This window comes from Staurois parvus, unplaced genomic scaffold (assembly GCF_062004578.1).
Source record: "Staurois parvus isolate SC_StPar_1 unplaced genomic scaffold, SC_StPar_1.0 ptg000395l, whole genome shotgun sequence".
Lineage (NCBI taxonomy): Eukaryota > Metazoa > Chordata > Amphibia > Anura > Ranidae > Staurois > Staurois parvus.
In genome coordinates this window covers 2,394,716-2,971,431 of record NW_028318191.1, presented here as the reverse complement: position 1 = coordinate 2,971,431, position 576,716 = coordinate 2,394,716, and the positions used below count along the sequence as shown (strand labels likewise).

The window sequence follows — 576,716 nt, the reverse complement described above, 5'->3', positions numbered from 1 at the left end:
ATATACGTGATTTGCGCAGTCCTGATGCTCTGTAACAGTATTTCTGCTATAGGTCAGAGGGCAGGCAGGTAAATACACAGGTTCTGGAGCTAATTTATTGTGGATAAGGCACTGAGTTTTTTTACCACCTTAATCAGCCATAGAATCTGTGTAATTAATATGTATTCGGTTTTAAAGGGATGAGGTGGCAACCCTAGGTTGATCTACCAATCGACTTCTGTTCAACCACCTAGATGGAAAATTTCCATTCAATCAGAGCTGCAGGCTATAGCCATCAGAGCTGATTGTGATGGCAGTACAGTCTCTCGGCTGTCAAAATACAACAGCAGAGCAGGGGAAATTCCCCCATCCACCTTGAATGTCTGGATGGGACAATCAGGTCAGTTTGTTTTCATTCAACCCACTGGATTTCTGGCCAGCTTTATATAGAGACTATACATATATATTGTACATTCACATCAGTCCCTAACCCTCAAGGGGTGTACACTCTAAGATCCCTAACTCACATTCATACATACACATACTAGGGCCAATTTAGACAGGATCCAATTCACCTACCAGCATGTCTTTGTGGAGTGTGGGAGAAAACCAGAGTACCCAGAGGAAACCCACACAGGCACAGGGAGAACATGCAAACTCCAGGCAGGTGGAGCCATGGTTGGGATTCAAACCAATGACCCTAGTACTGCCAGGCAGAAGTGCTAACCATTTAGCCACTGTGCTGCCCATGTTACACTGACTTATGCCCCGTAAACACGATAAGAAAATCGTGCGAAAAATTTTGTGGAACCACTGATCGAACGATTTTCTCTTCATTGATGAGCAGGATGTTTTAACCAATAATGATATTGAGAACGAAAAAATCCGGTTGAACAACAGTGGAAACTGTTTCACGTATGAATGACCGATTTTCTATGCGGTGGTATGACGGTCGTACGAAAAAAATCTATCAAGCGCTATCACACAGGAGCGTAAACAGAAGATGACCCAGCTGTTTATGTCCAAGGAATCGTTGTAAACACGAACGAAAAATCCAGATGTTAAAAGTAGATTGGCCTAATGAGATAATGAAACCAGAATTCTGCATGTTATATTTTTATGTATCACTATTTATGTATATAGTTATTGTAATAAACTATATTATACTCATTGCTGTTAATTATTGTGTATATCGCTCGTTCTAGCCCGAAGGGCATGGCTCACATGCACACTGCATCACTTCCACTTGTACGGAAGACGTCAAAACTATGTATCACAAACCTCCATCCTTTCTTTGGTTTAAAGCAGGCATGTCCAAAGTCCGGCCCGCGGGCCATTTACGGCCCAGGGGTCGGTTTAATACGGCCCTCCAACAGCCCTCCCTGCTCTGTGTAATGTGGCCCTCCCACGGCCCTCTCTTCTATGGCAGACAGTCTTCTGCTTGAGAGCAGAGGGCAGTGCGCATGCCTGACTGCAGCGCGTTCTCCCTGGTCTGTGTAAATGCGGCTGTCGCACGGTCCTCCCTTCTGTGACAGTCTTCTGCTTGAGAGCAGTGCGCATGCGTGACTGTGCCGCGCTGGGAGCGACAGAGGGCGGTGACGTCAGGGCCGGGCTTCCAGCGTGAAGTGTGTTTCTCTTCCCCTCCCGGCTGCCGAGCAGAGACTTCAGCTCCAGCTACCTTTTTCACCCTACACATTAGTGCAGGTAAGTTTTTTTTTAATTTATTTTCAATACATTGTGAAAACTCAGCTGTCAGTTGATCTTAATGTTATGAAATGAAAAGTATGTCGTTTGCAATTAACTTGGCATAAAATAATTTATTTGCATTTAATTGTAATGGTTCAAAGAATGTTCGGAAAAATGTTCGGCCCTCCACCATGTTCACTTCATCCAATCTGGCCCTCTTTGAAAAAAGTTTGGACATCCCTGGTTTAAAGTGTTACTAAATCCACAACAGTAAAATCAGTCTGTATATGCAGTAAAGCACGTTTGGTATACTCACTGTGGAACCTAAGGGGTTAATCCTTTGCATTGTGTAAAACCGCTGTTTGATCATGTCTTCTCTGATCCTTCCCTTCTTACAGTGTCCTCTGATCCTTCCCTTCTTACAGTGTCCCCTCTTATCTCCTGATAAGACATATCTTGTGGAGACACTCTGCACATGCTCAGTTTGGTGTGTTTTTTTTTTCTTGGGAGAATGTATGTGATCAGCACAGGGCCAATCAGCATTGTCCAGACAAAGGTCAGGGGTTCATTCCCCTAGAGCACATTGAACACTCTTACAAGCTTTAACATGTGCTCTGCTGGACACTGATAGAAGTCACAAGACTACTCTAACTGCTAATGAGAAAAGGTATTTAGCAGTTTGTATTTCCTAAAATAATTGCACTTCCATGTTGTGTGTACTGTGGGAGACCAGATAAAGTGGATGCAGGGTCCTGGGTTTAGTAACACTTTAAACACTAGCCGATAAACAGTATGTTCTAGAGCGAGCATCCACATCTTTCTAATAACAATCAGCCTAATTTTCCTTTCTTAAAGAGAAACCCCGAAGTGCTAGGAACCAGTGGGTGACTCATGGGTTCCATCGTTTGTTTTGTCTTCGGCATTCCACTTAAACACAGCATGGTCCATTAATACTAGAATCTTTTGAAATTTTAGCCATCCTTAGAAGTAAACAGTTCAAACAAAACGCTTTTGTAGTGCTTTTTTACAGAACCCAAAATGTTCTGTTAATCCTGTATCGTGGATGCACTGTCTATGTTTATTTGTAAAACAAAGATTCTTTGTAAATGTATAATTGAAAATAAATTAAAAATCAATTTAACCTCTTGGCACCTGCCACACGCAAATGTGTGGCCTCCCAGCCTCTGGGCCTTGACGCCGAGTGGCCTCACATTTACGTGCAATTAAGAAAAATATATGTGCTGAGAGCTCGCGCCCTGCGTGCTCCCTGCACACATGTCCGGTACTCACAGAAAGGTCTCGATCTCCACTTGCAATCGGGACCTTTCCTGATCATGTGACCACCGTGACAGCAAATCACGGTGGTCACATGACCCTAAAACCCCGCCCTGCCTCCTGGCTTCTGAAACCCGTAAAGGGCTGGGAGGTGCCGGCACCAAGGGGTTAAAGCGGTATTAAAACTTGGACAGCTCAGTGGCTAAGTGGTTAGCACTTCCGCCTGGCAGCACTAGGGTCGCTGGTTCAAATCCCAACCACAGCACCACCTGCCTGGAGTTCGCCCTGTACCTGTGTGGGTTTCCTCCGGGTACTCCGGTTTCCTCCCACACTCCAAAGACATGCTGGTAGGTTAATTGGCTCCTATCTAAATTGGCCCCAGTATGTGTATGTATGGATGTGAGTTAAGAACCTTAGAATGTATGCCCCTTTAGGGTTAGGGACTGATGTGAATGTACAATATATATGTAAACTGCTGCGTAAATTGATGGCACTATATAAGTACCTGTAATAAATAAAATAAATAAATAAACCCAAAACCAAAAATGCAATATATTGCAGCTTACCAATCCTTAGATGTAGTTGGCTGCATTAGATTTCTTTTTTAAGCTTTCCCCTCTGTTTTCACCTGGTGATCTGGCCAGTAACACATCTCCTGTATTACCCCTGGTTCACATATATGCGGCTGTGTGGGCAGCGTTTTGCGTGGGCATGAGAGCCCATTCATTTGAATGGACTCCCATGCCTCAAGACACGCAGAGAAGAAGTCTCTGCACTTCTCCTGAAAACGCAGCCCGCACGTAAAACCTCGGCTCCCAGTACGGTGGCATTTTCAAGTTCAGGCTGCGTGCCATTAGGACTAATGGCACCCGCCCGTGGGTCCACATTCCTCTGTGCGGGTGGTGCAGATGCACGGATTTTCGTGCGGATCCGCAGCGACACCATCTGCACATATGTGAACCTAGCCTTAGAGTGCCCCCACTCTGGATGAAGGAAACCTTTGGACAGCAGCATTGTCAGGTTGGGGGATGGGGAGTGTTAGACGTACTAGCAGATTTAAATACACTAACAAACTGAAGCCAAATCCCAGCTAACACTATATAAGCCATTACAGCAAATAGTTTATCTGTGATTGGGATAAAGGTTTGACATAAATAAAGGAAAGACGAACATTGTGAGCCCCCCCCCCCTTTCAGTGGTAAATGGTTTGTCTCATCCCTGTAACTGGATACATCTGCAAGAGAGCTTGTTCTTTTGAAAAACAGCAAACTTACCAGATGAAAATAGAATAAAGAAAGCCTAAAAAAGAAAACTAATGCAGTCATGACATCTAAGAATTGGGTTTAATACTGCTTTAAATGTTAGTTTTCCCAAACCTGCAAACTCATAAATGGTTGATTAACCTCCCTGGCGGTATTCCCGAGTGTAGCTCGGGGTAAAGTTTCTGTACCACAATCGGTAACCCCGAGCTACCATGCAGCGCTGCTCCACGATCCCTCAATCACTTACCTTGTCCTGCGCTCCCGCGATGTCCCTCCTACAGTGTCCTCTGTAATGTCCTCCGGCGGATGCCGGCATCTGTCTTCCGGGTTCCATCCCCTGCGAGCGCCGGGACGTACGGGGACGGAACTGGCGGGAAATTTGAAAATTACAAAAAGTGACATTCACTAAATACACTAATATCACATAGTAAAACATTACTGTATCAACCATTTCACATACATTTTGTCCCGAGTGCTTTGTCCTGTGCCCTGCCTGCATTTTTACTGTTCTTTCTGCCTGGAAACTGAGAAACATCCATGGCATCCAAAAAGCGTCCCTTTAGGTCAAAAGTGGTTTTAGACCAGCTAGAGAAAATCGATAGTAAATTAGAACCACTTGCAGAATTGAGTGATAATGATTCTTGGGGAAATTCATCATCAGACACTGAAAACGATTCTGCGACTTTGCTCAGTGATGTGCGAACTTGGCACTATATTTCAAATTTCAGTGTTTTTGGTTTGGTTATATTATTGAATTAATTTATTAATATATTATTATTTTTATGATTATTTATTATATTATAATTTATGATTTCGTGTTTCAAATTTTAACATACCCGGGATGTTTACTAGACTCTTGTTCAGACAGATTTCAGTGAGTTATTCCTAAAAATTACAGGCGTACAATAAAAAAAATACATATTTCCATGCAAAAAAATGTACCGCTTTGAGCACAGAAATATGGACATAATCAGACTGCTACGGAGGTCAATACTAGACATTTATTCAGCACAGGTATTATATTCTCCAAAAAACAACAACAGGATATTCGTGTCATTGTTTTTTTCCGATTGTGTTAGGTGTTCCACTGCTATAACATATGTAGGCTCCATCAAACCATTACAGGGGCAATGCTTTCTGAAGTGGTCTAAATTGTGAAACCAATAACTTCCTGTGTGTGTAATGTTTTTACTGAACACTGGTAATGGACGAAAAAAAAATCCAGGTCTCATCTTACCCAGCAATGATGAATGTATACTTTTTTTCTCTGCATCTTTTGGAGATGTTTTTGATAATAACTTCAATTCACATGACAGACCAATTTCACTTTCAGGCCCCATTCACACCTAGTGTAGTAGGAGCACACATTTTTCGGCTTTTTTTTCCCCACAACACACCTAGCTCAGCCCATTGATTTAAAGCAGTTAAGTAGTTCATGAGACATTTTGGCGTGTTGTAGTTGGACATTTTTTACAGCACGTTTTGCTGCATTTGGCGCAATAGCAAAATGTGTGTTTGCTTCTGCATTTGGGTTGACATTAACAATTGAAGTGATACTAAGCCTATACAAATTTTTTACCCTTATGCATTTCTTGCATTAAGGTAAAAAATGTTTAAGTTCCCTGTGCTCCCGCTTCCTTGTGTGAAGGGGAACAGAGGGGAGAATAGATCAGCGCTGTGCATGGCTGCATCTCTCCTCTCACTTCCTCTTCACACAGGGACTCGAAAAGCAGCAGGAGCCATTGGCTCTTGCTACTGTCAATCAAGTGTGGTGAAGAAGAATTGGGGGGTGGGACTAAGTCTGGCTCTGTGTGTCTATAATGCGTGGCTCCGTAGACACACAGGTCAGGAGCGAGCACACAATGTGTGTCCCCAGAGCAAACGGTTTGCTATGGGGACACACAAAGAAGAAGAGGAGCCAGGATCACCAGTGGTGGACCCTAGAAGAGGAGGATCTGTGCAAAACCACTGCAGGTGAGTATAACATGTTTGTTATTTTAATTAGAAAAAAATCATTTCCACCTTTAGTAACACTTTAATGGCCAAAAGTGGGACTAGTTCATTTTATGTGTTTACAAGGTGGCCATACACTATGCACTCTGATTGTACAAAGAAAATTCCTGGCGTTCAGCCTTAACCACTTTCTGCCCACTCACAATGTACTGCAGACGGTTGGCAGCTACTAGTACGTCGCTCTGCTTGTACTAACGGGGGGGCGCTGCACTGTCCACCAGACACAGCGGAATGTGGACCCAGGTAAATGGGACCCGTTGGTCATGTGATCCCATGATCACAATGTCAGCAAAGCTGTAATGAATCAATCTGATTCATAACAGCTTTGCTTCCCTTTCTAGAGAGCTGTGATTGGCCCACAGCTCTCACATGGTGCATGGACCAGTCACCGCACCCTGTACCATGCGATTAGCTGTAGCTAATCACAGATCAGTAATATTTTGAACTGTCATGAACATAACTTATTCATGACAGTTCAAAGCAAGTATTGCAGGAGCAATACTTTTTATTACTGCAAAGCAAAGTGTAAAAAAAAAAGAATTCCTGATCACCCCCCCAGAGTAGTACAATGTTACTATTACTTTGATGAAAGTCTTTTTGTTAAATAAAAAATAATGTTAAAAAATTAAATAAAAATTATGTTTTTTTTAACTATTTCCTGACCGCCCACTCGGCAACTTTAGGCAAACCGAAGTACCCTAACGGCACGTTCCATTTCCAGATGTGAGAGTGCATGCGTGCGCCCCCCTGCTGTTGTCCCCCCCTGTCGGTCCAGGGAGAGAAGAGAGAACACCACACTGTGAGCAAAAGTACTACATTTTACACACACGTTAGATTAACACATTTAACCCTTTGATCGCCCCTATTAACCTTTTTAATCACCCAGCCAGTGTTATTAGTACAGTGTCAGAGTCAGTTAGCGCCCCTCCCAACCAGGGTCAGCTAGCATTAGATTGCTCGCACACTGTCGCACTCACACTATAGGTCACTATCATCCACATTACTAGTATAGTGTTTGTACGAATCAATATATTGATCATGAACAGATCTACACTAGTGCCTCCTAAGTATATTGTCCCCAAAATAGCAGCGTTAGCAGGATCAGCCCAGTTCATTGCCAGCGCTAGTATTTATCCCTTCCTCTGTTTTTCACAGAAGCTTTGTATCAGTTGATTGTGGGCCAAAACAATTTATACACGCAACAAAACAGTTCTGCCAACCCAAATTCAGCTCTTGACAGACAATTCGCATGCAATTAAACAATTTTTTATATTAAATCCATTCAATATGTGTATTAGAAAAAGAATGAATTGCAGTCATATTGGACCACAGACCCAATTCATCATATGCCTGTGTTCTACGCTGTTACATATATTTCCAACAAGGACCAGCTACTTACTGTTAAGTCGCTGGACTTTGAGTCGTTATACCAGGATGATGCCTGCAGCTGCAGCTACTTTTTTCAGCTGATGGTCGGCTTTCATGTAAAAGCAATCCTAATGGCTAATTAACCACTGGATCACTTTTACAAGCAGCAGGATGGGAGGGCTTTAAGGGTAGAGTAGAGATCTAGAGTCTAAATTACCCCATATTTCACAGAAAAAAGTACCGGTCACTGCCTATTTCTATCACAGGGGATATTTACATTCTCTGTGATAACGATAAAAGAGATAAAAAACAAAAACAAATAAATGGACAATGTTAAACAAAAAAAAAAAAAAAGCAAAGTAAATAATAAAAAAAAAAAAAAAAAAACACCCCTGCCCCTTCCCCCCGTGCTCTCGCGCAAAGGCAAATATGAGCATCCGTACCGTATGTAAACAGAGATTGCACCGTGCATGTGAGGTATCACCGCGAACATCAGATCGAGGGCAGTAATTCTAGCAATAGACCTCCTGTATAAATCTACAGTTGTAACCTGCCTGTAAAGACTTTTAAAGCGTTGCCTATGGATATTAAAAATGTACATAGTTTGTTGCCATTGAACACAATTTTGAAGCATGTCATGTTTTGTATCTATTTATTTGACATAACATAATTTTTTATATCTTATCAAACAATTGGGCAATATATTGTGTTTTGGTGCGTTTTAATTAAAAAAAGTGTATATTTTCCAAAAAATTACCATTTGAAAAATCGCTGCGCAAATACTGTGTGACATAAACAATTTCAACAGCCACCAATTTATTCTCTAGGGCCTCTGCTTTCAAAAAATATATAATGTTTGGGGGATCAAAGTAATTTTGTAGCAAAAAAATATATATTTTTCATGTAAACAAAAAGTGTCAGAAAAGGCTTGGTCTTCAGGTGGTTAGAAGAGTGGGTGATGTGTACCATACATTTCTAATGTTGGCCCTGAAATACCAGGATAGCAAAAGCACCCCCCCAAATTACCCCTTTTGGAAAGGTATTTCCTAAGGGGCATGGTGAGTATTTTGCAGATCTCATTTATTTCCACAAGTTTTTGGAAAGAAAATGTAAATGTATTTTTTTTTTCAAAACCCTGTGGCAAAAATTATATTTGCAAAATACTCACCATGTCTTTTATCAAATTGCTTGGGCTGTTTACTGTTCAAAAAGGGGTCATTTGGGGGTGTTTGTACTAGGTAGGGAGGAAGTGACATAAGGAAATATGCCCTTTGAAAGTCTGAAGGTGGTCATTGGATTTTGGGGGCATGTATGTGGTTATACTCTGTAAGTGATCACTTTGGAAAATGTATCCAAATGTCACTATATCGCGCCCGATGCAAAAAATTACCACCCAAAAAAAAACAAAAATTATGAAAACTTATTGCTGCCACTATACCTAGCTTTAAAAGATCAAAATGTGAGTATCACCCCAATTTAGTAAATACAAGCGGCGCATACACTTCACAGTGTTATTATTAACATTAGTGATAAATCTCCAATCCTCACCCATGCATTATATATCATTCATTAATACATATCCTAAACATTATATCTGTAACAAAAAATAAATAAAAATGAGTAAATGCAACACATGATGTGATATCTCAAAAAAAGTACCGTGTGGTGTATGTGGTTAGACCAGGGGTGGGCAAACTTTTTGACTTGAGGGTCACAATGGGTTCATATATTGGACCCGGGGGCCGGACCAAGAGTAGATGAATGATGTGTATGTGTCATCCATAGTAAGTATAGTAATATTCCCCCATAGTAAGCATAGTAATTAATCCCCCATATAGTAATTCATCCCCCATAGTGATTCATCCCCCATAGTAATTAATCCCCCATATAGTAATTCATCCCCCATAGTAATTCATCCCCCATAGTAATTCATCCCCCATAGTAATTCATCCCCCATATAGTAATTCATCCCCCATAGTAATTCATCCCCCATAGTAATTCATCCCCCATATAGTAATTCATCCCCCATAGTAATTCATCCCCCATATAGTAATTCATCCCCCCTATAGTAATTCATTCCCCATATTAATTCATCCCCCATATTAATTCATCCCTCATATAGTATTTCATCCCCCATAGTACTATTCCCCCCAAGTAGTAAGCCAAGTCCCCCCTGTGTCAATTCACTTACCTTTGCTCCGCGCGTTCCTCTCGCCGTGTTCCCGCGCCGTTCCGGTCTTCAGGGCAGACTGTGAGAGGAGCCTAGCTCCCCTCACGTTCGTCATGCTGCCCCACCTACACACATCCTGACAGCCATCCTGACAGTATCACGCTCCACGGGCCGGATTAAAAGGTCCGCCGGGCCGTAGTTTGCGAATTGCTGGGTTAGACTGTCAAAAAGTCTATCACATGTGGTATCCCCATACTCGGGAGAAGTATTAGAATGTGTTTTGGGGTGTTATTCCACATATTCCCATGGCATGTGTGAGCAATATATCATTTAAGTGATAACTTTGTGTAAAAAAAAAACAAAAACCTTTTTTTGTCATTTTCCAAAAATTTGTGGCAAAAATAAAATCTTCCATGGACTCAACATGCCTCTAAACAAATTCCTTGGGTCATTTGGGGGTTGTACTGCCCTGGCATTTTAACACCTCAAGAAACGTGAAGGCAGTCAGAAAGTAAAAACTGTGTAAATTCCAATATTTATAAATATAATATAAATATAATATAAATACCATAGTTTGTAAATGCTATAACTTTCACACAAACCAATGAATATACACGTGTTGGGATTTTTTTTTGCCAGAATGTAGCAGAATACACTTTGGCCTAAATTTAAGACTAAATTTTAGTTTATTGGATTTTTTTTATAACAGAAAGTAGAAAATATCTTTTCTTTTCAAAATTTTCGGCCTTTTTTAATTTATATCACAAAAATTAAAAAACCCATTTGTGATCAAATACCACCAAAAGAAAGCTCTATTTGTGTGAAAAAATGTCATTTTTTTGGGGTACAAAGTTTCATGACCACACAGTTCCCAGTTGAAATCGCGCAGTGCCAAATAGCATAATATGGCCTGGTCAGGAAAAGGGGAAAAACCTTCTGGGACTGCAGAGGAGTACAATTTTATTCTCCCTGCCCAAGGTCCTAAACAGTCATTCCAGATAACTTCATTTACTCTGTGGGAAACACAAATTACAAGTCCTTAACCAGTGATCACTACCATCACTTACTTACCAACAGAAAGTTAAGGCAATTTTTAAAAATGTGTTGTGCTTGCTTAAAATATGCAAATGGTTATTGCACAAGTTAAATGTAAATAGAGCAGGCCCTAATTTCATTTTCACAGTTGTATTTTGCTGAGGTGTAAAAAATTAAGCGGTTTAGTGCTCTGAAAACATTGCTGCAATTCTCGATCTTGCTGAACACATTATAACCAAAGAAACCTCTGCGTAGGATGTCTAGTTTCAGTTTTCTGAAATCTGGTATGTACTCGCTGATCATAGCTACTCGTGGTCATCTTTTCTGTAACATGTTGCTAGGATTGTAAAGACCAGAGGAAGGATGTGGACACCATTTGCACTGCCAGGAGACAAGGTTTTTTGTATCACACAAGGCAATTAGGCATTAATAAATCACCATGTGGGTTTAGTCCCCTCAGTAAACTGAAAATGAAATAAAACATTAATTTCAGTTTTAATTTTCACCTTTTTTGCTGACAGACTAATTTTTCTTTTAATTATTTTTTAACACACATGCCAAAATGCAAGCGAAACAAAAAGAAAAAAGTACTACACCCCAACTAAAAATCCATACCAGCAACCCAGCAGGTGCATAATCCACAGTTGCTCACCTGTTGAAAGTCTCAGTGAAAAAAATCGATCTGCACTACTAAAACATCACACCAGACAGAATGTCCACATTATTTATGTTTTTTGGTTAATGCTTTTTAGCGCGTTTTGTCTGGTGTGGTGTTTTAGACACAGTCTTTTGGCTACCTATATATCAGCTGTTGCATATTTTGCCATTAAGATAATTGACTGATTAATAGGCCGGACTTCTGTCTTCTCCACCTTATATATACATTTTTCATGTTTCACGCTACCTTATGTGTTATGACTAAGGCTGGGTAGCCGAAACACGTCAACCTACTGTATATTTGATGTAATTTTTGTCTGGTCGATACAATAAAGAAGATTTTAGTGGAGTGGCGCAAATGCGGATCAATTTTTTTTTACTGGGACTTTCAACAGATGAGCAACTGTGGATCGTGCGCCTGCTGGGTCGCTGATATTGATTTTTAGTTGGGGTGTAGCCAGGGGCGGACTGACAACTCATGGGGCCCCCGGGCAATAGAAAATCATGGGGCCCATGTCCTTGCCCACACTCAAACCACACCCAAAAAAGCCTATGAAAGGTACCAGGAGCATCTCATGGGGCCCCCTACTGATCCTGGGCCCTAGGGCAGTGCCCGAGAGCCCGAATGGTATAGCACTTTTTTCTTTTTGTTTTGCTTTCAAGTTTGCTTATGGTGCTCCCCCTTACTTATCTCTTATATTTTTATGTAACCACATATTACATCACATGGAACAGCCATGTGAGACAGCCAGAGACGGTGCAGTTCCACAGACACGTCGAGATCGGACCAATAAGGTCTTCACAAGGGATACCACACAGGTATTGGATGATACGTCTTGTGAAATAATTTATAATAAACTTCTTCATGCCATGAGATCAGAGGTAACCTTGTGAAGGAATCTTACTATTCTTAATCAATATCTAACCAAACGGATGATTCCTCAGGGACTGCGTATTAAGAAAATTCCCACCGCAATATACTCTGACACATTTGTACAAGAATGGAGCGAGCTTCTATCTAATTGTTCCTTTGAACTGATGCGGCTTATTACTCGTTATGAACAGGAATCCTTGGAAAAAACTAATCTGCGTATTAAGGAATACAAAGAAACTTTCCAGGGATTTGCTTATATGAACACCTATATGGATCTACAAAGAAAATTGCCTCAGATGATTGAGGAACTCAAGACACAAATTACTCAAAAGGTCCAAATGCTTACGTGATGTGGAAGAGTCTCAGAGTAATACTGTATATGAGTGGGACAGGAGTGAAGGAGAAATTAACTGTATACCACGTTCAATATTTAAAAGGATAAACAAGTATTAAAAAACTATAAAAGCTGTTAAAAGGGTTCATTTTAGTTCCTCTGAAGCATCGGACTCTATCAGAAACTTCAGATGGGAATGACACGGGTGTTTGGTCTATTGTCTATTTCAAACATTCCTGCCGGTTTAGTGGTACTTGTCTCTCGTACTCCAACTGCGGATGTTTTTTCCTGCAACAACGAGGCTACAAAAAGCGCTATTTCTTCTTCCTGTTACCGACTACCAAAGAAAAAGAAGTCCACCAAGAAACAAGAACATGTAAGAAAAGACAACATTGGGGAAGAGGAAGAAGGAGAATGTTGGTATCCCCAAAGAAAGAAGAAATAAACTCTTGTATTTCCACTTCAGTCTTTGCTGTTAACCACTTCCCGACCGGCTGTTGCATATAAATGGCCGGACGGTGGCAGTACAGGGTTGGGTGGCCGTTTATAAACGGCCTCCCCGCACCCTGCTTGTGCGCGCTCCCTGGGAGCGCGCAGCACCGCGATGCGGTGCCCGCTGTGTCCTCCGGACACAGTGAAACACCGATCGTCGGATGGGACCTCTGTACGAGGTCCCGATCATGTGATCACTGATTGGCCAATCAGTGATCACATGCAAAGTAGTAAGCAAGATGTCACTTGTGACATCATTGCTTACTACATGTGAAATCTGTGAATGATCACAGAGGTCACATGGTACAAGGCTATTCACAACAGCCTTATACCATGTGACAAGCTGTGACCAATCACAGCTCACTCAGTACTTCTCAATGACTGCAAGAATGCACACAGAGAGAAAGAGAAATGATTTCTTTTACATCCTATATGGGTGTAAAAGCAATCATTGTAAAAAGAAAAAAAAAAATCTTCATCACTCCCCACAAGTAGTACAGTGTCACCATGGTGACACTGTACTGCTAGGGTGACAGTATGTAAAAAAAAAATAAATAAAAAATAATAATATAAAAAAATAAAATACAAATGTAAAAAAAAATGTTTAAAAATTATAATTTTTGGTTATAAACTAATTTGTTTTTGTTTTTTTTTACTAAAAAGATAACGAAATACATTTTGGCAAAGATTTATGATGAAATATTATTTATTTGCAAAATTTTATAAAAAAAACACTTTTGTTCAAAATATTTGGACTTTTTCATTTACATAGCAAAAAAAATTAAAATCCCAGCAGTGAATAAATACCACCAAAATAAAGCTTTATCTGTCTCAAAAAAATGGTAAAAAATTAATTTGGGTACAGTGTTGCATGACTGCGCAATTGTCATTCAAAGTGTGATAGCAATGAAAGCTGAAAATTGCCCTGGTCAGGAAGGGGGTAAAAGTGTCCGGTCTGGAAGTGGTTAATCTGACATTGCTTTGACAGATCTGGAGCTATCCCTTTTGTCTCGTTTGCACCTACCTACCACTTTAATGTTTTTAATACGATCCTTGACATCAGTAGATTTATTCGTAATCTTCTTTTACGCAAACATTTTGAACAGGGTGGAGGAGATGAAACAGAGACCCCTTTGACAACGGGAATGGTGAGTGGCAGACAATCTCTTTTGGAATTTAATGATTCTTCTACATATTTTGTTTTTTCTGATCTGTGTGCACAGCTCACTTTAGAACATCTCTTTTTAGAAACACGTACTGGCTCCCATGGGATTGCTCAAAGTACATTGCATAGAGGTGACAGATGTTTTTTATCTGGTACAGGCTGATAATTTTCAGATGGTCCTAGAGAGAGATTTAATAGAGTTGAAACATTGCTGCTCTAATACACAGGTTAATAATATCACTAAAGAAGAACGGTCAGCCTTACAAAATGTAAGGAATCCAACAATTTAGTAACTAGGGAGGAAGACAAGGGGGGAGTGGTTGTTGTGCTCACCAAGGAAGACCTGAAGCCATTCAGCAACTCAGAAACACCAAAACCTACCATCCTTTGTCCAGCAACCCCACTAGGATCTTGCAAGCTGCTCTAACGAAACATCTTCAGTTGGGTGAGACAATGAGAGTGTTGTCTCCCAAAACAGCTTATTACTTATAAGTAGATTACCCAATTGTTCCGATTTTCCATCACCTCCCCAATATCCACAAATCGGATGTCCCTGTTCAGGGCCACTCAATTGTGGCTGGGATTGGTTCTTTCTTGGAGCGATTGGGGGAAAGGGTGAACAGACATTTGTAACGGCTTGTTTTGAGATTGCCAGGTTACATACAAGACACCCAAACCATTGGGGTTTATTTACTAAAGCTGGAGAGTCCAAAATCAGACTCACTTCTGCATAGAAACCAATCAGCTTCCAGGTTTCATTGCCAAAGCTTCATTGAACAAGCTGAGGTTAGAAGCTGATTGGTTTCTATGCAGAAGGGAGTCTGATTTTGGACTCTCCAGCTTTAGTAAATAAACCCCATTATGTCTAGCTTCCAGTCTTTTAAATGTCTATCCACATATCTATGGGCTATATTTTAATGTTAAAGCTCTATAATCTTTTATCCTCCACAGTGCTAGACTTCAAGCTGTTAGATACCATTTACAGCAATATCGTTTTTATTCTAAAGAGCTTCAGGAGTATATCGTGCTGAGTGTAGAATTTTTACTTACAATTTTTTCCCCTTTGATGGCAATTATTATGTCCTGTTCTGTGGGGCATCGATGGGAGCAAGATTCTCTCCTTTTATGGCGAGTCTCTATAAGGGGTGGTGGGAGGAGGTTTTCCTCTTCTCTGTTAATCTATTTGCCCCCCCAAATTATATGGTATGGTCGATCTTTTGATGGTGTTGGATGGTGATGCTTCTGACATAAAGAATTTTGTGGAGTAAATTAATACCAATCAATTAAATCTACATTTTTCAATGCAATATAACAGTTTTAGCATTGACTTTCTGGATGTTACTCTCTGTGAAGACTCCTCTTTGAGAACAGTTATCACCCATACCTACAGGAAGCCATGCTCTGCTCTTTTTGCCACTAGCTTTCACCCATCCCATACCATCAATGCCATACCTTCTGGGAAATTTATTCGGGCCAAACGTAATTGTTCCACGGACTTGGCCTTTGAGGAAGAATGTTCTAATATTACATCACGTTTATTAGACAGAAGTTATAACACACGTTATACAGAGGGGTCCGAATAGAGCTAGATCTAGAAATAGGGGGAATCTTCTGGCTACTTCTGTTAAACTAAAAGATCATAATAGAGAGACTTTTGTCACCACCTTTTCCAGAGAATATCATCAGATTATAAAAATCATTAAAAAGAACGTACCTATTTTTTACACAGGCAAAAGCTTGCATTCAGTGTTACAGAACGGCTGCCATTTTTCCAGCAGACGAGCACCTACCTTTGGTTCTTATTTGTCACCAAGCTTGTTCCAATCCTCTAGCAAGAGACAACAGTCCACTTGGTTGTCTTGTACTGGCAGTTATCCTTGCAACAAGAAAACTTGCAAATACTGCCATTTAAGTGTAACTGGAAAATTCTTTCCCTCTTTTTCTTCTGGATAGAATTTTCCTATACAAAAATATATTAATTGTGGCACAAATTTTGTGATTTATTTAATTTCTCGTTTATCTTGTAAATTACAATATGTGGGATGCACCACATGTGTGCTACGAACTAGGATTGGGGAACACTTCTGTGACACAAATAATGTTAATGCTAAACGCTATTTCAAATGTATCCTGTCATTTTTAGGGACTGTCACAGAGCTGATCTTTCAAATTTCAGCTTCAATGGCATTGAGAGGCTGCCTTGTTTACCAAGAGGAGGTTATAGAGGGTGGAGACTTTATAGCAGGGATTCAGGGAAGCATGGTGGATTTTTAAGTTACAGACTAGATCCCCTCAGGGGTTAAATGTGAGATGGGATCTAGATATGCATTTGCACTAGACTTTTCCTCTGCTTTTTCTTGGCTCTCTTTTCTGCTTTTAGATTTTAAGATTTAAAAATTTCCATTTTTCTTCTGTGTAGGGGTCTATAGTTATCCTCTCTGTTCTATTCCTCCGGGACATTTTTATGTGTAAATATATATATATTTTTTATGCATTTCATTATTTAAGTTTTTTGGTTAATGCTCTTTAGCACATTTTGTCTGGTATTGTCTGGTGGTTTAGACACGGTTTGTTGGCTGCCTATATATCAGCTTCTGCATATTTTGCCGGTAGTCTAGTTGAAAAAAGACCAAAGTCCATCTAATTCAACCAAAAACAAAAAACAAAAAAAAAAGTTATAATCCTATACCCACAGTTGATCCAAAGGAAGGCAAAAAAAACCCAGCACAGCATGATCCAAGTAAAAAATTCCCTTCTGATCCCCCGAGAGGCATTTGGATATTCTCTGGATCAACTTTACCTATAAATGTTATATCCAGTTATATTCTATGTATCTAGGAAAGAATCCAGGCCTATTTTAAAGCAATGCACTGAGCTGGCCAGAACCAACTCTTGAGGGAGTCTATTCCAAGTTTTCACAGCTCTTACTGTGAAGAAATCTTTCTGTATTTGGAGATTAAATCTCTTTTCCTCCAGATGTAAAGCATGCCCCCTTGTCCTCTGTGATAGCCTCAGGGTGAATAACTCTACACCGAGTTCACTATATGAACCACTGATGTATTTATACATGTTGATCATATCCCCCCTTAATCTCTTCTCAAGAGAGAATAAATTCAATTCCTCTAATCTTTCCTCATAACTGAGCTCCTCCATTCCTCTTATCAGTTTGATTGCCTTTCTCTGCACTTTCTCCAGTTCCCCAATGTTCTTTTGTGAATTGGTGGCCAAAACTGAACTACATATTCCAGATGTGGTCTTACTAATGTTTTGTACAGGGGTAATATGATATCTCTCTCTCTGGAGTCTATACCTCTTAATACAAGAGAGGATTTTGCTTGCTTTAGAAACCGCAGCTTGGCATTGCATGCCATTATTAAGCTTGCGATCTACCGGAACCCCCAGATCCTTCTCCACCATTGATTCCCCCAGTTGTACTCCCCCTATCATGTATGATGCATGCATATTCTTAGCCCCCAAGTGCATAAACTTACATTTATCAACATTAAACCTCATTTGCCACATAGTTGCCCAATTAAACAGTGCATTGAGGTCAGCTTGTAAGTTATAGACATCCTGTAAGGACGTTATTCCACTGCACAGCTTGGTGTCATCTGCAAAGACTGAAAAGGTATAGTTAATCCCAGACCCTATATCATTTATAAATATATTAAAAAGTAAGGGTCCCAACACTGAACCTTGGGGTATGCCACTGACAACCCTAGACCTTTCAGAGTATGAATCATTAACCACTACTCTTTGAATATGATCTTTTAGCCAGTTTTCTATTCATTTACATATGGATTTTTCCAAACCTGTAGACTTTGCCTTATACATTAGCCAGGTGTGGAAAACTGGCAAACGCTTTTGCAAAATCCAAGTATACCACGTTCACCGCCATCCTTCTGTCCAAGGTTTTGCTCACCCCCTCATAAAATTAAATCAGATTTGTCTGACAACTTCTGGCTTTCATGAATCCATGCTGTCTGTTGCTTAAAATATTTTTTCCAGCAAGAACTCATCTATGTGGTCTTTTATTGAACTCTCCAGTTTAACATTAGCAATATGCAGGAACATTAAGCTAACTGGCTGATTAATAGACGGACTTATGTCTTTACCACCTTATATATACACTTTTTATGTTAACGTATGGGTTATGACTAAGGCTGTGTGGTTAATACAATAAAGAAGATTTTAGCACAATGGCAGTAGTGCGGATCAATTTTTTCACATGCCAAAATGTACATTTCACACTTGAAAGCTCAAAAAGACCCCCATATGATGCTCTTCAAATTATTTATCTACTGCTGGGCATGTGTGGGGATGCTGTCATGTAACAGGCATTTAAGTATATATGTGTGTGCTAAATGAGTGTATGTATTGGCATGAGGTAGGGGGTCTTATTTTTTTTCATGGCTTCTACAGCCATGATTTGACACATCTGAATACTCAATTAATTAGGCCTATAGGAGATCTATGAAAGAAAATTAAAAAGCTCTGCCACTCTCCATCCTTATTCCTTCTGCAGTGGTCCCTGGCTCACATAGGAGAAGGGTGATAATTGGTGTAGGACAATGTGAGGGTGTGATGGCATTTTACAGCAGCTAAGATCACTTCTGCTAAGATAAAAGCTGGAGAATACATTTTAAAAAATGTTCAAAGATGCCACTACAGCAGTGAGCTTGTTTTGCGCATTTGATTGACATAATAAATAGAACATGTTCCTGGCAGTCAGAGTTTAAAGCAGTAGTAAATGCTACTTTATGACTTGTACCTACAGGTAAGCTTGTAATAAAGCTTACCTGTAGGTATAGTGAATATCTTCTAAATGTGTACTGTTTAGGAGATATGCACATTTGTAGAGGCTGGTGACACCACTGGTGCAGACACACTGCACTCTGAATGAATGGCATACTGGTGTATGCTGTCCTTTTGAAAGCGCTTTGCCAGGACAATGACTCTCGCATGTATGTTCGGGAGTGATGTCATCACGACCTAGCATTTCAAACAACCAAAGCCTAATAACCCAGAAAGACGACCAAGTGAAGATGGAAGCAATGACAACGCACCACTGGAGGGCCTCATTTAAAGGTAAGTCTGTCATGATGTGCTAATATGCAATGCAAAATGAACAGCCTATTTGCCTAGTAAATCAACCTCAATCATTAACTCCACCTTTTGGACCATGTTACATCTGTATTTACATTACAGGGTGTAACATGGTGCAAATAGAACCTCCCTGACCCCCAAATCAGGGTCATTCTTTGTAGCACTTTTGATATTTGCTCAGCAGTCAAGGCAGATCCCTGCACAGCTGTGCAAATTTCAGAGATCTGCGAATGACTGCTAAATGTCCCATCTGCCACTGTGGCAGATAGACTTGAAGTTTTCAATGGAACATAAGTGCAGTGACCACTGCACTCATAGGCCTTATTGACACTTCCGATGATCCATTACCTCCTGCGCTCAAGGACTCAGATCAAACAGGCGTTAGTGACAAGCAGCGTGTTGTGTATTCATCCACTGGTGATCAGAGGTTGTGCAGCTCTATCATGAAGCTGGGGAAGCTTAATAAAACTGTAGAGGAAGATGAAAGAAAGAGCGCACAAACCTTGCGCATTACCTCAATAAATAGTGACTAATTTTATTAATAAGGAAATATACTCACAAAATGATGGTATAACAGGCATAACTAACCATAATCCAAACAGGGTTACAGGTAAATCAAAAGGGGGGGGGGGTATGAAGTCTAACGCATTTCGAAGGGTGCTCCCTTCTTCATCAGAGCTGGGTTTGGCAGATAGAAACTTCAGTATGGCAGAGTTCCCATGGCAAGGAGATATTCAGCCACTGAGTGTCAGTATTACAGCAAACATAAACAGGCTGAACTGCTGTAATACTGACACTCAGTGGCTGAATATCTCCTTGCCATGGGAACTCTGCCATACTGAAGTTTCTATCTGCCAAACCCAGCTCTGATGAAGAAGGGAGCACCCTTCGAAACGCGTTAGCCTTCATACCCCCCCTTTTTGATTTACCTGTAACCCTGTTTGGATTATGGTTACTTATGCCTGTTATACAATCATTTTGTGAGTATATTTCCTTATTAATAAAATTAGTCACTATTTATTGAGGTAATGTGCAAGGTTTGTGCGCTCTTTCTTTCATCTTATTGACACTTCCTCCAGCTCTCCAAATGAAAGTACATACCTCGGTACAGACAGAGCTGGAAAAAGAGTCTGCAGTAGACTGGCATTGCACCCATGATGCACTGATCATGTTTGCAATGCCTTGCAGGCTAATTCGCTTTTTCTGCTGCAAATAATTCTGTTTTTATGTGTTATTATTTGTGTGTTTACTTTTACAAAAAAAAAAATAATAGACTTTGCTTTTAAAGCTATAGGCATACTAAGATTTACACTAGGGATGCACTGATACTCTTTTGTTTTTGTTATCGGCGAGTACAAGTGCCGATACTTTCGGTCAAAAACTCACCGATACCGAGTACCGATACTTTGCAGTGAGATTTGTATCCATACAACATGTATGGATGCAAATTGCACCACAAAGAATAACATGCGAGTTGAAAAGGAATGCGATTCATAGCTTGAGTTCAGACAGGAGCAGTGCAGGGAGATTTCCCACAGTGGAGAGTGGGCATGTGGTGGTGTATACTATGGATGCAGATGCTCCATATTATCAGCCGTAGGAGAAGAGACCTTCTTGCAGGGATGACATTTCAGGCTTGAGGGCTTTTGATTGGTCAGCACCGTCACATGGACAGTGCTGACTAATCAGATGCCCTCTAGCCCGTACTGTCAGCCCTGCAAGGAGAGGAGAGAAAGCCGCTGGAATTTCAAATCCCCACCACTTTCACTCATCTACTGCTGAGAATATGGAGCATCTACCTCCATAGTATACACACCCACATGCACACTCTCCGCACAGCATGTGATGCCTGCAGGGAGGTTTCCCATACTACTCCTGTGTGAACTCAGGCTATGAATTTAAAGGAAACCACATGCCATTTGGACAGGAATAGCATTCCTATTCAAATCGTAAGCTAATCTTTGCACTGCAATTTGTATTGGCGCAAATCACACCACAAAGTATCGTTTAAAGTACGAGTACTCGTAAAGAATACTCAGTATCGGCACAGATACCAGTATCGGTGCATCCCTAATGTACACCCGAAGCATATTTTTCTGCTCCTCTCGTGTGTGGATACAATATGTGTGAGACTTTATTGCAGCCTAGAGGGCCCAAAACCCAAAAAAATACCTGTAAAAGAGGCATAAATTATGCATCTAGTTTCCTGACTACCTATCACATTTTTGAAGAACCTGAAGAGCCAGGACAGTAGAAACGCCCATAAAATTACCACAATTTAGAAAGCAGAGACCCAAAGGTATTTTCTCAGAGGCATGGTGAGTTGTTTGAAAACTTGATAAAGAAATGTAATTGTCAATGTTCTGGAAAAAGTTTTTGGAAAAAAAATGACAAAAGTTGTCTATTCCTAAAACACAGCATAGCCATACTCAGAATTACACCTCAAAACACAATCAACACACTCCACAAATAACAGTGTATTACCAATAGTGTACTGTAATGCTTGCCTTTGTGCTAGTGGTCAGGGAACATATCTTAGTGTAGTTTCATCTATAGCATTACTGTTCCCTTAAGCCATGCAAGACTGCTGCTACGTTGCTGCCCCCAGAAATTATACACAATACTCTGTTTAGTGTCCAGTAAGTACAGGAGGCTAAACAAAGGGTGAACAAAAGAGTACCTGTCATTTCAAGAATGCAGTTGTCTACAGAGGATGGATGCAACGGGTGGCAGGATTGTAAGTGGGACATGCAGATGGGTCAGTACAGGTATCGGGTAGAGACATGGTCAGCAAACAGGCAAAGAACCAGAGCAGGTAGCAGGCAGAAACATGGTCAATAAACAGTTGAGGGGCAGTTTAAAGCTAATCTCCACCTTTAGATATACTTTACATAGTTTGTTTGGGCCAGTGAGGCTGCAGGAAGTGTGGTATAAACTGTATTTAGCTACAGCTACATACAGCATACCGCACTGTGTTCAGGGTTCTAGCCAAGACTTCCAGGCAACAGAAGCAGTCTTTGATGCAGAGGTTGGGTTATGAGGGACAGTAGGGACAACAGTTACACATTGTGCCTTAGGCCAACCTTTTTAGAGGGGTTTTCCAGTCTGCTTGGGTAGAAAGGATAATATCAAAGAAGTGTCCTTCATGCAGGCTGGTGATGCCATCAGATTGAATGCTTTATGTATAGGGCCTTCCTGGTAAATTAGGGCTGTTATAATTTCCTTTATAAAGGAGCCTAAAATGAATTTTTGGACAGCCAATTGAAATAAATAGATGGTTACTTTTTTGTACAAGTACACTATTTTTGGGTTGTCAGATAAGGCTTCATCAACTGGCGGTTGAAATCTACACCTCCCAAATGAAGAGTGTACTCACAAACACAGAGGTTTTTGCACCAGACCAGCACTTCCCTCAATTTGCACTGTGGGATCTAGATAGCTGAAAGAACATAAACATCCTGTTCACCCTTCCATTTAATTCCTACAGGTTGCTCAATACTCAAACTTGCTGACTCCTTCAATTTTGAGGATAGTGTTTGCGATTTGGTTGCATTGTACAAGCTATGGTTTGCTTGAGAAAAAGGTGTATGAAAAGTGGCACACTGAAAGCAAAATTTTACACATAAAGGTGGTATCCCTTATGAAACAAGTGTGACATAAGGTTCCACACTGTCCTTTTGCTACCTATATAAGATGGGCATCCAGGGGGCTCCAGCTGGCTAATCTCTTCTTTCGTAAACACAGAAATTAAGGGGTTTATTTACTAAAGCTGGAGAGTCCAAAATCAGACTCCCTTCTGCATAGAAACCAATCAGCTTCCAGGTTTCATTGCCAAAGCTTCATTGAACAAGCTGAGGTTAGAAGCTGATTGGTTTCTATGCAGAAGGGAGTCTGATTTTGAACTCTCCAGATTTTGTAAATAAACCCCTAAATGTCTAGCCTGTGCCTCTCTCACAAAGTTTGTATAGCTTCAACCCACACTCAGGGTTATACATCAGGTAAAATTATTTTGAAAAAAAATTGACAAGCTGCCGCATTTTGAGGAGATTATCGTTTGCAGGGTCACTTCTAGGAGGACACAGAATTTTTCCTGAAATACAAAAACTCATCATATGTTGAATTGAGTGCATGGACCAATATGACTGCAGTTTGGTGATTCTCATGTTTAGAGTCAGGCCAAAAGTTGTTTTAAATACTGAAACAGAGATAGACTTCCACATAATTGGTCTAGCATAAAAGCAATCTTGATTACTGGCAATGAACTGTTTGGCACTAAGGTTACATTGTTCTGCAATTAAATTGGATAGCTCTTTGGTGAAAAGTGAAAAAAATGAATGGCTGTAAAATATACAGCTTTCACCTGAATACCTGTTTGGACTGTAAATAGGTAAGGTGGGGTGAAAAGTGCTACTGAACTAGAGATTGGCTATAAAGGATGTAAATTGCTACTGGGACACTAATATGGGCTCTCTGGGACTTTGCTGTCCTATTTCTTTGTGGCTAATATTGGTAGTAGTTGCCACTTCACCAGGTTGTACGCACTGCTGGTGCTTGCCTGCTACATTTTAATTGGATGTTTAATGCTTGGTGACATCGTACACCTAGCTCTTTAGGTAGGGACCTCTTTGTCTTCTGATTTGGAGGTGGCAGTTATTGAACCACTGCTTTCTACAGGTTCCTACTTCAAATCTGAGTGAGGTTTCTTTGCTGCTTATTAGTCATACTAAGAATGTTGAAAGATAACTCGCAAGTATACATTTTTTGGACATTTTGGCAGCGGCTGTAAAAATACTGGTACTAACTGGGGATCAAAACACTGGCTCTAGCACTGGCTAATGACACTGTTACTAAATTTCATTGGCACTGGTGCTAGCTTGCAATGATGAGGACACAGATTCTGGCTAACACTGGTACCTGATGACACTGTACTAGTGCTGGGTGGCAATAAAGACACTAATTCCATCTGACACAGGAACCAGTGCTTGCTAGCAGCAATTAGGACATTTGCTTTTACCAACACTGGCACCTGATGACACTGTATCGTTTTCGGCTGGCACTGGTTTGCTATTCGGGCACTGGTTCTGGCTGACACTGGTACTATATTTCACTGATAATGGCTGGTGATCAGGACACTGGTTCTGGCTAACACAGGTACTTGATGACACTGTACTGGTACTGGCAAATAGACATGTAGAATGAAAAAAAATTTTTTTTGTTTCTTATCGATTAGTTAAGTTACTAATTTTGATTAGTTGCATTCGTAGCGAAATTCATTTGATTTATTTATTTTCTACTAGATTCAAGTTTTTATAATGAATTTGAAGTATTGGAATCGAATCTGAATCAATAATATTGAATAAATCCAAAATTCATTGTGAAGAATAGCTGATTCTATTCAAAATTCGAATTTTGAAAGACTTATATTTTTTGAATTTAGTAGTATTCTATTGTCATCTATTCTATTCCTTTATTTTTCTATTTTTTTTTATTCTATTATTTTCTATTCTGTTTTACAGTGTTCTATTCAGTTTTATTCTATTCTGTTATTTAAATTCTAATTTTGATAGACGGTTATATTCTATTTTGATCTGATCCATTTCTTTTTTACTCTATTCTTTTGTATTGTTTTATTCTACTCTTTTCTTTTTGAAAGTCTAATTTTTTTTTCTATTCTATTCCTTTATTAACTATTCTGTTGCACTCTATTCTGTTTTATTCTATTCTTTTCTAAATTCCAATTTTGGAATATGGCTATATTCTAGCACTAATACACATCGTCTTTGAAGCAAATCAGCAATATGTTTACATTTCAAATTTATTTTTTTTTCAAATTTGATTTTGTTTTCAAATTTGATTTAAATTTCAGATGAAATTTAATTTTGTTATTTCTGATTCATTTAAATTCATTACTAATGTAATTTGGATACACCCAAATCTCCAAATAACGAACATTTTGTCCGAATTTTGATTCAGAACGAAACAAACCGCACAGTTCTGCTGGTAAATCAGGACACTAGTTCTGGCTAACAATGTTACATGATGACACTGGTACTGGTGTGGCTGGCAAACACTGGCATTGCTGGTGATCAGGTCACTGGTTTTGGGTAATACTGGTACTAGATGACACTGTACTGGTGTGGCTGGCAAACACTGGCATTGCTGGTGCTCAGGTCACTGGTTTTGGGTAATATTGGTACTAGATGACACTGTACTGGTGTGGCTGGCAAACACTGGCATTGCTGGTGCTCAGGTCACTGGTTTTGGGTAATATTGGTACTAGATGACACTGTACTGGTGTGGCTGGCAAACACTGGCATTGCTGGTGCTCAGGTCACTGGTTTTGGGTAATATTGGTACTAGATGACACTGTACTGGTGTGGCTGGCAAACACTGGCATTGCTGGTGATCAGGTCACTGGTTTTGGGTAACATTGGTACATGTGCTGCTTGTGATTACATATTGGCAATCTGATATTCCCCAGATCAACTTTACCTATATATGTTAGCATCCAGTTATATTGTGTGTGTCTAGGAAAGAACCCAGGCCTTTTTTTAAAGCAATCCACTGAACTGGCCAGAGCCATCTCTTAAGGAAGTCTATTCCACATTTTCACAGCTCTTACTGTGATCAAAAAAGATTAAAAAGAAGAAAAACTCCTTAATTCCTCTCAAAACCAAAAATGCAGCCATTATTTACACTTTGTGATTCTGTGATTAGTCAGAGAACCACAGAATGTGGTTCAGAGCCAAAAAAAATACTTCATTGAGAAAACCTGAAGTTCACACTTCTAGCCAATGTAAAGACACCAGTAAAACCATTTTAAAGCTGAATTTTCAGCACACATTTTTTTTTTAAACATTCCTCAACCACAAAGAATATAAATGTACTTGCTTTGCACCAAATGCTTTTGCAAACCCAAATATTACCATATAAAAGAAGTAGTGACATCAACGCTGTGCTCAACATAGCCTGTGCAGAGAACAGAGCTGTTGGAGGCCCAGCAGGCATCACCCTCTACAGGTTGCCCGCAAAAATAAAAAAAAAAATACAGGAGGGGGCAGATACAAGACCAGTCATTCTGCACAATAGAGAGAAGAGCAGTCATCAGTCCCTTTTAGGCCTTATGAATACTGGGCTTAATAAAAGCCTCTTTTACAGGCATTTGGCTTTTTATTTTAGCCTGTAAAAGCACCTCTATTTTAGTCTATGGGGAGTGATTTGCTAAAACCAGAGCACAAGTGCAGCTGTGCATGGTGTCCAATCAGCTTCTATCTTCAGCTTGCTTCATTAAGCTTTGACAGTAAAACCTGGAAGCTGATTGGTTTCTATTCAGAGCTGCACCCTATTTTGCACTCTCCAGTTTTAGTAAATCCCTCCCTAGGTTTCCATGCACAAATAGGCGTTTGCAGGTTGAAAACAAAAATGTATATTCTGACCAAAGGAATACATTAAACTGTCAAATGCTTGACGAGCCTTAATGCATTTGCATTATTTGGCTTTAAGCATGGTTTTTCAGGCATAATTTTTTCTGCCAGGAGTTCTGGCATTCAGAGAACCTGAACAGGCACCCTGTGTGCATGAAGCCTTACAGAAAGCTCCTGCAGAGAGGTAAGGTTTGACACTGGATTACATCACAGATCTGAAAGAAAAACATACATCAATAAGAAAATGCAAGCCTCCTGCATTTAGCCCTAGTTCACATATGTGCGTTCCTGCGGTCCACGTTTTGCGCGGGCATGAGAGCCCATTCATTTGAATGGACTCCCGTGCCCCAAGACACGCAGGGAAGAAGTCCCTGCACTTCTTCTGAAAACGAAGTTGTGATTTCCGGGTCCGCATTCTTCTGTGCGGGTGATGCAGCTGCACGGAACAACAGCGGCACCACCCGCACATACAGTTGTGTTCAGAATAATAGCAGTCAGACATCACTAACCTGATCCATCACAGTTTTTGGTAGAAATGATATTTCTACATGGCAAATAATTTACTAGCAGGTGTAGTAGAGTAATAGAAATCCAACAGACTCAACAGTCATGATATACATGCTGCTGATTCTGTGTAATTGAATCACTAATTGAAAGGGGCATGTTCAAAATAATAGCAGTGTGGAGTTCTATTAGTGAGGTCATTCATTCTTTGAAAAACAGGTGGCAATTATTGCCCTTATTTAAGGAAGGAAGGCAGCAAATGTTGTACATGCTGGTTACAGTGCATTTCTCTCTGAAATTCTGAGGAAAATGGGTCGTTCCAGACATTGTTCAGAAGAACAGTGTACCTTGATTAAAAAGTTGATTGGAGAGGAGAAAACATATAAAGAAGTGCAGAAAATGATAGGCTGCTCAGCTAAAATGATCGCAAATGCTTTAAAATGGCAACCAAAACTTGAAAGATGTGGAAGAAAGTAAAAAACTACCATTCGAATGCATAGAAGAATAGCCAAAATGGCAAGGACTCAGCCAACAATCAGCTCCAGGAAGATCAAAGAAGGTCTAAAATTACCTGTGAGTACTGTTACAATTAGAAGACGCCTATATAAAGCCAAGCTATCTGCAAGAAGCCCTCGCAAAGTCCCACTGTTGAAAAAAAGACATGTGCTGAAGAGGTTACAATTTGCCAAAGAGCACAATTGACTGGCCTAAAGAGAAATGGTGCAACATTTTGTGGACTGATGAAAGTAAGATTGTTCTTTTTGGGTCTAGTGGCTGGAGACAGTTTGTCAGACGACTCCCAAACACTGAATTCAAGCCACAGTACACTGTGAAGACAGTGAAGCATGGTTGCGCAAGCATCATGATATGGGGATGTTTCTCATACTACGGTGTTGGGCCTATTTATCGCATACCAGGGATCATGGATCAGTTTGAATACATCAGAATACTTGAAGAGGTCATGCTGCCTTATGCTGAAGAGGAAATGCCCTTGAAATGGGTGTTCCAACAAGACAACGACCCCAAACACACCAGTAAACTGCAATATCTTGGTTCCAGACCAACAAGATTGACATTATGGAGTGGCCAGCCCGATCCCCGGATCTTAATCCAATAGAAAACTTGTGGGGTGACATCAAAAATGCACTTTCTGAGGCAAAACCAAGAAATAGAGAAGAACTGTGGAATGTAGTCCAATCATCCTGGGCTGGAATACTTGTTCACAGGTGCCAGAAGTTGGTTGACTCCTTGCAACACAGATGTACAGCAGTTCTCAGAAACAGTGCTTATACAACTAAATATTAATTAAGTGATTCAAAGGAAAGCAAAATCTTCAAACATTTTTCAGTTTATATAGTGAAATGTTTGAGTTTGTAAAGAAGAATACAAACACTGCTATTTTTTTGAACAGTCTAATATTCACTTTTCTTCAATTGTTTTAGAGGAACAACACACATTTGATATATTTTTCTTCATGTTTTGATTTGGAATAGAATGTGTAGTGTTCCCAATGCATTTGTGTGTATGGAAATAAAAGCTATTAGAAGGATTTTGAGCTTTATTCACTTTTTCAACACCCTGCTATTATTTTGAACACAACTGTATGTGAACCTAGCCTTTAACAAAAGCTTTAAGGGTAAATTCCAGGATGTGCAAATATTGTTTAAGTGGTTCTAAAGCCTAGATATTTTTTACCTTAATTCATTCCATGCATTAAAGGATAAGTTCACCTTGTGACAAAAAAATAATAAATGCATTTAATATTTTTTGTTGCAGGAGCCTCTAAAGCATTGTACCAGCGATCAGCAGATTGCTGGTGCCATGCAAGACTTCTGCAGACCTGTCAGTATATCTGCTTGCCCGTTCATCCCCTACGAGCAAGCCGATACACTCTGACAGGAAGACTCAATGAACTGCCACAGCATTCACAGTGCTGTGGTAGTTCATTGAAAAATACAAGCCGAGAGCCGCTAAAGCTTTCAGGACTTGTAGTTTTCTCATTCAGAGAATACTGTGAATAAGTGACGTGGTCAGGCGTGCATACCCGGTTTTATTAATTTTGACAGCTAGCAGGAGGAGAAGATCCCCCACTAGCTGTCAAAGTGGGGGAGCTGAGAGGACCGAGGGCTGGTTCTTTCAGAACACGTTACACCCATATTCAGTGTGTAACATGTTATGAAATGTGAACTTATCCTTTAAGGTAAAAAAAATATTCTAGTACTTGTGTCTCCCCCTCACCTCCCCCCCAACTTATACTTACCCAAGACCTCACTCAGTCCAGCACTATGATAGCCTGTAGCAGCTCCAGTGTGTAACAGTCTCTGTGCAGGAGCTTCCTGTATTTACGACCAGACACTGATGCTTTCTCTCCTCCACTGCCCCCATGTAGTTTTTGTAGGAAGCCTGTATTGGGTGGGTCTCTAAAATTCCATAACTGAATTAAAGGGTCTGTACTTGAGAGTAAAACACTAGTCCCTGGTGTACAAGTTCCTCCCTCTATGGCAATAACCAGGGAGGATCTATGGACATGTCCTGGATTCTGGAAGACCAGGCCAACCTGGAGCCAACAGAACGGTCCTTGACTTTTCTATTCCTACGTTTTACAGCTTTTGGGATTAAATATCATAGGGGGAAATGCATAAGCAAACAAATAGGTTTATTCCAGGTTGAGAGCATCCACTGCCTCTGGTTTGTGTCTTGGATTTAAGAGAGAAAAAGTTGAGGAAGAGGATTATTTCCTTGCTCACAAACATGTCTAAGTTTAAGTGGAACATTTGATTATTTAAAGACCACTATGCTGCTTGCGGTAGTTTCCTGCAGAAAAAGCCTGACACTAAGTTGACCACACCCATCATAAGTACTGCTGCAATAGAAAGGCCCCTTAGTTCTGCCTAGGCACAAAATGGCTGTGGTAAAGCAAAGGAATGCCATGCCTACCCCGCCCCACTTCATTAGGTGGGCTATTATTGTCACATTATCTGTCAAAACCTTTATATTCTTTCCCCAAAGGTGATCTTGGAAATCTAGCAAGTGCTCTCCATACTTCAAAGAGTTCTTAGTGGTTTGAGGAAAATAAACTTTCAAATAGATCTCTCAAGTGAGCCATCCCCCCCTCCCTCACCCCAAAAATGTCTTACTTGCTTCTGTGGTTAGGAGCGGATCTGATGTATTCAGACCCTTTTGAATGAATGGGGTAAAGTTTTTCACAAATTCTGGGAATTTCATACCCCTTGAGACAACAGGATTTTGCAATATCTCCACTTCCCAATACATAAGAACTGTTATTTGCAGATTTACTACGGTGTGACATGGCCCCTGGGACTGCAGCACTAGGAGAGGTTAGGAGTCCTACAAGGAACATAACTTGCCTCACTGTTTGGGTGCTTTCTGGAACAAAATGAACTGTCTCAAGGTTTAGATTTATTTAGTGACAGGAAGGGATTCTGCTGATTAGTGTGCCACAATATTTTTCTCTGCATGGGAATCAGATTTAATTTTTCCAGTCCAGTTTTTGCAATTGTTTGACCACCAGTTGAATCTGAGACAACAGGTCCTCTCTGTCTTTGGAAACATTTTTCAATAGAATGTTGTCCAGGTATGGGACAAATTAGGTAACCTGCCATCTCAAACCCACTGTTGGTTCTACCATGACTGGTGAACAGATGCGGTGCACTTATGAGCATTTCCTGGAGCTGCGGAGGTAACATATGGGCATTGTAAAGGATGACTGCTCTGAGAAATGTCCTGGTTATGAGATGGATGGGTATGATATAATACACATCCTATAAGTCTATGAATAAAGAATTCATAGCTGCGACAAAAGAATCTACCAAGAACTCAATTCTTTCAACTTGTGAATAGTCTGAAAGATCCATTTGACGTCTTTACTAGGAACATGGTTGAATTATGTCAGCTCCCCAGTTCTGACAGTGGCACTTTCTCTAGCTGTTGCAGAATTGAAATTGAGAATACTTGTATCAATCCTGTACTGCAATAACAGGATACGTTAAACAGATCCAACTGCAAATGGCTTACACTAATTAGCCATAACATTCTGAGTACCCACCATAACTTTTTTGAAACATGGACTCCACTAGACCTCTGAAGGTATGCTGTGATATCCTGCTGACAAGCGTTTAGTAGCAGATCTTTTAGGTCCTGTAAGTTTAAGTTACAAGGAAGGGCCTCCATGCATCTGACTTTCCAGCACATGCCACAGAAGCTCCATTGGATTGAGATCTGGAGAATTTGGAAGCCAACACCCTGACATACCTACACCTTTGGATAGAACTACATTCCTGTTCTTTGCTGCCTTATCCAGCAATCCATCTATTCTTGACTACCTTAAAAGAGTTAAGAGTCTGATAAAAGGCTGAGAGTCTCATTTTATCACCATCCCAAGACCTGAGCAACAAGTCCCTTTGAGATGTGTTTGACAAGGCTGCGGCTCTAATTCTCATCCAGGTAGGCTCTGCTACTGCATTTGCCAACAAAAATTAGCTTAAGTACTGGCAGAGATTCAGGTATTTCTTCGTGTTCTCTTTAATGTGGTCCACCAGATGCCCATACTATAACCTGAGATATTGCTAGATACAGCAACCAAAGCCACAGAAGTATCCCAATTACATTTGGGAGATACAGTATGTCAGTCTTTTAATCTCATGGATCTTTTTTTTTTTACCCCCCCCCCCCATATCTGTGCACAGACTTTTTTCATCTGCATCAGACCATTATGATTAAAATAATTCATTTGTAATTTGAACTGGAAAAAAACTTGTGTTCTGGCTGCAGCTCTTAGGTCATTTAATCTTGTATAAACTCTTGGTGGTCTCACACTGGATTCAATTTAATGAAACTTTCATGAAATCATATTTTCTGTCATCAGGCTGAAGTCTGAGCCAACCTGTTTTAGAAGCGGTTTTAGTCTCACTTCTATTAAAGTGTTACTAAAGCCAGGACCCTGCATTCACTATATCCAGTCTTCCACAGTGACACTACATGGAAATGCAATTATTTTAGTAAATATAAACTTCTAAATACCTTTTTCTCATCAACAGTATTATAGCAGTCTTGTTACTTCTATCAGTGTACAGCTGAGCACTGGTTGAAGCTTGTAGGAGTGGTGGGCAGCACAGTGGCCAAGTGGTTAGCACTTCTGCCTAGTAGCACTAGGGTCATTGGTTTGTCTCGCAACCACAGCAGTACCTGCCTGGAGTCTACATGTTCTCCCTGTGCTTGCGTGGGTTTCCACCGGATATTCCAGTTTCCTCCCATTCTCCAAAGACACGCTGGTGGGTTAATTGGCTCCTATCTAAATTGGCTCTAATATGTGTATGTATGAATGTGAGTTAAGGACCTTAGAGTGTACACTCTTTGAGGGTTAGGGACTGATGTGAATGTACAATGTGTATATGTAAAATGTTGCTTACATTGACAATGCTATGACAATGCTATATACAGTGGATATAAACACACCACTGTTAAAAATGTCAGGTTTCTGTGATGTAAAAATATGAGACAGAAAAATAATTTCAGAACTTTTTTCACCTTTAATGTGACCTATAAACTGTACAACTCAATTGAAAAACAAACTGAAATCTTTTAGGGGGGGACGTAAACAAACTAAAATAATGTGGTTGCATAAGTTTGCACACCCTCTTATAACTGGGGATGTAGCTGTGTTCAGAATTAAGCAATCGCATTCAAAATCATGTTAAATAGGAGTCAGTACACACCTGCCATCATTTAAAGTGCCTCTGATTAACCCCAAGTAAAGTTCAGCTGTTCTAGTAGGTCTTCCTGACATTTTCTTAATCGCATACGACATCAAAAGCCATGGTCCGCAGAAAGCCTTCAAAGCATCTGAGAGATCTCACTGTTAAAAGGTGTCAGTCAGGAGAAGGGCACAAAAGAATTTCCAAGGCATTAGATATACCATGGAACACAGTGAAGACAGTCGTCATCATCAAGTGGAGAAAATATGGCGCAACAGTGACATTAACATGAACTGGACATCCCGCCAAAATTGATGAAAAGACAAGAAGAGAATTGGTCTGGAAGGCTGCAAAGAGGTCTACAGCAACATTAAAGGAGCTGCAGTAAGTACTGCAAGTATCTGGCAAGTACTGGCTGTATGGTACATGTGACATCAATCTCCTATATTCTACATATGTCTGGGCTATGGGGTAGAGTGGCAAGACGGAAGCCTTTTCTTAAGAAAAACATCCAAGCCCAGCTAAATTTTGCAAAAAAAATCTCAAGTCTCCCAAAAGCATGTGGGAAAATGTGTTATGGTCTGATGAAACCAAGGTTGAACTTTTTGGCATTAATTTCAAGAGATGTTTGGCGCAAAAACGACATTGCACATCACCAAAAGAACACCATACCCACAGTGAGGCATGGTGGTGGCATCATTCGTTGGGGCTGTTTTTCTTCAGCTGGAACTGGGGCCTTAGTCAAGGTAGAGGGAATTATGAACAGTTCCAAATACTAGTCAATATTGGCACAAAACCTTCAGGCTTCTGCTAGAAAGCTGAACATGAAGAACTTCATCTTTCAGCATGGCAACGACCCAAAGCATACATCCAAATAAACAAAAGAATGGCTTTACCAGAAGATTAATGTTTTGGAATGGCCCGGCCAGAGCCCACACCTGAATCAGATCGAAAATCTGGGGGGTGATCTGAAGAGGGCTGTGCACAGGAATTGCCCTCACAATGACAGATTTGGAGTGTTTTTGCAAGGAAGTGTGGGCAAATATTGCCAAGTCAAGATGTGCCATGCTGATAGACTCATACCCAAAAAGACTGAGTGCTGTAATAAAATCAAAAAGGTGCTTCAACGAAGGATTAGTTTAAGGGTGTGCACACTTATGCAACCATATTATTTTAGTTTTACATTTTTACTTCCCTCCACCCAAAAGATTTCAGTTTGCTGTTCAACTGAGCTGTAATTTATAGGTTTCATTAAAGGTGGAAAAAATTTCTGAAATGATTTATCTTTGTCTCATTTTTTTTACATCACAGAAACCTGACATTTTTAACAGGGGTGTGTAGACTTTTTATATCCACTGTAAATACCTGTAGTAATAAGAATAGGAGTTTTCATTCTGCTCTGTCTTATGAGGCTGCATAACCTCTGATCCTCGGTCTGGACAGTGCTGATTGGCCCTGTGCTGATCACATGCACCCTCCCAAAGAAAAAGTAAACTCTCTAGCAATACACACTAAACTGAGCATGTGCAGAGTGACTCCTAGAGCTCTGTACTGTCAGCAGATGGATTAAGGACAGAAGTACGAAGAGGAGTATCAGACTAGACAAGATTAAAAAGCCTTTTTTACATAATGTGGAGGATTAACTCCTTAGGTTCCACAGTGATTATAACAAGCATGCTTTACTGCATTTACGGTTGTGGGTTTAGTAACAGTTTAAGGTGTTACTAAACCCAGGCCCTGTGTTCACTATATCTGGTCTCCCACTGTACACAGAGCATGGAAATGCAATTATTTTTGTAAAAATAAACTGCTAAATACCTTTTCTCATCAGCAGTCTTGTCGCTTTCATCAGTGTCCAGCAGGGCACTGGTTAAAGCTTGTAGGAGGAGTTTTCATTCTCCCGATTGTCCTCTGAGGCTGCATAACCCCTGACCGTCTATCTGGACAAAGTCAATAGGCCCTGTGCTGATCATATGCACTCTCCCAAGAAAAAACAAAAACTCCTCTCTAGCAATACACACTACAATGGAAATTGTGCAGCTTGCCCCCAAGGCTCTGTTCTTTTACTGTCCCCAATCCATCTACTGATAGGAGAGGATCAGAGAAAACAGGATCAAACACCCTTTTTACAAATTGCGGAAGATTAACCCCTTAGGTTCCAAAGTGGGTATAACAAACATGCTTTCCTGCATATATAGAATGATTTTACTGTTGTGGGTTTAGTAACACTTTAAAAACTCTCCTTTTTCAGCAGGATCTACACTCTCATAACATGGATCAGAGGATTTAGTAGTTTCGACCCAATAAATAAGAGTCTGGGAAACTGGCTGCTGAGATGAGGCCCGAGATGCAGAATGGATTCTCCAACTACTTTGAAAGTAAAGAGAAATTGAATTAGAAAAAAATTGAAACAGAATGGTATGAATCCTTGTAATGTAAATAACAGACCTAATCTTCTGCTGTGCAAGTAAAACCTTCGCTCCTGTGACATCTTTTATGAATTGATCAAGTGCCTCCTCAAAAAGATATGCCTACATGCCTCCTCAAAAAGATATGCCTACATGTGAGAGGTTTTTTTTTTTTTTTTTTTACAGGCAGTTTCAGCTGTCCAGGCTTTGAGGCACATGATTCTGCTCATGAATGGAGATTAAGGCCATTCTGGAAATTTGTGTCATCACACATGCTACAGCATCCAGTTAGCTGCAATTTAATATACCAACATTACAGCAATAGCTGGCTGCAGAGCTGGGCCTGCAGGAGTAAAGTTTCTTAAACTTTCTATCTGTAGAATCTTTGAATGAACATCTTCAATTTTTACATTGAGATGTTTAATACTGAGATGGCAAGATCAACTCCTAGAACAGACCACTTTTTAGTGAACTCTTTTTTTCCACTGGATAGAGTTCAGCAAAGGTTTCTGGAGTGAGACAATTGTCAGAGTGCCCATTCTATTCATTTATGAACAGGGAATATTTTCATAGATTTTGCTGGTCTCCTTGTACCCAAAGGGGCATAGCAAGATATAGAATCAAGTGTGCTAATGTCAAGGCTTTTGCGCACAGCAAAAATGAGCAAGAACCGAAAGAACCAAAATAAAGTCACATATGGGTAACAGGGAGCACACGTAGGGCACCAAATGGTGAACCCCTTGAACAAAAAGGTGCAAATCAGGAAGTGCATGGCCAAGAGACACTGAAAAAACACAAACAAAAACTGCGAGAGCAGAAACATGACCCATAATGGCACTCAAAGCAATGTTTTGTGCAATTCTCTGTTGAAGAAAGGCCAACACCCGAGCCACCAAGAAGGGACATAGATGGACACCCAGAGCGTTGCACCAGGCAATCCAAGCTTTCCAGGAGCTAAGACATATCATCCGAACAGGAGGCTAGCGAGCTGTCAACATTGTGGAGAACACCAAAACTGAAAAATCCCTGTCCCTCAAAAGTTGACTTACCATAGTCATGGCTCCCAGTCACAGTAACCCAGGGTGGTAGACCACACTCTAGGACTGGTGGTTATCTCGAAGACGCATCCATCAGTGAGCATCCGTGACCAGCTGCACTTTGTCAGCGTGCCACAGACAAGCCTGACCAGAATCCTTTCCGCCACTGTCCCATAAACTCGCACAGCAGGCAAGGGGACAGCCTGAGAGGAAAGACAGAAAAGAGATGATACTGGTCCCACAATGGCACCAGCACATCTGTTGCATCCTCCAGGAGGTCCCGCACTCTCGCCACAGCATGGCACCTCCCTGTGAAGCAGAAGGCCAAAAGATCCACTCCCAGGGAGCCCCCCCACCATCGGACGACCAAGGTAATCCACCTGCCAATTCACAATGCTGGGAATGTGCACAGTGAGGAGGGCCAAAACGCGCTGCCCCATTCGCCGCAAAAGGCAGAAAGCCTCTAGCACCACTGAATCCTGACCAGGAACCTGCTATGAAGGGTAGTCCAGCTTGCTGCTCTGGGATATTGGTGAACAGGTGAACCTTCTCCAAAGTCTAATGGTCTTATTCTGATCTTAAATCCATGGGGCCCTCCCCTGGCAGGCTGCCACCCATAGGAGTGACCCATCCAGAGGAAGGGGAGGAGGTACTTCCCAGCTTGCAGGACAGGGGACCGGAATCACCATAGAGGTAAGGCCTTTGTCGATCATTCCAGATAAAACTGGTTGTCTAGGCAGCCTGTAGATTCGTCCCATTTGGACAGGAGGTCCCTCTGCAGAATTTTTATATGGAACTGCACACATGGGACCACCTGAAGGTAGATACCAGAAGACCCAGAGTCCAAATGCAAGCCTGCCCGGCAGGGTCGCTTGAGGGATAAAAGAAATTGGACTGCAGTCCGAAGCTGCCGGAGCCTGCCCAGCCTGGAGAAACACGTAGGCTTGCCAATCAGACCTAGATAGTCTAGTCTTCAGGTTGGGACAAACTTCACAAGGGCAAAACCTGGGCGTTCCCCTGCGGAAGCACGTTGCTCAAGTAACCAGTCACAGCAATCCCCCGCTGTCTCAGCAATGACAGGACTGGAGTAAGCACTGTGGAGAACACCCAGTGAGAGAGCCAGCCTGAAGGGAAGCACAACAAATTGATAGTGTGTGTCCCCAATTGCAAAGCGCAGGAGCCGCACTGGTCCCTCGCACATAGGAATGCATAGATATGCATCCAGGATGTCTTTGGCTGCTAGAAAAAAACTCAGAGAGGGGAGGCCACTACTAAACAGATTGGGTCCAGCCAGACCCTCTAAGCCAGCATGAGCAATGCCAGGGCTGCAGGTTCCAGACCAGGCAAACGCCACCCTCTGTCGGGACCTGAACCATTTGAAAACAAGAAATGTCTGAAGCGGATAAAAAGGAAATGCTATTTTGCAGCTGGACACAAGCAGCTCACATGAAGGGAACAGGGGAAGTCCAGAAGCCAAAAACCATCAAGGACGACCCACAACCCTAGAGATAGGTGGGGCAAACCTGCACAGTGGGGTGGACTTATCCTCAGTGCTGGTTGACTTGTGGGTCCTGGAACGCTTGCACCCAATCCACGAGGACCTTGAAGGGTCAGAACTAGTCCTGCAGGAAGAAAGAACTGCTGTAAGGTGGTCTGACAGGCATAACTTGTGGCTCCATATTTTTGAATCTGAAGATCCACAAACCAACAGGCTGGTGTCACAAACCCAACTAGGGAGACCACCATCTGAGGCTCCGCAATGAGGGTCACCACAAGGGAGGCCACCTTGTGAGATCCATAGGCTGAAAACAGCATGGGGAAGGACCTCCTTTGCCCCGCCACACAGTTGGCCCTCATGTTCCACAGATGGGGATACAGACTCTCCCCACCTGTGCAACTAAAGCTGTAGCCAATTCTTCCAGGCACATGCAGGCTCTACCCACATGTGGGATCGGACCTCCCCATCATGGGGGGGGCACAAAGGGACAATGCCCTAAAGCAACATGGTACCTCACCACAGGATACGGCCCACACCCTGGGCGCCAACCCACCAGATTGGCATGCAGAAAGGGCACCAGCCCATAAGGAAAATGTTGTAAGCCTCCTAGAAGGCTTTCACACTGATGTGCTTCAGTTTACCTGCACTGAATGTGCAGCGCACTACATCTGCAACTTTCCTGGCTTAGCTGAGCTTTGCCATAACTTCTATTACATCCTGCAGGTGTGGTGCACTTTCTGAAAATGCACCAAAACTCCTGCATTTAAGAATTTTGGTACGCTTTCAGCAAGCCCACCAAACCCATTGGATGTAAGTCTATGGCTAAGTGTAGCAAACCCGTAGGAAAGCTGCAGGTACACTGCACTGCACCCGTGGTGTGGGTAAACCACAGCACATCAGTGTGAAAGCAGCCCTATACCATTATGCTCAGTGTATTGACTGACCTGAAAATCTTTTTCCTGCTACTGCCTCCACCACTCTGGAGACTGCTAGCTGGGATAAGAGGGGGAGTGCAGTTGGTATCACTCTGCATGGGACAGGAGCCAGCAGTCAGCTTATGCAGCTCTTGCTCCCTACTACAGCTCCAAGTAGTCCCTCAGCATTGCACTCTAATGCTCTGGGATGGCAGGTCAGCAAGCCTAGACTGCGTTCTACAGGCTGCTGACCGTGGCATTAGATGATAGTTTCTGTCCTCTCAGACCTTAACTGACAGGTAAGAGGGTACATTTAACAAATTAATTTATAACCTTTAAAGGATTCCTATTAATGTTCTCCACCATCACAGCATAATGTTGCTCTACAGTCTGTTAAATAGTTTTTTTTCTCCTCTCAGCAAAATACTAAGACTAACATCTAGAGTTTGAAAACAAAAGAAATATTCTTTTCCAAATGCTAAAAGGACAAAAAACACATCTTTGCATGCCAGAGGTGCCATAAAGACATAAAAAAATACTTTATAGAAGTAAATGATGAGGGCCATAAAGGATAGTACAAGAAGCTTTTCCCTCTGGAGTTGTCATTCCAGAAACACTTTCTACTGCTTAGGGATCATCACTAAGTGTTTCTTAACCAACAGCATCTTTAAGTAAGGAAGTGTTGCAAACTACAGCCTCCCAAAAATACACAATCCCTTCATTTATAGATAAAATGACACCTGAAAATCAGGAGAACCTTGATCAAGCTCTTGCAAGAGCAATATTTGCTTCTGGATCAGCATTGATCAATAACTGAAAATTCAATTGGCAGGAAGCTTTTAAATTATTCTGGATGGAAAGGGGTAGTTTACCTGTACTCATGTATAGCTGAAATGTACATATACAGTCCTTGGTACTCCATTGCTTCAAATGTTCCAGAAATGTTACATTACTAGTTAGATGTAGCGCCAAATTGGTGTGTCTTATATCAGCTATTGTACAGAAAGGAGAGGGATATGATATATTGTTTTTCCTGTGACACAAAAGCAAGCAATATAACCACGTTGGTAGCAGAGAGGTAACAGAACACTAGTTCTACTGAACACTGCTTTATAAATAATGTTTTGTGTGTTATTTGTAGCACATTAGTAATCTTTGTTATACAGTGCCTTGAAAAAGGATTCATACCCCCTGAAATTTTCCACATTTTGTCATGTTACAACCAAAAACGTAAAACGTATTTTATTGGGATTTTAAGTGACAGAACAAAACAAAGTGGCACAAAACAAAGTGGCACATAATTGTGAAGTGGAAGGAAAATTATAAAATGGTTTTCAACATTTTTTACAAATATCTAAAAAAAAGTGGTGTGCATTTGTATTCAGTCCCCCTGCGTCAACTTTGTAGAACCACCTTTGCTGCAATTACAGCTGCAAGTCTTTTTGGGGATGTCTCTACCAGCTTTGCACATCTAGAGTGTGAAATCTTTTCCCCATTCTGCTTTGCAAAATAGCTCAAGCTCAGATTGGATGGAGAGATTCTATGAACAGCAATTTTTAAGTCTTGCCACAGATGCTCAATTGGATTTATGTCTGGACCATTTTAACACATGCATTTGCTTTGATCTAAACCATTCCATTGTATCTCTGGCTGTCTGTTTAGGGTCGTTGTCCTGCTGGAAGGTGAACCCCCGCCTCAGTCTCAGGTCTTTTGCAGACTAACAGGTTTTCTTCTAAGATTGCCCTGTATTTGGCTCCATCCATCTTACTATAAACTCTGACCAGCTTTCCTGTCCCTGCTGAGCAAAAGCATCCCCACAACATGATGCTGCTACCACGTTTCATGGTGGGGATGGTGTGTTCAGTGTTAGATTTCCTCCACACATAGCATTTTGCTTTTAGGCCAGAAAGGTCAATATTGGTCTCATCTGACCACAGCACCTTCACATTTGCTGTGTCCCCCACATGGCTTCTCGCAAACTGCAAATGGGACTTCTTGTTGCTTTCTTTCAACAATGGCTTTCTTCTTGCCACTCTTCCATAAAGGCCAGGTTTGTGGAGTGCACAATAGTTGTCCTGTGGACAGATTCTCCCACCTGAGCTGCCTCTTGGCTGCTTCTCTGATTAATGCTCTCCTTGTCCGGCCTCTCAATTTAGGTGGACGGCCAGGTCTTTGTAGTTTGCGGTTGTTCCATACTCTTTCCATTTTCGGATGATGGATTGAACAGTGCTCCGTGAGATGTTTAAAAGCAGGATTAGGTTATAAAAAAAAAAAAATTATCCCAAGCTTTGAACTTCTCCACAACTTTATCCCTGACCTGTCTAGTGTGTTCTTTGGCCTTCCTGATGCCGTTTGTTCACTAATAGGTCTAACAAACCTCTGAGGGCTTCAAAGAACAGCTGTATTTATACTGAGATTAAATTACACACACAGGTGTACTCTATTTACTAATTAGGTGACTGATAAAAGGCAATTGGTTCCACTAGATTTTAGTTAGGTGTATCAGAGTAAAGGGGGTGGAATACAAATGCACGCCACACTTTTCAGATATTTGTAAAAAAAAAAAAATTAAAAACAATTTAACATTTTCCTTCCACTTCATGTTGATCTATCACATAAAATCCCAATAAAATACTTTTATGTTTTTGGTTGTAACCAGGGGTGGACTGACCATTTGGAAACTCGGGCACTGCCCGAGGGCCCTGGGTCAGTAGGGGGCCCCATGAGTTGCCCCTGGTACCTTTTTCATAGGCTTTTTTGAGTTTGGGCAAGGACACAGGGGCCCCATGATCCCCTATTGCCCGGGGGCCACATGAGTTGTCAGTCCGTCCCTGGTTGTAACATTACAAAATGTGGAAAATAGAGTATAAATACTTTAAAAAGGTACTATATCTGTTTATATGAAAATATCAAACCATACTTGTACATACATACATGGTTTTGTAAACATTGTTTTTGGTGTTATTTGTAAATATCACGTAACAATACCAATAAACCTAGGTTCCCCATTTGATTTGCACAGAAATGCACGGCACATTCCTGTGTAATTTACATGTAATACATACAGTGCAGTGCAATTTGAGCCCATTAATTTTGCATGGGCTCAAATCGCACCAGAAATATTGCATGCACTACTTTTGGAAATCCACTGCAACTGGATCGTATGGTAGTTTTGTAACATGTGATCTGATGCTGGGAAATGCACTGCATTTGCAATGTCATTAATGCTGTAGATCGCAAGGGCAGTGTGACTTGAATGTGGTACAGGAAACGTGCACAGATTGTTGGTTTCCAGCACCGCATGCTAGAGTAAAACGAGGCGAAATGTATATTGCTGAGTGAACTTTTGTTTAAGAATCCTCAGATCTAAGTATGCATATATAAATACTCATATAGCAATTTGAATATATTTACATATACACTTAATCTATTCAACAGTGCTACCTATCTGCTGGTTATTTCTTTCAGCATATTCCTGAATTCTCTGCATGAATCGTGGCTTCAGCTCTGCTCATTCCTTTAGTTTCCTTTCAATTTCTAATGACTACATATCCTATGGTACCTTGCTGCCTGCTAGCACTGATTATATATGTTATGTTTCCTGAACTGACTGTGCCTCTTGAAACTTCCCTGCTCGCCTCAACCTTGTTCATGAAAAATGTTTTGAAAATGAACATATGATTTAAAATTTTGACCATAGATACACTTTAAATAAAGACATGCAAAGTCAGTTATTCCAAATACTAAAACTGTTTAGTAGAACAATTTGATCATACAAAATTATATTTTTACAAGAATTCCAAAAAAAAAATAAAAATATTGCTTTCAACAGAATTTGGAATTTGTTGAGCTCACATAGGAGCAGAGAATGAAAATTGCTTTGCAGAAAACTATAGAACGCAGTTGGAATTATAAAAATATAACAAAGCCTGACCATATTCCTCCCTTTCCACCAAGATAATTTCCCACACAAATACAATCAAACAATGTCTAAACAGTTCTATTACTTCAACACTGCACTGTATAACTGGTCGGAAAACATTCCACGTTTTCAAAACTCTCTCATTAACTTGATTATGGCAATTGACCAGTGCCTGACATAGTATAAACATTGTGCATTATTAAACTTGGCAGACGATCAGTATGGGAACTGCACCTGCTGATTTTTTTTAAAGGTGAATGTTTCAGGGCTGTCATTCTCATCTTTCAAACGCAAACATATCAACCACTCAGATCAATCTTTAAAGTGGTTGTAAAGGCTCTAGGTTTTGTACCTTCATGCATTAAGAAAAAATAAAAAAAAACCTTTTGTGTGCAGCAGCAGCCCCCAGGCCCCCCTCCCCCAATCTCAATCCGGCTCTTGGCTGTCCCAGGTCTCTCCCTCCTCATTGGCTAAGACAGCAGTCATTGGTTAGGCAGAGTCTGTGTGAATTGACACACAGAGAAGCAGCATGGGTGTCCCACAGCAACCTGCTTACTATGGAGGCACTTGACAGGAGGGAGGGGTCAGAAGTGTCAGTGGGAGACCTGAGAAGAGGAGTATCAGGGTTACTTTGTGCAAAACCACTGCACAGAGTAGGAAAGTATAACATATCTGTTAGTAAAAAAAATTAATTCTGGCTTTATAATCACTTTACCTAGCAGAGAGGTGCACATTGGCTGGGCAATAACACAGGATAATACTAAAATCACCTTCTCCAGTTAGTCAGCACAAACAACTATTTCAACGGTTTCAAATTTTTGGCTTAAAAACTGATGTTTTTCCTGCATATATCTGCAAACACGTGTAAAACCACACTGTCGGTTCAAGAAACATCTGCAACGTGTGCGTGCTGACTTTCTGAGCACCCAACATAATACAAATATAGAGCAATGAATAAACTAAAAGCAGGCATGTCTCAATGGGCTTCTTTTTTGCCAATTCTAAATGAACCTGGGTGGCTACCATTTTTTTTGGTCTGTTGGATTTGGTGAATACATTGGAAGTCTTCAGCTGCCTTAGCAGAATCTGGGCTTCTGGTGTGTAGTACCCTTGGGAAGGATAAAGCTACATCCAAGGCATGCCTACAGTCAACTTAATAATTGTTGTATACATGTCATTATATATATATGTGGTTAGGATCTCATATAGTTTGGAATAAGGAACCACACTTTATAAAGGTGCCTTTAGAAGCAGTGGGACTTCACATGCATGTGCATAGGTATGTAAGAAAAACAAATGTAATCTAAAATATTAGAAAGTTGTAGCATGCTTTTTATACTAACTGGAAAAGTGCACTGGGAATTTTTTGTATTGTTCTGTCATTACTAACCTGTAATAATTTAAAACTACCCTAAAACATGCATCTTTAAAAATACAGCATTGGCAGTCACCCACATTACTATTCTTGCAGGCATTCTTTAACAGCTACTTCAATAACCGTAAAGTCATGAACCATAACTTGGCAAGGTGAAAATAAGGCTGACAGGTTTGAGGTTGAAGCAAGCAGAAAGGCCAGAAATGGTTTATTATCCTTCCACTTTTTCTTGAAAGCCTGTAGAAAATAAGCATACTACTAGCAAAATATACGGCAATAAATACATTGTCTTTTCTTATCCAGCAAAACTTAAAAGAAACGTGCTCTGAGAGAAATAAGGAGGTTGTCATTGCATAAAAAGTGAGCTGCCTGGCTGTCTCTGGCTTCAATACTTTCTGACCCTGAACAAGCATGCAAATCAAGAAAGTCAGAATTAGCATAACAGCCAGGGAGCTAGTATTTTCAAAGAGTTCTAAAATAGCTTCCAATACTCTTCAGGCTTCCTTTAAGAATTTGTAGTTCATTATTCAACAACAGCTGTTGAAAAGGGTCCTCTGGAAATAGCCAGTCAAAATACAATACGAGGAGAGACCCCTCAAGTTGCTATGAAATAACATGTGCCTGTTTTATGACAACTTTTAGGATGTTTGCAGCTAGAATAAATTTCTTCAATAGGATCCCATTAGAAGGGAAGTTGACCGCTTGATGATCAAGAAAGTTTCCTGGCTGTCTCCTGCTTCAATATTTTCCAAGTTACTTACCACAGAAACAAGTACAGAGTTTGCCTGTTAAATCAAACTTCTTTATCTACAGTTGTCCTGGGTCAAAGTATTGGAGCATGCCAGCTGGGAAACTAGCGTTTTTGCTGATATTTATAAAGTCCTTCATTGACTTTGCACCAGTTTTGTGCACCAGATCAGTAATGATGCTCCATCCCTTTTTGACAGTCGTGACACACTAAATATGTGTGTGCAAAGCACAATCACCATTTTTAGTCTAAATATCTGGTTACATTTAAAGTTATATAAAATGTAACATTAGCCAAAACTATTGTGGGAGGTGTGTGTGTGTGCGTGCGTGCGTGTGGGGGGGGGGGGGGGGGGATTAGAACATTTTTTTTTTTTTTTTGTCTGGATCCATGTTGGGATATTGGGATCCATTATTACGGTCTAACCCTCACAGAGGTTTTTATATTTCTCCTCACTTCATGCTTTGGTGACCACATCACAGATGGGAATAGAGAGAAACCCTCCCCAATAGGGTCAAAGACAGAAAAAAAAAAAAAACACATGACAGATGTTCTAATCTTTCCCATTATATCCAAAATAAAATTTAGGTTGGAACTGCACTATAAAAACTTGACAGTGGATCTAAACCTTACCGGTTCAAATCTAAAACGAATTAAAAAATAAAAGTTTGGCTTGAATTATACTTTAAATGTAGGTAACAAACAAACAAAAGAAAAACAAACAGACATAAAAGACTACAGAGAGACAATATAATGCTATTTTAACAAGACATAGCAAACTGTAAGAAAGTATATTATTACAAGCTGTATTTATGCAGAATAAGACTGCTATTTGAACCCATATGATATGCAATACAACAGTCCTGCACAGAGAAGGAAAGAGAACAAGGCACAAATGGCACTTTTTGTGTCATGTAACATATAGTTGAATGAAAACAGCAATCTTATTCAAAAACTGTTGGCAAAATGTTAAAAGTGAGAGCTGGTATCAATGCAAATGGCAGGGGTTTCCTGCTGCATGTGCATTCAGCACATAGCATGGTTTACTAGAATCAGTAGCAGCTAATACAGTTTAATATAGAACTTCCAGGTAAACTGTTTAGTTTTGGAAAGCGTGAGAAAGGATTTAAACATTTTCCAGGGTTTTATTGCCATGTGCCTGCTGGGGAAACTTTGGCTGACTTCAGGGTCGGTCAGGTCACCAGGACAGGAAGTGACAGAATACTGACAAAGTAAAGCAATTGGGTATCTGTTAAGTTTTTACTGTTCTTACTTCCTTCATTGTCACTGGAACAGTGACAATTGGAATCTCCCCAAAAGAGTCAGACTGCAATAAAAAAAAAATAAAAAAAAATAGTTGGACTGCAATTTTACTTGCGAACGTTTATGTCCCACAATTTGTTTCTGGTTTTATATGGACTGGTGAATGATATGAACCTAAATTTTTACAAATATGTGGGGCTTTGTTGGAAAGATTCACTCCCACTTCCTGTCAGGTAAAGCTTTTGTCACCAGGACAGGAGGTTAGAGAAAGTCTGCAATAGGGGCATTGACAGAAATAACTTTGCCTTCCATAGTCTACTAAAGAAAATATTTTTTTATTTCTGTGTTTGCTGCTGTAGGAGAGTTCTTTTCTCTTCCTGTATGGTAAAACATCAGGAAAACAGGAAGTGAGAGCAATTTGTTCAAAAGCCTCATACACACACAACGTTTTTGCAGCCACTTTTAGGGACATCAGGTGTTTTTGGTTTTCTTTTTACTGCTTCCAAACGGTGCTCTATGTTATCCGATTTGTCTATGCACACAGACTTTTAGAAGCTTTTAGTAGCAGTAGCGTTTACCAGCAAGAAAAAAAAAAAAACCCGAAGGTCAGGGAGTCAAGGAAGCAGCAGCATTTTGGCAGAAAAAATGCTTGACGTGGCTAAACGCTAGGTGTGTTTAGCGCTTGAGAGTTAATTAATTTCAGTGGCCAGAATAAATCATCATTCTGGCCAATAACAGGAATTAATGCCCAAGCACCTGATGCTTGTAAACACACCTAAACGCTTTTACATGCGTCAGGTGTTTTTTCTGCAAAAACACTGCTGCCAGGACAGCTTCTAGGAGAGTTTTTTTTTTTTTTTAATGTCCTGTGTGCATGAGGCCTAAAGAAGCAGGGGGCCTATATGCTAAAGGATTTGGCAACGAAAGATGAATTCAGCTTCAGAGTAGCTACTGAATACTGATTCAAACCAATCTTACAACAGGGCTTTGCAAGTGCATTAAACTTTTAAAACAGGACACAAATCTCAGTATAATCCTCTGCAGGGCTACAGTCAAAATACAACTGTCATGAGATATACTTGGGACAAACAGTAGCGATCAGCACCAAAGGACTAAATCACAGGCTGGCTGCGGAACTGGGAATTTTGATGGAGATATTTAGGTACTGGGGCAGAGCCAGAGCCATGGGGAGGTAATGCTTTCCAAAAATTGATTATGTCCCTCCCACACATGTCCTTATAGTATTTCCTATTATTTCTTCCACAGTAAGGGTGCCTACCCATTAAAGTTACAGTGCTTCCCAATCTCTCTAGTCAGTGTCTGGCACCAGCTCTGTACTTGAGTCCTTGAGAAACAGCCACTGTGTAATTCGGTTTGCTATCAACCATGCAACTGAAATATCTGTATGGGGTGGAGCTGATGATTAAAAACCTAAATTTTGCCTTAAAAAAAATAAAATAAAAAATAAAGTTCATTTACACACAGAAACACACAGACATACATTGTGGATAGTCTCTAAAAACAGAAAATAAAAACTAAAATTAAAACTTCCAGACTGTGGAGCACATAGTGAGAGTCCCAAGATGCACAGCCATTCCCCCTAAATATTACAGTGGCACTTAGATACCACAGTTACAGCTAACAGTGGCTGGTGAGACTTTAACAGTTCTAGGGCAAAGTGAAAACAGGCATAGGCTCAGTGGGTGGCAACATGAGGTGTGATCTTCTTCCGCCTCTTCTGGAGCAAAGGATTGGAGGCATCTTCTATTTTCTTTATTTTAATTTGTTCATAGTCGACCCTCATTGTGGCCAGAGCACTAGTCATTTCTTCCTGCAATTGGAAAAAATATATTATGAGAAAAAAATATAGTTAAAAAGAATTGTGCATAACATCCCTGGTGAATTAGGGGATGAACACTTCCCTGTTACTTGCCTCTAGGCTGCGTTTAGAAGCCTAAGAATGTTATCCCTCGGCCAGCTGAGATGAGGTATAACTGTCCACACACTCCCGCACTGCTCACTATTTCTTGTTTTTGGTGGATGTGATTGAGCACGTTCCACAGAGTGTCAGGAGACCAGCAGTAAGCTGGTTTGGGCCAATCATAGAATATTATATGATCAGCTAAACACGAGAAATAACCTAAAGAGGTTTATAACTTTGGTGAGGACGATAGGTTATGGTGCAAATACTGGCCTTTGACACTCTGGAATCTAAATCTGAAGATAAAACATACCTGAGGAAGGAGTTTGAACGATGGGAGGAAACAAATACAAGTATAGTGTAGATATAGCTCCGCCTTTGAAAATCAATGATTTGACAGGATGCATTAGCGGATTCCATCACTAGTGGATCGATTTGTTCAAGCAGCTGTAATAGTACTGTGTGCAAGTTTTATATGTGAAACAGCTTTTATATTTTTTTTTTATGTAATTTTAATACAACCCCTATTCCAAAAAAGTTGGAACATTGTAAAATCTATGTAAAAACAGAATGCAAAGACTTGCAAATCTGATAAACCCATATTTTATTCCCAATAGAAATTTAAAAAAATGTAAATTGTAAGTGAGAAAATGTACCATTTTAAGTATAACATAAGGTAATTTTGAAACTGATGGTAGCAACACATCTCAAAAAAGTTGGGGCAACAAAAAGCTGGCAAAGAAAGTGGTAACAACAAGGAAGAGCTGGAAGAACATTTTGCTACTAGTTAGGTTAATTTGCAACAGGTATTGGGAATAAAAAGAACATCTTAGAGAATCAGACTGTCTCAGAAGTAAAGGTGGGGAGAGGTTCACCAATTTGTGAAAAGCTGTGTCTAAAAATTCAGAATGTTTCTCATAAAATTACAAAGACTTTAAATATATCCTCATCTACAGTACATAATATCAAAATATTCTAAGAATCTGGAGAAATCTCTGTTGGGACAGGGCAACAAACAGCTGGCAAAGTATAACCACAATTTCAAAAAAGTTGGGACACGGCCATGTTTACCATGGTGTAACATCCCCTCTTAACAACACTCTGTAAATGTCTGGGAACTGAGGAGACCAGTTGCTGGAGTTCTTGAAGAGGAATGTTGTCCCATTCTTGCCTTAGCATACGCTGCTGTACAACCTGTACATATCTTTCAGCATTGTTGGTTCCTTTCCAGATGTGTAAAGCTGCCCATTCCATACACACAAATGCACCATAGAACAGTTTTCCACTTTGCAACAGACCATTTTAAATGAGCTTTGATCCGGAGAAGATGGAGGAGTTTCTGGATCAGGTTCACATATGGCTTCTTCTTTGCATGATAGAGCTTTACCTTGCAAACGGTGTTCAGTTATTTTTGGAAGTATTACTGAGCCCATGCAGTGATGTCCATCACAGAATCAATGCCTGTTTTTAATGCAGTGCCATTTGAGGGCCCGAAGATCATGGGCATCAAATACTGCATTTCGGCCTTGTCCCTTACGCAAATAGATTCCTCCAGATTCTTAGATTCGTTTGATATTATGTACTGAAGATGAGGATATATTTAAAGTCTTTGTAATTTTATGATGAACATTATTCTGAAATTGTCTGAGAAATTTTAGACGTTTCACAAATTGGTGAACCTCTCTCCATCTTTACATCTGAGACAGTCTGATTCTCTAAGATTCTCTTTTTATTCCCAAACCCTTTTACCAACTAACCTAATTAGTTGCAAAATGTTCTACCAGTACAACTTTCTTTGCCAACTTTTCGTTGACCTGTCTTAACTTTTCTGAGATGTGCTGCTGCCATCAATTTCAAAATTACCTTTTTTTTTTTTTTTTTTTTAACCACTTGCCTACCAGGCACTTATACCCCCTTATTTACCAGGCCAATTTTCAGCTTTCAGCGTGGTCATATAACATTGTACCCATATGAAATTTTGATAATTTTTTTCTCACAAATAGAGCTTTCTTTTGGTGGTATTTAATCGCCACTGGGCGCTTTACTTTTTGCGCTATAATTAAAAAAAGTGCAAAAAATTTGAAAAAAAAAAAAAAAAAAGTTTCTTTGTTTCTATTATAAAATTTTTCAAACAGGTATTTTTTCTCCTTCACTGATGTGCGTTCATGAGGCGGCACTGATAGGCAGCACTAAAGGGCACTGATAGGCAGTACTAATGAGGTGTCACGGATAGGCGGCACTGATAGACAGCACTAATGAGGTGTCACGGATAGGCGGCACTAATATGCAGCACTGATAGGCGGCACTGATAAGTGACACTGATGATGGGTACTGATAGACGGCACTGACTGGCATCACTGCTGGGCACTGACTGGCACAACCCCTGGGCACTGACTGGTGGAATTGACTGGCAGCACTGCTGGGCGGCACTGGTGGACACAGGTGGGTGGCACTGCTGGGCACAGGTGGGTGGCACTGCAGAGTGGCACAGGTGGGTGCACTGCTGGGCACAGGTGGGCGGAGCTAGTGGGCGCACTGCTGGGCACAGGTGGGCGGAACTTGCGGGTGGCACTGCTGGGCACCGATCATCAGGGCACTGATCATCAGTGCCCTGATGATCGGTGCCGATCCCCGCTCTGACAACTGCCGGTTCTCGGCAGTACTTTCCTCACGATCTCACAGCGTGAGGAAAGTGCAGCCGAGAACCGGCACTTGCATTTCCCTCTGATCAGCGTGTCACTGGACACCGCTGATCACGTGGTAAAAGGCCGCTGTGATTGGCCTTTTACCACATCACGTGATCAGCTGTGTCCGTAGGACACAGCGATCACGGAGATCGGCGGGTGCGCGCCCAGGAGAGCGCGTTCTGGGAGGACGTCATATGACGTCCACTCAGAACTGGCCGGCCGCAGTGCAGCCGTCATTCGGCTATCTGCGGTCGGCAACTAGTTAAATAATAGATTTTCTCAGTTTAAACCAGGGGTCAGTAACCAATAGTTCACTGCCAGGTGACTGGTAGATCATGGCCTGGGATTGCTGACCCTCCATCGCAGCAATGCAGAAGGACTAGTTGTAAAGTTAGAGCTGTAGTGGGCAATAAGAGCTGCATAAGCCAATGCTTCATCTGTATTGCTGGATCCTGTCCCATATGGAGTGATACCAACTGCACCTCTTATCCCAGCTAGCGGTCTCCACAGTGATGCCAGCAGCAGGAAAGAAGAGATCTTCAGACCAGTGTGAAGCAATACACTGGGCATAATAGTATAGTGCTGCTTTCACACTGATTCCTGTAGGTTTGATGTGCTTAGCCCAGTGTTTCTCAACTCCAGTCCTCATGGACCCCCAACAGGTCATGTTTTCAGGATTTCCATTATTTTGCACAGGTGATTTGATCAGTTTCACTGCCTTAGTAATTACCACAGCTGTTTCATCTAAGGGAAATCCTGAAAACATGACCTGTTGGGGGTCCATGAGGACTGGAGTTGAGAAACACTGGCTTAGCCATAGGGATGCACTGAAATTTCGGTGGCCGAAAATTCCCCTATCGGCCTTTGGCCGATATAAAAATAGGCACTGTTACAGGTGCCAAAAATAACCCTGCCCACGTAGCCTTACCTGAGAACCCATCCAACGATCCTGGCGGTCGGCACAGAGGTCAATGAAGGAAAGATGGCCTTCACTCATCTCTATGCCTTTGGACAACTGGAGCGACGTCATTATGTCACTTCTGGTTCCGGCAAGGTCTTTTTTTTTTTTTTTTTTTAAAGAACTAGATCAATTATTATTTTTTTTATATGTAATGCTTTATAATGTAGAGGAGAGAAGTGGGGTCTTATTGACCCCACATCTCTCCATAAAGAGGACCTGTCACTGCTTATTTCTATCACAATGGAGGTTTGCATTTTTTGTGATAAGAACGTGATTAAAAAAAAAAAAAAAAAACTTAAAGGAACAGTGTAAAAAAATAATAAATACATAAATTTAAAAAATTGTTTAAAGTGCCCCCCTGTCCCCCGATGCTTTTTCCAAAAAAATTGCATTTGAAAAAAAAAAAAAAAACTGTCCATTTCGGTTTTCGGGCCAAGTGCATCCTGATTTTTCCGTTTTGTTACCAGAATTTTCATTTCGGTGAACCATTAGCTAGAGACTTCTATTATATCCTGCTCATTTGGTACACTTTCTGAAAGTGCACCAAAACCCCTGAATGCAGATGTTTTCGTGCACTTTCAGAAAGTGCACCACACCTGCAAGTGCAGCAGGCACTGCTGCTCCTCTAAAAAGCGATCCAAGTGTGTTTGACAGGTGGCAAGGAGGCGATATGTTGCGATAAGTACAGCAATTAGAGATTTAAATCAGGTGTGAGGAGGCGACCCTGTGCCCAGTAATTTTTTCCACTTCCCATGTTGTTCTGGTAGATCTCCACCTCTTTAGCATTACCTACCCCTGGTTTAAACATTTTATGTTTTCGATCGTGAATAAAATATGGGTTTATGAGATTTGCAAATCATTGCATTCTGTTTTTATGTAAATTTTACATACCTATTGAGGTTTTATTTCTTTATTACCCTGTGATCGAAGATAATAAACTTAGTGACTGTATTTCCAATTTGATACCTAAGAACACTGTGTTCTAGGAGAAAAAGTTGGAAATGCAGCTATGATTGAAGAGAAGTTCATGATTATAGAAAAGACTTTCACTAAATATATTTATTTCTTTTTGTAGATTTTATAACAAAAAAAAAAATTATATTATACATATATTTTTTTTTTAATAAGTTTTTTTTTCTTCTACATAATCACCTTAACAGTTAAAGACACAATTTGTTCAACAGAATTCCTACCTTAACATCTTCCCACAGATCCTTCTCTTCTTTTAAAACCCGGCTGGTGTGTAGTGGAGTTGGTGGCACTTGCATCGATTGCTGTTGTTTTTGCAATACAAAAAGGACAAAAGGAAATAAAGTTCAGTGTGTCTGCTGTTTGTGTCTTATAAGATAAGCACATGATAGGACAATGATCTATACTCCCAAGATCTCAAAATTAAAAGTTTAAAATGTAAAAGCATAATTAAAATAATGAAAACCATTCTGTCTTTTGGGTTCTGTTCCATTCATAGCTTTGGATTCCTTGTTGCATTGATCATAACAGGAGCAGGTTCTCTTTCTCTGATTACCCTCTGCCCCCGCCACCACCAGCACATGCACTCTCTCTCCCCAGACGCAGTGACTCTGAGCTCAGCATTTGGGAGATCGATCCTGTGATGGTGAAGGTGAACAGTAACAGCTAGGTGACTCTTAGCAACATTCTAGGAGTTTTCCAGTCAGGCATCATGGAGGTACTTAAAATGGCATACACCTACAGCAAGGGCATTATTCAACTTTGGTCAAAGTTGCAGTTTGTTTTTTATCTACAGATGTCCCTTATCTGCATGGGCAGTTTTCTAGTAAAGGTGAACACTTTACCTTTAAAATACCTAACCCTCAGGGAAAGAAAGTTTAGACTGAACATGTACAAATAAAAAAAGACAAAGCAGACAAGGGACAGAGGCTTAAGTTAAACACACTTGACCCTTGACATCAGTGAGAAGGAGGTCTGTGCATAAAAACAATGTTGCCTGATGGATGTTTCTCTTAAGAGATTTGTCCTATGAAAGCTCTCTCTTCGATATAGGATTAAACTGAAAGAGTGACAGGAAAGTAAACCATTCTTTAAGGAAAAGCTGGGATGATCAAGACCACATGTATGAAAGGGTAGGCAATGATTGTTATAATCGTAACAAAACAAAGGAGCAGATCATCGTGCCAAAAGGATGAGAAGTAGCCCTTGAAACAAAGACCTGTAGTTGTTTCAGGGGTGTAGTAGTTATAGTGAAACTTGCCTAACCAGAATTAAAATATTGGATTCTAGGAATCATCCAACCTAATCCTGCAATTAGCAGAATCCTCCACCGAGGAGTAGGGATCCTAGTATTAATACTAGGCATATTCACCTGATAAAAAATATGAAGAAAGGAGAAATCTGAGACTTCCTCAGAAAACTGAAGCTTGGTCAAAGAAGATAATCTATTTTCCTGTTAATGTGGTCCCACAAAGGCCCCTTGACTCACCCTATCCCACTTAGGGAGGATTTGTAGCAGGGTAACCACTTGCTGACCCCAGTGGAGTACAGGAATTTCCAGCAACAGATACTTCCTTGCAAAGAAGAAAGGGGGGGCACTCATTTGCACAACCGGCATCATTCAAAATGGGGGTCATCATAACAGGGTATCAGAAAGTCAATATTTTGGTTCTAGGAAAAAAACACTGAGGTCACAAGTGACACACTCAACACTGTCCAGTATGGGAAGTAGATCACCCAATCTGCTGCAGAGGAAGATTTCAAATCTTTCGGGATATAGATGTTGCAGCCTCCAGATGAAGCCCTTGTTATAATTTGTATGTAAAGAATAATTACAGATCAAAGGACCCTTGCCTTGCAAGAACTCCTGAATGCTCCACAATGGAAGGGAGCTGTACTGATTGATCCTTGTCAATCATGTAGGTCGAGACGTTCCTCAAGAAAGGCATAATGATTAAGGAGCTTGAATACCAGTTACAGTACTATTAGGCCTAGCTGCAGATAAGTGCATATTGAACCCAGAGGTCCAGGACTGATTCAGACTGGCTCAGATGCCAACAGAAGTCCCCCTACCTCAAAAGAGTTAGGTCAGCCCTCCTTTATTGTGAGGAGGGCTTTTGGGTAAGTTTGGGGTGTTTTGGGGTCCAAGCCCACAAAAGGATGGACATGCCTTTGACTTAAGAGAAGGGCACCTGGGTGGAGAGAAAGGAGAGGTAGTAGCTAGTTTTGGCTGTTTGTATGGGGTAAACGTACCTTCCCTAAGTAAATGCCTTGAAAAATGTATCAATGGATTAGCCAAACAGGTGTTTGCCATCAAAAGGCATGTAAAAAAGATACCTTTTGCAAGCAGGTTCAGCAGACCAAGTCTTTAACCACAAAATTCTGCACAAATGCACAGAGAGCAATGTTATCCTAGAAATCTGGCGAACATTCGCTAGAACATCAACACAAAATAGCAGAGCCATAGGCATAACTTTCAATAGTTCCAGCAGAACATTGCCTAGGCGAGCAGAAGTGGGATCGGGTAATTATCAGAAATAGGTGCCTGCTCCAAGAAAAAAAAAACAAAAAAAAACAAAAAAGTAGAAGAGGAAGAGGGATGAGGAGGAAAATCAGAACTTCTCTTTTTAGGTGAAGCTCCACTTTAACAACTTGCCTTCCAGGCACTTTTACCTCCTTCCTGCCCAGGCCAATTTACAGCTTTCAGTGCTGTTGCACTTTGAATGACAATGGAGCGGTCATGCAACATTGTGCCCATATGAAACTTTTATAATTTTTTCACAGAGCTTTCTTTTGGTGGTATTTAAGCGCCCCTGGGGTTTTTATTTTTGTTGCACTATAAACAAAAAAAAAAAGAGCAAAAAATGTTTTTCTCTGTTTCTATTATAAAAATTAGCAAACAGGTCATTTTTCTCCTTCACGGATATGTGTTGATGAGGCTGCACTGATAGGCAGCACTGATTAGCGCAACTGCTAGGCGGCACTGATGATCAGTGCAGATCTGCTCTGTGACATTTGCCGGTTAATCAGCAATACTTTCCTCATGCTGCAACTGTATGTACTTTATGATCTGCTGTGAACTGGACAACCGCACTGTAGCCATTCTTTGCCTATATTGCGGTTGTAAAATGGTTAAGCAAGCATAGGTCAGATAAGAGTGTGTATACCCAAGTTGTCCTGAAGTGGTTTATGTTATAGGTCAATAAATAGGTGTGGTTTAAATCTTGGTGCAGCCAAATGGTCAGCATTGGTACCAGAAAAGAGGCAGGGGCACCTGGGTAAAAAATATATACAACTCATTACGAATGCCACCTTGGGCAAATATGGATAAAAGATCAGCAAGAAACTGCATAGACTTGCAAATCAGCAAGCAGATATATTTGAAATGTATTGGTATTAAATAATTTCAGATTTAAAATTAAATATTGTTTTAATGCTGAGAAACTTCTACTAATGATCCTTCACTTTTCCTGTATTAGTATTTCAAGGATTTTTATCAACTGGGAAATCTAAACACAAAAAACATGACAAGAAGGCTTGAAGGATGATGGAGATTGGCTAACCTTCATGTTTTGACACCATAGCGATAAGATGTTGGTGAGAACCAGAGTAGCATCATTAAATCGGGGACATCCTGGTGTCCATCCTCATTATAACCTGGTATGCTTCACCAATGCTGCTCTTTTCAGGGCACAAAGGCCCAGTGCATTACCCAATATAACATTTACTGAATGCAAGATGGTGTCAAATACATACACACAGTATCACAAGGAAAAACATGTAAACAGGACCCAAGAGTGGTCAGAATGTAGATGTGCATCACCAAGATCCAGGCAAACTCATGCACTCTACAACTAATACAAAACAAGCCCACCCGCTAAATGGGGGAGGGATCATAGCACAAACAGAAGTTGTCGCCCACAGCCAAAATATATATATATATATATATATACACACACACACACATATACACACACACACACACACACACACATCTGCAGTAGTTGTATTACAATTTAGGTCATACCTGCAATACAGTAGTAGCAGCACTATTGCAGGCAAGGCATCAATTGTAATTCTAACACAATCACTGGACTTTTTTGGCTCTGGGTGACAACTTCTGTTTGTTTAATTGTCCCTACCCTATTTATGGGATGGGCTAGATTTGTTTTGGTTGTAGTGTTGTTATATAAAAGGGGAATTCATATACAGAAGAGCTATGCTGTGAGGAACAGGGTCTGTTCCTCCAAAACGCGTCCGTTTGCAAGTCTGAGTGATGCTTGGGTCTTGGTGACACGTCTACATCATGATCATTCTGTTGCTTGGGTTTGGTTTACATCGCTTTATGCCTGTAGCACTGTATGTATGCATTTCACACCATATTATATTAGGTAATGCACTAGGCCTTTGCACCCCCTTGTTTCTGTTTCGTAACCTTTTTTTAACCTTCGCGTTTATTGGAATTCACCGCCTTAAATGTGAATTCCTGCTCACGAGCTATATATTGTGCCTACATACCATTATCCATGGGTGGTTCATGAATTCTGTGATAGTCATTCTTTGCGTTGGATCCGTCTTTAAAAGGTTTCTAATTAGCTGTTTCACTAAAAGAAAACAAAAATATGAAAAATTCAATTAACTGATGGCTGCGAAACAAAGCTTTAATGCACTTCTCAACACTAAAACAGAATCTCACCCATGGAGATTTTTAAGCACCGCAGTTTGGACGCCATTCCACGAGCGTGCACAATTTAAAGTGTGACATGTTGGGTATCTATTTACTCACCGTAACATCCTCTTTCATATTTAAAAAAATAATTTTTCTTTTTTAATCAAAAGTGTATTTTTTTCTAAACCTGCGCACTTCGGGTTTGGTTTTCGGCCAAGTGCATTTTGTGTTTTTGGTTTCAGCACCAGAATTTTCATTTTGGTGCACCACTAACAAAGAGTACATTGTAAATTTTGCAAATAGTCACAGGACCAAAATGAGCAGTTTTAAAAATCAATGCATTAAGTAAATTTAAATGAATTAATGCATTCTACTTGGAGGCTCTTTTGTAATCAGCATGATAGGATTCAGAGCAAACAAAAAACTTCAGTAAAACAAAGCAAAGAAATCTCAAATAAACTTGAGTCATTAATATAGGTTGGACAAAAATGTATTCAGTCTGCACCTTTCTCATCAGAGTGCCCTTTAAATCAGGGTCCCCATCAGAGTCACTTCTTACATTAGAGTATCCATTAAAGCCCCCCTTACATCACAGTCTCCATCACAGCCCCCTTACATCACATTCCATATTACAGTTCCTCCTTACATCAGGGGCCAAGGAGACAGGGCACCTTTAAGAACCAGGAACAAGATACTACAGGACCCCCTAATACACACGCTCGCTTCAATCATACCAATCTGTCAAGAGAAAAACAAAAAATGGTAACCCATTGTGTAAAACTGTATACTTTTAACAAAGTAAAACAAGTATACATTTACTGACAAGCATCTCTGAATGTAAGGCATTAAAAATCTTTCAAATACCATTGATAACTCGGCAGAGCCTGTGCTGACTTCATCACAGGAGGTCTTTATGTGCCTGGCGACAACTGCATTCTGAGCGATGAGAGCTTACTAAAACCACCTGTAATTTGGGGTCTTAGGACTACGGACTTTGGTTATTCACTTAAGGGAGGAGCATTTTTAGTAGTGTCATATATGCAGAGTTGAAATATATATTTGTTTTGTATTAAAGTAAACTGATCACAGTTTAATTACTTATAGGTTTAGCACATTTGGTGCATATATTCTAAACACCAAGTCATTTTCATATATTTGAAATGATCCTTTTTGATGTTAAAGGGTACCGCATATTTATATGGTGCATTTATTGCATATATCATGTTGTTTGCTGAGGATTATATTTAAACGGGACAGCTCAACAATATTTACTAATTTGAGTTTCTTTACACTTTTGCATTGGGTTTTTTTTAGTGCAGCTGTGGGTATTATTGGCAAACTTAGGACAGTTTAAGGTGAATGGAGAATTTAAATGAATTAATAAAGTGGAGCTGCACCCAAAAGGGGAAGTTCCACTTTAAAGGCCTCCTCCCCCACTCTTGCTTGTGAAATAGCACTTTTGGGGGGGTACCTAATTTTGACAGGTCCCCACTTGCACTTCCGCTCAGATTGCCTAGGCGATCAGAAGCAGAAGCTCTCCTCACCCCCCCCCCCCTCCCTCCCTGCAGTCTTCTAAGACACGTGACAGGTCCCAGAAATCTGCGGGATCATTCACAATGCACAGCGTGGCTTGCACATGTGCAATGGGCATCCAGCTGTGAAGCTGGAGGCTGCCACAGCTTAGTGCCCAAAGTTAAGATGCCGGTGCCGTGGAAAGACAACAGGAGGTGTAAACAGCAGGGGTGTGCACAGAGGTGGATCATGGACAAATAAGTGGCTGTTTATTAAAAGTCAGCAGCTACAGTCTTAGTACCTGTGAACTTTAACATTTTTACACAGGAGACTGGAGCTCCTCTTTAAACTGAAATCTACAAATCTATCGACACTTCCTAATAATAAATCCCACGGGCTGGATGGTTTTGCTGGTGAATACTACAAGCAATTAAAATCTATGTTTGGAAAAAAATATATAATACTGCTGCTCTTACAATCACCTTACCAAAACCAGGGAAGTAGCCAAATGTCCCCCTAAAGGTTTCTCCTATCTCCCTTTTAAATATATATTTAAAGCTTTATGCAAAACTGATAGCAGCAAACCTAGGAGGTAGGCTATCTTTGATCAATCTAGATTTACCAAGGTCAGACAAAAATCGGATACCACAAGGCAACTCTACAACATTATCTATTTTTGAGAAAAAACGTGAACACCTTCTTTGCGCCTAGCTTTGGATGCAGAAAAGGCATTCAATAGAGTTCAGTGGAATTCTCTTAACCTTGTACTACACACATTTCCTGTTAGTCTTACAGGTAAAAAAAAAAAAAAAAAAAAAAAAAAAAAAAAAAAAAAAAAGGTATTTCTAAGAATTTTCCAGGACAGTCACATGAGAGATAGAAGTTTCTTTCCACAGGAAACACAAGCCAAACCGATTAAAAGCCCGTCCCACCTCCTCGCCCCTCAGCTGAGTGTAAATTAATTTAGAGTACCTCCATCAGTGCACGAGGGAACACCACCACCCAAAAAGCAAAACATAGGGTGAGAACTAGGAATACTGTCCTAGAAGATTCCTACAAATACTGTTACTGGTAAGACTAAGCCCATATATTGATCATTTTCAATCAGCGCGTTGAACAAAAAAAAAAAAAAAAAAAAAAAAAAAAAAAAAGACCTTTGATGTGAAATGAGGAATCCTTCCCGCTGTGGTACTGTATTCTGACAGCAGGGAGCCTTCCTATAGCCAGTGGCACTGATCATTTGGGAAAAACCAGACAGGTTGGTTGTACACATAAATAGATCAACTTTTGTACAACCAGCCAGCACATACATAGATAGAAATTTTTCTGGTCCCTGCTGAACCGGCCTAATTTCGACCCATGTATGGCCGGCTTAACAGGAAATTTCCCCAGTCATATTCCAGGACAACCTTCCTGCTGAAGACAAGATCCTGATGCGACAGCATCTCCACCCTCTAATGCTTGACGAAGGTGTCTCATCTAGACTATGTAGTGGCTCTGCAAAACTGCTCCACAAACTCTCCTGCTCTCTGCCAAAGATATGTAGGGTTGTAAGTGATGCAACTAAAGGTTTGTTGGGTAAAGTATGTCTCTTTCCTAATGACACAAAGGTGTGTAATAGGGTTGATATCCCTGGAGGTGTATGAAACATGGAAAAGGATTTGGCATTGCTGGAAGATTGGTCAAGGTTTCCAAATATAAAATAATGCACCTAGGGAAAAAGAATCCCCTGAGAGAGTACATTAGGGGTACAAGGTTGGTCAGCACTACAGAGGAAAAGGACTTGGGGGAACTTATTTCAGATGACTGCAAAATGAGCAAACAGTGTGGCCAGGTAGTGGGGAAAGCGAATAGAATTCTAGGATGCGTCCAGAGACGGGTAACAAAAATGGTGAAAGGTCTGTGGTGTTGTACAGGGGGTATGAGGTTAGGGTCCCCTGTATACAGGTAGGTAGGGTGTTGGGGGCCACCATGTACAGGTAGGAGGGGTGTTGGGGGGCCACCATGTACAGGTAGGAGGGGTGTTGGGGAGCCCCTGTGTACAGGTAGGAGGGGTGTTGTCACTCTGGTGCAGGGTGAGGTTGATGGAGTGTGGGTACTCGATCCTGGCCAGCATGGTCTGATAATGGGGATAGATCAGGTATGGTGGGATGGGGCCCCTGTGTACAGGTATGGAACTGAAGTGGGTCCAGCACTGTAGACCAGCGTTTTTCAACCACTGTGCCGCGGCACACTAGTGTGCCGTGAGATATTGTCTGGTGTGCCGTGGGAAAAATTCCAATTTCATCTGTAACATGTGGCTTCGGCTCACAAATAGACCAATCATTAGAATCTAATGATTCAGTGGTCGGCAAGCCGCGGCTCGCGAGCCACATGCGGCTCTTTACCCAGTCTAATGCGGCTCTTCTGTGTGCCGGGCGCCTGCTCCCCTCCCTCCTCTCGGTCGGCCGCTCCCCTGCCTCCTCTCGGTTGGCAGCCCCAAAAGTCCGCGCGGACCTTTTAATCCGGCTTGCGGATGTGGCTGTCAGGATGTGTGTAGGCGGGGCAGCGTGCCGAACGTGAGGGGAGGGGAGCTAGGCTCCTCTCACAGTCCGCCCTGAAGACCCGAACGGCGCGGGAAGACAGCGAGAGGAACGCAAAAGGTAAGTGAATTGACACGGGGGACTTGGCTTACTAGAAGGGGGGGGGGGGAATAGTACTGTGGGGGATGAAATACTATATGAGGGATGAATTACTTTATGAGGGATGAAATACTATATGGGGGGATGAAATACTATATGGGGGATGAATTACTATATCAGGGATGAATTACTATATGAGGGATGAAATACTATATGGGGGGATGAAATACTATATGGGGGGATGAAATACTATATGGGGGGATGAATTACTATATGAGGGATGAAATACTATATGGGGGGATGAAATACTATATGAGGGATGAAATACTATAATGGGGGATGAATTACTATATGAGGGATGAATTACTGTATGAGGGATGAAATACTATATGGGGGGATGAAATACTATATGAGGGATGAAATACTATATGAGGGGATGAAATACTATATGGGGGGATGAAATACTATATGGGGGATGAAATACTATATGAGGGATGAAATACTATATGAGGGATGAAATACTATATGAGGGATGAATTACTATATGAGGGATGAAATACTATATGGGGGGATGAAATACTATATGGGGGGATGAAATACTATATGGGGGGATGAAATACTATATGAGGGATGAATTACTATGGGGGATGAATTACTATATGGAGGATGAATTACTATATGGGGGATTAATTACTATGCTTACTATGGGGGAATATTACTATACTTACTATGGATGACACATACACATCATTCATCTACTCTTGGTCCGGCCCCCGGGTCCAATTATAAAATACTTTATTATTTCATAATAAAGTAATTATAAAATAATTTCTTTGTGTTTGATTCCTATTCAAGAGAATTACTTTATATATAGTCAATATAGGCACAGAGGTAAATTTTTTTAACATTTTCTAATGGTGGTGTGCCTCGTGATTTTTTTCATGAAAAAAGTGTGCCTTTGCACAAAAAAGGTTGAAAAACACTGCTGTAGACAACTGCCCCATCCACTCACCAGCAAGGAAAGGGTGGCAGATCAAGCCCGCAACATCAGTGCCCAGCTGTCAAACTGGGAAGGAGATATCAGAGGTGGACGGGCAGTGACAGCAGGCAAGGAAAGCCCTCCATGAAGATGGCAGGCGCTGCCAAACCGTCAGTAACTGCTCATCACAGCCCCACCCATTAAAGGAGGGAGTCGGTTCCTGGGCAAATGTCAATGCCCACACCTGGGGGGGTTGTGGTTACATGTTCCACCCTAAAAATGGTTGGAAAGGTGAACTCATCCTTTATCAAACCAAAATCCTTGAAGCACAAATCTGAATTTTTGGAAACCTGTTCTATGGCTCCATCTAAATTGGGACATTTAAAAAAAACCTGTCTCATCCTCTTTATGGTGAAAGACCTCTTCCAGGAACAAACAATTATTTTCCTTCCTGGCTCTTTCCACTCATTCAGGATGAGGTCCTTAAGGGACTGATGGAATGAAAGAACTGTCACTCCTGTCAAGCCATGTACAGTACAGTCTATCTGGTATGGATTGTACTGCAAGGGGATCTGAAATTTTCTCAGTTATGTATACAGCCTACAGAAGTGCCTCCATATCCTCTAGTGAAAAAAGATGTCTGTTGGATCGACTAGCTTACTGAGAAATTTCTCCCTCCTCAACTGAACTACTCTCAGAGGGAGAAATAAACGCTACCTCCTTTTTCAAATTTGGCAGAGAAGAAGATATCAGAGATGGTTGCTTAATCTGAGACGCTGCCCCAGTGTATCTTATCTTAGATTTCAAGGGAAGGTACTCCTCTAATGCCGACTGAAAACTCTGAAATGTAGAAACCATTTCTGACCTCAAAATAGGTCATGAAAACTTTCATTATAGAAGTAGATTCTGCAGACATTATTTCTATTGCAGATACTGCAGAATGGTTTAGGATTAGAAGCAAGAAAACTGCTGTTGGGGGTGGACATCGAGGCGGATCCAGTGCTGGACTGTAGACCGGAACCTGAATGATGTCACAACCTTCCTGGAACTGATCTGCCCATCAGAAATGGCATCTATCCAGCACAGGTGCAGTTACCGAACCCACCGGTCCACTTTAGCTAGTAGAATGCACAGGAAAAAACACTGAGTCAAATGATTTACAAAGGGAAGAGGGGGAAATGAAAGGAAAACCCTTGTTCCCAAAAACAAAAGACCTTTGTCCCATGAAAAACCAGGGGGTTACCGCTACCAGGGGGCAAAGCTAGGAGCTTTATGAGTTTTGGAGAGGCTGTAGACATCTACGACATCTTCCGCACATGTAAAAATCTGACTAACTTTTGAAGGAAAATCTTCCAAATGATTTCAGAAGCGACAACACTACTGATAGCTCCACCGCCATGCTTAGCAATATTGAATCTGAGAATTGATGCAATCCCTTATGCAGGCCATAGATGGGTCGTTTATCGGCTGAATTTTTGTCCAAAAGAATAAATCGGACCATATTCGCACCGTTAGTGGGCAATGTCGTCGGCCAATTTTTGCGGTTCCTTCTCGTTTTTTTTTTTTTGTTTTTTTTTTTATCGGTCATGCTGGAAAATCTACAAAAACGGAAGATTTTCGTAAGCATTCGTGGCAACAGAATGACCGATTTTTCGGCTGATAAACAACCCGTCTATGGCCTGCATTACTCTCTCAAAAATATTGTAATACACTCCCTTTTGGCAGAGTGATACATGATCGTGAGACATTGGGAATCTGATCTTTCCCCTAACTTTTCCAAAACAATTATTGTACATATGAACTTATGTTAGCTTCCAGCAAGGGGAAAAGTACACAAATAGCACCACTCTGACAACCATGGTTATACTGGCACACTGCTAAATTCACACACGGATAATACATGCTCATAAGTAGCTGGCCTGTTACTTTTGTTCTTTTCTGTATAATTTTTTTTGAGTGCTGCTGTAATCTACAATATTATTACAAATATGGACATTTTAATGACTCATTTCTCGGTTGTGTTAAATTACTATAGCTAATTTGCACTGTGTGTGGTTTAAGGCAATGTACAAAAATGAAGAACATTTCTGAATGATGGAATTTGAATAATGAATATCTTTACGTTCTTACTTTCTATACAAATTCAATAAAAATCTATTGTAAAGAGAATTCTGTACCTGATATATCTGTACTTATGACAAAATTGTGTGTGTGGAAAACTTGACTCTAAAAAGACATCTAGTGGTGAATTTTAAAACTGCTTTCACAACAATTCAGGAGAGAAAAAGATATACTAAAGCATAAGCAGCCAACATTTGCCCACAACCTATAGCTTTAAATTTAGCAAAATTAAAAAAATTGTTCTAGACAATTCAAACATGTTAATAATTTCAACAGATTGTGGATATTTCAATAAGTAAGGCATGAGGTTACACTTAAAAGGCTTTAGGCAGATATAGGTCACCTAGTTTAAGAGAAAAGAAAAATGAATAAATAAAAAGGGAAAAGCAAAACATTGTACAGAACCGTTCGAATATTCTAATATGGCACAAATATATGTCAGTTGAGGTTATTTGAATATAACAAAATAAGATCATATTAGGTATCCAGCACTAACCTGCTCTCACTATAATACCCCACCAAGTCACTTTAACCATCCTTCCCCTGAAGTACATACATAAATCAATTAATCATTAAGCACACTTGGTAACAGAAAACTCAATATTCGTGTATAAAGTCCCAAAATAAGTCCCAAAAAATCTATACTAGTGTATAAAGTCCCAAAATAATAGTCCAAAAAATCAAAATCCAAATAACTCCCAAAGAAATTATCTTTAAATCAATACTTTCTTAAATCTTCGTGTCTTCAAACCGCCTTTTTTGGTGTACTCCAAAATAAATCTTCATATACCTCAAAAGAAAAAAACTCGACATAGTGCTTTATCCAAATAATATCCAAAATATAATAAAAGTGCCACACGTGTTACATGCAAAAACACTCCCGTGCCACAGCAACCGTGAGAAAAAATACCTCTGCCTTACATGTTACTCACTGCACACAAATAACAGAAGTGCATAATTACCCTCAAGGTAGTAACACAAGCCATAGATGAGATTAATTCCAACCTTTTTCCTTCAGCCTTTCCAACCACTTCCCATAGACATTAAAATAAGAACAGATCAGCTTCCATACACAAAACGATTGATTCCACAATCGAGCCTCTCCTCAGTGATGTTACAATATCCTCAGCATAGCACTTCAGAGAAGGAATATGTAATTGGTAATAAATTCCCCACTACCCATACACCTGTATGGAGGATTCCAGGGCATACACAGCCGCGTGTTCCAAGAACAAAAATGGCCGCCACAGCACTTCCGGAAGAGCGTCAGAACGTCACCACGTCACGTGCCCCGGACGCGTTTCGTCACATCCGGACTTTGTCAACAGGGATACGGACGTGTCTCCTCACTCTCCTTAAATACCATTGACCCAGGAGGTGAGGATACAGCCGCGGCCATTTTACAACCTGGAAGCCCGGACCTCCATACCCATACGGATAAGCTGCACCTAGACCAGCAGAACACCGGAAAAAACAAACAGTCTCATACTGGCCAACTTGTGCCCTCACATTATACCAATACAAATTTAATTGAAAAAAACATCCCCCAAATTTTATATATATTTCAATAGTGGCCATTTCTCCCGGAGGGTGCCCCATGCATCAGATATTATAAAATCCCTAACATTCACAAAAAGGGATGGAGATTAAATTTATCCTCCATCCTCCTACTCCACCCCCTATCTTATAAGGCATGAAAAATAACATAATAAAATATTCACATAATAAATCAATATCCGCCCAATATACATACACACATTTTATACAATCTACTAAAAGTCCTAAAACACTATATTAGAGTACATGACATAACCATATACCCCATTACAATCAGATTTTCAAACAATGACTATTTTAACCCAAAATATAAAAACAATTAAAAAAATAAAAAAATATATAAAAAATAAAAATATATAAAATATATATATAAACAACAAAAAAAAAAATTATACAACCCCTACAAACCTAAATATATATTCCCTTTAACAATGCAATTTACTGATCAGAGATAAAGCAATTGAGGTCTAACTCGATATTAAGACCCCTGGGTTTCAAAGTGTTCAGCCTATAAATCCAAAAAGTTTCATTATTCCCCTCAACTCCATGATTTTTCTTATTCTTAATTTCCTTTTTTTTCCCATCCCCTATATAATTCTGACTTACTTTGTTTGCTTAAAGAACATGTTGAAAATGTGAAAAAAGGGAAGAAAGAAAACAGTGTATCCAAACATTTCCGTGAGTTTCATGACTCAGATCCAAGCCTTTTGAATTTTTGTGGTATTGATGTCTTGGAATCTCACTGGAGGGGGTGTAATAGGGTACAGGAGATATCTAAAAATGAAACTTTTTGGATTTATAGGCTGAACACTTTGAAACCCAGGGGTCTTAATATCGAGTTAGACCTCAATTGCTTTATCTCTGATCAGTAAATTGCATTGTTAGAGGGAATATATATTTAGGTTTGTAGGGGTTGTATAATTTTTTTTTTGTTGTTTATATATATTTTATATATTTTTATGTTTTATATATTTTTTATTTTTTTTAATTGTTTTTATATTTTGGGTTAAAATGGTCATTGTTTGAAAATCTGATTGTAATGGGGTATATGGTTATGTAATGTACTCTAATATAGTATTTTAGGACTTATAGTAGATTGTATAAAATATGTGTATGTATATTGGGCGGATATTGATATATTATGTGAATATTTTATTATGTTATTTTTCATGTCTTATAAGATAGGGGGTGGAGTAGGAGGATGGAGGATAAATTTAATCCCCATCCCTTTTTGTGAATGTTAGGGATTTTATAATATCTGATGCATGGGGCACCCTCCGGGAGAAATGGCCACTATTGAAATATATATAAAATTTGGGGGATGTTTTTTTCAATTAAATTTGTATTGGTATAATGTGAGGGCACAAGTTGGCCAGTATGAGACTGTTTTTTCCGGTGTTCTGCTGGTCTAGGTGCAGCTTATCTGTATGGGTATGGAGGTCCGGGCTTCCAGGTTGTAAAATGGCCGCGGCTGTATCCTCACCTCCTGGGTCAATGGTATTTAAGGAGAGTGAGGAGACACGTCCGTATCCCTGTTGACAAAGTCCGGATGTGACGAAACGCGTCCGGGGCACGTGACGTGGTGACGTTCTGACGCTCTTCCGGAAGTGCTGTGGCGGCCATTTTTGTTCTTGGAACACGCGGCTGTGTATGCCCTGGAATCCTCCATACAGGTGTATGGGTAGTGGGGAATTTATTACCAATTACATATTCCTTCTCTGAAGTGCTATGCTGAGGATATTGTAACATCACTGAGGAGAGGCTTGATTGTGGAATCAATCGTTTTGTGTATGGAAGCTGATCTGTTCTTATTTTAATGTCTATGGGAAGTGGTTGGAAAGGCTGAAGGAAAAAGGTTGGAATTAATCTCATCTATGGCTTGTGTTACTACCTTGAGGGTAATTATGCACTTCTGTTATTTGTGTGCAGTGAGTAACATGTAAGGCAGAGGTATTTTTTCTCACGGTTGCTGTGGCACGGGAGTGTTTTTGCATGTAACACGTGTGGCACTTTTATTATATTTTGGATATTATTTGGATAAAGCACTATGTCGAGTTTTTTTCTTTGAGGTATATGAAGATTTATTTTTGGAGTACACCAAAAAAGGCGGTTTGAAGACACGAAGATTTAAGTAAGTATTGATTTAAAGATAATTTCTTTGGGAGTTATTTGGATTTTGATTTTTTGGACTATTATTTTGGGACTTTATACACTAATATAGATTTTTTGGGACTTTATACACGAATATTGAGTTTTCTGTTACCAAGTGTGCTTAATGATTAATTGATTTAACAAAATAAGATCGGTTTCACTTCTAAGGCTACTTTTACACTGATCCACCGCAAAAACGCATGTGTTTTTACCGAGCTGAGCATTTTTAAAAAAGGACATGCAACTTAAAAACTGCACTAAAACCGCTAAGAGGCGTTTTTTGATGTGCTTTTCAGGCATTTTTCCCCAGGCGTTTTCCATTGATTTCAATGGGAAGAGGCGTTTTTGTGTTTATTTTGTTAACTGAACAAACATGCTGCAAGCAGAAGTTTTTACACAATGGAAGTGCAGCGCTCCAGTGTGAGCGCCAGTTCACACTATAGAAACACAATCCGGATGCATTCTGGATGTGTTTCTGCATGCACATTTTTTTGGCGCATTCTTTATGCTTTTGTGTTCATTTGTTCCCCTCTCTTTTTCTTCAATTTAAATAGGTACAGGGGATGGCCAGAGGCTGCGGACACAGTACATACAGGGGAAGGCCAGAGGCTGCGGACACAGTACATACAGGGGAAGGCCAGAGGCTGCGGACACAGTACATACAGGGGAAGGCCAGAGGCTGCGGACACAGTACATACAGGGGAAGGCCAGAGGCTGCGGACACAGTACATACAGGGGAAGGCCAGAGGCTGCGGACACAGTACATACAGGGGAAGGCCAGAGGCTGCGGACACAGTACATACAGGGGAAGGCCAGAGGCTGCGGACACAGTACATACAGGGGAAGGCCAGAGGCTGCGGACACAGTACATACAGGGGAAGGCCAGAGGCTGCGGACACAGTACATACAGGGGAAGGCCAGAGGCTGCGGACACAGTACATACAGGGGAAGGCCAGAGACTGCGGACACAGTACAGGGGAAGGCCAGAGGCTGCGGACACAGTACAGGGGAAGGCCAGAGGCTGCGGACACAGTACAGGGGACGGCCAGAGGCTGCGGACACAGTACAGGGGACGGCCAGAGACTGCGGACATAGTACAGGAGATGACCAAAGACTGCGGACACAGTACAGGAGATGGCCAGAGGCTGCGGACGCAGTACAGGAGATGACCAGAGACTGCGGACATAGTACAGGAGATGGCCAGAGGCTGCGGACACAGTACAGGAGATGACCAAAGACTGCGGACACAGTACAGGAGATGACCAAAGACTGCGGACACAGTACAGGAGATGGCCAGAGGCTGCGGACGCAGTACAGGAGATGACCAGAGACTGCGGACGCAGTACAGGAGATGACCAGAGACTGCGGACATAGTGCAGGAGATGACCAGAGACTGCGGACATAGTGCAGGAGATGACCAGAGACTGCGGACATAGTGCAGGAGATGACCAGAGACTGCGGACATAGTGCAGGAGATGACCAGAGACTGCGGACATAGTGCAGGAGATGACCAGAGACTGCGGACATAGTGCAGGAGATGACCAGAGACTGCGGACATATTACAGTGTATGAACCAAGTTCTTTCAGTAATGCACAGATGTAGTTTGTGAAAAACAGCTCAGGGTTTGGTATAACAGTCCACAGGCAGTCTATGGGGGGGTGGGGTGGACATACCTGGCCTGCCGTGCTCAGCATCCTCTCTGAGGTCCGGGGGCGGGGCACCCACTTGCATCACAATTTCTACTACAGCAGCTCCCTCTCGAGCATACAGGCTGCATGGGGCGGGGTCAGTGGAGCTTCAGGACATGGCCCTCTCCCTCCCTGCTGGCTGGCCCAGTATTCTAACACGGCGACGGAGGGGGGAGGGGAGGTGGAGGCCTAGTCAATATTTGCTCCATAAGACGCACAAACATTTCCCATTTTTTTGGAGGGTAAAAGTGTGTCTTATGGAGCGAAAAAACCGGTAATTGTGAATTGGAAGGAAAATGATAAATGGTTTTCCAAATTTTTAAAAATAAATATGTGAAAAGTGTGGCATGCATTTGTATTCAGCCCCCCCCCCCCCGGAGTCAATACTTTGTAGAACCACCTTTCCCTGCAATTACAGCTTCAAGTCTTATTGGGTATGTCTATACCAGCTTTGCACATCTAGAGAGTGACATTTTTGCCCATTCCTCTTTGCAAAATAAATGAAGCTCTGTCAGATTGGATGGAGAGCAACTGTAAACAGCAATTTTCAAGTCTTGCCACAGATTCTCAATTGGATTTAGGTCTGGACTTTGACTGGGCCATTCTAATACATGAATATGCTTTGATCTAAACCATTCCATTGTATCTCTGGCTGTCTGTTTAGGGTCGTTGTCCTGCTGGAAGGTGAACCTCCGCCCCAGTCTCAAGTATTTTGCAGACTCTAACAGGTTTTCTTCTAAGATTGCCCTGTATTTCGCTCCATCCATCTTCCCATCTTCCGTCAACTTTGACAAGCTTTCCTGTCCCTGCTGAAGAAAAGCATCCCCACAACATGATGCTGCTGCCACCACATTTCACAGTGGGGATGGTGTGTTCAGGATGATGTGCAGTGTTCGTTTTCTGTCACACATAGTGTTTTGCTTTTAGGCTAAAAAATCACTTTTGGTCTTATCTGACCATAGCACCTTCTTCCACATGTTTGCTGTGTCCCCCACATGGCTTCTTACAAACAAGACGTCTTATGGCTTTCAACAATGGCTTTCTTCTTGCCACTCTTCCATAAAGGCCAGATTTGTGGCGTGCACGACTAATAGTTGTCCTGTGGACAGATTCTCCCACCTGAGCTGTGGATCAGGGCAAGGAGGGCATTAATCAGAGAAGCAGCCAAGAGACCCTTGGTAACTCTGGAGGAGCTGCAGAGATCCACAGCAGCTCCTCCAGAGTTACCAAGGGTCTCTTGGCTGCTTCTCTGATTAATGCCCTCCTTGCCCGGCCTGTCATTTGAGGTGGACGGCCATGTCTTGCTAGGTTTGCGGTTGTACCATACTCTCTCCATTTTGGGATGATGGATTGAACAGTGCTTCGTGAGATGTTCAAAGTTTGGGATATTTTTTTTTTCATAACCTAACCCTGCTTTAAACATCTCCACAATTTTATCACTGACCTGTCTGATGTGTTCCTTGGCCTTCATGATGCCGTTTGTTCATTAATGTTCTGTAACAAACCTCTGAGGGCTTCACAGAACAGCTGTATTTATAATGAGATTAAATTACACACAGGTGGACCATTTACTAATTAGGTGACTTCTGAAGGCAATTGGTTCCACTAGATTTTAGTTAGGGGAATCAGAATAAAGGGGGCTGAATACAAATGCACGCCACCCTTTTCAGATATTTATTTGTAAACAATTTTGAAAACCATTTATCATTTTTCTTCCACTTCGTGTTGGTCTATCACATAAAATCCCAATAAAAAAAATTTACGTTTTTGGTTGTAACATAACATAATGTGGAGAATGTCAAGGGGTATGAATACTTTTTCAAGGCACTATAAGTGCATACCTAGAAAATAACCAAAACACACGTGAATGAAAATATCCAAAAAGAGTGCAGGCAACAAATTATCAGTTTGTGTTGAAAAAATAGCAGCCAAAAGTTCACAGTCAGGAGACAGGATGTCTACCTAACTAGCCAGAGATGCTCCCAGTAGTGAGGTGGAAGAAAAGACCACCAATTTTTAAATAAACATTATAACAACATTACCTATAAAGACTGAGTAAACGAGACAATGATAATCAGGGTAAAAAACACACACAAGTGTAAATTACCCCATAACCTGTGCCCACCAAGCTGCTTGTGTGTTTAGCACTGTGGTGTATCCTGTAATAAAATAATATAATATAGTATCTATTATCTATCCAGGAAATAAACGCTCTAGGCTGCTTTCCTCATTTGGGTTACTAACACCTCCCACATCATCTTACCTCTGATAAATAGTTACATAGAGGAAACCTTTTTTTTTTTTTTAGCTCACAGAAAATAGCTGGGAGAGCTAAAGCCATTGTTAGAAACTGCACTTTAGTTGCACAGGAAGTTAGGATAGATTTCTGAAAGGAACAACAGGTGTTTTCTATTCTTGCAGAAATCGCGCTTAGATAAAATATACTTCAACTGAAAAAAACAAACAAAAAAAACCACAATACAGCCACCACATCTAAAGACTGGTAAGCGGCAAAATACAACATTTTTGTTCTTGGTAAAGGATATACATGAGCTGTCAGCGTATAGACAAAATCTTGGATAGCAATGGGGTGATGGCCATTTTATGCATCTTCTTGTGTGCCACTTTTCTGGCCTCTTCATTGGCAGTTACAGGATGACTTCCTTTCTGCGTATGCAGCTGGTCATCCAGGCACACGGGATCGGGCTGGAAGCTGTATGCGGAGCTGTGTAAGCGCTACATTTCAGGTGTCCGGTGGTCAGGCAGGTAAGTGTAAGTTATTATAGAAAAAACAGTGTACGTCTCTTCTGCAATAAAGTCTAAAAATACAAAGCCTGCCTGAGTTACAGTGGATCTTTATTTCCGCTTTAATGTGAAAGCTTTAAGTTTTCATAAATCACTAGCTTACATCATGTAGCAGCAAGTGGATGAAACCTTAACACCCAGCAAGAAAAGCAAGCACCTGACACACCCAAAATACAAGATTTCAGTGACAAGTTGCTCTGCAAGAAAGCCAAGATTGCTGTCCCAGCAGCAAGATAGTAAGGGTTTCGATCCTTTATTTTAGCAAAGTTTTTGAATAAATAGGAACCACTTGGAAGATATCCCATCAAAGACCAAATCACAGAATGGTTTGAACATAGGCATATTTAGCACAGACACACCCCAAAAGAAACCTTTGTAAAACCTTACCTTCATCAGACACTTCCGACCACTCTGGGTTAGGAAATTCATACTGCCCCATGCGGATTCTCTTCTTCATTCCTGGAGATATAGCAAGTCCATGGTTGGAATAAAATGGTGGATATCCACAGAGTCTGTGACAAAGGAAGAAAAGATATGAACTTTAAAAAGCTTAAAGTGGCTGTAAACCCTTACAAATTCTTTTTGGCAATATTTATACATGTTCAGGTGGTGATTTATACCTCGCCGGTGGTGAAATTTGACTCCCTGTTTTAATTTTGGTGAATTTGAGCCTGACCCCATTAAAAGTAAAATATGTCTAGTACTGTTTATGAAATATGGAATGTATAATGTGTGCATATAACACGTATATTAAGAACTTTTTAATCTCTATAATTGTTCAGATTCTGGACCCCTTGAAGTCTTCCTGAAAAAGTGAGGCTATCCTATGAAACACAGAAGCACATAAGAGATTTATGAGGACCCCCCACTCATACTGGGAGAGTCTACATACTATATGATAAGGATAACACCCAGTGGGGTTCAACATAAGGTAAAAGGGAATTTATGTATGGGTCAAACCCTATTTTATGTCTTCATATATATTTTATTGAGCATTATGATGTTGAATAAAGTATGTATTATGAAAGATATTTTACTTTGTTTGGCCTGCCAGCACCTTTAAAGTCCACAGTGCCTGTTTTTATTTTTTTCATATATTCAGTTAAAGGATAAGTTCACCTTTGGAACATGTTACACGTTTCATCAGTTTTTAGGGTGGAACATGTAACATGTTCCCATAGACGCGGACCCCCCACCCCCTCCCTCTGACAGATAGTAAGGAGAAACTTACCGTATTCTGTCAGATTTGAAAACAGAGCGGCCTTGCGGGGCCCTGCTCATACGGCCACGTCACTCATTCACGGTGTTCTGTGCCTACAAGTCCCGACAGCCGTAGCGGCTCAAAGTTTTCAATGAACTACCATGGTGCTGTGGAGCGCTGTGGTAGTTCATTGAAGCTTCCTGTCAGTATATCTGCTTGCTCATACATCCCGTACGGCAAACAGATATTCTGGCAGATCTGCAGGAGACCTGCATGGCATTAGGGATCTACTGATCACTGGTGCAATGCTTTACAGGCTCCTTTGGACAACAATAAAAAATTTTACCTGCAAAAATATGTGCATTTATTATTTTTGTCCAAAAGGTGAACTTATCCTTTAAAATGTGGTGGTTAACATACTGATTCCTCTGGTCAGTAAAAAACTGCATTAGGAGGGAGATGCTTCCTCAGAAAGGAGTTTTGGCTTCCTTTTGGGAATTAGTACTCGGGTGGGTCTATTACAACCAATTAAAGTCACTTTACCAGGATCTCTAGGAAGGCAAGGGATAGGATATGTCAAATCAGCTTGGAGGAGTAAAGATTGTCAAAATGTTTCCACTACTTAGATTTTTCTTCAAACTCCAGTTGCTACAGAATCATCTTAGCATTGAGCTTGTTTCTTAAAATTGACCTTGTAAGAGGAGTTATTATAAGTGGCTGCTGACTTCTCAAAGCTCAGAGTCTCAAGCATTGTTTTGACCAGGCTGTCACTGGTCTCCATGGGCCACGAAGACTGGCACTGTGAGAGTTTAATATTGCAAAGGAAAAACAACTAGTGAGTAAGATCTATGTAAAAACAGACAATCCTATGTGTGCCAGGGAAGCTCACATTAAGAATCGCAGGGAGTAGGGCCCTAGGCATCTGTGAGCCTACCTTGTATATTAGGCAATCTAGTCAGAAACCTTCCAACATAAAGGGTAGCTGATGAAACCCAAACACATACTCTGTTGCCAGAGTTTCTTTAAAAGGGTTCTGAGGTGGGAGTGGACACTTACAGTTCTGAGGGGATCAGGAAACTGTCACAGAGTCAGTTTGATTGACCGCTAGCAAAGCTGGAGCAGCAGTAGTTGCTGCCAGCATAATTAGTCATCTTCCAGTTCAGCAAGGACTGGCCCAATTTCAATCTATGTGTCGCAAAAGTCAATGCTGTAAAATTTTTCCCGATCAGCAGCTGCAGTGTATTGTAGCCTGCTGGTTGATGGAAAAAAAAATCAAACAAAAAACAAAAAACTGTATGATGAGCTTTAGTTTCAGGCTGCTTTCACACTGGTTCGCCTCAAACACGCTAGAAAAATGACAAGCGTTTTTGAGGAGTTTCTTGAGCAGAATATCCTGGACATGTGACTTTACTTTTGTAGCTCAAATTGGGCAGAATTGCACGTTTTTGGCAAGTTTTTATTCCCAAAACCTAGCAATTGGGCACAATTCACTAAGCGGTATCTTACTGCATCCGAGTATGCGGTAGGATACTGCAAAGCATTTTTTTAAAAAAAGTTTGAATTCATAAAAAACACTACTAAAATACTGCATGAGCTATTGTATGAGTCATGCGGTATTTTAGTAGTGAAATCCAAGCGTCTGTTTCAGCTGCCAACGGGGTTCCTCACTGACAGCTGAATGTAAAAGAAAGAATTGCCGGGAATTAAATTTAAAATGGTGTGGGGTCCCCCCCTCCATCCATACCAAGCCCTTCGATTTTGAGGTGAACCCCCACACACACCAAAAAAAAAAAAATGGCAAGCGCCCCCCCTTGAACCATACCAGGCCTGATGCCTTGCCGTCCTTTGGGGACAAGGGCCTCATCCCCACAACCCTGGGCAGTGGTTGTGGGGGTCTGCGGGCGGGGGGCTCATCAGAATTTGGAAACCAGATCCAGACCAACCTCCCCCCAAATGTGAATGAGTATGGGGTACATGGTTCCACTACCCACTCACAATAAAAAAAACTGTAGTGTGAATAAAAAGACAGGAGACAGTCTTTGAAAAGTCCTTTATTAAAAGAAGGAAAATAAAAGAATATTCCCTGCAGTAGATTCAACTTCAATCACGATGCCCGCCGCCGACTCGAAAAACAAACAAAAAAAAGGCTCCTCTCCCGCCGCTGGCTACCGCCTGACTGCGCCGCTGGCTTGACAGTTCTTAAATTTGTAAGGGGCGGGACATCACCTGTGTTACCCCGTCCCCATGTGACATTATCGACAGGGGCATGCTGGGTCAATGATGTCACACGGGGGGGAGGGTCACATACGTGATGGTCCAGCTTTTTACATATTTAGGAACTGTCAAGCCAGCAGAGCAGTCAGATGGTCGGGAGCCAGCGTCGGGAGAATAGCCTTTTTTCTCTTTTTTCGGGTGGCGGGCATCGTGATTGACGTTGGATCTACTTCAGGAGACATTCTTTTTTTCCTTCTTTTAATAAAGGACTTGCCAAAGACTGTCTGTCTTTTTTCACACTACAGTTTTTTTTTTAAATGGGTAGTGGTACCATGTACCCCATACTCATTCACACGGGGGGCATGCAGGGTGTGAGTTGCCAAGAGCTGGGGGGCCCATTCCAGATTCTGATAAGCCCGCAGACCCCCACAACCACAGGCCAGGGTTGTGGGGAAGAGATCCCCTGCCCCACAGCACCCTCCCTATGTTGAGAGGAAAAGAGGAGGAGGGGGGGATGGGCGCTCGCTCACCCCCCCCCCCCTCCTGACCTACCGGGCTGCATGCTCGGATAAAAGGTCTGGTATGGATTTTGGGAGGGGGGGGGGGCGGGTAGGGGACTCCACACCATTTTTTTTTTTATTTTGGTGTGGGGGTACCCCTCAAAATCCTCACCAGACCCAAAGGGCTTGGTATGGATGAAGGGGGGGGCTGAACCTACATTTGTTTGTATTATTTTTACTCATAGGTTGTTAGGAACTCTGCGGCCACCCATTCCTTAACAACCCATGACATTACTGACAGTACATACCGCAAGCTTGGACCACTACTTAAATTACCACATGCATTTTAATCATTTCCTTTTGTGAATTGACTTTAAGGTCTTTTTATGCGGTATTTACCAAGTGTTTGTGCTATTTTCGGTATACTAGCAATAGTGAATTGACATTTTCAGTAAGCTTAGGCCAGACCTTCCTACATGTGCAGTGCGTTTTTGAAGCATTTTTGCGGTGGTTACCATTCATTTCAATGGGAAGAGATGTTTTTTGAGGCATTTTTTTTTTTTTAACTCCCCAAACATGCCTCAAAGATGCTGCAAGCAAGAGTTTTTACACTGCACTGCAAGCACAATGCCTCAGTGTCAAAACATGCATAGATATACATTCAGAAACACAGGGAATGAAATTTTCTTGAGCTTTTCAGGCGGGTTTTTTTTTTTTTTTTTTTTATACGCAAAAACGCTTCAAAAACTCCTCAGTGTGAAAGCAGCCTTACTAACTTCTTAAAGAGACAGAAAAAACAAAAGTGCTACACTTCCCAATCATAACGTGAGTAAAAATTATTAAAAACATATTACTGGTTGAAATGCCTTTTTAAAATCAGATGTCAAAGTTTTGTCTTCTAGTTTTAGATTTTCTTACATTTGCCATATACTCCATCATGCAATTTTAGCTTGGTAATGTGAAAACTAAGAAAACTCAATTATGCATCTTGAACGAAAGAGGGAAATAAATATAGAGAAGTTGGGCACATCAAAAGGAACATGCCCCGTCTGTAGCAAAACCAGCTATGCTGTATGTAAGAATATATTGTAAAAATCATAAGTAGTTTTAAATGACTGTTACAACAATCTTACAAATAGTCTTACAAAACCACAAATAAAGAACACGTAGTAAACGCGTAGCAATAATAACACTAGCAATACTTACAAAATATACATGATGACACCAAGTGACCACATATCGCAAGACTTGTCATATTTTTCAGGCCCTAAAACTTCTGGTGCTGTAAAAGAGACAAAAAAAAGCAAAAAACACATTGTCAATTAAGCATGTGATGTTAACACACACACACACACACACACACACACACACACACGTAATTACAATTATAATTATTTTATTGCAGCATGCAAGACTATTTTACAGGTACCTAAATGGTTGGATGGTGGTTTTAATGAACCAGAACCCTGGTTACGGATTCCTAATCAAAGGACGGAAAATGCCCACTGTCCTTTCATAATCTGGAAGAGCAAGCACCAGAACCCATTTTACACCCCAACGCTATGCAAATTAGTTTAAAGGTTCCATCTCAAAAGAAAAGACACAAAAAACAAATTCCAGGTTTCATTGGCAAGAACAACCAATCAGCAATTAATAAGAAAAAAAATATTTACTTTTCCTCTGTTAAAGTTCCAATGAACTTTCAGTTTAAATCAGCTAAATACAGTATATTCCAGGTGTAACAAAAAGTGTGCAATGTCTTATAGTTGGTTTTCTTTCTAAAGCAGCCACAGTTTGAGTAGGAAAGCCAACCCCTATCAGCAGCTGCAGAGTGTGACCCTTGATTTCTGTGGGGGAAGCAGTAGTCTCATTGAAGAGATCCAAAAGGCTCTGTACTGAGCCAGACCTATAGCTCTGCTCAACAGCCTGTAAGGGAGCAATGGTAAGTGGACTAGTTGTGAGCCTAATTAACCACTTCCCGTCTGGCCGTTGTATATAAAACGGCCGTATAGTGGCAGTGCGGGGAGGGTGGCCGTTTATAAACGGCCTTACGGCCCCTTCTTTTGTCACCGCGATCCGGTGACAAAATAACTAAAAGAAAAAAAATAGCACCCTTTCCCCTTCTGCGCGCGCACAGCTGCATGTGCAAGTGTTGAACCCGTGCCAGTATGTAAACACTGGTTGCACCATGCATGTGAGGTATCACCGCTAATGTCAGATCGAGGGCAGTAATTCTAGCACTAGACTTCCTGTGTAAATATAAATTGGTGACCTGTTAAAGGCTTTTAAAGCATCGCCTATCGATGATAAAAATGTATGTACTTTGTTCCATTGCACGGGCATGTGCAATTTTAAAGCATGTCATGTTTGGTATCTATTTACTCAGCGCCACATCATCTTTTATATTTTAGCAAACAATTGGCCAATATATTGTGTTTTTGTGCATTAAAATTCTAAAAAGTGTATTTTTCCCAAAAGATTTTCATTTGAAAAAAGGGAAAAAAAAAAAAAAAAAAAAAAAAAAATCGCAGCGCAAATACTGTGTGAAGTAAAAAATTTCAACACCCACCGTTTTATACTCTAGGACCTTTGCTTTAAAATATATATATATATATATATATATATATATATATATATATATATATATATAAATAAATAAATAAAATGTTTGGGGGTTCAAAGTAATTTTCTAGCACAAAAAAGTTTTTTCATGTGAACAAGGCTTGGTCTTCAAGAGTGGGTGATGTGTGGCAAAAGCTTCTAATGTTGGCCCTGAAATGCCAGGATAATAGAAGCAACCCCTCCAAATGACCCCTTTTTAGAAAGTAGGCCCTCCAAGGTATTTGCTAAGAGGCATGGTGAATGTTTTGCAGATCTTATTTGTTGCCACGTTTTTGGAAAACGAAGAAACAAAACAAAACATTTTTTTCAAAACCCTGTGACAAAAAAAAGATATACCGTATTTTTCGCTCCATAAGATGCACTTTTTCCCCCCAAAAAAGGGGGGAAAATGTCAGTGCGTCTTATGGAGCGAATATAAAGCGGCCGGTCCGGTATTTTTGCGGCCACCATGTCAGAATACCAGGCCGGCCGCTCAGCTGTTCTCTCCTGCAGGACCTTACCTGTTCCTCGCTCCAGCGCAGTACAATCTTCCCGTGCTGGCTTTTGTGACAGCCGGGTGCCCACTGCGCATGCGCTGCACTTTGTGAATGGTACGGTGTCTTCTGGGACACATGACAGGTCCCAGAAGGCGCCGGGCCATTCACAAAGCGCAGCGCTTCTTGCGCATGCGCAGTGGGCACCCGGCTGTCACAGAAGCCGGCGAGAGGGAAGGACAACTCCGCGAAAGTGGGAGCGGGTACCTGTCAAATTCAGGTACCCATTCCCCCTCCCTCCCCAAAGGTCCGCAGTCTCTGGTCATCTGTACTGTGTCCCTGGTATTTTCCCTGTACTGTGTCTGCAGTCTCTCGTCATCTCCGGTACTGTGTCCGCAGTCTCTCGTCATCTCCGGTACTGTGTCCGCAGTCTCTCGTCATCTCCGGTACTGTGTCCGCAGTCTCTCGTCATCTCCGGTACTGTGTCCGCAGTCTCTCGTCATCTCCGGTACTGTGTCCGCAGTCTCTCGTCATCTCCGGTACTGTGTCCGCAGTCTCTCGTCATCTCCGGTACTGTGTCCGCAGTCTCTCGTCATCTCCGGTACTGTGTCCGCAGTCTCTCGTCATCTCCGGTACTGTGTCCGCAGTCTCTCGTCATCTCCGGTACTGTGTCCGCAGTCTCTCGTCATCTCCGGTACTGTGTCCGCAGTCTCTCGTCATCTCCGGTACTGTGTCCGCAGTCTCTCGTCATCTCCGGTACTGTGTCCGCAGTCTCTCGTCATCTCCGGTACTGTGTCCGCAGTCTCTCGTCATCTCCGGTACTGTGTCCGCAGTCTCTCGTCATCTCCGGTACTGTGTCCGCAGTCTCTCGTCATCTCCGGTACTGTGTCCGCAGTCTCTCGTCATCTCCGGTACTGTGTCCGCAGTCTCTCGTCATCTCCGGTACTGTGTCCGCAGTCTCTCGTCATCTCCTGTACTGTGTCCGCAGTCTCTGGTCATCTCCTGTACTGTGTCCGCAGTCTCTGGTCATCTCCTGTACTGTGTCCGCAGTCTCTGGTCATCTCCTGTACTGTGTCCGCAGTCTCTGGTCATCTCCTGTACTGTGTCCGCAGTCTCTGGTCATCTCCTGTACTGTGTCCGCAGTCTCTGGTCATCTCCTGTACTGTGTCCGCAGTCTCTGGTCATCTCCTGTACTGTGTCCGCAGTCTCTGGTCATCTCCTGTACTGTGTCCGCAGTCTCTGGTCATCTCCTGTACTGTGTCCGCAGTCTCTGGTCATCTCCTGTACTGTGTCCGCAGTCTCTGGTCATCTCCTGTACTGTGTCCGCAGTCTCTGGTCATCTCCTGTACTGTGTCCGCAGTCTCTGGTCATCTCCTGTACTGTGTCCGCGGTCTCTGGTCATCTCCTGTACTGCGTCCAGTCTCTGGTCATTTCCTGTACTGCGTCCACAGTCTCTGGTCATTTCCTGTACTATGTCTGCAGTCCATTGGTTCAGAATATTTTTTTTACGCCTCTAAAACCTAGGTGCGTCTTATGGTCAGGTGCGTCTTATGGAGCGAAAAATACGGTATGTATAATACTCACCATGCCTCTTATCAAATTCCTTGGGGTGTCTACTTTCCAAAAAGGGGTCATTTGGGGGGGTCATTGTACTATCCTGGCATTTTAGAGCCTCCGAAACTGTGATAGGTAGCAGGGAAGTGGTATCAGGAAATATGCCCTTTGAAAGCATGGAGGTAGTCATCGGATTTTGGGAGCTTGTATGTAACTAGGCTGCAAAAAAGTCTCACACATGTGGTATCCCCATACTCGGAAGAAGTAGGAGAATGCATTTTGGGGTGTTATTCTAACATATACCATGGCATGCATGAGCAATATATCATTAAAGTGACAACTTAGTGTAAAAAAAAAAAATTGTCATATTCAAAAAATAAAATGTTCCATAGACTCAACATGCCTCTCTGCAAAATCCTTGGGGTATCTACTTTCCAAAAAGGGTCATTTGGGGGGGGGCGGGTTGTACTGTTCTGGCATTTTAGCAACTTAAGAAATGTCAGAAAGTAAAAGTAAATTTCAATACATATACCATAGTTTGTAGACGCTGTAACTTTCACACAAACCAATTAATAATTTTAATTTTTTTTTCTTTTTACCAAAGAGATTTAGCAGAATAAATTTTAGCCTAAATTTTGGACTAACTTTGGGTTTATTGGATATTTTTTATAACCAAAAGTGAAATATATTGTTTATTTTAAACATTTTCTGTCTATAGAGCAAAAATAAAAACCGCAGAGGTGATCAAATACCACCAAAAGAAAGCTCAATTTGTGTGAAAAAAGGACATACATTTTGTTTTGGCACACGACTGTGCAATTATAAGTTGAAATAGCGCAGTGCCGAACAGAAAAAAAAATATGGCCTGGTCAGGAGGGGGGGGTAAATCCTCTGGAGGGAAGGTGGTAAAATGAAATTTGAGGAAAACTGATACTGTGTCATAATGTATTGTTAGAATGTATTTATTCTTCCGTCACTACTAGACAATACTAAAATATTTTTACTACGACTTACAGCTAAGAGCAAAGTACAGTAAATATTTAAGATATGTTTAAGCAAAAAAGTTAAGATTGTAAAAGTCTGAAGACCTCATCAATAAAAAAAAAATAAAAAAGGGTAAGAAAAACAAAAAAAAACTGTTGCCTTTGGTTTTAATAATTCAACTGAAAATACTTACCCACATAATATGGTGTGTAACATGGTGTTGCCAAAGAGTTATGTGATGTTGTTTCTTTTGCGAAGCCAAAATCGGTGAGCTTTAACACAGCATTTGGTCTTTTGGATGTGTATAAAAGATTTTCTGGCTGCAGTGAAAAGTTACAAAGGGTATTATCATTTAGCAAACATCCTGTAAAAACGTACATTAGAAAAAAAGCGAACACGATCCTATGTAAATAAAGTTAAGATTTTTTTTTTTTTTGCTTTTTATATTACTAGTGTTAAGCTTTTTTAAAAATAGAACCATAAATAAGAGAAAAACATTTTTTCATTATGGATAGAGTAAGGCAGTCCAAACATGATGCCTTTTTTATGCCATCAAACAAATTACCACATTCCCACATCCACATCAATCCCGCTGAGCTTGGACTTCCGCATCATTCGCCTTGGCGACCGGAGCGGAAATCATATTATGACAGATACCCGTTCCCCCCCACCACCCCCCCCCCCCTTTTGGCGGAGGAGGAAAAAAAGCGGAACTCCCCCTTTTGGGTGAGGTAATGGTATAAGAGGACACTAAACCTAAACTTAATTTTTTTTTGTTATTTACATCAAATCATTCCAAAATATTAAGTATACCACATCAAGGTTCTGTTTTTTTTTTTTTTTACTCTCTAGCCATTGTATGTAGGCTTCTTTCTTGCCCTGTGCACACTCCTTATCCTCCACTGATGCATCTCAATTCTGGTCACACGCTCAGCTTCGTGTGTACTACATCTCTACTACAATTTCCCTATTTGTCTGCACAAAGATGTGGGTACCATCTCAGTCGCAACAAGAAAGGATGGCTAAGTTCAAATTCACAAGGGGTGTATGAAGAACAAATAAAGCCACCCTAAAACAAGTCTGGAATTAGCAGAAAAAGATTGCATTTGAGAGATGAAACAATTATAGTTATATTTAAACATATTGCATTTATTTTATTAAAAAACAAATAATGAGTTTAGAGTTACATAACTATCCCCCAAATTAATGAAGGGATAACCAGAAACTTTTTAATGTGTTGGTGGGGTCCACAACCTTGCAGGTATGAATCGGTTTTCCAACATATCTACTGATATTGCCAAGTATACTGCAGATGACCTGCCTCTAGTTTGGCAGGTTCATTTGATGCCCTGGATAAAACTTAATAAATGATAGTGATTTTTTTTTTTTTTTTTAATGAGCAAATGGGACCTGATCACAGTTTATTTTTTTGAAGGTCTGAATCGCCATGTTCTGGCAATTCAACTTTATTATCGATTAGTTGTCATTCATCCCATACAGTTAACCATTTGCCGCCCGGCCTATAGCCGTTTGGTGGCCGCAAAAATGCATTAGCTTTCCTATAGCCTCCCGCACAAGCATGGTTGCAGAGCCGCGCAATCTATCACCGGCCGTGTACCACGGCCGATGACAGATCTGAGTACCGGCCCCTGTTGCCGGTACCATGTGACCAATCACAGCAGGTCACATGACAGTTGTATACAATGGAAGGCTTCATTCATGCCATCCATTGTATACTAGTGTCTAGCTGTGAATGGTCACAGCTAATCACATGCACATGTCATGTGATTAGCTGTGGCCAAATCACAGCTAAGCACAAAAAAAAAACAAAACACCTGAATGAATCGATGTCATTCAGGTAAATGCTTGCTTATAGCAAAGTAATTCTAAGCTATAAGCAAATTGTGTAAAAAAAAAAAGAAAATACTGATCACTTCCCCAAAGTAGTACAATGTTACTATGGTAACATTGTACTACTTTGGTCATAGTAAAATATGGAAAAAGAATCTTAAAAAAAAAAATGTAATAAAAAAAAAATATATATGTACTACACTGGTGACAGTGTAAAAAAAAAAAAAAATAGTGAATATAATTTTTTACATTTTTTCACTTTCCGAAAAATGACAAAAAAAAAAAAATACAACTTCAAAAAACTCGCCATTCCTCTTATGAAGTACATCAGACGGTCTACTTTACAAAAAGGGGTCATTTGGGGGATATCTGTACTGTTCTGACATTCTTGGACCTCAAGAAATTAGATTGGCTGTCAGTACTTGATCAATTTTCAGATCTATACCATAGTTTGTGAACTCTATAACTTTCCTACAAAATAAATAATACATCCTAATTTGGGTTATTTTCACCAAAGACATGTAGCAGAATACATTTTGGCCTAAATTTATGAAGAACAATTATTTATTTGTAAACTTTTATAACAGAAACAAAGAAAAACGTGTTTTTTTGCAAAATATTTGAACTTTTTTTGTTAATTTAGCAAAAAATAAAAACCCCAGCGGTGATTAAATACCACCAAAAGAAAGCTCTAGTTGTGTGAAGAAAATGATAAAATTTTAGTTTGGGTACAGTATTATATGACCATGCAATTGTCATTCAAAGTGTGAGAGCGCTGAAACCTGAAATATGGCCTGGGCAGGAAGGTGTAAAATTGCCCGGTATTGAATTGGTTAAAGAGGTACCTCTGGAGTTTACTAGAGAAACCGTTTGGACAGTGGGGGATATGAATTAGAACTAAGATTCAAAAACCGTTAAGACAACCATATTACCCCTAGGTAGACCATTAATACAGCTAAAGTTCTTTTCAGTCAGAAAAGTAGGAAGGCCTTATTTGTTGTAGCCAAATATAAAACTGAATGATATTTACATGCCTCCCCTTATAAACACTTTTTTTCCAGATAATCCCATATGCTTATAGAAATTAAGAAATGCAATTCACCGGTTTTGAATTCGAACCAACATCGCGTTGTGATTTTATGTGGAACCTGATGCAGCTCATGCAAAAAAAAAGCTCCAACTCAGGGGCTTTTGTTTTCTCCTAGCCTCTTTCAGAGCAATATAAGGCAGGTTTTCTACCTGGCTTACCCTAAAGAATTTTTTTTTTTAATGCAGGGTTAATAAACATATACATTGTGTGGTCCATCAACAGACTAAGCAAGTTCAGGATTAGGTTTTTAATGTTTGAACTTCTGAGATGTTCAGAGAGGTGACATGTCTTTCCATGGAACGAAGAAAATGGCTGCTTCATGTTGAGGTGGAAATCTATGCACGCTTTTGCTTCGTTTAGATTCATTCTTGATTTTTAAGCTTTAAAACGAGGATGCTTAAGGTACTTGATTATCGTAGGGAGTTGCCATGTTAATAAACATCTTTCATATGTGGATCAAGTGCTGGCAATTTGGAATTGTGCACAATATGGATGCACTCTGTTCCTGAGTACAATCTGCTGAGGATGGGGCAATAACTGCCTAGCCAGACGAGCCGTGCGGAGTACTGCTGAGCACTGTCTGCTTGGGATGGAGTAATGATTGCCTAGCCAGATTAGCTGATCGCATGCTGTTTGTAGTGCTTGTGTAAATGGTCTCAAATATTTACCTAGAACTATAATGAACAAAGCCATCTGATTCCAAGGATATCACATACAAGTGGGGAAATAGTGATTTGATCCCCTGCAGATTTTGTAAGTTTGCCCACTTACAAAGAAATAAAGGGTCTATAATGTTTATCATAGGTGTATTTTAAATGATAGTGACAGAATATAAACCAAAAATCCAGAAAAATAATGTTACAAATGTTATAAATTCAGCTGCAATTCAGGCAGTAAAATAAGTATTTGATCACCTACCAACCAACAACAATTCTGGCTCCCACAGACTGGCTATGTGCTCATGTGGTACATAGATTATCCCTGTCAAATTAGGAAGGTGCTCTTAATGACAATTCATTATGTATATAAAAGACCTGTCCACAGAATCTCGTTCTTCCATTCAAACTTTACCACCATGGAGAAGATCATAGAACTGCCAGAGGACATCAGGGACAAGACTGTAGACCTGCACAAGGTTGGAATGGGCTACAAGACCATCAGCAAGAAGCTTGGTGAGAAAGACAACTGTTGGAGCAAATATTTGCAAATGGAAGAAATACAAGATATACCATCAATCACCCTCGGTTTGGAGCTCCATGCAAGATTTCGCCTCATGAGGTAGGGAGGATGAGAAAAGTGAGGGATCAGCCCAGAACTACATGGAAGGAGCTTGTGAATGACCTCATGGCAGTTGGGACCACAGTCACCAAACAAACCATTCTTAACACAATACACCACCATGGATTGAAATCCTGCAGCACATGCAAGTTCCCCCTCCTCAAGAAGACACATGTACAGGCCCACATGAAGTTTGCCAATGAACATCTAAATCAGCGGTCACAAAACGGCGGACTGTGGTCCGAGAACAGCCCCAGCAGCGCTGCCGCCCGGACCGCCAGCCCGCCATTAAAGATCTGCCACTGAGCAGGGTGGTCGTCATGGCAACACATGTTCAGCTCACTGTCTCTCCAGCTCCTGCTCCCTGCCTGTACACAAGCGTTCAGCAAGGATCCCGACACAGCTCCTGTCTGCCCTCGAGGTAGGGTGTAGTCTTACAGGGACACTCTGATGGGCACATTGTATGTTAAGGGGCACTCTGATGGGCACAATATAGAATGTGCCCATCAGAGTGCACCTTAACATAAATGTGCCCATTAGAGTGCCTCTTAATATAAATGTGCCCATCAGAGTGCCCCTTATTTTATGTTAAGGGGCACTGTGATAGGCCCATTTTATGTTAAGGAGCACTGTGATGGGCCCATTTTATGTTAAGGTACACACTGATGGGCCCATTTTATGTTAAAGGGTGACACTGACGGGCCCATTTTATGTTAAGGGGGCACAAATGGGCGCATTCTGTGGAAAGGGACACTCTGATGGGGAATATGATGTAAAGGGGCACTCTGATGAAGAAATACGATAGAAAGGGGTACTTTGAGTGTAAGGGGGCAGTCTGACGGAAATACCTGATGTAAAGTGGCAATGTGATGGGAAAACCTGATGTGGGGCACTCTGATGGGCACACCTGATGTGATGGGAATACATGATGTAAAGTTGCACTCTGATGTCGACACGTAATGTAAGGGGGCACGCTGATGGGCACACCCTATTCGGACCTCAGCCAGAAGAAAATTTTAGTGACCGGACCTCCTTGAATTCTAATTCAATACCACTGATCTAAATCATTCAGAGAAGGATTGGGAGAAAGTGCTGTGCTCTGATGAGACCAAAATTGAGCTCTTTGGCATTAACTTGTCTCGCCATGTTTGGAGGAAGAAAAATGCCGACTATGACCCTAAAGGACATCACCCCCACAGCCAAGCACAGAGGTGGAAACATTATGCTTTGGGGCGGTTTCTCTGCTAAAAAGGTACAGACTGACTTTGCTGCATTGAAGGGCCAATGAACGGGCCATGTATTGTAAAATCTTGGATGAGAACCTTTGTCCCTCAGCCAGAACACTGAAGATGGGACGTGGATGGGTCTTCCAGCATAACAAATGATCCAAAACATACCACCAAGGCAACAAAGGAGTGGCTCAAGAAGCACATTAAGGTCATGGAGTGGTCTAGCCAGTCTCCAGCCCTTAATCCTATTAAAAATGTATGGAGGGAGCTGAAACTTGCCAAGCGACAGCCAAAAACCCTTAAGGATTTAGAGAAGATCTGTAAAGAAGACTGGACCAAAATCCCTCCTGAGATGAGTGCAAACCTGGTAACGAACTGCAAGAAACTCTGTGCTTGCCAAAAAGGGTTTCTCCAACTACTAAGTCTTATTTTGCTTGGGGATCAAATACTTATTTTACTAACTGAACTACAACTCAATTTATAACATTTGTATCATGTGCTTTTTCTGGATTTGTAGTTGATGTTTTGTTTTTATCATTTAAAATACACCATACAAAATTATAGAGCCTTCATTTCTTTGTCAGTGGAAAAATCTAATAATCAAATCATTATTTTCCCCACTGTAAGCAATAACAAAATGAGAGAACAGAAGGTAAAACGTCGAGTTAAGGGTCTCTTTAACCACTAGCCTACAGGGCACTTATACCCCCTTCCTGCCCAGGCCAATTTCCAGCTTTCAGCGCTGTCACACTTTGAATGACAATTGCGCTTTATTGCAACACTGTACCCATATGAAATTTGTATAATTTTTTTGAGACAGATAGAGCTTTCTTTTGGTGGTATTTAATCACCTCTGGGATTTTTATTTTTTCTTAAACCAAAAACCACTGAAAATTGTGAAAAAAAAAGTTCTTAGTTTTTGTTATACAATTTTGTAAAGAAGTGATTTTTCTCCTTCACTGATGTGCACTAATGAGGCTGTAGTGATGGGCACGGATAGGCTGCACTGATGGACACTGATAGGTGGCACTGATGAGGAGGCACTGGTAGGTTGCACTGATGGGCATTGACAGGCATCACTGATGGGCACTAAAAGGCAGCACTGATACAGGACACTGATATATGGAACTGATAGGCGGCACTGACTGGCAGCATTGATAGGTGGCACTGATGGGTGACATTGAAAGGCAGCTCAGATGGGCACTAATATGTGGCATTGATGTGCACTGGTATGCAGTGATATGTGGCATTGATGGGCACTGGCACTGATGAGCACTGACAGGTGGCACTTCTGGGGCCACACTGATTATCAGGGCACACTGATCATCAGTGCCCTGATGATCAGTGTACATGTCCCCTGCACGGAAAGCCGATTACCGGCTCTCCTCACCTTTCGAGCTGTCAGCGTGACAGCTCAAGAGGAGAGAAATGCCGATAACCAGCATTTCCGTGTTTACACGTGATCAGCTGTAATTGGACACAGCTGATCACATGACCGAGCCGACATCTTCGGCTCTTTCCGTGATCCGCTGTGTCCGAGGGACACAGCGCACCGGCGATCGCCGCGCTGCATGCTCCCTGAGCCGCGCATGTGCGGTGAGAATGGAAGGACGTCATATGACGTCCTATCAGAACGAGAGAACCACCTTGCACCCGTCATTGTACTATATGGGAGGCGGAAGGTGGTTAAAGGCAAAAATTATCTTGACCATTCAGGGCAAAGTGATAGTGTCCCTCTAAAGACCCCTAAACCCCTCACAATCCCTCCTACTCTCCTCATGTGACAATGCTCAGACAGATAGTGGGGTGCCAAGCCATGAAGAGCCTTATAGGTGAGCAATAGGATCTTAAAGTCTATGTGAAACCTGACGGGTAGCCAGTGCAAAGGCTCCATGATAGGGGTAATATGATTCCTTGTACCAGACCTAGTAAGAATTCTAGCTGCATAATTTTGTACATGTTGCAGTTGAATAATAGTGGATTTAGGTACACCAGCAAGTAGAGCACCGCAGTAGTCAAATCAGAAGAACACAAATCTATGCATCATTTTCAGCTACAGTGTATGATAACATAGGATGCAGCTGAGCAATATTTCTCAAGTGGAAACTGCACAGGAATACATTGCAAAAAAAAAAATAAATACTAGAGTGGTGAAGTACTGAGATACAACTGGTTCAACGTTGTTTGCAAGTACAAAAATGCAGTAAAGAACTGCACAGGAAAACAATTGTGTAGCAAAGTAAAAAGTCATCCAGAGCAGGTTTGCTTTGATGTGGAGTTTAATGGGGAGGAGACATATTTTGAAGACTCTTACTGAGTTTGCATACATTTGCACGTCAGGAACTCTCCTTCCCCTCGCTGGGCTAAAAGTTAATAAAAGCAAAAACATTTTGCCCAATTATAGTGCACTAAAAAGTGCGATTCTATCGAAAAAGTTCAAATTTAGGACAGAAAGTGAATTCTACAACGCATCAAGATTACAAGACAAAGTTTCAACATCACTTACACTTTTAGTAATATAAAAAGAGACCTAATTGCTAATACCTTCACATCTCTGTGGGCAATATTGATTGCATGTAAATATTGTATGGCCTCTCCAATGCTTTTCATGATGTCAGAAGCCTCTGAAAAAAGTAAAATAGAAAAAAAAAAATAGCAATATCTAGAATCTGCTATTAATGACATGAACTGCACATTTTCCTTTAGAAATCACTTTATACAGCAAATGGATAGCCCGACCTCCACCAACCCCCAATGACTCTGCAAGATTTGCAAGATTTAAAAAGTGTCCAGCCAAAACCTTTTAATACTGGATAGGATTAGAACCCATGCTGGGATTTTACTGCTATGCAGGGCTCCATTAGAGAGATTTCTATTCACTTCCTGTCTGGTAAAACTGTTGTCACTGTGACACCAAGTGGAAAATATGAAACAGGGACACAGGCAGTAATAAAAAGCCTACAGGGATTCACAGTTTCCCCTATTATACTATACATTCTGTGTTTCTTTTGGGAGGTTTTGTTTTGTTTTTGTTTTTTTCTTTACTGTCTAGTGAAATCCAGAGAGCAGTAAAAACCAGACATGGGTTTGAATTCTTCCCCACTCTAAAACTTTAAAAAAAAAAAAAAAAATAGTTTTAGCTAGACATACACTTTAGCACTTTTAAAAAAAAGCTCAGTGGTAGTATAACAAATATTCATTAACAGCACCACAGAAAAAGACCACTAGCAAAAACTATACATACCTCGTTCTGTAAATGCCTGGTCTCCTCTATCTTGAATACGACTGAAGAGCTCTCCACCATCAAGACTGAACAAGAAGAGTCAAGAATTAGCAACATACAGATTGCCAGTAATAAAAAAAAAAATAATAATGCATAAAAAATAGATAAAATGTTACTCTAATATTGGAGAACTTTTTCAAGAGTATCTGAAAGGGTCCAAAAAATACACCACAAAATAAACATGAGAACTGCTCTGAATATTTAATATTATGTAATAAATTTCAAAATGTGAAGCTACAGAGAAATCATTTTTTTCCCAATAAACTGTTCAAAAATAGGAACTGCGGGATAAAAACACAAACAAACAGACAACCAACTCTTACAGCTACAGCACACATGCCAAAAAGGTTACCGTATGTAATTTTGTAGTAGACTATAGTAGGCATTAGATTAAGTAATTGTGTAATTTTACACCAGATATAATGACTGAGGCCTCAATTCTAACCATACATGTGATCACAAGTTTAACTTAAATCAAATAAAAGTTGTTTGCACTCTGTCCCAGGGAAATATCCAACACCAGAGCATTGTGGAGAATAAACAATCTGATTTAGGGTAATGGTGAATGGTACACCTGAGCGACAATTTATATTCTTTGACAGGGAGTACCAGCTATCTTTTTATCAATCTGACTGAAGACATACAAAGAAATGTTAAAGAATGGAATGACAGGAGGTTTGGCTGTCCCTCACCTCTCCAGCTACATTTTTTTTTAAGTGATGTCAACTCTAGTTTGAGTCCTAGAGACTTGATGAATGAGTTCTAAAAAGAAGTTGGTTTTGCACTAGTGTGGTGAGATCTTCCAGTGTAATTCCCACAGCTGTAATTAATGTGTCCCACCATCTAGTAGCTGGTCTCCCTCTTTGCATTGTGCCTTTGATCTTCCCAATTATTATTTCCCTCCAGCAATCTCTCTCTTCTAACAGTGTGACCAAAATAGGACAGTCGTAACATCATCATTTGAGTTTCTAGTGACATAGCCAGTCTGATGGCTTTCAAAATTGAAATATTAGTTCTATGGACTGTCCATGGCACACATAAAATTCTTCTACGGCACCAAAGTTAATCTTCTTCCTGTCCCTTTTTCATTATGTCCAGCTTTCACAGCCATAATTAACAACTGAGAAAATGAGTGCATGGATGAGTCTGATCTTTGTTTTGAGTGTAATTTCTTTACTTTTAAATACTTTGTCAAAAGTCTTCATTGTGTGGCTACCAAGTGCTATTCTGCAGAGTATTACTGCACTAGTAGTTTTTCTTTGTTTATGAAATAGCCCCCAGGAGATTAAAATGCTTTACAACTTGTATTCTATAACCATTGAAAGCTCAAAACCATCATTTTCTGTGTTCATGATCCTAGTCTTGTTTATATTCAGTTCTAATCCCATATTTCGACTTTCAGTTCCAAATTTTCTCAGTAAATACAGCATATATTCTTTGCTGCTAGTGTTGGGGTGGTGTCATCTGCATAGTGCAGGTTTTTTATGTTTTGGCCATCAATTTTGATAAGTTCACCTTTTAAAACATGTTACATGTTCCACCCATTTTTAGGGTGGACCATGTAACATTTCCCCATAGCCGTAGCTCTGGCCCTGGCAGATAGTACGGGGAGAAGTCTCTCCGTACTGTCAAATTTGAAAACAGCGGGGCTCCGCCCACACAGCCGCATCATTCATATACAGACTACTGTGAATTAATGAACTGCAAGTCCTGACAGCCTTAGCAGCTGTCGGCTTGTAGTTTTCTATGAACTACCATGGAGCTGTGGAGCACCAAGGTAGTTCACTGAAGCTACCTGTCAAAATATCTGCTTGCTGGTACATCCTGTATGGCAAGCAGATATTCTGACAGGTCTGCAGGAGACCTGCATGGCATCAGCGATCTGCTGATTGCTGGTGCAGTCCTTTCCAGGCTCCTGTAGACAAAAATAATAAATGCACATTTTTTTTACCTACAAAGAAAAAAAAAATGTGCATGTATTATTTTTGCCTAAAAAGGTGAACTTATCCTTTGAGGTGATATTAAAGTGTTTTTTTTTTTTTTTTGTTTAATAACATACATGTCATACTTACCTGTTCTATGCAATGGTTTTACACAGAGCAGCCTCAATCCTCTTCTTCGGTCATCCTTTGGCAGTCCTGGCTCCTCCCCCTTGACCAATGCCCCAACATCACGGCGCCTGCACTGCACTGGTGCATGCTCGCACCCAAGCTCCGCTCTACGTGTTCATAGGACTCGGTCCCACCCCTGCTTTCTCCTCATTGGCTCGCTGCCTGTGATTGACAGCAGTGGGAGCAAATGGCAAGGGGCTCAGGTAAGCATAAGGGTGGGCTGTGGGGGGAGCAGCACACTTTTTAATTAAAATTTTAGATTCAAGCATAGAATGCATGGAGGTATAAAAACAAAAACAAAAAAACAAACAAAAAAACCCAAAACTTTCAACCTTTTCAACCACTTTAACAACTCTCCTCCAAGGTCAATTTAACACATCATTATGTGTCTCAAAACATAGGTACCATCACTAATCTATATTAATATCCTACTCAAAGTCTTCTATCTGTAAATGGACCACCCACTGGAGACTTCCAAAAGGGGAGCTTGTACAGGGACCACAAGATCTGATCGGTAATCACTCACTAGTTGCAGACCAAGAGTCCGTACCTATTCACTGCAAACATCTTTGTTACGTTTGAGAGGAAAAGAAAACAAAACCAAAAAAACCTTGTGGCTATTTTCTATTAATGGTGCTTATAGTCTGTCTAACTGTAGAAGTGGTCCATGGAATGACTGGAGCATGCATATAGCAGCAGCCACTCAGCCTGTTTAAACTAATGACAGGCTGACAGTGGATCCTGCTGTTCGCGTGTAGCCACACCCAGAGAGGTTCCCTGTGGTTAGAGACATATGTCTGTGCCTGGAATTTGAGGCCAGAGAACAGACGAGAGGGAGGGCTGTGGCCATTACCAGGGTTTGTGTGGAAGGGAGCCAACGGATATCAGCTTGTCAGATTTAAACTCATTCAATTTTACACAGTGTGTGTAAACCTCAATCCCCCCCGCCACTGCCAACGAGATAGCTTCAACATTTAGCTTCTAAAAGGGTTAAAAGCCTTTACCAGATCTTACATTTGGAGGTAAAGTGAATCAAAATTTTATTTTACAACTAACAAAGCTTCGTAGCCTCCATTTTATCCGCAAATGCCATGGAACGGCACATGTGATCAGTTATGGCACCATCCATTTGATGGCCTGGTAGTTTGGTTGAGCATACAAGTTGCTGTGACAGTTTTCATTAACAGCATGCCTTGAATGTGATGGTTTTGGGAAGCTGTTAAATTGATGGGTTTACTGTAGTTCCACGTTTACGGCAATACCTCACAGGTATTGTACAATGTCTGCTTACATACACATGAATCTTAAGATCATTTGATCTTTAACACTTTCTTTCCCCCATTTAACTTTGTTGCCATCACAAGGAGGCCAACAACCCTCCTATGTGATAGCATTGGCAGATTCTCCTAATGGAAACATCAGAGGACTATTAGTCCCTAATGTCCTCTTACCCTCCAAGGCAGGTCTATCAAGCTCAAAACTGTGCGCCAGAAATTTCAGCCCAGACTTTCAGGTCTTAAAATGCTGTTATTCAGAGATGAACACTTTTGGCTTGAGTGATTGCAGAATATACTGGGGAACATAGGTTTCCCAATTTTCCTCTGTTCTCCACCCTTAACACCGCATTTACTGTGGCCCTGGGACATGAACTTGTTTTAACCGCTTGAAGTCTAAGCTGTATATATGGCCTGTGGACACACACACACCCCGAGTCTAATAAGTATTGTCACCGTTTTTCTTGATAAATACATTAATAAAAGGTGCTGTTGACATGAAAAACAAATAAGTTCAGAAATTGAGTTATGTGAAAGAAAATAGAATTACACAGGGAAAAAATATTGAACACATGAAGAAAGGGAGGTGCAAAAAAAGGCATGGAAAGTCAAGACACTGGCTGAAATCTATTAGTATTTGGAAAGCAATCCTGCCCCTTGTCAGCGCAAAATAATATCAGCTGGTTCAGTCTCAACTGATGGCCTATAAAAAGGGGTCTCATCTCTGAGGTCTCACACAAGAAACATCTCATGATGGGTAAAAGAGCTCTCTCAAGACCTTCATAATCTTATTGTTGTAAAACATGTTGAGGGCATTGGTCACAGAAGGATTTCTAAACTTCTGAATGTTCCAGTGAGCACTGTTGGGGCCATAATCCAGAAGTGAAAAGAACATCATTTCACTATAAACCGGCCATGACCAAATGCCCTTGCAAGATTTCTGACAGAGGAGTGAAAAGAATGATCAGAAGAGTTGTTCAAGAGCCAAGAGCTTCAGAAAGACCTGGAATTAGCAGGTACAATTGTCTCAAAGAAAATAATAAGCAGTGCACTTAACCGCCATGGCCTGTATGCACACTCACCACACAAGTCTCCATTGCTGAAGAAAAAGCATGCTGAAGCTTGTTTAAAGTTTGCTGCACAACATTTAGACAAGCCTGTGAAATACTGGGAGAATATAGTCTGGTCAGATAAGGGCAAAATTGAACTCTTTTGATGCCATAATACACATTATGTTTGGAGGTCAAATGGCACTGCACATCACCCCAAAAAAACCATACCAACAGTGAAGTTTGAAGGGGGCTGTTTTTCAGCATACGGTACTGGCAAACTTCAGATCATTGTTGGAAGGATGAATGATAAAATGTGCAAAGATATTATTGATAAATCTGCTGCAACTGCCAGGATGATGAAGATGAAACAAGGGTGCACATTTCAGCAAGACAATGATTCCAAAACACAAAGCCAAAGAAACTCTCAATTGATTTTAAAGAAAGACAGAAAAGCTCCAAGAATGGCCCAGCCAATCGCCTGCCTTGAATCCAGAAGAAAATCTATGGAAAGATCTAAAGATCAGAGTTCATAGAAGAGGCCCACGGAACTTTCAAGATTTGAAGACTGGTTGTATGAAAGAATGGTGCAAAAAGATCACACCGCAGCAATGCATGTGACTAGTTTCTCCATACAGGAGGAGTCTTGGAGCTGTCAGTACAACAAAGGATTTTGTATGAAATATTAAATAAATTTCAGTTAGTGTGTTCAATACTTTCTCCCCGTGTCATTCATTTTATTACACATAACTTAATTTCTGAACGTATTTGTTTTGGTTTCTTTGTATGTATGGATTGCATGGGTTGTTACCGACATTTGGTAAAAATGTCATATCAATAGCACCTTTAAAAATATATTTACTGAGAAAAATGGTGACATGTTCAATATTTATTTTACCTGCTGTATACAGAAAATATCCTTTTTTCCTTTAATAAGCGATACTTCTGTTCTCAGCTGCAGAAGGAGCTTAGAGAGCTGGGGGAGAAGAAACAGCTGATCTTCCCAGCAAATGCTGTGCAGCACAAGTCTTGGCCATTGAAGGACAGGCAGGCTGTTCTTTTAGCACAGCCAGAAAACTGACCACGCTGGGATGCGTGGTCAGTACACACTACAACAGGCACATATCAGGAATATGAACTGTTGGGTTAACATTCTGCAAATATTTACCCCCAAAATTTTACATTTCTAATACACTTGTATCATGTGCTTGTTTTTAAAAGTAATCTATTCTCTTCTTATTGCTTCCTAGGCATGAGAATACAGCATGGTCAGTTTTCTGGCTGTGCTGGGAGCTAATACAATGATTATGCTTGTGCAGGCAGTACCCCCTGCACAGCCATTCACTGGGAAGAAAAAAAAGTTATTTATAATATTTTTTTTTATAGGTATACCTTAATGTTTTGCGTTTCATTTCTATTTTAAACGGAATGGTTTGTTTCACAAGGTGAGGGATTTTATATACTTTAATATGAAGATATTATGAATATGAAGTTAAAAAAAAAAAAAAAAAAAAAAAAAAAAAAAAAGGAAAGGATAATCACAACACATATTTAACACTTTTGCTGGCCCAAATACTACTACAGGCAAAGTAATGAAATAGAACCTGTTGAAAGGAAGTACAGTATGCAGTAGAGAACCAATCCTATGACACACCCAAAAGCATGTCACAAGCTGAAGATTCTTTAAGCTTAGTTATTCAGAAAAGCGCAGATCAGCAGCAAATGCAATAGGACACGTATTAATGCTCCTTTTAAACTTTGTACGTTTACTCTTCCTTATGACAGACCAGATCTTCAGCAAGGTCATAGGGTTTCTAAATATATTAGCAAAAATGCTACTTTGATAAAAGCAGACTCACCACTCCATAATAATGAGCAGGCACTTTCGAGACTGGTAGAGATTTTCATAGACATCAAGTATCTTTACAATGTGTGAGCACTGAGACGCTCTCCAATGCAACTCAACTTCTCTACGTGCTTTTGCACAGTCCTGCAACATCTAGCAGCAAGAAAAAAAAAATATTGTTAGTTTGCCAGACAAAGCATTTAATTCCATTTTCAAATATGTTTTTGAGCAAAAAATAGGCCTACTCTCAGTTTTCTATGGTGGCAGAATCAACCATCAGAGTTGGAAAAAGACCAATTACCCCTTAAAATGTTTCCAGTTCTTCTCATTTGAGGTAATAAACTGCAGAAAATGCAAAAAAGTGACAAGAGACAACTAAAGCTGGCCATACACAGATTGAAATTTCCACTAGTGTGTGACCATCCCTAATTGACTTCTGTTGAAGGGACAATGTTGGAAAATATTTCTCAGTCAGCAGATGCTGATCAGTGTATTCTGACAGCAACAGACACTGCTGTCAGAATACAACGTCCCAGCAGGGGGGATGGGTGAGGAGGTGGGAAGGTGGTTGGGATGGTGAAAATTTACCAACACACTGGTACTCATACAGGAATATGAATTCCTTAGTTCTCAAGTGGGTATACAAGAGAAAATAAACAGGCTTCCACCAGTCAGAAATTATGCGACTGTGAGAGACCCACACTTCGACACTTCTATTCAGAAAACCCTGCAATTAAAAGGTTAGCTGAACCAATTAAATTTTTAGCTGGCCATAAACTAATAGATTTCTATTGTTTAGCATTTATTTCTTTACAGGTACTTACATTATATTGCCAAAAGTATTGGGACACCCCTCCAAATCATTGGATTCAGGTGTTCCAATCACCTCCATGGCCACAGGTGTATAAAATCAAGCACCTAGACATGCAGACTGCTTCTACAGCCATTTGTGAAAGAATGGGTCGCTCTCAGAAGCTCAGTGAATTCAAGCGTGGTACCATGATAGGTTGCCACCTGTGCAATAAGTCCATCCGTGAAATTTCCTTGAACTAAGTATTTCATGGTCAACAGTTAGTGGTATTATACCAAAGTGGAAGAAACTGGAAACAACAACAGCAACTCAGCTACGAAGTGGTAGGCCACATAAAATGACAGTTTAGGGTCAGTGCATGCTGCAGCACAGAGTGCACAGAGGTCGCCAACTGTTTGCAGAATCAATAGCTAAAGACCTCCAAACTTTGTGTGGCCTTCAGATTAGCACAACAGTGCGTAGAGAACTTCATGGAATGGGTTTCCATGGCCGAGCAGGTACATCAAAGCCTCACATCACCTAGTGCAATGCAAAGCTTTGGATGCAGTGGTGTAAAGCACGCCACCACTGGACTCTAGTGAAGTGGAAATGCGTTCGCTGGAGTGACAAATCGCATTTCTCTGTCTGGCAATCTGATGGACGTGTCTGGGTTTGGAGGTTGCCAGGAGAACGGTACTTGCCTGACTGCACTGTGCCAAGTTTAAAGTTTGGTGGAGGGGGATTATGGTTTGAGGTTGTTTTTCAGGAGTTGGGCATGGCACCTTAGTTCCAGTGAAGGGAACTCTTAAGGTGTCCGCAAACCAAGACATTTTGGACCATTTGATGCTCCCAACTTTGTGGGAACCGTTTGGGGATGGCCCCTTGGGGTGGAGGAACTTGACTGGCTTGCACAAAGTCCTGACCTCAACCTGATAGAACACCTTTGGGATGTTTTAGAGTGGAGACTGTGAGCCAGACCTTCTTGTCTGACATCAGTGCCTGACCTCACAAACGTGCTTCTGGAAGAATGGTCAAACATTCCCATAGCCACTCCTAAAATTTATGGACAGCCTTTCCAGAGTACTTGAAGCTGTTATAACTGCAAAAGGGAGGGCCAAATCAATATTGAACCCTACAGACTAAGAAAGGGATGCTATAAAATTTAATGTGCATGTAAGACAGGCGTCCCAATTCTTTTGGCAATATCGTGTATATTGTGTCATCAATTTACGCAGCGTTTTACATATACACGCTGTTCCAAATTATTATGCAAATTATATTTTTTTCATTTACCTAAATTGATGTAAATAACAGTCAGCATAATTCTCATGTTATCAACTATTAAGAGTACAATTCAAATTTTGTTGAACAAACCTCCTAATAACAGTATTTTTTTTAAACATAAAAAAAACAAAAAAAACTTCCAATGCACTGTTCCAAATTATTACACACAGTAAGTTTCAAAACACTTTATAGGTTGTAAAGAACTGAAAATTGTCATTTGTTGTGCTTGCAGCATGTTTACTGAAATCAAAAGCTATTTCAATCAAACTTTTAACAAACTTTTTAAACAGGGTTGAGGTCAGGGGAGGATGGAGGCCACACCATGACTTTCTCTCCTTTTATCTCCATAGCAGCCATTGATGCAGAGGTATTCTTTGCAGCATGAGATGGTGCATTGTCATGCATGAAGATGATTTTATTACGGAAAGCATAGTTCTTCCTTCTGTACTAGGGAAGAAAGTGGTCAGTCATAAACTCAACATACTTTACAGAGGTCATCTTTACACCTTCGGGGACCCTAAAGGAGCCGACCAGCTCTGTGCCCATGATTCCGGCCCAAAACATGACTCCACCACTGCCTTGCTGATGTCGCAGCCTTGTTGGAACAGGGTGACCGTCCACCAACCATCCACTACTCCAACCATGGTTGCACGGCACTCATCAGTGAACAGGACTGTTTGAAAATTAGTCTTCATGTATTTTTCTGCCCAATGCAGCAGTTTCTGCTTGTGAAGATTGGTTAGTGGTGGCCAAATAGAAGGTTTATGCACAGTTGCAAGACTCTGGAGGACTCTACACCTTGATGTCCGTGGGACTCCAGAGGCACCAGCAGCTTCAAATATCTGTTTGCTGCTATGTAATGGTATTTTAGCAGCTGCTCTCTTGATCCGATGCATGGATCTGGCAGAAATCTTCCTCAATGTGCCTTTATCTGCATGAACCCGTCTGTGCTCTGAATCAGCCGCAAATCTCTTAATAGTGCGATGATCACGCTTAAGTTTTCGTGAAATATCTAATGTTTTCATACCTCGTCCAAGGCATTGAACTATTTCACTCTTTTCGGTAGCAGAGAGATCCTTTTTCTTCCCCATATTGCTTGAAAATGGTACTCTGCTTAATAATGTGGAACACCCTCCTTTAGTAGTTTTTTCTTAAATTGGGCTGACCTGCCAATCTAATTATCACAGGTGTTCGAGATTGTTTTCAGTGATCAAAAGAGCCCTGACACACAATGCCATCCATGAGTTAAACAAAATATTTAATGTTTGTGACACTTAAATAGAATTTGCATAATAATTTGGAACAGGGTGTATTGAATATTCACATCAATCCCTGCCCTCAAGGAGCTTACAATCTAAGCTTCCCTAAGACAGGAGCCAATTAACCTACCAGCATGTATTTGGAGTGTGGGAGGAAACTGGAGTACCTGGATGCAGATGAATTCCCTTGCCAGGCTAATGAATTCTGAGAGCCTGTGCCAGAGGCTGTCAGAATACCCAAAGTCTGACTACAGCTGTTTGGCAAAAGTCACTGCTCAGCCAACAAATTCCTTAAAAGTCAATTGAACAATGGACTTTTGTCAAATGGAGTGGTGCCAGAAACTGAATTTCAGCAATTGAACCCCAAATTCTGAACAGTGGCTGAATTTTAGAACTCAACTCAAGGTATCAAATTCTTAGCAAGGAACTACAGACCAGTTAGTTTAGCTTCTTAAGTCAGGGAAATACTTGAGAGTTTAATAAAAAGAGTACATAGAAGAGTTTTTGCTAGAAAACAATATTTTAGGAGAGAACAAGAGTGAGAGAAGAAAATAAGCAAGTAAAACATGCACCAATGGAAGGAGCACCATCTATAAATCTATGAATGGAGGAGGATCAATCATCCACCTGTCCTCCATTCAGAGATCCTGTTTCATTGAAGGTCTGCTTTGAGTACTGTCTGGGTGGGAAACACAATCTTTGCATTGTATATGACCTCAAATCATGTGCATAGCTGTGTATTTTGCACGATTTCCTTATTGTTAATATCAAACATTAGTATTTGCACACAATAATAAACAGATTCACTGCTCCTAAACAATCCAAAAGGGAACAACAGGACAACAAGACTGCCTTAGAGCCTATATTAAAACGGGTGTTAAAAACTACATCACTAGTGTAACTAAATCTGTCACTTTTTCAGATTTCTTTGGTTTTATTTTTTTTATTTTTTGGGGGGTTTATCTGGGTGGTTCTTCTATGGAGTTTTTGGTTGCTACATTTATGTGCAAATACCTTTAATATAAATATTTTATATTTTAAACTCTGTTCTGAAACTTTTGGATTTCTTGTCATTTTCTCAACACCTACCAAAGAGATCTGTTAATGGATACTCTTACATTGAGTAATGAGTATGAAGACTCCCCCTACACTGAGAAATAACATAGCACAGACATCTCTGCTGTCTATGAGCTGATGTGGAAAGAATTCAACAACACCTAAATGTTGAACCAGCAGAATCAGAAAGAATGGACACCACGAGCACCAAGCAGGTGTAAATAAACACAGAGAACCAAACATGACCATGGAATGATGAAATCTAAGGTTAGAGAATTTAAATTGCCTAAAAGCCACACTAAACAATATAATTTATTCCCCAAAACTAATTTATACACATTCACTCCCTAATGGCCTTGTATTTTATGTTTCATGAAATGGTTTGTGTTTTTCTGCCTCTTGTAACATTCTCCATCTGCTCCCTAACCTATCTTCTTCCCCCTCACAAGTAGCGCACGTTAGTTGAAGTCATGTGCACTACTCTAAACACACTACAAATCCCATAATTTCAGGAGCAAGCAAGAGAGGGTGGCTATGTTCCTATATACAACGCGTATAGATAGGAATCACTCCACTTCAAAATAATCACATTTTGTTGCTTTGCTGCCTGAAATGAAGACAGACCATTTTTATTTTATCCAGCTGTATTTACTCAGTGCAACTTATAATATCCATGTGAAAGATAGAACACCAACATGTCAGAAAAAAATATGTTTTAAAGAATCACAAACAGAATCACCGAGTTGGAAAAAGGATCACCCCCTTGTGCCAGTATTTTGTTGAACCACCTTTTCCTTTAATTACAGCCTTTAGTGTGTTTGGACAGGTCTACTAATTTTGCACATCTAGACTTGGCAATATTTGGCCACTCTTCATTGAAGTACTAAAGTTCAGTTAAATTTGATGGTGACTGTTTGTGGACCGCAGTCTTCCAGTCATTCCACAGATTTTCAAATCGGGTTTAAGTCTGGGCTCTGACTAGGTCAAGAACAATCACTTTTCTCTCCTTCAACCACTGTGTGGTCATTTTGCTGTGTGATTTGGGTCATTGTCATGTTGGAAGGTAAACCTTATTCCCATTGACAACTTTCTAGCAGAGGGCAGCAGATTTTCCTCAAGAATTTGACAGTATTTTGCCCCATCCATTCTTCCTTCTATCCTTAAAGTGCTCCAGTCCCTGCACACCCTCATAAAACAGAAGATTACCACCTCCATGCTTTACTGTAGGAATGGAGTTAATTGGATGGTGAGCTGTATTGGATTTCTGCCAGACATATTGTTTAGTGCTGAGGCCAAATAATTCCATTTTAGTCTCATCTGATTATAGCACCTTATTCCAGGGGTTCTCAAACTTTTTAAACAGGGGGCCAGTTCACTGTCCCTCAGACCGTTGGAGGGCCGGACTATAGTTTCAAAAAGAAAAAAATAGAAAAAACTATGAACAAATGCGGGCACAGCACAGGAGATGACCAGAGACTGTGGACACAACGGCGGCGGGAATACTGGGCTGGCCACTCCATAAGACACACAGACATTTCCCCCCAAGTGTGTCTTATGGAGCGAAATAGTGCCCCGTCGTCGGTGTCGGGGGGGGGGAGGAATAGCGCCCCGTCGTCGGTGTCAGTGGGGGGGGGGGGAATAGCGCCCCGTCGTCGGTGTCAGTGGGGGGGGGGGGAATAGCGCCCCGTCGTCGGTGTCAGTGGGGGGGGGGGGAATAGCGCCCCGTCGTCGGTGTCAGTGGGGGGGGGGGGGGAGGAATAGCGCCCCGTCGTCGGTGTCAGTGGGGGGGGGGGGAGGAATAGCGCCCCGTCGTCGGTGTCAGTGGGGGGGGGGGGGGGGAGGAATAGCGCCCCGTCGTCGGTGTCAGTGGGGAGGGGAGGAATAGCGCCCCGTCGTCGGTGTCAGTGGGGAGGGGAGGAATAGCGCCCCGTCGTCGGTGTCAGTGGGGAGGGGAGGAATAGCGCCCCGTCGTCGGTGTCAGTGGGGAGGGGAGGAATAGCGCCCCGTCGTCGGTGTCAGTGGGGAGGGGAGGAATAGCGCCCCGTCGTCGGTGTCAGTGGGGAGGGGAGGAATAGCGCCCCGTCGTCGGTGTCAGTGGGGAGGGGAGGAATAGCGCCCCGTCGTCGGTGTCAGTGGGGAGGGGAGGAATAGCGCCCCGTCGTCGGTGTCAGTGGGGGGGGAGGAATAGCGCCCCGTCGTCGGTGTCACTGGGGGGGGGGAATAGCGCCCCGTCGTCGGTGTCACTGGGGGGGGAGGAATAGCGCCCCGTCGTCGGTGTCACTGGGGGGGGGGAATAGCGCCCCGTCGTCGGTGTCACTGGGGGGGGAGGAATAGCGCCCCGTCGTCGGTGTCAGTGGGGGGGAGGAATAGCGCCCCGTCGTCGGTGTCAGTGGGGGGGAGGAATAGCGCCCCGTCGTCGGTGTCAGTGGGGGGGAGGAATAGCGCCCCGTCGTCGGTGTCAGTGGGGGGGAGGAATAGCGTCCCGTCGTCGGTGTCAGTGGGGGGGAGGAATAGCGCCCCGTCGTCGGTGTCAGTGGGGGGGAGGAATAGCGCCCCGTCGTCGGTGTCAGTGGGGGGGAGGAATAGCGCCCCGTCGTCGGTGTCAGTGGGGGGGAGGAATAGCGCCCCGTCGTCGGTGTCAGTGGGGGGAGGAATAGCGCCCCGTCGTCGGTGTCAGTGGGAGGGGGAGGAATAGTGCCCCGTCGGTGTCAGTGACACCAATGATGGGGCACTATTCCTCCCACTGACACCAATGACACTTAACTTGCTAACCCCTGCTCCAGCATGGTGCTGCTGCAGCCAGCATACCTGGTTGCAGCAGCACCATCAGCACGGCACACTTACCTGTCAGCTGTCCTTCACTCCGGCCTCTCCCTCACTCGATGTTCGCGGGGCCACTCAGCTCCGCCTCCTCGCAGGTGATTTGCCGCCTGTGTGCCTTTCCTGAGCTACAGTTCTAGCGCCCAATCACCGGTGAGGAGTGAGGAAGTGGCCGGAGTGAATGAAGGAGCAGCACTTCCTGGACTGGATCATAGTGGGACTGGGAACGGAGCCAGGTAAGGTACAGCAGCCCCCTGCCCACCCCTGTACTTAGTGTCCCTTTCTTACGGAATATACGCCCCTGTCGGCAGGCCGGATAAATCCCCTCGGTGGGCCGTATGTGGCCCGCGGGCCGTAGTTTGAGGACCCCTGCCTTATTCCATGTGGCCTCAGAACCTTCAAGGTGCATTTTTGCAAAGCTCAGTCATGACTGCATGTGACCTTTTCTTGAGTGACTTTTTTTCTTGCAACCTTCCCATACAAGCCACATATGGGCTATTGTTGTCACATGCACACAATGACAACATTTTGTCATAAATTCCTGCAACTGCATTGGAGTTGCTGTAGGCCTCTTGGGAGCCTCTCTGACCAGTCTGGAGCACCGTCCTGATCCAGGTAGGGTCTGTGTTGTACCAAATACCTTCCACTTCTTAATGATAGGCTTCACTGTGATTTTAGGCAACGATAAAGCCTATGATTTTTTTTTTATATCTCCTGACTTTTGACAGTGCCTTGCCACCCATCGTTAATGGTTTGCTTCAATTGCACTACAAGGGACTGAAATGCTCCAGGAAAGCCCTTTTCATGCTGAGCTAAAATTACCACAGCTGATCAGAGTTGAAAGTCAAACGGCTGTGTGTGCCATTGAGAAGGTGATTAGCTATACCTGATTGACTTTACAAGTAATTTTTAGGAGGACATGATACTTTTTCCAACTCAGTGATTACGTTTTTGAATTTTTTGGGTTTTTTTCTGACGTGTTGGTGTTATATCTTTCACTTGGATGTTATAAATTGTATTGAGTAAATACAGCTCAAAAGAAACATAAAAACTGTTAGTCTTCATTTCATGCTGCAACAAAATATGATTTTAAAGGGGGTGATCTCTATACCCACTGTACAGTACATTCCTAACGTATCCAGATCCCCTTCACGGTTTTCAATTTTGTTATATTGCAGCCTGATACTACAGTGGTTTAAATTTGTTTGTTCTCATTAATCTACACTCAGTACCCCATAATGTCAAAGTGAAAACAGAATTTTAGAAATGTCTGAAGAAAAACTGAAATATCACATGTACTTAAAGTATTCAGACCCTTTACTCAGTACTTTGTTAAAAGCACCTTTGTTAGTATATACAGTCTCAAGTCTTTTTGTGTATGACGTGACAAGCTTTGCACACCTGGATTGGGGGATTTTCTGCCATTCTTCTTTACAAATCCTTTCAACGTCAGTCAGGTTGGATGGGGTCGTTGCTGGACAGCCAGCCATTTCAGGTCTCTCCAGAGATGTTCAATAGGGTTCAGAGCTCTGGCTGGGCTAATCTAGGATATTCACAGAGTTGGCCCTAAATCACACCTGTGTTGCCTTGGCTGTGTGCTTAGGATCGATATCATGTTGGAAGGTGAACCTTTGGCCCAGTTTGAGGTCCTGAGCACTGTGGAACAGGTTTTCATTCGGATATCTCTGCACTTTGCTCCATTTGGCTTTCCCTCAACCCTGACCAGACTCCCAGTCCCTGCTGCTGAAAAACACCCCCACAGCATGATGCTGCCACCACCATGCTTTACTTTTGGGATGGTATTGGGCAGGTGATGAGCGGTGACTGGGATTTCTCCATACATAATGTTTAGAATTGAGACCTAATAGTTCAATCTTTGTTTCATTAGACCAGGCAGACAGTCTTGCTCATCGCAATCAGTCCTTCAGGTGGTTTTTTGCAGACTCCGTCTAGCCACTCTGCCATAAGCCCAGATCAATGGAGGGCTGCAATGATGGCTGTCCTCAAACATTGTCCCATCTACACTCAGGATCTCTGGAGCTCAGTCAGAGTGACCATCAGGTTCTTGGTCACCTCTCTTATGAAGGCCCTTCTCCCTCGATTGCTCAGTTTGGCTTGGTGACCAGCTCTTGAAAGAGTCCTGGTTGTGCCAAACTTCTTCAATTTGAGAATTATGGAGGCCACTGTGCTCTTGGGAACCTTCACTGTAACATTCCCCAGATCTGTGTTTTGCAATAATCCTGTCTCTGAGCTCTGTAGGCAGTTCTTTGACCTCATGGCTTTACTCTGATACAGTAAGCATTGTCAGCTGTGAGGAATTATAGAGAGGCATGTGCCTTTCCAAATCACATCCAATAATTTAATTTACCACAGGTAGATTCCACGCAAGGTACAGAAACATCTCAGCAACGATCAAGAGAAAAGGGAAGCACCTGAGCTAAATTGTTGCAAAGGGTCTGAATACTTATGCCAATGTGATATTTCAGTTTTTCCTTCATATATTTGTAAACATTTTTAAAATTCTGTTTTTACTTTATCACTATGAATTTAAACAACTGTAGTATCAGTGTGTAACATACGCTATACCACTCTACTCTGAATACCGGGCTCTGATAAGGTTGGGGATATCAAAAAAAACATTTCTAAAGTGTCTTACTGCACAGTATATGTAGAAGAGCGCAGAGGGTATTTCTGTAGGTAGAATGTGCTGTAGAGGGGTGCAGAGGATTTAACAGCAGGCAATATGTTCAGGAGAGAAGTGCAAAGGGCATGATGGGGAGCAATATGTGCAGGCGAGTACGGAGGGTATGAAATGAACAGTACAAGTAACCCTTTGACTCACAACTGGTGATTACTGATCCAAAATTAACAGGGAAGAAAAATTAGGCCATAACCATACAGGAGAATGAGAGGGGCAGGGAATAAGCCAAATAATGCAAAACTGCAAAATAGAAAGCCATGCACAAAGTGTTTTGCAGATGAAGAACAGAGGGCAAAATCAGTGTCAAGTGAAACAGGCCTGCTGAAATTAAAGCATGTTATTCTGGGGCAATGAAGGTGGCTGTGAGCATATCACCAGCACAGGGAGCCTATGAAGGTGATGAGGAGGACACTAAAACAGGAGGAGTGTGTTATTGGCTTTAGACAATGAAGGTTGAAAGAGGACACCAAAACTGAAACGGTTTATTTGCAGAAACTATGTCACAGAGTTAAAAAACAGTGGGGGTAGCATTGTGGACATGGGAGTTAGGACAGAGCTTTGGATCAGAGATCACTACAGGACCAGGGCAGGGGAGATCAGACTGATATTTTGCACTGTGCATGAAATAAATACAAGGGGTTAGCCAACACGCACTGGTTACTGTGTACTAAGGCATCAATGCACGTGCACTTAGGACTGGGCCCTGAGGGGTTATCACACAAGTTTAGAACTGCCCACTAGGAGAGATAGCACATACACTCTGGAGACTAGGGGCGAAGGAATTAGGCTACTTTCACGCTGATCCCTTTTACCTACTGCTTTTGAGTTTAAAAAATTAAAAAAAAGGAATGAAAAAGAGAAAAATGTATAACCATGTATGCCTATGGAATTCTCACACTGATCCATTGCTTTTTCCTGCTTGCTACATTTTTAGTGCAGGTTTTTGGAGCAGTAAAACAAAACACGAAAAATAAGCACCTGCGTTGTTTTTGGTGCAGTTTTTCAGTCACGTCTTAAAAAAAAAAAAAACACACACACACACACACACACACACACAGACACACAGACACACAGACACACAGACACACAGACACACACACACACACACACTGCAAGCACAGTAAAACACATATGCATTTTTGCTGCAGATCAGTGTGACAGTAGTCTTAAAGTATATGCTGGGGTCCAGGTGCAGATAGACTAACACACATGCACTGGGTAGTGCTGGCTGAAGAATTCATCCACAAAAGCCACAAATTAGGTGCTGTGTAAGTAAAGCACATATGCAAAGTACTGAGTACTGGAGGGTTTGATGCATGGGAGGACTGGGTGCTTAGGGGTAATACATATGTACTGTGAGCTGAGAGGTCAATACAGTGAAGGAAATAAGTATTTGATCCCCTGCTGATTTTGAATGTTTGCCCACTCACAAAGACATCATCGGTCTAAAAATCGAAATGCACGCCTAACAAATGATGCACTGATTTGCATGTTCATGAGGGAAATAAGTATTTGATCCTCTTCACAAAACAGTACTTGGTGACAAATCACTCGTTGGCAATCACAAAGGTCAGACTTTTCCTGTAGTTGGCCACCAGGTTTGCACACATCTCAGGAGGGATTTTGGCCCAATCCTCTTGGCAGATCCTCTCCAAGTCATTAAGGTTTGGTGGCTGACATTTGGCAACTTGAACTTTCAGCTCCCTCCACAGATTTTCAATCGGATTAAGATCTGGGGACTGGCTAGGCCACTCCAAGACCTTAATGTGCTTCTTCTTGAGCCACTCCTTTGTTGCCTTGGCCGTGTGTTTTGGGTCATTGTCATGCTGGAACACCCGTCCACGACCCATTTTCAATGCCCTGGCTGAGGGATGAAGGTTCTCACCCAAGATTTGACGGTACATTGCCCAGTCCATCGTCCCTTTGATGCGGTGCAGTTGTCCTGTCCCCTTAGCAGAAAAACACCCCCAAGGCAGAATCTTTCCACCACCATGTTTGACAGTTGGGATGGTGTTCTTGGGGTCATAGGCAGCATTCCTCTTCCTCCAAACACGGCGAGTTGAGTTGATGCCAAAGAGCTCGATTTTGGTCTCATCTGACCACAACACTTTCAAAACAGTCCTCCTCTGCATCATTCAGGTGTTCAGTGGCAAACCTCAGATAGGCCTGGACATGTGCTTTCTTGAGCAGAGGGACCTTGCGGGCACTGCAGGATTTCAGTCCTTGTCTGCGTAGTGTGTTACCATTTGTTTTCTTGGTGACTGTGGTCCCAGCTGCCTGGAGATCATTGACAAGATTACATGTAGTTCTGAGATGATTGCTCACTGTTCTCATGATCATTGACACTCCACGAGGTGAGATCTTGCATGGTGTACCAGACCTAGGGAGACTGACAGTTTTGTGTTTCTTTCATTTGCGAATGATTGCACCAACTGTTGTCACCTTCTCACCAAGCTGCTTGGCCATAGTTTGGTAGCCCAGTCCAGCCTTGTGTAGGTCTACAATCTTGTCCCTGGCATCCTTGGACAGCTCTTTGGTCTTTGCCATGGTGGAGAGTTTGGAATGTGATTCTTTCATTGCTCCTGTGGACAGGTGTCTTATACAGGTAACAAAATGATTAGCAGCACTCCCTTTAAGAGACTGCTTCTAATCTCAACTTGTTACCTGTATGAAAGACACCTGGTAGCCAGATATCCTGCTGAATGATAGGGGATCAAATACTTATTTTCCTCATGAACATGCAACTCAGTGCATCATTTGTTAGACATGCATTTCTTTTGACGATTTTGTTGCTATTCTGTCTCTCAGTGTTACAATACACCTACCATTTAATTTTTAGACCCATCATTTCTTTATGAGTGGGCAAACATTCAAAATCAGCAGGGGATCAAATACGCATTTCCTTCACTGTATACATGCACTGAGGAGTAGGTGCTTGGAGGTTAAACACACACGAGCTGCTTGACATCACATCTAAGATGGTAGCCAGAGCAACAATCTCAGGTCTTTTGGATCCTCATACAAGAGATGTTTTTACAGGTAAATAGCATGCATAAAATATGTTAAATGCACAAATAGTCTAATAGGAAGATTGTTTCTAAATTAATGGTGTGGCAATAGAATCTTTCAAGAGAGGAGACTAGGTTCACACTGCTGCGATCACATTTTGAGATGACTTTCAGGCTAGGTCCACACTAGTGTAGAGCAATTTTGATCTGATTTTCAATGCAATTTTGTGGAGCAGCTGCAGTGCTACTTGGTGCATTTTTTTAATTTTTTAATGCATTTTTTTCTATTGCACCCACTGGCATCCTAACAACCAGTGACTCATCCCTGATGTCAGCAGCAAGGCTAAGCCATCAGTTGTTCAGAACAGCGCAGCTTCCCCCCCACCACTAAGTAAACAAAAGGGGCAGGGTCACCAGTGATGTCACCTAGGTGATCCGACTGAAAGTAGGTGAGGGTACCCATCAAAACTAGCCCCCCCCCCCCCCAAAAAAAAAAATGCCCAAAAGGGTTAGAGGAGGATGACAAAGCAAAACTTCCCCTTTAGGGTGAAGTTCCGCTTTAACATACAGATCATGGAGATGAGATGTACAGGAAGGATTCCACAGTCATTTTCACCCCTCATGAATCATCTGCTTCTGATCCTTCCATAAAAAAAAAAAATCTTCATTGATAAATACAATAGAGAAAGGAGGGGAAGTGAGCAAAAGAATGGGAAGGAAACCCCAGACATAAAATGTTAGTGTTTACTTTTGTGATCACTGTGATTGGTCATCACAGCAGCCACAAGGTACAGAGTCATTTGGATCGGCTCTGTACATTCTGTCTGTGACCTGAGCTGTCAAAAGATGGATCAGATCAAAACCAAAAAATTTGTGCAGTGGCCACCGGGCCCTATATCTGCAGTGCAATTAATAAATGCACTGCAGAAATACACATCTACTACTCCACTGCTCTTAAAACATACAGCAGTACTAAAGCTGTTATGCAGCATAAAGGCAGGAGATGGGTACATTAACCCTTTGTGCTTGAAATGTATCCTATTTCCACCCTTTTGTTATGTCTTCTCTACAAAAAACAAACAAAACCACATACCTGTTGATTCGGCTTGAAATCCAGTGATTACATAATGTATTATCAGGAAATGTATTAAGACTGCAGAACACTTATGCTATGTAGATAAATGTTCTGTAGTTGGTCAACAATGCAACCAATAGATCAACATGAAAACCAGGCAACTAGTATTTTTAGAAGGTGATGTCAGCAATGGTTTCGTGTCAACAGGTGCGGAGATTCATAAAGACATTAGTAGGGGGGCAGCAACATAGTACAAATTTTTACATGTAGCTCAGTGAGCTACTCACCATTCCAAGTCATAGATGTGTTAAAGATCTGGATACAACAAGCAAAAGTATAAATATGAGTGGGGTTTGCCATGAGATGTGTAAAGCCGAAAGCTTAGAAAAGCAAGTTTCCCGTATTCTAAACAAATCCATTTTGCACAATGAAGATGCAGTACTTTTACACTGGCTGTATATGGATTGAATTTCGATCCATGTATAGGCTAGCTGGGTGTACACAAGTCAATCTATCAGCCAGACCGGCTAACCAGCCAGTCGGGTTCCTCCTGAACAATCAGTGCCGCCAGCAACACTGATCATTGTGTTCTGCCAGCAGGGAAGGCTAATGCAAGCCATAGATGGGTCGAAAATCGGCCGATTTTTCGGCCAAAAATAGAAATCGGCCGATTTTCGGATCGTTAGTGGGCTATTTGTTCGGCCGTTTTTCTGTATTTTGGCCGGTTTTTTTTAATCGGTAAAGTTGGAAAAAAAATCGGCCGATTTTGCCTATCGGCCGATTTTCGCGGCAATGATGGGCAAATCGGTCGATTTTTTACCGATAAAAAAAAAATCTGCGCATGAGTAGTGACCTGCAAGAGGAAGACAAAAAGAAGAAGAGGATGAAGGAAGGAAGGAGAACGGAAGGAAGGAGAACGGAAGGAAGGAAGGAGAACGGAAGGAAGGAAGGAGAACGGAAGGAAGGAAGGAGAACGGAAGGAAGGAAGGAGAACGGAAGGAAGGAAGGAAGAAGAAAGGAAGAAAGAAGGAAGAAGGAAGAAGAAAGAAGAAGAAGAAGAAGATGATGAAGCAGGAGAAGAGGAAGGATGAAAAATAAGAGGAATTCCAGTCCGGCAAAAAGTGTCCCTGCAGAGAGCTCTGCTATTTCTGACAGTTCTTTGACAGTTCCTTGACATTTACAGCGGTTGCAACATTGTATCTACAGTCAGGTCCATAAATATTGGGACATCAACACAATTCTAACATTTTTGGCTTTATACACCACCACAATGGATTTGAAATGAAACAAACAAGATGTGCCTTAACTGCAGACTGTCAGCTTTAATTTGAGGGTATTTACATCCAAATCAGGTGAACGGTGTAGGAATTACAACAGTTTGCATATGTGCCTCCCACTTGTTAAGGGACCAAAACTAATGGGACAATTGGCTTCTCAGCTGTTCCATGGCCAGGTGTGTGTTATTCCCTCATTATCCCAATTACAATGAGCAGATAAAAGGTCCAGAGTTCATTTCAAGTGTGCTATTTGCATTTGGAATCTGTTGTTGTCAACTCTCAAGATGAGATCCAAAGAGCTTTCACTATCAGTGAAGCAAGCCATCATTAGGCTGAAAAAACAAAACAAACCCATCAGAGAAATAGCAAAAACATTAGGCGTGGCCAAAACAACTCTTTGGAACGTTCTTAAAAGAAGGAACGCACCGGTGAGCTCAGCAACACCAAAAGACCCGGAAGACCACAGAAAACAACTGTGGTGGATGACCGAAGAATTCTTTCCCTGGTGAAGAAAACACCCTTCACAACAGTTGGCCAGATCAAGAACCCTCTCCAGGAGGTAGGTGTATGTGTGTCAAAGTCAACAATCAAAAGAAGACTTCACCAGAGTGAATACAGAGGGTTCACCACAAGATGTAAACCATTGGTGAGCCTCAAAAACAGGAAGGCAAGATTAGAGTTTGCCAAACAACATCTAAAAAAGCCTTCACAGTTCTGGAACAACATCCTATATACAGATGAGACCAAGATCAACTTGTACCAGAGTGATGGGAAGAGAAGAGTATGGAGAAGGAAAGGAACTGCTCATGATCCTAAGCATACCACCTCATCAGTGAAGCATGGTGGTGGTAGTGTCATGGCGTGGGCATGTATGGCTGCCAATGGAACTGGTTCTCTTGTATTTATTGATGATGCGACTGCTGACAAAAGCAGCAGGATGAATTCTGAAGTGTTTCGGGCAATATTATCTTCTCATATTCGGCCAAATGCTTCAGAACTCATTGGACGCAGCTTCACAGTGCAGATGGACAATGACCCAAAGCATACTGCAAAATCAACCAAAGAGTTTTTTAAGGGAAAGAAGTGGAATGTTATGCAATGAGATGTGTAAAGCCGAAAGCTTAGAAAAGCAAGTTTCCCGTATTCTAAACAAATCCATTTTGCACAATGAAGATGCAGGACCTGAATCCGATTGAGCATGCATTTCACTTGCTGAAGACAAAACTGAAGGGAAAATGCCCCAAGAACAAGCAGGAACTGAAGACAGTTGCAGTAGAGGCCTGACAGAGCATCACCAGGGATGAAACCCAGCGTCTGGTGATGTCTATGCATTCCAGAATTCAGGCTGTAATTGACTGCAAAGGATTTGCAACCAAGTATTAAAAAGTGAAAGTATGATTTATGATTATTATTCTGTCCCATTACTTTTGGTCCCTTAATAAGTGGGAGGCACATATGCAAACTGTTGTAATTCCTACACCATTCACCTGATTTGGATGTAAATACCCTCAAATTAAAGCTGACAGTCTGCAGTTAAAGCACATCTTGTTCATTTCATTTCAAATCCATTGTGGTGGTATATAAAGCCAAAAATGTTAGAATTGTGTTGATGTCCCAATATTTATGGACCTGACTGTATTTGTTTCTGAATAAAAACATCTGTATCCTAAATGGATACAAATAGATACAATGTTGCAACCGCTGTAAATGTCAAGGAACTGTCAAAGAAATAGCGGAGCTCTCTGCAGGGACACTTTTTGCCGGCTGTAGACAGGATGAAAATCGGCTGATTTTTTTTACCATTGATGGTAACGTCGGCCGCTTGAACGACCGATTTTTCGTTTTTTAAAAGAAAAATCTGCCGTTTTTCTCCCTGTCTATGGCCTGCATAACTCCCTGTTTTAGTGCAACCTTTTTCAACCAGAGTGCCTTCAGGGGTGCCTTGGCAAAATGCCTAAAAATTGCCCAAAAATTGTATACAAACCAGCGGGGTGGGTCAAGCCTGCCTTTTAGTTATACAAAGTCACTGGTTTTCACCAGTACACCATTATAAACTTCTAGCCACCAGCGTCCTAACAACCAATGACATCATCAGTTGATAAGGTGGACATTGGGCGTCTGCACAGCATTCTTTTTGCCCCTCAACGTCAGCACTGGGGTCACATTAGCTGAGCAAGGAAGAGAAACTGGCACAGAACCTTGGCCGCTATAGCACACCAGGTGGCAAGAGGGTTTTCTGGAGCCTGCACCTTAAGTAGCTGTTAAGAGCTAGTGAAAGATCTGCTTTAGTTTAAAATACTTTGATGAACTTTTACTACATAAACTTTAGTTATATACATTTGTTTATTTATTGTATTAGTTACTTTATTGCACTTAGCACTTTTTGTGTCGGAGTCCACACTTTTGCACATTCCTTTCTCTAATTGATTGTAAGGTATATGTATTTAGCATTCATGAAATTTGCACATGAATGGTTATAAATTTTAAATAATTTTTTAGAATGTTGGTTTTAATCACATTATTACATGAATGTAACAGTTTAAAGAGGTAACTCACTTAATTAGTCATAACAATATTCTTTAGGGTGTTGGTGTATTCAAAACACATTTTTAGTGTGCGGCTTTCTCTGAGAATGGTTACTTTATTTCACTTAGTAATTTGTTGGATTTTCACAAAAGTGCAGAGGTTCTTTACACAGCCAAATAAATAGTTACCCAACATGTTAAACCTTAAAATTGCATGCATCCATGAAATGGCGACAAACCTCAGTCCCCTATATTTTCCACAGGAGACGCTTTAAAAGCTCCTACAGGTCATCAGTTTAGAGCTACACAGGAGCTCTGTTGCTTAAATTATTGCTCTCACCCTGGGTTGCGCGGCAATATATAATATGTATCACAATTGACGTTTTTATATATATATATATATATATATATATATATATATATATATATATGCACCCCAACACATGCGTTTACGCTCGCACATACATGTATGTGGGGGTGGGAGGGGGGGATTTTTTGAGCTTGGATTTTGCATTTTTTTTTTTTGTACAATATTTTAAAAAATGATTAACATCACAAAATAACAAAGTCCCGTGTAATGATTTTTTGGTGACAGGTTCTGTTTACTGAGACATAGAGAGCCCCCCTCCCACCGGTCTCAACTTCCAATTAATCTAATGTAGTGCAGAAAGTGAAAGGGAGACCCAAAAGAGACTTCATACACGTTGCTTCTGGATAGCTGTAAGGGGAGGAGAGCATGTCCGCTTGACTCCTTCTCCTCTACCCGGTGGTACCCGCCATGCCGCGGTCCCAGACCAGCAAGCAGAGCCCAGGATACATGGCGGAAAAAAAAAAAATTCTCTCATCCACACAAGCAAAGTGGATAGAGGCATCCTCTGCACTGTGCTATCGTTTTCTGACTGTGGGACTCCCCTTCTGTCAGAATACACTGATCAATGGCTACAGCCAATTGGCTGAAGCCGCTAATTGACAAACGGATTCCTGTAACAATTTCTGTCGAGCGGGAATGGCCATACATGCATCAAAATTCTGAAACAGCCAAATTTTGAACCATCTATGGCCAGCTTAGCCATGGTAATTACCACATTATGAATCCTTTGTGCTACTCTTGTATGTGCCTTAAACAAAGTTATCAATAGAAGTCGTCATAAGGGGGGGTAGTCTGGACATGGCCGAGAGACATGTTGAACCGGAGCTCCCAACCTTACCTCGGCTTTACATACTATATTTACAGCACTCGCTTCCCGGCATGCTCTCAGCTAAGAAAATACGGACAAAGTCATCCTCCAGAACACCTGGGGATCCGGATCTAAGGTGGACATACATTTTTTTTTTCCCAGGATCCCAGAGGCTTAATCCACTCTCCAGCATGGCGGCACCACGTGCCTTGCCCCCGGAGTCCTTCCTCTCTCAAGCGCCTTCATCCTCTCCATCTTGTTCAGCGACCTCAGACTGTCCTTCGGATGCCCTGGGGCCCCCTTCCTTCAGGCCCATTGGCTATGTCCCCTCCAAGGGTGCTAGCATCCCCAACACTGGACGGAGAGGACCTTAGGGCACTCATACAGGTGCTTCTGATGAAGATGGAGAGAGAAGCACTTACCCTCCAGTTAAAAAGTATCATACCACAAAGAAATCTCATCAGTGTGGGCGGAGGTAGAGACCCTCAATGATCACCTCTCCACTGGGGAGGTCTCTGTCTCAGCGCTGGAGAAAAAGGTGACCGAACTTGAACAGGCCAGAGACATGCATCATGATGCCGCGGTGGCCCTACAGCTATATCTAGAGGAATTATAAGACCGTAGCCAGCGTAACAACCGGCGACTTAAAGGTCTCCCAGAAGCCATGGACTCCGAGAACCTCCAGGAGATGGTTACTGCCTTCCTGCACAGAATTATGGAAGCTGCACCTCCAGCAGACTTTGAATTGGCCTCTGCTCTGGTTCCCAAGCCAACCGATCAGAATAGGCCTCAGGATGTAATTTGCCACCACCAAAAACACAAAGAGGCTATCCTAAGAAAAGCATGGACTCTGGGAGAAGTGGACTTTGATGGCGCCTCGGTGCGGATTCTACTTGATCTTTTCAGAGCAACATTGTAACGCTGGGCATTCCTTCGACATCTCCTGGAGAAGATTCGACGCCTGGGCCTGACCTACAGATGGGGTTTCTCGTTGACCATGTCCATCCGGAAACTTCACTCTATGGTCCCCCAGGGATCTACTAGCGCTTTTCACATTTCTGGACACAGAGCCACTTTAAGTCCATAGTTGGCTACAGTTTCTCCCACACCAGCAGGAACGCCCGGCATCATCACGCTCGGGAAACAGGTTGCCACAGCGCCCCCCCCAGACAGAGAAGGCAACCGCACGCCCCGACACCTGAAAGGCCACGTGAATCCTAACTGTCTGGAGCGGAAGTCCACCACAGCTGTATATGATTTCTCCCTTCTGTATTTGACCATCTCACCCATTTACCTGCTGATGGTGGATCTCCATGCCCTTAAGCTTTTAACATCGCTACTGCGGTCTCATCTCTTCACGGACAAGATTACATGCTCAGGGAAGGCCTCATTCATGTGCCTTAATGTTTTTCTCTGGGGAAACCCATTTGAGGGTCCCTAGGGGATCCTTTCAGTGAAATTAGCCAGTGTGACCTTCATCTGCCTTCAGGGGTGGAGTAGATGGCCCACTGGATCTTAACCAGGAAGGAGAGACCCGTTTGTGTGTACTTCCGCACCTGGTCATGATATTGTTTGTTCGGCCTTGCCTATATTCCCCCCCCCGGCAGTAGAGGGCAGGTTATTTGAATGCTTATTGATAATTGCGACTCCTCTGGCCAGGACTTTCTATGGCGGGGACAGATGGGGGGTCCTTGTTGGGTACGGCACGCTGGATTGGGAACTGGCAGTGTTAGCACGTTCCCCAACCTAGGAAGTCTCATTCTATATTTGAAAAGTGGGACAAGATGGTTATGCAATTGAATGTACCTGTGATTGATTGGACTCTCTGGCTGGAATTTGTTGGCAGATGCACGGGAGGACCAAAAGGACTCAATACAATCTGGTACGCCTGGGAGAATTGCTTTGCACATGGTTTACTGTGACCGTGTGGCAGATCCCACGTGGGTCGTTCCTGTGTGTCTCCCCACAACTGGAATTTACATAATTGTATTTTAGGGGCAGGACTTAAAATTTCAAGTCCTGAGCTACTGGCCAGGCCTTAAGAGTTACTTGCCACCAACAAAACACACAAACAGAGACACCTGTACACACACACACACACACACACACTTACATAAACACATACGCACAGACACATGTACACACACAGGCACGTACAGACACGTATACACACAGATAAAATGTACATACACAGAAATACACACACAGACGCATGTACATACACACAGACATGCATACATGCAGACACATGTACAGATACACACATGTACACACACACACACACACCACCCAAAACCAACCCCCCCCCCCCCCCAATAAAAAGTTGCAGTACTTCGTTGTTCACTCACAGAGCTGGGTACTGCACTCTAGGGGGAGGCAGAGAGCACAGCACACACTCCTTCCTTTGCTTTCACTGCGCTCAGCTATTGAGCAGTCTGAGGGCTCCCAGTGCCAATGACAGATCCGGCCTGAGTTCCGAGCCTGCTCAGCAAGACGGCCCTGGGGGACACACTCGCCCCCACCATAATTCCATTCGCCATTGGCGAGCAGGCAAGTGGAAATTTCAAGCCCTGCTTTAGGGTATACATTGGAGGGGGATGAAGACAGTGCCCGTATATGTATTTTATGCCTGTTATTAAGTTTATTCTTTTTGAACATTTGTTGCGGTTTATCTCTACTAGCCAGGGCAGGGAACTGGAAGAATGCTCTTTAGCGATATCTGACCGTTCCCCCCCCCCCCCCCCCCATTGGCCTGCACTCACGCAGTCACTTGACCCTTTAGTGAGTGCTATTGGGATTTCCCATATTAGCACTTATGGGAAGTTGCTACTCTCTAGCTGAGTCTTACAGCTCTCGCTCTTCACGCTCTCTAGCTTTCTCTACCTGTCTCTCTCTTCTCTTTGCTCTTCTTTCTTCTCTGTTCCCACCCTTAACCCACCTGCTCCTTCTCTCCCTTCTCCCTCCTTTCTGCTTTTCTCCCCTACCCTCTTTTTTTTTTCCTCTATCTTTCCCCGTGTAAAATATGGACACTCTCTGCATTACATCTATTAATGCTAAGGGGTGCTTAATGTTCCTGAAAAGCGGAACATGCTTCTTGGAGAATTTAAATGCGGTCATTCTGACATTGCTTTCATACAGAAGACTCACTTTCAGGATGGTAAACTCCCTGTCCTCTGAAATTGGTTTTACCCCTTTGTTTACCATGCTACCAATCAAGCGGCCAAATCAAAGGGGGTTTCCATTTTGATCTCTAATGGACCCAAACAGCCGCTTTCTTTTTCTGTAGGGCAGGATTGGCTGCATCCAGATGACATTAGCCACATTATACACTCCAAACAGTCAACAGGACCTCTTCATCTGTAGCGCTCCGACTAAACTGCTGGAATTTTCATAAGGCCACCTGATAATGGGAGGAGATATTAACGTCCCATTGCTTCCTACTATGGATACAGCTTCAGGATTATCTTCTGCCCCCCCCCAGCTCTCGCAAACGCATCTCTCAAACTCTTCATAATGGCCAACTTATAGATGTCTGGCGATTGCTTCACTCTGGCAAAATAGACAATACTTTCTATTCCCCACCTCACCAAGAGTACTTACGGCTCGATTTTTTTCTGATCCCGCATAGACAACTTCAAGTAGTAATCAATACATGTAAATATACAAACAAAAACCATGCACAGAGGAGAAAGTTAGGTGTTACCCCCACTAATAGGGGAGATGCTTTGTTTGACCTGTGTCCACATACAGGTCCATGCGAGAAGGTGAGAGTCCACCTGGAAATCTATGTTCACTGTGGCGATTCACATGTATTGAAGATTTACAGCACTGGGATTTTGGGTGCAATCACCAGCAGAAAGAGGTTTCACTTATTTGGATTTTTTTGAAGAATTGCATTTATTTTTATGTTTTATCATCTTTTGGGACTGTCAGTCATGTTTTTGTTTGTATATTTACATGTACTGATTCATGCTAGCAGCGTGACACTTCATTTGTTTTTTATGTTTACACACAACACGTGTTTGAAGCAGCTCATCTATTATGACTATCATTATTTGCAGCGCACAATTTCCTTTTGCCTTTAATCTTCAAGCAGTAGCGGCCGTTTCCACAGGGAATATCACATGGTCGAACCATGCACCGATCACATTACAATACTCCCTGTCTGATGCCCCTGGTTCTATGAGATCCACTTGGAGACTTATGGAAAGTCTGCTCCAGGAATCTGTGGTCCTGGTGGATGTTGTACGATAGCTGGAGGCATACTTTCCCAGTAATGACACACCAGGGTATAAGCCGGGAATTGCTTGGGAAGCACATGTGGTTATTCGAGGGGTTCCTATTAAACATGGAGCTCGGATCAAGAAAGAACGGAAGGAACAATTGAACACTTTACTAACAGCTATCCACAAATTGGAATCACGCTATAAAACACGCTCTGTCCCAAGCTGTAGAAAGGCAACGGTTACTCCACAGGAAATAAGTGACAGATCACTTTAAAGCGAAAGCCGTGGTCCAAACACATCAACGCATCTTCTACGAGTCTGGCAACAAATGTGGCCAGCTTTTAGTACCGTCTCTACAAGATCTGAGAGCTGCGACTTATGTACCTCACAAAAAACGCAGGCTGATGGCTAACAAGCCTCACTACCCAAACATATTGCTCACACATTCAGAGAATTTTACTCATTATACAATCTACACCCCACATCTGCTTCATCAGATCAAGATGAGGATTATCTAATGTCCTCCGGCATGCCCAAACTGCCTCCTACAGTTTATCAAGAGTTAGAAGCCCCCTTTACAATGGCCAAATTAGGTAAGGCCCCAGGCCTGGATGGCTCTACTGCTCAATACTACAAACTGCTACTTCCCCATCTCGACCCTTATATGGTTAAGATGTTTAAAGCGTTAGGAGATTCAACATCCTTTTCCTCGGACACCTTGAAAGCTTACCAAAAGAGGGGAAGGATACTTCGTCTTGCGGTAGCTACAGACCAATTTCCCTTTTATATATTGATCTGAAACCTTTTACTAAGATAGTGGACTCCAGATTACATCAACATTTGCCACAGCTGATCCATCTAGACCAAGTGGGGTTTATTCCGAACTGGGAGGCACGAGATAATACTATTAAGGTTCTTAACCTGATTCATATGGCCAATCAGACCAATACCCCTCGTCTTTTTCTGGGTACAGATGCCGAAAAAGCATTTGATAGGGTGAATTGGCAGTTTATGCCGCGGTATTACGACACATTGGCCTCTGGAACAACATGTTTCGTTGGACTACCAGTACTTACAGCACACCAACGGCTTCAGTTAAAGTTAATGGCGTTCTTTCGGATCCTTTCCCCATCACTAATGGCACTAGGTAGGGGTGTCCTCTTTCACCCCTGCCCTTTGCTCATACTCTGGAGCCTTTCCTCTGCACTATTAGAAGGAATGCAGACATCCAGGGGCTACATATAGAAGATGCTCAATACAAAGTCTCTGCTTACGCGGACACATGCCATTTCCTCTAACCAACCCCGGAATCTCACTTCCTAACTTACTGCATGAGGTGATGGAGTCGCCATGCTGCAACTTCTTATGAGATCTCTACAACTGAATTATAATTTCAAATGGACTAATGTGGCATGGAAATATTTGGGTACTAATATTCCACCTAGACTTTCCCATACATTTACCTTTCTGCCACTTCTGGGTCAGGTCCATGCCCTACTGGAGAAGTGGCGTGGAGGTCTTCATTCTGGGTTTGGGCGATGTAACATTATTAAAATGAGTATCTTACCCAAATTTTTAGATTTATTTCATGCCCTACCGATCCATATCCCATCCAGATTCTTTAAACAAGCTCAAACTTTACTCTTAGACTTTATCTGGGTGAATAAAAGGCATCGAATCCGTCGCCGACTGCTCACTCTTCCTAAGTAATATGGCGGCCTGGCTGTTCCTGACCTACAAAAATATCAGGCTACCCACCTAGGCTGCTTAATAGATTGGTGCCGTCATAAGGACACTAAAATATGGGCTCATATTGAACAGACCAAAGTCGAATTCCTCTCCAACGAGCACCGTGGTCTCATGTCCCTTTACCCGCTACCCTCAAATCCCACCCATTGATTGGTACATCACGCATGTGCTCATTGTTATTCTTGACCAGATCCATATCCCCAGGAAGTTCTCCCTTATTTTCGATTATTGGTAGCCCGCGTTTTCTTTCAGGATGTGTAGAGGGCACCTTCCGGTCCTGTCTTTGTTCTAGTCGTTTTCAAGTCTCCCACTTCCTGGATGCTGGCTCTTGGCCCTCCATTTAAACCCTGACGGATCTGAATGGATTATATCATCTTGACTTCTGGAAGTCCTTATAGCTCCATAAATATCTTCGTTCTTTACCACCTGCTCAAAGCTTTCAGTGTAGCCTGACTAAGTTTGAGGGATACTTCTCTGACAATAGCACTCTCCCTCACCCCCTCTCGAAATTATACTCCCTTCTGATTTCACCTTCGGATGACTTCTCCCCTCTCTATTTGGGGAAATGGGAATCTGAATTGGGAAGGACGTTTTTGGAAACTCAAACTCTAACACAGTTTGCTTCGCTTGGAAATCGTCACTTCGTACCTGGGTGTATTTGATTTAAATCAAGTGGATTTAAATCACTAGTGAAAAGGCTTGATTTAAATCATAATTTTTGAAGAGCAACCATCATCTCTGTCCCACTGTTGACTCACCGACAGTCCCATTCACTTTAATAGGACGGCTGGTGATGCAACAGTGACACAACATGGTGAAGGACATGGCGGCAGCAGGTAAATGGATGCCCGCTAACAGGCGCTGCCAGTATGGATCTAAAATGACAGGTGCTCTTTAAATGTAAGGAATCCGGCTCATTCTTGCTGGTAGTTAGAGTCTTTAATATTTGCAAACCAACTGAAGGTTTACTTTTTAGAATAATAGGCTGTCAGGTTAGTAAAACAGCAATATCAGAACTGATTTTAGGTTAATAGGTTAATCACACATAGTTCTACTCAAATTCTTTTATTTCATGTTTTTTCTTATGGTTGCTGTGAAATTGTGTGAATGCATCAATGCAGTGCATGTTCTCAGATTGCAGAGCTTGGATTCGTTAAATGAGTTCACCAAAAATGTAAATATTACAGAATATACAGCCTCATGCTACATAACTAAGCTCCATTTCATGCTGAATAAACAAAATTATTAATGTATCTTAAATAGAAAAAAAACTATCTTTAGATAGATTTTTACTCCAAAAGCATTTCATTAAAATAAATTTAATAAAATTTTAAAAAAATCCAACTTTTAAAATTTTTTTTTTTTTAAATAAATAGATTTTTATCCACCCTGCTTTGTACTAAAATTCAGGAAAATCATTTTAAGATCCTATCAAGGTGGTACAGTACACTAATCAGTCCTCCACAAATTCTTTCCAGCAACCACAGATAAATGCTGGGGTTTTAATTCGAAGAGGGGAACACTCCTCCACATATTCTGTTCCTGCCCAAGGTTGAGCCACTACTGGAAAGAGGTCCGTCAGATTGTCCAAAAATGTACAGATTATCCAGCCTCTAACGACCCTATGTTCTGCTTCATGTCTCCAACATTTCAGCTAAAGTTTCAAACATTCAACTCTACGACATCTTCTGAACACAGACAAATCCTGTATATCCCTTGGAAGGATCCACAACCTCTATCTCTTGGACTCTGGCTCCAAAGGGTAGAGGAGCTAAATGTACTGGAAGACTTGGTACTGACGAAACATGGCAAACACAAGGTGTATTCCAAAACATGGGCTTTTTGGAACATGTTTATTTTTTCGGAGGAGGGGGAAGTCCCTTCTAGAGGTGGGTCACCCCATTGTCTAGAGTTCGATTACAATTAGCTGTGCTACTGGACATGGTCATTCGACACACTACCTTACTATCATTACTTTTAGGCTTTCCTTACAATTGCCCAACACCTCCTTCTTCCCCTCCCCTGCTATCCCCCCCCCCCCCCCCCTTCCAACTTTTTTTTTTCCTCTCTGTTCCTCTTTCCATCTCGGTCTTCTCTTTTCTATGTTTTCTTTCTTATATCCTGGAAATAGTTACAGCGGTGTCATCTGGGATTGTTTCTTCCCATGTTAGTTACAATCTGATGTTTGTGTATTTGATAACACCTGCATGATTGTATTATGCTCTTCTTTTGTGACTTACTACACTGATTTTTAACCATTTTGTGTAATATTTTCTATGGATGGAAACTTGTATTTAAAATAAAGAATTTGAAAAAAAAAAAAATTTCATCATAAGGCAATTTCATTGCATAAATATAAAGGGCAGAAGATAAACTATCAAGTGGTCACAAAAATCTAAAAAGAAAGAGAACAGTGCTCTATATAGAATAGATAAAGATCATTTTCTTTTCAATCTTACTATCACAATCTAAAAAAGGAAGCAGATAACCAGCTGGTGTAGACTTCATCAGCTCGGATATTTGCGACAGGTGTCCATCGCAGTGCTTCCATGTATACACAACAGTGCTTACACAGCTGACAATCAAATGTACCCGTGGCCTTTGCCAAATACGAAAATAAAGTGAAATCCTCTTAGGTAATACATACATATAGAAAACAATGAATTTGAATAAAAATGCAGCATGATAACCTTCACAAAAGAAATGTTCAGATTGTCTTGAAGGGGGTACCTGATAAATGAGCATCTCACAGGCATTCATGACTACCACCAACCACCTGGTCTGACAGAATTTCCAAAGCACTGTTCAATCAACAATTAAAAAAATATTGTCCAAATCCCCACAAAAAAAAAAAAAAGGATAATGGTGAAACAATATAGTACATTAAATAAAGTCTATACAAAATTAATCTGATCCAGTAGTGGTGGTGCCAAGTGAAACCAAAAGCCAGAAAGAGAGAGAGAATCCATCACCTTTCACCCAACCATTTGGTCTCTTACCGGAGAGTTTGACCTGCCGAAGGATTGGACAAACAAAGCAGATATCAAGCCCTGCAGATGAGTCCAGGATTCCCAGATGGATCTCCCAAGAAATCAGAATGAATTAGGGACTTCTCACTAAGCAATGAGGTCTAGGATGGAAAAATACTTCTACCAGAAGATACTGAGGTTGTGTGGAGAAGGATAAGGGGAATGATTCCAATCTGAAGTCTAATGCAGAGACGGTTTCTCGAAGGAGAATGCTCCAAGCATCAAGATCATATGGGTAACCTTCCAACTTCTTAACATCTCCCAGAATGTATTCTGCAGCATGTGCTCTCCCTGGAGGCCGGTGTTCCCGCACCGGACCGTTCCTCGCCGGCTCCCCGCACCCTCAGCTTGGAGCATTCTCCATCGAGAGGCACAGACTCTGCTTTGTTTGACCAATCCTTCACATGGTCAAACTTTCAGGTAAGAGGCCAAATTATTGGGTGAAAGGTGATTGATTCTCTCTATTCTTCGGGCTTTTGGTTTCACTTGACACCACCATTACGGGATCAGATGAATTTAGTATAAACTTTATTTAATGTACTAATGTACTGTTTTACCATTACCTTTTTTTGTGGGGATTTGGACAATATTTTTTCATTGTTAATTACGATCATAAGCTTTTAGCTGGTTTATTTAAGGTGTCAGATGTTAAATTTTATTTGCAAATTTCCAAGCGCAGGTTTTCTATTTAACTAAAATCTCCATTTGTTGCTAGAAATTCCTGTAACTGCACTTCCAAAAAAGTATATTTTTTCTGAAAGCGGAGACCCTGAAGAAAAAAAAACAAAAAACAAAAAAAGGTAGTTGCAACTTTCAGGTCACACAATATTTGTGCAACCATCAAATACAGATTTTCTGGGGGAAAAAATACACTAAAATGAATTTTAATGCATACACTCAATATTATACCCAATTGTTTGATAAAATATAAAAAATTGGGTTGCATCAAGTAAATAGATACTAAATATGTCATGTCTTTGTGCATGCCCATGGAATCACTTCTTCATAAGTGACACTTTAAGGCTCCATGCACACTAATGATTTTTATAAGCTCAAAAACAAGCTGGATGGAAAACACCGATAATAGCTTTTGTGCCGGCTTGCAGCAGCATTTAGACGCATTAGTATTTTTACAGTACATGAAGAAAAATAAAAACGTTTGAAAAAAGCAGTTACAGTTTAGGAGCGGTCAACTTTTTTTTTTCAGCCAGGAAAACCCTCCCAACAACTCTACAAGAACAATTTTTTTCTGCACTTAAATGCTGAAGCTTGGAAAAAAAAAAAAAAAAACCAACAAGCCGCTAGCATAAACATAGTAAGCATGGACACATAGGATAACACTATTAGCTTCTAGGAGCAGAAAAAAATGCTCATAATAGTTTCTAGAAAATTAAAACACCTGTGCATGGAGCCTAAAGGCCTTTAAAAGGTAAAGGTTATCAGGTTAAAGGCCCTATAATTATTGTCCTCATCCCAATGTTGGCGGCAATACCTCACTTGTGGCGCAATTGATGTTTACATACAAGCATTCACCCTACGCTGTGTGCTTTTTACATTGTGTCACATTGGTGCTTATATATTTTTTTTTGTCGTCATTTCATATAACTTTTTTTTTCTTTTTTTTTGTAATTTTATGTAACTTTTTTGTTTTCTATCTATTACAAGGAAGCCAACAAGCCCTCTATGTAATAGCATGAGCACGACAAGTACTCCTTATGGAGATAATAGGAGTCTATTATTTTCCTTGCTCTCTAGTGCAGCTATTCAAAACACAAACAGCTGTGACCCCAGAAGTGATGTAATACGCATCACTTCCCTGGCTCATTAGTGGAAGGAGGGATGGGAACAGGTGCTCCCAGAGTTCCTCCTGCTCCCACTGTACATGAAGTTTTCCGTGGCAGGAAGGGGGGGGGGAGCACACTTTGAGGGCCCCATAAAAGCGATCACTTTTATTGGAAAATCCTTCATCAGCCCCTAAAGCTAGTAAAAAAGGTCACACCTGCAGAAGCAGTTGTGAGCTTGATTTACCCACTAACATGCCATTTATAAAATCTACCTTGGTAAACAGGTGATTAAGGCCCATTCACACTATTGCAATGCACTACACAGTGCAATTTGAATGGCACCTTAATGCATCTATGTATGGTGGCACAATACACTTGAGTTGTAGAGCACTGCAATGAACAGATAGATTTGGTGTGCTGCGTTAAATTCTTCATGGAATAGTAATAGGTTGTAATAATGTATTAGTTAAGTGGTTAACACTTTATCCTAGCGGCACCAGGGTCGTCGTTTTATATCCCAACCATGAAACTACCTGCCTTCAGTTTGCATGTTCTCTCTGTGCCAGCGTGAGTTTCCTCTCACACTCTAAAGACATGCTGGAAGGTTAACTGGGTCCTGTCTAAATTGGCCCTAGTATGGGTATGTATGAATGTGAGATAGGGACTTTAGATTGTACGCTCCTTGAGGGCAGGGACTGATGTGAATGTACAATATACATTTAAAGTACTGCGTAAATTGACGGCGGAATACAAGTACCCGGAAAAAAAAAAAACAATACATAGGGTTTCCAGTGTGTGTGTACTGCCTATAGGCCTGTTCACACTATAAGCTGTATGATTTTAAAATCTCTCAGAGCTGCTCACCCAAAAAAAATGCAAGTACATTTTCTGTGCAAATGGAGCAAAAGTCAAATGTTCTCAGGCTATATTCTGTACAAACCGAGCATGTACAGTACATGCAGAAAATATTGCATTCTGGCCACTGATGCAGGAGAGGAGAATACTTCTTTCCGATCATAGTCATCACCATCTAGTGGACATAATGTGGTATTTTTCCCATTGACACATTCTCAAAATTACAGAGAATTTAGCCTGAAAACACTGGATTTTGGCCCCTCATACAGAACTAAATTTACTTGCAAATTAAGAGCACTTAAAATTAAATTAAACAGATATTCCAAACCATTTCAAATGAGTTAGGGCTTGTTCATACATCCATGGTGTATTGCTTTCCTGAAAGCATTTGAAAAGGTTAGAGGCGACATGGTCTCCTCCTTGCTCAGGGGTGTGGAAATTCTTTAAAAAAAACCCACTTGTCCAGGGACTAAAATCGGTGCCCCAATCTACTTGTCCTGAGAATATTAAAAAAAAAAAAACATTTTAACCAAACCCGTATTTAAATCTGCTTTAAGTAATGTCTGGGGCTTTTAAAAACAAAAGGGGCTTTATGGCAACTTAAATGTTTAATTTAACATTGCTCGGTTTACCTCCTCCTCCCCTCCCTGACTCTCTCCAGCCCTGCCCCTGGGGACTAGCAGGGAGTGGGAGAGACCATGCAGTATAATGAGCACTGATTGGCTGCTCGGCTGCTCCTCAAGAAAGGGGAGTGTCGGACTTATCCTTTATCCATTTCGCTGCCAGAGCTATTTTTGCGTTATTTGCACACATTTAAAAATTAATTTAAGGCCTGAAGATTACAAAAAACTCCCAACACACACACACACACGTATATATATTCTGAAATCAGAGATCCTAGAGAATAAAATAGCGGTAGTTCCAATTTTTTATGTCACACGATCTTATTACAAAGGTCTAGGAAAACGCAAAAATACACAAGTTAATTTTAGGGCACAAAAATTAATAAGTTATCAAATTTTTTTTATAAAATATAAAAGATGAGGTTGCATCAAGTAAATAGATATCCAACATGTCAATCCTTAAATTTGTATGCACTCGTGAAATGGCAACAAACGTTAGTACCCTATATTTTCTATAGGCGACCCTTTTAAAGTCCCTTATAGGTCATCAGTTTAGCGTTACGGAGGAGGTCTGGTGCTAGAATTATTGCTCTCATTCTGGCATGCACGGCGATATGTAACGTGTATCGCAAGCGACGTTTTCATGTGTAGGCACCTGTGTGCTTTAACGTTTGTGCATGTGTACATATGTGGAGACCTTGAAAAATGGGGGGGTTATATGCTTGGGTATAACTTCCATAAAAAAAAGAAAAATGTATCATATAAAAAAAAAAAATCCCAATAAGTGTATATTAATTGGTTTATGTGAAAGTTATAGCATCTACAAATGGCAGTATATATGCTGGAAATTTTTTTAGTTTTTTATTTTTTTTTTTAGTACTAGTAATGGTGGCGATCAGCGACTTATAGCGGGACTGCGGCGGGCATTCTCACACAGGGTGGAAACTGCCACTGACATCTCCAGTGACACTAATACAGTGATCAGTGCTAATAAAAAGCACTGACACTGCACTAATGACACTGGACAGGAAGGGGTTAACATCTGGGGCACAGGGTTAACAGTGTGCTGTATATGTTTTACTTGGGGGACATGCTGCTTTGTATCCCTCTGATGTGCAGAGATAAAAAGCAGCATGTCCATGCTGACTAGGAGAGAAATCTGTGTTTTAAACATAGATCGCTCCCCTCTCCCCTGCCAACGATCACCAAGTCTCGGCCAGGAATACCCTGCTGGGACCCGGTGATGGACATATCCAGCAGCCAATAGCAGCATGAATAGCGGTGCAGGTAGGGCCCCCCCTACCCAGAAATGGAAAATCACGTATATTTACATGATTTTGTGCAGCGGAGCCACCCTGTAGCAGTATATCTGCTATGGGGCAGATCTTAAATGGTTAAGGGGGAGTGGTAGGGGAGCAGTAAGCATGTGTTCACACTGCCCCTAACAACAACTGATGTGTTTTGCTGCGACTGGCATGCAGCAAAAATGCACCGCATTTGAGGCGCCATTAAGAATAAATGGCACCCAAACACTTGGGTATGTTTTGCCACGACTGCAGTGTGATTTGAAATCATGGGCAAAAATCAAAGTGTGAATGGGGCGTTTTCAGTGTTTTGTATGTGCGGCCCAAGACAATTTCTCTTTCAATGTGGCCCATTAGAGTCAAAAAGGTGGACACCCCTGGTTTAGCACTTTATTTGCTTTTGGACTGGAAACTATATTCAAATGAACGAATATGGAAAAGATAAAAAAAAAAAAAAAAGGAAGGAGAGTCTGGTCATGTGACCTACCGCTCCTCCAATCCCGGAGTGCTCTCTGCGGTGTTATGCACGGAGTGCTGTAGGCCTGGGTTTTATGAATGGCTCATGGAATGCAGGCATGGTATGAAGTAAACATTGCATTGTCCAGTGCAGAGCAGATAGTGATATCAGCTTTCTGCTATAAATAGGTCATTTAGTGTTTGTCACTTCTGTATAGCCAAGTGCAGTGCTGCAACTGGCTGATCATATTCCTGAGCTACAAGCGACCTTATAAAAATGTAAAATATGCTTTACTGGCAGGCCCAACGCACAAATACACATCGCTTTTAGTTGGCATTTCACTAAACACATCAAATACACAAAAAAAAAAAAAAAAAATATGTACCCACCCTATTTTTGGTGTTCCGTGCAGCCAGCAAGCCAACCTAAATAAAAGGACACACTGGGAAATGAAGCAGTTATATAGAACTTCACGCACGTGCCAGTGCTTATATCTGTACAGAGATGGACATTCATCTCTAGACATAAATTATCGCTATTCGAATACAAGGATGTATGCCCTGAACTCAGAAAGCCCATGTATACAAGTTCTGCATAGACCTGTATTTCAGTCACAAAAATTGCAGCCTGCCACTGATTGTGACTGCTGGTACCTCTTGGGGGATCAAAAATGCCCAGTTATTACAGGCAAAAAGCACCCTTGTGCATACAGGGCTGGGAATAAGTATTTGCCCCCTTCCTGATTTTATTTTTTTAATTTTTGTCACACCTATTAAAAAGTTAAAAAAAAGAAAAAGAAAAAAAGCTGTCCAAACCTGCCTGGCCCTATGTGAAAAAGTAATTGCCCCCTAAACCTAATAACTGGTTGTGCCACCCTTGCCGGCACCAACTGCCATCAAGCATTTGTGGTAACTGGCAATGAGTCTGTCACATCGCTGTAGAGGAATTCAGCCACATTAGAGGGTTTTCCAGCATCAGCCTGATTTAGGTCATGCCACAGCATCTCAATCGGATTTAAGTACAGACTTTGACTAGGACACTCTAAAACCTTAATTTTTGTTTTGTTTTTTAACCACTCTGAGGTGAACTTGCTGGTATGTTTCAGATCACTGTTGCATAACTCAAGCGCCCGAGCTTGAGGTCACGAGTTGATGGTCAGACATTGTTCTTCAGGATTTTCTGGTAGAGCGCAGACTTCACGGTTCCTTCAATTATGGCAAGTCATCCAGGTCCTGAAGCTGCAAAGCAGCCCCAGGCCATCACACTACCACCAGCATTTGACTGTTGGCATGTTCTTTTTATGAAATGCGTTAATTTTATGCCAGATGTAACGTGACCAACAACTTACAGAAAGTTCACCTTTTCTGTAATCTATCCACAGAATATTTGCCCAAAAGACTTGGGGATAATCAACATTTTTTTGGAAAATGTGAGAAACTTTTGTGGTCTTTTTGGTCAGCGGTGGCTTTCGCCTGGGAACTCTCCCATGAATGCCCAGTCTCTTTCTTCTTGCTGACTTATGAACACCTACAGTACCTTAACTGAGGCAAGCCAGTCCTGCAGTTCTTTAGATGTTGTTCTGAGTTCTTTTATGACCTATTGGAGGAGTCATTGTCATGCTCCTGGAGTAATTTTGGTAGGCCGGCTACTCCTAGGAAGGTTCACCACTGTTCCAAGTTGTCGCCATTTGTGGATAAAGGTTCTCACCATGGTTCACTTGAGTCCAAAAGCCTTAAAAATAGCTTTGTAATGCTTTCCAGACTGATACATGAATTACTTTGTTTCTCATCTGTTCTTGAAGTTTTTAAATCATGGCATGATGTGTTGCTTTTTGAGATCTTTTAGCGTGCCTAACTTTGTCAGACAGCTTCTATTTAAGTAACTTCTTGATTCAACAGGTCTGGTAGTAATCAGGCCTGGATGTTGCAAGTGAAATTTAACTCCCCTTTACAAAAACAATGTGCTTAATCACAGCTCATTCATGATTTAGCAAGGGGGGAGGGCTAATTACTTTTTCACATAGGGCCAGGCAGATGTATATACATACATATACAGAGTCTTCACTTGCTGTACCTGAGACCCATGGGGAAGTGAGAGGAAATCCTCTCTTAGTGGTCACCAGAAAATGTGTCTCCCTTAAGGGCTTCCCTCCCACTTCCTGCTTTAATGACAACAGTAAGGCCCGTTTCACATGACGAGTATTCCAAATCAATTCACCTTGTCAGTTTTTCAGGCAGACCTATTGGAAGCTACAAGCAAGCCTATGGGCAGAAGGATGTAAACAAACAGGCGAGCATTTGTTCACATCCAATTACCTCCAAGTCCATCCAAGTCAGGAAAAAAAAAAAAAGGTCTGCATATGTTTTAATTTGTCAGACCTAAATGTGACGGATCAGAGGTAATGGATGTAAACCATTTACAGCCAGCTGTCCAAAAGATCCAATAAGGGTCCAGAAAGGTCCTGCAGAAAAAAAATTAAAAGACTTGGATGTCACAAAAGTGAAATCTATCCTGCTCACAGTTCCAATGCAGATCACATGGGATATGGCTCATTTTCACAGCAGCGCAGGAGTGGCTGCCAGGCATTTAGGAAGTTCAGACAGTTCAGCAGGGTCCAGACAACTTTCAATCCATCTATGGCTGTTCCCGTTCGAGAGGAGTCTATCTAATGGTCAACCCCAATTTGCGTTCAATCAGCATATTCAGCCAATGAGCTGCAGCACTGATCAGTGTATTCTAACAGCAGAGGAGTCCCACTGTCAGAATGAAATAGCACAGTGGTAAGGATTCCTTTACTTTGAATGTGTGGATGGAGAGATTGTATATAATATATATATATATATATATATATATATATATATATATATATATATATATATATATATATATATATATATATATATATATTTTTTTTTTTTTTTTTTCCCCCCCTTTTTCAAAAACGTCAGCAGGTTGATCAAAAAGAAAAAAAAGCTCCATTCACACTAGGGGTTTTCAAATCACAGGCGGAATCGCTGCGATTCTGCCCGTGATTTGAAAATGCGCTGTAAAAGTGTGAGATCGCGTGTTCAGGTGCCATTCATTTCAATGGCACCTAAAAAAGCAGGGCGTTTTTGCCGCGATCACGGCGATTCCACACGCGATTTGAAAAACCCTAGTGTGAATGGAGCCAAAAAAAAAAAAACAAACAAACCATGTATGGCCAGTTTAAGGGGTGGGTGTGTGAGCCCAAATGCAGTCAGATGTGTCCAGGCTTTGACACCCGTCCCTAACCACAGGTGACTGCTTAGTGTGTGGCTATTTGCGAACATCTATGGTCACTGTCAGCCTGTCAATACTTTGCACAGGCTGAGCGGCAGCTGCTGCACGCATGCACCTGTCATTTCTGACCCAAGACTTCACTGATTCTTGTAGCTGTGTATGTGACTAAACAGTCATGTGAAGGAGGCCTAAGGCTAGATTCACATCTATGCAGGTTGCATTGGTGCGTTTTTCCGGCGCATTTTGTGTTTTCTGAACACAAGTTTTTGGTGCATTTTGCTTTTTTTTTGGCTAACAGGAAAGTATGACAGTTCTATTCATGTAGTGTGACCTTGATGTGACATTGATTTGACTTTGATGCGACTTTACACTCGCTGGCATCCAAGTCGCATCAAAGTAGTGCAGGAACCTTTAGATGTCCAAAGTCGCATGTTAGGGTTAAGGGCAGCCTTAACTCTAACATGCAACTTTGGACACCTAAAGATTCCTGCACTACTTTGATGCCAGAGAGTGTAAAGTCACACTACATGAACAGAGTTGTCATACTTTCCGGTTTGCCAAAAAAAAAAAAAAATAATAATATGGCAAAAATCTGTGCTCAGAAAACGCAAAACACGCCGGAAATGCATCAACATAGAAGTTTCTGCACTACGGTGATGTGATTTGGATGCTACTTGAGTGCCAGAGAGCATAAAGTCGCATCAAAGTCAAACTGCATGAACAGAACTGTCATACTTCTCTTTCAGCAAAAAAAGGAAAAAAAAAAAAACCACACAAAATGTATCAAAAATGCAACACTTGCGTTTTTAATGAAGGTCCACTGAAATCTATTACGTGCAAAACACAGTCTGCGGCAGGAGAAAAAGTCCCTGACTCTTTAAAAAAAAAAAAACGTACCGGCTCAAAACGCTCAGATGTGAACTAGATCGGTAGGAAACCATGTTAAATGGACTGTAGTGCATTTCTGCAAACTGAAAGACACAGTGAAAGTGTGAACCTAGGGTTAAAGTGGTTCTAAACCTCAGACATGAAATATGAATAAAGCATATCCCTCTACAGTGTGTACTTCTTTCAGTCCAGAGCACCAAGAGTCATTTCTGTCTGCTGCCCTGCTCCTCTGCTATCTGCATAAGTTGCCCCTGACAAGTTTTTCTGACACCAAGAGAAAAGAGGCGACAGGGGAGGCCACAGCCTGTGATCGACAGCCTCAGCTCTCTTCCTGTGTGAGGGGGGGGGCGGGGGAGGGCTGTCTATTCCCTCCAATCAGCTCTTTTCACTGAGCTCTGCAGGGTATAATTTCAGCTCTCCACCCCATTTTCTGAAAGCTCAGACAAGATGTTTAAAATTTCTACACTTAGAACGGATGTAGAGAAGACAGCAGATAAACAGATACAACTTATGTAAGATGATTTGTTTAATCTCTGTGTATCACCTGAGGCAAGTCACTTCACTGGGGATATGTTATGGTTTACACCCACTTTTAGCTTGCCACACGTGGATCAAAATTTGTCGGAGGAATTTGAATTCAAGTATGGGAACCCTGGTTGTACAGAAGTCAATCGATTGACTTCTGTACAAACACCCTGTTGGTTTTCCCCTAATAATCTGTGCCACTGGCTATAGCTGGCAACACTGATCAATGTATTCTGATGGACATGAGAACACAAATCGCTTAGCAGGAGTGATTCCCACACCCACATCAAAATGTTTGGATGGGGGAATTTGACCCACTGGTTAACCTTAAATATAAAAAAAAAAAAAAAAAAGAAAACAATGTATGGACTGCTTTGGGGATTGTTATGGGTGGGATGAGGAAAGTGAAGCTCCACTTTAATGTGGATGCGCATCCATCTATCTAGAAAAAAAACTTACAGGGAACTTTTGATCGGGTCCACTTGAAAACCAACACTCACTTGAATGGGTTGCATTGGGCAGCAGTACCTCCAAACACTACATGGGGACTCATTTTTACCATGACACCTTTACACTTTTTCCCCTCTGGCCACCAATGTAGTTGTAAGCCCTTGCCCAGTGAAGTGACTGGCCTCAGGTGATACACAGATGAAACAAATCCTCCTACGTGAGCTGTACCTAACTGCAGTCTTCTCTTCTCTACTTCCGTTCAAAGTCTAGAATTTATAAAGCTTGTCTGAAAGTTCAGAAAGCAAGGAACAGAAAATTACACGCTGCAAAGCTTAGTGAGGAGATCTCTGAGAGCTGATTGGAGGGACAGGACACCCCCCCCCCCCTCCACACAGCTTACAGCAACAGACCCGAGGCTGTCAGCCCGCTGGCGGTCCCCTCCGCAGCAACAGACCCGAGGCTGTCAGCCCGCTGGCGGTCCCCTCCGCAGCAACAGACCCGAGGCTGTCAGCCCGCTGGCGGTCCCCTCCGCAGCAACAGACCCGAGGCTGTCAGCCCGCTGGCGGTCCCCTCCGCAGCAACAGACCCGAGGCTGTCAGCCCGCTGGCGGTCCCCTCCGCAGCAACAGACCCGAGGCTGTCAGCCCGCTGGCGGTCCCCTCCGCAGCAACAGACCCGAGGCTGTCAGCCCGCTGGCGGTCCCCTCCGCAGCAACAGAACCGAGGCTGTCAGCCCGCTGGCGGTCCCCTCTGCAGCAACAGAACCGAGGCTGTCAGCCCGCTGACGGTCCCCTCCGCAGCAACAGACCCGAGGCTGTCAGCCCGCTGACGGTCCCCTCCGCAGCAACAGACCCGAGGCTGTCAGCCCGCTGACGGTCCCTTCCGCAGGAACAGACCTGAGGCTGTCAATCATAGGCCGTGTGCTTGCTGGAGCTCCCTCCCGTCACTTCTATATCTCTTGGTTTGAGGAAAACTCGTCAGAAGTGACTCACACTGATAGAGGAACAAAGCAGCAGACAGAAATGACACTTTGCACTCTGTATCGAGACAAGTACACATTCTAGAGGGATATACTTTGTTCATAATTCATATATGAGGTTTACAACCACTTTAAGAAGGCCATAAAAGTGTGGCTTGCCTGCCAATGTGAATGAGCCCCATTAAAAACCTGATTGGGGTCCCAAACTTAAATAGATTATCTAGAGATCATTGTAAAAGATGTGATGTGTGTAGAGGACGATGATATGATTTGTGCCTGGTGACCAGCACTTTCCCCCGGTTCCCTCTTACCTTCAAGGCAAACTTCTCCCCGGTCTTCTTGCTGAAGATCTCCAGCACCTTCCCATTGATGCCCAGCCCCAGGACCTGGTTGGTCACCTTGTAGTCATCTGTGATGGCATTCTTCTTGACGGGCACTATAGACTTGAATTGGACCTGCTGTGGAGGAGGTTGTTGCTGGACAGGAGGCTGGCTTATAGTCGGAGGATTAAGGAAAGGAAGGCCAGGGTTCATCATGGTGACCAGGAGTCCTACAGTCAGCAGGTGGAAGGGACAGTCTGGTCTATATGCTCGCCTCTATAGGCCAGCTGCTGATCAGGGTCCTCGGAATCTACCAGTCCAATCTAGAATAAACAGTCCAGGGCCACAAGTCAAAGGGCCCCTGAGCTCAAGGATTCGTGGGATCCTATAGGGAAGTAGGGGGGAGGGGCCCCTGAACCTTCGGCTTAACCGAGGAAGACGAAAGTAATCGAGAACTCCGAGCAACAAAATCGCGGCTTGAGGGGGATGCGGCCAAAGTCGTCGAAATGGATTAGTGAGCCGCCGGATCCCCCTTTCGGATCCAGGCCGACCTTCCACAGTACAACGGCGAGGACTACAAAATGTTCCAGCGCCGGATCACTTCCACCATTGACGTCACAGCCTCGACCTGGAGCCCAGCAGCCGCTCTTAAAAGGGCCAATCGCTTCTTAAGGCGCTCACCAAAGACACGGTGCAGAAGGTGGGCCCCTCCGGGTGTAACCTGAGAGGAGTTAGTCTCCTCACACACGAAGAGCAGAGGGCCCTATGACTGCAGGCCTCATATACACAAGTGAGGTAGTAGGTAGCTTTAGAGGCTGATATAGTAGATGTATAATGGGTAGCTTTATAGCTAGATTGCAGATATATAATAGGCAGCTTTGAAAGCCTGTATAGTAGGTAGCTTTAGAGGCTGATATAGTAGATGTATACAGGTGAAACTCGCAAAACTAGAATATCGAACAAAAGTTCATTTATTTCAGTAATGCAACTTAAAAGGTGAAACTAATATATGAGATAGACTCATTACATGCAAAGCAAGATAGTTCAAGCCGTGATTTGTCATAATTGTGATGATTATGGCTTACAGCTCATGAAAACCCCAAATCCACAATCTCAGAAAATTAGAATATTACATGCAATCAATAAAACAAGGATTGTACATAGAACAATATCGGACCTCTGAAAAGTATAAGCATGCATATGTACTCACTACTTGGTTTGGGCCCATTTTGCAGCAATTACTGCCTCAATGCGGCGTGGCATGGAAGCCATCAGCCTGTGGCAATGCTGAGGTGTTATGGAAGACCAGGATGCTTCAATAGCGGCCTTCAGTTCTTCCGCATTGTTCGGTCTCATGTCTCTCATCTTTCTCTTGGAAATGCCCCATAGATTCTCTATGGGGTTCAGGTCAGGCGAGTTTGCTGGCCAATCAAGCACAGTTATCCCACGGTCATTGAACCAGGGTTTGGTGCTTTTGGCAGTGTGGGCAGGTGCCAAGTCCTGCTGGAAAATGAAGTCAGCATCCTCATGAAGCTCGTCTGCGGAAGGAAGCATGAAGTGCTCCAAAATCTCCTGGTAGAAGGCTGCGTTGACCCTGGACTTAATGAAGCACAGTGGACCAACACCAGCAGATGACATGGCTCCCCAAATCAACAGACTGTGGAAACTTCACACTGGACTTCAAGCATCTTGCAGTGTGTGCCTCTCCATTCTTCCTCCATACTCTGGGTCCTTGGTTTCCAAATGAGATGCAAAAGTTGCTCTCATCAGAAAAGAGGACTTTGGACCACTGAGCAACAGACCAGGTCTGTTTTTCTTTAGCCCAGGTAAGACGCTTCTGACGTTGTTTGTTGTTCAGGAGCGGCTTGACAAGAGGAATACGACATTTGAAGCCCATGTCCAGGATCCGTCTGTGTGTGGTGGCTCTTGATGCACTGACTCCAGCCTCAGTCCACTCCTTGTGAAAGTCCCCAGCACTTTTGAATGGCCTTTTCCTGACAATCCTCTGCGGTCATCCCTGCTGCTTGCGCACCTTTTTCTTCCACACTTTTCCCTTCCACATAACTTTCTTTTAATGTACTTTGATACAGCACTTTGGGAACATCCAACTTCTTTTGCAATTACCTTTTGAGGCTTTCCCTCCTTATGGAGGGTGTCAATGATGGTTTTCTGCACAACTGTCAGGTCAGCAGTCTTTCCCATGATTCTGATTCCTACTGAACCAGACTGAGAGACCATTTAAAGGCTCAGGAATCCTTTGCAGGTGTTATGGCTTAATTAGCTGCTTAGAGTGGGACACTTTGAGCCTAGAATATTGCACCTTTTCACAATATTCTAATTTTCTGAGATTGTGGATTTGGGGTTTTCATGAGCTGTAAGCCATAATCATCACAAGTATGACAAATCACTGCTTGAACTATCTTGCTTTACATGTAATGAGTCTATCTCATATATTAGTTTCACCTTTTAAGTTGCATTACTGAAATAAATGAACTTTTGCACGATATTCTAATTTTTCGAGTTTCATCTGTAATAGGCAGCTTTAAAAGCCTATATAGTAGGTAGCTTGTTCTGTATCAGCCAAGGCCCCATTCACACAGTCACATGGCTGTGTGCTTTTTTCACACTTTTTTCCACGTTTTTGTGCTACACGCATAGAGCAGCCCATTCATTTGACAAACGCACTTGTCACATGTTTTGCCAAATGGACGTTCTTGGAACATGCAGATGTGAATGCATCCTTACGGTTTTACTAAACCCACAACAGTAAAATCAGTCTGTATATGCAGTAAATCATGCTTGTTATACTCACTGTGGAACCTAAGGGGTTAATCCTCTGCATTGTGTAAGAAGGCCTTTTGATCCTTTCTTCTCTGTTCCTCCCCTTTTTCAAGCGACCACCACTTATCTCCTGATAAGACAAAGTGAATGGAAGGTATTTTGCTCATGCTCAGTTTGGCGTGTATTGCTGGAGAGATTGTTTTTTTTTTTCTTGAGAGAGTGCATGTGATCAGCACAGCCAATCAGCACTGGTCAGACAGAGGTCAGGGGTTTTGCATCTTCCTAGAGCAGAATGAAAACTACAAGCTTTAACCAGTACATATAAATGTGCTACTCACATTTCATAAATAAATACATACATATAAATGTGAATAAAAAACTGGTGACAAAATATGTGGACAAACACAATAGTGAACTCAAACTGGAGCTATGCGCTCCATTAAAGTGCCACAATCTGAAATAAAATAAGTGAAACAACAGTGAAACAATGCACAAACATGCAATGTGACACATAGACTAAATGACACAAATAATTTTAAACCGGATAGGATGGTGATAGTGAATGATGGTCCAAATTACATAAAGCTGTGATAGGTCTATACCACAATAGACTATAGTAAATGCATGTACATGCAAAAAACCTTGTGCATAAAAAATAATAAATGCACTCGCCAAATAACTCCTAGTGCTGAAACATATATATCAAAGAATATATACCGCAAATAAAGTACAATCATGATGGAACATATAAAATGTATCAATAGGTGCAATGATTGTATATATAAAAGAAAAATAAAAGTGACAAATATTCTGTGCCAATATCGTGAAAAAACACAAACTTTGATCAAACTAAAAGGTCTGATCTGTGCACCAAAGCCCAATTCGGTGTTAATAACACCACTTAATCAAAATCCAAAAAACACACTCGTGCTGATGTTAGTGACTGTGGGTAACTGCTGCCAAAATCCAACAGGTGGCTAGATTAGCCTCTCACCTCAGAGCTTCGACCCGTATGGGTCAAAGCGTTTTTTTAGGATCACACTCACAGATCCTTCAAGCATAGAGCCTCTCCACTGGTCTGCTCTCTCCGCAAATAGATCTCCCTCTTATGCAGGCCATAGACGGGGAGAAAAACGGCCGATTTTTCTTTTAAAAAACGAAAAATCGGTCGTTCAAGCGGCCGACGTTACCAGCAATGGTAAAAAAAAATCGGCCGATTTTCATCCCGTCTACAGCCGGCAAAAAGTGTCCCTGCAGAGAGCTCTGCTATTTCTTTGACAGTTCCTTGACATTTATAGTGGTTGCAACAATGTATCTATTTGTATCCATTTAGGATACAGATGTTTTTATTTGGAAACAAATAGATACAATGTTGCAACCGCTGTAAATGTCAAGGAACTGTCAAAGAAATAGTGGAGCTATTCTTCTTATTCCTCTTATTTTTCATCCTTCTTCTTCATCATCATTCTCTTCTTCATCATCATCCTCTTCTTCTTCTTCATCATCCTCTTCTTCATCATCATCCTCTTCTTCTTCATCCTCTTCTTCATCCTCTTCTTCTTCATCATCATCCTCTTCTTCTTCGTCATCATCCTCTTCTTCTTCTTCATCATCATCATCATCCTCTTCTTCATCCTCCTCCTCTTCTTCTTCATCATCATCCTCTTCTTCTTCTTCATCATCATCCTCTTCTTCATCATCATCATCCTCTTCTTCTTCTTCATCCTCATCTTCTTCATCATCATCCTCATCTTCTTCTTCATCATCCTCATCTTCTTCTTCGTCATCGTCCTCATCTTCTTCTTCATCATCCTAATCTTCTTCTTCATCATCACCATCCTCCTCTTCTTCTTCTTCTTCTTCATCCTCTTCTTCTTCATCATCATCATCCTCTTCTTCATCACCATCCTCTTCTTCATCATCATCTTCTTCTTCATCCTCATCTTCTTCTTCATCATCCTCATCTTCTTCTTCATCATCCTCATCTTCTTCTTCATCATCATCCTCTTCTTCATCTTCTTCATCATCATCCTCTTCTTCTTCTTCCTCTTCATCATCATAATCCTCTTCTTCTTCATCATCATCATCATCCTTTTCTTCTTCATCCTCTTCTTCTTTTTCTTGTTTTTGTCTTCCTCTTGCAGGTCACTGCTCATGCGCAGATTTTTTATCAGTAAAAAATCAGCCAATGTGCCCATCATTGCCGCGAAAATCGGCCGATCGGCAAAATCGGCCGATTTTTTTTCCAACTTTACCGATAAAAAAAATCTGCCAAAATACCGAAAAACGGCCAAACAAATAGCCCACTAACGATCCGAAAATATACTACTATGAGAAGCTGCTAACATCTAATCACATACCCATGATCTATTGAATACAATACATATAAATGATGTAGTGCTACTCACATTTCATAAATAAATATACATATAAATGTGAATAAAAAGCATACAGCCTCTCCACTGGTCTTAGGGGTCAGCACTCAGCTTTTCTAACAAAGTTTTTAATAAACCTGAGTGCTGACCCCTAATGCAGGCCATAGATGGGTCGAAAATCGGCCGATTTTTCGGCTGAAAATAAAATCGGCCGATTTTCGACCCATCTATGGCCTGCATTAGGGGTCAGCACTCAGGTTTATTAAAAACTTTGTTAGAAAAGCTGAGTGCTGACCCCTAAGACCAGTGGAGAGGCTGTATGCTTTTTATTCACATTTATATGTATATTTATTTATGAAATGTGAGTAGCACTACATCATTTATATGTATTGTATTCAATAGATCATGGGTATGTGATTAGATGTTAGCAGCTTCTCGTAGTAGTATATTGTATTTAGGAATATAAGCGCAGGAGGTTCACACCATTACTTCTAAGCTTTAACCAGTGCTCTGCTGGACACTGATAGTAGTCACAAGACTGCTCTAACTGCTAATGAGAAAAGGTATTTAGCAGTTTATGTTTACTAATTGCAATTCCATGTTCTGTGTACTGTGGGAGACCAGATATAAAGAGTCTACACACCCCTGTTAAAATGTCAGGTTTCTGTGATGTAAAAAAAAATTAAACTAATGCAGGCCATAGACAGGTCAAAAATCGGCCGAACAAAAAAAAAAATTGGCCGATTTTCACACCGTTAGTGGGTTAATTGGTCGGCCGTTTTTCGGGATTTTGGCACATTTTTTTTATCAGTGAAGTTGGAAAAAATCAGCCGATTTTCCCGGCAATGATGGGCAAATCGGCTGATCTTTTTACCGATAAAAAATCTGCGCATGAGCCGTGACCTGCAAGAAGAAGAAGAATTCCAGTCTGCTATTATATTTGACATGAAAAAGTATTGCGGTTGCAACAATGTATCTATTTGTATCCGAATAAAACCATCTGAAATGGATACAGATACATTGTTGCAACCGCAATACTTTTTCATGTCAAATATAATAGAGGAGCTCTCTGCAGGGACAGAAGTAATTAAATGCCGGGCCGTAGACGGTAACGTCGGCCTATTGAACGACCAATTTTTCGTTTTGTTTTTTTTTTTAAAATGTCCGGTTTTCGACCCATCTATAGCCTGCATAAGGCTGGCCATACATTATACAATTTTTTTGAGAATTTTGCTGTAGATTTACCAAAAACCATATAATATGAGGTCAAACCTAAACAACACTTTCAGTTGTATCCAATTAGGCAGGCCCTTGCACCTTTTGATTTTATTACAGCACTCAGTCTTTTTGGGTATGAGTCTATCAGCATGGCACATCTTGACTTGGCATATTTCTTGGCTCTTCCTCGCAAAAAAAAACTCCAAATCTGTCAGATTGTGAGGGCATCTCCTGTGCACAGACCTCTTCAGATCACCCCACAGATTTTCGATAAGATTCAGGTCTGGGCTCTGGCTGGGCCATTCCAAAACTTTAATCTTCTCCTGGTGAAGCCATTCCTTTGTTGATTTGGATGTATGCTTTGGATCGTTATCATGCTGAAAGATGAAGTTCCTCTTCATGTTCAGCTTTCTAGCAGAAGCCTGAAGGTTTTGTGCCAATATTGCCTGGTATTTGGAACTGTTAATAATTACCTCTACCCTGACTAAGGCCCCAGTTCAAGCTGAAGAAAAAGCATGATGCTGCCACCACCATGCTTCACTGTGGGTATGGTGTTCTTTTGGTGATGTGCAGTGTTGTTTTTGCACCAAACATATCTTTTGAAATTATGGCCAAGAAGTTCAACCTTGGTTTCATCAGACCATAACACATTTTCCCACATGCTTTTGGGAGACTTCAGATGTGTTTTTGCAAAATGTAGCCAGGCTTGGATGTTTTTCTTCATAAGAAAAGGTTTTAGTCTTACCACTCTACCCCATAGCCCAGACATGTGAATAATATGGGAGATTGTTGTCACATGTGCCACACAGCCAGTACTTGCCAGATATTCCTGCAGCTCCTTTAATGTTACTGTAGGTCTCTTGGCAGCCTCCCAGACCAGTTCTCTTCTTGTCTTTTCATCAATTTTGGAGGGATGTCCAGTTCTTGGTAATGTCACTGTTGTGCCATATTTTCTCCACTTCATGATGATTGTCTTCACTGTGTTCCATGGTATATCTAATGCCTTGGAAATTCTTTTGTACCCTTCTCCTGACTGATACCTTTTAACAATGAGATCCCTCTGATGCATTAGAAGCTCTCTGCGGACCATGGCTTGTGCTGTAGGATGTGACTATGAAAATGTCAGGAAAGACCTACTAGAACAGCGGTACTTTATTTGGGGTTAATCAGAGGCACTTTAAATGATGGCAGGTGTGTACTGACCCCTATTTAACATGATTTTGAATGTGATTGCTTAATTCTGAACACAGCTACATACCCAGTTAAAAGAGGAGGGTGTGCACACTTATGCAACCACATTATTTTAGTTTTTTGTTTACTCCCCCCCCCCCCCCCCCAAAGATTTCAGTTTGTTTTTCAATTGAGTTGTACAGTAAATAGGTCACATTAAAGATGGAAAAAGTTCTGAAATGATTTATCTTTTTTTTTTTTTCATCATTTCATCATCACAATATAAATATATATATATATAAAAATATATTCTATAGTATTATATTAACCAACATTTCTACTTTATATACTCTATGCTACCTTTCCCCCCCACCTCCACCCCCCACCCCGTATCCCCTCTGCCTATTCTACCTTTTCTCTGCGTCTTCTTATATCAGCAAGTGGAATTTTTCTGTTGTTATCTTTATTCTTTCCTATACCTCATATATAAGCTAGCTTTTTCCCAGTTCTCCCATTTCCCATAGTAAGCCTCCATCTTATCTTCTTGGGTATGGCACAACCTTTCCATCTTTTTAATCTGCTCGACTCTTTCAATCCAGTCCTCTTCCTTTGGTGCCTCTATTCGCTGCCAGAACTTGGGTATCAGGGCTTTTGCAGCATTTATATAGTACCATATCCCTGATTTTTTATATTTATTTACCGTTATATCCGTAATGATATATCACGGTATATCAAGATACATACTTCTGGATCTAGCTTTATGTCTATTTCTGTCAATTTTCTTATTAAGTGGATTATTGTTTTCCAGAATATCTGGATTTTTGGGCATCCCCACCATATATGGTATATTGTGCCTATTTCTCCACATCCCCTCCAACACAACGGTGTACTCTCTCCACACATCTTATTTTCTACTGTTGGTGAAATGTGCCATCTTGTCAAACACTTATAGTTCATCTCTACTTCTCTCATAGAGACATTTTCGTGAGTTAATCTATACATTCGCCTCTGCTTTTCCTCATCTATCACCACTCCCATATCCATTTCCCATTTTGTTATATATGTTGGCTTCGTGTTTGTGTCTAGTTCAGTGAGTATTTTATAAATTCTAGCAATCCCGTGTTTCCCATCACCTTGTGTTCCCAATATCTTTTCGAACAAGTTCCAATTGTCTCTTGTCCTTAACCCCTTCACGCCTAAGGGTAAAACAAATCTAAATGCCTAAGCACAATTCTGCAACGTTGATGTGTTAGTAAAACCGTACATATCATCACAACTACTTTGTACATCCAGGTGGATTATACCTTGTTTTTTTCAGGACAAATTGGGCTTTCATTTGGTGGTAAATGGTCATGGATAGCTCCTAATTTTTTTTTATTATTAAAGGAAAACTGGGCCAAAATAGTAAAAAAAATCATTTTTTTTAAATTTAACTGTGTGTTTCTTGTTACGACCATAACCTCCCACCAAAGAACAACCCAAAATACATTCTCCAGTTCTTGACGATCGCAGTGATACCATATATGTGTATGTTATTTGTTGTTTGTACCCGTAGTACAGTCCAGAAACAACAGTGTGCATTTTGTTTTTGTCTTTTTTTTTTATATAAAACACACTGTCACTGACATTGACATTAACACTAACTGACACTGATACCAATTTTTTTTTTTTAATCCTGACCTTTGACCCTGACCTTTGCCCTTGACCCTGACCTTTGACCCAAACACTAACCCTGGTACTGAACTAGATCAAACCTTGATCTAGGTATTTTTCTTTATTTTTTCTTTTATTTTTTAATATTTATTTATCTTTTTTTTTTTTTTTTACAAACTTTTTTTTTATCTCTCTATGTCAGGAGTTCGAGAGATACAATGTATCTCTTTTCTCCATTCATAGAGAGAGAGAAAACAAGGGGGCCGGGCTGCACAGTGAGTGATCACTGTGATAGCCAATCAGAGGCTATCACAGCGATCACGTGACCCGGAATCGGGAGTCCCGGGTCCCGATCGTTAGAACGGGACCCGGGGCTCTCAGTGACACCGCGGTCTTGGTGCTGGGAGCGCGCCGAGCGGCGCGCTCCCAGCACAAAGACAGGTACGCAAATATGCGGCCCCACGGAAAAAAGCCCAGGTCCGTGAGGCCGCATATTTGTGTTACGTCGGCGTCAAGGGGTTAAAGGTCTTGGCAGACTTCTAACAAAACACCTCAATTGGAAATACCGCCATTCGTCTAATTTAGTGAAAATCTCTCCCTCTTTTTTTTTCAATTCACCAAATGCTCCTATTTCATCTCCCACCAAGATATCTCCCAATTGCACCTTATCTTTTTTAAACCACTTCCCTCCTATTTCTTCTCTGCCTGGGGGAAAAAACTCTGTATTTTTTAGTGGAATCAGTGTGGAATTAAAAGTCCATTTCATACTTCTGTGTAAGTTATTCCAAATCTTTAAAACATTCAAAGTGTATGTATTTACATTGTCATTTAAACCCCTATACTGTGTTGGCACCCATATCATTCTTCCCAAATCTATTCCGCTAAGTTCATTCTCTATTCTCACCCAGCTTTTTTTATTATTAAATATCCAATCTATGGTTCTTGACAATATTACCGCTTTGTAATATCTTTTAAAGTCTGGGAGCCCTAAACCCCCTTTTTCTCTCCTCCTACTTAGCAGTTCGTATGACAGTCTTGGTTTTTTATTCCTCCATATGTATCTTGTTATCAGTTTCTTAATTATTTTAAAGAAAATTTCTGGGAGTTTAATTGGGATCATTTGATATCTATATATGATTTTTGGTACTATTACCATTTTTACCAGATTAATACGGCCCATCCATGTCGGGGTTCCTCCCTCCAATCTTTTTAATTCGTCTCTAATCTCATTAATCAATGAAATATAGTTTAGTTTATATAGATGTTTATGTGAGGCTGTAAGTTTTACTCCTAGATATTTTATATCCCTGTCTTTCCATTTAAAGGGAAATTCTTTTTGTATCCTTTCTTTTTCGTTTTTTAAGATGTTTATATTTAGAATCTCCGTTTTTGTTGGATTTATCTTTAAATTTGATAGTTCTCCGTACTCCTTTAGTGACTTCATTAAGTTTGGAAGTGTTATCCTGGGGTTTCCTACATAGAACAACAAGTCGTCTGCGAAAGCAGCAACTTTATGTTCTGTATCTCCTATCAGGATTCCCTTTACGTCTCTATTCAGCCTTATTGTTGACAATAGTGGTTCTAGTGATATAACATACAGCAATGGGGACAATGGGCATCCCTGTCTTGTTCCGTTTGACATCTCAATGGGTTCTGACCTCTCCCCGTTTACCCCAATAACCACCGAGGGGTATCTGTACAGCTTTCCTATCCACTCTCTCATCCTAGGCCCGATTCCCAAGGCTTCCAGAGTATCCATCATGAATCTCCAGTTTACCCTATCAAACGCTTTTTCAGCATCTATAGACAGTAGTACCACCGGTTCTTTTCCCTTTTTACTCTTTTGGATTAGCATCAATGATCGTACCCCATTGTCTTTTCCCTCCCTCCCTGGAACGAAGCCCACCTGATCCTCATGTATCCATCCAGGCATTAGCTCTTTCAATCTATTTGCTAGGACCTTTGCGTACAACTTAGTGTCTGTGTTCAATAGTGAAATAGGTCTATAGCTCGAACACTGAGAGGGATCCTTTCCCTCTTTTTGAATGAGCACAAGTTGGGCTTGTAATGATTCTCTTCTTACTTCCATCTCTCCACCTAGTGCATTCATGTAGTTTTTAAGTTTTGGTACTAAGATTTCACTAAATTTTTTATAGTATCTCACTGTATAACCATCTGGTCCTGGGCTTTTCCCCGACACTGTCCCCTTCAATGCTAGTTTTATTTCTTCCTGTGAGATATCTGCATCTAGGGAGTTTAGTTGATCCTCACTTAATTTTAGTAACCCAGCCATTTCCAAATATTTCTTTCTTTTCTGGCTCTTCTCATTGTCTATAGTTTCTGAACCTTCCAAGGGGCTTATATTGTACAGTTTCCTGTAATATTCTATGAAGGCTTTGGTGATATCTTTATTTGAATGTTTCATGTTTCCTTTAGCATCTTTTATTTTTTCTATATAATTTCTATTTTTCTTTTTCCTCAGGGCTCTCATCAGATACTTTCCAGGTCTTTCTCCCCATCTATATCTCTCACTTAAAACTCTATTATATACTTTTCTCCTCTCCTCTTCTATCATTTCTTTCAGTTCTTCTTTCTGTTTTTTTAACTTCAGCTCTATTTCTTTTGTTATTCTATTCTTATGTATTCGTTCTAATTTACCTATTTCTTCTAAGAGCTCATTCATTTTCTCCCTTCTTTCTTTTTTCTTTCTTGCCCCAATCGCCATTAATATTCCTCTTATATAAGCTTTGTGAGACTCCCACACTGTGGCCGTTGACACCTCCCCTGTCTCATTCTCCTTAAAAAAGCGTTCGATCTCCTCCCCTATTTTCTGAGCTATTTCCTTTTCCACTAAAAGTGTCTCATTCAATTTCCATCCCAGCCCTCCGATTTTCCTTCTCCCCCATTCCATTTTCATAATAACTGGAGCGTGATCTGATAGAGATATTGTCTCTATTTCTACCTGGATCAGGTGGTCAATTAATTGATGTTCTATTAATATATAATCTAGTCTTGAATATCTCTTATGCATATTTGAGAAAAAAGTATAATCTCTATCTTGTGTGTGTGTAATTCTCCAGGCATCTACCAATTGACTTATGTGTAATTCTTTTTTCAATAATTTCAGGGCCTTACTTCCTTCTGTTTTTATATGGGAGGTGGCGTCCCTTTGTGGGTCCATACAAAAGTTAAAGTCCCCTGCCAAGATCAAGCGTCCTTTTTTAAAGTCCATCAGCTTCCTCAACACCTTTTTCAGATACTCCTCCGGTTTTTTATTAGGACAGTAGATATTGGCCAGTGTACACTCGATCTCCTGTAACTTGCCCCTTAAAAACAAAAATCTCCCATCTGGATCTGTTTTTCTATCTTCCAACTCGAACCTAATGTTCTTTGCCAGACCTATTGCTACCCCTTTTGCTCTTTTAACCGGGGAATCTGCATAATACCATGTTGGGTGGTTTCTAGACCTCAGCCTAACATTTGAACTTATCTCAAGATGTGTCTCCTGTAGAAATATCACTGAGGCATCTCTATGGTGTAATTCTTTAAATAATCTATATCTTTTCCTGGGGCAGTTCAACCCATTTATATTATATGTTATAAACTGAATCTCTTCCATCTTCCTTAAATTTCCTCTTTTCTCCTCCATCTATATTTTTCATTTCTCTCTCCTTCTCCCTTCTCACTTGCTTTTATATCGTCTTTTATTTTGCAGGAAAAACAACCTCCCTCTCCCATTTCCCACCCTTCCAACCCCCTCCCCTCCCCCCTCTTTTTAGGCCCAACATTTGCCTACTAATCATTTATGGATTAAAAAGTCCACCTTTGATTTGGTCCTTGGGCTAAGACTCCGTCCATGGACGACTTTCCCCTTATCTAACCTCCCCATAACCTCCCAGGCCCCACCTGGATTTATTACAGGCAGAAAAAAAAAATCAGAAACGAGGGCGATAGAGTGGGGATAGAAGGAGAGAAGAAGAGAAAAAAAAAACTATTTCTCTTCCTCCATCCCTCTCCCCCCCTCCCCTCCCCTCCACCTCCCCTCCACCTCCTCCCCCCCCCCCCACATATTGCCAGTCCTCTTTTCTCTACGCTTTATTTTCCCATTGTTCTTCTTCCCAGCCAGGGATTTCCATTCTTTGAATTTTTAAACTTTCACAAAAATTTTTCATATCTTCTGGAAACCTAAGGTATGCTGTAGTCCCATTTTTCCATCCTATTAAACATTCGGGAGTCCCCCATCTATATTGCACCTTTTGTTCTTTCAACCTTTCCAATAGGGGTCTCAAAGTTCTCCTTCTCCACAAAGTCTCTGGAGCCAGATCCGCATATATCTGTATGTCTCCTCCTTCATACTTAATTACTGATTTTCCCTTAGTCTTCTTCCAGATTTTTTCTTTATCCCGAAGTTCATAGAATTTAACAATTATATCTCTCGGCCTTTCTTTCCCCAGATTTCTCAGAATTTTTCCTTTTCTAAAGGTTCCTTCTATTTTAGACCCTTCCATTTCAGAGCTGTCTGTTATAGTGTTAAATATTTTACAAACCACCTCTTGCAGACTTTCTCCCTTTAAGTTTTCTGAGACCCCACGTATCAAGATGTTTCTCTTCCTGTCTTTATTTTCTTGTATCTCGGCCTTATATAACAGTTTTTCTTGGGCTTTCCCTATATTAGTTAGTTCTTTTTCAAGTTCAGAGATAGCCTGGGTCTGACCTTTAACTTTCTCCTCCGTTTCCTCAACTCTCTCCAAGAGGTGTCCCAGATCACTGCGAATGTTTACCATTTCTTGTTTTATTGTTTTCTCCAGTTCTTTAAACATTTCTGCCATTTCCTTTTTATTAGGTATTTGTAGATCTTTTTCCATCTCTGTATTGCCTGATATTTGCTGATTACTAGTATCAGGGCCTATTGATACTCTAGGGCTTCTTTCCATACTAAGGTCTGCTTCTCCTTTTTCAGATCTGCTCTGGGGTCTTTCTGGGGTTACATTCCCTTGGGATGTGTATTTTTTAATTGTGCCAGTCTGGGACCCTTTAAGCCCGCTTCCTTTTACATTTTTGTTTTTCATTTTTCTCTGTGGCACTTATCCTTCTTATAATCCTTTATAAGTTCGTGGGTGGGGTGGGAAAATATTTCTTTAAACTTTCAAGTCTCTGCCCTGTCCTCCTGCTGGTTTTTCTCTTTCTCTTTTCTTCCTCTTCTTCCTTCCCTCCTCTCCCCCTCCTTCCCCCCGAGCCTCTCTTCTTCTCTCTGCGAGCCTCTTCCACCTTTTATACAGTCTCCAAGGGTCCCCCCTTTCACATACACTCTATTTCTTGGAGGTCAGCACAATAGGTCTTCAAATGCAAATCACATTTCATTCATAGTCACTCACCCCCCTCCTATGTCTTCTTCCAATGAGTGCCTTTTCACTCGATTCCTCTGAGGGTCTGTTCATGGGGGGGAACTCCCCAGGGTCTCTTCAGACTCCTTGTCCAGGTCTCGATGGTTCTCCTTCCACTTCTTCTCCTTCCACTCCTTCTATTAGGCTCCAGGGTTACTAGGCGGATAGGGGGAAAGTGTGTCGGCCACCGGCAAACAGGTCAGCGCTGCTCTCTCCCTGCAAAACGCCGGCCGGCTTCTCGATCTCCCAGAGGTGCCTTGCGGCCGGTCACGTGATCGCGCCGGCCCCTCTCGTCTCCCAGCGTCCAGGGACTCTCTCTTCACCAGTCTCCAGCCGCTCCTCTCTCTTCCCTCACCCGCATCAGCCTCTCCTCCGCCGGGAGCCGTCAGACCGGGTAAGTCCCCCACCGCAGGGCTCTAACATGCCCCAGGGGATAAGCTTGGAGGCCTGGGGAGGTCAGACAGCGGAGCTCCGTCCACGAGCTCCTACATTGAGCTCTCCCCTGCCGCCATGTTCAGGCTCCGCCCTCCAGTGACCACCTGAAATGATTTATCTTTGTCTAATTTTTTTTACATCACAGATCCCTGACATTTTAACAGGAGTGTGCAGACTTTTTATATCCACTGTAGTGGATGCATGGTCCTGGGTTTAGTAACACTTTAAGGCTCCAGTGACTTTGGGTGATTTGAAATCACGGGCAGAATTGTCAAGATTCTTCCTGCGATTCCAAATTGCGAAAAAACACTTTTGGGTGCCATTATTCTTAATGATTGTAGTGCAACAGAGTCATGCAGCAAATTGTGCTTTTAAAAACTGTGCTAAGCTTCTCACCTGAAAAACAGAGGAGCTTCTTTTGGGTAACAAATGCGCATAGGGCAGTCCCATTGAAGTAAATAGGCTGCCGTATCTGCGACCTGTGGAAACGTTTGTAAATCGTGCTTTTAAAATCGCTATGCTCTTTCCCACAATGCAGCATCTGAGCGGGGCCTTAGGCTAGGCTCACACCTATGCAGGTTGCGATTGAGGTGTTTTTCTGGTGCATTTTTTGGGATGTGTTAAAGTGTTACTAAACCCAGGATCCTGCATTCACTATATCTGGTCTTCCACAGTACACAGAACATGGAAATGCAATTATGTTAGTAAATATAAACTGCTACATACCTTTTCTCATGAGCAGTTAGAGCAGTCTTGTGACTTCTATAAGTGCCGAGCACTGGTAAATCTTGTAGGATGAGTTTTCATTCTCCCCTATGAGGCTGCATGACCCATGAGCTCTGTCTGGACAGTGCTGATTGGCCCTGTGCTGATCAGATGCGCTCTTCCAAGAAAAATAAAAACCTCTTTAGCACTACATACCAAACTGAGCATGTGCAGTCAGGATCAAACTGAATTTTTACACAATGCAGAGAATTAACCCCTTAGGTTCCACATTGAGTATAACAAGCATGCTTTACTGCATATACAGACTGACTTTACTGTTGTGGGTTTAGTAACACTTTAATGTTGCTAGGGGCAGTTGTATGTTGTCATGCAGGAAACGCACCAAAAACTCATGTACATGCGTTTTTTCATGCATTTCCATTGACATCTATGAAACCAAAAATACAATTTGCTGTGATGTGAACGTGACCCATAGGAAACCATGTTAAATGGACTGTAGTTCTGCAAATGTGAAAAAGGCATAGATGTAAAACCTGTATCCATAATAATAATGCAAAATCATACAGTCATTTCCAAACTGAATTTCAATTGTTTCTAGTTTAGCTTACTTCCCACAGTCAAAAGATGTCCTCGGTTGAAAGTGGAGTGCCCGGCGTTATGGCTGCAGCAATGTGCAGTAACCCTGGTATTGTTTTTTTTCAGCTGGCTAATGGAAACAAAGCCTTTTTTTCATAAAGCGTTAGATCGATCCTTTTTTTTTTGTTTCTTTGATCTAATGCTTTACATTGTAGAAGAGAGATGTGGGGTCTTGTTGACCCCAGATCTCTCCATAAAGTGGACCTTTCAATGATTATTTTTATTACAAGGGATGTTTATATTTCTTGTGATAGGAACGAAAGTGATCAAAAATTTTTTTTAACAGACAGTAAAGATAAAAAAATAAAATGAAATGTAAATGAATGAATGTATACGTAGGTCACACCTACATATGTAAACAGTGTTTAAACCACACATGTGAGGTATCGCCACGAACATCAGAGTGAGAGCAATAGCACTAGATATCCTCTGAAACTCTAAACTGGTAACCTGTAGACATTTTTAAAGTGTCATCTATGGGGATTTTAAGTACCGTAGTTTGGCACCATTCCACAAGCATGAGCAATTTTAAAACATGACATGTTGGGTATCTATTTACTCAGCATAACTTCTTCTTTCATATTTTACAAAGAAATTTAGTAAAATATTGTGGTTTTTTTATTCATTAAAGTGTATTTAAAAAAAAAACTGCCCAAATACCATGTGACATGAAAATTTCCTCCATCAGGTCATCCCCCACAGCTATTACCTTTTTTTATATCACTCAACCCTACCTCCTAGATTGTAAGCTCTAACGAGCAGGGCCCTCTGTTTCCTCTTGTGCCAAATTGTATTGTAACTGTAATGTCTACCTTCATTTTGTAAAGCGCTGCACAAACTGTTGGCGCTATATAAATCCTGTATAATAATAATTTTTACATATATGAGAGCAATGTCAGAATTGGCCTCGCAAGAAAGTGGTTAAAAAAATAAGGTTTTTTTGCCCATACTACTGAATTTCATGAGTGCACCTACTTTTGCTCTCCTGTGACCCAGATTTAGCCGACAGCAGACTAAAGCAGAACTAAACCCATCGATTTAACAGTTTCAAAAAATGGTTACATTCAAGGCATGCTGGAAATGTAACTGTCATGTTTTCTTGTGTTCTCAACCAAACTGTCAAATCATCAAATGGCTGGTGTCATAACTAATCATATGTGCAGCATCAAGGCAACTGTAGATCAAATAGAGGCTTAGATGGCAGCTTCCATGGCTGAAAAGGTTAGAAGGGGTTAGTTCCGCTTTAAGTCAGCTGACATCACAGAGCCGAACCAGGCTCTGGAAGGATCCAGACCATATTGTCGGAATCCTCCCAGCTGCCTGATTGATAGCTGGGTCCAGCTCTCAGTGAATGTCTGAGAGCAGAAGCCATTTGCACCTGCCCTCTCTGTGGCCCAGTGCTTCAGCAAGTGCTGGAGGGGCAGAGTGGAGAGTGGTGACTGATAGTCTCTGCCCTCTGTTCAGAACAGACTGAGAGCTGAGCAATTAGTAGTCATGTGATCACTTAATTCTTAGGCTTAGAGCTGCTTTTGGACAGTTGCAGCATCACACCCATACTCCAGCATAAATGTGAGAATAGATTTTTTTTTTCTATACCCCAAACTTCTCCTTTAATCTGAATGATATACACTGTCCGAAAATTCGTTTGATTGAGAAACATTTTCTAATTTGCTCTTTTGAATTTTCCTGTCACCGTGGTGATAAATGAACTAACAATTAGAAAATCGAACAAATGTTCCTAAGATGAAAATTTTTGAAGAAAAAAATTTGTTCATGTATGGCCAGCATAAAGCCGGGTACACATGGCCCGAAAATCGCCAGAAAACAATTAGTTCGTAGGAACCGGCTGACTTTTGGCCTGCGTGTACATGACCATGACCAGTATCGGATCGGCATCTGATCAGCACTGGCAGACAATGGCTGTGAGCACTGATCAGTGTGCCTTGGTGGGGGGCAATCTTCCATAAGAACACAATAGGGAACTCAGCAGGGGAGATCACTGTACTAACATCCCTTGCGTTAATACAGAGATCTGTCACTTTTTTTTCTTTCATTCAGCCCGCTGGGTTGAACAAAAAGAAACTTAGTGCGTACTGCGCTTAAGTGAAAGCAGGCAAAGGTAGCTTGTATCAAGGGAGTCTGTCATGCATATTATTATATTACAATCCTGTCTAAAAATCTGCAAAACAGTGTTTTAGGTCTTTTTATGTTTTTTTTTTATTTCTTTACATACAGTGCATCCAGAAAGTATTCACAGAGCTAACTTTTGCCACATTTTGTCATGTTACAGCCTTATTCCAAAATGGATTAAATTCATTTTTTCTTCACCATTCTACAAACAATACCCCATAATGACAACGTGAAAGAAGTTTGTTTTAAAATCTTTGCAATTTATTAAAAAAAAAAAACACGTTTACGTGTATTTACAGCCTTTGCCATGACACTCAAAATTGATTGGTGCATCCTATTCCCACTGATCATCCTTGAGATGTTTCCACAACTTGATTGGAGTCCAACTGTGGGAAATTCAGTTAATTGTACATGATTAGGAAAGGCGTAAACCTGTCTATATAAGGTCCCATAGTTAACAGTGCATGTCAGAGCACAAACCAAGCCATGATGTCCAAGGAATTGTACGTAGTCCTCCAAGACAGGATTGTATCAAGGAACAGATCTGGGGAAGGGTACAGAAATATTTCTGCAGCATTGAAGGTCCGAATGAGCACAGTGGCCTCCATCCAAAAGAAGTTTGGAACCATCAGGAATCTTCCAAGAGCGGGCCGACCGGCCAAAATGAGTGATCGAGGGAGAAGGGCCTTAGCCAGGGAGGTAACCAAGCACCTGATGGTCACTCTGAAAGAGCTCCAGTGTTTCTCTGTGGAGAGAGGAAAACATTCCAGAAGAACAACCATCTCAATCAGGCCTGTATGGTAGAGTGGCCAGATAGAAGCCACTCCTGAGTAAATGGGAAATGGCAGCCCACCTGGAGTTTGCCAAAAGGCACCTGAGGGACTCTCAGACCATGAGAAACAAAACTCTTTGGTCTGATGAAACAAAGATTGAACTCTTTGGTATGAATGCCAAGTGTCATGTCCGGAGGAAACCAGGCATCACTCACCACCTAGCCAACAACATCCCTACAGTGAAGCATGGTGGTGGAAGCATTATGCTCTGGGGATGTTTTTCAGTGGCAGGAACTGAGAGACTAGTCAGGATTGAAGGAAAGATGAATGCAGCAGTGTACAGAGACATCCTTGATAAAAGCCTGTTCCAGAGAGCTCTGGACCTTAGTCTGGGGCGACGATTCATCTTTCAACAGGACAACGACCCTAAGCACATAGCCCACATAACGAAGGAGTGGCTATGGGTCAACTCTGTGAATGTCCTGGAGTGGCCCAGCCAGAGCCCAGACTTGAAACCGATTGAAGATCTCTGGAGAGATCTGAAAATGGCTGTGCACCGACGCTCCCCATCCAATCTGATGGGGCTTGAGAGGTACTGCAAAGAAGAATGGGAGAAATTGCCCAAAAATAGGTGTGCCAAGCTTGTAGCATCATACTCAAAATGACTTGAGGCTGTAATTGGTGCTAAAGGTGCTTCAACAAAGTATTGAGCAAATTCTCATGTACATGTGATTTTTTTAGTTTTTTATTTTTAATAAAGATTTTAAAATAAACTTCTGTCACGTTGTCATTATGGGGTATTGTTTGTAGAATGTTGAGGAGAAAAATGAATCCATTTTGGAATAAGGCTGTAACATAACAAAATGTGGCAAACGTTATGCGTTGTGAGTACTTTCTGTATGCACTGTATATCGTCTGTCTGTTATTCTCAAAGTGGATAAGTTTGTTCCCTAACCATATAGCTGGATATTTAAATTTACCACTGTATATAGATATGTAAGAATATCTGTGTCTTTTTTTTTTTAAACTTTACATATTAATAATCGGTCAGCTAGTCAATTAAGAAAATAATCGCTAGTTGTAGTCCTAGATAACTGTTCACACAGGATGTGATTTTTAGCCGGTTTTGCATAGAAGTGGCTGGAAGGTAGTTTTGCATAGATGTGACTAGAAAACACTTTTGCATAGAAGTGACTAGAAGACAAATTTGTATAGGAGTGGATGGAAGGCAGTTTTGTATAGAAGAGGAACCACCAAACAACTCCCTTTCCCCACTGAAAACTGACAGGAAAAGCTCACCACATAAAATAAACCCTGCTGCTTACCCACAGCAGGGCTAAATGTAAAAACCTCTACTTGCCCAACACCCGGAGCTGCATGTTCTGGGCGTGGGACGATATGATTTGCATATCACTCCCAAAATGTGAACTTATTGTTTTTAATGGTGTTTTGTACCTCTATCTGGATGACCCTACTGAACCAACCTGTCTTCACACAGCACTCCTTAAATACCCAAGTATACATACTCCCAGCTAGAGGCCCTCACATTCCTCCCCATTATCACACATCTTTTTCCACACAATTACCTTAGCTGCTGCTGGTACTCAGGACCCGCATCACGGGGTAATCAGGAAGGATGCACTTTGCAGTTCACAAGGTGGGCAAAGGGGCACATATCCTAATCAAGCAGTCTGACTGGCAACCACCACCTCTCTTACTATAGGACCAGAATGGGGGTATTGTTAAATTCCTCTAGCACCTGAGGCCTAGGAAAAAACAGCTTTTATCACCATATTTGTATTTTTCAAGTGTACCTTAATACGGTTTGGGATGAAGAATGCACCAGTCACCTCTCAGAGGGTCATAAATGACATGCAGGTGCTGGCAGCATTCTTGGTTACCTATCTGATTGAGTGTACAGCACTACCTGTTTAGTGCACTTTGGCCACCTGTCACAAGCCCTGTCACAAGCCACAGTGCTAAAAATAGAGAGCAACTGAGCATGTGCAGAACAGGGTGAGACAGCGTATTACTGGATTTTAACCGCTTCCCGCCCGCCATATAGTACAATGACGGGCACAAGGCAGTTCTCTCGTTCTAGGAGGACGTCATATGACATCCTCCCATTCTAACCGCGCATGTGCAGCTCTGGGAGTGCGCAGGGCGGCGATCAGCGGTGCGCTATGTCCCTCGGACACAGCGGATCATTGATCAACGGAAATAGGGGCGTTTGGCAAGCGTTGGTAAAACAGCCAAGTGTGAACGAGCCCTAAGGCTCCATTCACACCTATGCAGTCTGCCTTTTGTCCATTTTGCAGTGCTTTACGTAGTTCAGTTTGCTTTTTTCTACACACGTTTTTGATGCATTTATACCGTATTTTGCATTTTGTTCAGTTTTTTTTGTTAAATATTTTTTGTTGCTGGGCAGAATAAAATGCAGCAAAGATGCACTGACCATTTCCAAAAATGCAGCACCTCAAAAAACATAGATGTGAACATATTCCATAGGAAATCATGTTAAATGGACTGTAGTGCGTTTCTGCAAAAAGCACTAAAAAATGCATTGGTGTGATTGAATCCTTACCTGGAAGCTGGTCCCACTCTTGCAGATATCCTCCCCTTGAGTGAAATGTTCATCTTAACATAAATGTGTGATTGTACAGGGCATTGTTTACTATGTTTATAAAAAATACCAATAAATATGTATATGTATACTGTATATACACTATATTGGCAAAAGTATTGGGACACAGCTCCAAATCATTGGGTTCAGGTGTTCCAATCACCTCCATGGCCACAGGTGTATAAAATCAAGCACCTAGGCATGCAGACTGCATCTACAAACATTTGTGGAAGAATAGGTCGCTCTCAGAAGCTCAGTGAATTCAAGCGTGGTACTGTGATAGGTTGCCACCTGTGTAATAAGTCAATTTGTGAAATCTGCTTGCTGCTAAATATTCCACGGTCAACTGTTAGTAGTATTATAACGAAGTGGAAGCAACTGGGAACAGCAAATCAGCCACGTAAAATGACAGAGCAGGGTCAGCGCATGCTGAAACGCACAGTCGCCTTCAGATTAGCACAAGAACAGTGCGTTGACAGCTTCATGGAATGGGTTTCCATGACCGAGCAGCTGCATCCAAGCCTTACATCACCAAGTGCAATGCAAAGTGTCGGATGCAGTGTTGTAAAGCACACCACCACTGGACTGATGAATCACGCTTCTCTGTCTGGCAATCTGGTGGATGTGTCTGGGTTTGGCGGTTGCCAGGAGAGTGGTACTTGCCTGACTGCATTGTGCCAAATGTAAAGTTTGGTGGAGGGGGGATTGTGGTGTGGGGTTGTTTTTCAGGGGTTGGGCTTGGCCCCTTAGTTCCAGTGAAGGGAACACTTAAAGCATCAGCATACCAAGACATTTTGGACCATTTCATGCTCCCAACTTTGTGGGAACAGTTTGGGGATGGCCCCTTCCTGTTTCAACTTGACTGCGCACCAGTGCACAAAGCAAGGTCCATAAAGACATGGATGAGTGAGTTTGGGGTGGAGGAACCTGATTGGCTTGCACCTGAAAGAAGACCTTTGGGATGCAATAGAGTGGAGACTGAAGCTGTTATAGCTGCAAAATGCCATTAAAGTTCATGTGTGTGTAAAGACAGCTGTCCCAGTACTTTTGGCAATATAGTGTGTATGTATATATATATATATATATATATATATGCGCCACACCCACTGCCACTCCAAACAAGAGTTAAAATACTGTAGCTTTCTTCAATTATAGAGTATGTGTAACAATTTTAAAATAGCATTTGAATGGAAGATAAAGAAAAATGGTGCAAGAGAAAAGATACAGAAAATATATTGCAAATGTAGATAATAGCAACAGTAAAGTAAATGGGATAAAAAGTGAAGAGTACTTATTAAAACACTATTTAACCCCCAAACAAAACTTACCAATAGCTTACCAATCCTTAAAGTGATAGTAAAGGGATTTTTTTAAATAACAAACATAACATGTCATACTTACCTGCTCCATGCAGTGGTTTTTCACAGAGCAGCTCCGATCCTTCTCGTCTTCTTCATCCCTCCTGCCTAGTGCCCCCAGAGCAAGCAGCTTACTATGGGGGCACCCAAGCAGGCTTGCTCCCAAGCCATTGCTCTGCATTTCCAATCACACACAGAGCCATGGCTTGGCCCCGCCCCATCCCTTCTCACTCCTCTTTGGCTCACTGGCTGTAATGCTTGCTCAGTCAATGAGGAAGGAGAGTTCCTAGAGAGCCGAGGATCTCGTGTACATCGCTGGATTGCGATGGGCTCAGGTAAGTATTAGGGGGGCTGCTTCACACAGAAGGCTTTTTAACTTCAGGCATAGAATGAATGAAGGTAAAAAAGTGAGCCTTCAACCACGTTAAATGTGGTGGCTGCATTAGTTGTTTTTTTTAGATTCGTTTTTATATATTTTCATCTGGTGATCAGGCCTGTAACACACTTTCTGTCTTACGGTGTGTCCAATCTGGATGGGGGAGCAACAGAGATAATTTGTAAACCAGCATTTTCAACTTGTGGAGAAGGTGAAGTGAGATGCACTAGCAGATTGAGATGGACTTGAGTTTGTCAAATTAGCTGCTGACAGCTTTTCCAGGGCTTGTGACAGGTGCCCAAGGTGCTCTAAACAGGTAGTGCTGTACACTCAATCAGATAGGTAACCAAGAATGCTTCCAGCACCTGCATGTCATTCATGACCCTCTGAGAGGTGACTGGTGCATTCTTCATCCCAAACCGTATTAAGGTACACTTGAAAAATACAAATATGGTGATAAAAGCTGTTTTTTCCTAGGCCTCAGGTGCTAGAGGAATTTAACAATACCCCCATTCTGGTCCTTTAGTAAGAGAGGTGGTGGTTGCCAGTCAGACTGCTTGATTAGGATATGTGCCCCTTTGCCCACCTTGTGAACTGCAAAGTGCATCCTTCCTGATTACCCCGTGATGCGGGTCCTGAGTACCAGCAGCAGCTAAGGTAATTGTGTGGAAAAAGATGTGTGATAATGGGGAGGAATGTGAGGGCCTCTAGCTGGGAGTATGTATACTTGGGTATTTAAGGAGTGCTGTGTGAAGACAGGTTGGTTCAGTAGGGTCATCCAAGGAAGGTAGTTGAGGAGGAATAGAACAAAAACATCTCCCTTTTTAAATGCCAGACATGGCAGGGGGACCATGGATGAGACTTTATGTACCACAGAGAAATCACCCAAAAATTATAAAATAATCAAATTTATTCCATAACGATAGAGGTACAAAACACCATTAAAAACAATAAGTTCACATTTTGGGAGTGATATGCAAATCATATCGTCCCACGCCCAGAACATGCAGCTCCGGGTGTTGGGCAAGTAGAGGTTTTTACATTTAGCCCTGCTGTGGGTAAGCAGCAGGGTTTATTTTATGTGGTGAGCTTTTCCTGTCAGTTTTCAGTGGGGAAAGGGAGTTGTTTGGTGGTTCCTCTTCTATACAAAACTGCCTTCCATCCACTCCTATACAAATTTGTCTTCTAGTCACTTCTATGCAAAAGTGTTTTCTAGTCACATCTATGCAAAACTACCTTCCAGCCACTTCTATGCAAAACCGGCTAAAAATCACATCCTGTGTGAACAGTTATCTAGGACTACAACTAGCGATTATTTTCTTAATTGACTAGCTGACCGATTATTAATATGTAAAGTTTAAAAAAAAAAAGACACAGATATTCTTACATATCTATATACAGTGGTAAATTTAAATATCCAGCTATATGGTTAGGGAACAAACTTATCCACTTTGAGAATAACAGACAGACGATATACAGTGCATACAGAAAGTACTCACAACGCATAACGTTTGCCACATTTTGTTATGTTACAGCCTTATTCCAAAATGGATTCATTTTTCTCCTCAACATTCTACAAACAATACCCCATAATGACAACGTGACAGAAGTTTATTTTAAAATCTTTATTAAAAATAAAAAACTAAAAAAATCACATGTACATGAGAATTTGCTCAATACTTTGTTGAAGCACCTTTAGCACCAATTACAGCCTCAAGTCATTTTGAGTATGATGCTACAAGCTTGGCACACCTATTTTTGGGCAATTTCTCCCATTCTTCTTTGCAGTACCTCTCAAGCCCCATCAGATTGGATGGGGAGCGTCGGTGCACAGCCATTTTCAGATCTCTCCAGAGATCTTCAATCGGTTTCAAGTCTGGGCTCTGGCTGGGCCACTCCAGGACATTCACAGAGTTGACCCATAGCCACTCCTTCGTTATGTGGGCTATGTGCTTAGGGTCGTTGTCTTGTTGAAAGATGAATCGTCGCCCCAGACTAAGGTCCAGAGCTCTCTGGAACAGGCTTTTATCAAGGATGTCTCTGTACACTGCTGCATTCATCTTTCCTTCAATCCTGACTAGTCTCTCAGTTCCTGCCACTGAAAAACATCCCCAGAGCATAATGCTTCCACCACCATGCTTCACTGTAGGGATGTTGTTGGCTAGGTGGTGAGTGATGCCTGGTTTCCTCCGGACATGACACTTGGCATTCATACCAAAGAGTTCAATCTTTGTTTCACCAAAGAGTTTTGTTTCTCATGGTCTGAGAGTCCCTCAGGTGCCTTTTGGCAAACTCCAGGTGGGCTGCCATTTCCCATTTACTCAGGAGTGGCTTCTATCTGGCCACTCTACCATACAGGCCTGATTGAGATGGTTGTTCTTCTGGAATGTTTTCCTCTCTCCACAGAGAAACACTGGAGCTCTTTCAGAGTGACCATCAGGTGCTTGTTTACCTCCCTGGCTAAGGCCCTTTTCCCTCGATCACTCATTTTGGCCGTTCGGCCCGCTCTAGGAAGATTCCTGATGGTTCCAAACTTCTTTTGGATGGAGGCCACTGTGCTCATTCGGACCTTCAATGCTGCAGAAATATTTCTGTACCCTTCCCCAGATCTGTTCCTTGATACAATCCTGTCTCGGAGGACTACGGACAATTCCTTGTACATCATGGCTTGGTTTGTGTTCTGACATGCACTGTTAACTATGGGACCTTATATAGACAGGTTTATGCCTTTCCTAATCATGTACAATCAACTGAATTTCCCACAGTTGGACTCCAATCAAGTTGTGGAAAAATCTGGAAAAGCTGTCAGCAGCTAATTTGACAAACTCAAGTCCATCTCAATCTGCTAGTGCATCTCACTCTACCTTCTCCACAAGTTGAAAATGCTGGTTTACAAGTTATCTCTGTTGCTCCCCCATCCAGATTGGAGACATCGTAAGACAGAAAGTGTGTTACAGGCCTGATCACCAGATGAAAATAAATGAAAAAGAATCTAAAAAAAAAAACTAATGCAGCCACCACATTTAACGTGGTTGAAGGCTCACTTTTTTACCTTCATGCATTCTATGCCTGAAGTTAAAAAGCCTTCTGTGTGAAGCAGCCCCCCTAATACTTACCTGAGCCCATTGCAATCCAGCGATGTACACGAGAGCCTCGGCTCTCTAGGAACTCTCCTTCCTCATTGACTGAGAAAGCATTACAGCCAGTGAGCCAAAGAGGAGTGAGAAGGGATGGGGCGGGGCCAAGCCATGGCTCTGTGTGTGATTGGAAATGCAGAGCAATGGCTCGGGAGCGAGCCTGCTTGGGTGCCCCCATAGTAAGCTGACAGCTCGTGAGGAGAGAAATGCCGATAACCGGCATTTCCCTGTTTACATGTGATCTGCTGTGATTGGACACAGCTGATCATATGACCGAGCCGATATCTTCGGCTCTTTCCGTTGATCAATGATCCGCTGTGTCCGAGGGACATAGCGCACCACTGATCGCCGACCTGCGCGCTCCCAGAGCCGTCCTCCCAGAACATATGATGTCCTCCTAGAACGAGAGAACTGCCTTGTGCCCGTCATTGTACTATATGGCGGGCGGGAGGCGGTTAAAATCCAGTAATACACTGTCTCACCCTGTTCTGCACATGCTCAGTTGCTCTCTATTTTTAGCACTGAGCTGAAAATGTAGGGGCCAATCTGTTGACAGCCTAAAGATTTACTGGTGCTCAGAAGCTCTGAGCTTCAGCAAAATGGCAACATCCGGCAAGAAGCAGAAGCAATGCTGGAGGCAATTTACAGCACAAAATTTACGGCAATTTTGGTCGCATTTTTAATGTGGAATGTATGTTCCTTGCTGAATAACATTATTTTTTATCAAATTGTTCTGAGTAAAATTCCACTTTAAAGTGGACCCTAATTCAAAAAGTGAAAATTTTCTAGGTTATAGGGAACATTTAAAAATATTAATTGCACCTAATCAGTACCATGAAAAAAATACTTCTTTTCCAGAATCCCTTCTGAAATATAGCAGTGGAGTTCCTGATATGTAAGTGGTTAGCACTTCTGCCTAGCAGTACTGAGGTCATCGGTTTGAATCCCAACTATGACACTACCTGCCTGGAGTTTGCATGTTCTTCCTGTGCCTATGTGGGATTCCTTTGGGTACTCCAGTTTTCTTCCACACTCCAAAGGCATGCTGGTAGGTTAATTGGTTCCTGTCTAAATTGGCCCTAGTATGTGTATATATGAATGTGAGTTAGGGACCTTAGATTGTAAGCTCCTCAAGGGCAGGGACTAATGTGAATGTACAATATATATATGTAAAGCACTGTGTACATTGATGGTGCTATATACATGCCTGTAATAAATTGTGATGAAGTAATACAGAGCAAGACAAAGTAAGTCAGCTCCTTATTAAAGTGGAACATTATGAAAAAAATTAATAAACAGGCAGGATTTTTAATGCAGAAGAGACATACTGGGGTTGATTTACTAAAACTGGAGAGTACAAAATCTGTGCATTGTAGCTTGTCAGCTTCTAACGTCAGCTTGATCAATTAAGCTTTGACGAAAAAACCTGGAAGCTGATTGGTTTCCCTGCAGAGCTGCACCAGATTTTGCACTCTCCAGTTTTAGTAAATCAACCCCAGTATGTCCCTTCTACATTAACGTTACTTATCTACCTGTCTGCCCCTGTACAGTGAGCTGCACAAGCGCAGCTAATTATAAAAGTTTGGCAATGTCGACATGACTGAACTTCTGCGCAAGCAAGTGAATGACGTCATCTTGGCCCAGCCAATTAAAGCACCTGGCGATAAACGCCCTGAAGATGTCAAAAGCTGGAAAGGATCTCCAGGATGTCATATCGCTGGAGTGAAGGTTGAGTATAGCTCCTCTTTAGGGTCCTGTTTAGAGTGGACATTTACAATGAACATCCATTGATCCCTACCATATTTTTACCATATCCCTAAAATCTACAATAAACTGAATTATCAAGCATGCCCAGCCTCTCCTGTCCTCTCACTTAATGTAGATTCTGGACATGTCCTAGAAAAGATAATTATGTACTTTTGCGGTGAAGACTGTAAATGGGTTTCTCTGAGGCAGTTCAATAATTACGTTCCATTCAGTGCAATTTTATTTTAGATTGTGCTGACTGTTTGTTACATTTTGTTATTTAGAAATGTTTTTACATATGTGTAGCTCAGGGTTTGCCCTGAGCTATAGAAATTTATTCATGAGGTATTGGGAAGAACACTTCATTTGCTTCTTTAATCCATTGGGAGTAAACCTCAAACTCTACAGGAGGCACAGAGGTTATGTTCTGATCATCTAGAAAATATTCTTATCGTAACTGTCATCCCCTTGGCATTGTTTTCACCTTTATTATTGACCGTGACCATTTGGTGTTCTTGCATCTTGAACTCTCAATTCATCAGATAAAATCTCTAGCAAAGCACAGTGAGCAGAAGTTGCCAACTGTCTGTTAATGCAATAACTAAAGACCTCCAAACTTCATGTGGTCTTTAGATTAGCACAACAACTGTGTGTAGAGAGCTTCATGGAATGGGTTTCCATGTCTGAGCAGCTGCATCCAAGCCTTATATTACCAAGTGCAATGCAAAGCAATAGATGCGGTGGTGTAAAGCACACCGCCACTGGACTTGTCTACAGTGTAGACATGTTCTCTGGTGTAACGAATCCCACTTCTCTGTCTGGAAATCCGATGGGCGTGTTTGGATTTGGTGGTTGCCAGGAGAACGGAACTTGCCTGACTGCATTGTGCTAAGTGTAGAGTTTGGTAGACGGAGGATTGTGGTGTGGGGATGTTTTTCAGGGGTTGAGCTTGGCTCTTTAGTTCCAGTGAAAGGAACTCTTAAGACATTTTGGACAATTTCATGCTCCCAACTTTTTAGGAACAGTTTGGGTATGGCCCCTTCCTGCTCCAAAATGACTGCTCATCAGTGCACAAAGCAAGGTCCATAAAGACATGGATAAGCAAGTTTGGAGTGGAGGAACGTGACTGGCAGAATACCTTTGGGATCAACTAAAGCGGAGACTGTGAGCCAGGCCTTCTCGTCCGGCATCATTGCCTGACCTCACAAATGTGGTTCTAGAAGAATGCTCAAACATTCCCATAAACGCACTCCTAAACCTTGTGGACAGCCTTCCCAGAAGAGTTGAAGCTGTTATAGCTTCAAAGGGTGAGCCAACTCAATACTGAACCCTACGGACAGAAGCCTACTGAGACTGGGATGCCATTAAAGTTCATGTACGTGTAAAGGCAAGTGTCCCAATACCTTTGGCAATATAGTGTATATGCAAATTGGATTCAGTTTGAACCGCATCCAATCTGCATGGCATGTGAAATAACATTGCTTCCTATGGTGACTGTTCACATATGTCCAGTACACTGGCGTTGGGGATGCAGTGCGGTTTGATAAAAAGTAATGTACGATTTCTGAGCAGTGCCTTTAGGTTCAGGTGTGGATTACAGGCTACTGACTTCTATGGGAACCATTTCTAAACTGCATATGTGTGAACATGATAAAATCCTGAGCTAATCCTGTCCTGAACCTGATGTAAACTTCACATAAACCGCTGAACAGCTACTGTATCAGTTAGTTAGGAAACCTGGGATTCAATCAGCACCTCACATGTGTGAATCGGCTCTCAGTTAAACATTTTTAATAAGTGCTTAGTTGTATTGTTCAGGAACAGAGATGAGTTCAGATACTAGTCCAAGTCCACCTGAGCTATCCCACCAGGAAGCTGTCATTGCAGACTGCCAATCATAAGCAGCAGAGACATGCCTTGTCCCACAGCTGTGTGTATACAAGTCCCTGGGGGGGGAACATAACATGAAGTTTTGATGGCATACATCCTGTGTACCTAGTGTTACATTGAAAAAGAAGCCAATCTTACATGAGAATGGCTCTGCTGTGTGGGGAGTATTTTAAACTAAACTGTTTCAATTGCCCATAGCCACCAATCAAAACCTAAATTTATTTGATTCCATACAAATGGAGGACCATTTGACTTGTATAGTGACAAACCATAGCTAGGAACCGCAGAGCCTGATTTGCCACAATAAAATGGCAGCTGATGAGCCATTTGGGTTTTCAAGGCACCTGCTAAGGCCTTACACAAAATGTGTTTTCAATTACCATATTTTCCAGCAAATTAGTATTGTAATAGCAATACAAACAATAGTCATTATTGACAATCCAAATAAACTTACTTGAAAAAAATCTCCTTTCATGTTGTGTAATTTTTCTGCCTCTCTGCTGGGCATTATTTTTCACAACTTCTTGGATTCCCAGCATGCTTTGCAGCATCTCCTCTGCTGTTTACTTTCAGTTTCTAAAGACTACATATCCCATGGTACCATGCTGCCTACAAGCATTCCTGACTCCACCTCCTGAGACTCCTCCTCTCAACGCTTCCGCAGTTCAGAAGCCAGGCTCTGTGAATTTTTTTTACACAGTAGAACCTACTCAGAGGGTATAGTAAAAACATGTCACAACATTCAAGGAAGTACATGTGAGAGAAATGTGGAATTATTTAATATGATTTTATATTTTGGATTTAAACATAGATAGGCATTTTTTAAAATAAAATTATAGTTTTACAAAGACTATGGGGTTAATTTACTAAAACTGGAGAGTGTAAAATCTGGTGCAGCTCTGCATAGAAACCAATCAGCTTCCAGGTTTTATTGTTAAAGCTTAATTTAACAAGCGGAACTTAGAAGCTGATTGGCTACCATGAGCAGTTGCACCAGATTTTTGCACTCTCCAGTTTTAGTAAACTAACCCCAATGTGTAGAATTATATTTTGTTACAGTCAATAAATCACACAACAGACATGGTAAGCCAAAATAAATAATCTTTTATTTATAGGTTTTGATAATAAGTAAATGAGTATTGGGAATAGAGTTTAGAGGAACTGGAATAGTAGGACTGGGAAGAATTGGAAGGAGTGTCCATGGTAGGAGGGGGAGGGCAGGGGTAAGGCTGCCGCTGCTGTTTTTGGTAGGGGCTCAGAGGAGGATACTACATTGGACATAAGGTTGCACAAAAAAATGGAGTAATAGAAGGGAGGAATAGGTGGCTCAGGAGCAAATGAGCAGAAGGTTCAAGTGGAGGATCACCCATAAGGAGGTCTCTCTCTGGAATGCCTGCATGCTGTCTTGAAGGAAAGCATTTCCATGTTTCTTTGTCCTCTCCTCCCTTGTGTCATACTTGGAGTAGAAGGGATGTGACTATGAATCTATGGAAGAAAATGTATGAGTTAATAATGTGGACATTCTGTCATATCAAAATCCGACATTTATGAACTATATATGGAAAACCCTCTTTATGGGATTTTTATGACACAAACAAAGCAGTTAGGACCATTAAGTTTATAAAAGTATATAGAACCATATTTTCTTTTAACGCAAAATATTTAAACTGTCCATATACATACACAGTGTGGTGGTTATACATTACATAACTGTTACAATAAATTCACAGGCAAAGAAGATAGCATTTGAATCATGATGGGGCACTTGACGCATTTTGAGACATGTCAAGTGCCCCATCTTGATCTGAAATCCATCTTCTTTGTATACCGCCATACTGTGTATGTCTATGGAAATTAATATTTTGTGTTAAAATAAAATATGGTTCTATAAACTTAATGGTCCTATCTACTTTGTTTGTGCCATAAAAATCCCATAAAAAAGAGGGTTTCCATATGTGGTTTTCTAAGAAATGACGGCACTGCTTGTTACCACACCTGTTATTTTTCTACATTTGTGAACTATGCTCAGTGATTAGGACTTCAGAGTGGTGTGGTATAAATGTAGCTTTTTATGTGTTGTTGCATATAAATCCAAGGGCCCCAAAGGCTACCCAGTGCAGTGTAATGCATCTGGCGTGTACGGACCCTTAGACTCTTTCCCAACGCATGGACAAGCCATTCAGAAAAAAAAATAGGATATGCACAACTTTTTTTTCACCTTAGTGTGTCATAATGCACTACACTGCATTGCGACATGCTGTGGTGAATAATCATGAATGGAATGAAATTTTGTGACATTCCAATAATGTTGAAAAAAAAGAAAAATGTGAATAATGCTTGCGTAAGTAAGCCCTAAGTCTGCAAGGTAAGAACGTTAGACAGGCAGGCTTAGAAGCTTTGTCCTTAGAAGGGCATGGACCGATGTAAAGTAGTGTGTAGCACTGTGCAGAACAAAGGCAATACTTGAATCAGATCATTTTAAAAATTACATAAGAATGCTTTCTGCCCTTTAAGCCTTGATGCTGTATTTTCAAATGCAATACACATCAAATACCTGTTTATATAGTATACTGTACGTGGTCATATCTTTTAACAGTACAATTACAGCATTCATACAGTGCTAAAAGTTTGCATCACAATTCACAATTAATATTCTGACTATATAGACATTATATTACCAATATCATAACACTTTTAGGGGCCATTCTTTCAATTTTCTATATGTCAGTGTTTATATACATTAACAGATATAAATGTAAAGATACAGTAGATTACAGAATTTTGGTAAAATTATGATTGCTGTCACCTGTCACACAATCCCATGCTCTTGTGAAAGAGACAAGGGTAAAGACCTCAGACAGACACAGAGAGCTGGACTGTCCTAGTAGCCCAACCAGATTTTAGCTTGCATTGTTTTGCCATGCAGCTTACAACAATAAAAGCTAGGAGCTGATTAGTTGCTATAGACTACTGCATCAGTTCAGTCACTCTCTTCTTCCCCTTCCCCCCAACACACACTGCTCATAACATATTAATCACAAAAAAAAAATAAGAGGGAAATATAGCAAGTTTAACATCATTCTCTTGCTGCCTTGCAGTAAAGGCCTGGTACACACTATGTTTTTTTTTTGTTTGTTCAATCCAGCAGGCTAAAAAACTGACAGATCACTGTGCTACCACAAGCCATGTTAATACAATGAACTTCCCTGCTGTGCTATTGTGTTCTGACAAGGGAACAACCTCCCCTTCCCCAGCAGAACGCACCGGTCAACTCTTGCAGCCATTGGCTGCAAGCGCTGATCGGATACCAGTCTGCTGCAGATTTTCCAGCATGTTCATTCGACAGAAGCCGGTCGTGAGATCAGCTTCTGTTGTAGACACGCACTGAAAGTCGGCTGGTTGCTACTGAATCGGCTCATTTCGACCAAAATTCGAGCAGGGTCTCCTGGTGTTGGTTCGTTGTTTGGCGTTACAACATGGAACACCTATTGCCACAGCCTCTTCATCACCCTATCACTGTACTGCTTGCAGGATTTGTCCCGTAGGTTTGGCATGTGAAGGAGGAGAGTAATGTTTGTCTTATGTAGACGTAACGCATCATTACTCCCTGTAAATACATACCTTTCCTTACAAGATGGATCATAACTACATCCAGTACATCCCTCTCTTCCTGTGACACATTAATCCGAAAGTACTTTATAATTAGACATCTGAGGTTTGTTTCATTCCAAATCGAATTTCGGACACATTTTTTCATTATTCGGAGATTCAGATGTATCAGAATTCCAAATTACAAACATTAATGAATTTAAACGAATCCGAAATAAGGAAATGAAATTCGTCCGAAATTCTATTCGAAATCAAATTCGAATTCAAAAACAAAATCATAAACAAATTTGAATTCAAAAATACATTCGAAAACAAATTCGAACAAACATTTGAAAACAAATTTAAACTGGAGCTCCACCCAAAAGGGGAAGTTCCGCTTTAAAGACTGGTCCCCCAATCCCCATTAAGGATTGGTATCTTTGGGGAGTGGGGGGGAGCAGGTACCCAAAACTGACAGGTCCCTGCTCCCACTTCCTCTACGATTGCCTAGTTGTCCTCCCCCCTCCCTCCCCGTAGTCTTCTGGGACACGTGACAGGTGACAAAGAGCAGCGCTACTCGCGCATGCGCAGTGAGCAGTGAAGCCGCACGCTGTCACAGATGGTGGCCCACACTGAAGAAGCCGGTGTCAAGAAGATAGGGTGGCTGGTGAAATGGGCTGTAGGGCGGCACACGGCGGGATCGAGGGACAGGTAAGTAAGTAAGACAAGTAAGCTTGCTGCTGACTTTTATTTATTTTTTTATTTTTACTGGAACCCCTCTTTAAACTCGAATTTGAAAACAAAGATTAGAAAATTAAATGATTATTGAAACGAAAATTCTCGAATGAAAATCTATATGTGTATGACCAGCTTAACGGTTAGAAAATCAAATGAATATTCTTGAAACTAATATTCTCGGGTAAAAATCTACACGTGTATGGCCAGCCTTAAGCCCGGTACACATGATGAGAATATCGGACGAACGGTCGTCCATTTTTTTTTTTGCCTGCTGGTCTCACATTGAAAGTGAAAAGGTTCCTAAAGATACCAAAAATTCTCGTACAAAAAAAGAATCTCAAAAGTGATGTCATGTATTTGTATTGTATTTTCGGACAACTACTGTACTGAATAAATGAAAATCATAGGATCTGGTATCGTACGAGAAAAATTTTCATGCTTGTCCCTTCAGATATTGTTGCACGAATTGTCATGATCAGCTCTCGAAAGCTGTGTACTAACGATCTGATTATCGGACAATCGGTCCTTTGTGTTTTTTCATACGATTTTCTTATCATGTGTACAGGGCATTAAGGTGGCCATACACATGTAGATTTTCAGCCAAGAATATTTGTAAAAAAAGTCGTACAAAAATTATTTGCACATTCGGTGAATGGACGAATGTCATTCGAAAATTGTCTTTTGCTTTTAACATTTGATTTTAAAATGAATAATTTCTGAACAAGAACCACATACACTGGCCAAAAATTATTTTAATCGAGTAAAGTTTTCCTTCCTGTCCCTTCGAATTTTTCCGTCACTGCGGTCGAAAGCAAACATCAATTTGATCCCAACGGTTAAATATCCAACGAATATTCTCAAAATGAATATTCTCGGATGAAAATCTACACGTGTATGGCCAGCTTTACTTTTCGAATTCAGTCTAATTTTTTTTAAATTCAGTTGAAATTTTTTCGATTTCAAACGACTTTTCAAATTTGGTTGAAATGTTTTTGAATTGAATTCGAATACGAATTACCAAAACGAATCCCGAAAACGAATCAAATGAATTTACCAAATCCAACTACACAAAATTTGTTAGATTTTAAATGGAAGAAACAATTTTTTTTTGTTTTGCACATGTCTATTTATAATGTAAATACCGGCCTTCATTTTCTATTCAGGAATGGACCTATACAGATGACATCTGTAAAGAAGTGTAAAAACAGAAAATGCTGCAAACATTCCATATCTACTCACAGATCCTTCACTCACAGATGTTCATGGATGTATAGAGATGGTCATAAGGAGGCATGCCCATAGGAAAATATTTCTGTCCATTTTGTGTCTGCAAATGGAGGAAACGAATTTCAGCCGGCCCCTGCTGAACTAAGCTGGCAAAATACAGTCATGTAGTGAAAAGGACACATTCAAGATACAGTTGTATTTACATATATGGAGTTTAAAGCAGAAATCCATGAACATTTTTTTGGCCTGTACAGTGGGTCTGTGCCGGCACTGCATGGGTCAAATGCTTGTTTTGTTCTAAGGGAAAGGACAACAAAAATATATTCACCTGACCCGCTGATCCTCCCCGCACAAGACCGGTCCTTTCAGCTCCTGTTTGGTTGAGGTCCAACAGACTTGTAAATGTTCCTGACTTAAGAAAATTCATTCCACGCTCCACAGATTGGAACGGTCCACCGCTGGACTGTAGAGGAGCATGGTTTTCTGTAGGATCGGCGAGTCAGGAGTAGGGGCTTAGTCCTCATCCCTAGAAAAAACGAGCAGCCGATCTATGCAGTGGGGACACAGCCCCACTGCATGGTGAAAAAAACTAGAACTGGAGTTCTACTTTAACCACTTGCCCTCCTGAGGATTTACCCCCCTTAATGACCAGGCCTCTTTTTGCTACTCGGCGCTGCTCTAATTCAACTGATAATTGCGCGGTCATGCAATGCTGCACCCAAACGAAATTTACGTCCTTTTTTCACACAAATAGAGCTTTCTTTCGGTGGTATTTGTTCACCTGTGTGTTTTTATTTTTCACGCTATAAACCAAAAAAAGATCAAAGATTTTGAAGAAAAACGATATTTTTTACATTCAGCTATAAAAAATATATAGTAAACTCAAAGTTAGTTATAAATTTAGGCCAAAATGTATTCTGCTACATGTTTTTGGTAAATCCCAATAAGTGTATATTGATTGCTTTGTGTGAAAGTTATAGCGTCTACAAACTATGCTATAGATACTGCAATTTACGCCATTTTATTGCTATACAGCGCTGCGCTAGTTTAACGGACAATTGTGCAGTCATGCAATACGGTACATAAATTAAATTTATGTCCTTTTTTTCACACAAATAGAGCTTTCTTTCGGTGGTATTTGATCTCCTGTGCGTTTTTTATTTTTTGCGCTACAAAAAAAAAAGCCTGACAATTTTGAGAAAAAAAAACAATATTTTGGACTTTTTGCTATAAAACGTCCAGTAAAAAAAATGTAAAAATCAAATTTCGGCATAAATTTCGGCCAAAATGTATTCTGCGACATGTCTGCTAAAACAAAAACCCAATACGTATAAATTAATTGGTTTTCGTGAAAGTTATAGCATTTGCAAATGGCGGTAAAGATACTGGGATTTTTAATTTTTTTTTTATACTAATAATGGCGGTGATCAGCGATTTATGGCGGCGATCAGCAACTTATGGCGGGACTGCGACAGACATTCTGACACTGGGGGGGAACTGACTTGGGGTCACTGGCATCCCCAGTGACAACAATACAGTGATCAGTGCAAAAAAAAAAAAACCACTGACACTGTACTAATGGCAGGAAGGGGTTAACTTTTTTATTTACTGAAAGGGTTAACTGTGTGAGGGGAGTGTTTTACTAGGGGGCGGGGGTGTGTACTGCACGGGGGACAGCTGATCGGGAGAGAGAAACTTCTCTCCGGCTCAGCATGTCAGGAGCTGACAGGGAACTGACAGAAAGCAGAGTTACTGCAGCCCTGCTCTCTGTCAGCAATTGCCGCTAATCGGCGGGGCGCAGCTGGTACCAACCGGCTGTGACCCAGCGACTGACATCCGCGGCCGTGATCGGCGGGACAGATAAGGCAGTGGCGCACATCGCGTGCGCCCCCTACCTGTTTTGCAAACACACGTTTTAAAACGTGGTTTTGCCCAGCCATGCCGCCCTGCCAACATATTTCTACAGTGGCTGGGCGGCATGTGGTTAAACATGTTACCACCTTTTAAAATTAGTTTGTTGAATGTTTCCAATGGGGATCAAGGAAATTGAGATTGAGATCAGATAGACATTGTTTACCTGTTTCTTAGCAATGGAAGGTTGTTTATTCGTTGCTGAGCAAGGGGTGGATTGTAAACCACAACCTGGGTTTTCAGATTTTAAGGATTGTTTACTTGTTGCCAGGGCAACTGAGATTGGGATTGTGTTATAAAATGTGATGGAGCATAGATTCCCCACCTTCTGAAGAAGTTTCCCCACTTAAAGCATAAAGGGGTGGAGCCCAGTGACATCATGTTGTGTTGCTCAAGGTTGTGATGGATGTTGATGGAGGAGAGCTGGTGGAGTAAGACAAAATTATCCATTAAGGTTAGAGGTGCTGAGGAGTACATTGGCTTGAATACATGTGAATGCTATTTTAATGTGTGAATATATATATACCGTATACATGCAAAGTTGCATAATATTAAGTGTAACGCTGCACAACTATAAAGTTTTATGTTATTTTTTGAGTGATACACAAAGAGGTGCTGTGACAAACGCGGTGCCCGGCCCTGCCCTTCTAACCAACCCATGACAAAGGACTGGCTAATCTCACACTGCGCTGTCACTTACGTAACAATGCCACTCTCAGCTGCACCTGTCACAAAGATTTTCCAGCTCAGGAGACCACAATCTAGGTGTCAGCAGCCTGAGAGGGATTGTCACTGGGTTAAGTTAATTAAGCAATTAACCCATTAAACGTCCATAACCACCATTTTAGCAAGGAGGAAACTCACAATCTTAGCAATAACAGCTGTGATTTTAGAATAAACGTCTGTAACACACACTGTCACCACAGACAGGTATATTCAGAGGAATATTGTATACAGTAGCACTTTTCAAGAGACAGGGATTCTTTTAGATTGAATTAAAAGTCTTAGAGACAATTTCAACACTTTTCAAAATAGGGTTTAATAATGATACTAAAGGTCAAAATCGTGCAAATAAAATATTTACAGAAAAGGGGTATTACAAGGAAATAAAGAGAACAAGCGACAGCTGCTTTCTGGGTAGACATTTTATGGCACACTATGGGGTTGATTTACTAAAGGCAAATAGACTGTGCACTTTACAAAGTGCAGTTGCTCCAGATCTTAGTATATGAGTTAAAGGAGTCACTGTGCAAAGGTAACCCATTCAGGTGCAAGATAAATTAAAAAAACTTAATTTTTACTTGCGCATGATTGGATGATGGAAGTCAGCAGAGCTTCTGCTCTTTTACTAAGCCCTAGAGCAACTGCACTTGCAGGGTGCAACTGCACTTTGCAAAGTGCACACTCCCTTTGCCTTTAGTAAATCAACCCCTATGTGTTCATAGTTCTTTAATTGCCCTACAAACCATGGATGACAGAACTGAAGGATTTTGTCATAGTTTTACGATAGGTCAGAGGGAAGTATTAATCAGTAGATTCTTTATGGTCTGCTGAAATTAACAGGCATCCTGCTATTTACAGCTCCGGCAAAGGCCTGTGTGCTGGTGTCTACTCTCCCTAAGTTGAGATAATAGGATCTTTGAGGTGTGTTATAAATTAAGGCTATGGATTCCATGAATTGAAAGAGGAGGGAGGGGGTAAGATTCCTGGGCTGTGCCTCTTCTCATGACAAAAAATGGCTGAGACCTGAACAAAATGGATATCACATACAGCTTTTCATGGGCCCAATGTGCACAGCCATTACAGATGCAATCCAGCTTCACTTTAGATTTAGTCATTATTCAAATTGGCTTGTTTTTTGTTGTGTGGTCACATTTGTGCACTTTAGTTTTTTTGTATTTTTATTACATAAGCTACTCTGCTGCAGCATTGGAAATTTTTGACTATATAGCATCTAAAATTATTGATGTTAAACATGTTTTTAATGATAATTGATACTCATCCCACACGAGATTTAAATACTAATTTTGGTACACTGAAACACAATATTGAAAAAATATATGGATATGGTGGGATTTGGTGACCTTTGAAAAAACTCTGGCAGAGAATATTATTCCAAGAAGGCTGAGGTGGGATGTGCCACCTAATGATGGTCTAAGGCCCCTTTCACACAAACATTCTGATTAGGTCTGCCTGTCCATTTTTCAGGTGAATCGGATCAGAACCTCTATTATCCTCTATAGAAAGGCGGGTGTAAGTGGACATGTGTCTACATCCGATCCCCTAAAAACAATTGGATTGGGATCCATTCCTCTCTGTCTGGTAGTCAGGTGTAAACGGAGTGGCGGTCTGTTTACATCCAGCCACCCATAGAGGACAGTGGGCAGACAGATCCCCTGCTGAACAAGTGGATCGCAGGCTGAGCCTGCCCTGTGTAGAGGAGGAGTAGTGGATAATCTATCAAGCAATGGTTTAGCTTTAATAGCAAGGGGAGGAAAGTTCTCCAATTGTTGATAAAAAGAAAGCACTCCCTTGCTGCATTAGTGCTGAGGAAAACAGAAAAGCAGAATTATTCCCACCCACTCTGCAGAAAAAGTCTTTGAAACTAACAAATTTAGAGAATGTAAAGTGTATGTTTGTCTATATATACCTTGTGCATATAACATTTAAATAGAATTCATTCACTAGAAATACCTTGTTTATCCTGCCAGTCCCCCTTCTTTCTTGTAAATTGAAAGACATTAAAAACTACTGATCCTGCCAGGTCCCATATTTAGTGTTTATATGCAATAGAGGGGAGGGAGCACACCACAGATCCATTAATCAATAAGCAGAAGCTGTATGTCCAAAATAGCTGTCAGTACTAGTGCTTTTTTGGATACGTAATTTATTTTCACCTGTTGAGTAGAGACCATTTTGGTTAGGGTTGAGGTATTAAGCAAAGTCCATTTGTTGTAAACAGACCACAGAAAGCATGAAAGAAGATCCATGCTTGCACAGAATGCGGTGCTGTTGCAATGCGTGGCTTTATCTTCTATAGTCTGTTTACCTGCCATGTTCCCCCCATCAAGCTTTTGCATCATGATTGAGGGGCACTGTCAAACTGAAGCTGCTCCAAGCCTCTAAGAGTATGGATAACAGAAAGCACAGCCTTCTGGAACACAGTATAAGCATACTTCCCAGGCTGTTGCTGATATAATGAACTTCCCAGCCCCATTAGCCAAAAGAGAACAGAAAAGAACGCTGTGCAGTCGCCAGGGACGGACTGACAACTCATGGGGCCCCCGGGCAATAGGGGATCATGGGGCCCCTGTGTCCTTGCCCAAACTCAAAAAAGCCTATGAAAAAGGTACCAGGGGCATCTCATGGGGCCCCCTACTGACCCTGGGCCCTCGGGCAGTGCCCGAGTTTCCAAATGGTCAGTCCACCCCTGACGGTCACATATCCACTATATTAAAGTGGAACTTTAGTCAGAAAATTAAGTTCTGATAGATCACTTCAGGTTGGCCTCTTTTGCAGGTATAGCTATGTAAAACATTAAAAATGAGTGCCTGTACTGTTTAAAATCCATTAATGCACAGTCTCATCATGCTCTGCACATGCTGAGTTACTTTCTATTCTCGGCATTGTGCCTAAAATTAGAGCCTTGCTGAAAGGGGAAGAAGGCAACAGAAATTACATATATTGTGCAGGGGGAACACAGATTAGGAAGGGAGAAAAGAAAGATAAGAGAGCTGACAGGGAAAACTCTGCTGCCATGGAGACACAAAATAGTTAAACTCACAAGGATAGCATCTTATCTCCCTGATATTCTAGCCTTTCTCCCATATCTGCAGCCTGTGAACTTCAACACTGTAAAGCTTCTGTCAGCCTTCTTTCTAATTGAGCCAACACATACAATAAAGGCTGAAAATGTGCATATTTTAATTACAGAAAGTGGTATATAGATTTTGGGACCAAGGAGAGGGGTAGAGATTCCAGTAACGAAGTGACTGCTCTGGGCTCCAGGAAAATGGCAGCCTCCAGCAAGAAGAAACAAGAGCAATGCTGGAGGCAATTTACAGCATACACTAATTTTGGTAGCATAATTATTAGCGTGGAATGTATGTATTTTGGTTAAAGAACATTAATTGTTAGCTGTTATGGGTAAAGTTCCGCTTTTAAGCCCAGGATAAGGGAAAAAAAGAATTACAAATAAATTATATTTACTAACATGGTCACTATGTAAAATCATTTTACTTACCATGGGTACATATAGTGTTTTCACATATACAGTGGCAAAAATAATTATTTGATCCCCTGCAGATTTTGTAAGGAAACTAAGGGTCTATAATCTTTATCATAGGTGTATTTTAAATGATAGAAACAGAATATCAACCAAAAATCCAGAAAACACACGATACAAATGTTATCAATTGAGTTGCAGTTCAGTGAGTAAAATCGTAAAAAAAATTTGATCCCCCACCAACCAACAATAATTCTGTCTCTCACAGACTGGCTATGTGCTCATGTGGTATACAGTTAGTCCTGTTAATTTAGGATGGTGCTCCTAACGATAACTCATTATGTGTATAAAAGACACCTGTCCACAGAATCTCTTTCTTCCATTCAAACTTCACCATTATGGGCAAGGCAAAAGAGCTGTTCAAGGACATGATTGTAGACCTACACAAGGCTGGAATGGGCTACAATATCAAAAAGCTTGGTGAGAAGGAGACAGCTGTTGGAGTGATTATTCAGAAATGAAAGAAATACAAAATAACCATCAATCGCCCTCAGTCTGGAGCTCCATGCATGATTTCGCCTCATGGGGTAAGAATGATCATAAGAAAAATGAGGAATCAGCCCAGAACTACATGGGAGGAACTTGTGAATGATCTCAAGGCAGTTGGGACCACAGTCACCAAAAAAACCATTGGTAACACAATAGGATTGAAATCCTGCAGCACCTGCAAGGTCCCCCTCCTCGAGAAGGCACATGTACACGCCCGTCTTAAGTTTGCCAATGAAAATCTAAATGATTCAGAGAAGGACTGGGAGAAAGTGCTGTGGTCAGAAGAGACCAAAATTGAGCTCTTTGGTATTAACTCAACTCTCTGTGTTTGGAGAAAGTAAAATGCTAACTATGACCCTAAGAACACCTTCCCTACAGTCAAGCACAGAGGTGGAAACATTATGCTTTGGGGCTGTTTCTCTGCTACAGGGTACACACTGACTTTACCACATTGAGGGGCCAAAATACGGGGCCATGTATTGTAAAATCTTGGATGAGAACCTTCTTCCCTCAGCCAACACTGAAGATGGGTCATGGATGTGTCTTCCAGCATCACAATGACCAGAAAATATACCACCAAGGCAACAACGGAGTAGCTCAAGAAGAAGCACATTAAGGTCATGGAGTGGCCTAGCCAGTCTCTTAATCCTATAGAAAATATATGGAGGGAGCTGACACTTCGATTTGCCAAGAAACAGCCAAGAAACCATTTTTTTTTTGAAGATTTGTAAAGAAGATTGGACCAAAATCCCTCCTGAGATGTGTGCAAACCTGGTAACCAACTGCAAGAAACGTCTTACCTCTGTGCTTGCCAACAAAGGTTTCTCCACCAAGTACTAAGTCATGTTTTGCTTGTGGATCAAATACTTATTTTACGCACTGAACTGCAACTCAATTTATAACATTTGTATCTTGTGTTTTTTTCTAGATTTTTGGTTGATATTCTGTCTCTATCATTTAAAATACAGCTCTGATAAAAATTACAGACCCTTAACTTCTTTGTAAGTGGGCACACTTACAAAATCTGCAGGGGATCAAATCATTATTTTCCCCACTGTAGACTTTAACCGGTTCCCCACCGCCCTATAGCAGAACTACTGCTACAGGGTGTAAGGAGAAATGAAGGGGGTGATCAGCGCATAAACTGTTCAAAGTCCTGGGTTATCCTGGTGTAGGATGATGGTAGTGCTGTAGCTGTATGAGGAAGATAAGCGTGGGGGGCCCGTGTAGCACTAAGGGCAAGGCTTCCAGAAAATACTGTAGCAAACTCTGTAGGATGAGAGAAGGAGAAGAAGCGCCTCTAAGTGCAGTATTTCACTTTATTCAGGTTAAAAGGTAGGAACACTCACATAGTTGAGGTAAATGATAGCATAAAAACTGTGTTATGGTGTAAACATCAGTAGGTGGGTATCCAGGGTGAAGAGCTGTCATCTGTGTGGGGTCTTGGGTAGTCAGCATGCCGCTGGAGCAGCGTGGTGGCTGGAGGGTAACAGCTGTGGAGCCGGCCGGCATGCACGTCCTCACTCAGAGCCAGGTGGAACGCACGCTGGAACGCAGCAGCGGTATGACCGCGATGACGTCAGATACCTAAGCTGCACTGTGGTGCTTTTCGGAGCATGCGCTGGCCGTGGAAGGCGGAAGTGCGCTCCTTTATCAAGCAGGAGAGGTGGAAGCATGGGGTTGAAAATATATGGAGTTGGGGGCTAATTCCAAACCAATTAATCAATCGGATGGATACACGTGCAATGAATTGGCCATTGTTGTAAGGTGATCAGAGAATTAACATGGATGGAAAGTCACGGTTATTGAGAAATCTCAAAAACAGAAAAAGAAAATTCAAAATGGATGAAAAAAACGTGAAAAAATGGGAAAATGAATAGAGTAGATGAAATAAATAAAAATAGAAAAACAGGATGGTAAAAATAAAAAATAATAAAAAATAAAAATAATGATAAAAAATAATAATTAATAATAATGAAAATAAATATAAAAAACAGAAACCTGAAGCAACCAACGATATACCATGAAGCAATGAAAAAAAAAGGGGGGGGGGGGGCGGTGTGCGAATCATGATTACAATAATTCTTGTGTGTGTACACATTAAATTAAATCTCAGGTGTGTATAAAAAGGAGAATAAAAAAATAAAAACGCATAGGTGATCAGATACCACTGAAAATAACTCTATTTGTGGGGAAAAAAGGACATAAATTTAATTTGGGTGCAGCATTGCATGACCACGCAATTGTCAGTTAAAGTTTGCCATATCACAAAAAATGGCCTGGTCAGGAAGAGGGGTAAATCCTCTGGAGGCTAAGTGGTTAACGTTTGATAACAGACAGGTTTTTTTTCATTCAGATGAGCTTTATATTCATCATAAGTGTATCATCTGTTGTGTTGTTCATATATTGAGAGCTACACTGAAAAATTGTATCTTTCTAAAAATATAATACATTGAAATTTGTCAGTTTAAAGCTCAAATCTGTCATTGAACTAATATAAAAGATAAATGTCAATGCCAGGGCTTCCGTTTTGGAATTCACTAGAGAGTGCTGAGGATTAGAGATGAGCGAAGTATTCAAAAATTTGATTCGGCGAATTCGAGGAATAAATTCGATTCGATGCGAATATATTCGCTGCGAATTTAACTTATAAAAAGGGTGTTTCTAGGCTTCAGAGTGCCTTTATATTAGTGCAGAACACTGTACCTTTAATTTAAATGCCCTTGGAGTCTGCTGGGGAAGAGAAATATTACTGTCAGTCAGTATGACATGCAGATGAGTGCCGTCGATCTTAGAATCACCGCACACTTCACTCATTTGGGCAGTCACGGAGCCAAAACCAGAGTGTGGAGCCACAGTGTGGCGGTGGAGGCAGCAGCAATAGGAGGCCATACAGCACCCTATGACAAAATGGAACCCACCAGCAGTGTGAGGAGACCTGAAAGTGGCACATGGCAGAGTGTGGCGATGGAGACAGCAGCAATGGGAGGCCGTACAGGGACCCATGAGACACTCTGGACCTGGCAGCAGCATGAGGAGGCGGTACAGGGGCCCATGACAGATTACGGGCCTGGCAGCAGCATGAGGAGTCGGTACGGGGGTCCATGGCAGATTACGGGCCTGGCAGCAGCAATGGGAGGCCCGTAATCTGCCAGCACCCTATGACAAAATGGAACCCACCAGCAGTGTGAGGAGACCTGAAAGTGGCACATGGCAGAGTGTGGCGATGGAGACAGCAGCAATGGGAGGCCGTACAGGGACCCATGAGAGACTCTGGACCTGGCAGCAGCATGAGGAGGCGGTACAGTGGCCCATGGCAGATTACGGGCCTGGCAGCAGCAATGGGAGGCCCGTAATCTGCCAGCACCCTATGACAAAATGGAACCCACCAGCAGTGTGAGGAGACCTGAAAGTGGCACATGGCAGAGTGTGGCGATGGAGACAGCAGCAATGGGAGGCCGTACAGGGACCCATGAGAGACTCTGGACCTGGCAGCAGCATGAGGAGGCGGTACAGTGGCCCATGACAGATTACGGGCCTGGCAGCAGCATGAGGAGTCGGTACGGGGGCCCATGGCAGATTACGGGCCTGGCAGCAGCAATGGGAGGCCCGTAATCTGCCAGCACCCTATGACAAAATGGAACCCACCAGCAGTGTGAGGAGACCTGAAAGTGGTACAGGGCAGAGTGTGGCGATGGAGACAGCAGCAATGGGAGGCTGTACAGGGACCCATGACAGATTACGGGCCTGGCAGCAGCATGAGGAGGCGGTACAGGGGCCCATGGCAGATTACGGGCCTGGCAGCAGCAATGGGAGGCCCGTAATCTGCCAGCACCCTATGACAAAATGGAACCCACCAGCAGTGTGAGGAGACCTGAAAGTGGCACATGGCAGAGTGTGGCGATGGAGACAGCAGCAATGGGAGGCCGTACAGGGACCCATGAGAGACTCTGGACCTGGCAGCAGCATGAGGAGGCGGTACAGGGGCCCATGACAGATTACGGGCCTGGCAGCAGCAATGGGAGGCCCGTAATCTGCCAGCACCCTATGACAAAATGGAACCCACCAGCAGTGTGAGGAGACCTGAAAGTGGCACATGGCAGAGTGTGGCGATGGAGACAGCAGCAATGGGAGGCCGTACAGGGACCCATGAGAGACTCTGGACCTGGCAGCAGCATGAGGAGGCGGTACGGGGGCCCATGGCAGATTACGGGCCTGGCAGCAGCAATGGGAGGCCCGTAATCTGCCAGCACCCTATGACAAAATGGAACCCACCAGCAGTGTGAGGAGACCTGAAAGTGGCACATGGCAGAGTGTGGCGATGGAGACAGCAGCAATGGGAGGCCGTACAGGGACCCATGACAGATTACGGGCCTGGCAGCAGCATGAGGAGGCGGTACAGGGGCCCATGGCAGATTACGGGCCTGGCAGCAGCAATGGGAGGCCCGTAATCTGCCAGCACCCTATGACAAAATGGAACCCACCAGCAGTGTGAGGAGACCTGAAAGTGGCACATGGCAGAGTGTGGCGATGGAGACAGCAGCAATGGGAGGCTGTACAGGGACCCATGACAGATTACGGGCCTGGCAGCAGCATGAGGAGGCGGTACAGGGGCCCATGGCAGATTACGGGCCTGGCAGCAGCAATGGGAGGCCCGTAATCTGCCAGCACCCTATGACAAAATGGAACCCACCAGCAGTGTGAGGAGACCTGAAAGTGGCACATGGCAGAGTGTGGCGATGGAGACAGCAGCAATGGGAGGCCGTACAGGGACCCATGAGAGACTCTGGACCTGGCAGCAGCATGAGGAGGCGGTACGGGGGCCCATGGCAGATTACGGGCCTGGCAGCAGCAATGGGAGGCCCGTAATCTGCCAGCACGCTATGACAAAATGGAACCCACCAGCAGTGTGAGGAGACCTGAAAGTGGCACATGGCAGAGTGTGGCGATGGAGACAGCAGCAATGGGAGGCCGTACAGGGACCCATGAGAGACTCTGGACCTGGCAGCAGCATGAGGAGGCGGTACGGGGGCCCATGGCAGATTACGGGCCTGGCAGCAGCAATGGGAGGCCCGTAATCTGCCAGCACCCTATGACAAAATGGAACCCACCAGCAGTGTGAGGAGACCTGAAAGTGGCACATGGCAGAGTGTGGCGATGGAGACAGCAGCAATGGGAGGCCGTACAGGGACCCATGACACACTCTGGACCTGGCAGCAGCAAGAGGAGGCGGTACAGGGGCCCATGGCAGAGTGGCGAAGCGTAAGCAGCTGAAATTGAAGGCCATACAGAGGCCTATGTTAAAAATAATAACATGTTTGGGGCATGATTCATGGCGGATTTAGTCAGTTGTGTCAGGAACTGGTGGTTTGAAATCCAGACTAATCCACGCCTGATTCATTTTCACAAACGTGAGTCTCTCCACACTTTGGGTGGACAGTCGTGTCCTCCGCGGAGTTACAATACCTCCTGCCACACTAAACACGCGCTCCGATGCCACGCTACTGGCCGGGCATGACAGCCTTTCAAGGGCAAATTCAGCTAGTTGGGGCCAAAGGTCAAGTTTCGTTGCCCAGTAGTCAAGGGGATTGTCTACCTCGGTTGGCAGGGTGCTGTCCAAGTAGGCCCAAGCCTGTTGTTTGAGGTCCTGCTCCAGGTCCACCTGATGCTGCTGCTGCTGCTGCTGCTGCGGCTGGTTAGTAGTTTCCTCACTGCGCTGGTGAAGAAAGCTACTCATCATCGACTGCAGACTGAGGCAGCCGCTGCTGGTGGAGCTGCCACTGCTCCTACCACCCCACCCCTCCCCTGCTGCCATGGCAGCGGAACGCGAGCGCACAGGGCCCACAGTGTCTGAGGATGGACGTTGGCGCAGAAAGGCAGAGACCAACTGACTACATAGGTGGTTTTTATAGTACGTTATTTTGGCCTCCCTCTCAGCAGGTGTGAAAAAGGCCACCATTTTTGAACGGTAGCGAGGGTCCAACAAGGTGGACAGCCAAAAGTCATCCCTCTGTCTGATGGTTATTATTCGGCTGTCGCTACGCAAGCAACCGAGCATGCTATGGGCCGTTTGTGCCAAGGAATGCGAGGGACTCCATGCCTCCATCTCCACAGCATACTGCCACGGTGCGTCTGGGTCCTCTGTCTCCTCCTCCTCCTCTACCAGATGCTCCTGCTCCTCCACTCCTGTCCGCTGAGTGGAAAAACCACCCATTTCACTCAATAATTCCTGAGCACCAATGTCCTCCTCTACCTCCTCCTCTTCTTCCTGTCCTGCCCCCACAGGGGTCATGTGGCGTTGAGATCTGTGCGCCACGTCTACCGCACCCTGACCAGCCATTGTTAACAGCATTTGTTCCAGGACGTGCAACAGAGGAATGACGTCGTTCATCCCATAGTCCTGCCGACTCACGAATAGCGTGGCCTCCTCAAAGGGCCTGAGCAAGCGGCAGGTGTCACGCATGAGCTGCCAATGGCTGACATCTAAGTTACACAGGGGAGTACCTTTATCCGCTTGTAACATCAGGAAATCGGTGATGGCCTTTCGCTGTTCGTAAAGGCGGTCTAACATATGTAGGGTTGAATTCCACCTTGTTGCAACGTCGCAGATCAGGCGATGCTGTGGAATTCCGTTCTGCCGCTGCAGCTCAAGGAGGGTGTGCTTTGCGGTGTAGGAATGGCTGAAATGCATGCAAAGTTTACGTGACATTTTAAGGATGTCTTGCAGTGGGATGGTGGATTTTAGGAACCGCTTGACAACCAGATTGAATACGTGAGCCATGCATGGCGCATGGCACAACCTTCCTTGACGCAGAGCAGACACCATGTTCTTTCCGTTGTCGGTCAACATGGTTCCGATTTTCAGTTTGCGCGGAGACAGCCATCTGTCGATTTCTCTGTTCATTACACTCAGAAGTTCCTCCCCTGTGTGACTACGTTCGCCAAGGCATACCAGGTGCAGCACAGCGTGACACCGTTGCGCCCTGTACATGTGATATGCCGGTCGGGTAATGGGACTTGGCACGGGGGTGGCGGCTGAGGACACGGCGGAAGAAGAGGTGGTAGAGGCGGACATCTTTGCTGGACCAAGGACGTGCAAACGTGGAGGCAAAAGCGGCGTGACCTGTCCAAGTTGCTGGTGCGGCTGTGCCGACACCACGTTCACCCAGTGGGCCGTAAATGACATGTACTGTCCCTGACCGTAGTTACAGCTCCACACGTCGGCGCTGCCGTGCACTTTGGCAGAGACCGACATGCTCAAAGACTGGCCCACCATCTCTTCTACATGTGAATGCAGGGCTGGCACTGCCTTTTTGGCGAAGAAATGCCGGCTTGGCACTCTCCACCGCGGCTCGGCACAAGCCATCATTTCTCGGAAAGGTGCTGAGTCCACCACTTGGAAAGGGAGGGACTGCAGCACCAGCAACTTGGACAGGAGGACGTTCAGCTTCTGCACCGTCGGGTGCGTGCTCGCAAACTGTTGTCTCTTGGAAACGGATTCCAAGAAAGACTGCTGACGGAATCCGTGAAGAGGAGTAGCAGGAGAAGGAGCATCTGAACGAGCGGAAGATGCCAACGAGCGACAACTCCCCTCAGCAGAGGTGTTGGAGCCTTGACTGGCTGATAGAGGGCGATTGACGTCGGGTGACGGAGCAAGTAACGGAGCGGGTGATGGAGCGGGGGCTGGGGCAGGCAGAACCGCCGTATCTTTATCACGGTTTTCCCAGGCCACCGAATGGCGACGCTGCATATGCTGATGCAACGCTGTAGTCCCAACATGGGCCCCCTGGCCACGCTTGACTTTCTGGCCACATAGTCGACATACCGCTACGTTTACTTCCTCGGGCGGCTTGACGAAAAATTGCCACACCGCCGAGTAGGAAACTTTGCCCCCACTACTCCTCACTGGCTGACTGCTACTTCCTCCGTGCACACCGGCACCACTACTGGCCGTGGTGGTAGGCTGCAGTGGAGCTGGTGCTCTACTCCGTGGCCGTTTGCCTCCACTGACACTGCTGCGACCCTGCTGCCTCCTGGGCAACCCACCGACTGTTTTGCTCGCTGCCAAGCTGGCACCCTCTTCTCCTGATGATGCGGAAGAAATAGCCTGATGACGACGAGGCTGCCAAGTGCGATCAGCCTCATCATCATCAATTAGGGTCTCCGCCTCACTACTAGCCCCCTCGGCTGCGTGTGGGTCAGGAGACAGACCTGTCTCTAGACCGGCTACCGAGCCACTCTCCTCGCCAGTACTTCTTCGCCTGGCTGCTGAAGAGGCGGATGTCTCCCCCCGTTCCTGACCGCCCTCTGTTAGCTCTTCCTCACTGTACAGTGGGGCTGAGCCCACAGCATGCGATACTTCGCTTGGTGAGGGAACACCAAAGGACAGGGGCAGGTAGAGGACACGTGATTTCAGTGGGCTTGCTCCCGGGCCATGCCAACTAACGGTTGTGTCTGACGTACCCACCGACCATTGGCTGTAGGTGTCAGAGGTGACCTGGGAAGAGGAAGACGACCGAGCCAACCAATCGATGACGGCAGGGTTGTCGGTGGAGACACGACCGCTGGATGACACCGGGAGCACTGGCCTCTGGCTGCGACTAGTGCTGCCTCGACCCCTTCCTCTGCTGCCACCTCTGCTCTCTCCTAAAACATGGCCTCCTCTGACACTCCTCTGCGTGTTGTCTGACATACTCTTTAATTCAACGATTCTGTGTCCCTGAGTAACGATTCTGTGTCCCTGAGTAACAGTTCTGTGTCTGTCCCTGAGTAACAATTCTGTGTCCCTGAGTAACAGTTCTGTGTCCCTGAGTAACAATTCTGTGTCCCTGAGTAACAATTCTGTGTCCCTCAGTAACAATTCTGTGTCCCTCAGTAACAATTCTGTGTCCCTCAGTAACAATTCTGTGTCTGTCCCTGAGTAACAATTCTGTGTCCCTCAGTAACAATTCTGTGTCCCCCAGTAACAATTCTGTGTCCCTCAGTAACAATTCTGTGTCTGTCCCTGAGTAACAATTCTGTGTCCCTGAGTAACAGTTCTGTGTCCCTGAGTAACAATTCTGTGTCCCTGAGTAACAGTTCTGTGTCCCTGAGTAACAATTCTGTGTCCCTGAGTAACAGTTCTGTGTCCCTGAGTAACAATTCTGTGTCCCTGAGTAACAATTCTGTGTCCCTGAGTAACAATTCTGTGTCCCTCAGTAACAATTCTGTGTCTGTCCCTGAGTAACAATTCTGTGTCCCTCAGTAACAATTCTGTGTCCCTCAGTAACAATTCTGTGTCCCTCAGTAACAATTCTGTGTCTGTCCCTGAGTAACAATTCTGTGTCCCTGAGTAACAGTTCTGTGTCCCTGAGTAACAATTCTGTGTCCCTGAGTAAAAATTCTGTGTCCCTGAGTAACAATTCTGTGTCCCTCAGTAACAATTCTGTGTCTGTCCCTGAGTAACAATTCTGTGTCCCTCAGTAACAATTCTGTGTCTGTCCCTGAGTAACAATTCTGTGTCCCTGAGTAACAGTTCTGTGTCCCTGAGTAACAATTCTGTGTCCCTGAGTAACAGTTCTGTGTCCCTGAGTAACAATTCTGTGTCCCTCAGTAACAATTCTGTGTCCCTGAGTAACAATTCTGTGTCTGTCCCTGAGTAACAATTCTGTGTCCCTGAGTAACAGTTCTGTGTCCCTGAGTAACAATTCTGTGTCCCTGAGTAACAGTTCTGTGTCCCTGAGTAACAATTCTGTGTCCCTCAGTAACAATTCTGTGTCCCTCAGTAACAATTCTGTGTCTGTCCCTGAGTAACAATTCTGCGTCCCTCAGTAACAATTCTGTGTCCCTCAGTAACAATTCTGTGTCTGTCCCTGAGTAACAATTCTGTGTCCCTGAGTAACAGTTCTGTGTCCCTGAGTAACAATTCTGTGTCCCTAAGTAACAGTTCTGTGTCCCTGAGTAACAATTCTGTGTCCCTCAGTAACAATTCTGTGTCCCTCAGTAACAATTCTGTGTCCCTCAGTAACAATTCTGTGTCTGTCCCTGAGTAACAATTCTGTGTCCCTGAGTAACAGTTCTGTGTCCCTGAGTAACAATTCTGTGTCCCTGAGTAACAATTCTGTGTCCCTCAGTAACAATTCTGTGTCCCTCAGTAACAATTCTGTGTCTGTCCCTGAGTAACAATTCTGTGTCCCTCAGTAACAATTCTGTGTCCCTCAGTAACAATTATGTGTCCCTCAGTAACAATTCTGTGTCCCCGAGTAACAATTCTGTGTCCCTGAGTAACAATTCTGTGTCCCTGAGTAACAATTCTGTGTCCCTCAGTAACAATTCTGTGTCCCTCAGTAACAGTTCTGTGTCCCTCAGTAACAATTCTGTGTCTGTCCCTGAGTAACAATTCTGTGTCCCTCAGTAACAATTCTGTGTCCCTCAGTAACAATTCTGTGTCCCTCAGTAACAATTCTGTGTCTGTCCCTGAGTAACAATTCTGTGTCCCTGAGTAACAGTTCTGTGTCCCTGAGTAACAGTTCTGTGTCCCTCAGTAACAATTCTGTGTCTGTCCCTGAGTAACAATTCTGTGTCCCTCAGTAACAATTCTGTGTCCCTCAGTAACAATTCTGTGTCCCTCAGTAACAATTCTGTGTCTGTCCCTGAGTAACAGTTCTGTGTCCCTGAGTAACAGTTCTGTGTCCCTGAGTAACAATTCTGTGTCCCTCAGTAACAATTCTGTGTCCCTCAGTAACAATTCTGTGTCCCTCAGTAACAATTCTGTGTCTGTCCCTGAGTAACAATTCTGTGTCCCTGAGTAACAGTTCTGTGTCCCTGAGTAACAATTCTGTGTCCCTGAGTAACAATTCTGTGTCCCTAAGTAACGATTCTGTGTCCCTAAAGTATCTGTGGCCCTAACTCTGTCCCTAATACAGAGAGGTCTGTCTCTCTTGAATGACCGGAGGCAAATGGAGAATTGTAAGATGGCCGCAATTTATAGCTCCACCATTACACAGTGCTGGCTGGCTGGCTGCTGATTGGCTAATGCGATCACATGTCATGAATGAATGCATTATGGGTCAGCGCGCCTTGTTTGCGCGCCTTCCCAGAGATCCCCGCTCCGTCGCCACACATGTCGCCGCCATTTTTGGAAAAATTTCGATTCGCGCATCCGAAGTCTGCTAATTTTCGGATTCGGCGCGAAAATATATTAGGAAAAATCAAATTTTTCCTAATATTCGAAACGAATTCCACTTCGCCAAGTTCGATTCGCTCATCTCTACTGAGGATCATTGATTCAGAGATGCTTCGCTAGTCTCTGGCGACATCTAGTGGCAGAATTGGAAACTGAAATGATTAAACACAAATCTGTTTATTTGTAAATCACTTTGTCCATAACCCTCTTTTTCCCCAATACTGCCGCTGGGCTGGCAATAGCTGCAATATTAAGGCCATTTGTTTGGTTTACATTTACTCTTTCATTAAACTCCTATAACTTAGATTTAGAAACGTAGTTACTGTAGTCCACAGCTTTCTCTATGGTTATTTATATTTACATTTGATACATGGTAAAAGTGATCCTTTATTGGATTTCACGTATAGCCACTTGTTCTTTCTTCCTCTTGTTGCCTGGCTCCTTTAGCTTACTTGAAGGAAATTTCCCCTTGTTACAGTTTCTTTCTGCCTTTCTACAGCATGAGCAGTGTTGAACTGGAAAGTGTCCCCAGCACAGGGGAGGCGATGGCCATTTTGGAAGAGACTATGTGCTGAAGTTGACTTTGACTGGCTGAAAGCCTGGGACTGGAACCCATCCATTAGAGAAAAAGGAGAGAAAACCCGCTCTAAGGGGAGAGTATGTGGATGGCTGAGCTGTGCAGAGGAACAATGTATGCACAGCTGCCCAGACAGTAAGGGGTGCTGCTGTACAGGGGTCCTTGCTGGCTGCAAGGATGGTACTATGCTGTTCTAGAAATCTGCTATTCTAGAGACTTGCTGTTCCAGGGATGTTGCTGTAAGGCTGTGCTGTTGGCAACTCTAAGTACCAGAGTTAATGTGCTACAACCATCTGAAACTGTGGATTTAGTGTTGTCGGAAATGCTACCCCTTTCACAAGATTGAAGCTTTTTCACTACAAGGGAACTTTTGCATTGTGTATGCCAGAGACTGCGCTACAGCCAGTGTGGTGTGATGTGACCGCAGAAGAGACTCTTTGAGGGTAGAACTACAAAAGTACAGTTGCAAGAAAAAATATGTGAACCCCTTGGGATTATGTGGAGTTTTGCATGAATTGGGCATAAAGTGTGCTCTGAACATAATCTAGGTCACAACTAGAGATGAGCGAATTTCTCAAAAATTCGATTCGGCTGATTCGGCGAATTCCAGTATGAAATTCGATTCGATGCGAATTAATTCGCTACGAAGTTAACTTATTAAAAGGGTTTCTAGGCTTCAGAGAGCCTTTAAATTAGTGCAGAACACTGTACCTTTAATTTAAATGCCCTTGGAGATGAGGAAGGAGAAGGAGAAGGATGAGAAGAAGGAGAAGGAGAAGGATGAGAAGAAGGAGAAGGAGAAGGATGAGAAGAAGGAGAAGGATGAGAAGATGGAGAAGGAGAAGGATGAGAAGAAGGAGAAGGAGAAGGATGAGAAGAAGGAGAAGGAGAAGGATGAGAAGAAGGAGAAGGAGAAGGATAAGGAGAAGGATGAGAAGAAGAAGGTTGAGAAGAAGGAGAAGGATGAGAAGAAGAAGAAGGATGAGAAGAAGGATGAGAAGAAGGAGAAGGATGAGAAGAAGGAGAAGGATGAGAAGAAGGAGAAGGATGAGAAGAAGGAGAAGGATGAGAAGAAGGAGAAGGATGAGAAGAAGGAGAAGGATGAGAAGAAGGAGAAGGATGAGAAGATGGAGAAGGATGAGAAGAAGGAGAAGGATGAGAAGAAGGAGAAGGATGAGAAGAAGGAGAAGGATGAGAAGAAGGAGAAGGATGAGAAGAAGTAGAAGGATGAGAAGAAGGAGAAGGATGAGAAGAAGAAGGATGAGAAGAAGGAGAAGGATGAGAAGAAGGATGAGAAGAAGGAGAAGGATGAGAAGAAGGAGAAGGATGAGAAGAAGGAGAAGGATGAGAAGAAGGAGAAGGAGAAGGATGAGAAGAAGGAGAAGGATGAGAAGAAGGAGAAGGAGAAGGATGAGAAGAAGGAGAAGGATGAGAAGAAGGAGAAGGATGAGAAGAAGGAGAAGGATGAGAAGAAAGAGAAGGAGAAGGATAAGGAGAAGGAGAAGGATGAGAAGAAGGAGAAGGAGAAGGATGAGAAGAAGGAGAAGGATGAGAAGAAGGAGAAGGATGAGAAGAAGGAGAAGGAGAAGGATGAGAAGAAGGAGAAGGAGAAGGATGAGAAGATGGAGAAGGAGAAGGATGAGAAGAAGGAGAAGGATGAGAAGAAGGAGAAGGAGAAGGATGAGAAGAAGGAGAAGGATGAGAAGAAGGAGAAGGATGAGAAGAAGGAGAAGGATGAGAAGAAGAAGGATGAGAAGAAGGATGAGAAGAAGGAGAAGGATGAGAAGAAGGAGAAGGATGAGAAGAAGGAGAAGGAGAAGGATGAGAAGAAGGAGAAGGAGAAGGATGAGAAGAAGGAGAAGGATGAGGAGAAGGAGAAGGATGAGAAGAAGGAGAAGGATGAGAAGAAGGAGAAGGATGAGAAGAAAGAGAAGGAGAAGGAGAAGGATGAGAAGAAGGAGAAGGAGAAGGATGAGAAGATGGAGAAGGATGAGAAGAAGGAGAAGGATGAGAAGAAGGAGAAGGATGAGAAGAAGGATGAGAAGAAGGAGAAGGATGAGAAGAAGGACAGTTCTGTGACAGTTTCTGTCTATTTCTGACAGTTCTGGGACATTCACTCCATACAGCGGTTGAAACCGCTGTATGGAGGGAATGTCATAGAACTGTCAGAAATAGACTATTTCTAACAGTTCTGGGACACTCACTCCATACAGCGGTTGAAACATTGTATCTATTTGTTTCCATAAATGGATCCATTTATGGAAACAAATAGATACAATGTTTCAACCGCTGTATGGAGTGAGTGTCCCAGAACTGTCAGAAATAGTCTATTTCTGACAGTTCTATGACATTCCCTCCATACAGCGGCTTTTTGCCGGCTTGGAATTATTCTTATTTTCATCCTACTTCTTCTTCTTCTACTTCATCCTCATCTTCTTCTTCTGAGGATGAGGATGAAGAAGAAGAAGTAGGATGAAAATAATATTAATTCCAAGCCGGCAAAAAGTGTATGTGCAGAGCTCCTCTAAGTGTATCTGCAGAGCTCCTCTAAGTGTATCTGCAGAATAGAGGAACTCTGCACATACACTTTTTGCCGGCTTGGAATTATTCTTATTTTCATCCTACTTCTTCTTCTTCTTCTTCATCCTCATCCTCTTCTTCTTCTTCTGAGGATGAAGAAGAAGAAGAAGTAGGATGAAAATAAGATTAATTCCAAGCCGGCAAAAAGTGTATGTGCAGAGCTCCTCTAAGTGTATCTGCAGAGCTCCTCTAAGTGTATCTGCAGAATAGAGGAACTCTGCACATACACTTTTTGCCGGCTTGGAATTATTCTTATTTTCATCCTACTTCTTCTTCTTCTTCATCCTCATCCTCTTCTTCTTCTTCTGAGGATGAGGATGAAGAAGAAGAAGAAGAAGTAGGATGAAAATAAGATTAATTCCAAGCCGGCAAAAAGTGTATGTGCAGAGCTCCTCTAAGTGTATCTGCAGAGCTCCTCTAAGTGTATCTGCAGAATAGAGGAACTCTGCACATACACTTTTTGCCGGCTTGGAATTATTCTTATTTTCATCCTACTTCTTCTTCTTCTTCTTCATCCTCATCCTCTTCTTCTTCTTCTGAGGATGAGGATGAGGATGAAGAAGAAGAAGAAGTAGGATGAAAATAAGATTAATTCCAAGCCGGCAAAAAGTGTATGTGCAGAGCTCCTCTAAGTGTATCTGCAGAGCTCCTCTAAGTGTATCTGCAGAATAGAGGAACTCTGCACATACACTTTTTGCCGGCTTGGAATTATTCTTATTTTCATCCTACCTCTTCTTCTTCTTCTTCTTCATCCTCATCCTCTTCTTCTTCTTCTGAGGATGAGGATGAAGAAGAAGAAGAAGAAGTAGGATGAAAATAAGATTAATTCCAAGCCGGCAAAAAGTGTATGTGCAGAGCTCCTCTAAGTGTATCTGCAGAGCTCCTCTAAGTGTATCTGCAGAATAGAGGAACTCTGCACATACACTTTTTGCCGGCTTGGAATTATTCTTATTTTCATCCTACTTCTTCTTCATCCTCATCCTCAGAAGAAGAGGATGAGGATGAAGAAGAAGTAGGATGAAAATAAGAATAATTCCAAGCCGGCAAAAAGTGTATGTGCAGAGTTCCTCTATTTCTGACAGTTCTCTGACAGCTTCTTCACATGTACAGCGGTTGAAACATCTGTATCCTAAATGGAAACTAATAGATACAATGTTTCAACCGCTAAACATGTGTTCCTTCTGTCAGAGAACTGTCAGAAATAGCGGAGCTCACTGCAGGGACACTTTTGCCGGCTGATCGGGAAATATTCGATTCGCGCACCCGAAGTAGGCAAAATTTCGGATTCGACGCGAATCGAATATTTCCTGAAATTCGACTCGAATTCCGGTTCGCCTGGTTCGATTCGCTCATCTCTAGTCACAACAATAGATGAACACAGTCTGCTGAACATAATACTACACAAACATTAGATGTTGCCATGGTTTAATTGCACATAACATGTAAACATTCACAGTGCAGGGAGGAAAAAGTATGTGAACCTTTGGACTTAATAACTGGTTGACCTTCCTTTGGCAGCAATAACCTCAACCAAACGTTTCCTGTAGTTGCAGATCAGACCTGCACAACGATCTGGAGTAATTTTGGACCACTCCTCTTCACAAAACTGTTTGTCAGGGATCGCGGCGTCCTGTCAGCCGGCGCATGCGCGCTGGCGACGGCTCACGCCGGGACACAGGCACCAGGTCCTGGCGAGCCGCGGAGGACAGGACGCCGCGCATGCGCAGTGGAAGCCGCGGCGCGCCTCGGGCGGCCAATGACAGCCCGTGGGCGCGTCCTGGGCGGCCAATGACAGTGCAGGGCACACTATTTAAAGATGCCCTGCACTGTCAGTAATTGCCGCAAGGTCTATCTGTGATTCTGAAGTCCTGCACCCGTCTAGTGACCCTGTTTGACCCTGACTACGCTGCTTGCCCCTGTGATTGACCCGGATTGCCCTGACTACGCTGCCTGCTCCTGTGATTGACCCGGATTGCCCTGACTACTCTGCCTGCTCCTGTGATTGACCCGGATTGCCCTGACCATTCTACGGACTGACTTACCCTGCTGATCCTGCGTGTGACCCGACTACTCTTTGCCCGCCGATTCTGTACCCCGCTTACCCCCACGGGACCACGATCCGTTACTACTCTGCTGGGGCCGCTATCCTCTTCACATCTGGCTCTCCCGGTACCTGCATACGTCCCCGGAGGTCTCCTCAGCCAGTGGTGGGCCTGCTCAGAGGTCGTGACCTGGCCCGGGACTGTTTCAAGTCCATCCCCACCATCAGGGGCCCTGGTGAAAGCACAGCCAGGGCTTAGACCCCACGCTCTGGGTAGGCCTGTCAGTTGGCAGCCTGAGTCACCACCTGGCGGATCATAACACTGTTTCAGTGTAGCAATATTCTTGGGATGTCTGGTGTGTATCGCTCTCTTAAGGTCATGCCACAGCATTTCAATCGGGTTGAGGTCAGGACTCTGACTGGGCCACTCCAGAAGGCGTATTCTGTGCTGTTGCAGCCATTGTTTTGTTGAATTACTTGTACGCTTTGGGTCATTGTCCTGTTGCATCACCCATCCTCTGCAGAGCTTCAGTTGGCGGACAGATGGTCGTACGTTTTCCTGCAGAATGTCTTGATAAACTCTGGAATTCAATTTTCCATCAATGACAACAATCCGTCCAGGTCCTGAGGCAGCAAAGCAGCCCCAAACCATGATGCTTCCTCCGCCATGTTTTACAGTGGGGATGAGGTTTTGATGTTGGTGTGCTGTGCCTTTTTTCCTCCACACATAGTGTTGTGTGTTCTTCCCAAACAACTCAATCTTGGTTTCATCTGTCCACAGTATATTTTGCCAGTAGTGCTGTGGAACATCCAGGTGCTCTTTTGCAAACTTCAAACGTGCTGCAATATTCTTTTTGGACAGCAATGGCTTCCTCCGTGGTGTCCTCCCATGTACTCTATTCTTGTTAAATGTTTTCCTTATTGTAGATGTGTCAACAAAAATGTTAGCATGTGCCAGAGATTTCTGTAGGTCTTTAGCTGACACTCTGGGATTCTTCTTTACCTCATGCAGCATTCTGCGTTGTGCTCTTGCAGTCATTTTTACAGGACGACCATGCCTAGGGAGAGTAGCAACAGTGCTAAACTTTCTCCATTTGTAGACAGTCTGTCTTACCATGGACACTTGAACATCAAGGCTTTTGGAGATACTTTTGTAACCCTTTCCAGCTTCATGCAAGTCAACAATTCTTGATCGTAGGTCTTCTGAGAGCTCTTTTCTGCGAGGCATGGTTCACATCAGACAGTGCTTCTTGAAACCAGTAAGCCCCAACAAGGTGTGTGTTTTTTAAGGGCAGGACGGCTGTCAGCAACACATCCAATATCATCACACTGATTGGAGTCAAGGTTGGCTCACTCCTGGCTCCAATTAGCTCTGGGAGAAGTCATTAAGCTAGGGCCTCACATACTTTTTCCTCCCTGCACTGTGAATGTTTACATGTTATGTGCAATTAAACCATGGCAACATCTAATGTTTGTGTAGTATTATGTTCAGCAGACTGTATTCTTCTATTGTTGTGACTTAGATGACGTTCAGAGCACATTTTATGCCCAATTCATGCAAAACTCCATGTAATCCCAAAGGGTTCGCATACTTTTTCTTGCAACTGTATATGGCACACAATAGAAATGTTATATATAAGAGGATATGCCCCCTAAAAATTAAATTATATATAAAACAATGTGTTAGTTAATCCCATATGTGGGGATAGAGGGCACCCAGGGAGGGTTCATAAGAGTCCATTCAGTAGACTGGGCATTTGTATAGGCAGCTCCACCAGAGACAGGAATGATATCTACAAAACAACAAACAAAAACAGAGGGGGCGCCAGCTAAGTGTAGCATAAAAGGACACCTTTATTAATAAAGCCAAATGAAAACACATACCACAGAATGCAATGTGCTTGTCATGGATTATAAGTAGGAACCTATCCAGCCAGGGAGTCTCTCTCAGTAACAGCCAGCAGTAGTGTCATCAGGAAACAGTGATGTAGCCAATCCTGGAAGTCTGTGAAACTACCCTAGAATGTGGAACCGGAAGTGAAGTCACAAGAGCGGGCTGGTAACCATGGTTTCAGAGCTCACTGGCTCCTTTGTCAAACCTGGTATCATGAAAACCCCCCTACACCTGTCAACTATGGATACAAAAAGCTGAGAGTCTTCTCTGGAGAGCAGTCCATACCAACAGGGGAGGAAGATTAGGAAACTTAGATGGAACAGGCCATGAAGGTTCTGGAAGAGTTGGAAGAGTGGCATGTGCCAGAAGCCCAATAAAAACAGTGAGTCACTGAGAGCCTTAGGGGTTCTGCAGCAGAAAGTACCAGAAAGTTTAAGCTCAGCTAGAAAACTTGTACAGCTTACAACTATTTTCGCATGCTACAAGATGAATTTGAATGAACAGAGAACGCTTCTGATCTATCATTTCAAACACATGTTTTAAGGTGGATGCACCCCCTACCCAGAAATGCAATTCATGTATATATATGTGATATTGTGCAACCCTGCCGCCCTGTAGCAGTATTTATGTTAGGGCGGTGGGGAAGCAGTTAAGCAAGCTTGCAAATAAGATGGTAGGTCCTTCTCCTATAGTAAAATATATATTTAAAAAAGGCACCCCCATGTGCCCTTAAGATACACAGTGAATGATTAAAAACACACAATCAGTGATTTAGTGTCCTTATGTGCTCCAATATTGTGTCAATCCATTGAGTAAAAAGCAAATCTTCAACCCTTGTTTTATCTCTTCTGTGAAACCAAAGTGACACTGTAAGATAGTGCACACTCACCAGATCACCTTGACATCTTATATTATATAAGCAGGTTAATAAATTCTTAAACCATAACAATCCTCCACTCCTCCTCTGGCTCAACCATCCAGGGTACACACCACTTTCTTTGTTGAAGTAGAAAGGAGAGCCCCTGGACTGCGGACAAAAATTGTTCATAATATTCTTGACCCTTCTAAGAAATTAGTTACATTTATAGACCAGACTGTTTTTTTATAGGTACAAAAGGTGTTTACCATGTATAGTTACATAGTTAGTCTGGCTGAAAAAAGACAAAAGTCCATCCAGTTCAACCATAGAAAAAAAAAAAGTGTTATAATCCTATACCCACAGTTGATCCAGAGGAAGGCAAAAAAAAACCAGCAAAGCATGATCCAATTTGCACCTGCTGGGAAACAAATTCCTTCCTGATCCCCCAGAGGCAATCAGATATTCCCTGGATCAACTTTACCTAGAAATGTTAATATCCAGTTATATTCTGTGTATCTAGGAAAGAACCCAGGCCTTTTTTTAAAGCAATCCACTGAGCTGGCCAGAACCAACTCTTGAGGGAGTCACAGCTCTCACTGTGAAGAAACCTTTCCATGTTTGAAGATTACATTTCTTTTCCTTGTCCCCTTGTCCTCTGTGATGACCTCAAGGTGAATAACTCTACACCGAGTTCACTATATGAACCACTGATGTAGTTATACATGTTGATAATATCCCCCTTAATCTCCTCTTCTCAAGAGACAATAAATTCAGTTCCTCTAATCTTTCCTCATAGCTGATTTCCTCCATGCCTCTTATCAGTTTGGTTGCCCTTCTCTGCACTTTCTCCAGTTCCCCAATGTTCTTTTTGTGAATTGGTGCCCAAAACTGAACTGCATATTCCAGATGAGGTATTACTAATGATTTGTACAGGGGTAATATGATATCTCTCTCTCTGGAGTCTATACCTCTTTTAATACAAGAGAGGATTTTGCCCGCAGCTTGGTATTGCATGCCATTATTAAGCTTGTGATTTACCAGAACCCCCAGATCCTTTTCCACCATTGAACATATAACAATTATAAAAATTAAATAAAGAGAGAAATAAGATGTAGTTATATTCCAGGTACACAAAAAAAATATTGTGTGGACAAATTTATCTTGTGATAGTTTATTTGTTACTTACAACCCTTGTGGCCTCCAATATGTGGGTAAGAGCACTAGAAAGCTATCAGTTTGTATAGCCAAACATAGGATATAAGAACAAAGGATATAAGAAACATAGCGGATTATTTACTAAAATTGATGAGTGCAAAATCTGGTGCATAGAAACCAATCAGCTTCCAGGTTTTATTGCCAAAGCCTTAGCTGAGCAAGCTGAAGTTAGAAGCTGATTGACTACCATGCACAGCCGCACCAGATTCTGAGCGCTCCAGTTTTAGTAAATCTACCTTACAATGTTTCAAACCATTTCAGGTTATTTCACTACAGAGACCTAGTAGTCGGTTATTTTATGGTATAGATAAGGTACAGAAAGTTTGTAAAGGAATTGCCTCCCTCCTAGATTGTAAGCTCCAAGGAGCAGGGCCCTCCTATCCCTCTTGTATTGAACTGTATTGTTGCTGTATTGTCTCCCGTTATATTGTAAAGCGCTGAGCAAACTGTTGGTGCCATAAATCCTGTATAATAATAATAATTAAAAAAAATAGGTTCACAAAATGAGATGTGATGTACAGGTGAAACTCAAAAAATTAGAATATCGTGCAAAAGTTCATTTATTTCAGTAATGCAACTTAAAAGGTGAAATTAATATATGAGATAGACTCATTACATGCAAAGCAAGATAGTTCAAGCGTGATTTGTCATAATTGTGATGATTATGGCTTACAGCTCATGAAAACCCCAAATCCACAATCTCAGAAAATTAGAATATTGTGAAAAGGTGCAATATTCTAGGCTCAAAGTGTCCCACTCTAATCAGCTAATTAAGCCATAACACCTACAAAGGGTTCCTGAGCCTTTAAATGGTCTCTCAGTCTGGTTCAGTAGGAATCACAATCATGGGAAAGACTGCTGACCTGACAGTTGTGCAGAAAGCCATCATTGACACCCTCCATAAGGAGGGAAAGCCTCTGAGGTGAGATCACTTCTATGGCTGGAGCTGCTAAAACTGTGCTGCAGAGACAGTGTATGCAGGGTCTAAAATGACAGTGACAGGTGCTGGCTTGCAGGGTGTGTATACCTTTCTGTTCCAGGAATCTACTGCTTCATGGGTGTTGCTGTAAAGCTGTGCTGTTGGCAACTATAAGTACATTACATCATCTCCCCGCCTCTCCACCTTGCTTTGCATTTATTCAGAAAATGCAAAGCATTCTCTGAATAGTGCTGATGCCAAATTGTTGGTGGTTCAGAATGTAGCAGGACAGACACTTGAACTTGAAGCCCAGGAAGTGGAGATCACTGGAGTACCAATGTCTACTTCAGTGATTTCCAGCTTCCAGGAGCATCAGCCAAGTATGGTATATGCATTCTGCAGCTTAAACCAATGTAAGAATGTATAAAATATCCATACCTGAAATTCCTCTCTAACCGCTTTCTGTCCGGCCATAGTAGATAAACAGTTCAACAAGAGAAGCACTGATGTGGGTGGATGTACCTGCACGTCACTTCAAATCTGCTGCTTGTGCACGCTCCCTGGGAGCATGCAGCAGCACAATCTGTGCCTGAACACTGATCACTGTACCAGGCTACTGTTGGTGATCCTTGTACCATGTGACCTCTGTAGCCAATCAACAATCATACAGACAGTAGTTAACCATTAGCCGCCCGGCCAATAGCCGTTTGGCGGCTTGAAAAGCGCTGCAGCTTTCCGGGTCCACGCCATTTGGCGTGCTCCCGCACATGCGCCGTTTGCGCTATTGCAGAGCGGCGCAGCAGCGGGATCTGTCACCGCCCGTGCACCTCGGACACGGCCGATGACAGACCTGAGTACCGGCTCCCGTTGCCGGTACCATGTGACCTGCCGCGACCAATCACAGCAGGTCACATGACAGTTGTATACAATGGATGGCTTCATTCATGATGCCATCCATTGTATACTAGTGCCTAGCTGTGAATGGTCACAGCTAATCACATGCACATGTCATGTGATTAGCTGTGACCAAATCACAGCTAAGCACAAAAAAAAAAAAAAAAAAAAAAACTGAATGAATCGATTTCATTCAGCTAAATGCTTGCTTATAGCAAAGTAATTCTTTGCTATAAGCAAATTGTGTAAAAAAAAAAAAAAAATACTGATCACTTCCCCAAAGTAGTACAATGTTACTATGGTAACATTGTACTATTTTGGTCATAGTAAAATATAAAAAAAATCTTAAAAAAATAAAAAAAAAATGTAATAAAAAATTAAATATAATAAAAAAATAAAAAAAAATTAAAAAAAAATATAATTTTTTTTTTTTTTCATACTGTCACCAGTCAGTGTCCCTGTTCACCGCCATGCCAGTTATATGATGACGCTGTACTGCACTGGTGACAGTATGTAAAAAAAAAAATAGTGAAAATAATATTTTTCATTTTTTCATTTTCGGAAAAATTATGACAAAAAAATACAACTTCAAAAAACTCGCCATGCCTCTTATGAAGTACGTCCGACTGTCTACTCAGCAAAAGGGGTCATTTGGGGATATCTGTACTATTCTGACATTCTTGGACCTCAAGAAATTAGATTGGCTGTCAGTACTTCAGGATTGATCAATATTCAGATCTATACCATAGTTTGTGAACTCTATAACTTTCCTACAAACTAAATAATACATCCTAATTTGGGTTATTTTCACCAAAGACATGTAGCAGAATACATCTCGGCCTAAATTTATGAAGAACAATTATTTATTTGTAAACTTTTATAACAGAAACAAAGAAAAATGTGTTTTTTTTTCAAAATTTTTGGTCTTTTTTTGTTAATTTAGCAAAAAATAAAAACCCCAGCGGTGATTAAATACCACCAAAAGAAAGCTCTAGTTGTGTGAAGAAAATGATAAAATTTTAGTTTGGGTACAATGTTGTATGACTGCGCAATTGTCATTCAAAGTGTGAGAGCGCTGAAACCTGAAAAATGGCCTGGGCAGGAAGGTGTAAAATTGCACGGTATTGAAACGGTTAACAATAAGTAATTTCCTGGCATCATTGTTAACTACTGTGGGATCTCTGTGATCAGTCACAGAAATCACATAGTACAGGGATATTCATAGCAGCCATGTACCATGTGATAGCTGTGGTCAATCACAGCTATCACAGTATTTCGCAATGGCTGCAGGAATGTACAGTAGCTGGAAAGAGTGAGAAATTATTATATTTACAGCCAGCATGGCTGTAAAAGCAATCAGTAGAAAAAAAATCCTGATCCCCAAAAAAGTAGTACAGTGTCATTATGGTGAAACAGCATTGTTAGGGTGATATGTGATATGTAAAAAAAATGTCAGTGTCCCTAATCAATGCCATCCACTCAAAGTGTCCCTAACCACACCAGTTATGGTGTCCACAATCACCGCCACACCAGTTACAGTATCCATGATCCCCGCCACACCAGTTACGGTGTCCCTGATCACCGCCACACCAATTGCAGTGTCTGTGATCACCCGCCACACCAGTTGCAGTGTCTGTGATCACAGCCAAACCAGTTATGGTGTCCATGATCACTGCCACACCAGTTGCAGTGTTTGTGATTACTGCTAAACCACTGACAAAGTTCATGATCATCTCCACACCAGTAATTTTGTCCCTTATCACCACCTCACCACTTAGTGTCCCTGATCACCCCCAGTTCCTGTATTACTGATGACCCCACACCAGTCCCAGTGTCCTTAATCACCACCACACCTCTAATATTGTCCCTGATCACTGACACACCAGTCCCTGGTCACCACCACACCATTCGTATTGTCTATAATGACCTCCACACCAGTTACAGTGTCCCTGATCACCGACACACCAGTCCCGGTGTCCCTGATCACTGCCACACTAGTCACAGTGTCCCTTATCATGAACCACACCAGTCTCAGTGTCCCTGATCATCACCACACCCACCAGTCCTAGTGTGCCTGATCACCACCAAACGAGTTAAAGTGTCCCTGATCACCTCCACACCATTTATGGTGTCCATGATCACTGCCACATCAGTTATGGTGTCCGTGATCACCGCCACACCAGTTACAGTGTCTATGGTCACTTCCACTCCAGTGCAATGTTGCCTCTGTCTGCTGCCTGTACCAATCCTGGCCTGTTTATTTACCACATTTTTGCCTGCTGCCTGGGCTGATCCTTTGCCTGCTTGCTGACCATGTCTCTACCTGCACCTGAACAGACCCATCTACACATCCCGCTGACTACATTCCTATGAGACACCAGTCCCAGCTATCTCCCACAGACAACTGCACTCTTGGAATCACAGGAACTTTTTCTGAGCCTCCTGTACTTCCTGGCCAGTGAGCATTACATTCCTGGAGGCAGCCACGTACCAGTAGGCTCACTTGGCTTACAGATGGGACTGCTATAGATGATGCTACATTATATTCCCTTATTACTTGCACAGACGTGATCATTACAGTACATTGGTTTTGAAATAATTGGTTGAATTGTGTGAAATGGGTTTGATTTACTAAAACTGGAGAGTGCAAAATCTGGTGCAGCTGCGCATGGTAGTTAATCAGCTTCTAACTTCAGCATGTTCAATTAAGCTTTGACAAAAAAAACTTGACTGTTGGACTTGCAGAATCCCCAAGGCTAATACTTACCTACCCCTCTTAAAACCACCACCACCCCCTTCAACAACCTTTCACCCAAATAAACACGCAACTCTCTTTCTGGTGTAAAACCGGCCATAGCAGCCATTTATTCAACATAACCAAACATAAATTACAGTAACTCAATTGATACCTGACAGTAAAAATCCCAACCCGGGTCTAAGGTCTCTGAAGGCACCATTACTCCCATCACCAACTCGGCTGTATCTGATACCCAATGAAAGGCCCCAGCCGCTACTACACCGCCTCGGGGACAATACTACCGTTACTTAACCCAGATACAGCCAAAATGAACTCCCACATTACCAACATGACCTTTTATTGGGAAGGGACACCCATACCTACGATGGGCCCAACCCATAATTCATCAACTTGTCACTCCACCACCGCCTTCAAAGACCCATCAACCCCTGCCAGCTGCCATGACAAACGAACAAACACTTCGGGACACAACCGCTGCCCCGAACCCTGAACAAACACCATGAACCCACATAAAACAAATACCACGAACAACCCACCACACAACAAAACAACACCGGGACAAACACAATGACAAAACTATAACCAATACAACAAACAGAATACAAACCAACTTCAGGGCGGGAGGGCGGGGAGAAACCACCTCTGTGATGGCACAAGCTCCGACTGATTCCGACAAGACCCAACCCACCCATTTCAAATCCTGCAAGACCACCCACAATGCTTCGTACACCAATCCAGTAAGTAACCACCCCCCATCCCCTTTTCCTTGCCTAGACTCTACCCAAATTACACTCTCCGCCTCGTCTGCACGCCCCAGTCATGCTGGCCCTCCCTTATACTTCGCTCAGTCCAGGCCCTGACTTGACTGTTGGACTTGCAGAATCCCCGAGGCTAATACTTACCTACCCCTCTTAAAACCACCACCACCCCCCTTCAACAACCTTTCACCCAAATAAACACGCAACTCTCTTTCTGGTGTAAAACCGGCCATAGCAGCCATTTATTCAACATAACCAAACATAAATTACAGTAACTCAATTGATACCTGACAGTAAAAATCCCAACCCGGGTCTAAGGTCTCTGAAGGCACCATTACTCCCATCACCAACTCAGCTGTATCTGATACCCAATGAAAGGCCTCCAGCCGCTACTACACCGCCTCGGGGACAATTCTACCGTTACTTAACCCAGATACAGCCAAAATGAACTCCCACATTACCAACATGACCTTTTATTGGGAAGGGACACCCATACCTACGATGGGCCCAACCCATAATTCATCAACTTGTCACTCCACCACCGCCTTCAAAGACCCATCGACCCCTGCCACAGCACACGAGTGTGAACCCTTACACTCGTGTAGCCCGCCACACACGTAATCCACGTTGGATACCATCCTGCAGGCCCAAGGACCACAGGTCAATCCCAACCGCATTGAGATGCACCCCATCCGAACGCCAATACCGCCAGGACTCCTCCTCCAGCTCCCTATGACGGACTGCTAGGCCACCATTCCTCACAAAAAAACGCGCCACCTCCTTATTCACCTTAACCCGTGCCCTATTAATTTTTTCGACGGAACGGGCCATGCGCCAATAAGCACGGGCCACTATGTCTGACCATACAATCACTGTGTCCGGGAAAAAAGACCGAATACGCAAAAAATCAAACTTGATATCTCGGATAACCTCCCGCATGGAGCGCAACCCGAGATCATTACCCCCACATGCAACACCAAAACATCTGGAGGCCGGTCTAAACGTGAATAGTGATGAATTTCCGGGACCACCCTGGACCACAACATTCCCGGCACTCCCAGCCAATGAAGCCTCGCCTCCCTTCTCTCAATTCCCAATTGCCGACCCTCTGGACGAACATCCGCCCTCTTAGCCCCCCAAAAAACATACGAATGGCCCATGATCCATACCAAGCAGCCATCAGAACCTGCAAAGAAACACAGAAAAGAAGGGAGGAGGTAGAACCCTCACCACAAAGGCCCCCACAAAACAAACAAAACACAAATTGACAAAGACAAGTACCACGGAGACCAACACAAGAACACCAAAACACAGTACACCCATCACAAGAGCTGAGGACGCACATATAACCTGAATCTATCCGAATCCCAACGCCCAATACGGCGAACCACTTGATCACCCAACCCCCACCGGGCGGCCTCCGTAGCTGCCCCAATGCGAAACGAATGGGACGAATATTGTTCCACACCCAACCCGGCAGACTGCAAACACCGTTTAAAAACTGCCCCAAATTGAAAACGAGACAGAGCCATCCCATTCGCATGCAGAAAGAAAACCCCAGGAAGGTCAGGTCTCACCTCAAGAAATTCCCTAACCGCCCGTACCGGACAAATTGGAGAACTCGGAATCACAGACAACTCCACCCAGGTACCCCGACCCAAACGGTCTGTTTTTGACTTGCGTAGAAAAATACGCAACTCACTACCCAACAAGGCAACCTCATCTACAGTCAAACCACCCTCCCCCCACTTGTTCCGACTAACCAACTCCCCAATCCTAAAGGCCCCAAAAAATGCCAGCACAAAGGCCGCCCGGAACAACATCACCTCATACAACGAGGAACAAACACAATTCAACTGGCCCACCACCACTTGAAGAACCTCAAACGAAACCGGCCGTCTAGAATCCGGAATGGAACAGCCTCTTCTGTACCCCCTCATAGCCTGCCGAACAAGGAAATCCTTCGTCACGTCACGACCCCCCGCCAGCTTTAAACGGAAAGCCAACCCCGCCAACTTACGAGACATCAAAGATGCTGAAACACCCATTTCAAAATTCCTACCTATGAAATAAAGCAGGAGGTGCATGGCATCATCCACCCCTAAACCATCCCCCACCTCACTCACCAGCTCCAGCCATTCCCGCCACACCTTCTCATAGAAAACCCAAGTGGACGCGCAAACCGATGTCTGAATCAAGGCCGCTGAAGAGGCAAGGCGATGCTCCACAAGTGATCCGGACAATCGATACTGTGTTGCTCCGACTTCTGGTGCCAACCGACGGAATCTGTCCCACTGAAAACGAGATAGAGCATCAGCAACTGAGTTATCCACGCCCGGAACATGAACAGCCGAAATAAAACAATTGAGACTTAAACAGTCCAAAACCAACCGCGGCAACATACGGACCAACGGCCTAGACGTGGCCGAAACACGGTTAATGGCATGAACCACGCTCAAATTATCACAATGAAAACGAATCCGTTTATTCCGGAAAACAGCACCCTACAAAGACACAGCTAAAACGATTTGAAAAAGCTCCAGCAAGGTAAGATTGCGCAACAGACCCGCCTCCCGCCATTGCAAAGGCCACGAACCCGCACACCACTGCCCCTGAAAAAAAGGCCCCAAAACCGGCCGAGCCCGCCGCGTCCGTAAAGAGTTCCAAATCAAAATTGGACACGACCCCATCCAACCAAAGTGATCTTCCATTGTAGGACTCGAGAAACGACCGCCATACCCCCAAATCGTCCCGTAGCTCACCTTGCAGCCGAACCCTGTGATGCGGGGCCGCCACACCAGCCGTGGCAGCCGCCAAGCGCCTGGAAAATATACGCCCCATGGGCATGATGCGGCAAGCAAAATTTAACTTGCCCAGTAACGACTGCAATTCCCGAAGCCGAATCTTCCTGCACTGACCCACTGAAATCACCAACCCCCGGAGCTCCTCCAATTTATCCTGAGGCAAACGACATTCCATGGCTTCCGTATCGATAATAATTCCCAAAAAACACAATTCCGTGGTTGGACCCACCGTCTTATCCGAAGCCAAAGGAACGCCAAAATGCTCGAACACATGTTCCACCGTGCTCAGTAGCGATGCACAGATGGAACTACCCGGAGGGCCAATACACAAAAAATCATCCAAATAGTGAATGACAGATGCGAGCCCAGAAACATCTCTAACCGCCCATTCAAGAAAAGAACTAAAAGTCTCAAATAGAGAACACGAAATGGCGCAGCCCATAGGCAAGCAACGATCAACAAATATGCACCCCTCCCATTTGCAACCCAGCAATCGGAGACAACTAGGATGCACCGGCAAAAGGTGAAACGCCGGCTCAATATCAGTTTTTGCCAACAGGGCACACCGATCAAACCGTCGCACCCATGAAATCGCTGCATCGAAAGAAGTATAGGAAACAGAACACAAACCAGGGTCAATAGCATCATTGACCGAACCCCCCCGCGGATGAGATAGGTGATGAATGAGTCTATATTTATTAGGCTCTTTCTTTGGAACAACCCCCAGCGGCGAAATTACCAAATCCGGCATAGGGGGGTCCACAAACGGGCCAGCCATGCGACCCAAGGACACCTCCTTTTGAATTTTATCCCCAATAACCTCCGGGTGCAACCGTGCCGACCTCAAATTATCCGCCGCTGGAGGAACCACCGCCAATACACAAGGGATCAAAAAACCCTCAGAAAAACCCCGCTGCAACAAGGTTGCCGCTGCCTGATCAGGGTACCGCTTTAAAAATGGCAACATCCTTCCTACCCTCACCGGCGACATCCCTTTTTCCAGTGTCACCACCTCTCCCCCGCCCTTGCTTAAAACACCGGGACAACCTCGCAACCCGAGCACTCATGACGGAATCGGCAGCCGGATCCAAACTTGCACGATCCCTCATTAAACTGCCAGCAGTAACCTTTTCTAAGCGCGGCCGGTTGTGCAACCATAGCTGTACCCCCGGCCCCCCCCTGAAAGGGATGAGCTGCGGTCCGCCCCGGAGTCATAAGCTTCATCCACAGCCCGATATCCTTATGGTCCCACCGCAAAGAAGACCTAACCGCCATACGCTGACGAAACTGCTCGTCATATCGTAACCACGCGATGCCCCCATAAACATTCTGAGCTTCCCCTATGGCATCTAAGTAACAAAAAAGTGGTGAACAATGCTCCGGCGTCCTCTCACCAATAACGCTTGCCAGAATGGCAAACGCCTGAAGCCAATTAGAGAAGGTTCGGGGAATCAAACGATATCACCTTTTCTCCTCCTCCTCCCTCTTACTCTCATCTGGCCAAACTTTGTCTAAGTTGATTTTCTCCAACGGCAACAAAGAAAATATTTCAACATATTCACCCCTCCAAATGCGCTCCTTTACCTCCGGCTTCAGATGAGCCCCCAAGGGCCCCTAGAAGCACACGTAAACTTCGCATTTCGCTGCATCCCCAAACGCACACCATCAAACCCCGTCACCCCTTTTTCTCCCCCATCAACCCCAGTATGATCCGCCGCCGCTTCCCCCCCCAGAGCCTCAGAACCAGAGCTAAAAGAACTAACCACCGCCGACCGCACTGCAGCAGAGGCACCAGTGACCTGCGGCCCAGCCACCGTAACCACCTGCGGGATAACCCCCGCAGCTTCACGTCCACCACCCCCAGGACCAACACCGCTCCCACATGCCGCAGCTTGCACCGCCGACCATGCAGCCAAAGGAGGCGCCGAAGCCCGAGCAACCACCCCCGCCTCACAACGCGCCAACACATCCCGAAAACCAGACAACAGCATACTAACAACCCCCTCAGCCCCCGGGGAACCCCCCAGTGAAGACACATTAACCCTCGCAGCCCCAGGCCCGCTTGACGCCAAAGCAAGAGCGCCACTCCCCAGGTCCCGCGAACCCTCAAACATAGAAGAAGAAGACAATGAAAAAACAGCCCCAGAATTCAACTCACCAGGCTGCAGTCATTCACCGGGACCCACAGCCGCCAATCCGGATCCATGCAGGGATGAAGGGACCCCATCATCTTCGGAGCCGCTGAGCTCCCCTTCAGATCTCCACACCACAGGCTCTTGGTCCCAGGCCGCACCAGGCCTCGCTCCCGACTCTTGCATGGCTCCTGGGCCCGGGCGGCACACGGACAGGTTGGCCCCCACCACATCGGAGCCCAGAGCCGCCGAATCATCCCTCCCACGCTGGGCTCGCTGGGAGACAGAGGAACTCCCAGCAGCCGAAGCCCCAACTGACAGGGGACCCTGTCCCGCTCCAGCACAGATCCGTTGCACAGGGGGGAGGTCCGCCCCCCCTCGACGGGCTCGCTGGGCTGCCACTGAAAGCCCAGCAGCCGCAAGCCGACTCGCCACTGTAGACCGGGTCCCGGCTCCAGAGCCCCGGTGGCGCCCGGGAATGACATCATCCGGCGCCTCCCCCCCGGCGCTCCGAGCCGCCGTCTCCTGAGAGGCCCGCTGGACAGCAGAGGGGAGCCCAGCAGCTGCAGGCCGGCGAGGAAGCTGCCGAATCCCGGCTCCAGAGCCCGGGCCGCACACAGGGGCCATGTCCTCACCCGCTGCCGGGCCGGAGCTCCGAGCCGCTAAGCCCCGCCCACTGCGGCCTCGTCGCTCAAGAGAAGATGGCCCCGACATCGCGGTCCCGGCCTGTGACGAGGCGGCACCCTCCTGGGCCCGCCGTGGTCCTGTAGAGCCCGATCCTCTTCTCCTTGGAGACGTGGACTCAGTCCCCCCCGAAGGCCGCCCGCCATTCCTCCCACGCCGGGCCCCCACCGCTGCAGGCCAAAAGCCTGCAGGGCCAGCCGCATGGTCCCGAATAGGAGGTGAGTCGGCTGAGGAGCGGGTGGTAGTAGACGTGCTCCTGCCAGCGGTCCGCCAGCGACGAGGATTCCTCCCAGCCCCACCAGGAGAAGCAGGCCGACGCTTCACTGGCGGAGCTGGTGGGTCCCCTAAGGGGCTCCCAGAACGGCGCAGAACCCGAGCTGTCACTTCTGGGCTAAAGCGCACCGGAGGCACAGACCGCCGAGCACGTGTGCGCCCAGTAGAAGGGCCTGGTGACGCGGGCCTGGGGCCTTGCAGCATGTCCGACAACCGCTCCCTTAACCACCCTGAGCCATTGGCTTCTGCTGCCACCCGCAATTGGGATAGCATCCCCTCTAAGTCACCCATGCCTAGCTTTTCCTTTCCGTCGCAGGTACCAGCAAAAGAAGAAACCACCTCCGTGATGGCACAAGCTCCGACTGATTCCGACAAGACCCAACCCACCCATTTCAAATCCTGCAAGACCACCCACAATGCTTCGTACACCAATCCAGTAAGTAACCACCCCCCATCCCCTTTTCCTTGCCTAGACTCTACCCAAATTACACTCTCCGCCTCGTCTGCACGCCCCAGTCATGCTGGCCCTCCCTTATACTTCGCTCAGTCCAGGCCCTGACTGAAAGGTGATTCAATGCAGAGCTGCACCAGATTTTGCACTCTCCAGTTTTACTAAATCAATGCCAGTGTTTGGTACATAATCAGTCCAAACACTGAAAAATTTACTAAGCGGCTGGGTTAAAACCAGAATCGCAAACCTAGTGGATACATTATACTTGTAGACTCTGACAAAATGATTCAAGGTCTACCAAATGGTTTAGTATGCAACCTCATCTAAAGGCTCCAGTATCATCTATTTAGAGATTTTAACATATTAAACAGATAATAGGGAATGGTTGACCTTTCCTCTTTATCTTGTCTTCTCTATTCCTCTTTTTTCTCATCTTTTTTCATTTAAAGCTGAACTCCGGGATAAGCAAATATTTTCTAAATAGAAGAGGCACGTATATTCTTAGACACATCTTGGTGTGCCTTGTGTAATTTTTCAGGTCGATGTTATACTTTGTCTTTGTGCTGGAGCTTCCCGTTGTAAAGACTGGTCACTGCTGTTTTCTCTCCTTGTGCAGAGTGACTGGTCTTGTAGGCTGTAGTGGGAGGAGCCTGCTGGGTTGCTCCTTCACCTTTATTGTTTGCACAAGCTCTGTGCAGCACAGTGATGATGTCACCACTATATTTACAAGGCAATATCTGGGTCTGCAAAGGCATTTGGTGCACACAACATGCATTAACTTCCATCCATACATTTAAAAGCCACTGTAATAACTATAATTGACTCTGGTAACATTTTCTGAAGTTTATTTTGTTTGAAACTACTGACCATTGTTCTACTGCCTCACAGAAGGTGTAGTGTTGTGATAATAAAAAATGATAATATAATACAACGTGTATAAACAGAATTCAACTCCACCATGTTCTAATAAAATCGTGGTTTCTGGTAGTATCAGTTGTGACTTCTTCTTCCATTTTTGTAATTGCAACGAGAAAACCATCCCACTAAGGAGGGCCCACTTTCACCATTGTGTTGTGGTTACGTGTGTTGGTGCGGTGCGGCGTGGAGCCAATAATATGCAAGACAGGGAATAAATAATAATAACCAGTGATTAAATATGCAGCAAAGAATTAAAAATGAAACCCAGTACATACAAACTGTTAACTATTCACCTCGCATTTCATTTTCTTCTGTTGGTTCAAGCTGAGCAGGTACCAGGTTTTTATGTGTAATCCAGGAGATGCTCTTTGCCCTCCGTCATAACCGATTTCAAATGGTGCTAGATTAAAACTTCAGCCTCTGAACACCAAGAGAGATCGGTCACTCTGTGTGAGGGAGCTTCACTGTGAAGAGAATTCTGGCACAACAAATAAACAAGAATGGGTGACAGCTTTTAATATTTTATACACATGTAAAATCTAGAATTTAATTAAAAATGATCAAAAGGAAGGGAACAGCCATATTTATGCACGTGCAGGCTTCTCTTCCTGCTTTGTAGTGCAACCAAATGTTTGTGCTTTACTACTGCACCTGTTTTGGCTGACTCATCAAAACAATGGAATGTAGCAATATTATCTCAACAGTGGTTAAAGTGATTCTAATGATTAATTTTTCTTTTTTTTTTAATAACAAACATGGTTTTGCACAGAGCAGCCTGGATCCTCCTCTTCTCAGGTCCCCCGCAGGCTCTCTTGGCCTCTCCTTCCTGATGGGTGCCCCTACATCAAGCAGCTTGCTATGGGGGCACCCACTGCTCCGTTTGTCCATTCACACATGGAGCTATGGCTTGGCCCCACCCCCCTCCCCTCATTGGCTGACTGGCTGTGATTAACCTCAGTGGGAGCTCATAGCCAAAACAGGAAGTGAGATAAAATCCCTCCAAAGTGAAGGAATCCCTGGTTGTCACCAGAACTAGTTTGCCCATTAGACAATTTCTTATATATTCTTGTTCTGGTGATAACCCAAAATTTAGGAGTTTCTTTCACTTTCACTCTCAACGATATTAGTAATCAGGACAAATAGAGAAGGTGAATCTCTCTAATGGGGACACAAACAGCAATATAAACTTGACAGAGGTTCTAATCCCGCTCAACTTTATCAAAAACTAAAACAAAAAAATATTGCCTTCAAAGAATGACAGCACTGAACCACTGAGAGCTCCATTTGCTAGCTAACTTTCTAATCTCTACAATTTATACATGAATAAAAAACATAAAATAGCAAACACATACAAAGTGAAAGTCATACAAAATACTTTTAAGTAAATAATGATTTATTACCTTAAAATTTGAGCCTAAAAAAATATTTAAAAATACAATAATGTGTTTACGTTTAATTATGCTGTTCGCATTTCATAGTGATGGCTATTTTGTAAGCACCCTGTATTATCTCTAAATTTATATAGTTGCCATAGTACTTTGCACTTTACAATGAAGAATACAAAAATATACAAATATTTGGTTAACAATACAAAATGTAACAAGACACAAAATTGTCTAAGGCTGAAGTTACACTTAAAGCGGAGCTCCAGGCTCTCCCCCAAAAAATAAGTCAGCAGATACAAATCCTGTAGCTGCTGACTTTTAATTTAAGGACACTTACCTGTCCAGGGTTCCAGCAACATGCTCACCCAAGCCAATTCTTCCCCTAAGTAAGGGAAATCAGCAGTGAAGCCTTGCGACTTCACAGCCGATTTCCTACTGTGCATGAGCAAAGCGCTTTGTGCATGATTCCGCAGTCTTCTGGACCTGTGAAGTGTCCCAGAAGGCTGTGGGGGAAGAAGGGGGGGCCAAAGTTTCAGCTCAGATCGCCGTGGCGCATCTGGGCAAAAGTGGAAGAAGATACTTGTCAAATCCAGGTACCTGCTCCCCCCCCGAAAAAAAAGTGCCAAATGTGACAGTGGATGGGGGGGAATCATCCTTTTGGGTGAAGTTCCACTTTAACAGATCACTGCCGGAGAGGTAAACTGCAGCACTTTACCATCCGGAAGCTGTCAGTTCTGACTGCGGTAGAGGGTATCACGATGTGCAATTCAGCATATCACACAGCTTCCTTTTTTTTTAAACTTTATTTGAAGTGTACAAAAGTGACACTTCATTCATGTTGCTGTACAATAGCACGATACACTGTGTTTTTGGTAAGTGACATCCTGTACCATGAAATGCAGCATGTCTGCATGTTGTCTCAGCTCAGTGCAGCACAGCTCCAGGCTGCTTTGCAGTGTGAATAAGACACATGGAAAACAATTTTTTTCTGTGTGTCCTGGAGGTGACAGGCATTTGACAGTGCAGTGAAATTTCCATCACCGCACATAGTGTGCATTATCCTTACGTGTTCTGCCACTCAAAGCTCATAATCTAAAAATGAATGCACAGCGATCCAAAATGCAAATACGATCTTAGGGAAAGGCTCGACCATGTACACTATTTTTCAATATGCATCAAAGTATATTTTACATCAATACATATATATATATATATATATATATATATATATATATATATATTACATACCGAACGAACCTACCATATAGCATGACAGTATATGAACAGTTAAAGTAGACCACTGCACAAAATTTAAAGTGTAGCTAAGCACAAAAATGGTATATATTGTAGCGTACCAATCCCTAGATGGGGTGGCTGCATTCGTTTTATTCATGTATTTATTTTTTTGCTTTCTTCCCATTATTTTCATTTTTTGCGAATTACAAACATCATGTAACTTTCATATTTTCGCTCACTTCTCCATGGTATCTATGGAAAGAGCCATGGTTGTCATATAACATGGATTTCAAAACATGAATACAATTTAAACTGCAGCGCAATATAAACATATCAACACAATTAGTGTAAAAATTAATGATAATGTAACCAAAGTCCAAAATATAAACGTCTAATTAAATCTTCCCAGAACATGCATACCCACACGTGACTGTGTACACTTCTTCCTTTCTTCCTTATGCAATTAGTGCACCTCCACCACACCAGGTGAAAAACCTGCTCATCTCCAATATATCATTAAGGCTTGGTTCACATATATGCGGGTGGTGCCGCTGCGGATCCGCATGTAAATCTGTGCACCACCCGCACAGAGGAATGCGGACCCACGGGCAGGTGCTATTACTTCTAATGGCATGCTGCCCGCACTGGAAAACGCAACCGTACGGGAATCGAGGTTCCCGTGCAGGTTGCGTTTCCAGAAGTACAGGGACTTCTTCCCTGCATGTCACGGGGCACGGGAGTCCATTCAAATGAATGGGCTCTTGTGCCTACGGAAAACACGAGCCGCACGGCCGCATATATGTGAACCAGGTCTTAGAGCTCATCCCATTTACAATAAAGTCTGGTCCGGAATTACACTCAAAGGAAGTGACAAGGACATTGCATTTTGGTAAGAGCAACATGTATTTTCTGTACTTACTGTAAATGTTCTGAAAAAAGGAAATTAATAAAGCCACATTAGGTATCTGGACACATTTTCCCTAAATATTGCATGCAATCCTAAAAAAATTGTCAATTCATTATTATGCCGTTTTGCGAAATTTACCGCAAGAAAGCTTGGTAAATAAAAAGGAGTTAAAGTCAGTTCACAGAAGGAAATAAATAATAAATGCATGCGGTAATTAAATAGTGGTCCAGGCATGGGGTATTTAAGGAATGTGAAAATATAATAGCCAATTTTGAGTGGTCTCTGCCTTTTTGGATCATTTCTCTTAACAGTAATGCTTAGCAACCTAAATATGGAAATATGGTAATTAGTGAGGTCGATTCACTTAAACTAGAAGGAAAAACCTATTTTTGGTTTTGGATAGAGTGGAAGTAGATCTGAACCCCTGTCAGGTTGTTATTGCTATCTGTGCCCCCATTAGGGAGATAGATCCTCTCTATTTGTCCTGTTTGCTATTATCATTAAAATCCTACATTTTGGGTTGTCCCCAGAACAGTAATAGAGGTGAAATCTTGCAATGGGGACACTGGCTCTAGTGTCCTGGGGGTCCCAAAAGGATTCCTTTAATTTGTAGTGATTTTCTACCACTTCCTCTTTTGGCTATGGGACAGGAAGTATAGGTAAATCTCCCCAATGGGACACAGATGATAAAAACCCTCCGAAAAACTGCCAGGGTTACAACCCTCCCCTACTCTATAAAAAAAGAAAAAAAATGTTGCCGATAGTTCTACTTTAAGGCAAAGAGACTGTGCAATTTGCAAGATGCTTAGTACATAAGGTAAAGCTTCACTTTGCCAAGAATACCCAATCACATGCAAGAATTTTTTGTTTGCACCTGATTGGATGATGGAAGTCAGCAGAGCTCCCCCTTATTTACTTAGCTCTGGAACAACTTCACTTGCAAAGTGCTCAGTCCATGTGCCTTTAGTAAACCCACCCCATAGCATTTAGTAAATCAACCCTATTACATGTAGTAAAATATATCAATTTGCTCCTGTCATTTCGCCAGATTTTTAGAGACTTTTATTGTGTCTATACAAGAATATACATAATTTGCTGCAGAAACCACCTAATCAAACATAATAAAATGTACATTGCATATCACAATGGTCTAATCCCTTGTTAGGACATATGTCATATATGTAGTGGGGATACTTTACTTTTTCACAATTATTTTTAGAGATACACTATATTGCCAAAAGTATTGGGGCGCCTGCCTTTACACGCGCATGAACTTTAATGGCATCCCAGTCTTAGTCCGTAGGGTTCAATATTGGGTTGGCCCGCCCTTTGCAGCTATAACAGCTTCAACTCTTCTGGGAAGGCTGTCCACAAGGTTTAGGAGTGTGTCTATGGGAATGTTTGACCATTCTTCCAGAAGTGCATTTGTGAGGTTAGGCATTGATGTCAGACAAGGCCTGGCTCACAGTCTTCGCTCTAATTCATCCCAAAGGTGTTCTATGGGTTGAGGTCAGGACTTTGTGCAGGCCAGTCAAGTTCCTCCACCCCTAACTCACTCATCTCTGTCTTTATGGCCTTTGCTTTGTGCACTGGTGCGCAGTCATGTTGGAACAGGAAGGGGCCATCCCGAAACTATTCCCACAAAGTTGGGAGCATGAAATTATCCAAAATGTCTTGGTATGTTGACTGCTTAAGAGTTTCCTTCACTGGAACTAATAGGCCAAGCCCGACCCCTGAAAAACAATCCCTCACCATAATCCTCCCTCCACCAAACTATACACTTGCAATCAGGCAAGTACTGTTCTCCTGGCAACCGCCAAACCCAGATCCGTTCATCAGATTGCCAGACAGAGAAGCATGATTCGTTACTCCAGAGAACACGTCTCCACCGCTCTAGAGTCCAGTGGTGGCGTGCTTTACACCACTGTATCCAACGCTTTGCATTGCACTTGGCGATGTAAGGCTTGGATGCAGCTGCTTTCTTTAGGTATTGACTCTGCAGACAGTTGGCAACTTCTGCGCACTGTGCGCTTCAGCATGCACTGTCCTCGCTCTATCATTTTACGTGGCCTACCACTTCGTGGCTGAGTTGTTGTTCCCAGTTGCTTCCACTTTGTTACAATACCACGAACAGTTGACCGTGGAATATTTAGTAGCAATGACATTTCATGGATGGACTTATTGCACTAGTGGCAACCTATCACGGTATTCACTGAGCTCCTGAGAGTGACCCATTCTTTCACAAATGTTTGTAGAAGCAGACTGCATGCCTAGGTGCTTGATTTTATACACATGTGGTCATGGAGGTGATTGAAACACCTGACTCCAATGATTTGGAGGGCTGGCCCAATACTTTTGGCAATATAATGTATCTTCCCACTGACAAGTTCCCACTGATATCATTGATCTTTTTGGCTATCTATAAGGGGGTAATTGTTCCCAGTGACCACAAGCGTAAGGAACATTCTCCTTACTGACCATCACACTAATGTATCATGAGTTGTATTTTTAAGCAGGTACTAAATGCGACCTCAGATGGTATTATAAAAATATATTATTTTTATTATGGACTTAAAAAATTGTAAAACATGCATAAAATGCAATATAATAAATAACAAAATTAAACAATGCAAATTTCATTAAATATATAAAGCAGCAAACACAAAAGGAGGATATCCTCTCACTTTAACGTACATATATAAATAATTGGTGTTGCGCCATTAAATAAACCAATCACAGTGATGTAAATAAATAAATAACAAGTGTAAATAATAACATAAATTCCTCAAATAATCATAAATTTATAAACCATAAATTAACAATAAACGTATTTCTATAATTCATATATATACAATCGTGAACACTAAATTAACAATAAATAAAATGCTCCAATGTGAGACCCAATAATAAATAATGTGCAAAAATATAGGGATATAAGCAGTCCCACTGTGATAAGTCACCACAATTCTTCCTTCCAGTTTGTGTGAACACCCACATGACACAACAACACCGTGACTGCAAAATGGAGGCTTACCAAATGGCTTGACCTATTAATTACAGGAGGTCAGCATGCGCTGTATTGGTAAACTCCAAGGCCAAACTGCATGGATCCTCAGCCACTCCACAGACCGACCCGATCAACCAGTATATATATTATTCATAGGAAGATAAAAAAGGTGCCGCTCATAGTGCAGGTTATTCTCAAACCATTTTTTAACAGCAAGAAATGCACATACAGTAAACGTTTCAGCACTGAATAAAACCATCAAACAGCAAATGTAGTATTGGTTGCTAAACAATGATGTCACAGGGGAGGCTCTGCCCAACACTTTTATAATTTAATATAATAAACCCCTCCACCAAACACTGAACATTAAACATACCAAAGCAAAATGTAAGTGCTGTATCTGATCTGTCCTGCTGAAAATGCTAGTTGTCTGGCTGTTATACTAATTTAGTGGCTGTAATACTCTGAATCAGTGGACTTATTCTTTCTTTACTTAGTGCATGCTTGCAAGTATGCAGGGATTAAATACATAAATCAGAGAGACAGGCAATTTGCATTTCAGGAAGAAAGTCAGCAATGGAAGGCTCCATCTTTCCCTCACTACAGGTTTGTTTTAGATACTGCTGTAGACATCACAATTGCCTCATTAACAAGTTTTAGTAGCATAAAGATATCTGAAGGTATTTAGGGCCCATTTACACTGTTGCATTTAATGCAACTCCCTAAAATACATGTGTCCAACTTCACCATAATAAAAAAATATTGTCTGTTCTCATCTCAGCTTTGTATGTTTTGAAAAATATGATGTCTGTTTTTGTAGTGTATTGGGAAGCCCTTAGAAGTCATTGGTAGTGCATCATACTGCATATAGCATGCATTTTGATGCATTGGCAACATGTAGTAACAAGCTTTGGTCATTGGCTGTTAACCTTATCAACTACAAATTCTAAATTCAAAAGCTTAAAAATGTATGTCAATACACAAAAGAAACTCACATTGAGACATTACAATGCACATGCCAAACACTACAAAAAAACCCCCACACCTCTATGCACACGCATTAATTATTATTATTATTATTACTATAATACAGGATTTATATAGCGCCAACAGTTTGCGCAGCGCTTTACAAAATGAATGTAGACATTACAGTTACTCAAAAGGACATTTGAAGTTGATAAATAATAAATTAGTATGCCAGCACACCATCACTTAAATTAAGCGTTGTCATCATAACCAAAAAATACTTCAACAAACAGCCCAAAGGATGGGTACAGTGGTTACTATTGGTGCCAAATTTTCTCTGGGCTGGGATGCCACAAAAGCAGGACTAAGTTCAGAGTGTAATCAAACAAGAATGTTTTATTATTAAATATTGGTTAAAATAACCACCAATGTGGATTCCACGCAACTTTCAGCATAAATACAGCAATAATTAAACATGAATAGACAAAAAGGACAAGACAAACATAAAATAAACATCCGGATGCATATAGAATCACACATGGGATCTGTATCTCAGAATGCACTGCATATTGATAGAGATCTCATATATACATTTTTCAATGTATGGATCTTAACCACTTTCCCTCCTGAGGATTTACCCCCCTTCCTGACCAGGCCATTTTTTGAGTTACAGCGCTGTGTTATATTTTGGACTTTTTGGTATTAAATATGTCCAGTAAAAAAAATAAAAAAAATCTAATTTTGTAATAAATTTAGCCAAAGTGTATTCTGTGACATGTCTTTTCTAAAAAACAATACCAATACGTGTAAATTAATTGATTTATGTGAAAGTTATAGCATTTACAAATGGCGGTATAAATAATGGGATTTTTTTTTTTCTACTAGTAATGGAGACTTTTAGCGGGACTGCGGCGGACATTCTGACACTGGGGGGGAACTAACTTGGTGTCACTGACACCCCAGTGACACCAATACAGTGATCAGTGCTAAAAAAAAGCACTCACACTGTACTAATGGCACTGGGCAGGAAGGAGTTAATGTGAGGGGCGATCAAAGGGTTAACTGTGTGCTGGGAGTGTTTTACTAGGGGGCAGGGGTGTTCTTCACTGTAAGCAGTGTGCTTGAGCTGACAGGGAGGAAGATTGCTTGTAAACAAAACAATCTTCCTCCCTGTCGGAGATGCTTGGAAATTACCGGGCGCCAATGGGTAATTAGCAGCTGGGACCAGGTGATTGACATTCGTGGCCGCGAATGGCAGTGTGGGTAGGGTGCACGCACCCCCTACCCAGCAATGCAAAATTACATATATACGTGATTCTGCGCACAGGTGCCGCCCTGTAGCAGTATATCTGTTATAGAGCAATCCTTAAGCAGTTAAAAACCCTGTGAACTGAATAGTGCTATAAGGCATCAGGTGCATTGAAGTATATAATTAACAAAGCTTATAGAGCATGCTCAGTCTATGTAGCACGACCCTGTGTGAGTCAGTGTATCTGTCCTTATCTACAAATTCATCCATTCAGTAATTACATCCCATGTGGACTGATACTTTTTCCCACATAGGAGATCCTTATGTGAGATATTGGAAGAGGGGAGACTCTGAAGATCCCATGCGATAGTAGTCTTGAGTGTTAAGTGTACATTGAGCAGCATCACCAAAAGCTGTAAAATCAACTGTAAATAGCACAGGTATGAAATATGTATAGAGCAAAGTAAGCAGAAACCATATAAGACCAAATTAAGAATAACAGAATGGGACCTTTACTCCATATTCCTCTTGGTCCGAACTGACCCTTGTGAATGGGGAGTACTTGAGTGGTCCAGTGTCCATATAGGTTTGCACTGCTTCACAGTGAAGGCAGCTGATACTTTACCGCTTCTTGCAGCTGTCCGCTTTCCTCCCAACGTTCACAGCTCGTCCTGTGTCAAACGGATATATGTGAAGATGGCTGCTGCTCCCTTAGCCTTGATACATATTGCTTGTCTCCCCTCACTCTTCACTAGTTCCTTCGGACACCATCAGCTCTGGGTTTCCATATTGAGAGACTGCATCACGTGACGTTGCATGTGACATTAAAACGTTTCGCTAGACAGTAGTGTAGCTTCATCTGGACGTTCGGCGGTATTCGGTTGGTCCCTTATATCTGTGTTGTCTCCACCTAGAGGCCGCCCACAATCTGAGTCCCCAACCGTCTCCTTCCTTTCTTCCTTCCCTTCCTACCCTCAGCCAACAGTTAAACCTACTGCCGTGACAACTGGCAGCAGCTACGGGTCCACCAAGGGTTTGGGTGAATGGAATGGCAAAACAGCTGTGGGGTGGGGGTGGGGTTGGTGAAACAGTTGCTTTTCTTTGCATAGGCAAAAGGCATGTTGTCAAGCTCAGCCTAAACAAGTGAGGTCCGGTGTCACCAAGCTTTGATGGGTAAATGAAGTATGTCTATAAGATCAGTTTAAGACACTTCTGATATCATTCAAAACTCATTGCGGTTGACCTGCATTTGACCAACTTTAACATTCCTATAGACTTTTACAGGGAGATAAGCTCTGAAGTAAACAAAAGCCCTCAAAGCTGGCCCTTAAAGCCCAACTCCAAGATGAAAAAAAAAACCCTTGTAGCAATTTCCCCCCACTCTGCAAGGGTTAAATGCTGGTTAACTTTTATAGGTAGAGGAAAAGGCTTTATTACCTGCCATAGTCCTCCCTCCAGCAAGCTTTGGTTGTCTTCTCTTCTCCTTGATGTTCTGGGCTGTGGAGGATTCCCTGGGCATTACTGCATACAATTTAAAGTGTGTCTAAACCCAAACATTTTATGTTGTTGCATGAGTTCCCGTAACACCAGAAATTGTATTCTATTTTTATATCTCCTGCTTTCAGTGAAATCCCTCCTGGTATTCTTAACAGCAGCTATGTGTATACACAGGTATTTCCTTTTTTACATGCTCTTGCACTGGAATATGAAAAGTCACTGTAGTAAAATTGTGACATTCGGCTGCTGCATAAATGCAATCTTGTCCACTGGACGTTCATACAGAGTCTAAGGATGAACACAGTGCAGTGCAGACAGAAATCATTAACACAGTAAAGAGAAAACTGTATTATGAACAAAAAAATAAACAATTCTGTTTTATGTACATCTACAAAATTAAAGTGATATTAAACACACACTGTTTAATTTACATTGACCCTTCTATTTCTGTATATGGATGATGGCACTGGAATTATTTTAATTCAAATAAAAATCTAGGTACCTTTTTCCTAATCGATATACAGCTGTCACATGACCCAGCTATTTTCCAGCCTGTCTAAAGGGAAACATAAGCAGGAGGAGAGTCCAGTCCTCTGCTGCTGGTCACATGTTCAAAATAAGAAAAAATAGCCTTTGGAATACAGAGAAAAAATAAATAATTAATATCAATAAACTGTTTTAATTTGTCATACAAATACACCATATTTCCAAAAGTATTGGGACACCCCTCCAAATCATTAGATTCATGTGTTCCAATCACCTCCATGGTCACATGTGTATAAAATCAAGCACTTAGGCATGCAGACTGCTTCTACAAACATTTGTGAAAGAATGGGTCGCTCTCAAGAGCTCAGTGACTCCAAGCGTGGTACCATGATAGGTTGCCAGCTGTGCAATAAGTCCATCCATGAAATTTCCTTGCTACTAAATATTCCACGGTCAACTGTTAGTGGTATTATAACAAAGTGGAAGCAACTGGGAACAACAGCAACTCAGCCACAAAGTGGTAGGTCACGTAAAATTACAGAGGGGGACAGCGCATGCTGAAGTGCACAGTGTGCAGAAGTCTCCAACTGTCTGCAGAGTCAATAGCTAAAGACCTCCAAACCTCATGTGGCCTTCAGAATAGCACAACAACAGTGTGTAGAGAGCTTCATGAAATGGTTTCCATAGCCGAGCAGCTGCATCCAAGCCTTACATCACTAAGTGCAATGCAAAGCATCGGATGCAGTGGTGTAAAACACGCCACCACTGGACTCTAGAGCGGTGGAGATGTGTTTTCTGGAGTGACAAATCATGTTTCTCTGTCTGGCAATCTGATGGACATGTCTGGGTTTGGCAATTGCCAGAAAAACAGTACATGTCTGATTATATTGTGCCAAGTGTAAAGTTTGGTGGAGGGGGATTATGGTGTAGGCTTGTTTTTCAGGGGTTGGGCTTGACCCCTTAGTTCCAGTGAAGGGAACTTTTAGGACCAGTTCACACCATAAAAATGCACTCTGGATGCATTCTGGATACATTTTTGCTTACAGTTCACACCACACTCCATTCTGGTGCAGTTTTGATGCCGTTTGCTATATTCCAGTACAGTTCTGTGCAGAAAAAATGCAGCATGTTCTACTTTTGTTTCTGCACCGGAAAATGACTGGAGGTGACTGCACTAGTGTGAACTAGGGCCATTGAAATACATGGAAAACACTGTGCATGCATTTTTGATGCAGAAAAAAAACGTACTGGACTGCATCTGGTGTGAACTAGCCCTTAAAGTGATACTAAACCCACAACAGTAAAATCAGTCTCTATATGCAGTGAAGCATGCTTGTTATGCTCACTGTGGAACCTAAGGGGTTAATCCTCTGCATTGTGTAAAAACACTGTTTGATCCTGACTTCTCTGATCCTCCCCTTCTTCTAGTGTCCCCCTCTTATCTCCTGATAAGACATATTGTGTGGAGTCACTCAGTTTGGTGTGTATTGCACAGTGCCAATCAGCAATGTCCAGACAGAGGGCAGGGGTTTTGCATCCTCCTAGAGCAGAATGAGAACTCCTCCTAGAAGCTTTACCATGTGCTCTGCTGGACACTGATAGAGGTCACAAGACTGCTCTAACTGCTAATGAAGGTGAGATGAGAAAATGATGAAAAAAGGTATTGAGCAGTTTATATTTACTAAAATAATTGCACTTCCATGTTCTGTGTACTGTGGGAGGCCAGATATAGTGAAAGCAGTGTCCTAGGTTTAGTAACACTTTAAGGCGTCAGCATACAAAGACATTTTGGACAATGTCATGCTCCCAACTTTGTAGGAACAGTTTGGGGATGGCCCCTTCCTGCTCCAACATAACTGCATGCCAGTGCACAAAGCAAGGTCCATAAAGACATGGATGAGCGGATGAGTCCTGACCTGAACCCGATAGAACCTTTGGGATGATTAGAGCGGAGACTACCAGCCAGGCCTTCTCATCCGACATCAGTGCCTCACCTCACAAATGCACTTCTGGAAGAGTAGTCAAACATTCCCATAGACACACTCCTAAACCTTGTGGGCAGCCTTCCCAGAAGAGTTGAAGCTGTTATAGCTGCAAAGGGTAGGCCAACTCAATATTGAACCCTACGGACTAAGACTGGGTTGAATACTTAGGAAATGTATTGCCTTCAGAAAGAATCTCTTGCAAGAACACAAAGAGGTTTTAAAGAAATTTGGGGGTTGCTTCAAATGCTGTGATTCCATGGAACACCATGCTAAAGACTGTAAGGCTACTATTAAGTGAAGAAGAATGTGACAGTGATGATCACATGCAAGCGCTTCATCCATTTCAAGACAGTCCCACTCTGTCCACAGGTTATCCTCCCGAGGCAAAGAGGGCCTCATACTCCAGTTTTCTCTATTTGTACAGATGTCTGTGGCAAATCATGTGCCAAAATATTCTTAGTTTCTGTATAGCCCAAAGGTCAACCTGAAAAAGCTGTAAGACTGCGTACTATTCTAGATGATCAGAGTAACCAGTCTCTTGCAAGATCAAAGCTTTCTGATCTGTAAAACATAACAGGAGATCCCTTACTATACACCCTGGGCACCTGTGCTGGCATTACAGAAGTTTCAGGAAGGAGAGTCACTGGTTGTCACGTACGTTGATGAAAGCGGAGGCAGTTTCCGTGGCAGAAGGAGTCCCTTTCAAGGGAATGAAGTGGGCCATCTTGGACAGGCAATCAATTACTACAAAAATAGTGGTGAATCCCTCTGATGGGGGAAGTTCAACAATAAAGTCCATGGAGCTCATACTCCAAAGTTTTTCCGGTATGGGCAAGGATTCCAACAGGCCCCAAGTCTTGGCTTTATCAGACTTGTTCCTCAGACAGACTGTGCAAGATTTCACATAGTCCTGGCAATCCTTTATTGCGTTTGGCCACCAGAAAGAGCGAGAGACCAAATCGGAAGTCTTATGAATTCCAAAGTGACCTGCTAAGGGATGGTCGTGACATTTCTTGAGAATAAGAGTTCTGAGTTCTTGTGGAAGTACAGACCATCCTTTAATTGCAGATGCATATTTATGGGAGGTGGATGATTATCCACGACTTATCTTATTTGCGTTACAAGGTCTGTCTGGAGAAGTAAGAAATTCTTGGCTGGCAAAATCGTGTCGGGTTCAGACTGCACAATTGGGTCGGGAAACATACGGGAGAGTGCGTCAGGTTTACCATTTTTTGATCCAGGACGGTACGTCAGATGGAAGACAAAGCGAGAGAAAAATAATGCCCATCTTGCTTGTCGTGGCCTGAGGCGTTTTGCCATTTTCAGGTACTCTAGGTTTTTATGATCAATGAAGATGAGAATAGGGTGGAATGCTCCATCCAGTAAGTAGCACCATTCTTCCAATGCTGCCTTGATGGCTAGTAACTCTCCAGATGCTCAAAGTTTTTCTGCAGGTCTTGTATCACGTTAAACAAGGTAGTTACTGATTGGCAAATGTCCCTCAGTTGCTAGCCCTCCCTTTCAGACTCCATCATTGACTGACTGGTACTTCTTCCAATGCTGCCTTGATGGCTAGTAACTCTCCAGATGCTCAAAGTTTTTCTGCAGGTCTTGTATCACGTTAAACAAGGTAGTTACTGATTGGCAAATGTCCCTCAGTTGCTAGCCCTCCCTTTCAGACTCCATCATTGACTGACTGGTACTGTCACGTAGAGACTGAAATGACAAGGTCGGCCTCACTTGTGTCACTAGTCCTGACCCAAAGAGCCGAAGTCAGGAACCAGTATCAGGAGAGCAATCAGAGTCAGGTGAGGAAGCCAGGTCAGCAACAAAGGAATCATACAGGAACAAGCAGGACACAGGGGAGCTGAAGACCAGTCAGCACTGAACATGAGCAGAGACACTCTTTAAATAGGCCGTCTAGTGTCAATCTTCGCCGTGCGTGTGCCCGATTGCGCATTTCCGGTCATGATTCGTCTTGCCGGAAATCCCTTACACTGGTCTTGTAGCTTCCCTGAATGGCAAGGTAGAAATACCATTGCCTACTCTCACCAAGTGCAACCACCTCTCACCACTCTCACTTGAGAGGCATAGCTGACTACATATTAGCTCTTGACAAAAATGCTGGGCATCCAAGGAGTACAAAAGGCCACAAGGTTCACCAAAAAATCAATGGGCCACATGCCCAACACCTATACCTAGGCTGGGTCATCATAGGCAACATCTGTCTGGGTAATGTCAGGAGGACTTCCACAGTTTCTTCTTTCAAGACACGTGTCCTGCCAAGTGGTTGCATTACAGTAAAGGCATGCAACAGTCCTTCACCCAAGGCAATACAGGGCTCTTCATTTCTGGGATATAATATCGGTACCAAAGTGTTTGATGTAACAACTAAAAGCAATCAGATTATTGCCACCATGGAGGACAAGGAGTTCCTAAAAACTATGAGTAAGGAGTTCTGTCAGGACAAATCCAACAACTATGTGGCACCACTACTGTGAAAACTAACAAATAATGTTTAGCATGCAGAAGCACAATTCACTTCTTTACTACACACCCTGAACAGAAAACCTGAAAAACACTTTGTTGACTTTATGGAAAATGTGTTTTTAAGAGATTATGCTGAGCATGCACCACTTCTTAGGAAAGGAGAAGAATGTTGGTACCTCTCATGCTTTGGTGTGTACCATCCTTGCAATCCAGATCAGATCAGGGTGGTCTCCCACTCAAATGTTCGATATAATGGTTTTCTCCCCAAAGATCTCCTTCTCATCAGGCCTAATCTGAACAATAACTTTATTGGAGAACCAGTTGCTCTTATAGCCAACAGTTAGTTCCACTCTTTTATCATTCAAGAAGACAACAGAAACTTCCTCAGAGTCCAGTGGTATAGCAAGAAGGATGAACCCATCACAATTCACACTGAATCTACATTTGAACTGGTTAATCTTGAGTCTGATAAGGAAATCAGAAATAATACTGTTACATATAACACCTCTTTGTAGTCAAAGATGAGGCTGATTCCTCACCAATTTGAATGCTTTTCGAAGTGGTTGTGTTGTACGAACTATCACATGACTTATTGATGTTGCTCATCAATTTGCAAGCAATACTGAGTACCATAAAGAGTGTTGTGGATGGCACATCTGTAACGGGCCTACCACCATTGAGGAAAATTCATAAAAAGCTCATTATTTGGTGTGTTCAACATGAAGTGTACTCATAAGAGATTGCTAACATATCAAAGGGACTTTGAGTTGGAGGTCGTATAGGAAAGTCCAGTCTGTTCAATGAGGAACAGAATTCCCTTATTGTTCCAGGTTGACATCACGTTACTGCACTGCGGGTTTGACATCACCATGAGCAAGTTTCACCATCTTGCCAATGTCTTTTGGAGCTGTTGAAATAAGTATAAGTAAATTAGCAAACCCCACCTACAAGTGGCCGACATAATCCTCTTGAAAGAAAAGGATGCCCACCGTAACCATTGGCCTATGGGTCTCAATACAAAGACTGTACCAAATAATGATGGAATTGTTCGGAAAACAGAGGTCAAGCTAATTAAGGAAGGATCAATGCCACTCTACTTCAAGCTGATCAATGAACTGGTACTTCTTTTGCTAAAGGAAGAGGATTCATCTTCTACACCAACAACGTGATTCAAAGGGAGGTAAGAATGACGGGTGCATGCTGCTGCCATCCCCTATGAAGAACTTGATTCAACAGGAGGTAATAAAGATTGGTGCATGTTGCTGCCTTCCCCTCTGAAGAACTTGATTCAAAGGGAGGTAAGAAGGGCTGGTGCATTTTACTGCCTTCACCTCAGAAGGTAGACTGAAACTGTTTTCTGTGTCATCTTAAAGACACCAGCAATAACTTACAAGTCTTATAGTATGTTAATGTTAGCATTAATCTTCTATGTTCTCTCCCTTTCTTCTTTTTCAGGTGTTCCAGGAATATTTTTGCACTGTTTGGACTCGATTATCAATTGTTTAATATTTGAAAAATCATAGATTTCGTCGGGAAGTATCATGTTACACATGCATTGTTGTTTGTTTGCCTTTATATGTTTTCTTTTCTCTCTTCGTAGCTAGGAAATGCTCTGTATAAATAGTCCCACCCTCTTTTCAGTGTCTTTAGTTTCTGTTCTGAGCACACGTAATTACTGGAGCTAGACATACTATGATTTTCTTTTTTTAACTATCTGATGTTCATCTGTGAAGAACTTCACAAAGTTTTTATTAAAGCTTTCTACAATCTGCAAAACTGCATTTGAATTGAGTCACTGTCTGGCAACACTGCTGAAATTGTACTGTAAGTTATAGCTATCTCACCACAACTGGGGAAGCAAAACATTAAGACTATGGGGTTGATTTACTAAAGGCAAATAGTCTGTGCACTGCAAGGAAAGTAATAAAACAGCGTTTTTGCTTGCACACGATTGGATGATAGTAATCAACAGAGTTTTCCCTCATTTCAGAGCTTCCCCTTAGATCTAGCGCAACTGCACTTGCAGTGTACAGACGATTTGCCTTCATTAAATTGATCCCTAAATATTCATAGGGAAGAGGACTGGGAACTTATGGCTGGAAGGCAAGCACAACCAATGCCTTGAACTGTCTTCCCCTGACAGGGCACTCCCCAGCCCTGAGTGCTAATGCCGGTCTTGATTACTACTTACAGTATCGGAAATAGAGTATGGCAGAACACAAGATTATTGGTGTTTAAACAACTCAGACAGATCATTTTTCATTGAGGCTCAACTACAATAAAAATATAAGTCCATATTTCACACAGCATTTGCAGTGCAGGAGCACAAAAAGAAATCTAGTGACTTTATTGAATATGCGATAATCATCTTTGTTCTTTCTCCAAATTTAACTGCAAATTCCAAGGACCACTTTGTTTCCACCATCGTATAAAAACGGCACATCGAACCACTCACCAGATGAAAAGATCCCACATACAAAGAAGGTCAAACAGAACAAAGATTTGAAGCCCCAGCCAGCCCTTGATGATGGCCCATTGGCTGAAGCATGTTGGGCAGAGTTGGGATGATACACACTGCTGCTCTGTGTAGCAGGCTATAAAAGCAGAACATCTACTGTTTTAAATGTGAGTTATGTATTGTTTGAGGTTTAAATAAATGGTGATCATCTACGCTATCTGTTTTTTTTTTATTCTTACCTTTCCCTTATGCTGTGTAACTGCCATAGAAAAAAAGGTGCTATTCCATAACTGCATGGGGAAGAGGAATGGTTGGAGAGAGTGATCATTCCCTGCTTAGTATTGCTATCAAAGCTTTATCTAACCTCCTTAGCATTTGGGGGCTTTTTATCTGATAATCAGTTTTTTCGGCCCTTCTGTATGGTGGTGGAGATAAGTGGCCCTTGAACTCTTGCATAGAAAAGAGTACATATTATTTTTGTATATTGAAAGAGACACATACATGTATGTTTTTGGGCTCCAGTGCACAAGCTTTGTGAATTTTGAAATATGGACTGACAAAGTTTTATTTTTATTAAATTTTTCTTTCCTATTATATAGATGTTATTGCCGTATTTTAATGATTTTAGCCTTGTGAACACTTCTTTATTTTGAATACTGTTCTATTGTTGGGTGTATATACCACTTTTAGCTGGATGCTCTCTTCAGTATACTTTTAGGAAGCACAGTTTATTTGATTTTATAGTTTTATACTAGGCCACATTTGAAGAGGGAGAGGTGAGGCACTTTTTTTCAAAAAATAAAAATGACAGCGTACTATGTCAGAGACAACAAGAAAAAATATTGCATAGACATGCTGCACATCATGTAAGATTTTTACTAGGAAGCAATTTATAGGCAGATGCGAGACAGATGAAATAAAATTAAGTGTATTTGGTCAGAAAAAGCAGGAAGAAGACACAATGTACAATATGTAAGCGGTTTTGCTAGGCTGCAGTTGAAGATGGAGAGAGAAGGCAGTTCAGTTTTTATCACAAAATAGAATTTAGAGTGTATCATTTCTAAGACAAAGGTCAGAGATATTGTACAAGCTCTTTAGTAAGCATTGAAGCAGTTGAAGTAGCATGCATCTTGAAAGAGATATACAACATGCAGCTTTTTACCCAAAAACTCAACATATATAAGTACTTATATGATAAAAAAAAGTATAAATATTGTACAGACTACACAGGCAGCATTTTAGCAGTTGGTATAGGCTACATTTTAATAATTACACAATGCATGCAGCTGTTCAAACCAAATATCCACAGTAAAGTGTCTTTTTTACACTATAAGGCTTCATTCAAATGGCCATAAAAATGTGCTGATGTTATTGGACATGTGTTTTCTAGGAGAAAATTTCCTGTGTAATAATAAGTAAAATGCTTGCATATAGATGCATTTAAATGCGTAAAGATACATATGCGTACAAAATGATAATTTATTTCTCCCCTTTGTTTTGGACTGAGTTTACACACTTACAAACATAAATGTGTTTATACGCTTAGGCACATAAAGTGCATGTTCTTAGTTGCAGATTCTGGGATTCTCTGTTACGGATCGGAATGCAGTGCATATTTATGCACCTGTGTGAATGGCTCCATTGAAAACAATGCAGCTGTGTTGTGATACATCATTAAAACACACTTGCATATGCCTGTTTTTTGCAGTTGTGTGAACAAAACCTAAAAAGAAAGGAATATTGTACATACTGCATAGGTATTATTTTTACCATTTCTTGTAAACACATTCTCATGTAGCTTTGGAGGACAAAAAATAATAATATTGGAAATACAGCATACATAATACTTTCACAATACCATTTAGGCTAAAAGGAGGAAAAAGAAATTTAAAGAATATTTTTTTAAATACAATAAAAGCAATATGCTACACGCAACATACATAATTTTTCTACAACCTATTTTCTGGTGCAGTCTTTTTTATTGTTGCAGCACGTAAGGAATTACAGTAGATCGCCCATGCATGGGGAACACAATTAGGCATAGATCAGGTAAACATGAGTGAAGTATTGCGCGACAATTATTTTAACAGTATGAGCTGCTAATGAGTGACCGCACGGATAGAGCTGTTGGTTTCCCAAGGATACCTGAGGCTGAAGGCCAGGCAAGAATAAAAATAGAAAACAAAAAAGAGGGATTGAACCATCGAGTCGGTCCTAGGAAGGAAAAAAAAAAAAGGGGGGGGGTATGGGATAGGAAGGAGGGGGCAGGAAGATAATGGGGAGGGGAGGGGAGGGGGTAGTTCTTGCAGACTTGGTGTTGGCCTTAGTGGCTAAAGCTTACCCAGGCTGGTTGGTTGCAGAGTGGGGAGGGGAGGGGAATGACCACCAAGGAGTCCACACTTTAAAAATTTGGCATGGGACATGTAAGATGCTAGACATCTTTTCATTGATCATCAGGGTGGTCAGGTTGCTCTTCACTACTGCAAAACGAGACAGAGGGGGTTTCCAGGCCCTGACTATGGCAAACTTTGCGGCAATGAACAAATAAGTGGCCAGTTTCTGTTGATATGGGAATAAGCCAGGGATCGGGCAATGCAGTAGTGCCAATTTAGCATCTTTTCAGATAGGTACAGGAAATAGTGTGTGCAAGAGCCCAAAAACTCGGGACCAGAACCTTGTTAGGTGTGGGCAAAACCACCAGTTGTGGACCACATCCCCACGTTGGCCGCAGCATCTGAAACACCTATCGCTGTAAAATGGGTTTAGGCCTGCAATGCAGGCTGGGACCCAATACCAACTCAGAAGGATCTTATAAGCTGCCTCCAATGTAGTTGTATTAAAGGAACACTTTGCTATGGATGACCAGGCCTTGCTCCAATCTTCACGGTCAATAGAGGTCCCTAAGTTTCACTCCCAACTTGACTTATTGGAAATTGAAGAACGAGGTTAAATAGCATTTAGGGAAGAGTAAATCAGAGAAATTGTGCCCAAAGTGCTGGGGGGTGTTGACATATGTGTTCAAAGGTCGTGGGTTGGAATGGGAAGGTAGAGTTGCTTCTCAGGAGATCACCCAGTGGCAAAGCTGCATATAGCGAAAGAACTCGACAGGTGGAGCTTCATAGGTCTCCTGAATGAAAGACCAAAAAGGAAATACGTGAGAGGTAAGAAAGTTGCAGACCTTCGCAAAGCCGTGGGATGGCCACCATGAGAACACTCTCAGCTGTTCCGAGCCTGGAGAAAAAAGGAGTGAAAAACGGGCATAAGGTTGCCCGAGTGACAAGTCCCAGACTCGCAGGCTGTAAAGTATAAAGGGGCTGAGAGGGAAGGGCAGGGCCTATGAGGGAGCCAGAGAAGAACTGCCATGGAGATTAGTGCACAATTAGAGAGCTCCAACAGCATCCAAAAAGGGGTGTCTGTAGTGGCATGGAGAAGGGTGTGTTGGGAAATTTGTGCTGCCATGTAATATTTGGAAATATTTGGGACTCCCAGTTCTCCATGCAATCTGTGTACAGGGCGTAAAGGAGGTTACGTGGACTGGCAGGGTTCTAAAATAATATAATACTTTAGGGAGTATGGTCATTATGAATGCGCCCGACTCAGGATAGGGGGGAAACTGCCAGGATTCCATGAGAGAGGTGATGGTCCTTAAAAGTGGGTAGTAATTGGCTGCAAAGAGAGTAGCGTAGGAGGGAATCAGTTTGCCCTTAAATAGTCAAAAGAAGAGGTGGCCCAGTGATAAGGTAAGTATGTCTGGAGGTGTGATACTGTGGAGGGAGGTACAGAAATAATAAGCGCTGTCATTTTCTGGGGATTAATGTGGAAACCCGACAATTCAGAAAAGTGGAAAGGGAAAGAAGAAGTTGCAAATTAGAGAAGGTAGTGAGGGGTTTATTAAAGGTTAAGAGCACGTCTGCAAATAGATTCACCTTGTAGTGTACACCTGCATAATTGACCCCAGAAATATTGGGGTTTTTGCTATGACGAGGGGTTCAAGCATCAGAATGAATAAAACTGGAGAAGTTGGCACCTCTGTCTGGTGCTGCTGTATTTGCAGAATGGTCCCAAAAGATGGACGGCATGTTTAACCCGAGCATGGGGAGATGAGTAAAGGGCTGACATCCACGCTATGATTAAGTCCCCAAAGCCCCATTTCTCCAAGATATAGCGCAAATAATTCCAGGAAAGGGTGTCAAAAGGTTTTATAAATGTCATTGGAGAGAAGGAAGCCTGGGATCTTGCGTTGGTTCAATAAGTGGATCAGGTGTATCACTTTCCAAATGTTGACAGTGGCTTGAAGGCCAGGCACAAAGCCTTCCTGGTCCCTATGAATCAGGGAACACACTTATTAATACTGAAGCTTAGAATTTTTCCCAGGATCTTCACATCTTCATTAAGAAGGGATATTGGCCTGAAAGCTTGGGGATCAAAGGAATCCTCTGAAGTTTTGGGAATCATAGTCATGTGCGCTCAAAGGGAGTCTAAGGAAGGAGGAGAGCCACACTTCAGATCATTGAAGTATGCAGTCAAGTGTGGAGTTAAGATGGATGAAAATTTCTGATAGTAAAGGCCTGAGAAGCCATCGGGGCCAGGGGCCTTAGAGCAGCAAATGGATTTAATGGCCTGAGCTACTTCAAGATCAGAAATATCAGTGTTCAGTGCCTCCTGAGTGGTCTTAGTAAGAGAAGGGAGGTGAAGGCCCTGGAACAATTGGTCTGCAAGGTCTACAGGAAAGGGAGTTGGTTTGTCATATAATGAAGACAGAAAATCAGCAAAGGAGGAAATCTTAGTATGGTCCAAGGTTAGGTGTTACACAGGCAGATCAGATTATGCAAGCGGCTCACCACATTTAGTTTCGTAGGCCAGCATTGTACCCGGCTTGTTAGCATATGTAAAGAACTTGTGCGTGGCCCATCTAAGTGCCTTTTTGGCATGTCCAGTGGACTTCCAAAGTGGAATCGTGAGATAAGGTTGCTGCGGGCATGTAGCATCTATCTATAGAAGAGTCTATGGTGATATTGGAATCCCCCATGAAGATTAGTGTTCTTTTGGTGTTTTTTGCAACCACTTGTAGGAGATGGGAATATAATTTGTTTTGAAATCTATTGGGGGCATAATAAGACACCAACGTGGTTTCCTGACCGTTGAGCAATCCTTGAAGTAATAGGTCTGCCAGTTCCTTGTGGGGCCTTCCAGTTCCTTGTTACAAGAAAATAAGAGATTGCGGCACAACACAATCAACACTCCCCGATGCTTCTCAGGGGCAGAAGCTAAGTAAAAGGTAGGATAGTGCAGGGAGAGAAACCTAGGGGAAGATGTGGAGGAAAACCTGGTCTCCTGTAGGCACACAATTTCAACCTGACTAGTTTTGAGGTGGTGAAAAACTTTGATTGCCTGATGGGCAAATTATTTTGTTTACAAATGATTTTATTAGATTTTTATGAAATAGGCTGCAAAAAACAACTTTACAGCATCAATATAACGTAAAACAAGGATAAGGCACATCTGTAATATACATATGAAAAGGTACAATCATTTTAAGGTATACTATAAAATGTATAAACAAAATAGTTAGAAGAATAGGCAGATAAATAATGCTACCAACAAAAATCTCTGTCATTTGAATCTAAAGCATTCACTGTGCGATCAGTAGATGTCTATGCGTCTTCCAAACACCCCACTTCCTATCAAATAAGTGCATCCTGTCCAATAGCGTATAATGAATTCTCTCCATAAGCATCACTGCATCTATTGTCTGCAAGACTGAGAATTTGTTTTGGGCATAGTAACCCAGGAAGGTGACTTCTTGATCCCACAGAGTGCCCTGCAAGAGTATCTACCCATGTGGTCTGCAATCTCTATGAATGGGAAATTTAACCAGGAATGCCATCAACACCCCTCTATGTTTCTCTGAAACAGAGGCTGTATAGAATACTGTGTAGTATTAGGACAGATACCGGGGGGATGAATACTGTGAATACCTTGTTTCCTGCAGGCAGACTACATCCATGGACTGAGGTTTCAGTTGGTAAAAGACTTTTGACCATTTGGTGGGGGAGTTAAATCCATGAATATTTTGCGAAAAAAATTTCAGTTCATTGCAAGCCATCAGAAAGAGAACCGCTGTAATATGAAGGATTGCGCAGGCCAGGTATCTGCTGACACCATCCGGCAGAGCTCTCCAAGTCCGAGAGTAGAAGGGAGGAGAGAGAAGAGGAGAGAGGAGAACAAGCCAGAGTTCACGTTACACAAAATCACTTGAAGTGGGGTGACATCTTGACTATCAGGATACACAAGGGGGTGGCTCTACCACCAACTTCATGGCTTAAACATAACAAAAAATAGCAGCCCCTGGAGAGGGCATATATAAAATCACTACAGAACTCATGGCACAGTAAAAAATTAAACATAATAGAATAAGGGACACCAAATATAGATTAAAATCTCCGGTTAAGCATCCCCAAGATAGGTGCCACCAAAGGGAGATGTCCAAGTGCATCATAACACATCTGGCGGCCTGAAGTTACCCCCCGATCGGGTGAAAGGGGCCAGGCCAGGGCATGAGGCAAAAACTCTAGTGGAGGGTAACCCATCAAATGAACAAATAAAACAGTAGATAGCAACATGATACACTGAAGCTGGGAGGGAGGGGAGGGAAGGGGAGGGGGGATTAGGGGGTTCCAGTGAGGGGAGAGAGATAGGAAAAGGTAGGGAGGGAGACGAGGGAAATGCGGGAGGGGGGAAGGGGAAAACAATAGGTCTCCCAGTTAGCAAGTGTCACATCTAGCTAAATTAGTGCACATAATAGCACATAATAGCTCTGCTCTCAGTTCTCAAAGGAGTAATGGGATCAATCTCCTTTGTGACAGTAGGCAGTATGACCCAGGAACTGATCCCAGTCTTTTTAGTAAGGTCCCAAGCAAAAATTCAAGTACAAGCCATAGAACGGAAATCCAGTTAGGCCCTATCAGCTGGTAAGCAAATGTAGGAAATGGGCTTCATTGGCCAACAGTAAAGAACAGTCATAAGAAAACAGTAACTGTTTCCCCAGTTAAGAGTAGTCAACTTCAAAAAAGAGAACAAGTTTCAATCTCACAGTAAGAACGTGTCAAGCAGGCTCACCCGTTCTTTCACTCATTCCGAATTGGAGTGAGTGGATCTTGCAAGCGGTGGGGTGCTAGGAAGGGAGAGCTTACGTCTGCCAACTTACTCCCATAGGTGTCCCAATTGCTTGGAAGAAAGCTGGGAGCCCGAGACTGTTGGAAGCATCCCAGTGGGACATCAGGTGAAAAGCATCAAAGGTCTCCTGAGCCTCCTCCACATTGTGGACAGTATGGCGGCCTTGATAAGTGAATGTAAGGTGGAAAGGGAAGCCCCAAGTAAACTTGATGTGATGGTACATCAGGACTGAGGTATATGGCTTCATCTGTCGGTGTTTCTGCATGATGGAGGGTGCAAGTGAAGAGCTGGTACCTGTGTCCCTGAAAACTCAGATCAGGCTTGTCATGTGCTGCCTTAAGAAGGGTTCCCTTAGTGCAGTAGTAAGTGAACTTGATGATAATGTCCTGGGGGAAACCCTCCTTGACCCCAGAGTTTTGTGGATGCAATCAAATTCCATGTGCTCGATAGGGTTCCTGGAACAAATCTGTAGCAGTGGAGGTGAGGTTGGTAATGATGTCCTGGAGGTCATACAAGTGCAGATTCCCCTCGTGGGACCTATAATCATAATCCTCAAACTTTAATAGGGCCATTTCCAGTTTCTTTTTCAGGCCCTGCAGGTCTTGTACATGGTGCTCTATTACAGTCATTGCAGCATCCATTTTGTCTTCTAGAGCATTAGTGCAGTTACCCAGATCTCCTTTGTGAGGTGGGTAGTCAGCTTAGAAGTGGTGGCTGACAATTCGCTCTGGAGTATAGTCTCTAAGCGAGCTAGCAGATATGCATCTCTCAGGATCCGTGGCTGGTGTGAGAGCTGGACCTCTTTGCAGGCTCTCCGCATCTGAGCAGAAGTCTGGCTCAACAGATAGTAGTGGAGGAGAGGGCTCCATGCCAGAGGCCAGGGCTTACAGTTGGTGGGCATCCGTCCTCCCACGCACTTATTTTTGAACTTGGACCAAGTTATAATACTGTCATATTATTGAGGTGTACTGTCTATGCTGTGATCCCTGTATAAGTGTGAGAACCCTGTGCCTTCTGGCCCATTTTTGTATTAAACCTAGAGATATGTTCTGTTCCTTTCTTCTGTATACCTTTTCTTGTTACAATTTTCTAACTAACAAAACTTTTGAATGAAGAACTGCAAGGATAACAAACAGAGGTGATAAAAGTATAGTCGAAATATTCCACTGGAGGACTAAAAACAGGCAAACAGGATAATCATCTTATGTCTGGGACATTGTCAGGGAGATGACACCGGAAGTCATGCTGTAAGCAAAGAGAGAAGCTCAATGCTTTGCACGGCTGAATTACCACTTCTTCAGGAACCGTGTGTGTTGCCTGCTATTTCTCTCCTAAAGTAAGGCTACTGGTCCAAAAATGCAATAACTGCATGTTTGTGTGAACTGGAAGAATGTGTTCTGACATTAGCTGACAAATTCTTAAACATGCTGTGTAATGCATTCCTCAGTGGGGCACAATGGTCCACACACCCTGAAATAGATAGCATAGAAGTGTGCTACTGCACCTCACACTAGATTTCGGCACAAATGGTTGGGCACCAGTAAGTGGAATTCTGTATTAGAATAATTGTTTTTATATATTCAAAAACAGAAAAAATAAAGAAGTAGTGAAAATATCAAATAATAAAAAATAATTAAAAAAATGTATTAAATAGAAGGAAAACATTTGTGAGTATACGTAAATATATTGTATGTAGGCGAGCGCTGGTGATGACTATAGAGCAGCTAGCACGCAAGGTATAGGTAACAATCCCCACAAGTATATGTATAGAAAATGGGAAGAGTTAAAATCACAATAAAAGGCTAATGTATCAAGTGGAACAGTAAAGTGCATCACATAAGTGTATAAAACTTGCAACTAAAATGAACAGCAACTTTAGATTGCTGCACTTTATGATTCTATGGACACTGATTGAATTGTGTTTCTTTTATGGGCATATAATTTTAATGTCGCATTACCAATGTGCAATCACGAATATCAGTAATATTACTATCTGTTGATTTTTTTAGTTGCACTTCCAGTGCAAATATCATCACCTTTTCTCACGGACATTATTGCTTTATTGCTTGCCGATTTGCTATTCATTTTATTCGCAAGTTTTATACACTTATGTGATGCACTTTACTGTTCCACTTGATACATTTAGCCTTTTATTTGTGAGTATATACTGTATTACCTTCATCAATATTTTATAAAAATTAGGAAACACAAAAGGAAGAAAGTAGGAAACTGGAAAGAATCACTTAAAATGGAAATCCACCCAAAAGGGGAAGTTCTGCCTTAGGGCCTCCTCCCCCGCTCCTGGTGGGAAGTTGGCACTTTTGGGAAGTGGGTACCTGCTTTTGACAGGTACTGACTTTTAATTTTCAGAAAACCGACTGGAGCTCTGCTTTAAGCTTCATAACATCCCACAAAAAAATGTATTTACGATTTAAATAAAATATCAATACATATTTGTAATTCACAGATCACAATGATTACAAAAATCATAGTTCTTCACAGTAATTGCATATGCCCATGCATATTTGTATATCAGTATAAAAATCTAAGCAGACTCTTTTCCTTGTAATTATTATTATTATTATTAATAATAATAATAATAATTCCTTCAGGATTTCCACCTCTTTTTCACCGCAATCATGTTTTCTAAGCCTACTACTCTGAGGTACAGAAAATGAGGAGTCACAGAAGTTATAGTTGCATTTTGTTGTGCTTCTCTCTTGACTAAGGCTCGATTCACACTTTAGCAGTGTGCGTTTGATCCGTTTTTGGCCTGGTTCACGCCAATGCTTTTATTGCGTTTTGCTTTGTGCAAAAATGCACTATAGCCCATTCCTTTTTAAACATAAAACAGACCGTTTTTGGTGCAATAGAGTTCAAAGGAGATGCTGTTGAAACACATGTAGATCGTTTTTTATGCTTTTATGATGTTTTGTTGATGCATTTTGCATTTATTTTTTTAGCAAAAATTTTTTTAATTTATATATGTTTTAACAAATTTAACATTTTTGGAACAATTGTATCAATTATGTATCTAAATATTTGTATTTATTTTAATAACATATAATGCTTTTATTTTGTTTATGCTTTTGATAAAACCCTGCTATTTATATTTCCTAATGTAATAATGAAACTGTATCTGACAACTACACTAATAAATACTGTACATGACTGTGTAGATGTCACTGTAGCCTGAAGATGGCAATGTTCATCTGCAAGCTGAAGATTTATTTTGTCGATGAAGCCTGGAACAGCCTGCAGGTGATCACCATGTCATAGCTAACATAGTGAATAAACCTAATCAGGAACCACTCTTATTGCTTCCAGATAATCATTGTTAGGTATCAGAGTGGTCAGTTTATTAAGGTATCCCCAGCATAGGGTATTGTGTTTGGGAATGCTATTAAACAGATTTCAGGATGGGGTTAATTTGGAAAATGTTGGTATTTTTGTAATTGGTCAATTATTCTGATTGATGCATGTATCAAAATATGGAGCAGTTAGGCAAGCCATAGATGACGTGATTTTCTTTCCTGCAACCACAGTTTGCAGGAAGAAAAATTGCTCAATTTCCCCATCAACCCAGTCATTGTTGATGTAGGAATCTCTTCTGTATAGCTTTTGTGTGGAGGGGCATGGGGAGCTGTCCCTGCCAGCAGTGATTATTGCTAGCGGCTATAGTCGTTGGCAATAATTGCATGTAAAAATCTGACTTGCTTTTTGCATCCAAGTTAATTGATGGATCGACTTGGGTACAATCAGCCTGCTCATAGTTGGTTTGAAATTCAGTCAGTTCAGTAGGGACTGACTGAGATTCAAACCATCTATAGTAAACTTTACCACATATAAAACTTTAAATAACCTCTAGCTAGCTCTTTTTTGTGTGGGCACTGATAATGGCTGTGACAGAAAATGTCCAATAATTTGCTGACTCAATATGTACCCAAGCAGGGGTGGACTGACAACTCTTGGGTCCCCGGGCAATAGGGGATCATGGGGCCCCTGTGTCCTTGCCCAAACTCAAAAAAGTCTATGAAAAAGGTACCAGGGGCATCTCATGGGGCCCCCTACTGACCCCGGCCCTTGGGCAGTGCCCGAGTTTCCAAATGGTCAGTCTGCCTCTGTTTTCAAGGCTGTTTTGGGAGTAATAATGGTTAGAAGAGCTTCTGACATATGACAGAATAATTTTCTAAAGTTCCTGTACGACTGATCCAATATTTGTCAATTATTATATTTTGTAATTATCCTGATAGTATGCTTATTTTTCGTCAATAATGGAGTCAGGCATTAATGTCTCAATATTTTTAGCTCTTTGAAACACTTTGTTTAGAGGTGTAACACTACCCCCTTAGGAGTTGCTGGATTATTTTCTGGCTCCCTGTTGCTCTGGAACTCTCTCTGAAAGCCCAACCCCGCTGATACCGCAGCACAATCTTAACCGATATAGATTACCACCTGGAAGTAAACTCAAACACTGATTGGAGTAAACTGATAAAAGGTTTATAGCTAATTTAAATGTAGCTTTTTCATACAGCATAAACAAAATCAGCATAAGTAGGGCTAGTAGTCACTTATGTCAGCTTTAAACAATGAAAGGACACTTATCACAGAACCACAAAATAATGTTAGCAGGCCTGCTTTTCAAAAACTAACCCAATACCTTCAACCTGAGTTGGTTTTATAATTCCCAGGGAGCAACGAGACCTGTCAAAACAGGCAAGGCTAGCTCACTCTGGGCCCTCAGGACCTGATGGTAGGCATGTATCCTGAAATAAAAGAACTCTTTACCCCTTAAGTAACCAATGTCCCCCTTAAGTGCAATGAAGAGACTTCTGCTCATATGATGGGGCCCAGTTGGTGCACAATGAGAAGAGGTGTGGATAGTGATTCTCTGAAGAACAATGCAATAGGGCACAGAAGGAATGGCACTCCCCTTGAAAGCGGCAGTGAACTGGTGTAATGTCTCTGTAAGTGCACTGGTCACTAGTAAGTAGATGTGAAGAAGAAGGATATTGGGCTGGCAGAAGTGATTGTTGATACAGGGTAACTTCTCTCTAGACTGCAAGACTATTGGCACAATGAGGTCTCTTGAAAAGGGTAAATTGATAATGTTAGTGACACTGCCGGGGTTCGGCCTGTGGGAAGGCTGTCCTGCTATCAGTGATGGTGTCAAGGCTGTGTCAAGTTAAGCAACAGCGGCTGAAAGAACTAGGCCGCAACTTATAGTGACTGTATATGGTGCCCGCAACTCTGTGGAAGAAATAGCAACTATGCAGCAATTGTTAGTGTTCCTTTCCCTAAGCAAGGCTTGGCATTCTCTCACCCACTCTTTCACCACTCTCACTTCCTGTCCAGTCACACGGGCTTCTATATATATTTGCCCCCCCCCCCCCACCACATGCCAGCTCCTCTGGGAAATGTAGTTTCTAATTGCACAGCTCCTCAGTAAAGTCCTGTGATTCAGCATACATGTTCTATAGAACTGTTATTAAGCATCAAAATGTCACTGTTCTGCGAGACACTGCCATCTTGTGTTAGCTTCAACATCCTGCATCAAACATTTATAGCAGAGTGTTACAGAGGTTAAGTTTACTTTTGGAGCAGATTACATGTTACACCTGTATTTAAGCCACATCATTCTTTCATTCACAACAATCTATGAATGAAGAGACTACAAGTCCTGTCTGACACCGCAACAGACAGCTTTTAGTTTTAAAATGGACTGCAAGGGCACTGGTGAGCAACCTCATAGTCCATTGACACTTCCTTCAGCTTTCAAATAGAAAGCCCATACAGAGGTATGTACAAGAAAGCTGGAGGAAAGGGGGAAAAAATGCTAATATTTTTTCTGCAATAATATATGCTTTTATTATTTTTAAAGGAACCTATCTTTTAACTGTTTTTTGGTACCCCTCAGTCTTTGATTTTTTTCTGAGACCTTTTCAGTTTTCCAAAAAAAATTATAAAACCACTGCGCCACTGTAGTATGCCAGCTATGGCTCAACCTAATAAAAATAATTTCAAATATGAAATAGATGAGGAAACAATGAAATTGGGCAGACATATATTTTTATCCCTTAATCCACAAAATGGCCCTACAATCAGGAATAATATTACAATATGATTTAATATCAGAGTATGGTAATACATAAACAATAAATATTCCTCTGGCAAGGAATTTGATACAGTTCCACATAACGATCAATACAAAAGTTGTACAAGCTAGGATTTAGCCCTTGGGTAGTTCAGTGGATATGCAGCTTGCAGCTGGCTAAAGGATGGATATTAGAGTGTGGTTGTAAATGGGGTTCACACAGAACAGAGACCAGTCACTAGCAGTGTACCACAAGGCTCTGTACTAGGTCCTGTTCTATTTAACCTATATGTAAGTGATATAACTAAAGGTTTGTTGGGTAAGGTATGTCTTTTTGCTGATGACACAAGGCAGTGCAATAGGGTTGATATCCCTGGAGGTGTATGTAACATGGAACATGATTTGGCATTACTGAAAGATTGGTCAAAAAAGTGGAAATTTCAGTTCAATGTTTCTAATTGTGAAATAATGTACCTAGGCAAAAAGAATCCATTGAGAGAGTACAACATTGGGAGTACAATGTTGGCCAACACTTCAGAGGAAAAGGACTTGGGGGTACTTATTTTAGATGATAGCAAAATGAGCAAACAGTGTGACTAGGCGGTGGGTAAAGAGAATAGCGTTCTAAGATGCATGACCAGAGGGGTCACCAGCAGGAGGAAGGAGGTCCTGATTCCCCTATACAGATCTTTAGTTGGACCTCATTTAGAAGAAAACACACCAAAAAAACCCCAAGAAAACCAAAACCAAAAATACTAGGATTTGAGCACACAGCAAGCAAAGCACAAATAATATTAGTGAATGTCAGTAGCACAGAATACCTTAAGAAAAAAGACAAATATCCACAAGTAAACATAGTAATTATCAAATGAGGAAGTATTAGACATCAAGGGCAACCCATTCAGGTTCCATGTTCTAAGGTCTTTTTCTTGCAAACTCACCAGATTCATTGAGTGTCAAGATCTTGTCAAACATAAAATTGCCCCACATTTACCTATTATGTGGTATTACTCTACTCTTATATTCCTGATCCTGAGAAGGTTCTTAAAGCTACCGTACCGGATGTCAGGGATGGATCCTGGATGGGAGATATATTTTACTATTATTTGGATTGTGATCCCTTTAACCACTTCAAGTCCGGACACTTTCATTCCCTTCCAGTCCAGGCCAATTTCCTGCTTTCAGTGCTATCACACTTTGAATGACAGTTATGCGGTCATGCAACACTGTACCCAAATGGCATTTTTTTGAAACAGATAAAACTTTCTTTTGGTGGTATTTATTCACCACTGGGATATAAATGAAAAGGACCAAAATTTTGAAAAAAAAGTGTTTTTCTTATAAAATGTTGCTAGTAAATAGATACATATTGGCCAAAAGGTATTCAGCTATCTTTTAGGTAAAAAAAAAATAACTAAAATCAGTTTATTAAAAAAATTATAATTTTTTAACAAATGTTTTTACATTTTTATTGTATTCTTTTTTTACATACTGTCACCCTAGCAGTATAGTGTCACCATAGTGACACTGAACTACTTTTTTGGGGGGGGTTGAAAAACAATAATTTCTCCTCCTGTCTGGCTGCATTCCTGCAGCCATTGAGAAATAATGTGAGAGCTGTGATTGGTCACAGCTTGTCACATGGTAGAAGGCTGTTGTGAATAGCCTTGTACCATGTGACCTCTGTGATCATTCACAGATTTCACAAGTAGTAAACAATGATGTCAGGAAGTGACATCCTGTTTACAACTGTTCATGTGATCACTAATTGACCAATCAGTGATCACATGAATCGGAACCTCACACAGCGGTCCTGTACAGTGATCTGTGTTCACTGTACACAGCGGGCACAGAACACGGCGCTTCATGCTCCCAGGGAGCGCATACAGGCAATGGAGGCGTGGGGACGTTTAGAAATGTGCCCCCCCCCCCCGCATCGGCAACTCTCCCAAGGTTAAGGGAGCGTTCAGGAGACATTTTTAGTACTCAGGGGCTTTTATTAATGCAGGCTGAGAGATTTCCAGGTAGTCTGGTCAGGGGGGAAAGGACTGATTTAAAGTACTCTCTGGATTGATAAATCCTCATTTATGAACTGGAATTCGGAGGATTAGAAAGACTCTGGGTGGGAAAGAGCCTCAAAACCCTGATTACAAGGGTTTTGGTCCCAAAAGGATTAACCCACCTGCAAAGGAGTCTTGAAAAGCCGCAGGAAGAAGTCAGCAGTGGACTATGAGATAAAATGGAATAGTCCACAGCTGTAAAAAACTGTGAGCTGTCTGATGACTGAGACTCTGTTTTGCTGAACTTCTGTGGTTTGCCTTGTATCCTGAAAACAGATGGGAACCCTAAACCCAAGTGTGGAACCAAGATACTAATTATTCCAGAATTATGGACGGTTTGCCCTTATTTTTGCTGAAGGAAGCTATTTGTGCTTGCTTGTTTTGAGAGACCAATAACGACTATGGACTTTTACAAGTGGCTAGGTCGTCATCTCAGGCTCTCCATATTACACAACATAAACTTTCTTGCAGATGGAGTCTTAAATTGATTCATTAGTAATGTCTTTTTAGAATTGCTTCTGGAATGTTTTCACTAGGACTGGTTTGGACCAATGAATGCATGGAGCCTTAACATGTTGGAAGCTCTTTTTCTGAATTTTATTTATTTAAAGGTTTTTCATATAGATATAAATGTTTCCCAGACAAGCTCAGAGTGCAGGATAATCCAAGTCCACGGCAATATGATATACTAGACAAAACAATGATCTTTCCCAAGCAATGAATGTAGGAGTTATCTGTCAGATCAGAATTGCACATCCTATGTGTGTATTTTAAGAGAATAACACCACAGAAGCTAGATTCTCAAAAGGAAAATCTTTCTATTCAGCGACTGGCTTCCTGGAGTGTAACAAAACTCCTATTGCCGACATGTGTCCCTCTGTATAGTTTATTGTTGAAATAGTCTGTGCAACCAATATCCATTTTTTTCTTCCTTTTCCCTAAAATGTTTTTCTCTCAAAGTTATCCATCTCCATTTTCAGTTTCTTCATAAAGAGCTGAATTGCAGTTTTATTATCAAAGGCAGATTGTTGTCCCTGCAAACCTGCAAGCTCACTCTTGACATTAGGCCATAAAGCTTTGCCATGTTCAAAGCATTATGATAACTGTAGACCAATGAGATAAGCCCTGCTCCCACTTTTGTTTAAACATGCCTGCAACTTCCCAAGATGGAAAAATCTCTACTCTTAACCAATGAGGAACAATATTGACAATTAGGTACAGTATTGTTTTAAACTATGTCCCACCATAACTTTCAATATGTTTGATAAGTCTCACATTACTGCAAACATAAATCACTTGATCCAGATTTTCCACTCCCATCTCAGAAAAATGTGTCTTAAATTAAGTCCATCCAATTTCCAATTTTTGTTTTTGGGCTGTTGGTTATTATTTAAGAGGCATACTGGGGCAGCTCTGGAACTTGTTGCTCCGGAAGAATTAGCTGTCCAGCCGTTCTGTACAGTGAGCACCAAATGAAGCTAAATCTGTCAAGCAGAATTATTTTACTCAGCATTAAAATATTAGTCATGGCTCAATGAGGAGCAGGGTGGGGCCACCAATTCTATAGATGGGGGAGGGGTACTGTTATTGCCTGCCACTGAGCACCAATGTTGTGGGTTTACTTTCACTGCCTGCCCCTGACAATCAAACAGTGCTGAGGGTGGGTGTACTTTTACTGCCAGCCACTGATGAGAAATGCTAGGGGGCTACTTTTAGTACCTACCACTGACCAGCATTGGAGGGTTTTCATGTCACCATTCCTCACAAGCTGGAGGGGAATACCATTACTACCTACCATTGACAACAACTCCGAAGGTTGCTTTTCTTGTCACTTACACCACCGATGATACTCAGGCCCTATTTTCCCCCAAGTTATACACAGTGAAGCGACACCCACTTCATTGGTTATTTTCCCAAGTGTTCAACATTTTTCTTCTCAAATATTCAAGGCATCCCTATTATGGCATATGTTGACAACTATGCAAGAGTTAGTGATGTTGTACTTCTGCATGTCAGGTGGACTGATATGCTAAGTTCACTCTCTCTGCATAATGTTACTGCCATTTTCCCACTCCACTTGCCAACTATGCTCCTCCCCTAGCATGCATGATGCTACTTTTCATAATTACAGTACCTCTGACCATTTCCAGAATACAATATATTTTTATCTCTCTGGTTATCTTTTCTTTAATCATCTTTTTTTTATCTGTTAGTCTGTTTGACTCTTAGGTTGATACCCAATTTAGTGGTTATGAGCCTTAGTGAGACAGGTAAATTCTTCCAAAGCCTTCCATGCTGAAACGTGGACTAGGATTGACTGATATATCATGATCAGCCTGTTGCAGATGCCCATTCTAAATCTTCCCTACTCTATCTATAACAGAAATAAAAAAGTTTTGGTTATAAATGCACTTTAAATCAATAACTTATTATCATAAGAAGCTATAGGGCTAATCCATTAAACCCGAAGAGAAGAAAAAGCTTAAAAAGGGTTAATAAAAGCATTTTTTACTAAAATAACAAACATTTTATACGTACTTGTACAACGGTATTTCACAGAGCGGCCCCGAACCTTCTCTTCTGGGGTCCCTCTCTGGTGCTCTTGGCTACTCCTCTTCTGTCCCTGCCCCATATCAACCGCTTGCTATGGGAAAAGACATTCAGGCTCACTCTAGAGTCGGGTTGTCTGTGTCCATAGACGAATAAAGTGCACCTCTGCCCACCCCACACTCCCTCCTCATAAGATTTGATTGACAGCAGCAGAAAGCAACGGCTCCAGCTGCTGTCTCTGTGCCTGTGAGAGAGGGAGAGAAGACAAACACATCTGCAGACAGGCACTGAGCTTGAGCAAAAGAGGAGCCAGGTAAGTATTGGGGGGGAGGCTGTGGAGCTTGCTGATACTGGAAGGATGTTTTACCTTAATGCATAGACTGCATTAAACACTTGCCGACCCACCACAGTAAATATACTGTGGTGGGGCGACACATTGAGGCACAATCACGTACTTATACATCCTTGTGCCTGCTCTGGGCTAGGGTCAGCGCACCCCTCCTGTGACCGCTGTATTGCAATAATGTGTGGATTGGAGTGTGGATTACAACTGTAATGAGCGAATTACTCTGACTGGTAATCAGTAACTGGGTATCACGTGATTGCTATGACTGGTCATAGCAATCATATGTTAACAATGTAAACAACCTGTCATGAATAGTTTTCCATTCATGAACAGCTTGCTTTTTGTTGTGATCAGTGATTGGCCCACAGCAATCACATGGTACCTGCACCATGTGATTAGCTGTAGACAATCACAGATAACAACCAAAAGCAAGCTGTTCATGAATGGTTAACCCATTCATAATAGCTAAAACTATTGCTTATACAATGATTTGGAGCATTTGCCAGTTAAAGTAGTACAGTGCCTAATACCAAAACAATGCCCTGGTCATAAAGGGGGTAAAACCTTCTGAAGCTAAAGTGGTCAGGGTAAAAAACCTTTACAACCACTGTAAGATTTCAGTTATATAACACAGCAACCAACCAAACTTTTGTTAATATTTAACTACAGATAAATGGTGTAATCTGGGGTGCCTTGAGGTTTCTTCAGGAGTGCCTTGGCAAAATGTCTAAAAATTGCCCAAAAGTTGTATACAAGTCAGCAGGTGGAACAAGCCTGCCATTTAGTTACACAAAGGCACAGGAATTCATTGTGCACCATTTTGACCTTCCAGCCACCGGCATCCTGACAACCAATGACATCTTCAGTTGATAATGAGGATGTCAGCTGCCTGCACAGCATCCTAGTTTGACCCTCCCCTGTCCCCTCCATCAGTGCTTGGGGTCATATTAGCTCAGTGCTGGAAAAAAACTGAGGGAGAAGAGAAACCATGGAATACTAGTCAGTACCAGTGTGCAAAAGTGTATTTGCTTTGAAAGAATAAATCACCTCTAATGTTAGGTATCCTACGTGTGTGGATGTTGCTGAGTTATATAAAATGATTAGAATAGTTTTTCCCATTTTAGAATGGGGTGCCCTTTTAAAATGGACAGTCTTGAGGCACCCCATTTTAAAATGGGGTGCCTCAACACTATCCATAATTTTAAAGGGTGCCTCAGGACTGTCCATAATTTTAAATGGTGCCTTGACTGAAAAAAGGTTGAGCAACACTGCCCTAGAAAACTGCATTAAGTCTTATCCAGTCCACAGGTTTAGACATTCTCACTGTCCTCCAGCTGGTTGCTAGCAAGAAGTGCTGCTGAACATTCACTGTCAGGTTATGTCGGTAAAAACTACAGTATGTAAACCAACTCAGTGCACTTGGGAGTTGACTGAGCAAGGGCCTCTCTGAGTATCTTTTCCCAAGCTCCTGTATTCATGACTTCTGTTCCAGTGCTGATTCCTCTTAACTACCTCTGTCTGTTTCTCAACAATCTTTGTTATCCATTTGCTGTGACCTTTTGCCTGTTTTTCAAAGATCCTTGTTATCCTCCTACCCTAACTGACCAAGCTCTTGCTTGCTGAATTTGTACTGTGCTTAAAGAATATGGTAATCCAACATTTCAAAATCCTGATATGTGCCTGTGGTACAATATACATGTGTAAAGTATCCTGTTCTCTATGTATTGCTTCCATTGTGTGAAATACCTGGTGTTCCTGCTAGAGATGGGAAGGCCTGGGAAAAAATGGAACGTTTTAGGGAAAAACAATTTTTGTGTGTAAAACTTAAAGTCTTAAATTATTGTACATTCCTTTAGCTGAATCCTGGAATACAATTCAAGTAACACTTTACTTCTCAATGCAGTTGTTAAACAAGAGAAATATGCATTTCTGCTACTAGGGGCAGTGCATGGGAAAGACTCTGGTTCGGTTTGCTTGTGGGTTCCACCTTGTACTTCTTCTAGTTGGGGGATTGTTGCAAAACAGTAGTTTCTGTCCTCCTCTGAGGCCTAAATTGACAGGTAAGGGGGTAATTTGTCTGACAAATTAGTTTATCTTTATAACCTTTAAATGATTCCTATTAATGTTTGTCACCATCATAGCTTAATTTTTACCTATAGCCTGGTCCTTAAATTGTTTTTTTCTTTTTCCCCCTCTCAGTAAAATGGTGAGACTAACATCTAGAGTTTGGAAACATTTCAACACTGCAATTTTTGCTGAGAGTAAAGCTGCAATTTGCAAATATTGTGAGATGAAATATTCTTTACCAAATGCTACAAGGATGATAAAACACATCCTTGCATGCCAGAAGTGCCCTAAAAACATAAAAAAATATTTAATGGAATTAAATTATGAGAATTATAATTAAAGTGCAAGTAGCTTTTCCCTCCAGAGTTCTCATCCCAGAAACACTTTCTGCTATTGATGCTAAGGGGCAAATCTGATTTTTTTTTTTATGTTGATGGTTTCTTGCTTTTTTTGTTATTTTTGAGCAAAGGGATTTGGGGACCTGCTCTTATAAAACTGAATAAACTGTACTTTTATTTCAAGCACAATACTTTTATATACACTGAATTTCCCAGTATAACAAAATGACAATTTGTAAAATTACTTCACGCTGAATTTGTGTTAAAATTTTCCAAAAATTTCCATTTTTGTCTGGGAAAAAAACATGAAAAACATTATTTTTCCATGGCTTCAAAATTTACAGAAATTTTACATCTCTAGTTCCTGTCAGTCCCCCTGCTTTCCTATCTCAAACTGACCATGCTAGGCATGACAGCACATCCTTCTCAGGGTTGTCAGTTTTCTGGATGTGCTTGGGGCACAGCCTACCTATCCTCCAATGATCAGATTTGTGTTGATACCCCCACCCCCAAAACAAATTCACTACTTAGAAGATAAGAGTACTGCTGTTTCTCCACCCCTAGCTCTATAAAAGTGGTTACACACGGGACAAAAATCGTGTACAGCTCCTCGTCTGACAGAAGATGGCCATAAGAACCAGCTGGAAAACCAGTGGCTGCCAATGCTGATCAGTGTTTCCTGGTGCGAGAGGCGATCCCCCTCTCAGAACACAATAGCTCAGTAGGGATATCGCCACACTAACATCAGATGTGTTAGTATGAGAATGTTTTTTTCGTTCAGCCTGTTGGGTTGAACATAAAAAAAAAAGGCCTGTGTGTACCCAGCATAAGCAGCTGAGAACAGAGGTTATTTGACCACTTTAAAAATGTTTACACTTTTTTCTATTTATATTCACAAATATTTTGCCTTTCATTTCTATTTTAAAATAAATAGGTTGTTTTACAACGTATTTGTTCACATATACCTTCATTTCTTACTGCTGTCAGCTGTTGCTAATATGAGTATAACCAGGGCGCACAACCTAGGGGCCATCTACAGCAAAGCCCATCATTCCTTGCAGGGTGCTCTAGTGAACCCTGAGTGGTTCCCTAGTACCTGAATTCAGCACTCTTTTGGGGTCTAAATTCGCCTGGTAACACAGAGAGTCCACTGACATTCAGGTGCTTATAATACTGTAAATTCTAACCTGAGTATATTATCAATTAAAAAATTCAGTATACACTGTGTGCACAATTATTAGGCAAGTGAGTATTTGGACCAAATAATGGTGTGTATTTGTGTAATGAGGGAGGGTTTGGCCTAAGGAGATCAACACACTATATCAAGGTGTGCATAATTATTAGGCAGCTTCTTTTCCTCAGGCAAAACTGAGAGATTAAAGAAATTGACTCTGAAAAGTCGAAAATTGTAAAAACTATTTCAGAGGGATGCAGTAGTCTTGAAATTGTTAAGATATTACAGCGTTATCACAGAACCATCAAATGTTTTGTTACAAATAGCCAACAGGATTGCATTAAATGTGTTAAAAAAAAAAAGACACAAATTAACTGCCAAAGATTTGAGAAGAATCAAACGTGAAGCTGCCAGGAACCCATTATCCTCCAGTGCTTTCATATTCCGGAACTGCAACCTACCTGGAGTGCCCAAAAGTACAAGGTTTTCAGTGTTCAAAGGTATGGCCAAGGTAAGGAAGCAGATCCGGATCTAGCCTGTCCTATGTGGGGGTGCAGTAAAAAATGTCAGGGGGGCTGAGGATGGGAGGTCAGCAGGGCAGAGGACAGAGGTTCACTGCTGGCAGGGCAGAGGACAGGAGATCACTGCTGGCCAGGCAGAGGATAGAGGGTCATTGCTGGCAGGGCAGAGGACAGGGCAGAGCTCCTCCCATCCCTGTACTGCACACAGCCTGGGCACAGGCAGCAGGGCTCTTCCTCCCCACACAATGCATAACAGAGATCAGTATACTGACAGTCAAGGACAGTATAGTGTCAGGCTAGGGCAGTATAATGTCAAACTAGTGCAGTAAAGTATCAGATTAGTATGGTATTGTTTCAATTTAGGCAGCATAGTGGCAGGTTAGGGTAGTATAGTGGCAGGTAAGGGTTGGCTTTGGGGAGGGGGGGCACAACTAAAATCTGGGGTGGGCATAGCCCACCTCAGCACCCCCCTAGATATGGCCATGTAAGGAAGGCTGAAACCCGACCACCACTGAACAAGACACTTAAGCTGAAAAGTTAAGAAATATCTGAATGCTTTTTTCAATGGTTTTATGGACTGATGAGAGGATAGTGACTCTTGACAGATTGGATGGATGGGCCCGTAGCTTGATCAGTAACAGGCACAGAGCTCCACTTCGAAACCAGCAAGGTGGTGGTGGTTTACTGGTATGGGCTGATATTATTAAAGATGAGCTAGTTGGACCTTTTCGGATTGCAAATGGACTCAAAATCAACTCCCAAACCTACTGCCAGTTTTTAGAAGACACTTTCTTCAAGCAGTGGTACAGGAAAAAGTCTGCATCTTTCAAGAACACCACAATATTTATGCAGGACAATGCTCCATCGCATGCATCGAAGTACTTCACTGCGTGGCTAGTCATTAAAGTTCCTAAAGATGAAAGAATAATGATATGGCCCCCTTCCTCACCTGACCTAAACCCTATTTTGTGGGCCCTTCTTAAACGGGAGATTTACAGTGAAGGAGGGCAGTACACCTCTCTGAACAGTGTCTGGGAGGCTGTGGTTGCTGCTGCCCAAACATTTGATCGTCAACAGATCAAAAAACTTACAGATTCCATGAATGGAAGGCTTATGTTATTTAAAAGAAGGGTGGCTATATTGGTCACTGATTTTTTTTTTTTAAATGTTTATTTGTAAATTTTTAGTTGTTTCTCTATTATTCTCACTTTATCAGTTAAAAATAAACAAGTGAGATAGGAAAATTATCATTTTTCATTTAGTTGCATAATAATTCTGCACACATATTCTCCTAAGCAAGCCAAAACCTCGCATTTACTTAAATATTTAGGTCTGAGGTTTATTAACATTTTGGATTGACTGAGAGCACTGTAGTTGTTCAATAATTGATCTTCAAAAATACAACTTGCCTAATAATTATGCATGCAGTGTACAGTGTAAAATCATACCATTACACATATCAATCATAACTGCACTTACTGTAAAAGAAACCTAAGCTATCGCTGCAAGTGCAAGCCACGAGAAGAATATCTCTGTTGGGGACAGTGGGAGACCACTAGAGAGCAGGCATCAAGAAATCTTTATGCAAAAAAAATGTTCTTAGGTATAAACATGCATTGCCTGAATTAAGGATGAGCTAGATGATGGGAGAGAGAACTAGAACAGCCAGTCTTCAGATGAAACAATGTCTTGAAACTACCTCAATCGTCTTCTATAAATTCTTCTACAGCAGAGAGTAACTATAAACGGTTGACCAGATTGTATTACACCCCAGTGTGGATAAATAAATTAAACCAGCAAGTCTCTCCCTTATGTTGGAGATGCAATAAAGTGGGAACACTGTCCCATATCCGGTGGTATTGCCTTCTGATTTCTGCTTATTGGAAACAAATTCTTAAACTGGTGCATAAGATCACATCTATCTCCCTCTCATATAACCCTTGGGTGGTCCTGTTCCATAAAACCTAATTTTCAGTCCTTAAATATAAAAAAAACAAAAAAAAAAACAAATAATCAAGTGCAGCGCAACCCAATGTGCAAATTTATACATAAAATAATAATAATAATAATACAAACATGTGCAATGTTAATAAAGTGAATGTCCATCAAATCCACATGATAGAAACTGTTCCCATACATCACTCCATGATTCCCTATAATCCTGGTATTCCACATGTGTGACAAACCACCTTCACCAAAAGAATTGGCCGCTCAGCTTTAAAAATTGACCCCTGAGCCAACAGGTAGTCACATGGGCTTACCCTTTAAGGGCATAATGAAGCTCCAGGTTTAGTTCTTAAAATTTTAAACATAAATAAAAAGCTAAATAACAAGGAAGCACTTCAAACAATGTGAATATACAGCCCCATTTCCAAAAAAGTTGGGATGCTGTGTAAAATTTACAGAAAAAAACAGAATGCATCAATTTGCAAATCTCATAAACTCATATTTTATTCACATTAGAAAATAGAAAATATATCAAAAGTTTAAACTGAGAAAATGTACCATTTAAAGAAAACAATAAGGTAATTTTAAATTAATGGCAGCAACACGCTCAAAAAAAGTTGGGACAGGGCAACAAAATAGCTGGTACTAACAAGGAAGAGCTGGAAGAACATTTTGCAGCTAATTAGGTTAATTGACAAGTCAGTAAAATAATTAAACAGAGTATCTTAGTGAGTCAGAGTGTCTCAAAAGTAAAGATGGGCAGAGATTCACAAATCTTGTTAAACAATTTAAAAAAAATTATCCAAAATTTAAAATTGCAAAGACTTTAAATATATCATCAACTACAGTACATAATCTCATCAAACGATTCCAGGAATTGTTTGGGACAAGGGACATGGCCTAAATGCAGAAGCTAACCCTCTTTTGACCCCCAAAAAAAGGAAGGTCCACTCTAAAAGACTTGCTTCAGGCTCAACTGAAACCTTGCCAGATCTTCACCTCTCCTAGATGAAAATCCAGCATATATTCATTTAAGAGAACAAGACAAGTTATATATGTATAAACCTATTACAAAACAAATTTTATGGTACAGTTTATAGAAGCCCCAACTAGAAATGCAGCTCTGGTGGACCTGGTAATCTCAAACCACCATGCAGAGCTTATTACTAATGTTCATATAAAAGAACATCTGGATAGTAGTATCCATAACGTTATTTAATTTGATTAAAGGTAATTTTCCAAGGCTGATTGATACTATCCAAGATTTAAAATGTGTGTGTGGGGGGAGGGGGGGGTTATTGCAATTGAAGAACACAGAACAGAACAAGCAAATGTATTAAATATCTTCTCCAGCTCTGTATATACAAAGTATGAAGCTCAAGTCCATAATGGGGATTAGTATTAACATAGCCCCAAAAGAACCCCAAATGGGTCAAAACTGATATGGATCAGAAACATTTAGACAAAAAAAGGTGAATAAAGAACCTGGATCAGATGACTTACACCCATGTGTCCTCAAAGAGTTGATCTCTGGTACTTCAAAGCCATTTTTATCATTTTAAAGACTATTAATGTGATCAGTGACACAAGATTGATGCCAATGTGGTGCCTGTATTTAAAAATGATCACATTCTTTACCAAGTAACTACAGACTGGTTAGTTTGATCTTCAGGAAGATAATTGAGAACGTAGTTATTGCTAGAAAACAATATTTTAAGCAATATACAGGATGAATTCACAAAAGACCAAAGTTGTAAAACAAATCTGATTTCTTTTTATGAGGAGGTAAGCAAAGACTTGGAAAAGAAGTGACTGTGAATATACCCAGCTGAAAAAAATTAAAGGAACACTCTTTAATCAGAGTATAGCATCAAGTCAGTTAAACTCCTGGTATATTGATCTGGTCAGTAAAGTAGCAGAAAGGGTTGTTAATCTGTTTCAGCTGCTTTGATGTTAATAAAATTACCAACAGGTGCACTAGATGGGCAACAATGAGATGACCCCCAAAACAGGAATGGTTTTACAGGTGGAGGCCACTGACATTTTTTTCCCTACTCCTCTTCTCTGACTGTTTTTCACTAGTTTTGCATTTGACTAGGGTCAATGTCACTACTGGTTTCATGAGGTGATACCCAGACCCTACAGAGGTTGCACAGGCAGTCCAACTCCTTCAGGATGGCACATCAATACGTGCCATTGCCAGGTTTGCTGTGTCTCCCAGCACAGTCTCAAGAGCATGGAGGAGATTCCAAGAGACATGCAGTTACTCTAGGAGAGCTGGATAGGGCCATAGAAGGTCCTTAACCCATCAGCAGGACCGGTATCTGCTTCTTTGTGCAAGGAGGAACAGGATGAGCACTGCCAGAGCCCTACAAAATGACTTCCAGCAGCCCACTGAAGTGAATGTCTCTGACCAAACAATCAGAAACAGACTTCATGAGGGTGGGCTGAGGGCCCAAAATCCTCTAGTGGACCCTGTGCTCACTGCCTGGCACCATAGGGATCGATTGGCATTTGCCATTGAACACCAGAATTTGCAGGTCCAGCACTGGCACCCTGTGCTTTTCACAGATGAGTGCAGGTTCACCCTGAGCAAATGTGACAATGTGAAAGTCTGGAAAACATTATGCTAACATCGTTCAGCATGACCGTTTTGGTGGTGGGTCAGGGATGGTCTGGGGAGTCATATCCATGGAGGGACACTCAGACCTCTACAGGCTAGACAATATCACCCTGATTGCCATTAGGTATTGGGATGAAATCCTTGGACCCATTGTCAGACCTTACGTTGGTGCCATGGGTCCTGGGTTCCTCCTGGTACACAAGAGTGCCCGGCCTCATGTGGCGAGAGTATGCAGGCAGTTCCTGGAGGATGAAGGGATTGATACCACTGAATGGCCCTCACTCTCGCTTGCCCTAAATCCAAAAGAACACCTCTGCTATATAATGGTTCGGTCCATCTGACGCCTCCAGGTTGCACCTCAGACTGTCCAGGAGCTCAGTGATGCCCTGGTCCAGATGTGGGAGGAAATACCCCAGGTCACCATCCGTCGTCTCATTAGGAGCATGCCCCGACATTATCAAGTATGCATGCAAGCACGCTGGGGCCATACAAACTACTGAGTACCATTTTGCTGCAATGAGATTTTAGCAAAATGGACTAGCCTGATGCATAATTTTTCACTTTGATTTTTGGGATGTCTTTGAATTCAGTCCTCTGAAGGTTAATAATTTTCATCATCATACGAAGGGGCATCTTTATGTTCCTAACACATTACCAAGGCCATATCAGTATATATATCCAGCATAATATTTTTTCCCATTGAGATCTGATGTGTTTTCAAAGTGTTCTTTTAATTTTTTTGAACAGTGTAGTATATTTGGATTGTGCAAAAGCTTTGATGCAGTTTCCCACACACTGCTAATGTGTGGGTTAAAGTCTAGCTTAGAAAATTCAGTTTGTAAATGGCTAGAAAAGTGGCTAAAAGACCATATTCAGAGAGTAGTGATTATAATTCAAACTCAGAATGGTCAAAGGTTAATAATGGTGTATCCCATGGTTCAATGTTGAGACCATTATTTTCTTAACCAATTTAAATATGACATAGAGTTCTGCATTTAAAGTACCATTTCTGTGTTTGCAGATGACACCAAGCTATGTTGTGAGATATTGTCTTTACCTGATGTCTCCAATTTACAAGCAAACCTTAATGCATAATTTGATTGGGCAACAATGTGGCAAATTATAAATGTAAAGTTATGCACTTGGGAACTAAAAAAAATGCATGCATTATACATTCTTGGAGGAGTACAACTGGGGGAGTCAATGGTTGAGAAGGATCTGGGCATTCTGGTAGAACATAGTCTTAATAATAGCATGCAATGCCAAGCTGCAGTTTCTAAGGCACACAAAATACTTTCTTGCAATATAAGAGATATAGACTCCAGAGAGAGAAACTAAATTTTGCCCCTGTACAAAGCATTAGTAAGACCTCTATATCTAGTTGAAACCAAGGCTGTGTGCGCTAAATGTCCACATCCCTATACATTGATACATTTAATAATCATAATATGAGTAGCCATGGACTGTGTGGGACATAGAGATACAGAAATGGATACTTTATATATTAAATACAAGCTTTTATTTATTAACAGTTAAAATGGCTTAAATTAAAAGAAGTATCTTAAAAAATCACAAGATATGGTTCCAAAATAATCCACATGTAAGCTCAATGCGTTTCGAATGATCTTCCTCAGGAGTACATGTGAATAGGATCGACATGATGGAGCCCTCGGTAGAATTTTAGAAAAGAATAAAGAGTAATATGGTCATCTGGACCATGGAGTCGTGACTTGGTATAGGGCAGCTAAGAGCCACAACACTTGGATTTAGGAGGCAGTCTCAAAAAGGTGTACAGGTCAGCACCAAATTGGCCAGAATCTTAGCCATGGTCTCAGTGCTCAATAATGAAGCATTCTATGTCACACAAGTAGTAGCAATCGACTTTCAAACTCTCCAGCAGCTACAAGGACGGAAACAAAAATGCTTTTTTTTTTAATGTATAACTAAACGGCAAACATTTTTTTTTAAGTTTTGGATAGAGTGGAGAGGGCCTTACAACCCCTGACAGTTATTATTGCTGTCTGTGTCCCAGTTAAAGAGATTCACCCTCTTTATTTGTCTTGTTTACTGAGGGGAAATCTTCCAATGAGGACACTAGTTCTGGTGACCTGGTAGTCCCCATGGAATAACCTTAATTTGCAGGGATTTCCTCTCACTTTCTGTTTGGCTTTGGAACAGGAAGTGAAGGCAAATCTCCAAAATGGGACACAGATGGCAAAAAAAAATCTGATAGGGGTTATCTATCAAAAAAAAACAACAAATTGCATATAGTTCTACTTTACGTACTGGAAGGGTAGAACCTGTCAGGTTTTATTGTTGTCTGCTGTCTTGTGGAAGATTTTCTCTCACTTCCTGTATGGTAAAATGTTGCCCCCAAAACAGGAAGTGAGAGGAAATCTCTCTAACAGAGCCCTGAATAGAAATAAAACCTGTGCTAAGTCTTCCCTGCTATCCAAAACCAAGGAAAGACTTTTTTAATATATATAAATACACTTTAACTCTGACTGTGAGCCTTATACACATTATTATTGTAGCGCCCTCCTAGTTAGCCAATTGTCAGAGAGGAGGTCTGAGTAGCAGCCTAGGTGTGATATTCAAGAGGTTAAATTTAAGTCAGGACTGAGAGGCTCTGCAGACCAGCCCCTCCGGAATTTCTCCCTGCTCTAGAGCTTTGGAGGAAGGTTTAGAGGCAATGGGTGGATCTAAGGAGTGGCTGGTCTTGCAGGACCCTGGCCAATCCCCATCAGCAAGTTTGGAAAGGGGTCAGGACAACCCTTAAGTGTAAAAGATCCTCCTCAGAGGCAGGAGGAGAAGGAGGGAGGAGATGGATGAGAGAGGTTGAGGTGCAGCAGCCTGGGAGGGAGCCCAGGCTGAAAGGGGCTTGCCCCCCAGGAGTGATGCTGGAAAGGAGGAAAGCTGTGGACTTCACTGGCCCCTTGAGAGAGGACCACCTGTTAGCAGGGAAAGATCGGCCTAGCTAGAAGGCCTGGTAGCAGCCACCAAGCCAACAGCAACACAGGAGAAGGAGTCAGTGAGTACACCTACACCCCCTGGGCCAGAAAGGGAAGAGAGCATTTGGGTGGGAAGCCTAACTCGCTCTGCAGCTGGGACTATTGCCCTTCTAGTAGCAACTACTGGATCCCCTGTCCAGGGATTCATCCATACAGCTGGACTGAGGAGCATCTGAGGTAAGAGAGGTACATTGGGAGATGCTGGCTATCTCACCAGAAGAGGATTTTTGTGCATAGGATTTGTAATATAGTTTCAGGAAGCTTTTCCTTAGTTGCCCTTCACTTGGGCATCCCATATACCCCTTACTCTATCCACCCCTAATAAAATTTCAAAACAAAGCTCAAGGACTGTTTCCTGTCTCCTGGTACACGTCTCAATGGAAAATGCATGTTGTCTGGCTGTGCAGAACTATAGGAGAACACATCTTCAGCAACTCCTAAGAGTATAGTGCTACATTATAATATTAAAATTACTGTGTTGTATCCCAAGGACAATGGAGGATCCATTAATTGCTGCAATGAGTCTGCCTTATCCAGCTTGAATGAGCATCTTGTTTATGTGGCTGAAGCTGCATGCAGGCAGCCTTTGTTTCTCTATAAGGATACAGCCTAATATGAGAGGTGTGCAGGGGTGGATGTGTTTCCCTGAATGCAGAATGTGTGTTTGGGGCTGCCAATTTGCCCCTTGCACCCCTGTCACATTAGGACACGCAGCTGTGTCCATACAGCCACTGCATCCCCATAGAGAAATATAACACCTTTGGACCCATGTGAATGAGCCTTTCATCTCGAACAAGGAGAAAGCATTTGCTCATCTGTTAAAGTGGAGTTCCAGTCAAACTGTAAAAAAATAAAAGTCAGCAGCTACAAAAACTGTAGCTGCTGACTTTTAAAAAACAGCCACACACCTGTCCCTTGATCCTGTGGTGTCCTCCCCGCAGCCCGTTTCACCATCCCGTGTTCCCGGAGCTGAAATCTTCAGTGTGGGCAACCACCTGGGACAGCTTGCGGCTTAACAACTGGATGCCCACTGCAAATGCGCAAGTAGCGCTGTGCTTTCTGAATGGTCTCATAGTCTTCTGGGACCAGTCACGTGTCCCAGAAGACTACGGGGAGGGAGGACAATTTCCTTTTCCGATTGCCTAGGTAATCACATCAGAAGTGGGAGCATGTACCTGTCAATTTTGAGTACCAGCTCCCCAAAGGTGCCAATCCTTAACGGGAAGCGGGAAACCAGTCCTTAAAGTGGAACTTCCCCCTTTGGGTTGAGCTCAGTTTTAAGTTTTGAAATGTTTACTATTACACATAGTACTGCTTTGCAGTTTTGTTTTTTAAATCATTTAAACAAGTTGTTATAAAAATGCACTTGGCTTAGACTCCAGGGGTGGAACAGCAGAGATCTTTATTTTTTAAATTTTGTTTACAATTGTATTCATTTTTACATATGAATGACAATTTGCTGCATTTAAATAAAGTTGATTTCAGACACCCTGCAGCCTAGGCACACAGTAGTGTAAATTTCACAAACACGGTATAAAATTCAGTTTGATAGATTATGATGGACAAAATTGTTCCCATACCTTCACCTTCTTATCTTTTCCAGATTTAACAGGAACATCTTTTTATTTAACATGTAAAGAAAATGTATTTTAAAGTCGATGGCAACCTAGGTACAGTGCTATTTATAGGAGTGTATAGGTTAGGGCACTGGCTTCTACAAAGAAAAACTGTATTTTTCTATATTGTTTTCTAAATACTTGCCATCAGGTTTCTTGCTGTGCTTCTAAAAGATGCGATTCTTACTCCTAAAACACTGATTTCAAATGGTGCTAGATGCATTAGTTGTTAAATCTAAGTCACCACAAGAAACCAGCTTCTGGGAATAGACTTAATTCTCAACTTTTCCTGAGCAGACTGAAGAATATGGTAATCCTGTATGAAAAAGAAAGATAAATCATTAAGAATCAGCTGAACTTGTACAGCATGTAAAAACAATTTTACTTTATTTGGACCACGTCAAACTATGCATGGCTGCTTGAATTTAAATCATCCTTACTTTACCCATTGTGAAACATACATTTTTAAAGCCTGACCCCGTGCATTGCAGCACTTATTTAAAACATGCTGGTTTAGTGGTTAAAACTGCTGGAATTCAGCCATCGTCTAATATGTGTTGCCTTACCATGGGATAAGTCCAACCAGTTGCAACTGACAGTTTTATTAAGCACAGTACAGCTATCATTATACTCCCAGCAGTCTGACAAGAGAGATGCTACTTGCTCACACAACAGCAGCTCTGCCTGCCCCTCCCTTCTGTCCATTCATACAAGGCTTTGTATTTTGTAAATTGGTTTACACAATACAAAGCACTCTGTGATTGGGTAGGAGGAGGGAAGGGGCAGGCAGAGTGGCTGCATATATGTCTGCAGAGTAGGAGGTCCAGCGTCAGAACTATAGCTATAACTGTACTCCTGGAGCTCAAAAAAATGTATATTGTAAATTAAAGAAATAAGTCCACAAAGTGGCATGCACCTCCTTGGACTTAACCCATAGTAATCCAGCACATTTAGAAAGTGGCTGAAATCCTGGAGTTCAGCTTTAAGTCCAAAGAGGTTTTATTTATATTTACATTTTTTACTGAGCACTGGGAATACAGCTATTTCTATTCTCCCGATGCTCTGACATGAGAAATGCGTTCTGTTACACAACAGCCACTCTGCCTGTCCCTCCCCTCCGCTGTCCATTCACAGAATACTTTTTCATTTGTGAATGAGTTTGAATATTAAAAAGCCTTCTATAATTTGGCAAGATGAGATGAGGGGCACACAGAGCTGCTGCAAATGATTCTGCAGCTGATGTATCAGAGACCCCAAGGTCTAGTGTCAGAGCATTGGAAGTATAGTCATATTTATGCTCCTAGCGCTCAGTAAAAAATGTACATAGTAAATAAAAGAGAAAAGTTAACGAGGTAGCATACATCTCACTGGGCTTAACCTTTAATAAGTCAGAGATTTTTATAAAAGCTGCAATTCCTGGAGTTCTGCTGTAAAGCTGAAAACCAGGTAAACATAAAACACACACATTAATGCAGCTCTGTATTCATTAATACACATACAGTGTTTTTTGTTTTTTTTCTTTTTATATGCAAGCAGTGTGAGTACCTGAATGTGACCTGGTATCAGCCTCTTGCAGTCTACAGAATAGCAGAAAGGTGAAGGGAGAAGCAGCACAAGAGTCCGTTAGGTGTGCTGCAGTACAAGTAGTATGGTGATAGGAGATGAAAGTATAGGGACAAAAAAAAGGAATCCATCAGTGGCTGATATTGCCTGAGAGTGGCGACATCATTCATATGGCCCATCCATTGTAGGTGCCCCTTCTTTCCCCTGCAGCTACCACTGGCTGACAAAGGGAGCTGGATCACATGACCAGACCGGAGTGGCCTGAAAATAGGTAAGTATACAGATCTTGCTTACGCAGGTTAGTCAGAACAGGTGTCAGGAATGAGAGGGAGCATTTTTGAGAGTACACTTCTACTTTATATTAAATTTTGAAATTATTAGCATCTTCTGCTTGTTGAAGTTTTATAAAAATGAAACTTAGGCTACATTCACTCTAACCTCCTGTATTTGGTTTATTTAAATGCAGGAAATTATTTGAGAAGTATAAACAAACATAGGCTTCCCAGCTGTCATGTCCTCTCAAGTTCTCATGCACATGTGTTTACATGCATTTTCCTGCGTTTGCAAGTGTTTAGACGCATTCAGAGTATATACTTCCCCAAAAGTACATTAATTAATTTATTTTATTAATTACAGGTAGTTACATAGCGCTATTAATTTACGCAGCGCTTTACATTATATATACAGTGGGGATCGAAAGTTTGGGCACCCCAGCTAAAAATTTGTATTAATGTGCATAAAGAAGCCAAGGAAAGATGGAAAAATCTCCAAAAGGCATCAAATTACAGATTAGACATTCTTATAATATGTCAACAAAAGTTAGATTTTATTTCCATCATTTACACTTTCAAAATAACAGAAAACAAAAAAATGGCGTCTGCAAAAGTTTGGGCACCCGTCAGAGTTAATATCTTGTACTGCCCCCTTTGGCAAGTATCACAGCTTGTAAACGCTTTTTGTAGCCAGCCAAGAGTCTTTCAATTCTTGTTTGAGGTATCTTTGCCCATTCTTCCTTACAAAAGTCTTCCAGTTCTTTGAGATTTCTGGGCTGTCTGTCACACACTGCTCTTTTAGGGCTCGTTCACACTAGGCTGTTTTGCCAACGCTTGCCAAACGCCCCTATAGCGTTTGGCAAGCGTTGGTCCGGCGTTTGCGGAGCGTTTTTTAACGCTCGGCAAACGCTCCGCAAACGCCGCATGCGCGGTTTAGCGGCAGTTGCTAGGTGTTTGCCGAGCGTTAATAACGCCCCACAAACGCCTATAATGCAGTTTGAGTGGTGTTACCGCTCCGCAAACGCCCCGCAACCGCGTCGCAACCGCACCGCGGAGCGGCACCATAGACGAGAATAGGAGGCTTCAAAGCCTCCTGACTCGTCCAGAGGCGTCCGTTTTGCCGCGACGCGACGCAAACGCTCCCGTTAGAACAGCACCATGTGCTGTAATGTGCAGAATTGGCAGAGGCGTTTGGGAAGCGGTAAAAACGCTTCCCAAACGCCTCTCTGCCGCCTGCACACAAGGCTAGTGTGAACGTAGCCTTAAGGTCTATCCATAGATTTTCAATTATGTTGAGGTCAGGAGATTGTGAAGGCCATGGCAAAACCTTCAGTTTACGCCTCTTGATGTAATCCCCCGTGGATTTCGAGGTGTGTTTACGATCATTATCCATTTGTAGAAGCCATCCTCTCTTTAACTTCAGCTTTTTCACAGATGGCATCAAGTTACCATCCAAAATTTGCTGAAATTTTATTGAATCCATTTTTCCTTCTACTCGTGAGATGTTCCCTGTGCCACTGGCTGCAACACAACCCCAAGGCATGATTGATCCAACCCCATGCTTAACAGTTGGACAGAGGTTCTTTTCATTAGATTCTGTGCCCCTTCTTCTCCAAACGTACCTTTGCTCATTCCGGCCAAAAAGTTCAATTTTAACCTCATTGGTCCACAGAACCTGTTTCCAAAATGCATCAGGCTTGTCTATATGTTCATTTGCAAAGTTCAAGCGATGATTTTTGTGGTGAGGATGTAGGAGAGGTTTTCTTCTGATGACTCTTCCATGAAGACCATATTTGTACAAGTATCTCTTTATAGTGGAATAGTGTACCACAACTCCAGTGTCTGCCAGATCTTTCTGGAGGGATCGTGCAGTCAAACGTGAGTTTTGAATAGTTTTTCTCACAATCCTGCGAGCTGTTCTGTCTGATATTTTTCTTGGTCTTCCAGATCTTGCTTTAACTTCCACTGTTCCTGATGACTGCCATTTCTTAATTACATTCCGAACAGAGGATATTGACATCTGAAAACACTTTGCTATCTTCTTATAGCCTTCTCCAGCTTTGTGAGCATCAACTATTTTCAGTTTCAGTTTTCTAGACAACTGCTTAGAAGAACCCATGGTGCTGATTGTTGGGTCAAGGTCAGATGAGTCTGGGCATTTAAAACCTTTGAGATTGACATCACCTGGTCTTCCCAGATGATGATTGAGAACAATCCATGACACTGGCAGGTCTCAGCTTGGCAAAGGGGGCAGTGCATGCTATAAATTCTGCATGGTGCCCAAACTTTTGCAGACGCCATTTTTTTGTTTTCTGTTATTTTGAAAGTGTAAATGATGGAAATAAAATCTAATGTTTGTTGACATATTATAAGAATGTCTAATCTATAATCTGATGCCTTTTGGAGATTTTTCCATCTTTCCTTGGCTTCTTTATGCACATTAATACAAATTTTTAGCTGGGGTGCCCAAACTTTTGATCCCCACTGTATATGTATTACATTCACATCAGTCCCTAACCCTCAAGGAGCGTACAATCTAAGGTCCCTAACTCACATTCAAACATACTATTCAGACAGGAACCAATTAACTTACCAGCAAGTCTTTGAAATGTGGGAGGAAACCGGAGTACCCAGGGGAAACCCACGCAGGCACAGGGAGAGCATGCAAACTCCAAGCAGGTGGCGCCGTGGTTGGGATTTGAACCAACAACCCTAGTACTACCAGGTGGAAGCACATAATTCTTTTATCTTTAACCGCTTCCTGTCCGCCCTATAGCAGAAGTACTGCTAAAGAGCGGCACGGGTGCGCAAAATCATGTATGTATATGTCATTTTGCATTTCCGAGTAGGGTCCTGGCTGGTGATTACTCGCCGGCCCCCCGTGATTGCTGAGCATCTCCAACGGGGGGGGATAACTGTAAACAAAACAGTTCTCTCATAAGGTGACACAGCGCAAATAATAAAAAATTTAAATTTATAATATATAAGTCCAAAAACAAAGTCCCAAATTAAAGCCCAGTGCGCTGTGTCACTTTATGAGTCTTGTTTGATGTTTAATCATTTTTTGAACAACAGCATTTATTTTGCTTGATTGTTATTTCTTTGGTGCAACGTTTTAATTTATAAAATAGTTTTCTCTCCTGACAGCTGCTGCACACTGCTTTGCATGGCTATGCACAGCACAGCCATGCAAAGCAGTGTGCTTACAGTGAAAAACACAAACACAGCCCCTAGTAAAACAGCACACAGTTAACCCTTTGATTGCACCACATTAACCCCTTCCTGCCCAGTGCCATTAGTACAGTGTCACTGCTTTTTATTAGCATTGATCACTGTATTGATGTCACTGGGAATGTCAGTGACACCGAGTCAGTTCCCCCCAGTGTCAGAATGCCTGCCACAGTCCTGCTATAAGTTGCTGATCACCGCCATTACTAGTAAAAAAAAATTCCCAGTATATATACCGCCATTTGTAAACGCTATAACTTTCCCGTAAACCAACTAATCTTCACGTATTGGGATTTTGTTTAGCAAAGACATGTAGCAGAGTACATTCTGGACTAAATTTATGATGAAATTATATTTTTTTAAATTTTTTTACTGGACATGTTTAATAGCAAAAAGTCAAAAATACTGTTTTTTTCCTCAAAATTTTCAGTCTTTTTTTTTTACAGCCAAAAAATAAAAACTGCACAGGCAATCCAATACCACCAAAAGAAAGCTCTATTCATGGGGAAAAAAAGGACATAAATTTAATTTGGGTGCAGCATTGCATGACCATGCAATTTTCAGCTAAAGTAACGCAGCGCCGTAATGCAAAAAATGGCCTGATCAGGAAGGGGAGTAAATCCTCTGGAAGGCAAGTGGTTAAAAACAACTTAACTGAATGCACTTAAACACAGGTAAATGCACAGTATGAATTGTACAATTTAAAATCAATACATGCATTTAGAAAAGTCCTACAAACTCATACAAACACATATAAATGCTAGTGTGAACAAGGCCTAAGATGAGGTACTCTGAATAATTGCTACCATTTGTTTGTGAGCCTGTACTTTATCGGTAGTGTATATTGGTTGAACTAGATTGTCTTTTTTTAACCTGACTATGTGTATTCATAGTTGCCCTTTCCAGCTAGAGTCAAAATAATAAAGAATTCAGGGATATAACTGGAACAATAGTTTACTAATTTATTTATTATGCTGGCAATGAACAGCGGAAGCAGCAGAGCAGGAGCTGCCATAAGGAATCACTGGAGCAGTTCTCAGAGTGACTGGAGAGGTGTGGTGGAGGCCATAAATGGGATTGCTGGGCTCCCGGATTGCTGGAGTGGCAGGGGTGTGGTGTGAGGATGTTGTGTGCTGAGTTTGCTGGAACATTGTGGGGGAGTGTGAGAACATTATGGGGGAGTGTGAGAAGAAGCTGTAGGTGTGTGAGTACATGAGTACATGGGAGCTGCAGTGTGTTTTATTGGGAGCAACTGTTAAAGACTACTGGACACTGAATACTGAAGGCACACTGAGTACTGAAGGGCCACTGTAAGTCCTCAGGCGACTTGTGAGAACTGAAGGGGCACTGTAAATGCAAAGACAGTACTGTACATACTGAAGAGTAGCTGTCAGTACTGAATAGCACAGGGACTACTGAAGGAGGACTGTGAGGACTGAGGGGGCACTATGAGGATTGAGGTCACAGTGAATACCGAGAAGCACTGTGACTACTGAGGGAGAATTGTGAGTACTGAAGAGCACTGTGAGTACTGGGGGAGCACTATGAGTACTAAGGGGTCACTGTAAATACTCAGGAGCACTGTGATTACTGGAGGAGCACTGTGAGTATTACAGGAGCGCTTTGATTACTGAGAGGCACTATGAATGCTGTGAAGCAATAGGAGTACTGAGGAAGCATTGAGAGTTCTGAGGAGCACTGTGAGTATTGAGGAGGCACTGTGAGTACTGAGAGATACAGTGAGTACTAGGGAGCATTGTGATTATTGCGTGAGTACTGTCAGTACCAAGGAACACTGAGTACTGAGAAGGACATTGTGAATACTGAAAGGGTCACTGTGAGTGCTGAGAGGGGCACTGTGAGTACTGAGAGGGGTGTTGTGAAAAAACTGAGAAGCACTAAGGGGCACTGTGAGTACTCAAAATACTGAGGAGCACTGTGAGTATTGAAGAGGAACTGTGAGCATTGAGTAGCGCTGTGATTACTGAGGGGGCACTATGAGTGCACTGTGAGTATGGAAGAGCACTATGAGTACTGAGGGAGCACTGTGAGGTTGCTGTGAGTATTGATGGGGAACTGTGAGTACTAAGGTGCATTGTGAGCACTGAGAGAAACATTGTGAATACTGAAAGAGTCACTGAGAGTTTTGCGAGGGGAATTATGAATCTTGAGGGGGGGCACTGTAAGAATCAAAAAATAACATTCTTTTTACAGCAAACATATAGTATGCAAAAATAAATAAAATACAATAACCTTTTAAAATACAAACATTTGATTATACCCATTACATCAAAGGATAACATGTCCTATGGAAGTGGTGACCTGATGCACATCCTGCTCCATGTATGCATTCCTTGAACAACCGATCAATGGTGAATACTGCCGTGTGAGATGTAAGCAAGTTGTTTGTTTGGAAGCTCAGATTCTGGATCTAAAGAATCAGCTGGAACAATGTCAAGAGTGATTTAATAATGAATATTAGTGGTGACATCACCAATGGAACTAGTGACCAGGTGAAGTCTTTGTGACTGGATATTCAAAGGGATAAATCAAATGGTAAATTAATTGTGGGTGTATGGTATAGGCCCCTTAACCCTAATGTTGAGGAGGAGTGCTATCTTCCTCACAGTTAGAAATGATGGGGAGACAGGGCATTGTTATAATCATGGTGAGCTTCATTGAGCAGATGGAACTGCACATTTAACTAAGGTTCGGCATTTCTTGAATGCAATGCCAAAAAGATTTAATGAGTCAAACAGTAGAAGCCCAAACTAGAAATAATCCTCTGCTGGATCTACTAATTAAAAACAACACATAGCTGATTGTAGAGGTGGAAGTAAAGGATAACTTAGGTAACAGCAATCACAGAGTAAAGACAGAGTAAGACAAGAACATTAAAATTCAAAACAGCCAACTTTACTAATCTGCGCTTCATACTGCATACTACTAAATGGGATCAAATCCTTGTGCCAAAAAACACTGAAGAAAAGTGGAAATGCTTTAAAGACATATTAAACAACAGTATTTGTCAGTGTACTGTACTACAATATAAAAAAACAAAAGTTTAACCTAGGTGGCCAAATACTATAGTAAAAATTTGGGATGCACCCATACCATTTTGTAACACTGAGTATGAGTACCGATACCTATCGCCTATGAAGAGTAGGTAGAAGAGTGGTTTGGGAGGTGGGGAGGGGAGTTAGGGAGTTAGAGTGTTTGTGTGATATGGGACAACATGCAATTTCCCGCATGATACCGCACTGCATTTGGTGTGAACAAGCCCTAAAATGTACTCTGTGAGGCAGAGTTCAGTTGTCTGTAGATTGTAAACCCCCTTCTCCCCCAAATCCATCCTTTTAGCACATATCCCCCCAAGCCCCCTAAACCCTCCCTCCTAGCACAACCATTCTAAATCCCCCCTCCTAGCACAAAATCCCCCCCACTCATGGGTTGTGCTCACTACCCCCAGCTACTCTAAGCGATCCTCGATCCTGTTAGCTCCCATGCTATGTGAGGCAGAGAGCACTGTAATGTCTTGCAGAGAGCTCTGCCCACATCTCCCTTCCTCTCTGGCAAAACAGAAAGCTGAGCTGGCCACCCAAGCGCATCCTACCAATCCCACTGACAGCTGAAATGTCATCAGTTGTTAAGGACACGGCGGCCCCCTCCTTAACAACCAATAATTGCTGGCATTCTATTGTTTACGTTTCAGCTGTCAGCGAGGGAATCCCTCTGACAGCTAAAAGAACTGAACCTGAAGGTATCAGTTTTTAACATTGGAGTATTTGCACGAGTACCTATACTCGTGCAAATGCTTACCGGTAAGCAATCTGTGGAAAATGATACCATTATCGGTGCAACCCTAGTAACAAGGCATAATAATGACAAAAAAATGTCCTTTAGTGCTGGTTCACACCAGAATACAGTGCAAGAAACCTGTGTTTTGTGCACATTCCACCACATTCCAAATGCACTGGCTATGCAATCTGTTGCACGTGTCAATAGATTCCTAATGACACCCAAAATGCATATTGCAAAAGCAGTGCTTTTGCCTGCATCAGATTGCATGGTACCGCAGTACTATGCAATCCATTGCACTGCATTTTTAAAAGTAGAGCCTACACTATTTTTGATGCGATCCAGTGTATTTTCAGCCTATTCAAAATGATTGGGCATGAAATTTGCATAACATTGAATTGCATAGAAAACTCAAAGGAACGAGCACATTACTGTGCAATTCCTGGTGTGTAAACTGGCACCTTAAAAATTAGGATTGAAGGGTCACAATCAGCATTCCAAAACCACAAAGAATGGAAAAAGAAATGCAAGAACACAATCAAGGCAGCCAAAATAGATTAGGAGAGACTTATTGCTGAGCAGAGCACAATAAAAAAAAGAAATAATGATGGGGGAAAAGGCAACTGTAATAAATACCTTCTTCTCCTCAGTTTATACAAATGAAAATGAGGGGTATAATACACATTACAGTAAGGTTAAAGTGGTAGTAAACTGCAGAAAAAAAACCCAAAATAAAAAATTATGAAGGACTCGCCTTAAAATGAAGCCCTCCAGCAGCGCGCTGTCACCGTTGCAGAGACTTACATCTTCACCCAGTCTTCCTTCCAGGTTTGCGAGCTCCAGCCATTTGACTGACCAAACCGCAATGACTTCACTTCCGCACATGCGGGCAGGAGTCCGAGGCAATGGTACAATACTCTGAAAGGATGGCACATTATGCCATTACTTCAGAGAGCATGCGCCGGCTCTAAAAAAAAAGATTGAATATGTCCTATATGGTGCACGTTTAGAAGATATTCATTTTACCTACAGGTAAGCTTTATTATGTGCTTACCTATAGGTAAAAGTTAAAAATAAGAGTTTACTACCACATTTATAACATTATATTGACTGTACCCTTGTGGGTGACAGAAATTTGTGTTCATAAAAGACTAGAAAAATTAAATGTTAAAATCACCAGAATCAGATGGCTTATACCGAAAAGTTTTCAAAGAACTTAACCATGTTATAGCCAGACCATCGTTCCTAATTTTTAAGGACTGCTTACTGAATGGAATGGTACCAACAGATTGGCAAAAAGCAACCGTGGTACCAATATTTAAAAAAGGGCTGAGAAATATACCTGGAAACTATAGACTAGTCAGCCTAACTTCAATAGTATGTAAACTATTAGAAGGAAAGATAAGTGACCATATCCAAAAATTTTCCAAAGAAAATAGTATAATTAGTAGTAACCAACATGGATTTATGATAGACAGTTCTTGCCAGACCAACCTTTTAACATTCTAGGAGGTCGAGGAGGTGAGTTGTAATTTGGATAAAGGAAGGCCTGTGGATGTAATGTATCTAGATTTCACCATATAAGTGTACATGTTTTTAGTTGGGTCTTTTCTGCCTCTCCTATGGCCACTTGATGCTACCTTGAGTAGACCCTGATTGTGGCAAGGTGAATTTTTGGATGCAATGACAAAGTTGTGCATTGTACGTGTCATTTGTTCAAGAATACCATCTTTACCTGTGGGTACTGTTTAAATCAAGATCTAATGTTTGCCTGTTCAAGTTTGTGGACAAATAAACAATTTCTATACAGTGTACTTACTTTTTCACATGACTATGTGTAACTATCTTAGTGTGTATGTATGTAACCAGTTATGTTTGTTTTACATATCAGTTAGGTTTAGCACAACCTAATGACATCTGGTTATTTAAAGTATACGAGAACCTTTACCCTTACAATCCGCTCAGTCTAAAATATAAATGCGTGGGGGGGGGGTGTAAGCAAAAGTCTGACCATTGGAGGACAGGCGGGCTGAAAACTGACCATGCTGAGGAGGATGTGCTCTCATACCTAGTGTGGTCAGTTTGAAATAGGAGAGCAGGGGGACTGGCAGAACCGCCAGGTATTTTACAAAGAGGAAGCAAAACAAAGAATACAGTATACTTTTTAATACAAGTACAAAATACAGCAGGCACATATCCGTAATATGAACTGTTGGGGTAACATATTCTTTAAAGGGACCCCACCCTGATTTGTTCCTTGGTTAGGATAAGAACACTGCATGTTGGCCCTGCTATTAAAGCTTAGGTTCAACGTAACCAGCTTTATCAACGAATGGATTTTTCTTATATTGTAATCAGATATTCTGTTTATCTAAATTCTGAAGACCACAAGTTTCCTGCAAAACATTACATGTGTCAATAATCAAAAAGTACTGTGAGCCAAATAGAATAAATACCTCTAAACATTACCTTAGGTGGGAAAACCTTGCTGTCTTGAAGAGCCAAAGAAACTGAGATACCAGGTAACTGCTTTCTCTGCTTAATTTCATAAAAAAGGAAAGTGGGAAACCCCATACTAGTGAGGGGAACTGTCTGATTGACCTTCTTGCCAAAAAGCAAGATTTTAGTTTATATGGAGTCTGGTTGACTGTGGTGAATAAAGATAAGAAATCTTGCTGCTTGACCATGTTTATGAGCCAGAATTCCAGCAGGGGAAGGGATAGTCTCTGATTTTAGTAGGTCTCTGTAATTGTTTACCTAAACCATCACACAACATTCAGCCTTACCTGGGATTTGCAGTTGTTCACACAGTGCAACTAAAGCTTCCTGCATCCACACAATCAAGGGGGATAGAGGAATCCTCACCACGAGACAGTATTCTGAAAGCGGGGACTCTACCCTGTCAGAACACATTGATCAGCGTCTGCAGCTGCTGATCAATGGAAATTTTCCAACAAGCCTGTTCAACAAAGGTTAATCAGTTATATTGACTTTTGTTGAATGAGAGTGACCACACATAGATCAAAATTCACCCAGTCCCTGCTGAACATAAAGCATTTAAAGATGAAATCCAAGCTAAACAAGATTTGTTTTAACACTACAGATGTGTGTATTGTTGCTTGAATCTTGATGCCCTTTCTGTATTTTTCCCAGATGTGTAAACAGCAAAAAGCAAATCCTCTAATTTGCATCTGTGTAGGAGTGTCAAGGTCCTACCTTTTCCCAGAGGTTATGTTACTCCATGTGCTAGCATCCATCTTGGATTTCTGCTGAGCATGATGGGAATCTTTTATGCCTTCAGGTCTCTGAGGTCCATCCCCCAGAGGGGTGTGGCTGAGTACATATAAGCCTGGGATCTGCACATGCTCTTTGCACTTGTGTCTTGTGTCTTTGTCTTGCTACAGCTCTGTGTATACGCTCGTGACTCTTCTGGTATTCTGACTCGGCTTGTGACTAAGACCATTCTCTGCGTTTCCCTTTGATCTGACCTTCTGTTGCTGAACCCGGCCCGTGACCTGTGATTCTCTGTCTACTGTTCTGTACTGTTTTGTCCTGTTGTTATTGACCCGGCTTGTCTGACTACGCTATTGTCATTCTCACCAACTACACGCCATTGGCGGCGGCCATTACCGCAGCTGGGGTGTCTCGGGGGCCGCGACCTGGTCCCTGGTTGCGTCAAGTCCATCCCCACCATCAGGGGCCCTGGTGAAGGGCAGCCTGGGACTTAGACTCCGCGCCCTGAGGGACTTCAGTCTGTTGGTGGTGGTTGTCGTCAGCCAGTGCGTTACCCTGCCACTAGGCCTACCTGTCCGTTCCACAGCCCTGCCCTGACATTGAGTTTACTGTAAGAAGAAATTGTCTCTGCACTCTTTGTGCAGGATGTCTGGTCTTGTATCCACCCCTCTGCACTTTTCTGCAAGCAGCCTGTAGTAGGTGGACCTATTGGTCACAACCACAGCTCTGCCCTCTGCACAGGCCATGTCTAGCCTAATAACTATGATACAAAGAGTAGATTTATATCCATTATGGCTCTTGCGGAAAATATTTAAATGAAAGTTGTTGTGCCCCACTTTCAGCTTTAAAGGATAACCAGCAGGTTAAGGAATATTCATTTCCTGAGACCTGTATAATGCAGAAGACATTTTAGATTGAGATCTTGAGATACTTTCAAACTTACCTGCAGGAGAATTCTATCTAGAAAGTCCGTAAAACAGTTCTCAAATACATGGAGTTTGCACCTAATTCTTCTAAATGTCTCCAGAGAGACCAGCAATACCATTTTAAATCATCTTGTTTGAAAAGTAGGTCAAAGGCTGATTTTAAGAAGTCTTGAAGAATTTGTGAAATATTTTAATTGTGGTTTGTTTTATATTTCAGAAATCCTAACAGATGTAAGGTGATCAATTGTTATTCTTAGAAAACTATATGAAAAATGTCTTCCAAAACTATGTTATAGATAGAGGATTTTTTTTGACTGGCCAGAGAATTGGAACCCACTCGGTTTGTGACCTGCTCTCTGTAATAACTCCTGCTCATTAAAAAAGCAATGCAAATTTACGAAAACTAAGCTATTCTGTGTCCCTTTGGACATGCCACAGTCTGCATTTGAGGCCCTGTAAATTTACCAGGAGTGAATCACAGTAATGTGTCTCAGAAATGTAATTTTTCCTGCAGTATGTAATTTTATGAATACCAATTAGCACTAAACATACTATCACCACAGTATATGATCCTTCTTGCAAACATGTATGACAAAAATGAAGACAACAGTTTTTTTCCCTTGGATATCCAAAATATTTGCAATTCTCTTTTCTGGATTAAGCATGGGGCACCTCAATTAGCATAAGAAACATGTAATAATTATTGGGGTAACACATTCAAAACACAGTCTAACACCCCAGCCTAAATGCAAGAGATCTACTGTAAGTACAGCAGAAACTCAGGACAACAATATTGTTTTTTCTCCAGTTCTCGTTAGTAGAACTAGGAATCCAAAATATTTTTTAGCTCTTTTTTCAAATTAAGGCACTGCCAGCAACTGGTAAAAATTAACACTCACTAATTAAATGTGTGAAAATGGAGACTAGATGATAAAAACATGTATGTATGCATATACGGTAGGTATTATATACCAAGGGGGAACAAAATGTAATATTTTTTATTCATTCTACACAAAGACTTGTTTTTATAGTAGCTTGCAGTGGCACGTGCACGTATGAGGTATTGAATATACAGTCTGAAAGAGTAGAACATACTTTAAAATGAACCCCCAAAATAAAGGTCAGCTTTTCAGCCAAATAACTAAATACAGAAAAATATACTGGCACTGCTGTATAAAGACAATAGTGAGGTAATATTAGCTTCAAAATGTCAAAAGGTGAACACCAAGTAGCAAAATTAAGCCTAACAAATGCCACACCACCACCTTGCATCATTTTCCAAAGACACAACAATTAAATGCCTGCCTATACCTTTGGGATTTTTTTTCTATAAAGAAGCAGTGTATTTCACCAGCTTTTTGGCTGTTGCAGCAACTTCCAGATCATAGAATATGCTATAGATTATAGGGCAGCTTGCCAATGTCACCAGAAATGCACATGTGGCCACAAAACTGCATGAATAGCTGTTGTTGGCTCGCTAGCTATCTACAAGCATCCACCTCCAGTAAGGAGAGTGGTTCTGCTGTAAACTGACATGCAGAATGCTTTTATTTACTGAAATTTTAGATATGATGAAAAGACACAGTGTAATTTCTCTTTGGGTTTACATACAGTTTCAAAATATTTCAATTCAAGTACAAATAAACACCAGGGTACACTTGTTATATTCAATATGGGAGGAAATAATACAATTTTCCTGTAGTCCACAGCAACCAATTAACTTTTAATTGTTGTTTCTATTGTGCACAGCTGAAAATAAAACAAGGATTTTTATTGCTTACCCTGGGCAATAAGAAATGTACTACTTGGCACACATCTCTAGTAGGTTAGTGATGGCCTAGGTCCAGATGTGACAATTATGTTTCAGTAAAAAAAAAACCCAACATTTAAGGACATGAATTAGGTATTTGTGTGCAGTGTAAACGACATACATACTTGGACCACTGTGACCAATATCTTCACGAGCAGACACAATTCTTGATGGCGATGACCTGGAGACCTTTACTTTTCATGACATGCCTGAAAAGAGAAAATCATTAAGCAAATGTAGAACAATTCAGTACAAAGTATACACAGTGTTTGATTTACCAAAGGCAAATGGGCTGTTCATTTTGCAAAGGGATTTGCAGGGGAATATTCCCTTACCTTAGTGAATGTGGCAAAAATTCACTTTCAAAGAATACCACTTCACATGCAAAGAAAATAAAAAAAAAAACAATATTTTTTTTCTTGCACATGACTAGGTGATGGAAGTACATAGAGCATCACCTCATTCACTAAGCTAACGGAAACTCCCTTGCAACAGCCTATTTGCCTTTCGTAAATCAGCCTAGCATCTAAATACAAACTACATATCCATAAACATTTGCACAAGAGGTATTTATTTAACCATTTTTTTTTAAAAGATTTCCTGCTGATTCAGAGCTGTATAGTCAACTTATCTGGCAGGAGCTAGAGGGGAGATTTTAGGTAGCTTAATGATCCTAATAATATCACTGGGGATAGAAACAGACTGTTGAACAAATGGAAGAAAAGCTACACAAGTGGAATTTAATAGCAGGATGTAGTGATCAGTCTTAGATAAATGCATTATTCTCCAGTGTCTATGCAGCCGCTGCTCCCCTTAGACATCAATGGGACTGCCTACATGGGGATGCTCGAAACAGCCTTGCACTGGCATACACATGGATTGCCCCGAGTAAAGGAGGCCTATGAATGAAAGCCACAGTTGTAGCCTTGATTTATAAAATTACTGTTATATGTAATTAACCACTTGTTGTCCAAGGACATCCCTGTATGTTTTTGAGTTGCAGTGGTTATACTGCAGCCATGGCTGATCCCAGAATCAATCTTTTCAGTCGATGATGCTGAATAAACTAAAAGTGATCTGAGCAGCAAATTAGGCACTGGATCACTTTTATAGGCAGTGGAAGGGGGTTCCCCCCAGCACCTTCCCACCAGAGAGGCTGGGAAGCATCCGGCAGTTTTGCTGGCTGACCATAGAGATGATCGAGGACCAGAACGTCACTGTCATCTCTGTGGTTTAAGAAACCGGAAGTGACAAGTATTTTGTCACTGCCGGTTTCGATTTTGTGTTTACTGGCCGGTTAGCGGCCGGTGAATCAGCGATCAGGCCGATTTGTGTCTGGTCGGTTGCTTAGAAGGCAAGAGGAGAGATCTGGGGTTTAATACTGCAAAAGGTCTCCAATGATCCTCCATCCTGAGTGGAGACATCTTAGGACTGGAATTGTGTTACTGGCTGGATCACCAGGTAAAAATAAAGTCTAACAAAAGGGAACTAATGCATTCACCACATTTAAGGATTAATAAACTGTGATATATTCTGTTTTTGGGTTTAGTACCGCTTTAAATCAAGGACAGGTAGGAATAGAGGTCTCAGCATGGTCAGAACAAGATTTGACATATGTGTTGGGATATACGTTGCTAGAGAAGAACAGCAGTGCAGGAAATAAACTTGGAGGCATCAGTCGCAAAAACAAACTCTTTTCTATAATCAAGGCACTGGGTATTTTCCAAGAACTATCTTCAACTCCTGGAATTTCCTGTCAACGTTCAGGGCCCCATTTGAGCACAAATAGTTCTTCCATTTGAATACAAAGAATCTGAATATTTTCTAATCATTATTAATTATTATTATATTATTAATAATAATATTCTTAGCTCTATTTATGGCCCGTTTTAGAGATTTCCTCTCACATTTTGAAGTAGTTAATATTTAACTATCTGCATCTAGATCATTCCTTCAAGCTCTTGTAAATTCTCCCACTAGTACTGCTTTTATGGATGACAACTAGTAGCCAACAATGTCAAATTTCCACTGAGCTATATACATAAAGTAGATTAATATCTCAGGATCAGCTCAAAAAATCAGATCCAAGAAATTCATACTTATGGCATTCCATTCACTAGTGCAGGATAGGTTTACCTGGTTATCATTTATATAACTCATCCTCTCTCTGCACTGCTGTGGGTTTCCTAAACATACTCCAACCACTTCCTGTCCGCCCTATAGCAGTAATACTGCTACAGGACGGCATGGGTGCACAAAGTTATATATATATAACTCCTTCCTGCCCAGTGCCATTAGTACAGTGTCAGTGCTTTTTATTAGCACTGATCACTGTATTGGTGTCACTGGGGATATCAGTGACACCAATTCAGTTCCCCCCAATGTCAGAATGCCCACCACAGTCCCGCTATAAGTCGATGATGGCTGCCATGATTAGTAACATTTTTAAAAAAAAGTCTCAATATATATACTGCCATTTGTAAACACTATAACTTTCACGTAAACCAATTAATTTACACGTATTGGGATAATTTTTAGTAAAGATGTGTAGCAGAATACATTTTAGCCTAAATGTATGACGAAATTTGATTTTTAATTTTTTTTTACTGGACATGTTTAATAGCAAAAAGTCAAACATTTAGTTTTTTTCTCAAAATTGTCGGGACTTTTTTTATTTCATAGTGCAAAAAATAAAAAACACACAGGCAATCAAATACCACAATAAGTAACGCAGCGCCTTAACGCAAAAAATGGCCTGGTCAGGAAGGGGGGTAAATCCTCTGGAGGTCATGTGGTTAAAGTGGTTGTAAAGGCTCAAGGTTTTTTTACCTTGATGCATTCTATACATTGGGGGTCCCCCAGCCTCCTCCTCGCATTCTCAGTGCACAGCAGAGAGCAGAAGGCAGTACAACACAGGACGTAGGGCAGGAGGAGGAGCTGGCCAAAAGAACTTTTCATATTAACAAGCTGGTAATTGGTTTCTAGAACCGACCTAGCAACCAATCACCTGTGCCCTCTGTCCTGAGCTCTGCTGTCTTCCATTAACCACTGTGCACTGAGAATGTTAGCAGCAGCAGAAGAGGCTGGGGGAAAGGCAGGCAGAAGACATTGCTGGAGGGAAGGGGGCCACTGGTATGGGGGGGCAGTGGATACTACTGTGGGGGGGAGGTGATGTGCACAGGACACTACTATGGGCAGGGCCACCCCCCTAGCAGTGTCCTTTACTGCCCTTCATATACCTCCCCCCCCACATTAGTGTGCTCTGCCTCCCCTTTCCCCCATAGCAGTAACCTCTGACCCCCTCCCCAACATCAATATCCTCTGCCCCCTTTTCCCCATAGCGGTGACCTCCAGCCTCCCCCCAGCAGTGTGTCCCCCCCCCATGGACAGGTATTTTACAAATCTGAATTCCCAGCAAGTGGCTGGGGATTGGGATTTCTTGCCCCCCCCCCCACCCTGGTGCCCTAGGGCAGCTGCCTTAGGGCATCAGGGTAGCCAGGGAGCGGAAAAATCCCAGTCCCTAGCCACTTGCTGGGAGTTCAGATTTTTAAAATACCTGCCTTCCGACAATCCCCTTTATTGTCCCCCTGGAGCAGCTGAAAGCTAGCATCTCTTCCTTGCCCTCCCACCAGCTTACGGCTGCTGCAGGAGGAAAATCCAGGGGATCGATTCAAGTAAACGCCTCCCCCACTGCCCCTCACATCCTTGTTGCTCCTTTTTTCTGCTGCCTGGCCCTTCCCCCAAGTGCTCCCCTTTCAACAAGGCTCCTAAAAAAATTGTAAATACATAAAAAAATAAAAATGTAAAAATAAAAACTACTGACACCAACCTCTGCCTTACTGACACTATCCACTGCTCTACTGACACCAACCTCTACCCAACTGACACCAACCTCTACCCTACTGACACCAACCTCTGCCCTACTGATCCACTGCTCTACTGAGTGACAACAACATCTGCCCTAATGACTAACACTGTCCATTTTTAAGTTTGTATTTTTACAGTGACATTTGTTTCATTATATTGTTCTACATGTTCCTTGCTATTTAGTTAGACCTTGCTAGTTATTTTTTTTTTTTTTAAATGGTGCTGAACCCTGGTGATCTTTGATCTCCTTCATGTTGTTCAGGTAGATCTCCACCTCTCAAAAGTTGCCTAGCCCTGCTATGTATGAAGGTAAAAAACCTTCTGTGTCCAGCAGCCCCCCCCAAATACTTACCTGAGCCCCCTCTCGATCCAGCAACAGATGGGAGACGGTCATTGGTTAAAAATCTGTCCCAATTATTTATATCACAGCACAGATTCTTACACTGATATCCCCTGCAGCTTCCCAGGTTGGGTTTTCCAGCACAATTAGGCTCCATTTACGCTTGTGCAACTCTAAAGCCGCACGATTTCCAGTGCGACTTTTAATGTGACATTGATGTGACGTTACACTCTCTGGCACTCAAGTCACATCAAAGTAGTGCAGGAACTTTTTCAAAGTCACACAGATCCGATTCGAAGCCATTGAAAACAATGGCCTGGGTCTTGTCATGTGACTGTGTGTCAAAAAAAATTTCATGACAAGTTGCGCAAGTGTGAACAGAGCCCTAGGTGCTGCTGTAGGGCCTCCAGCTACATTGTATTAGCCCTTGCAAGCCCTTGCCTTATGAATTTCCCCACAATACAGACACAAACATTTTTCACCAAACACAGCAAGCTGACTTTTCTCTCTTTAAATGACACTGGTACAAAGTTTGTGCATTCCACAGGCTTTAGATGTCTTTATTGTCAATATTTTAGTGTGATAGCATCCTATACCACATGTGTGAATAGCATCCAATCTGGGATCTCAACAACCAGGCTACATGGCAATTGCAATTTATTTGTTTGCTGGCTAGCAGATCCAAAACGTTTTTATGTCCTAAAACAGCCATAGACAGTGCTTCATTCTTATAAACCACCTGTGGATTACCAGTGTAGGGATCTGCTGCCCTCTACTTTCTATATTATTAAATAGCTGTTGCTTGTTAATTACCACAGAGTTAGTTGATTATAGACAAGTTCTTCCTGTCCCTGCTAACTGGGTCAGAAACCCTACTTGGAGGACTGTGATGTTTTATAAAAGGGAGCTTACAGGAAGTAGGCACACATTAGCCACATTATCTTCCAGCAGGAGCTGCTGTTGTATTTTATCCAGGCCAGAAGCAAGGCTCATTAGGTAAGTGTTCCTATATTTAATAGCTTATTATTGATGCCCATAGCTTTTGGATGTATAAAGGTATATAATTGAAGACTGGTGACAGAAGTATAGCCCCTTGTTATCTCACAAACACTACACCAGCTAGTTTGGTCTGTGACATAGTTTGCATGTGTAGTGGTCACCATGTATATTAGTATGTGAACCTGTTTATTGTAAAGAAGTACATATGGAGTTCATGTTATTCCCTTCTGCACTAGGACTATATACTGTAGCTAGAGAGGTCACCTAAAGTCTAAATGCCTGACCTCATGATGATAATACATATCTCTTGTGCACAATATGACAAACAATTGACAGAGATCTGTATTTAAGAGAGTGTAAACAACTACTGGGATCTGTGTTTGATACTGTTCAGGTTACTAAGGCTGGCCATACACTATACAATTTTCTTTAGAAAACTCCTTTAGATTTACCAAAAAAACATATAATATGAGGTCAAACCTAAACAACACTTTCAATTATATCCAATTAGGCGGACCCTTGCACTACACAGGTAGAGGCATGATGGGACTTGTAGTTTCGCGACAGCTGGAGGGCCGTCAGTTTGACACCCCTGTGAGTCCAACGCATAGCTCCAAGGGACATCCTCAGACTAACTAAGTACAGCTGAATAAAAAGGCAATTAAAAAACTCAGGTAAGCATGTCACAATCTTCAGGAAAGGTTACCCCACATGCGATATGAAGGTCATGTGACTCATTTTTGAGAAATATCGCATGAGATATATTAAAAAATGAGTCAATTCTTTAACCACTAGCCTACAGGGCACTTATACCCCCTTCCTGCCCAGGCCAATTTCCAGCTTTCAGCACTGTTGCACTTTGAATGACAAGTGCACGGTCATGCAACACTGTACCCATATGACATTTTTATCATTTTTTTGTCACAGATAGAGCTTTCTTTTGGTGGTATTTAATCACCTCTGGGTTTTTTATTTTTTCTTAAACAAACCAAAAAACACTGAAAATTTAAAAAAAAAAAACATTTTGTCTTAGTTTTTGTTATAAAATTTTGTAAATAAGTGATTTTTCTCCTTCACTGATGTGCGCTAATGAGGCTGCAGTGATGGGCACTGATAGGCTGCACTGATGGACACTGATAGGTGGCACTGATGGACACTGATGAGGAGGCACTGGTAGGTGGCACTGATGGGCATTGACAGGCATCACTGATGGGCACTGAAAGGCAGCACTCATATATGGCACTGATAGGTGGCACTGATAGGCGGCACTGACTGGCACTGATAGGCGGCACTGACTGGCACTGTTAGGCGGCACTGATAGGCAGCACTGACGGGCACTGATAGGCGGCACTGACTGGCACTGATAGGTGGCACTGACTGGCATTGATGGGTGACACTGAAAGGCAGCTCAGATGGGCACTGATATGTGGCTTTGATGTGGCACTGATGGGCACTGAAATGTGGCACTGATGTGGCACTGGCAGGTGGCATGGATGAGCACTGAGAGCTGGCACTGATGGACACTGACAGGTGGGGCTACACAGATCACCAGGGCACACTGATCATCAGTGCCCTGATGATCAGTGTAGATGTCCCCTCCGAGCAATGCTGATCACCAGCTCTCGAGCTGTCAGCGTGACAGCTCGTGGGGAGAAAAAAGCCGATAACCGGCATTTCCCTGTTTACATGTGATCAGCTGTGATTGGACACAGCTGATCACAGGACCGAGCCGACATCTTTGGCTCTTTCCATGGATCGTTGATCCGCTGTGTCCCTCGGCTCCGGGAGCCGCGCATGCGCGGTTAGAATGGGAGGACGTCATATGACGTCCTCCCAGAACGAGAGGACCACCTTGCGCCCATCATATTACTATATGGCAGGCGGGAGGTGGTTAAAGTAAAATATCAATGTGAGCCAAATACTGCATATTTGTTAAAATAGTGAGATAAATACCGTATTTGACAGCGTATAAGACGACTGGGCGTATAAGACGACCCCCAACATTTCCACTCAAAACATAGAGTTTGTTATATACTCGCCATATAAGACTACCCCTCTTCCGCACACCTTCCACACACCAAATAAAACGTAAAAGAACATCAGATTTGATTTCAACATCTTAATTTATATTCGAATGCTTATGACATGCAGGAAAACTGTAACAAGGCTGTATGTTATCAAACATGTACAGTAAACATAAAACAGTGCAAGTTTATTAAACGTAATTCACTAAAGAAAACACACTCCCTCCTCTGCGCAAGCAACACTCCAAGTGAACCCTATGGACGGGTAGATGCTTCTCAGGAACACAGGCAGGCAGCCCACAACCCAGAGGAACTCTGGCAACACACTGTAGAAGACAAGAAGAAAAACAGCGGGCGCCACCTCCTCGTGTAAAACCTGGCGTGACAGTTTCCCTTTAAAAGCCTTCAAACTCCTGTTTGTCATCTGATATTAAAAGTTCATCAATGACATCTTGTGATACAGTTGCAAGGCAGTCATCGTATGGATCTAATTCCGTGTCAGATGATGTGGCCTCAGCTTCAGCTTCCTCTTCATCTTGCCACAAGTACTCGTCCTCCATACCATCTAATGAATTTGATATGCCACACTTCTTGAAAGACTTGATTACTGTTTGTGCATCAATATCATTCCAGGCTTTTATGACAAATTGGCACAAAACATCCAACTGTGGAGCACGCATGTTTCCTCCTTTTGTGTATGACTTTTCGCCGCTAACCATCCATTCATTCCACTGTTCTCGAATGCGATCTTTAAATGGCTTGTTTAGGCACACATCCAGGGGCTGTACCAATGATGTCAATCCTGCAGGAATAACTGCCACATCTGTTTTTATTCTCGCAAGCCTTTCCTTAGTGGTGGGAGTTGAATGAGCCCTGAACATATCCCACACAAGTAGACTACGTTTTTGAAGTAGAACACCTGGTCGTCTGCTCCATACATTATCCAGCCAAAGTTTCACACCCTCCTCATCCATCCAGCCTTTTTCATGCACGTGCACAAAACAACCAGCAGGGAACTTGAGTTTTGGCATTGTTTTCCTTTTAAAAATAATCATAGGTTTCAGTTTGTTGCCATCAGCTGTGCATGCTAGTACCACTGTAAAACTTGACTTCTCATGTCCTGTTGTTTTTATCAAAATAGTTTTTTCACCTTTTTGATGAACAGTTTTATTTCCAATCATATCAAAATTCATTGGAGTTTCATCCATATTTCCAATATTACTTAACGCATAGCCATGTTTAGTGCTCTGTTGTATTACGTATCGATGGAAACTATCCACTTTGTTATCCAGATCTGCAGGTAATTTTTGGGCAATTTTTGTCTTTTGCCTTAGTACCAGATCATGCCTTGCCATGAATCTACTACACCAGGATATAGTGGCCTTAAAATTGTTGCTGTGATCTGGGTTAGATTTGGCCCACTGAAGTGCAAACAAGCGTATTATATTTCGTGTCACCACATAACCGTTTTGGCGATGCTGAGCCACCATGTCTGCTACATGTTTTTCGAGTTCTGGCCAGTGTGGGGTGCCTCTTCTTAATGCACACTTACCCCTAGGCATACTCTTTAATGCTTTTTCATTTGATTTCCAGTCCCGAACCATCTTTTCTGTTACTCCATATTGTCTTGCAGCAGCACAATTATTATGTTCCATGGCAAAGTTTACAACTTGAAGTTTAAAACTTGCATCATATTTCTTTCTTTTTGCTGGTGCCATGATAGGGTTGATAGGGGTTTGACTACTGGACATTTTCTATGCTGTATTGTAATGTACAATGGTGCAGTACTGTGGTTGGCTGTTGGCTGTATACAAAGCCTGATTGGATTGGTCCCTGCTCCCTGTCTGCCCTCCCTGTCTCCATGTCACTAGCAGCAGTCTGGTCCGCCCTTGAATCCATATTATGGATAGCACCAGTATTATAGTACCGTACCATATATTAATACCAAGTGACATATGGTATATTATGACCTGATAAGAGATTTGGATAGGGAGTGCATAAGAAGGGGGGAGGGGGCAAGGAGAAAGTTGTAAAATGTATAAAAGTATACCCCTGTGTGCATTTATTGTTACCGGTTTCACATGAGTGCCATTAGTATTAGTGCCACTACAGTACCTGTCATTGTCACCATTGTACGCGACCGCAGCGCCTCCGGCCAGTCCCTGCATCTCCCTGTAATTGGCACTAGTGCGCATGTGCGAGCTCTGCATAGACAAGGGGCGGGCCGGAGCGCCGCTGCTTCCCGCTGAGCAGAAAAGGCTGGCACCCCTGTATCGCTCCTGATGCTCGCCGCAGCCACGCTGATGACCCGCCGCAGCCGCACTGGATACCGCGCGATACTGGATGGTATGTAGAATGAGGTGGGCGGGCGGGCATCGGGAGGCCACTATGGCAGCTATATCTATCCCAACTGAAGTGCACCCGGCATATAAGACGACCCCCCCACTTGGAGGCATGTTTTTCAGGGCAAAAAAGTTGTCTTATACGCCGGAAAATACGGTACTACAAAAAACAAGATAAATCATTAAAGTCAATTAATTAAAAAAACACAAATTTAATTTGTTCCAAATTATTACGCACAGTAAGTTTCAAAACACTTTATAGGTTGTAAAGAACTGAAAACTGTCATTTGTTGTGTTTGCAGCATATTTACTGAAATCAAAAGCTATTTCAATCAACTTTTTAAACATTTTAACAGGTCATGTTACATTGTAACATAGGACCCCTTATTTGGTAGCAGCTTCACAAGTCTTTCATCCATTGAACTTGTGAGTTTTTGGACAGTTACTGCTTGAATTTGTTTGCAAGATGTCAGAATAGCCTCCCAGAGCTGCTGTTTGGATGTAAACTGCCTCCCACCCTCATAGATCTTTTGCTTGAGGATGCTCCAAAGGTTCTCAATAGGATTGAGGTCAGGGAAGGATGGAGGCCACACCATGACTTTCTCTCCGTTTATCCCCATAACAGCCATTGATGCAGAGGTATTTTTTGCAGCATGAGATGGTGCATTGTCATGCATGAAGATGATTTTATTACGGAAAGCATAGTTCTTCCTTCTGTACCAGGGAAGAAAGTGATCAGTTATAAACTCCACATACTTTGCAGAGGTCATCTTTACACCTTTAGGGACCCTAAAGGGGCCGACCAGCTCTGTTCCCATGATTCCGGCCCAAAACATGACTCCACCACCGCCTTGCTGACGTTGCAGCTTTGTTGGAACAGGGTGGCCGCCCACCAACCATCCACTACTCTATCCATCTGGACCATCCAGGGTTGCACGGCACTCATCAGTGAACAAGACTGTTTGAAAATTAGTCTTCATGTATTTTTCTGCCCAATGCAGCCGTTTCTGCTTGTGAGCATTGGTTAGTGGTGGCCGAATAGAAGGGTTATGCACAGTTTCAAGACTCTGGAGGACTCTACACCTTGATGTCCATGGGACTCCAGAGGCACCAGCAGCTTCAAATATCTGTTTGCTGCTATGTAATGGTATTTTAGCAGCTGCTCTCTTGATCCGATGCATGGATGTGGCAGAAATCTTCCTCAATGTGCCTTTATCTGCACAAACCCATCTGTGCTCTGAATCAGCCGCAAATCTCTTAATAGTGCGATGATCACGCTTAAGTTTTCGTGAAATATCTAATGTTTTCATACCTCATCCAAGGCATTGAACTATTTCACTCTTTTCGGCAGCAGAGAGATCCTTTTTCTTCCCCTTATTGCTTGAAAATGGTGCTCTGCTTAATAATGTGGAACACCCTCCTTTAGTAGTTTTTCCTTAAATTGGGCTCACCTGCCAATCTAATTATCACAGGTGTCCGAGATTGTTTTCAGTGATCAAAAGAGCCCTGACACACAATGCCATCCATGAGTTAAACTGAAAAACAAAATATTTCATCTTTGTGACACTTAAATAGAATTTGGATAATAATTTGGAACGCGGTGTAAACCTTCACACTGCCACTACCTCCTTTTTGTACAGAGAAAGAGGAAACTCGGCAATATCAGCAATACATTAGGATTGGATACATACAATACATTTGGATAATCATCTGGATACCACTGTCACCGCAGACAGGCTATACAGAGGGTTAAACACACATAGTAGCGCTCTTCAGTGGCAGGAATTCGTACGTTGCATTAAAAGCTTTAGAAACAGTTCAACACTTTCAGAAAGTAAGATTTATTACTAAAAGGTCAAAAGGGTGCAATAAAAATATTTACAGAAAAAAGATGTAACCAATATACATATAAATACAAAGAGCAATAACACAGCAAAAAGGTAACAAAGAAGTTTAGAGAGGTAGAGTACTTGCGAAAAGTCCTGGGTTAAGCAGATCAAGTTTCAGAGCAAAAGGGCACCGTCTCCCAAGTTGGTTCTGATGTTAAAAGGGAGATTTCTTCAACTTCCACTCTTAGGCGTGACAGTCTATTTTGTAGTCCCCCAGCAGGGGGTGTGTCAGGGCTCCAGGGTATGACCAGAGGTATGTGACTGACGCAGGGAAACGCAGGCTTCAGATATGTTATAAACAATACGATTTATTAACACTAACAATACATAAACGCAGTGCAATACTAAAACATAACACAGTGCAAACAAACCAAAACCACCCACAGATAACTATACATACAATGCAAGCGTCGTCAGGCAGGCCGGGTCAATAACAAACGGGCAGGTAGGAACAGGAGGAGCAGGCAGAGAGTAGTCAGGTCACGAGCCGGGTACAGCAACTAACAGGCAGGTAGGTACAGGGGGTCAGGCAGAGAATGGTCGGGGTCACAAGCCAGGGATCAGAACAGGAGAAGTCAGCAGAGGTCAGGATCAAACAGGGTCAGCAACAAGACAGGGACAGGAACAGGAATGCAGGAACAAGATACAAGGCCCAGGAAAAACACACACACCAAGGCAAAGACTGCAGGTCTGCCCATCACTTAAATACACCTGCATAAGCAGTTTCAGGTGTTTGGCTGACTGCAGGGTTGAGTCTCTGATTGCTGGGAGCACCCGCTGGCCAGCCCTGGTACTGCAGCCCACAAGGCAGGTGAGTCCCACCACTACTGGCAAGTCCATTCCTAACAGTACCCCCCCTCAAGGAGCGGCCTCAGGACGCTCCAAACAGTCCTAGCTGGGCAAAATGTTCCACCGCCCGGGTCTGGTAACTGGCGGGATATCAAAGACTGGCACATCGGGCAGGACTCCGGGCAGCGGCACACCGGGCAGGACTCCGGGCAACGGCACACCGGGCAGCGGCACATCGGGCAGGACTCCGGGCAGCGGCACATCGGGCAGCGGCACATCGGGCAGGACTCCGGGCAGCGGCACATCGGGCAGGACTCCGGGCAGCGGCACATCGGGCAGGACTCCGGGCAACGGCACATCGGGCTGGACTCCGGGCAGAGGCACATCGGGCTGGACTCCGGGCAGAGGCACATCGGGCTGGACTCCGGGCAGAGGCACATCGGATCACCAGGCGAAGCAGCAGGCACTGGGCCACCATGCGGAGCAGCAGGCACCGGGCCACCAGGCGGAGCGGCAGGCACCGGGCCACCAGGCGGAGCGGCAGGCACCGGGCCACCGGGCGGAGTGGCAGGTCTTGGGCCCCCAGGTGGAGCGGCGGGCGCCGGACCCCCAGGCGCCGGACCCCCAGGCGGAGCGGCGGGCGCTGGACCCCCAGGCAGAGCGACAGGTCTCAGGCCCCCAGGCGGAGCGGCGGGCGCCGGACCCCCAGGCGGAGCGACAGGTCTCGGGCCCCCAGGCGGAGCGGCGGGCGCCGGCCCCCCAGGTGGAGCGACAGGTCTCGGGCCCCCAGGCAGAGCGGCGGGCGCCGGACCCCCAGGCGGAGCAACAGGTCTCGGGCCCCCAGGCGGAGCGGCGGGTGCCGGACCCCCAGGCGGAGCGACAGGCACCGAGTCACCAGGCACGACAGTGGGCTCCGAGTCAACTGGCATGACCACGGGCACTGGGTCAGACATTGGATCGTCTGGCTGGACAGCGGGTATCGGGTCACCAGGCATCAGGTCATTTGGCTCGACAGCGGGCACCGCGTATTCTGGCAAGGCAGTGGGCACCAAGTCACCAGGCACGACAGTGGGCTCTGAGTCAATTGGCACGACAGCGGGCACCGGGTCATCAGGTACCGGATCGTCTGGCTCGACAGCAGGCACCGGGACATCTGGCGCTGGATCGTCTGGCTCGACAGCGGGCATCGGATCACCAGGCATGACCGCGGGCACTGGGTCATCAGGCATTGGATTGTCTGGCTCGACAGCGGGCATCGGGTCACCAGGTATGACAGCGGGCACTGGGTCACCAGGCATCAGGTCATTTGGCTCGCCAGCGGGCACCGCGTCACCTGGCAAGGCAGTGGGCACCGAGTCACCAGGCACGACAGCGGGCTCTGAGTCAATTGGCACGACAACGGGCACCGGGTCATCAGGTACCGGATCGTCTGGCTCGACAGCAGGCACCGGGACATCTGACGCTGGATCGTCTGGCTCGACAGCGGGCATCGGATCACCAGGCATGACCGCGGGCACTGGGTCATCAGGCATTGGATTGTCTGGCTCGACAGCGGGCATCGGGTCACCAGGTATGACAGCGGGCACTGGGTCACCAGGTATCAGGTCATTTGGCTCGCCAGCGGGCACCGCGTCACCTGGCAAGGCAGTGGGCACCGAGTCACCAGGCACGACAGCGGGCTCTGAGTCAATTGGCACGACAACGGGCACCGGGTCATCAGGTACCGGATCGTCTGGCTCGACAGCAGGCACCGGGACATCTGGCGCTGGATCGTCTGGCTCGACAGCGGGCATCGGATCACCAGGCATGACCGCGGGCACTGGGTCATCAGGCATTGGATTGTCTGGCTCGACAGCGGGCATCGGGTCACCAGGTATGACAGCGGGCACTGGGTCACCAGGCATCAGGTCATTTGGCTCGCCAGCGGGCACCGCGTCACCTGGCAAGGCAGTGGGCACCGAGTCACCAGGCACGACAGCGGGCTCTGAGTCAATTGGCACGACAACGGGCACCGGGTCATCAGGTACCGGATCGTCTGGCTCGACAGCAGGCACCGGGTCATCTGGCACTGGATCGTCTGGTTCGACAGCGGGCATCGGGTCACCAGGCATGACAGCGGGCACTGGGTCATCAGGCATTGGATCGTCTGGCTCGACAGCGGGCATCGGGTCACCAGGTATGACAGCGGGCACCGGGTCATCAGGTACCGGATCGTCTGGATCAACAGCGGGCATCGAGTCAACTGGCCTAATAGGATCATCAGGCTGGATCAGTTCATCAGGCTGGGTAGAAACATCATGCTGGGTAGAGGCAGCAGGCTGAATAGAGGCATCAGGCCGGGTAGAGGCATCAGGCCGGGTAGAGGCATCAGGCCGGGTTGAGGCATCAGGCTGAATGGAGGCATCAGGCTGAATGGAGGCATCAGGCTGAATAGAGGCATCAGGCTGGGTAGAGGCATCAGGCTGGGTAGAGGCATCAGGCTGGGTACAGGCATCAGGCTGGGTAGAGGCATCAGGCTGGGTACAGACATCAGGCTGGGTACAGACATCAGGTTGAAGTGCGGGTGCCGAGGCACCAGGCTGAACCACGGAAGGCCGGTTCTCAGACGGCAGGCTGACTGGTTTGGATACTGGCAGGATGGTACTGGTTGGAAAGAATTTTCGCTTTTTTCTGGTTTTAACTACTAGAGCACTGCAAGTAAATGCAGGTCTGCAAACGAATGGAGCAGCTGGAGACAGAGAAGAGCTGGAGGATGGAACAGGGGAGTGAACAGTTGCTACAGAGGACTTCTTTACAGGGTTAAAGGCAGGATAGGTGCAGCGAGTGGGAACAGGGTACTGACATGCGGTAGATAGCAGGGCAGGAGGAGCTGTTGGAAATGCAGGAATAGAGCTTTGAGGAAATAGATTAGAAGCAGGACTGGGTTTTTGCAAGCTGACTGAGGCTGGGTGCAACAAATCTGTCCATGTCTGCAGTATGGGTTGAACAAAGCTGAGCTTACACAAAGGCTGTCTGACCAAAGACTGCACTGCGTTTATACAATCTCTTAGTATCTGTGGTGAACATGCAGAATAACGCTCCAGAAAGTAATCCACATCATCCTCTAATAACCATACCAGGGACTCTACCTGGTCGGCACTAAATGGTGGCAAAAATTCATCCCTGCATTCGGGGGTACCAGATGAAACCAACTCCGCACAAACCTGAATCAATGGCTGCACCTCAGAGAATTCTGTGCCCTGATCTACTAGAACATGAGCGAGCCGTATACATTCCAGCAGTTCATCCCGGGGATACTCCTTCAGAGTCTGATAAGCATATTCTCTGTCATCAAACACTAGCAGATATAAATACACAACCTCATCAAGATCCATCCTTCCCATCAACAAACCAAGATGGCTTCCCTGTGCAGCCACTTCTGGTCAGGATTGGCCTTGGTGTAATGTCAGGGCTCCAGGGTATGACCAGAGGTATGTGACTGACGCAGGGAAACGCAGGCTTCAGATATGTTATAAACAATACGATTTATTAACACTAACAATACATAAACGCAGTGCCATACTAAAACATAACACAGTGCAAACAAACCAAAACCACCCACAGATAACTATACATACAATGCAAGCGTCGTCAGGCAGGCCGGGTCAATAACAAACGGGCAGGTGGGAACAGGAGGAGCAGGCAGAGAGTAGTCAGGTCACGAGCCGGGTACAGCAACTAACAGGCAGGTAGGTACAGGGGGTCAGGCAGAGAATGGTCGGGGTCACAAGCCAGGGATCAGAACAGGAGAAGTCAGCAGAGGTCAGGATCAAACAGGGTCAGCAACAAGACAGGGACAGGAACAGGAATGCAGGAACAAGATACAGGGCCCAGGAAAAACACACACACCAAGGCAAAGACTGCAGGTCTGCCCATCACTTAAATACACCTGCATAAGCAGTTTCAGGTGTTTGGCTGACTGCAGGGTTGAGTCTCTGATTGCTGGGAGCACCCGCTGGCCAGCCCTGGTACTGCAGCCCACAAGGCAGGTGAGTCCCACCACTACTGGCAAGTCCATTCCTAACAGGGTGTCTCTGAAGCCAAGGACCAATGCCTCATTTGGGGAGGGGTGTCTAGGCAGAGACCCAAGCTAGAACCAAAATCTCTCCTAGCTTATATTTTGGCTCATAACTTTTCCTAGGCACAAGTTACATTCCACCCGCGGGTAGATTAATATGCAGACGCATCTGTGGAATGGTTAGATATGAAATATAAAATACAGACTTGAATGGTTCAAGAGATGTAATTTTCTGCTTTCCTATATATTCCAGCCAAGGAGAGTGACAAATCAAATTGTTTGTCTTCTCGTGGCCAATCTGAAGATATGCCTGGTTTTTATGTAAGTCTCTCATATTCCAAGATATGAGACATAGGGGAAAAATGGATTTTAAAAGTGTTATCTAGTTTCTTACTCCTCTGGAATGTCTTTGAACTCAGAGGAAGGCTTGGGTTATCCTTTTACGAGGTGCCAGATTGCACAGGTTCTTAGACAGCGAGGCCCCAGCTCCCTTGGGGGTTTTATAGCTCGGAGCTTCTGCTGTGCTCTGGCCTCCTGTGACACTTCTCATCACTCAGGCCACATGTCACTGTAAATGAACAGAGAGGGAGGGGGGATGATGGGACAACATGGAGAATGCTTAACAAAATGGAGGGTTGGAGCAAAATGGTTGAACCGAGTCCATCTCTGTGGGTACGATTGCTACATGCATGAGGACTAAAGCAGGCCATACATGGGTTAAATTCTGAACGATTTTTCATTTGAAAATCAAAAACATTTGTTCTGTAATCCAATGGTGCCACCAATGATTTTGAAAATCTGTAATTTTTCACGAATTTTCCAGCATGCCCGATAAACGAAATGGGGAGGAAGCACAAAAATCGGCCAGTGCCATTGCCCTACTAACAGACCAAAAAGCAGCTGATTATTCTTAGGTCCGACTTTCGAATGAAAAATCGTTTGAAAATCGACCCATGTATGGCCGGCCTTAGAGGAACTCTGCACTGGGCAGGAAGTGAAATGTATACTTGTGTCAGTTTGAAAATATTCTCCTCTGAGCTCAGGTATGTGAATAAATTGTAACATTTCATCAGAGGGAGATCAGTTTGTGAATGAAAGCACACTAGAAAGTTTTCATAGCTTCACAATATTGCTGTGTGCTTTCTGGTGCAGTGTTAGCAAAAAAAGAAAATTGGCAAAAAAATGCCAAAAATAATGCAAAATTTAAGCGCTAAATATCACCAAACATAAATATCTCAGGCTTTCAGTAAATAACACTTTTTTTAGTGATTTGACTACTTTTCAGATAAATACTGTTATTTATTTTATATTATAACTGAAAAAATCATGCGCTTTTACAGTCAGGTCCATAAATATTGGGACATCGACACAATTCTAACATTTTTGGCTCTATACACCGCCACAATGGATTTGAAATGAAACAAACAAGATGTGCTCTACTGCAGACTGTCAGCTTTAATTTGAGGGTATTTACATCCAAATCAGGTGAACGGTGTAGGAATTACAACAGTTTGCATATGTGCCTCCCACGTTCATTTCAAATCCATTGTGGTGGTGTATAGAGCCAAAAATGTTAGAATTGTGTCGATGTCCCAATATTTATGGACCTGACTGTATCTCTTAGTGAATTGATCCCTAGATCTCTTTAAAGGAGAAGCACAGCCAAAGCTCTTTTGTGGATCACAGCAGTGCAGTTCGTTCTGTTCTCCTGTGACCTGTTTTCAGCTGACAGCGTGCTGAAGCCTGCTGTCGGCTGACATCACTCAGCCGGTCCAGGCTAGGGAAAGATCTCAACTTTAAAGTCGGAATCCACCCCAGAGTCTGGAGCGGCACCTGGCTTAGCCTGTCAGCTATCTGCAGAGAGCCTGTGCCAGCCCCTCCACCGCCCAGCGCTCCAGTGAGCGTGGGGGGTCAGAGCAGACAGTGGTGACTAACAGTCATCCCTCTCTGCTCACAGTGGCAGTGAGAAGTCAGCGATCAGCGGTTATGTGATCGCTGAGTTTTCACCTTTAGAGCGGGTGGGGGGCAGATGCTGCATCCACCTAAGTAAGTATAATTTGGGCAAAAAAACCCAAAACATCTCTTTAATTTGCACCTGTGCTTAAACTTTGGACATTAAAGTATTTAATAACAAGCAAAAAAAAAAATTTTTTTCTGACCTCTCTACCCGCAGATACTGTCAAGTAATTCATTCTCACAGATCACAACATTCTCACAGATCACAACAAAGAAGCTGGCTTTTAGTCAGTTTCTAACAGTGCTCTTTTGTTTACTTTAGAAGGCTAGCAGACTGCCGAGAAAATAAAGGAAGAGAAGCTGTGATTTTTGTACCTTTGTGGTGAAATGTATAGAATAAATTCTCCATGATGCCTACAACTACATAGGTCAGTGAAAGATTGTTTTAAAGCGCTTTAACTGTGCATCCAGTATATGTTTAAAACTTAATGTGCAAAAACAGCGAACAGATACACGGTAATTATGAAAAACGCAGGATAATGGAATTTTACCTAGAAACAAAAGACATACCTCCTGAGACTCAGTTTGTATGGATAGTATGGCAACTTGCTGACTTGACAATATCCACCAGCAGTGTTATCTCACCAAAAAGATTCAAGTGATCTGGATTAAATAGGGTTTACATTGAACTGGATGCCTGAGGTGCTAACAGGTTGCAAGGCAGAAAAGTGTTCAAGGTGCCTGACTAACCTATAAGGTCGATCACTAGAGAGTCTTGAGTTGGAGGTTCTTCTGTTGGACTGCTGCATAAGATTTGATTGTTTCTGGCCAATCCTATTGTGACTGCTCTTGCTTCGAATAAATTGCAATGTCTAAGGCTGCTGTTATAAATCGTGGGGCCCAGTACAACCTACCCGCCAAAAAAATCAAAATAATATTTTCTCTAAAACTACACTAAAATCAAAATTAACAGACACAAACACAACACAACTTACAAAAATAATCTTACAAAATTCTTGCTAAATCTAAAAGATAAAACTGTATTGATTTAATAAATAAAGCTGTGTGTGTGTATGTATGAGGTCTTGGGGCTGGACAGTGTGAATCAGCATTCGTTTTATATGGCTGGAGCTGTGTGCAGGCATGTTATGCTAAAGAAACACAGCAGCTTTACAAACGCAGCTGCAGGTAATAATCTGACAGGCCTGTGAGTGCGGGTGTACGGCCCCTAAGACAGACAGTGTCGGAGCCACTCACCCGCACCTGAACACCTCTCAAATTAGGATCTGTGGCTGTGTTTATACAGTCATTGCATCCCCATAGAATACCAGGCAGCTCCGGCCTCACAAACAAACCACTCATTCACACATGGGCCAAGGAACGCATGTAAATGAGCCTTTTTTTTTAGTTTTTTTAATTATTTTATACAATTTTCAAAATGTAAAAAAAAAATGTTCACAATGCTGTTGGAGGACAGTTTTTTTTTGGGGCAAAATATCAGGGATGCAAACAGAACCCTGATGTTTGAAGTTTGAGACAGAGAAAGGGGTTGAAGACATAGATCCCCAATCCTTTCTCTGGAGCCTTAGCTGTACTGCATATGAATAAACATTGTGCAAAGGATTCCTATTCATTCACAAACTTAAGAATAGCAAACACAGTTTACAAATCAAGATTTGTTTACACAGTTTCGTTTATTGGAGAGGGTTAACCGCTTTTGCACTGTCCAATAGCAGAAATACTGCTGTGCAGGGTGGCACGGATGCACAAAATCACGTATATATACACGTGATTTTTCAGTACCGGATAGGGGGCGCGTGCCGCCATTCGCAGCCTGTCAATCTTCAGATCCTTATCTGTGATTCTCTGCCGTCACCCGCCAATCTCCGAGGATTTCTGACAGGGGAGAGACCTGTATGTAAACAGTACAGATCTCTCCTCTGTCAGCTCCTGCACACTGCTTTGTATGGCTCTGCATAGCGTCATTAGTACAGTGTCAGTGCTTTTTATTAACATTGATCACTGTATTGGTGTCACTGGGGATGTCAATGACACCAAGTCAGTTCCCCCTAGTGTCAGAATGCCTGCCGCAGTCCCGCTTTTTGTGAATTGGTGCCCAAAACAGAATTGCATTTTCCAGATGAGGTCTTACCATGATTTGTACATGGGTAAAATTCTCTCTCTCTCTCTCTCTCTCTGGAGTCTATACCTCTTAATACAAGAGAGGGTCATATTCTTTAACTCGCACCTTTCTCTCCACTAGATACCATCTATGGAAATCCATGATTTTACTGGCTTACAGTGTTGTTTTAGCAAACCAACGTTGGGTTCTATAGTAGTCATACACAACAAGATTGGTGATGCTGGGGACTTCTGGTGCCCGGCTCAGCAGACCCTGGTGGTGTTGAAAGCAACTTTTGACCTGCTGTAGTACAGCATCAATGGAGCTCTACCCTAGGCCAAGAAAATTGTGAGACGCTGATACAGTGCAGGGTCTTTGCATAGTTGTCAATATCACTTACAGTGGGGATCGAAAGTTTGGGCACCCCAGCTAAAAATTTGTATTAATGTGCATAAAGAAGCCAAGGAAAGATGGAAAAATCTCCAAAAGGCATCAAATTACAGATTAGACATTCTTATAATATGTCAACAAAAGTTAGATTTTATTTCCATCATTTACACTTTCAAAATAACAGAAAACAAAAAAATGGCGTCTGCAAACGTTTGGGCACCCTGCAGAGTTAATATCTTGTACTGCCCCCTTTGGCAAGTATCACAGCTTGTAAACGCTTTTTGTAGCCAGCCAAGAGTCTTTCAATTCTTGTTTGAGGTATCTTTGCCCATTCTTCCTTACAAAAGTCTTCCAGTTCTTTGAGATTTCTGGGCTGTCTGTCACGCACAGCTCTTTTAAGGTCTATCCATAGATTTTCAATTATGTTGAGGTCAGGAGATTGTGAAGGCCATGGCAAAACCTTCAGTTTACGCCTCTTGATGTAATCCCCCGTGGATTTTGAGGTGTGTTTAGGATCATTATCCATTTGTAGAAGCCATCCTCTCTTTAACTTCAGCTTTTTCACAGAAGGCATCAAGTTACCATCCAAAATTTGCTGAAATTTTATTGAATCCAATTTTCCTTCTACTCGTGAGATGTTCCCTGTGCCACTGGCTGCAACACAACCCCAAAGCATGATTGATCCAACTCCATGCTTAACAGTTGGACAGAGGTTCTTTTCATTAAATTCTGTGCCCCTTCTTCTTCAAACGTACCTTTGCTCATTCCGGCCAAAAAGTTCAATTTTAACCTCATCCGTCCACATAACTTGTTTCCAAAATGCATCAGGCTTGTCTATATGTTCATTTGCAAAGTTCAAACGATGATTTTTGTGGTGAGGACGTAGAAGAGGTTTTCTTCTGATGACTCTTCCATGAAGACCATATTTGTACAAGTATCTCTTTATAGTGGAATAGTGTACCACAACTCCAGTGTCTGCCAGATCTTTCTGGAGGGATCGTGCAGTCAAACGTGGGTTTTGAATTGTTTTTCTCACAATCCTGCGAGCTGTTCTGTCTGATATTTTTCTTGGTGTTCCAGATCTTGCTTTAACTTCCACTGTTCCTGATGACTGCCATTTCTTAATTACATTCTGAACAGAGGATATTGACATCTGAAAACGCTTTGCTATCTTCTTATAGCCTTCTCCAGCTTTGTGAGCATCAACTATTTTCAGTTTCAGTTTTCTAGACAACTGCTTAGAAGAACCCATGGTGCTGATTGTTGGGGCAAGGTCAGATGAGTCTGGGCATTTAAAACCTTTGAGATTGACATCACCTGGTCTTCCCAGACGATGATTGAGAACAATCCATGACACTGGCAGGTCTCAGCTTGGCAAAGGGGGCAGTGCATGCTATAAATTCTGCAGGGTGCCCAAACTTTTGCAGACGCCATTTTTTTGTTTTCTGTTATTTTGAAAGTGTAAATGATGGAAACAAAATCTAACTTTTGTTGACATATTATAAGAATGTCTAATCTGTAATTTGATGCCTTTTGGAGATTTTTCCATCTTTCCTTGGCTTCTTTATGCACATTAATACAAATTTTTAGCTGGGGTGTCCAAACTTTCGATCCCCACTGTATATAGGACCTTCCTCACTCTCTGTTGTTGGTTTACTTTTATTCTTAATAGGCTCCTACATGATTACATAGAACACTGTGGGTGTGCTTCATTAAGTTAGTTGGGCTCTCCCCAACCTGCTTCATGCTCGTTTTTCACAGGTCAGATGCTGATAGGACCACAAACTCTGTGCCCAGATAATACTTTTCTGTCAGTAATGGAGTACTGAGATATGGGCTCTTCAGGTTCCAGGAGGTGTGTGGGAACTTCAAGGCTTTGCTTGCATACACTAGCACTTATTGTGATCACATAGTCTGCTTTGGTCATCTTATGCCCGCTTACTGGGGCCCTCTCAAGATTTGAGATACAGCATACGCTTTGTTTCTAGTTTTTCTCTTTTAGGGAGTTGCATTTTACATTGTTTTACAGTAGTTAAAAGTTGCATGTTTTCTGGCTGGCTGTGCTCGCGTTATGAGAGGAGGGGGTTAAGAGTCCCTTTTAAGAGGGTACTTAATCCTTGCTACCAAAATACAACCCCTGAGCTGATGGTAACTAATTTCAGTATGGTTTCTTTTTCATGGTGTGTTCCTAGCACAACTGCTTACCACCTTCCCTCACATAGGCCTTCTGCCATTACTACCCTCTAAGCTTAAGGACGGGACAATGGTGCTACTATAAGCTAGTTAAAGTCAGCTGTTTTTGGTATCTACTGTATATGTTGGTGTGCCTCACCCCTTAACCCTATACCTACTTAACCTTCACCTTTACATTCTTGTCCCTCTAACAATCCTCCTTTGTTTTTTCCAACTTCCTCTCTCCCCTTTCCCCCTCCCTTCTTATTTTTGCTTTTACTTTTTTTTTTTTCTCCTCTTCTCCAGCTCCGAATGCACCCACCTCTTCCCTCCCCAACAATTCAATGACCTGGTTCAGGTGGCCTGTGGCTGGATTAGGCCACCAAATTGGAGGGGTCCAGCTAAAACCACCTGGCTCAAGTAATCTCCAATATAGCATTAAAGCCCCTGAACCCTCTGCCACATCTATCAATTGGACAGGACACACCAGCCATGGGTCCTGTAAAAATTATTTCCTTTAACATCAGGAAACGTAATGTGTCTGAGAAAAGGGCATCGTGGGGAACTATGAAGATTAAGGCAGCATGTAAACTTTTTGCAAAAAGAAAATTTTTAATCCGATAATCACTTGAGGCTTTCAGATTTCAGATACTCAATTTCCTAACATAGTACCAACCTGCAAGCCAAGTCAAAAGAGGTGAGTATCTTTCTCTCCAGATCTTTCAACTGGAGAATAGAGGCTCAGCTATCAAATGATAATGGTTACTTTCAGACAAAGTGCACTTATTCTTTGTGCCCTATATGTCCTCAACTAATAGATTCCATCTTCCCTCTTCACAGATGCATACTAACCGCGATCCGAAGCCAGAAACCTCTAGGTATTGCTTGCATCTCGAAACACAAGTCCTCTGTCCCCTTCTGAACAGAAGAGATCTATAGAATATTATAGAAACCATGTCCCTACATCTCTGTGGGGGACAGGATTTTACCATGTGTAGCACCCTCTTAGTTTAGCTAGGGGTAGTTAGACTCCAATGGTTAGACAGGGGCTGAGCAGCAGCTCACATGTAATAGAGAGGGGTCAAATTGTGGTCAGGGCTGAGAAGCTCTTCAGGCCAGCCCCTCTGGAATTTCCCCCTGCTCTAGAGCGTTGGAGGAAGGCCCTAGAGACAGTGGGTGGATCTGAGGAGTTGCTGGCTGCACTCTTAAAAGTGTTGGAGCCTGCTCAGTGGCAGGTGAGTTGGAGGGAGAGTTCAGGTGGAGGATGTGAGGCTGAGAGCAGGAGGCTGCGAGGAGGCCCAGTGGGATGGGACCTACCTGCAGGTCTGGAGCTGGAGAGGATGAAAACACAGAGCTCACCAACCCCCTGAGAGAGGGCCACCTGGTTGGCAGGGAAGGAGCGGCCCAGCTGATAGGCCTAGTAGAAGCCACCAACCCACAAGCGGTACAGGAGAGGGTCTGAGTGAGAACACCTGAACCCCCTAGGCTGATAGGGGAAGGAGCACTCTGGTGGGAAACCAGATTCACTGCCTATGTGGGATTATCCACTTTTAAAGTAATAAACACCAGATCCCCTGTTCAGCGATACCTCCAGATTGCTGGGTGTAGAAGTAGAGTTTATCTAGGGTCTTGGGTGGTACATGAATAACCACTTGCCCTCCAGAGGCTTTACCCCCCTTCCTGACCAGGCCATTTTTTGCAATATGGCACTGCGTTACTTTAACTAACAATTGCGCAGTCATGCAATGCTGTACATTAATGAAATTCATGTAATTTTTTTCCCACAAATAGAGCTTTCTTTCAGTGGTATTTGATCACCTCTGCAGTTTTTATTTTTGCGCTATAAACAAAAAAAAGACCAACAATTTTGAAAAAACAAACAATATTTTTTACTTTTTGCTATAAAACATATCCAATAAAAAAATGTTAAAAATAAAATTTCTTCATAAATTTAGGCCAAAATGTATTCTGCTACATGTCTTTGCTAAAAAACAAAAATTCCAATAATTGTATATTAATTGGTTTACATGAAAGTTATAGTGTCTACAAATGGCAGTATATACTGTATACTGGAATTTAATATTTTTTTTTATACTAGTAATGGCAGCAATCAGCGACTTATAGCAGGACTGCAGCAGGCATTCTGACACTGGGTGGGAACTGACATCAATAGTGACACTAATACAGTGATCAGTGCTAATTAAAAGCACTATCACTGTACTAATGACACTGGACAGGAAGGGTTCAACATCTGGGGCGATCAAAAGGTTACCTGTGTGATGTGTGTTTTACATTGTGTGCTGTGTGCCGTTTTACTTAGGAGACATGCTGCTTTGTATCTCTACTGTGCAGGAGAGAGACCTGTGTTGTTTACACACAGGTCTCTCCCTTGTCAGCTTTGCCAACGATCACCGAATGCCGGCTGGGAATCGTCGACTGGGACTCGGTGATCGACATCCCCAGCAGCCAATAGTGGCACAGGTAGGGTGGTGCGCGTGCCCTCTACCCGCAAATGTAAATCATGTATATATACACACATGATTTTGCGCAGCCATGCCGCCCTGTAGCAGTATTTCTGCTATAGGGCGGATGGCATGTAGTTAAGGAGATTGTGGCTAGCTCTCCCAAAGGAGACATTGCTGCAGAGAAAGTTTGTAAATAGTTCCAGGAAGTTGTGATCAGTACCCTTGGGCATCCTATACAGCCCTAACCGTATCCCAGTTCAAATCCCCTAAATAAAACAACAAAAAAACAAAGCTCAGGGACTGATTTCTGACTCTGGATGCAAGCTCTTGTGAAGATGTGTGATGCCTGGCTGTGCAGGAATATGAGAGGACCCAAATTTTCTTGCGACTAGGGGGTAGTGCTACACATTTCACAATACAACTGGGGTTTTCTAAGGTTAAAGAAAATACTTGGAGCCGTCAACTGCAACTATAAACCACCATGATGAAAAATAAATACAGGCACACTTAGTTCTATTAGATGGACTTTGGCCATTCTCAGGAATATAAATCCCTGACAGAGAAACTGAGGAATCTTGAGGGATTCCACTGTATGTAAATAGAGAAATGATTGCTTTTCTCCTAACCCTCTCTGTTATCGTAATGTGCTGGTTCTCCCTCTATTGGATGTCTTGTGGATCAAGGATACTTGTAAATATGAGGCAGACAGACTGTATATCTACTTATTATTTCACACATGAAAACCACACCAAAGATGATGATACAGTTGTTTCATTATATCATATATGGCAACATTCTAATCATGCCTAGGCCATATTTTTTGGTATGTTGATATAACTTAAATCGTACTACAGGGTGATTGAAAAGTAATTCCTTATTTTAAAAATCTTATAATTTATTTTTTAATCATTATTTTTGCAAAAAATGAATATGAGAAGAACACACATAACATGGAGTTTTATTTAAAATTCGATATGTGCACCAGCATTTGCCTGCAGCTTCTGAAGCCGCTCGGGAATCGCATCAACTGATCTTCACAGGAACTCTTGTGGGATGGCAGAAATAACTTCTCGTAGTCGCCCTTCAAGTTCTTCTAAAGTCTTTGGTTTCGTAGAGTAAACTTGTTCCTTCAACCAACCCCAAAGAAAAAAGTCGCAGGGTGTTAAATCAGGGCTTCTGGCCGACCACTCATGTGGACCACGTCGACCCAACCATCTCCCAGGAAAATGTTCATTTAGCCATTCACGAACAATAATAGCAAAATGTGGAGGAGCACCGTCTTGCATAAAAATCAAGTCTTCAATATTCTCTCAGGTATTGACAACTGGCCAGATTTCATCTTGCAGCATAGTGAGATGCCTTTCGGCATTCATGGTATTGCAGATTTAATTGTCATAGATTAAGGAACATACATTAAAGAATTGAGAAAAAAGTAACTTCATATAAAAAATGTATAAATAGTTTAAAACAGGGAGTTACTTTTCAATCACCCTGTATCATCTCTGTGTTTGTGACATAACATCAGTGTCTTAGGCTTGGTTCTCACAGCTGCAACCCCATTGCGACTTGAAGTGACTTCCAATGTGACTTTGATATTTTGCGACTTTGGCCAATCATAACAGTACAGTGTGTGACACATATTATCGAACTTGCAAACCCCTCTAAAGTCGCAGCCAAAGTTACAAAGATAAGACAAAGAATTGACTTCCTTGTGAATTTTATCATTTTAAAATTGCCGTCTATGGCATTTATGTCGCATGGAAGACACAGAAAAGTGCAGGAACTATTTTTTTGTCGCTGCGACTTTAGTCTCAACAATTAAGATGGCACCCAATGAAATGAATGTGTGCTGACTTTTCATACAACTTTCTGTGTCACATGTCACTGTAAGTCACAGCAGTGTCAACCAGGGCCTATACAAATAATTTATAAAATATATAGATAAATGAATAAATCCACCGTTACTAGTTGCTATCTGTTGTGTGTGTATTTTCTGCACAATATTTAGAGATAAACATGTACTGCACCTGTTCGGTCATGATAAAAATAGTAATAATGCCACATTTATCTAGTAAAACAAAATAAATTTCTTTGATGGTTACCATATATACACACATTAAAAAAGAACACCAAAACCACAATGCTGAATATTTTTTATAAAACAATCTCTACTGTAAATGTAACATATCTGAAACTCTAAAATGTTACTTAGTTAGAAATCACATATACATACAGTATATACATATATGACACAGTTGTGGATATAAAAGCAAAAGACAGAAATAATTTTCTGATACAGTATACTGTAGCTATAGTAATTGATGCTAGGTAAATAAGTACTATGTAAAAAACGCATCTTGCTGACACATATATTGTAACACACCCCCTGCAGGCAGGTGGTGCAATGGCTGCATCATAGTGAGCATGAGTCAGCAAAGGAAGTACGCAGCAAGATTACACAAGCTGAGGTTTGTTTTTAAAGCAGCATCTTGTTTCCTGCTAATACAACCGAGGAAAAAAGAAATCCCAGATATAAACCTTCATCACAGAAAATATTACCCGGGTAATCGCTATCTTGTTTCATTCTGTATGTGAGGGAAAGTATACTAGTGTGCCATGCATTTAACTATTTCTTTCCAATAAATGACTTATTTAAATTAGTTACATTAGTCGTTACGACTTAACTAGAATTCCCTTTAGAATGCTGGAAACCCTTATGACCAAGCAACCTCAACTAAACACTATTTAAAAATAATAGTACTCAATAGAGTAGTCATAACAAGACCTGATCTGAATAACTCATTTCAATGATTCGTATATGAAACTGACGATAAAGACTCACTACTGATAAATTGTATTCTGTTGGTTGTACGCACTTAGTTTGCTGTTCAGATTGAATACAAATGTTAGTGCAGTACAATTTTAATTAAATAGCACATTTATTTATATAAGTATTTAAAGCAGACATAAGGCAAAAGATGGACAGTGGGTTTTAGGGGCAGTTGGGAACTATGTCATTATCCTGATTCAAGCAGCCCTTTAGAGCCCACCTAACTACAAAGGCAGTCAGCTGAGTATGTGATCTGAGAGCCTGGATAACCAAATTCCTAATAATTAAACCTAATGTTACAAAGCAACAACCCATAAAAGAAAATCCAACAAAATAGGAAGGAGAAAAAACAATGATCGAAGTAAACAACAGCAAATAGATAACAGCTATATAATCAAATCTGATAAAAAATAGCTATGTTAGGCTAGGAGTTCTTGATGTCATTGTCATTCTTGGAACTAAATAAGCTACATGATTTTAGAAAAATGGTAAGCATTATGTATCTCTGATCCACATCACCTTATAATACAATGCCAGTCAACACTCTCTCCTGGAGTCAAAGATTATGACAGGCACAAGACCCTGTCTGCAAAATTTCCATGGTCAGCAGAGCCACAGTCAAACTGATGGACACGGTTTATATACATACACATGAACTCTTACCTGTGAAAAGATTTGTCATTCTGCATTGCCATTCTTGTAATCCAGGTGCTCTGTAAGACAGAAAAGACAGATGCTGGATCTTTTTTGCAGGCTACACTGCATCTAAGCAATGCAAGCCTTGTCTAGGACTTGCCAAGATTGTGCCTGGAGATTAAAGAACCAAAAGCACATTTCCTTTTGGGATAAAGGTTTCTACAAAAAATAAGGCTGACCATTGTAAGCACCCCTGTCAGTGTTCAGAAATAACAGATTTATAAGCTGGATCACCAGATGAAAATAAAGGGGGGAAAAATAACATTACTGCAGCCACCACATATATGCAATGCAGTATATCGCATGTGACTCGCACTCCACTGCATTCCTGTGCAAATCACATGCGATTTGTGTGTGGTGCGATTGGAGCCATACATTTTATATGGCTCTAATCGCACTGCACCAAAAAGGTGCAGGACCCTTTTTTGGTACGCACTAGAATCGGATCGCATGGGTATTCACACCTATGCGATCCAATTCTGAACATTGCACCGCGTTTTGCGGACCGCTTTCGGGGTGTTGTTAACTTAACATACACACCCGCAGCGGTTCGCATGAATGGGGTGCGATTCTGATGCGGTGTGGAATTTGCACAGAAACCACTGCAAATTCTGCACTGCATCAGTGTGAACCAGGGCTAAAGGACTGGTAAGCTGCGATATATAACACTCTTTCTTTTGGGTTTACACTTTAAGCATGCTTAGACTTGCAATGTACTGACCCTTATTTCTCTAAATTAAATAGTGCTGTATGGAGGATTACAGGGGGATGCCAAGACATGTTCAGGTATTTATACCCACTGTATATAAAATACATTTAATTTATTTGAATACAGTATATAAATGGACTACCTCTTTTTCTTTTAATAATATCCACTAGAAAAATAAAAGATACTATCTGTTGGCATGGTATCTATTTTCTACATGCATTTGTAGGTATCTGCTTCCTTATCCACTTGCTCTCCAGAGGACTTACCCCCCTTCCTGACCAGGCCATTTTTGTGATACGGCACTGCGTTACTTTAACTGACAATTGCGCGGTCATGCAACACTGCACCCAAATTAAATTTACGTCCTTTTTTTTCACAAATTCTTTCTTCTGGTGGTATTTGATCACCTGTGAGTATTTTATATTTTGCGCTATAAAAAAAAAAGACTGACAATTTTGAGAAAAAAAGCTATATTTTTGACTTTTTGCTATTAAACATGTCCAGTAAAAAAAAATAAAAAAAAAAATTTGCCATTAATTTAGCCAAAAATTATTATGCTACATTTTTGCTAAAAAAAATCCCAATACTTGTAAATTATTTGGTTTACGTGAAAGTTATACTGTTTACAAATGGTGTTATATATACAGGGATTTTTACTAGTAATGGCGGCGATCAGCAGGACTGCGGCGGGCATTCTGACACGGGGGGGGCTGTCTTGGTGTCACTGGCATCCCCAGTGACACCAATACAGTGATCAGTGCTAATAAAAAGCACTGACACTGTACTAATGGCACTGGGCAGGAAGGGGTTAACATGTGGGGAGATCAAAGGGTTAACTGTGTGCTGTTTTACAGTGTGCTGTGTGTGTGTGCTTCACTGTAAGCACACTGCTATTGAAAGACATGCATAGCAGTGTGCAGGAGCTGACAGGGGAAAGAACTGTATTGTTTACATATAGTTCTCTCAGTCGGTAATCCTGCTCGATCACTGGGTGCCAGCGAGTAATCAACGGCCGGGACCCAGTGATTGACAGCCGAGGCTGCGAGTAGCGGAAATGCAAAATCACATATACGCATCCCTTCTGCCCTGTAGCAGTATATCTGGTAGGTGTAAGCAAAATCACCAAAATAAAAAAAGCTTTAACATGTCAATATAATTTCAAAAGCCATTTTTTAACCTTTTGAAATATACAGCTTACATTAAAGCCATATCTGGTGATCCTGGCATGAAGATAGTACTTTTATTGACAACTCTTAATATAAAACAGATGAAAAAGGTGAAACAGTATTTTATTTTTAAAAAAAAGAATTGTTTATGATATAGAGTACTTTAGAAAATGTATTTTCATTTAAGATAGTGGTTAGGTCTGCTTTAAGACACTTCTGTGTATCCCTTACACTGCTGGTTATGAAAGAATAAATCAGATCACTTAATGCAAGTCCTGGAACTATGCATTTGTTTAAAAGCTATTTAAAAAAACCCTCTGGAACTCCTTATAGTCTAGATACAGGGATGTGCAATTCCTATCGCCTGACACCCAGGACATGCAGTCCCAGGCGCACAGCAAAGTTTCTTTTTTACATTTAGCCCTAGTTGCAGTCCTTTTACATTTAGCTAGGGCAAGCAACCTGGATTAGAGCCCCTTTCATTTTTAAAAGCCCAAGACATTCCTATAAGCACTTCTGCCTAATAACCCTTCATATTTTCCAACCTGGGAAATTTTTTTTTTTCTATCAGGACAAGTAGATTGTCATGAGGGACAAGTAAATTGGGACCCCGATTTGGACAAGAGGTTTTTTGTTTAAATTTCCTGAGATATCTACAGTATGTTTAAATAATGGATTGCCTAAAATGAGATCCAACATCATTTTATTTACTTACCAATCCTATTAAAATCACTTTTCATTTTATACACATAATACATTTAAATTGTCAAATAAAGCAGTAGTTCAGGATTTATAAGCTTACATATACAACTGCATACATTACAATGTTATACAACAGGGTCACTCACAGAAAAAATCTAGCCATGTAAGGGCTTGGTCACACTTGCGGTGTATTGCCTCATTGCCTGCTTTAACTCTTTGCATTAGCACTAGCATTGCATATGGTTGCAAGGTGCTTGCACATTGACTTGAAGATGGTAGCGGTTGAGGGGGGTAAAAGCGCACGGTTTTACCACCCCCCGTCCCCAAAGACTAGTGTAGTGTAAACAAGTACTAAAAGAGGAGGCACTATAGTTACCAGCCTATGTCTTGAAATGTCACCACTTCACTGCTTTCCAGCCATTGCAGGTATTCAACTTGATGCGTGGGTTGAATACATGCAGCAGCTAGAAAACAGTGGCGTCTTTAAGAAATGAGCCACCGAAAAGGTAACTACAGCACTTCATATTTTACAGGGCTTTTAGGCGAAGGAGGTTGAAAACCTGTGCTGCCAGAACCATTACATGTGGCAGGAAGGACCGAGTATTTACACACCCAGAATTTTGGAATACCTGCAGCAGCCGAAGAGCAGTGAAGTGGTGGTGGTGTTTCAAGAAATCACTGTGTCCAGTATGAGGAGAAGGTATAGACACACCCAGAAGTATGGAAGAGCTGCAGTGGCCAGAGAGCAGTGAAATGGTGGCATTTCAGGAAACTGCCTTGTCCAGTAGTTGGATCAAGGTATTCCAGAATTGTGGAATACCCAAAGCAGTTGGAGACAATTCCATTACGAAAAACAACTTTGTCAAGAAAGGGAAGCATGTATATACACACTCAAAACTGTGGAATAACTGCAGTGCCTGAAGAGTATTGAAGTGGTGGAAAGGTAAGTATAGTGCATATTTCTTTTTTTACAAGGCTGGACTTTTCAATGTAAGTAACCCTTTGGTGACCATGTTACTTTAAGTAAAATCTTCGTTTTCCAAGTACATGTTCACATAAAAAAATCTAAAACATAGTTTCCTGGTTCAATATAATCAATGGATAAATAGGAACTAAAAACATCACATGAGGGCACCAAAGTATGTAAGAAGGAACCCTTAACCAAGGGATGTCAGTGACATCTCTGATCTGCAAATGTGTGTTCAGATTTTCAAACTATGAAATTCTGACAGTAAAGTAAATGTCAACTGAAGAAACCAATAGATAAACACAATAGGCTGCTTTTCTTCTATTGCAAGGCATTTCTGTGAATGTAGGATCCATTATAACTAGGACTAATTTATACAATTTGGACTTTTCAATGGTACTGGCAACTAGGAGTGTTGCCAGTAGCAGCTGGTCTAGTTTTAGCTTCAACTTACCATTCACTGGACTTAGCAACATACATATGTAACCCGATGAACCAATAGAAGTAACAACTTTTCTTTGCTTACATTTTTGTAAACTGTACATCCATGTATGTGCCATTATAAAGACAAGCTACAAGCCTTATAACCATTTAAAAGAAAAACAAAATAGATCTTTAACAGTATCCAGAAAGAATTACCTTTTAGATGTTAGCACAACAAAAAGTCACAATCAGGATTAGAAATGTCAATATAATGATTATATATATTCTCACATCCTTCTATAATTTTTCTTACTAAGAAAACTGATATTTTAGGCAGACAGTTATGTAAATGAAAAATACATCCTAAAGATACCAAGTCTTAAAGAGAAAAAAAAACCTCAGTTGAAAAGCAGACAGCATCATTTCATAGAACAATGTCTTCCAACAGAAATAAGTATTTCACCTGTCAGTTTCCCTGTCCACCAATAAGATGATAAGATGGTGCTGGATTCCCACCCCCCATCCAATCCTGTTTTGAGGTCGTCCTCTAAACAGAAGCATAGTAAAGTATATCATATGGAGGCTGTAATATTGCGTGATTTGTTATGGTATAAAAGAAACACGCAGGTAAACAGGTTCTCAAGGCTGAGTAAATGAAATTTTGTTCATTAATGCTAAGCTGTTCTGTTCGTTTGCCTGCCTTCAGATTTGTATTAACCCATGTAATGCTGCATGAAAACATGAACAACTTCTAATACTGTGGAGCTTTCAATGTCCTGAACTTTTCAGTGACATGCCTATTTTAATGAAATTGTAACCCCAGTTGCCCACAGGCTTCTGGACCAAGTGATGCTCCATCATACTTAAAGAACTAAAGAAACAATAAACATCAATAAAATACCATATAACATTGGCCATTATAAGAATACCAAAGAACACAAATTAGCAGCAAAGTGTCACAAACAATTCTAGAAAGATATGATGAATTATAAACATCTTACGTGATTTGAGCTTCTCTGGTTCCTTGGACGAGAATAAAACTACGCAGCTTGGCTCTTAAACTGTCTCTATTATTGCAGAAAATATCCACGTAGTTCACTAATATATGTCCCATAGAAAAAAGTGAAGTTAAGTTTTTGGGGAAAGGATTTACCCTTATAACATCTGCTTTGTCACGGTAGAAGTGACGCAGTTTTCAATACCTCCGGGGTTCTAGTAACACGTCTGTAAAAGCAACCAGGCTGTCTAAATATTATATCGCTCACCCCCAATTGCTGCTGCGTAGGTTTGGGTAACCGTGTGACCTCCATGTATGGGTGGAAGATTCCAGCATTCCAATTAACCCATTTGTAAACCCCAATCCCAATTCCAAATATTGACGATCTGTGCCCCCACTCCAAACACATCGCCATTTCACCTCTTCACCCTGTCGGATAAAAAATTCACGATTTTCCAGCTGATCACAGATAAAAGCATAGAAATTTGCAGATGAAGTATTGGTTTATGAAAAGATGCTATGGTTGTAGGAGAGCCCAGCCCACGATACTTCCATAGCTCGCTTTCCTGCTGTAGCAGCAGCAGTAGCTGATTTTCAGAGACCTGTCGACAGACAGTTTCTTCTCTCTCTCTCTATCTGTTCTGTGACGCAGCTAAAAATTCTCAGCTCTGCTCCCAGTGTCACTTAATGGAACTGCATCTTGGGAGATCTGCTTTCATAACACTGCAAAGACAGAATGACGACGGTTCTAAAAAATTAAAGTCTAGATTAATTTTTGGTAGTTACGAAAGGTATACAAATCTGCATATTGACAGCAAAAAATACAAGCTACTGTATATTTGTTGTTTATAACTACAATTTAAATACAAATTGTCTTTTAATGCCATATGGATGTATTTAAAATATCATAACTTTACCTATTCATAAGAGACATAATGCTCTCCCCCCAAATGTGTGTTTGTAATGAATGAGAATGCATTTTTTATGTATTTCAAATGCATTCTCAGAAACGTCAACCCAGGGAAAAGCTTACAAGGTGATGGTAGTCGCAAACAAATAACACCATGACAAAAAGCCTACTCAGTAGGTACATAAACAAGAATTGACAGAGGGCCTAACCCTTCCTCACACATCTAAAACTATTAAATAAATGTTAATAATAACTTTATATATAATGTCTTAAAGGTAACTTCTCAATGCGCTTTATAAAAGAAACATAAACATTGACAAATGAAAACAAAAAGAAAAAAAAAAGGAATAGTTAGGAAAAAAATTGTCTCAAGAAGAAAGTTGTTCTGATTTGAAAAATTTGAAAGAAGGTGACACTGATGTTCTTGGGAAGAGAGCTTGATGCATTTGCTGGAACGTATCTACTTTATCAGGAGCTATAAGCGAGATACAGTCAGGTCCATAAATATTGGGACATCGACACAATTCTAACATTTTTGGCTCTATACACCACCACAATGGATTTGAAATGAAATAAACAAGATGTGCTTTAACTGCAGACTGTCAGCTTTAATTTGAGGTATTTACATCCAAATCAGGTGAATGGTGTAGGAATTACAACAGTTTGCATATGTGCCTCCCACTTGTTAAGGGACCAAAGTAATGGGACAATTGGCTTCTCAGCTGTTCCATGGCCAGGTGTGTGTTATTCCCTCATTATCCCAATTACAACGAGCAGATAAAAGGTCCAGAGTTCATTTCAAGTGTGCTATTTGCATTTGGAATCTGTTGCTGTCAACTCTCAAGATGAGATCCAAAAAGCTGTCACTATCAGTGAAGCAAGCCATCATTAGGCTGAAAAAACAAAACAAACCCATCAGAGAGATAGCAAAAACATTAGGCGTGGCTAAAACAACTGTTTGGAACATTCTTAAAAAGAAGGAACGCACCGGTGAGCTCAGCAACACCAAAAGATCCGGAAGACCACGGAAAACAACTGTGGTGGATGACCGAAGAATTCTTTCCCTGGTGAAGAAAACACCCTTTACAACAGTTGGCCAGATCAAGAACACTCTCCAGGAGGTAGGTGTACGTGTGTCAAAGTCAACAATCAAGAGAAGACTTCACCAGAGTGAATACAGAGGGTTCACCACAAGATGTAAACCATTGGTGAGCCTCAAAAACAGGAAGGCCAGATTAGAGTTTGCCAAACAACATCTAAAAAAGCCTTCACAGTTCTGGAATAACATCCTATGGACAGATGAGACCAAGATCAACTTGTACCAGAGTGATGGGAAGAGAAGAGTATGGAGAAGGAAAGGAACTGCTCATGATCCTAAGCATACCACCTCATCAGTGAAGCATGGTGGTGGTAGTGTCATGGCGTGGGCATGTATGGCTGCCAATGGAACTGGTTCTCTTGTATTTATTGATGATGTGACTGCTGACAAAAGCAGCAGGATGAATTCTGAAGTGTTTAGGGCAATATTATCTGCTCATATTCAGCCAAATGCTTCAGAACTCATTGGATGCCGCTTCACAGTGCAGATACTGTAAGCATACTGCAAAAGCAACCAAAGAGTTTTTTAAGGGAAAGAAGTGGAATGTTATGCAATGGCCAAGTCAATCACCTGACCTGAATCCGATTGAGCATGCATTTCACTTGCTGAAGACAAAACTGAAAGGAAAATGCCCCAAGCACAAGCAGGAACTGAAGACAGTTGCAGTAGAGGCCTGGCAGAGCATCACCAGGGATCAAACCCAGCATCTGGTGATGTCTATGCGTTCCAGACTTCAGGCTGTAATTGACTGCAAAGGATTTGCAACCAAGTATTAAAAAGTGAAAGTTTGATTTATGATTATTATTCTGTCCCATTACTTTTGGTCCCTTAACAAGTGGGAGGCACATATGCAAACTGTTGTAATTCCTACACCGTTCACCTGATTTGGATGTAAATACCCTCAAATTAAAGCTGACAGTCTGCAGTTAAAGCACATCTTGTTCATTTCATTTCAAATCCATTGTGGTGGTGAAAGAAGCCAAAAATGTTAGAATTGTGTCAATGTCCCAATATTTATGGACCTGATTGTATATGAGCATCTCTTAGATTTTAAACTCCAAGGAGCAGGGCCCTCGAACCCCTCGTGTATCGCACTGTATTGTTATTGTACTGTCTCATGTATTGTCTCCCATTGTAATGTACAGCGCTGAGCGAACTAGTGGCGCTTTATAAATACTGTATAATAATAATAATAATAAATCTCTAGATATAAAAATACATAATACGTATGTTACATCATATTAGTTACATTCATGAAGTATTAAAACATGTAGATGCTTTAACACAACCGTTAACACATTGGCATAAGTATTCAGACCCTTTGCAAAAACATGAACTTGAGCTCAGGTGCTCCCCATTTCTCTTGATCATTGTTAAGATATTTCTTGATGCTGACTTATTTGCAGTGGTAAATCCTGTGGTAAATTAAATTGATTGTCCCAAAGGTTCCCAAGTGCACAGTGGCCTCCATAATTCTCAGATGGAAGAAGTTTGGAAAAACCAGGACTCTTCAAAGAGCTGGTCGCCTGGCCAAACTAAGCAATCAGGGGAGAAGGAGTAGAGAGGTGACCAAGAACCCAATGGACTAAGCTCCAGAGATCCTGTGTGGAGATAAGACAAAGTTTCAGAAGAAGGACAGCCATCACTGCAGCCCTCCACTGATCTGGACTTTACAGCAGGGTGGCTAGACAGAAGCCTGCTTCAGGTTTGCAAAAAAGCACCCGAAGGACTCTCAGACTGTGAGGAACATGATACTCAGGTCTGATGAAACCATTGGAGTCAGGTCTAAACATTATGAAACCAGACACAGCTCATCAATTCCACCCCAGCAGTGAAGCATGGGGGTGGCAGCATCATGCTGTGGGGGTGTTTTTCAGCAGTAGAGACTGGGAGACTGGTCAGGGTTGAGGAAAAGCCGAATGCATAAAGTAAAAATAAGTCCTCAATGAAAACCTGTTCCACAGCCCTTAGAACCTCAAACTGGGCCAAAGGTTCACCTTCCAACACGACAATGATCCTAAGCACACAAACAAGACAACACAGGAGTGGTTTAGGGACAACTCTGCAAATGTCCTAGAGTGGCCCAGCCAGAGCCTTGACTTGAACCCTATTGAACATCCCTGGAGAGACCTGAAAATGGCTGTCCACCGGACAATGCCCATCCAGAATGAGCTTGAGAGGCTTTGCAAAGAAGAATTGCAGAAAATTCCCCAATCCAGATGTGCAAAGCTTGTCGTATCATATCCAAAAAAGACTCAAGGCTGTAATTGCTGCCAAAGGTGCTTCAACAAAGTACTGAGTAAGGGGTCTGAAAACTTGAGTACATGTGATATTTCAGTTTTTTTTTTCTTTTTAAAAAAAATCTGACATTTTTAAAAAATCTGTAGATTAATGAGAAAAAAAATGAATTTAAACAACTGTAGTAACAGGCTGCAAGATAACAAAAGTGAAGGAGGTCTAAATACTTTATGAATGCACTGTATGTACCTGGATAGAAAATTGGTTACAGGGGCATGTCCAAAAGATGGTAATAAATAGCGTAGCTTCTGAATGGTCTGTAGTTGTGAGCGGGGTATCCCAGGGCTCTGTCCTGGGACCAAATCTGTTTAACTTGTTCATAAACAATATAGAAGTTGATATAAGCAGTTCAGTCTCGGTATTTGCTGACAATACAAAGCTAAGCATGACAATAACTTTACAACAGGATATTGCAACTTTACAAGATGACCTCAATAAAATAGAGGGATAAGCAACTAGATGGCAAATGAGGCTCAATGTAGGGAAATGTAAAGTGATGCACTTGGAGGATAAAAATATAAATGCAGGCTACAAGTTAAGGGTAGAACCCCTTTTTTTTTGTTTTGTTTTTAACTTTTTTACCTGAGTATAAATTTATGTTTGTCCCAAACATCTTTGAAGCCACTTACTGACTGAGCAACGCACTATCTCTGTTGGAAGTCTATTCTAAGCATTAACTACTCTTTCAGTAAAATACTTTCTAAGATAAGTTTTGAACTTTCCTCCAGTTAGTTTGAGGTCATATTCCAGTATTCTTGACTTTGGTTTCATTTTTAAAATCCTGCCCTCTTAACCTTATTTACTCCCTTGATGTATTTAAAGGTTTCATTCATGTCTCCCCTTTCCCTTCTTTCCTCTAGGTTGTACATATTAAGTTCATGAAGTCTCTCCTGGTATGTTTTATCTCTCAGACCTTTCGTCAATTTTGTTACCAGTCTCTGGACTCGTTCTGTCTTATTATTATATTTTTGTGAGGTCTCCACAACTAGATACAATATTCTAAATGACGTCTCATTAAAGATCTATATAGGGAAATCATGACCACCTTTCTCCTGCTGGTGACCCCTCTAGTGATGCATCCTAGAATTCTCTAAGATTTTTCCACTGCATGGCCAAACTGTTTGCTCATTTTGCAATCATCTGAGACAAAGACTCAAAAATCTTAAACCACAGCACACTATTAGCTCACTTGGACACAACCACTATCACACCATTGCTTTCATTTTGGCATGGCACACTCAGCCTGCCTCTATTTGTCCCTCTTCTTGCCAGAACTAAATTTTAGGATCAACAATTTTGGAAATTTCCCAGGCATGCAGATCAACCAGGTAAGGTTGCAGTAGTGGCTGATGAGAAACAGCCAAGGAAAAAAAATTAGGTAGACATGGACAAGGGCTTTAAAAGGCAACTACATTTGGTGGGAAAAAAATAGAAAATTAAAAACATTAATATAGCATATACAATTTCTACCCAAGCCATGTTGTAATGTAATGTAATTAAAAATGACCTTTCAATCTGCAGCTGCTGTAATTTTCTATAAAACACAATTCAGTACGGCAACCAGGGTGGATAAAAATCAATGATTTTTTTAAAAAAAATAAAAAAAATCAGATTTTTTTGATTTAAATCGGATTTTATTGATTTAAATCGGATTTTTTTTTAATAAAATGCTTTTTGAGGAAAATATATTACCATCCAAAGGTTATTCCATCATGAAATAAAGATTAGTTTTTTAATTATGTAGAATAAGGCTGTATATGTTTAATTATTTTGGTAAATAAATTCCATTAATCCATTCACAATGTCATGCTCTTCCAGAGGTTTTTGTAAGAATATTGGGCAGTTTTTCTGCCTACAAGATATTATCACAGATGCTTGGTTTACTTTTGCAGTTCTCAAAACTGAATTTGACTCAGCGGAGATCACATGCCTCTTCTTCACAGCAAAAATGTTATAACATGAACAGAGTTAAGAAAAAGACCTTAATCCTAACTTCTACAAACCTATGAATACAGAATCAACCCCTTCAGTGCTAAGTTTCAAGAAGTTCAGTGAATAGAATAGAAACAATATTTTTCTGATTGTTTGGAGTGGAATAGATCTGCACAAGAAGAAAGTGAACTAAGTGTGAGGAGGAAGGGGCTGACAGTCTAAGTTTCTTAAAATATATATATTTTGTTTAGCCAAATTAGTTAACAAACATGGATGTTTGTTTAAGCAAATAACATATGCTGTAATGTTATTGTTTCAGTTGAATAAATCTATTTAAATTGTTATTATTAAGGTAATGATTATTTTTCTCCTTCCTAAGTACAACAGAAAAGTTGTCCAAATATAAATGATTAACCTATTAAGCTGGGGATAAAAAAACTAATATGAAAAGTTGCTATTCTAAAAATCTTCATCTACTTGCATATTAAAGTTATACCAGCAAGAATTAGTCTATGTAGAAAACTATGATTTAAATCAAGCCTTACTGACTAGTGATTTAAATCGTGATTTAAATCGTGATTTAAATCAGTTTGATTTAAATCAAATCCACCCTGACGGCAACCTGGAGGCATTCTGTACACAGTTCGTGCACAGAACACCCCAGGAGAGGTAATTTCTTGCGTGTGTGATTGGCTTGCTAATTATCAAGTCTTCAGTAAGTTTGAAGTCAAATTTTAGGCACTACAATAGGAATTTCAGTTTTGGTGACATATTTCTAAATACTTCTAAAGGGATGCAGACCTTGCAGTTTTTCCCATTAGAACACTACGAGTGCACCAGCTGAATGTAATGAACTTGTTCCCCCTCTTTATAGTAGAATCAATATCCAAAGGACATGGTGAAACAAACACAGAGCAAACATCAGAGCATCAAAAGATAGGAATCTTCTACAAAATTTGTTAAAAACACCTGCAATGAACATTGATCGCCCAGAGGGAATTGTTTTTACTTTTCTCAGCAAAAGTGGAGTTGCTCTTTAACTTGAAGAAGTTACCAAATGGAAGATTAGTGACAAGTTATTCACAGTGAGTGGAAAGTCCCTGTAGTAGACAGTGAGTCAGTACAGCGTGGTCTGGCAGCTAGGAACAGGGTAATGCTGACACAAACAAGAGGTCCTTCGTGAGAAGGAGCTGCCCAAGGCATTCTGCAGACTGATCCACGCTCCAAAGTATGAGTGCTCCCACCCAAGACCATATTTGGTGGTATAAGGTGTTGTGGACCTTTTGAATTATGTCTCAAAAACATGACTTTATCAAGACATAACATTATATGACAAGCAGATCAGTATAGCCGGATGCTAAGAGTTAATTTTGTCTTGGTTGAACCCTCGAAGGATCCTAGTTAAGAAATGGATAGAATGGGGGAAGTGAGACTTTTCCAAGACAATAAGACTGTTTGGACTGTCAACAAGTACTATTTGTATATTGAGGTTGAGAAGAATGCATATACAAAAAGTCAAACAGATAGCCAGATAGGACTTCGACTTTCAAACATTTTAACAATAATGAGACGGGAACTCAACTGGTTGGAAGTTTACCCAAACCTTGCAGAGGGTGATAAACCAACAGACCTCTGAAACTATCACAATATACTATTGTCCACCAAGGGTGAAAGTATTAAGAGTTGTTTACTGTGACTCCAATACAAGAGCCAGGCAAACAGAGAGTTTTTCCCTACACATAGAAAATGTTGGTTCTAAAACAAAGAAGTTAAATTCAGGACATTTAAGACTAAAAATTGAATGTATCTAACTACAAAAACATAGTATCTAGAGATGTTATAAAGAATAGGTTTCACACACCACCAAATATTCAGCAATGGGAACTATATATCACTAACTTGAGTATTGAGATGATGGAAAGTAAGATGTAAACTAGCATTAGTTATATGTCTTATCAGGAAACAGACAGGATGGTATTTCAAGAAGGAATAACTGAATATACACCAATATTCCATGGTCCCTATTTAGAATATTATAGGTATGATCACTCATATATCTGGAAAGACGTATATTTAATCCCTGTAATTACCTTAAAATTCCACCCGAGGTATGAGTCATCTCAAATACTCAAATTTTTCTATGATACATGACTGCCATCTGGCGGGCAGGTGAGAAATAGCTTATGTACACACATTTCTCAACTAGCCAATCAGGAAGCCTGGTGGGAAGGTATCTTAGAACAATGGATTAGTTGGTATAAAAGCCCTTGTACCTTTAAGAAAAAAAAACTCATCAAAAGAAAACTGATCAAAAGAAAGAAAGCCTGACTGAAGAAAGACCTGATTCTGAAGACATCTGAAGAGACCTCTCTATAACCCCTCTTCCATCCTTTTAAACTTCCAAACTTTACTAAATTGCTAAACCTCTGTCCTTCTAACTTCCTACATTCTCCCACACTATTGAACTCTATCTCATTTTATCCCGTGGTCATCATTCTGAAGGCGTTCCATTGCCAGCTAAATCCACGGGAGAGTTTCCTAGTCTGAAGGCCGGGTGCGGTGAGACTGTTTATTTGACTTTGCATTACCTATTTTCTCTGTTGTGTGGAATCATAGAATTACCTTAGTGTATCACAACAATATTGGGTAGATATATATATGTAGAGAGATCCTGTTTTACTGTCAAAATTGTTTGGTGCCATATTATAATTTTTTTCCATATTTCATAATTTATTAAATATTAATAATCAGAGTATAATTTATCAAGGAATAGCTTCTTACAATCCTATGGCCACGGCTTGTGAGAATATAACCTTTGAGATACTCGAAATTATTAGTTATTAATAAATTTAATTTTTAATCAGATCATTTAGAAATTGTGATATTGATTTAATTATTTGGAAACATTAGTATTGTTTATTACATTGGTAGGGTATGTCTTTGATTGTGTGTATCAATATTCATTTATCACCAGTCTTTTGCGTTTTGTGTTAATATATATATAATTTTTGTACATAAATAAATTTTTATATTTATCTATTATAAGGCAAATTTTGTGTGTATGGTACGAAATCATACTGGCTAAAAGAATTCAAGGTATAATAATAAGTGGTGATCAAATTATCAAGGTGTCCAAATTATTGGTGTACTAAATATTTGCCGTATTTTAACGGCTGGAGGCACTGTAATATTTCATCTAAGGGAAAGGGACACGCCCTTTATAAGTAAAATATATCCTTACATAAACCACCACAGGATAAATTTGGAGGCACTGCTGAGATACATAGAAATCGTACCATAATACAAAACGCACTGGTGATTGTATATTTGTACACTTTGTCAAAAATATATTTTATATCAAAATGGCATCCAGTAATCACGGATCCACCTCTTCCAAGCATAACGAGGAAAATATGGCGGCTCAAGGCATTGAGGAGGAAACTCCAAGGCCAACCCGGAAAGCTGTCAATGCTTGGCAGAATTATGTTGAATGTGGAGTAATAGATTATCTCCGCAAGAGATTAGGTCTGGGGGATAGCAATAATGAATTTGTGGATGAAGAGAAAAGGCAGGCTATGAGCACCTTTGAGGACCTGTTCAACCAAAAGGGCCAGGTTGTTGGGTTTTTAATAGCATTTGCTGGAGCAGAAAGTGATAAAAGCCGTGACAAACTTCTCCTAGAAGCTTGGCCCATGTTATGGTTCATGACCGCTGGAGCTGCCCAGCGAACCATGACTTTAAGGGAAGAGTTGTCAGAGGCCCGCCTCTTGTTAGAAAGCAAAAATCAGGACATTGAGTCTTTGAAAGGGAAGCTTGGTCATGCCGGTATTCGTTTAGACGAATCCCAGAAATATTATGATAGATTGGTCAGAGACTTTCGAAGTGCTCAGGACCTGTATGAAAGAAACTTTCAGGAATTAAAACAACTTCAAGAGAAGTATCAGGACTTAAAAGATGAGGTGGAGTACTTCAGATCAGAAAGGTTATCTCCTGTCAAAATTAAAGTTCACCCAGGGGATAAGCATGACCAATCAGAACTTATATTGATAAAATCTGAGCAGAAAACTCTGGAGGAGCAGATTATGAGGTTGACGGCCCAAATAAATTCTGGGGTCCAAAACCGGACCAACCCAGTCAAGCCGGAGGCTGATGAGCGGAGATACCCGCATCACAGCGAAGTATCTGATAGTGAGGCAGGGTCAGAATATAGGTCACCTCCTAGGCTTTTAAGATACACTCCAGAGCGCTCAGAAGAAAAGTATGAGGTTTCATATAGGCAAGAAGGGAAATCCCAGGGGTCATTCAGGAGATATGACACCCCAAAGGTCATTAAGTTCCTGAAGGACACTGTTCCTATGTTTTCTAAGAAAGGGTCCCTTGAGATCACCGAACACATGAAAACATATGAACAGACATTAGAGATTCTGGGCATTAGAGATGACCACACCAAAATAGAATTGCTGCCATGGGTGTTTGAAGAGAAATACCGGCAATTCTTTGAGACCTTGAGGGCCTATTCCAATCAGTCCTGGAGAGAGGTTAAACATAAGTGCCACATGGAATTTGGGCCTTATAAAACTGTAACCTCTGCCAAGGCTGCGGCCTACAATTTAAAGTGTGGTCCTCACCAAAGCCCTGCAGAATTTCTGGCTGTCCTCAGAAATGCCTATTTCCTGGCTGAAAAGGATCCCAATCCTAACCAGCCAGAATTCTGGCATTCTTCTATGAAGCATTACCTGCTTACATAAAATTGGGACTTGCAAAGGATTACAGAAAGGGATGCTCTCTTGATTGGTTGGTGAGAGAGAGTGACTATTTATTCTCGATCCAACAGTCCAGTGAGGGCGGGATAAAAAGAGAACCTAAAAATAGCCCCAAGATAGTAGCAACCACTACCGTTTCCCCTCCAAATCCAAATTTGCAGGCAGAGAAGAAATCATATGCGGAAGTAGTCCGTGGGGGTAAAACCAATGGTTCCCCTAGATTTGTACCTCAAACCCAGCAAGTGAAGGAGATCCATAACTTTGCACCCCAAAACCAGTGGGTGAGAAAGGATAGACAAAAGCCAGGGAACTACGGTAGTGGAAGTGAGAAGAATAAAAAGTATGGTAAGGGTCAGTACAGTGATGAGAATCAAAGGAGGCAATGGTATCCTCAGAGGTTCTATTATCCTCGCCAAAACCAACATGGGAATTTTTATGGGAACCCCAATTTCAACAGGAACCATAATTACAATAAGAATCCCAATTTTAATAAGAACTCCGACTTCCAAAGATTTCCTCCACGCCAAGAACACCCTCAAGCTCAAAGGGGGGATACAGTACCCCAGGCTCCCCTTAAAGAACTCCGACTTCCAAAGATTTCCTCCACGCCAAGAACACCCTCAAGCTCAAAGGGGGGATACAGTACCCCAGGCTCCCCTTAATGACAGGGAGACCCCGAAACCTCAGAGAGAACAATGGCGTCGGGACCAGAGCAGTAGTTCTGACTCTGAGTCTCATTACCAGTCCCGTCCAAAATACAAGCGTAAGTATAGGAAGAGGGAGAATCAACAGAATGACTCCTCTGAGCGTATCGGGCAAATAGAGGCACAGGTCAGCAAAATGGCTGAACAAATGGACAGGCTTGTCACTCAATTTTCATCCAATCCTTTTTTAGGAGCAGCCTCTGTGACCAACCAAGGGTCACAGAATTAACAGGCAACCAAGCCTTAAACCAACAGGGGAGAACACTGAGTCAAATGACAGGAGATGTGTGTCCCGTCCCTGACACGCCTACTAATAGAGAATTTAGTTCTCAGGCAAAGGGGGACCATTTGTTGGTTATTAACGATTCTCCTATTTTTCAGTGTCCATCTATTGCCCCTAATATAGTCGCGGCATCGGAAGTCGTCGGGATTGACAAGCCAGACGGAGCACCAACTTCTAGTGGTGCTTCTGTCTTGAGACAGTCCAAGAATCCCACCAGGGAGGATAAGGGTGATGTGTCCACCACATGCGGTGAGATAAGAGCCAGTCATATGCCATTGAAGGGCCCACAGATCTTCAACCACAGCAATTTCATGTGTGAGCTGACTGAATCTGATGGGAGATATTATGCCACGGTGCAGGTGCAGGATGCCAGTGATCTTTCAATTGTCGGCTTAATAGACACTGGATCCCAAGCAACCATCATGTCACAGGAACATTTTGATAAAGTGGCGAATGTCATGCCCACCAAGCCGAGACTTAAAAGCTTTGACAGCTCATTGATTGGTGTAGGTGGAGACCCTTTACAAGTCATGGGTACCGCCTGGCTTAAACTGAAACTAGGTAATAAGGAACTGAGACACCCCATCATCATTGCCAGCATCTCCCAGCACCACATGATAATTGGGATGGACTTCCTAAAAAGGCTGAACACAATAGTTGACTGTGTGAACCAAGTACTGTGGTCACAGGTAAATACCCCGATTAAATATGGGAAACTTAAAACTCCCCATTCCCGACAACACTGCCACCTGGTGGAAGAAAGGCCTGGATCATTAGAAATCCATTTCAGGAACAGCCAACTTCCTGATGTAACGGTTATCAAACCTGATGACCATAACCCTATCAGAAGAGATGAGGAACACATTTTTAGAATTCCCCGAGATAAAATAAAAGATATTTCCCTCCAAGATGACATCCTTACGATATCTTTTCATCAGGAGGATAAACCAAGAAAAGGGGGAGATCACACCCAATTCTTGACAGGTATTGAAAGGGTTAACAGCGACTTGTTTATCCTCATCCGGATAAATGGTCTTAATAGGTCAAAATATGCCAAACTAGATTTGAGACAGGAACACAGCTTTGTAAGCCATGGGCTGATAAAACACCTGACCGAAATGGAAATGATCCGTTTCTCCACACCTCAGCGTCATTGGATTTCAGACTCCCTTGATGACTCTGATGATCACAATTCAATGGCTAGGTGTCTCTTAAACGTCACTGTAGGAAACAAAACAGCCACCCATGTGTTCCTAGTCTTGGATAATCCCCAAACTAAAATTTATTTTGGCAACGATGTGTTACATCGATTTGCAATGCAAGTCGACCTAATTAATGACTGTTTATGGAGTCGACTAAAGGGGGACCCCGAAAAATACAAAAATCTGGACTTAGCTTTAAAATCCCAGCAACAGATGCCTTATAAGAAAAATTAATAATAGCGCCTATGGTCAAAATTGTATAACTTACTAATAGTGTACCAGCTGCAAAAAAACCACCATATATAAAGTGTACCAATTAATAAATAATTTGCGCTAGTAAATATATATAAATATATGTAAAGAAATCATCAAATCATAAGTCCAGAAAAATATATATATACCAATACCACAGAAAAATATAAAAAACTTTTTAGGTGCAAAAAAACTTTTGTGCAAAAGGAGTGTCTCAATATAAAAAAAAGTGTCTCAATATAAAAAAATTTCACCAAAAAACCTTGATAATATAATGGCAGATCATCCATAAAAATATCTTCAGAAACGGAAGCTCTCCAACACACCGATCCTCATCGATCGAAATAACAGGACGAAAAACTTTGTAGTTAATCGAAAATCCACTTCTCCAATAGAAAAAGGACCACCTTCAAACGTATCCATGGGGGGAAATAAAGATGATATATGGAAGATTGTGTGCTTTTTATACAATTTCTGCATTATTTTTGTATTATCACTAGAGTTCCCCTTTATTTGTGCTTAATGTGTTACTGGCCCTTTAAGTTCCCCTTTTTGAAACACAGTCTTAGAGGGTATTGGCCCGTTAATGTATTTATTTATTTAATTTATTTACTATCATTGTTTTATTTAAATTTCTTTTTATTTTTGTTCCCTTGTTTTAAAGTTTTTTGCTTGTGATGGCAAATATATTGGATATATTGTATACTTTTTGTGGACTTCTGTCATCCTTGGGGCGGCTTGCTTTGCTTGATTCCCCATTGATGTCAGCTGTTCGTTTCCTGTGAGTGTATATTTAATGAGGGTGAGACGTCTCACATCTATCCGCTCCGTGAGGACGTCGATGACGAAACGCGTAGGGCGGAGCTTGATTGATGTGATGTCATTACGTTTTTGACTGCCAGCTATTGCACATGTGCTGAGTAGTCAGGCTCGTTTATGTGATTGCTGTTGATGCTGTTGATGCTAGTGTCGGCTGGGACAGCTCTTGAGTAAGTGCAATGAGTATCTAATAAAGGAATTGGTTTTTATAATATTGCACCATGAAGTCTTTCTGTTTCTCTCGAGTGCTTGGCATTTCCCCCCATGGATACGTTTGAAGGTGGTCCTTTTTCTATTGGAGAAGTGGATTTTCGATTAACTACAAAGTTTTTCGTCCTGTTATTTCGATCGATGAGGATCGGTGTGTTGGAGAGCTTCCGTTTCTGAAGATATTTTTATGGATGATCTGCCATTATATTATCAAGGTTTTTTGGTGAAATTTTTTTATATTGAGACACTTTTTTTTATATTGAGACACTCCTTTTGCACAAAAGTTTTTTTGCACCTAAAAAGTTTTTTATATTTTTCTGTGGTATTGGTATATATATATTTTTCTGGACTTATGATTTGATGATTTCTTTACATATATTTATATATATTTACTAGCGCAAATTATTTATTAACAGATGCCTTATGCTGTTGAAGTCCAGGTAGCCCAAAAGATTACAATTCCTAAGGGCATAAATAATTTCATACTCCCCATCCAAGTTAAAAAGGGACATAGACTGAAGGGGTCAGATGCATTAGTATGCCTCTCCCATAAAATGCAGGGGGAAGGACTGAATATTACACACACGCCCCTCGTCAACACACATCAATCCCCGATGTACATTTACATACATAATCTGTCCAATCAGGACATCGTCTTACCCAAAGAGACCCTTATTGGTCTAGCGGTAGAGACTGAATATTACACCTTTGGGGTCACTAACCAGGTGATTGGACTCATCCCCGATGAATATTTGTCGGAGGAACAATTAATTGAACAAACATTCCATTCATTACCAGAGGGTATTTTCACCATAGAGTCCATTTATCCATTCGATTCTAAAGATGGCACCTGTCGAATCGAAGAGACATCAATTGTCTTTGATCACCCAATCAAAGAACAAGAGTACCCCAAGGAACCTGGATGGCAGGAGAACACACACACACATCACATACCCGATGACCTCACCACAAAACTTGAAGAGGCATATGAGATAGGTCAGCCAGAAAGCTTTCCTGGATTCAAGGAGTTAGTGGAAGAGATGGTGGCCCTCGCCGACGCGTGTGCCAGTGATCTCGACCGACAATTGCTCCGAGAGCTTCTCCTTGAATTCCAAGAGATCTTCGCCAAGGATTCTTACGATTGTGGGACTACTGACCTACACATCGCTAGGATCCAAACAGATCCAGATGCCCCACCAGTATTCGTAAGACAGTATAGGTTACCATTAGCTTCCTATGAATCTCTAGCTGAGATTATCAGGAAGTTACATGAAAGGGGTATAATTAGGCCCATCCACAGCTCCTATAACCACCCGATCCTGGGTATTTTAAAACCCAATGGACAATGGCGTTTGTGCGCTGACCTCCGTCAGCTGAACAAACGTGTGTACATGTCAGGATGGCCGGTCCCATACATAGACCAGTGTCTAGCCCAGCTCCAAGGATCCCAAGTTTTTACAGCCTTGGATTGTGCACAGGGGTATTGGACCATAAAGGTGAGTGAGGAAGACCAAAACAAACTAGCCTTCAGTTTTGGGAATCGACAATATTGTTGGGTGAGAATGCCTTTCGGATTCATAAATTCCGGACATGAATTTGCTGTGTTCATGCACAAGGCCATGCCAGACGCCTTCGAAAGGGGGACGTTGGCATATGTGGACGATATCCTGATCAAAAGTACTGATATGGCCAAACACATTACAGAACTTCGGCATGTCCTAGGCCAATTAAAAGCAGCAGGAGTTAAACTGTCCTTACAAAAAGCCCAGTGGTGCCGCACGAAGGTAAACTTCCTAGGCCATGAAGTTACTGCTGAAGGTTTGAACCCACAAAAGAAGAAGGTTGAGTCGGTTCTGAACTGTAAAGTCCCTACTAACCTTAAAGAATTGAGATCATTCCTAGGTATGGTAAACTACTCGCGTAAATTTATTGATAACTACGCCGAGATAAGCAAGCCGTTGCTTCACCTACTGAAGAAGGATGTCGAATGGTCGTGGGGTAAGAAACAGGAAGACGCCATGAAGGAATTAAAGGAACGTCTCACACAAGCGCCGTGTCTAGGATATCCCGAAGGGGGTAAAAATTTCTATCTAGAGACAGGGTTTACGCAGGTAAGTATGAGTTCCGTTCTTTACCAGAAACGTGATGATGTCAGTAAGGTGATTGCCTATGCCAGTAAAACTTTGTCCCCGGTTGAAGTAAAGTTCAGTGACTGTGAAAAAGCTCTATTGTCCACCGTGTGGGCATTACAGAATTTCCGCAGTTACATTCAGGGAGAGAGAATCATTGTTGAAACGGCACACCAGCCTTTACAGTATTTAAAGAGTGAACGTATCAAGGGAGGAAATGTGTCTAATAGCCGCATCACTGCTTGGACTTTGTCTTTGCAAGGGTGGCCTCTTGAAATTCGGTACAAACAGAACAAGGAAAGTCCAGTAGCCCAGGGCCTAGCCGAGCTCCATGATTGTTCCGCAACTACGCCTGCTATGGAGGCCCCGGACACTGACTTTCTGGAAGAACAACTGTTCTCTCCCTACAAAGTTTATGATGAAGAATACTGTAAACAGCTGCCGTGTGTATATGTGGATGGTTGTGCTTTTCATCACAAGGATGGGGAACAGCTCCAACTAGTGGCAGGTATTGGAATCGTTTTGACCCAAGGTGTCACCCCAATTTCTGTGGGATACAAACTTGGACCAAAAAGCAGTCAGGTTGCTGAACTTACTGCAATCCTTAGAGCAGTTGAGATGGCTATAGAGTTCAACATTAAAGAGTGTGCCATCATAACCGATTCCAATTATGTCAGGAATAGTTTTGTGGAGTATTTCCCTAGGTGGAAGCGAAACAACATGACCAAGAGTAATCACAAACCCGTGAAACATGGTAAGCTCTTTTGTCACATCGATGAACTGGTAAGGTCCAATGATCTCACCCTGCATTTCAAGAGGACCAAAGGCCACTCCAAGGTTCTAGGTGCCGAGAAAGAAGGGAACGATCTGGCCGATTCTCTAGCCAAGGAAGGGGCAATCACCGGTGAACTGTTAGACATTGATCAATTTTTAGGTACCGTACAGGTTGAAGCTGTCACCAGGCAACAGGCCAGAACAGCTGGTGATCCGAATGCATTACAGTGGAGTCACGATTCTCCTAGTGAGGATTTAATTACTGCCCAAAAAGAAGACCCAATAATTGGCTTGTTTTATAGTCATATAGAAGATCCCAACCAAAATCCCATAAATAAGGAAGTATGTAGTGGGAAGGAGGATTTACGTATCTTAATGAAATCCAAATCCCAATTCTCTTTATACCAGGGATTGTTGATACGAACCTCAAAGGGTGGCGTACAACAATGGGTCGTCCCACTTAAATTTAGAGGTTTGATGCTACAGCATGCCCATGATGCTCCTACTTCCGGTCATCGCGGAGAGAAGATCACGTATGAGATCCTGCGGGATTATGCCTACTGGCCTCATATGTTACGTGATGTGAAGGAGTACTGCCAAGGTTGCCTAATATGTCCCCAATTTCAACCTACCAAGCCAACTCACAGAGCACCTCTCCAGAAAAGGGGGATATGTATGCCTTGGTCAGACCTTCAAATGGATTTTATTGGGCCCGTAACAAAATCTTCACGAGGAAATCGGTATATGTTAACAGTTACATGTTTATTCACCAAGTATGTCGAATGTATACCAGCACCAAATAATAGCTCCGAGACATGTGCTGCATTGCTAATAAATCATGTATTTTCACGTTTTGGTCTACCACAGAGGATAGAGTCTGATAGAGGATCGCACTTCACTAGCGAAGTGATGGCCAAATTGTGGAAAATTTTGGGGGTTAAAAGGAAATTGCATATCGCCTATCGGCCAGCCTCTAGTGGTGGTGTAGAACGATACAATCAGACCATCGTTAACGTCCTTAAGAAATTTGTTAAGGAAACAGGCAAAGATTGGGATGTCAAACTCCCGCTGGTCCTGATGGCGTTGAGGGCTACTCCGAATACAGTTACAAAAATGTCATCTTTTGAACTGATGACAGGTAGACGGATGGTACTGCCCCAGCACTTATTGTATCGCACTACAGATCAAAATTTGATCAATGCCACCACCACACACCAGTACATAGAGGATTTACGTAAACATCTGCAATATGCTTTTGCCTTTGCCCAGCGAAATTTGGAAAGAGCTGCAACTAGTGCTAAGACATACTATGATCTCAAAACCTCCAAGAAGGAATATGAGATTGGTGACAAAGTCTATCTATACAACTTTGCAAGAGACCAGATCAAGGAATGGAAATTCCTTCCATCTTGGAAAGGTCCGTTCTCTATCATTGATAAAATCTCTCCGGTCGCATATAAATTGCAGGTTACCCGGTATGGTGAAATCAGTGATAGATGGGTGCACATCAACCAATTACGTGCTTGCCATCCAAAGTCTCAATTGCAGTTGTTGGAAGACTAACCCACCAGTTCCTATCTGGAGATATTGAGATCATCATTAAATTTCCTGTGAACATATAATTCATCTTTTCCCTTACAGGATCCAGTAATATAAGTTTGTATATATCCAATACTTAAACTCTTCATTTTAATAATTTAGAAAGGAAGGCCCAGACAATGACTAGACCGGCGATCGGAGGTGTCAATGACCAGACCCTAGAAGGAAGCTATAATGTCCTGTGGGAAAGACCAGATGCCAGAGATCGATCCGGAGACGATAACCTGATGTCCCAGGCCACCAAGGGCCAGTCCAGAGGAAAAGACCCACCTAGGAGACCGTCTAAGAGACCTGTCGTGCGGAGGACCCATGGACCCCAAGGTGGATGCGCCAGGCCAGGCCGGCCTCATCACAAGACCAGGATCGTCATCAGGAGTGTCCATCTAAAGACGCCGAGTCAAGTTGAGGACCAACCAGCATCACTGCTGCCATTTTATTATTAAAAAAAAAAAAAAATTTTTTTTTTTCTTGAATTTCATTCACTTCATCGAAGAAGACGAACGATCACTCTAGCCAAAAGTCCCACTCATGTTTTGCGACACAGACACCCATCTACACGTGCCTGTACCCCAAAAAAAGGGGGATTTGTTGTGGACCTTTTGAATTATGTCTCAAAAACATGACTTTATCAAGACATAACATTATATGACAAGCAGATCAGTATAGCCGGATGCTAAGAGTTAATTTTGTCTTGGTTGAACCCTCGAAGGATCCTAGTTAAGAAATGGATAGAATGGGGGAAGTGAGACTTTTCCAAGACAATAAGACTGTTTGGACTGTCAACAAGTACTATTTGTATATTGAGGTTGAGAAGAATGCATATACAAAAAGTCAAACAGATAGCCAGATAGGACTTCGACTTTCAAACATTTTAACAATAATGAGACGGGAACTCAACTGGTTGGAAGTTTACCCAAACCTTGCAGAGGGTGATAAACCAACAGACCTCTGAAACTATCACAATATACTATTGTCCACCAAGGGTGAAAGTATTAAGAGTTGTTTACTGTGACTCCAATACAAGAGCCAGGCAAACAGAGAGTTTTTCCCTACACATAGAAAATGTTGGTTCTAAAACAAAGAAGTTAAATTCAGGACATTTAAGACTAAAAATTGAATGTATCTAACTACAAAAACATAGTATCTAGAGATGTTATAAAGAATAGGTTTCACACACCACCAAATATTCAGCAATGGGAACTATATATCACTAACTTGAGTATTGAGATGATGGAAAGTAAGATGTAAACTAGCATTAGTTATATGTCTTATCAGGAAACAGACAGGATGGTATTTCAAGAAGGAATAACTGAATATACACCAATATTCCATGGTCCCTATTTAGAATATTATAGGTATGATCATTCATATATCTGGAAAGACGTATATTTAATCCCTGTAATTACCTTAAAATTCCACCCGAGGTATGAGTCATCTCAAATACTCAAATTGTTCTATGATACATGACTGCCATCTGGCGGGCAGGTGAGAAATAGCTTATGTACACACATTTCTCAACTAGCCAATCAGGAAGCCTGGTGGGAAGGTATCTTAGAACAATGGATTAGTTGGTATAAAAGCCCTTGTACCTTTAAGAAAAAAAACTCATCAAAAGAAAACTGATCAAAAGAAAGAAAGCCTGACTGAAGAAAGACCTGATTCTGAAGACATCTGAAGAGACCTCTCTATAACCCCTCTTCCATCCTTTTAAACTTCCAAACTTTACTAAATTGCTAAACCTCTGTCCTTCTAACTTCCTACATTCTCCCACACTATTGAACTCTATCTCATTTTATCCCGTGGTCATCATTCTGAAGGCGTTCCATTGCCAGCTAAATCCACGGGAGAGTTTCCTAGTCTGAAGGCCGGGTGCGGTGAGACTGTTTATTTGACTTTTCATTACCTATTTTCTCTGTTGTGTGGAATCATAGAATTACCTTAGTGTATCACAACAATATTGGGTAGATATATATATGTAGAGAGATCCTGTTTTACTGTCAAAATTGTTTGGTGCCATATTATAATTTTTTTCCATATTTCATAATTTATTAAATATTAATAATCAGAGTATAATTTATCAAGGAATAGCTTCTTACAATCCTATGGCCACGGCTTGTGAGAATATAACCTTTGAGATACTCGAAATTATTAGTTATTAATAAATTTAATTTTTAATCAGATCATTTAGAAATTGTGATATTGATTTAATTATTTGGAAACATTAGTATTGTTTATTACATTGGTAGGGTATGTCTTTGATTGTGTGTATCAATATTCATTTATCACCAGTCTTTTGCGTTTTGTGTTAATATATATATAATTTTTGTACATAAATAAATTTTTATATTTATCTATTATAAGGCAAATTTTGTGTGTATGGTACGAAATCATACTGGCTAAAAGAATTCAAGGTATAATAATAAGTGGTGATCAAATTATCAAGGTGTCCAAATTATTGGTGTACTAAATATTTGCCGTATTTTAACGGCTGGAGGCACTGTAATATTTCATCTAAGGGAAAGGGACACGCCCTTTATAAGTAAAATATATCCTTACATAAACCACCACAAAGGGAAGACTCATATCTGCTATTGGGAGGATTCTTAGAACAGACAACCCTCTGAGCAAATTACCACCCCCTAAAGGAGAACAAGCAGCAAGCATTCAATGGGTGGGCTCGGCTCATGGCACTGTTCTTTGTAGGCAGATTTAACCGCTTGCCACCCTGCCACTGTGTATATACGTGTGCAGGGCGGCAGTGGAGCGCAAAACCACGTTTAAAAACGGGTTCCGCGCTCCCGACACTTTCGCCGGCAGGGGGCGCGCGCGCGCGCTCCCGCCGACCCGCGGGTGATCCGATTCGATCCAGGAGGGATCAATCATTAGATTTCAGCCAGTGATTTCTGGCTGAAATCGGATGATCGGTCCCTGTCCTATCCTGTCCTGTGTTGATATTTACACAGGGCAGGATATGATGTCATTCTTCTCTGCCTGGACACATTCCGTTCCAGACAGAGAAGAAGAGACATTTAAACGTGAGTAAAACAGCACACTGACAGTTAGAACACAGTCTAGGACACATTTAACCCCCTGATTGCCCCCCCCCAGTTAACCCTTCACTGCCCTGTCACCAGTGTCACTGATCAGTGAAGCGATTTTTATTGATCACTGTATCAGTGTCGCTGGCGACTTCCAATAGTGCTAGCGCCCCTCCCAGATAGCGCCAGTTTGCCCCCCAGTACACCAATAAAGCCATTTAACCCCTTAATTCCCCCCCCCACCCCCCCAGTTAACCCCTTAACTGCCCTGTCACCAGTGTCACTGATCAGTGAAGCGATTTTTACTGATCACTGTATCAGTGTCGCTGGCGACTTCCGATAGTGTTAGCGCCCCTCCCATATAGCGCCAGATTGCCCACTAATACACCAGTAGTCCCGTCTAACCCCTTGATCGCCCCCCCCCCCCTGAGTTGACCCCTTCACTGCCCTCTCACCAGTGTCACTGATCAGTGAACCAATTTTTACTGATCACTGTATCAGTGTCGCTGGCGACTTCCGTTAGTGTTAGCGCCCCTCCCAGATAGCGCCAGATTGCCCGCTAATACACCAGTAGTCCCGTCTAACCCCTTGATCGCCCCCCCCCTCCCTGAGTTGACCCCTTCACTGCCCTGTCACCAGTGTCACTGATCAGTGAACCAATTTTTACTGATCACTGTATCAGTGTCGCAGGCGACTTCCGTTAGTGTTAGCGCCCCTCCCAGATAGCGCCAGATTGCCCGCTAATACACCAGTAGTCCCGTCTAACCCCTTGATCGCGCCCCCCCCCCCCCTGAGTTGACCCCTTCACTGCCCTGTCACCAGTGTCACTGATCAGTGAACCAATTTTTACTGATCACTGTATCAGTGTCGCTGGCGACTTCCAATAGTGTTAGCGCCCCTCCCAGATAGCGCCAGTTTACCCGCCAGTACATCAGTAATCCCATTTAACCCCTTGATCGCCCCCCCCCCCAGTTAACCCCTTCACTGCCCTGTCACCAGTGTCATTGATTACAGTGAACAGATTTTTACTGATCACTGTATTGGTACTGGTGACTTGGTACTGGTGACTTCCGATAGTTTTAGCGCCCCTCCCAGATAGCACCAGTTTGCCCGCTAGTACACAAATAATCACATTTGACCCCTTGATTGCCAGGAACACGCTTACTTGCACGCTAAACCTTCATTGCTAGTATAGTGTCTGATTGGATCAATATCTTTGATCAGATCAGCGCTATACCAGCATTCACATTACTTTAGTATCCCCAAAAACGCAGTGTTAGCGGGATCAGCCCCAACACCTGCCAGCACCTGCGTTTAGCCCCTACGCCCCCCCTTCTCCCCCGGCAAGTGCAGTGTCAGTAGATAACTGTCACTTGATACATATTACACACAAAACCGCAGTGTTCACAGAATCAGGCCTGATATCTGTTAGCACTTGTCGGTAAATTTTTTGTAGCGGTTCAAGCAGTCCCTGACAGCCAGGTGCTCTTTTTCCCGTGAGTCGCACTAGGTACCTGTAAATTTAGTGGCCAAAATGTCTAAGCAAAGGTACACTAGTGAAGAGGCCTATAGGATTCTGAGCATGTCAAGTGAGAGCGAAGGGGAAAACTCACTGGCAGAACCAGGCTCAGAATACGAACCTATAGACAGCAGCGGCACCCTGACAGCTAGCTCAGACGACGAGGAAGTGGTCCCTGCTAAGGTCAGGCGTACCCGATCCCATTCACAGGTTGCTGAGGTGGTACAAATGCATGATGACTCTCATATGCAGCAGAGTGCCAGTACTAGTGCCGCAGTATCTTTTGGTGAACTGGCGAGCACCAGCGGCCTAGTACGTCCTGGTCGTAGGCATACCAGCACTGCAGTATCACTTGGTGACGTGGCGAGTCCCATAAGTGCAGTACAAGCTGGTGCGGTGGCGAGCACAAGTAGTGTCCCGCGGCCACCAAGAATTCGCAGACAGGCCCGTAGAGCCCCTAGTGTCCTTCCGGATGTGCTTGCAAATCCCGATTGGCAGCCCACAAATTCTGCAGCACCCGTACTTCCCCCATTCACTGCCCAACCCGGAATTCAGGTGGAAACAGCAAATTTAAATACTCCCCTTAATTTTTTTGAGCTGTTTTTCACAGAAGATCTTTATGCATTGATTGTGGATCAAAGCAATTTATATGCACGCCAATTTATCGCCGCCAACCCAAATTCAAACCTTGCCAGACCATTCGCATGGAAACCCATTACGGTTTCCGAATTTAAAGTTTTTTTGGGCCTAACCCTCAACATGGGCATTAATGATAAAAATCAATTGCGGTTGTATTGGTCCACCGACCCTCTTGTTCACATGTCCGTGTTCTCTGCTGCCATGGCCAGGCATAGATATGAGACGATAAGGCGTTTTATGCACTTCTACGACAACTCACTCAGTCGTCCTCAGGGTGACCCTGAATTTGACCGGCTCCACAAAATTCGGCCCCTCGTAAATCACTTTAACCAAAAATTTGCAGATGTGTATACTCCCCAGAAAAACATCTGCATCGATGAGTCCCTCATTCAATATTCTGGCCGCCTTGTAATCAAACAATATCTCCCCAGCAAGCGTGCCAGATATGGGATCAAGATGTATAAGACCTGTGAGAGGGCAACAGGCTATACATGTAAGTTTCGGATTTACGAGGGAAAAGATAGTTACTTGGAGCCCCCCGGATGCCCAGACTACATGGGGAGCAGTGGCAAGATAGTTTGGGACTTGGCGTCATCCTATTTCCATATGGGGTACCACTTATACGTGGACAATTTTTATTCAAGCGTGCCACTATTTAGACATTTGTTCAATTTGGGAATTTGCACATGTGGCACTGTGCGATCTAATCGCCGAGGCTTCCCCCAACGGCTTGTAAATACCCGTCTTAAAAAGGGGGAAAAAGCCTGCTTGAGAAATGAAGAATTGCTCGCAGTGAAGTGGAAGGACAAACGGGATGTTTACCTCCTGTCTTCCATTCACGCAGATACGACCGTCCAAATTACCACGGCAGCTGGTGTTGTTGAGAAGCCCCTCTGTGTCCACGATTATAACCTTAACATGGGAGGGGTGGACTTCAATGACCAGATGATGCAGCCGTATTTAGTTTCCCGAAAATCCAAACGCTGGTACATAAAAGTGTCAGTTTATTTATTTCAATTGGCTCTATATAATGCTTTTGTTCTCTATAAAGCAACTGGACATAGTGGATCATACCTAAATTTCCAGTTAGAGAACATCAGGGCCCTTTTGTATCCAGAAGGTGCTGCGCCCCAAATCCCTCTCCCAGATGCAGTTAGCCGTCTGCATGAGAGACATTTTCTCGATACCATTCCTGGTACCCCAACCCAAAGAAGACCCCAAAAAAGATGTCGTGTCTGCAGCAAACGTGGAATTAGGCGTGACAGCCGCTATTGTTGTCCCTCCTGTCCTGGCCAACCTGGCCTCTGCATCAAGCCCTGCTTCCGCCTCTACCATACACTAGTGAACTATTAGTATAGGGTACAGCACGGCACAGATCAGGGCACATTTACACAGGGTCTCAAAAGATGTTAGGTAGTCAGGAAACTGGCTATCGCATTTGGAGAGACCCTACCAGCTGTTTAAATGTTTGAAGTTTGGAAAAAAAAAGTTAAAAAAATAAAAAAAATAAATAAAAGTACAAATACCCCCCAAAAAAATAAAAAAATATAAAAACCAAAAATAGTTATAGTTTTTTTTGTTGTTGTCATTTTTGTGATTGTTCGACTTTCACTGGTTTATTGTTGTTTTATTGTTAACCATTTCTGTTTGCAGGAATGCTTTCAGCTGCAGCGTTGACCTGTTTATTCTGACAGCAACAGGAACTTGCTCTCAGAATAGACATAAGTCAGCGTGGGCAGCGCTGTTGGATGAGATTTTTCATCCGCAGTTATAAAAAACAGAATATATGCCAAAGCATGGGGGCCTGGGGTGGCCAGTGGGTGGATGGCCCCTATGCTTCGGCATATATATTTTATATTTGTTGGCACATTTCATATGTGCCCACCATTAGAAGTGGGTGGATTGAGGGAGGTTTCTAATGGTGGGCATACCACCACACACTTTTCCTTATAAAGTTGTTTTATTGAGTTTATGTTTTATTGTTAACCATTGTTGATTTCTTTGCAGGAACGTCAAACTGCAGCACTGACCTGTTTATTCTGACAGCAACAGGGTCTTGCTTTCAGAATAGACATAAGTAGGTGTGTGCAGTGCTGTTGGATGAGATTTTTCATCCGCAGTTAAAAAAAAGAGAATATATGCCAAAGCATGGGGGCTTGGGGTGGCCAGTGGGTGGATGGCCCCTATGCTTCGGCATATATATTTTATATTTGTTGGCACATTTCATGTGTGCCCACCATTAGAAGTGGGTGGATTGAGGGAGGTTTCTAATGGTGGGCATACCACCACACAGTTTTCCTTATAAAGTTGTTTTATTGAGTTTATGTTTTATTGTTAACCATTGTTGATTTCTTTGCAGGAACGTCAAACTGCAGCACTGACCTGTTTATTATGACAGCAACAGGGTCTTGCTTTCAGAATAGACATAAGTAGGTGTGTGCAGTGCTGTCGGATGAGATTTTTCATCCGCAGTTAAAAAAAAGAGAATGTATGCCAAAGCATGGGGGCCTGGGGTGGCCAGTGGGTGGATGGCCCCCATGCTTCGGCATATATATTTTATATTTGTTGGCACATTTCATATGTGCCCACCATTAGAAGTGGGTGGATTGAGGGAGGTTTCTAATGGTGGGCATACCACACACTTTTTCTGGCAGAGATTTCTTCTCTTTTTTTTCATTCAGCCCACAGGCTGCATAAAGAAAAAAAGAACATAGCATATACACCCAACAAGGACCAGTGACGTATTGGTACATCACTGGACTTTGAATGGTTATACCAGGGTGATGCCTGCAGCTGCAGGCATCATCCTGGTTTTATTTTTTTCAGCCGGCAATGGGCTTTCATGTAAAAGCATTCCTAGTGGTTAATTAGCTGCAGAATTGCCTTTACAAGCAGCGGGAGAAAATGGCCCCCCCTCCCCCTCCCTGAGATAGCATTAAAAGTGATTAAAAAATAAATAAATTAAAGGGACAGTGTAAAAATAATTAAATAAATCAGAAAAAAAGAAAAAAAAAAAAAGAAAAAAAAAAAGGACCCTCGCCCATCCGCGCACGCGCACACCTGCGTCCGTGAGCGTTGACCCTTTCCCAGTATGGAAACAGCGATTGCACCATGCATGTGAGGTATCGCCACGAACGTCAGAACAAGGGCAGTAATTATAGCTCTAGACCTCCTCTGTAAATCTAAAATGGTAGCTTGTAAAGGCTTTTAAAGCGTTGCCTATAGATATTAAAAATGTATGCAGTTTGTCGCCATTGCACAGGGCATGCGTAATTTTAAAGCATGTCATGTTTGGTATCTATTTACTCAGCATAGCATCATCTTTTATATCATACCAAATAATTGGCCAATATATTGTAATTTTGTGCATTAAAATTAAAAAAGTGTATATTTTTCAAAAAAATTGCGTTTGAAAAATCGCTGTGTAAGTAATATGTGAGATAAAAAATTGCACCACCCACCATTTTATTTACTAGGGTGTCTGCTCTAAGAAAATATATAATGTTTGGGGGTTCACTTTAATTTCCTAGCAAAAATACAGATTTTTTTAATGTGAACAAAAAGTGTCAGAAAAGGCTTGGTCTTCAGGTGGTTAGAAGAGTGAGTGATGTGTGGCATAAACCTCTAATGCTGGGCATAAAATGCCCCCACCCCTCAAAATGACCCCTTTTTGGAAAGTAGACACCCCAAACTATTTGCTGAGAGGCATGTTGAATCAATAGAAGAATTTATTTTTTTACCACAAGTTTTTGGAAAATGAAGAAAGAAAATAAAAATATATTTTTTCTTTTCTTTTTTATATTTCAAAACCTTGTGAGAAAAAATTAGATCTGCAAAATACTTACCATGCCTCTTTTTAAATTCCTTGGAGTGTCTACTTTCCAAAAAGGGGTCATTTGGGGGGGTTTGGTGCTATCCTGGCATGTCAGGGCCTCCAAAACTGTGATAGGTAGTGGGGAAGTGAAATGAAGAAGTTACGCACTTTCAGGCTTTCAAAGTGCTCATTGGATTTCAGGCTCCTGTATGTGGCTAGGCTCCCAAAAAGTGTCACATGTGTGGTATCCTCATACTCGGTAGAAGTAGCAGAATGTATTTTGGGGTATAATTCCACATATACCCATGGCTTGTGCAAGAAATAAATCATTTAAATGACAATTTTGTGTAAAAAAAAAAACAAAATAAAAGTTTTTATCATTTTCCAGAAACTTGTGGAAAAAAAATAAATCTTCCATGGACACAATATGTCTCTCAGCAGATAGCTTAGGGTGTCTGCTTTCCAAAAAGGGGTCATTTGGGGGTGTTTGTTCTATCCTGGTATTTTAGCACCTCAAGAGATGTGATGGGCGGTCAGAAAGTAAAAGCTGTGTAAATTTCAAATTATCTATACCATAGTTTGTAGACGCTATAACGTTCACACAAAGCAATCAATATACACTTATTGGGATTTTTTTTACCAAAAACATGTAGCAGAATACATTTTGGCTGAAATTTATGACTAACTTTGAGTTTACGATATATTTTTTATAGCTGAAAGTAGAAAAAATTGGTTTTTTTTCAAGATTTTCGTGTTTTTTTGTTTATAGCGCCAAAAATAAAAAGCGCACAGGTGATCAAATACCACCAAAAGAAAGCTCTATTTGTGTGAAAAAAAGGACGTACATTTCGATTGGGTACAGCATTGCATGACCGCGCAATTATCATTTGAATTAGTGCAGCGCTGTATAGCAAAAAAAGGCATAAATTACAGTATCTATACCATAGTTTGTAGACGCTATAACGTTCACACAAAGCAATCAATATACACTTATTGGGATTTTTTTTACCAAAAACATGTAGCAGAATACATTTTGGCTGAAATTTATGACTAACTTTGAGTTTACGATATATTTTTTATAGCTGAAAGTAGAAAAAATTGTTTTTTTTTCAAGATTTTCGTGTTTTTTTGTTTATAGCGCCAAAAATAAAAAGCGCACAGGTGATCAAATACCACCAAAAGAAAGCTCTATTTGTGTGAAAAAAAGGACGTAAATTTCGATTGGGTACAGCATTGCATGACCGCGCAATTATCATTTGAATTAGTGCAGCGCTGTATAGCAAAAAAAGGCATAAATTACAGTATCTATACCATAGTTTGTAGACGCTATAACGTTCACACAAAGCAATCAATATACACTTATTGGGATTTTTTTTACCAAAAACATGTAGCAGAATACATTTTGGCTGAAATTTATGACTAACTTTGAGTTTACGATATATTTTTTATAGCTGAAAGTAGAAAAAATTGTTTTTTTTTCAAGATTTTCGTGTTTTTTTTGTTTATAGCGCCGAAAATAAAAAGCGCACAGGTGATCAAATACCACCAAAAGAAAGCTCTATTTGTGTGAAAAAAAGGACGTAAATTTCGATTGGGTACAGCATTGCATGACCGCGCAATTATCATTTGAATTAGTGCAGCGCTGTATAGCAAAAAAAGGCATAAATGACAGTATCTATACCATAGTTTGTAGACGCTATAACGTTCACACAAAGCAATCAATATACACTTATTGGGATTTTTTTTACCAAAAACATGTAGCAGAATACATTTTGGCTGAAATTTATGACTAACTTTGAGTTTACGATATATTTTTTATAGCTGAAAGTAGAAAAAATTGTTTTTTTTTCAAGATTTTCGTGTTTTTTTGTTTATAGCGCCGAAAATAAAAAGCGCACAGGTGATCAAATACCACCAAAAGAAAGCTCTATTTGTGTGAAAAAAAGGACGTACATTTTGTTTGGGTACAGCATTGCATGACCGCGCAATTATCATTTGAATTAGTGCAGCGCTGTATAGCAAAAAAAGGCATAAATTACAGTATCTATACCATAGTTTGTAGACGCTATAACGTTCACACAAAGCAATCAATATACACTTATTGGGATTTTTTTTACCAAAAACATGTAGCAGAATACATTTTGGCTTAAATTTATGACTAACTTTGAGTTTACGATATATTTTTTATAGCTGAAAGTAGAAAAAATTGTTTTTTTTCAAAATTTTCGTGTTTTTTTTGTTTATAGCGCAGAAAATAAAAAGCGCACAGGTGATCAAATACCACCAAAAGAAAGCTCCATTTGTGTGAAGAAAAGGACGTAAATTTTGTTTGGGTACAGCATTGCATGACCGCGCAATTATCATTTGAATTAGTGCAGCGCCAAACAGCAAAAAAAGGCCTGGTCATTAAGGGGGGTAAATCCTCTGGGGCTCAAGTGGTTAATACAGCTGGCAGGCGACTGGGAAAGAGACTTGTAATATTGGGTAATTCAAGATTTTCCCACAAAATGTGATAGCACTGCATGCATTCTTATAATATACAGTATGAAAGCATTTTTGTTTTGAATGAGTTCTAAAGATTATGAACACACTAAATCTACTGTCACAGGGTATGTCAACACTTTACAGTAACATAAAACTAATTCTATTACATGGTCCCCCTAAGGATTACAGTATACTAGTCATGCACACTCTAGAACCTTCAACAGTAGAGAGGCAGAACATCACCTCCTTAGGTGGCAAAGTCGGGTCCTGGCATGATACTGGAGAGGAAGCAATCAAAAGGCTGCTAAGCGGGAGAGAGGTGAGATGCAGCTCACTCAGAATGTGCACCTACACTATCCACTTGTTTTGCTTTGTATTTTTTTAAGGTCAATTTGCAGTAAATCAAGGAAACATTTAAAAGAAAACTTCTGTAGTATATTAATGTGTTTTACCGAACAAGAATGCTGTACACAAACTACTTACAATTGTAGGAAAACAATACAAGACTTACAAAGTAATACAGATATACATACAGTACATTTATACACTACATAACCTTCCTAGTGAGTGAGCATGAACAATGATCTGTATACAAAAGGAATATGCTAAAAGCTAACTAGCTCAGGTTATAGCAGATTCGCAATCTCTATAGACAACCAAGCCTTCAGGCTCTACACTACAAGCGATTGGAAGAAATTGGGCACTAGCATCATCCTAGATGAAATTTCTTCTACTGCAGACTTTCCTTTGTTGTAATGGAGCCTTCTGGCATAGATCTTCCATCCTTATGGAGTCCCCTTCCTTCTCTGTTATTCCTGGTAATATATCCTTTTTTCTTGCCCCATTTCTTGCCAACATCATTTCCTGTTTTGCTAGTCTCCATGAAACCAGTCAGACAGGTTAATTAGCGTAGGAATAGAGGAAGCACAGCTTCTAAAAACAATACATGGTAGCCAAAATGTATTTTTTTTATATATTTATGCTGTAAAAATTACTAAAATAGCCATAGCAACACACTACTCTGTTCACACATCACAGTCTGTAACTTTGGGGCATATTTCCTTCCCTGACTAACAGCGAAGGACATATTTTTATTGACCAACTCTGTACACAGCGCTGTATCTTACATAGTCCCAATATCTGCACTACATTTGCTATGTTGTACATTATACTTCTGACCCCTGCATTGCCTTCTCTTTTAAACATTTTAACCATGATACCTGCACTTTATACACTATGTTGTACATTATGGTCCTGACCCCTGCACTGTATTTACTATGTTGTACAATATACTCCTGACACCTTGCCCTGTATATGCTACGTTGCACATATATATTAAGTTGGGTAACCTAGTCCCTACTAGTTTTGTTACACAGGATTTTTTACACATAAAACACCTACAACCCATCAGCATCCACAACAGGTGTCACAATACTGAGCAGAACAGTGATTGATATTTGATGTGTTCTAAATATGTAGGTCTCATGCACACAGGGCATTTTTTTGCAGCCACTTTTATGGGCGACAGGCTTTTTTTGTTTTTTTACTGCTACCAAATGGCCCTCCATGTTATCCTTTGTGTCCATGGACACATACAGTAGTCTTTTAGAAGCTTTCAGTAGCTGTAACATTTACCAGCAGGTAAAAAAAAAAACCCAAGGCCAGTGCGTCCAGAGCAATAGTGTTTTGGCAGAAAAAACGCTTGATACGTGTAAACGTGCCTAAACACGTGTTAACGCTAGGTGGGTTCATTGTATGAGCGTTAATTCATTTCAATAGCCAAAATAAATTATTATTCTGGACTATTAAATTGTTTAATGCCAAAGCGCTTGATGCTTGCAAATGAGCCTAAATGTTTGTAAAAGCGTTAGACACCTTGACAAGTGTCAGGTGTTTTTTCTACCAAAACACTACTGCCAAGAGGAGGAGCTTTTCTAAAACGCCCTATGTGCATGAGGCCATAATACTAAATGTCTGTGTAGTGTAATTTTTTTTTATTAGTACTCTCTGCAAGAGCTGTTGGGTTGCCACAAAACTGGCATATTAAAATATTAATTTTCACAAAGTCTGCTGCTTCAGTGTTTTTAGATCTTTTTGTCAGATATTACTATGGTATGCTGAAGTATAATTACAAGCATTTCATAAGTGTCAAAGGCTTTTATTAAGTGTTCTTGCAGGGCAAGACCACTTACTGTTATCTCACATATATATTCTTATTATTATAGCCAAATTTACCACCCTAACTCCTCCCACAATTTACACTACATAGACAGTAATATACCGAAATGTGCGGATTGTTCCCGATTGGTGTGCTATTACTTTGTGGAACGTTTCGCCGAATGTTTCACGCAATATCGGCGTTTTTGTGGTGAAATTGGTCCCATAGGAATGAATGGCGGAATGTTCAAAACTAGAGTGGGAGCTGACAAAAGCTAGAGTGTGAGCTGAAAAATCCGCACATGATTTCTAAACTGCCATCACTCCCTCATTTTCAAGCCCACCTACACAAATCTTATATCAAAACGTTCATCTATCCCTGCTGCCACAGCTAAGCCATAGTCCTGATAGTTTTCACAATATGACCATTTGTTTGCAACTCACGCCGCCCATTGACATTCATTGAAACTCCACTCTAGCCACCTCAAATTTGAAGGGCAATTTCTAAACTGCAACTGTGCCTTCATTTTTAATATTTCAGAGACATACTATGCATCAACATTTAGGTCTGGGTCTTGTGATTCTCACAATATAAAGCTCTTCGGTGTAATTTTAAACTACAATCGTTTGAAGATGGCAACCGCCAGTGAAGTGAGCAAGTTGGAGCAGTTTGTTTTTAACCGCTCTTCTCTGCCCTTGCTTTAGAGTGAGTTGCCATAGGAGCCCAGGTGTGTGAGCAGGCAGCAGAGTGACAAAAGCTAGAGTGTGAGTTGTAGACTACTGGTGGAGGCAAGAACACTTCACACAATTTCCCCAGAAATTGTAGCTTTTCTAGTTGACAATCACATTACATTTATGCAAAGAGTCAATATTTGCAGTGTTGACCCTTCTTTGTCAAGACCTCTGCAATTCGCCCCGGTATGCGGTCAATCAACTTTTGGGCCACATCGAGACTGATGGCAGCCCATCCTTGCATAATCAATGCTTGGAGTTTGTCAGAATTTGTGGGGGGTTTTTTTTCACTCGTCTCTTGAGGATTGACCACAAGTTCTCAATGTGAGTTTCCTTGCCATGGACCCAAAACTTTGATGTTTTCCTCCCCAAGCCACTTAGTTATCACTTATGCCATGTGGCAAGGTTCTCCCTCATGCTGGAAAAGGCATTGTTCGCCATCAATGGATGGTTGGAAGAAGTTGCTCTCATAGGAAGTTTTTGTACCATTCTTTATTTATGACTGTGTTCTTAGGCAAAATTGTGAGTGAGCCGACTCTCTTGGCTGAGAAGCAACCCCACACATGAATGGTCTCAGAATGCTTTACTGTTGGAATGTCACAGGACTGATGGTAGCACTCACCTTTTCTTCTTGGGACAAGGTTTTCTCCGGATACCTCAAACAATCAGAAAGGGAATTCATCAGAGACAATGGCTTTACCACAGCCCTCAGCAGTCCAATCCCTGTACCTTTTGCAGAATATCAGTCTGTCCCTGATGTTTTTCCTGGAGAAAAGTGGCTTTCGTGCTGCCCTTCTTCACACCAGGCCATCCTCTAAAAGTCTTTGTCTCACTATGCATGCAGATGCACTCACACCTGCCTGCTGCCATTCCTGAGCAAGCTCTGAACTGGTGGTGCCCTGATCCCGCAGCTGAATCAACTTTAGGAAACAGTCCTGGCACTTGCTGGACTTTCTTGGGCTCCCTGAAGCCTTCTTCAAAACAATTGGACCTCTCTCCTTGAAGTTCTTGATGAGCCGATAAATGGTTGATTTAGGCGCAATCTTAGTAGCAATATCCTTGCCTGTGAATCCCTTTTTGTGCAAAGCAATGATCCTTGCTGGTAACCATGGTTAACAGAGGAAGAACAATAATTTCAAGCACCACAATTTTAAAGCTTCCAGTCTGTTATCCTAGCTCAGTCAGCATGACAGAGTGATCTCTAGCCTTGTCCTCGTCAACACTGACACCTGTGTTAACGAGAGAATCACTGACATGATGTTAGTTGGTCCTTTTGTGGCAGGGCTGAAATGCAGTGGAAAAGGTTTTTTTGGGGATTAAGTTCATTTCCATGGCAAAGAGGGACTTTGCAATTAATTGCAATTCATCTGATCACTCTTCATAATATTCTGACGTATATGCAAATTGCAATCATAAAAACTGAGGCAGCAGACTTTGTGAATATTAATATTTGTGTCATTCTCAAAACTTTTGGCCAGGGCTGTAATCAATCACAGTGATCACATTTGTAAACAAAAGCTGCACGATGCAGCCTTTGAACCATTACCTCTCACACTGGCTGTGAACGGAAACAGCGTGCTTACTACAGTCATTAGGACTGTAGTAAGCACTGTAAAAAAATAAATAAATAAAAATTGATTACACTCCCCGAGCAGTGAAGTATCACTATGACTATGGTGACATTATACTGCTCCGTCTATTGATCAGAGACACTGACTGCTGCACTGATGATAGTATGTAAAATACATTTTTTTTCAACATATTGTCATCAGAACAAGTGCAGTGTCACTATGGTGATGTTGTATTGCTTTGGTGGTGATCATGTACAATGGCTGGCTGCTCTGATATCACTATATGTCAGTGCAGCCAGCCATTGTCTCTGATCACCAGCACAACAGTACAATGTCACCAGACCAGTGCAGCCGGGGTCCCCAATCACCACCACACCAGTCTCAGTGTCACCATAAGTCCTTGCTCACATGGGCGGTGCTCTCTAAAGAATGATCAATGTTCCAATTTGCTCTTCAGAGAGTATTTGACAGGTGGTAAGCAGGCATTGTATCGCCTCCTCACTGCTTGCTGTAACCCCTTGAACCCCATAATAGTGCAGCCAGTCAAAGTGTCTCCAATCACCACCACACCAGTCACAGTGTCACCAGACCTGTGTATGGCAGCAACGCTGTTACTTATTACTGCCACAACAGTTACCATCAGATCAGTGTATACCAGCAACAGTGTTCCTGATCACTGTTGCCTGTGCTACCAGACCAATGTAAGCCACCACAGTGGCCCTGATCACCATCACACCAGTCTCAGTATCACCAGATCAGTGTATGCCAACAACAGTGCTCCTGATCACCACTACACAAGTCCCAGTGTCACCAGACTAATTTAAGACAGCAATAGTGTTCCTGATCACCACCACACTAGTGGAGTGTTGCCTCTGCCTTCCACCTGTACTGACCCTGGCCTGTTTATTGACCACATTTCTGCCTTCTGCGTGAACCAATCTTTTGCCTGTTTGCTGATCATATCTTTGCCTGCCACCCAAACTGGCCCATTTGCACGTATGTTCCGGCAGAACACCAGTCTCAGCTATCCCCCAGATAACTTTACTCCTGGAGCCATAGGAACTCTTTTGTTCTTCCCTTCTTTAGCCTACTGTACTTCCTGGCCAGTAAACATGGCATTCCTGTTGGCAGCCATGTAGCAGTAGGCTATGCTTGCTTGGCTTATAGTAATGGGAACTGCTAGACTGCTATAATTGATCCTACACTAAGCTATATTCCCTGACCTCTTGTACAGAGGCAACCATTCCAGTAAACTAGTTTTGATCAATTGGTTGATTTTTGTAATACACAAAATACAAGGTCCGATACACAATCAGTCCAGACATTGAAAAAGTCTCACACATGTGGTATTGCCATACTCAGTACGAGTAACAGAATGTATTTTGGGGTAAAATTCTAAAAAAAAAGGAAGTCTGTTGACACATCCAGCTGGCAAGGACTGTTGGACACCAACATTGAGAGTTCTTTGCTGTGCCATATTGCTGTTCTGTGATCGTACTGCTTGTACCTTGCTGTGTCCCGGATAGCTGCTCTGTGACTCTGGACTTATTCTTTCCTATGCCATATTGCTGCCCTGTGATCTTGCTGCTTGTCCTTTTGCTGTGCCACAGATTGCTACCACTGGACTTACCCCTTTTGTTGCATTATAGTTCCATCCTATAATCCTTCAGATTCTCCCTCTCTGTACCATGGTGTTGTGTGGCACCACCCTGGAGCTAATCCCAGGTTACCAAATTACCTCTCTGTACCCCCTGAACCAGAATATCAATTGGCGCGAGACAAGCAATGGGATTGGTCAGGTGTCGGCAGGCTTTTCATGTGGTTCAACAGCCATTGTTCATGTATATCAAGAGACATTTTTCAAATGTTTTTTTTTAATAAAGGACTTGTCATAAACTGTGTTTATATTTTTATTTACCACTGACTTGAGGATTAGGGGTATTATGTACCCTTCACTCATTCACATGGGGGTCCCCTTATTGTTAAAGGGGGCATTCAAATTCCAATAAGTCCTCCCTTACACACCCCACAACCAGGGTTGTGGGGAAGAGGCTCTCGCCCTCATCAACACTGGTACAAGGTAGATGGTTTAGGGGGAGCATTCTAGTCTTCCCCCCTTTCTGGCCTGCAAGGCTGCATGCTCAGATAAAGGCTTGGTATAAATTGCTGGGGAACCACAACTTCGTTTTTTTGGTTTGTTTAATGGCAGATTCCTTTGTTTACATTCTGATGGAATCCCCAGCTGACAGCCGGGATGAGTCATTGGTTGTTAGGATGCTGGTGGCTGCCATCTCCTTAACAACTAGCATCTGTGAATTCAGCAGTCTCCTTTCCCTACAAAAAACTCAGCAGCATGAAACATCAATCAAAACGAACAGATTTCACACTTCAAAATTGGACTGAAAATGGGATCACATTGCAGCTCCACTAGTGTGAACCTAGCCTTACCATTATAGTACATACAGTAGTAATAAATCCTTAGTTTTTTTAACTTCTTAATAAAGAAATTCTGGCCAAGGGTCCTAAACAACTCTGATGTGTTCTGCTATGCCCACACCTCCATCACAAAATGGTGACACCAGTGGAATCTGAGCATGTGAGATAGGTGATGAGAGACTGCACACCATGCTCACACATAGATTCCCAGAATACTGTAATTAGACTGAAATGAGCAAGCAAGAGCAGGGATAGGGAGTTGGGTCTTGTCTATGTGGGGCTTACCAAAAAACAGCTGATCAGGATGCTAAAGCAAGCTGGCCAGCTGGAAGAGTCGGCTGCTAAAGCTGTCCAGTCACTATTCAGGGAAGATGTGCCAGAGCTCCCTAATCCCACCAGTAGGAGCCTGCAGCTTATCCGGTAGAAGGAGGAGATGGCCATTCTAGGAGAGGATGCCACAAGTGAAAGGAAAATTACGGCAATCAAAAAGGCCTAGAAACTGTGGCCACCTCTGCTAGCTCCAGCAGTGAGTAAGTCTCTTTTTTCATCAACTTGCAGGTTGAACGAAAAAAATGATTTGATTCGTCCATCTACAGACTTGATGTGGATGGGGAAATTTTCCCAGCTCTGCAATTATCATCTAATAGTGGGGAGACTTTCCAGCCATCAGCATACACTGATTAGTGCCACCAGCTTTAGCTAGGAGAACTGATGGAAGAGCAAAAATCCGATAGTGTGGTTATACAGAAGTTGATAGATTGACTTTTGTACAACCACCCTGCCCATACATAGACTGAAATTTGTCTGGTTCAGTGGTTGATCCATGTATGGCCAGTTAAGACTTTGCCTTCATGGACATTATATCCTTCCAGGGAAATGTGGAAGGGTTCTTCCACTTTTTTTTTTGTTTGCTTTTTTTGCACTGACAGAAAATAGCTTTATATTGCATACAAAATTACATCCATCTCCTTGCCTCTTTTTTTTTAAGGAAAAATGCAACATCCATCGTGGGGAAACTTTGGAGGGGCCTATGTGTTTTTTTTTTAATAAGCTACAGATAAGGTACAGATAACCCCCCCCCCCCCTTGAATGAGTATGTGGTTCATAGTACCCATACTAATTCTAAAAAAAATATATAGATAAAGACACCCAAATGTTTGACAAGTCCTTTATTCTGCTGCACAGAAAGCTGAAGGACAGCTCCCTAAAATATCATTAGCTATATAAAATAAGGGACAAGGAATGTGGTGACATTATCCAAAATATGGCCATGTGGCCATATTTAGACACTGTTGTAACTGACTCTTTTCCCAGTGAATGGACTGGGTAATGCCAGTGGTTGGAAAGGACAAAGCAAGTGCATACAACATATACTTAGTAACCATTGACAGCTGAAAGCTGTAATGTTCACCCACGGTGAACACCCTAAATGTTTGGCATTCAGACAACCATCCAAACAGCTAGTGGTCAATCTGAACATATGTTTTAACCAAACACTGAGCTCATCCCTAGTAGAGACAGACAACCAGGGGCTACTGAAAGGATAGATATTCAAATCAGAGAACAGGGTCCAAATTAATTATATCTAGTAGAAAACATATAACTTTAATAAATAATAGTAACATGCACTCGCAAACATAAGGGAGTGAAGCAGTTTGACATAAGCCTGTGGCGATGATCTGAGAGATCTCCATGGCCAGTGGAAGGGCTGTATGAGGGAAGTCTGTTCTTTCTTGCTGGATGTTACATAGCCAGACCCATCAGACCCCCCTGATGCTAAAAAACAGCAGTGCCTTTGCAATTATCGCAACTAAAGCAAGATTTGCAAAGTTTTTATGGTATTGCTATGCCTCCCCTTTATCGAGCCTGGTCTATACAGTCATTATATGGCGGCTGGAAAATGGGATAACATACTATTATACAAAGATAATAGGCCTAAATAATAAAACCAAAGTTAATTTTAACAAACAGCACATGCCAGTTGCAGATGAGTGTATCTGCTGCATAGGATTTTTCTGTTCATGAGATAAATGGGTGGCAGTGAAAGGTCTGTAGCAGGATGCAGGCAGTGTTGAAACATGTCTGCAGGTCTGAAGCAGACCCATTATGGTCTCACTACTAGCCAGGAGGCTTAATTTTTTTGTTGAACTTTGTGTGGACTGTAATTATCACCCCTGCGAGCGAACGTCTTGTTTTGGGTCTTGTTTTGTTGCAAAACTGAACAATAAACACAGGTAGGAAGCCCTTAAACCCACTGGATGCTTGGATTACCTTCTGCAAGCTCTCTGCTTGAAGATGAACCATATACTGTATATATATATATATATATATATATATATATGAAAAAGCACTGTTCTGGAGACAGCTAAATGGAAACTATAATTGGCCAAAAGCGATATATGAATGTAATAGAAAAGCATACGGTATATATAAACCATTTTATACCAATAGTATGAATAAAAATGGCACAGAGTGATTAAAAAGACATGTTAATGTCCAATACAGATACTGAATATAAAACCAAAATCCATGAAAGCAGTTCTATTAAATTAAATGCAGATGTCTGAGATTTTAAATATTGTAATATTAAATAGGGTTGTAATAAAAATAAATGTGAAGATAAAAACAGAATACTTTACTTGGGATTTCAAATATTAAATAGTTAAAGGATAAGTCCGCCTTTTAAAAAAAAATAATAAATGCACATTTTTGCAAGTAAAAAAAGTGCATTTGTTACTTTTTGTTGTGCAGCCTCTAAAGCATTGCACCAGCGATCAGCAGATCGCTGGTGCCATGCAGGTCTTCCTCTGACCTGTCACTATATCTACTTGCTTGTACATCCCATACGAGCAAGCAGATACTACTGATAGGAAGGCTCAATTAACTACCATGGCGCTGTGGAGCACTGTGGTAGTTTATTGAAAACTGCAAGCTGACAGCCGTAAAAGCTGCCGGGACTTGTAGTTTTCCCATTCACAGAGTACTGTGAATGAGTAATGCAGCTGGGTGGGCGGAACCCCGCACAGCCATGTCTTTTTAATTTGACAGTGAGCGAGGGGGGAGAAGATCCCCCCTCCCCTGCTAGCTGCCACAGCAGGGTGCGGGGAGCGGTCTGATCATAACATGTTACATATTACACCTTGAATATGGGTATAAAATGTAACCTGTTATGAAAGGTGAACTTATCCTTTAATGGTAAAAAGGCTGTATAGGAATTGCAAATAGATAGACCATGAGACAGAAAGGGAATTATAAAAACAACAGGTCACTAGAGGGAGACAAAACCTTCCAAACTCAAAACTTAAAGAGGATCTTCGGTTATTTCTTTAAAAATGAAAAGTCAGCAGCTACAAAAACTGTAGCTGACATCTAATAAACACTCACTCACCTGTCCAAGGATCCAGCGCTGTCCTTAACTGCACAGTTTCTTCACCGGTCTTTGGGTCCCTGGCGCCAGCATCTTAACTTTGGGCAGCTATGACTCCTTGCAGTTTCAAAGTCCACTGCGCATGTGCAAGCTGTGCTGTGCCTTGTGAATAGTCCCACAGCCTTCTGGGAGCTGTGACGTGTCTCAGAGGACTGCAGGCAAAGGGGAAGGAGAACTTCTGCTCAAATCACATAGGCATTCAGAGTGGAAGTAGGGGCAGGTACCTGTCAAAAACCAGGTACCCACTCCCCCCACCCTCAAAAAAAAAATGTTCAAAACAGGTCAGGGGGGGGGGGGGGGGGGAAGAGCTGAACTTCCCCTTTGGGGTAAAGTTCCGCTTCAAAATGGTTTTTCAGCCACTTTTTTTTTTTTTTAAATTAAGTCAGCAGCTCCAAAAAAACTGTAGCTCTTGACTTTTAACTAGCTGCCGACCGCAGATAGCCGAATGACGGCTGCACTGCGGCCGGCCAGTTCTGAGTGGACGTCATATGACGTCCTCCCAGAACGCGCTCTCCTGCGCGCCCCAGGGGGCGCGCACCCGGCGATCTCCGTGATCTCCTACGGACACAGCTGATCACGTGATGTGGTAAAAGGCCAATCACAGCGGCCTTTTACCACGTGATCAGCAGTGTCCAATGACACGCTGATCAGAGGGAAATGCAAGTGCCGGTTCTCGGCTGCACTTTCCTCACGCTGTCAGATCGTGAGGAAAGTACTGCCGAGAACCGGCAGTTGTCAGAGCGGGGATCGGCACCGATCATCAGGGCACTGATGATCAGTGCCCTGATGATCGGTGCCCAGCAGTGCCACCCGCAAGTCCCGCCCACCTGTGCCCAGCAGTGCGCCCACTAGCTTCGCCCACCCGTGCCCAGCAGATCACCCACCCGTGCCCAGCAGTGCACCCACCTGTGCCCAGCAGTGCACCCACCTGTGCCACTCTGCAGTGCCACCTACCTGTGCCCAGAAGTGCCACCTACCTGTGCCCAGCAGTGCCACCCACCTGTGCCCACCCACCTGTGCCCACCAGTACCACCCACCTGTGCCACCCACCAGTGCAGCCCAGCAGCGCTGCCAGTCAGTGCCACCAGTCAGTGCCCAGGAGTTGTGCCAGTCAGTGCCGTCTATCAGTACCCATAATCAGTGTCACCTATCAGTGCCGCCTATCAGTGCTGCATATTAGTGCCGCCTATCCGTGACACCTCATTAGTGCTGTCTATCAGTGCCGCCTATCCGTGCCACCTCATTAGTACTGCCTATCAGTGCCCTTTAGTGCTGCCTATCAGTGCCCATCAGTGCTGCCTCATCAACGCACATCAGTGAAGGAGAAAAAATACCTGTTTGAAAAATTTTATTAAAGAAACAAAGAAACTTTTTTTTTTTTTCAAATTTTTTGCACTTTTTTTATTTATTGCGCAAAAAGTAAAGCGCTCAGTGGCGATTAAATACCACCAAAAGAAAGCTCTATTTGTGAAAAAAAAATGATCAAAATTTCATATGGGTACAATGTTGCATGACCGCGCAATTGTCAATCAAAGTGCGGCAGCGCTGAAAGCTGAAAATTGGCCTGGTAAATAAGGGGGTATAAGTGCCTGGTAGGCAAGTGGTTAATAAACACACACACTCACCTGTCCCATGATCCAGCATTGTCTTCACTCAAACTGGTTTATTCACCGGTCTTCGGTCTCCGGTGCTGACATTTTAACTATGGGCAGTGACTCATTGCGGCTTCACAGCCGGCTACACATGCGCGAGCCACACTGTGCCATGGAAGTGGTCCCGCAGCTTTCTGGGACCTGTGAAGGCTGCAGGCAGGGAGAGGCCAAAACCAGGTACTAGCTCCCCCCCAAAAAGTCCCAAATGTTGAAGAGGAGGGCAGGAGAAGGAGGAAGAGCAGACCTTCCCTTTTCGCGTGAAGTTCTGCTTTAATAGATAAAGAAATATGGTACAATCTACATGTACAACCTACATAAAGCTGATAGTAAAAAAGGGCCTGGTATGGTTCCTGACCTATAGAATAGATAGAAAAAAATATAAAAAAAAGAATATTATGCAAAATGATTAAGAATACTATGCAAAATGGTTATCTGAGGGATTATAGTCTCTAAAAACCAGCTGGATCATAAAATAGGGTCACATCCAATTCGTCGCTCAACTCCATAGGACTTAAAGTAGAAGTCCAGCCAAATACTATCCAAGCTTAAATCTATTCCCACCTCCATTCTAAGCCTTATACTAACTATCCTGTAAAGGAAAGATGTTTATACTTTCCTATTTTGAAAGTGCTCCAGTCCGGTCACATGATCGACTCCCAGCTTCAGGGTAGAGGAGGGACATCTGAAAACAGATACCCCATAGTAAGGTAAGCATATAGATCACGTCACCTCTCAGGCGTTGTAGCCATTGTCAGTGATCTCTCTTCTTCACTGAAGCCAGATCATGTGACTGGACCTGAGCACCCTCAGAACTGCTATAGATATCCTAGATATCCTTCCTGTAGAGCAGTGGTCTCCAAACTGTGGCCTGGGGGCCAGATGTGGTCCTTTGCATGCTTTTATCTGGCCCTTGGGGCACTATTTCATCCACTGATACCAACAACGGGGCAGAATTCCCCCCACTGACACTAATGAGGGAGCACAACTCCCAGTGACACCAACAATGGGACACAATTTATGCCAGTGAAACCAACAATAGAGTCCAGTGACACCAATAATGGGGCACAATTCCTCCCATTGACACCAATGATGGGGCACAATTTCTCCCAATGACAACACCGATGGTGTCAGTGTTTTTCCCACTGACATTGAGACCTTTTCTACTCACAAAGGTCACAGTCTGGCCCTCCTAAAGTCTGAAGGACAGTAAACTGGCCCTTAATTTAGAATATAGAGTATGGGGCTTAGATTGGGGGTGATAACAGTTTTACACTTAGATAGTATTTGTCTGGATCGCTACATTAAAAGTGATTGTAAAGCTTTTTGTTTTAATTAACTACTTCAATACAGGACACTTTCACCCCCTTCCTGCCCAAGCGAATTTTGGTGGTATTTGATCGCCTGTGCGTTTTTTATTTTTTGCGCTATAAAAAAAAGACAATTTTGAGAAAAAAACAATATTTTTGACTTTTTGCTATTAAACATGTCCAGTAAAAAATTTTTTAAAAATCACATTTCTATCAGTATTTGCAATTGCGCCACTGGGTCCTGTCCCTCCGTTGTACCTCTACAAATCATTACCAAAACGCCCTTTGAACATGTCTATTAACATTCACCAGGGTTCCCTGGTCTCATTTCTGTAATTTATGCCTCTCTTAACAGTAGGTCCTCCTCACCACCCCTGTCTTATGTCTCTCAATGGGAGCGAGATCTAGGTTTCTCGATTGCGATTGCGGCGGAGGATTGGCATAGGGCCTGGGGGATGGTGGCAAAATGTTCCTTCAATACCAACACTCTTGAGGCAGCCTACAAAGTTCTCCTGCGGTGGTACTGGGTCCTGGCTCGGACTGCTCACTTTAATCCGACTGGCGGAGATAGGTGTTTTACGGAACTGTGGTCTATGTAATCTCTCCCTCTCCTCCGGCACTTTCCCCTCCCCTCTGAAACATGCACACATCACCCCCATACTTAAAAAGCTCTCCCTGGACCCCAATGACCCGAACAACCTCAGACCCATCTCCCTGCTCCCATTTACATCTAAACTCCTCGAGCGCCTAGTCTACACCCGCCTAAGCTCTCACCTCAATGACAACAACCTCCTCGATCCCCTACAGTCCGGCTTCCGTCCCCTACACTCCACCGAAACCGCCTTACTCAAACTCTCCAATGACCTGCTAACCGCCAAAGCTAATGGCCACTATTCAGTGCTCCTACTCCTTGACCTCTCTGCGGCCTTCGACACAGTCGACCACCCACTCCTCCTAAAAAAACTACACTACCTCGGCCTCAGAGATTCTGCTCTCTCCTGGCTCTCATCCTACCTGTCACAACACTCTTTCAGCGTTATCTATAATGCTACCACCTCCCCCTCACTCCCCCTCTCTGTTGGGTCCCTCAAGGCTCTGTCCTCGGGCCCCTTCTCTTCTCCATCTACACCTCCTCCCTTGGCCAACTCATACACTCTCACGGCTTCAACTACCACCTCTATGCCGACGACACACAAATCTATCTCTCAACCCCCAACCTCACCCCCTCGGTCTCCGCCCGAATCACACACCTACTGAGCGACATATCAGACTGGATGTCGCTCCACTTCCTTAAACTGAACCTCTCCAAAACCGAGTTTCTTGTCTTCCCCCCAGCCCGGACACCACCCCCCATTGACTTCTCCGTCACATCCAACAACACCACCATCAAACCCGCCCCGCAGGCCAGAGTACTTGGTGTCATTCTGGACTCCAACCTATCCTTCCAGCCCCAAGTCCAATCTTTAACAAACTCGTGCAGACTCCACCTCCGCAACATCACCAAAATACGCACGTTCCTAACCCCAGAAACCACTAAACAGCTCATCCACTGCCTCATCATATCACGACTCGACTACTGCAACTCCCTCCTCACTGGCCTGCCTCGCCGCTGGCTATCCCCGCTTCAGTCGATCCTGAATACTGCTGCCAGAATCATTCACCTTTCCAACCACTCCATCTCCGCCACTCCCCTCTGCCAATCCCTCCACTGGCTTCCGATTGCGCAACGGATCAAATTCAAAATCCTAACACTGACGTACAAAGCTGTCCACCATACTGCCCCGTACTACATCACTGACCTAATATCCAAGTACCGCCCAACATGCACACTCTGCTCCTCACAAGACCTCCTCCTCCCATGCCCGCCTCCAGGACTTCTCCAGGGTGTCACCCATCCTCTGGAACTCCCTGCCCCAAACCATCAGATTATCACCTACTCTCCTCTCCTTTAGGCGCACCCTGAAAACCCATCTCTTCAGGGAAGCCTACCCCACCCCCTGCTAACCTGCCGACCTCTTCCAATCTTCCTACCACTCTATCCCCCACAGCTATCTCCTCCTGTACCACTATCCCCTCCCTCCTAGATTGTAAGCTCGAAAGAGCAGGGCCCTCGATCCCCTCATGTTTTGCATTGTATTGGTATTGTTCTGTCACATGTTCTGTCCCCCTTTGTAATGTACAGCGCTGAGCGAACCACTGGCACTTTATAAATACTGTATAATAATAATAATGTAGGGACATCTTGCACATCTGGTGGTCGTGCCCACAATTGATAGGTTTCTGGTCTAGGGTCTGTCTAGGTCTCAGCAGAAATCATTTCATCCTACCTATTCATTTCTGCCAAACGTGCTATAGCTCAAGCTTGGAGAACCCCTTCGGTTGTCTTCCAGCAGGTGAAGACCCCAATGAATGCTATGCAGATCAATGAACAGATGTCTAGCATTCTTCAAGATTCTCATCTGAGATTCCTTAAGGTTTGGGAACCTTGGATACGTTATTCTCTACTAGCTATGGCCTATTTTAGTCACTGCCTGTGCTAGCCCTGGATCCGTGACTCTTCTAGTCTTCCTTATTTCTTTCTATGTTCTTATATTTTCTTTTTTTCTATCAGTTTGGGGTTTTTTTCCCATGTGTTCTGAGCTGATACTTCTCAGTAGGAGTTTTTCCTCTTTGTTTTTTTTTCCGGTAATATGATGGATTGCTGCTGCTATTTGGTTCAGCTTTTTGCTGTCCCTCCTTGGTGTCATTGGATGTTCCATTATTTGGCTTATACACCCTGCTGGTTTGTATCTGCTTATGTATGCTATTGTTCAGCTCTGCCCCTGCATGGGCGTATCATGAGCTTGTTGTATTATAAAAACAAAAACTTTAATAAAAATATTGAAATAGAAAAATAATAACTTTAGGCCAAAATGTATACTGTGATATGTGTTTGCTAAAAAAAAAATCCCAATACCTGTAAATAAATTGGTTTACATGAAAGTTATAGCGTTTACAAATGGCGGTATAGATACTGGGATTTTTTTTTCTACTAGTAATGGCGGCGATCAGCGACTTTTAGCGGGACTGCGGAGGACATTCTGACACTGGCGGGGAACTAACTTGGTGTCACTGACATCCCCAGCGACACCAGTACAGTGATCAGTGCTATAAAAAAAGCACTGACACTGTACTAATGACACTGGGCAGGAAGGGGTTAACATGAGAGGCGAACAAAGGGTTAACTATATGTAGGGAGTGTTTTACTAAGAGGCAGGGTGTGTGTGTTTCACTGTAAGCACACTGATCAAGATCACTGTGCTGTGCAGCCACGAACGGCGGCGTGGGCAGGGCGCGCGCCCTCTACCCGGAAATGCAAAATCATGTATATATACATGATTTTGCTCACCCGCGCCGCCCTGTAGCAGTATTTCTGCTATAGGGCAGTCGAGAAGCGGTCAATCACCACTGAAAAAAAATAATGTTTTCTTAAGTTCTGTTATAAAATGTTGCAAACAATTAATCTTTCTTCATAAATTTAGGCCAAAATGTAGTATACTACATTTCTTTCATAAAAATAACCCCAATCAGTGTATATTATTTAGTCTATGTGAAAGTTGTAGAGTCAACAAACTATGGTACAAGGTGGTATCAAAACGTTTCAAGACTAGTTTTGTAACACGCCAGCAGATGGCAACCCAATGGCTGCATGCATAGTTACAGGGAGCACCAACCTTCACAAGTCAGTGTGCCAAAAGATATTATCCTGTGTACATCGGGAGCTGTGCAACTTGTGCTATACCACATCTGCTATTTCATCATGGTCAGACAGAGAGCAAACAAAGAGTAAAAGTGAAATTCTGTGTGAAACTGGGCAAATCTGGCCACAGGGATGTTTGACATGATTCTACAAGTTTATGGCGATGCTGCAATGAGTTGATCGAGGAATTTCCATGCGCACTTCAAGAGCAAAAGAACATCAGTGGAAGATGACGAGACATCAGGAAGACCTTCAATGAGCTCAACCCCCGAAAATATCAAAACCATTCGGCAACTTATTCATGATGATCTCCAAAACCAAAAATTGTAGGACTTTACTGGTGCAAGGTAGGACAAATACATGCACACAAAATATATTCCAAATTTCATTAAAATCATAACATTAAAAACAATCCATGGCTCATAGGCCTTAAAGAGGCATCTTTGCTTATCATTCTGTATGTCAAATATATTTAAAGAGGTTGACGAGTTTCACATTATTTGCTTTGAGGCAGAAAATAATAGAATAACTGAAAAAAACATACGTACAACATAAATATATATACGTATAATACATATAACAATGTACTTCAAAACTTGTAGGCTATAATCTACACCACTTACATGTCGCCTCAAATTAGAGAATGCAAGGCGGTAACACACGGTGAATACCAGCAGGACAGTTGTATGGGCGAATGCCCTTCAATACTTTATTAAACACAGGGATTATCAGAAGAGTTGCATGATTGTGTATCCTACTGGGGAAAAAAAAGAAGAAGAAAAGGAAGGAAGATGGAGCATAAAACAAAGCATATTATCATAATATATTTGGCATAGAGAATGATAAGCATAGATGCCTCTTTAAGGGTTATGAGCCATGGATTGTTTTTAATGTTGTGATTTTAATGAAAATTGGAATAAATTTCGTATATTTTGTATACATGTGTTTGTCCTACCTTGTACCAGTAAAAAGTCAATCAGTGTAGCTTAGGGTGTGGTTGCCATCATCCCTATTTCCATACAGATAAGTTTTGCCTTACATTTTGTGGGATTTTTAAGGCAACTTTGAAGTATATACAGAGAAACCAACTTTTAAAAAGATCAACATTTAATTTGAACAAATTTCTTTTTTCTGACACATTGATGTATATCAGGTAGGTAGTACATACTGACCAATGTAAAGAGCAACAATTTTTGGCAAAACATTCACTACATAGATTCGTGGTTTTTGCATTATGTATCCCGCAAGAGATGATTTCCATCTTGCAACCTCTAGTTTGACTACAGATATATTCAGCCAGGGATCCAACACTTTTTGAATACATTAATACAGATTCTTCCTCAAGGAAAGGATACCACTCTATACCAAGAATTATTATCAATAATCAATTATAATCAATTATCGGTACATATCTTTACAATTGGATAGCAATAGATTAGCCATATGGGATACATGACTTACATAGCCACCAAAAATAGTAAAAAGAAAATGCTTCACTGTGTTTAGAAGGTAAATTTCTTCGATCAACTGACGTGCAAGGACCACAGGTACCACATCACAAGCGCTCTCATAACAAAATATATATGTATAATACTATACGTAATAATATCTTAAAGATACAAGGCATCAAATATACAGGGAAGGAAATATGTATTTGATCCCCTGCTGATTTTGAATGTTTGCCCATTCACAAAGAAATGATCAGTCTAAAAATCGAATGGTAGGTGTATTGTAACACTGAGAGACAGAATAGCAACAAACAATTCCAAAGAAATACATGTCTAACAAATTATGCACTGATTTACATGTTCATAAGGGAAATAAGTATTTGATCCCCTGTTATTGAGCAGGATTTCTGGCTACCAGGTGTCTTTCATACAGGTAACAAGTTGAGATTAGAAGCAGTCTCTTAGAGGGAGTGCTGCTAATCTCATTTTGTTACCTGTATAAAAGACACCTGTCCACAGGAGCAATCAAACAATCAGATTACAAACTCTCCACCATAGCAAAGACCAAAGAGCTGTCCAAGGATGTCAGGGACAGGATTGTAGACCTACACAAGGCTGGACTGGGCTACCAAACTATCGCCAAGCAGCTTGGTGAGAAGGTGACAACAGTTGGTGCAATCATTCGCAAATGGAAGAAACACAAAACTACTGTCAGTCTCCCTAGGTCTGGTGCACCATGCAAGATCTCACCTCATGGAGTATCAAAGAAAACAGTGAGGAATCATCCAAGAACTACACGTGAGGATATTGTCAATGATCTCCCGGCAGCTGGGACCACAGTCACCAAGAAAACAATTGGTAACACACTACACTGACAAGGATTGAAATCCTGCAGTGCCAGCAAGGTCCCTCTGCTCAGGATAGCACATGTCCAGGCCCATCTGAAGTTTGCCACTGAACAGCTGAATGATGCAGAGGAGGGCTGGTTGAAAGTGTTGTGGCTGGATGAGACCAAATTCGAGCTCTTTGGCATCAACTCAACTCACCGTGTTTGGAGGAGGAGGAATGCTGCCTATGACCCCAAGAACACCATCCCAACTGTCAAACAAGGTAGTGGAAACATTCTGCTTTTGGGGTGCTTTTTGCTAAGGGGACAGGACAACTGCACCGCATCAAAGGGACGATGGACAGGGCAATGTACCGTCAAATCCTGGGTGAGAACCTTCTTCCGTCAGCCAGGGCATTGAAAATAAGTCGTGGATGGGTGTTCCAGCATGACAATGACCCAAAACACAAGGCCAAGGCGACAAAGGTATGGCTCAAGAAGAATCACATTAAGGTCCTGGAGTGGCCTAGCCAGTCTCCAGACCTTAATCCGATTGAAAATCTGTGGAGGGAGCTGAAAGTTTGAGGTGCCAAACATCAGCCACCAAACCTTAATGACTTGGAGAGGATCTGCCAAGAGGAGTGGGCCAAAATCTCTCCTGAGATGTGTGAAAACCTGGTGGCCAACTACAGGAAACGTCTGTTTTGTGAAGGGGATCATATACTTATTTCCCTCATGAATATGCAAATCAGTGCATAATTTGTTAGACATGCATTTCTTTTGAATTTGTTGTTGCTATTCTGTCTCTCAGTGTTGCAATATACCTACAATTCGATTTTTTGACTGACCATTTCTTTGTGAGTGGGCAAATATTTAAAATCAGAAGGGGATCAAATTCTTATTTCCTTCACTGTATAAGTTTGTGGGATTATAGGGAGCATGGTAATGTGTGTCCTTTTAGTGGACACATAGATTAAGGAGAAAATCACGGTAAGTTTACATATTTCCCCATAGTGAATATTATATAGTCTAAAACAACAATGGAATATACTGAATATGTGAGCTATATAGTTTAAAAACTATTTTTGTTATAAATATCAAAAGTAATTGCTGACATTTAACTCACCATAAACTGCATAGCAATGTAACAATGTTCAAATTGAATATTCTAAACTTAGTCTTGTTGTTCAGACCACAACCCTCCAGGGGATTAGCGCCGGGCACAATATATGTGATTCCTCCCAGGAAGAGCTAGATACTGAAAGCTGTGTTTGATGATGCCAATAGTGGCCTTTTGTAGGTTCCAAAGTGTGTGTGATGTATGTATTTCCTCCCATGTGCGGAGCATGTTCTCTGGAGAGGAAGATGGCACCCATCATGTGGTCCCCGGCGTTCATCTCAACTGTGCAGACGCATTGACGTCACATCAGACTCCGCAATATCACACTTCTAGAGACCGGACGAAGCACCATGTTTGAGACCGCTGCCGACACGAAAACAATGCTGACTGCACATAAGTGCATGAGAACAGGGGGGAAGAGAAAACTTGCCCCACTGCTCTCTACAGCCACAAATACAGGTCCCCCATTGTAATAGGGGACCCTTTCTGTGCCGGACACACCAATATAAGACCACCCCATCAAAAAGAAAAGAACAAACCTTCACAGCGAAAGCATGTACAAAATATTTATTGATTGTAAGCTCCAAGGAGCAGAGCCCTCCTATCCCTCTTGTATTGAACTGTATTGTTGCTGTATTGTCTCCTGTTATATTGTAAAGCGCTAAGCAAACTGTTGGTGCTATATAAATACTGTATAATAATAATAATAACAAAGATTAAAAAAGTTGCTATATAATCTGAACAGCAAGACAAATTGATCAAGGGAAAGAAAAATACAACAAATGAATAACATTGACAAAGGAATCCCTGCAGCATAATTAGAACAGGAAAATCCTGTTTGGGAAAAATAAGAGCTTTTCATGGGAAAACATATTAAGAACATTATCAATCTGTTTTACCAGAAGCAAAGAAGGGTCCGTAGCTTTCAGATTCATTTAATCTGGGATGGCGAGTGGCATCAAGGCACCTAATTTAGCGCATTTCTTGCTGTAGTCGTGCCTTATCCCAGTTGTCCCCCCTGGTAGGAACATGTATTCTGTTTAAAGCTGAAAAGGTCACTTTGGGCATTCTATATTTATCAAATTTGGCAACATGTCTTCCCAGAGGTACATAAAGATTACCTATTCTCATAGCATGCACATGTTTATAAATACATTTCCACAACTCTTGACGTGTTTTACCCAGGTAAACAGATCCACATTCACATGAATTAAGATACACTACTCCTTTTGTCTGACAATTTACAAAGTCTTTGGAAACAAATTTGTCTCCATTCGGAAGAATGAATTGTTTCTGATTGAAGTAAAGAGCCATATGTACATTCTCCACAGGGGAAGGTGCCAACATATTTACATGGATCACGTCTCTGATCTCCTTTATATTCACTTTGTACAAGAGAGTCCTTGAAAGATCCTGCCCTTCTATAGGTAATGGAAGGATTCTCATCCACCAATTTACTGATAGTTGGGTCTTCTGCCAATGTTTTTGTAATATTTTTCTTATTCTGACATGTTCGTTGGAAAATCTTAAAATGACCCTGACCTCTTCTTTATCAGCCTGTTTATGACATTTGGAATTGAATAGGAAACTATGCCAGTCCAGTTTTTGTTTTTTTACACGATTGAAGGCCTGTTTTAGGCCTGTTTTTGTTTGTGTTAACAATCGCCTACTGAGCTCATCTGCCTCTCTCTGAAACACGCAATTGTTTGTACAGTTTAGTTTTATACGTATAAATTGATTATACGGGATAGATCTCTTTAACGACTCTGGGTGGAAACTGTCGGAATACAAAATTGTATTGCCAGCAGTCTCTTTTCGGAAGAGACTACTCTCCAGATGTCCCCCCATTGTCTTAGAGATAATGATGTCCAAAAAATTGATTTTCTCTTGATCATAAGACATGGTTAAGAAAAGATTTGAATCATTTTGATTCATCACCTCAAGACATTTTTTCAACAGTATTTCAGGACCATCCCAGGCAAAGAACATAATAATCTATATATCTTTGCCAGATGATGTGTTGTGTGTACTCAGAGAGCGATTCCCCAGACAGAAAATCCTGCTCCCACACCCCAGGTACAATTTGGCATAGGAAGGGGCACAACAAATCCCCATAGCCACACCTTGCACCTAGAGGTAGAGGGAGCCTTTAACCACTTGCCAACCGCAGATAGCCGAATGACGGCTTCACCACGGCTGGCCAGTTCTGGGAGGGCGTCATATGACGTCCTTCCAGAACTCGCCCTCCCGCATGCCCCCGGCGATCTCCATGATCGCTGTGTCCTACAGACACAGCTGATCACATGATGTGGTAAAAGGCCAATCACAGCGGCCTTTTACCACGTGATCAGCCATGTCCAATGACACAGCAGATCACTGGTAAATGCAGTTGCTGGTTATCGGCTGCACTTTCCTCATGCTTCTATAGCATACTGCCGATAACTGGCAATTGTCAGAGGAAGGATCGGCACCGATCATCAGGGCACTGATGATCAGTGTCCAGCAGTGCCACCCACCAGTGCCACCCATCTGTGCCCAGCAGTGCTGCCCACAAGTGCCCATCAGTGCCACCCACCTGTGCCCATCAGTGCCACCCAACTGTACCCATCAGTGCCCAGCAGTGCCACCCACCTGTGCCCAGCAGTGCCGCCCATCAGTGCCACCAGTCAGTGCCCAGCTGTGCCATCAGTCAATGCCACCCATCAGTGCCACCTGTCAATGCCCATCATTGTTTCATATCAGTGCCAGCTCATCAGTGCCGCATATCAGTGTCCCCTAATAGTGCCCATCATTGTTGCATATCAGTGCCACTTCATCAGTGCTGCCTATCAGTGCCACCTCACCAGTGCCGCCTATCAGTGCTACCTCACCAGTGCCGCCTATCAGTTCCCATCAGTGCAGCCTCATCAACGCACATCAGTGAAGAAGAAAAATAACCTGTTTGCAAAATGTTATAATAGAAACAAAGAAAGACATTTTTTTTTCAAAATGTTTGCTCTTTTTTTGTTTATAGTGCAAAAAATAAAGCACCCGACAGCAAGTACATACCACCAAAAGAAATCTCTATTTGTGTGAAAAAAATGATAAAAATTTCATATGAGTGCAGTGTTGCATGCCGCGCAATTGTCACTCACAATGCAACAGCGCTGAAAGCTGAAAATTGGCCTGGGGAGGAAGGGGGTATAAGTGCCCAGTAGGCAAGTGGTTAAACAAGAAAACATTGTGATTCAAAATATAGTCAAGCATGGTCAGAATAAATTCACTAAATCTCCATTCATGCACTCCACGTTGTTGCAGAACATGTTTAACTGCAGCAACTCCTGTGTTATGTGGAATACAATTATACAGAGATTCCACATCAACTGTTACTAGATAAGCTGATTGGGTACATCAAGATTTTCAATAATTTTTAAAAGGTGGATAGAGTCTCTTACATAAGATGCTAAACTTACAACATGAGGCCTGACATAATAGTCTATCACTTGACTGATACCTTCTGAGATACAGCCATTTCCTGAAATAACAGGTCTACAAGGAGGATTGTTCATGTCTTTATGGATCTTGGGAAGTGCATAGAATGTTGGCATCCTAGGGTGCCTAGTTCTAGTGTATTCCCATAAATCTTTTTGAATAACTCCATTTCTACAGTATGTGCTAGATCCACTAATTCATAAAACTAAGTCAAATTCGTTTACCAATGCAACAGAAATTTTCCTATAGCATGTTTTGTTTAAGAACTTTCAAGCACATATTTTCATGCAGTTACCCATTAGGACTATATTCCCTCCCTTATCAGAAGATTTAATGGTTATTTTTGTATTTGCCAATAGTGACTTTACTGCAGTTTTTTCAACTGCGCTCAAGTTGTTATGAATATGATCACATTTTAGTGATTCAATGTCCTTGGTAACCTGTTGTACAAACAGGGCGATAGCTGGATTTTGGCTAAGTGATGGAAAAACATGAGACCTTTGCAAAAACTCATATCCTGTACTAGTGTATCCTCATTAATTTGCTCCAACTTTTCAATGTCCCAGCTATCAGCCTGATTATTGGTTTAATTTTCCTCTAGTAATAACGTTAAATCTCTCAATGCTTTAAAGTCCGCCGTTGTAATATTGGTCTCAATATTCTCAATTTGATTAGTATGTTTAACATAGAGACTTTTAAAAAATAATTTTTATGCAAAAAAGATTAATATCTTTTATTGTTTCAAATTTATCCATTCTTTTATTGGGACAAAAAGGTAGTCCCAGTGCTAGTACTCGTTCCTTTTCTCTTGAAAGTGTATGAGATGAAAGATTTATGATATTCAATCCCCCTTCTGTGTCATCTTTATAGTGTATGGTTCTATCCCTTTGCCTTTGATTGTTTCAAATTTATCCATTCTTTTATTGGGACAAAAAGGTAGCCCCCCCTATTGACTCTCACTAATCCCCTGACGACGCTTCCAAATTTGCAATAAGACTGTCGCGCTTAATATTACTTTGGCCTCAGATTTGGTTTTGTGCCTACAGTCCCACTTCCCTTATAAATGGGCTTCTTCTTCTCTTGAATACCTAGGCATTCGCTTGACTCCCACCTATGACTCACTGTTTGCTGCAAATTATTATCCATTCCTTTGTTCTGTGTCCTCTCTTATGCATTCTTGGCAATTTCCACACCTGTCGTGGATAGGACGGATTAATTCAGTAAAAATGACCATCTTGCCGAAATTGTTATACTATTTTCGCACCCTCCCAGTGCGGGTTCCTCCTCATTTCCTTCGGTTGCTTTAGGTCAAAGATTGTGCTTTTTATCTGGGCCGATAAATGCCCCAGAGTTTCCAGAACTACGCTTTTTGTCCATAGACTCCAGGGTGGCCTTGGGGTTCCCAATGTAACTAAATATTATCAGGCGAGCCAGATCACCCCGTTAGCTATGTTGCATGCTTCCTCAGACATATCTCTCTGGGTCCTGCTAGAATTACTTAATTGTGCCCCTATTGCGATTTCAACGCTTCTATGGCTTTCCCCTGCCCTGTGCCCCACTGCACTGAGTCCGATTTTGCTCCATGGCTTACAAGTGTGGGACTCGGTACGTTACTCCAGTGGCCTAATGTCACCTTTCTTGCCTTTGCTCCCAATTACTAACAACCCCCTCTTCCCACCAGGTTTAGATCAACCAAGGGCATTTTCTTGGTGGATGGCCAACGGCTTTTCACAGGTACGACACTTTTTGACCTCTTGGACCTTCCCTACCTGCAATTCTCTTCGGGAGTCACGGGATGTCCCTCCGATGGAATTTTTTCATTACCTTCAATTGCGGCATTGGCTGCTCTCATTGCAGGGCACTTCTGTTTTCCCATACCAGAAATCTGCCTTTGAACTTCTCTTTCATATGTCGTTCAGTGGGAGCGCGACCTGGGAGTGGTTGTGGATCCGGAGGACTGGAATAGGGACTGGTCACTTGTAGCTAAATGCTCTTTTAATGCGACCATGCTGGAGGCAGCCTACAAGGTATTGTTTTGTTGGTATTGGGTTCTGGCTCGTTTGGCACAGGCGAACCCTGCCTGCAGTGATCGATGCTTTCGGGGTTGTGGCCATCGTGGTGATGTATTGCATATCTGGTGGTCATGCCCGAGGCTGCTTCATTTTTGGTCTCGTGTGTTTGACCTCCTTTTCACCTTGTTCCATCTCTCTATACGACGGGATGCTCTGTTTGCTTTGCTTCATTGTCCCATACCGAGCCTCTTGGCTCATCAGCAGAAGTTGGCTTCCTATTTGTTTTTGTCGGCCTCTAGAACAATTGCTCAGGCCTGGAAGAGCCCGTTCGTCCCTCTTCAGGGGGTGCGGGACCGTATGACCACTATGATGCTCAATGAACAGATGTTGAATATCTGCAACAACTCCCAATGTAAATTCTTGAAAATATGGGAGCCGTGGTTTCAATATACCTTTCCCACGCTCCCCCAGGCTAGCCTGGGGATGTGATGTTGTTCGGCTTTGGCGTTCTTGGATCCCTGCTCTTGGTTTGGTTATCTTTTTTCTTTTGTACTTCTCCATCCTTTTACCCCTTTTTTTTCTGTTTGCTTTTGGTGTGGCAGTGGATAGCTGCCTTTAGTCTGAATTAGTATCAGTGTTATATTTATGTTTTGTTATTTAAGTGCCATTGATAGCCCGTTTGGGCGTATCTTTTGCCCTGTTGGTCTTAGAGCACTGATTTCTATAATTTTCTAATTCTTCTATGTGCAATTGATAGCCCCCCTGCATGGGCGTGATTTGTTGCTCCTGTGTTGTTATAAATTAATAAAAACCATTGAAATACAAAAAGGTAGTCCCAATGTTAGTACTCGTTCCTCTTCTCTTGAAAGTGTATGAGATGAAAGATTGGTGATATTCAATCCCCCTTCTGTGTCATCTTTATAGTGTATGGTTCTATCCCTTTACCTGCTTTGGGTGAAGTGTTCGGGTTTGGTCTGTCTAAAAAAGCATATTTCTTTATCTTAGGGACAGCACCCGGATTAATTTTTTGTGCATGTTCCTGAAATTTCTTAGTGCATTTGATAGTTGAAGAGCGACTCTTGGACCCACCACCTTTTTCTTGTTGTGAAATTTGTGTAATTTGTGAGTCAACTACACGTTTTTTTTTGTACTTTGTTCCACGTCTGCATCACCCTGATGCTGACTGTATAGTGAGTCCTTCCGCATCCGGAAGGCATGACCCATCTGTGAAGGAAGAGAAGAGGAAGAAGTAGATGACGAATCAGATAAAATAATTGTTACCCATATTATCCACATTAGACTCACTTGCTCCTCTAAGTACACGAAGCATCAGGCCTCGACCATTACAACCCTGGCAGACTGACGACACCAGAAATCTTAAGCGGCATAGTCGTGCGCTGGAGTGATTGTGGCGTAAGACCAAATCTCACCAAGCTTTCACCCTATATAAATCTACTTTCTTAACATACAATTCCTCCCTCCATGCTGCCAAACAAGCCTACTTTGTCACTCTCATCAATAGCTTGTCATCCAGTCCTCGTCATCTCTTCTCTACTTTTAACTGTCTACTATTGTTATAGAGTGGTATCCTTCCCCTGAGGAAGAATCTGTATTAATGTATTCAAAATGTGTTGGATCCCTGGCTGAATATATCTGCAGTCAAACTAGAGGTTGCAAGATGGAAATCAGCTCTTGAGGGATACCACTCGATACATATTGTAAAAACCACAAATCTATGTAGTGAGTGTTTTGTCAAAAATTGTTGCTCTTTACATTGGTCAGTATGTAGTACCTACCTGTTATACATCAATGTGTCAAATAAAAGACATTTGTTTAAATAAAATGTTGATCTTTTTAATAGTTGGTGTCAGGAATGGACTCAGCACTGGTGGTGGGACTCACCTGCCGTGTGGGCTGCAGTACCAGAGCTGACCAGCGGGTGCTCTCAGCAGCCAGAAGCTCACTCCTGCAATCAGCCAAACCTGGGGCTGATTTCAGAAGGTGTATTTAAGGCATGACCAGGCCTGTGATCAGGGCCTTGGTGTATGGTTTCCCATGAGCCCCTGTACCTGGTATCCTGTGTTCCTGCTTCGTTGCTGACCCTGCTTGATCCTGACCTCTGCTGACCGTCTCCTGTTGAACCCCTGGCTTGCCTGACCATCCTTCTGCCTGATCCCCTGTACCGCGCTACCCGTGAGTTACTGAACCCAGCTTGTGACCCTGACCATTCTCTGCCTGCTCCTTTGGTACCTTGCTGCCCGCATGTTGCTGACCTGGCCAGTCTGACCACGCTAACTACTCTGCCATCCATCCATCCTGCACGGATCCAGCTGTCCCTGCTCACACCTTCTGCCTCTTCACATCAGGCTTTCTACCTGCACATACCTCTGGCGGATCCCTCTACCACTAGCAGGTGTACTCAGGGGCCGCGACCTGGTTCCTGTCTGCTCCAAGTCCATCCCCACCATCAGGGGCCCTGGTGAATAAGCAGACTGGGACTTAGACTCCGCGCCCTGGGGAATCCTGCCCTGAGGACCGCTAGAGGTACCACCAGGCAGTCGTTACAGAACCTGACCATTCCACCTCTCCAGCCCTGACTACGCCTGTGTTCCTGCACCTACTGAGATTAGTGGAAGGTTGGTTTGTTCACTTGCGTTTATATATATATATATATATATATATATATAAATCTGGGTGGCTAATAATAAACTGTATTATTATACTATACCTGAAGCCGGCGTTTCCCTGTGTCAGTCCACACCTTTCTGGTCATTCCTAGATTCCTGACAGTTGGTTTCTCTGTGTATACTTCAAGGTTGCCTTAAAAATCCCACAAAATGTAAGGCACAAATTCACCTTGTACCAGTAAAGTCCCACAGTTTTTGGTTTTGGAGATATAACATTTAGGGATGTGGTACACTAAACAGCAATCATAAGTTTGAAAATTTGTGCATGATAATCGTAGGAAACAATTCACAACATTGCTGCCATTGTCGGTGTGTCATACAGAACAGGCCAGGCAATCCTCACGTGTAATTTGAACATGTGCCGTGTTGCTGGCAAGTTCTTCCTCAGGCTACTGACCCAGGAGCAGAAGGAACACCGAGTAAATGTCTGCCAAGAACTCCATCAGCGTGCTGTGGATGACCCATCCTTCATGTCAAGAATCATTACCAGTGATGAAACTTGGGTGTACGGATTTCACGCAGACCTTCATGTTTGCTCTTTGTTCTAGCTTGCTGTCCATGATGAAATAGCAGACGTGGTAACACACGTGGTCAGAATAGCACCAGTTACACAGCTCCTGATGTACACAAGATGTGCTCCCTGTGACTGTGTGTGCAGCCTTGTGCTGCCATCTGTTGGCATGTTACAAAACTAGTCTCAAAACTTTTTGATACCACCTCATATATACACTCACCAGCCACTCTATTAGGTACACCTGGTCAATTGCTTGATAACACAAATTGCTAATCAGCCAATCACATGGCAGCAACTTAGGCATCTAGACGTGGTGAAGATGACTTGCTGATGTTCAAACCAAGCATCAGAATGTCGAAGAAAGGAGATTTAAGTGACTTTGAAAGTTGCTGGATTGTTGTGCCAGACGAACTGGTCTGCGTATTTCAAAAACTCCTACTTTACTGGTATTTTCACGCACAACCATCTCTAGAGTTTAAAAAGAATGGTCCGAAAAAGAGAAAATATCCAGTGAGCGGAAGTGGTGTGGACGAAATTGCCTTGTTGATGTCAAAAGTCAGAGGAGAATGTGCAGACTGGTACGAGATGATAGAAAGGCAACAGTAACAGTAATGTCAATATGGACCAAAATATCTGAGGAATGTTTCCAACACCTTGTTGAATCTATGTCATAAATAATTAAGGCAGTTCTAAAGGTAAAAGGGGGTCCAACCCGATACGATAGGGCACGGAATGATAGAGAGTAATACTACTTTGGGCATATTACCAACTTTGGTCCCTGTTAACCTGTATTATGAATTAAACAATCCTAGTCCAAACATTTTTAATAGGAGGAAATTCCCGCCAAATATGAAGTTTGAAATGCAACATCACTTTTTCCTCACCTTTCACTCCTAAACCATTGAACCTACTATATTCTTATTTTGAACATGTACTCGCTATGTGATACTGAAACTAAGAGGGAAACTAAAACTCCACGTTACTTCCTGTATTCTTCTTTTAAAACAAGCATAGGACACATCACCTGTGGACAGTGCTTGATTTGATATACATTTCATCTTTGAATATCAATTAAACCACTCCAGCTGCAGAAGTAACTGCTTAATTCATTTTTTCAAACCGCTTGTTAAGAATATGTAAATACTATAATGTCCATAGTCTGAGCACAGGTGTAGTTAAGAGAGGGACTGAGTGTGTGTGTTTGTGTGACAGAAACAAAAGTAGGTATTTCTTTTCTTTTCTCATCCATTCTATGCAACTACCCTTTTCCATTTCTTCCCTTATTTCCTATGTACTTTAGGGTGACCCAATGTCCACAGTTTTTGGGGATAGTCCCCAATTTTAGGAGACTGTCCTCAGATTAAAAATGTTCACAATTCTAGCCCAAATTCAAATATACAGTTGTGGCCAAAATTATTCAACCCCCAATGCTGTAAAGGGGTTTAGGGACTATAGTGTACATTTGGAATTGTATTCAGAATCAAATCCTACAAGGACGTTGTAACTACCCAAATGCAACTAAAATGACATCAATTGTTTATGTAATACAGTAGTAAATGGTTCTTATGTGGTTTCTTCATTGCCACAATTATTCAACCCCTTAAAGACTACCACTCTGAAGAACAGAGGTTCATACAGGTGCTTTCCATCAGGTATTGAAAACACCTGTGGATGTCACCGAGCAGCAATCAAGCATAATAAGCACCAATTAGGCAGCTTTAAAATGACTGTGATACTCAGCTCCTTCTAGACATTTACTGGTGTGGTTACAAACATGGTGAAGGCAAGAGAATGGTCCAGGAAGACAAGAGAAGAGGTGATTTCTCTTCACAGGAAGGGCAATGGCTATAAGAAGATTGCAAAGATGTTAAACATACCAAGAGACACCTTAGGAAGCATCATTCGCAAATTCAAGGCAAAGGGCACTGTTGAAACGCTACCTGGTCGTGGCAGAAAGAAGATGCTGACTTCGACTGCTGTGCGCTACCTGAAGCGTAGAGTGGAGAGAAGTCCCCGTGTGACTGCTGAGGAACTGAGAAAAGATTTGTCAGATGTGGGTACAGAAGTTTCAGCCCAGACAATAAGACGCACACTGCGTAATGAAGGCCTCCGTGCCAGAACTCCCAGGCGTACCCCCTTGCTGTCTCCAAAGAATAAGAAGAGTCGACTGCAGTATGCCAAAAGCCATGTGGACAAACCACAAAAGTTGTGGGATAGTGTTCTGTGGACTGATGAAACAAAATTAGAACTGTTTGGGCCCATGGATCAACGCTATGTTTGGAGGAGGAAGAACAAGGCCTATGATGAAAAGAACACCTTGCCTACTGTGAAGCATGGTGGAGGGTCAATCATGCTTTGGGGCTGTTTTGCTTCTGCAGGTACAGGGAAGCTTCAGCGTGTGCAAGGTACCATGAATTCTCTTCAGTACCAGGAGATATTGGATGGAAACGTGATGCAGTCCGTCACACACCTGAGGCTTGGGAGACGTTGGACCTTTCAACAGGACAATGATCCCAAGCATACCTCCAAGTCCACTAGAGCATGGTTGCAGAGGAAAGGCTGGAACATTTTGGAGTGGCCATCGCAGTCACCAGACTTAAATCCGATTGAGAACCTCTGGTGGGACTTAAAGAAAGCAGTTGCAGTGCGCAAGCCTAAGAATGTGACTGAACTGGAGGCCTTTGCCCATGAAGAATGGGCGAAGATACCCGTAGATCGCTGCAAGACACTTGTGTCAAGCTATGCTTCACGTTTAAAAGCTGTTATAACTGTAAAAGGATGCTGTACTAAGTACTAAGATTGAATGTCACTTGGGGGTTGAATAAAACTGATAATGCTGTGAGCACAGAAAAGACATTTGTGGTTATTTCATTATAACTGTTATGTTATATTTGTCTGACCTACAAGTGCCTCTTTAATGTAAATGTAAGCAAGATGACTGAATGATCAAAAGCAATGTCAAACTGGCCAAAACACTCAATTTCAGTGGGGGTTGAATAATTTTGGCCACAACTGTAGCAACCCTGGTCAGTGAGCTGCTTGGTAATCTTTCTGAGAACAGTTCTCTCATTGGCAGCCTAGGCCTAGTGGAGGAGTAGGAAGGGGAAGATTGTATGTATTAGTTGTGTCTGGGGTTTCTTCACATCACCCATGGATATCATGTGATCTACCTTCTCATCTTGTGCAGGCCTAATAGTAGGAGGTGAGGAGATGTCTCTTTTCTCTGACACACTTGGACAGAGATTTTTATGTGCTCGTAAGTCAGTATGCTAAGGCGATGGTCTGTGGTCAATATGAAAGGCAAGAATAAAACAGAATGCTGAGAACTTTTACTGTTCTGTGAATCAATGGACATGTAGAGTACAGTAGTGTGCACTGATTCCCAGGACAGTAACTAGAAGTGCAATTGTTTATTCCACCTTTTTGTATTGACTACGTATAAAATAAAACCCCATTTAGGTGTATGTAAAGTAAATTGTTGTTGCTGTTTTGTTCCCTCAGCTGAAAGTTACAAACCCACACTACCTCATATAGAAAAAAATATAGTTATTAAAAGTATCCTATTTTGGATTCTTGGCACTTGGAAAAGGTAGTGACAAGTGAGCATAAAATGTGTACCTCCAAACATATTAGCCCCTTGCAGCTTTATCGATTAATGCAAACAGTGAAGAACCTTAAAAAAAAAAATTATGCATATACAGTTGTGTTCAAAATAATAGCAGTGTGTTGATAAAAGTGAATAAAGCTCAAAATCCTTCTAATAGCTTTTATTTCCATACACACAAATGCATTGGGAACACTATACATTCTATTCCAAATCAAAACATGAAGAAACATATCAAATTTGTGTTGTTCATATAACAAAATTGAAGAAAAGTGAATATTAGACTGTTCAAAAAAATAGCAGTGTTTGTATTCTTCTTTACAAACTCAAACATTCACTATATAAACTGAAACATTTTTGAAGATTTTGCTTTCCTTTGAATCACTTAATTAATATTTAGTTGTATAAGCACTGTTTCTGACAACTGCTGTACATCTGTGTTGCATGGAGTCAACCAGCTTCTGGCACCTGTGAACAGGTATTCCAGCCCAGGATGATTGGACTACAGTCCACAGTTCTTCTCTATTTCTTGGTCTTGCCTCAGAAACTGCATTTTTGATGTCACCCCACAAGTTTTCTATTGGATTAAGATCCGGGATTGGGCTGGCCACTCCATAAGGTCAATCTTGTTGGTCTGGAACCAAGATGTTGCACGTTTACTGGTGTGTTTGGGGTCGTTGTCTTGTTGGAACACCCATTTCAAGGGCATTTCCTCTTCAGCATAAGGCAGCATAACCTCTTCAAGTATGCTGATGTATTCAAACTGATCCATGATCCCTGGTATGCGATAAATAGGCCCAACACCGTAGTATGAACAACATCCCCATATCATGATGCTTGCGCAACCATGCTTTACTGTCTTCACCGTGTACTGTGGCTTGAATTCAGTGTTTGGGGTCGTCTGACAAACTGTCTCCGGCCACTAGACCCAAAAAGAACAATCTTACTTTCATTAGTCCACAAAATGTTGCGCCATTTCTCTTTAGGACAGTCAATGGCAAATTGTAACCTCTTCAGCATGTCTTTTTTTCAACAGTGGGACTTTGCGGGGGCTTCTTGCAGATAGCTTGGCTTCACATAGGCGTCTTCTAATTGTAACAGTACTCACAGGTAACTTTAGACCTTTTTTGATCTTCCTGGAGCTGATTGTTGGCTGAGTCCTTGCCATTTTAGCTATTCTTCTATACATTCGAATGGTAGTTTTTCACTTTCTTCCACGTCTTTCAGGTTTTGGTTGCCATTTTAAAGCATTTGCGATCATTTTAGCTGAGCAGCCTATCATTTTCTGCACTTCTTTATATGTTTTCCCCTCTCCAATCAACTTTTTAATCAAGGTACGCTATTTTTCTGAACAATGTCTGGAACAACCCATTTTCCTCAGAATTTCAGAGAGAAATGCACTGTAACCAGCATGTACAACATTTGCTGCCTTCCTTCCTTAAATAAGGGCAATAATTGCCACCTGTTTTTCAAAGAATGAATGACCTCACTAATAGAACTCCACACTGCTATTATTTTGAACATGCCCCTTTCAATTAGTGATTCAATTACACAGAATCAGCATCATGCATGTCGTGACTGTTGGGTTTGTTGGATTTCTATTACTCTACTACACCTGCTAGTAAATTATTTGCCATGTAGAAATATCATTTCTACCAAAAACAGTGATTGATCAGGTTAGTGATGTCTGACTGCTATTATTTTGAACACAACTGTATATGTATGTATACATGTATATACACACTGTATATCCTGGACTTTAGCTGATAACGGCTGTGGAACTTCTTCCTTTGTTACTGCTTTAATATCTTTCTGCAGTGTGGAGAGGGCTAAACTGAATATTTATTAATGCAGAAACACAGCAGCCGTCTTTGAAATGTTTACCTATTTAGTGTCTCCAGAGTAGCCATTTTTGCTGGGTCTGATGCAACAGAGCAAGAAGAAGTGGGTCTACAGGCTAGTGAGGAACGATATTCTGAAGCATGCAGGTGTGTGGAGGAAAGACTGGGCTGCTGCTTCGGGCTAAACAGAGCACTTCCATAGCTGACCACAATCAAGAGAAAAAGACTACTCAACTTGCCTCAGAGATCGGGCTCTTTCTCCCTGGAAGGTGAGATTTGAAGTATGCTTAAGATGCCTGGTGAGATCAGACTGTACTGGAGAGCGCTCCTACATCATCTGACATCACAGCAATTCCTATCCTTGTCTGAGGGCTTGAACTAAACCAGAGTACTTGTCTGGAGACCCAGAGGAGGGTGCGCTGCTTCTGGTAAGAGACTAACATTGCACAAGTTTATCTGCTTGTTGGTCTATCAGCATGGTTTATCAGCTGGTTGTCTGCTGGGAACTGCTGTGCTTTCTTCAAGGGCCCCAACTTTGCTGGCCAATGCTTTTTTCTTTTCTTTTTCTTCAATCACTGGCCAAAGGGATAAAGCTGGGACTGTTCTAGCAAGTTAAGACTGTCTTTATATACTGTTGCTAGGTAAATGAAGTTCAGTCTTGTTAATTACTGTAAGAATACTGTAGGTGCCTAACCATATCTCTCAAAGTAATGTTTTATTGATAATTATCTTTGTGATTGTTTGTATAAGTACACTTGCTAATTCTCTATTCTTTTAGGTTACTCTTGGCCTAATAAATTATTTGAATTACTTCAAGGTGTGTTGGTAAGTGCTGGGAGAGTGAGGTGTGTCATCTTTGATGTGCAGAGAAATCACAAAGTAATTCTTAAGGTAGCACTACATATATAATGTGATGTGAGTGTTATCGCTCAGTGGTAGCCCCAGTGAGTTCAGTCCACTCCAGAAATGCAGTTTAAGGGCTTGACCGCTATTATGTGCCTGGAATTGAACTTGGGTTCTTCTGCCTTTGGGCTGCGGCTCTGTTCGCTCTGCCACTGGAGAACCTGAGTCTTGTAATATACACTTTGCACAGTACCTCTGCTCCTAGTACTCTTCAGTTCCACCCAGGGATGTATTTACCATGAGGCAAACAAGGCGTTTGCCTAGAGCGGCATTTTTCAGAGGGCGGTGCCGCACCCCTGGAAGAAGGGACACACATGAAGATGGGGACATGTTGCAGTGAGCCTTCCCAGTGTACTTCCGCCAAGGAGAAAAAGGAGGAAGAAGGACATCTGGGGTACAGTCCTGAGGACATGGCGCGACTGCTGGAGCCATGGGAGGTCGGCAGGTGAGGTGAGAATGAGGACATGTTGAGCTCGGTGTGTAAGTTTGGTGAGCCTTCCCAGTGCACCAGCCGCCGCCCAGGAGAAGGAGGAAGAAGGACATCCGCGGTACAGTTCTGCGGACATGGCGTGGCTGTTGGAGCAGTGGCAGATCAGCAGGTGTGTGTGTGTGTTGTATATGGGGTCAGGGGGAATCAGTGTATATGCAGTCAGTCTGTGGGGGGAATCAGTGTAAATGGGGGCAGTCTGTGGGGGGATCAGTGTATATGGGGGCAGTCTGTTGGAGGGGAGGGATCAGTCTTTTGGGGGAGGGATCATTGTATACGGGGGCAGTCTGTTGGGGGGGATCAGTGTATATGGGGGCAGTCTGTTGGGTGGGAGGGATCAGTCTATATGGGGGCAGTCTGTTGGGGGGGATGGATCAGTGTATATGGGGGGGAGGGAATCAGTGTACGAGGGCAGTTTGTAAGGGGGAAGAATCAGTGTATATGAGGGCAGTCTGTAAGGGGAGGGGGGAATCAGTGTATATGAGGGCAGTCTCTGTGGGGGGAGGGAGATCACTCTGGGGGGTTCAGTCTGTGAGTCAGCGGGAATTTACATCCCATCATACCCTGTATACACCCATCCACTCCCTGCAGAGACCTGACGTCACCCAACACTCCCCATTACACCCATCACACCCCAACATACCCTGCCAGCACATCTCATAGATCCCACTCTACTATACTCTGCATACACCAATCACATAAACCCTCCTGCACCTCTCACCACCCATCACACTCCACAATTCCTGCTTACACCCATCACACCCTTCGTACAGCTATGGCTCCCCTATCACCCCCCATAATACACCCCTTCTTCATTGTCACTACCCTTTACACCCTAGTTGCTACTGTCACCATGCAACCTCTCTCTCACTGGGGAAGGGGGGATGTGGGTGCGCACAGTTTTTGTGTTGCCTAGGGCAGCACAAAACCTAAATACACCACTGGTTCCACCTGTGTCACAGCTGCAATCAATCCACAATCTAATCAGCTTAAATTGCTGGACTTCCTTTAGACTGTGCCCATTTGTTGGATCGGTTTCCCTGGGTGTGCTATACTTCTGGGGTGCTATTACTCTCTTTGCCTGATGATTCTACCTTACTCTGCAAAGTCTGTATATGACCCTGCCTGTGCCCGACCACGCTTCTAGATTCTGACTTTGTACCTTGCCATCAAGATTTGCTGCTGACCTGGCCTGTCTGACTACGTTAATGCCTCAACGAACCCCCCCAAAGTTCCACTTTGGACTATACCTTATAACAGGTGCGTTACGTAACAAATGGGCCACAATGACCATGGACTCAGCTGAGGTGGTTAAGGCTATTTTGCATCAGGGACAATTGCTTGACACTCATGAAGTGCATCTTACTTCTCTGCAAACTAAACTGGATGCACTAACTGCTGTGATAAAATCCTTGCTGCCGGCATACTCTAAATTAGTTCATACTCCGCCTCTCTCGTTCCTCCTGAACTCCCTCTGCCTGGAAAGTTTGGAGGCAATACTGAATACTGCTGAGGCTTTCTGATCATTTAACGCTTGCGCTTCCACAATAACCATGAGATGTGCAGCACAGCTTCTGCAAAAGTGACTTTCGTAATCTCATTGTGAAGGTGAAGGCACTGCCATGGGTCTCTCCTTGCCTGGAATGCAATGATCCGTTGCTGCAGACTCTGGATAGGTTCCAGCAAGGTACCAGAACTGTCTCCCAATATGCTGTAGAGTTTCACACCCTGGCTAATGAGTGTAAATGGGATGCTGGTGCTCTTCTAATCGTGTCACTAATCGTGTCAAAGATGTATAAAGATCTTCCAGATGATCTTGAAAAGTTCATAGAGCTGTGTGTCCCTCTGAATGTCCACTACCATGAAAGGTGTCAAGAGAAATCACGGACTCATACGCTACCTAGGCCAGTGTATTGGTTGGCTCCTACCTTCCAAACACCGCCTGAATCTAAACCCGAAACTTCTGTTGAGCAGCATTGCCAACCCCCACAAAGTGAAATTTACTGACAGAACACCCAAAATTTACAAACAGCACCAATTTTTTTTCCTGACAAAAATCAGGAAATTTACTGACAGAGCAACTTTTTCTACTGACTTTTATGAAGTGCAAATATCAATATTTAAGCTATAAACGTATAGCTAGTGCTATTAACAATGTGTTTAAGTTATAAGAAAAGTCAAAAAGCATATTTCTCCATTTCCATGGAAGTCAGGTTAATATAACCCAGCAGTTTGATGAGCTGGGCAGCTGCTGGGCTTCCCGCAGTGTACACACAAGAGAGGAGCGGGAGGAGTAGAAGAAGATCAGCTCTCCCCTCCTCTCCCATCCATGTGAGGGAGGGGGAGCTGTCAATGCAGGCTCTGGGCTGTATGAGAGAGACACTCTCAGCTCAGAGCCCTGCGTCCAGCAGCCCTTCTGCCCCCCCCCCCCCCCAACAGTGGCAGAACGGCAGGGCTCAGTCGAAAGTGCAACCTTTGCAACCCTGGTAGTTCTGCCACTGCAATAATGCGAATGCATTTTTAAAATAACAATTTGAGCTTGCAGCAGTTTTCAGTAAGACAGGTGTCCCCATGTGAGGGTTTCCCCTCACTTCCTTTTCCAGTGAAAACTGTTGCAACAGACCACATTCTGCAGAGAGAATACAGTGAGGTATTACTGATACAGGAGGAACCTATATATCAGCGCCCTACCTCACCTTACTGTATTCATTCCCCCCTTACATCATTGAGCCCTCCCCTCAGACTGACCTGGCGGTGCTGTCACTGACCTCCTCTCAGGTGCCCCATCCAAGACTCAGTCAGACATTCTTCTCTGGCTCCAGCTTGGCAGCTCTGGTTTCATCCTATATCTGACTCCTCCCATGACCCCTGTTCTGGTGGCACTCCCACTCTTGATTTCTCTCCAGGCTTCCCCTCAGAGACCGCAGACATGATACAAAGAGTTGATTACAGACTTTAGACATGATACAAGAGATGATCAGAGACTGCGGACATGATATAAGAGTTGGTTAGAGAATGCTAACATGATACAGGAGATAGTTAGAGGCTGCAGACAAAGTACAGATGATTAGAGGCTGTGGCTATGGTACAAGAGATGGCTAGAGGCTGTGAACACGCTACAGGAGATGTCTAGAGGCTGTGGACATGCTACAGGAGATGGCTAGAGGCTGCAGACACACTGCAGGAGATGACTAGAGGCTGCGGACACACTACAGGAGATAGCTAGAGGCTGCGGACACGCTGCAGGAGATGGCTAGAGGTTGCGGACACGCTGCAGGAGATGGCTAGAGGCTGTGGACAAGCTGCAGGAGATGGCTAGAGGCTGCGGACACGCTGCAGGAGATGGCTAGAGGCTGCGGACACGCTGCAGGAGATGGCTAGAGGCTGCGGACATGCTGCAGGAGATGGCTAGAGTCTGCGGACACGTTACAGGAGATAGCTAGAGGCTGCGGACACGTTACAGGAGATGGCTAGAGGCTTCGGACACGCTGCAGGAGATGGCTAGAGGCTGCGGACATGCTGCAGGAGATGGCTAAAGGCTGCGGACATACTACAGGAGATGGCTAGAGGCTGCGGACATACTACAGGAGATGGTTACAGGCTGTGGACATGATATGGTCATTGGGTAAAATGTCAACAGCAGTCAACTGAGTGGCACTGACTGATGCTTGGCAGGTGGCTCTCCCACCTCCCCATCCAGTCCTCCTCTCTGTCTGCGGGCTGAGTGGCACTGACAGACTCCAGAGGCCCGGCAGGCAGCTCTCCCACCTCCCCATCCAGTCCTCTGAGAGAGAGAGAGATGAAAAACCACCTTAAAAGGCTAAGTTCACCTTTAGGAGCATGTTACATGTTATACCCATATTTAGGGTGTAACAGCCACCTCCCACCACAAGGGCTCCCAGTTTTGTGCCAGTGATCGGGCGATCTTCTCCCTACATGCGCTGCCACAATTTGAAAACAGCTCTGCCCACACAGCCACATCATCTGTTCCGTTTCCTGTGAGAGCTCTCGTAGTTTATGGAGTCTTCCTGCTATTCAGTAACTGCCTGCCCATATGGGAGGTATGGACACGGCTTACTGAAAGTCTGCAGGATCTTGGCATTGCACATGCAAACTGCTCATTATTGGTGCAATAAAGGCTGCAATATAAAAAAATAATAGATGCACTTTTTTTTTAACCTGCAAAAAAGATGTGCATTTATTTATTCATTTAAAAAAGGTGAACGTATCTGTTAACCCCCAGACCCAATTTAGTAATTTTGATATGTGTAAGTAAAACTGTACATATGAAGCTGTACATATCAAAACTACTTAGTGTATCCAAGTGGATTATACCTTCTTTTTTTAAGGACAAATTGGGCTTTCATTTAATGGTAAAGGATATCTCCTGATTCTTTTTTTATCAAATAAAAAGTGGCCAAAAATAGTAAAAACATATTTTTTTTAATTTAGCTCTATATTTCTTGCTATTAACATAACTTACCACCAAAGAACAAACCAAAATAAATTCTCCTGCTCCTGACGATCACAGCAATACCACATATGTATATGTTATTTGTTGTATAGTAGGGCCCAGAAACTATAGTGCTCATTTTGCTTTTTAGTATCCTACCTAAAGCGCACTGACACTAACCGACACCGATGCTAATTTTAAATAAGCTTTTTTAAAAACCCTACCTAAAATATACTGACTTTGACCTTTGACCCTTGCATTGACCTTTGACCCCTTACCTTGACCTTAACACTAACCCTGTCACTGACCTAGATTAAACCTTGATCTAGGTATTTTTTTCTTTACTAATTAATTTTGTATTTTTTTTAATTATTTTAATTTTTTTACACGTTTGTTTACATCTTTCTCCCCTGCAAGGAAAGACTAACATAGCAGTATTGCTGACCACAATATCAAATATAGAAATCTTCAAATATGAGATGGTAAGCACATACAAATGTGTGAGACACTATAAAAAAAAAAAATAAAAATACAAAAATGCTATTTTTATTAAATGAAAATTACAGCTGAGAAACATAAGCTGCAGCCTGTACACAATGACACCTGGCAGACTGTTCCTCTGACGTGAGTAAGTGAATAAGTGTGAAGATTCTGTGTATATGCGTAAAGAAGCTTAATCTTCTTACAGATTACAGATCTTAATATAAACCTTCATTCAGTTCGGAAAAACTGGGTCACAGCAACAAAAGAGCAGGCGTGCACTGTGCCAGGCTTCCATCCCCTTAGGTTTTGTTTGTTTGAGGAATGCTATGACACCCACACGCATAGCAGATACACAGTGTACTAAAATGTTTAAGAATATGTTTTAAAAATATAAAAAGAAAAAATCATCTTGCCCATCCTATGAACAAGACAGATAGCTCAGTTGGATAATTTTATAGCTCACTGTATTAAGAATCTACTACATCATGTTCTGTTAGTTCTTCAATATTGGCCTATTTTTCTCACAAAATATTTTAGTATCTTTCCAACCTCCCTGCCACACATGCTGTTAGCAACAACAGTTCAAGATCACATTCACTGACATACACCCAAGCTGGTTCAATGTACTAAACTAGCATGCTTGGTAACATCAAGGTAGCATTCTAGAAAAATATTTTTTTGTAAATAGCAAAATGTAAACAAGTTACCTTTAATCACTTGCCCTCCAGAGGATTTACCCCCCTTCCTGACCAGGCCATCTTTTTGCTACTCGGCGCTGCACTAAATCAACTGATAATTGCGCGGTCATGTAACACTGAACCCAAATGAAATTTATGTCCTTTTTTTCCCATGAATTGAGCTTTCTTTCTGTGGTATTTGATCGGCTCTGCTGTTTTTATTTTTTTGCGTTATAAACAAAAAAAGACTGACACTTTTGAGAAAAAAAAATATATTTTGGACTTTTTGCTAATAAATATGTCCAGTAAAAAAATTTAAATCAAATTTCATCATAAATTTAGGCCAATACATGTAAATTAATTGGTTTACATGAAAGTTATAGCATTTAAAAATGGCGATATATATACTGGAATGTTTTTCTTTTATTTTTTATACTAGTAATGGTGGTTGTCAACGACTTATAGCAGGACTGCAGCAGGCATTCTGACACTGGCGGGGAACTAACTAACTGTCACTGACATCCCCAGTGACACTAATACAGTGATCAGTGCTAATAATAAGCACTGACACTGTATTAATGACACTAGGCAGGAAGGGGTTAACATCTGGGGCGATCAACGGGTTAACTGTATGCTGTGTGCTGTATTACTGTGTGCTGTGTGTGTGTTTCACAGTGTAAGCACATTGCTTTGTATTGCTCTGCAGTCTGCTGGAGCTGACGGGAGATATCTGTATTGTTTACATACAGACCTGTCCCCCGTCAGTGATACTCGGCGATCGCTAGGTGCCGGCGGGGAATCACCGGCCGGGACCCGGTGATCGACAGCTGAAGCTGCCAATGGTGGCACTCCCTCTACCCGGAAATGCAAAATCACGTATATATACACCTGATTTTGCGCAGCCCTGCAGCAGTATTTTATGGTATCTTATATTCATTTTATTAATGGTATTATAGTATTAATGATTGGTATCCTATGCTTGCAGTGCTACTGATTACTGTACAAATGACATTTTCATTAATGCTGGATATAATTCACAGCACACTTCTTATGGCAGGGTTACTGAGAGTCTCTACTATAATACAGTGCAGAGGTTGTGCTGTTCACTCCTCCTCTCCATTCACAAAAATGCCTTGTATTCTTTTCACTGAATACAAGATGTTCTGTGAGTGAACAAAGGGAGAGGAGGGCCAGGTAAATGACAGGATCTTCCCTTGTCCATTTACAGAGCACCCTGTAAAAAGCTTCATAGCACGAGAAAGTAGAAATGAACTTGGGAAAATAAATATTTGCTCTTTTATAGTAAACATTTAAAAATGATACGTGTGCCTAATCAGTGCCCTGAAAGTATATATTTCATCTGGAATTCATAACTAAAAATAGCAGTGCATTTTCTGTGTTTACAGCCTATCTGTAGTGTAAGATCCAAGGCACTGCTGCTCCTGACTGCTAGTCAGAGCAGATTTAGGGTGAAATTTGGTTATGTTACTACAGCTCTGCTCAGTGTTTGTTGGAGACTGACATGAGGAAGCAAAGCTCTGCCTCTACCAAGATGGCTACCCCCACACTGAGAGGCTGTGCAAAACAAGGCATGGTATGTCAGTAATGGGTAACAAATCTGCTGCAGAAAGATCACATGTGATACTGTTAACTAGTTCTTTGTCCTCTGCCTATTTTTTTTTCTAGACACAGCTTTCAGTGTTCAGTTCATCTTTAAATAAACATTTACAAGGTACTGCGTTTACTAAAGCAAACAGAGGATGTGGCATCACTGTGGTGATAATGGGAGGGGCTTATAAAGGCATACCTAAATTAAACCTAATCACTGTATGCACAACACACATATGTGTCAGAGTCCTTGTACCCCCAAAATATAATTGTTCTACAAGTGAAATTCTCTAAAACACAAACCTCAGCACAATCATTTTTAAGAACTGAAACGCTTAATACATATGCTTTTCTGCACATAAAATATAGACATTGAGCGAACACTTTGTCTGAGCTTACCTTAAAGAAGAACTTAAAATAAAATAGTTGAGACTTCTTAGCAGCCTGCTCAGGAGTATGTAGTATATACCATATAAAGTGCAGAGGTGAGGATTATATAATGTACAGAGTGCAGTAGCCAGGAGTATGCCAAGTACAGTACACAGTACAGAGTGAAGCAGTCGTAAGTATGTAAGATACAACAACACAAAGGTATCTACCATGCATTACAGCACACAGAGTATGGTCAGGAGTATGTAATATACACTGTACGCTATATCATCCTAACTGCTACAATTTGGTATGTCGTATACCCCTGATCACTACCCCTGGATTTTGCTTTACACACTTTAAAATCCTGACCTCTGCTGCTTTTTACAATAGGTTGTATGATAGTCCTGGCAACTGTTCTTTGTAAGCTGTGCCATACATTAACCCCATCACACCGATGTAACACAAATATGCGGCTTCACAGAACTGGGCTTTTTACTGTGGGGCCGCATATGCGTACCTGTCTGTGCTGGGAGTGCGCCGCACAGCGTGCTCCCAGCACAAAGACTGGGGTGTCACTGAGAGCCTCGGGTCCCGTTCTAACAATCGGGACCTGGGACTCCCGATTCCAGGTCCCGTTCTAACGATCGGGACCCGGGACTCCTGATTCCGGGTCACATGATCTCTGTGATAGTCTCTGATTGGCTATAATAGTGATTAGTCACTATGAAGCCAGCCTCCCCCTTCAGTCTTTTTCTCTCTGAATAGAAGGGAGAGAGAAAAAAACTGTAAAAAAAAGAAAGAAAAAGAAATATTAAAAAATAAAATAAAAAATAAAGAAAGAATACCTAGATCAAGGTTTGATCTAGTTCAGTGCCAGGGTTAGTATTTGGGTCAAGGTCAGGGTCAAAGAGCAGGTTTTTTTTTTCTTTTAATTGGTATCAGTGTCAGTTAGTGTCAGTGTGTTTTAGGTAAAAAAAAAAACAAAAAAAAACAAAAATGCGCACTATTGTTTCTGGGCTGTAATACATGTATAAATAACAAATAACATACACATATCTGGTATCACTGCGATCGTCAAGAGCTGGAAAATTTATTTTGGGTTGTTCTTTGGTGGTAGGTTATGGTAGTAACAAGAAACACACAGCTAAATTAAAAAAAAAAAAAAGTATTTTTTTTACCATTTCCTTTGATAATTAAAAAAAAAAAAAAAAAAAAAAAGGTCAAGAGATATCCATTACCATATACCACCAAATGAAAGCCCAATTTCTCCTGAAAAAAAAACAAGGTATAATTCACCTGGATGTACAAAGTAGTTGTGATGATATGTATGGTTTTACTAACACATCAAAGTTGTAAAATTTTACTTAGGCTTTAAGATCTGTTTTGCCCTTAGGCGTGAAGGGGTTAAAACCATTGTGCTCCCCCAGCCACAGTTCACCTTTGCCTCCTCCTTCCAGCTCACCTCTACACCCCCCCGTCCACATATCACTTCTGTTTACATCAATTCGATGTAAACAATATTATATGTGTGCGTTATTGTACTTCATGTTATATTGCATTTTCAATATACATTTTGTAAAATATCTATGTAGTCTGTGAAGTAATTTTGATTCTTTTAATTTCATTGATGGACGAAAATAAAACACAGCAATGAAAGTTGATTATGGAGCATATTTATAAAGCAGTGAATGGTACATTTACTGTAGGTGTATCAATAATTGTAATTCAAAACACATGTACCAGATACACCTGTATTGAATATTTGGTGAAAATCACATTCACTGCTTTATATGTATACAAGTATTGAAATTTAAACTGAGAGCTGTGGGAGAGCAGCTTTTTTTATCCATGGCAATGGGATTTGGTTATGTGTGCCCTGTTGGTATATGTGAAGAGTGAATAATTAGTAAGCATGTTCCTGTATAGCAAACAATGTTAGAAATAAGGAATTACTTTCTACTACTTTGGTTTACTGCATACTTTTTCTGAAATTTCTACTGAATTATGTGGCCAGGCAAATCAAGGCAACTAGCAATTTTAGTGAATTGTGGTGGTTGCCATTACCTTTTTAGGAGAAAGGCAGTGGCAACCGCCACCTTTTACTCAAAATAGGTATACATAAAAAGCTGTCCATTGTATTTATATGTCCTCCTCTATAGATGCAGGCCCCTTGATCTTACACACAGAAACATATACAAACTTACACTAACTTGTGCACTGTTTAGGATAAAAAGACAGTTCAAATCTCAAATAGACCTTAATCAAACTGTGACCAGTACAATCTCTTGGCGTTCTCTTTTGCTTTAGAACAGGGTCTGCCATAAAAAGAATGTAGCATCTGCGACAAAGCCATTTTTGGGAAGGACCAGCCTCAGGATAAACAATCAGAAAAGTGCAGAGCACAGGAAGATGTCAGCAGTATAGTACTTTTTTTTGGGAAGATAAGCATCCACTTACATTTAAAAACAGAGACATCCAGCCTTATCAAGGGCAGAATCACTAGTTTACAGGGTGCCACGGCATGACAGATCCAGATGGAGGAGAGTCAGGCTCCACATACAACACAGGAGTGCAGCTTCTACAGGAAAGCCTGTATAATGTATATGAACAGCTGGCAATGCAGTGCATAGGACACTCTGGACCAGAGCTAGGAAGCTGCAGGGGAGACACACACAGGAGGTTCAGCATACTCTGATCTGTCAGCTGTCTGGGATGCACGGAATACAGACAATGCGTTTCCAGGCTATAAGCCTTTTTCTCAAGTCTAATATGTAGCCAAGGAGGAGGATCATTTATAAACTATAAACTGGCAGGAACAGCAGGGAAGGCAGCAGACAATGAAAAAGTTAAAGTGGTTGTAAAGGCTTCAGTCTCTGCACTTTTTTTTATCTGTCTCCCCCCCAGCCCCCCCTAAATACTTACCTGAGCCCATTCCCGATACTGTGCTGTGCCCGAGAACAGCAGCGCTGTCCTCTCCTCACTGGACATAGAGGCCATTGGCTCCTGCTGCTGTCAGTCAAATCTTGTGAGGAGAGAGTGGGGGACAGGGCCGAGTCCACACTGTGTGTGTCAACAGAGAGAACCTTTACAAGTCACTTTTAGGCTACTGTCACACTGAGGAGTGTTTGAAGTGTTTTTGCGTTAAAAAAAAAAGCGCCTGAAAAGCTCAAGAAAAACGCTTCCCTATATATGTGAATATATCTATGTATATTTTCATACTGAGGTGTTGTGCTTGCAGAGCGGTGTAAAAACTCCTGCTTGCAGCATCTTTGGGGCATGTTTGGGGAGTTAAAAAAAAAATGCCCCAATAACGCCTCTTCCCATTGAAATCAATTGAAAATGCCTGAAAAACACCACTGGGAAGTGTTTTTGGAGCAGTATTTATGTCACGTGTCCTTTAAAAATGCTCAGAAAGCATAGCAAAAGCGCGGTAAAAACACCTATGCGTTTTTGCTGTGTGAAAGTAACCTAAAACAGGATGTATTAAGAAAAAAATACATGACTAGGGGGATGCTTCTGTGAAATAAAGAAATGTGATAAAAAAAAAAACAAAAACAACCTACCACTGAAAATAAAGTTTTGTACATTGCTAATATTGCAGTCAAAGTTTTCACCCATTTGGGACAATGTATCAAGTATATGTATCCAAAAAGTGTCTCCCTCACAGAGCTTGACAGAATGCTCTATAGGAGAGAAACTGCCAGGTATCACCTCCAAAATCCATATCCTAAGGCCTACTGTGGAACTATCATATGTTTCTAAGAGGTGTCTGGGAACATTATGGTCAGCTTCGCCCTGTTCAGTAAGACATCTGTGCTCACCAAAATTGCTCCAGACAGCCCTAATGGTTTGCCCCAGTAAATCAAACCACAGGGACAAGCGAGACAATAAATAACAAACTTCGTTACCTGGTATGTGGTACAATTATGGGAAAAGGCCTTTTCTCCATGAGTAATAAACTAGCATGTGAGGCACTTCTTTTTACGACACTGGTACATCCCCATTAGAGTACCAAACATATTTTTATACAGGACTTATATAGCACCAACAGTTTGCTTTGCGTTTACATGCAAGAGGGACGTTTAGGCTTTTTCATTTGCTAGGTGCAATTTGAGGCCTTACGGTACACTATTTTAGGCCTTTTTGGCAACAAAGGGCCTTATTGTGGAACACTCAACAAAATGGGCCAATGTTTCTTGAGAATTTTTTTCCATATTTCTGTATTGACCATGAAATTGGGTAATAAATGTTACTTCCTTGTAGATCTCATTAGGAGAGGCATTACAGGTATCCCTGTATTCTAGATAATAACTAGGCCTTATCAACCAACTCCCTTAAAAATTTCTTGGTGTACACCTCACTTTGTTGGATATAATCCTCTAACCGGGTAAAGTTTTTTCTTAATCGCCATTATTGATTCTAAGGGATTTTTGATTTCCCTTTAGGAAGATGGCAGCTCTCCGCATGAATATAAGTTTCCTGTAACTTTCTTAAAATGGTTCTTTGGGATAATAGTGTGTTCATGATGACTGAGTACAAGACCCAAAAAGCCTAAGGAGGTTTTGTCATATGGGTGAATTTGAGACCCATAGGACTATGGTTGCAGTATGCTACAAACTGTATGACTGTACAAAGATCCCCATCCTATATTATAACAATATCATCAATGTATCATTCGAAGAATGAACAAGGATTATTGTTCCAGATAAGGTTTTGTTCCCACAGACCCATGGCCAGGTTGGCATAACTGGGTGCAAAATTAGCACCCATAGCTATGCCTTGGTTCTGTAGGTAGTAGGCCCCATCAAAAGTGCAATAGTTATGTTCTAGACATTATTTTGTAATCCAAAATAAATTGGACTTGTTTAATGTAAATGGGCCTGCAGTTAAGAAATTCACAGCACTCAAACCAACTTAATGGGTAATAGAAGTGTATAGGGAGGCCATATTCAGGAGTAACCAACAATAAAAGGACCTCCATCTATATTGTTTGAGATTGTCCAAAAGATCCAAGGAATCCCTAATAAAGGATGGTAGATAAGTCAATAATGGTTGCAGGAAGTGATCTTTATACAGGTGTACCACAGTTTACAAACGCCTCGGTTAACGTAATTTTCGGTTTACGAATGAAAATCCATTGCAAATAATGCCTCGTATTACAAATTTTTTATGAATTTTTTCTGCAATACAAAGTGTATGTCGGTGCCAATTTTTAAATGCAATTGCCGGCTTTTTTTTTCTTCACTATAATTAGCTGTCACTTTCCCTGGAGCTAAAGGATACATTGTTTCTTTTATCTCGGGGAAATAAACTAAAATGTAGTTTCTTTTAGCTGGGGGGAAAGTGACAGTGAAGAAAAAAAAAAAGCCAGTATTTACTTTTAAAAACCGGTACTGACCTATAGTGGCAGCAACTTTTTTTTACTTTTTTCTGACCTCTGGAACGGATTAATTGGTTTTCAGTGCATTCCTATGGGAAACCGCATTTTGGTTTACGAATTTTTCACAGTACGAAACGTCCCAGAGAATGCATTAAATTTGTGAACCGAGGTACACCTGTATATAGATAGTATGCTTGCAATGCTAACCATGACAGCAATAAATGACCTGCTTGAGGGGTTAACTGGATTTTTATGGATCTTGGGTAGGTGGTAAAAATAGGGCACAATGTAATAATCCCAAAATAGAAATGCAAATTCTTGTTTGGAGATGACATTCTCATTAACCTCCCTAGCGGTAATCCCGAGTGTGGCTTGGGGTTAATTTTCAGTACCAAAAGCGGTAACCCCGAGCCACACTCGGGATTACACTGTAGTGTGTGTGTAGTGTAATTAACCTTGTCCCTGTGATCGCCCGGTGTCCTCCCACTGTGTTCTACAGCCAATGCCGGCATCCGTCTTCCGAGTTCCCTTCCTTGAGAGCGCCACGACATAGGGGGCGGGACCAGCGGGAGATTCAAAAAAGTAAAAACATGACATACACACAATACATTGTAATTTGTTAGGATTACATTACTGTATCAAACCATTCACCTCAGTTTTGTCCCTAGTGCTTTGTCCAGTGCCCTGCCTGCACATTTACTGTTCTTTCTGCCTGGAAACTGAGAAACGTCCATGGCATCCAAAAAGCGTCCCTTTAGGTCAAAAGCGGTTTTAGACCAGCTAGAAAACAGCGATAGTGAATTAGGGGCCTTATCTAACAAAGCCTTCAGTTCAGCTTTGAAGTCGTTCAATAATTCTTACTGGAGTTTAATATATGTGTTGGTAATATCAAGAAGTCTATGTGCTTCTTTTATATACTCTGCTCTGTTCTGAACTACAATGCCTCCTCCTTTATCCAATTGCATAATTATCAGTAAGTGCTCGAAGGCTATTTGAGTTTGATTTTACCTTCTTGCTTCCTATATCTTCAGACTGGCACATCTTGAGTAAATCCACAACACCTTGAGTAAGTGTACACCATGTGATAAAAGGTTTCAACGAAAGAGCCCTTAGCATGGGTAGGGTAGAAATTTGACTTGAGTCTAATGTTGGCATGTAAAAATGGGTAAATTATTCCCCAAAAGCCAATCTAGCTCCATATGACCATTATTATCTAGTAATTTTTCAAGAGTGTTCAATACTAACATAATTTTTGTCCCATATGAAACGGTTGTCCATGGACTGATCTGGTGGAGGGTAAGAGGGGGTTATAGTTTTAGGACGGGTAGCTAATCTAATTAGGTTTTTGAATAAAATAAACGGCTTAGGTTTGTAAGTGGGTGTGAAATTTAAACCTTTACTCAAAACGGAAATCTTAAAAGACTGGAAAGGACATGATTGAATATATTAAATATTCTTACAGTGTCATGTGGGCTATCATTTTTGTCTTTCTTTGCGTTTTCTCCTTTACTTCCTCGTTTCTCTGTTTTCTAATTGTGAGGTTGGAAAGGGATAGGCCTAAAATAGACTCTCCTATCTCATTACCTTTAGCGGATGAGCTTTCTCCCAATATTTCTAAAGTATCAGAGGGTGAGGAGTACAAGAAGATGGTGTCCCTCAGGGAAAATTTTCTTGTGATAGGGCCTCAATTGGTTGTTGACTTTATATTGTAAATCATCTGAGATTCGCAGGTGGGAGTCTAGCATCTTCAGGGGTCTTGTCAGTATGTGTGATGATATTTGAGAAGTTGGAAATCTGAGCAACATTACTATCAGATGTGTTGCTGTTAGGAGGGACCAGGTGGGTCACCATAACTACTGAAACGGGTAACTATGCCTGCAGAGGGTGAGTTGGCTGTAACATGTGTTGTGCCTTTACTAGGAGATTTGATGCGTTAATGTTTAATATGATAAGTTAAACCCAAAAATTACTTTTGCTCTGCCACTATTTCTACATAGCACCACAATGTTTGTCCATCACAAAAACAAAGAAAACCATAAAATATTACTAAGTGTTGCAATGGGGGCATGACAATTTACAGTACCACTGCACTTTTGGTCCTAGGTTCTGATGTCACCTAGGCTCTGCCCCACACGTATCATAACTGGTCACATAATTTTATCAGGGGTTAGCTAGGTGACATGTGCCAGTTACCTACAAAGCCACTTGTGTTTGCTTAATGTCATGGACCGGTGTCGAGCTTTTCTCTGCTTGGCTACCCTACTTTCTCTCCTCTGAAATACCCACTATCATTCTTAGAGATTTTAACATCCCCATTAATGTGAACAACCCAGCTACAACCCAACTCTTCAACCTAACCTCATCTTTTGCCTTAACACAATGGACACAGTCCTCCACTCTGATGGGAATACATTAGACCTTGTTTTCTCCCATCTTTGCACTCTCTTCAACCTCACAAACACCCCCTTTCCTCTCTCTGATCACAATCTCATCACCTTCACAGTATCCTAGTCTTCAAACACATCCCTCCAAGCAGCAAACAATTACCTGCAGAAACCTTCACAACTTAAAGCCTTCTCTTTTTCACTCTGCAACTGACCGCCTCTATGACAGAATCTCTCCACTTCCTGCCCTGACCTAGCCACTGCTGTATACCACAGTTCGCTTTCATCCACACTAGACTCACTTGCTCCTCTAACTGCACAAAGTATCAGGCCCCAACCATTACAACCATGGCAGACTGACGACATCAGAAATCTTACGAGGCATAGTCGTGCATTGGAGTGACTGTGGTATAAAACCAAATCCCAGCAAGCATTCACCCTATATAAAGCTGCTTTCTTAACATACAATTCCTCCCTCCATGCTGCTAAACAAGCCTAATTTGCCACTCTTATTAATACCTTGTCATCCAGTCCTCGTTGTCTCTTCTCTACTTTTAACTCTCTACTTTCTCCACCTCCACCCAGTAACTCACTCACTGCTTACAAGATTGCAAATCATTTCAAAAACAAGATTGATGCAATTCGTAGGGGCATCTCCACTATACAGACATCAATCTCACTTAGCATACCTTATACTAAATCTCCCTCAACATTTACCTCTTTTGACCTTGCTACTACTGAAGAGGTCACTAAAGTTTACTCAGAAGCCCGTCTCACCACGTGCCCCCTGGATCCTGTCCCCTCTCAACTACTATGGTCACCCTCTTCTTCTGTTCTATACTCCCTCACTCACATCTTTAATCTCTCCCTCTCTAGTGGTGCCTTCCCCACCTCTCTAAAGCAGGCACAGATCACTTCCATACTTAAAAAGCCCTCGCTAGACCCCACCAACCTGAACAACTTAAGACCCAACTCCCTGCTCCCGTTTACCTCTAAACTCTTAGAGCGCTTATTCTACAATTGCCTGAGCTCCTACCTCACTGACAACATCCTTCTTGACCCTTTACAGTCTGGCTTTTGCTCACTACACTCCACTAAAACTGCCCTACTAAAACTCACTAATGATTTACTAACTGCTAAAACCAAGACGGATGCCGGCAACTACTCCCTACTCTTACTACTTGACCTCTCTGCGGCTTTTGATACTGTTGACAATCCCCTGCTCCTCAAAAAACTCCACTCTCTTGGCCTCAGAGACTCTGCTCTCTCCTGGTTCTCCTCCTACCTATTGCAGCGCTCCTTCAGCCTTTAACTCCTCTCCATTTCCTTTTTCTGTACGGGTTCCTCAAGGTTCTGTCCTTGGACTCCTTCTCTTCTCCATCTACACCTCCTCCCTTGGTCACTTGATGAACTCCCATGGCTTTAAGTACCATCTCTATGCTGATGACACACAAATATATCTTTCTACTCCTCACCTCACTCCTTCAGTCTCCTCTCGCATTACTGACCTACTAAGTGACATATCAGCATGGATGTCATTCCACTTCCTCAAACTAAATCTTTCCAAAATGGAGCTCATACTCTTCCCTCCAGCTCATGCCCCCTCCCCGGACTTCATCAAGATCAATAATACAACTATTAGTCCCTCCCCTCAGGCCAGGGTACCAGATGTAATCCTAGACTCCCATCTGTCCTTTCAGCCCCAAATCCAATCACTGTCCAAATCTTGTAGACTTCACCTCCACAACATCTCCAAGATACGCCCATTTTTAACCTCTGAAACCAAAAAGAAACTTATTCACTCCCTTGTTATCTCTCGCCTTGACTATTGTAACTCCCTCCTCATTGGCCTACCAATCGCAGGCTATCCCCTCTTCATTCTATCATGAATGCTGCTGCCAGACTCATCCACCTTACTAACCAATCCATATCTGCCAATCCCTCTACTGGCTTCCCATTGCCCAACGAATAAAATTCAAAGCATTAATAACATATAAAGCCATTTAAAACTCTGCCCCAAATTACATCACCAATCTTATCTCCAAATATCACCCAAACTATCCTCTCTGCTCCTCCCACGACCTCCTGCTCTCTAGCTCCCTTGTCTCCTCCTCCCATGCTCGTCTCCAAAGCCTCCTCCATCCTCTGGAACTCTCTACATCAATGTACCTGACTATCGCCTACTACTCCCACTTTTAGGCAATCTCTGAAAACCTCTCTCTTCAGGGAAGCCTATCCTGCCTTCAGCGAATAACGGAATCTTCTATTCTTCCTATCAGTTCATCCCCCACAGTTAATATCTTTTGTACCACCAGCCCTCCCTCTTAGATTGTAAGCTCCAAGGAGCAGGGCCCTCCTAACCCTCTTGTATTGAACTGTATCGTTGCTGTATTGTCTCCCATTATATTGTAAAGCGCTGAGCAAACTGTTGGCGCTATGTAAATCCTGTATAACAATAATAGTTACCAGCCACTGCTCTCTGCTGTCTATTAATGTGTTCAGCTGAAATCCAACACTATGCTATCCCACAGCATGCTCCACGCCACTCTGCTAGACAAGCATACACTAAAATATAGAATATCTAGCAGATCTGATCTTAGACACATAATCTTGGTGTATTACTGACAGTAATCATCACAGTACTGATTAGTACTTAAGATCCATATACTAATATCAGTACTTGATAAGTAGATACCTTAATAAAATATTGTAACATGTTTATCCAAAATTTGTCACCGGATCACCAGCATCTATCATGGGACCAGCAGAGTGGAGTGATGGAGTTACGTGCAGTATCTCTAATAACTACCCTGCATTTGAGTGCCCTGAACTCTCCTGCTATATTTGAGGACTCTGGCACATCACAACCATAGACGTTGCCGCTGGACGTGCTCAGACATATTCAGAGAAGCCTGGCCTCCCTCCTTACTAGGAAAGAGATGGAACACTGGGCACTGCGCATTGAGAACTCTTTGAAAAGGGAGGTGGAGGAAATTAAGGAGCAAATCACTACCACTGACACTCAGGTTGCCTTTCTGGAAACTTGCCAAGCTCCCAGGATGTCTGCATCACAGCCCTGGAATAGGCAGCTGCACATCACCACAACCATCTCATACAGCTTCAATTGCATGCACAAGACATTGAGAACAGGAACAGGAGAAATATTAGGCTCTAAGGTATACCAGAGGTTCCAGCAGACCTGCCTTCTACTGTGGCAGTAATCTTCAACAAATATCTAGATCGCACACCCACTGCAGAATTAGAGCTTGACCGAGTTCATAGAGTCATGAACTCTAGAGTGTCTGGACGTGACCGTCCACATGATGTATTCTGCAGGGTGCATTATTTCAAAGAAAAATAATTGATACCACAAAAGCTTGGCACATGGGCCCCATAGACTTTAATGAGCCTACCATCCAACTTCTCCCTGATCTGTCCCAGATAACTCTGGGGATGCAAAAGATGATAAGACCCCTGCTGGCTTTGATTCAGGAAATGGGAGATAAGTACAAATGAAGTTACCCTTTCACATTATTGTTAAGAAGGAGAATCAGTTTCCTTACACACCCCAGACCAGTTTCTGGAGCTCTTCACCTCCTCTCTATTTCTCTTCCTTCTTGGCTTTTCTCCCTCTTCTATCTCTTGTTTAGTCTGGAGTCTTATTATTATTATACAGCAAATCCTTAAAATAAGCCATTTAGCTTAGCCATACATCCTTGGGCCCCAACCAACTTCCTTAGTTAATATGGTCTGGGGATCCTTCCTTCAGTTGTGTCAACCCATACTATAACTGAGACCGTAATGATCGTTTGCGGAAATTTTTCTATATATGTATGATCTCACTTTTTTATGCTGTACAATACTTTGTCATGCTTGGTGACATACTGTATATTGTTCTGTATGCTTTTTTGATGGATGAAATAAAAAGTTATGATAAAAAAAAAGAAGAAGAAAGCCAATGCAGCCATATCTAAGAATTGGTAAGCTGCAATATAGTACATTTGTATTTGTGTTTCATACCAGTTAAACTCCCATTTTTAAAGCTGAACTTTTTTTAAGCAGTTACAGCAACAGTTTTTTTCAGTTAAAATGAAGGCTTTACATAAATGTATAAAGGTTGACCATTGTAAGCACCCCTGTTGGTGTTAAATGTTTTGACTCAGCCCTCTAACTGCCACTTTTGCTGGACAGCTTGGTCTGTTAAATAAAATGAAAATCGTACTGGCCGGATTGCCATGTGAAAATAAATTGAAAAGGCCTTACAAACATCCACATATAAGAGTTGATAAGCTGCAATATAAAAACTTGTGTTTGTGTTCTTGTGCTGTTCCCCTCATATTTGTTATTTAACTGTGCATTGTATCACCAATTCTTATTTCACCATGTTTGTTTCTATGTCTTGATCTGTTGCTGCCATCTGCTGGCCAGAATTTGCATGCTGCATGCCTCTGTTATAGCTAGTAAGTGTTTTCTCTGCTGGGTGTGGTTTTAGGCAAGCCTTGGTTCTGGTCACTTCCTGCAGCCATCTTATCTGCTATATAGCTGTGTGACAGGACATTCAATACCCTGGGCTTGTGAAGGCATCAGTTTTTGACCAGCAGTTAGCCTCAGGAAAGATATCACAGGACAGCATCAATACCTCTACTACCTTACAGTATTGTATCACTGTTTGTCGCTGCATTTTGGACCAAATAAACCCACGCTGATTTCATTCTCGTGTATACGTTTGGATCCATCTAACCTGAACATCTGCCGGTCCGGTCTGCTCCACTGCTTGGATACGAAGGTAGGAAGTTACACAGCCATTATCAGTTATACCTTCATTCGCCTTCATGTGGGGACAGAACAGTCAAAAACTGCCTTAAAGTCCATACCCCGCTACAGATTCCCTCAGAGTACAGTACCACACTCAGGAATCTCCCTAGCAACAGGCCCACTTGCAGCAAATCTGCCCGGCTACAGTGCATGTTCCACAAGCCTATGCGGAAGCACTGCACATACGCAGTATCTATACTCTCGCCTGGAAGTCCTCCACAACTCTCCAAGCCACTCTTTACATCCTATATTAACTTTTGCTCGCATAACAGAAGTTCGGTTTATGCACGTTCCTTACACTGCCGTGGCCGCCGCAAAACCCCGCAATTCACTCTAAGCATATTAGAAATTTTATCAAAGTGCCCTATCGGAGCTGTGCTGCGATTTTCAGCGCCCAATTCAAAAGTTCATTTTCTTAAAGAGAAAGCGCACCTTAAGTCAAAATGGCCGAAAAGGACTTTGCACAGTTCCCCAGTGATGAAATAAAGCAAATGCAACCTGATACTGATCATTATGAAGGGCAGGGAACAGAATCCACACTTCCAGCAGAACAAGTCGTGCGACCAAGACGCTCTCTCAAACCGACAGTAAAGGTCATTGAAAATTATCACACCACGAAAGATGAGCTATGTGATAACCTGGAGGAGCAATGGGAACGAGTTTCCTCCCTCATGTCCGGACTTAAATTCTCCTCAGGTGATGCCACAAGCTTACAAGTTGCCGTCGGGCGGCTGGACACAGCTCAAGAAAGATACAAGAGACTGTCCACAAGGTATATAACCTTTCTAAAAGACTCTAATATCGATGAAGCCCTATCAGAACTGAGCAAGGCAGAATCAATAGAAAGACAGAGAGATGTCATGGTGCTGGATGTTAAAGGTAAAGCGGAACTCCGTATCTCGCATTTGCAAGAAACTAGATCACACAGATCAAATTCATCTAAACATTCCTCTCGGTCATACAGATCATCGTGCTCAAGAAGCTCAGCCTTGAGCGACAGATTACTAGAGGCCCGCATAAACGCAGAGCAATCCAAAGCGAGACGCTCCTTCACAGAAAAAGAAGCTCTTGCAAGGGCAGAGGCAGAGGCCAAGAAGGCAGAAGTGGAAGCAGAGGCTCGAATAAAGATTTTCGAATCAGAGATGCAGGAGGAAATTGCGTTAGCTAATGTAAGACTACTTGAGCAAGCATTGAGCCAAGGTCTCGATCCAGTCTGCTCGCTACCACCGGAGATAGATAATCCAGTTGATCGCACCAGTGACTATGTACTGAATCAGGTATCTGCGCCACCCCCAGTTTGCAGTACCGTCCAAGCCAACAACACTGAAACCTCCAAGTCAGCTCTACCTGCGGTACCAGTGCCACCCACAGCACCCGAGCAACCTAATAACCGTTACCCGGATGTGCCCTCTCAAGGACGGTTGTTACAGCAAGATCGCTATCAGGCGTTTTCTGGCCTACCTCCACAGCTCAAGCAGCAGTCATCACAATCCACAGAGGCTAAACGAAGGCTTAACCCTGCAGCTACATCATTCTACCCGGAAGCATCTCGCCCTTTCACGCCAGGCAGCCCATACGCCCCAGGGGCATCACAAGTCGTCATGGCAACAAGCAGTGAGAAATCAGATATGTCTGAGTTTGCCAGGTTTATGGTGAGCAGAGAGCTAATCAACACCAGTCTCTCAAAATTTGATGACCGTGCAGAGAGCTACAGAGCTTGGAAGGCAACCTTCAAGGCCGCCATCGCTAACCTCAACCTAACCGCAGAGCAGGAGTTTGACCTCTTGATCAAATGGCTGGGCCCAGGCTCCACAAATCGTGTCAAAAGCCTCAGAACTGTCTACGTGGGACAAGCAGAAGCAGGTCTAGCTGCCGCCTGGCAGAGACTCGAACGTACCTTCGGCAGTGCAGAAGCAATAGAGAAGGCCCTATTCAAGAGACTGCAGAACGTTCCAAGGATCAATCTCAAGGATGTCCAGAAGCTTCAGGATTTAAGTGATCTGCTCATGGAACTGGAGCTTGCCAAGGGTGACCCTCGTCTGTCCGGGCTGTGCTACCTGGATACAGCTCATGGAGTGAACCCAATTGTCGTGAAGCTACCATACAGTCTGCAAGAAAAGTGGGCGGCATCAGTCTCAAGGTACAAAAGAGAGCATGACATCACCTTTCCCCCATTTATTCACTTCTGTAGGTTTATCGATGAACAGTCCCAGATGAGGAATGATCCCAGCCTCGACTTCCTGGAGTTCAACACTACAGCTTCAGCGACATCATCACCAAGGTATGAAAGCGTCATGCATAAACACAGAGACTTCAAGAGCAGCGTGAGTGTTAGAAAGACTAACCTACCATCTCCTGCAGTACCCACGGGTAAACAGTACACCACCTCATCAGGAGATAAGACCTTCAATCGTGAATGTCCCATTCATAAAAAACCACACTCTCTGAACAAATGTAGAGGGTTTAGATCCAAAACCATACTGGAGCGCAAGAAAATCCTCACCGAGCTCGGGGTATGTTTCAGATGCTGCGCTTCATTGGAGCACATGGCTAAGGACTGTAAATCTGTCATCAAGTGTGAGGAGTGTCATAGTGAAAGACATGCCTCAGCTATGCACCCAATCCCACTCTCCAGAGATTCACCCACTGCCGTCACCACCAGTCCTGCTCCAAGTCATGGCGGGGAGCCCCAAAATTACGCTAATGCTGCGACTGCTGTTTCCTGCTCATGCTTAGATGTATGTGGGGAGGGCCAGTGCGAGAAATGTTGTGCCCGAATATGCCTAATCAAGGTCTACCCAGAGGGACTACCAGAAAAGGCAGTAAAAATGTATGCCATCATCGACGACCAAAGCAACCGGTCCCTAGCAGGTCCTAAATTCTTTAAAGCCTTTGGAATAAAGGGACCATCTGAACCCTATACCTTAAACACCTGCTCGGGCCACATAGAGACTAGCGGCAGAAGGGCACAAGGATTCATCGCTTCTCCTGTCAGTGGGGATACGGAAATACCCTTACCGACGCTGATCGAATGTGATCAAATACCCAACCATAGAGATGAGATTCCTACCCCAGAAGCTGCATTTCACCAGCCTCACCTAAGGCACCTAGTCAACGTTATCCCACTTATGGACATCAACGCCGAAATTCTACTCCTGCTCGGCAGAGACAATCTAAGGGTACACAAGGTGCGTCAACAGTGTAATGGTCCTGACTATGCGCCATATGCCCAGAGACTGGACTTGGGATGGGTAATCATAGGAAATGTATGCTTAGATCAACCAGAAATCGACTCCTTCAAAACGTACGTGCGTGCAGATGGACGCACAACTTGCATTAAGCCGTGTCCTCATCACTATGAGGTGAAAGAGAAGTCTCCAGGCCTCGTACAACTATCTGATGTCATTACTCCCCTCTTTGCTGACAACTTGGGGAGATCAGTCTTTCATACAACCAAGGACGACGATAAAGTAGCCTTGTCAGTAGAGGACAGAGAATTTGTCAAGATAATGGACAGTGAGTTCTTTAAAGACGAAACCAATCACTGGGTTTCTCCATTACCCTTCCGAGCTACCAGGGTAAGACTCCCGAACAACCGGGAACAAGCTCTGTCTAGATTTAACTCTCTTCAGCGTACCATGAACAGCAAGCCTGAAATGAGAGAACACATCGTCGCCTTTATGGATAAAATATTCCGTAACAACCATGCAGAACCAGCTCCATCCTTAAGGAAGGACGACGAGTGCTGGTACTTACCTTCATTCGGAGTATATCATCCACGAAAACCTAATCAAATTAGGGTTGTCTTTGATTCAAGCGCCAAACATCAAGGTGTATCTCTTAACGATATTCTTCTCACAGGTCCTAATTTGACAAATAACCTAGTCGGAGTGCTGATGAGATTCAGGAAGGAGCTTGTCGCCATCACTGCTGACATTGAACAGATGTTCCATTGTTTTGTAGTCCGAGAGGACCACCGGAATTTCCTCAGGTTCCTGTGGTACAAGGACAATGACACCAACGCAGAGATGATGGAGTATCGTATGAGGGTACATGTGTTTGGAAACAGCCCTTCACCAGCCGTAGCGACTTACGGGCTTCGGAGAACTGCATTAGAGGGGGAATCTGAGTATGGTACAGATGCCAAAGACTCTGTGGAAAAAGACTTCTACGTGGACGACGGGCTCAAATCGCTACCAACTGAAGAAGCGGCTATCGATCTGCTCAAAAGGACTCAAAATATGTTGTACCAAGCTAAACTTAGACTACACAAAATTGCTTCAAACAGCCTAACCGTAATGAGAGCCTTCGAGCAAGGTGATCATGCACCTGGATTCAAAGACATTAACCTGGGACTGGACAGTCCACCTGTGCAGAGGAGCTTGGGCCTCAGATGGGATCTCTCGGCTGACTCCTTCAGTTTTCAAATAAGTTGTGCAGACAAGCCATTCACAAAACGTGGTGTCCTATCAGTGGTAAACAGCCTATTTGATCCGCTGGGATTTGTAGCACCCATCGCCATACAAGGAAAATCCCTACTGAGACAGCTTTCTGAAACCATCAAGGATTGGGATACCCCACTTCCCTCTGATAAAGAGCAAAAATGGGAAGCCTGGAAGCAATCTTTGTGTGCTTTGGATGAGATCCACATCCCAAGATGCTATATTAAAACCTCACGTAAAGAAGGAACTCCACGTGTTCTCGGACGCCTCCACAGAGGCCATAGCAGCGGTCGCCTATCTGAAAGTCACAGAACCCAACAAGCAAAATCACGTTGGATTCGTCTTTGGTAAGGCTAAGTTAGCTCCCAAGCCTGATCATACTATTCCCAGACTTGAACTCTGCGGGACTGTGTTAGCAGTGGAGATTGCAGACTTCATACAAGAAGAACTAGGTGTCAACATAGATGAAGTTCAGTATTACACGGACAGTAAGGTCGTTTTAGGTTACATCCACAATCAGACGAGATGATTTTATGTTTACATCAGTAACCGCATAGAGAGAATCAGGAGGTCCTCCAAACCTGAACAATGGTACTATGTACCATCCGAACTTAATCCAGCAGATCATGCCACTAGACCTATGTCTGTAGGTTCCTTTACTAACTCTACTTGGCTTACAGGTCCGGAGTTTCTGCTAAGACAGGCGGACGAATGTGTACAGGAAGTTTTCAGCATCCAGGATCCGAATAATGATCCAGAAATCCGCCCTGAAGTTAGTGCATTGGTCACTGGAACAAAGCAAATCTACAGCCTCGGTTGCCAGCGCTTTGAACGTTTCTCCAGTTGGATGAGACTCGTCAGGACTATCGCAAGGTTAGTGCACATTGCGAAATGTTACCACAATACTCACAAAGATAAGGATTGTCACGGTTGGCACGTCTGCCATAAACCCTTCTCTGCGGAGAACATCTCTCATAGTGAGTCCCTCATAATACATCACGTCCAACAAGAGGAATTCAATGTAGAATGGAAGTGCTTATACAACAAACAGCAGATTCCAATAAAAAGCCCTCTTGCCAACTTAAATCCAGTTATTGACAGTTTTGGCTTGCTCAGAGTAGGTGGTCGTTTGAATCAAGCCCACCTAGGAGTTGCAGAACAAAATCCTCTCATCATTCCCAGCAAACACCATATCACCGTCTTGCTGATCCGACACTACCACAAAAAGACTGAACATCAGGGCAGGCAAATCACTGAGGGCAAGTTACGGTCTGCTGGCCTTTGGATTATAGGTATGAAAAGACGTGTGGCCCAAGTATTGCATGACTGTGTTCACTGTCGCAAAGCTAGAGGAAAACAACTACACCAACAAATGGCTGATTTGCCTGCGGACAGACTATGTACAGAGCCGCCTTTCACCTACGTTGGCCTAGACGTCTTCGGGCCATGGATGGTGTCCGCACGCAGGACCCGTGGTGGTCACGCAAACAGTAAGCGTTGGGCTGTACTATTTACTTGCATGAGTGTGCGAGCCGTTCACTTAGAGGTCATAGAATCCATGGACACATCCAGCCTTATTAATGCCTTAAGACAGTTCTTCGCAATCAGAGGACCAGTGAAATAGTTGAGGTCTGACCGTGGAAGCAACTTCATTGGAGCCTGTAGAGAACTGAACATAGACACCAAATCCATTCAAGATCACTTGGCGGAAAAGGGTTGCACTTGGATTTTCAATCCTCCTCATAGTTCCCACATGGGGGGCTCCTGGGAGAGAATGATTGGAATCTCACGCAACATCTTGAATTCTATGTTGATGGATGTAAACTCTTCAAGACTCACACATGAGACTCTAGTCACCCTTCTCGCTGAAGTTTCAGCCATCATCAATTCTAGACCCCTCGTGCCAGTATCTATGGATCCTGAAACACCAGCCGTACTGACTCCAGCTATCCTACTTACCCAAAAAACTGAAATTACACTAATGCCTAGTGGAGAATTTACTCATGCGAATATCTACCAAAAACACTGGAAACGTGTACAATACCTAGCTGATTACTTCTGGAACAGGTGGCGAAAGGAGTATCTTAATATTCTTCAAGGAAGAAGAAAGTGGCAACACCACAAACCAAACCTAAAAGAAGGAGCAACATACCGTACGGATTGACTGGCCTATGGGACTAATTACAAAGGTTCTTCCTAGCAAGGATGGCAAGGTCCGTAAAGTGGAGTTGAAGATCTTCAGAAAGGGTGAGCTTAAAATGTTCCCAAGGCCAATTAACGAACTCATTTTGATACTACCCATCAAGAACATTCCTGCTGGGTGAACTCTACTGAACTTGAACTTTGTGGATCTTCTCTATTCCAACTCGGAATCTACTATATTATTATGTTTATTGCATTCTAACATGTTCTTTGTTACAGGTTGTTTTATATTTTATGGACATTCGTCATAGTGAAATCCCTTATGGAATTTCAGACGGGGAGTGTGCTGTTCCCCTCATATTTGTTATTTAACTGTGCATTGTATCACCAATTCTTATTTCACCATGTTTGTTTCTATGTCTTGATCTGTTGCTGCCATCTGCTGGCCAGAATTTGCATGCTGCATGCCTCTGTTATAGCTAGTAAGTGTTTTCTCTGCTGGGTGTGGTTTTAGGCAAGCCTTGGTTCTGGTCACTTCCTGCAGCCATTTTATCTGCTATATAGCTGTGTGACAGGACATTCAATACCCTGGGCTTGTGAAGGCATCAGTTTTTGACCAGCAGTTAGCCTCAGGAAAGATATCACAGGACAGCATCAATACCTCTACTACCTTACAGTATTGTATCACTGTTTGTCGCTGCATTTTGGACCAAATAAACCCACGCTGATTTCATTCTCGTGTATACGTTTGGATCCATCTAACCTGAACATCTGCCGGTCCGGTCTGCTCCACTGCTTGGATACGAAGGTAGGAAGTTACACAGCCATTATCAGTTATACCTTCATTCGCCTTCATGTGGGGACAGAACAGTTCTCAATAAAACATGTGGTGGCAGCTGTTTTGGTGTATAAAGGGTAAACTGCATAATTAACCTAGTGTTGATCTTTCTCAGTCTGCTGGCATTTAGATTGTGGTCCCACTATCTGGAAAATCTCTGCTCCAGATGAAGCTGAGAATGACATGATTTGTCACATATTGATAGCAGGACAGTGAGATTGAACCTGCCATTTGTCACAGTGGGATCTGTGTGCAGGGACATGAGCTGCTGGATGTTGTTAGGGTGTTGGAAGAAATGAGAAAGGGAAGTCGAGAGAGTGTGGATAAGCCAGCTATATATGCAGGAGGGTGGGGAGAGGGGGTAAGTGTGCCGTGGAACTAGCTGAGCCTGCAGGAGATTGATCCAAAAATGTTTTCTGTGTCATTGTCTTGAAATTATTTTCTCTTCTCATGAATGGGAATGGCCATAGATGGTTCCCTGCTGAACCGGACAAATTTTGATCCATCTATTGCCAGCTTTACTACAGATTATACAGATTATCTGAACCGAATGTATTAACCTTTGAGAAGTGGAGATTAAGGGGACATGATCACCTTGTTCAAATACATAAATTATCCATATAGTAAACTTATATATAGTGCAAAACTGTTCACTTTAGGGTCATTGCATATGAAAAGGGGGCACTCTTTGTACTTTAAGGAAATTAAGTTTAACCTCTGTAGATATAAAAGGAAAGAGTTTTTCACAGTGAGATCTACGAAAATATTGAATAGCTTCAAAATACACAAAATATATTGTAAATGTCTATTCATATTTATGGGAACTAATACAAGTATAGTTGACTCGAGGATTACCTAATTGCTTTTGGGAAGGCACAGACTGAGACCAGAAAAGAGACAGCCCTGTCCAGAAAAGAGACAGCCCTGTCCAGCAAAGAGACAGCCCTGTCCAGCAAAGAGACAGCCTCGTTCAACAAAGAGACAACCCAATCCACCGCCACTACAGAGCGGGACTGTTTGGCTGTCACAGTATGCTCGGCCGGTGAAAGAGAGAGGCCACAATTGTCCCTTCAGTGTCTCTGTGTCTCTCTGAGGTGTCTGTGTATCCCCTGTGAAGCTTCTTGTCGCTGGAGCCGTCTCTCTCTCTCCTCCAGTCAACCCTGCTTTAGGCATAGCAGGAGGTAAGTGGCAGCCGTGCTCTGTGTCAGCCCTGTCCAGACTGCGGTCACTGCTTACCTCTCGCTGTGTGACCCGGTCATCAACAGACCGCTTTACTAAATGTCCGGTGTGCACTATGGCCAGTCCGGGCCTGCTTTTGGGGATTGGGAAGAATTTTTTTGCTTGGTAGAGCGAATTGGACCGCACTTTAGAGAGTGTTCTTTGCTTTCCTTTCGATCAACTTTGGATTTACGCTTCTGTGGATGGCAGCAGTTATTTTATTAATATATTTTTTCTTTTGGTTGAAGTTTTTATCCTAGCTATGTAACCATATAGTCCTAATGAAGGGACATGTTACACCTATGTATGTGCAGTAGACTGTTAGGTACAAGCGGGTCCTTATAGTTTACCCCTTAAAAACACACTAAACTGCAGCACAAGGATGTGTGCTACAAAGAAAGGAATGGTATTTTAGCAAAATCTGATAAATGCAATTAGGCCTTAAAGTGGAACTACGCTGCATCTGAGCATGATAAACCATAAACACTATTCAATTCATTTTTAATATTCAAAGCAAACTCGCCCATTCATGCATGCCTCCATGCTTTATTTTGCTGAGAAATCACTTTGAAAAATACCCCCCTAGCTTTTCTTGATGTGGCCATCTTGAGTAAGGGCAGATGAATCATGCAGCCTTTACTTCCTGGAATCCATCTGTCCTTAGCTCAGGCATATAGACAGGAAGGTGTACTTAGGTGAGAAAGCCCCTCCTCCCCTCCTGAAGACTTCTAAGATGTATGACATCATTTGCCTAGGCATGGAAACCAGAAAATAACTGAAGAAATTTACAAATAAAAAAAGTTAAATATGGTATACCTTCCTATCTATTTACTGATACTAGCAGCATAAGGATTAAAAATATTCAGTGTTGACTGAGAGGGTGACATTCCGCTTTAAAAAAGCTACATAAAAAATATAAACAGCATTTATAACATAAAGTTTAGTATGCCAAATTTTATTAAAACAGTTTACCGAATTTGAGAATAAATGTGGCCAACTCTTTGCCATGGAATTTCATCAAAAGTTATCACTTTCTTCTTTGCTCATACTACACTAATTTATATAATAAAAATAAAACTATATAATTATTTAGGTAATATTGTTTTTTCATTTAGCTCCTACAGATTTTTAGAGTTCCTACTAGGCATTAAAAATCCCTAAACAAGTAAATGCCCAGGCCTAGATGGCTGTACAATAAAGAATCATATAAATCATTTAAGAATTTAATAACCCTATAATCATTAAAGCTGTAGTAAACTTGACAAAAAAAACATCTTCTCCCTGTAAGGTAATGTCATATTGTGCTAGTATTGTGCATCGCATACTAGCACAATATGAAAGACTTACTTTAGAACAAAGCCCTCTAGCAGCGCACTGTCGCTGCTGACAGGGCTTTCATCTTCACCCGGTCTTCTTTCCGGGTTCATGGGCTCAGGCCACTTGATTGTTCAAGCCGCAATGATGTCACTCCCACACATGCTTGCGGGAGTCTCGCTAGCAGCACAGAGCTCCAAAGGAATAACAGTATGCTGTTTTGTCAGAGCGCATGCACCGGTGACGTCACTGGCTGCAGGGACACTGAACAGTGCACATTTAGGAGATTTTTCCTGTACCTACAGGTAAGCTTTATTATAAACTTACCTGTAGGTACAAGAGTCCAGTGGCAGTTTATTCCTACTATAAGAAAGAAATAAAGGCATTTCATTTTGGATAGAGCAAGGGAGGGTTATAACCTCTGTCAGATTTTTCTTTTTGCCATCTGTGTCCCATTTCCGAGATTTCCCTTCACTTCCTGCCCCATAGCCAAACAGGAAGTGAGAGGAAATCTGTGCAAATTAAGGGACCCAGGTCATTGGAACTAGTGTCCCAATTGGAAGATTTCCCTTTACTTTTCTGGGAACAATTAAAAATTTGGGATTTTCTTTACTTTTACTTTCAATGATAATGGTGAACAGGAGAATAGAGAGGGTGAATCTTCTTAACGGGGCAATTTGACAGGGTTCTAATCCTTCTCTACTCTATCCAAAACTAATAAATATGTTTTGCCCTTAGTTATACTTTAAAGTCTTACATTTCCAAAGACGTTAAATTCACACAGGGCTGCATTTATACTTTTATCCCCTCTAGGCCAGCTACCTTGTAAAGCATTCAAAACACACATATGCTAATGGCAACTGGTCTGCCTGCAGGTGGCACTAAGGGTCCTGGATTTGAATATGGCTGTCCAGCAGTCTAGCGAATAGTATCCACCTGATGCTGGCTGCTGAGAGGAGTTTTAGCCACACTTTTCAGTTTAAAAACAATGCTTTAATATTTTGCCTGTATCCCTTAACCTTACCGGTATGCTATGCCATCCTGTCCCTGAACTATACCTGTACCCTTTCTGCACCAGACTTGTTACTTCTTTTTACCCTGCTTTCCCCTCTGGACTCCACTCTGCCTTGCTACCATTTTACCCTCCTCTTGCTGTTGCCATCTTGATTATAATATAATTTAATTAGTTACCTCTTCATCTTGCAGACATGCTTTCACCAGATTGTTTATTGGTTGTTGCCTATGTTTTTTGCACCTGTGTGTTTTTCACAAAAATAAAAAATTGATCTATCTATCTATCTATCTATCTATCTATCTATCTATCTAGTTACTTTAAAGCAGTAGTTTTGGTTTCTCGGGTGTAGCCATTTATCTGGTAAAATTAGACAACAGGTTACCAGCATTGGTAACCTGACAAATTAATATAACTAAAGAAGTGCAATGAAAAGCAGAAACATGTTTGCAGAGGCTACATGGGTACCCATTTGATACAAGCAAAAACATGTAACAAAGTAAAAAATATGCACCATCTTTAATCTTCCCAGCGGTTGTTTTTATATACAGTTTTAGATCATCTAACCCCCCCCCCCCCCTTTATGTAATAATGAAAAAGAGTTAAAACATAAAAGCCTTGTAGATCTAGATGAAAACATGGAAATATTCTGAAATGGTAAAAAGTTTCCCAATAATGCAGCAAATATTATAAGCAAGCAATCCAATAACACACTGAACAAGTCCACATCCTAGGACTTTCAGATGAGTAAGTAAAATAACCCAAAGTAATGTCCAAAAAGATTTCCCTTCAAAGTTTACAAAACCTCTGAAACAGGCTATTAAGCCCGGGTTCACACATCGCATGTGATTCACACAGGAACCGCACCGCATTCCTGTGCAAATCACATGCAATTTCTGTGGGATGCAATTTGAGCCATACATTTTTTTATGGCTCAAATCACACCATATCCACACCAAAATAGTGGAGGACCAATGCGATTCGATTCTGCACACTGCGCCGCATTTTGTGAACAGATTTCGGGGTGCTATTAACCTCCCTGGCGGTATGATTATTTCAGATTTTTGGTGCTGAAAGCGGTACCATTTTTTTGCATGGAAATATGTATTTTTTTTATTGTAGGCTGTAATTTTTAGGAAAAACTCATTGAAATCTGTCCGAACAAGAGTCTAGTAAACATCCCGGGTATGATAAAATTTGAAACACAAAATCATAAATTATAATTTAATAAATAATCATAAAAATAATATAAAAATAATAAAAAATTTAATTCAATAATATAATCAAACCAAAAACACTGAAATGTGAAATATAGCGCCAAGTTCGCACATTGCTGAGCTCAGTCGCAAAATCGTTTTCAGTTTCTGATGACGAATTTCCCCCACGAATCATTATCACTCAATTCTGTAAGTGGTTCTGATTTACTATCGCTGTTCTCTAGCTGATCTAAACCGCTTTTGACCTAAAGGGACGCTTTTTGGACGCCATGGACATTTCTGAGTTTCCAGGCAGAAAGAACAGACAAAATGCAGGCAGGGCGCAGGACAAAGCACTAGGGACAATATGTATGTGAAATAGGTTGAAACAGCAATGTTTTACTGTGTAAAATGAAAAAAAAAAAAAATGACATTTTTTAAAATTTTTAAATTTCCCGCCGCCGCCGGCGGCGGCGCCCGTACGTTTCGGCGTCACAGGGACAGGACACAGAAGCCGGATGCCGGCATCGGCCAGAGGAGATGGCCGGGGACGCTGCAGGGGACACATCGTGGGAGCGCAGGGTAAGGTAAGTGAAGAACACATGCCGGAGCAGCGCCGCATGGTATTCCCGAGTGTAGCTTGGGGTTACCGCTTTTGGTACTGAAATGTTACCCCGAGCTACACTCGGGAATACCGCCAAGGAGGTTAACTTAAAATACACACCCGCAGCAGTTCGCATGAATGGGGTGTGATTATGATGTGGTGAGGAAATTGCACAGAAACCGGCACCGCATCAGTGTGAACCCGGGCTAAGAAAAATTTTAAAAAATTTAAATTTATACATAAATAAGGCAGGCCATTATTATATGAATATAAACAATCTAAGATGACAGTAATATAGGCTTACCCAAAACTCAAAAATCTATCACAAATCTCCCAGTCATCCAACAGTTTCAGAGATAGAATCACCCATGTCCGGTTACCTAAATATTCATATATTGTAAGGGGGACAGGCTCAACTGGTAGCAGCAGCGGTAAACCATACGCAAGACAGGACATCCAGGAACAGTCTTGCACCTTTATTCAGCAAAGCAGCAAACAGAGTTTTCAGTTTTCAATGAAGGCGGGCTTTTATACAGGAAGTCTACAGCATAAAACAAACAAAACATCTTGGCTGAGCTACTAACTAAACTCAGGTCAGTTCCTGACAAACAGCACTTTGTACCTTTTTATTGTTCTGCCAGCAGACAGCCTTTTTACAGAACAGCAGGATCCCACTGTAGAGATAGCAAAAGAGACCTGAGGATCAGCCAGTTCACATCTATAAAGGTCTGTGGACAGCTGCTACTAATAATGAATTCTGGGTAACAGATAAGGGGTGGATCTAGGAATCGGGGCTTTATCCCACAATAAAGCCTCTGGGGTCTAGGACCCAGAACAAAAGTTATTAAGATTCAGAGAAATCAAAAAGTTTCTATACTCCACATCAACCATTAACTCTATCAGCTTAATCAGCTTTTAACTTCAGATTGGTTTCTATGCAGAGTTGCACCTTATTTTGCACTCTCCAGTTTTAGTAAATAACCCTCATACAAACCACCCAAAATCCTGTCAACCAGTGCCTCAGTCACAATATATATTTACAAAATGTAATATTCTTATATAAAGTATACAAGAGATGTTTTTTGAAAAAAATTAGTGGCAAGAGAACTGGTTTTAGCCACATGTGGTGTTAAATTGGAATTCCAGTTAAATTCTAACTATGCCTAAATCTACACCCAACTCCATTCTAAGTCTAAGCTGCACCAGTTAGATGATCAGGTCCCAATGCTGGCTTCAGTGTAGAGGAGGGATTGTCAACAGATACCCCATAGTAGGTCTATGAGTAACGTTATCACCCAGGCTCAGCAGCAGTTGTCGCTGCCTCTCTGAAGCTGTTATTGGGACCTGATCATGTGACCAGACTGGAACAGCTTCAGAACAGGTATGTATAGAAATCTTTTCTTTTATAGGGTAGATAGAATAGACTTAGAATGGGGTGGGAGTAGATTTAGGGTTAGAATTTAATTTGAATTCCAATTACTTTTTACCATTTTCAACCAAGAAAAGGGATTGAGGCAGTGCAGTCTTTTTTGAAGAAGTTCTCCACTATTAGCACTAAAAATGTGCATTTCATTCAAGGTATTAGACTGGTTTTAGAAAATAATGTGCTTTGTTATGAGGATGAGATTTTAAAAAAACATTACCAAGTTTAACATTTTGACGAGCAAAGACATGCGCTACATGTCATGGCAATCAAGGGATTACATTTTTCAGTGTTCATTGGCAGATTTGTTACTTTGTGCTAGAAGTGAACTGGGCAACTGTAAAGCTCACTTTGGCCACTGGAAAGCTTTTAAAACAATGCCTATTGATGCTGTAGTTTTTGGCCGTTTTGCTGGGGCATGCTATTTTAGAGCTGAACTCTAGCTTCACGCTAAATAATCAAATGAATTCTTACCATGGCAGAACAGTATGGCTGCTGGGGATGTTCTAACACATTGTAGCAGCTTGTGTAACATACAGAAAGCTTGTGCAATCTTCCTTCACGACTGAGAGACACCCCCCTTCTGCACCTGGAAAGAGAGAGAGTTGGCCATAAGGCATCTTTGCAATTTAGAAACATCCTTGTATTTTTATGAATAAATATAAGGTGTTCTCTGACTGGCTGAAGTGGAGAGCTAGATGTGTACTGCGCACTTTTCCACTGTTGCCAATCAGAGACCGCCTTGTATTTTATCATCCTTACAAATCTTTTGCTCCGAAACTCCTTAAAGAAGATCTATAGCAAGATTCTTTTCCTCCCATTTTGGATAGAGTAAGGGGGGGGGGGGGTGTCCCATTGGGGATAGTTACTTTCACTTCCTGTCTCAAAAACAGCAAGTGAGAGAAAATCCCTGCCCCATAGGAAAATTACCGCTCTATTACTTTTCTGGGCACAACCCCAAATTTGTAACTTTTACTTTCACTTTCAATGATATTGGTAAACAAGACAAATAGAAAGAGTGAAATCTTCCTAACGGGGACACAGACAGCAGTAAAAAAATTACAGGTGTTCTAATCTATCCCCAATCTATTTAAAGCTAAGAAAAAAAGTTATGCTTCAGCACTAACCCCCTCTTCTCTTTTATCCTTCTACTAGACCTCCACCCCTGTTCAAACCCTTTCCTCCTGGAAGTGCTTGTTCACATATATGTGGATTGGATGCAGGTTGCAACACATCCAATCCGCATGACATGTGAAAAAACATTTCTTCCTATGGTGCCTGTTCACATATGTCCCGTGGACTGCCAATGAAGATTCAGTTTTAAAAAGAGTCATGTCCGATTTCTGAGCAGTGCAGATTACAGGCTATTGACTTCTAAGGGAACCATTTCTAAACAGCATATGTGTGAACAAGATAAGATCCTGATCTAATCCTGTCTTGAACCTGATGTAAATCTGATGTGAACCTGTGAAAAACTACTATCAATTAGCTATGAAACCTGAGCTTCAATCCATACTGCACATGTGTGAATGAGCTGGAACACTGCGCATATAGATGACCTTACTGCTATGGCCATGCCAATCAATCTATTATGCCCAGATGACTGACTACACAAGTATGTATATATAAGAACATAATTTTAGTGCAAAGCAGTATTATGAATTACAGGAGCATAACAAACTTGGAATGCAATTATTTCTTACCATTTTGAAAAGGTGCCAATAATTTTGTTCAGTCCATTTTTGGAGTTCTGGGTGGAATGTGTCAGATTTGACTTTTTGTTTCTGCACTTTTTTGTGTCATACCAATACAAACAAAAGAAATAAACATGAGAATGCCTAAACATTTGTATTTGCAATGATTTTCTGGGCGAAGCGGTGCAGTATCTGACAGAAATGCAGGGGTGCCAATATTTTTGATAATGTCTGTATGTGATGGGATGAGACATGTGGATACTGTCTGTTCTAAGGAGGCTTCACTGTACTTTGTATTGGTTTAGTGGAGGGCTTTTTGGTTCCCTAAGTCCCTTTTCAACATAACCTGTTGGGTTATACTTCCTCATTGTTCCCCAACCCTACTACATAGAAGCCATGGTTTTTATAACCTGCACAGATTATGGCCAATAAATTTAAAACAGATGTACAGTCTGTATAAATAAATGACTCTAAAATTTTAGGCTGTATCTGTAGCTATATCTTCAGTGGTTCTGGATGTGCAGTTAGTCAATGTGATGTAATCAAACTACAGGTGTACCTCGGTTTACAAACGCCTCGGTTAACATAATTTTCGGCTTACGAATGAAAATCCATTGAAAATAATGGCTCGGTTTACAAATTTTTTTTGCAATACGAATGGATTAATTGGTTTTCAATGGATTTACGATTTTTTTTTTAATCATGTCCCTGTACAGTACTATGCCTTTAAAGTGCACTTTATAAAGAGTTTTGAACAGATAACACTTTTTTTTAGGTTTTTTCTGACCTCCAGACTGGATTAATTGGTTTTCAATACATTTACAAATTATTTTTTTAATCATGTCCTGTACAGCATTTATGCCTTTAAACTGTACTTTATAAAGAGTTTTGAACAGATAAAAGACTTTTTTTTTACTTTTTTCTGACCTCCGGAACGGATTAATTGGTTTTCAATGCATTCGTATGGGAAATAGCATTTCGGTTTACAAATGTTTCACAATACGAAAAGTCCCACAGAACGCATTAAATTTGTACAAGGTACGCCTGTATTAGCATGACTTGATCCACAATCCTGAAATGATTTAATAATTCATTTATTTTGGGAAAATGTGAAAGAAGGAGACACACAAATATCTTCTTTCTAAAACAGAAAAGTTTTGCCTGTTATTGAGCTTTAAACAGTAACTCAAAAAAAACAATCCCCGCTGGGTAAACAATGTACATTGTATGGATTTGCTAACAAACTTTGCTGCAGATTCTTACTGGTTTCTGCTCTGAAAAAAAATGTGTTTGTTCTTCTATGTCTTTTGGATACTGATTCTGAAAGTCAGTGACTTTTTCTTTACTTTTCAGCTGATGCACTTGCAGGGTTTTAATGAAGAGATGAGATTGGCAGGGTATGCATCCCTTTAGAAGTGATTAACCAGTTAGCAGCATCACAACAAACTTTTTTTTTTTTTTTTTTGGAGGAAGGGTAAAAACAGACTTGTATCTTAGTGCAGACTTCTGGAAAAACTAATGAGCTAGTTTACATTGTACAGAATGCCTCCAGGTTTACACATTGCATTGAGTCTTACTGAAAATGTTAGCGCTGCAGACTGAAAAGAAAAAATGTTTAGTAATATTAAATTATTATATGGCTTGTTTCAAAACTGGATATGCTATATTATTTTTTTATTTGTGATATTTGTTTCTCATGAAAATGGAGTTACCCTTTAAATCTGAAATACTAGCTCGCCATCTGTAGCTGCAGAAAGTGACAGGAAGAATTGCTTCTCAAACCATGAGAAAAACAATTTTGATGGCTAGCCAATTAGAACTCACAAATCACGTTATGTTATCCAGTCTCTTACTAGCACCATTAATACACCATTCATAATATACTCAATACATATGCTGCATCTGAGAAAAGAATCTGTAACATAGCAACCAGTGCTACATAAACTCAGAATATGTGTGATCAAGACTGGAAAAAATAACAGGAAAATATATGCCAGGAATTAAAATATATACTGTACATACATGCACACAGTATATAATTGAGAATTTTTCCAAGATATACATTTGAAAATCAGGGAAGAAAGTAAGAACTATTCGATAACCTATTTGAGCATTTGATAATAGACCACACACTGGAGTGTCTACTGTTAAATAATGCAATTAGCAATAGCCAGTATGAACTATTGAATGACCAAGTTGTCAAATAAATCTACCTTCTTTTGATGAGGAAGTAAAAGGAAATTAAAACAGCAGGGTAGCTGGTGGATAAAGAATACTTTGAACTTTGCTAAAAAAATGTTTGACACAGGTTAACAACAGATGGCCAGTTTGTTGTATAAAGTAGAACTAGCTTTTACCTCACTAGCTGCTCTTTTAATATAAAAAATATATACATACTTTTTTTGCCAAGGGTCTTCTCGCCATCCCAATAACATCACAGATCCTTCCTCTTCACTTATGGCAGCAGAAGGAGGATCTTGAAATGTGGGCACAGTACAAGTGCAGTAGTACACTGTGCCCAGATTTATGTGGAGCTACAATTCATTTTTAAACCCCCTACTAGGGTTGCCACCTCATCCCTTTAAAACCAAACACATATTAATTACACAGATTCTGTGGCTGATTAAGGTGGTATATAAACTCACTTGGTACCTTATCTGCATTAAATTAGCCTCAGAGTCCATGTAATTAATGTGTTCGGTTTTAAAGGAATGAGGTGGCACCCCTACCCCCTACCAGTCTTTTACTCACCTGCCCTTGATTGGAGTCTGGAGTGTGAGCTGTCCATAAGATTAAATAGAGATTTCAAAATGCAAGTGCCTTTGTGGTTTTGAGGAAGCTACTCAGCTGAGATCTTTCTGGATTAGGGATAAGAAAATAAAAGACTGGGAGGGGCCAGGCTGCCTTCAGAAAGTACTGATTAATGATTCACACTCTGAATGATCTAAGGTTATTAGTGATAGAACATAGAATTAAAGTGGTTCTAAAGGCTAAAGGTTTTATTCTATGCATGAAGGTAAAAAACCTTCAGGGTGCAGCTCCCCTCTTACACCCCCCTCTTTGCAATACTTACCTGAGTCGAATCTTGATCCAGCATTGTGCATGAGAGCAGAGGCTGTCCCAGGTCTCTCTCCTCATTGGCTGAGACACAGCAGCAGGAGCCACTGGCTGCAGCTGTTGTCAATCACAGCTAGTGAGGAGGGATCATAGGGCAGGACTGAGCCACGCTCTATGTGTCCCATAGATACACAGAGAAGGCTTGGTAGCAAGCACACGAGTGCTGCCAGAGCAAGAAGCTTGCTCTGGGGGCACTCAGTAAGGGGGAGGATTCAGGAGTCCCAGCCGGGGTCCCAAGAGGAGGAGGAGGATTGGGACTGCTCTGTGCAAAACTGCCAAGTAGGGAAGTGACAGTATCTCTGCAAATGGCCCCAATTCAAACTACTTACATGGGCTGACACTACATCACAGCTGGCTCTAAAATCTACAATGTTAACAAACCTATAATGTCCCACTCCCTAGGTCATATGACAGTGCTCAGTCCTTTGCTGCTATGCCCAGGCACTGTATGGGGGAGAAGTTCATGTGCTCCCCCATACCCAGAAGCAGAGGGTATTGTCGATGGCTGAGACAGAAGCAGAAGCAGCAAGTAAGTACAGGTGTGTTTTAGGGGGATTGAGAACATGGCCAGGGTGACACTCTCACCTTGGCCATGCAGGGAATAGTATCCGTGCAAAGACAGTGGCTCTGGCATTTTTCCCTGCATGGCCAAGGTGACAGCTTGCCTCTAATAACAACATGCAATTCCAATCTGCAGCTTCTAGAGTGAGCAAGATACGTTCTTAAAAGAGACATAGACTTAAGGGAGAGAAGTATTCTTGACTCTATAATTAAGCATTATATAATGTTAAATATACAGTTAAGTTTTGATCCTCAGTTCAAACAAAAGATGTTGCTGGACTTTAAAGGGTGTAGTAAAGGGCAATTAAATTAAAAAGAGGCATGGAAGGCCTCATCTGTTGAAAAAGAATATCTGAACTAAATGCATTCACCTTAAAAGAGAAGCGATTAAGGAGGGATATTATATTCAAAAATGTATAAATACATAAACAGTCCTTATAGTTAGCTTAGCACCAAGCTGTTCACTTCAAGGTCAAGGAGGAATAGAGGTTTAACCTCCACATATGAAAAGGGATCTTCACAGCATAGGATGTGGAATGGTCTTATACAGGACCATCCAATGTGGAAAGGGGGTTGATCTAAACCTCATTGACCATCAATATTAGGGAAGGGAGGGGATTTCAACAAAAATCCCCACCTCTAACAACCAATGCTGGGGAAGGCAGATCTGACTAACAGTGCTGGAAAAGGGGGGATTTCGACCCCACTGGTCATCAGTGTTGAAAAAAGGAGGAAGTTTCAACCCCACTTACTAACAAAACTGGGGAAGGGAGGATTTTACTGCACTGCTTACCATTATTGGGGGAGGGATTTGTACCCACTGCCCACCAATGCCATGGAAGATTTTAACCCCATGATCACCAAAGTTGTCAGGGATTGAACCCCAGTGCCTACCAATACTGGGGGGATTTATACCCTAGTAAACATCAACCTTGGGAGGCATGGAGGGATTATTTGCTACTGACACCCACACTAGTGAGGATAAATGTAACCTGATAACCACCAATACGTCAGAGAGAGAGGGTATGACACTGGACATACAGGACATTCTCCTGCTGACCATGGATCATTTTCTTCTCCCATTGATCATCCATAGGGCAGCATTTATTACCTTCCACTGATAACTAACTGAGCAGTATTATTTCCTCCAACTGACGCCAGCCCCTGACCATGTTTATCTCTTGCTGAGCAACAATGGTGTTTCAAATACAGGGATTTTTCTTTCCTTTTCCTGATATGAATGTTATTTTTCTCCCCACTCATTTCCTTTCATGGACACAAAGGCTTTCTACCTTCCCCCTAAGCACCAGCCAATTAAGGGGTACTATGCTATATACATCTGGCCACTGTACTCTGTATTCTGTTTTGTACATTAAACAGTACTGACCTCTGCACCCTATATGCTATGTTGTACATAATATTACAAAAGCTAGTTTAATTACTTCCACTCTGGGTGGGGCTGTTGAGTTCTATTGACCTGTCCAAGGCATGACTGGAAGACTCGCAGGCAGTAGGGAAGGGATAGCAGAATATCTGCTTAGCTCACACAGCCACACAAGAACCATTTAGGGTACAAAACAATATGGTGACTTTATGGTTACTCGTTGGTGTTGATTTACTAAAGGCAATTATGCTGTTCACTTTGCAAGGAAATTTTTCCTTAGTTTATCCAATCACATGCAAGCAAAAATACTTTTTTTTTTCTTTTAAATGCTCCCTGAGTTTGAATAGGTATTCTTTGCAAAGTGCAATTTTACTGAATTCACCAAGCTAAGGGAAAATTCTCTTGCTTAGAAAATTGACTGAATGGTCATCTGACGACCGAGAGGAGTTCGTTCGTTGGTCGAAATCATGGCCCACATTAACCAATCTAAAAAAATAATTTGTCAGGCAATACGTAGTGTTAACGTCTTCCGTACAAGTGGAAGTGATGCAGTGTGCGTGTAACCTTGCCCTTCCAGTCAGAACGAGCGATATATACAACAATTAACAGCAATGAGTATATTATAGTTTATTACATTACCTATATACATAAATAGTGATACATAAAAATATAATATGCAGAATTCTGGTTTCATTATCTCATTAGGCCAATCTGTTTTTAACATGTGGATTTTTATTCGCGTTTACGAAGATTCCTTGGACATACACATCCCGGTTCATCTTCTGTTTCCGCTCATGTGTGATAGTGCTTGATAGATTTTTTTAATTCGACCATCTTACCACCGCATAGAAAATCGGTTGTTCGTATGCGAAACAACAACATTTTGCACTATTGTTCAACTGGATTTTTTTGTTCATAATATCGTTATCGGTTAAAACATCCTGCTCATCAACTAAGAGAAAATCGTTCAATCAGTGGTTCCGTTAAATTTTTTGGACGATTTTCTTATCGTGTGTACGGGGCATAAGCGAACAAACTATTTGCCTTTAGTAAATCAACTTCTATTACTCTATCACAGAGATTCTAGTAGCAATGCAGACATAATTTTATGAAATTATATTGTGTTTAACGCTCTCTTTAAATGTCAGGTAATTCAATGCCATTCTACAAATATGACAATGGCCTCTGAGCTCAAAACTAAAATTGGTGACTATTCCCTGATTCTGCTGTTTCATAACCCATACTTGACCCTGCTTCTAATTTACTATCTAAAGTAAGTAAGCTGTCTTCTTGGCCTGTAACAACACAATCATTTTTCTATTTACCTGTGAGGCATGTCTTTATGAAGAGGCCTGCTTTCCCTGCAATCGTTATCCATTTTCAAACATGCACAAAATGACTCATGTTTTAAATGCATAATGCATTAGTTCTCTTGGCCTTACAAGACTAGGAAATGCTTCAGCTGATGTATGAGAACAGAGCTGTAATGTTTACACTGCTATTCCTAAAGAAAACGAGGGGTTAACGGTTGGCATCAACCTCAGCTTGTAGTTTGCAGTGCCATATAAAAATATTACCAATGCCCAGCAGTTTAGCGTCAGCCTATCAATTAAGGATTTATGTTGAATGTGATTCTATTGTTACATGTATAAATAGGTAACCAGACATCCTAATGTTTTGATAATCCAAAAAGTGTAGATTGTTAAAAGAAAATATACAGTGGTGCTTCCTAGAACAAGAGGCCTGACTTTACAGGAGAGGGGGTTAGGGAGTAGGCTCTCATGCTTTCTAGGAGCATCAATCCTTGATAGCCTAATACAAGTACATTTCAGCCACCTAACTTGTAGCACAACAACTGCCAGTCCGGTTTCTTAAGGAAGAACAGGTATTGCTTTTCATACCACGTACACAGAGGGGAATTTACTAAGACTGGAGCATATGTGCATGGAAACCAATCAGCTTCTAGCTTTCATTTTCAAAGCTTAACTGAACAAGCTGAAGTTAGAAGCTGATTGGTTACTATGCACAACTGCTCCAGTTTTTAATACTTTTCTGAATAGTTTACTATTTTCTATAGGATTCAATTGCCTGCGCTCAAGAAAAAAAAAATAGACTATTAGCAGACTATGTCAAATCTTAAAACCTGGATGTTGCGTTTCAGTGCCCTAAACAACCCAGTCAGTTCACGGTTTACTTGCCTGCAGGTAGAGCTGGTGAGATTGTTCTCCTCTCTTCAATGCGGCAGTACGTTTAGGGAAGGCTCCGTTTACATCAGCTTCTACAGTAAAAGAAATGATTATTTATTGGATTTCCTTCTGAAAAAAGTGCAAAACATGAAGACTGAAGCCTGAGTTTCAGGCCAGGAGCTGCCTCAACGTCACTTTTGAGATTTAGACAGTAGATTTGAAGAGTGAAACCTACAGCATCTCTCTATCTCTTCTCACTGTGTATCCACCACTCCCCTCTGTGTGTGTGTGACAAGGAAATGCTGCAGAGGATTCTCATACTTGGACTGGCTCAGACAGGAACACCTCTGTGATTTCATTGGCTGGCCTCGTTCTTCTGTTCAAAACAAACTCAGAAAATAAAGATCATTGAGCGTGAACTAGAAAGACAAATCTCACCTTCTGCCTCTGTTCATTCCTATAAATCCTGAAACAAAAAAGTAAAACAGCTCAATAAGGAGAACAATAAAAAGAAATTATTCACAGCAATCACAGTTACACTGCATCCATCCTACTCTTGCTATTTACATCCAATTCAGCTGCGTCAAACAGAATCAAAAGCAGAGTAAGCGCACATCAGATGCAGTTTTTCTTCTAGCATAGTGTACTGTCATTTTATGTGCAGTAGGTAAAAGGAGAGACACTGCAGCATGCCAGGTAAATTTTCTCAACCAGCATACGCTTGGTAAAGTCCTGCATGCAGCTCTAGAAATTTGTACAGATACAGTTAACACAATAATGTTAAGCTCATCATCCAGTTCTTATCACTAGAAGGTTGAACAGCAATGTCACAAGGTGGCAACTAAAAATATGAATTTGCTATAGTGTGCACTGCCGATGAAGTCTATATTCTGCAAACGTTTTGGTTCCCTTTTTAGTGTTTAAGTCTGTAGCGCTTACCCCTGAAGGAGCCGCTGTTTTTCAGGACCCCTGCTCCTGTGCCCACGACTCTGCAAATAGGACCACACACTCTGACTCACCTGGTTGGGTGGGAAATATTTATTGCAGATGTACATGCAATGCCCTGGTAGCAAAAGAGATATAAACAACAATAATGACACAACACATAGGTATACAATAGCAAGAAACAGAGTATATTGTGAAAACAAACAATTGACATAAAGAGCAACCCCTCCAAAACTGGGCCAATCCTAACTAAGAAGAGATACTCCAGTATAACAGTTCAACAGTCTTTAACACACTCTCCTTCTGCTGGCCAGCTCATTGGGGCCCAACTCTTATGTTGGAGCACTCAGGATAATGTTCACTCAAGGACTGGCTTTATATTACTTGCAGAGAACACTGTTCCTCTTTGGTAAAGTGTAGTGTGGTTTGGCCAGCTGCCTGTCACCAGCTCCTCTAATAGCAGATGATCTTCCTTTGTTTACTGTTGGCACTGCAACCAGTCAGTGTCTGTGGTGTCCTTCCCCTTAATCAGGCAGTGGGCTTCATAAGTATCTATGATGTTGCAGGATGTCTGCACAATGCCTCTCTCCCTCGCAGGTGTGATGGTGAGCAGTCTGCTGGCATCCTGAAAGAGGTATTAAACCCAAAAATAAAACAAATTAAATATATTGCAGCTTACCAATGATTAGATGTGGTGGCTGCATTAGTTTTCTTTTTTTAGACTTTTTCCCTCTGTTTTCACTTGGTGATCTGGCCATTAACACACCTCTTGTATTAGAGTGCCTCCACTCTGGATGACGGAGTATGGAGGACATGGAGTACCTTTTGGACTGCAGCATTGTCAGTCTGAGGGGAAGGAAGTGTTAGATGGATTAGCAGATTTAGATACACTAACAAATTGAAGCCAAACTCTAGCTCACACTTTATAAGCAGTTGCAGTGCAGTTTTGTCCTTTTGGGATAAAGGTTTTCCATAAAAAAAAATATATATATATATATATAAAATCATTGTAAGTGCCCCTGTCAGTGGTAAATGGTTTGTCTCTTCCCTGTAAATGATACATCTGCAGGACAGCTTGTTCTGTTGAAAGACGGCAGGCATACTGGCAGAATCCTCAAGTAAAAATAAAGGAAAAAAAGCCTTAAAAAGACAACAAATGTGGCCATAACATCTAAGAACTGGTAATCTACAATATAATAAATTCTTTCCTTTGGGTTTGTTACCGCTTTAAGCACACTCAGTCCCTTTACTCTCCTTCTCAACCTAGAATCAGCAACCTTCTTCATTTCCTTTCCTCAAAGCTCTAGAGATTCTGTTTTTTTTTGCTCAGTCCATAAGCAATTTGGTCTGTTTGGAACTACTTTTCCCACAATCCTCTATTCTTCCCAGCATTCACAGGGATTTAAACAGTCCACATTCTCTTCCTCAGTGTGGTGGATGGACCAGCAGGCTACAAAAGTAATCACAGTCTTCAATTACAGCTGTGCCTGTCATTCTGTTAAAGTGGTCATTCAGTGCATCCATAGCAAGCGTCTTGCTATTGGGGGCACTGGTCAAGGGGGAGGAGCCAGGAACACCATCAGGGGACCCAAGAAGAAGAGGATTGGAGCTGCTCTGTGCAAAACCACTGCATAGAGGAGGTAAGTATAACATCTTTGTTACTTTTTTTTTTTTTTTTAAACGAACCTTTAATACCACTTTAACACAAGTAATGGCAGCAACAGACACAATGAAACCGCAGCTGCTCCTTTCTGCTAGTATTACGGACCGGGGTTACAGCTACATGTACGCTAGGCATTCATCCTGTGTGCAGCCGTTACTTGCATTTTCCAAACTCCAAGTAGATCAAATATTCAAATATATCACACTTTGCTGGAACCAAAGCAACTCTGATTAACATTGCAGCTCTGCATATATACAGTACCCGCACAGGCCAAACATACTGTAATTGTAAAATTGAAACAAAAACAGAGAGCACTTGCAGGTAAAAAAAAAAACAGTCTGTACCAAATTCCAAAGAAGGAAAGATAAACCACTCACCAAATAAAAGACTCAGGAACAGTTTTATTGCATCTTCCAACACACAGACAAATCCAAAGGATATGCATATCTGATGTATTAGTCTGCGTAGAGTTTGAAGGGTGGTAGCCCCAGACTAGTATAAATGGACTATCTCAGTAACCATTAATAACACAATAACATAAAAATAATATATTAGTGCAAAAAAAACCAAAAAAATTATTTGCATGTACATGAATTCATATTTAAAACCACATAAATTGACAGCATGCTGCAATGGAATACATGAGTCACAGATACTGTAATACCACACCCCTAAAGTGATGAAAACCATGGGGGTGATGCTTGCTGCTCTACATGTTTCGTGGATATTGTCCTCTTTTTCAGGAAATCAAGATCAAAATTTGTTATGAAACAAAACCATACTAATCAAAATAAAAACATATAATAAGAAACACAATAAGCATGGTAATGTACTGAAATTGGTGGACTGGTTGCTTACCAATGTGGACTAAAGGACCACACAGGGGTGCCAAAACACCTCTCCCTGGGTGGACATAGGGTTTAAATAGCCTAGGCCCTTGGGACTATAAGTAAAATATGCCAAAATAATCACCACGTATTGGAGTTACCAAAACAACAACAACAACAACAAAAAAAGACCTATATACTGACCTTAAACGTATACGCTAGTGAAAAAAAACAGGAGGCATATGAGAAGAGTACATATAAACATTATCCAAAAACTTAGTTAAAGAATATAGTCCATATAGGGCTGGAGCCATAGAAAATGATGGCCAGATTGGTATAGATTATCCACCAAAAACTAAGTCCAAGGCGGAACAAGGACAGGAAGGGAGACCTAATTGTGTGTTGGAAGATGCAATAAAACTGTTCCTGAGCCTTTTATATGATGAGCAGTTCATCTTTCCTTCTTTGGAGTTTGGCATAGACTGTGCTATGTGGCTAATGACTGTGGGAACCGTCACCCGGATTTTATACTGGAGCAGAATGTTTATCCTGACTACAAGGTAAAAAAAAATATTTGGTAAAAATAAAATTGTACTCACATAGAAGGGACTTGGTCAGTGCATATCATAAACAATAACTCATTCTGACAAATGCTGGGACCTGCTAAAAGTCATAGAAAGTTCTCTCACTGGAAGCCAATAAGAGAGGAGACCATTAAAATGAAAGTGCTAGGGTGGATCCTGGATAGGTCATGGGAGGGAAACTACAGAAGTGTCCCAAGCTGGAAATAGCAGGGGACCAAATGTGTGTGAGTGGGGTGATCCAGTACCTGCACCTGCACCGAACTCACGTTTCAGGGCCTGATCCCCATCATCAGTGTGTCAAGGCAGTGTGTCAAGGCTTAATGGCTGAAGTTTGTATGACTGAAAAAGCACTACATATGTGCAATGCATGCACAGTGCACAATTTCCGATGTTTTGTCTATTTAAAGACATTGCAAAGATAGAAAATACACTTGTCAGAAATCCAGTGTGCACCTAACTTCCTGTTGGAGGTAACAACATGGGACCTTTGGTCAACAAGGTTGTTAAGCCAGTTCTGGGTCCCAGATGCCTCAATTGCAGCTTTGCAGGGGTGCATTGCCCAAACTGCACCAACATCTTGATCTAAGGCTAGGTTGGGAGCAGTACTTTACATTCTCAAGGACTTGACTTTGCTGGTAGTTCCTGGTCTGGTTCCTAAGCAGGTCCCATTCTTTCCTCCTTACCTCAGGGCCATAGAGTGATATGCTGTGAGGGTGCCTAGGGAACCTGCCTGGTCATTTCACTGACAAGCTCTTTGTCTCCAGATCACCACCCACACCCAACCTGAACCAGCTGTTAAACACTCTCCTCAGGTATTAGCTGTACTGCTCACCTCCGAGGGGTGTGTGGCATCTCTACAGCAACCTTTCTCAACCTTTTCTACACAGAGGAAACCTTGAAATAACTTTCTGGTCTTAAGAAACTCCTGCTAAAATTGACTATATCTTCAACTCATGATACATTAGTGTGATGGTCAGTGAAAAGAATGCTCTTTACTATTGTGAACATTGGGAAGAATATCACCCCTTACAGATAGCTAAAAAGATCAATGGTGTCAGTGGTAACTTTTCTGAGAAGCTGAAATTGCTCATTTATCAAGGAGCCCCTAACAATCTTTGGAGGAACCCTAGGGTTCCATGAAAACCTGGTTGAGAAACCCTGCTCTACAGCAATGTCAGTTGTCATAATGTGCTTGCATCCATGGTCAGTGATACAGCAGTGGCTTTTATGAAATTTATGAGCTGGCCCAAACAAACTATTTGTATTACAATACAATGTGGCTGCTGTATGTGCTATATCTTACTGTTGTAGCATTAGCTACAGTGGGGATCGAAAGTTTGGGCACCCCAGCTAAAAAGTTGTATTAATGTGCATAAAGAAGCCAAGGAAAGATGGAAAAATCTCCAAAAGGTATCAAATTACAGATTAGACATTCTTATAATATGTCAACAAAAGTTAGATTTTATTTCCATCATTTACACTTTCAAAATAACAGAAAACAAAAAAATGGCGTCTGCAAAAGTTTGGGTACCCTGCAGAGTTAATATCTTGTACTGCCCCCTTTGGCAAGTATCACAGCTTGTAAACGCTTTTTGTAGCCAGCCAAGAGTCTTTCAATTTTTGTTTGAGGTATCTTTGCCCATTCTTCCTTACAAAAGTCTTCCAGTTCTTTGAGATTTCTGGGCTGTCTGTCACGCACTGCTCTTTTAAGGTCTATCCATAGATTTTCAATTATGTTGAGGTCAGGAGATTGTGAAGGCCATGGCAAAACCTTCAGTTTACGCCTCTTGATGTAATCCCCTGTGGATTTCGAGGTGTGTTTAGGATCATTATCCATTTGTAGAAGCCATCCTCTCTTTAACTTCAGCTTTTTCACAGATGGCATCAAGTTACCATTCACAATTTGCTGAAATTTTATTGAATCCATTTTTCCTTCTACTCGTGAGATGTTCCCTGTGCCACTAGCTGCAACACAACCCCAAAGCATGATTGATCCAACCCCATGCTTAACAGTTGGACAGAGGTTCTTTTCATTAAATTCTGTGCCCCTTCTTCTCCAAACGTACCTTTGCTCATTCCGGCCAAAAAGTTCAATTTTAACCTCATCAGTCCACAGAACTTGTTTCCAAAATGCATCAGGCTTGTCTATATGTTCATTTGCAAAGTTCAGACCATGATTTTTGTGGTGAGGACGTAGAAGAGGTTTTCTTCTGATGACTCTTCCATGAAGACCATATTTGTACAAGTATCTCTTTATAGTGGAATAGTGTACTCCACTCCAGTGTTTGCCAGATCTTTCTGGAGGGATCATGCAGTCAAACGTGGGTTTTGAATTGTTTTTCTCACAATCCTGCGAGCTGTTCTGTCTGATATTTTTCTTGGTCTTCCAGATCTTGCTTTAACTTCCACTGTTCCTGATGACTGCCATTTCTTAATTACATTCCGAACAGAGGATATTGACATCTGAAAACGCTTCTTCTATGCTATCTTCTTATAGCCTTCTCCAGCTTTGTGAGCGTCAACTATTTTCAGTTTCAGTTTTCTAGACAACTGCTTAGAAGAACCCATGGTGCTGATTGTTGGGGCAAGGTCAGATGAGTCTGGGCATTTAAAACCTTTGAGATTGACATCCCCTGGTCTTCCCAGACGATGATTGAGAACAATCCATGACACTGGCAGGTCTCAGCTTGGCAAAGGGGGCAGTGCATGCTATAAATTCTGCATGGTGCCCAAACTTTTGCAGACGCCATTTTTTTGTTTTCTGTTATTTTGAAAGTGTAAATGATGGAAATAAAATCTAACTTTTGTTGACATATTATAAGAATGTCTAATCTGTAATTTGATGCCTTTTGGAGATTTTTCCATCTTTCCTTGGCTTCTTTATGCACATTAATACAAATTTTTAGCTGGGGTGCCCAAACTTTCGATCCCCACTGTACATACAGTATGCAGCACTGTATTCTGTCAGCAGTACGGATGACTTCTCATCTGCTGCTGGGACAAAATAGAATTGGCCTGAATGCTTCTCCACCATTTAAGTGAAGCCTTGTATATTTATCAATGAATACAAGACTTCTTCTGATTGGTCCAAAGTGGAAACTGTGATGCTATCTGCCTCTCCACAGGAGCATTTACCAGCAGCATGCCAGTGGTTTCTGGACAAATAAGGATAGAGATGGAATTATATTCTTTCTGCTTATGCTTGAGAGCATTTAACAGCAACAATTATTGCCATATAATGATTTTACAGCCAGGAATGGTCAGATAAAGTGGTAACTGTAAACCATATGTTTTGGTATAGTTGAAAGGAATATATATTCCGCTTTGTTTTTTTCCCTTCCTTGCTCTTTCCTCTTAGCTGTGTAACACATTTTTATGTGATGGCTGGAAAAGTGGGCATTAATGCCCAACTGCTGCACATGTGCATTAACAGAGATCTGAGGTTGTGTGCTAGGAGCGCACTCACTGCGCACCCCCAGCTCACTGACCAAGCTGTCTCCAACAGATCTCAGTCATGGCTTCAGATTGAGAGCCAGCAGGAAGTGCTCCTAATCATGCGACTGCTGTAAGAGCCAAGCAAATCAATTATGTGATCAGAAAGCTGCTCTACCTCCTTGAATTAAAGCCCACTTATGCCCAATGACACAATGAGAATATCGGACGAACGATCGGCCGTTTTTTTTCGCCTGCCAGTCTCACGTTGAATGGGAAAAGGTTACTAAAGATACGAAAATTCTCCTTTGAAAGAAAAGAAATTCGAAAGTGATGTCATGTATTGTGTTGTATTTGTATTGTATTTTCAGAGGACTACTGTACTGATTAAACAAAAATCGTGCAATCTGGTGTCGTACAAGAAAAATTTTTGCGCTTGTCCCTTCGGATATTGTTGTACAAATTGTCGTGATCGGCTCTCGAAAGCTGTGTACTGACGATCCGATTATCGGACGATCGGTCCTTGTATGAAAAATTTCATACGATTTCTTATAGTGTGTACGAGGCATAAGAGGGCAAGTGTGAAGGGGTTAAGTAATAAACTGGAGGTGAAACAGGCAGACCAAATGTGCAAACCAAATGAGGCAGCCAGGATGAGCACAGTACATTGAGAAAAACACCAGATAAGAGGAGGCTTTCAAGGTGTTCAGTACATCATTGTGTTGAGTAAGGAGCCATCTATTGGGTATTCATTACAACTGTACCTGTTTTTATTAATCCTTTCAACAAGACTAGGGAGTGTCTTGTTAATAAAGATTGGCCATCTACCACTGCAGCCATTTTTGGTTCCTGAAGAACACCAGTGAGGGTCTCCTCCATTCTCCCTTGATACACATATGCCTATAAAGTTCTTTCTTTGTGTTTGTTAAAGTTACGTATATATCCAGATTGTATTTAAAGGTATTTAATGTGATTTTGTAGGTAGCGGTTTGAAAAAAATGTGTTAATTGTATGCATTTGTGAGAGACATATACAAGCATATTGTAACTTCAGTTTATGTAATTGTATTTCAGTTTTACAGAACTATTCACAGAAGTAAATTCAGTTTAGAATGAAACACAATGCTGCTTCTGTCAGTTTTGTTAGCTAGCTGTTGGCTAACCATTAGTAGGACAGCACATAAGGCTATGCTTATATTTGTTAATTCATTGTTTATCACATTATTGATGAAAACAGTAGCTTCCATTAAAGTGGAGCTCTACCCAAAAGGGGAAGTTCTGCTTTAAAGACTGGTCCCCCTGGTCCCCATTAAGGCACCTTTGGGGAGCGGGCGGAGGGGGCAGCAGGTACCTGAAATTGACAGGTACCTGCTCTCACTTCCTCTGCGATCGCATAGGCAAGCGGAAGTTGTTCTCCCCTTCCCCACAGTCTGACAGGTCCCAGAAGACTACTGGACCATTCAGAAAGCGCAACACTACTTGCGCATGCGCAGTGGGAACCCAGCTATGAATCCGTAAGCTGTCAAAGCCAGGTGCCCACACTGCAGATGCCGGCACTAGGAACACAGGATGGCCAGTGAAACGGGCTGCAGGGAGGACACCTCGGGATTGAGGGACAGGTGAGTGGCTGGTTTTTAAAAGTCAGCAGCTACAGTTTTTGTAGCTGCTTTAATTTTTTTACAGTGTGACTGGAACTCCACTGTAAGCAGTTAATAAGTTAACTGTGCTTCAGTGAAACTGAGCTTAGACTTCCTTTATTTAAAGGACAAGTATAATTTACACCTTCTTTACCAAATTTGATAGCAAATACAGTATATTTTTGGCATGAAAGATTATTTACTGTACGCGTGTCAAAGTTGCTTTTCTCACTCTCTCATTTTTAGGGCAATAAATCCTCCTAAACTAACCAAACCATCTCTATGAAATCAAGAAGGAGGCGTGGTTTACAGTGATTTTAACGTCATCACGCAACTACTTCTGTACTACATCTCTAAGCCATGCTACCCTTGAAAACAACGTGTCACTGTTTTGGATGTGTGTAAACCCTAATTGTGACAATGCCTGCAACACCAGCAGATGGCACCAGATGACAGACAAAGATCACCAGCTTTGTAAGTAAGATCTGCAGTATATCACCCCTGTCCACAAGCATTTCCAGCTTTTCAGATCTCATGCAGCCTAAAAGCTTCATGCACACACATCCCCAGCAGCTCAGTTCTCTTGCTGTACACACCTCCACAACCCTAGCTCCCAAGCTTGGTTGCTTTTGTACAGGAGAACATGGAAAATAGGGATAAGCGAAGCTGCTAACAGCTACTATATTAACATGTAGAGCCCACTTATCTGCACTAACTGATTTAGAAAGAGTTGGGGTGTGGTATTGTGTGGAGAGGAGGGAAGAGGTGCAGTATGGGACAGGGCCAAAGATAAACTAGCACATTCTGATTGTGGCAAAATTGTGTTGATGGCGGTAGGGGCTTAAAATGTAAAGCAGAACTTCAAGCTCTCATTGACTATTTTTAATCCTTATGCTGCTAGCATTGGTAAAAAGAAAAGTATATTATATTTACTGGTTTTAAACTTTTTTTTTACATTTCTTCAGTCAATTCCTGCTTTCCATGCTTAGGCAAATGATGGCATACATCCCTGGAGTCTTCAGGAGAGGTTTTCTATGCTAAGCACATCCTCCTGCCTGAGCTAAGGGAAAATGGATTTCAGGAAGTAAATGCTACATAAATCATCTGCCCTTACTCAATATGGCCACATCCGGAAATGCTAGGTAGTGTTGTTCAGTGTGATTTGTTAACAAAAAAATTAATGAAGACATGGGTGACTTTGCTTTGACTATATAAAAAAGAATTAAACAGCGTTTTTGGTTTGTGGTGCTCAGATGCAGTGATGTTCCACTTTAAGTGCATATCCTACAGAGTGTAGGAGTTAGAAGTGCTTAAGACAAATAGTACAGGGGACAGGAGTGCATAATGCACAGTGTTAGGAGTACATATCGCATAGAGGGCAGAGGACAAAGTGTATAATGCACAGAGAGCAGGGGACAAGAGTATGTAACATACAGAGTACAGTGGTCAGGAGTGCGTAACACAGAGTGCTTAGGAGTAAGTACTGCTTTGAGTGCAGGGGTCAGGCATTCATAAGATGAAGAGAGCAGAGGTTATGAGTGTGTAATGTACAGAGTACAGGGGTCAGGAGTAACCAGGGGTGAACTGACCATTCAGGCATTGCCCGAGGGCCCTGGGTCAGTAGGGGGCCCGTAAGAGGATCACTGTCCAGTGACAGTGTGGGGAGCGGAGGAGGAGGCAGTCTCAGATCCTGACCCAGAAGTAGATCACCTGTCACTTCAGGTGGGGGCAGAGTGAGTCGGGCGATGGGTCCGGACACTGTGCTGGTGATGGAGCCGGTGGACAGTGGGAAGATGAGAGGCATATCATCTATGGGTGCGGGTGTTCACTGCACACACCCTTCCCCCATGGATGATATGTATCAGGAACAAAGATGGAGGTGATCGGTGCAGTGGAGGGACAGTGACAGCACCGATCTCCCTGCATGGATTTCAATGAAGCAGCTGAAAGACTTCCAGCTGCCTCCTTGAAATCCATGCAGGGAGATCGGTGCTGTCACTGTTTATCCACTGCACCGAACATCCCTGATTGTGCATCAGATTTCACTCCTGGGCCCCCCCTCTGTGCTCCATACCCCCCCCCTTGCAGGTCTCTGATGCTTCGTCTTGTCTGACAGTGTCCAGCCCCTCTCCCCATCCTCCACGGCAGAGCAGAGGAGAGAGGATCTGCTCTGCCTCCCCTGTCCAGATCAGCTGGCAGCTCTGTGAGTCATTCTCTCTCCCCCTCTCTCTCTCCCCTTCCTTTCCTCCATCCCCTCCTTTCATTCTTTCCTCCCTCCCTTTCATTTCCTTCATTTCTTCCTTCTAATACTTCCCTCCCTTTTTTTCCTTCCTTCCTGCCCTCCCTTCTTTCCTTCCTTCATCCTTTCCCTCCCTCCCTTTTCTTCCTTCCTCCATCCCCTCCCTTCATTCTTTCCTTCCTTCCTTCCCTCCCTCCCCTTCTTTCCTTCCTTCCTTCATCTATTTCATCCCTTCTTTTTTTTCTTCCTTCCTTCCTCCCTCCCCTCCTTCCTTCCCTCCCCTTCCTTCTTTCCATCCTCCATCCATTTTCTTCCTTCCTCCATTCCCTCCCTCCCTCCCTCCCTTTTCTTCCTTACCTTTATTCCTTCCTCTATCCCCTCCCTTCCTCCTCGTCCTTCAATCATTCCTTCCTTCTTTCCCCCTTCCCTCCTGTCACGTACCTGATGGGAGACTGAATTGACGAGGTCGGCCTCACTTGTGTCACTAGCCCTGACCCCGCTGATGTTGGAACAGAGGGAGTCTAGGGACCAGGGGAACAAGAGCGCCAGTGGTTTTGTGGATTGCCAGGAGTGCAGCAGAGCAAGGTAGGTAGTGAGGACAAGAGACTGGAGCAGAGTCATGGGATAGCCAGGGTCATCAACAGTCGGGCAGCGCGGTACAGAATCAGAAGGAAAAGCCAAGGTCAGGAGCAGAGCCGAAATCAGGAACCAGTATCAGGAGAGTAATCGAAGTTGGGTCACGAACAAGCCGGGTTGGAATCATACAGGAACAGGCAGGACACGGGGGGACCTGAAGACCAGTCAGCACTGAACATGAGCAGAGGCACTCCTTAAATGGGCCGTCTGGCGCCAATCTTTGCCGTGCGTGTGCACGTGCGCTTGCGTGTGCGCCATCGCGCATTCCTGCGCACATGCATTCTTCTGCGGGAATTCCTATGTGCATGCCCATTCCCGATCGCGATTCTTATTGCCGGAAATCCCTTACACCTCCCCTTCCTTAAATCCTTCCTCCCTCCCGTCATTCCTTCCTTCCTTCATCCATCCCCTCCCTTCATTCTTTCCTCCCTCCCCTCCTTTCATATCCTTCCTTCCTTCCTGCCTCCCTCCCCTCCTTTCATTTCCTTCCTCCCCTCCTTCCTTCCCTCCCTTTCCTTCATTCTTTCCTCCATCCATTCCCTCCCTCCATTTTCTTTCTTCCCTTCCCTTCCTTCCTTTCTCTATTTATTCCCTTTTCTTCCTTCCTTCCTTCCTCCCTCCCATCCCTCCTTCCTTCATTCTTTCCCTCCCCTTCCTTCCTCCATCCATTCCTCCCCCCCTTTTTTTCCTTCCTCCCTCCCCTCCTTTAATTTCCTTCCTTCCTCCCTTCCTTCCTTCTTCCTTCCCTCCCCCTCCTTCATTCCTTCCTTCCTCCATCCATTCCCTCCCTCCAATTTCTTCCTTCCTTCCCTCCCTTCTTTCCTTCCTTCCTTCATCCATTCCCTCCCTCATTTTTCTTCCTTCCTTCCTTCCTCCATCAATTTCCTTCTTTCCTCCATCCATTTCCTCCCTCCTTTTTCTTCCTTCCTTCCTCCCTCCCCTTCTTCCTTCCCTCCCCTTCCTTCATTCCTTCCTCCATTCATTTTCTTTCTTTAATTCCTTACCTTCATTCCTTCCTCTATCCCCTCCCTTCATTTTTTCATTCCCTCCCTCCTCGTCCTTCAATCATTCCTTCCTTCCTTCCTTCCCCTTCCCTCCCCTTCCTTCAATCCTTCCTTCCTTTCTCCCTTCCTCCCTCCCTTCATTCCTTCCTCCATCCCCTCCCTTCATTCTTTCCTTCCTCCCCTCCTTTCATTTCCTTCCTTCCTCCCTCTACTCCTTCCTTCCCTCCCTTTCATTCATTCCTTCCTCCATCCATTTCCTTCCTTCCTCCCTCCATCTATTCCCTCTCTTTTCTTTCTTCCTTCCTTCCTTCCTTCCCTCCCCTTCCTTCCTTCCCTTCTTTACCTTCATTAATTTGTCCATCCATTTTCTTTCCTTCCTTCATTCTTTCCTTCCTCCATCTATTCCCTCCCTCCCTTTTTTCCTTCCCTTCCTTCCTCCCACCCCTTCCTTCCTTCCTCCATCCATTCTCTCCATCCTTTTTCCTTCCTTCCTTCCTTCCTTCCTTCCTTCCTCCATCTATTCCCTCCCTTTCTTTCCTTTCTATCTTCCTTCCTCCCCTCCCCTTTCTTCATCCATCCATTCCCTCCCTCCCTCCCATCCAAATTTCCTCCTTTCCCTCCTTTTCTTTCATTCCTTCCTCCATCCATTTTCTTTCCTTCCTTCCTCCATCCATTCCCTCCCTCCCTTTTCTTCTTTCCCTTCCTTCTTCCATCCATTCCCTCCTTCCCTTTTCTTTTTTCCCTTCCTTCCTCCATCCATTCCCTTCCTTCCGATATAAGGTTCTGTTTATTCATCCCAATCTAATGACAGCCCAACATATACTAGTGCTCCCTACTGATACTGTCCACTGCCCCCACAAAATCATTGTGAAAAAAATAATACAGAAATAAATTGTAAAAAATAATTACAAAATTAGATAATAAAAATTAAAACATTTTTACACCCACACCATTGCTCTGCTGACACCATCCACTGGCCACCCAAAAGCATTTTGAAAAAAAACCCATAAAAATAATAAAATATTAATTTGTAAAAAATACAATTGTAAAAAAAAATAAAATAATAATAAAAATGAAGAACTACTGACACCATCCTACACATACTACCCACAGCCATACACTCCACTTTCCTCTCCCTGTACATACTACCCACTGTCATACACTCCACACTGTACATTCCCTATTTAATATTACCTCATTCTGCACTATATAAGTCATCTCAGACGCTATTTAACCAAACCTCTTTTAAGCCATGCCCAATTTTTAGCACAATTTAAAAACACACCCCTCCTCTCTCACTCCTCCTCCTCTCTCTCTCTCACACACACCCCTCCTCTTTTTCACCCTCTCACTCCCCAGTGGCTTCTACGGATTGAAGCCGGGAACATTCATGCAGTCTTTGCTGCAGTAAATATTTAAATGCCCCTTCTATGCAGCTGAGCTGCAATATGTAGTTAGGGTGCTGTGTGGGTGTGTCTTGAGTGTAGGCAAGGATACAGGGAGCCCCATTATCTCTTACTGCCTGGGGGCCCTTATGAGTTGTCAGTCTGCCCCTGGGAGTGACACAGACTGTAGGGGTAAGAAGCGCATAATGCACAAAGTACAGAAGTGCATAATGCACAGAGCGCAGGGTCAGGGGAATCTGTGTACAACAAAAAAAGTACCTCCTTCCACGTCAAAATCCCCCCAGTAAAGATCTCCCCCTTCCCACAAGTACAGATTTTGTTGATGCATACAGCATAGGGAGAAACAGCTCTAGTCCCTGCATGACAGGGTGGCTCCATAGGACACTGCATAAAAAAAGGAGCCACCCTGAAACAGGAAAACTGGGGCAGCTGCCATGACACCAGCTTAAACAGGAACATGAGCAAGAATAGATGAAGAAGCTGCATACTTAGCAAATTATTACATTTGCTGCTGCAAACGCTTCAAGTGATTGTAAAGCTTATTTTTGTTTTATTTACTTTTTTTTTTCTTTTCATTAAAATAATACACGTCATACTTACCTGCTCTGCAAGGGTTTTGCACAGAGTGGCCCCTGCCGATGCTCTTGTCTCCTCCTCTGTTCCAAGTGCACTCATGCAGGCTAGGTCCCAAGCTGGGTTGTGTGTCTGTTGAAACAGACAGCATGCCTCGGCCCTGCCCCCCCTTCCTCCTCCCAGGAATTGATTGACAACAGCAAAAGCCAATGGCTCCCACTGCTGTCTCTGAGCCTGTGAGGAGAGAAAGCAACTCTGCTTCTTTTAGGCACATTGCTGGCTAGAGATAGGTAAGTATTTAGGGAGGACTTGGGGGGAGCCAAACATGGAAGGTTTTTTTACCTTAATGCAGAGAATGCATTAAGGTTAAAAAGCTTTAGCCTTTACAGCCACTTTAAAAACTGAGGTATTAATATCACTTTAAAACATGAAAGGCTTTACATGGCTTTTGAGGGTTTTTTGTATTCTTGTCTTTTCACTTTTGTTCATGTATTTTGTTGTTCTTTTTTTAGGATTTTATAGACAGCATGTACAAATAGCAGCATGAAAATAACACAAAGTGCACAAACTACAAAACACAAAAAAACATTTTTTGGCATTTTTTTGTTATATGAATATTTGTAACATATAGCATAATGAAATATACAAAAATAAAGTAAAGGAAAAAAAAACTGAACTATATCGTAAAATTTTCTTTTTTTGGACTCCATTTTCTATCATTGTTTAAAAACCCTCAAACAGCAACTAGATACACAAAAATGTGTGAATGATTGGGTTTGGCTGCTTATTAGCATATATTCTTGCTGTGAACAAAGTGAGATTTGACTAAGTGAACAGTTAAAAAAAGAAAATAAAAACAGGAGTTGTGCTTTTGTATGCTGGTGATTGCGTGTGGTACAAGTGTTTTTTCTTCTTTGGGAATTTTGCTATCAGCTCTAAAGCCCCTTTCACAATGGTGCATTTTTGTAGGGCGACAAAATAACATGAAAACTATTCCCATTAAATGCTGTGCAACTGTTCACACTGCAGATGCACTGCACTTTGAAAAGTCCTGCATGCAGAATCTTTGGAGCGGTTTTTCAAAAGCGCTCCAAAGAGACACCTTTCATTGTAAGTCAATAGGAAGGCATTAAAAGTACATCAGTATGAACGAGCCCTTAAATGGCTTTTTTCCCTTTATTCTCTCTCCTTTTCTGTCACTTTTTAAACAGCAATTTCTCTTCCTTTGGTCTTCTAATTAAAGGGAGTAGATAATTGTTTTATAACTATCTGTTCAATTCACACTGGGCTTGCTCACATTGCTATTGTGGGGTTTGACCAAGTGACAACAGGTGTATTCTAACCTGTAAGTAATATCTTAAAATGGTATTAAACTTAAAAAAAATCGCTGACCCTGGTAGGGGTTTTATGGCAGAAGCCATGTATATGCAGTCATTATGGCACCCGCTCAGTGCCATGGTGATGTGACCCCCCCATATGCGGGAATGACATCATCACGTCCCAGTCATTTAAGTGACCAAATAGAGAAAACCAAGAAGGAAGTCCGGGTGAAGATGGAAGAGGTTGGACACTGAGAAGGGCATTTTTTGACAGGTAAGTCTGTCATAATGTACTGGCATGCATACTAGCACATTATAGCTGCAGGGGGCCCGACAAAAAAAAAGAAAAAAGTCAGAAGTTCATTACAACTTTTGAAGTGATTGCAAAAACAGATTTCTTAAAAATAACAAACAAGTCATAGTTACCTGCTCTGTGCAATGGTTTTGCACAAAGCAGCACCAATCCTCCTCTTCCCGGGTCCCCCGCTGGCTCGCCTGACCCCTTTCTCCTTCCAAGTGCCCCCAAAGCAAGTTGCTAACCACTAAGCAGCTGCTCTGCGTACCCATTCACACACAGACGTGGTTCGGCCCTGCCCCCACTCTCTCCTCATTGGCTTTTGATTGACAGTAGCGGAAGTTCATGGCTTCCAATGCTGTCTCAGCGAATGAGGAGAAAGACTCAGGAAAGCTGAGGCTATCATTCATATCGCTGGATTGAAATGGGTCTTAGGTAAGTCTTGCTGGGCTGGGGGGGGGGGATGCTGCACTTCAGAAGGTTTTTTACCTTCATGCATAGATTGTGAAGGTAAAAAAACACTTTATTTTCCCATAAGTAATATTACTTGCGTAACTGGGATAATGAATGTTAGCAGGGTTGAATGTTTTGCTCGGTGCACATTGTACCACATATATATACAATAATGGAGCAAGAGCTTCAGGATGAATATCCTTGTGACAAATGTGAGCAGGTTACCCTTCTGGAAGCTCACATTAGAGATCTGGAGGAGGAAATTGCAATAATGAGTGGAAGGAACAACCTTGAAAGGTGTTTTCTGCTTGCCGAGCAGGTGGTTAATGCAGTTGATGAGGAGGCTAAAGGGGTAAATCAGGATGATCATATAGAAGATGGCTTACCATGGTTAGAGGGAGTGGAAGGGGCTCACAGAAAAGGAAGGCCAGTCCTATATCTGAGCACCCAAACATAATTTCCAACTTTGGTGAAAATCTGGAGGTGGCAAACGCAGAGGTGGCAACCTTAGAGGTCACCTCTACACCTACTGTAAAAGCCAGAAGAGCAGCCCATCTAGTAGGGGTGGTGAAGGTATTGCAGGAAGTCTAGAGAACTGATGATAATTGAGAATTCAGTATAGTCAGAAGGACTGATGGATACATTTGTTGCCAGAATCACCTCAACTGAATAGTTTGCGGTCTTCCTGCCATGTGTTCAGCATGTTGAGGATAGATTACTAGGAGGGGCTAGGCATGACCCAGCTGTCTTGGTCCAGAAGGCTGTGGGACCATTCACAAAGTGCAGCGCAGCTCGTCCATGGGCAGTTGGCACCCCAGAGTTAATGCGCCTGGGACTGAAGACCAGTGAAGAAACTGATCCAGGTGAGCACAGAACTGGATCCTGGGATAGGTGAGTGTCTGTTTATTAAAAGTCTTTCAAACTTTTAATTTTTGCACAAGTGACTGAATCACTGCTTTTACCACTTGTCTACCCGGGCAATTGTTTCATTTCTGTACACGTTAAAATCAATATTTTTTGCTAGAAATTATTGTAAACCCTCCCAAAAAAGTATAGTATAATTTCTGGAAGCATAGACCCTTGAATATAAAATGGTGGTAGCTGCAAATGTTTAATTTGCACAATATTTGTGCAGTTATTTATCAAACGCATATTTTCAGGAAAAATACACAATTATTTTTTGGCCAAATAAACACAATATTATATCCCAATTTGTGGTAAAATATAAAAAATGGGGTTGTGTCGAGTGAACAGATACCAAATATGTTAAGTCTTAAAATTGTGCACAACTGTGGAATCGCAAAAAGCTAAGATACCCCAAATTCTCCATAGGTGATGCTTTACTAGCCATTACAGGTCTTCAGTTTAGACTTAACCATGAACTATGGCCATAGAATTATTGCTCTCACTCCATCGTTCACAAAGATGTGTGTGGGGGAGTGATGGGGGTCAACAGTTGATTCGCATTTTAGAGCAGCTGTAAAACACAGATCAATGCAAGGACACCTAAAAAGAAAATTGTTTTTTTATGTGTCCTGTTCACAACACAACTCTGTATTCACTTGCATCGCGTTAAAATGCAATGTGTGCATTTTAGAGCAACACAAGTAAAGGAAAAAAAGGGGAAAACGTTTGCTTTATGATTTACTGTATTTTGTCCTTCACAGCAACCATTTCAGTTTAGGGTTTGGGTCAGGTCAGGGTGAAGTTAGCGTCAGTTAAGGGCAAGTTCAGGTCTTTCTTTCACACTATGCTGTGTTAACTGCAATAATCACACATACAGGTGAAACTCAAAAAATTAGAATATGGTGCAAAAGTTCATTTATTTCAGTAATGCAACTTAAAAGGTGAAACTAATATATGAGATAGACTCATTATTTGCAAAGCAAGATAGTTCAAGCCGTGATTTGTCATAATTGTGATGATTATGGCTTACAGCTCATGAAAACCCCAAATCCACAATCTCAGAAAATTAGAATATTGTGAAAAGGTGCAATATTCTAGGCTCAAAGTGTCCCACTCTAATCAGCTAATTAAGCCATAACACCTGCAAAGGGATCCTGAGCCTTTAAATGGTCTCTCAGTCTGGTTCAGTAGGAATCACAATCATGGGAAAGACTGCTGACCTGACAGTTGTGCAGAAAACCATCATTGACACCCTCCATAAGGAGGGAAAGCCTCAAAAGGTAATTGCAAAAGAAGTTGGATGTTCCCAAAGTGCTGTATCAAAGCACATTAATAGAAAGTTATGTGGAAGGGAAAAGTGTGGAAGAAAAAAGTGCACAAGCAGCAGAGATGACCGCAGCCTGGAGAGGATTGTCAGGAAAAGGCTATTCAAAAGTGTTGGGGACTTTCACAAGGAGTGGACTGAGGCTGGAGTCAGTGCATCAAGAGCCACCACACACAGACAGATCCTGGACATGGGCTTCCAATGTCGTATTCCTCTTGTCAAGCCGCTCCTGAAAAACAAACAATGTCAGAAGCATCTTACCTGGGCTAAAGAAAAACAGACCTAGTCTGTTGCTCAGTGGTCCAAAGTCCTCTTTTCTGATGAGAGCAACTTTTGCATCTCATTTGGAAATCAAGGACCCAGAGTATGGAGGAAGAATGGAGAGGCATACACTGCAAGATGCTTGAAGTCCAGTGTGAAGTTTCCACAGTCTGTGTTGATTTGGGGAGCCATGTCATCTGCTGGGGTTGGTTCACTGTGCTTCATTAAGTCCAGGGTCAACGCAGCCGTCTACCAGGAGATTTTGGAGCAATTCATGCTTCCTTTCGCAGACGAGCTTTATGGGGATGCTGACTTCATTTTCCAGCAGGACTTGGCACCTGCCCACACTGCCAAAAGCATTAAAACCTGGTTCAATGACCGTGGGATTACTGTGGTTGATTGGCCAGCAAACTCGCCTGACCTGAACCCCATAGAGAATCTATGGGGCAATGCCAAGAGAAAGATGAGAGACATGAGACCGAACAATGCAGAAGAGCTGAAGGCCACTAATGAAGCATCCAGGCCTCCCATAACACCTCAGCAGTGCCACAGGCTGATAGCTTCCATGCCAAGCCACATTGAGGCAGTAATTGCTGCAAAATGGGCCCAAACTAAGTACTGAATACATATGTATGCTTATACTTTTCAGAGGTCCGATATTCTTCTATGTACAATCCTTGTTTTATTGCTTACATGTAATATTCTAATTTTCTGAGATTGTGGATTTGGGGTTTTCATGAGCTGTAAGTCATAATCATCACAATTATGACAAATCACAGATTTAACTATCTTGCTTTGCATGTAATGAGTCTATCTCATATATTAGTTTCACCTTTTAAGTTGCATTACTGAAATAAATTAACTTTTGCACAATATTCAAATTTTTCGAGTTTCACCTGTATATTAAATTATTCATATCCATTGTTTAATCCAAAAAAAAATTGTCATTGATAGAACAACTGCAAACCAAAATTCACAGAATAGATTAAATATGGTCACACAAATCTACAAGAATATCATGCTATAACAGCAACAGAATGATTTTTTTATATCTTCCAAACAATTAAGCAAACTGGTTCTGCCAGGGTACTTAAAGTACAAGTCATTTTACCCTCAACTGGAGAACACTTGTAGGACCTCATTACTGTCCATTTTGTTTGTTGGAAGCTGTGGTGACTGTTGTCCTCTGTATTGAATCCCTCTCTTCCATGCACATAGTTGTGCAGCAGTACACAGGTAGCTTAACAAAACTCACTGTATTCTGAACATCTAACCCCATGCATGTATGGCATATTCTCCATTTGTTTGCAAGGATTCCAAAACAGCACCACCATTTTCCGGGCATAACAGAGTCTGTATTTGAAGATGTGTGGGCTCAGGCTTCTCTAAGAATAAGAGCACATTAGATGTCCCCCTATTCCAAAAGAATAAGCAGGCTGACTTGTGCCAGGCCCTGACCTATCTTGTGGAAGACAAAGCTGGCTATTCCTCAACCCCTGCCAAAATATGCTGTGTTGAAAGATGGCTAAATCACTGCTGCTGCCACAGGATCCCACATCAAGATATGTAAATTTGTAATCAGCATCAACCACAGACAGTAAAACAATAGAAATATATTTTTTGTAATGAAAATACTTGCTTCTACTATGAGGTAGCATCGCAACCCTAATGTGTTTTCCATCCAAAGCTCCTAAACAATTAGGGAAATTGGTTCACTCCCAAAATAGGTCTGCAATCTCTAGCCACTTTGCTCCTGTAGGAGTTGGCATTACCACATGTTGTAATGTGCTCCAAATTGCTTTATATGTTGCTGTGGTGATGTAGTGTATTTTAGCATCAATAGGAACTCAAAATTTAGAGATGCATAAGAATTTCCTGTAACTAAAAAAAAAGAAATTACTAAAAATGTATTTTTAAAACATTTTTTAGTCAACATGCTGAAAACAAAGTGGTGAAGCATATGCAAACTCAAAATCCAAAATAGGAGAGCCGTAGTGGTGCGGGGCATTCACTCGTGTGCCATACTGTCATTACAATCTCCTAAATTTTCTCCACCCATATATGCAGCTGAGGGAGTAGGTATATACATACAAGAGTGATTACCCTATCGTAATGTAATCCAATAGATCTAACCCTAACGTAAACCTAAATACTAACCATAACAGCTTATGCTGTGTGCTAATGCTAACCCTAGCTGTAACCCATACATAAACATATTTTAAAATTTCTAAAAGTAATTTATATCCCACTTTTCAGAACCGACTCCAACTTGGATGAAGAAGAGGAGGACAAGGAAGACAAAGAGGAGCCGCAGGGTGTTTCGCCTCAGTCATCAAGAAGCCCTTTTGAAGGAATTTGGGAAAATTTAGATAAAACAGCTACACAAGATGACACATTGGCGCCAATCTCTGAGCAGTCTGCTGGATCAAGCAGAAGGCCGCAGAGCAGACCACGAACCACCTGTGGCAGGAAGCAGCCAAGGCAGAGTGCTCAAGAGGATGACGATAGATTACAGAGCAACTGACTCAAAAGAGAAGCCATTAGAACACTAAGGAATACCATTTTGAGTATGGATCTTTTTTGAGTATTAGATACTCACATACAGTAAGTACTGCTCAATCACTGTATCTACCCACAACACAAGCAGCCTGTTATGATAAACCTAATAATCAACCATGTATGCCATATTGTGTTCATTCCCAAAAACAATATCAGGGGCATAGATACAGTGATAGGGTTCATAGCCAACTTGGGTTTTGCAACACAGCGGCACCAACAGCAACTAGTGCAGGAGGATGGCCACACCTATCACACCCACAGTAATGTGTCAAGGGTACCTGATAATTCTCAAGCTAACAGTAGTTTGCACTCCTCTACCCCACCCCTTTTTTTATTAAGTTTATTATTTTTTCCTTTTGAAAATACATGCAGTAACAAAAAACAAAAATAAGAAATTGTGTGCCTAAGAAAAGGCTAATAAAAAAGCTATGTTTGCTCATAAGGTGTCATTTTTGGGTAGCGTGGCATAACCTTGGATGTGTGTGAATAGATATAAATTGTATGTAATTTTGTTATGTATGTATGTTTGAATTGGATGTATTATTTCTATTTCTGTGATTACCGTAATATACTGTATATGTTTGTAGCTCTGTTGATTTGGGTACTCATTGCAGTGTAACAAGGAGTTGCTCGGTAGGTGACACTGCCTTCCGCCATGCTGTGTCCCGCAGCTAAAGATGGGGTGCAAGGATTTCCAGAAGATTGTCAAAACTGAAAATAAAGTATTTGAATGTACCTCAAACCCTAAGGCTACATACACACATGGGCATTTAGATTTCAAATGACAAATTGTGGAGCCGCATGTTCAGGTGCCATTCATTATAATGGCACCTGAAAATGCGGTGCGATTCTGCCTAGATTTTCGTGGCTGCAATCGGCGAAAACTGCATCCTGCAAAGCGTGTCGCCCAAAAGAAGTTCCTGAAGGACAATCATGGCAGAACCGCACCATGTTTTCAGGTGCCAAAATGCATGGCACCTGAACACGTGGTTCCAGGATTTGTCATTTTAGCAGAGCATTTTGAAATTGCGGACAGAATTGCGGTGATTATGCCTGCGATTCAAAACGCAAATTTGTGAATGCAGCCTAAAGTAACCCTAATTTAACACTAAACCCTAACCTTAACCCTTTGGTGCCCTTTAAGGATTCTAAAAGCTAGAAGGCAGAGGCAGGCCTTCAGGTCATGTGATTTTAGTTTTAATAGGGCTGCATATATGCCGCGTATATGCATGTGGCCAGCATCAACAGGTTAAACTATAACCCAAAATAAACATTGTACAGTGCTCAGTATAAAATGAGTACATCCCAAAAGATTTCTCAGAAAATCTTTCCTTTCAAAATCAGCATTTTCTATGGGATACTATACTACAAAATACTCCCAGAAATGCGGGCCATTGATTGCAAACAAGATTTGTTAATTTGCACACACAAAAAAGTATTTTTCCTAACAAATTAATTCAAGACCATATTGCAAATACATGAATACACCCCAAAGAAAGTCCCAGCAGTAAAGCTAGATTTTAGACAACCAAATCCTATTTAACAAGAATTCAACTACAGGTGAGTCTAATTCATTAAACAGGTGTCCTGCGGACAGTTGATTATAAAAGGGCATTACTTGACAAACAAAACCCCTTCTCATTTCATGCTGACAGAAATGGCCCCACATGGAAGAGAAATGTCTCAAGACCTGAGAAAGAAAATAATTTCTTTACACAAGAAAGGTGAAGGCTACAAGAAGATTGGAAAAGCTTTACGTATCAGTCAGAATACTGTAGCAAAAGTGATACAAAAAGTAAACAAAGATGGAACTGCAACCATCTCCAACACGTCCAGGCTGTCCACAGGGGTTAACACCTCCACAGGAGCGTCTTCTGATGAGAAGGGTCGAATAAAATCACCATGCAAGTTAGCTGCAGTTAGCAAAAGAGGTAGAAAGCCAAACTGGGGTGATTGTTTCTCATGACACAATATGGCGTACACTGCAGAGGTATTGCATGCATGGGTGTTGTCCATGAAGGAAGCCACTCCTAAAGGCCATGCACAAAAAAGCCTGCCTAGAATTTGCCAGGGCCCCTGCTGACTACTGTGACCCTGTACTCTGGAGTGATGAGACCAAAATAAATGTTTTTGGAGGGTGTGGCTTGGCGCATGGAGAGCTAGGAAGCGGTACTACAGAGCTCCCAGACCTCCTTCACGGGCTTCTTTCTCCCTCACAGGATCTCTTCAGCCCTCTTCATGGGCAAGAAACTGCACTGGACCCCCCAGGGAGCAACGGAGGGCTGGTCCGGCAGCTAAATAAGCCGGTTCCTGGCATGATCCACTGCCGAGGTCTCAGGCGCCTCAGCCTCCAAGATGGCTCTGACACCTCTCTCCTCCTCATCCTCCCTGGACACGGAGCTGCCAGATGACAGGCAAGTAAGCCCTCGGGGCTCTCTTTCTCCTCCTGGGGATCCTGCACTGAGACCACAGGACACACAGGGGTCCTGCAGCCCTTCTCCAGCATCTCTCTGTTCTGAGGATGGCTGAGATCTGCAGTCCCACATGCGATCCTTACACACTTACATCAAATCTCTCCCTACAAAGAGAGATTTTGAGCAATGTGTGAAACGTATTGAAAGTACATACAAACAGGAAATTTCTGCTCTTAAACAAGATGTTTGTACGCGTATGGAACAGATTGAAAATACCGCTGACGGCCTAAATAACGCCTTACAAACCCACAAAGAGATGCTTAACTCCCATACGGTTCCTATACAACAGCTCATGTACCAACAAGATGACATTGAGAACAGAAACCACCGTAACAATATTCGGATCAGGGGCATACCAGAATCCATTGAATCTAAAGATTTAGCCGCGGCGCTTACCGCTATCTTCAATCAACTCCTACAGCCACCTAAAGACACCTATATAGAGTTGGATCGCGTACATCGCACGCTGGGCCACATGAATCCTGATCCATCTTTTGTCCATGACACCTTGTTGCAGGGTTCACTACTTCAAGGTCAAAGATGCCATTATGCGTGCAGCCAGCTTGCAGGATACCATTCTATTCAACGAAGTGCCGGTGATGCTCTTCCCTGACCTCTCCCGCCAGACTCTGGCCATGCGCAGGGCTCTGCGCCCTCTCACTCAGATGTTACAGGAAAGGCATATTCGCTATCAATGGTGAATCCTGTTTCAACTTCAAGCTTCACAGCATGGTAAATCTGCTCAATTCCGCACTCTTGGAGACTTGCCCACATTTATCGGTGTGTTCAAGTTACCCCAGGTGTCCCTCCGGGACTGGCCCTTCCAGCTCCCGACCCCAGGCCTCCCATTTCCCTCTTCCTGGCAGCGGTTCGATCGAAGGAAGAAGAAGCGTTCCAGGTCTTCTTCCGAGAAGATCCCAGAGGGATGATCCACTATAAACGTAATTTGGGACATTTTACCCTATTTCCAATTTTTTACAGGTTATTTGCCTTCTCTTGGTTACTCCTGTTGGTTCTGTGACTTATATTTGTGACTGTTGCCTTCCAGGCCCTGGGGCTGGGGCTCGGGGTTAGTTTCTAGGTGACAATGCCACCGCTTGCTATGGTGGGCTGGGGTGCCTCCAGCCATGGTCTCTGGGGCCTTGGGCCCTCCCACCATTTACCTCATCTACACCTGGTTAGTGCCGGGTTATGTTTATATGTTTATGTTTATTTGTCGGGGGAGGAGTCTCGTTTTCTCATGCCTGTTTGAGGGTTCAATGAATATGTTTTATGAGGGGGGTCGTCCTCGTCTGAGGGGGACCTTCCTCGAAGTTATTATTTGCCTGTGGGAGGCCTGGGTCGGGATCGGATACATGCGAATTTGACGTTCCCCACCTAGGTCTTCAGTGTACTGTGTTGTATCACACTGTATGTTTTTGGACAGCTTATCTGTCTATTAGTTTTTTCTTCTTCTTTTCATTCTTTTTCTGCTCTTCTTTTCTTCGTTTTTTATCCCTTTCTCACTGAAGGGAGTCGGGGGAGGTTTTGCGAAGTGCTGTCGGTGACTTGTTTTTTTCCTATTTGATCCACTACAAATGAATATGACTCCGATTAAATTTTCCTCTATTAATTGTAGGGGCTTTAACACTCCAGAGAAGTAGGGCCAGATGCTGTCGAATTATGTCCCTCTATTCTCGCCCCTCGGCGTCTATCCTGGTGAATGGTACGGTCCCTTCACCCTTCCCTATTTCTCGCCTCTTCTTTTTGTTGTGGTAATGGAACATCTTGCGAGAGCCATACGAGTGAATGACTCAGTTTTGGGCATCCACACTCCCTCTGCGCATAACAAACTGTCTTTATACGCAGATGACCTTTTAGTATACGTCCAACAACCACTTATTTCACTCCCCAGTCTTTTTCATGAATTCCGCAGATTCAGTCTCTTCAGTAACTTCAAACTTAATATCTCTAAAACGGAGGCCTTGAATGTATCATTACCTGTCCATGTGTTGGTGAGCTTACGCTCGAATTTCTCTTTTCAATGGCACCCCAAGGCTATTAAGTATCCAGGGATTATGATTCCTGCTGACCTTACTGCTCTGTATTCCCTTAATTACTTACCCTTGCTTTCTCGTATCCAAAAAGATCTGGCGTCCTGGGGTACTTCTGCTCTGCCCTGGTTCGGCCGCATCAACACCCTCAAAATGGATACCTTACCGAAGTTACTATACGTTTTCCAGACTGTGCCGATTACTGTCCCTAAGAGTTTTTTTCTTTCCCTACGTTCCCTTTCAATTAGATTTATTTGGCACCAAGGTTTCTCACGTTAAAATATAGGGTACTTACGTACCCAAAATCCGGAGGCGGAGTGGGTTTACCAAACTTTGTACTATATTATAGAGCCACATTGCTAGCCCAGATGCTTGACTGGTTTCCAAGGCCCTTCCATAAAGTCTCTTGTATGATTGAACAAGATTTGTCTCCGGTTGACCTTCAGGCTTTGCCGTGGGGTTATAGTCGGGACCACCGGCGTTTTCTCGACCTGTCCCCATTGACTGTGGCTGTACTGCGATTGTGGTATCAACGGGGCATTGTTGCTCTCTTATTGTCTGAGCCCTCTCCCTTATCACCCCTATTTGACAACCTTGCTCTTCCTCTGGGGTTGGGCCCTTCTGCCCTTCTCGATGGTACAGGGATCCCCTCTCCCTACACAAAATAGTTCCTTCTACATCTAATCTATGCTGGCTCTGTACTAAAGCTGTTGGTACACAGCTCCATATCTGGTGGGATTGCGACCTAATAGAACCCTTCTGGCGACAGGTCTTTGCTATGTATGACAAGATCTATGGTGAGTCCTTGGCCCCCTCGCCGGAAATTGCTCTCCTCTCTATATTACTAGGCTCGCTGGCTGCGCAGAAGAAAAATTTGCTGCGCTTCTTTCTATCCGCGGCCCGCCAATTGATACCTCTCTTTTAGAAGTTGACTACTCCGCTGCCTCTTCCACTGTGGGTCTCTGTACTTAATGATACCATGCGTATGAAGGAAATGCTGGCATTTGCCAATGATACCTACGATAAACATAAGTTGCTGTGGTCGGTCTGGTTCCATTTTTCCTCTTCATCTCTCCGAGATTTGTGTTCCCCTGTTGTGCCTTAACGGAGTTAAGCCCTACTCCCCCGAGTCTTTTTCATTCTAGCATGTTCATCGGTGTAGCCCTGCGGTCTGTATTGGGGTGCGGCCGGTGGGATCATTCTGATTCTGATGGGATACTGATGGATGATCACCTTGTATCCACTTGTTGCCGTGCCCGTCTCCCACCCCTCTTCCTTTTCTTTCCTCTCTTCCTTCAATATCTTTACATCTGGTGTCTCCCCTCCCCCTTTTCCTCCCCCCCCCCCTTTTTTTTTCTCTTCTCTCCTTTTCTCTCTTTCCTCTCTGTCTGGGTGTATTCTCTTGGTTTTATGGAATTATCTCATTATTGTTGAATATCGCCTGTCTGGGGATGCCCCCCTTGTATCTGTGTTTGGATTCATCTTCCATCATCCCCATGGATCATACTCATACTTATGTTGTTGTTTTTTGCCCATTCCATTGTCGATGTTATTTTTTTCTTGCTATATATTTAATTTGATAAAAAATCTAATAAAGACAAATTTGCCTTTAAATGTTTTTGGCCTGATGGCTTCAAAACTGTTCGGTGTCGTAAAGGTGAGGAGTACAAGAAAAATGTATGGAGCCTACAGTGAAACATGGTGTTGCCAATGTCCTCTGTGGGGCTGCATGAGTTCTGCTGGTGTCGGGGAGCTGAATTTCATTGATGGTATCATGAATTCACAGATGTACTGCTCTATATTGAAAGAGAAGATGCTACGGTCACTCCGTGCCCTTGGTTATCGTGCACTTTTCTAACATAACAATGATCCAAAACATACATCTAAGGCCAATGTTGCATTTCTGAAGAACAGTGAAAGTGATTCAGTGGCCAAGTATGTCTCCTGATCTGAACCCAATCAAACACCTATGGGGAATTCCGAAGGGACAAGCTGAGCATCACTCTCCATCCAGCATCCAGGCTCTAAAAGAGGTCGTTCTTGAAGAATGGAAAAAGAATGTATTGTGTCGCCAACTTGTTCATTCCATGCCTAGAAGACTTGGTGCTGTCCTGACAAATCATGGAGGTCTTACAAAATACTAGATGTAGTAGTTTTTGTTGTGGGATGTATTCATTTTTCCATCACCTATTTTGAGTAAAACTGAAGATTTTGTAATCTAAGTTATATTATTAACCTTACTTTCATGTAATGAACTAAACAAACGTTCTATAAAAATTGGATTTTTTTTCTACATACTTATCTGTAAAATCTATTTCTTTGAGTACATCACAGGACACGGAGCAGGCTATTCATGACTATGTGGGTTATAGGCCACCTATAAGTGAATGGACACTGGCCGACCAATCAGAGGGGAGGTCCTCCCATACATAACCCCTCCTGTACAGGAAGTACCTCAATGTATTGTAGCAATTTGTAGCAAGCAATGACATTCCAGAAAGTGGAGTGGGACCTCTGTGTCCCGTGATGTACTCCAAGAAATAGATTTTACAGATAAGTAGTTAGAAAAAAAATCCAATTTTCTTTATTGTACATCACGGGACACAGAGCAGGCTATTCATGATTATGTGGGATGTCCCAAAGCAATTAGAAATATGAGGGGAGGGTGACACCATGATAGCCACTGTCAATAATCCTTCAGGAGCTACTCAGCCATCAGTAAAACACTGCGGCCAAAGCCAGAATCCTCTGCGGCTCTGACATCCAACTGGTAGAATCTTGTGAATGTGTGAACCGAAGACCATGTAGCGGCCTTGAAAACCTGAGCCCAAGATGCCCCCACACTCTTAGTGGAGTGTGACTTCACCCGAAAGGGTGGGACTTCACCTTTCAAACCATAGGCTTGAATGATCAATTGGCGGATCCAATGAGAAATAGTCATCTTGGATGCTGCCTGCCCCTTCCTAGGCCCCTCTGGCAGCACAAATAGAGCATCCGACCTCCTGACCTGTTGCCTTCAAGAAGACTATTACAGCACGAACCACATTCAAAGTATGCAGAGATCATTCTCTTGCTGACTGAGGCCTAGGAAAGAATGAAGGCAGAAATATGTCCTGATTGAGATGAAAATCAGAAACCACCTCTGGTAAAAAGTATGGATGAGGTTGCAACACCACACTATCATGATGCAAAACCAGAAATGGTTCTCTGCAATAGAGCTGCAAGCTCCGACACCCTCCTCGCAGAAGTGATTGCCACTAGAAACAACACTTTACAAGTCAACAGGACCAGTGGAATCTCTCCAATATGTTCAAATGGTGGCTTTTGCAAAACCTCCAAAACCAAGTTCAGGTCCCAGGGACACAAAGGCAACCTGACAGGAGGAGCCATACGCATTAATCCTTGTAAAAAAGTGCGGATCAAAGAGTGAGACACAATGGGCCTCTGGAAAAAAATAGCTAAAGCTGAAACCTGGGCCTTAATGGTACCAACAGCCAAATTCTTCTGCAACCCTGTTTGAAGAAACAACAGAATCCTGCCAATCCTATACTTTCATGGGTGCCATTTGTGAACCCAACACCAGGCAATGTAAGCCATCCAGGTTCTGTAATAAATGTTCCTAGAAAATTCTTTTCTAGCACCCAACATGATGGGGATGACAGAATCCGACACTCCTATCCTTCAGGATCTGGGTTTCAATAGCCACGCTGTCAAATTTAGCGACCGTAAAGCTGTTTACAATATAGGACCTTGAGGCAACAGGCCTGGCCAATACAGCAGGGCCCAGGCCCATCTACTGCTATCTTAACTATGTCCGCGTATCAGGCCCTCATGGGTCAGGCTGGAGCAATCAGTATCACTGGAACAGATTCCTCCCAAATCCTGCATAAGAGACACGGCAGCAGCTGGATCAGAGGAAAGGCATAAATCAGTGAGAACTGGTTCCAAGGAATCACTATGGCTTCTACCCCTGCCATGCGAGGGACCCTTACCCTGGATACAAAGACCGACCTTGTTGTTAAACCTGGATGCCAATAGATCTACATCTGGGTAACCCCATAGCTGGCAAATTTCCTTGAAAACATCAGGATGCAAAGCCCATTCCCTTGGAATCAACTGCCGGTGACTGAGATAATCTGCCTGCTAATTTTCCACACCTACATTGAACACTGCTGACAGACTTTGAACATATCTCTCTGCCCAGGTCAGAGTGTAGCTCACCTCCTTCTGAGCACCTCAACTTATAGTACCACCCTGGTGGTTGATGTATGCGACTGCTGTGGCATTATCGGACTGAATCTTTACAGACCAATCCTGAAACCTGGATGTTCAATATCTCAAAGCCAGCCTCACTGCTCGAAATTCCAGGACATCGATTGGAAGAACCCTTTCCCGTGGAAGTCATGTTCCTTGAACTGTGGCCTCCTCTAGAACAGCAACCTGAAAGGTTTGCATCGGTGGTTACCAACTTCCACACTACTGGCCGAAAGGATCTTCCCTTCTCCAAACTGTGAGTTATCAACCACCAATTCAGGCTCTGCTGCACCTCTGTAGACAGAGATATGCAGTAATCCAGGGCCAGAGTCTTTTTGTTTCAAATAGACAGAATGTACCCTTGCAGCAGTCTGGAGTGGAATTGAGCATAGGGAATAGCCTCAAATGAGGACACCATCTTCCCCAGCAACCTCATACAGAGGCTAATTGAAGGATACCTCTTGGCCTTCAAACTGCAAACCTTGTTCCTCAGGATGCAACGTTTCCCTGGGGGCAGAAATACCTTTGCCTGAACCATGTCTAAGACCATCCCCAAGAACTCCAGACTTGGCACTTGGATTTCCTGTAGGGTAGAAGAGTACTTTTACCCCCTAAAATCCTTTGGCTATATTTGTCCAAATCTCTCCGAAACAGCCATTCCCCATGAATGGGAAAACCTGCCAACAATTTTTTGCACGGCAGTTCTGCTGACCAACTCTTCAACCACAAAATCCTGCACATGTGCACTGATAAGAGGGCCAAGAGAGAAAGTTACTGAACTGAATCCTTAAGAGCATCAACCACGAAACACAAAGCACGCGGAACATCATCCAATTCCTCGGCCGAGCCTTCCTCCTGTCCTGATGGTCTTCCAATCCGTTACTTGACACGGTCAGAAAGACTCTGGCAAATGCCAATACCTGTCCACAGCTGGCTGTGCGGCAGAACTTGCCAGGGAGAGACTCCAGCTTCTTATCTGCTGGATCCTTGAAAACCTGTACATTATCCACAGGGCATGTTAAAGATTTATTCAGGGTGAAACAGCTGCATCCACTACAGGCAACCCCCATTTCTTAACAAACTTTTGTTCTATGGGGTACAAACAAGAAAACCTCTTTGGTGGAACAAAATCCCTGTCTGGGTGATCTCAGTCAGCATACATAATTTGCTCCAGAAGAGGATGCACCGGAAAGGCCGGAGTACTCTGAGAAGGCTTCAGGGAGCCCAGGGAAGAATAAGTAACCTCATAGGTTTCTCTCGGAGGTAGCCTGAATCCACACTGTACCATATCAGTGAGGTCTTGCACTAAAAATCTCTGAGACTGGGAGGCAGAGACCTCAGGCTGTGACTCCTCAGACAGAAATTCTATTGCCTGAGCTTCCTCCAGCTCTTCCTCATCCTCAGGCTCCACCCATTCCTGCTCCAGGACTGGTGGTTCTGCAGGCAGGGATCTGTCTTAGTCCCAAGAGAAACTGATGCAATCATCCCAGAAATCCTATCTTCTAAACCCGCTAAGGCTGAAGCAAGATCCTCCTTGGTTACATATGCTGAGGCAGAAGCCCCATTAGCAGCCACAATGCCGTACCTTCAGCTAGGTTCCTCAGGACTTGGTGGTGGTACATTAGAGCCCTTTCCTGCTGCACCTCCCCCGCTCTGATTTCTGGAAGACATTACTTCAGATAGCGCAAACCTGTGCACCTCCACTAGCAACATGGATCACAATGATACAGCTAAGCAAGTAGTGTGCTGAAGTAAAAACACTCAATGCAAATGCTGCCCTATGAGCCACCTAGGGAGGCTCCTGACTGGCTGGCCCACACTTCCCCCTCAGGGGAATACTCACGTGCCCCTACTGGATAGCCAGCTCTGTGTCCCGGCCACAAGAGATTCCTCAGCTGCAGCAGCAGCCCACATGTGTCCTGGCCTCCAGATAAACAAAATATAGCTGACTTCCATTTCTGTCCACACTCCCTCTAGTGCCCGAAAACAAAAAGAGCAAGCACATCTCAGGAACAACAGTTAGCACTCCCCCTGGTGGAAACTCACAGTCACAACACCTCTCCTTTTCCCTCCAATTTAAAGCTGTTTCTCTTTACAGAGATAGTGAGCCTGACGTGAAGAGGCAGGCCTCCCGTACAACTCCGGCTCAAGGACCACTGATGGTGAAATAGCGGTTGCAGGGGCACGGTGGGGTATGAGTGCCTGTGATCAGTCCAGTAATAGCTGGTAAACAGATGAGCTGCGGGCCGGAGGCAGGAAGCAGGATTCTGATGCAGCCATGCTGGATGGATGGATACCTGAGAGCAGCGTCAGATGAGCCGGGTTCGGTATTGATCAGGCAGATCAAGCTTAAAGTGGCAGGAGGAAGAGTAGTCGGGTCACAGGCCAGGTCAGCATCGGAAGATCAATCAGACAGGAGCAGAGACAGAAGGGTAAATCCAAGGCAAGTTAGAGGTCAGGACAGGTAGCGGTCAAGCGGAGGTCAAGAACAAGCTGGTTCGGTATCAGAAGACAATCACAGGAATCAGGGAACACAAGCAGAGATAAGACCATACGGCAATGGGACATCTACTGCAGCCAGTTTAAATAGACCTTTTGGCACCAGCATTAGTGACAGGCGCGCGCCTGCGTCCAAGCACCCGCACATCTGTTCGGCTATTTGTTCGCTGCAGATCTTCACCTGCACTATGGGCAGGCCTTTCCTGACAATATCTTTCTAGTTTCGCCGCAGGTCCCTGACTTCTATCAGTCACCAACCTTCACCCATCATGGCGGGCATTGTCATACAGACCTTCTAGGACTCATGCTGAGGGGCTACTGCCTTGGACCCGTATAGCACCCTGCTGGAAGCGCTTTGGTCAGTTTTAAAACTGCACAGGGTTCCATCTGCGCGGGGTCCAGTGCCGTAAGGCTGCTTTACAGGCAAAACCTCAAGGATTCTTCTCCTTATCCAGTGAGGCTCAGGTACCATCCATTTTAGCTAATAGCCTTCTGAATGGATCCGATTAAAGTCCCTGATTCTCTGATGGAACCGTGCTGGGCTTTCAACTATGCTCCAAGAGCACAGCAACATTTTCAGTGACCATCCACTTTATAGACACTGGTGAAAAAACTGAGGTACTTCCTGTATAGAAGGGGTTATATATGGTAGAACCTCCTCTCTGATTGATCAGTCAGTGTACATTCACCTATACAGTAGGTGGCCTATAACCCACATAGTCATGAATAGCCTGCTCTGTGTCCCGTGATGTACGATAAAAAAACTCAGTTTTGTAAAAAGTTTGGAAATTGATCTTGTGTTCATTGAGATATTGATTAAAATCTCATTTTTCAAAAGGAGTGTACTCATTTATGCTGAGCACTGTACCTTTTAAAAAAAAGTTACTTAGCAATTTACATTTTTGTAGAGTTTTCCTGGGTAACGTCGTAAATCCTGGTATAGGTTCCAAAGCTGTCCTTTACTTTCATGTTGGGACAGCAATGGATGTACCCAATAGTGTCTTCTTTTTTTGTTGTGACATCCTGTTTAACAACAAAAAAAGAAAAATCTACACAAAACTTCTCCAAAAACAAATGTCTTCATTCATACTCATTCCCTACCCACAGTATGTGATGTCACAGGAAATCCTTGATAAAAGCAGGGTACACACACCTCAAAACACATGGCAACACACGTTAAAATGCCCCTTAAATTGGATGGAAATGTACTTAGATTTTCCATGCATTTTAGAGCAAGCCAGTGTCAATTCAGCCTAAGCCATACCCTGAAAGGAGCCGCTAAACAGACCAAAGAGCAGCCGGACCCAGCGAGATGCCGAGAAGTGCCGTCTAACAGCCATACTCTACTCTGGATCACAACACAGGGACTGGGTAATGGCTAGACACTACAGGTACTAAAAACCATAGGTATATATTTAAAGTGCTCTTTATAGGTAGACCTCAACTATGAGAGACAAAATGAGAAAAAAAAAATCCAGACAATCACATTGGCTGATTTGGAAAGAATTTATTTGCAAATTATGGTGGGAAATAAGTATTTGGTCAGTTACAAACAAGCAAGATTTCTGGCTCTCACAGACCTGTGCCTTCTTCTTTAAGAGGCTCCTCTGTCCTGCACTCATTACCTGTATCAATGGCACCTGTTTGAACTTGTTATCAGTATAAAAGACACCTGTCCACAACCTCAAACAGTCACACTCCAAACTCCACTATGGTGAAGACCAAGGAGCTGTCGAAGGACACCAGAAACAAAATTGTAGACCTGCACCAGGCTGGGAAGACTGAATCTGCAATAGGCAAGCAGCTTGGTGTGAACAAATCAACTGTGGGAGCAATAATTAGAAAATGGAAGACATACAAGACCACTGATAATCTCCCTCGATCTGGGGCTCCACTCAAGATCTCACACCATGGGGTCAAAATGATCACAAGAATGGGGAGCAAAAATCCCAGGACCACACGGGGGGACCTAGTGAATGACCTGCAGAGAGCTGGGACCAATGCAACAAAGGCTACCATCAGTAACACACTACGCCGCCAGGGACTCAGATCCTGCAGTGCCAGACGTGTCCCCCTGCTTAAGCCAGTACATGTCCGGGCCCATCTGAAGTTTGCTAGAGAGCATTTGGATGATCCAGAAAAGGATTGGGAGAATGTCATATGGTCAGATGAAACCAAAATAGAACTGTTTGGTAGAAACGCAACTCGTCATGTTTGGAGGAGAGAGAATGCTGAGTTGCATTGAAAGAACACCATACCTACTGTGAAGCATGGGGGTGGCAACATCATGCTTTGGCGCTGTTTCTCCGCAAAGGGACCAGGACGACTGATCCATGTACAGGACAGAATGAATGGGGCCATGTATCGTGAGATTTTGAGTGCAAACCTCCTTCCATCAGCAAGGGCATTGAAGATGAAACGTGGCTGGGTCTTCCAACATGACAATGATCCCAAACATACCGCCCGGGCAACGAAGGAGTGACTTCGTAAGAAGCATTTCAAGGTCCTGGAGTGGCCTAGCCAGTCTCCAGATCTCAACCCCATAGAAAACCTTTGGAGGGAGTTAAAAGTCTGTGTTGCCCAGCGACAGCCCCAAAACATCACTGCTCTAGAGATCTGCATGGAGGAATGGGCCAACATACCAGCAACAGTGTGTGCCAACCTTGTGAAGACTTACAGGAAACGTTTGACCTCTGTCATTGCCAACAAAGGATATATAACAAAGTATTGAGATGAACTTTTGATATTGACCAAATACTTATTTTCCACCATAATTTGCAAATAAATTCTTTCCAAATCAGCCAATGTGATTGTCTGGATTTTTTTTTCTCCTTTTGTCTCTCATAGTTGAGGTCTACCTATGATGCCAATTACAGGCCTCTCTCATCTTTTTAAGTGGGAGAACTTGCAAAATTGGTGGCTGACTAAATACTTTTTTGCCCCACTGTACTTTAAAGTATACCCATGGTTAAAAAAAATTAATCATATATTCATTTCCACATTGTATTTCAATTATTTCCAGCCTACTCCAATTAATCTGAATGATCTTGAATTTTGTAAACTTACTTTGTGAAGATCCCCAAACATTTACTTTCTTAAAGTGTTACTAAACCAACAACAGTAAAATCAGTCTGTATATGCAGTAAAGCATGCTTGTTATACTCAATGTGGAACCTAAGGGGTTATTCCTCCCCATTGTGTAAAAAGGATGTTTGATCCTGTCTTCTCTGAACCTCCCCTTCTTCTACTGTCCCCAACATAATTCCTGATAGAACAGAGGCATGGAGACAAGCTGCACATGTTCAGTTTGCTGGTTATTGCTACAGAGGTTTTTTTTTTTCTTGAGAGAGTGCATGTGATCAGCACAGGCCAACCAGCACTGTCCAGACAAAGGGTCAGGGGTCCTGCAGCCTGATAGGGGAGAATGAAAAATCTTCCTACAAGCTTTAATCAGTACTGTTTTGGACAGTAATAGAAATCACAAGACTGCTCTAACTGCTGATGAGAAAAGGTATTTAGCAGTTTACATTTACAAAAATAATTGCATTTCCATGTTCTTTGTACTGTGGGAGACCAGATATAGTGAATGGAGGGCCCTGGTTTTAGTAATGCTTTAAATTATGTGAAATGTATTCAATGTAGTATGTGTCACAGAATTCACAAAGCCTAAATTCTGAATAACAGAGGTGCTGAAAGGAGGAGCTTCAAGTGGTGACATCAGTAAAGGAGTCACAGCTTAAAGGCAGCAAGGTACCATGGATATGGAGTTTATGTCTTGACCATAAATCTTCTTTAGGAGCCTGTCTATATCCATCATGCATCTCTTACCAATCTCTCAAATTAGCTGACCAGCTAACAACATGGCAAGGCAAAAGGTGCAGAAGAGTTAAAGATGATGCTAGGGTCAAGAGTGGTAGAGGTGAGGACAAAATCTGAGGGACACGTTTGCGGACTATTCCTGGTGGTTACCCAGAGCTCGTTCTCCAAGTTTTCAAGCAAAATAGTGGGTGAGACACAGCTCAGTTGCAAGCCAAGGTGGGGGTCCATTCCCAGCAGAAGCACTGCTACCAAGGACCATGGTTGTAAGCAGACAGTGTGCGCATAATCCTCTAGGAGGTTATGGCTGAATTAAGCCATCTTCTCAAAATTCTTGGAAGTTTCACCTTTTACTGATTGTAATGCTAATAGTTGCCCAGTATGAATTACCAATGTTTTTTTCCCTGTTAATTTGAGAAAATAGGGGGTGCCATTTATTGACCCACATTATTTCTAGATTGAGGCACAGCTCAGGAAGAGGTTGGAAAAGATGAAGATATAAAAGTGACCCATGTAGTCTTTGGAATAGGCAGTTGAAAGCATAAAAAACCCACTCATGCAAGACTCGTTTATCTTTAGAAATGTTCATTTGTCCACAATATCTATGGACAGTCGGGTCCACTTCTCAGTGATGACACCAGCTGCCATGTTGTCTGTCTACACTTAAAGGCTGGATGAATCAGAATGTCTAGTGCATAACAAACCAACTCTCGACAGTAGTTCAACCTGCTGACTGAGAAGTTGATGGGGTTGTCAGTGTGCAAGTGCCCCATGGACCCTATGTAGTCACATACTTGACTAGCTGCTGCTTTCCTGGCCCCTACTGATCCAAGCATATCTGGATCCTAAGGTAGTCTATCGTGGGCCCAGATGAGAACAAAATTGGAAGAAACTTGGGTAAACCCTTTGTTAGCTAGAAAAAGGTTGTCCTGAGGGGTCAGGACTAGAGCTGACTCATGAGTGTGCTAAAATGAGGAAGAGTCCAGGAAAGGAAAATCACAGTAGATTTGACAATTTTTATACTTGCAAGATAATGCTCTGCTACTAGCTGCACATCCGCTCCTCCAACCTCCCAGTTGCAGGAGCAGGCTCCTCGCAGGCATGAGCCACCAAAGTCACTGCAGTCCAAAGATTCAAAGAATAAAAGCTGGGAGCCTCTCACCTTAAAAAATCATCCACAGTTTATGGTAGCATAACAATGCACCAGCATACCACTTGGTGCTTAACAACTCTTACGCATTTCACTCTTTAAGGGAGATTAAAGGGATATTAAAGGCTTTCCTTAAGATGCTATACTTACCTGTTCTGTGCAACAATATTGCACAAAGTGGCCCCTTACCTCTTCTTTGGTAGTCCCCCACTAACGCTGTTCTCTCTTTCTTCCTTTGGTTGTCCCCCCCAGCAAGCATTGTGCTAAGGGGCCACCTATGCAGGTGCACACCCGAGTCAGGCTGTGTGCATCCATAAGACACAAACAGCACTCCCTCCAGGAGATTGACTGAGAGCTCCCACTGCCCTCATTGTCACCTGTGAGACCAGGAAGAGTGAGGAGTGGTGCTGCCACCGGGAAAGCACTGGAGCGCTGAGAGGAGTAAGGTAAGTGTTTTGTGAGGGGGGGGGGTATGGCGATCAAGTAGTGTAGAGTTTTTTACCTTATGCAGAGAAGGAATTAAAGCAAAAAACATTGAGACTTTAGAACCACTTTAATCACAGAGTAGACTCTAGTGACTTAGAGAGAAACAGCGGTATGTGGTAGGGGATACATGCATCCGACATTCTCAGAAGTGTTGAATACTAAAGAGGTCTATGAAGGCTACAGGGCCGAAATGCAGTGAAGGTGGGATAAATGGTGTCATCAAGGTGAGCTAAAAATTTTATATTTTTAGAGGCCCATTATAGGATCTTATTAATCTTTAAAGTTATAATATACCCTCAGTTTTTGTAAAGAAGTAGTAAACCTACTTTATTCATTTATACCTACTGGTAAGCCTATAATAAAGCTTACCTGTAGGTAAAATGAATATCTCCTAAACGTGCACCGTTTAGGAGATATTCAGGCTTTTTTTTTTTAGCTGGCGCAGGAGTGACGTCGTTGTGGTTCAGCAAGTCAGATGACCAGAACTTGCAAACCCGAAAGGAAGACCAGGTGAAGATGGAAGCCTTTACAGTGGTGACAGTGCGCAGCTGAAGAGCTTCATTTTAAGGTAAGTTTTACATAATGTGCTAGTATGTGATGCAAACTAATACATTATGGCATTGCCTTGCAGGGAATGTTTTTTGGGGGGCTTTTCCACATTTGCCATTTTTTATTGATAAGTGCACTTCATACAGAAATTATCAAAAGTCCCATCCAAGTTTAGAAAGTTAAAGGAAGATATCCAATTCTAGCAAAGAAACAATAAAGTTCAGAGACTACACAAATGCAGGTAGAGGTAATTCAAGTACAGTATTGGAACTAGTGCAACGTAATCCACGCTATTCCAAGTTCCAGTTAGGAATACAAGTGACAAGTACTAAAAGTGATATCTTTATAAACGATAAATCTGACTTATCAAAATCAGTGTGTGAGTGTGTGTGTATGTATATATAGATATATATATCTATATATATATCTATATATATATCTATATATATATATATATATATAGATAGATAGATATATATTGTACAGTGTTCAGCATAAATTAGTGCACTCCTTTTGAAAAGTAAGATTTTAATCAATATCTCAATGAACACAAGAATAATTTCCACAATTTTGACAAAACTGAGTCTTATAGAACATTTGTTTAGATCATTACAAGACAGTAAGGTTAATAATAACAAAATCTTCAGTTTTACTCAAATTAGTTCTTGAAAAAATGAATACACCCCACAACAAAAACTACTACATCTAGTATTTTGAATGACCACCATTGTCCTGCCCATATTGTTGAAAATAAATGTATGCAATGTTATGTGATGTTGCTGCCATCTAGTGGTCAGAGTTGTTATTATACCTAGTTATATCAGGACTTGACAGGAAGTGGTAATTTTCACATAGAGACAGTAACCTTTAACCTGGAACTTCCTATCATCCATTTTGTGACTGCTTCTGGATCTAGCAAGCAGCATACAGTTGAGCTCTGAGCTATTCCTGGACTTATGATGGAATTGTCCGTGAGTACACTCACTAATGGGATGAAGCTGTTGTATAATGTTTAATGTACTGACACATATGTTTTGTTTGTGCTTATGTTGTCCTTTTACAAAGTTATTCAGAACAAAGAATACATACAGATCTGATGTCTCACGTTTCTTGACTTCTGAATTATTGTTAGACTGTCTGACTAGTGTTATACAACAGTTCAATAACGCGAAAAAGAATAGTAAAAGGACACCCACGTGGCAGTCTGGAATAAACGAAGACGCTATTACTGCAGCATGAGTCTAAGATCAGGAACAAAGTACCAGGCTGATGACACACTACCGCCAACACAGAGAGGTAGGAACAACATTCCCAGTGCCCAGCAAGACGATGCACAGTCACGTGTCCAGATCTTCACGATCTAGCAAGATGTCCTCAGCAAGTTCCTCAGCAGTTAAAGCTCGTGCCAAAGCAGAAGCTGCCCGTGTCCATCTACAGTACGCCGAAAAAGAAGCCATGATGATGCAGGAGATAGCAGCTAAGAAAGCTGCCATGAAAGCTGCCATAGCACAAGAAGAGGCAGAATTATAATCAAAATTGCTTATTCTGCAGCGACACACTGCAGTTGCAGTTGCTGAAGCAGAGGCCGCTGCCTACATGGGAACAAGCCGGTCAGAAAGTGAAAAAGCATATAAAGACCCAAAGGTTCCAGAAAAACCTCTATCCTCTGCAGATCGTACAAATGATTACGTCCAGAACCTTACTGATGTACATACAAAGGAACAGTCTCTTAAACCTGAAGCTAAGGAATTCAGGCCAAGATCTACAGACCCCCTGGGCAGGCCTAATCAACCACAAGAGGTCAGTGGCTGCCAGCAAACCAAAAATAAAGCACCAGAATCCCCTAGGAACAAAAAACAAGTGTTCCCACCACCTCAACCTAAAGATTACATGTGCGAACAACAATGTGCAGTGGATATCACCAAATATCTCATCCGCAAAGAAATGGTCAGCTCAGGCTTTCTCCAATTTGATGACTGTCCTGAAAACTATTGGGCATGGAAAGCTTCATTTCTGAATGCCACTGGAGGTCTGAACTTATCACCAGCAGAAATGCTTGATTTAATGATAAAATGGCTTGGTACCGAGTCAGCAGAGCATGCAAAGAGGATGAGAAGAGCAAACCTGTTCAACCCTGCAGCAGGACTCAACATGTCCTGGAAAAGACTAGAAAAAATGTATGGATCCCCAGAGGTAATTGAAGGAGCACTGTTGAAAAAACTTGAAGTCTTTCCTAAGGTGGGCTACAGAGACAACGTGCGACTACAAGAACTGAGTGATCTTCTGCTAGAGATAGAATATGCCAAAGAGGATGGCTACTTGCCAGGGCTTTCATATCTAGATACGGCCAGAGGCACTAATCCCATAGTAGAGAAACTACCTTCAAATCTGCAAGACAAGTGGATGTCTGTGGGAGGTAAATTCAAAGATTATGGAATCACTTTTCCCCCTTTCTCTGTGTTCTCTAGGTTTGTCTGATAGCAAGCAAAAATCCGAAGTGATCCCAGTTTCGCCTTCACCACCAGCGGCAATCAATCGCAAAGACCTCACAGACCTCACAGTAAGACCGCTGTATCCACACACAAAACAGCTGTACCTTCAGAAGTCACAGACTGTCAAAGCACCCATAAGGTACATACAATAGAAAACCCAGATAGACATTGCCCAATACACAAAAAACCACATCCACTAAAGAAATGCAAAGGCTTTAGAAGCAAACCTATTGCAGAGCGGATGTCCTTCCTTAAACAAAACGGCATCTGTTTTAAGTGCTGCGGATCTACTTACCACATTGCCAAAGACTGTAAAATACCAGTGGAATGTACAGAATGTGGCAGTGAGAGACATATTGCAGCTTTGCACCCTGGCCCTGTTCCTGCACCACTAGAGACTGTAGAACCCATGAAAGATCAGGGCAGGGAGCAACAAGAGACCCCACTCTCTTCAGTAATGTCGAATTGCACTGAAGTATGTGGACAAGGCAAGAGTGCAGGATCATGCTCTAAAATCTGTTTAGTGACTGTATATCCCACTGGCAAGAGAGAAAGGGCAGTGAAAATGTATGCAGTGCTGAATGAACAGAGCAACAGATCCCTTGCAAAGTCAGACTTCTTTGATACCTTTAACCTTAAGGCAAGTGCAGTTCCATACACCCTAAGGACATGTGCAGGGACAATTGAAACCACAGGGAGAAGAGCTACTGTCTTTTTCCATTGAATCCTTCAATAAGAAAGTGCAGTTCCCACTTCCTACCCTAATAGAGTGTGGCATGATACCTGATGACAAAAGAGAAATTCCCTCTCCAGAAGTAGCCCATCATCACCCTAACCTCCGCTCAATTGCTCACTTTATCCCAGCTGTTGAGCCAGATGTTTCTATCCTTCTACTTCATGTAAGAGACATCCTTCAGGTACACAAGGTGCACCAGCAAATCAATGGACCTTACAATGCCCCTTATGCACAGAGACCGGACCTGGGGTGGGTCATTGTAGGAGAAGTTTGCCTGGGAACAGTGCACCAGCCTGACAACATTAGTACTTTGAGGACATCTGTGTTAACAAATGGACGCACATCTCTTCTCAGTCCCTGTCACAACAGCTTCGTTGTCAAGGAAAGCTTTGGCAGGTCAACACAACACTGGAACTCTTCTACACTATATGGCAAAGAAGAAGTCAATTCCGACATTGAGACAGACAATCTAGGGATTACCGTGTTCCAGAAAACTAAAGATGATGATAAACAGGCCCTCTCTATAGAGGATCAGACTTTCTTACAGATTATGGATAGAGAGGTCTACCAAGATGACAATCACAGTTGGGTGGCCCCTCTCCCCTTTCGCACACCCAGACGTGTTTTGCCTTGTAACAGGGAGCAAGCCATGAAGCGTTTGCATTCACTCAGCAAAACACTACAGAGAAAGCCATTAACGAAAAGAGATTTCACTGAATTCATTAAAAGGATGCTGGACAACGATCACGCTGAAGTTGCAGGACCAATTGAGACAGACAGGGAACACTGGTATCTACCCATGTTTGGTGTTTACCATCCTCACAAACCTAACCAAGTCAGAATAGTTTTTGATTCCAGTGCAGAGTATGAAGGAGTTTCTTTAAACGACGTTCTGTTAAGTGGCCCTGACCTAAACAATACTTTGCTAGGTGTACTTATGCGCTTCAGAAAAGAACCCATTGCTTTCACAGTAGATGTGCAACAAATGTTTTATTGCTTTCTTGTCAGAGAAGACCATAGAGACTTTCTACATTTTCTCTGGTATGAAGACAATGACACAGACAAGGAAATTGTCGAGTACAGAATGAAAGTGCACGTATTTGGCAACAGTCCCTCTCCTGCTGTCGCTATATACTGCATGCAAAAGGCTGCCCAGAAAAATGCGGAGTTCTATGGACAAGAAGCCAAACACTTTGTATTGAGGCATTTCTATGTGGATGATGGACTCGCTTCTGCTAGCACGCCTGAAGATGCAATTTTCATCCTCAGTAAAGCAAAGCAAATGCTGGCAGAATCCAATCTGCATCTTCATAAAATCGCTTCCAACAGCCAAAGAGTAATGGAAGCCTTCCCTGTAGCAGACAGAGCTAGGGACCTTAAAGATCTTTGCCTAGGTACAGACACCCTTCCTCTGCAGAGAAGCCTAGGCCTGAGTTGGGATCTAGAAACAGATAGTTTTGTTTTCCAAGTTTCTTCAGAGGAAAATCCCTTAGAGGAATTCTATCCACTGTAAATAGCCTCTATGATCCCCTAGGGTTTGTGTCACCTGTGACAATAAAAGGTAAGGCCTTAGTTCGGGAACTGTCATCTGAGAAAAGTGAATGGGATGCATTGCTTCCAGAAGGGAGACTATGTGAGTGGGTTCAATGGACAGAATCCTTGCAAGCGTTAGAGCACCTAGAGATAGACAGTTGCTATGTTCCCATATCTCTATCAACAGCTCACAGGAAAGAACTGTGCATTTTCTCAGACGCATCCACCATAGCGATAGGTGCAGTGGCTTACTTGAAAGTAATTGATGCAGAAAATGTGTGCCATGTTGGATTTGTTATAGGAAAGTCCAAATCAAGCCCTAAACCAGCCCACACGATTCCTCGTTTAGAGTTGTGTGCTGCTGTACTAGCAGTCGAAATGTCTGAACTAATCACTTATGAACTAGACACTGACTTTGATGCTGTGAAATTCTTCACTGATAGCAAGACTGTTCTAGGGTATATTTGCAACACAACAAGGAGATTCTATCTGTATGTCTCCAACAGAGTGAATAGAATCCGGAAATCTACACACCCAGATCAGTGGTTCTATGTATCTACAGAGCAAAACCCTGCAGATTTTGCCACTAGACCTACTCAAGCAGCATGCCTGCAGAACTCTATATGGTTCTCAGGCCTATCCTTTCTGTACCAACCACACTGTAAGGGTATAGACACTGCTAATTTTTATCCACTCATAGAGCCCGAAGCTGACCCTGAAATCAGATCAGAAATTACACGTTTCAGTACCAAAGCTTCTGAAGCACTTCATTCACATTGCTTTGAGAGATTTTCTTGCTGGAAGATATTAGTTAAAACCCTAGCCAGACTCATCCACGTTGCTAAAACCTTTCCAGAGGGAAACCAATAACAATCAGGTCAGAAGGTGGGAAAGTTTCCATGAACAGGTCAATCTAGAAGAACTTTCTCAGGCAAAGTCTGTTATAATTTCTTCTGTTCAAAACAAACATTTTCAGAAGGAAATTGACTGCATCACAAAACAAAAAACATTCCCAAAACAAAGCCGTCTTAGGAAGCTCAGCCCCTTCATAGACAAGAATGGGTTGTTGAGAGTGGGTAGACGTTTGTCTCTTGCCAAATTTCCAGAGGGAGAGAAACAGCCTATCATTATACCTCATGATCATCACATTGCTACACTGCTTGTTAGGTACTATCATGAACAAGTAGTTCATCAAGGGCGCCACATCACAGAGGGTGCAATCAGATCCACAGGTTTCTGGATTCTTGGTGGCAAACGCTTGATATCAGCAGTTATACACAAATGTGTCATCTGTCGCAAGCTGCGAGGGAGATTACAAAGTAAAAAGATGGCAGAACTACCAGAGGACAGAGTAATTGCTCAACCACCTTTCACCAATGTGGGCTTAGATGTGTTTGATCCGTGGTCAGTTTTAACCCGTCGCACTAGAGGAGGCAGCGCGGACAGCAAACGATGAGCAGTCCTTTTCACTTGTTTGTCCACCCGAGTTGTACACATAGAGCTAACTGAAGCCATGTTAACATCAAGCTTTATTAATGCCTTGAGGAGATTCTTCTCGATTCATGGTCCAGCAAAACTGCTCCGTTCTGACAGAGGAACAAATTTTGTGGGAGCTTGCAAGGAACTTGACATTTGTGTCAGCGACTCACATTTGCAAGACTTTCTCCAAGACAGAGGATGTACATGGGTCTTTAATCCTCAGCGCTCCTCACACAGGGGTGGGGTCTGGGAAAGACTTATAGGTATAGCCAGGCGAATCTTGGACGCTATGTTGCTACAAACTAAACCTGCTCGCTTGACCCATGAGACTTTAAGCACCTTTATGGCTGAGGTTACAGCTATTATGAATGCCAGGCCTATAGTTCCTGTATCCTCAGACCCAGATACATCTATGGTCCTTAAACCAGCAATGTTGTTGACTCAAAAGGTAAACTCTTTGTCTGCTCCATCTGGAAACATAAGTACAACGCAAGTTCATGCAAAGCAATGGAAGCAAGTGCAATGCTTGGCAGACACCTTTTGGAAAAGATGGAGGTGGGAGTATCTGTCAACTTTGCAGAGCCATAGGAAATGGACTGAGGATCGCCCAAATGTAAAAGTGGGTGATGTTGTTCTGTTGAAGGACAGCCAAGAGGGCAGGAATGAGTGGCCTGTAGGACTTTTAAATGCACTACCAAGCAGAGATGGCAAGGTTAGAAAGGTGGACGTCAAGATTATAAAAAATGGGACCGCCAGAATATATCTTAGACCTATCACTGACATTATAGTTTTAGTCTCAGATTAGCTAGGATTCCATTTTCCTGTTTATGTGTTTTTTCTGCATAGCAGTTGTTACATAGGTAGTGTCATAATAAATTATGCCAGACAGGGAGTGTTCTGCCCATATTGTTGAAAATAAATGTATGCAATGTTATGTGATGTTGCTGCCATCTAGTGGTCAGAGTTGTTATTATGCCTAGTTATATCAGGACTTGACAGGAAGTGGTAATTTTCACATAGAGACAGTAACCTTTAACCTGGAACTTCCTATCCTCCATTTCGTGACTGCTTCTGGATCTAGCAAGCTGCATACAGTGGAGCCTTTGAGCTATTCCTGGACTTATGACAGAATTGTCCTTGAGTACACTCACTGATGGGATGAAGCTGTTGTATAATGTTTAATGTACTGACACATATGTTTTGTTTGTGCTTATGTTTTAGTTTTACAAAGTTATTCAGAACAAAGAATACATACAGATGTATGATGTCTCACGTTTCTTGACTTCTGAATTATTGTTAGACTGTCTGACTAGTGTTATACAACAGTTCAATAACGCGAAGCAGAATAACCATGATTTGTAAGGACAGCACCAAATCTTCTAGGCATGGAATGAACAAGTTGGCCACATATTGCAACATCAGTCTTTTTCCATTCTTCAAGAACGACCTCTTTTAGAGCCTGGATGCAGGATGGAGAGTGATGCTCAACTTTTGTCTTCAGAATTCCCCATAGGTGTTCGATTGGATTCAGATTAGGAGACTTACTTAGCAGCTGAATCACTTCCACCCTATTTTTCTTCAGAAATGCAACAGTGGCCTTAGATGTGTGTTTTGGATCATTGTCATGTTGGAAAAATGCACAATGACCAATGGCAGGGAGTGATGGTAGCATCTTCTCTTTCTATATAGAATAGTACAGGGCTTGAAAATTCCGCTCACCCACTCATCAAATGCGAGGGGCAATCCTTATGTGGCGAGCACAGATGGAGCGGGTGGCTTGCAATGCGATCCCCGGGCCCCGGGGATCGATTTGCGCTCCACCTGCACTCCAAGCCTCATTGTGAAGCCAAGTTCCGGTTTCCAACTTCCGGCTTCTTCTTCGGCACCGCCATTACACTGGCAGCGCCGCTGAGGGGACAGGTGCAGGAGAGGTCCGCTCTCCTCCACTGAGAGGAGACAACCACTCTCCACCACCGCGGGGGACTCGAGGAGAGGTCAGCTCTCCACCACAGCGGGGGACACAAGGAGAGGCCCACTCTCCACCACCTTGGGGGACACGAGGCCCTCTCTCCACCGCCTTGGGGGACACGAGACCTGCTCTCCACCGCCTTGGGGGACACGAGGTTTGCTCTACACCACCTTGGTGGACACGAGGCCCACTCTCCACCACCTTGGGTGACATGAGGCCCGCTCTACACCGCCTTGGGGGACAAGAGGAGAGGCCTGCTCTACACAGCCTTGGGGGACACGAGCCCGCTCTACACTGCCTTGGAGTACATGAGGAGAGGCCTGCTCTACACCGCCTTGGGGGACACGAGGAGAGGCCCTCTCTACACCGACGTAGGGGACACGAGGCCTGCTTTACACTACCTTGAGGGACATGAGGAGAGGCCTACTCTACACCGCCTTGGGGGACACAAGGAGAGGCCCTCTCTACACCGACGTGGGGGACACGAGGAGAGGCACGCTCTACACCGCCTTGGGGGACATGAGGAGAGGCCTGCTCTACACAGCCTTAGGGGACACGAGGAGAGGCCCGCTCTACACCGCCTTGGGGGACACAAGGAGAGACCGCTCTACACCGACGTAGGGGACACGTGAAGGAGAGACCAGCCAACAGTGCACATCAGTACACCTGCCAGCTTATGGTAAATTATATTTTTTGTGCTGCTCTCTGGGGGCAAAATGATTTTGAAAAGAGTAAAAAAAAAACCCCACCAACAACGTTAAAAAAAAATAACCACACCATTTTAGTGCTGCTCTCTAGGGCCTAAATATTTCAAATAGTAAAAAAGAAAAGAAAAAAAAAAGCACAGCACACCTATGCATAATCAGCTTCAAATTTAATTTAAAATAAAAAAAAATATTTTCACTAAAATTAGTAGCTGACTATGAATAGGAACACATCCTCATAGGGTAGTGGTGAAAGTTATCAGTGCCCTCCCAGTTTTGACTGTGGTATCTTGTATCCACCCTGTTTATTTTCCTAGGGTCGCCATTGGTCTCTCACAATTGTAATGCATGGACAGACCCACCAAGCAAGCAGCTGTGCTCCACCCTGCTCCTGAAAGGCGGCCCAGCCAGCAGACACACTGGCCCTGATTCACTATTGGGCGTGGGCGCATATTTATGGGCTTAAGCCCAATTTTCATGGGCGTCCGTCCATTTTTGACCCTGCAACCTAATTCACTATTGAGCAGAGCCCATAAGCAGACGCCCAATCTAATTCACAAAAAGACACACGCCCGGAATCAGACTCACAAAAGCAGACTTGCTAAGAAGCACGTCTAACACCATGAAAAATCACTGTAGAGACATGTTCACTTAGAAATTTGCTTTGCCAAATATCAGGACTTCACTTTAAACAATATCTGCTATTTCCAAAAAAATTAAGAATGTGTTAAAAAACGTTTTTCTCAAGGAAATCGACACAGTAAAAATCTAGATGCCCGTGCAGTCTCTTTGGCAGATAGAACTGAGCATGTGCAGAACACATTTTAGTCCTCTGCCATGGGCGTTTGCTTTTTAGCCACTGACTAATAGTGAATCTGATTGTGGATTCCTCTGACAGCCGGCACTCGGTCGCGACTACTGTGTTTAATAAACAGCACTCAGCATATCTTCATGTAATCTAATTAGATTTCCTTCGTTTTAGTGATTATATTTTTGTTTCTTATCCTTTTAAATTATTTCTGTTATGATTTTACTTATTTTGAAGGTCTAGATAAAATTTATTTTGAAAGCTGAATGTAAAAATAAAGGTCCGCAATAAAAAAAAATAAAATAAAAATAACAGCGTGGGTCCCCCCTCTCATCCATACCAAGCCCTTCGGGTCTGGTATGGATATCAAGGGGGAACTCCATGCTGAAATTTAAAAAAAAAACAGCGTGGGTCCCCCTCAATATCCATACCAGACCTTTATCCGAGCATGCAGCCCGGCAGGTCAGGAAAGGGGGGGGGGGGGACGAGCGAGCGCCCCCCCCCTCCTGAACCATACCAGGCCACATGCCCTCAACATGGGGGGGTGCTTTGGGGCAGGGGGGCTCCCCCCCCCAAAGCACCTTGTCCCCATGTTGATGAGGACAAGGGCCTCTTCCTCACAACCCTGGCCGGTGGTTGTGGGGGTCTGCGGGCGGGGGGCTTATCAGAATCTGGAAGCCCCCTTTAACAAGGGGGCCCCCAGATCCCGCCCCCCCCCCCTACGTGAATGATTCTGCGGTACACGGTCCGCAGACTCATTCACAAAAAAACTAAGTGTGGTGTAAAAAAAACACAGTACAGGGTCTTTGACAAGTCCTTTATTAAAACAATGTCCCCCGAAGTAGATCCAACGTCAATCACGGCGGCGGCGGTGGCGGCGGCGGCGGCGGCAGGGACCCGAAAAAAGAAAAAAAAAAAAAGGTTCGGCTCCAGTCCGAGGCTTCCAACCTAGTGAAGAAGAGGCTAGCTGACAGTTCTTATATAGGTATGGGGCGGGGCCAGCCGGGCACATCATCCCCGCCCCTTACCTATTTGAGAAATATCACCCTGTCTCTCCACTGAGGCTAACTAGCTGAATGCAGGAGACAGTCTGACATTTCTTATATAGGTATGGGGCGGGGCCAGCCGGGAACAGCAAGCATGTGACATGGGGCGGGTCACTCAGATGATGTCCCCGGCTGGCCCCGCCCCATACCTATATAAGAACTGTCAGCTAGCCTCTTCTTCACTAGGCTGGAAGCCTCCGACGGGAGCGGAACTTTTATTTTTTTTTTCGGGTCCCTGCCGCCGCCGCGATTGACGTTGGATCTACTTCGGGGGACATTGTTTTAATAAAGGACTTGTCAAAGACCCTGTACTGTGTTTTTTTTACACCACACTTAGTTTTTTTGTGAATGAGTCTGCGGACCGTGTACCGCAGAATCATTCACGTAGGGGGGGGGCGGGATCTGGGGGCCCCCTTGTTAATGGGGGCTTCCAGATTCTGATAAGCCCCCCGCCCGCAGACCCCCACAACCACCGGCCAGGGTTGTGGGGAAGAGGCCCTTGTCCTCATCAACATGGGGACAAGGTGCTTCGGGGGGGGAGCCCCCCCTGCCCCCCCTGCCCCAAAGCACCCCCCCCATGTTGAGGGCATGTGGCCTGGTATGGTTCAGGAGGGGGGGTGCTCGCTCGTCCCCCCCCCCTTCCCTGACCTGCCGGGCTGCATGCTTGGATAAGGGTCTGGTATGGATATTGAGGGGACCCACGCTGTTTTTTTTTTTACATTTCGACGTGGAGTTCCCCCTTAATATCCATACTAGATCCGAAGGGCTTGGTACAGATGGGAGGGGGGACCCACGCTTTTTTTCTATTATTTATGCAATAAAGGGAATTATTTTACATTCAGCTGTCAGTGGGGAACCCCGCTGACAGATGAAACATTAACTCATGGCTGTCGCTCCTACAATCCCGCATGAGTTATGTTATCAACTCATGCGGCGTTTTAGTAGTGAAAACCAATGCAGCGCTCATGTTTCAGCTGTCGGCGGATTTCCCCACTGACAGTTGAATGTCAAAGTATTGCAGGGATTTAGAAACAGTTCTTTAAATAACTGGCGTGGGGTCCCCCCTCCCATCCATACTAAGCCCTTCGGGTCTCGTATGGATGTTAAGGGGTACCTCCACGCTGAAATTAAATAAAAAACAGCATGGGGTACCCCCCAAAATCCATAACACATACTTATCCGAGCATGCAGCCCGGCAGGTCAGGAAAGGGGGGGGGACGAGCGAGCGCCTCCCCCCCTCCTGAACCATACCAGGCCACATGCCCATACCAAATTATTCAAACATTTGTAAACAGACCAATTAACTGAAATGGTTTGGCATTTGTACCCCAAATATGACGTTCCCTGAGGCGTTGGTAAACCGAGGTACGCCTGTATTAGTATTGCAATCCTTTGTATTGGGATACATAGAACCAACATACATCTGAATTGGCAACATAGCACAACATTTGTGTCACATTGGAGATATCTGGCTAGTTAAACTGACCATGCCCAGGGACCTAGGATTGATTCACAGCACAGAAATACAGGCTGGGTTAGCAATGTAGCTCCGTGGGTTAGTGGTTAGCACTGCTGCCTCACAACTCTAGGGTTGTCGGTTCGAATCCCAACCCCGGCGAGGTAGTAGCATGATCTCTGTGTGTGGCTGTCTTCACATACATGTTCTGGCAACATCTTTGCATTCTGTCTAAATGATCCCTAAAATGTGAATTAGAATGAGGCCTTCTCTGTTGAAACACCTTCAAAGCTGCACCTTATGTGAATGTCATACAATGGTATAAGATAAGGGCCTGAATCACTAATAGATTTGATAATGATGGTTTACACTCCACCCACTTTTGTGAAGGATTTGGCAAGCAAAGAGCTGACAGAGAGAGAGAAGAGTGAGACGAAGAAGAGTGAGCAAGAGATACATATGAAGAGTGATAAAGAGAGACATTCAGAAGAGTGAGCGAGAGAGAAGAGCGAGCCAGTGAGATGAAGAAGAGTGAGCGAGAGAGAAGAGCGAGCCAGTGAGACGAAGAAGAGTGAGCGAGAGATACATACTGAGGAGTGATAAAGAGAGACATTCAGAAGAGTGAGCGAGAGAGAAAAGACTCGGTTGGTGAATCCACACATCAAACTTGTCACAAATCCTGGCGTGCATTTTTCCCCCAAATGCATAGCAGACCCTTATCCCAGCAGGCAGGTACCGCACGCCTTCAAAGATTTATTTCCTTTGTTGATTTTCCTGCTTCGCTCACACTATATGCAATTGAAAATTACTCTTTAAGTTGCCAATTTTACTGTGTTTTCTAGAGAATTACTAACTAGTTGTGTTTTCAATTGTGTGTAGCATTGCGATTTCTATTTGAGTCTAGATGTTAAATTGCTAATAAATGGCCACAATTCTCAAATACCTTTGAACTCTCGCTGCAACAAATGGTGTATGTTAATACACTCACATTCATTATATCCAATATCAGGTACGATGTCAATGCACAAATCGCACCTGAAATTGCACACCCTGGATGTGACTTGTCATGTGATTGGCATGGCCAGCAGCTTGCTCTTTGCATGGCAAATTGCACCCAATGTTACTGGGGGCCAACACCACTGTCACATCTAATCCGATGCGGCAATTGTCCAACTTACAGTGAAGTTGCACGAGTTCACAATCCAATTGGATGTGAACAGAGCCTACAGTGGCCAATAGGGTGCGACTTGGTCTACGATTTGCAAGTCGCCTGTCATGCCAATTGCATGGCAATCGCAAACAATGTTACTGGGGGCTACCCGGTCACATTAAAGCAGATTTCTAAGTGGTGTTATTGACACCACAGTCACATCATGTGACTTGCATAGAAGTTGCATGATTTCAAAGTCGGGGTACATGGTGATTTCAAGTGCAATTTGCAAGACATTCGACATCGATCTCTCAGCAAATTGCATGAAAAGTAGTGTATTCATTACTCTATTATTACTTGCGGCTCCTACCAAGTTTGAACCACAACAATATGAACGCTCCAATAGCGTGCTCATTGAGTGGGACTTGGCATGTGATTTGCACAACATGCAAGTTGTAAATCGTCTGCAAAGTCGCACCCTATTGTCTGCTATTAGAGTGACCACATGGGTGCGTTTCAAACACTGATTTCTATAGTAGTACATGTACTACTTTAGTGGCAATTTGCATAGAGATCTGTGTCAGATGTCTTGAAAATTGCATTGAAATGGTCAACTTTACTGTAAGTTGCATGATTTGTAAATCAGCTTTGCCCAGAGTGTAATGTTTGGTGATGTTTGATTTCTGGAGTGTTTTACCAATTGATGGGAAATTCACCATACTAGTCAAATCGATTTGTCATTTTCAGTATTGCATACAAGATGTGGTCATGTGACTGTCTTAACTCATGCGAGAATCTGGAGGGAATTGTGACCATAGTAGCAATAAAGGTTCCAATTGGGGTTCCCTTTCACATCCCTGCTCAATGTTCTGTTGTATGCTGCACACGTACATTTCACTGTATATATCTTTCTGATTTGTGGGGCCTGTATACCAAGGGTTAATGCAGGTAGGAAGAGGATTCATCAGGTGAAAACACTTTCACTGACCAAACTAAGGTCAGTGGTGGGTGTGGCTTCATTGGGTGTGGGGCCTTGTTTGGCGCGCTCCAAATACAACCTAGCTTATATAAAGATGTGCAGTAGGGAGTGATTTGGCCTGTTACTAGGCCGGGTGGTTTGTGACTAAGTCCTTGCTTGTAGTGGTTTGGGGGAGGAAGAGATTTTGTGCTGAATTGCCCCAGACACCACTCAGGCTGTGTTTGGAAGTGGGCTGGAAATGTTTGCATATTTTTGGCCTTGTAAAGTGTGTTTGTGTGTTATTGCACAATGATTGTGTTTTTTTCTCTTTGCATTGAAAGCCTCACACATGTCAATCGTTTTGTTTAAAATCTGCTCTTGTTTTAATTTTGCTTGCTTATTTAGACTCAAATGCTTTTTTCTTACAAACCTGCTGACAAATGTATGTGTAGGGTGTTTGTAGAGGTGGGAGGGGTTTTTCCACATATGTCTTGTTTTCTTTATATTTTGATGTGTAGACTTTTTTTGTGAATGGATCTTTATACTAAATGATTGTGTAAGTAAACCTTATGTGCACGAAAATGTTACTTGATTCATCTTCCCCTTTGTTTCCTGCTATAACCTGAGCACACACAGTTCATTAGAAGTATCTTTAGATTGTAAGCTCTTATGAGCAGGAGTGTTTTCTTTTTGCCACATCAATCCTATTTTTGTGACTCACCAAGATATTGACTGTACCTACTTGTTCCTGCTGACCAAATAAATGAAGATATATTTGATCAATAAATGTTTCACCGATGTTTTTGTGTTTATTTTATGTTCAATATATGAACAACCTTAATAGTTACTTTGTATACTTATATAATCTGCTCAAATGTAGCTTGTAAGAGCGTGAATATGCAAGTGGGTGCAAACTGGCTTTTTCAAAACCAAACAAAAAAATAAAAAACCTGCTTGCACCACAATATTGTTATGTACTAATGAATATGTCACATTCACTGTGCAGCCAGCTACAGGTTTTCTACAATTTGATTTACAGTAATAAAATAGTCCCCACTGTATGTTGATTTTTGGCCTTTGGCAACAAATATATATTAGCCAAGGTTTAAAAAGAAAAAAATCACTAAAACACACATTCGCGAAAGCTATCATAGCCGTGCATAGAAATGAGCGATCGTGCATAGATATGCGCGATCGTGCACAAATAAACGCCAAACAGGTGTCCCCCATGGCGCACGAGCAGCTATCCTCCTGGAAGTCCGTCATCTGGTGCGCGCGCACCCGGAAGTGGTTGTTGGGAGTGTAAGTGGATGAGAAGTGGTTGGAGGTTTTGTGTTGGTTGAAAATTTTGATAACTTTATTGGCATTTGGACATGGCGAGAGCACAGTTCTCAACTGAGGAGATGATCCTTATATGTAAAGTAACTGTGGCCATTGCAAATATGTTTATAACATGTGAGGGACAAGTAATTGTAATTTTGTGGGTGGGGCCTAGCAGAATCTCACTTGGTGCACATGCTACTTATCTGTACATTAGCTCCTGGGTATTGATGGGTCAATTATATTAACCACTTGCCTACTGGGTACTCCTACCCCCTTCCTGTCCTGGCCAATTTTCATCTTTCTGCACTGTTACCCTTTGAATGACAATTGTGCGGTCATGCCACATTGTACCCATCTTAAATTTGTATCAGTTTTTTCAGACAAATAGAGCTTTCTTTGGGTGGTATTGACTTGCTGCTGTGAGTTTCACTTTTTGCTCGATAAACCACAAAATAGCTCATAATGAATAAAAGTCTGTTTATATTATAACATTTGGTAAACTGGTAATTTAGCAACACTGATGTGCGTTGATGAGGCGGCACTGCTGGCCACAGGTGGGCGGAACTGTTGGGTGGCACTGGTGGGCACTGATCATCGGGGCCGACCCCTGCTTTGATAACTGCTGGTTCTCGGCAGTACTTTCCACACATTCTGACAGCGTGATGAAAGTGCAGCCAAGACCCTGCAAATGCATTTCCCGGTGATCAGCGTGTCATTGGACATGGCTGATCACATGGTAAAAAGCCGCTGTGATTGGTCTTTACCACATCACGTGATCAGCTGTGTCCTTAGGACACAGCAATCATGGAGAGTGCGTTCTGCCAGGATGTCATATGACACCCTCCCAGAGCTGCCTGGATGCAGTGTAGCGTTATTCGGCTATCTGCGGTCACCAAATAGGTAACCAGCTAGGCCTTCATGGCTAATCTTTGAATATCTGGACATGTATACTGCGTATAATGCATTACATTCTACAATGTGTTGGTGTACATGGTATAACAGTGTGCAATGCGTTGCTGGATTCTGCATGACAGTGGACAGCGTATCACAGTGTGCAATGCGTAGCTCCAGCCTGCATGACAGTGTACAGTGCATTACAGTCTACAATGTGTGGGTGTACACGGTATCACAGTGTGCAATGCGTTGCTCCATCCTGCATGACAGAGTACAGTGCATTACAGTCTACAATGTGTGGGTGTACACGGTATTACTTTGTACAGAGTATTACAGTGTGCAATGCGTTGTACACTGCAGTGTGCACTAAAGCATTTTACACTCATGCACTGTACACACTAACGCATTTGACATTTCTAGTGTGCAATGCGTTCGTGTGCAATGCCTTGGACAGTACAATGCATTTGCAGTATTGGTGTATGTTTATTAAGCACAGATAATTCATCTGATTTTAGTTATCAAGGAGAAGTCTTCTCTGTCCCCCTGTTTATGAGGTGGAGGACAATTGTTTTCCGAAGAGGAGAGGAGACTTTTTTTCAAGGAGATCTGTATAGATTTCCAGAGATATGTGTAGATGGTTGAGGGGCTGCATGTGATCTCCGGAGATAATTGTGATTAATGATCACCTGAGTTAAACCAGTGAATGAAAAGTGTAAAAAAACATGGATTGAAAATAATCTGCACTGACCACTGTGCTTTGTCAAGCCACATATTGGCACATTCTGGTGTCACACAGATGCGATGTGAAATTTGCAGTGTTTTCTGTGCAAGCGCTGCACCGCATCACAACCGCAACCCCTTCATGCCACCTGCTGCGGCTTTCTAGGTGAAGTTACCAACACACCAATATTGTTACACAAAGCGTATTGCAATTTGCCAAATTGGATGGCATGCCTATTCACACCCATGTGCATACCCTGAAAAAGGGTCCTGCACATTTTTGGCCCGGATGCGGTGCAATTTGAGGTGTGCAAAATGTTTGTCTCTAATTGCAACGCACACAAATTGCATGTGATTTGCCCAGGAGTGCGGTGTTAGACCACAATGCATGTATGTGAAGCCAGAATAAAAGGATGTGGATTTTGTCTATTTTTACTTGCGCATGTTAACATTATGGAAGTGCGTTATTCTTCTGTTTAACATGCTATAGAAATGCAACATGCATTTGGATGGAGTGTTTTTGTATGTGCATTTTGGAAGTATTCTAAACACACATTGACCCTAGGGCCACACCATATCTTATGCAGGCCATAGATGGGTCGAAAATCGGCCGATTTTTCGGCCGAAAATAAAATCGGCCGATTTTCGGATCGTTAGTGGGCTATTTGTTCGGCCGTTTTTCGGTATTTTGGCAGATTTTTTTTTTTGGTAAAGTTGGAAAAAAACGGCCGAATTTGCCGATCGGCCGATTTTCGCGGCAATGATGGGCAAATCGGCCGATTTTTTTACTGATAAAAAATCTGCACATGAGCAGTGACCTGCAAGAGGAAGACAAAAAGAAGAAAAAGAAGAAGAGGATGATGATGATGAAGATGATGAAGAAGAGGATGATGATGATGAAGAAGAAGAAGATGATGAAGAGGAAGAAGAGGATGATGATGAAGAAGAAGAGGAAGAAGAAGGATGAAAAATGAGAGGAATTCCAGTATGGCAAAAAGTGTCCCTGCAGAGAGCTCCGCTATTTCTTTGACAGTTCCTTGACATTTACAGCGGTTGCAACATTGTATCTATTTGTTTCCGAATAAAAACATCTGTATCCGAAATGGATACAAATACATTGTTGCAACCGCTATAAATGTCAAAGAACTGTCAAAGAAATAGCGGAGCTCTCTGCAGGGACACTTTTTGCCGGCTGTAGACGGGATGAAAATCGGCCGATTTTTTTTTTTACCATTGCTGGTAACGTCGGCCGCTTGAACAACCGATTTTTCATTTTTTAAAAGAAAAATCGGCTGTTTTTCTCCCCGTCTATGACCTGCATAAGCATTAGTGTGCCTGGGGGAGGGGGGGCCTTTGGCCTTTCCAAACACAGTAGATGCTCCAAGAATGTTTCCTTGAACTCTTGAAATGGTTGAAAAGGAAAGACACTCTAGATAGCCTGCACTGAGAATTGACTGTCATGATGACGTGTCAATGATTATTTGCTCTCATTTTTCAGGAGTGGTACTGCTTGCGGTTGAAGCTGGTAGAAATCCACCTTCACGTCCTCCACTCACCTTCACTTGTGGCCAGTGGATATTTTGTGGCCGCAGGCAAGAACTGGCATGGAGGACCTGCATAATGACCCTGGCATGCCAGAGGTGGTTTGGAAGCAGCACAGCAATTTGACCATCCCTTTCCTCTATGTTGGTTTTAGGGTGCAGAATTGCTTCTCGTTCGTGAACGGACTGTCGCCGGATATCAGAGTCCCCATATTTTCAAGATATGTTTTAGCCATGTTGGCTTATTTTTATGTTATTTTCCAAGTGTGTCGCACCTAACCGCACAATAGTGTGGTGCCATGCGTATTTGTGGCTGTGAATGGGGCTGTTTTTAATAGACGTGTGTAGGTGCAACAACGTTTTCATCATGGTACCTGCGCACATCTACATAGGGCATTGCATTTCTTTGCTGTGCTGGAAAATGTGTGTTCTTGCATGCGTTTCTGCACCACCAATGGTGTGAACAAGTCCTAAGGGCTGGTTCACACTATAGAAACAGTCTAGATGTGTTCCTGATGGGGTTTTTTCATGCCCTTTTGGCATGCATGTTTAGTGTGTTCCAGTACATTTTGGATGCGTTTTGGACATGTTTACATTGCATTTTTGTATCCCTTCCACTTATTTTTTTCTATTTTCTTTGTATTCAATGTAGTTAGGGACATGTGCGTTTTAGTACATTCAAGGACGTTTCAATGTGTTCCAGTACAGTTCTGTGCAGAAACAATGCAGCGCTGATGTGAACTATGACATTGACAACCATATAACCTTCTTTCTGTGCGTTTGTGATGCTGAAAAAGCAACTGAAACACATGTAGTGTGAACTGGCCCTAAAGGTTATTAGAGGTCAGGGAACAGGACTGACCAGGAATTGTGAATTCAATCAGACTAGTGGTGAGATACAATCAGCAATTGTATAATAATGTGAGATCTGAGCTGTAGCTGATAGAAAATGAGACACATTCACTTGATCAGTAAATAGATAGTTAAAGAGTGGGGCGGTGATCCATAGATTTGCATATGGGACAGGTGATGATGGGGTGGGGGAGGGGGTCAAGTTGTATAAGGAGACAGATTTAAAAGAGAAAAAAGTTACAATGAAATATACACGGCATGAAACTTGCACATGACCTAATTGGCAGAAGAACAGTACGCAAGTAACATTCATCCACTTTCTAGTCACTAGGCAAAATCATAATTGATTGATCAATATTCCTGCCACAACCCAGAAAATTGATCTCCATTTTTTTGGGATGTTGCCAAGACTGGGATTAGAACCCATGACCCAAGTGCTGTAAGTTCTGAGCTCTAACCACTAAACCACTGTGGGAAACACAGTTTGAGCTATAATGTAGAATAGTTACATTGTTTAAAAATGATAAAGCGAGCGCTGGTCAAATGATATAGACTAGTAAAATGGTATTACACAATATAAATAAATATAACCACGAACAGTAGTGCATGAACTCGTGAAAGGTCCTCCACCCCTGTGACAGTGTACTACACTATTGAGCACCTTTCTGGCTCCTGTGGCTGAGCTAATTCCTCCCCAGGACCATTTGGGCACCCACCCTGATGGATGGATGGATGGAGCTGGATGACTAACCCATAGCTGCCAGCATACCGCTGCACCCCCAGATGTGCGATGTGTATAACCCATGCACATTAATACTTTTTTTCTGGTGAGTGTAGACCAGTCCCAAGGGTGGTTTACCTTTCACGAGTTCATGCACTACTGTCCGTCACGGAGAGACCACACGTGCCATTCATAGGCACTCTCTGAGTTGGTACTCTCACACGAAGGACATTCCATTATTCAGGAATGATTCTATGAACTTATTTTAGCACGATTTACCAGTTTACATCATTATTGCAATTCTTTGCACTTTTTGGTTTTTACATGCGTTCATTATTGATCACATGCATTTATAGCGCTGCACTTGTCTTTAACATAGAATAGTTATGTGATTAAAGAGAATGAAGATATATAACTATATTGGGAAATTAGAAGTATATAAATTATTTGAGATATAAGTGTGAAAATGTTTAACATTTGAATATAGAATGTATGACATTCATTAGTAAATGCAATACTTTCCTGATCATTTTGGAGAAACAGCAAAAAAAAAAAAATAGCAAAAGAGAATTTTCAGAATGTAATAGTACAGCTGTATTAGAATTTTCTATCAGGAAAACGCCAATGTTAATAAAGCCCGCGCTTATGCGCCATCTAGCGAATATATCCGGTATTGCACCTAAAGATGTGCCAGATGGGATACCTCATTCACTAATGGCAAAGTAGTCAGTAGACGCTCGTTAATGAGCTTGCTAGACGCTGGTCAGACGACTGATTGATTGACCGGAGTCTGCCTGAATGGTCAGACTCTGCTGATAGACTCACATCTTAGTGAATCAGGGCCACTGAGCCACCAGAGGAGCCTTCAAGCAGACCAGCCTTCAATCAGGCCAGCCTTTAATCTGAATTGCCGTTAATCTGAACTGCCTTTAATCTGAAGGGGCGTTGAGCTGAAATGCCGTTGAGCTGAACTGCCATTGAGCAGAACTGCCTTTAATGTGAACTGCCATTAATGTGAGCTGAACTGCCATTGAGCAGAACTGCCGTTGAGCTGAATCGCCGTTGAGCTGAACTGCTTTGTTTAATCTGACCTGCCGTTGAGCTGAACTGCCTTTGATCTGAACTGCCTTGTTTAATCTGAACTGCCGGTAAACTGACCTGCCATTGAGCTGAACTGCCATTGAGCTGAACTGCCTTTGATCTGAACTGTCTTTGATCTGAACTGCTGTTGAGCTGAACTGCCTTTAATCTGAACTGCCGTTGAGCTGAACTGCCTTTTTTAATCTGAACTGCCATTGAGCTGAGCTGTCTTTAATCTGAACTGCCGTTAATCTGAACTGCCGTTGAGCTGAACTGCCTTGTTTAATCTGAACTGCATTGAGCTGAACTGCCTTGTTTAATCTGACCTGCCCTTGACCTGAACTGCCTTTGATCTGAACTGCCTTTGATCTGAACTGCCGTTGAGCTGACCTGCCATTGAGCTGAACTGCCTTTGATCTGATTTGCCTTTAATCTGAACTGCCATTGAATTCAACTGCCTTGTTTAATCTGAACTGCCGTTGATTTGAACTGCCTTTAATCTGAACTGCTGTTAATCTGAACTGCCGTTAATCTGAACTTCCATTAAATAGAACTGCCTTGTTTAATTTGAACTGCCGTTGAGCTGAACAGCCATGTTTAATCTGAACTACCGTTGAGCTGAACTGCCTTGTTTAATCTGAACTGCAGTTGAGCTGAACTGCCTTGTTTAATCTGAACTGCCATTGAGCTGAACTGCCGTTAATCTGACCTGCCGTTAATCTGAACTGCCGCTCAGGTGACCTGCCATTAATCTGCCTTCAATCAGACCAGACTTTAATCAGGCCATCAATCAGACCAGCCAGCAGACCAGACTTTAATTAGGCCATCAATCAGACCAGCCATCAATCAAGCCAGCCAGCAGACCAACGTTTATTAGGCTCAGCCAGCAGAAAGGCCTATAGGCAGCCAAGACCGGCCTTGACAGTGCAACTAGCATAATCACATGTAATGGATGATCTTCTTCAGCCTGAGTCATCTGTGGCAGCCCAGACGTAATACAAAAAGTGGTCCTAATTTCCAGTATTCAACCCATATCTCATGCCTGTGAGTTTTTCCTTATTTTTTTTTTTGGTCTCCTTGTTTACACTGCAACATGAAACAGAGCAAATTAAGATTTTTTTTACAGAAAAAGATCATCCTACTATTGTGGAGTCCCAATCAAACCCTATAGGAAAAGAGAATGAATCAATAGCTAATTCAGTTGCTAGTTGTAGTTTGCCACAAACTTCCACTGCCGTAATAACTAAAAAGAAAAATGATGGTGATGCTGGAAAGACCGTGAAAAAAATGCTGTTTTAGTACACATTGGCTGGATCAGTTTTCCTGGCTTGCTTACTCCAAGGAAAATGATACAGTTGTATGTAAAGTTTGCAGTCGGTTCCCCCAAATTTCAGATGAAAAATGGGCAAATGGTGTAAAAGCTCCATTTAAAAGGAAAACTTTTGTATGGTATGACAAATGTAATAAACACAAAGAGAATATTGATAAGGCAAAGGCTAGAGACAACCCTGAAGAAAGACCTTTAGCTATGTGTATCAGAAAAATGGACACAGCAATGTTTCAGCACATGACACACACGTTTAACATTGCTTATTACGTAGCTAAATGTGAAAAGCCATTTCTAGATTTCCCTGATTTATTAACATTGAGTGCCAAACTAGATGTGCCAGTTCTGCAGAAATATGGAAATAATGTTCAATGCAAACAATTCCTTTATTTCATTGCAAGAATAATCAGAGAAAGTCTTGTGGCAAACATTAAAAAGTCACCTTTTGTTGGTATCATGATTGACAGATCTACAGATCGAACCTACACTGAACATGCAAACATTTCTGTCCGTTATGTTTTAGGAGACGTCAAAGAAGATTTTTTGGGTACATTTGCGCTAGAAAATGCTACAGCCGAAGGTTATTTCAAAGGATTGACTGCCTTTGTGGATAATTTGCATCTTAATTACAGAGGCTCTTCATGGGTTGCAGGCTTAGGAACGGATGGAGCTGCAAGCATGCTTGGCCACAAGTCAGGTTTAGCAGTCCAGATGAAAGAAGTCTGCCCACAGATGATCAGCATACATTGTGTGGCTCTTCGCTTGCAGCTTGCGATCTTGGATGTTTGCAAGGAAATGCCATACCTACAAACATTCGATGAGGTGGTGAAGCGTGTTTTCAAATATTAGCATTGCTCAGCAAAACACCTTATGCAACTTAAAGATCTCGCAAACACTTTAAATGAGGAAATCTTGAAAATTAAAGATGTACACACCGTGCGCTGGTTATGCAGCAAAGTTGAGGCCTTGCGTGCTTTTCTGCAAAACTGGAAGACAGTAGTGAGCCATTTTGAGCAGAGATCAACTGAGGGATCATCTGAATCTGCTAAAGATAAGGCACCCTTAAAGACCTGAAACAGCTGAAGTTTGTGAAACTTTTGCATTTCCTATTCGATTTTTATAGCAAGCTGAGGGTCTTCAGAGCAAGGAACTTATGATCTGTCAGGTAAAAAACAAACTAGAACATGCAGTTAAAACTCTTCAGGATCTTTCTGCTTTTTGTCATTCAAAAAAATCTTTTTTTTGGTGTTTTTTCTTCATGGAATAGATTGCAATCCACACACAGCCATTGAAGTGGTATTTTGCATCAGAAAAAGGGTATTACACAAGTCTTGATCCTGCTGTACAAAGAAAACCATAGCAAATCTTGATGTGAAACTGTTTTCCTACTGCTTTTTGTCATTCAAAAAATCATTTTTCGGTGTGTTTTTTCTTCATGGAATAGATTGCAATCCACACACAGCCATTGAAGTGGTATTTTGCATCAGAAAAATGGTATTACACAAGTCTTGGTCTTGCTGTATAACGAAAACCATTGCAAATCTTGATGTGAAACTGGCTTCTTACTGCTTTTTGGCATCCACAAAATGATTGTTTGGTGTTTTTTTTCTTCATTGAATAGATTGCAATCCCCACACAGCCATTGAAGTGGTATTTTGCATCAGAAAAAGGGTATTACACAAGTCTTGGTTCTGCTGTACAACACAAACCAATGGCTGCTCTATTAGAACATCTTTGTTAAAATGTTTACTATTGTTATGCCATGTTTTTTGGCATCTAAATAAGCACTTTTTTGTTTTTTCTTAATGCACTACTTCTCTAAGCTCTCTTTTAATAAGATGCTGGAGATAAAAAATGCAAAATGTTTACTATTGTTATTTCTTTTATGCAATGTTTTTTGGCCATCAAAAGAGGCACTTTTTTCTTTTTTCTTAATGCCACACTTCTCTAAGGTCTCTGCTGGAGATAAAAAATACATGTTTACAGTAACTATTATTCCATGTTTTTTTACATCAAAATAAGCACTTTTTCTTATGCTATACTTCTATAAACTAAACTTACATCTTTTAAAACAGACTTTAGTTATTAAAGTCTCTTTTTAAAGATGTAGGAGATAAAAAAAAATACAAAATGTTTACTACAGGTTTAAAGCTGTAAAACTTGATATTTTGATTGCACCCTTGATTGCTATTAAGCTATTGCTGTTATGTTTAAATTGACATAATAAAGCTATGTTATAATTGCAGTTTTTTATATTTTGGACTCTTTATTCTAAAGAAAAATGTAATTTCATAAGCTTCAAGGGGGAGTGGTTGGGGGCAGGGCTTGGGGTGGGGTTAGGGGCAGGGCTAGGGGCAGGGCTTGGGGCAGGGTTGGGTGGGGCAACTGGTGGAGAGTAAGGTTTGTGCCTGGCTAGTAGGTTTAGACTCGAAATTTTAAGCCCTATGAAGTTTTGATATGCAGTAATATTCACTCTGGATGGTATGGTTAAAGATCCAAATGTGCTTAAAAAGAAGAGAGGTAGAAGAGAAAAAGAAGGAGAAATAAAAGAAAAGATAAAGGACGTGTGAGGGAATGTCCTACTACCTTACTAATTCTGTGCACACTCTCCACAGAGCAGTCTAAACACAATAATAAAGAATCAGTGGGAACATCCACATTTCTCACTATTCCATCAATACCACTCAACCTTAAATCAGTAGACTCATACCTGATAATCCCAACATCAAGGTGGAGATAGAAAAAGACCACCCACGAGTAATAATTCTGCAGTATCACTAAATTGCTTGTCCAGCAACTCTTCAGTGTCAGTCACCAGGATCATCCGCATATGGCTCCTATAATCACATAAACATGTGGCCATGTTCAGTAAACAATGCTGTCCCCTGCTCAAACCACTCCAAACAACAAGCCACCTCAAGTGTGGCCGAACCAAGAAAAACATTTAAGATTCCAGCTGGAGATCTCCCTCTATAGTTTTAATAAGTGGCAGAAAGTTGCAGTCAATAATGGCAGAATGGCAGGTATTATCCATATCACCAAGTATTTAAGAGCAGAGGATTCCCTTTTAACCATTTCAATACCGGGCACTTTTATCCCGTTCCTGCCCAGGCCAATTTTAAGCTTTCAGCGCTGTCACACTTTGACAATTGCGCGGTCATGCAACACTGTACCCATATGAAATTTTTATCATTTTTTTTCACACAAATAGAGCTTTCTTTTGGTGGTAATTTAATCATTACTGAGTTTTTTATTTTTTGCTTAATAAAACAAAAAACACCTGAACTTTTGAAAAAAAAAACACATTTTTCTTTGTTTCTGTTATAAAATTTTGCAAATAAATAACATTTTTTCATAAATTTAGGTCAAAATATATTCTACTTAATTTCTTTGGTGAAAATAATAATAATAATTGAATTTGTAATTTTTTTTCAAATGTTTCTATTGTTTTTTTTATTTTTTATTACATTTTTTTTTTACTATTTTCTTTTTCAGCACACTGTGACCAAAGCAATACAATGTTACCATAGTAATACTGAACTAGAAAAGCTACGATTTCTGGGGAAATTGTGTGAAGTGTTCTTGCCTCCACCAGTAGTCTACAACTGGAGTGGGCAGAGTAACTGGGTGGAGTGGATTGAGTAACTTTTGTGTGGTTGGAGTGGCTGGAGTAACTGTGAAAAGGTTGGACTGGGCAGAGTAACTTTATGGAGTGGGCACAGTAACTGTGTGGAGTGTTTGGAGTGAGTAAAGATAGTAAACATTACAATAACCAATTGATTGATCAAATTTAAAAAGTGCACATGGCAAGCTTGATAGAGTGAGAAATGCATTTCAACTTTTAATTATTTATATAGCACATTTAATTGCAATGTTGTTGCCCAAAGTGCTTCACAGTTACATTAAAACATACATTTATAAAAACATTAGCAGCATTATCGCCTCAAATACTCTCTACTGTAGAAAACTTATTTCCAAAGCTTTAACCAGAAGCCGGCCAAACTGTCACAAATTCAAAATTAGATTTCAAATAAGGCAGAGAAGAGCGGTTAAAAACAAACTGCTCCAAATTGCTCACTTCACTAGCGTCTTCAAATGGTCGTAGTTTTAAAAACTATAAATCCTACAGCAAAGAGCTTTATAGTGTGAAAATCACAAGACCCAGACCTACATTGTGATGCATAGTATGTCTCTGAAATATTAAAAATGAAGGCACAGTCGCAGTTTAGAAATTGCCCTTCAAATTTGAGGTGGCTAGAGTGGAGTTTCAATGAATATTAATGGGAAATGTGAGTTGCAAACAAATGGTCATATTGTGAAAACTATCAGGACTATGGCTTTTTTAGTGGCAGCAGGGATAGCTGAACGTTTTGATATAAGATTTGTGTAGGTGGGCTTGAAAATGAGGGAGCGATGGCAGTTTAGAAATCAAATCCTGATTTTTCAGCGCCCACTCTAGCTTTTGTCAGCTCCCACTCTAGTTTTGAACATTCCGCCATTCATTCCTATGGGACCAATTTCACCACAAAAACGCCGATATTTCGTGAACCATTCGGCCAATCGTTCCACAAAGTAATAGCACACCAATCGGGAACAATCCGCACGTTTCGGTATATTACTGTCTATGTAGTGTAGAAACTGTGGGAGGAGTTAGGGTGGTAAATTTGGCTATAATAATAAGAATATATATGTGAGATAACAGTAAGTGGTCTTGCCATGCAAGAACACTTAACTACTCTGGGCAAGTAATCAGGATTTTTTTTAACACCTTATGATTGCTAATACCAATGTATTTCATTGATATTTGCAATCATTGTTACTGAATGAAACTGATTCATTCAGTCTTTTGTTGTGATTAGCTGTGATTGGTCAAAGCTGATCACATGATACAGATGGGCTGTGATTGGCTCTGTCTGTATCATGTGACTGCCTTGACCAGTCACAGCTAACAACATAATTGTATACAATGGATGGCATGACAGGAAGTCATCCATTGTATACAATTGACATGTGATTTGCTGTAATTGGTAACAGCGGTCACATGACACTGGCAAAGGGCCAGTGTAGTGATATGTCATCGGCTGTGTCCTGCGTGAACAGCTCGTTTAGACAGGATGCCATATGATGCCCAGTCACAACGAGGAGTGTCCTGCCCGGCTGTCAATCTGCTATAAGCCAGGCGGGAAGGTGTTAAAGGGGCAATTGTCCCTGACCGTGGCAAAGGTCGCGTGAAGTAAGTTAATATTTAAAGCCTCTGATTTAGTGTAATTAATTTTCAGATTTGAAAGATAGCCATATGTGGAGAAGGCCTGCAATACGTTGGGAATGGTAACAAGCGGGTTTGTCAAAGAGAACAATAAATCATCAGCATAAGCTGCAATTTTATATTCCCTACCAGCCAGAGGAAATCCCCTAACAGACCTGTCAGCATTTATCGTCCTAATGCATGGCTCTAAAGATAGGATGAACAGAAGAGGTGAAAGCAGGCACCCTTGCCTAGTGCCATTTTTGATTATCACATCTTCAGATAGGGAGCCATTAATTTTCAATTTAGCAGATAGGTTTTTGTATAAAGCAGAAATCCAGAAAATCATGTTAGCCCAAGCCAACAAGTCTACAAGTTTCCAGAATATAGTTCCAGGCCACCCGGTCGAAGGCCTTCTCCGTATCTGTGGATAGGAGAAACCCCTCCACCCCGCCTGTATGTGCAGCAGATATTAGGTTTAAAACCTTGGTGACATTATCCTTTGCTTCCCTGCCTGGCATAAAACCTGACTGTTCAGGACCAATTAGCCTATGCAGCAAAGGACTCAATCTGCTGGCTAATATTTTTGCCAAGAGTTTTACATCTAGATTGAGTAAGGAAATTGGCCTGTATAGCTGGAGCACTCAGATGGGTCTTTGTTTGGCTTGGGTATAACTGTGATAAATGCTGAGAGAAAGGCAGCAGGTATATCTCTCTGACTAGATTAGGTATTAAATGCCCTCAAATGGGGTTCTATGCGGATGCTCTCAAAGGTTTTATAGCATATGAAAGAGAACCTGTGTGGGCCCGGGCTTTTCCCTGGTTTGAGGTCCCTGATGGCCTGCATAATTTTAATTGCATCAATTGGTTTTTCTAGGTGGATAACATTGGTCTTACTTAACCCCTTGACGCCGACGTAACACAAATATGTGGCCTCACGGACCTGGGCTTTTTTCCGTGGGGCCGCATATTTGCGTACCTGTCTTTGTGCTGGGAGCGCGCCGCTTGGCGCGCTCCCAGCACCAAGACCGCGGTGTCACTGAGAGCCCCGGGTCCCGTTCTAACGATCGGGACCCGGGACTCCCGATTCCGGGTCACGTGATCGCTGTGATAGCCTCTGATTGGCTATCACAGTGATCAATCACTGTGCAGCCCGGCCCCCTTGTTTTCTCTCTCTCTATGAATGGAGAAGAGAGATACATTGTATCTCTCGAACTCCTGACATAGAGAGAGAAAAAAAAAGTTTGTAAAAAAAAAAAAAAAAGATAAATAAATATTAAAAAATAAAGAAAAATACCTAGATCAAGGTTTGATCTAGTTCAGTACCAGGGTTAGTGTTTGGGTCAAAGGTCAGGGTCAAAGGTCAGGATTTAAAAAAAAAATTGGTATCAGTGTCAGTTAGTGTTAATGTCAATGTCAGTGACAGTGTGTTTTATGTAAAAAATAAAAAATAAAAAAAAAGACAAAAACAAAATGCGCACTGTTGTTTCTGGGCTGTACTACGGGTACAAACAACAAATAACATACACATATATGGTATCGCTGCGATCATCAAGAACTGGAGAATGTATTTTGGGTTGTTCTTTGGTGGTAGGTTATGGTCGTAACAAGAAACACACAGTTAAATTTAAAAAAATGATTTTTTTTACTATTTTGGCCCAGTTTTCCTTTAATAATAAAAAAAAATTAGGAGCTATCCATGACCATTTACCACCAAATGAAAGCCCAATTTGTCCTGAAAAAAACAAGGTATAATCCACCTGGATGTACAAAGTAGTTGTGACGATATGTACGGTTTTACTAACATGTCAACGTTGCAGAATTGTGCTTAGGCATTTAGATTTGTTTTACCCTTAGGCGTGAAGGGGTTAAAGTGGGTAAGGCACTATTAGCTAAATACTCTTTTATGATTTGAAGTCTATCGCCTTTCAAGCCCTGGGGTCTTTGTTGTTGTGGTAGGTTATAAAGTTTTGTTTAGAAATTTTGAAAGTGTTGTGCAATCTTTTCTGTGTCCAATTTACCTTCCTTGCTTTTAATACCAAGAATGTTATGATTTAATTTAGGGTCTTTTGAATGTTCTGGTCAAGTATTTATTTACATACTCATAATAGATCTTTTTTCTTGAAGAATAGGATATGTTTGGCCTTAGCATCCAAAATGTGTTGTAGTGCTCTCCTAACTTCTATCAGGTCCTGTGCTGATTGTAGGGATAAGGAATGTTTGTTCAATGTTTCAAGCTTAAAGATTTTCAAAGAGAGTTGCTCTGGTTCCATTTCTCGTTCCTGTTTGCGTTGTACCCCCATTCTAAACATTTTCCCTCTTATAGTGGGCTTCCCATATATGGGCTTCCCAATTTATTAAGGGATCCGTCTCTGGTGTCACGTTAAGTGTAAAAAATTCAGAACGTTTTTTTGACAGTTGTTGGCATAAATCAGGGTCAGTCAGTAAGTAAGGAGGAATTCAATCTTCAAATAAAGGTCTTAGAAGTGGGTGGTTTCAAGTCCAGAGTCAGAGAGGGCATGGCTTAGTCAAGGTGGCGTGAACACGCACTTGTAAGAGCTCTGTGAGACCTGGACCGAGACTACCAGTCTAGCCTTTTCAGTGAACAGCCTTAGATGCCAGGAGAGAGGAAATCACAGCCTGCTGCTGGGGAGCCAAGGGGACCAGAGATTACCCACTACTTTCTCCAACAACACGTGGCCTCCTCTCCAGCACCCGCTCCTCCATCCAAGATGCGCCACAAACGTGACCCCAGTGCTCCCTTGGGCTGACTACCCTGCTGACTCTTCCTCTTCTCACACCTTGGGCACCTGGCAAGACGGGGAGCTCCGGGACCTTATCGCTGACCTACCTACCAGGCAAGATATTCTCTATAGTATCGGTGCTGTCCCGAGAGCTCCACAACCTGGAACAACAGGTAGACGTGGTCGAGGAGAGGGTAAACACCTTGGAATCTTCAGCCTCTAACACAATCGCCTGGATGCACTGGAGACCAATCAGGCTATCTATCACCGCCATCTCATCAACATCCAGCTCAGATTTGATGACGGTGAAAATAGGAAACGACGGAATAACATCTGTCTACATCCCGCTATGGCGGGACCTGACCTGCGCTCCATGGTGGTTGCCATCCTCAACCAACTTTTAAATAAACCACCTACTGCAGAACTTGAACTAGACCAAGTGCACTGGGTCCAGGGCCTGTTTCCTCCTCCCTCAACACATGCAGATCCTACAACTTTACCACCTCCTCGGGATGTCCTCTGCCAAGTACATTTCTACTGCATTAAGGAGAAAATCCTTTGCAGGGTTTGGTCCAGGGTTCCCCTTAACTTCAATGAAGCTGAGGTTCGGGTCTATCCAGATGTCTCCAGACAGACTCGCATAATGCTGCGGCCCCTACTGGAGATTATCCGGGAAGCTGGGGCTACATACCATTGGGGTCCCCCTTTCCACCTGGTTATTCAGCATCAAGGCTCCTCATACTACCTGCACTCACCTGATCAGCTTCCAGCGCTGTTTCTGCTCCTACACCATCCGGCTGTCACCTTGCTGAATTGGTTGGACTCTCTTCTTCAGGAAAATGCACAGAATCCTCTGCCACCAAGACCACAAAGAATTATCAGGTCATGCTCTCGCAACCCTGCTGCTATGGCTCCCAGAAACACTCCGACGCCTTCGCAGGATTGACCGCTAAGCAGAGGCGTAGCTAGAATATTTTGCGCCCGGAGACGAACTATAAAATTGGCACCCCAGCCCCCCTCCCCGTTTAATCACATTTTTCTATTACATTGGATAAGGAAAAACTATTTAAATTTTAATGAAACATTGTATTTAAAGAAGCAAATTTATAGAAATTATATTACATGACTCACTCAGTTACTGTAGTAGACTGGTTTACATATGCTCACTTTTTTATCAACGCTCAATATGTGCAGACGGAACCAGCTGTACGCAGAATCCGTATCTCGGCTGGCTGCAGTGGCTGGCAGGCAGCATCATCACTGTGGATGGCAGACGTATCAGATGACACGTCTGCTGCAGCCGCTGCAGTGATCTTGTGACCGATTTATTACCCTTGTTCACTTATAATGTAACGTTGTAAGCTTCATTTTGGCACCCGGGTACATATGTACCCCCCTGCCCCCCCCCTAGCTGCGCCTCTGCCGCCAAGACTTGTTGTACGAACTACTTCTGAGGGATGACATATTTCTGGATGGTTCTGGGCTTGGTGACAGGCAAATTGTCTCGGTTCTCCGGTCTCACATCTCTGATGTAACCCTCTGATGGGGGGTGATGAGTTTCACTTCATCACCCCCCATTAGAGTATTTCCCCTATGGTGCACTACTGTGCTCGGAACGGGAACTTGGTACGCAGTACCATTAGAAAATTCCCGTTCTCACCTCCTTCTCTTATTATTTTACTCTCTTAGATCGGTTATCCTTTCCCCTTTCCCTTCCTTCTAGGCTTCTCCCCTCCCCGGTTCCTACCCCTATATGCTTCCCCGGTTTGTATTTTTGTTTCTGGTGACAGAAGGAGCTCCCCCCCCTTTCTGCCCTATTACCTTCTGTTCTCTAACTTCCCCTTTGGCCCTCCCTCCCTTCTCCTCTTCTTTCCCCTCGTGTTTCTCTCTTTCTTCTCTTTTCCCCTAGTCTTCCTGCCCCCTCCCTTTTCCATGGTCAGGTTTGGGGGCTTCCTTCTTTTCTCTTTCCCTCTCCCGGGGTGACAGTTTACCTGTCCCATTCTGGTTGACAAGGCGCTGGGATGGCCGTGGACATTGTCAATTTTACCTTCTTCAATGTGCGAGGTCTGGGCATCCCGGAAAAACACTCTAGGCTCCTCACTGATCTGAAGAAGCTGAGGGCACAAGTGGCATTCTTACAGGAAACACACTTAAAACTTGACCATGTCCCCAAACTGACCAATAGAGCTTTCCCGACAGCTTATCACAGTCCTTTGCCTATATCCAAATCAAAGGGAGTGAGCATTCTGATAGCTACTGTAGGTCTGTCCCCTGGTCTCTCTCAGCGGTGCAGCAGGATCCCCTTGGCCGCTTTATTTTTGTCAAAGGCAAAATTGGTACCTTGTTACATTAGTGAGTGTATACTTTCCCAATGTGGACCATCCCTTTCCTGTGCAGTATGGTGCCGGTTCTATTGGAGTTTACTGAAGGAACTCTGATATTTGGTGGCAATTTATATTTCGTGATGGACCCAACCCTGGATGTTTCAAGGGGCAAGTCTCACCTTTCTTTTGCCAGACTGAAGTGTCTTAAGGCAGAACTTCAGTTATTGCAGCTAGTGGACCCATGGCGTATAATCCATCCCCAGGACAGAGACTACTCCTTTTTCTCCTCTGTACATCAAACATATTCATGCTTAGACTACCTCCTAGTCTCTCAAAAAGACTTACCCAAGGTCCACTTTTCCAGTATAGGTGACATCTATTGGATCATGCCCCAATCCATCTTGCCCTGTGTTTGGGCTCTTCTGTCCGTAATCTGACCCCCGACTTGGCGGCTCAACAAAGCCCTTCTTCAATGGATATTCATCAGGCTGTGGAATGCTCCATAACAGACTAATTTTCCCTCAACTCGGGCTCAGTGGATAACCTGCTCTTACTCTGGGAAGCACATAAACCTGTAATCCGGGGCTCCCTGACTGAGATTGGTGCATGTTTGAAACATATAAGGACCTTACAAGTAGATACCTTACTAGCTCACCTGCATTCGCTTGAGAGTGTGCACAAGGCCAGCCTAGCGCGCTCCACATATAGGGACCTTGTAAAGACATGTGAGGAACTATACTCCCTCCTTTTCCATAAAGTTAAACAGAAATTGGCCTGGTCTCATCGCATGATGTAGGAGTTCTCGAACAAGCCAAGTACCCATGTGGCCAAGGAATTCTGTGGCCCACATGTACGTACATTCATTTCGCACATTAATTCCGCTTCTGTCTCCGAATTAACTATCTTGGATGTCATGGCCTCGGAATTCCGCTCCTTTTACCATGGCTTATACAATTTACTTCTGACATCTACTTGAGCGGCTGCACGGGGCCTCTCCTTGGACATCTGTCCTACATTTCCTCATCAGGAATTCCATTACTCCCACAACCAGTGTGGAAGAAGCTGAATGAACCCATCACAACAGAAGAGCTGGGCGTGGCGCTATCCCAATCCAAACTGAAGAAGGCCCTTGGCCAGGATGGTTTCACTGTGTCCTACTATAAAACCTTTTGTGACTTGCTTGTCCCCCACATGGTGACCGCTTGGAATTCTTTAGTGAAGGGGAAAATCATGCCTCTTGACTCCCTCTGGGCTTATATCTCAGTGATTCCCAAGGAAGACAAAGCCCCTGCTCTTTGCGGTAGTTATCAGCCGATAGCTCTGCTCAATACTGATCTGAAACTTTTCCCAAAAGTTATAGCCAATAGGTTAATTCCACATATTCATGAGTTGGTTCACAAGGATCAAGCAGACTCTGTCCCTCTTAGAGAGCCACAAGACAATACCATACAAGTACTCAATCTAATCCATGCTGCTAGGACCAGTAAGCACAGCTTATTCTGCTCTCCACGAATGCAGAAAAAGCATTCGATAGGGTCCAATGGCAATTTATGTAAGCGACTCTAGATCATATTGGCCTCAGGACTCCCATGCTTGGCTGGATTTCTGTTCTCTACTCATCCCCTTCAGCGGCAGTGAAAGTCAAGGAGACCAGGTCTGACTTCTTTCCTATTTCAAATGGGACGCATCAGGGGTGCCCCCTTTCTCCTCTCATCTTTATTTTAACACTGGAACCCTTCCTGTGCACAGTCCGCACAGATCTTAATATTAGTGTTTGTAAACCTCCGGGAAGCCACAACGTCGCAGCTTCACAGACAACCTGTTATTCTTTGTCACGAATCCGCTTACATCATTGCCCAATATTTTACGGGCACTGCGGACGTACGGCTCACTATCCAACTTCAAGGTCAACTTGTCAAAGTCCTCCTCCCTTAACATCTCTGTGGACGTGACTACTTTCGGGGTCCTTAAACCATCCTTTCCTTCAGATGGGCTACAGAAGCCATTAGGTACCTGGGCACGAAAATCACCCGACCCCTCTAAATTGTACGGAGACAACTTTGAACTGCTTCTCCTTAAAATTAAGGAAGACCAATTACACTAGCATTCATTAATATTGATGTGGTTTAGACGATGCACCGCTCATAAGATGACGTTACTCCCCAGAGTTCTCTACCTTCTACAAGCCCTTCCAATACACCTCCCCCGTTTTTCCACAGACTCATTTCCTTCTTTCAGAACTTTGTCTGGTCGCATGGAAAGCCCTGTTTAGCTCTACATCGCCTTACTCTGCCTAAGATGTCTTGGGCATCAGCCTTCTGGATATTTGGGCCTACTATAAGGCAACTCATCTTACCAGATTGGTGGACTGGCACTGTCATGTGGGGGCCAGGCACTGGGTTTACATGGAAATGGAGGACTCGGGGGGTACTGCCACAAGTTGACCCTGGATTTCCTCTCCATTACCCAGGGAACTCTTTGCACACCCTACCCTAGGCAGCACTCTTCAGGTCTCAAGGGCAACGTTCCATGCCTCTCCTGTCTCTCCATAGCCCTCCCCTATGATTCCCATCTTGGATAACCCAGAGTTTGACCCAGGTCTTTGCCATCCCCAATTTCTCTACCTTAAAGCTTCCGACAGCACTCATCTGACCGATTTTCTGACCTCGGGGGTTGCGCTCCATGGACCTTTCTTGACTCACTGACCCTCCCTTGGACTTTTGGGGAGGACTTCAGTTGCGTTTCTTTCTCCGCCAATGCTCTCTCACACCAGGCACCTCCAGGCCCCTTACAAGTTTTGAGTCCATATGTCATAGGAGGAAACCGGTACACCATTCCCTCTCCAAGATAAATGCGGCTCTGATCCACCCGGGAGCCAACTATGTCCCATCTTTTCTGGCCAAATGGGAGGTAGACCTAGACCTACAAGTCATGACGCAGCAAAGGGAGAAAATTCTCTATTTCTCCCATACCCCGAAAGCTTGTCCTCAAAATTGTATGTTAGTGCAAATAAAAAAAGTATCACGGACAGTACTCAATTGTTTCTGTCTATTTCTCCCACAAATCCTCTATTGCCTCAAGGGTTCAGGAAAGCAGTTACAAAATACTCAACAGGTGGTATAAGGTCCCCATCATACTCCACCGCATTTCCCCTCAGATATCTGGCTCCTGCTGGCGCTGTGGGGTGGGTGAGGGATCCATGGTCCACATCTTCTGGCGGTGCCCACTAATTCAGCCCTACTGGCAAGCAGTGCTCTGCATCATTAAGCAACTCACTGATGTTGACCTAAGCAATGACCCTGCGGCCTGCTTGTTGCACCTGACAGGGAGACCTACTAAAAAATACAAGCACACCATACAACTCTTGAATGCTACCAAAGCATGCATTCATCTCCGCTGGAGAGATGTCAACCCACCGGCGAAAGCTCTATGGTTTACTAAAGTCAATGAACTCAGGGACATGGAAGACTTTACGGCCACACTGCACAATATGGTCATAGTGTTTACTGAAACTTGGAGACCCTGGAACTATTTCATTTACACAGATGCCTACCTCAGTGAGATCGCTACAATGCAGTGACTCTGCTCCCATGCCTCTCAGCATCTTACCCGCTTTCTTCTCTATCTCTCTCTCTCTTCTCAGGGAGCTCCAGCCTGTTTTTCTTCTTATTTACCCTTCTCCCCTGCTCCTGGAAGCGCCTTTCATACTGTTTTTATGCTTAAAACTTGATATGTGCTGATTTCATACCATATCTGGGATCAGACTACCCTAAGAGTCTATGTTTTTCCTAAATCCCGTTACTGTGATCAATATAAACTCTTATTTTATGTCTTCAGCTTACACTTCAGTATTCTATTGTTATTTGGAATTAGGTTATCTCAGTGTTGCTTAGACTATTGACATTTTCATGATATGGCTTTTTTCTAAAAACAACACTCTGTTATGTGTTTTTGAACCCATATCTGTAAAGTGTTAAAACTCTATAAAAATCAAGGAATTATAAAAAAAAAAAAAAGGCCAGAGTCAGAGATACTGGTGCAATACAGTTGCAAGAAAAAGTATGTGAACCCCTTGGGATTACGTGGAGTTTTGCATGAATTGGGCATAAAATGTGCTCTGAACGTCATCTAAGTCACAACAATAGAAGAATACAGTCTGCTGAACATAATACTACACAAACATTAGATGTTGCCATGGTTTAATTGCACATAACATGTAAACATTCACAGTCAGGGAGGAAAAAGTATGTGAACCTTTGGACTTAATAACAGGTTGACCCTCCTTTGGCAGCAATAACCTCAACCAAACGTTTCCTGTAGTTGCAGATCAGACCTGCACAACGATCTGGAGTAATTTTGGACCACTCCTCTTCACAAAACTGTTTCAGTGTAGCAATATTCTTGGAATGTCTGGTGTGAATCGCTCTCTTAAGGTCATGCCACAGCATTTCAATCGGGTTGAGGTCAGGACTCTGACTGGGCCACTCCAGAAGGCGTATTCTGTGCTGTTGCAGCCATTGTTTTGTTGAATTACTTGTATGCTTTGGGTCATTGTCCTGTTGCATCACCCATCCTCTGTGGAGCTTCAGTTGGTGGACAGATGGTCATACATTTTCCTGCAAAATGTCTTGATAAACTCTGGAATTCATTTTCCCATCAATGACAACAATCCGTCCAGGCCCTGAGGCAGCAAAGCAGCCCCAATCCATGATGCTCCCTCCGCCATGTTTTACAGTGGGGATGAGGTTTTTATGTTGGTGTGCTGTGCCTTTTTTTCTCCACACATAGTGTTGTGTGTTCTTCCCAAACAACTCAGTCTTGGTTTCATCTGTCCACAGTATATTTTGCCAGTAGTGCTGTGGAACATCCAGGTGCTCTTTTGCAAACTTCAAACGTGCTGCAATATTCCTTTTGGACAGCAATGGCTTCCTCCGTGGTGTCCTCCCATGTACTCCATTCTTGTTTAATGTTTTCCTTATTGTAGATTTGTCAACAAAAATGTTAGCATGTGCCAGAGATTTCTGTAGGTCTTTAGCTGATATTCTGGGATTCTTCTTTACCTCATGCAGCATTCTGTGCTGTGCTCTTGCAGTCATTTTTACAGGACAACCACGCCTAGGGAGAGTAGCAACAGTGCTAAACTTTCTCCATTTGTAGACAGTCTGTCTTACCGTGCACACATGAACATCAAGGCTTTTGGAGATACTTTTGTAACCCTTTCCAGCTTCATGCAAGTCAACAATTCTTGATCGTAGGTCTTCTGAGAGCTCTTTTCTGCGAGGCATGGTTCACATCAGACAGTGCTTCTTGAAACCAGTAAACCCAAAACAGGTGTGTGTTTTTTAAGGGCAGGACAGCTATCAGCAACACATCCAATATCATTACACTGATTGGAGTCAAGGTTGGCTCACTCCTGGCTCTGGGAGAAGTCATGTGTAGTATTATGTTCAGCAGACTGTGTTCTTCTATTGTTGTGACTTAGATGACGTTCAGAGCACATTTTATGCCCAATTCATGCAAAACTTCACGTAATCCCAAGGGGTTCACATACTTTTTCTTGCAACTGTATATGAAAGTGGATTGGATACCTATGTGGGGTTCCTTAATTGCAGTTATGTCTCTCTGGGTGACAAAAAGTTAGTCAATGCGTGAGTAACGGTCGTGAGGCTTAGAATAAAATGTACAGCCCTTACCATCTGGGTGTTGTAGGCTCCAGGAATCGACCAGTTGTAAGGTGTTTAAGAGTAGTTTAAGGGGGGCGTGGTTTAGCTATGGCTGCGTAAGGACGTTCCGAGACTGAGCTCTGCACCGAGACGGGGGTTATTATTATTATTTTATTATACAGGATTTATATAGCGCCAACAGTTTGCTCAGCGATGTACATTATAACATTATAATGGGAGACAGTACATGAGACAGTACAGTAACAACACGATTCAATACACTAGGGGTTCGAGGGCCCTGCTCCTTGGAGCTTACAATCTAGGAGGGAGGGGATAGTGGTACAGAAGGAAATAGCAGTGGGAGATGGAGTGGTAGGAAGAGTGGAGGAGTTCAGTAATTAGCTGAGGGCGGGGTAGGCTTCCCTGAAGAGATAGGTTTTCAGAGTGTGCCTAAAGGTGAGGAGAGTAGGTGATAGTCTGATGGATTGGGGTAGGGAGTTCCAGAGGATGGGGGAGGCCCTGGAGAAGTCCTGAAGACAGGCATGGGAGGAGGAGACCAGGGAACTAGAGAGTAGGAGGTCTTGTGAGGAGCGGAGAGTACGTTTTGGGTGGTATTTGGATACCAGATCGGTGATGTAGTTTGGGGCAGTATTATGAACAGCTTTATACGTCAATGTTAGTATTTTGAATTTTATCCGTTGGGCAATCGGAAGCCAGTGGAGGGATTGGCAGAGAGGGGTGGTGGATACGGAGCGGTTAGTAAGGTGGATGAGTCTGGCCGCAGCATTCAAGATAGACTGAAGCGGGGATAGCCTGCGGTGAGGTAAGCCGATGAGGAGGGAGTTACAGTAGTCGAGGCGTGATACAATGAGGGAGTGAATGAGTTGCTTAGTGGTTTCCGGGGTTAGGAACGGACGTATTTTGGAGATGTTGCGGAGTGTACATGAGTTTGTCAGAGAATGGACCTGGGGCTGGAAGGACAGATTGGAGTCTAGGATGACACCTAGTACTCTGGCTTGAGGGGAGGGACTGATGGTGGTGTTGTTGGTCTTGATGGAGAACTGAAGCACTGAATAGTGGCCATTAGCTTTGGCGGTTAGTAGGTCATTGGTGAGTTTGAGTAGGGCAGTTTTTTTCGGTGGAGTGTAGGGGTCGGAAGCCAGACTGTAGGGGATCAAGGAGGTTGTTGTCGGTGAGGTGGGAACTCAGGCGATTATACACTAAGCGCTCTAGGAGTTTAGATGTAAATGGCAGCAGGGAGATGGGTCTAAGGTTGTTCAGGTTGGTGGGATCCAGGGAGGATTTTTTAAGTATGGGAGTTATGTGCATGTGTTTTAGAGGGGAGGGGAATGTGCCAGTAGAGAGGGAAAGATTAAAGATGTGTGTGAGGGAACGTAGGATGGAGGAAGAGGGTGATCGTAGGAGTTGAGGGGACAGGGTCAAGGGGGCAGGTGGTGAGGCGGGCTTCAGAGAAGGCCTTAGTGACCTCTTCAGTGGTAGCGAAGTCGAAGGAGTGGGGTTTTAGTGTGAGGAATGCTATTTGGGGTGGAAGTCTGGGCAGTGGCGAGGTCGAGGGAGTGAGTGTTGAGGGGGTTTTAGTGTGAGGGATGCTAGGTGGGGTGGAAGTCTGAGCAGTGGCGATGTCCCTACGCATTGCGTCGATCTTGTTTTTGAAGTGGTTAGCAATCTCGTGGGCAATAAGTGAGGTACTGGGTGGAGGTGGGGGCGGAGAGAGTAGAGAGTTAAAGTAGAGAAGAGCCGGCGAGGACTGGAGGAGAAGGTATTAATCAGGGTAATAAAGTAGGCTTGCTTGGCAGCGTGAAGGGAGGAAGTGTAGGTTAGGAAGGCAGATTTATATCGGGTGAACACTTGTTGGGATCTGGTTTTGCGCCATAGTCACTCCAGCCCACGACTGCGTTGTTTGAGATTTTTGGTATGGTCAGTCTGCCAGGGTTGTAGTGGTCGGGGTCTAATGCTTCGTGTAGTTGGGGGTGCTAGCGAGTCTAGAGCGGCCGATAGCGAGTTGTTATAAGCAGTAGTGGCCAGGTCATGGCAGGACAGGGGAAGGATACTGTCGTAAAGTTGGTCAGCAGCAGAGTGGAAAGGGGCAGGATTCAAGTTGCGGAGGTGGTTTCTGCTGGTGATGGTTTGATGTTTGGAGGGATAGGCGTTTGAGGATGAGGAGACTGTGAAGGTGATGAGATTGTGGTTAGAGAGGGGAAATGGGGTGTTTGAGAGGTTATAGGGAGTACAGTGGTTGGAGAAGACAAGGTCTAAGGTATTTCCGTCAGAATGAGTGGAGGACTGAATACACTGCGTTAGTTCAAAAGAAGAGGTTAAGTAGAGGAGTTGGGATGTAGCCAGGTTATTGACCTTAATAGGGATGCTGAAGTCTCCGAGGATGATAGTGGGTAGCTCAGAGGAGAGAAAGTAGGGTAGCCAGGCAGCGAAGTCGTCGAGAAAGCGGGACACGGGGCCACATTCTTTTGCTTTTTCCAGCCCCATCTACGCATGCCGAAATGAGGTAAACCCCTGGACACATCCGGCACACCCACTCGGCAATATATCACACGTTACCTCTCTATTAGGGGAGACTGGGACACCGCTACAGGTCCTATCATGGCGCCTTCCCGCCACTCGCAGGCCACACCGAGATAATGCAGACTCAAGGCTCTCCCAGCTGGAGTCTTTGCTCCTCCGCCAATGTCAGAGTCTACTCGCCCTGCAACTGCAGCAAGAGGACTCTGAGAACCAGAGCAGATGGAATAACATCAGGCTTAAAGGCATTCCAGAGGCCACTGCTGGAATGGATTTGAAAGCCACGGTCCTAAGTATCTTTAATATTTTAATGCGCAATCCTATTGACACTCATATCGAGCTGGACCAGGTTCACTGGATTCAAGCATCTGCTCCCCCTGGTCTGATGGAGCCTAGGGGTGTTGTGCAGGGTACATTTCTATGTTATTAAGGAGGACATTTTGCCTGGCGAAGGGGGCCTTTAGATTTTGATGGGGCCACTGTTCATTTATACCCAGATCTCTGTCCACAAACACTATTTTGAAGGTGTCAACTGAGGCCTCTACTTGACCTGGTATGAGAACATAAAGCAACTTACAGATGGGGCTTTCCCTTTTCGCTCATAGTCAAAAAGGACAATAGAGACTTCCAGCTCCACCATCATTTTCAATTACAACAGCTATTTCAATTTCTGGAGTGTGCTTCGGTGGTTGTCCCTGACTGGCTAGATCTCCCAGAGCCCCGGGAAGTTCTTTCGGGCCGTCGCCCAAGACCTCAACGACTGAGAGGCCTGCAATTTCAACATTCAAGTTCCGCCTTGCTCCAATCAAACCAAGAGGAATGGGAGGATTGACCTCTGGTCTGAATTCCTAAGTCTTCTTGGACTCTATGTGGGTCTGTGCCTTCGTACCCATTTCTGAATCGTCTTGATGATCTCAGAAGATTTGTGCCTTCCAGGAAATTACTACAGCATTGTTCAGCTACATGGTCTGGCTGATTTCTACTGCTCATTTTACATTTTTGTTTATTTTTTCTTTCATCAATATTGTCTTTATTTGTCATAAGACTTTAAGATAGCTGTGACCATTGGTTTACGCTTCCTCCTCTGACCCCTTCAGCCTCCCTATTGTGGAGGAGCTTCTATACACCTGACACCTTGTAGCTTTGGGGGGTTCGAGGAGGAATAAATAACCCAGGTGAAATGTTCAGTTGTCTGCTGATGTTCTTGATTTTGTAAGACTACTGTGATAAACGTTTATCAAGTAGTAGCCTTTGGCCCCATACATTGTAGATATTTTACTGTTCTCTCTGGTTCTTGTGCAGAGACTCTGCCATATCTTCCCTAGAATGTCCAGTCACAGTGGTAGACGTTTACCTGACTGTCCATTTAGGCCTTCTGCTACCGGGTTATGCCTCACTTTCTGTTGGCCTCTCGGGTCTTAGTCCTAGACCTTACTACTGGTAACCTGGTAACCATCTGGGTCACTCACTGGCAGCCTGTCATTCCGTCTTCTTTTCCTTTTCTTAGCCTTTCTTCACCCTTACTCCCTCCCTCCTCTTTCCTTCCCCCCCTCTACTCTCTCTCCCCATTCCCCTCCCTTTACTATTCCCCCGTCCTTTTCCTCTCCCTTCCCTCCCCCCCATTCCCTCTCCCCTTCCTTCCTCCCCCTTCCTTTTCCCCTCTCTTCCCTCCTTTACCTCTCCACGCCCTTTCCCCTTTTTTTTCCCCTTCCCCTCCCTTTACAGGTTGCCACTGAGATTTGATCTCTCCAAGGTCCCAGTAAATTTTACCTCCTTGTGACTGTCTCTGCATGGGTGCCTGATTTAGTTCTCTATTTGTGTAACTCATCGTATACCTGGCATTTTTTTAATGCTGACGGGAATGTGTTTCTATTTTTGTACTTTATTTTGTCAACTTCCCCCCGTTTATCTGGTGCATCTCGATATATTAGCCTAGCTGCTCACCTCCCCACAGTAAACGCTTCTCCCCCAATTTGGGGGCTTTGCACGGGACGTTTTCACAACACCAAGTTTCTATACTGCAAGCGCGGCCCACACATAGTGCCCAGCTTGCTGTAATTATGTTTTGTTTTCTCTTTTTCGATTTCTCACGTTCTCCTCTTCTGCCTCTTTTCTTTTCTGATTGTTTCCCCTGTCCCCCCTCCCTTCCCCCCCTTTTTTTTCCTCTTTCTTTCCGCCCCCCACCTTTCCTCCTGGTAGTCACTCACGGTGCCTAAAGTTATATTTACGTCCTACAATGTGAAGTGTTTGAATAACCCGGTGAAGCGACATAAACTGTTTAGTGAACTATGGGGCCAAAAATCAAGTGTTGCTTTCCTCCAGGAGACTCACTTCTGCAAGGATAAAATTCCAAAATTGGACAAAGGGGGTGGCGATTCTAATCTCAAAACATGTCAGATGAATGGAACACCACACTGTTACTGACCAAGCTGGTTGATTATTTCTGGTCCGGGAGAGCTCTGTGGTCAGAAGGTTACTTTAGTTAGTTTGTACATAACTACTGAGGATCCTTTCTCCTCCCTAGCATCTTATCTTTTGTTGTTAGATTAGCATTGCGAGGGGATGGTGATCTTGGGGGGAGACTGCATTGTGGCTTTAGACCCCCTACAAGACGCGTCGCGAGAGGCTTCCCACCTTTCTTATTCTAAACTACGCGCGGCCAGAAAATCCCTACATGTTCATCAGTTGGTGGATGGATGGAGGTTGATGCACCCTCATGATAGGGATTATACTTTCTACTCTCATAATCATAAAACATACTCCAGGATAGAATATGTGTTTGTCACACAAGCAGCGCTTCCATTGGTTTCCTCTGCATCAATTGGCTCTTTTACGATCTCAGATCATGCTCTGACTCATTGTACTCTAGAAAGAGGTGCAGATTCATCGACCATGGCATTGGAAACTGAATGAATCGTTACTGCATGATCCAAATTATCAAGGACGAATTTCGGAATCCCTTGACTCCTTCTTTAAGACCAATTCCACTGAAGAGATTTCCCCATTTTGTCTTTGGGAGGCCCAAAAATGTGTTCTCCGTGGAGTTCTCATAAGTGTAGGCACTCAAAGGAAAAAAACCATGGCTTCTCAAGTGGACTCCATGTTATCTAAAATACGGGCCCTGGAGTGTGTCCATAAGAAGTCCCATGCCCAGCAGGTTGAAGAACGGCTACAAACGCTAAGAGACAGCTTGAATTCCCTGCTTTCAGATCAGGCCAAGGCAAAACTTGCTCGAGTGCGTCTGTCTTTTTACAAATACGGCAACAAACCAAGCAGACTCTTAGCTAACACCCTTAGGAACGTCAGAGCCAAAACATATGTTTCTAACATAAAGTCCAATAGAGATATCTTGCTTTCATCCTCCTCAGAGATGGCCAAATCATTTAGAGATTATTACACTTTCCTTTATAATTTACCAACTGGCCCTACCACGCTTTCTCAACAGGGGCGCCAGGAGTCTGCAGGGGACCACCTACGAGCTTCAAAGATGCCTACCTTGACAGAAGAGGACGCCGAACATTTAGATACCCCGATATCTTCAAATGACTGCATAGGGGCACTTGCTTATATGAAGCCTGGTAAAGCTCCTGGCCCTGACGACTGTACACTGGCCTATTATAAGAAGTTCATGGATAGATTAGCACCGTGGTTCTTGGTGTCATTTAACTCCCTCAGGGAAGGTCATGTGATTCCCAAGACCTCTTTACAAGCCCACATCTCAGTGATCCCCAAAGAGGGAAAGGATCCAGTGCTTTGCTCTAGTTATAGGCTCATTTCCCTACTTAATGTAGACCTCAAGATATTTACGAAGATTCTGGCGTATAGATTGTCGAGGCTCCTTCCTTCATTAATTCACCCTGACCAATCTGGCTTCACTCCGGATAGAGAATGCAGAGACAATACACAACAAGTCTTAGCAGCCGTACAACACTCCCTCTCTCTTCGCAGGTCCCCTTCGTGCTCTTGTCCGTCGATACAGAGAAGGCTTTTGACAGAATCTCCTGGCCGGTTCTGAAGACTACCATAGACCATATTGGTGTAGAAAAGGGCATGCAACAGTGGATTTCCACTCTCTACTCTACTCCCACGGCACGGGTTGGGGTAAATGGTTTGCTCTCTGACACATTCTCAATTCGCAACGGTACCAGACAAGGATGCCTCTTATATTCCCTAATTTTTATACTTACCATGAAACCCTTCTTGCGGACCATCAGGGCTAACTCAGATATTAAGGGCATTACAACCAAGGGAAATGAACACAAACTGGCAGCCTACACAGATGACCTGATCTTCTTTATGTCTACACCAAACACCTCTCTACCGTCCTTGCTATGAGAACGTAGCCGATACGAATCTCTCTCTAATTTAAAAATAAATTATTCTAAATTGGAAGCCATAGGGTTTTCTATGGACCACTCCGAACTCCTTCGAACTCAACTTTGCTCCTCTAGCCAAAACGATTAAAGCTGACCTTTCACGCTGGGACAGAGAGGTCTTCATGTGGTTTAGACGCATCAATATTTTAAAAATGAATATTATGCCAAGACTTAATCATCTCCTTCCGAGACGACTCCCGCCTGGTTTTCTGCCTCGGTTGTGCTCTGTTTTTCTCAGTTTTGTATGGGGGGTAAACTGGCACGACTTCGCAGGGAGATCCTTTCTTTGCTCAAAGCGCGAGGTGGAGTGGGTTTTCTGGATCCGGTGAAGTATCATGAAGCAGCACATCTCACTAGGGTGGCAGTTTGGTGTATGACACACTGAGCAAAGTTATGGGTAGACCTAGAAGAGTCTTCGGTTGACCTGCCTCTATCTGGCCTCCCCTAGCACCCTTGGTCTTCTCTGCCTTTATCTGCCAGAAAACATCCTCTGGTAGGTGAAACACTCAGAGTGATCAGCAGGTATTTAGGGTCACCGCCCTCACCCCAGATCTGAGTCCCTTGATGCCCACTTTAGGCATGGCAAGCTTCATGCCTGGTATTTTAGACCCCCATTTTCAGGCACTTTATCATGTCGGCGACTTCCAGTTGATTCACTGAAACGGTCGCCTCATGTCTTCTCAAGAGTTGGCAGTGTCTTCTCAAGAGTTCTCGGCAAAACTTGATTTTCTGAGGCAAGCACAATTAGGTGCGTTCCTACGTTCTCTCACCAGGGAACAAACTACTATACGGGAGCTATCTCCTTTTGAGAATCTTTGAATGTCAGGTGAACCCTTAAGGCATTCCCTTTCTCATTTCTACTCTTCTCTGACAACATCTAAAGCCCCGACCGAGTTACCATTCTTACGAAAGTGGGAGAGGGATTTGAATGTTACCTTATCTCAGAAACAGAGGGACAGGATTATATATTTCGCCCACAGGGCCTCCCTAGCTAGTAGATACCAGGAGGGGGTTATAAGCTTCTTACCAGGTGGTACAGGACGTCGGAGGTGCTTCATCGCATGTTTCCTCAGATCCTGAACCTCTGCTAGTAATGCCAAGCTCCCAATGGCTCATTATTCCATATTTTTTGGGAGTGTCCCAAGCTGAGGGATTTCTGGTCTATGATGGAACAGACAATATACACACTGATGGGAGTGTCTCTTGGAGGAAATCCAGCGGCCTTTCTTTTTCATGACACTCCCATGCCAAGCAAAAGATATAAGCATTCTCTCTTCTCATTAGTACAGTGTCAGTGCTTTTTATTAGCACTGATCAAAGTATTGGTGTCACTGGGGATGTCAGTGGCAGTTAGTTCCCACCCAGTGTCAGAATGCCCGCTGTAGTCCCGCTATAAGTCGTTGATCACCGCCATTACTAGTATAAAACAAACAAACAAAAAAAATTCCATTTGTAGATGCTATAATTTTCACATAAACCAATGAATTTACACGTATTGGGATTTTTTTTAGCAAAGACATGTAGCAGAATACATTTTGGCCTAAATTTATGAAGAAATTAGATTTTTTAAATTTTTTTATTGGATCTGTTTTACAGCAAAAAGTCAAAAATATTGTTTGTTTTTTTTTTCAAAATTGTTGGACTTTTTTTTTAATAGCACAAAAAATAAAAACCACAAAGGTGACCAAATATCACCAAAAGAAAGCTCTATTTGTGGGAATAAAGGACATAAATGTCATTTATGTACAACAATGCATGACAGTGCAATTGTCAAAGTAATGCAGAGCCACATTACAAATAATGCCCTGGTCAGGAAAGGGGGGGGTAAATCCTCTGGAAGGCAAGTGGTTAACGTTCTCTCAACATTGTTGTCCTTTTCTCTGGAATGTTCAAACCTTTAACATTATGTGACACCACTGTGGGGCAGTGCCCGAAAGATGAGTATTCCATTAATTAGAATTAATGTAGGTATGTTAGGATATAGGACCAATTAGAAAGGCTTCAGATATCTGTAGTATAAATGGTAGAGTGGGGTAAAGGAAAAAGACAGAAAAAAGATAGAAGGGAAATAAAGAAGGAAAATAAAGAGGGAAAAGAAGAGAAGAAAGAAGTATATCAAAATCAAACCTTTAGATAGTGATTACTATCTTAAAGATGTCAAAATAGCTAGTTGTTGTATTAGTGGTAATCTTTTGCTAATCAGACACTATGGTGGAGAACATAGGAGGTGATAGCAAGGTAAGCTGCACAAATAACAAGTATTATAAACGTTATTAAAACTTAACTGGTAACTACAAAGGAGAATTACCATTTCACAGCCCTTGAGTAATAGAGTGGACGACGCTAATAATTTGTCCTAGCCATAATTGTATTTAACACGGGTGTTGGCCTCATTAGACATTAGGGCTAAGGTGGCCATAGAGCTATGAGACTGCTCAATGAGTCTGAGCTTAAGTCATGAGACAACCTGCATTAGAAACAATAGGTCCAGTGGTTTTACTGGAAACCATGTATCCAAACTACTAGGCAGCTGAACACAAAACCTTGGCAAGATCTGTGGCAAGCATTTGGCATATAAACCTGGTCACCAAATGCCTACGTCATCTTCATCAAGCAGAGGCCAAATAGCAAGTAGTTAAATGGTGATGAGCATTAATATTTATTTGGTCATACGACCATCAAATATGATAGCAGTGATTCTAATAAAACCGAGAAATGGCCAAAAATAGAGAAACATTAGGGACAATTGAAGCCCATTAGCCCAATAACATGAGCCTAAAGGTTGGCCTGGGTTTAAATGTTAGCAAACCAAAGCCTGAGCTAAGTAAAAATGAAGAAGTCCTCAGAGTAGTAATAAAGTAACAGAAATGTCAAAAACTGGATAGGAACTTCACGGTGTCCTGTTACAGGCAAAGAAGAGAAGCTCACTCCAAAGATCAAAGATAAAAACATCTGTTGTGAGTGGTTATAAGAATACTCATACAAACTCCTCACCCAGAAAGAAGATTAATGGGAATGAATCACTCAACTATAGGGTACCGACATACAATAGATTTGGACCCCTTGGGGGATCCCCATATAATTATCAGAACCAGAATGAAGGAAAGGTTTTTCCAAGGGGAGGTTTTGGAGGACCTCCATGGAGAGGGGGAAACCCGAGGGGAGCTTTCAATTGGAGAGGAAGAGGAGGTCCATACTTCCCACCCAGAGGGGGGAGAGGGGGATGGAGACCACCTCCAAATTACCAGGACATAAATTATCAGGACCCCTATTGGGGAGAAAAAGAAAGAGGGGGTGTAGAGGAGGTAAAAGGAAAAGGTCAATGTAAATAAAGGAATTTTCAATCTAAGTGATTATGTTTTAAAAGATGAAGAATTAAAAGTTTAGCATTAGGCCTAAAATTTGCACCAGATAGAAAATTAAATAAATTGGAGACTTATATAGACCTTCATAGGTTTATTAGGAAATTAAATTTGAAAAAGTATTGGAGTAAAAATCAAAACCAGATGGTTAATAACTCCCATAAAGGCGGGATAAAGAGTGATGAGATTCATGAAGGGATGTATAGACACACCAATTTAAGAAATAAGTCGGTATTCAACCCAAAGGTGGGGAATAACTGTTGTGTAGATGCATTTAAGAAAATGGTGGAATATGATTTGGAGGTACTATCTTTCCCAAATAAGAGGATTAAACATGACTTAGTAAGAGGGATTCAACAATTAGAAAAAAACAATAATATTGTAATAAGAGCAGAGGACAAAGGGGGAGGTGTTGTAACGTTGAATAAGAGGGATTATTATGAGGAACTTAATAGATTGGTGGATGATAAAAGCACTTATGAGGTATTGAGGGGTAACCCTATAAAAAGTTATAAAAGTAAACTTGTGAAATTAATGAAAAAAGGTGAAAGAAAAGGTTTTTTGAATACCATGCGGTACACTCGGGAATACCATGCGGCACTGCTCCGGCATGTGTTCACTTACCTTACCCTGCGCTCCCACGATGTGTCCCCTGCAGCGTCCCCGGCCATCTCCTCCGGCCGATGCCGGCATCCGGCTTCTGTGTCCTGTCCCTGTGACGTCGGGACGTACGGGCGCCGCTGGCGGCGGGAAATTTAAAAATTTTAAAAAATGTCTTTTTTTTTTTTACATTTTACATAGTAAAACATTGCTGTCTCAACCAATTTCACATACATCTTGTCCCTAATGCTTTGTCCTGCTCCCTGCCTGCATTTTGTCTGTTCTTTCTGCCTGGAAACTGAGAAATGTCCATGGCATCCAAAAAGTGTCCCTTTAGGTCAAAAGCGGTTTAGATCAGCTAGGAGAACAGCGATAGTAAATCAGAACCACTTGCAGAATTGAGTGATAATGATTTGTGGGGAAATTCGTCATCAGACACTGAAAACGATTTTGCGACTTTGCTCAGCAATGTGCTAACTTGGCGCTATATTTCACATTTCAGTGTTTTTGGTTTGATTATATTATTGAATTAAATGTATTATTATTATATTATTATTTTTTATGATTATTTATTAAATTATAATTTATGATTACGTGTTTCAAATTTTATCCTACCCGGGATGTTTACTAGACTCTTTTTCGGACAGATTTCAGGGAGTTATTCCTAAATTACAGGCCTACAATAAAAAAAATACATATTTCCATGCAAAAAAATGGTACCGCTTTTGGTACAAAATTCCTGACATAATCATACCGCCAGGGAGGTTAAGAGCGGTAAAATGGTCATTAAACAAAGAATCGGGGCTAAGAGCTGAACAAATTGAGTTTGTGATTGATTGTCTCGATATAGCAATGTCTAATAATTATTTTTGGCATTCAAATAAATATTATAGGCAGTGTACTGGGGTTGCAATGGGAGCGAAGTATGCTCCATCAGTAGCTAACCTTTTTATGAGTATGTGGGAAGATAAGGCGATTTTTGAAAAGAAGAATAAGAACCTATTACTCTATAAAAGGTTTATAGATGATATAGTGTTAATTTGGAAGGGCACAAAGGAAGAGGAATATATCCATGAAATGGGGTGCAATCCCTATAATATAACATTCACAAATCATATTAGTACTGAAGCAATAAACTTCCTGGATTTAACCATCTATAAACAAGGAGATTTTCTTTATACTAAGACCCATTTTAAAGAAGTGGATAGGAATGCATACATCCCAATCCACAGTTGTCATCATAGAAACTGGTTAAGATCGATCCATAAAAGCCAATTAATAAGACTTAAACGTAATTGTGATGATAAAAATATTTTTCAAGAGCAAGCAGATATTCTGTTAGAAAGATTTAGGGAGAAAGGATATAATGAGGCGATACTAACAGATGCAGTAGATCAGGTTAGGAGGATTAGAAGAGAAGAATTGTTAGAGAAGAAAAAGAAAGAGAAAAGGAGAAGTGAATTAGCCTTTATCACGGGTTACTTGAACCAGCATAAGGCTATTGAAAATATAATACGAAAACATTAGCAGATTTTAAAAAGGGATGAAGTTCTTCATGATTTGTTGCCCAGAAAACCCTCATTTGTCTATAGAAAACCACCTACACTCAGATTAAAGTTAGCAAAAAATGTCCCAGATATTCCAAAGAAAAAGGCGACTTTTCTTGATAGTGTGGGGTTTTTTAAATGTAAAAGGTGTCTGGTATGTAGAACTATGAAAGGAGATAACAATAGGAGGTTAGATACGTTCCATTCTTGTTCTAATGGTTCCTCTTATAAGATCAGGAATTTTATATCCTGTGATAGTTCCTTTGTGACGTATTTGTTAGAATGTTCATGTCATCTTCAATACGTAGGGAGAACATCCAGAAAGTTGTCAGTGAGATTGGGGGAACATATTAGGAATATTAAAAAAGGATATAAACATCATAGTCTTTCCTACCATTTTAGAATGCATCATAATAGGGATCCATCATGTTTAAAATTCTGTGGGATAGATCGAGTTTTTGCACCTTGGAGGGGAGGTGATATGGTGAAGAGTATTTCACAGAATGAAACAAAATGGATCCTGCAATTGGGTTCTTTGTATCCCAAAGGGTTGAATTCAGATATAGATATGAATTGTTTTTTGTCTGATTGGTAAAAGTAGAATTAGTAATATGCAGAGATTAATTTTTAAGAAAAGAAGAATTTTTGGTGATGTTTTAAAATTAAAATATATATTTTTCTGTAGGAGTGGGATTTGTATTTTTATTATTTATTATTCTTATTATTTGTTATAAAAAAATTTTTTATTTTTATTTCATATTTTTTTGTTTTTGTTTATTTTATTTTTATTTTATTCTTATTTTATTTTTATATTTATTTTTGTACTCTTTCCATTCCAATTTTTAAGTTTTTTATATATTTTATTAAAGTATAAAAAAATTTTTTGTTTTTTTTTATTTATTTTTTCATTTATGTATATATATTACCTGATGTGAGTAACAAATTGAGAATGCGTTGTAGGTATTAAGATATCTAGACTAACACTTCTGTTGTAAAGGAGTCTCACGTCATACAATAGGAGGAGCGGTGTTGGTTTTGTCCTGGGAGATGGTTTGACCAATTGTAATCAAAGGGCGGGTTCCTTTTGGATATTTAAGGGAGTGAGGACAGGAAATGGACGTCTTGAGAATGCCTGATGGGAGGGGCGAAACGCATTGACGCATTTCTGGTCCATACCCCGTACGTCTGACGTCACTTCCGGTGAGTGGAGCGCACGCTGAGCAGTGTGTTCCAGTGGCCATCTTTGGGAGCCTTGTTTGGTCTGTGTGGAGTCTCTGCTCTGTTCTATGGCTGATGTGAAATCCCTGGAATAAGAAGGCTGTGGAAATGTTCATGTCTTACCTGGAGTTTACTATATATAAATAAATGTGCCTTTTACAAGTTGATGATATGTGAGTGGCCTTAATCTATACTTTGAAATTTCTAATATTATGTGGCAATATCACACTATGTGAGATTTCTTTTCCTGGTTAAACGGTGGAGCCCACGTGGATGTTGAAGATCCCTATAGAGTGAATGCGAAAGAGGGTTTAGGATCCCTGTAAAAGTCCTTAAAGGCTTTTCACTCACCAAGTTCTGGTGAGTGCATTTGATATAGGTTCTTTAGAGTTATTTGAGATAAATCTTGAAACACCATAATTCTCTCTCCAATAAAGTCAATCTGATCATTCAGTCTTGCTTTGTACAAGATGGCTTCTTTTAAAGGAAAATTTTAAATGCAGTAAATTATATCTGTTGGCTGAGAGGTGTCTGGTCCATGTTCCCTGTGGGCTCTGACAAAAGCCAGCAGCACTGAAAATTGAAAATGGAAAGTGCTGCGGTAAGAATTTTAACAAACAGTTTATTGGGGAATGTTTATTATATTGTGATCAATATGTAAAGCTTGTTTCATCCCACCCACTGGACTTAAACATGGAGGTTGGGGAGGGGGGGTGTTGCCTAAACAGAGCGTGAGCCCAGGCTGCTTTTACTACAGAAACTGCTGGGTTTTGTCAGATGTGAAGCACCTGAGGCATTCTTTCTTCACATTTGCATACACTGAGCAAAGATGAGCTCTCCACTAGCCTGCAGACTAGGAGTCACTGGACTTGGACAGGAGACTGGGGCACCTATAATCTTTTGGTGTGGGTTCACAATCTGCGCCTGGAGTTGTATTACAAAAGACAAACAGGCTGTTCACTTTGCAAGGAAATTTTCACTTATCTTAGCCTAGGTGTATATCTTTCTATTGCTTGTCATTTTGGTTTCTGCAAAACTGTAAATATTTTAAAACTAATACTGGCCATAAACTAGTTGAAAAATCATTTAAACATGTTTTTGAATAATGAACACTTGGTAATGAGAGCAAATGAAACTGCCTTCATGTGATGACCGAATTGCGAACGATAAATCAGTCGATGGGCATAAATGAATCAGTTTTTCGTTTGTTTTGTCACATGTACGCACAATGAAGTTTGATTTTTGACAAGTATGAAACACTCTAACTTTTTAATTTATCATCCGTTTGGCAGTAGTTTTCCAAAGTTTTCCTTTAATTTTGTTTGGCTCAAAAAAGTCAAAAACGATTTTCTATTTGTGCCCATTAACCAAATGAAAAACAAATGAATTGTCCAAATGACAGATTTTCTAACAATTTTATGCCTAGTGTGTGGGCAGCATACACTAAGCCTGGAGGAGAAAAAAAAAGTTACCTGGTTTCCATGAATCTTCCAAGACAGCACGAGAGAGAGTCTCCACCTACCTAAAATAGGAAACACATTATCCACCATGAAATTAAAAGAGTACAGTCACCTGGTGACATCAGTATTTGTGTTTCCTCCAGCCTAACAAGAACATCAAATTGGTTGGTTTTCCCCTACGTTTCTGCTCCACTGGAGGAGAAGAAACTATCCCGGTGGGTGCTGAGGCTCTATTAGAGCCCTCCCTTACTCACATTTGGTCAGGCTCCAAGTCCTTGGTGGCTGGCTGCGCCCCTGATGTATGGTGCCAATTGGTATCTTTTGGAGGGAGATCTGCACGGCTAAAGCAGGTTCATACTCCACCCCCTGGAGATCAGTGAGGTTGGAGCAGAGACATCTGAAGTCCCTGACTACTTTCAGATAGGAGATACATATCTGCTGAGCCAGGTGAATGTTCATAGGCCAGGAAGGAATACAGCCTGTTATGCTGCAGTTTCCCCCTGAAAGGATCTGAATTCACAAAGCTAAAGCCGGCTGTACATGGATCAAAAATCAGTCAGTTCAGCAGGGATCGACAGAAGTTATGGGCTGAAAGCTGCAGGGCTTGTCTGCAGGAGTCTGGCATTGTTGCATAGTTAGTCTGCTTGAAAAAAGTCCATCCAGTACAACCAAAAAAAAAAAAAGTTATAATCCTATGCCCACAGTTGATCCAGAGGAAGGCAAAAAAACCCCAGCAAAGCATGATCCAATTTGCTCCTGCAGGGGAAAAAATTCCTTCCTGATCCCGAGAGGCGATCGGATATTCCCTGGATCAACTTTACCTATAAATGTTAGTATCCAGTTATATTCTGTGTATCTAAGAAAGAATCCAGGCCTTTTTTTAAAGAAATCTATTGAGCTGGCCAAAACCAAGTCTTGAGGGAGTCTATTCTACATTCTCACAGCTCTTACTGTGAAGAAACCTTTCCGTATTTGGAGATTAAATCTCTTTTTCTCCAGATGTGCCCCCTTGTCCCCTGTGATGAATAACTCTACACTGAGTTTACTATATGAACCACTGATGCATTTATACATATTGATCACATCCCCCCTTAATCTCTTCTCAAGAGAGAATAAATTCAGTTCCTCTAATCTTTCCCCATAGCTGGTCTCCTCCATGCCTCTTATCAGTTTGGTTGCCCTTCTCTGTACTTTCTCCAGTTCCCCAATGTTCTTTTTGTGAATTTTTCCTAAAACTGAACTGCATATTCCAGATGATTGCACCCCTGATCCACTGATTACATTCACACTGATCTGAGCGTTTTCAGGTGATTTTCCAAGTGCAAATATTATAGGTATTTTTTCAGGTGTTTTTGCTGTTGCCAAAAGAAACCTGTATAGACATGTCCTAGGCATCCGGGCTGCTGATAGAAACCACAGGACCCCATACAGCCAACCTGACAGGACCCTCCCCCTTAAAAAAAAAACAGTTTACTATGCTTCAGCTATGAGCTAACACAGTGAGTGATCAATACCGATCACTCATTGTGTTCATTCAGGAAACAAAGGGTCTGGTAACATATTTACTGGGCCCTTCCCCCACTTTTTATCCTCAAGGATGCCAGTGGAAAGGGAAGCTGGTAGCACTGTGGAGGTAGGGGCACACAGGGGCCTGGGCAGTAGGAAACATATAGCGCAAATGGAGGGTAATTGGAGTGGCGGGGGGCAATTACTGGAACTGATCCCCTGTAGGGCTTTCTCTGCAGCATCTGCCAGAAGGAGGGAGAGGAGAAGAAGCCAGCTTTCAGCTGTGGCAGAGACATACAGGGGATCGTTTCCAGTCATTGCCCCCCGCCTTGTCGATCCCTCCCTGCCCACATCTGATTCACCCAGCTGCCTGGGCCCCGTACAGAACTGGTGGTACCCCCTTTTCCACAGCCCTGCTAGGCGCATACAACAGGAAAATCCGAATCAAACATGCACATGGCTTCTGTACACAGAAGTTCTGTACCTTTCTCCTTGATCTGGGGAGCAGTGTAGCTGTTCCAGTGTGGCAGCAAGTTTCGTCCCACTTCCTCCCAGACTCTGGTGGTTCTTCCCTGGCTCTTAGTCCTCATGCACACTGGACGTTTTTACAGCTGCTGTTTTTGGCTTTTGGCAGTTTTTTCTACAGCCAGTGAACTCCCCAGCACACATAGGCTTTAATCATAGTTTTTTTACTGGAAAAACCCTCCAGGACTAGTGGGTTTCTAGAGGAATTTTTTATCTGTAAAAATGCTCTAACGCTGAAAAACGCGGCAAACTGGTGTTTTTTGAGCAAAAATTTTATTTTTTGTGTAAAAAAACACTTACACAGAAAAACGCAGCTAAACGCTAATGCAAAAACGCTGAAAAACTCACATTTTTTTAAATGACTTTACACAACTAACGCTACCAGTTATTAAAACGCCCAGTGTGCATGAAGCCTTATAATAGGGATCCCTGGGATTATAGAAGCAGGGATGGCCACAAAGAAGAGCAAAGAAGGTCTCAGCTTACAGAAGTAGACTCTCCTACATTTTAATCACAAGATGTGTGTTTATAAGGTGTGGAGTGATACTAGAAAAGAGAAGATTGGCTGTTTAGGCTGAAAGCTCTTGCAAAAATGCTATTTTCTTGCTGTTCAGATGTATTCCATTAGGCTAGGTTTACACTAATGCGGTGCGGTACATCGCATGTGATTCGCACAGTAACTGCACCACATTCCTGTGCAAATCACATGCGATTTGTGTGCGCTGCGATTGGAGCCATACATTATGTATGGATCAAATCGCACCGCACCCACACCAAAAACGTGCAGGACTTTTTTGGGTCCGCACTAGAATCGGATCGCATGGGTATTCACACCTATGCGATTCGATTCTGCACATCGCACCGCGTTTTGCAGACCGATTTCGGGGTGTTGTTAACTTAACATACACACCTGCATCGGTTCGCATGAAAGGGGGGCGATTCTGATGCAGTACGGAATTTACACAGAAAACACTGCGAATTCCGCACCGCATCAATGTGAACCCAGGCTTAGGGTTACCACCTCATCCCTTTAAAACCGAACACGTATCAATCTTAATGCAGATCAGGCACTAAGTGAGTGAAAAACAGTATGAAATTAACTATTTCAGACATTTTGAGAGAAATAAAGAGAGAGCAGAAGCGAAGAGAGCAGTATCTGTTGAGATGACCTGTCTTTTCTGGTTGTATTCACTATGGATCCCATCATGAGCAAAATGCAGCACGTTCTACCATTTTTTCCTTCACGCAAAACCTGGAACTGACTGCGCTGGTGTACCAGGTCCATTTGAATACATGGAAAATGCTTTGCATGCATTTCTAATGATGAAAAAAGGCTGTGGACAGCATCTGGATAAGGAACAGTTAAAAAACGCTTATAAATGCAGTTAGCCGTTTGAAACGCTGATAAAATCTACTCCTGAACGCATGTTTGGTGTGTTCAAAAAAACGACTGTAAACTCAACTGCCTGTAAAGGACATAGTGTACATAGACACATAGGAAACATTAGGGAGAGTTCAGGGGCTGCTAAAAAAATGTCAGAATGCCCGACGCAGTCCCGCTATAAGTTGCTGATAGCCGCATTTACGAAAAAAAAAACCAAAACTCCAGTATATATGCCACCATTTGTAGACCCTATATCTGTCATGCAAACCAATTAATTTACATGTATTGAGATTTTTTTTTTACAAAGACGTAGCTGAATACATTTTGGCCTAAATTTATGACAAAATTTGATTTTTTAAATTTTTTTATTCTACATGTTTAATAGCAAAAAGTCAAAAATATTTTTTTCTCTGAATTGTTGATGTTTTTTGTTTATAGCGCAAAAAAATAAAAACCACACAGGTGATCAAATACCACCAAAAGAAAGCTCTATTTCTGGGGAAAAAAAAGACGTACATTTAATTTGGGTGCAGCATTGCATGACGGCGCAAAAAAGTAATGCAGTGTAGTAACGCAAAAAATGGCCTGGTCAGGAAGGGGGGGGGGGGGTAGGTCCTCAGGAAGGCAAGTAGTTAAGTGACAGGCGTTTTTTGCTACAGGCGACAAAACGCTCAAATCTGAACATGGGCCATTTAAATTAATAGGATTTTCCTAGTTGAGGGTTTCTGAGCTTTCAGCTGCAAAACGCTCAAGTGTGAACAAGGTCTTTGGGAAACAAAATAAAAAAAAATGCACTTTTTTTTTCTTTGCAAAAATATATGCATTTATGATTTTTTTTCCCCCAAAAGGTGAACTTTAATACACAAAGCATGAGCACTATCAGTGAGAGAAGGGCAAGGGTTCAGCCCTATGCTAGTTTGGACTTTATAAAGTGAAAGCTGGCCCAGGAAGTATCAGGAAATGTGTCCACAGGGGTGCGAGGGGATATGAAGGCATCCTGCCTATTGTTCCTTTCTACTCAGTAACCCTCTTTTCTTTCTGGACAAAGTACATGTTCACTTTATTAGGCTGACCTAACAAACGTGCTTTTACTGAAGTGCTCGGTGTATATTGTGCTCAGAACGTGCTCCAGCCTGTTCACACGCTAAACCATGACTACACAAAGCCCCGTACACTGTACAAGGACAGGGTAGAACCGTGGCGAATCTGCTGCTCCCTCAGCACAGCCCCGACTCCATCTTCCATTTCTCTCTGAAACGTGACCTCTCACTCGCACTAGTCCCCACCACCTACCTAAAGCTCGTCGCAGCAAATTATGTGTGAGAGTGATGTTTTGAATAAACCAATGAAGACCCGCGTGCTCCGCCGCGGCCAATCAGCTGGCGAGGCGTCCACTCAGCGGGTTAGGCTGCTCCCTTGGCTCAGGGGCTTGAGGCGGCGGTTGGGGAGGGGGGATAAACGAGTTAAACGCTCGCTGTGCCATAGTTTAGCGGGAATCGGGCATTTTAGCTTTTACAGCCGAAGGAACGTGGGACGAGACTGAGCGGGGTCGGGTAGCCTTCTGAGGAGAACGGCTGTTCTTTAGCGCGATAGATTTAGCTGGGTGCTCCGCCTCCCCCGGTTTTCCCGCCTCTTTTTACTCCTTGCCTAGACGGCCATTAATGTGAGCTTTTCCCGGGGAAGAAGGGAAAGCCTTTTTTCCTCCCCCCGCGCATTTGCTGTAATAGAACAGGCTTGGGCCTCTTTTTTTCACCCCAACCCCCTCCCTCCTTGAATATCCCCCACCCACCATAAAGCGGCCTCCCGGGGGGGTTCTTTTTTTTCCGAAGGCAGCCGTTTGCCCCTAGCTCCCACTAGTCGCTGTTTGGTACGCCAAGGAATCATGTCTAGGCCGGTGAGGTGAGTACCGGGGAGAGGCCTGGGAGGGTAGGCCCGGGTTAGTTCTCCGTCACCTGTTCCATCACTTCAGTCACACGTGCCTGAGAGAGGGGATGGCGCTGAGGCATGGCGAGCCTCCCAATGGCTTCACATGCGGCACAGGACGGAGACTTGTCTGTGAAGGGGGGCCGCCATTGCAGTGCTGGGGATACCGTGCTCTAGGCCTTGTGTGTGTGTTGTGTGTCTGGACTGAAAGCTGTTCTGTTCGCGTCTTTGTAAGTGCGAAGGCGGTGTGGTGTGAGGCCGCTGCTGGCCATGGATGCTGGGAGTTCTCTTCACACAGCTCGAGGATATTACGGGCGGGCTGTGGGCTGAGGTGAAGGCAGACCTAGACCGGTATATTCGGAGAGTTTTGTGCCATAGAAACGCTTTTCTACAGTTTGATTTTTTTTTTTTTTAATCACTGAGCGCGCCTACTAAGCATGTGTTGTACGGAATATGTAGATGTGGGTCCTCGGCGTGTTACAGTGGGCCGGGCTAGCGAGAGTTTCTGGGGGAAGGGCAACAACTGTGTACACACAGCCTCCAACACACTGTGCCGAGAGAGAGCGCCGAACAAAGGCTGAGCTGGCGGCTGCTGCTCGCGCGGACTCCTAGTGCTTTCCTCATGGCATTAGGAAACTCCAAAGCCAACCTTTATGTCGCAGCCTACTGATTCTTGGGCTCTTTTCAAATGGGTGCCGTTCAGTCCTCTTTTTACTAAACTATGGATTCAATTTATACTTGCTGGTCTACATCTGTCTTTGCATTCATGTTTTTTTTTTTTTTTTTTTGTAGAAAGCACCCAGGGCTCTCACGTAAACACATACATGCGATTTTGTTTAATTATTTTTTGTTGTTTCCAATGCGCTTTCTGGTTGCCTGATGTCAGTATGAACCTGTGAAACGTGGGCAGCACAGTGCCTAAATGCCTGGAAGTACTAGGGTCGTTGGTTCGAATACAAATGATGGCACCACATGCCTGGAGTTTGCATGCTCTCCCCATTCCTGTGTGGGTTTCTTCCGGGCACTCCAGTTTCCTGTATGTAAAAAAAAAAAAAACCCCATGGCTGTAGGCCTAATCTTGGGAATGGTATTTTGCCAGTGCCTAATCCTAGACCGGGGAGATGCATCCAAAAAACAAGATGCTACAGAAAAACCCACAAGAAGGATATAGCATCTCAAAGGATACCATGCCAGTAATGTAGATCTTTCTGTAGCGTCCTCCCACACTCCAAAGACATGCTGCTAGGTTAATTGCATCCTGTCTAAATTGGCCCTAGTATGTGTATGTATGAATGTAAGTTAGGGACCTTAGATTGTACACCCCTTGAGGGGTAGGGACTGAATGTGAATGTATATTATATGTAAATTGATGGCATTCTAATATATATATATATATATAATTGATGGAATTATATACAATATATTTTACTTGTAAATTGATGGCATTATACAAGTACCTTTTTAATGAGACTAAAACACAACTGGGAGTGCATTTTTAAATTTATTTTTATGGGGAGGTGTGTTTTAGGTTTAGCCACTTCTATGGGGCCAATGCTGACTTTTTTCCCCACATATATCTTCCCCCCTTATATATTTTTTTTCCCACATATATCTTTTTTCTTTCTAGAAAATTACTCAACACCCAAACATTTAGGCTCCATGCATACTAACGTTTATACATTCAAAAACCACTAGGATATAAAGCTGGATGAAAAACACAGATGATGGCATCTTTGTGCTGGCTTGTAGTAGTGTTTTAGAAGAGTCAGTGGTTTATTAGCTTTTTTACAGTATATTAGCGGGTTTTTTTTTTTCAGTCTGCCAAAAAAATGTTCCCCAAAACACAACTTTTTTTTTTTTTTTCCCCCTTGCCGCCAAATGCTGAAACTTGCAAAACACTACTGGCCTAAAATAGTGTACATGAACACATAGGACACTAGCTTTTAGGAGCAGAAAAAAAAATGATGCTGATGAGCTTCTAAGAGCTTAAGGGCTGGTTCACACCAGTGCAAGTCTTTTTTTTTTTTTTTTTTTTTTTTTTTTTTTCCTCCCCTCTAGTGTGTTCCATGTATTCCAGTGACCTTAGTTTGCCCCAGTGCAGAGAAAAAAAAGTAAAACCTGCTGCATTTTTTTCTGCACATATCTGTACTGGACCACAGCAAATGCATAGAAAACGCACCAGAATGGGGAGTGGTGTGAACTGTAAGCAAAAATGCATCCAGAATGCAATGTGATGTGAACTGGCCCTCCAAAAAAGGCTAGTGTGCATGGAGCCTATGAATATATATATTTTTTTTTTTAGCAGAGACTCGAGTAAAATGGCGGTCTTTGTAGCAATTTTTTTGAATGCAATTTGTTTTGAAAAAATACACTTTAATGAATTTTACTGCAAAAAAAATATATAACCCAATTTTTTTGCAAAATATAAATTACGCTGAATAAGTAGATGCTTAACATGTCACACTTTAAAGTTGCACACACTTATGCAATGGCGCCAAACTATGGTACTTAAAAATTCTCCGTAGGCGACACTTTAAAAATGTTTACAGGTTACAGAAGGTCTATTGGTAGAATTAATGCTCACTAAAACATTTGCAGGAATACCTCGTGCGGTTCGATTTCCATTTACATACATGGGTGTGACCTTCATATGTGTTCACTTTTGTGTGTGGGGACAGGGGCACTTTAATTTTTTTTTTTTTTTTTTTTTTCCATATAGTCGAATATTTTTTTCACTTTTATTCCTATAAGAAGTAATGTAAACATCACTTGTAATAGGAATAAGGCATGACAGGTCCTCTTTATGGAGAAAACTGGGGTCAAGAAGACACCACACTTTTCTATGCTGTAAAGCGTGAGATAAAAAAAAATTATCGCAGGCTTTCCAGCAAAAAAAAATGGCAGTGTTTACATCTGCCAGGGCTGGAAGTGACAAGGGTTCTAGAGATCGCACGGGAGAGTCCAGAGAGGCGGGGTGGAGCACAGAAGGGTGTCCCCTCACCTCCTGCTGTCTGTAAAAGCAATCCAGCAGTTTATAAGCTGCTAGGATTGCTTTTACAACAGGGAATTGCTGGCTTTAAAAAATATATCTGGATGATGCCTGTAGCTGCAGGTATCATCCAGATACCTCCACTCAGTCCAAGACGTCCTATGACATCCTACGGGCGGGAAATTAATCCCTTTTTCACACTGATGTGCAATCTCTATGCATTTTTAGCCTCTATTCAATTATATGCGGTGAGAGAAATGTTGCAAATCCAGCGCGTTCCCTGCACTGCATTGAAATTGCACCAGGTTCATGAGATCGGTTGCAGGTGTCCATTTTAACGACTCCCCAAAACAGGTCTCAAAACGCAGTGCGATTATCAGATTTAAATTGCATGGATGTGAACACCATGCGATCTGATTCCAGTGTGACAAACAATGCCTGCACCTTTTTTGTGCGATTTGAGTCTATACAAAATGAATGGGCTCAAATTGCACTGCAGAGAATTGTGTACATTTTAACTGGTTCTCGCCTGGCCTATGGCCAAATGGCCAGTAACAACCCTCACCGCTCCGGATGAATGCCATATGGCGTTCTTTCGGGCATGCTCAGTTTGCATGCCCGCAGAGCCGTGCAGCGGCGCGATCTGTCACTGGCCGTGTACCTCGGACATGGCCAATGACAGATCTGAGTACCGGCCCCCTTGCCGGTACCATGTGACCTGCTGTGACCAATCACAGCAGGTCACATGAAGGTTGTTTACAATGGATGGCTTCCTATCATGCCATCCATTGTATACAAGTGTGGCTAGCTGTGAATGATCACATGCACAAGTTGGGCCAATCACAGCCCAGCTGTGTCATGTGATTAGCTGTGGCCAAATCAGTTAAGGAAAAAAAATCCTGAATGAATCTTTCATTCAGGTAAATGCTTGCTTAAAGCAAAGTAATTCTTTGCTATAAGCAAATTGTGTAAAAACAAAAATCACTTCCCCAAAGTAGTACAATGTTACTATGGTAACATTGTACTACTTTGGTCATAGTGAACTATGAAAAAAAAATCTTAAAGAAAAATAAAAAAAAATTGAAAATAAAAAAAAATTATCAATTTTTTTCGTACTGTCACCAGTCAGTGTCCCTGATCACCGCCATGCCAGTTATATGATTACACTGTACTGCACTGGTGACAGTATGTTAAAAAAAAATAGTGAATCATTTTTTTATTTTTTCATTTCCGAAAAATTGACAAAAATTACAGCTTCAAAAAACTCACCATGCCTGTTATGAAGTACGTCGGACTGTCTACTTTGCAAAAAGGGGTCATTTGGGGATATCTGTACTGTTCTGACGTTCTTGGACCTCCAAGAAATTAGATTGGCTGTCAGTACTTGAGGATTGATTAATTTTCAGATCTATACCATAGTTTGTGAACTCCTATAACTTTCCTACAAACTAAATAATACATCCTAATTTGGGTTATTTTAACCAAAGACATGTAGCAGAATACATTTTGGCCTAAATTTATGAAGAATTATTTATTTGTAAACTTTTATAACAGAAACAAAGGAAACGTGTTTTTTTCAAAATTCTTGGTCTTTTTTTGTTTAGCAAAAAATAAAAACCCCAGTGGTGATTAAATACCACCAAAAGAAAGCTTTAGTTGTGTGTAGAAAATGATAAATTTTAGTTTGGGTACAATGTTGTATGACCGCGCAATTGTCATTTAAAGTGTGAGAGCGCTGAAACATGAAAATTGGCCTGGGCAGGAAGGGGGTAAAAGTTCCCAGTATGGAAGTGGTTAAACAGGAATGCCATGCTGTTTTTTTTTTGTTTTTTTTTTTTCCCCTGTTGAAATCAGTTTTCCACACCGCACCATGCTCAAGTGCATTATCAGGTGCAGTTGCAGTGTGATTCTGGCTGCAATTTCTGTTCTGGCTAATTTTGCAAAATTAGAAATTGGGTGTATCTCACACTGAAATTGTGTTTGGGTTCAAACACCTATGCGCTTTCACTGCTGCTGCCATTGAAGTCTATTGGGCTCAAACGCACTGCAATCACACCAAACGCCCACAGGACTCTTTTGGAAATCATATCGTGTTTGGCATGCATAGGTATGAACAACCTCCATAGAAAGCCATGTTATCTATGTTGACATGGGAATTGATGCGTTCTAGCGTGCATCTGATTTGTATCAGTGTCAACCAGGGTTTAAACGCACACCAAAAAAGCAGCAAGCAAGACTTTTAAAAACACAAGTGATTGGTGTGAAACGTTCCATAGGATTAAGGGTCGGTTCTCAGTACAAAAGTACTCTCCAGGTCCACTCTGGATATGCTTCTGCATGTGTGTTTTTAATGCATTTTTGGATGCATTCCAAATGCGTGTTTTTTTTTTTTCTGGCATGTAATTTGCAAATTGTATGCCAAGTCGCGCCCTATTGTCCACAATTAGAGCGGTCAAATTGGTGAGGTTCCGACTTGGAGACGCGCCAATTTCTAAAGTAGTACATGCACTAATTTTGGTGTGATTTGCGTAGTCCTCTGTCTGATGTCTTGCAAATCACACCTGAAATCGGCATCTCACCTGACTTTGAAATCATGTGACTTCACTGTAAGTTGCACGATTTCAAAGTTGGGCTTGATGTGACCTGGGGGGTTACCCTTTTAAAAGAGATGCTTTTTTCTTACTCAGTGGGAAAAGTTCCCATTCACACTTTCTGGTATTTATAGTTGTAGGGCAAATCGCAGTAAAATGTGCTCTTTTGGTGCTATGCTTTTTTAAAACCAAACCTTTTTAATATATTGCGAGTTACCAATTCTTAGGTGTAATGGCTGCATTAGTTTTCTTTAGTCTTCCTTTTTTTATATTTTCATTTGGTGATTTAGCCAGCAAGTCTTTATTTCAAAAGCACAAGCTTTCTAGCAGAATGTATCAGTTTAAAGAGTTGAGACAAACCATCTAACACTGGCAGGGGTGCTTTAAATGATCCACTTTTATTCATGTAAAACCTTTATTCAAGAAGGAACAAAACAATTTGCAGTAATGGATTATAAAGTAAACTGGAGTTTGGCTTTAATTTGTTAGTGTAATTAAATCTGCTAATACTGGTAACACTTTCCTCCCCCCAGACTGACAATGCTGCTGTCTCGTGCTCATTCATTCAAAGTGATGTCTCACTAATACAGGAGGTGTTACTGGCAAATGCCCCTAGCTCAGTGCCAAAATTTGGTACATGAGCTTCTTTGGAGCTGAGGGAGGCCCATTAAAAAAAGCGACAAAGCAGCATTGCTCAGGTGTGAATGGGGCCCAAGTGACAAGTACAAACAAAATGTTTGCTTAGGGCTGGTTCACACCAGCTGCAGTTTAGTGTGTTTTTGTTCTGCTTTAAAATCTTCATGTATTCCAATGGCCCAAGTTCACAGCAATGCAGTGTTTCAGTGCTATCAACAAAAATTAAAACATTTTAGCTTTTTTTTTTTTTTTTTTTTTTTTTTGTATGCAATGTGGTAAAAGTACACCAGACTGCTGCTCCAATCGGCTTCCAACTTCAGCTTGCCCAGTTAAAGTGGTTGTAAACCTCAGTCATGAAATATGAACAATGCATATCGCTGTATAGTGTCTACTTGTCTCTATCCAGAGTACTAAGTCCTCATGCACATTGGACATTTTGATAATGCTGGTAACGTTAGCTGTGTAGTCACATTGAAAACATGAGCTTTTCAGTTTTTTTTTTTCTTAGCGTTTTTGGATTACCGTTTGGAGCGGTTTTCCACGTTTGCGTTTTTTAGCATTTTTGTTTGTAGAAAAAAAAAAGTCCCAAAATGCCGGTTTGCAGCGTTTTACCGCATTTTGCAGTATTAGCGCTTTTTCTATAGCTAAAAAACTCCTCTAGAAACCCACTAGTCCTGGGGTTTTTTCCAGCCAAAAAATGTTGATTACAATCTGTGGGCATGGACACATAGGATAACATTCTAGGGGGTTTACTAGCTGTAGAAGAAAACCATCAAAAGTCAAAAACAGTAGCTGTGAAAACATCCAGTGTGCATGAGGACTTAGTGTCATATCTATCTGCTGCTTCATTCCTCTGCTATCGGAGTCACTTCTGACAAGTTTTCCTGATACCAAGAGAAAAAGATGATGGGGAGGAATCTCCAGCAGATTGACAGCCTCAGCTGTTTTCCTATGTGCGTTTTATGAAGGGAAGGTGGTGGGTGTCCCTTCCCTCCCCTCCAATCAGCTGTCGGCTCTCCTCACTGACCTCAGCGTGTAATTTTAAGCTCTCTGCCCTGTGTTTGACAGCTCCAACCAGCTTTATAAATTCTGGACTTTGAATGGATGTAGAGGAGAGAGGACTACAGGTAAACTGGTACAAAGTATGTAGGAGGATTTGTTTAATCTGCCACCTGAGGCCAGTCACTGTACGTACGTACGTTTTGAAAATGGAAGCTGGTTGCTGTGTAGATTCTCCAACCTTAGCGTTTTGGGTGACTGTTGCGTGACACATGATTAGGCCTGCCTTATGTGCGACACACGGGAACGTGTAAATTGCTGTAAAAGAAATTGTGAGTTGAAATGTGTCTTCCTGCTATGTGAATGGGACCTCAGTCGCCCTACTTCTTACCATTACGTTCAGTTACTGTGATAAAGATGCCAACATGCTTGTGGGTATGTTATTTTTAGGAAAAAATGCTGGAAAGTGCCTGAATGCATGTAAACGTAAGGGGGGAAAAAAGTTTGCATAATAAATGTAGAGTTATGAAGGGGGAGGAAAAAAGTGCAGAAAATGTGAATGCAAAGAACTTGGCAATTGTGGTTCAAAGGAGCCCTTAGCCTGTTGTAGACCACCTAGTGAGCCTTGATAGAAATGTACTGGCTTTCGGTTCTTTTTGGATCACTGACAGAGCAATTGTGCAGATCAGCTCATTAGATTTCTCTGCAAACTACTTTGTTCCAAATTTGTGCCTGACCACTGATTTCAAATATGGGCACTTAACCAAAATCTCATGCTTTTAAATTTGCGCTTGTTCAGAGGTCCACACCTGACGCTCCAGGTAGTGACATGAGCTACAGTTGACGCAAAGTGGGTTGTTTTGGCTCCTTAGACTTTAATGGGAGTGCCAGAAATGTAATTTTATCACTAAACAATCAGCACTGCATCCTAGTAACTAGCTTTCCATTGGCTAAAACAAAATCTGTCAAGTCTGAAAATGCCCAGAAAAACACTCAAACTATAAATGCTCATCTTCGTATGTGAATTCAGCCTTGAAGGTAGCCAGGCATCTAGTATTGTAGGAAGTTGGCATTGGTAAGCTAGGATGTTGTCGGTGGTAGCCTGAGTGTCCTTTTTTTGTAGGGTTTTTTCTTTTGTTTATGGCGGCTATTTAAAAAGAGGGTGGTATATACCATTATGTAATTTGGGTAGGAAAAATCATGGTAGCAATTTTGCTCAGTTAAAGTATAAAGGCAAAACATTTGCTTTGGATAGTGGAAAGGGATTAGAACACCGGTCAGACTTTTTTTTTTTTTTTGTAAACTTTTTATTGATTTTCAAACATTACAACAAGCAGTCGCAAAGGTAAATGTAAAATAAGAGGGGGAGAAAGCCGAAAAACAAGCTCATTGATGAGACGCTCATAAGTTCATACAATGTCAATATAGTACAGTGAAATGGCAATCAATCACAAACAATCTGAGCAGACAAATCAGTGTTATAAGGGTCCCATGGGTCCCAAACTGCCTCAAATGCAGGGACAGTAGCATCGTGTAAAGCAGGTACTCAATCTTTCCCATCTCTGCTATGCCGGTCAGATTTTTGTCGTCTGGGCCCCTGTTTGAGATTTACCCTATTTGTCCTGTTTACCATTATCACCAAAAAGTAAAAAGAAAATTGGACATGTTCAGTGAATTCTCACTTTGTTTTGGCTAAGGGACAAGAAGTAAAGGCGTTTTTCCTAATGGGTTAATGGCAACTGAGTTTTTTACAGGGTTATAACACTATCCAAAATGGAAAAAGAAAAGTTTGTAGCTCTGCTTTAACCCCTTCACGCCTAAGGGTAAAACAAATCTTAAAGCCTAAGTAAAATTTTACAACTTTGACATGTGTTAGTAAAACTTTACATATCATCACAACTACTTTGTTCATCCAGATGAATTATACCGTATTTTTTTTTCATGACAAATTGGGCTTTCATCTGGGGCGCCTCAGAGACTGATCACTGTGATAGCCAATCAGAGGCTCTCACAGCGATCATTTGACCCGGAATCGGGAGGTCCTGGTTGTTAGAAGGGGAACCGGGGCTCTCAGTGACACCCTGGTCTTCGTGCTGGGAGTGCGCTGTGCAGCACGCTCCCAGCACAGACAAGTACGCAAATATGCAGCACCACGGAAAAAAGCCCAGTACTGTGAGGTCACATATTTTTGTGATGTCGGCATCAAGGAGTTAAAGTATAACTAAAGGCAAAACATTTAGTGTTAGGTAGTGAGGAGGATTAGGAGACCTGTCAGGTCTCTACTGCGTTCTGTGTACTTGTTTGGATTCACCCTCTTGGTCCTGTTGACTGCTTTCACTGAAATTAAAAGAAAATCCCACATTTTGAGTGGCCAACAGAATGGACATAGAGGGGAAATCGTCCAATGGGGGACACTAGTTCTGGTAAATGCCAGGGATTTCTTCTCACTTTCTGTTGTGATTGAGACAGGGATGAAAAATCACCCCAATGGGACACAGCAAAAAAACTCACAGGCGTTGTAACCCTTCCTTACTCCAAAATGAAAAGTTTTGCTTTCAGTTCTACTTTAAAGTGGTTGTAAAGGCTAAAGGTTTTTTTCTTCATTCTATGCATGAAGGTAGAAAAAAAACTTATGCAGCTCTCCTTCCAGCCCTCCCTACTACTTGCCTGAGCCCAGTCGAGTGATGTGTGAAAGGTGCTGCTGTCCCAGCTCTCTGCCCCCTCATTGTCTCGGACACAGCAGCAAAATGTCACAATATGCTTGTATGCATCATATTCTAGCGCGTAATTAAAGATTTACCTTAGAACAAAGCCCTCCAGTGGCACCCTTGGCTTCCATCCTCACCTGGTCTATTTTGCCAGGTTCATGTGCTCTGGCCGCTTGATTAACCGAGCCGCAAGGACATCACTCTGTGCACATGCACGCAGAAGTCTCGGCCGTGGCACAGAGCGCATGCACCGGTGACTTTTATTGGCTGCAGGGACACTGAATATCTCCCAAGTAGTGTGTGTTTAGGAGATATTCATTTATTATAAGCTTACCTGTAGGTACGAGTTTCCAGTAGTTCCAGGAGGCAGTCCTGTTCAGGAGAAAGTAAGGAATTCCTCTTTGAACACTCACCAGAACATGCTTCTAGTACAATATATACCCTTACCTTTTTTTTTTTTTTTTCTGGGGACAACTAAAAAAAAAGGTAGTAAAATGAACAATTTGGTCAGTGAACATTACACCAGAGAAAAGCAAGGGAAAATCTACCTTGAGGGGAGAGGCCATAATAATTTGTGCTGGGAGTTGGGCACTTGAAAGAGAAGTTGTATCTGCGTTTAGCTGCCTATAATCGAAGTGTTCTGGTTAGGGGATCCTAGAACACCTGTTGCAGATTGTTCCTCACTCCCGGTTTGCTACAGAACAGAAAGTAAGCTAAAACCTCTTCAATGGAGCCCTGGATAGTGGTGAAACTTAACAGGAGTGTATTCTTTTCTCTTTAAAACTAAAGTGGAAATTTTTGAAAAAAACTACTTGTCCAGGGACTAAATCTGTCTCCCAATCTACTTGTCCCTCATGACAATCTACTTGTCCCGACGAAGAAAATTAATTTTAACCAAAACCGTATTTAAATCTGCTTTAATGTCTGGAGCTTTTGAAAAGGGACTCTACGGTGACTTAAACAGCACAATGTAAAAAATATTAACAGTTTATCTCCTCTCCCTGCCTGTCCCCAGCACCGCACCTGTGCGCTAGCAGGGAGGAGAGACCTTGCAGTGTAATGAGCACCGATTTGGGTGCTCCTCAGGAAAGGAGTGTTCGGCTTATCCTTTATCCCTTTCACTGCCAGAGCTGTGTTGATTTTTTTTTTTTTTTTTTTTAAAACGTGTGTAAAAAAAAAAAAAACACAATTTTTGGCCTGAAGATTACACAAAACCCTCAAACACTATAGTGTGTATGTATATAGATAGATGGATATCTGTCATAGTGGGCTGTGTGGAAGCAGTCAGGCAGCAGCGCTGCTGCCCAAATGCTTCCACCTGATAGATGACCCTTGCTGTTTGCCCACAGCAAGGCTAAAGGTAAACTACCTGCCCGGTGTCCAGAGCTGCATGTCCTGGGCGTCAAGCGATATATATTGAACATCCCTGCACTTAAGGCCAAGTCGGGGCTTCTTGCAGTGGGATTGTGCTAGTTTAATCCTGTCCTCTGCTCCACCGGCAAATGGTGCTCCCTCACGATTCAGCGATGGACTGTTTTTTTGCCTGGAGTTTAACTTTAGGCCCCATGCACACTGGGCGTTTTAATAACGCTGGCAGCGTTATATGTGTAAAATCACGTTAACTTGTTTTTCAGCTTTTTTCCCAGCATTAGTGCTTTCACAGCTAAACTCCTCTAGAAACCCACTAGTTTCTAGAGGAAGGGGGGGGGGGGGGGTTCCAGCCCATGCCAAAAAAACACTGATTAGTCTGTGTGCATGGACACATAGAATAGCATGCTGGGGAGTTTACTGGCTGTGGAAAAAAACATCAAAAGCCAAAAACAGCAGCTGTAAAAATGTCCAGTGTCCATGAGGGCTAAATTGTAGCCACAGGCAAAACATATCTTCCTTTTGGATATAGTAGAGAGGAATCAAATACCTTTTCAGGTTTTTATTGCCTGTGCTCCCATTGGGAAAATTCACCCTCCTACTTTTAAGTATGATGGTAAAAAAAGGTAAAAGGAAAATTCTCAAATTTTGTGTTATCCCCAAAAAAGTAAGAGGGGGAATCTTCCAATGGAGCCTCTAGTTCTTTTGACTTGGGAGTCCCCAAGGTATTCTCTTAATTTGCTGGGATTTACGTTCACTTCCTGTTTACTATGGGACAGGAAGTTAAGGTAAATCTCCGCAATGGGTGGATTTCTGCTAGTCACAGGCTCGCACCCCTCCAGCCTGTGTCTTAGAATAAAAGGCAGGAGAAGCCTCCATCACGATGTAGTATCTCACCTTCATTATCTTTTAGCTTGTTAGTGGGCATGGTGGAGGGAGTGGGCTGTCGTTTACCACTGTGTTTATGCCCACATGTGACTCTAGTCACATGGGCTGCTCAGATGGGACACGGAGGAAATGCTCAGCAAAGAACTCACTGAAAACTGATCATGTGCAGTAAATGCCAACACTGCTCTGCAAAATCCCAGCTGCATTGGGGACGTGGACAGAAGGGGGAGAGAGAACAGGGAATACCAAGTATTTTTGCGGAATACAGAAAATGAATCCCATAGTGATTATGAACAGCATGTAATACAGATTTTTTTTTAATGATGTGGGTTTAGTGACACTAAAGTAAAACTGAAGGCAAACTTTTTTTTTTTTTAATATGCAATGTTTAGACATTTTTATTCTTGAGTATATACGCAGTGGTAAATATAAATAACCAGCTAATCCACTCTGAGAATAACTCGGAGATATACTGTATCAACTATTAGAGGTTGAATCTGGTACACATCAGACTCGGATCTACATTTCTATTTAACCACTTGCCCACCAGAGGATTTACCCCTACCCCGATCAGGCCATTTTTTACAATACGGCGCTGAGTTACTTTAACTGACAATTGCGCAGGCATGCAACATTGTACATAAATTAAATTTGTCCACCACAAATAGCTTTCTTTCGGTGGTATTTGATAATCTGCGGTTTTTAATTTTTGCACTATAAACACCAACAATTTTGAAAAAAAAAAAAACATTTTTGACTCTGCTATAATCCAGTAAAAAAATTTCATAAAAAAAAAACTAATGGCGTAGGAATGTTGGAGATAATTGACTGCCACTGACATCCCCAGTGACACAAACACAGTGATCAATGCTAATAGAAAGCACTGACACTGGGCGGGAAGGGGTTAACATCTGGGGCAATCAAAGGGTTAACTGTGCTGTTACATTGGGTGCTGAGTTTTTTTTATCATGTAGACCAGCTGCTTTGTATTGCTCTGCTGTGCAGAGCATTACAAAGCAGCCTATTCATGCTGATGGGAGAGATCTGTTTACATGCAAGAATTAGCTATTGTCCTGCCAAGGAGCCAATAGCAACGTGGGTAGGGAGCGTGCACGCCACCTACCCAGAAATGCAAAATTGCATATATACTTCTACTATAGGGTGGTAGGGAAGCAGTTAAGGAAAAATCAAAGACCTAAAACACTGTTTTGCAGGATTGTAATAGAATGTTACGCATGGTGGACTCCCTTGTTGTAGGCAGGCAGCTTAAAATTCAAGTTACCTGTGCCTACTGTTGCAAAGACATTTAGTAGTATCAGCATGGCTTTTTTTATATATATATATATATATATATATATATATATATATATATATATATATATATATATATATATATATATATATATATATATATATATATATATATATATATATATATATATATATATATTTTGCAACGTCACCAGAAGTAGGTAGGATGTTTAGGGTATTTTAACTGGGAGCCAGATTTGAAGCGTGGAGGGGGGATATAAAGCTTTCCTCTTCACACATTTACTTGTTCTCGGGCACTTACATGTTTGGATGGTGTACTGAGTTGTATGTGTGCTGCATTCTATATACAGATGTGTACAGAGCTGTATGTGTGCTGCACTGTATTTTCTGACATGTAAACCAATAATGCACTATGTATGCAGACCAACTAATCCATAATGAAAGTTCATTTTTTGTGGATTTTTTTTTTCTCCTGTATGTTAAGTTGTATTCTGTGGTGTTTTTTTTTTTTTTTTTGTGTTTTTTTGTTTTTTTTATACATTGACTTCATGTGAATTTTTTTTTTCTAGGAACAGAAAAGTGGTTGACTATTCACAGTTTCAAGATTCTGATGGTATGTTTTTTGTTTGGTGTGCTTAGGTGTTTATTTTATGCAGTGCTTACATACACTACTAGTGAAAAGTTTTAGAACGCCCCCTATTTTTCCAGTTTTTATTGAAATTTAAACAGTTCACGTTGAGTGAATAACTGGGGTGGGGGGGGGGGACGACTAGGTTAACAAACTGAAAAATGTACACTTCAGTTAAGTTTATTTTTCAGGGAGTAATTGGTTAACAACTTGGTTCTGCAGTAATGTAAGTACTTAAGCATTGAAAGTTTATGCTAACTATTCCTACAGGTGTCCCAACTATTTTTGATTTACTTACAAGCTCTCTATATAAAAGCAGTGTTGAAACGGACTGTTACGATATCCTTTTAAATAAATATTTGGGCAGTATTTTACAGCAGGAAGTGGTATATTGCTCTCAAAATGGTGAGAAAAAGATTAGTAAAGCAAGACGGATAGACCATTATGACCCTTAAAAGTGTAGGTCTTTAGAGAAATTGAAAAGAAATCCAAGGTGTCGGTGAGTAAAGCTTCCTACACCATCAGAATGCTCTTGGAAACTGGAGAATGTTGACAGGAGGAGGTCTGGCAGACCCAAAACCAGAACAGACTCACAATTTTCTGAGTGACATTTTTGTTAATGATTCCATGATTTATTTCCAATTTGTTTTTATGCTTTATTTCAGTGTACATTGAGACATTAAGCTGCACACATTTCAATAAACTGGGAAAAATGGGAGTATTTCTAAAAACTTTTGAGCGGTAGTATATAATATACTTTTAAATCAGTCCCTGCTCTCTAGGAACTTTAAAGGTCCCAAACTCTCATTCATTCACATACTAGGGCCAGTTTAGACAGGAGCCAAATAACCTACTGGCATTCAGGGCCGTGGATAAGGGGTACCACCGGTCCTCCTGTATGGGGACTGGGCCAGTAGGGGGGGCCCAGGCAGTTGAGTGAATTGGATGTGGGCAGGGAAGGGGATCAGAGCTACAGGGGGGCAGTTACTTGAACTGATCACCTGTATGGTTCTCTGCAGAAGCTTGCTGCTTGTCTCTCCCCCCACCTGCTTTCAGCTGCTACTGAGAGGCATACAGGGGATCGCTCGAGTAATTGCCCCCATGCCACACTGGTCACCCTCCCTGTGCACCATACTTTTCCCCTGCTGCCCATTCCTCCCTGTGTGCAATCCCCCCATTACCCTGTAGTGCTTCCAGCTTCCCTTCCCTTTCTCCCGCCGGCAACTGTAAGCGCACAATAGGATCCTTTTTTCTTTTTATTGGTTGAATTGATGGACTTGTATGGTGTTTTAATTTATTTTGAACTAGACTATGTAAATATGGATCTTTCTGGATGTATTCTGAGTGGGGAAGGGTCCCATTAAATGTAATATTTACCGGGCCCTTAATTTCGTGAATGACCATAATGAGTGATTTGGTACAAAATCTTCATGGTGTTCATCCACAACTGAAGTATAGTAAAATGTTTATTAAGGGAGGGGCTGTCAGGTTGGCTATAAGGGGCCCTGTGGTTTCAAACTGCAGCCTTGCCAGCATGTCTTTAGAATGTGGACGGAAAACCCACGCCAGCACAGGGGAGAACATGCAAACTCCATGCAGGTAGTGCCATGGTTTGGTTTTCGACTGACAACCCTAGTGCTGCTAGGTGGAAGTGCAATTCACTTAGCCACTATGTGTGAGCTTTATGTAGCAATCCTAAAAACTTTACATACAAGGCTTCAGTTACAAAGGCACTCAGGCCCATACAGTGTGATTTAGCCATATGTTCTTGGGGTCGCACTGGGCTGCATGGAGAAGCAGTAACTGTATGGATTTGCCTGCACAGCTGAGTTTGACAGGTACACACGGGTGCAGAACTAATGTGTATCCATTCATCTTTATTGGCTGCCTGCATGCAACGCAGTGCTATGCCAAAAAGAAACAAACTGCCTTTCAGTGTGAGAGTGAGACATTCCTCCCCCCCCCCCCCCCAACCCTCTGGCCAAATAGTTAGTCTGCCCATGTTTGGGGCCTGGGTCTCTTTCGGGCCACAATTATCGGCACCTGTATCGCTAATTTTTTCCTATCAGCAAAATGCTGATAGAGATTTTTGGCCACTGGAATTTCGGTGCACCCATAATTTAAACCGTCCCAACACATAAAGGTGATAGACTACAAGAATAAATATATAAGTTAAGTGCAGTTTTGTCATGTGGAAAAAGTACCTCTATACTTGCCAGTAGTCCAAATTTATATGAAAGTACAATAGGATTTTTCCCAGATTAGGTGCCAATGTTTAGAACCTCTTTATAGGGACAAGTTGTGTCCAACTGACACTCCAAGGCTTTCAGAAAGAAGATTATGAATGCCTATGGCCTCGTTGACATTTGGAGCAGCTATCTGTGCAGTCGCTATATCCCAGTTTAAAGCTATGGAACTACCTGCACAGGGATGCACAATGCCTGTGCATCCTCATGCGGACGGCCCTCACGCAGGGCATGGGTGTGTATGGCCTATGATTTTGACAAAGGACTTGGGTCTGTTCACACTGCTCACACACTTATTGCCCCATTTTCATGTCTGCACTTTCCCCACACTGCAGATCACACTAAGCATTATGGTATGAACAGGGCATACAGAAAAATGTTTTTTCTCTTGCAGTGTCTGGAATTGATCGTGTGGAATGTAAGTCGCTGCACATATTGTGAACAGGCCCTTAAAATATTGAAGTAAAATATGAGGCATGTCTGATATATGCATTTACCTGCATTGTTTGACACATTTAAGTTTTTCCACATATTGGAGCAGAATTAGATCATTGTGGGGAAGGAAGGTTGGATGAGAATTGTGGCCATAGAAGGAGGGGAAGAGTTGAGCAACCCTCCCCACCTACTGATTTTTGCTTACCTGAGTATTTTTAATGGGTAAGTTCACTTTTTTTTTTTTTTTTTTTTTCACTGGAGCCTGTAAAGCAGAGGTATCTATCTCCCATTTCTTTGCGGCCCACATTGACATTTATGGTTGCCCCCAAAGCATGTTAAGACTGTTTAGGGTTTAGGTGTGCATTATGTGCAGGGTCCAGCACCTCACAGGTTGTCCACATCTCACTTCCACCCTGCCTTAGTCTCTGACCTCCCTCCAGAGCCCTCATCTTAGATTTCTGTGTTTTACAAGTGACAGTGAGGAGTAGAGTGAGAGGTACAGAGGTAGCAGAACAGAGTTGCAGCTGCAAAACGTTCTAGATGCAAGGGCCCAATAAGATGGCCTGGCAGGCTGAATTTGGACTGCGTACCTGACACTAGCTGTAAGGAATTGCACCCATGATCAGCAAATCGGGGTTGCAATGCCAGGCTACTGCAGACTCTCGGTACACTCTAGCTCCTATACAGGCAGGCAGCTACTGGCTTCCAGGAATAATTCCTGAACTACAAGCGTAAATGAGTGGAACATGTTCCAAAGATGAACTTAACCTTTAAGGCACCTTTCACACAGGTGATCCAATCAGGTCTACCTGTCAGAAAGGTATGGACCTTTAAGTCAGGTCCACCTGAAAAACTACCGACAGGCAAGTCTATTTACTAGCACCTTCCTCCAGGTCTGATCCAGTCTGCTAAAAAAAAAAAAAAAAAAAAAAAAAAAATCTGTCCACCATTTAATCTGATCAGAGGGTAGTTGGATGTCAACAGTCAGTTTACTCCAGACCGCTCATAGAGCACAGCGGGCTCTGTCCATGTCTGCTGTGCATAAACTGAGCCATCCACCTGCTCTGCAGGGGGTTCTGTGAGCTGATCGGAAAACACAATCTGCTTGTTGTGAAAAGGGGTCTAAATCTGTATTCTACTGAACTGAGGACATTTTTGCAGAATGTTTTTTTATCAGTAATTCATTTTCACTGCAATGCTGCTGAACTTTCTATGTGCGTTTTTTGTTGTGGGTTTTTTGTTTTTGTTTTTTAATACACACTATATTGCCAAAAATATTGGGACACCCCTCCAAATTTATTGGATTCAGACTGCTACGATATTTTTTGTGAAAGATTGGGTCGCTTTCAGGAGCTCAGTGAATTAAAGCGTGATAGGTTGCCACCTATGCAATAAGTCCATCCGTGACATTTCCTTGCTACTAAATATTCCACGGTCAACTGTTGACATTGGCTGTGCATTTGGGGTTATTGACCAGCTGCAGAATAAATTTGATGCCAGTCACATACCTCCCTGATGGTATAGCGTTATGTATCTATAAGTGTATGCCTGTAGAGGCCATTGATCCGGACCAAATCTCCAACTCTGTTTGCAGAAACTTGCAGGGATCCTCCACCATGCTTCACTGTTTCCTGTAGACACTCAATGTACTGCTCTGCAGCCCTTCACAGACTGTCTTTTTGCTACAGCCAAATATTTCAGATTGAATCAGTCCAGAGCACCTGCTGCCATTCTACACCCTATGGTTTTGTGTGTATTACATGGAAACAAGGCTAAAAGACTCACCTGTGCACGAAAACATTTAAAATATATATACAACGCTTTAGTAAATTGCTCATTTTGTAGATGAAGAGTATGGACGAGAATCTGCTCCACCAGCCAAGAAATCTCGGGCATCCACAAGAGAGAGTAAAGAGAAAAGGCGATCTGGAAGAAACTCACAAGAGAGGTAAACCTTTTGTACTTCACCTTAACCACTTCACCCCCCCCCCCCCCCCCCTCCTGACTAGTCCATTTTTTTGCGTTACGGCGCAGCGTTAGACAATTGTGCGGTCATGCAATGCTGTGTCCAAATATTTATTTCCTTTTTTTCCCACAAATTCAGCTTTCTTTTGGTGGCATTTGATCGCCTGTGTTTTATTTTTTGCTCTATAAAAAAAACTGACAATTTTTTGAGAACTATTTTTTGACATGTTCAGTAAAAAATTTAAATCAAATTTACTCCAAAATGTATTCTGCTACATGGCTTTGTTAAAAAAAAATCCCAATATGTGTAAATTGGTTATTGCGTTTACAAATGGCGGTATATATACAAACATTTTTTGTAATTTATTTTTACTAGTAATGGCCACGATCAGCGACTTATAGCGGGACTGCAGCGGACATTCTGACTGGAGGGAACTCACTTGGTGTCACTGACCTCTCTAGTGACACCAATACAGTGATCAGTGCTAAAAAAAAAAAAAAAAAAAAAAAAAGCACGAACACTGTACTAATGGCACTGGGCAGGAAGGGGTTAACATGAGGGGCAATCAAAGGGTTAACTGTGGGGAGTGTTTTACTTGGGGGTGTGTCAGTGTGCTTCACTGTAATCGCACTGCTTTGGATGGCTGTGCTGTGCCATGCCATTCAAAGCAGTGTGCCTGAGCTGACAGGAGAACTGTTAGTAAACAAAATCATTCTCCCTGTCGGAGATCCTCAAACACTGGGCACCGGCGAGTGATCACCGGCTGGGACCCGGTGATTGACAGCCACGAATGGCGGCGCGAGTAGGGTGTGTGCCCCTGCCCGAAGATGCAAATATATGATTTTGTGCACCTGTGCCGCCCTGTAGCAATATTTCTGCTATTGGGCAGTCAGAAAGCGGTTAACAAAAGGGAGAAATTCATAATTGAATCCAAGGGAAAAAAATGTCCTAGTCTGTATAATTGCTCACTTCTGACCTTGATCCATTAAGTTCATTGCATTGAAAATGCGTAATGGAAAAGCTATACAAAGATGTTATACGCCATACAATCCTGTTTAAAAAAAAAAAAAAAAAAAAAAGTAGTTTGAAAACTTTGCACAGTGCTAGTCTTCCTGTTAAAGGGGTTGAAAACCTGCAGTGCATGCTATATAAAACAAAGGCACCATAGTAATGTGTACACACATCCAAATGAAACGTTGACATTTTTACTCTTCAAAGCCCACTTTGTAATTGAAATGATTCCGGCAGCTGCAAAGCCTGTTCACATATGTACAGAAATGTGCATCCCAATTTTCCACCAGACACTGTCAGTGTCCTTGTGATAGCAATGAACTGAAGTTTAACCACTTGACCTTAGGAAGGTTTTACCCTCTTCATGACAAGGGCATTTTGTATTTATTTATTTTGCTATTCAGCACCGTGCTACTTTTAACAATTGCTCAGTCATGCAACTGACATTTTTGTGATTTCTTCCCACACATAGTGGAAAATAGCTTTGGTGGTATTCACCACTGTATTTTTGTTTATATAGCAAAAACACCCTACATGTTTAAAGAATAGGTAGATGTGAGCACCCAATGAAACCAAATAAGTAAAGAAACTGAATAAATTAAAACATTTTGAGAATTAGAGATGCAGGCGATGCCTCAGGTGATTGGCAGCTCCTCCATTCTCTGACTTGCACCGTGTGAAGCGGTTGTTTGAGCCTGGCACTCTGCATCTGAATCCAGGAGATGCCAATTCTTCAGGTGATCACCAACTCTTAGTTCTTCTCTCTGGTCCTCCTTCCTTGGCAGTGCTGCAGGAGAGCGCGTTCTGGGAGGACATCATAGGACGCCCTCCCAGAACTGACCGGCCGCAGTGTAGCCGTCATTCGGCTATCTGCGGTTGGCAAGTAGTTAATTTTTGCTTTATTTCAGTTTTTACATCAAGTGTCTTGGTTACATTAGCCTCACATTAACATTTTTTAAAATGTCTAACTTGGCTTTTACTTTTTCTCTTTTAGTGAAGAATCTGAAGAAAAAGATGTGAAGAAAACCAAAAAAGAGGAGCACAATTCAGGAGGTAAAAACCTGTGGAGGGTGTGGTGGTACTAATGGAAATGCATACATGTCCTTTAATAACACATTGATTTCAGACAGTTCTGCTGATCTTGGTGAATCTTAACCCAAAACCAAAAATTGTGTATTGCAACTCACGAATATCAAAATGTGGTGGCTGCATTAATTTCCTTATTTTCACCTGGTGATCTAGGCAGTAATGCTTCCTGTTTTGGATGCCTCTACTCTGGAGTAGCAATGGAGCCACCCCTGGACAGCAGCACGATCAACCTGTGGCGAGGGTAGTGTTGGATGCACTACCAAATTTAGTTTTTTGGGGGGGGTAGCTCCTCCACCCATAGAATGTGTTAAGATAAAAAAAAAAAGTGAGGCTTTAGAGCCACTTTAACCTGCTTCTGTTGATTTCGGGTCACAACTCATGCCCTGTGTAAGTTGCCCCTCTATAGAGGGATGTACCAATTTGATTAACCAATTGCAAGATGGCGGCCGGGCAAACAGCTCGTCCCTCCGGGTTGACTCCACCTTGCTATAGGGGCACCTGCTGCTCTGTTTGTCCATTCACAAATGGAGTTGTGGCTTGATCCAGCCCCCTCTCGTCACAGCCTTACTGGCTGTGATTGATGGCAGTGGGAGCCAATGGCTCCCACTTGCTGTCTCAGCCAATGGGTCAGAGACCTGGAACAGCCGAGGCTGTCATTCATATCACTGGATCACAATGAGGCTCAGGTAAGTGTTGAGGAGGCTGGGGGGGATACTGCATATAGGTTTTTTTTTTTTTTCTTTTTTTTTTTTAACCTACATGCATAGAATGCATGAAGGTAAAAAACCCTTCAGCCTTTACAACCACTTTAAACGATACTGGATGGAAGTTATCTAAATTGCTAATGTAACAGGTCTTTCTTTTAGTATAGATCCATTTGACATTTATTTTTAGGCATTTTTAGATCTTCTCTTTTGGATGAGTATAAACTCCTGGCAGTACTCCTTTTTATCACCTGAAGAATGATCGTCAAATGGGTTTTTCTCCCTTTTTGATATCTGAATGGGTGCAAGATTTGAATAAGTATTGCATATGTGAAGCAAATATATTTTCTACTGCAATGCCATGTTTAAACTTCAACCGTATGTGGAAATGCTGGCTAGAATTTTTTATTTTTTTTTTAAATTTAGAAACCCTGTAATTGAATTGATATGCATTTTGTAGTTTTTTCATATGGATCTGTGCTGGAATGGTGTGGGTTTTTGATTTTATTATCTAGGGTGTCTTTTTGTTGCTGCTGGAAGCCAGTTTCTTTAGCCACCAACTTTCTTTTTATAAATCTTTGTAAGGTTGCTTTTGAACTTTCCTACTAGAGAACAGTTATGCCTCTGCGTTCTTCCTTCTAGCTTTAATACTGATAATGCTTTCCTCTTGTCGAGTGTTGAAGGTTCAAATCTTTTTAATTTCTGTGTAATTCGTTCGGTGGTATAGGCAGATTGCTTGAGTAACAATGCTGAAGTAAAGTGTTGGTTGTGCAAAGTTGTACACATGCTACGCGAATCTGGGCTAACCACTATGCGTACAAAAAAAAAAAAAAGAAAAAGCAATGCCCGGTTTGAATTATCGGTTGATATAGCCATCTTGATTTCTGCATGTTCTCCCTTGTAGAAGTTTTATGATGTTTGCTCAAATGTAATTGGTGCTTTTGTTTATTTTCTTTTCCCAGATGAAGACTTTGGCAGTGATGATGACTTGGCAGCTGGAGATGGAAAAGCTGACAGTGACTATGAAAGTCCAAAAAAAAGCAAAAAGGGCAAAAAACCTACACCAGAGAAGAAGCGATCTTCCAAACCTAGAAAAAGATCTGCTGCAGGTAGCAAATCTTCTCAAACCCATACCCGTGGTTCATCTGAACTGTCTTTATGAGCTGCTTCCACAGCTATAATCACATCTGAACATAGTTATTACCAGTCTTTCCAGGATTTATCTTTGGGGGCGGTGGTGTTCAGGCTCAGTTGCCTATTTTATTTTTTTATGGCCATGTCCTTTACATTAGGTTATGCTGCCACCTTCAGGTGATTGGACACTGAGTCCCCTTCTAGACATAACCTTCCTGTTAGGCAAGACTTCAGTTTTTGTTTTTTTTTTCTTTGCTAGTGTCTTAGGTGATGGACATGTGTCTGCACACAAATTTAGCAAGCTTCCCAGCGGTTCCATCTGGGATTAGTAGGCTAGCTCTCTCTGGATCTATTTTCCTACAGCTTTTCAACATTCGGTGGGATCTTGCCTAGATCCTGCTCTGGACATGTTTCTGGCCAGAGTGAATTCACTTCAATGAAATATTACCTTGTGGACCTGTAGGGTATTATACAGGTCTAGGGAAGTGATTCCTGATGGCGAATAGTCTCTGCAGACTCTTGGCCACAGAGCCTGCTCTGATGGGTGAAGACTGGACCCCCTGGGGGGTCCTGCTGCAGGACTAGTGCCTCAAGGTAGCCTTGCTGGTAACCTCCTTTTGGTGACCAGCTCCCACCCTGGGGCAGGACAGGAAGGGTGGCTTTTTCATTGTGTGGGACTGCAGGTCACAGTAGTGTGTGGTGGTTTTGTACCATCATACAAGGAGTGGTATGGGAGGCTCTGAGCACCAAATGTAGGAAGTGTAAACTTCTCTGCCCCGCATTCACTTTCACTCTGGAAAGAGCAGGGCTGCGTACACATGCACAATACAGCTGTAACATCTCAAGTGGGGTGAAGCATGCAGGTGGTGGCCATCTTGGACTGTGCTTCAGTAGTACATTCTCTGAAGGAAACTAAACTTGTGGCTTACAGCAGAGCACATGTGAACTACAAGTAGCAGCAAAGTTTTTTTTTTTTTTGTTTTTTTGTTTTGTTTTTTAAATCCTGAGGGACCGCAAGTCACAAAAAGGCATTCTTTGTTGGCCTACAGGTTGCAGCAGTGCTTACTTTGTGGAACTGCAGGTCGCAGAGCATTTTGTGGGGCCAAGTCTGCCTTTCTTGCGGGGGTGAGGGGGCACTGACAGATTTAGTGGGGAACCTGTTGAGATAGACCACACCCTGGTGTTTGCTGGCTCCATACCTTCTTGGCTTACTGGGGCTGCTATTTCCAGCACGGGCCACTATGTCATTATGATTTGTCTCAGCGGTGGTGAGGGGTGCCAAATACCTTTTTAGGTAAGGAGGAACTTGAGTGCAGCCCCCCATTCTGTGTATCCCCAGGAGGTCAGTTTGTTCTATGTGGCTCTGACACTTTCACTTATCTTGTATTTCCACTGCTTCCGGGACGCCTTTCTCCTGTTTGTGACAAGGGAGGGATTCTCACCTGCTTTCTGGAATATTTGCCACACCCTAGCAGCCATAGTGGTGCCTTGGCTCCCATTACTTCTGGGAGCCCTTTTTTTTTTTTTTTTTTTATTTCCCCTCTTCCCCATGCCCTATGAGGACAACATATCCTTATATATGTCCCATATAGCTAGCTCCTTTTTGCTTTCCTGGGACTCTTCTAATTATCTTTGTGTCATTCTTCTTACTGTTCTGCCTTGAAGGTGTGTCTAGCAAGTCCCAATTCACCTTTTGTGGATGGTATCAAAATGGTCATCTGTGGCTGCTTGCCATGTTTTCCTTGAACAGATTCCTTCATGCTCCCTCTATGGGACTTCTCCTTTCCCTTCCTCCTGGCTAGGTGTATATTTTGTCCTACTAGAGCATGTGCCCCTCTTGGAATGATTCTCCTTCGTACCTGGGCCAATTCTAGAGATGTCTGGGGTTTTCTTGGCTTTTTTTTAGTATCAAGCCTACTCGGCAAAGCATTGCCAGCGTCCAATTCACCCGAAGGTAACAGCATATATAACCCATAATCTATTGAAGTTCCTATAGCCTCTACTGTACTTGGATATAGAATTCACAGGTAAGTCAGAGTTCCTAGTTTTCTCTAAAACCAGATGCTATGAACTCTGGACTCTATAAATTAGGTGGTGTGGGTTTTTTTTTTCTTTATATCGTAAAAGCTTTATTTTTTTTTTTTTTGTGTGTGTGTGTGCTGATACTCGAGTATCCTTTTTATTGAGGTTCCACGCTTTGTTTTAGGTGACAGTGATGATGAGAGAGAACGTAAAAATGTACGCCAACAAAGACAAGCTGCATCTAAAGCTGCTTCCAAGCAGAGAGAGATGCTGATGGGTGATGAAGGAAGTGAGGATGAAGAGCAGGAGGATGAAGAGGAAGCACCGTTTTTGGAAAGTGAGTTTGAGCACTGCTGTGTATAAAAGTGGACCAAGGCATCAACTTTATAAGAAATAGATGCACCTAAAAAGGACAAAATTGTCCCATGAGTCCCACTTTGGGTTCTGTCCTCTTATGTTTTGTTTACTTGACCAGTTATGTTTACTGTTGTCTAATCCTCTAGGATTCCCACAAAGCTAAATGTTTAGGTGTGTCCTTTACGTGTGTGTGTGTGGGGGTTTTTTTTTTTTTTCCAAATATACACAATTAACGGCATCTACACAGAACCCTTCCTCCTCTAAAGTGTTTTCTGCCCTACCTGGTTTTCACTTGTGTAGAAGAAATGTTGGCCCCCGGCTTCACGTGATGCAACTTCACATATCCATCTCCCCCGTGGTCTGTGCTACAGGCCTCTAAAAAGGCCCTGTTGTGCCTTCCGTTCATGGATTACTTCACTTTAGAGCGATACGAGATCATGAAGAAAAATTGAAAGGTGTGGAATTGATGTGGACACACATCACCTGGAGTATCTAGCTCTTACCCTGGAAACTACCCTAGCTGATGCTTTCCTAATTTATTATGTTTAGGCTTCAAGCTACTCCAGTCACACAGTCGCCTTTTAAACTTGCAAAAGAGCGCTGGGACTAAAGGTGTCCTTTTGGGAGAGAAAAACCTCCTTTTGCTGTCCTTTTGAGGGGCACATGAATTTGGATACTTTCAGGCTCTACTGCCATCTGCAGGTGGAATGGGTACTGGCAAACAAGAATAACCCCTCCTATTCCAAACTTATTTCCATTTTATATATATATATATATATATATATATATACATATATATATATATTTTTTTTTCTTTTTGCTAACGTCGTGGTAGGTTGGATGCCCCCCCCCCCCCCCCCCCCTCAGTCCTGCTAATTTCTGGTCTTGCCTGTATTGTGACCTTCAGGCACTGTCCCTTATCTGTGCCTTAATCTAAAACACCAGGTTCTACCCCACCACTGGGGGATGCCTTTCACATTGCTCTCCACTGCTATTTTTTTACAGTGGTAAGGATTAATGCTGGAGGAATATCGATTTAGGTGGCGTTCTGCAAGCTCCATGCTGTCTAGCGAGGGAGGAGTGTTACCCACCTGAACTTGTGCTTTCTTTGGAGCTCCGCCTGTCTGTTAAAGCTCTAATCCCCCGATTTCTATCGGCAAGATGTATTGGCTGAGAGATGACAGGCTCCCTCTTTCTGCTTGCCTGCTGCCTGGGAGTTCTGGAACAATGCTGCAAACCATAGAGAAGGAACTCTCGGATTAATTTGTATTGGTCCTTATGTGACATGCATTTTCCCCTCCCAGCAAGGTAGCAGTGCTTGGCACTGTAAAACAGCCTCCCCAGACTGTCCAGTGCTCTTCCCTGTGCACTCCCACTTACTTCCCCATCCCCATTTGCAGCCTAAATCTGTGTTTGTGTATTTTTGTTTTTTTTGTAGTCCATGTTAAAACCTTAATACCATAAGTGTTAGATTTTTTACTCCAGGGGTATGAGTTGGGGTATTCTAGAGAAATGCTTAAAGGGGTTCTAAAGGCTCAAGGTTTTTTACCTTCATGGATTCTATGTATGAAGGTAAAAAACCGGTGTGCAGCAGCCCCCCCTAATCACCTAGGCCCCCCCTCAATCCAGAGATGTGCACTGGAATCTCGGCTATCCCGTGACTCCCTCTCCTCAGTGGCTGAGGCAGGAGCCATTGGCTCCCACTGCTGTCAATCACAGCCAGTGAGCTAATAACGAGGAGGGGGGGGGCTGGGCTGTGGCTTCATGTGTGACTGGATATACGGACCAGCGGGTGCCCCCATAGCAAGCTGCTTGCTGTGGGGGCACCCAACAGGAGGGAGGGGCTAGGAGAGCCTGTGGGGGACTCTAAAAGAGGAGGATCTGGGCTCCTCTGTGCAAAATCGCTGTACACAGCAGGTAGGTATATGCATGTTTATTTTTTAAAGTGATTCTAAAGGTTTATTTTTTGTTTTTACAGTTAAACTAAAAGCATTAGATTTTATTTGACAAAAATGTGACTATAACTAAAATCAGAGACTGGTTAAAACTATGAAATTTTGGTGTAAAAATTAACACTGGTTAAAACACCTGATGCTGTGATCAGTCTAAAAATTGAATGGTAGGTGTATTGTAACACTGAGAGACAGAATAGCAACAAAAAATTCAAGAGAAATGCATGTCTAACAAATGATGCACTGATTTGCATGTTCATGAGGGAAATAAGTATTTGATCCCCTATCATTCAGCAGGATTTCTGGCTACCAGGCATCTTTCATACAGGTAACAAGCTGAAATTAGCAGTACTTCCTTTAAGAGTCTGCTTCTAATCTCATTTTGTTACCTGTATATAAAAGACCTGTCCACAGGAGCAATCAAACCATCAGATTCCAAACTCTCCACAGTTGGTGCAATCATTCGCAAATGGAAGAAACACAGCTGTCAGTCTCCCAAGGTTTGGTGCACCATGCAAGATCTCACCTCGTGGAGTGTCAATGATCATGAGAACAGTGAGGAATCATCCAAGAGCTACACGTGAGGATCTTGTCAATGATCTCCAGGCAGCTGGGACCACAGTCACCAAGAAAACAATTGGTAACACACTACACCGACAAGGATTGAAATCCTGCAGTGCCCGCAAGGTCCCTCTGCTCAAGAAAGCACATGTCCAGGGCCGTCTGAAGTTTGCCACTGAACATCTGAATGATCGAGGACTGGTTGAAAGTGTTGTGGTCAGATGAGACCAAAATCAAGCTCTTTGGCCTCAACTCGCCGTGTTTGGAGGAGGAGGAATGCTGCCTATGACCCCAAGAACACCATCCCAACTGTCAAACATGGTGGTGGAAATATTCTGCTTTGGGGGTGTTTTTCTGCTAAGGGGACAGGACAACTGTACCACATCAAAGGGACGATGGACAGGGCAATGTACCGTTTAATCTTGGGTGAGAACCTTCTTCCCTCAGCCAGGACATTGAAAATGGGTCGTGGGTGGGTGTTCCAGCATGACAATGACCCAAAACATACGGCCAAGGCAACAAAGGCATGGCTCAAGAAGAAACACATTAAGGTCCTGAAGTGGCCTAGCCAGTCTCAAGACCTTAAGCCGATTTTAAAATCTGTGGAGGGAGCTGAAAGTTCGAGTTGCCAAATGTCAGCCACCAAACCTTAATGACTTGGAGAGGATTTACCAAGTGGAGTGGGCCAAAATCCCTCCTGAGATGTGTGCAAACCTGGTGGCCAACTACAGGAAACTTCTGACCTCTGTGATTGCCAAGAAGGGATTTGCCACCAAGTCCTAAGTCATGTTTTTTGAAGGGGATCAAATACTTTCCCTCATGAACATGCAAATGAGTGCATAATTTGTTAGAATAGCAACAAAAAAATTCAAAAGAAATACATGTCTGTTACAATACACCTACCATTCGATTTTTTTAAACCGATCATTTCTATGTTAGTGGGCAAACATTCAAAATCGGCAGGGGATCAGATACTTATTTCCTTCACTTTATAGCTTGTTTTTTCAGCACAAATAGGGCCTTCATTTGGTGGTAAATGGTAATGGATATCTCCTGAATTTTTATTATCAAAGGAAAACTGGCCCAAAATGGTAAAAAAAATTGTTAGCTATGTTTCTTGTTACTACCATAACCTACCACCAAAGACTAACCCAAATAAGTTTTCCAGCTCTTGATCGCAACGATACCATTTGTGTGTTTGTTTGCATCTGTACTACAGCCCAGAAAAAATAGTGTGCTTTTGTTTTTTGCCTAAAACACACTTGATATCAATTAAAAAGAAAATAAAAATTTGACCTTTGACCCGACCTTGACCCAAACACTAAATCTGGTATGGAACTATATATATAAAATTTCTCTCTGCAGGGAGATAGAGATGCAATGTATCTCCATTCAGAGAAAAAGAACCAAGGGGGGTTCTCAGCGCTCATGTGACCCAGAATCAGAAGTCCCAGTCTTTGTGCTGGGAGCGCACTGTGCGGCGCGCTCCCAGCACAAAGACAGGTATGCAAACATGCAGCACCACGGAAAAAAGCCCAGTTCTGTGAGGCTGCATATTTGTTACGTTGGCGTGAAGGGTTTAAGCATTTACTGATGCAATGTGTACTACCTTCTACTAGCTCCTACAGCTGTACACACTTTTTTGCATTACACCTGTTTGCAGTATTCCACTATGCAGGCTGGATTTGTTCTTGGTTCCTGGCCCAGAAATGTGTGAATTTGTTAAATGGTGGTTTACTTACGGTAGATCTGCCATATACTGTAAGAATTAGCACACCTTCTCAGTGTTTTTCCTATTAAAGTGGTTCTAAAGGCTTGAGGTTTTTTTTTTGTTTTTTTTTAAATCACAAACCTGTCATAATTATCTGCTCTGTACAATGGCTTTTCAGAGCAGCCCTAATCCTTCTCTTATCAAGTCCCCTGCTAGGGCTTCTGGCCCCTCCCCCTTGCCACTGGCTATGATTAATGGCAGCATTGTTGAGTTCATGAAGGTGTAAAATGATCAGCCTTTAGAACCACTTTTAAGTGGAACTTGGTGTCGGTAAAAAGTCCTGCTAGATCACTTCAGGCTGGCCCCTTTTGCAGGTATCGCTAATAAAACATTGAAAATAAGTGCCTATACTGTTTAAAATCTGAAAATGATTAGGCCAATCTGCTGACCGTCTCAACATTTTACTGCTGCTCAGGGGGCTCTGGGCTTCAGCAAAATGGCAGCGGCAGCTTCAGGGAAGAAGAAACGGGAGCAATGATGGAGGCAATTCATAGTACACTAATTTTGGTACCATAATTGAAGTGGAACGTCACCCAAAAGGGATTTCTAATTTTCTGCCTCTTTCACCCATCTCCCCACCCCCCTCCTCAGCCTCAAGGAATCGGTCGGCTTCCCACACCAAAGATGCTGGCACCAGGAATCTGAAGACTGGTGAACTGACACAGGCGAGGACAGCGCTGGATCCCTGGCCAGGTGAGTGTCCTTCTTTTTATTAAAGTCAGCAGTTTCTGTATTTTGCAGGACTGAAGAACCACTTTAATGTGGAATGTATGTATCTTGCTAAAGTACATTATTTATCAGGAAGTTATGGGTAAAGTTCTTTTGGATTCTACTGATCAGCTGCTGTGACTTTATTCTGTCAAATAGTGTAGATCCTTAAGCAATTGTAAGATGTCTGTTGCTTTATGATTCCAAGCTACAAACAATTTTTTTTTTTATTGCAATTAAAAGGGATAAATGATATCCCTTGTAATAGCATGGGACATAACAGGTCCTCTTTATGGAGCGATGGGGGGTCCTTTGCATTCTACTGCACCCGATCAGTGTGATCGGCTGCTTTCCTGGCCATCACTGGCCAGGTAAACAAAGGAAATGGAAGTGACTAAATCCTCGTTTCTTCCTGTTTCTGATGTCACACAGTGGGAGGTACGACACCCGTCCCTCTCACTGTGTGCCAAGAGCCTGATGTTTCCTTGCCTGGCTCCCCGATTCGCATGAGAGCCCTGCAAAGGAACGGTGGGAGGGAGGGTGGGACCCCCTTCTGCCACCTGTAAAAGTAACCCAGTGGCTCATTAGACGATTGGATTACTTTTACTTTGTAGAAAATCGCTGGGGCTGCAAGAGGCTATCTCTATTGCTGCAGCGATGACTGTGCTATCACTGTTCCTGTCTGAGGATAGTTTATAAACTAACCTTGGACTGGAAGTGGTTAAGAAAAATGCAATGTGTTCTCTGGTGCCTGTGCCAAACGAGTGACCTGTGGTTACAATGCAGCAGGTCAGCCGCTGGGCAGACCAGAAGACAGTGGCTATAACTGGCAACTACTACAATGACTACCTGCTTCCACAGCAGTCCCATAGGTATGGCATTTATATGCGCAAATTGATTCAAGCTGGACCAATGTGACATGCAAAAATCATACCTGAAATTCAGCTTTAGGATGCTGGAATGCTGATGCCCCATCAAAAGGACATCTGACTCACCTAGCCTTCAACAGAGGTCTTTTTAAAATCTTCTCTTCCCTGGAGACCACTTTTTTTTTTTTTTTTTTTTTTTTTTTTTATCTTACTACGGCCCTACTCCCCCCGCTTGCCAAGTTGGGCCACAAGGTCCAGTCCTGGTTGTGCCAAACTTCTATTTGAGAATTATGGAGGCCACTGTACTCTTGGGAGCTTCAGTGCAGCAGAAATGGTTTTTTTTTTGTTTTATTTTTTTGCAGCCTTCCTCAGATTTGTGCCTTGCAATGATCCTGTCTCTGAGCTCTGCAGGCAATTCCTTTGACCTCATAGCTTTTACTGTGATACAGCATGCACTGTCAGCTGTGAAGCCTTTTATAGAGGTGTGCACCCCTTTCCAAATCATGTCCAATAAATTTAATTTACCACAGGTGGACTTTAATCAAGGTGTAGAAACCTCTCAGCAACGATCAAGAGAAATGGGAGGGACCTGGGTTAAATTTAATGTGTTGTTGGAAAGGGTCTGAATACTTAAATCAATGTGATTTCAGTTTTTTATTAATATATTCAGACCATTCTTAAATTCTGTTTTCACTTTATCATGAGTGTATTTTAATGGGGGGGAAAAATGAATTGAAAGGACTGTGTAGTATCGGGCTGCAGTATGACAAAACTGAAAAGTGAAGTGTCTATTTTATGAATCCACTATTTAATTTAAGAAGCATACCTACATTTTTTTTTTTTGTACTATAATGAAATGCATAAATTTGATGTCATCTGGTCCCTGCACAGTAACTGTCCTTTTTTTGCATAATGAATTGGCTAGTCTATCTGGCTATTGTACTGTCCCAACTCTTCCCTTTCTCTCCCTTTTTTCCCCTTCCCTTTTTTTTTTCCCCTTCCCTCTTCTTTTTTTCCCCCTTCCCTCTTCTTTTTTTTTTCCCCCTTCCCTCTTCTTTTTTTTTTCCCCCTTCCCTCTTCTTTTTTTTTCCCCCTTCCCTCTTCTTTTTATTTTCCCCTTCCCTCTTCTTATTTTCCCCTTCCCTCTTCTTTTTTTTTTTCCCCCTTCCCTCTTCTTTTTTTTTTTCCCCTTCCCTCTTCCTTTTTTTTTCCCCTTCCCTCTTCCTTTTTTTTTCCCCCTTCCCTCTTCTTTTTTTTTTCCCCTTCCTTCTTTTTTTTTTTCCCCCTTCCCTCTTCTTTTTTTTTTTTTTCCCCCTTCCCCCTTTTTCCCCATAAGGCACACCAAATAACTTGATCAGTGGAAATCGCCTTTTTTGGTTATTTGGTCGGTTATATTCACTAGATTATTTTATACATGTCTAGGAGATTCTGGGAGTGATGAGGATTTCATGGTTGAAGATGACGACGACAGTGATTATGGTCGATCAAAGAAAAAGAAAAAAGTGGTGAAAAAATCTAAACCTGAGAAGAGAGAGAAAAAAGTACCCAAGCCCCGGCTAAAGGCTACAGGTAAGTGTTGAGTCTATAGCACATGTTCCATATAAAATGGCTTTCCCAATGAATGAGTTAAGCTGCATGTTCACGTCAATGTGAATCACAAACCTACATAACATTTTTCCATCCAACAGACTGCATAGTGCCTAGTTAATGTGAGAGAGAGATAGATATATAGATATAAATTACACACAGAACTAGAGGTGCTAAAGTTAAGCACAAGAAATTGAACCTCAAGGCTGCCTTGCCAATGTGCACTCATGTGCAATGTATTGCAGTTCACCCACTGACTTGAGAGCTAGGAGAAATCTTTCTTTTTAACGTGTTTTAAAATTACATTCAAATGAAATTATGAAGGTTGCTAGTGACTGTGATAGCTATAGCCTCTAATGTCAAATAGTATAATCAGCCAAAAAATGTAAACTTTCCCTATATTATAATATACAACTATCCAGAATTCAACAGAAATTTCCATAACGCAAATAGTCCATGCAATAACCCTCAGATTGTGCGGTGTTCCCAAAAGCAGTGATAGATGATCCTTCTAAAGATAAACTCCCTTGATCCACCACATGTGGCAAGGTTGGCAACGTACTTGATTCTCTCATAGGTGGGATAACAACACATACACTCAAAGAGAAAGGGATGTAGTGTAGTACACTATTTTGACAAAAGGATTGGGACACCTCCCTTTACACGCACATGAACTTTAATGGCATCCCAGTCTTAGTCCGTAGGGTTCATTATTGAGTTGGCCCACCCATTGCAGCTATAACAGCTTCAACTCTTATAGAAAGGCTGTCCACAAGGTTTAGGAGTGTCTATGGGAATGTTTAACCATTCTTTCAGAAGCGCATTTGTGAGGTCAGACGAGAAGGCCTGGCTCGCTTTCTCTGCTCTAATTCATCCAAAAGGTGTTTTATCTGGTATAGGCCAGTCAAGTTCCTCCATCCCAAACTTGATCATCCATGTCTTTATGGACCTTGCTTTGTGCGCCGCTGAGCAGTCATGCCGGAACAGGAAGGGGCCCTTCCTAAACTGTTCTCACAAAATTGGGAACGTGAAATTGTCCAAAATGTCTTTGTATGCTGACACCTTAATGGCTCCCTTCACTGGAACTAAGTGGCCAAGCACAACCCCTGAAAAACAACCCCACACCATAATCCGCCCTCCACCAAACTTTACATTTTGGCATAGTGCTGTCCGGTAAGTACCGTTCTCCTAGCAACTGCCAAACCAGATGCGTTATTTGTTACTCCAGAGAACACGTCTCCACTGTTCTAGAGTCCAGTGGTGGTGTGCTTTTATACCACAGCATCCGATGCTTTTCATTACACTTGGTGATGTAAGGCTTGGATGCAGCTGCTTGGCCATGGAAACTCATTTCATGAAGCTCTCTAGGCACTGTTGTGCTAATCTGAAGGTGTCACAAAGTTTAGAGATCTAGTTATTGACTCTGCTGACAGTTGGTGACTTCTGCGCACTGTGTGCTCCAGCATGTGCTGACCCTGCTGTCATTTTACGTGGCCTAGCACTTTGTGGCTGAGTTGCTGCTGTTCCCAGTTGCTTCCACTTTGTTATAGTACCAATAGCTGACCGTGGAATATTTAGTAGCAAGGAAATGTCACGGATGGACTTATTGCACAGGTGGCAACCTATCACGCTTGAATTCATTGAGCTCCTGAGAGTGACCTATTCTTTCACATGCATGCAGACTGCGATGCCTAGGTACTTTATTTTATACACATGTGGCCATGCAGGTGATAGGACACCTCTCTGGGTCATTGGATTCAGGTGTTCCAAATACTTTTGGTAATATAGTGTATATTCTTGAGTCAAATATGAAAGCCGATACATGCACATTCAGTTGTGCCAGGAGCACAAACACAGCGTGGGACGGGGTCAAACACCAGGCACCGCTGCTTACAATGCCCGAACTGGTGTGAGTTACACGGGCCAAATCCAACCCACCGGAAGTGACAGCGACTGCCGTGTCTCAATGCATTTTTGGGAGATCGCGTAGAATGCACGCCGGCTTGGGCATTGTGAGCAGTGGTTTGATCCCATCTCATGCTTTCTTGTTTGTGCCGCTGACATAATTGAATGTGAGTGTAATGGCTCTTATTTTTTTTATTCAAAAAAATAAATATTCTACACTATAGACATCCCTTTCTGAGTGTATGTGTTATCCCACCTATGAGATAATATCCATGAGAGGCTTGACAGCTGCTTCTTATCTTGTTCGTTATTGAGGAATGTGATGTGCTTATTATGTGGATCTTGTAAGTTGCTAACCTTGCCTCACATGTTGGATAATCCTGTGATCAGTCACTGGTTTTGAGGACATGGTGCACAAAGTCTACGAGGAGTTATTGCATGGACTATTTGTGATGAACTTATTTCTTTTGAATTTTGGTTGATTATTTTTTTTTTCTTATTTTGCCTACTTATACACATTTGACATTAGACGCTGAGTCTCTAGTATGTGTAGCACCCTTTTATATTTTTTAAGTGTGTGTTTACACTCAAGTGGCGGTTTCCCTTGATTTTTATTTAGGAATTGAGGTTGGCACCCTTTTTTAAATGTAAGGGAAAAAAAAAAAATTACATTGTCTAGACATTAAAATCCCCTAAAATGAAGAAAAAAATAAATTTGTTTCCAGTAACCCCCAGTCCAGCAAAGGCCAAAGGAAAGAGCCGACCTGCGGCCTCAAAGGCATCGAAGGAGAAGTCTCCATCACCTAAACCTGAAGAGGAAGAAGACGACGATGAACCAGAGACACCACCACCGGAGAAGAAAGCTGCAAGCCCTCAGCCAGAGAAATCTGACGAAGAAGCATCAGATGAAGAAGCTCAGTCTACAGAAGACTAAACCTTGTGTTTTGGGAGGGTTGGGGGGAGGCTGTGAGGGCAATGGGGGAGATTTTATTAAAAAAAAACAAAAAAACCAAAAGTACAAAAAGACAGATGGGGTATAGAACATGAGGCTATTGCTTGACTTATTCACCTCCAACTGTCTTGATTTTGTTTTAAGAGCATCATATGCGCTTATTTTTCCTCTTTAATTTTTTTTTTTTAATCCAGCCGAAGGTGATACCATTTTATGGGGTGGTCATTTGGTGGTTCCATCACCTGTTTTGAATAAAGCCATGCACATTTTTACTATGTCTGCATTACTAAGATGTTTGTCTTGTGTGTTTTTCCCCTTCTTGTCTCTTGCTCTTACAATACTGGCTAATCAAAGCCCTCAGTTTGGTTATAAAAATCTGAAAGATTTGGTATATAGTAACTTACATGTTGTTTTTTTTCCCTTTTACAAATAGAAGGCTCACCAACTAAAATTGATCATTCTTCTGACCATTCATATAGTAGTTCTTTGTCACATATACCATTTGTGCAACAGTGTGTGCTTTGTCTTCCAGTTTGCACTAATTTGGTAACTAAATTCCATCCTTTGTAATGGGGCTCGGTGTGCTATTTGACCTTTTTGTTGCACAGTGGGGTTTAAAAGTATGAAAAGTTCCATTTATCTCAGAAAACCTTAAGTTTGCTGTAAAATTGTAATTCACTTCTCACATGAATGTGCCCCCCTTTTTGGGACAAGGGTACTTTAAAATTCCATGATATTCTCTTTATCAAACATGTATAACCCTCTACTTCAGCTGGGTGTGTTTAAAAAAAAAAAAAAAAAAATCCCTTTTTTTAAACATATCTAAACCCAAAAACAGTTTTTATATATTTCAGCTTACCAGTCCTTTGAAAGTAGTTGCTGCATTAGTTGTCTTAATCTAGGACTTAAACTGGTAACCTGCTAATAAAACACTTCCTTGTCGCTTTGTTCAAGACATCATGGTTATCACACAGGCTGGACTTCAGATATGTCTGCCTTTTGTTCATCTCTATTATATGATAAATGCATGGGACTAGCAGTTTACACAGGGGGGTAGCTGTGCTTTCTACAGGAAGTGAAAAGAACCCTGCATTTCTTACAAGATTGATTTAGTTTTTGTACATGTGGAAAACTTTTTTGCTTGATAATAAAACTGATGTATCCACCCCATCCAAGAACTGGCAGGCTGAAATGTGTTTTTGGAGGGCTTAAATTATGCTTTTTACAGCTCTGCAGTACAGGGCTGATTTCTTGCAGGCCTTTTAAGTGTTTAATATTGGCCCTTTCTGCACACCTGGTTGTTCTCTAGTCACATGCTTTAGCAATGTCATCAATGAAGATATTGACTGAGGATTTTGTATATAAAGACTGAAAACTGTCAGAATAACTGATGTAAGCAAACTTGTAACTTTGTTGGAAGCCATTTGATAAAATTGAAAGTTAATGGTTACCACAAGTCTCCTCTTTTAATTGTGTTAAATATAATGTACAACTAAATAAGAAATTAAATCTAATAATGCAGTATTTCTTTGTGGCGATTAAGAGCATAAAGGTCAGCTCTATAAACAATTTGCTTGGAGGGGCCATGTTTAAATGGCATGCAGGTTACTTGGGACCTTCAAACCAGCGGTTAGATCATGATCTGCATTCCCACTTTCTGTGAATTCTCCTGTAACTGTTATGTCTATGGGATACTAGTACACTGGCAGCATGATAGGGTGGGGTATGGGGTGGTAGTCTTGTGATGCTTTTTGCCTTCTAATTTTTCAGCATATTTAAATAACTGGGGAGATGATAGCTGCAAGTGTTGCCTTTTGAAATAATTTAGAGATTAAAGTGTTTGGCTGGGAAATCAAGTCACTGGAGTTTACACAAAATTAAAAAAAGTGAAGGATACAGGCAGTCTTTCACCTTTTGGGTTATATTGCTGCCTACAGGAGGAATGGACACAACTAGGCCAGTCCATGACCCTTTCTAGAGTTTTTAAGCCTGGTACACACTGGTGGGCAGTTTTTTGTTTCTTTGCATGCTGAAGGAATACTGAGGCACTTGCTGTACTGTCTATGCAATGTTAGTACAGAGGTCTCCCCACTGAGCTATTGTGTTCTGACAAGGGGACTACCCCTCTGCCAGAACACAGCAGTCAGTGCTCACAGGAATTGGCTGTGAGCACTGAGAATCAATCAGAATGGGGAAGGAAGGGGATTAGTTTTCTCTAGGGTTTAGAGAGTGGTCAGGAAAAGGAAAATATCCAGCCTTGAGGTCATTGGAGGATGGATAAACTGGTTCAAGATGATAGCAAGGCAACATTAACTCAACCACTCATTACAACAAACGTATGCAGAATACTATCTCTGAACGCTCAACCCGTCAAACCTCGAAGTAGATAAGCTATAACAGCAGACGACCACACTAGGTGCCACTCCTGTCGGCTAAGAACAAGAAACGGAGGCAATTTGCACAGGCTCACCAAAATTGGACATTAGAAGATTGGAAAAATGTTGCCTGGCCTGAGTCTAGATTTCATTAGGGATGGTTGTGCATGAAAATCCAAGCAGAGCAGCAGTTTTTGTGCAATGCCGCTTAAACCCCCCCCCCCCCCCCATTCCCTTGGTTTCAACTTAAGTTGTCTTTACCACATCTAGATGCCTGAACGCACTTCTGCCATGTGATTGGCTAATTTGCAATTTGTTACCAAGCCGTTGAACAGGTATACCTAGTAAAGTGGCTGGTCAGTGTTATTTATTTGTATACACTGCTCAAAAAAAAAAAATTAAAGGAACGCTTTTTAATCAGAGTAGAGCATCAAGTCAATTAAACTGGAATATTGATCTGGTCAGTTAAGTAGCAGAGGGGGTTGTTAATCAGTTTCTGCTGCTTTGTTAATGAAATTAACAGGTAAACTTGATGAGCAACAATGAGATAACTCCCCCCCCCCCCCCCCCAAAAAAAAAACAGGAATGGTTTCATAGGTTGAGGTTACTGACTTTATTTTTTTTCTTTCCCTACGCCTCTTTTTCTGACTGGTTTTTTTCACTAGTTTTGGTTAGGGTCGGTGTCACTATTGGTAGCATGAGGTGATACCTGCACCCTTCAGTGGTTGCACAGGCAGTCCAGGATGTCACAATAAGTGCCTTTACCAGAAGGTTTGCTGTGTCTCTCAGCACAGTCTCGAGCATAGAGATTCCAGGAGACAGGCAATTAATCTAGGAGAGCTGGACAGGGCCATAGAAGGTCCTTAACCCAGGACCAGTATCTGCTCCTTTGTGTGAGGAACAGGATGAGCACTGCTAGAGCCCTACAAATCAACCTCCAGCAGGCACCTGGTGTGACTGTCTCTGACCAATCAAACAGACTTCATGAGGGTGGCCTGAGGGTTCAACGTCCTCTAGTGGGCTCTGTCCTCACTGCTTGGCACCATAGAGCTCGACTGGCATTTTCCATTTAACACCAGAACTAGCGGCCTTTTCACAGATGAGAGCAGGTTCACTCTGAGCATGTGAAAGGGTCTGCAGAAGCCATGGAGAATGTTATGCCGCCTGTAACATTAATCATGAATGTTTTTGGTGGTGTATCAGTGATGGTCTGGGGAGGCATATCCATGGATGGACGCACAGACCTCTACAGCAGGGCTGGATCTAGCCTGTCTGATGTGGGAGTGTGGTAAAAAAAAATGTTGGGGGCAGAGGATGTGAGATCAGCAGGGCAGTGGACAGGTTGGCAGCGGAGCATACAAGAGGGCAGTGTACAGGTGGTCTGTAGGGCAGGGGTCAACAGAGCAGATGACAGGTCAGCAGGATGGAGAACAGGTGTCTTCAGGGCAGCAGAGTGGAGGACTGTGTTTACTGGTGGCAGATCACTCAGCAGAGCTCCTACTCCCACCCCCACACTGCACATAGTCTGGGCACTCAGCCAATCTCTTCCTCCCCTCATAGGACACAGCTTGGATTGGATTTCCTTACAGACATAGCCTTGACCTGCAGTTTGTAGCTGGCTACAGCAGCTGTGCTATCATTCAGATCTGGGGATTTCACATGTCAGAACTGCAACATAGCAGCCAGCTATACACTATATAGATTGAGGCTGTGTCTGTAAGGGATCCGATCTAAGCTATGTACTGTGTGGGGAGGAGGAGATCTGTTTAGTGCCCTGTGTGTAGCGCAGGCAATGCTTGGACAAGGTCATCTAGCACCTAGAGTGAAAATGACAAACTGCGCCTCTGAAGTGTAAACATCCTGCCTCAGCATAAATTCCTGGCCATCAAAAAAAAAAAAAAGTGTGCCATAATTAAACACTCCCCCTCAGCAAAACTCCATCTGCAAGCTAAAATCTTCACCCCAAAAAAAATGCAAAAATCCCCCTCCTCCCAAGATTAAATCCACCCTCCCAGTACAAATATTTGCCCTCCAATCCTGCCTTCCAGCTCAAATCCCACACCAATTCTCCCCTCCCAGCACACATTCTCTTCTTCTCAAATTTCCCATCCTAGCACAAATTCTCCTGCACATTCCTCTCTCCTATCATAAATCCCCCAAAATTGCACAATCTCTCCCCAGTCACCCCTATTAACCCAAATTCCCCCACCCCCTCCTGGCACAAAATTCCCCTTCACACCACAAATTCTCCCCAATCCCTCCCCCCTAGCGCACACCCCCCCCCCCCCAATATCCCCTTAGTACAAACCCCCCAACACAAATTCCACCCAATCCCTTCTGGCTCAATTCCCCCAAGCCCGCTCCTAGCACATATAATCTCCCCCCCCCCAAAAAAAAAATCCCTCCACCTAGCACAATCCCCTCCAAATTACCCTTCCCCGGACAAATCCATCCTTACCCAAATCCCCCCCATCTTACCACAACCTCCCAGCACAAAATTTCCCACCCAGATCTGGCCATGCTCTACAGGCTAGCAAAGGCACCCTGACTGCCATTAGGTATCTGGATGAAATCCTTGGACCCATTGTCAAGACCCTATGCTGGTGCAGTGGGTCCTGGCTTCCTCCGTGTGCATGACAATGCCTGGTCTCGTATCGTGAGAGTATGCAGGCAGTTGCTGGAGGATGAAGGAATTGATACCATTGAATGGCCCCCACGCTCACCTGACCTAAATCCAATAGAACACCTCTGGGATATCCTGTTTCAATCCATCTGATGCTGCCAGGTTGCACCTCACACTGTCCAGGAGCTTAGTGATGCTCTGGTCCAGATCTGGGAGTAAATACCCCAGGACACCATTCGTTTCATTAGAAGTCTTTTTTCCTCATTCTAAAAACAATACCCCATAATGACAATGTGAAAGAAGTTTGTTTTGAAATCTTTGCAATTTATTAAAAAAAAAAAAAAAAAATGTACATAAGTATTCACAGCCTTTGCTCAATATTTTGTTGAATCACCTTTAGCACCAATTACAGCCTCGAGTCATTTTGAGTATGATGCTACAAGCTTGGCACACCTATTTTTGGGCAATTTCTCCCATTCTTCTGGGCAGTACCTCTCAAGCTCCATCAGGCTGGATGTAGAGCGTCGGTGCACAGCCATTTGCAGATCTCTCCAGAGATGTGCAATCGGGGTCAAGTTTGGACTCTTGCTGGACCACTCCAGGACATTCACAAAGTTGGCCTGTAGCCACTCCTTTGTTATGTGGGCTGTGTGCTTAGGTACGTTGTCCTGTTGAAAGGTGAACCGTCACACCAGTCGAAGTTCCAGAGCACTCTGGAACAGGTTTTCATCAAGGATGTCAGTCTGTACATTGCTGCATTCATCTTTCCTTTGATCCTGACTAGTCTCCCAGTTCCTGCTGCTGAAATACATCCCCACAGCATGATGTTGCCACCACCATGCTTTGCTGTAGGGACGGTGTTGGCCAGGTGGTGAGCGGTAAGAAAATTTTATAAAATAAATGTGATAATGTGATCAACATCTATTATATCGTGCTAATTGCAACTTAAATTTGTAGGAGCTGCCACTATGTATAAACCTAAAAACTTTTTGAAATAAAAAACACCAAATGAATAAAGTGTTTAAAGAAGCACTAAATGAATTAGGCAATAATAAATACAAAACCATATAATAAAATCACATGAATGCCCATAAAATACAAATATGTGAAAAGTCTGTGATTGCTTTAAATAATTATTACAAACTAAAAAGTGATGGAAAGTCAATGAAAAAAGTATGGTAAACTAATCCAAAAGTCCATTAAAGTAACTCATCTCTTTCACCATGTACAGCAAACTGACAACAAAGTGCTCCATAGGATACTCTACATGGATGTAAATGCACCAGCAGTATTTCCCTTCCACTCTCGTGGTTGGCAAACAAGCTTCCTGGGACATATTTCCCTTGTAAAGAAATATAAATCACTGAAGATAAAGATTCCACTGCATCCAAAGTGACCATGTAAAACAAATGAAAAATGCTCCAATGGTGTAGTATGAACAAACAGATCCTTTTAATAAAGTGATTGGACCTTACAAGAAAAATCAATAAAAAAAAACCCCTGTAATAAATCCTCTGTTAAGCTTGAAGTGAACATAGGCCAGGTGCTCTCACCACCTCCGGTTTGTTGTTAATGGAAGCCGTTGCGTCACTTCCGGACGCTACACCGTCGCGCTCTGACGTTTCATCACTTCCGACTTACTCAAAGGGGTGGTGGTGCGGCGTACTACTCTTTATAGACCCAGCAATCAGAGACATTAATCCTCCGATTGGTCAACTGCAATACACACCTCCATACAGGAAGGGAGGTGGGAAACGGGCGGAAGTTCACACCATATTTAGACACAACTATGGGCAAAACATAAAATACATAATAAAACAACTCTCCATGATAATTGTGTATACACATATTAACCACTAGGGGACCGCCCGCAGTACATATACAGCGGCAAGGCGACCCCTGTAGGCAGGATCACGTATATAAACGTAATCCTTGTTTACATGCTAGGGGACGCGCGACTGCCCTGCTTGCGACACCGATCGTGGCCGCGGGTGTCAATCACTGAGTCCCGGCTGGTGATTACCCGCTGGGTGCCGGCGATTGCTGGCAAACAGTCACACAGAGCACAGCTGCATTGTTTTCAATGCAGCTCTGCTCCCTGTCAGTTCCCAGCTCACTGTTCCGGAGAACAGAGCTTAGCTTTCTGGGACAGTGTGCAACAGTGAAGAACACACCCCCTGCCCAATAGTAAAACACTCCCCTCACACAGTTAACCCTTTGAGTGCCTAAAAAAAGTTAACCCCTTCCTCCCCAGTGCCATTATTACAGTGTCAGTGTTTTTTTCCCCTACCGTCTTTCAGGCCAGCACTCTGAGAGACCTCGGCTCCTCCCCATCTGAGGAAACACCTCCACCTAAAATAAAAAAGCTCCACTGACCTCAGTTCAGGTGTTTCCTCCGGTGGGGAGACACGAGGAGGCGCGAGGCGGCAGACGATATGGGAGCCGAGGGCCGGATAGCCGGCTGAGAGGCCCGACGCAGCCGGGAGTGAAGGCCGGAGTGTCCGGCTGCATATCCTCCCTGGGCAGGCTGCGGGCAGTGGGCGTGCATCCCGGGGGATGGGACAGGGCACGTACCTGCGCTTCGCCCCCCGACCCTCTCCGGCGAGGGGGGGCGTCGGGGTGGCTGTGGTGAGATCTGGGGAGGATCGGGGGAAGTTCCGCTCCTTCCCATGCTGGCGGTCTGAGGACTTTGCCGGGCCGGACGTCGGGAGACGGCGGAAGGGGCGGGGCTTCGCCCAGGGCTGCGACTTCCGCTTCCGGTCGCGGCCCTCACACCACGGCGGCGCGAATTTCAAAAAGGCGGTGCGGTGCACAGCGGCCTGGGGGACAGGCCAGCACCAGGCGATCACCCTCCGGTACGGGATGTCGGAGGCACCGGGACCAGGAGATGCCAGCACCAGCCAGTCACAGGTAAGGTGCCTCAGTGGAGGCCTCCCCTACCTGTTGGCCCCTAGCAGATGGGAAGGTGGGGCAGGGGGTCTGCGGTGTGGCAGACCCTTAGGCTCTGCCAGGAAGGAGCAGGGGGGGGGTTGATTGGTGTTGGTCTTCTAAGGCTTCCCTCCTCCCCCTTTTGTGTCTTTCAGGGCAAGGCCCGAGCTAAACTTAGGCACCAGGAGCTCAAGCGGAGATGCCCTTCCTGTAAGGAAGTTTTGAAAGAATCTTGGCGAAAGGTTCTTTGTGGCCCATGTATACAGGGGTTGGTGAGGGAGGAGAAGCCGGAACAGGGGGACCTAGCCAGGTCAGTGAAGGAGTTGGCTACCACCTTCGACTCCTTCAAGTCCCTCATGGAGAGGTTTGCCCTCCCACTACCTACACTTCCCTCCCCCCCCAGGTTACTTCTGTGAGTTGTCGGGAACCCCTTATGACCGGGGAGGAACCAGTGGGGGATTCCCAGTCTGAAGAGGAATCGGCGGGGGAGGGTCCCTCGGAGGAAGGTAGGGGCCCCTCCCGGTACAAATTGACCCTGGAGGAGGTAGATGAGCTCCTGAGGGCTATATACGAAACCCTGGACATTAAGGAGGAGGTTAAGGCCTTATCTCTCCACGACCAAATGTATCAGGGGTTGGAGGAGCACCAGCACAGAATATTTCCTGTGCATGACATTTTGGTGGACACTATTAAGAAAGAGTGGCAGGACCCGGAGAAGAAGCCGTTCTTCTCTAAGGCATTGAGAAGAAGGTTTCCGTTTTCGGAAGACCCGGAGGCGGTCTGGAACAAAAGTCCTAGGCTAGACGCGGCCTTTTCCCAAATGACCAGGAGAACTGACCTGGCGTTTGAGGACATGGGGGTCTTACCAGACTTATTGGACAGAAGGGCGGAGTCTCTCCTTAGGAAGGCCTGGGACTCGACCTTGTACAACCTGAAGCCGGCCATGGCTACCACAGTGGTAGCCAGAAACTTAGAATACTGGCTTACACAATTACAGGCCCATATTGTGGCACATTCTCCCAAGGAAAAAATCTTGGCCTCTTTTGAGACCCTTTTGCAAGGAGTCGGGTATATTGCGGACGCTTCCGCAGAGTCAGTGAGGTTGGGGGCCAGGTCTGCTGCCCTGACCAATTCTGCCAGAAGGGCGCTGTGGCTAAAAACATGGCAGGGGGACATCACTTCTAAAATTAGGTTATGCGGCATCCCCCTCACAGGAGACTGTCTGTTCGGCCCTGGGTTGGAGGAGTTATTGGACCGGACGGCTGACAGGAAGAAGTCCTTCCCCCTTAAGAGTAAAATGCAGGAGGGGGGGACACGGAAGGCCCGCCCGGCAAAAAGGCTGAGCCTGCGACCACCTGGTCAGGGTAGGTCTACTGGGCAGAGAGGTAGAGGGGGAGCGATTTTTCGCCCTCCTGAGCAACCCCAGAAGCCAAGGTGACTTGGTTCCTCCTGTGGGGGGAAGATTGGCGGCCTTCCTCCCACAGTGGGAAGCCGTGGTCGCCAGCCCCTTCATTTTGGATATCATCCGAAGGGGTTACCGGTTGGAGTTTCTAAGGCCGCCACCCGAGACATTTCTGGTGACGACCCGTCCAAAGGATCCGACGAAGGACGCAGCTCTGGTGGGCGCTTTGGAGGTTCTAGAATCCCAGGGGGTCATCTCCAGGGTTCCGGTAGAGGAACGAGGGAAGGGGGTTTATTCCCATGTGTTTGTAGTTCAAAAGCCGTCGGGGGCGTTCAGGCTGATTTTGAACTTGAAACCCCTGAACAAGTCAGTGCGTTACCGGAGGTTCCGCATGGACTCCATCTTTACAATCAGGTCCCTCATCCCACCAGGTGCATTCATGGCATCCATAGACTTGAAGGACGCCTACCTACACGTGCCCGTGGCGGAGGCCTCTCAGAGGTTCCTCAGGTTGGCAGTGGGGGGGGGAGGAAGGAATTCGACATTGGCAGTTCAGGGCTCTTCCGTTCGGCCTTTCCTCCTCGCCAAGAGTATTCACCAAGGTTCTGTCGGAGGCACTGATTTCCATTCGCTTAAGGGGGATTTCAGTGGTGGCCTATCTGGACGATTTGCTGCTCTTCACAGATTCAGAGGCTCACTTACGGCAAGATCTGGTTATAGTGCGGGGCCATCTAGAAAGCTTGGGGTGGATCTTGAATCTAGAGAAGTCCTGTCTGGTGCCTTCTCAGAAAGTGGTTTACTTGGGCTACGCTCTAAATTCGGTAGACCAAAAGACCAGCCTGACTTCGGAGAAAATCACCAAGTTGGAGGCCGGGGTCAGATTACTGCAGGGGAGCACGTCAATATCCATAAGGCAGGCCATGTCGGTACTTGGATTACTGACAGCATCCATTCCGGCAGTTCAGTGGGCAGGTCTGCATATGCGTCCCCTCCAGTTGTGGGTCCTGAGGGTTTGGGACAGGAGGAGTCACTCCCTAGAACGCAGGGTCCTAGTTCCCCCCAGTGTGAAGAGGTCTCTATGGTGGTGGCGGAGATCGTCCAGCATAACTCAGGGGCTGTTGTGGTGCTTTCCGATATCCAAGGAGGTCACTACGGATGCCAGCTCTAGGGGCTGGGGAGCCCACCTGGGAGACTTAGTGACTCAGGGGGAATGGTCCATAGGGCAGAAGGGCGAATCCTCGAATTGGAAGGAATTGAGGGCGGTGTGGGAGGCTCTGCACTCCTTCCAAGCGTGGGTCACGGGCCAGCACGTGCGTGTCCTAACGGACAATGCCACGGCAGTGGCTTATATAAACAGGCAGGGAGGGACAAGGAGCAAGGCCCTCGGAGCCTTAGCGGCGACACTCTTGTCCTGGGCAGAGGTGAACTTGGCGTCCCTGTCTGCGATACACTTAAAAGGGGAGCTGAACCAGAAGGCAGACTTCCTGAGCAGGACGCGGCTCAGGGAGTCGGAATGGGCCTTGAACCCCAATGTCTTTCAGGAGATTGTGCGGAGGTGGGGATCCCCGGATGTGGACCTTTTTGCCTCGGGAAGGAACAACAAGGTCCCAAATTTCTTCTCTCTATCCCGCAGGGACGGGTCCAGAGCGGTGGACGCATTAGGTCAGAGGTGGGACTACCGGCTTTGTTACGCCTTCCCCCCGGTTCCTTTGCTCCCCCTGGTCCTGAAGAAATTCAGGACAGAGGGGACCTCGTTAATCCTGATAGCTCCCTTCTGGCCACGGCGGGCGTGGTTTGCGACCCCAAAAAGTTTAGCCTCTCGTCCACCCTGGGAGCTGCCGCCGAGGGAGGATTTGCTAACACAGGGGCCGGTTCTTTGCCCCAGCGTGGGAAGATTACGGTTAACGACCTGGTTTCTGAGCAGCAGCTCCTCTTAGAGAAAGGGTTCTCGGCTAGGGAAGTGGCGACATTACTGGCCAGTAGGAAGGAGGAGACCCAGGCCATTTATGGTAGGGTCTGGGGTTGCTTTACAGCCTGGTGTGATCGGACATCAGTGGCAACCCATAGTTTGGTTTCCGTGTTGGAATTCCTGCAGGCGGGGGCAGACAAAGGATTGTCTGTCAGCACGCTCAAGGGCCAGGTCTCGGCCCTCAGTGTGTTCCTAGAAACGCCCCTGGCCAGGGAGGCGTTGGTGAGTAGGTTTTTCAAAGCTCTGGTGAGGCAGAGGCCTCCGAGGTCCAGACCGTTTCCGGTGTGGGATTTGGCCAAGGTGCTCGGGGGGATGACTAGGGCTCCGTTCGAGCCCCTGGAGTCCTGCCCGATTGGTGAGCTCACGATTAAGACGGCTTTTCTGGTGGCGATTACCACGGCGAGGAGGGTGTGTGAGCTGGAGGCCCTCTCGATCAGAACACCTTATCTCCGTATTTTTTCGGACAGAATTGTTTGCAGACCGGACCCGTCCTTCATTCCGAAGGTGGCCCGGAGTTTCCAGAGGGAACAGGACATTGTCCTTCCCTCGTTTTTTCCTGACCCGGTGGGGGTAGATCAAGAAAGGTATCATTGTTTGGATGTGAGAAGGTGCGTTCTCCAGTATCTAGAGAAATCTAGGGAGTTCAGAAGCACCAAATCCCTTTTTGTTTTTTTTAAGGGGGCTAGAAGAGGCAAGAAGGCGTCTAGAAGGACGCTGGCCAGCTGGCTGCGGCTGGCGATTGCAGGAGCTTATCAGGCGGAGGGCCTGGAGGTCCCGGAGGGTATCAAAGCGCATTCCACCCGAGCGGTGGCAGCTACCCAGGCAGAGCTAGCAGGGGTTTCCCCAGGGCAGATTTGCAGAGCGGCAACATGGTCCAACTATGACACATTTGCCAAGCATTACAGACTGGACCTGGTCTCGGTGCAGGAGCAGGACTTTGGTCGTAAGGTCTTGCAAGCAGTTGGCCCGCCCGAGGGGTGAGTACTCGCTTATCCTCTCAGAGTGCTGGCCTGAAAGACGGTAGGGGAAAAATCAAGTTACACTTACGGTAACGTCTTTTCCAGGAGTCTTTCAGGCCAGCACCGGTTTCCCACCCACTGTTGATATTTTTTATGTGAAGATGGCTTATTACGATTATGTTGTCTCGCATTGTGTCTTCCCAGGTGACCGGAGGATGCTTGGACAAATGAGGTTAGAGGGGAGTGGAGCTTTTTTATTTTAGGTGGAGGTGTTTCCTCAGATGGGGAGGAGCCGAGGTCTCTCAGAGTGCTGGCCTGAAAGACTCCTGGAAAAGACGTTACCGTAAGTGTAACTTGATTTTTTTTTTTGCACTGATCACTGTATTGGTGTCACTGGGGATGTCGGTGACCCCAGGTCAGTTCCCCCCAGTGTCAAAATGTCTGCCGCAGTCCCGCCATAAGTGCTGATCGCTGCCATAAGTCGCTGATCGCCGCTATTATTAGTATACAGAAAAAAAAATCCAGTATCTATACCGCCATTTGTAAACGCTATAACTTTCACGTAAACCAATTAATTTACACCTATTGGGATTTTCTTTAGCAAAGACAATTTTTTTACTTGACATGTTTAATAGCAAAAAGTCCAAAATATAGTTTTTTTTTTCTCAAAATTGTGGGGGTTTTTTTATAGCGCAAAAAATAAAAACCACACAGGCAATCAAATACCACCGAAAGAAAGCCCAATTCATGGGGAAAAAAAGTAAATTTCATGTTTGTGCAGCGTTGCATGACCACGCAATTGTCAGTTAAAATGACGCAGCGCCATAACACAAGCCGCTTATGTAACCACTTCCTGACCGCCCTATAGCAGAAATATTGCTACAGGGCGGCACAGGTGTGCAAAATCACACACACACATATATATATACAGTGGGGATCGAAAGTTTTGGCACCCCAGCTAAAAATTTGTATTAATGTGCATAAAGAAGCCAAGGAAAGATGGAAAAATCTCCAAAAGGCATCAAATTACAGATTAGACATTCTTATAATATGTCAACAAAAGTTAGATTATATTTCCATCATTTACACTTTCAAAATAATAGAAAACAAAAAAATGGCGTCTGCAAAAGTTTGAGCACCCTGCAGAATTTATAGCATGCACTGCCCCCTTTGCCAAGCTGAGACCTGCCAGTGTCATGGATTGTTCTCAATCATCGTCTGGGAAGACCTGGTGATGTCAATTTCAAAGGTTTTAAATGCCCAGACTCATCTGACCTTGCCCCAACAATCAGCACCATGGGTTCTTCTAAGCAGTTGTCTAGAAAACTGAAATTGAAAATAGTTGACGCTCACAAAGCTGGAGAAGGCTATTAGAAGATAGCAAAGCGTTTTCAGATGTCAGTATCCTCTGTTCGGAATGTAATTAAGAAATAGCAGTCATCAGGAACAGTGGAAGTTAAAACAAGATCTGAAAGACCAAGAAAAATATCACACAGAACAGCTCGCAGAATTGTGAGAAAAACAATTCAAAACCCACGTTTGACTGCACGATCCCTCCAGAAAGATCTGGCAGACACTGGAGTTGTGGTACACTATTCCACTATAAAGAGATACTTGTACAAATATGGTCTTCATGGAAGAGTCATCAGAAGAAAACCTCTTCTACATCCTCACCACAAAAATCATCGTTTGAACTTTGCAAATGAACATATAGACAAGCCTGATGCATTTTGGAAACAAGTTCTGTGGACCGATGAGGTTAAAATTGAACTTTTTGGCCGGAATGAGCAAAGGTACATTTGGAGAAGAAGGGGCACAGAATTTAATGAAAAGAACCTCTGTCCAACTGTTAAGCATGGGGTTGGATCAATCATGCTTTGGGGTTGTGTTGCAGCCAGTGGCACAGGGAACATCTCACGAGTAGAAGGAAAAATGGATTCAATAAAATTTCAGCAAATTTTGGATGGTAACTTGATGCCATCTGTGAAAAAGCTGAAGTTAAAGAGAGGATGGCTTCTACAAATGGATAATGATCCTAAACACACCTCGAAATCCACGGGGGATTACATCAAGAGGCGTAAACTGAAGGTTTTGCCATGGCCTTCACAATCTCCTGACCTCAACATAATTGAAAATCTATGGATAGACCTTAAAAGAGCAGTGCGTGACAGACAGCCCAGAAATCTCAAAGAACTGGAAGACTTTTGTAAGGAAGAATGGGCAAAGATACCTCAAACAAGAATTGAAAGACTCTTGGCTGGCTACAAAAAGTGTTTACAAGCTGTGATACTTGCCAAAGGGGGCAGTACAAGATGTTAACTCTGCAGGGTGCCCAAACTTTTGCAGACACCATTTTTTTGTTTTCTGTTATTTTGAAAGTGTAAATGATGGAAATAAAATCTAACTTTTGTTGACATATTATAAGAATGTCTAATCTGTAATTTGATGCCTTTTGGAGATTTTTCCATCTTTCCTTGGCTTCTTTATGCACATTAATACAAATTTTTAGCTGGGGTGCCATACGTGATTCACGCTCCCGTGGTTTTCACGCCCCCCAGATAGCGTCAGATTGCCCGTCAGTACACCAGTCATCACATTTAACCCCTTGATTGCCAGGAAGACGCTCATACACAATAAACCTCCATTGATAGTATAGTGTCTAAACGGATCAATGTGTTTGATCAGATCAGCACTATACCAGCGTTCACTTTAGTATAGCATCCCCAAAAACGCAGCGTTAGTGGGATCAGCCCCGGCACCTGCCAGCACCTGCATTTAGCCCCTACACTTACTCCCCCCCTTCTCCCCCAGCAAGTGCAGTGTCAGTTGGTCACTGTCACTTGATACATTGCACACAGAACCGCAGTGTTGGCAGAATCAGGCCTGATCTCTGTTAGCACTTGCCGGTAAATTTTGATGACTCTCATATGCAGCAGAGTGCCAGTACAAACTGTTGGTGCTATATAAATCCTGTATAATAATAATACCAGCACTGCAGTATGACTTGGTGACGTGGCCAGTCCCATAAGTGCAGTAGAAGCTGGTGCGGTGGTGAGCACAAGTATTGTCCCGCAACCACCAAGAATTCGCACACAGGCCTGTAGAGCCCCTAATATCCTTCCGTATGTGCTTGCAAATCCCGATTGGCAGCCCAGAAATTCTGCAGTACCCGTACTTCCCCCATTCACTGCCCAACCCAGAATTCAGGTGGAAATAGCAAATTTAACTACTCCCCTTGATTTGTTTGGAGCTGTTTTTCATGGAAGATCTGTATGCATTGATTGTGGATCAAAGCAATTTATATGCACAACAGTTTATCGCCACCAACTCAGATTCAAACCTTGCCAGGCCACTCGCATGGAAACTCATTACGGTTTCATTTAAATTTTTTTTGGACCTAACCCTCAACATGGGCATTACTAAAAAAATGAATTGCGGTGGTATTGGTCCACAGACCCGATTCATCATATGCCCGTGTTCTCTGCTGCCATAGCCAGGCATAGATGTGAGAGTATAATGTGTTTTATGCATTTCAACAACAATACACTCTGTCATCCTCATGGTGACCCTGAATGTGACTGGCTGCACAAAATTCAACCCCTCACAAATCACCTTAACCAAAAATTTGCAGATGTCTATACTCCCCAGCAAAACGTCTGCACTGATGAGTCTCTCATTAATTTTTCTGGCCACCTTGCATTCTTGCATTCAAACAATTTCTCCCCAGCAAGTGTGCCAGATATGGGGTGAAGATGTAGAAGATCTGTGAGAGGACAACAGGCTATACTTAAAAGTTTCGGATTTACGAGGAAAAAGTCACGTGGAGCCCCCCAGATGCCCAGACTACATGGGGAGCAGTGGCAAGATAGTTTGGGACTTGGTGTCATCCTTTTTCCTTAACCCTTTGAGGACCAAGGGACTTATTTGTCCCATGTTTTTAATTGCCTGTATCATCTGATTAAGAACTTAAAATACTTTTTTTTTTTTGGTTTGAGTCAAAATATTAGTTCTTATCAACAAATGGATCTAGCTTTTTGCCAATTATTTCATAAAATGGCTTAGTTACAGCAACTGAAGTGTACAAACTTTAAAAACAAAAAATGTATTCTTTTGGCGTTCCGTAATCTTATGGTCCTCAAAGGGATATGAGGTACCACTTATACGTAGACAATTTTTATTCAAGTGTGCCTCTATTTAGACATTTGTACAATCTTGGAACTGGCGCATGTGGCATGTGTGCCCACCTTTAGAAGTGGGTGGATGCAGGACGGTATATTCTAATGGTGGGCATACCACACACTTTTTCTGGCAGAGATTTCTTCTCTTTTTTCATTCAGTCCACAGGCTGCATACAAAAAAAAAGAACATAGCATATACAGTAATACCTCGGTTTACAAATGCCTCTGTTAACGTAATTTTCAGTTTACGAATAAAAATCCATTGAAAATAATGCCTCGGTTTACAAATTTTTTTCACAATACGAAGTGTATGTCAGTGCTGATTTTTAAATGCAATTGCTGTCTTTTTTTTTTTCTTTACTATAGCTCACAACATTAGCTGTCAGTTTCCCAGAAGCTAAAGGATACTTTGTATCTTTTAAGAAACTGAAAGGAAACATTGTTTCTTTTGGGGAAATAAACTAAAAGAAACTTCCTCTCTTAGCTGAAGGGGGAAAGTGGCAGATGAATTTCTGAACTACTGTATAGTGAAGAAAAAAAAAAGTAGTAGCATTTACTGTTTTTCTGACCTTCGGAACGGATTAATTGGTTTTCAATGCATTCCTATGGGAATCAGTGTTTCGGTTTACGAATTCTTCGCCATACGAAATGTCCTGCAGAATGAATTAAATTCGTAATCCGAGGTATTATTGTATGCCCAACAAGGACCAGCGACGTACTGGTACATCACTGGACTTTGAATGGTTATACCAGGATAATGCCTACAGCTGCAGGCATCATCCTGGTATCGTTTTTTCAGCCGGCGATCGGTTTTGATATCTATTTACTTGGCATACAATCATCTTTTATATTTTACCAAATAATTGGCCAATATTTTGTGTTTTTGTGCATTAAAAGTAAAAAAAGTTGTTTTTTTTAAATTGCGTTTGAAAAATCGCTGTGCGAGTACTATGTGACATAAAAAATTGCAGCACCCACCATTTGATTCACTAGGGTGTTTGCTTTAAAAAAATATATCTCCAACTGGCAAGAGATCCATTATTTCTCCTGTTTGGCAATATGGAGAATCCAACTACAGGATCTGTATCCTCTCAACTCCAGGCTCTCAGAAGAAACAAATCATGGATATCTACTTGTCTCTTGGTAGCAGGAAGAGCCATATTGAAAAAATGGGTCTCCAACGACCCCTCAACTCTATCTGATCTAAAACAAGATCTCTACTTTCTTCTATGCCTGGATAAACTCCATCTAATCTCATCATACTCCAACCACAGAGTAGACCAATACATCTGAAAATGGAGTCCATATATCACTGCAACACTCTCCTTACAGGAGCAAAAATTTTTCCTCCAGCATGAAAGAATTTTTGTGCCATGACATGTAACTCGCTTTAATTACATCTATTTCTTCTATATTATGCATAAGTAAGATATAGTTTATGCCAATTTGCTCAAGTATAGTCTCTGATCCTACCCTTTACCCCTTTCTAGGTTTTCAGTGGTTCGGCTCCAGGAAAGGGCTGGACCGGTTGCACGCCTTGACATTACACATTACACATAACATAAACACCTACGGCCAGAGTGCCAATTACAACACATTTAGTAGCTGGAAAAGAGTTCCTTTCTCGCCATTCTAAGATAATGCGTGGGCAAACGATATATACTCAGCCTCTCATAAATTGTCCTCTCTAAATGTTTTTAAGCCATGATGGATAGTGTCCACTTCTAATTGACAAATAACTGTTTCTGTCTGTTGGTTTAAAGAATACTTTTGTTTCTAATGCACTATTCACTCTCTGTATAGTGACATCTAGAAAGTGAATAGATTCCTGACTAAATTGATAATCCAATTTGATAGCATTGCTGTTATTATTTAACTTGGCCATAAATCTATGTGGATTGATCTCAGAACCTTCCCAAATCAATATGAGGTAATCAATGAACCTTTTGTAGAATATTAATTCTGGTTGAGGTGTCTGAAATACAAATCTATCCTCCCATTCTGCCATAAAGATGTTCGCAAGAGTGGGAGCAAACTTTTCTCCCCTGGCTACTCCACTTGAATGTAAAATGTATTATTGAACTAGAAATAATTATGACTTAAACAAAAGTCAAGAGCTTTCCCCAAAACAGTTTTATAATTATAGGGAAGGTCATCTCTTTTACTAAGAGCCCAGTTCAGGACTAACATTGCGTCGTCATGGCTAATGATGGTATACAATGAAGCTACGTCCGCTGTTACCAGAAAAATATCTCTATCATCTTTTAATTGTATCTTATCCAGAAACTGGAGTAAATCCTTGGTATCTCTCAAGTATGCCTTGGTTTGAATTACACTGGATTGTAGAAAAGTATCCAGATACTGTCCCAATCTTGCTGTGACAGAACCTATTCTGTTCACAATAGGATGGCCTGGAGGATTCAATGCATCTTTATTAATTTTTGGCAAGATATAAGTTGTCGGTATCCTAGAACTACTCAGAATCAAATACTTTTTCTCTTTTTTAGTCTGTTAATGGGTGCGATAACCTAATGCAATCACATGTCTTAATTCCTGTCTATATACGAGAGAGGGATCTTTGACCAGACAAAAATATGTATTACTATCTGCCAACATATGTTCCAACTGTTGCAAATAGAATTCTCTGTCCATGACAACCACCCCCCCTCCTTTGTCTGCTGGCCTGATAATGATCTCTTTCCTTTGTTTTAGATTTGTTTATACTCTCAACAATATATGATGGATTCACTTGACATTTGGGGGTTATCTTTTCCAAATCCCCCAATACCACATTTTTGAATACATATACACATTGATTAACAGTAACAGGAGGATTGAACGTGGACGTATTACGAAGACCACTATTGATACTGTTACCATAATAATCTGGATTTATCGGATTATTCAAAATTTTTTTTTTTATGGACTTTCATGGACTTTTGGATTACTTTACCACACTTTTTTCATGGACTTTCCATCACTTTTTAGTTTGTAATAATTATTTACAGCAATCACAGACTTTTTACATATTTGTATTTTATGGGCATTCATGTGATTTTTATTATACGGTTTTGTATTTATTATTGATTAATTCACTCAGCGCCACTTTAAACACTTTATTCATTTGGTGTTTTTTATTTCAAAAGGTGGTGAGCGGTGTAGCAATTGTACGTACAAATATGGACGCGGACATCCATGTTGCTAAAGATCCTCCATCTTGTGTCATTCTCACTCCAAATCAGTCCCCCCCTCCCCTTTTTGTTGAATGGCATATGGTCTGGTGTGGCTGAGTTCAGGAGTGCACAGGGCACAGCTGGATACCCTTCATGGTTGTAAACCTAATTAGCTGATGCCATGGGGTCTGTCTGACTCTTGCTCTGAGCTGCTCGTAAAGCTATAAACCCACCAGTCACAGGACTTGAAAGCATTCCGGAATAGCAGTAAAACATACATCTCACTCGGAACCACTTTTTCATACAATATCATAATGCCTGGCAGGAAACAGATACAATAAAACAAAGCATATATTCAGATAGGTCAGTTTAATTCGAGTCACCTGATACCTTACATCCCTAGATAACGTCTACCCGAGAGCAGAACCTTCACAGCCAGATATGTCATATTTGGTGCCTGGACGTTCAAAATATCATTCTGCATATTAACCTGCCAGTGGTTAGGCTGCTGCATGCACCTATGGAAGGTTATTGACCATGATATAAACTGAGAGGGATTTGGTCATTGTCTGAATTCCCCGCGTAAACATCCCTCCCCAAATGAGGCGATTGGTTCTCTGCTTTAAGGAGACACCCTGCTGGGTTCCTAGAAAAGGGCTGTTATGCCTGGAGAAGGAAGATGAAGAGATTCTCCCTTTTAACATCAGAAACCAACTTTGGGAGAAATGGTACCCTTTTGTTCAGGACACTTGATCTGCTTAAACCCAGGACTCTGGCAAGTACTCTACCTCTCTAAACTTCTTTCTGTTATCTCCCTGTTGTGTTATTGCTCTCTATATTTATATATATATATATATATATATATATATATATATATTGGCTACATCATTTTCTGTAAATATTTTTATTGCACCATTTTGACCTTTTTAGTAATAAATCCTATTTTCTGAAGTGTTGAACTGTTTCTAAAGCTCTGTAATGCAAACTAAGAATCCCTGTCTCTGAAGAGCGCTGCTGTGTGTTTTAAACTTCTGCATACATCTGCCTGTGGCGACAGTGTGTATACAGACGCTTATTCAAACATCATAGTGTTACTGCTAAGACTGGTGAGTTTCCTCCTTCTCCGTACAAAAAGGCGGTGGTGGCAATGTGAAGGGTTAATTGCGTAATTAACCTGACCCAATAACAATCGCTCTCAGGCTGCGGCACATAGATTGTGGTCCAGTGAGCTAGAAAATCTTTGTGCAGGGTGCAGTTGAGTGTGGCATTGTTACACAAGTGACAGCGCGGTTTTAGATTGGCTAGTCCTTCAGTCACAAGTCGGTGAGAAGGGCTGGGGGTCTGATGCCGTGCCTGTCACAAGCGGTGCCTGCTTTCCTCCAGACATGACGCTTGACATTCAGACCAAAGAGTTCAATCTTTGTTTCATCACACCAGAGAGTTTTGTTTCTCATGGTCTGAGAGTCCCTCAGGATGTGCATTTTGGCTCCAGGCGGGCTGCCAATTGCCTTTTAATGAGGAGTGGCTTCCGTCTGGCCACTCTACCATACAGGCCTGATTGGTGGAGTTCTGCAGAGATGGCTGTCCTTCTGGAAGGTTCTCCTCTCTCCAGAGAGAAACGCTGGAGCTCTTTCAGAGTGACCATCAGGTGCTTGGTTACCTCCCTGGCTAAGGCCCTTCTCCCTCGATCGCTCATTTTGGCCAGGCGGCCCGCTCTAGGAAGATTCCTGGTGGTTCCAAACTTCTTTCATTTACAAATGATGGAGGCCACTGTGCTCATTGGGACCTTCAAAGCTGCAGAAATTTTTCTGTACCCTTCCCCAGATCTGTGTCTTGATACAATCCTGTCTCGGGGGTCTACGGACAATTCCTTGGACTTTATGGCTTGGTTTGTGCTCTGACATGCACTGTTAATTGTGGGACCTTATATAAACAGGTTTATCCCTTTCCTAATCATGTTCAATCAACTGAATTTCCCACAGGTGAACTCCAATAAAGTTGTGGAAACATCTCAAGGATGATCAGTGGGAACAGGATGCACCAGAGCTCAATTTTGAGTGTCATTGCAAAGGCTGTGAATACTTATGTACATGTGTGGTTTTTTTTTTTTTTAATAAATTGCAAAGATTTCAAAACGGACGTTGTCATTTAGTCCATTTTGGAATAAGGCTGTAACATCACAAAATGTGGTAAAAGTTAAGTGCTGTGAATACTTTCTGGATGCACTGTGTGTGTATGTATATGTGTGTGTATATATATATTAGTACGTAGGGTTCAATATTGAGTTGGCCCACCCTCTGCAGCTATAACCGCTTCAACTCTGTTGTTCTAGGAAGGCTGTCTACAAGGTTTAGGAGTGTGTCTATGGGAATGTTTAACCATTCTTCCAGAAGCATATTTGTGAGATCAGGCATTGATGTCAGACAAGAAGACCTGGCTCACAGTCTCCGTTCTAATTTATCCCAAAGGTGTTCTATCGGGTTGAGGTCAGGACTCTGTGCAGGCCAGTCAAGTTCCTCCACCCCGAACTCGCTCATCCATGTATTTATGGGTCTTGCTTTGTGCACTGCTGAGCAGTCATGCTGGAACAGGAAGGGGCCATCCCTAAACTGTTCCCACAAAGTTGGGAGCATGAAATTGTCCAAAATGTCTTGGTATGCTGACGCCTTAAGAGTTCCCTTCACTGGAACTAAGGGGCCAAGCCCAACCCCTGAAAATCAACCCCACACCATAATCCCCCCTCCACCAAACTTTACACTTGGCACAGTGCAGTCAGTCAAGTACCATTCTGGCAACCTCCGACTGCGGGACAGAGAAGTGTGATTGGTCACTCCAGTGTACACGTCTCCACTGCTCTAGAATCCAGTGGTGGCATGCTTTACACCTCTGCATCCAACGCTTTGCATTGCACTGTAGCATTGTAGCTGCTCAGCCATGGAAACCCATTCCATTAAGCTCTTTGCGCACTGTTGTGCTAATCTGAAGGCCACACGAAGTTTGGAGGTCTTTAGCTATTGACTCTGCAAACAGTTGGCGACTTCAGCATGCACTGACCCCGCTCTGTCCTTTTACATGGCCTACCACTTCGTGGCTGAGTTGTTGTTGTTCCTAGTTGCTTCCACTTTGTTATTCCATGGTCAACTGTTATTGTTATTATATTTAGTAACAAGGAAATTTCATGGATGGACATAT

The 576,716-nt window shown here is 42.4% G+C and overlaps 3 protein-coding genes, 2 long non-coding RNA genes and 1 pseudogene across 7 annotated transcripts; 4 read left to right on the top strand and 2 right to left on the bottom strand.

Annotated features, from left to right (window-relative positions):
- Positions 1-42,646: 42,646 nt before the first annotated feature.
- On the bottom strand, positions 42,647-137,454 carry MAPKAPK2 (MAPK activated protein kinase 2). Its single transcript, XM_089686370.1, has 10 exons — positions 136,837-137,454; positions 97,438-97,577; positions 91,106-91,170; positions 90,406-90,485; positions 82,607-82,733; positions 77,987-78,062; positions 73,253-73,377; positions 57,280-57,365; positions 52,986-53,066; positions 42,647-48,054 (listed from the first exon to the last, which is right to left on the bottom strand). The coding sequence occupies exons 1-10, from the start codon at positions 137,059-137,061 to the stop codon at positions 47,920-47,922; spliced, it is 1,140 nt and encodes a 379-aa protein (XP_089542496.1). The 5' UTR covers positions 137,062-137,454; the 3' UTR covers positions 42,647-47,919.
- On the top strand, positions 116,963-117,599 carry LOC149455368 (uncharacterized; annotated as a pseudogene).
- A 30,886-nt stretch (positions 137,455-168,340) lies between the features above and the next one.
- LOC149455366 (uncharacterized) lies at positions 168,341-420,427 on the bottom strand. 2 transcript variants are annotated; one of them, XR_016314071.1, is made up of 7 exons: positions 420,278-420,427; positions 420,055-420,134; positions 411,575-411,689; positions 305,341-305,390; positions 276,561-276,644; positions 172,822-172,909; positions 168,341-168,741 (listed from the first exon to the last, which is right to left on the bottom strand). It is a non-coding gene; the product is annotated as an uncharacterized LOC149455366 (long non-coding RNA). The 2 variants fall into 2 exon arrangements; XR_016314070.1 differs by lacking the exon at positions 172,822-172,909 and having other exon boundaries at positions 420,278-420,424.
- An 8,953-nt stretch (positions 420,428-429,380) lies between these two features.
- Positions 429,381-442,539, top strand: LOC149455365 (uncharacterized). Its single transcript, XR_016314069.1, has 2 exons — positions 429,381-429,603; positions 441,802-442,539. It is a non-coding gene; the product is annotated as an uncharacterized LOC149455365 (long non-coding RNA).
- A 75,515-nt stretch (positions 442,540-518,054) lies between these two features.
- Positions 518,055-555,367, top strand: NUCKS1 (nuclear casein kinase and cyclin dependent kinase substrate 1). Of its 2 annotated transcripts, XM_089686368.1 has the most exons (9): positions 518,055-518,545; positions 532,590-532,633; positions 537,175-537,277; positions 539,301-539,359; positions 541,062-541,208; positions 543,440-543,592; positions 548,488-548,589; positions 550,896-551,042; positions 553,691-555,367. In XM_089686368.1, exons 1-9 carry the CDS (start codon positions 518,529-518,531, stop codon positions 553,897-553,899), a joined length of 981 nt encoding a protein of 326 aa, XP_089542494.1. In that variant the 5' UTR covers positions 518,055-518,528; the 3' UTR covers positions 553,900-555,367. The 2 variants fall into 2 exon arrangements, with proteins under 2 accessions (XP_089542494.1, XP_089542495.1); XM_089686369.1 differs by lacking the exon at positions 548,488-548,589.
- A 6,631-nt stretch (positions 555,368-561,998) lies between these two features.
- LOC149455363 (uncharacterized) lies at positions 561,999-565,182 on the top strand. The gene is made up of 3 exons (XM_089686337.1): positions 561,999-563,207; positions 563,930-564,120; positions 564,391-565,182. Exons 1-3 carry the CDS (start codon positions 562,100-562,102, stop codon positions 565,180-565,182), a joined length of 2,091 nt encoding a protein of 696 aa, XP_089542463.1. The 5' UTR covers positions 561,999-562,099.
- The last annotated feature ends 11,534 nt before the right edge of the window (positions 565,183-576,716 follow it).

Excerpts from the sequence above, each read along its gene's own strand:
- NUCKS1 (XM_089686368.1), top strand. Across the intron at positions 532,634-537,174 it reads ACAGTTTCAAGATTCTGATG|ATGAAGAGTATGGACGAGAA; the intron begins GTATGTTTTTTG and ends CTCATTTTGTAG. Across the intron at positions 548,590-550,895 it reads AGCGCTGGATCCCTGGCCAG|GAGATTCTGGGAGTGATGAG; the intron begins GTGAGTGTCCTT and ends ATACATGTCTAG.
- MAPKAPK2 (XM_089686370.1), bottom strand. The coding sequence starts at position 137,061 with ATGATGAACCCTGGCCTTCCTTTCCTTAATCCTCCGACTATAAGCCAG. Across the intron at positions 90,486-91,105 it reads CCAGGCATTTACAGAACGAG|AGGCTTCTGACATCATGAAA; the intron begins GTATGTATAGTT and ends TACTTTTTTCAG. Across the intron at positions 73,378-77,986 it reads GGTGTCATCATGTATATTTT|ACTCTGTGGATATCCACCAT; the intron begins GTAAGTATTGCT and ends CCTTTGTCACAG.
- LOC149455363 (XM_089686337.1), top strand. The coding sequence starts at position 562,100 with ATGTATACAGGGGTTGGTGAGGGAGGAGAAGCCGGAACAGGGGGACCT. Across the intron at positions 563,208-563,929 it reads CCTGCGACCACCTGGTCAGG|ATTCAGAGGCTCACTTACGG; the intron begins GTAGGTCTACTG and ends TGCTCTTCACAG. Across the intron at positions 564,121-564,390 it reads TCACCAAGTTGGAGGCCGGG|GTCACTACGGATGCCAGCTC; the intron begins GTCAGATTACTG and ends ATATCCAAGGAG.